Below are 576,716 nucleotides of genomic sequence, written 5' to 3'. Positions count from 1 at the left end.
TTGGATAGTAAATCTGTTGACAAACAAAGACTGGAGAGGAGGCAAGCAAAGGCCTCCGTTTGTTCACAGTTGATAGCAGAATAGTATTGTGAGTTGCACACTGGCTGTATAACTGTAGACCAGCAGTTTGGATCTATTTATGGCACAATAGTCCTTCCAAGAGCCATTATCTGAGCGTCATTAAATAGTACAATAGTAACTCCTTAGAAAAAGTGGAATGAAACACCTTTATATGTACGTGATAATTCAAATGACAGCTAAAAATAGCTTTGTCACACCACCACATGGGTATTGTGCATTTCACCACTGCGTTAATATCCAATGTATTGTGTGCCTCTTTTCATGCTAAATATTATAGGCAAAAGCTCAGAAGAACATCACCATTAACAAGCATTGGCAAAGCCAATAGGTCTCGCCTATAAAAAAATATTGGCTTTGACAATGTTGAGTTGCCGTGTTGTACACCAGTGTGGCTGCTGTTCAGCATGGTTAGAACTTAGTGGCATGGAGTGTCCTTGAGTAGAGTGGTAGGAGTAGGGTGTCATAGACTGGATTTGTTGTAGTAGTAGTTGTAGAGTGGAATAGGGGGTGTAGAGTGTCATACAGTTCAGGAGAGGGGAGTAGAGTTCAGTGGTTCAGAGGCAGAGAGTGTCTTAGAGCGCAGTGTTATCAAGTGCAGAGTCGTAGAGTGCAGTGTCGTTGATTAGAGTGGCGTGGATTGAGGTAGTGGGTGGATTGGGTTGAATTGGGTTGAATTGGGATAGCGAGAGTTGGAGTGAGTAGAGGAGGTGGACTGGGTGGGTGGGGTGGATTGGAGTGGGATGGATTGAAATGGGGTGAGGTGGATTGGAGTTGGGTGTATTAGACTGGTTTGGGGTGGGTGGATTGGAGTTTGGTGGACTGGAGGGATTGGGCTAAGTGGGGTGGTCGGAAGTGTTGAGGATTGGGTTGGGGTAGAGTTGGGTGGATTGGAGTAAAGTGGAGTTGATTGAACTGCAGTGGAGTGGGGTGGGTTGAATGTGGTGATTAGACTGGAGTGGGTGGATTAAAATGGGGAGGGAGGACTGGATTGGGGTGGGTTGGATTGGAGTGAACAGGAGTGGGGTGGACTGGGGAGGAGGGGTGGACTAGAGTGGGGTGGAATGTAGTGAGATAGGGGAATGGATTGGGGTGAATTGAATTTGGGTGAATTGGGGTGGGGTGGATTGGAGTAGATAGAATTGCAGTGGGGTCGATTGGATTGGGGTGAATTGTATTTGGGTGGGGTGAACTGGATTGGGTGAGGTGGGTTGGATTGGGGTGAGTGGGTTGGATTGAATTGGGGTGGGTTGGATTGGAGTACGGAGGTTTGGATTAGAGTGGGGTTGATTTAATTTGGGTGGATTGGATTAAAGTGGGATGGATTAGAATGGAGTGGGGTGGATTGGATGGAGGTGGGTTGGATTGGATGGAGGTGAGGTGGAGTGGATTGGAGTGGGGCAGATTGTTTTGGGTTGGAGCGGGCAGACTGTTTTGGAGTGAAGTGGGGCAGATTGTTTTGGACTGGAGTGGGGCAGATTGTTTTGGACTGGAGTGGGGAAGAATGTTTTGGATTGGAATAGGGAAATTGTTTTGGATTAAGTGGGTGAAATTGTTTTGCATTGGAGTGGGGTGAAATTGTTTTGGATTTGAGTGGGGCAAAAATATTTTGGGCTGGAGCGGGGCAGATTGGAGTGGGGCAGACTGTTTTGGATTGGAGTGGGGCAGATTGTTTTGGATTGGGGTGGAGCAAATTGTTTTAAATTGAGTGGGTGAGATTGTTTTGGAGTGGAGGGGGCAGATTGTTGTGGGCAGATTTCTGGGGGATTGGAGTGGGGTGAATTTGAATGGAGTGGGATGGATTGGGGAGGGAGTGGGATGGATTGGATTGGGTTGAGGAGGATTGGATTGGAGTGGGTTGTTTGGATTGGGCTGGATCAAATTGGTGTGGGGTGGATTGGAGTGGATTGTGGTGGATTGGAGCGGGGTGAATTGGGATGGAGTGGCGGATTGTAGTGTGGCGTGGATTGGAGTGTAGCGTGGATAGGGGTGTGGCGTGGATTGGGGTGTGGCGGGGATTGAGGTGTGGCGGGGATTGAGGTGTGGCTGGGATTGAGGTGTGGCGGGGATTGAGGTGTGGCGGGGATTGGAGTGTGGTGGGGATTGGGGTGTGGCCGACATTGTTTTGGAGTGGGGCAGATTGTTTTGGAGTGGGGTAGATTGGATTGGTGTGGGGCAGATTGTTTTGGAGTGGAGCAAATTGTTTTGGAGTGGGGCAGATTGTTTTGGGGCAGATTGAATTAGTGTGTGGCAGATTGTTTTGGGGCAGATTGGATTGGTGTGGGGCAGATTGTTTTGGGGCAGATTGGATTGGTGTGGGGCAGATTGTTTTGGATTGGTGTGGGGCATATTAGAGTGGGGCAAATTGGGATATGGGGTGGGAGGATTGGAGTGCGGTGCAGTGGGGTAGTTTGGGTTGGTCTAGGGTGGGTTTGATTAAGTGGGGGTGGAGTGGTGTGGGGTGAGGTGGTGTGCATTAGCGTGGGGCCGATTGGAGGTGTACTTAATGATTATGTGTTAAAGCATTGTCTAGCTACAGTACTTCCCTTCTGCCTCCCACCACACCCCACCTTCCCTGCCCTGTTAAACAAGACCCAGGTGCAGCACAATCATGGGCTCAAAACTGTATCTATGAAATCCCCTACAAGTAATTAAATGGACAAGAAATGTACAGCCCCTCGGACATAAGTGAGGGACTCATAGTGTGTCACAAAACAGTCAATCTGCTTCATTCGCGATAAGAGGGGCCACAGAGCTCCCTGCTGGGGAAAGTGGGTGGTAATCAATTTTTACGCATTTACAGCCCTTTAAGTTTATCACTGGTAGCCTAGGCTGGGAAGCAAGCATGCTAGTCTCTCTGGGAAATAAAATGCAATGATCTAGCAGTATAGTGCTGTGAGGCGGAGGACAGGGCCCCCCTGTCCTGGGGGCCCCACCTTTGGCCCTTTCAGCCTGATGGAGAGCTTTGAGGCCCACCTGCCCTAGACTTCACAGCACTAGATAATGGTGCAAGTCCCAGTGAAAAGGGCCCCACACCTAACTTTGCAGCCTGATTCACTGCTTCGAGGCCCAAGGGGAAAGGACTGCCTCCTCTGTGCCTCAAAGTGGTAGGGAGACACTTTAGTAAACACTGCCCTACGTGGCAGTCTGAGCTGGATGGTCCCTCCTCCCCTAATCAATCCCTCCTTAACTGCTAATGTCCGGCTCATCGTGGAAACAAAAGAGCCTTCTGTCACCTGGAAACGAATACACAAAGGGCAGACCAGTGCTTTGCCACAGGTTTTAAACAGAGGTGCTGCCCCGCCCATGTCTCTGAGAGCCGACATAATGCTGACTTCGATGCTCTCACATTCTCTATCCCTTGTTTACCCTCCCCCCACCTTTCACACCCAGGAAGGCTATCATGCCTGCCCGATTAGCAATGTGATTGAGCTGGGGGGAGGCCTTGGGGAGTAGGTGAGCTGACTGTGAAAGAGTGACAGGGGGGCCCCCTGTTATTGAGCTGAGCGCGAGGCCCTGGGCAGCTGCACACACTGCTCATGCCTAGCGCCGGCCCTGCCCCCCACCCCTTTTACCTGCGGCAGTCGCGGGGCGGCAAACACAGGAATCACCCGAACCCCACCCCCTGCCTCTTACATGCTGCTGCCGCATGCGCAGAGGCAAATGCAGGGACCGCCACGGGTGGGCAAAGATCTAGCTACGCCACTGTGTATATGGTTTTATAGATGTTTTTTTATTTGGTCACTGTTATGCATACATAACATACATAGTGTAGGAGTTGGATTTTCTGAGCACCATCAATCAATTCTTATGTCCATTACAATTAAGGTTACATAATAAAGAAAGGGGCGGGGAGCATATGGAGCCTTAGTGACTGTGTGGAAATCCTTAGCGTGTGTGCATGGTTAGACGGTTTATGGGTGTTTGGGAATAATTAGGAGCCCCGAAAAGTGTATGGGGAGTGCAAAGAATAAGTAGTGTGGGGAAACCCCTGATAAAAGCGCTGGTAACATTAACAGGGGATGTGGGGAGCACCGGTGAATGTATGGGGAGTGTTTGAGGGTGCCCCTGACTCCATTATCGAGGCGTCAAAAATAAGTCTTAACTTGAATATTCTGGCCTCCTTATCGCCAAAGAAGGCATTGTGTCCCTCCAGTATGAGTATTGTGGATACTAGCCCCAGGGAAAATGTATATAGTACTTTCCTTAGAGATAAACACACTAAAAGGACTTGTCAGGTTATGCCTATGTTATGTTATGAGATTAAAATATTGAAAATCCCGAAAAGGTGTCCTGGTGCTGAGAGAAAAAACTAGCTACAACATCAACCTAATCCACAGAACAACAGAAGCATAAATCAGTTCAGTCTTAGCATTCCATTGTGGAATATGGATTATATACTGTACTACCAAGATTTAAAAGGCTTTCTAAAATGAAAACGAATAGTGGGTTTCCACAGGATAATGGGCAGAGTGTGCCATAACCTCACTGCCTCCACCCAAAAAGCCCTCCCTCCTAAACATGCATGCACAAATTTGAGGGCTGTGAGGGGAAAGGGATCCATAGAATGATGGGATCTATTTGGAGTGTATATCTTAAACCTTTTTGTCAAGTAAAATGGACCAGAATTATGAATAGCGTGGTGTTTTTTTCCAAAGACATTTACAAACAATCTATCTAGTCACTGGAAGCCAGTGTACACAGTGCAGAAGAGGATGAAGCATGCCAAGTCATGCCCAGAGCTAACCTGGCCACTGTATTTTGCATACGTTGAAATGTATTCAACACAGCCAGAGGTTCACCCAAGAAATGGGAATTACAGTGTTAAAGCCAACTAAGAATAGTAGCCTGAACCACTAGCTGTTGAGCCGCTGACAGTAGCAGTGGCATTATTTACCTGAGAACCCTCAAAAGGGGAAAAAGGAAGAGGTCAAGTGATTAGTCTGCTTTATCAGCATCAAATTCTTGTCCAAGTAGAAACCCAGGGGAATATTTACAAGCCCCTTGCGTCTCTGGTGTATCACTTTTTTGGAACTACTGGCGGCGCAGTGTGGTGGTCCATATTTACAAGGCCCCGTAAAGTAACCCTGCATGGCTTTTCATGTCCTTGTAAACACGGCCCTTTTTCATGCAGCACTTTGTGTGAAAAGGGCCTGCCATGGGTGTTGCTGCAGGTGTTCCCACGCAACACCCATGGATTCTTCCATATTACCAGATTTACAACATTTCGTAAACCTGGGAATGATTCTGAATCGGAGGCGCAACACGAAGAAATACTTATATTTCTCCTTGTTTTTTCCTCTTTCTATGAGGAAAACACCTCACATGATTGTTTTTGTGCAGGAAGGAGGATCCAGTAGGTGGCCAGAATGTGGAAGGAAAGGTCTAGTCAATATAAATGGAGCCACCCACAAAACCTCAGTTGTGTCTGTATTAAACTTCAGAACACTGGAATGAAGCCAGGATGAGACTGCTTACATACACTGATAATAGGCTTCTAAAGGGATGGGTCCTCAATTGTAGGAACAGTTTTAAAGCTGACTGATTGACAGAGACAGGACACCGTACCGTGCGGTCAGATTGTAGTGCGATAGCTTAACCGAGTTGTTCGAGCACGAAGTGGAACCGTGTTGATACAGGAGCTTTTTTAATGTGTTATAAAAAGAGAGGGGCCCCTTCAAACACCCAGTGGGACTGGGGCACTGTCACAGTGTAAAGTAGCAAGATCCCAATGGGTAGATTATTTGAAGAGAATTATCACACACTTGATAAGTCTCAAGATATCATTCACTCCTTTCACTCACCAACAGCATACTATGGTCCCTATTCCTGTATATACCTCAAAGACCACTGAATTTCATTGATTGCAATTTATTTGGTTACAAATTCATTTAAAATTTCACATTAAAAATTACCGTACAATTGAATATACCATCACATAATTAAAAACAATATGAAAAAACAATATTCACAAATAAATGCAAACATATACGATAGAATTTATAAAAAAGTGTTGTACCAGACCTATTCACTTGGTCTTAGTGATATACACATCCCCTAAATTGCTATATGATTCAAACAATACTTGACAACATTTCCATATAGTTTAGCCGTTCAAGTAGTGCGATGCAGAGGGGTTGTGTACTACTTAATGTGCGTCGACCATTTCGATGGGTTCTCATTTTATTCCATCTTTTTCAAGACTAAAACTTATTTCACTCTCGTTTACACAGGAAACAGTTGTAGATGGCAAAGCGCCTATAAAAACATAAATTAAATTCAGCAAACAAAATTTACAATATGTACATGTTAAATTTCAACTGGTCTTTAAGGGAGAAGTTTATACTATCAACACTACAGCCCATAGAAATGTACCAACAATTTTTTTTTAATGTGCACATGCTAGAATTCAACTGGTCTTTACGAGTGAAGTTTATACTATCACCGCTACTCCCCATATACGTGTACCAGCAAAGTCATTGATATACACAAAGTATTGTTTCCCTAACTGTTCGAACAAAATTGAGAGCGTTTTTTTAACAGTTAACCAAAGGTTCATATACATATATTCTTCTATATGAGTTCTATCTATTTGTGTATATCATTGTCTTGGTACATCCTAACTTACATATCCTACCTCAGATATGCTCATCCACACAGTGCAAATACCTTTTGTCTCCAATCATACCATTCGCAGGTGCTAGGGGCACTGTGCACCTTCATTATACTCATCGTATTTCGATATCTATGCTCACCTTCTGTTTGTAGGGTAACCTATTGTGTGGCCACCACGGCTACTGTCACCTGGTGAGGTCTGGTTCTGTGCCTGGGATTGTATTCGGAAATCTTAGTTCTCGGTGGATGCTAGGAGAGTAGTATAAGAGGATCATAAGCATCAAACTCCCCTGTTCGTATTACCGTTACATTTACTGATTAATAAACATCTCACCTTTGTGGACTGATCGTGGGTGTTATCTCCACTGTTTTATTTTTCCTATACGATAGTTGTGTTGGTGCAGTTCCTCCTATAATGGAATATAATGTATATCTTACTATTGTTCTGTCCCCATTATACTGCATGTTTGGAAGAGAGCGTAATAGCTGTGCGCATATGATAACAGGCATAGATGGGCTGACAAATACCTCAATCTAAGAAAGCAGTAAGCATCCTTCTGTTAAAATGCTGTTTAATTCCTCCTTTTGAATTTCCGGCGATGTCCCGAGACTGGTAGGCGCTAGAGTTAATTTCAATACGCTTCGTATCTGTAAGAAAATAAATGGCCACAAAATATTGTATTTATTTGTCGTGGCTTGGTTTCTTTTATCTATACCTCCTTTCTTCTACATTTAAGAAAATGTTAGACTACCTAGTTTAATTGGAAGCCCAGGGATGCGTTTGGATCTTTTTAAATAATTAAGGCGCCATTTCTAGGCAAGAAATAACAGAACTGCTCTCTCCTTACTTTATAAGTTTTTCTGAGTTGCATGTCTATACACTGTAGGGAGTGTTGATGGCACTTGGGATCAGATTTACTAAGGCTTTATTTAAACTATTCAAAAGTAACACAAACCAATTTAAAATGATGCATTGGTATTTGCAATACTGTGAAAAGGGTATTTTGTGCTGGAAAGATGCCCTTTTCTCAGTGCAATAATCGCTTTGTGCCTCTTTACATCTAGGAGATGTTATTGAGGCTTTAGTTGGGGTGATCAGCGCAAACACCCATAGGTTTGTGTTAGAAATTGGGTCTTAAATTGGCAAAGGTATGCACCCTGTCCAAATAGGGAACACAATCCTAATCAGGATAAATCAACCTGCACTCACCCTCTGGTAGCACAGAGCAGGCAGGCTTAATTTAGGAGGCAATTTGTAAAGTGTTTGAGCAGCACTTAATACAGGATAACAGGGAAGCACCACACAAATGATAGAAAATATGTTTGAAAAATAGAGCCCAATTTAATGAACAAAACAAGATCAAAACAACAAAAATCCAATTAGTAGAACTGGGGTTATGAATTTTTAAAGAATATCTTGAAATATAAGGTTTAGAAACATAAACAGCCAATCGGGTCTATCTGGTTGTGCTTCCCCGAGTGAATCCAAACGTTCAGGCTGACCGCAATGGAGCACAAGTTGGATACAGAGACCAGCCTTGGCCTGGGCTGCTGAAACAGCACCTTGGATGGAGGATGTGTCTACATTGAAGACCCAATGCGGGAAGCAGAGGAGGTGAGGCGTCTGCACTGATCCCTTCGGATGTAGGTGATGCGTTAGTTCTGAGCCGCACAGTCAGAGTTGTGTCATTGGCAAACCCTTTATGATGGAGGTGATGCATTGTCATCGAGTCACACAGTCAGTGATGCAATGTCCTCATCCTCGGCAGCACCGGTAATGTATTGACGTTGAAGGGGAAGACCGGCATAGCAACAGTAATGCATAGATTCTGCAGAAAACCCACTTCCAAGGGCTTAGGACTGGATTGGCACCATTTGGCAGGGCAGGACTCAAAATTGGGAGAGTCTAGAGACTGCAGAAGGATTGTTGGAAGTCTTTGATGTCGCTGAGACTTCAGAACAGGAGGCAAGCCAGCACGCCTTTGGAGTTACTCTAGTTCTGGGGATATATAGATGCAAATCCAGTCCTTCTCTCTCCCAGACAAGGAGGGCAGCATGCAGCAGAGCAGGCACAGCAAAGCAGGAGTCCAGCCTAAGTCAGGCAGAGTGACAGTCCTTTAAGGCGCACAACAGTTCTTCTCCCTCGCAGAATGCTCTCAGGTACAGAAGTGTACTGAAGTGCTGGTGTGTGAGGTCTAGTACTTATACCACGATGTGCCTTTGAAGTGGGAGTGACTTCAAAGAGAGGCCTTTGAAGTGCACAAAGTCCCTGCCCTTCCTGCCCTGTCTCCAGACTCACTACAAGGGGTTATGCAGTTCTTTGTGTGGAGACAGGCACAGCCCATTCATGTGCAAGTGCCAGCTTCTCCCTCCCATCCTGCCAAGGATCACCCATCAGGATGTTAATGGCCCATCACTATATGGATGGTCCATCAAGCACACCTCAGATTCCTTTGTATTTGGCTGTTAAGAGGTAATGCACAAAGCCATGCTGACACCCACCCCGGACATGTATTCAGAGGCAGGTAAAGGTACAGAGTAGTTAAAGTAAGAAAATACCAACTTTTAAAAAAGTGTCATTTTCAGATTTGCAACTTAAACTCTTAAAATTTTAAATTGAGAGCCCAGAGACACTAAACTCAAAATATCTATCTGTACCCAGTTGCGTATTACACTTGTAAAATGTAATAAGGTAATCCCAATATTAACATACGGAAGAGATAGGCTTTGCAATAGTGAAAATGAATGTAAGAGTTTTTCACTACCTGGACATGTAAAATGAAAAATGCGCTTGGAATTTTCCAGCGTCTACCTTAGGGGTGACCTATAAATACTAAGCAGGAAGGATTTGGTCTGGCAAAAGGGTAAACTTGCCAGTTCGACAGGGCAGTTTAAAATTGCACAATCAGGCTCTGCAATGGCAGGCCTGGGACATGTTTAAAAGCCTATTTCAGTGGGTGGCAAAATCCGACCTGCAGGCCCACTAGTAGCATTTAATTCACAGGCCCTGGGCACATGTAGTGCACTTTACTAGGCACTTCCAAGTAAATTAAATATGCCAATCGTGGATAAGCCAATGTTACCATGTTTTAGTGAAAAAGCACATGCACTTTAGCACTGGCAGCAGTGGTAAAGGGCCCAAAATCCTAAAGCCACCAAAAATAAATTCAGCAAAACAGCAGGGCAGAAGGCAACAGTCAGGGAAAACCATGTCAAGGATTCCAGGTCTAACAGTTTGACACAGAAACCAGATCTATTAAGACAGTCAAAGGAAGCTTTGTGCAAAAAAATGATGCCCCCTTTAAGAGGGCTTTACCCAAGGAAATGTTTTAATTTCTTAAAAAAATAATGCCCCTTGTATGTGTGGTTAAGTGCACAGCAAATGCCCAATGCATTGGAGCCATCTGAAAATTTACTAGCATAGTGTTAGAAGTGAGGGTCTCTAGTTGGCAAGGGCTTGCACCTTTGTCCAAGTAGGGACTCTTCTTCCTAGTCAGGATAAGGGAGTTACACTCCTGAAATAGCCCGTGCTCACCCCCTTGGTAGCTTGGCACGAGCAGTCAGGCATACCTCAGAGGCAGTGTGTAAAGAATTTGCAAATAACCAACAGTAATACAGTGTAAGCACTACAAAAGGACACCACACCAGTTTAGGAAAATAGCCAATATTTTTATATACAAAACCAAAAACGATAAGAATCCACAATACAGTATTTAAAAATCTACATCAAAATACACTTTAAAAACAGTTCCTTGATGTTGATTGCTCCATCCGTGGCTATCACGGTGTTGTGAGCAAACAAATCCAAACAGTTTAGGCTGGTCGCAGCGTCGCAGACCAGCTACGGTGTTGGGAAGACCCGCAAACAGTACCTGTGAGAGATGCAGATTGCTGAGGCCCTTGAAGTCACTCCCGTTGCAGGTCGAGCTCCTTTCTATTGGGATCAGGAGTGCTGGCTTAGGCAGGCGTTTTGTGCTGCGGTGCGAAGTGCAGCGGTGTGGCGTGCGGTGCCCTCAGGTCGCGGTGCGAGTAGCAGCTCAGTGGCAGCATCAGATGGCAGAGTCGGTGAGACCAGGGTCGCGGTGCAAGGTGAAGGCGGTGCTCGTCACGGCGCTGGCAGGTCACAGTGCAAGCAGCGGCGGTGTCGTTGCTGAAGCACTGTCGTCGGCAGACGAACGGGAGTCGATGGTGCTGGCGTCGGTAGGCCAAGGCTGCGATGCGGGATGAGGGCCGTGCGTCCTGTAACTTTACGAGCGGTGCCCTCGAACCACGGTGCAAGCAGCAGCGTCGATTTTGGCATGGACCGCTGTCATCGGGGAGGCCAAGGTGTCGTCATGAAGCGGGGCAGAGTGCGGTGCCCATAGGTTGCGGTGTGAGCAACGACTGGGTGGCGGCGTCAGCAGGTGTCATCGGTGAGACTAGGGTTGCATTGCGGGGGTGCTCTCTGCGGTGCCCAGGCCTCGGCGTGAAGCGTGAAGCGAGGAGGTGCGGAGTGTGGTGCCCACAGGTCACTGTGCGAGCAGAGGCTCAATGGCGGCATCAGCAGGCGTCGTCAGTGAGACCAGGGGCACAGAGTGGCGTTGCAGCGGTGCCTTCTGTGGTGCCGTCAGGGCACGGAGTCGGCAGCGGCGGCGTAAAAGTCGTTGAGTTACTTCTTCTCTGTTGCAGCACAAAACACACAGTCCCCAGTGCTGCGGGCAGAAGAGCTTGAAGTCTTTGCGGTTCCTGAGACTTTGTGAACAGGGGGTAAGCTCTACCTCAAGCCCTTGGAGAGACTCACAAATTAGGTTACAAAAAGTCCAGTCCAGGCCTTTCACTGCCCAGAGAGAAGTAGCCACTGCAGGTCAGCTCAGCAAAGCGCTTGTTCCTTCTTACAGCTTTTCCGGCTCTTCTTCTTTGCAGTCTTCTTGTTCCAGATGAGTTCTAAAGTTCAGGGGTCTGATCCCCAGTATTTGTATCCAAAATCCTTTGATCTTCTAGGCAGAGGGTGTCTGTGCCCAGCCAGAACCAGTTCTGCCTTCTCTGGTGTGATCTCCCAGCAAGGGGTGGGGACGGCATTGTCAGAGGCAGACCAGGCCCTCTGAGGTGCAAGGATATCTCCTCTCTCTTCCCCCATCGCAGCCCAGGTCTATTCTGCCCTTTCCTGACCTACCTAGACTATCGGGAGCCACCCTTGCTTCCTAGCCATCTGTCGTCCAAAACCCAGACAGGCAATCCACATTCCAGCAGAGGCACATGGGATGACTGAGCAAGAAAATACCTACTTCCTAAAAGTGGTACTTTCAAACACAGAATGTAAAAATCACCTTTACTAAAAGATGCATCATTAGATTCTGAGTTCAGGAATACAAAATTGTATTTTCCCACCTAGTTCCCAGGGCCAGTTATGTTAATAAGATGTTATAAACAAACTTCCCATTCTGTCCTCTGGGGAACAGGTAGCCTTGCAATAGTGAAAAACGAAATGGGCTATAATTCACTATCAGGACATGCACACACACCAGGGCTTGTCCGACCTTTCACATACACTGCACCCTGCCCATGGGGGTAGGATGTATGTCGTTACAACGCATGCTTTTTCCACGCATGCCTTTACAATGCAGGTTTTACAATGCAAGCCGTTTCAACGACTTGCGTTGGGGGCACTGGATAGTGAATAGTTTAATTTACTATTCCAACTCCAGTCCCCGTTGATAGTAGGGAAGGGTTTGGATAGTAAATTAAACTATTCCCTATCCTACAGCTCCCTCCAGCGCAAGTCGTTGTAACAACTTGCGTTGTAATTCCTGCGTTGTAAAGGTACTGCGTGGAAAAAGTTTCGTTGTAAAGGATGTTTACCACGGGGGTACTTTGGGCCTACCTTAGGGGTGCCTGACATGTAAGAAAAGGGAAGGTTAGGGACTGGCCAGTATGTGCACGGGCCAAGTCGACATGACAGTTACAAACTGCGCGCAGACTCTGCAATGGCAGGTCTGAGGTACCTTTTCCGGGCTACTCACGTGGGTGGCACAATCCGTGCTGCAGGCCCCCGCGTAGCATTTGATTCCCAGGCCCTGGCACACTCAATGCACTTTACTAGGGGCGAATAAGAAAACCAAAGAGCCATTGAGTGAAACACCAATCCATAACATACTTACCACAGGAGCACTTGCACTTTACCACTGATCAGCAGTGCGAAAAGTGCGCGGAAACACTACGCCAGCAAAAACAGAGTCAAAACCGGGAGGGCAGAAAGCAAAAACTCAGGGTAAACACGCCAAAAGATGCCAAGTCTAACACATAGGAATTTGTATTGGAAGGGTATGCTTCCAAAAACATCCTATGCTAGACATCACACACTCACCTCCTCACCTTGGTGCGAGGCTGTATGTTGTACAAGGAGCGTAAATAGTGAGGAGGGGATGACAGCATCAGCAGGTCAATCTTAGGGGCTCTGCACTGTTTGCCCCCTTGTGCAACTCACCAAAGCAAATCAGTTAATTTGGTTTCTGTGCTGTAGTGCATCAAAAATGATGCTGTTAAGCTGCCTTCTTTCGGGTGGAGAAACAGGTGTACCTTGACAAATTGATAAGGAAGAAGTGAGGCTACAATTCCTGGATGTGGAAGCATATCTCTTGGCGCTCTGCTGCAATATGAGGTACAATGGTGTGTACAGTTCCCAATTGTTGACAGGTGGTTGCTGCAAGGGATATGTTAGGGGTGAAAACATTATTCAGTTTTGGAACTCCACAAGAGACTGTGCAGCAACCCTGGGCTGACAACAATGGCAACAATGTGTGAGGAAAATAGGGGGCAGATGACTCTATGTCAGGTAAGTACTTTGGGGCTGTCTCACTTTAGCGATGCATGGAATTCAGTGTATTTCTCAGGGTAGGATGAAGGCAACCTTACTACCATGGTAGACTTGTTTAAAGGCGGACAGATTTCACAATTTAGGGAAGCATATTGTATCGCACTCACACCTTACCTACTGTAATCTAAGTAAGGCAACCAAGGGTAAGAAGAAGACATTGCCAGATGAACCATCACTTCAACCATCACTTCAAATTATTGGCCAGGAAATTCAATATGACTAGCATTAAAGCTAGTATCCATTTTGAAAGCAGCAATATAGGCGGATGTACCCAAGAAACCATATAGAACGAGAACAGTCACATAGGAGGCATGGAACTACCAGAGAACTACCAGAGGTGGAATAGGACGAATAGGAAAAAGCGTGTAAATTGGTTGGAACATTTCACGTGAAATTCGGTGTATTAGGTTTAATATGGTTCAATTCCATGTTATGCTATTAGTATGTGACACTGAAAGTGATTCTTAAGAGCCACTTTTTAGCGCTTGAAATTGACATGTTGCAGTCAGCGTTTTTGGGAACAAGTACTGGCCAAAATTAAAAACGCAATAGGTATAAAGATACAGGGTGGGACGAGCCTCTAAGGCAAGCAGGCAAAGCCTGATAGACTGGTCTGATAGGCCAGAGTTTGAGCTGTGTTTTGAGCTGTTTGTTGTCCTGTTTTGTGGTCTGCTGGCCCGTTTATTGTCTGGTGGGCTTTCAATTGATTTCCCTGAGAATACCACAAACATGGCTGCAGCAAGCACGAATCCATGCACTCTCCCACAATTTGCTCAACACTTATACAGCACGTCTTTACAAGTTCAAAACTGCCCTAATTTGCAAACATGGGCCACATTTTTAATTTTCAAATGCACTGCTTGGGGCCACCTTTATTTTAGTGCCTGAGCCTATTTTCTGTCTCAGTCCGACCCTATTAAAATAGGGTCAGATCTCAAAATGTGTCTGTTAGTAGTGTCCAGGGCCGGATTTCGAGTAGTGTGACCGGTGCGGCCAAACTGGCCGATGACCGTTGAAGGAGGCCCTGACCTCAAGGGGGGTGGCACCATTTTTTAGCAATAACTCATGATGAGGGACACTTTTACCTGGTGGTCGTGAGAGAATCTGAGGAGGCGGTCATGGGGCGTGGCGGGAGGGTGGGTGCCAAAAGTGATTGTCGCACCGGGCACAACCAGCACTAAAGCTGGCTCTGGTGGTATCTCCACTCTAAATTAAATCCAAAATACAGAACAAAGCAATGTTACTGTAGTTGGGATAGTAATGGTGGAAAGAGAATGGTAAATGGTTTAGTGATTGATTGATTGACCAGACTGAAATATCTAAGAAAAGTTGACAAACATAGTGATGGACTTAGCACACTGAATGGAAATCATGCAATTATATATCACAGATGTCTTATGACGAGAATTGTACAGAAAATGTTATTTGAGTTAATTCGGTTTTAATGTTTCTGTAGTTAAAATTTTTGTCCACAAATGTCATTAAAAAAATAGAACTAAAATACCAGCACAATGCATTTTCATTTATGCCAACACACCCTAATCATTCGGGAGACTTGCGATTTTTAAATCCAAAACAGCTTTACTTTAGCTGTTTCTGCTTCCATGTAACTCAATGGGGGAAATAATACGTTCCCCGATTTGTTTTTCAGGAGATCCCTCTTTTCAGCTTGAAAATGTTGGCATGTATGTTTTTTTTAATAATTATTTAGCCACTCCCTTGATGTTTTTGGAAAGCATGTAAATGAAATTCTAAAAAGATAGAATATTGTTAGTTTGGAAGTTAAGGCCTTACTCAAGGTTGGGTGGAGTGGGAGGAACTCCATAAAATGGAATTCCTCCCACCCTACCAAACCCACTGTTACTCTACAATGTTTAAAGCCAGCTGGGTAACCATGGACACAGCCTCCACTGGTTATCACCAAGGACCCAGCGGTCCATCTACTACAATACTGGTGGCTCACAGTGACAGTAGTCCCACCCTGCTTAGAGCAGGACAGCCATCAGTCATTTCCCTGCCTATGTCAGCAGTGCAAACCTTGAGAAAACTCCTACATATTAGAAGAGTCCACTATTGCAGGCCAGCTTGCGACTGGGCATGACTGTGATATACGCCTACTAGGTAGGCTACCTTACTCACATTGGGACAGTAGTTGTACAAGGGGGGTGGCTTTACCACGATATTCACTCAAAATTCTCCATATTCCAATCCAACTATAACAGGATCATTAATTAATTACATGTATGGAATTCCTAGAGTATAACCTTACAGATTGTTTATAACATGTCTTTGTTGAAGGTGTTGCAAGTATGGGCAGTCACTCTCTACTCACACTCTCCCTACATCGAATCACCCTGCCTGGACACAGGTAAAACAGAGTACAGACACATCCGTAATCATCAACTAGCATACTTTTGGCATCTTTAGGTCGCACTGCAGAGCAGCGGCGACCGGCACATGTAAGCACGGAATAGGTATTATTTATTTAATTATACCTATTCTGTCGTCTGTCGACTTCCCCCCCTCCCACCTCGCCCGCCCCACCCCACCGCGTTGACCTATGCCGGCTCCCGCTTTTGCAGAAGAGTTCATTGTACAGGGTGTGTGATCCAGCACTCACCAGAAGCAGTGTGCAAGATCATTGTGGCCTGCGGTGTGTGGTTCCGGGATCCCAGTATGGGCAACAGCCCAAAGGTCTGGGTCTGCAGGTGTGTGACCAACTTGTACTCTCACGTTTCATGATCTGCTCGTTTAGTTGCTGCATCCAAATGGCTGAACAGTGTCACGTCATTGATAACAGTTAGACTACATCTCCATTCACCCATTAAATTAAGAGATAACACTGCTGCACCACAAAACCAATCTAACAATTATAAATACATGTACTATGTGTTTGCACACACATCACTCCCTTATTCATCCACATATTTCATCTTACATCAACATACATTATTCACCCCCACATGTAATTTCACCTCACCTGCATTGTGCAGAGAAATACACCTAACATGTAGGAGTACAGTCACATACCTTAGCTTACTCGCTGCACACATATTTTCCCAGTGTGTAATGTTCTGCCCTTCATGTTCTCTTTTTCCTAAGTTTTCATGCCTATGTAGTGTAGAAATACGAAGCAGCTGTAGATGTATCTGTCTTTGCCACATATATCTACATAGCAGAGTAAGATGTTTCTGCCAAACATGATATGCAGTATGTTACATAGAGGAAGAGGAAATAAGGCCATTCCAGAATAAGAGCAGGCTCCTCCACTATGCTGTTGGCTTGATCCTCAAAACCTCTAAAATAAGGCGCATAATGATTGGGCCCACAACTTCACACCTGAGAAAGGGGACTTCATTTGGTAGGGGGCTTCTACATAATTACCATCAACTGTATGGGGGCCCGGGGACCCAGCTGAGCAATGCAGCATGTTTGGACATCTGGATTAACATTGTCAGGTGTTGTAGTGCAGTGGACATTCAGCCGTAGAGCCAAGGAGTACAGGGAGCACTGTGACAGCCTCCAGTAATGAGCATACCTAAAGGCACATGATGCTCTGCAGATATCGACCTAGCCTCAAATGCACTATCTTTAGCTCAGCAGTCTGGGCAAATTGTTGTCTGAATTATTGGGTGCATGCTCAGCTGAAGGTTTATGAGCAGCAGCACAGCAGTAAGTCACTGCAAATATAAAATGGACTGCTTCATATTTGGATTGTAATTGTTGTGTCATTCCTCCCGTCTACGCAGTGTTGCCATCTCCCTGTTTTCTTTATGTAGTGGTGTCATCCATAATGTGTGAAGTCCCCCCACTCATGAAGTGGACTCCGATGACCAACAAAGACACAGCGGCAATAATGGCATCCATCCACTCGGGCCCCCAAGGACCCATGTAACCACAACATAGGTAGACCCATGATAAGCAAGGCACTCACAACCGTCATCAACACCTCCATCTCTACAGCCACTTTCCCGGATGCTTGGAAACACGCAGAAGCTACCCTGCTCCTCAAGAAACCTCCAGTGGACCCTGAAATGCTCAGGAACTACCGACCCATCTTCCTTCTCCCCTTCCCAATCAAAGCCATAAAAAAGATCATCAACCATCAGCTCTCACATTACCATGATCATCTCAAACTCCTAACAGCTCGCAATCAGGATTCTGCAGCAAACTCAGCATTGAGGCAGCCTTCATCGCAGCTTCAGATGAAGTTTACACCATACTAGATGGAGAGCATTCTACTGTACTCATCCTCTTTGAGCTTTCCACCGCCTTTGACATAGTCTCCCACAACACATTCATCTCAAAACTTCAAGAAACCAGAATCCAATGACCATCACTCAAGTGGATAACCTCCTTTCTGACTGGAAGAGCGCATAGGGTCAAGCTCCCTCCGTTCACCTCACCACCCAAGGACCTCATCTACGGAGTCCCACAATCCTCTTCACTCAGCCCCACTCTCTTCAATGTATACATGACTCCTCTGGTGAGCGTCATTCCGACCTACAGACTCAAAATCATCTCTTACGTCAACATCACCCAGCTCCTCCTATCCCTCTCAGAAGTCAACAACACCACTACAAGTGTTTTCAAAATGTGCATGACCAGCGTGGCCAACTGAATGAGAGACCTCAAACTCAATGCTAACAAGATGGAAGCACTGATATTTGACAACAATAATAACTCACCCGGGAACTCCACAGAACTAGGCCCCACCTTCTCACCCTTTGACCTTGCCATCCATAATGCATAATGCCGCCACCAGACTAATGCTCAAGTTTCCTCGCTGCATGCACATCACACCTCACCTTCGAGAACTACACTGGCTCCCCATTCAGAAATACTGTCAGTTCAAAATGGTCACCCACACCTACGATGCACTTCACAACCAGTGACCCACCTAGCACAACCAGCTCCTATACTTCAACCAACCAACAAGGAACCTCCGCTCTGCATCACTCGAGGTCACCCACACACCACTTAATCCATTGAAGCAAGACAAGAGGTATGGCCTTCCGTTACCTGGCTGCAAGATCCTGGAGCGACCTCCCAGCCAGCCGCGGGCCGTGGAGGGAGGTCCATGGGGCAGGCAGGCGGGGCCGGTGAGGGGCAGGGTGGGGGATGGTAAACACCAGAATATGGATGATTGCAGGTATGAAGTACTAAAAAAATATACCATAGAGCTATACTTACCAATAGCCCATATACCTTATTTACCTAGAATAAGTCAGTCGGCAATGGAGAATGTTCAATCGTTTATTTTGCAAAAGCGCCCTATATAGGGGAGCCTCCCTCTCGACACCGCCCTCAAAGGTGCGCAGAGGAGACTGCTGGCTTACATTCAAAATAGTGCATATATACTTTCAGCATACCTCATGGAAACCCCGTACATGGAAAAGTACCACTTCTTGTGAAGCCAGCAGGAAAACCCATATAAGGCACAACTGATTGATTCGAAACTCAGCTCAAGTTATTCCGGGGGTAGGTCAGTAAAGGTGCCTCCCTTTCGTTCTGGGGCACGGGAGTACAGGCACGCCGCCTACAAGAATGTGCTCATCCTACAAGAAAGACAAATGCGGCCTTGAGTTTCCTAAGTTAAAATCAATGGTCCTTTCATAGCCCAGGCAGGCCTTTCAGACCCTCAACACAGTATCAGGTCATGTGCTTTCCTAACTAACGAAAGAGACCCCGGGAAAAGAAACCAAAATTGTGTTTGTTCAGTCTGGGCCCGATTCTTAAGATATGCATGGGTCGAATGTATTTACAAGGGGCCTTCCCGAGGTAGCATTAATATTTATATTGGATACATCAAGCCAACATTATATAATATCGATTTTATATTCCTTCAGACCGCCCTTTTGGCGTGATGTAGCCAATATATGATATACCAGGCCTCCTATTCCAAGATCACACCTTCATCTATTTGCATGAGGTCAACAACCTCCTTCTGCACTAACTGCTTCTCAATATTCGCCTGGTCAATGAGGAAGTGAGCCGGGCAGCACAATAAGAGCAGCATGCCGGCCCACAATGAAGGCACAGGCAACAAACAAATACCACCCCAAGTGCTCCAGCCAGGATCATGAACATTTTCCAGCCCCAGGTGGATAGGAGGTTCCAGAACCACCCGGTTAAGGACCAAGTACCAGTGTCTGCATGAACTTCAGCAGCTAAGCGGTGTAGTTTCTGAATGGCCAAGTGTATAGTTGGAGCAGAATCAGGAATATATACACAGCAGGAGCTGCGGATCACGCGGCATGCTCCTCCTCGATCCACTAGGATGACGTCAAGCACCATCCGATTTTGAAGCGAAACGAGTTTTGTAGCCTGAAGCTCTACCGTTAAATTAGTTAAAATGCCATTAGTGGTTTGAACCACATTTTCCACTACTCTGGAAAGACGTCTGACATCTCTACTGGTAAAAATAGGACCCCATATGAGAAAAAGGCCCTTTGCTATGTCTACAAACTGCTGTGAAGCAGTGTCAGTCTGGTCAGTGCCATCAGTATCAATACTTCTACTAACTCGGTAAGGATCTGAATTTCGTTTAGTCAGCTGGTGTGTCTTGTGATAATTAGAAGGGGCTATATACACTGGAGGGTAAAGGAAGGACAGGTAACACTGCCCTGCCCATCCTCGGGGAAGCCAAGTGTAAGCGTTCTCACCGCATGCAAAATACACACTAGGTGGAGTTATCAAGGGCGGAGTGCTGTCGGTATGCAAAGTGTAGGTGTAGTTATATCTACTGTCTCCTACCTGAACATGACCTTTCCCTTGTATACAAAAGGAAGCAGTACTATTCAGAATAGGAACTGGCATTGCCTTGTCATCAGTAACATTTCGGTCTTGGAAATTCTGGAAATATTGCGTGGAGTTAAAATGTTCAAAGTCTAACATTTCTTCATTCAACCAAGTAGCATTTTCATAAGTGGTGTACAGATTCATACAGGCATCTGGATCTAAAGATCCCTCTCCTTGGTTTCCCTGAGCATCAAATCCCTGATGTTGTTCTATATACTTTAAAACAGCTTCATAATCCTTTTCAGTATATCTTTTGGGGTCAGCTACATAATGCAGATACATAAGAGATAGCAACTGAAACCAGGCTTCACAGCTCGCTAAGTGTGATAATGGCAAGGAAATGAATAAGTCATGGCAATGCATTACAGATTGCAAAAGGCCACATACCCAACAGTTGGTCTTATTTGTAGTGCTATGAGCTTCATGCAACATTTCTATGAACACATTTTTAGCATATGTTTCTCGATGTCTCTCTTTGTGGGGAAGCAAGGAGAAATGCTCAGGTGGGGCTGCTGTGGTACCTAATACCTTGTGCATAGGGTATTGAAATTCCAAGTACATAAACACACTCATTAATATTATCATAATTACTGCAATAGTTATTACAAAGGCTATCTTCACTCTGGTAGCCCAACCGGAAAACATGGGGACATTTTCAAGAAAAGGTCTGGGAGCAAGGGGTCGCTCGTCTTCAAGGGCAAATCGGGCAAAGGGATACATCCTAACTAAAAGTCCAAACTAAACCCGGGAAAAGGGTGCGAGCCAACTGCCAGAGGGTTTCTTCTCCCTGTGTCCGTCTAGAGCCTCACAGGTAGGCTCTTATTATTCATCCAAAGAAACAATCTTCACTGTAATTTCAGCGTTGCAATTTAGGCCCTTAACATAACACAGTCTTTCTTTCTGAACAGAGCAATGTGACAGTTCCAAGCTCTCAACGGGTTCAGTCCAGTGTCTTGCTCAATATCCCAGAAAAGAGCTATCTCCAACCCTACAGCTCAAGTCTTTCCCTATGTCCTAAAATCCGAAACTGGGGTACCGCGTTGTTTTCGGGGCCGTAAATTGTATCGAAGATGGCCAAGTTGTTCCTGGTCATGAAACAACACAGCAGCAGGGACATTCGGTGCAACAAGGTTTTCACAAGCCTCTGAGGAATCAGCCTTATCACGAGATTCAGAAACTGGGGCTGATTCGTCTCCTTGCGGTGTCAACAATCCTTCCTCTTGCCCGATTTCAAGAGCATCCGAGAAAGGCACAAAACTCAACCTCCGCTCTCCCTCTTGTGTTAGAACTCCGTCCTTGTTCTGCTGATCAAAAAGGAGCGCAAGAGGCAATCTCTTCACGTGTGACACATGTATCCAGTGTTTCTTTCTGTCCACTTTCACTGCCGTTCGTGTTACCAAAAAAATCTGGTAGGGACGGCTCCACCTGGGTTCCAAACTCGATTTCCGTTGATAATTTTGAACGAGGACCCACTGTAACGGAACACCCGCCCCTCTCTCGGTTGCGGGATCCAATCGGAAGAGAAGACAGACCGGAAGGACTTCCCCCTGACCCCGGAAGTCCCGCCTCCCCGCAGACGGCCGGAGACAGAAAAGACGGAAGACGGGACTCATCAGTTGTCGGAGTATCGTGGCAGGAGATTTCGACTGGCGTTGAGACGGAAGGAGAAGACGGGAGCGGAGAAGCCGAGGAGTGGTCGGAAGACTGGTGGAGTCCCTCGGAGGTGGCTGAAGAGCGGCCGTAACTCGGAGGAGCGTTACGGCGGAGCGCGTGAGTACCTGTCTCCTTCCTTTAGCACGTTAGGTGCATTGTGTACATAGTACGATCCCCCTCCCGTGTACATTACTCCCTCTATCATAGACACGTCCACTGTAGTGATAGGACACCTTGTATATAGAATACAGCACTGTGCACTGTATAGAGACCGCCCCACACAAACCCTCTCGACCACCATTACTATTTTCTCTACCTTCTTCATCCTTCCCTACCCCTTCCTCACGGTCCTTTCAATCTCATCACTCCGGGTTACGGTGAACGGTATCTGGCTTCTAGCCCCAGTATGGTCGAACGCATAGGGAAGGCCCGGTACATCTCCACACTAGACCTCTGTAAGGGGTATTGGCAAATCTCCCTCGGAGAAGAAGACCGGAAAAAGACGGCGTTTTCTACCCCCGAAGGATTGTACCAGTTCTTGGTGCTCCCTTTCGAACTCCATGGCGCCCTCGCTACATTCCAACGTGCTATGAACCACATATTAAGACCCCACACCTTGTATGCGGGCGCCTATCTAGACGATATCGTCATTTACAGTGATGACTGGACACAACACCTGGATCACCTTTCCAAGGTCATCTGTTCTCTAGGGTCTTATGGTTTCACAATAAACCCCGCCAAAACCACCCTAGCAGCCCAGACGGTTAAATATCTGGGATATCTCCTAGGGGAGGGCCTAATCCGACCCCAGAAAAGCAAGACCGCAGCTATCCATTCCCTTCCTTTCCCTCAGACCAGGAGAGACCTTCGTGTGTTTCTGGGCCTCTTAGGCTATTATCGAAGGTTCGTGCCTAACTTTTCACAAAGAGCAGCGCCGCTCACTGACCTATTGAAAAAATCTTCCAAAACAGAGGCAGTCCTTCGGAATCCAACGCCTTTGTTGTGGTATGCCTTTGCCGACTTGAAAAACGCCCTGACCTCAAGTCCGGTGTTGGTGAGTCCTGATTACTCCCAACAGTTCCTACTCCAGACGGATGCCTCGGAACAAGGACTAGGGGCGGTTCTGTCCCAAAAAGACCCCCTTGGGAACGAGAAACCTATCCTCTACCTTAGTAGGAAGTTCTTCCCGCGAGAAAAGAACTATGCCGTGGTGGAGAAAGAAGCCCTGGCTATCAAGTGGGCGGTAGAGAGCCTCCGTTACTACTTGGAGGGTCGGGACTTTACCATTTATACAGATCATGCTCCCCTGGAGTGGATGGCTCAGAATAAGGGACACAATGACCGGGTCCTCCGGTGGTTTCTGTCTCTCCAACCCTACCACTTCACGACTGTACATCGGAAAGGTGTGGACCAGGGCAATGCCGACTACCTCTCTCGTTACCCTTTGTCCCCCCCCGTACAGGAAGGACAGCTAGGGGAAGGGAATGTGATGTTTCACCGCAGGTCATGAGAACCCTACTCACCCCACCGCGAACATCACCCCTCCTCTGCTCTCCCTTCCAGGACACAGAGAGGAAGCGCCGCTCTCCGCCTGACACGCAAACCGAAGCAACCACGACAGCGTCCGTGGTAACGGAACACCCGCCCCTCTCTCGGTTGCGTGATCCAATCGGAAGAGAAGACAGACCGGAAGGACTTCCCCCTGACCCCGGAAGTCCCGCCTCCCCGCAGACAGCCGGAGACAGAAAAGACGGAAGACGGGACTCATCAGTTGTCGGAGTATCGTGGCAGGAGATTTCGACTGGCGTTGAGACGGAAGGAGAAGACGGGAGCGGAGAAGCCGAGGAGTGGTCGGAAGACTGGTGGAGTCCCACGGAGGTGGCTGAAGAGCGGCCGTAACTCGGAGGAGAGTTACGGCGGAGCGCGTGAGTACCTGTCTCCTTCCTTTAGCACGTTAGGTGCATTATGTACATAGTACATCCCCCTCCCGTGTACATTACTCCCTCTATCATAGACACGTCCACTGTAGTAATAGGACACCTTGTATATAGAATACAGCACTGTGCACTGTATAGAGACCGCCCCACACAAACCCTCTCGACCACCATTACTATTTTCTCTACCTTCTTCATCCCTCCCTACCCCTTCCTCACGGTTCTTTCAATCTCATCACTCCGGGTTACGGTGAACGGTATCTGGCTTCTAGCCCCAGTAGGACTAACGGCTCCTTCTCTTTTCTCTTACTGCCCTCCGAGGTGCCTTCCAGGTTATCTACGGACGCCTGCACCCAAGACCAGAAACATCACTGGACCCCTTTCCATCCGGAGGCGACCGAAGAAGAAGACGAAACAAACCCTCAAGAATCCATATCTGTGTTCCCACTCTTGTTATCAGACTTTGCGGTGTGCAATAAAAGAACATTATTGCCCACTATATCCGGCCTCCTCGCCTGCTTTTCCAGTCCGCCGACAACCCACGATCACAGAGGGTCAGGAAGTTGGGCTTTTAAAGTAAGAACCTCACTTCGCTTCCAAGGGATATAGACCCACTGCTCTTGGAAACGTGCCTCTACACAATGTCTGGTCACTTGGCCACCTCCGTCTACTACTTCGGGAATCTCTGGGTAGAAAAGAGGGTGCACTTCTCTCATGTGATACTGTGCCCCCAAATCTGGACATTTCCTATTCATCCGGTCTCGGTATTGTATCAAGGTTTCAACATTCTGAAACACTTCTTCGACCTGTAATTCGAACTTAAAAGCTCGGTCCCTGATATCACATAATATCTGAGGGGCCAGCCCTTCCTGAAAACATTGCTCCCACAAGGAAATCAATCGGATTGCCATGTGTTCTAATGCTAATTGTTGCGTAACTGGTTCAAAATCTTTCATAGTACTCCAAATGTCTTCCAAAGTATAAATCGGATTCCGCATTCATTGGGATGCCTGAATCAGTATAGCCTGTCTTTCTTCAGTTCCTAAGGACGATCGAGTAAAAACTCGTCGACCTTCCAAGCTCCTACAGGGCGTCGTGGCGTGACATCTGAAGATGCAGCGGTCATTCCATAGGGGTGACTGTCGTTCCTCTAGCTGGGGCCGTTAAAAATACCTGGGACAAGGGAGAGGCAGCAACCGGCCCAAGTAACAAAGTAATCAAATCTGAGGTAGTTGAACGAAGGGTAGGAGGAGCAGACAATGGAGCCGTAGGGTGCACGGCTACTGGTGCGGTATCAACTGTGGGCACTGTTGCTCCAGCCTTCCCTGTCCGATCCACTGGGACCGTCGGATACAAACCTTGGGGAGCATATGGAAGTGGCGGACGGGTCTCCAATAATTCCTCTATTTCATCTTCTGCCTCAGTTCGTGTCACATAACTCTTATCTGTCTGTAATCGAAACTGTCTATCCATTTGTTCAATATTTTTTTCTACCCTTTCTTTTTCATATGCCACTGCCTTTTGAGTAACAGTCTGTCCTGCTTTAATCTTTCCCAATTTTTCTTCTCTTATTCGCCGCCGTTTTGCCTCCTTCAACCATAAGTTCAGGGAGTGGAACATAGTCTGACGGCTCCTTTTCAAAAACAATTTATTCTGTAAGTAATTAATTTTTCTTTCGTCAAAAGACCCTGTTAAAGGCCATTGTAATTCTGAGTTATCTTTAGTATACTTGTTCCACAGTGTATTAAACAAAATGGGAGAAATACCATGTTTAAAGTACATATCAAAACTTGGACTGCCTTCCGGAGGAGCAGGCTGTCTTTCTTCAAGCCGTCCACTCCGCCCACGGCAGCATCCAAAACACAATTTAATAAAACACGACATATTTATGAATTCAATAACTCATACCATTCCAGCCAAAGTTACTCACATGGACGCGTCCACTCACCACATACTCTTTCACTTTTGACTCAAACAATTCCACTCACTTAACATACATAAAGTGCATAAGTTTCGATCGATAGAAATGCTTCGGTCATAAATTCAAAATACCAAATGACATGTCTTATCCTCGAACAGAGTCCGTCGACTCCTTTTTGGGGAATCGATCACGCCGGATTCCAGACCACTAAAAGTATTCACAAAAGAGACAGTCCGAAGACTGCCCTGGGATCATCAGACAGGCGAACCAAGAACCCTCTTACAGACCATCCCATAGTCCTGTGCTGGTTGGGCTGGGCGTTTGGGCACATAGCTCCAGACCCCAAGCTTACCCAGTTGCTCCTAGGGCGTTTCCGAAGAGGATTCGGCCGAGTGAGCACCCCTTGAGCAACACTAAGGCGTCCGACGTTGTCCCAACTAATCACCGAAAAAGTCTGTGGGGCATCTGCCCGTGCAGTCACTCCACTGCCACGTCAGACCCCCAGATTCCCTGTGGTTCACTAACCACCAAATTCCATACACAGTTAACTGTTTCTTTGAGCCACTTCTTCAAAGTGCTCATTCCAAAGTCAACAAAGGACTTACAATACAATTCACTCACCTGGTGCACTCAGGTCTGATTGCGTGTTCTCCACTGCCGACTCCTTTTCTAGATCAACACGGTCAGCTGTTCCCGGGTTAAGCCCGAAGGACTCCGGCGAAGGGCTATTTAGCAGCTGGGAAGGTCACTGGGCCGGAGAGTGGAATTTTCCTTTTCTACCACAAACTGGTTTCTCAATTAGGATCCTTTTTCAATCCACCCACTCGACCAGAGCCCCTCCCCATCCCTCTTCTCCTGCTTACAGGAGGGGACAACCCTATTGCGGAGTCCCGGTGGAGTCGCCAACTGAAGTACTAAAACAATATACCATAGAGCTATACTTACCAATAGCCCATATACCTTATTTACCAAGAATAAGTCAGTCGGCAATGGAGAAGGTTCAATCGTTTATTTTACAAAAGCGCCCTATATAGGGGAGCCTCCCTCTCGACACAGCCCTCAAAGGTGCGCAGAGGAGACTGCTGGCTTACATTCAAAACAGTGCATATATACTTTCAGCATACCTCATGGAAACCCCGTATATGGAAAAGAACCACTTCTTGTGAAACCAGCAGGAAAACCCATATAAGGCACAACTGATTGATTCGAAACTCAGTTTAAGTTATTCCGGGGGTAGGTCAGTAAAGGTGCCTCCCTTTCGTTCTGGGGCACGGGAGTACAGGCATGGCGCCTACAAGAGTGTGCTCGTCCTACAAGAAAGACAGATGCGACATTGAGTTTCCTAAGTTAGAGTCAATGGTCCTTTCATAGCCCAGACCGGCCTTTCAGACCCTTTACACAGTAACAGGTCATGTGCTTTCCTAACTAACGAAAGAGACCCCGGGAAATGAAAGCAAAATGGCGTTTTTTCAGCCTGGGCCCAATTCTTAAGATATGCATGGGTCGAGTGTATTTACAAGGGGCCTTCCCGAGGTAGCATTAATATATATATTGGATACATGAAGCCAACATTATATAATATCGATTTTATATTCCTCCAGGTAAGTAAACAATTAAATTAAATAAACTAATTTTGTTGCGCACCCTGCATCGCAAAATGCGATGCAGGGCGCGCTACGAAATTCGTTTTATTAATTTAATTGTTTACTTACCTGCAGGCATCCAAATTCCGGTGTTTACCACCACCCACCCTGCCCCTCCCCCGCCCCGTCTGTCTGCCCCACCGGAACTCCCTCCACGGGCCGCGGCTGCTCTCAGCACATCAGGACAGCCGCATCACTTATGGATTTCCAGAAGAAACTGAAAACCTGGCTCTTCAACTGATCCTGCTTGCAGAACCCACACCTACTCAGCGCCTGGATTCCCTCATGGGTGACAAGTTTTGCATTCTACAAATCTACTTTACATGACCTTACATTACAATGTGTAATTGAGAGCACGTGTTCCACATAACTATTGTTTGGATTTATCACATTTCTCAAAATACATGTTCCAAATAAATTTGTATTATTTGTTGGCACACAGGAATTTAATCATGTGTGGCTTTCAAAAGACATCTCATGAGACCATAGGCATACTTCCTCATTTTAAAACTCTGGCACTTTGTATAGCTAAATCTACATCAGACCAATGCCTTTGTCTATTTTCCTATTACACACAAATCATGGATGGTGTAAACCAGATATCCGGCCCGCTGCAACTTGAAATATTTTAGTTTCTAGGCCCTATATATTTCACAAGAGTTAACGAAATGAACTGATTTTCCAGAGCGTGGCATGAACAGGGACCAGCCGAAGAGGGTTCCTCATAAACAAGCTACTCGACCCCTATGAATTACCCCTTAATTTCTTTGTCAGCCTTGTGCAGCTTGGCCAGAATTTGACAGGAATTAGGTCACCAAAGCTATAGTCCCTCTTCTCCCTTTGCAGGTCCTGCTCAGAACCTGGCTATATGTAGTTTGGTCTGCCCTGTTCCCATGATGCACTGGGCCAGGGACAGACTAATTTGCATATAGCCAGGTTCTGAGCTGGGATGGGGCAGTGAGCTAAATAACGGTGATGGATCAAGCCCTGATCTTTGGACTGGGTAAGAGTGGTCTGCTTAATTCAGACACTCTGTTCATCACCACCCCCTTTTCTGAATCGTTTTTGGCCACTATAGGTGTGGCAGGGTTTACTCAGACATGAGTCCCTTGCTCACTGCTCCATCAGGATTCAAGCAAGCCGGGCCGACGACGGCTGAAATGCCAGAAACCGGTCCCCGGAAGCTTGTCTCCTTTCTGGTGAAGAATTGGCTTGGTAGTTTGGTCTGCCCTGTTCCCATGATGCACTGGGCCAGGGACAGACTAATTTGCATATAGCCAGGTTCTGAGCTGGGATGGGGCAGTGAGCTAAATAACGGTGATGGATCAAGCCCTGATCTTTGGACTGGGTAAGAGTGGTCTGCTTAATTCAGACACTCTGTTCATCACCACCCCCTTTTCTGAATCACCTCTGGAAAGCTGGCACCTCCGTTGCTTACTTACATGAAACAAAATCTTTGGTGCAACATGCTGACTTCCAAGTTTGAAGTGCTTTCTACTGGACAAACCATTTTTATGTATTATTTGAGTCCCTTTTTAGGTCGAGCTGGAGAAAGCATGCGATGCATGCGTCCAGCTCAACAACTATAGTCGCCCGTCTCCTGGGAATCTGAGACAGGGGTCGGGCACGCGCGTCGACTTCACCTCGTGGGCGCGCTCGCCCAGCCCGGCGCCGTGTACATCCCCTGCCTCAGATTCCCAGCAAGTCAGCACACATACACAGCACACATACACGCAGGCAGGCACACACACAGGCACAACACACGCAGGCACATACAAGCGCACACACACACCCACCCCCCACGGGCTCACACACACAGCCACGCACGCATTTCCCCCTCCTCACGGGCTCACGCACACACACACACACACACACATGCACACAGACACACACACATATCCCCCTCCACTCACCGGGCTCTTTTGTCACGTTGCCTCGCTGTGCTCTACAGGCTCCGCACTCCCCTGGTGTTTTCTTCGCCGCATCACCATACGCGGGGCTTCCCTCACGCTTGTTTCTTCTTCTGGTCTACTACGGCGCTGACGTCAGTACGCCCAGGGCGCATGCTTGGGCGGGGCCTATGTGTTTCCTGGGGCTGACATTCAGGTGGAAGCAGACTTGGGAGGTTGAGCTCCGGGCAGAGTTCAGCCGATAGAGCAGCTCTGGGTACGGTCATGGTGCAGAAAGCGAGCACCGCCCGTGGAGCTCTGGTGAGAAAGGTTGGGGAGGTGGTGGGAGAAACCGTACCTAAGAAAGGGTGACTGGGATCCTACGGACGGGGCACAGAGCCCTGGGTATGGCAAACAGTTTGGACGCAGGCTGGCGAACCTGCGGACGGGGCAGGAGCTCAGCGCCGTGTTTCAAGGAGAGGACATTCGTTTAGAAAAGGAAGCTCTGAGAGTTCACCCGAGCACTCTTCCAGCTCCTAAAGAGAGCGAACACCGGCGAATCCAAAGTTGGGTCGGTGTGACGGGGAGAGAGCCCGGGCTTCATCGGGGCAAGGTGACCGGTGACCAGCTTATGCTTCTGCCTCAGGCTGGAGAGGGTTTCAGTGATCTCCGAGACTGTGGATGTTAGAACTTGTCACTGCGAGGCGGTAAGCGCCACGGGGCAGGTGTTAGTGTTGAAGCTTTGCTGGTTGTGAGATGTTTTGTGAAGCCGATCACCGCAGCAGGGCGGGGTAATATCAGCAGGCGATAATGACGGGAGGGCAGATGTTGGGCGTGTCATGACGAGAGTAACTGATGTGTGGACCGAAGTCGCCATATGGGATGTGTAGGTTGCCCGGAAGTACCCACTGCGCGTAGGGTGACGATAAAGTGAGAAGTAATTAATGGGTTCATGTATACGTTGTTTTTTAAATCGACTAAAGGAAGATGAGGTGAATATTAGGAGATGGATCAGCAGGCACATGTTGTATGGGAGTCTCATTGGAGGAAAGAGCTGGATCTCACGAGGCCGAAATCGCGCTTTGCTTATCTTTGCATGTGCAGGTCCTGCTTGGAAAGTGGCCGCACCTGTGGCAGAACACGTGCTGTACTAGAGCCTATAACGAGTGGACGATATGACAAAGTTACGCCAGTGCACGTATGTGTTTGTTACGAGGTACCCATTATCATATGTTATACCAATAAGACGTATACATAGTTCTGCGTAGGTAGAATGTGGCATTGCGTTCTTTCCCTAAATCTGGTCATGATTCACTGAATTCTCACCGTATTCGGATTTCCAGAAACGGGCTATATGCCTTAAATTCGGATAAATGCCGTCGGGGTGTCAGCCATAATTGTGACAATCAGCACTGGTATCAACTAAATATAAGGAAACTCTAGAATTAAATTTGTCCATATTGCAATTTGCTTGAAGGCAATACCTCCGCCGTTTCTCACCTGAAAGTCGCTCTTCACTCAGACGAGGGGCTGTCTCAGGCGGGCTTATAATCACAAGCTATCCCCTAAAGGATAACTGCCAGGCCACAAAAAGTGTTTTAAATTTATAAGTACAATTGTATTCACTTCCCACTGTTTTCCTTTATCTTGAAAATGTCAGTGAAAGCAGTTATAGCCAACTGCGAACGTTGTTAAACAGGGAGCGTTAAACACTTCCGAAATGTGCTCAAAATTTCGAATGCCGCTCGAGATTCCCATTGAAGCAAAGTCACGTGGGTGAACATATGTGAGATCACCAAAAGTCAACACATTGCTAAACATTATTGAATGGGCAACAGCATTGTTTCAACTCGGTGGAATACTGACTGCACGTTCTGCCCCTCTAACTTGGACACTGTTCCATTGCAAAATGAGTAGCAACCTCATGGTTTCTGCAGAAACGTCTTCAAGAGGGTACAAGACAGTGCAGATACAGGAGGCTCGATTGGAAAAAATAATCATTTATGTACACCCATACATGTTCTCCTATGCAAAACGGTAAATTTTCGACTTTTTGGGAACTCACAGAATATGCCATTCACTGAAGAGCCATATTATAGCCCAGTCAGGAGCCACAGGAGGAAGTATACCACTAAAATAACTTTCTTCAGCATTGGATAAACTTTTGAACGGTCTTCCTTTTGAAGAAGTTTCAGAAGTGGATTTGAAGTGTTAATGCTTATTTTATTTATTTAATCTATTTTGAAAGGACTGGCTTTAAGTATATGTCCACTTCAGAGCACTAAACTTTTTAGAACCAAATAAACTTCGCATGTGGGGTCAGCTGCGACAACTAGTCCATAAGCTGAAAGTACCTAGGGTCCAGCACCATCTTAGCCAATGTCCAGAGGCTCCACCACATTGCCTCGATCCTCGCGGCCCAAGGACATTTGGGGGCCTTTCAGGACTTACACTCTGGCTAGCCGCCCAACTGCCGACTCTCAAGTTGAAATGGGCATTATTCTGGCTGGTGTGGGATAAATACTCTTTCCACCACACTCTCCTACTTCGTTACCGCCTACAGAATTGCTTTCTTGAATGCATGTATGCGACTGGATTAGATCGGTTGGCGGGAGGGATATGCGGCGGGCAGTTGGGGACAACCTATGTATGGAGCATACATGCCACTTGGACTACACCCTCACCCCCTCACACCCCCTCACCCTCACACCCTAACACCGCCTCACCCTAACACCCCCTCACCCTAACACCCCCTCACACCCTCTCACCCACCCTCACCCTCACACCCCTTCACCCTCACACACCCTCTCACCCTCACACACCCTCTCACCTTCACCCTCACCCTCACACACCCTCTCACCCACCCTCACCTTCCCTCACACACCCTCAGCCTCACACACCCTCACCCTCACACACCCTCACACCCTCACCCTCACACACCCCCTCACCCCTCACAACCCCTCACCCCTCACACCCCCACACCCCTCACACCCCCACACCCCTCACCCTCAAACCCTCACACACACCCTCACACCTCTCACCCTCAACATCCCCTCACCCTCACACCCCCTCACCCTCTCATCCACCCTCACCCCCACACCCTCTCACCTTCACCCTCACACACCCTCTCAACCACCCTCACACACCCTCACTCACCCTCACCAGCATAGTATAACAAAACATAGTATAGCATAACAAAACATAGCATAGCATAACAAAAAAAGCATGGGATAGCAAAACATAGCATAGCATAACAAAACAAAGCTTAGGATAGCAAAACAAAACATAGCATAACAAAACAAAACAGCACAGCAAAACACAACAAAGCATAGCACAACATAACAAAACACAACAAAGCATAGCACAGCATAACAAAACACAACAAAACATGGCATAGCATAACAAAACAACGCATAACAAAGCATGGCAAAACAAAACTTAGCATAGTATAACAAAACATAACATAACATAACAAAACATAGCAGAACAAAACATAGCAAAACACAACAAAAGAAAGCATAGCATAACATAACAAAGCATAGCAAAACAAAACATAGCATAGTATAATAAAACATAGCATAACAAAACACAACAAAACATAGCAGAACAAAACATAGCATAACATAACAAAACATAGCATAACAACAAAACAAAGCATAGCATAACAAAACATAGCATAGCAAAACATAGCAGAACACAACAAAACATAGCATAGCATAACAAAACGCAACAAAACATAGCATACAAAACAAAGCATAGCAAGGCATAGCAAAACATAGCATAGCATAACAAAACACAACATAGCATAGCATAACAAAACAAAGCTTAGCATAGCACAACAAATCATAGCATAACAAAGCATAGTATAGCATAACAAAACATAGCATAGCATAGCAAAACACAACAAAACATAGCATAGCGTAAGAAAACACTACATAGCACAGCATAACAAAACAAAGCATAGGATAGCAAAACTAAACATAGCATAGCATAAGAAAACAAAGCATAGGATAGCAAAACAAAACATAGCATAGCATAACAAAACATAGCATAACATAACAAAACATAGCATAACAAAACACAACAAATAGCATAACAAAACATATCAAAACACAACAAAACATAGCATAGAAAAACAAAACATATAATAGCATAGCAAAACATAGCATACCAAACACAACAAAAAATAGCATAGCATAACAAAGCATAGCATAGCATAACAAAGCATAGCATAGCATAACAAAGCATAGCATAGCATAACAAAGTATAGCATAGCATAACAAAAAAAAACATAGGATAGCAAAACAAAACATAACATAGCATACAGCATCACTCAGCACCACCACAGCATCACTCAGGGGCACCACAACATCACTATGCGCTACCACAGCATCTCTGAACGCCATAGCATCACTCGTTCGCCATCACAACATCACTCAGCGCCACCACAGCATCAATCTGTGCAACCATTCAACAACACCTGATTCAAATATGTTCTCTCAATGTTTCGAGCTTTATTACAAATGTAACAAAAATATATTAATATTTCACTTCTGTTCTTGGATTTTCGTCACAATTAATTACACTGAACATAATCTTCACAAAAGTTATTTACAAAAGTTTAAGCTATTGCCATTATGAATTACAATAACTTTTATTTAACTATTAATTATTAAAAGAAATAAAAACCATTGTCATTTGTAATATCAATACATGAAAGTCTTGTAAATACAACACATATTGCATTACAAATGCTATAGGTGTCACATTTGCGAAAGTTATAACTATTAGCATGGTAAATGACAAAGCTAATAATTTCGCTATTTTCAAAAACAAAACATAAATAAAAAAATTGTCATTTACAATACCAATAGCTCAAACTTTCCGAATGCGAGACCTATTGCATTGCAAATGCTTGTTGTTCCTGTTTTTAGTACACGTTAATTGTTTCCATAAGAGGGTGGTGCGAGTGCCAGGGCCCACGAGAAATACCATATTAGAAAATATGTTTTCACTGAAAGGGCACAGAATTCATTGAACAAACTCCCAGAAGTCACAGAGGTGATGAAACAAGAAACAGTCGGAACACCGCTGCCTCTTTGTGGGGGTAGTTTGTATAGAAATAGGGGGAAGGGGGCTGGGGTAGTTTCCAGGGCTGTAGGTGTTCTGGGTTTATTTTAAGGGGTTGGGGGTTTGGGTTAGTTTTCTTGGCTGGGAGGTTCAGGTAGTTTTCAGGGCTGGGGGTATTTTTCAGGGCTGGGGAGGGAGTTGTTTTTTAAGAGGGAGGGGGTGGTTTTGGTGCCAGGGCAGGGGCTTATGGGCCCGTTTTAGGGCTCAGGGCAGGGGGCATGGATCACAATACGTTTTAGGGATTTGGTGAGGGTGGGGTTGTTTTTAGGGCTCAGGGGGAGGTTGGGGTCGTTTTTAGGGCTCGGGTTGGGGAGGGGGTTGGTTTTCACGAGGGAGGGGGTAGATTTTGGACTCAAGGCAGGGGAGGGGGTTAAGACACACCTGTCAAGTCTTAACCACGGATATGTGTTTACCATACATACCTTAACAATGCATGATTCGTCGTGAAGGTATGCGTGGTAAAGGCAAGCGTGGTTCCATCACACAACCGTACCCCCGCACTCCACCTCTTTACTCACTCCATGACTCACTGGTACTGCACATGATCTCTCTTTCACTGGTTTCTAACTGTGATCTTTTACTGCTGATCTCCTTCCACAATTACAAATTGTGACCTCTCCTTCTAGGAGTCCCTATCTGAAGTTCAGCCGTCTTTGCTGTGCTTCTGGTTTGGGGCCCTATGAACAGGACTCTTTTGGCCTCCCCATCTCTGCCTTCCACAAAGGTATTGCTGTTCATATTTTGGTTTATAAAGCATTCACTGCATAGCTTAATGGCTTCTAGCTGCTGTAAATTGCATGCGAGTGCTCATTACATCGCATTATTTTATATTTAGATTCAGCACTACCTAGGTACAGCCCCCTTTTCATGCTGCACAACTATAGGGTCACCATCAGTCCACCTCCTCAGGCATACTGCACTGACATTGTTGGATGTGGAGCACATCATCAAGTTATCTCCTCAAACACATTACAGCGGCACTGTTGGGTGGGCCACACAATTCCAGGGTTTTGCATCTGTTATCAGCCAGAGTGGTCATCACTCACATTACAACAACAGTGTTGTCGGATGAACACATTCATTTGCCTTTTATCACTGCCACGAGATAGTGTCAGAAGAGGGAAGTGTTAAGTTGTGGCCAAAACCTCTTCAGGTTGTGGCCTCCCTTTGTCAGGGTGTAGCCCTAGTAGTCTGTCTCGCACCTCCTGGAGGTCAATGATCTGTTTGTAAAAGCTGGAGACAGGAACCTGCATGGAGTCCCGCACAGCAGGTGAAGGGACGACCCTAATTAGTTCTGGTGGTAACCCAGTGCTCCCTGAGGGTCCTGCTGGGGGGATTGATACTATGAAATGAACAGGGGTTCTGCCCAAATTACCCTCGCATACCTGGGCAAGGAGCATCAAACGATGAAAAACTAGAAAGAAAGGTACTGAGGAATCAATTACATATATATTATTTCAAAACAAGATACAATTTATTATCCCGTGTTATACAGTAGTTTCTGTTATCATTAAATGATATGAATTGAAAAGGACAGTATTCGAAGTCAAAAGACAAGGAGGTCAACAAGTGTACACTATATGCACAACAACAAAAACATATCGAGGCAATATATACATTATATATACAGCAGTGTGTACCCTCAACAAAAAGAAAAAAGAGAAAAGCACAATCAAATTTCTGTAAATACCCACTCCTCAATTTGGGTGGAGTATCATAACCAAGGTAGTCCTTATAGCGCAGAAGTTATAATTTCTCCTAAAAAACCATATAATTATTGTACAAAGCGCTGGATACTATTTACAAAATATATACAGTTTAGTAGGACTCCTTAATCAGATGTCGACGCAGTCGCGGTCGCGTTTCCGCCAACGGTATCTTGTGGCTTCATCAGGACAAGGGTACTGAAAAAACACACGTAAAATATAATTTACACAAACCCTCAAAACAAGCTATGCCGCAACAAACCTCTCACCCGTTAATGGCAAATGCAGTGCCCAGTGAAAAAACCATAAAGTCTAATGAAATCAAACCAGACCAAAGCCCAAAGGAGCCCAAAAGAACACTTATATATTAGCAAACAGTGACTCTATGTAAACACGGGGGACGCGTGAAAAGAAGAAGAAAGAATAAAAAGATTATCCAAGGTGTGCGCATTAAGAAAAAAGCTTACAGTCCCACTCACCAAAATGAGACTGAACCGTCCACCCTGTGTCTCACGGGGGGGTCTATCAGAATTTACACAAGCAATCGGACAAGTGCCTTAAAGTACACTGAAAGAGCTATCTATGCCAATCTGGGAACTAAGTACCTGTAAATGGCTCACGGAGTCACCCCCACACTACCACGGGGACACACCCCTTGGGGGTGCAGCTAACCTCCTCTTCAATGACGTACGGATCGGGTTCTCCTAGACAAGGGGGGGAGAGAGAGAATGACAGGAGACTCAATCTCTCATCCTAAATACCACGCAGGAAGTATTCGAGCACATGTAATAACTCATGTCTCGGGGTACAACCTACCTCAGGAAAAAACAATTATAGGTCCAAAAACGTATGGACTCCAGTAGTGTATGCGAAAACATACACAAGGATGTTTCCTACACCTTCAACTGATGTGGTGGGCAACCTGGAGTCGGGGGCAGAAAAAGAAACAAACACACCCGGATCTCCGTTAATTTCTTCGTAGACAAACATATTCCATACCTAACTAAAATAAACTCCAGATTGGCGTGCAAGGAACTATGCCTACCTTCAGTTACTCTGTTCACCCGCTACACTTTCAACTGGGGAACCACTCGATGAAAAGCCGTACCGTGCAACTACCGGAAGTGGGATTGATAGCTCTGCTTTGGCAGGATGAAACCACCCCCAATTTGTCTTGATCTTAGTGCCTTAATGCTCTCACAAATCTGCAGTGTTGACCCCATACAAACCCCATGTGTTCAGTGTTGGTGCCGCTGAGTTGCAGCCAGAGCTGGTAAGTCACTAAAGATGGCGATGGATGACCAAAAGCAATGGCCACTCAGGAGGATACTGGAGTGATGAAAGGGACAGTGCATGACTTAATCCTGGCTGTTGTGCAATGAGAGGGATGAAAGGCAATGGTAGCTGAACTCTCAATGATTTTCATTTTTCATTCAGCCATGGCAACTTTTTCACAGCATGTAATAATCTTCTGCCACTTGATTTGATAATTTGTCAACGCCTGCAGCTAGATTTTTAATCATGCATTTAAACTGTATTCATTGCTTTATAAAAACTGTGTTTTTTACAGCAGTAAAACATGCAATGTGGCCCTCATACTGAAAAGTTTGGAGACCTCTGACTTAGATCTCAGGCTACTGTTCGAGTGGGAAGGGACGTGCCACAGTTGCCCATAATCATCAGCTGTTAAAAGTGTCATGTGTGGAAATTTCAATTTTCCATGTGATGGGGAGCGAGTACATGACAACATCAGTTTTGTGACAGTCACTATTGTAATAATGACGTGTATTGTTATGTATATGAAGTAGTTTACATATGAACTCACGAGTCTCTTGTTTGCCTACCTTTCTACTTCACTAGGCAGCCAGGTATGAAGTAAGAACAGCAGGACTAGGGGCAAATAAGGTCCATGTCCTTAGTCACTCAGCATGCACCAAAACAGCTACCGTCACTGAGGAGGAGGGAGGGAACATAGATAGGGGATGGTACCTACCCAGAGACTGCAGCAGTCACAGGCTAACATACTCTAGGTGGAGACTGAGGCCACATTAAAGGGGTTGGTTGAGTTAGGGTTTATTTTTTTATTTATTATAAAGTTTTATGTAGCATGAGCATGACCCGTGAGGGTAATAGAGCACTTAATATGTGAGCGAAGGTAGAGACAAGTAGGAACCAAGAGAACAGTCGCATATATGAGAGAAGTACTATCAAAGAATAACAAGTAGAGGCACATGACATCCATAGGGAATTAGCAGGATAGTGGTCATGATCAACAATTGAATAATAGTCAAGGGTAAGATCAAGAGACAAATGGTGTGATCTTAGAGTACAAACTTGACGGAATCAGACAGATGTCCGTGGGAGAGAGTTAAAAAGGACCTGGGTGATACCCGAGATGGCTCTGTTGCATGTTTTCTTTTTGTTGAAAATAGGTGGTTTCGGCAGCAGGGAGCTGGTACTTCATTATGATCTCCATTTGCATCTGCCCGATAATTCGAGCTTTTTTGCCAAATACCAAGAGGTATTGAAATGTAAGGCTTTATGACTCATACAAACATTTTTTTGTTGCATTCTTGTCACATAAGGGAGTCAGTTCAGGGATTTAAAATCTGGATTTTTGTTCCAGCGACACGTATGGTAGCAGTAGTTAAGAGAGCCCTTAGAGGGGCCAACTTGTATCTAGGCAGGCCACAGAGTGTAGCACTTCCGTAATCCAGACTGGGAATGACTAGAGCTTGGACCGCATATTTAAGGTCATTTTTGGGGAGGAAAGGTTTTAATGTCCTTAAAATGCTCATCTGATAATTTTCTACTTTGGTGGCGATACTGATGTGGTCCTTCATGTTCACGTATTTGTCTTGTGTAATTCCCAGAGATTTTGCAGTCTATAATGTGAGTTGTGCAGTTAAGGGCAGTTAGATAATTCATCCATATGTTGATCTTGAGATTGTGGTTAGGTGGATTACAGTGTTAAGTTTGAGATCGTTGCGAGCAAGCTAATTCTGGGTATTTTATATAGTAGTGTTGAGGGACATGATTTTTTATGGGGAGATTTTCAGTACAATTGGGTGTCATCTGCATACATGTGATAATGAATGTTAGAGGATGTCAAGGAGTCTACTACAAGCTTCATGGATAAATTGAATAGAGTGGTGAGAGGGAGGATCCCCATGGGATCCCTAGGGTGACAGCAGTGGGCTTGGACAGGGATTGATTAACCTTGACTCTTTGGGTTCTGTTAGGGAGCAATGAGCCAGTGGGGTTCATCCTGGTCAGGAGCAACAAAAATCAGTGGTCTCCCTGGAACAAGGCCTTTTAGTTATCAGAGCCTGACGCTGCTCCCTCCTTGAATGACCAGGGCCACACACGACAGTGGACAGCAGCTCACCCCTTGTCACATCTCCTCCACCAAAGAGTGCTTTCCCGAAAGGTCAGCAGCCAAGGTTGAGCTTCATCCATATTATCCTTCCTGTGTTTCAACGCATCCATCCCCTCATTGTGTCAGCCTGACTGGCTTCCAAGAGGTCATGAGGTGGTTAGTTCCTGTCAAGTAGTCAATCTTGAGGGACATTGCAGAGGTCGGGTGGTGGCAAAGGCTCACCAAGTGGTGCAGACTGATCAACATATGGAGGTCTTCTGCGTATAGGCCATCTGGACATGAGCCATTCCTCTACTTCTGAAACCTGTACCTTCCCACCTTCTGTCTGTGACATCCAGTGTATCTGCCCTGTGCCACAGCTCTGGTCCTGTGCTACAGCTCACAATGCCCGCATCAGAGGAGGAGCTCCATGTGGACCAGGTTTTCTATGTAGAGGATAACCAGGCCTGAAACCAGACTTGATTTGTGTTGCATTCTTTGGACTTTAGTGGGATTCTGTACATTACTTGAGTCCTTTTCGACATTGGTTAAGACAATTGTTTTGGTCATTTTTCTTGCTTTCCTTCATTTTGCCCACTGGACGATGTATATAGACATTTCCTGTAACATTTTCACTGTGTTTTTTACAACCTCCTACAAGTTGACTCTACCTCCAAGACAATTTACATCTTCACACCATCCCCAAAAACCAAGGCCTCATTTTCTTGTTTCTTATCAACAACATCTAATTTTATTTTCTATCTTACTTGAATTTGTTGTGGTTCTGTTAAATCTGTAGTTGTGCAGACTGACTGCCTATAGGCAGATGACTGTGTTGACTTTAAGGTGAATGCACAAGAACGGCACATGATCAAGACTCTACAACACATTACATTCAATTACTCACATGTGCCCCTCTTCAGGCAGAAGTGTTATACAGTTTCTACAAATTTAGTAGGATCATGTATTAGGTCAACAAAACATAACAACATAGAGACTGAGTCAACTAATACCATCAGTACAAGTTGGTTTTGGCTAGCTTACAGCACCACATCTACACCCCTAACCTTTCAGAGTTATAGATGTTACTGGTAACCTCGAACATGACCACTCCAATTCACAAGGAATTCATGGAAACAGATCTAACCCTTTCGTTTGTCTCTTTTGCATATCCAAGGTGCTACAAAGAAAAGAAATGATAATACATTTTTAAATGTTTATTTAAATGCTCTAACCCTTGTAAATAAAATATGAACCATGATTATTAAGCAGATGAAACATATTGTTGTTAAAACACTAACAATTCAACCAAGTTAATTATTTCTAATGTTACTCCTATCTGTCACTAGCACTTCTACACTAGAGAGAGTATAGCGGGAGTACCCTTCTGCCAGACCTGTTGGAATGATCTAACCCCATGCCTTGGTATTATGTAACACAAAGCTGGCCTCAGTGTAGCAACAAATGCAGGCCTGTACACTTCTCTTGCCTGGCTATCTTTCTTCTCAGGATGAAGGTCGGGCCAGCAGGGCTGCATCTCAATCCCAGCTCAAAGAAGTTTCCACAGTGACTTCAACATGGACGCTGTTTAAATAATGAAACAGCAAGCTTATCGTACTCTGCCAGAGGTGCAGAACAACATCTTTAATTAGTCTGTAGCGAGGGAGTCATCTCCTACGAGCAAAAACAAGGCATAACATTCGAATGCGTGACCCTGGAACTAAATATAAAGACAACAGAGTGACAATGCCTCCCATGAATAAAGGCATGTGTGACACATTCTCATATTAGGAAAACGTGTAAACCATTATAAGAAAAAGATTCGAAGTTAAAACGGAAAGTTAAAATGAAGGCTTAATGTACGCTCTACAACAGAGGCGGCACACATGAGATCACTGGTGGCCCTCTCGGGACAGCACCTGATGCCTCTGCTGCAACTGTTGAATACTGGGTGAATTACAGTGGGGATGTAGGCATTCCAACTAAATCAGACCAAACCCTAGGCTAAGGATGGGCTCAGGAAGAAGTGTCTCAGCATATTGTTCTCCTTTGTCAATCAATCAATCAATCAATCAGGACATTTATAGAGTGCACTACTCACCCGTAGGGTCTCAAGGCGCTGGGAAGGGGGGGTGCCGTTACTGCTCGAACAGCCAGGTCTTGAGCTTCTTCCTGAAGGAGAGGTGGTCTTGGGTCAGGCGCAGGTCGGTCGGGAGGGAATTCCAGGTCTTGGCGGCCAGGTAGGAGAAGGACCTTCCTCCTGTTGTCGCTCTTCGGATGCGGGGGACGGCGGCGAGGGCGTGGCTGGTTGATCTGAGGTGGCGCTTGGGAGCGTAGAAGTTGATTCGGTTGTTGAGGTAGCTCGGGCCTTGGTCGTGTAGGGCTTTGTGTGCGTGGGTGAGGAGACGGAAGGTGATTCTCTTGTTGACGGGGAGCCAGTGCAGGTCTCTCAGATGTCCGGAGATGTGGCTGTTTCATGGGATGTCGAGGATGAGTCTGGCTGAGGCGTTCTGGATCCGCTGGAGTCTCTTCTGGAGCTTGGCGGTGGTTCCTGCGTAGAGGGCGTTGCCGTAGTCCAGTCGGCTGGTGACGAGGGCCTGGGTGACAGTCTTCCTGGTCTCGGTGGAGATCCACCAGAAGATCTTCCGTAGCATGCGCAGGATGTTGAAGCATGACGAGGAGACGGCGTTGACTTGTCTGGTCATGGAGAGGGAGGAGTCCAGGATGAAGCCCAGGTTGCGTGTGTGGTCGGTCGGTTTGGGTGCGGTGCCCAGGGCGGGTGGCCACCAGGAGTCGTCCCAGGCGGAGGGCGAGGAGCCCAGGATGAGGACCTCCGTCTTGTCTGAGTTCAGTTTCAGGCGGCTGGTCGTCATCCACTCGGCTACATCTCTCATCCCTTTGTGCAGGTTGGTTCTGGCGGCGGCGGGGTCGTTGGTCAGGGAGAGGATCAGCTGGGTGTCGTCGGCGTAGGAGATTATGTTGAGGTTGTGTTGGCGTGCGATGGCCGCGAGGGGGCTCATGTAGACGTTGAAGAGGGTGGGACTCAGCGAGGAACCTTGAGGGACGCCGCAGTTGACTTCGGTGGCCTCTGACTTGTACGGTGGTAGGTGGACTCTCTGTGTTCTCCCGTCGAGGAAGGAGGTGATCCATTCCAGAGCCTTCTCCTGGATTCCGATGTTGCCGAGGCGCTGCACTAGGGTGCGGTGGCAGACAGTGTTGAATGCCGCGGAGAGGTCCAGGAGGATGAGGGCCGCTGTTTCTCCGTTGTCCATCAGGGCTCGGATGTCATCGGTGGCAGCGATGAGGGCGGTCTCGGTGCTGTGGTTGGCTCGGAAGCCAGACTGTGAGAAGTCGAGGGATCCATTCATCTCGAGGAAGGCGGCCAGCTGTTTGTTGACGGTCTTTTCGATGACTTTGGCCGGGAACGGGAGGAGCGAGATGGGACGGTAATTCTTGAGTTCGGTGGGGTCCGCTGTAGGTTTCTTGAGTAGAGCGCTGAGTTCGGCGTGCTTCCAGCTCTCAGGGAAGGTGGCGGTGTCGAAGGAGGTGTTGCTAATGTCCCGCAGGTGGGGTGCGATGACCACGTCGGCCTTGTTGAAGATGTGGTGAGGGCAGGGGTCGGTCGGGGATCCGGAGTGGACGGAGTTCATTGTGCGGACGGTGTCTTCGGTGCTGATCGGAGTCCAGGCGCAGAGGGTGGTGGTGGGTGGCGTTGCTGCGGTTGTGGCGTGCGTCGGTTGGGTGCTGAAGCTGTTGTGTATGTCCGCGATCTTGTTGTGGAAGTAGGCGGCGAGGGAGTTGCAGAGGTCTTGCGATGGGGTGATGTCGTTGTTTCCGGCGTTGGGGTTGTAGAGCTCTTTCACGATGTTGAAGAGTTCCTTGCTGTTGTGTGCGTTGTTGTCCAGCCGGTCCTTGTATGCATTTTTCTTGGTGGCGCGGATCAGTTGGTGGTGTTTCCGGGTGGCGAGCTTGAGGGTGGTCATGTTGTCCGTTGTTGGTTCCCTTCTCCATACTTTCTCGAGGGCTCGGCAGATCTTCTTGGAGCTCTTGAGTTCGTCGGTGAACCATGGGGCTTTTCTGCTGCCGGGTCTGCTGGGCGGGGTCCTCAGAGGGGCGAGTTCGTCCGCGCAGTTGCTGATCCACTTCGTGAGGTTGTCGGCTGCCTGGCTGGGGTTCGCTGCGCCGGCAGGAGGGTGCTGGCTCAGGGAGGCGGTGAGTTGGTCGGCTGTGATCTTGTTCCAGCTTCTTCGGGCAACCTGTTGCTGGTGGTGGTGGATCGTCGTTCTTCTGAAGGTGAAGTGGACGCAGCTGTGGTCCGTCCAGTGGAGTCCTGTTGCGTGGCTGAAGGCGATGTCTTTGCTGGATGAGAAGACGGCGTCGAGTGTATGTCCGGCGAGGTGGGTGGGGTGGACACCAGCTGCTTGAGTCCGAGGTTGGCGAGGTTGTCGAGCAGGGTGATGGTGTTCCGGTCGCTGTTGTTCTCCAGGTGGAAGTTGAGGTCCCCGAGGAGGATGTAGTCGGCGGAGGGGAGGGCGTGCGGGCTGATGAAGTCGGCGATGTCCTCGCTGAATCGTGTGCGTGGTCCCGGGGGTCGGTAGATCAGGGTGCCTCTGAGGGTGGTCTTCGGGTCGGTGTGGATCTGGAAGTGCAGGTGTTCGGCGGTGGTTAGGGTGTCGTCGGTGTTGGTCGTGATGCGGATGGTGTCCCTGTGGATGATGGTGATGCCTCCTCCCATCTGGTTGGCGGTGCGGTCCCTCCGGGTGATTTTGTAGCCCTCTGGGATGGCGATGTCGGGTGCTGAGGAGGCGTTCCTCCAGGTCTCCGCGAGGAAGGCGATGTCGGGGGCTGTGGTGTCGAGGAGGTTCCAGAGTTCGACGGCGTGTCTGTGGACGGAGCGGGTGTTGAGCAGGATGCACTTGAGGTGGTTGCTGCTGGTGTTCGGCTTGGCGGGTGCTGGTGCTGGTGCAGGGTAGGTCCGGATGCAGGAGAACTTGCAGGCGTGGCAGCTGAAGGGTCCGTGGGTGTGCTTCGGTGTGGCTCGGTGACATCCCGGGATGCCGCCGGTGTTGAGTGCGATGAGTTCGGCGGTGTTGTAGGTTCGTCAGGTCGGCTTCCGTCGGTGGGGACCAGGGGTCCTGGCACTGGGCGCGGTCCAGGCGCGGACGGGCGCAGACGGGCTTACCTTTGGTGCGCCTTCGGCGCACAATCGGCGCACAATCGGCGCGCCCGCTGCGCGTCAACGCTGCGCGTGCGCACGGTCGCCATATATGGCGAAGTGCGAGGGGGGGCGGAGCAGCTGGGAGCCGGGAGCGGGGAGGGTACAGAAGGAAAAAAGGGGCGGGGTTAGCGGTGGTGGCGGGAAGCGGGGAGGGAAAGACGACTACAAGCAGGAAACAGAGCAGATTAACAAGATTTTACCAAACAATGACCACAACAACAACAACAATGTACAAACCAGGGGCACAGGGCAAAAGCGGCGCCTAGGAGCCTGTAGGACAGGCGAGCACGGACCACGCTGCTCACAGGCAGGGGGCGTGGTCCGCGGCGGCAGCCGGGCAGCGAGGCAGTCAGGCGGGGGAGGAAGGCACACGCAGCAGCTGGTGGCCGTGCGGCGCAGGGGTGTCCCAGACTGGGTCACACTCACCTGCGTCGCACGGTCGCCATATATGGCCAAGTGCGAGGGGGGGCGGAGCAGCTGGGAGGCGGGAGCGGGGAGGGTACAGAAGGAAAAAAGGGGCCGGGTTAGCGGTGGTGGCGGGAAGCGGGGAGGGAAAGACGACTACAAGCAGGAAACAGAGCAGATTAACAAGATTTTACCAAACAATGACCACAACAACAACAACAATGTACAAACCAGGGGCACAGGGCAAAAGCGGCGCCTAGGAGCCTGTAGGACAGGCGAGCACGGACCACGCTGCTCACAGGCAGGGGGCATGGTCCGCGGCGGCAGCCGGGCAGCGAGGCAGTCAGGCGGGGGAGGAAGGCACACGCAGCAGCTGGTGGCCGTGCGGCGCGGGGGTGTCCCAGACTGGGTCACACTCACCTGCGTCGCACGGTCACCATATATGGCCAAGTGCGAGGGGGGGCGGAGCAGCTGGGAGGCGGGAGCGGGGAGGGTACAGAAGGAAAAAAGGGGCGGGGTTAGCGGTGGTGGCGGGAAGCGGGGAGGGAAAGACGACTACAAGCAGGAAACAGAGCAGATTAACAAGATTTTACCAAACAATGACCACAACAACAACAACAATGTACAAACCAGGGGCACAGGGCAAAAGCGGCGCCTAGGAGCCTGTAGGACAGGCGAGCACGGACCACGCTGCTCACAGGCAGGGGGCGTGGTCCGCGGCGGCAGCCGGGCAGCGAGGCAGTCAGGCGGGGGAGGAAGGCACACGCAGCAGCTGGTGGCCGTGCGGCGCGGGGGTGTCCCAGACTGGAGACAATGTCTCTTCTGGCACACTCAGCCACTGTTGCTTGCATTGTAGTGCTAAATAATTTATTTTGTATGTGGTTTAGTTTTCCAAGGTGTGTTAATGGTAGCCCATTAGCAGTCAGATGCTCATATTTAAATTTGTATGGTAGGCTCTGTCCTCTCACCCATTGAACTGCTTACTTCTTGATTGCATACAAGAACAAGAAACAGGCAGATTCAGAACTAAATTGTATTTTGGATTTCAGTAGTCTGCCACTGACTTCATCATATGGTACCAACAGCCATTCTTTGCTTTCCAGCCAGCAGCATGTTGCATTATGTTGCTCGTAGTTGCATTTTTAATGACATTATGGGGTCAGAAATCTAGCACGCAAAGTGTTGTTGGCTAAAATGCCAAAATTGACTGAAAGTGTTATAGTTGACATGGAGTCACTTGTTCGCTGTGTTTAATTTTTTTTAAAGTCATCTGGTCCAATTAAAATGTTTTTTGAAGGATGTATAACTAAAAAAATAAAATGCTCTTTCATTCACGTCATGCATTAAAACTAGCATTGACAATTCAATATGTTTGGTCTTTTATGCAGCAGAAAGGATTATACTGAGCCTAAAAATGTACAGTTAAGACATGAGGGATGTGTGTAATAGACAGATCTTTTGAGAAGGAACTTAAATCACTGAGAGTGATATATAGGTGGATGAGTGAATAAATATGGGAGCTCTTCCATTCTTGCTTATGTGATAGTCAAAATCAGCCTCCTCAAAGTCCTGGAGGTTTCACTCAGAGACCTGTTGCTTTTATTGCTTCTTTGGTTGTCCATGTATTGAGAAGAAGCCATTAACTAGTAGGCAATTGTATTTTTTTAGTTGACCAGCCACAACTCAAGTAACTGAGCTTTAGACAGACATACAGGTGGCAACCACTTTGAAAAGGTGTTGGACGCGCGCACATAAGGCATGGTGGAATTTCAACCTCAGTGATGCACCATTTCAAAATGTTGAGGCCCTCACTACAAAAGATGCAAAAAACAACAAGTGATGGACTGAATGTGGATCAATGTCACACACTCCCCCAGTCAAAAGATCTGGGCCCAAATCCATCGTTTTTTTGCACTCCACACCACCCTGGGTCAGATAATGGCTTTATGCAAATCAGCTCTGACCCTGTTGCCCCATGGGAACAGTCCAGTCCGAACTACAACAGCCATATCTTTCCCAGACCGGAATCAAGCATCCGAGGACCGGACCGGTTTCGAGGTAACACCTCTCTTCAGCCCGGCTAGCTTGACTCCAAGTGGTGTGGAGTGCCTGGGACCCACGTCTGGGCATCCCCAGCGCACTTAGGGCGGCAATTGCAAAAAACAACAAGTGATGGACTCACTACAAAAGATGGCACACAGGTGTAAAGTAGGTGTGATTGTTGTTCATTCAAACTTGATAACAAAATATATTCCATACATACTCTGTACTGGAATTGGTGAACACTGAAGTAAAAGGTTGCTGTGTCAGGATGTAGTGTTGACTAATGGATGGAGTGTTCATGGGGGTGTTCATTGTGGTTGCTTACTTGCTTCCCATGGCCACATGGGTAACCCGCTTCCCTGGCTACAAAATATTGGGCCCACACAGGGTTGAGGATGAGGTTGTACACTGGAAGCAGGTGGGTGGGATTAGGCCCTGCATGTGATTGTTGACTCCCAGTTGCCTGTCACGCTTGTCTTGGCACTTGTCGCTTAAGGCAGGCCACCTGGAGAGAGGGCCTGAATGACGTGCATGACCATGACATGGTGCCATGCATCTTCCTCCTTCAATACAGTATGTTCCCAGTGCAACTTCACTATGTCGGAAGAACATTTGTCTGTGTTCTCCAAGACACAGTCTGTCTCTCCAAATTTCAAAGTTGGTGGAGTTGACGCACATGGAATCTCCCATTTCATGAATCTCACTCACACAGAGAACCATTGTTGAAAAACTTTTCCTATTAGAGGACAGCCTTATCCCATGTCACACCCCCACCCCCTCCATCTTGCACGCATGGCCATCTCACACATAAAGCTGGTTATCATGCACGTTGTGTGAAGACACCTGGGATATTGTGGGCTGTAGGTTGCTCAATGGAAGGTAAGATAGCCTCATCTGGGATTTCTTCTTTGTGAGAAGACGGAGGAAAGGCAGGAGTTGTACCTGGGGGAAAGAATGGAACAGGGTAGGCAACCAAGGTTCATGCAGGCCGAGGGATGGGTCCTTCGTTGGTGGGACTTGCATCCATGCATCCGTGTCTTTATGGTTGGTGCCTAGGGACATGCAGTCCAGAAGGCAGCTAGCTAGCAGTGAAGTGAAATTGAGGTGTCCTCTTCCCTGGGGCCGCCAATCCCCTTTTCCTCTGCAGTGCTGGAGGATGAAGGGGTGGAAGCTTTTAAGAGGACCAGATTTTTCCCAGGATTGCACGCTGTCTTCTGCTAATGAATGGAATGACATCATTATCAAGCAGACAATACCCACGCACTGCAGGGAAAGGGAAATGAAAGTAGTTATTTTGACATTGGATAGGATGTGTATTTAACAAGGCACGTTGTACAGTAACTTTAATAACAGATGAGACTTCAAGAGAAACAGATAGAAAATAACATTGGCATATATGGGTATCAGTTGCTTGGTTGGTTTCAGGGATAGAAGACCAGATAGAGTCTTACCTGTCACTGACAGGGATTGTCATAAATGAGAAATAGAGTCAACTGAGATATATGGTAGTAAATGTGATAGGGTGGTGCTTCGGGTGGGGTGTAGTGTAGACACAGGGGGATGTTGAATCACTGCATCTTTAGCGAGAGACAGATATAGAGTACTGAAATGTTGCTACATAAATACTGTGATTTTATGGAAACATGTTAGTGTTGGACAGTGACTAAACAACCATAGGGTCATGTCCTGGATCACTGCTACTGTGAGAAAGAAATCAATTAGAACCAGGCATTTGACCACGGCAACACCTGTCTCTTGATCCTCCTTGACCTATCCTCGGCTTTTGAAACGGTTAACCACGAAATTCTCCTGAATTGCCTCAATCTTAGGATGGGTCTGGATGGCATGGTGCTGGCCTGGTTCCAATCCTTCCTCCAGAACCGCTCGCAGAGAATCCTGATCAACGGCAACCTATCCGCCCCATGTCCGATCACAGTTGGAGTCCCCCAAGGATCAACCTTATCCCCTACCCTTTTCAATCTGTACCTCTAACCGCTCTCCGAGGTGCTGCGCACTGCCAATATCTTCTACCACATGTATGCCGATGACAGACAGCTCTACATCAATATCTCTTCTCCAGAGGATATCCGCTCCCTGAATGAGGCCCTAAAACTAACTGTCCACTGGCTCACATCCAATCAGCTCAAACTCAACGCCAAAAAAACAGAGTTTCTCTTAATCTCGCCACCTAACGCCAATACAGACATTCAAGCTTGGACCAAGGCTATCACAGCGCTAAACTGTTCTCCCACCATCGTGGACTCTGCTAAATCACTGGGAATTACCTTAGACGGCAACCTGAACATGCGGGGCCATATCAACGTGATGGCCAAAACCGCCAGATTTCACCTAAACTACCTACGAAACTCGAAGCCTTTCCTCGACCCTCCTGATCTAAAAGCAGCTATCCAGGCCTTAGTCATCTCTCGACTAAAATATGGTTACTCCACTCTAGCAGGCCTACCCAAGACCTCTCTGGCACCCTTGAAAGCCTGCCTCAACGCCGCTGCCAGACTCCTAACTGGCTCTAAGAATTTTGACCACATATCGCCCCACCTTAAAGCTCTAAATGGGCTTCCTCTCGAGGCCAGAATCCAATTCAAACTGGCTTGCATCACCCACAAGGCCCTCTACTCCAAGTCCCCTGCTTTTCTCGCACAGAAACTTGTATTATCTGGAGGAAGCAGAAACTCCAGGTCCGCCAGTGCCCTTTTGCTCCAACCCGCACACTCCAAGAAAAAAAGAACAAGCATTCGGGCTTTCTTTGGGGCCACTCCAAGAATATGGAACTCACTCCCACCCGCCATTAGAAGGATACCGTCTGTAGCCCACTTAAAAAAAGAGAGCAAATCTTTCCTAATGGGCAAATTCCTCTCCTAAAGCTCACACTAAAATCACCCCCTCAACCTGACTTTACCTATCATCATTGCACTTTATGTGGCTGCCTTCATTATGTTACCCTCCCTGCACTTCGAACTACCCCTCTGGGTGATGAGACTGCTTTTCTAGTTTATCGCCTCGTTTTTGCTCCTATCCAGTATAGTCGTCGATTATTATGATTGTTTTGTTTTACCATATACTGTTTCTATTTGTTCCTTTATCCCTGGACTCCTCTTTCCCCTTGTTATATATTCCCCTGATTCTACTGTAAAGCACTCTGATACCCTCACGAGTCTAGTTCGCGCTCTATAAAACATAAAATAAATAAATAAGTAACCTTCACATAATATTGAACTCTAATATAAGTGGTAATATCAGAGGCAACCTTTTTCAATGTATAGAGTTTATAATGGCCATAAGGTTGAAAAAGTATGTATGTCATTATTTTCAACTATCCAGCTTCCAAGTACAGTAATGTGTCAATACAAGATAATAATGTACAATGTCAACGTGTGTTAAGTAATATAAAACCCCAATAAAAAAAAGTAAACAAAAAATTAGAACCAGGTATTGATCTGATGTTGATGAATGTTCAATTATGTAAGAAAAAGGATGTCACTCTATGACTGGCTGTAATTGAAACGTGTGGATTAGGTGGCTGACAAAAGACATATACAGCTGCCAATTAAGTAGGGAAAATTAAGGATATATTATGTGACATAAGACCACAGATATCAGACCTATACATTCACTCACTGCACCTGTTGGTGAGACATACTGTACAGTTGTTCTTATTGTGTTACAGAATCCCATTTCCCTATCTTCACACAAAGAGAGAGATGCATAGACTATCATCAATTAACATGGATGTTAACATATCAGTCTGGGGTACAAAGCAGATGGCATTCAGGCAGTGCAGCAGCAGAGGTGGTGTTGGGTAGAGGTGAAGGGGCTCACAACACAGGTCCTGCAAATGAGAAAGTGACATGATATGATTGAGAATACTGAACCTTATTCACTTGCAATTTAACAGTGATGAGCACATTGTCTCACCATATGCAGCCAAGGTACCTTTATAGCAATGTTGACGTATGCCTATACTTCAAGAACTGCTGTAATCCTACCACAAGAGGAGCGCTTGCTGCTCCACTTGTTGCCTGCAATGCACAATATAAGGTGTACTACAGAAAGGAATGCTAGAAGACATCAATATTAGTATCATCAGGTTTCACTCTAAAAGTTTTGGGAGGCACTTATATGTGAGTGCTCGTATGCGAAGTGGAAGATGTGTACTGTTTGAGGAAATTTTGACATGAGTGGGGAGTTATAATCTAAGTGAAAGAGAGAGATATTTTGTGTTCCCTATCCTGGCATTACGATTACCAGGAAAAGGACCCAAAATAGCAGGTTAGGGTACGGAGTGGAGAGAATATGCAAGGCAGGGTCTGAGTACACCCCCATTTAGAGGCTCCGTCACCTATATTCCTTCCAAAAATATTTCCTTCATTCACTTCTTTCTCATCCTGCCATCTTTTGGAATCCCCTTCACAGGCTGTACCTGGACTCCTAGTCCATTGTCATGGATATGTCCTTGCATGATGTATAGTTGTGTTGCCCCAGCCATGAGTGCAGAGCTTCAAGTATGGTATTCAGGTTTTTGATGTATTGTCCCAGCCTCCGATCTAGAGTGTGCATAAACGCCTCAACCTGTCCCGTGACATGAGTGAGATCTGGGGCCTGTTCTGGGGAGATGCATAAAGCATGCCATCTTTTGTTTGACAGTGGACTACTGTCCTGTCATGGATTTAGATGTAAGGCGGGGGTGGCAGCATATCATGTTTTTTGAATCAGTAGCTGTGATCAACTCTTTTTATCTGAGTCACAGGGGTAGAGGCCTACTGGCACACTCATGTGAATACATGCTGCTGTGCGCTAACCCAAATCCTATCACTAACACCCCACTGCATGTCTGCATGTATGTGTATGTATGGTTTGCGTGGTGCATACATTTGTGTGTATGAATGAACTAGAGTAATGGAGGCCTGTGGTTTTCATTTTGGAAGCATGTGCACAAGACAGACATGAGGTTGTATTCCAAGACACTGGTAGTGCTTTGCTAACATTCCTGAAGCTGGAGGAAGGACATCTAGAGATTAAAGCAGGGAAAGGGGAGATAGGGTTCCCTTTAGAAATTCAATTAGGTAGTTTTGCTGATCATTAGTCTTTCTGAGCACTGCAATTTGGTAGATGGTGGGGATGAGGAGTGGGACTGTTCATCAATGAATGGGTCCTTTAGGTGAGTCAGGTCTTTTGTTTCTGTCCAGATGATGAAAGTTCATACTTCTTCGTGCCTCTGTTGTTGGTGGTTCAACTGGCGATGACCTTGCTGTGAGGAACATCACTCTACACAAAGGCTGTGTCTGAGTAGCCTGCAAGGGACACCAGAAAGAAGAAGCAACCCAAACCAGTCCTGAGAGGGCAGACAGGGACTTCACATTCACTATCTGATTAAAAATGTTGACCCGCTTGTTATTCAAGTTCCAAGTTCTCTTTGCCCAAGGAATGGGTGCTCTGCAGAATGGCCTTAGGACTGGTGTGCTCCCAGATCAAGAGTTTGCTAGATAGCCAGCTTCCCAGAGTTGAGTGACATACCTGGAGACTGATACTGAAGTGCCAAGTGGTTGACCTGCCTGAGAGAAGAGGGAAGAAAGTGCTGAAAACCAAGGCGAGCAGAACCAGGTGACCACAGAGCTGAGGGTTTGTCCTCTCTGATTTGAGAGAGAGTGACCAGCATCTGCCCATATCTGAGCGTTGACTCTCTTGCCTACAGCAGTTTCACTATGCCACTGCTGAAGTGTGCCCGAGCACACTTCGCCACTGTGACCCTGAATGCGGTTTGCTACGTGACAGTATCCTGAAGTGTGTCTAAAGTGGATTGTGCAACTGTGACTCTTAAGTGGCAGCACCATGGCACTAGCCTGAAGTGTGCCTGACTGGACTGCGCCACTGTGATCATGACCACTTTTGCTCAAAGAAGACCGTGGAACTGCAGGTATAACCAAAGCAGAGTACACCACTGTGATGACTGCCCCTAACACTGGGTACCTAGGGCCTGATTATGATCTTGGCAGATGGGTTAGTCCATCATAAACTATATCCAATGGAACTTGTAATTTGGCAGACAGGATATCTGTCATGTTTGTGACACAGTAACCCATCGTAATCAGGCCCTTAGCCTCTGTCTCATGCCCATGAGTGGTGTTGGAACTTCATTGCCACAAGTCTTCAGCGAACCTGAGACCTCTGACCCTGCTAAACTCACGTTGCTTCTTGAAAAGGGCCTATAAATGAACAGAGACTGCCAGAGACCCCGGAGCCTGAGTGGCAGTCAGATTCCAGGCAGCAGTCCCCGCAGTGGCTGCTTCCACAGATGGGACCAGAGAGCCCTTCCCCGGTATTCAGCTAAGAATTTCCATTTTCCTCTCGCTGCATTTAAAAGCACCTCAGTGAATCGTACACCATTGCAACCACACAGGTGCTTCTCTCCTAGCAATAGACATTCTTCGAAGCACTAGTCATGCCTGTTCTGCCAATGTAAGCAATCATGTTCCTGATTGTTTTCACTAGAAAGGCTCTGACAACTGCCATCATTGTCCCACCTCCTTTGAATTGCAAATATTAGAATGTGTGCAACCCACACAGGGCTTGTTTGCCAGGCTCTGACAATGCAAATTTTACTTGTTTGTCTCTGCTCCCCTTACAGACTCTCACAGACCAACCCTATGACTTGTGAATGGATTTGAGGATTAGAAAAACTATTGGCAGAAATAACATGTCATGTGTTTGATGTGGAGAGTGTAGGAGGCGGACACAGGTGTTTACTTTGGCAGATTACTCAAGTAATTCCGTTAGATGTCTCTGTCTCGTCGGAGTGACTGTGGATCTAGTTCAGCCAGGGCCAGACTGGTGATGCCTGGCACCAAGCAATACCCCATAGACAGGGCCGGCGCTAGACATGGCCAGCGTGGGCAGTAGCCCAGTGCCTCGCAGCCAGGGGGCATCGCGCTTTCAAATACTTCAGAGTTTGGAGGCCCAAGGGATTTAATCAATATCTGTCTGCCGGTCCGTCTCGCTTGGCCTAATGGCTGCATCTGCATGAGGATAGCAGCAATTAGACAGGTCATTCAAGAGCCCTCACCTGTGAAGTGCGCCCTGCCCCTGGTTGAATAAGAAGCAGGATAACCTGCAGGGCGCAAAACAAAAAATAGAATGACGGCGCCTCACACTGAAAACCGCTCAGCTCATCCAGGACGAGGGAAATGGAGCACAGAGTGAATGAAAGGGGTACGAAATATGGAATCAAGTGAGAGGGGTGGGGGGAGCAGATAGGTGTGAGATAGCAGCCAGACAAGAGGTGCAGGAAGAGGAGCACAATCAGAATGTAAAATTGGCTGGACTAGGTCTTTCAGTGTGCTAGGTCCCTCGGGTTCTTACCTGGTGGTAAATTAAAATCGACATTGAAACAGGCCCCTATCGGACCCTATATTCGTGTCCTTTACTTTACCTACGTAAACAATGATCCTGTATCGGCACAATAATTGTATAACACAGTGGCCGGGTTGGACATTAGGGCAATCAGGCAGTGTGTAATGGTCTAATCTGCCAGGTTAGTATTTGACCTGTTTTTTGGGCTGTTTGTTTGCCTGCTTTATGGTCAGATGAACATATTTTTAATGTTGATTTTCATGATATTAAAACAAACATTGCCTGCAGCAAAATCAAATCTATCTAAGCTCCCAAGCTTTACAAAAAACGTAAACAGCATGTCTTTACAAGTTAAAAACTGCCCTAATTTTGACACTTGTCCAGCTAACTAATTCACTAATGGGGGCCACTTTACATTTTTGTGCCGGGCCTATTTCCTGACCCAGTCTCACTGCATGATAGGGTAATCCATGACAGCGATTTTGTTCCTGTTTATATTTCACATGATTTACTTAATCTTGCATTCCCCTTGCCTTCTTTTAGATGTAAGTCAGTTGTAGTCTTATATTTCTCGATTCAATCACAGAAAGCAGAGGGAACGATGAGAAAAAGAGTAGAGCATTGAGGGGAAGGTGAATTTAAAAGGGTCATCATCAACAATGGTAAGATGCTTCAGGAGGATGGAAGGGGAGAGGTGAATGTAAATGAAGCAGAACAAGGAAAGAAGTAATGAGGCTGGAGGAGAGATGAGAGTTGAAGGGGAGTGTTTGGATAAGATGTGTGGTAGAGAGACAGAACCAGCTAGGGAACATAAGCAAAATGGAGAGAGACAGTCCTGCGGCACAGGTCAACCCTCCTCAGAAGGACTGAGCAAGACTCAGAAAGCACTGACTGCTCGTACCGACATAAAATCACCCTCGCAACTCGCCTCGGAAACAACATCATTGGTGAAAACCTTTACTTCGACTCCAAATGCTAATCAGACTCCCGTACAAGGAAATAGACCAATAGCTGGGAGTGACCCGCTCGAAAAAACATGTCCCTCGGAGCAACTAACAATCAACCTAAAAGGAGCCCCAACATCATGTAGGACCCAACGAGGAATTGGCCAAACCCACACCCACTCAGTACACGATTTGACCCCGATCAAAATAACCAAAATCGGGAATGACAGGCAGTGTACCAAACAAAAAACAATGGCCTAACCGGGAATAATGCAGCACAAACCAGGAACCCGTGTCCCACAAAGCAACATCACCCCGATTTTAATAACCAAAAACGGGCAAAACCGCAATTGTATAGTGCAATCACATCCGGTTATTGAACCCAAAAACAACCATAAGCCAACATTAACCCTTTCTCCCGCAAGGGGTTCCAGCGACAAGGGTTCAACACAAAACATGACCAAAAAAACAAAAAAGCATCCAGTGAGTAACCCCAATCACTCTATCACACGCTCTCAAGAATTATTGAAAAACTTGATACCAGATCTAGAACCAATGCTAACATTTCCCCCCGAATATGAGTCAAAGGGCTTGCATGACTTTCTAAACAGAGGAAACTTACTGAAATTATTTGGACTTGTTCCCGAGCTTAGAGGTATTACCTCTCAAGACCTTGTCTCAGTTGTGTTCGGCCAAAAAACAGATCATACAAACATCGAAGTTTCGGTTACAACCTGGGCTACCAAGGAGATAGCCGCACGAATGTTTGAAAACAAAGGATCATTCGAACACTGGGGAATTATCATTACACAACATACATGCAAGAGATATCCCTTCCCGCTTGTAAAAAGTTTGCAGAATACAAGCAGTGAGGACAGAACTAACCATAAGCAAACCTCGTGTCTTCATGGTGCCCTCTCGGCTACACTAGCCCAAGAGAACTGTGGTAATGATATATTCCAAACGCAATCTTGTTCAGGCGGGTCCCAAACCCAGGACTGGTCATGGATCCCGTTAACCTTAAATCAAAAGTATACCTAAGAAAAATGAACTTTTAAATTAAAGTACACGGCCAAATCTTGTATTCAAGGACGGGGTCAAAATGCCTAAAATAGGCATCTGCAGTTGGAAAATTCATGGATTTAGTAGTATGGATCAAGACAGTGATACTCAATTGTTTTTTAACAAACATGACATTCTACTACTACAAGAGACCTGGAATCTGGTATACCCCGCCATTCCTGGCTTCACCGAATATCACATCCTTGCCGAGAGAACATCCAAGTTTGGGCACCCCAGTGGTGGGTTATCCACTTACATCTCGCAGAAACATAATTGGGAGCCGGAAAAACAGGACGTGGGACTAAACTGGGTCCAGGTAACCAAGATCTCTATAAAACCCCGCCACCAATTCTTATTAATAAACATTTACATTCACCCTGATTGAATGAAAAAAAAAGAGAAACTGGCCGTGCTTGCTGAACTTATAAAAACACTCCAGAAATCAAATTCCCAAAGTTTGCTGATTCTATCAGGCGACTTTAATTTAAACCTAAATGAGGACAATTTACATACTCACATCTTTAGACAAAACACCCAGGCTGTGCCCAACTCATCAATCTCAAAACAACTGACTACGTTGGGATTAACTATCTTAAAGTCTGAAACAGTAGGCGGATTGACAACAGCTCCCACATACATGAGTGGCAAGGTTTTGTCAACGATCGACTTTACCTTAATCAGTAACAAACTGATCGACTTAATGGAGGGCTACGAAATAGTAATGCGATCTGAAAGTGACCACTTTCCTCAAATTATTTGAATCAACTTAGGGGTGCCGGAGTCTGCCCAACTAACTGCTCTCTCTGCTCATACAGAGAAATTCAATTTACGAAGACTGCGTTGGAGGGGTAGCGGAACCAAACCCATCCACGAAACCGCAAGCGCCTTCTTTGCTCTACACGAAAATGAACAAAAAGAAGATCCGGTTTCAACTTGGGAAAATCTGTTAGAGAACCTGTCCATTCAACACTCGGTACCCCTTGCTTCGCATCAAGTCCCACTAGTTTTACGGGAACCATGGTTTAATAATAAACTAAGACAGGAAAAGAGAAAATTAGCCCAGGTGCAACGGAAGGCAATAAGGAGTAACATCGAGCGCTCCTCACTAACCTACTCCCTTGTTAGGACTATGAGAAAAAAGTATCGTAAAATGGTGTGGAAAGCCAAGAACAAACAGAAGGAAGAAATGTGGGCGAAATTGCTAGTAGCCAGTAAGAAGCGCAACACAAGGGACTTCTGGGGTATTATTAACAAATTAAACAACGCAGAAGTAATATCCCAGGATCCCGGCATTAGCAAACAAAGCTGGGAAGACCATGTCAAAAAGCTCTATTTTAAAATGGACGAATCTCTTTCTGAAAATTATTGTTGCTCTAATCCCACCACGAATTCAATCCACCTGAAAGGAGCAGTAGAAAACTCGACAAATAACCGAGATATAGGAAGGCTCAATGACCTGCCGATACAGTCTGACTCATTTTCCAGCGACAGAGTCAAAAGGTTTATTAACAAACTTAAAACAGAAGGGGCACCAGGACCCAACGGTCTTCCTAATGCAGTATTTAAATATAACGCTGATTTTTGGGCCCTCCAGCTGTCTGCCCTGTTTAACCAAGTTTTTGCCCGTAAGCAGCAGCCTCCATCATGGAATGGTAATATCATCCACCCCATTTTCAAAAAGGGGGACAGGAGACTGCCACAGAACTATCGTCTAATATCTTTGATAGACGTGGAAGCCAAACTATACGCATCCTGCATTCTGGAGGAAATACTGGAATGGGTGTATAATAACAATCTAATCCCCAGTTATCAAACAGGTTTTCGAAAAGGGACAGGAACAACAACAAATCTCACAGCCCTAGCACTCCTGATAGAAAGAGCTAAAACGAAGAACAGCCGGTTATACGGCTGCTATATCGACATCAGAGCCGCCTTTGACCGAGTTAGTAGGGGGAGACTTTGGGCAAAACTCAAGAAGTGGGGGCTGTCAACAAACCTTCTCAACTCTCTAATGCTCCTCTACACGGACACTTGGGCAAGGGTCAAACAAGGACAGGGCACAAGTCTCACGTCAAAAATTCTAACTGAAGACGGACTGAAACAGGGCTGTGTCCTGGCTCCTTGCTTATTTAATCTATACCTCGCCGATCTAGGGAAAAAACTTGGTCAAGTTGTAAGTCATGCTCCGAATCTCTGCAACACCCCAATGCCAATTATTCAGTTTGCAGACGACATTGTCCTTTTAAGCCAAACTCCAATTGGGCTGCAAAGGATGATAAATGCTCTACAACTCTACTTAGACGAAGAACATCTGGAACTTAATAGAGACAAGACAAAAGTAATAAGTCTTGTAGAGCGAAAATCAATTAAATACAATTGGACATGTAACCACCTTGCAATAGGGGAACAGCCGCACTATCGGTATCTGGGGGTCACCATCGGCAAAGATAATTAAAAAAAACAACACTCTGCGGTGTTAAAAGCTAAGTCCCAGACGTTAATCTATGGATACAGGCGTCTCTTGCAAAAACTGGATGGTCCAAATTATACCCATCTTTTAAAAGTAATGGCCGCTCAGGTTTTACCCACATTATCGAATGGGCTGGTAACATGGCTTGGAGGGGAGATTGGTCTACTAAATACTCTACAAAACAAAATTTATAAAGAAGTATTCAAACTGCCTAAATGCTCCTCACCAGCGCAGGTGAGATTAGAATTCGGGCTTCAGAATCAAATCTTCAGGGCCAAGTCAACATTTGTTAAATTTTGCCACAAACTTCATGCCGCCGACCCAGACACTAAATAATCTTTGTTGGCAAGCAATTAATACAGATCCCACTCAGCCCTAGGCCATTCATTTGGAGAAATGCCTTGTGGACTTTGATCTGCAAGTAACATGGAATAAAAAAGTTGATCAAGCCAGTTTCTGCAAAATAGTAAATTCTATTGCTAAAAGGAAGTCTGTTCTAGAAGACAAACAAACATTGTCCCATCGACGTCATGCCTGGTCAGTCATTTCTTCTTACTCACTCCAACAACCTCAGGCCTATTTGGCAACCCATTTTAGCCACTATTTAAAAAATACCTTATCAAGCTTCGTATGGGCTTCACGAATCTAAGGATTTACTACCTTCCTGGAAACCCCAAGATGATTGCCCAAAATGTCGACTCTGCGGATATCATACTGAATCTCCAGTTCATTTGTTTTGTGTATGTCCATCCCTTATGGTATCTAGAAGACGCTTTATACGGGACATATTGAACAACCTGAAAATAAGAACATGTCGCCAGGCCTTTATTTTCTGGCTGGGAGGTTCATCTCCAATCCTGACCTGTCGGGGTCTCAAATTTATGATGGAAATTAGAAAGCAGCTACAGGCCTCCCAATGATCATTTTACATATTGCCTAGTCCCTACCCTCTTTGCTAGTGAACCCCTGCCCACTCCATAAATCCTTATCGTGTAAGAGGGGGCGGGTTTCGAGTAGAGATCTAGTTTTAACTCTTTTTTAAACTGTTATCTTCTTGTTTTTTATAATGTAACTTGCGTTGCAAACACTGGTTAATCTTACCTTTCTTATTGTACGGATTTTTATTAATTCAACAGTAAAAATATTTTGTATTGTATTGTATTGAGAGAGACGTATTGGTGAGAAATGGATGAAAGAAAGCAGTACCATTGAAAGATGTTAAAGGTTGGGCGGGATGAGACCAAAGGGGAGAGGTGGAAGTTAGAAGGGTCAGAAACAGCAAGAGATATTTGAATCCTAGAAAAAATAAATCAACTTCCAAATCTCTTTCATAAAACATAATTTACTCATTGAAAATGTGCCGGCTTCCGACAACTCTAGGAGTTTGAAGTAGCATGTGTGCTGTATCAGATCATTTGTGGTTGAATCTTGATGATAGATTTAGAGCAGCCTTAATACTACTAAAAGTTAGTACCACATTCGACACTGTTACCCAGCCACTGCTTATAAATCAACTAGTGCAACCTGGAATTTAAGTATACACTTGGTGTGGTTTACCTGTATCCGATATGAGAAATCTGAAACAATCCACTAACCACCTATTTCTATTATGTTTCTAACCTCTGACTTGTGGAATTTATTGGGTCTCCACTGTTCAATCTATATAATCCCCAGTTAGTCTGACTCACACAGTACTTTGGTTTATTACTGATATCTAGTGCATATTGATACCCAAACATCACTTCCCTCAGTGACGATATGGTCTTTGCCCAAAAATATGTTTGTACGTGCATGCTAACAGTTGATTTCTGAATGAAGGCAAATTCACTAAAACCTTAAAGTGACAAATCAAGGGTTCTCATTTTGAAAGGATCTCATAACATATGGTGTTCTCTTTGGTGGCTGGTGTAGCTTGGTCAATCGCCCACATTGGTGGAGTCGGCAAAAAAATCATTTTCCTGCATCTTCTCTTTTTTATTCGGAACAGATTAACCATGTTTCATCCACTTGCTTTTACTACATCCATAAGCATTACAAAATCATCCCTTTTCTCCCCTCTCACTACAGTGAAGCTGTTGTGCAGTCAGTTATCTTATGCCCTCTCTCCTGGGCTTCCCGCCTTTTCACATTCAGTACCCATCAAATAATTCAGGACAGTGCTAGGCTCCTCATCTGAGACTGCTGCATTGCAATGCTATTTCTTCTCACCTTTCTGCTGTCTGCTGTGTTTTTGATTTGAAACCCTACAACTGCAAGGCACTATCCATTTGTCATTGTGCACTGCATTAAAAGGGTCCTTTCTTTCGAAAGCGCCCCGTACTGTTCATTGCAGAATCCTATACTCTGTGCCATCCAAACTCCTGTGTCATTCTAAAATGTAGATGGTTCTGATTGGAGACAGAGCCTTCTCCTTTCTAGTTGTGCTGGGCTGAGACTCTCTCCCTCTTGAGCTATGACGTGACTCCAATTTTTGGGAAAACACTTAAAACTATTCTTTCTCCACATTAGTAAAGTCTGCACCTCTCCTTTGGCGCTCTCTTAGTGCCTGAATTCCCGATTTGCATTTCATTTTCATTCATCCCATTCAAGAGAACAATAACTAGGTTAAATCCATGTAATGTATTTCCACTTATGTACGTATTTCATTAGGATTTTTAAAGCTATTTCTAACCATTTTACTTATATCAAAACTAGGTAAGTTGCTTCTTGCAAAGCGGCTTCAAAACAATGCCATATAATTAATGTCCAATTGATATTACCTCCTATGAGGTCACTTCCTGTCAGGTTAAATCTTATGCAAATTATAGGCGCCTTGCATGATCCTATTCTGCCCGGGGCCCCACAAATTCTAAGAGCGGCCCTGCCCGTAGGCCGGAAGGGTGGCGTGGTTTTGTCACAGAGGGCCGGCTTTGTTACTGGGGGTCAATGTGTTTAGCAAAATCGGCCCCAGTAACAAAATCAGAAGGGCATGGGGCAGTCTCTGCACCAAGTGTGAAAAAGCACCACTGGCAGTCACGAGGTCACTGTTTGATTTAGTAGTGTGTGTGCGTGTATGTATTACACTTTCTGCACCGCCACCTGCCTTATGGAGGCCGTGCACGCGATGCAAGAAACTGTACGGGAGCGCCATTGACAGTGAGAGTTTAGGGCGCGAGTCAGACCAATGACCTGCATCCCCTCCCCACCGCATACTGCGCAGCACGCCCTCTTGTCTGTCAGAGACTGACATAGGATAAACAAGCAGCATGATAAGTCTGCATAGGCCTCCGTAGTGTTAAATGAGTGTAACTTACTGTTTTCAAATGTATTTTAAAATCATGTGAAAAATGTTCATACATTCATTGGGCAAATGTATTTAAATGTTAAATCCAGCACTCTCGAGCCGCTGAGCCTGTCACTGAGCGCATGCAGGTAGCCAGGGTACATGTGGACGGCGTGTTCTTATGGTTTCAAGTACAAATACATGCCTGTTTAGCACGGACATCGCCTTGTATTGCAGAGTGTTCAGGCCAGCGCACAGCCAGATACATGTGACTGTAAATGAATCCCCTGTACCGTGTTTGGTAACAAGTGGAGTTCAAACAAATAGTTGGAATACATCTTGCATGCGATGTTCCTCTGTTCCGTGTTTGGGGGTGATTGGTATGCATTTATCTGTGCTAGCATCAATTGCAGTCTCTTTACATGTCCTGGAAACAGAACAATGGGCTAGATGTAGGTAATTTAAATTTACCGATTCGAAAATACCGAATTTTACCGATTCGGTATTGTCGAATCGGTAAATGCTGTGTAGATAAAAAAAATCTGTAAAAATTACCAAATCGTTAAGATTCAGTAATTACCGATTCGGTAAAATAGGGAAAGGGTCAAGGGTGGCAGGGTGCCACTTTGACACCCTGTTGCACCCCTGAAGAGTGCTTGTGTGCTCAGGGTCACGTGACAATTGCACGCCTGGTTTTGCAGTATGGAGAACGTAGGAGTAAGAAGACCGAAAATCACTCGAAGAAGAGAAGTGGATATTATACATTTTTTCTGCCTCCGTGTGGGTTTAAAAAGAAAGTACAGTGGACGGAAGAAAAGACTCGTCCGACACACATCTACTGATGGTCTTTTGCTGTAATTTGGTGCAGACTGGAGCAATTGTTGTTCTTGCACTCGACTGCCCTAGACCTGATGAGGCCAACTATGATTAGTGGCTGAAACGCGTCGACAGAAATTTGGATACACCACAATAAATCGAAATAATTTAGAACAAATTGGTAGTACCTACATAAAAGGGGGGTTTAAGTTGATAAAACCTGTAGGTGACTCAAAGGTGGTGATCTAGTTGTGAAGGAATTGCACATTGGGAGAGATAAAGTGAAGTGCATCCTGTGTTGAAATAAGGGCGAAGAGAGCAACAAGACAGTTATTGGGTCTTTGTTAGTGGTCTATGTATAAGGTGTAAATATATGTATATATATATTCACTGAAAAAACCATAGGTTATAGACCATATATAGTTAGGAATTAGCATTTATAAAACCTTATTTTACTCACACAAAACCATTGAAATTCGCATATATAGTTAGTTGCACTAACTATATTTTTCGCGCACCCGCAATCCACTGCTGATGACGTCACATATTACATCATTCATGACATGGTCAGTGACATCACTGATGACATCACTGATGACATCTCAAATGACATCACTGATGACATCACTGATGACATCTCATTTGACATGACTGATCACATCACTGATGACATCATTCATGTGATAATACGATGAACTTCTTCAGACTCTAATATAACCTTATATACACTCAGTGTAAACAGACACTCACAGACTGTCACTCATCCATGGAGTTACTCACACACCTAGTCAGTCATGCAAAGAATCAATCACACCTCCATTTCCTCAACTATACAGTTATACACACCTTACTTATTCAAAAACAGATACTAACACATATTTACTCTCTTATACAATCCCTGATACAATTTCAGAATGATCCATACAGCCACTCACACATTCACTGGCTCTTATGCACAGTTATTTATATATGTCAACTCTCACATATACTGTATTTTACATATGTTCTTACTTTGACATGTAGCACTGAGATATCCATTCACTCACCAATACACTCATGCACACAGTCAACCGCCCATACAGCTGTTTCCACATGCACTTTTGAACCCATACATCTAGTGAATCAACTGCTCACACATCTATGCACAGAGTCATACACCTCCCAACCACCCACACACACACTCAGTCTCCCATACAAATACTTGGGCAACCAATCAATAGCCCATATAGTTACTCATATAGCTACTGATCAACACATGCAGCAGTTTACAGAACAACAGACATAATGATGCACAAATTAAGACAGTTTAGTCACTAACTCATGCACTCATTGAGACACATTTAATCACTCACTCATACAGTCAGTCATGCACCTACTAAATCCTTCATCCAGACACTTATACATCCACTCATTCTACAATATGTAAGACATATTTAAACTTTACAGAAACATACAGTCACTGGATGTTGTTATCAGTGATGTCATCAGTGATGTCATTTGAGATGTCATCAGTGATGTCATCAGTGATGTCACTGACCATGTCATGAATGATGTAATATGTGACGTCATCAGCAGTGGATTGCGGGTGCGCGAAATATATAGTTAGTGCAACTAACTATATATGTGAATTTCAATGGTTTTGTGTGAGTAAAATAAGGTTTTATAAATGGTAATTCCTAACTATATATGGTCTATAACCTATGGTTTTTTCAGTGAATTTTCAAGGTTTTGTAAATGCTAATTCCTAACTATATATGGTCTATAACCTATAGTTTTTTCAGTGAATTTCAATGGTTTTTTAAAAGCAAATATTAAAAGCTGTTAAATGTATTCTTCTTTTAAAGGAAAAATATATTTTATATGTATTTAATATAATTTTTTTATGTATATAATTTTTTTAAACATTTTTTTTAGTTTCGCTACCGGTCCGCGCACCGGGTAGCTTCCCGTTAGCTCAATTTTATGCCGCGACCCGATCCGCGCACCGGGAAATGTTCCGTTTGCACAACTGCCGCGTTCGAGAACAACATCGTGACGCGTCGCGTAAGTGCGCCGTATCGCGTTGCCGCGTAATGCGTCTTATGACGTGCCGCGTTAGCGCACTCGGAAGTGCTCCGGTGCATGAATGAGGCGCGAAGCGCAGCACACCGGAAGCGCTCCGGGCGCGGAGCGGGACGCGTAACGTAAGCGTGACAGGTCATGTGACCTGTAAATAACACTTTTCATTGGTTTAGAACTCTTTTTTTCCCAAATGATGAAAACCCCTCCTTTTTTCCTCACTCTGACTTTCATCTTTGTGAGAGGAAGACCTGTTTCTGCTTGTTAAAATAATGACATCTGTAGTAGCTGCAGCTGGTGGACCCCCACCACCACCACAACCACCTATCAATCAATCAATCAATCAGGTCATTTATAGAGCGCACTACTCACCCGTAGGGTCTCAAGGCGCTGGTTTGGGGGGGGGGGTGCCGTTACTGCTCGAACAGCCAGGTCTTGAGCTTCTTCCTGAAGGAGAGGTGGTCTTGGGTCAGGCGCAGGTCGGTTGGGAGTGAGTTCCAGGTCTTGGCGGCCAGGTAGGAGAAGGACCTTCCTCCTGTTGTCGCTCTTCGGATGCGGGGGACGATGGCGAGGGCGTGGCTGGTTGATCTGAGGAGGCGTTTGGGGGTGTAGAAGTTGATCCGGTTGTTGAGGTAGCTCGGGCCTTGGTCGTGTAGGGCTTTGTGTGCGTGGGTGAGGAGACGGAAGGTGATTCTCTTGTTGACCGGGAGCCAGTGCAGATCTCCTAGGAAAGAAGGACCACCTGCACAGTTCCTTCCAAACCCAGAGGAAGAGGAAGAAGAAGAGGAAGAGGACGTAGAGCCGAGGCAGTTCTTGCGTGAAGAGCCCCGGAAATCCCACCACATAGCTAATTTTATATGGCAATTTTTTCTTACCCTCGAGACCAAAAAAAGGTCAATGCCCGATACGTGGCATGCCTCATTTGCAAAGATGCTTTGTCTAGAGGTACAAACAAAAAGTATAGTTTTGGAAACTATACTATGCACCGCCACATGCAGAGGTGGCATCCAAACAATTACAGCGCTGCTGAGCTGCGTCACCTCCAGGATAACCCACAAACTCCTGTGGCCAGTACATCATCACAGCAAACTCTATCGGGACCAGAGGCGAGGGAGACGGTCCCAAATATTCAACAGAATTTTGTGCACATGAAGCTAGTGTGCATTTATTGTGGGGAACTAATTTCATATGGGAATATGAGTATCATTTTAATTAATAGAGCATTTGAAAACCACAAGTGCTCAAAACGCCCCAAGAAGTATATATTTTTTTTTGCTCCTGTTGAGCCCTTTCTAATGCCTGTTTTTCGTTGTTCCCCCCCCAAAAAAACAAAAAAACATAAAATTGTTCAAAAAATAAAAAAATAAAAAAATGTTCAAAAATAAAAATACAAAACAACAAAAACATAAAAAAAGTTCTTTTCAGAACTACCTCCCATTTTTAAAAAATTACTAAAATTTTTAGCACTCTTGACTTCATTTTTCTCATGGGTGCGCGCACCGGTGCGCGCACCGGAGAGCGCCCCGTTAGCGCAATAAAAACAAGAAAAAAAAACAAGAGAAGGAGAGCATAAGAGAAAGAGAAAGAGAGAGTAATGTTAAGAGACAGACAGCAAGAGAGAGCAACACAGAGGTACTGTGTAATACATAGTAAAACAGTGTAAAAGATATAAGAAAGTGTAAGAGAGAAAATGAAAAAAATATAAGGCTGTGAAACAAAGAAAGAGAGAAGAAGAATACTAAAGCAGAGGCACATGAAGAATGTGAGTGGCTGTAAAGAGTAAAAGGAAAGAGAAAAAATGATGTACAAATAAAAGGTAATAACGGAACCAGATTTAAAAAACACTGGTGAGGGAGAGAGAGAAAAAGGTAGTGTGCATAACTAAAGAGGGATGAAATAAGATGGATAAAATCGACTAAAGTTAAAACATGTGGATTGACAGAGAGAAAAAAATGAAAGAAGAAAAGAAGAAGTAACAGAAATGGAATAATTGAAGCAGCAAAGAAATGTAAATAACGTAGTGTGCTTGAACTTCAGGGAGAAAGCATAATGAACAAGTAGTGAAAGAGTGAAGAAACAGAGACAATTACAGTAAGAGAGACGGACTGAGTGAACGGGAGTGAGGAACTGTGAGAACAGAGGGACTGACAAAAGGAGTGGAAGGAGTACAGTAAGTAAATCAGCCACACAACACAACAGCTACCCTACCTCAAAGCACTCTAAAATATTATTTTACTGTTTCTCTTAGTTTTCCCCTTGTTGCGCTCCCCGGTGCGCTACCCATAGTATAAGTAAAGAGGGGTGAAAGAGGGAGAAATATTGAATTAGGATAACACATGGTGAGTGACAAAGAGAGAGGACAAAGAGAGTAAAGGAAACAGTACCTGAATGGGCTTGAGTAAAACAGCAAAAAAAGATAAGTAATGCAGTGTGTGTGACTTACAGGGAGTCAGTGGGTGTAGGTCGGAGTGTGGGTGTGTAAGGTGTGTCTGTGGGTGTGGTTGTGTGGAGTGTTTTGGTGTGGGTAGAGATGAGGGTGTGTGAAATATGTGTGAGAAGTGTATGAGTATGGGGTGTATATGTGTTCGATGTATGTGTGTGTATGGAATGCGTGTGTGTTTTTGAAGAGTGTGTGTGGGAGTTTTTTTTGTGTGTATGAGGGGTGTGTGTGGTGTGTGTGTGGGGTATATGTTACAGGTGTGTGTATGTGTTGGGAGGGGGATGAGGTATATGTGTAGGAGTAAGGTAAATAATTAAGAAAAAGAGAATGAGTGAAGAAGCAAAGGAAGGGAACAGAGGGTAAGTGAAGTAAAGAATAGGGATCAAAAGAAGTTGAATATGAGAGGGTAAATAGGGAAAGGGGAGTAAACATGGAGAATAAGAATAAGTGAGAGAAGCAGAGTAAAAACACAGGAGTGAGGTAGATTGAGAAAATGTTAGTGACCTTAAAGCAAAGGGTGATAACAAACTACATTTTTTTAGTCATACTTACCATATAATAAATGTTACTACAGTTGGTATCTGTGAAAGAGAGAAGAAAAAATAAGTTATAATTAGTAAAATATGTAGTTTAAATTCAAAGATACAAATGAAGAGCTAAAAACATCATAACACTCTATTTAGAAATAAAGTTAGAGTGAAGAACACGGAAAGGGAAATAAACTAAGGAAGAAGGACAAAAAGAGGGAAAAAGAAATAGAAGGAGAGCAAATTACAAAGAGTAAGGCATATAGATTCACTAAGAAAAAAAGAGAGAAGAACAGAGAAATGAACTGAAGGTAAGAAAGATACTAAAACAATGTGAGTTAGAAAAACTAAATCAGGAAACAGAAGTAAGTAAAAAGATAATGACTGAGACAGAAAACAGTCTAATTAAGGATGCATTTAGAAGAATGAGGAATAGAAGATAACTGAGAGTAAGTGAAGAACAGTCATAGAGTGAAAGGATGAAGGGAGACAGAATAATACACAACAATTGAAGGAAATGGACTGAGGAAGTTATAAGGTAGACACACTAAGAGAAAAACTGAGTGAGGTGGAGTACAATGAGTGAGAAAAGAAAAAAGTAAGTGAGCAAAAAAAAGGAAAGAGAGGAGAAGACGACTAAAACAGTGGTACTGAGAGAAAATAATTTAGTGATGAAAGTAAAGAGAAGGACATTGAAAGAAAGGAAATGATAGATAGTAACGGAACCAGAGTAAAAGAAATGGGATGAAGAACGATGAGAGAGGAGCAGTGAAGTTGTTGTAAAAGAAGTAATAGAAGGAAGATAAACACAAGTGAAAATAACACAAGTAGAGTGAGACACTGAGCACAGAGAAGTAGTGAACGAAAAATAGAGAGAAGAGGTCAAAAGTAAGGAGCAAACAAAGATAAGCGAGGGAGAGTGGATGTCAGAGAATGGGAATACAATTTAATTTACACAATCCAAAGTATATAATAACTTCTACAACATGTTACATAGTTTATTTTTGCTGTTCCCAGAATATATTGAATTTCACTTAAAGCAGTGAGTTCAAATTACTCATCATATGACAGCGGGAAAAAAAACACAGTCTAAAAGATTGTGTTTTAAAAAAAACCTTATATACTGACAAATGACAAATGTACGCTAATCTTTGATTGACTTACTTTTCCTTGAGGCCAAATAGTATATAATGGAGGTCCTTTTCTCGTTGCATAGTACTTTGCTGTTCACTTAGAAATCCATTTCATCGACTTTCTACAAGAAAAGCTCCAAGAACATCTGAAATATTTTCAAAATTTTAATATACTCCTTTTTTTCAGTCATGACTCTTTACTCATTCTTGCACCTTTCCATTTGGCCAAATAGTGTCAGATGCATGAGTATATATGAGTACTCCTCCCGTCTTCATAGGCCAATTACCTTTACCTAAATTTTGGCTGTAAAAACACTAGGTATGAATTTATAAAGCCAAAAGGCAAACGTTGTTTGAAAGTCAAATGAGTGTCGTTACATTGGGTCCAACCTTTAGTAGTTTTTAAATAGCATGTGTAATGCCCTGATGTTGTAGAAGGACCGTCATGAAAAATAATAGCTACAGTTGCAAAGGTTCTTCCTGATATCGATAACTGAGAAGCCACAAAATTTTTAATAGAAGTTGTCAATTTAGTTCCACATCGTTGGAACATTAAAATAACATAGTGACCATAATTTTGTAGAAATAATGTGGACAGCATTGCAGACTTACATTGGGTACACACCATATTGTGATCCGCTGCTTTAACTAGATTATTGAAAGACACTGATTTGCAGTCTGGTAAAGTTAAATATATAAATCTTTCAGAGTCTATTCTAGTAGTACTTGATGAAGCACAGTTATCACAGTCATGTTGCGATTGATAAGAAAGGCCAAATAGATTTTTTATATCTACTTCTTCATCTTGTAATACATCAAACATATATATTAAACATTCCTGACAATCCTGCTGAATATTCTGTGAAAATTGATTTTGACCTGAACATATATCTAGAAGATTTCTAATTTCTGAAACACTTTCTATTTTTGCTCTATCACTACTACATTTGTCCAACACAGAATTCAATAAACAGCACAATGTTTGTTCCCGATTTTCAACAATCTGTCTGTGTAAATTTTGAAGAAAAAAAACAACATTAACTACTACATTAGCATAGCAGTTGAAACCAGAACTGTTTTCAAACTGAAATCCAACAACATCTTCAACAGAATCCTTTTTGTTTCTCTTTACAATTACACTTTTATCTACTTTATGCCTTTTTGCTGATACCTCACTGCAATTACTCTCATTTCTTCTTTTTCGGCCTACCACACATTTTTCAATCAGAGGATATTGAGGCAAATGTGGAGCATACTCTCTTCTTAACCTATTGTATTCTTTTACACAATCTAGATCTGCACAAATCTTTGTTTCATCACACTCAATCAAGTACAATCCTGATAAAGTTCTGACTCGTGATAATGCCACATATGCCATACCCTCTTTAAACACAGAACTTCCAATGTTCACCAAAGCGCTATCTACACTTAAACCTTGAGACTTATGAATTGTCACCGCATATGCCAAACAAATAGGAAACTGTTTTCGGCGAACATATAAGTCTTTCACGAGCAAAAATCTAGCTGAACAACAACAAATTTGTTCTATTTCATCAATGTCATCAAATTTAATTTTTTAAATTTCAATTCCATCTCTATTTTTGTAATTCACAAAACCAACAACATAACCCATTGCTCCATTTACCAGACCTCTTTCAACATTTAAATTCCTTCTTAAAATGACACGACAATTCAAACACACATTCAGAGTCTTTTCAAAACCAGCAGTTTTAGATATAGTCTTCTCTAATTAATCCAATTTTCATTTCAAATTTTCAGACAAAATAATTGTTGCTCCCATATGCTCTATTTTATCAATAGCTTCCAGTTTCACTATCTCTTCATTTTCTAACTGTAACATTTTGTTGTTGAACATGGAACATTCTTTCAGAGTTGGCAACAAACATATGCCAGATTTCTTCTCGTTAACTTTCTTAAAAATGTTCTCTGGAAGAATTTTTTCATTTGGGTACAAATTTGGAATTAATCGTGCATGTAAAGCTTCTTTCCCTTGCTGACTTACTTTTCCGATCCTTACATCTTGTAGAATATTTTTATAATCTTCATCCTTTGCCTGCCGCATATTTTGAAGCAGTTCTGCATATTTAAAGTTTAACCATACATTAACGTTTCCAATGCTCCCTTAGCACTTCCTGGTATCTTCATGAGTGAGTATTTTGAACACAGGTTGTCCTTTCACTGGAGTCAACTGCAGAAGATCTCCAAAAACAATAATATGTTTTCCTCCAAATAAGACATCATAGTCTGTTCTAAGAATTTCTTGCATTCTCAAATGCACAAAAGCAAGCATTATATTTGACACCATGCTTACTTCATCAATGATAAGAAGTTTCATTTTCTTCAGGACTCTCGAAACTTCGGAACACGCATCTCCAGATAGCTTGTGATACTCCAATTTGTTATCATGCTCCACTGGCAGCATCAGTAAACGATGTAAAGTAATCCCTTTAATGTTATGTGCTGCCAGCCCAGTTGGAGCGGTAACAACACAAGACAGCGGTGATTCAGTCCTTTTCTGCAGATAAGTTGCAATGGCTTTAATCAGAAAACTTTTTCCAGTTCCTGCTTCTCCACTCACGTACAGTTGGACAGGCTTAAATGATGTACATGAGCACTCTTTTTTCTCATGACTGAATCCATGTTCAATCTGTTCTGTGACTTCGTCATATATCTGTTTCTGCTCAAGGTTTAGTTGTTTTACCAAATCTTCTAAGTTAACTTCATCATCTTGAGCTTGTTCCATAGCTCTTTCCACCTCATCCATGGCAGTAGCAGCTTCATTTTGGATAATTAGTCCTCCTAGTGGATCCTGACTCAATGAAGCAGAACTCTGACTACCTTGAGAACTGTCTCTCGCAATCTCTGCAGCAATTGTGGCTTCTTGCTCTATTTCTTCATTCAACATTTGCAGATAATTTGGAAAAACAGGACATTCTATGGTATCCTTCGTTGCATTAAAGGAGTCTTCATAACAGAGAAAATCTCCAAGAAGTTCCTCTTCTTCACGCCATGGTTTAAACAGTTGCAAAAGAGCCAAATAATAAAATTCTCTTTTATCTGGATTATCACAACTCAATTTGCGATGATTAATCAAATGACCTTTTTTCTGTTTCACTAGACATCCTTCACATCCAATGACTCCATATATTCCATTATTGATATCTTCTCTGATGTTCCTCTTATAAATATATCTTTGCAGAACTTCATAGAGACAAGCGTTCTCAAGGTGATGACTTCTATTTGGATAGTATGTATCCAACATGTTTGTCTTCAAAATATCTGTACTTTCTGGTTCTTTCTCCGCCAAATACTCTATCTCTTGTACAGATTTCAAAACTCGATTTTGTGTTGCAGCAAGACCTAGACTCACCCAAATGATGGTTCTAGATTTGGCATAGAGACTTGCTGACGACAATCGATCAGAACATTCATATGCTCCAATTTCTCGATGCGACAACATCTTCAGACTGTAACTGTACAATTTCTTGCTTAGACTCTTTTCATGTGAAATGTCCTCCCACATTTCCTTCAGTTCTGTCTTTTCTTTTTTTGTGATGTAAGACGTCACATATCGAGCTACAGCAATAGAGTTGTCAGCAACGAATTGAATATCCATGTTAGCATTCCACATGGACAAAATCACTGGATTGTAGTCGTTGATGTACTTGGACTCTTCGTCTCTTTTTAAATTGTATGTATTTGTTGGTGATTTCCTCGTCACAGTATGTCGCAGAGAAGACATTAAATTATTTACTCTTCCTTTAGAAATCACTGGTCGTGGAAAAGCGAAACGACATTTTGTGTAGAACTTGTCCTTGTTTCTGAATTTTCGACGACAGTACTTTCCACAACGATGGGATTAAAAGCGTAAAACTTGTTGCCTTAAACTGTTTTCTTCTGTAGCTTTCGGAACAGCACATGTTGAATACTCTTCAATGAAACTCATGACTGTCCATCTGAATCTGTTCCAAATTTGGGTGCATCTTTAATCCATAACAACATATGTATGTGAGGAGCACCTCTCGCTTGATACTCCTTTCTCCAAAAGAAATCCAAAACCTCTCCAAGGGAAGGATTTGTTTTGTTGGTAATAAAATACATCATAGCTTCAAATCTATGATTGAAATATCTGCATACATTCAATGGATCCAAAGAACACAGTTCTCCAGGTGTTTTGAATTCTATATTTTGTATATTAGCATTGGCCTCTCGTAGAAATTGAAGTAAGTCCTCCCATGCATATTCGGCACAGCTAAGAGTGAGGAACCATGTAGGAGTTCCTAAGTTTCTTAGCATACATTTCAATTCCCCATGGCGACGGTACCAATACTCATTTGTACCACGCTGACATGCCATGAGATTGATTAGATGAGATTCTAAAATATTATCTTGCAGATTCACTTTCTCCATAAAGTCCCTCGCCGAAACATTTTGTAGATGTGCTCCACTTTTCAGAATATGGTTTACTGCATAAGAAAGCCCAGACAAGTCACTTTCATACAGTAGATGAAACAAATAGGGAATGCATTGACGAAACCTTGCATCTTCAGCATTTAATCTTACAGTTCGATATTCAGATGCAGGAATTTGAAGTGGTCGATCGTCATATCGTCCACCTCGACCTGTTGGAAACAGCTGTGGAAAACAATGAGCTTCCAAACTTTCTTCCCATACACTAATGGGACTTCCTTTTGCTGTTTTCATTTGAAACAATTCAATTGCATTCCCCATTACTTCTTTGGAATGCAAAGGATGAACAGTATAAAGTTCATATATTTCTTCACTTCTAGACACATCAACTTTTTCAATTTGGCCGCCTGAACAATCACTGTATTCATCTGCAGCTGTTTCCTCTGTTGCAACACATACATCTTTGTAGTACTCATTGTTTTTGACTAAATACAACGTTGCCTTTTTGACTTTCCTAACATCCACTAAATCTTGCCAGATTTTTTTACTCTTTGTTGGAACCCCATTAACTAGAATAACTAAAGGTTCCTCTTCTACTTTTCTATACCAATTGTATCAATATTTTTTTTCAAATCTAGGGGCAAATAAACAACTCTTCCCTTTAATCCTCTCTGCAAATCTGTAGGAGGCAATTTCCCTATCTTAGGCTCCATGCGAACAATTGGCTGAAAAGGATGGACACATTGAATCAAAATAGACTCATATGTATTTAAATCCATCAATTCACGGGGAATGTCTATCAACTCCAGATTATTATGAACAGCTCTAGCAGGCATTCTGTTTTAAATTAATTTGTCATAACAATATTTACAAATACGCTGATCAGAACTCAAATCTAAAGAATTCTCCCCCCACAAATAAGTTGCTAAATCTTTCCACTCATAATTATCCATCTTTTCACTTTTTGCATATAAATCAACTAACCTAGTCTGAATCTTATAATGACTTCGTCGACAACACATACAAGTAAAATTCGGCCTTTCACTTGATTTCACCGTAAACCTGGTAATTTCCTGCTCAAACGTTTCTGTATTCAAAATCTGTACATTGTCTTCCACATTACCTGGAATTGCTGTCTCAATTTCTACACTGTCCTCTTGTTCACGAAAATAAAAAATCTCAATTTCTTCACAAATCTTCTTCACATCTAATTCTGGTCCATGCAAAAGAGCACTGTTTAATTGTTTAATTGTTTAAGCTTAAGTGCTGGACTTTTTGCATAACACAACATTCTCACTAATTTCCTCATTTTGGTATGATGCACTGCTAACATCCTAAAATGATGAAAAACACTCCTACAGACTTTTCTAGAAAGACAAGCCAGTGAATGGCCTTGCAAACCTGTGATTCCTCTCACTTTGCAAGGATCTAAGTCTTGCAACAACTTCACTTTCTGCTTTATACTTTTTTTACTATATGTACGTAAGAAATTACAAAACAAATCAATTGATTCCTGTCGTACACTACAAATACTACTACACTTCCAAGTGTACACTGGACCCTTAGTACGTCTCCCTAAAACTCCATCAGATAACACCTCTTCTGGTTCTCTAGGCACAAGTTTCTCTTTTTCAATCGGACAACCGTCTTTCACTTCATACGCTCGAACACTGGTGTCAACTGCATGCACTAAATCATTCTCCTGGAAGTAACTCTCCTCATTAAAAAATGGCTCACAACTTGAACTGTGCATCCATTCTCCAGAAAAAACTTTACAAAAATTAGTCCGATTAATTACTCTTTTCCAAAAACATCAATTGTCTTGTTAAGTGTCCTAATTCTATTGATTATTAAAATAAATAATTTTTTCTTAACTTCAAAAGCCTGATCAACAATCTTCTCTACACTTTTCTTTTTCTTATAAAAAGCAGCTCTCTGTTTACCTTTCCTAATGTTTTTTAACAAATTTAAAACCACTCTATTGCGAAACATTCGTCTACGAATGTCTCTAAACTGATTCTGCCTTCTATTCCTATACATATTATTCTCTCCTGCTCCAGTTTTAGGATTCTTTGAAGTTCTCTCCTTCCTTTTCAATTTTACTCTCTCATTTTCTTTTTCTACATGGTGTCCATCATTTTTTTTGGATGTACATATGTTACGTAAAAAAGACTTAGTTGTCTTACCAGGAGCTTTGTTCCTGTTTTTTGAAGTATCTGTTGTGGAAGAATGCTGTAATTCCGTTGCTTTTTTTGATTTTCCCGGTTACGTTGTTTCTTTGTCCTTTCCTTTGTGGGCATCTTTGCTTTTTCTTCAAATAACGATTTCAATCTGTGTTAAAGAAAAACAGTAGCACATTATAGACCACTATTACCAAACAACAAAGCAATGACAAAAAGCAAACGATCTATACAGGGTTACAGATCAGGTGAGGATTCTCCAGTGGTGCACAAAAGGTGAGGCCTGTATTGAAAAGTATAGTGGAAGACAGCTCTGTCCACAAGTACAAAGAAGATCAGACCTATGTCTAAGTCCACTGCACTCTTATACATAGGCTTCACCACCTATGCTCCCCAGGAAAGCCCAAACAAGTACCTTTTTTGCCCCATATTTAAAAATTGACGTATGTAGGTAGATGCGTCACTTTTTAAACCTCTGCGCCACATTATACTCAGAAATGTAAAAACCATTTATTTTCCCCCAAATCGTTTTTGACATTACATTTAGGAAACACAGCACAGATCCTATTTACAATCATCTGCCTCACAGCAGGGATAAGACTGAGGCAAAATCTTGCACCTGCCTCACAACAGGAATAAGAGTGAGGCAAACGCTTTCTCATGGAGCTTCACAATTTTACAAAATACAATTCCTCTATGCAAACAAACTCAATATGCTTCCTACACTGTTTTAAAACACAGCTAACATCATTGTAAAGAGTCAAATTGACACCTATGTCTAAGAATGCAGACAGGAATATGCTTCATGAAGCCTAGTCCACTGCACACTTAGATACAATCCTCACCACCTAGGCTCCCCAGGAAAGCCCAAACATGTACCTTTTTTTCCCATATTTAAAAAGTGACGCATGTATGCGTCATTTTTTAAACCTTTGTGTCACATTATACTCAAAAATGTAAAATCCATTTATTTTCCCCAAAATCGTTTTTGACATCACATTTAGGAAACACAGCACAGATCATATTTACAACCATCTGCCTCACAGCAGGGATAAGACTGAGGCAAAATCCTGCACACGAAGCTTCACAATTTTACAAAATACAATTCCTCTATGCAAACAAACTCAATATGCTTCCTACACTGAGTTAACACAGGTAACATCATTGTAAAGAGTCAAATGTATTTCTATTAAACATGCACACATTCTTTATTCCTTTTAAAAAATGTAAAAACTATTTATTTTCCCCCAAATCGTTTTTTACATCACATTTACAAAACACAGCACAGGTCCTATGTAGAAGCATTCCATGTCACGACTAAAAATTCACAATTTTACAAAATACAATTAACGTTTTCACATGAAGCTTCACAATTTTACAAAATACAATTCCTCTATGCAAACAAACTCAATATGCTTCCTACACTGAGTTAACACAGGTAACATCATTGTAAAGAGTCAAATATATTTCTTTAAACATGCACACATTCTTTATTCCTTTAAAAAAAATGTCAAATCCATTCATTTTTCACTAAATCGTTTTTGACTTCACATTTAAAAAACACAGCACAGATCCCAAATAAAAGCATTCCATATCACTACTAAAACTTCACAATTTTACAAAATACAATTCCTCTATGCAGTAAAAACTTTTTACCAAGCATTATCAAAAAGCATGACACAAAGCAACATTAAAAAACCACAATTTGCTTCCAAATCTTCTCCATAGAGTATACAAGTCTCTATGTATATTAAATGAATCATAACTAACCTTTACAAATGCTTTAGGAGATTCAGAACAGTGTCATATACACACACCAATATTTCTTTAGCAGAGCAAAAGGCATGTTCTCCAGGCACTGCAAACCATAAAGGCACAAAAAACCTCTAATTCTACACACATATTGCTCATGGTAACCAATCAAAACTCTTCCCTCTGTATTTTCAAACCAACACCCTTCCCCCCCTAAGCCTTTTCTACCTGTTACCATAGCAACTCCCTCCTCACTGAGCTGCCAGGGTTAAAAGTTTATTCTACAATGTTGCAAATCACCTCTGCAAGGATGTTTGACCTGCAAATACACCAGCTTATCTGGTGCCATGTTTCTTTAAATTACTTTATTTTAACCATTCAAATTACTTCTTACACAGAACACAACCATGCACCCTAACTTTCAGTTTTCACCTATCTCATTCTACCAATCATTGCTTGTGATTCAAGAGCACTGAAACTCCACAGGTTTTTTTTGCAACCTCCTATTGTTCCAACTGCCATTTCTTTTCCACACTTCATATGACTGCATCAGAATCTCCTCTCACCATGTATTCTGTCTGGATTATTGGACATAGCTATATCCACTGGGCTCAAAGGTATGCTAGTACCAGAAATTTTCACAACCTTGATTTATCAAACGTGAACATCAAATGGATTGGCCAGAGAGGATTAAAATGTCACCAATTGATTCCATTGGTGAAAACCTTTTTGCATTTGCCACACCCTGACCTGTTAATTGTGCACTGTGGAGGAAATGACTTGGGCACTTTGACTGGTGTAGGTCTGGAAATGCTTTTAAAGGACACCTTTGATCAATTGATGGCACTTTTTCCACAAAATGCCTTGGTATATTCCAATATATGCCAAAGGCAGAAATGGAAGTGGTCCAACCAATTTTGTCCACAATTTGAAAAAGCACGGAAACATGTGAATAAATCTGTTTCTGCTTACATGAGAGACTATGGAATGGGTTCAATATACAACAACAACTTGCGTTACAACATGCAAGATATTTACAGAGAAGATGGTGTGCACTTCTCAGATGAAGGGAATAGAATATTCCTCCTGAATTTAAGACTGTGCATTGGTACCTACTTGTAGGTACCTAAATCAGCCACAGAACCCAAAAGCCCTTTTCAGGGCTACCCTATCTCTGATCACTCCAAATGATTATCTTTTTCTAACATTTTTCACTAATTTTCACTATAGTACGCTCCCCGGTACGCTTCCCGGTGCGCGTACCGGGCGCTCCCCCCGCGAAAAATAAAACCTTTTTTTTTCTTGTTTGCCTATTTCGGCCTCCTAAGACCCCCTCAGAAAACCTAGAGGGTCAAGGAGTGCCTACGATGCCCCCTTATACCCATTCCCAACGTTGTTTGTCCTCCATTTTCTCTCTCAAATCTACCGAAACACAAAATGGAGGACTCCCGTAGCGCTGCCGGTACGCGTACCGGGGCGCGCACCGGGGCGCGCACCGGGAAGCGCTCCCAAAAATGTTAAAAGTTAATTTACATAAAAACCACTGGAGACACTTTCACCAAATATAGAATAGCTCATACTACATACCAATCCCTACCATTTTCCCAAATTCGATGGAATTCCATTGAGCCAATTAGCCTGTAGACCTCTCTAAATACCCTGAGGTAAATTACTTCACAAAAACACATCTGAAGTGTTAGAATTGACAACCAATTAAAATGTTGCTTTAATTTTCTACTTTTTTTACCTGACATTTGATTGGTTATGTACCTGAATATATATAAAGAAAGAGAGGGAAACACAGCCATTTTGACTACTACTTCCTGGTGTACATTTCAAAAGGATTTTCACTTATAACTTCAACTTCTTTTTAAAGGTAAGTTGTTATTTTAAAAACTGAAGTATATTGTGCACTTTAAGTTAATATGGAAAACTTTTTCTGATAGTTATATACTATCCCTCTGTAATAGTTATAGATTTAGATAGACTTCTCTGTTATAGTTATGGATGGATTTAGGCTTGTCTTGTATAATTATGAATTTACTTAGGTTTCATCACATACACTTTTTTATATTTCTACTTCCAGCCTGATACCATACACTGCCCAAAGATAACTTCACTGTTAAAAAATCAAAACTACCTGTCTGAACTTAAACCCAACAGTGCCCTATCTCTACTGATATATTTGTTTTTTATGCAATTTACAGCAACATAATGGAAGGAGATCAAAATAAATGTAATATTTCATTCGAACTTGATCTTCAGGACAATCCAGAGGAAGAGAATAACGATTCAGATTTTTTGGATCAGTCTCTTGATGAAGAGTTTCTGAAATATGTGGAAGAAATGGAATCATGTAATCCAAATAAGGACATTCCCGACGACATAATGTTGGAAGTCTTATTAAATTTTGAAAAATCAGAGCAATAAAATTGATATTTAATAATTAAAAATTGTTCCAGACATTATTCTTTTTTATATGTAATCAATGAAATAGTACCAAAATGAATATAATATAATGTGAGACTAATAGTATACTGTGCAACTTTTTTGTTTTACATAGTAAATTTGCTCATAGATGCATCCTTTCTCCCACTATATTATCTCCAAAGTGTATTTGACATCTCTTTTTCATCTCCTGCCTCCATGTTCTTTATGTTTTCCTGACAGACTATGGTATGCATTCCATATACCACAATAACTTCTATAACAACATGCAAATTATTTACATAGTAAACGGTGTACATTGAATTTAAGACTCTGCATTGGTACCTACATGTTGGTACTTAAATCACCCACACAACACAACAACTCTAATCAGAGATACCCTACCTCTAAGCACTTTAAATTATTATTTTAGTGTTTCACTGAGTTTTCCCCATGTGTGGGGGTGGGGAGGTGTGTGTGGGGGATGTGCGCGGTGTGTCTGTGAGGTGTGTATGTGTGTGTGTGTGTGTCTGGGGGGATGAGGTGTATATCTGTGTGGGGTATGTGGGTGTGGGTGGGGATGTGGGTGTGTAAAGTGTATGTGTGGGTGTGTGGGGTGTTTCGGTGTAGGTGGAAGTGTGGGTGTGTGAGGTGTGTTTGGGGTGTGTGTGGGTGTGGGGAGTATGTGTATAGGGTGTGGGGAGTATGTGTATAGGATGTGTGTGTATGTGTGGGATGTGTGGATGTGTCTGTGAGGTGTGCGTGTGTGTGTGGGGGGAGGTGTGTGGGATGTGTGAGGTGTGTCTGTGAGGTATCTGTGTGTGCGTGTGTGTGTGTTGGGGGGGTGAGGTGTGTGTGTGTGTCTGGGTATGTGGGATGTGTGGTTGTGAGTGTTGATGTATAATAAGTGTCGGTGTACAGCTGTGGGGTGTTTGGGTGTGTGGGTGGGGATGTGGGTGTGTAAAGTGTGGGTGTGGGTGTGTGGGGTGTTTCGGTGTAGGTGGAAGTTTGTGTGTGTGAGGTGTGTTTGGAGTGTGTGTGGGTGTGGGGAGTATGTGTATAGGATGTGTGTGTATGTGTGGGATGTGTGGATGTGTCTGTGAGGTGTGCGTGTGTGTGTGGGGTGGAGGTGTGTGAGGTGTGTCTGTGAGGTATCTGTGTGTGCGTGTGTTGGGGGGGTGAGGTGTGTGTGTCTGTCTGGGTGTGTGGGATGTGTGGTTGTGAGTGTTGATGTATAAGGTGTCGGTGTAGGGCTGTGGGGTGTTTGGGTGTGGGTGGAGGTGTGCGTGTGTAAGGTGTGTGTGGGGAGTGTGTGACTGTGGGGGTGTAGGGTTGTGTGCGTGTGGGACGTACTTGTAGGTACCTAAAACAGCCACACAACCCAAAAGCTCTTTTCAGAGCTACCCTACCCGTAATCACTCAAAATGATTATTTTACATTATTATTTTCACTATTTTTCACCAAAGTACGCTCCCTGGTGCGCGTACCGGGCACTCCCCCGCGAAAATCGGAATTTCTTTTTTTTTTTCTTTTTTTTTACCCGAGGAACCCTTTTATGGCCCCCACATCAAACCTAGGGGGGCAGGGGGGGTCTACCCTGCCCCCTTTTCATTATTTTCCCTTTTGTTTTTACCACCTCTTGTGTCTCGATCCTACCGAGACACAAGATAGCGGCCGCTGCGGACTGTTTCGAATGTTTACAGACACCCGAAAGCCAATCAGCTTCCCGTGCGCAGGTCGTGTGGCGCGCCCGGAGTGCTCCCCGGTACGCGCACCGGGGCGCGTTTACAGATATATACATTTTTTTAACCTAAATTACTCTAAATCCTCTGGAGCACATATCTTGAGACATAGCAAAGGCACATCGGGCTACCAGTCCCTACAATTTTGCCAAGTTTGGTGAAAATCCATTCAGCCGTTCGAGCTAAAAGTGCGACAGACCGCCCTATGGAAATTAACATGGGGAAAACACGTTTTGGGACCCCCCTTTTATCTCGACCCCCGCTTGACGAATCCCCCCCAAACTTTCAGGGAAGGAGCGGAGCGCCGCGAGGCAAACTTGCTGAAAAATTCAGGCTGATTCCTCAACCGGCGCCAAAGTTATTCCAAATAGAATGTTGCGATTTCCCTATGGAACTCGATCCTAACTATATATACCTACTGGCGACTGCCAGTAGGTAATATATGGTGTGATGTATATATATATATAATGTTGAAATGTTTTGTGTACATGTTTTTTTCTGAATATAAAAAAGAGATAATTTCTTTCAAAAAACGTATGAAATAAATACAGAACCTTTAATTCAGTACATATATATCTGTTTTGGTCATTGACTATAGATATTTAAAATTGATACATGTTATTCTAGATAGATTAATATCAATAGGAAGATTGAAAATAAGATTGTCTTCGTCATACTATTTAGCTTTTCTATCTATTCCGAGGCATTGTTTATTTATTGCATTTGTGTGCACATGTGGCACACATACATGCCCTAAGGGCATGTATGTCTGTCACATGACACAGGTGTAAATGCACAGATTTGCATTTACAGAGGTATTCGTTATTTACCACCAACTAATAGTTGGTGGTAAATAACGAATCCTGTAAGCACAGAAGCAGTCTTCAAAGTGCTTCCTACATTTCATTTACCGATTGGGTAAATACCGAGGGCCATATGTAGGTGGCAAAATACCGGTCGGTAACGGCCGATTTCGGCCGTTACCGACCGGTATTTGTAGTTTCAGATGTAGGGGGCCAGAAAATTACCGATTCTGTAAATTTACCGAATCTGTAAACTACCGAATCGGTAAATGTACAGAATCGGTAATATGGGATATAGGTGGCACTGGAAACAGTGCCACAGGCCCTTAGGAATTCGTTATTTACCATGAAATACTATTGCATGGTAAATAACGAATTCCTGTGTACATGCACATCTGTGTGTCACATGGCACACAAGCCAGAACCAGGGGTGCAACAGGGTGTCAAAGTGACACCCTGTCCCCCTTGACAATTCGGTAAATTTACCGAATCGATATTTACAGATTCGGTAATTGCCATTGATTCCTATGGGCCTCAAGGCCCATAGGAATCAATGGCAATTACCGAATCGGTAAATACCGATTCGGTAATTACCGAATCATAACGATTCGGTAATTGATACAGAATAATTACCTACAAGGCATTTACCGATTTGTAAATACCGAATCGGTAAAATTCAGTATTTACGATTCGGTAAATGCCATTTACCTACATATGGCCCCGAATCGGTAAATACCGATTCGGTATTTACCGAATCTGTAAATTTGCCACCTACATAGGAAAAGCCTATTACCGGTCGGTAACTGCCGATTTCGGCCGTTACCGACCGGTAATGGCTTTCCTACATCTGGCCCAATGTTCCTTAGTATCTAATGTTCTGTCAGTCACAGGTCTGTTAAAAAACACTGTGCATTTGTGCCATGACAGACCAACACTGAGCAGGTGCTAAAATGAAATGATCCTTGGGATGAATGGTATTTGTTGTAGTGCACTCCAGCTATAAAACAACAGAGGGTTAAAAATAGTAGGCAGTAAAATTGTCATTGTAATACGGGGAAGTTGTATCTGGTTCAAAGACAAGCAAAGAGTCATAGTAATGAGGCTTGTCAGATCTTCAAAAAGGTGCTGTTTTAAACTAAAATGCATGTTGCAGAAGGCCTGTCTTCTAGTTCTCTTTCTTGCCTTTTCTGGTCCCTAGTCTGACACTGCTAAGACTGCATGTGCTGTGCCTGCTAAATTAAGTCTTAAATGTGCCTGTGAGCCAGAGCAGCATGCTCAATGTAAATGTACAGCCGATCTATAGATGCAACAGATATTAAAGGTGATGTGGGTGGTCCGCGGGTACCAATGGAGGTCTTAAAGTATGGGAATGATCCAGCTGAGCTTCCTAAGTCATTTGATAAACCCTGTGAGCTCACTTTTAAGTGGTATTGAAAGGGTTTGTGGGAATGCTCAGATCCTTCAGCTTCCATGACACCCACACAGATAATGAATGTAGGCTTCTCAATTAGTCACAGTATCTGATCTGTTCCGAAGGGATGTCATGTGCTGAGATGAAATTTCAACCTTTTCTACTCTGAACCACACCCTCACCATCTCCGCTGGAATAGGCGAGGCTCATTTGCTACCCTAGTTCTTTGTGTGATTCTTGAATTTTTCACAATCGTATGACTTTCTTTTTTTTCTTTATATTATTTTTATATAGCGCAAATCACCAACCGGTCTCTAAGCGCTTCTAGAGAAAGTGAACAAGTCACTAGAATATGGATAACTAGCGGCAGCGGATGCAGAGATTATGCAGATGTTAGTGCCTCTCTAAAAAGGTAGGTCTTTAAGAGCTCCCTAAAGGTAAGCAAAACCGGTTCCTTTCGCAGGTACTCCGGTAGATCATTCCAGACCTGTGGGAGGAGGACCGAAATCGCTCTCCCTCCTTTGGTTTTAAGGCTATACCTGGACGAGGCTAGCCGACAGGCTTCGGATGATCGTAAGACCCGGCCGGGGACGTACTTTATCACACGATCTTTTATGTATTTAGGTGCCTCCCCGGTGATTGCCTTATGGGCAATGCAAAGACTCTTAAACTGCACTCGCTGTTCAATAGGCAACCAGTGCAATTTATGTAGCAGAGGGGTGGCTCGCATCCTCCTAGGGAGTCTGAAAATGAGCCTAGCCGCATCATTTTGTACAACTTGTAGTCTCCTAAGGAGCTTCTGGGGAAGGCCCAAATCAAGGGCATTCCAATAATCTAGCCGAGAGATGACAGTGGCAGAAACAATTGATTGCAGTGCAAATATGGAAAGGAGAGGAACAAGTCTCCGTAACTGCCTAAGTACACTCGTGCAGATTCCCACAACAGAGGAAACCTGGCAAGACATGGACAATTCCAAATCAATTTTCAACCCCAGGCTTTTTACCACTGGTACTGGCACAGGGACTACTCCTAGTTCTGGGGGCCAAAAAAGGTCACACCAAGGGCTATTATGTGTTGAAATAATAAGCACCTCGGTTTTATCCGGGTTCATTTTCAAAGATTTGGCAGCCATCCAATTTAAAGTGAACCTAAGCAGATTTTTTACTGACTCCTGAGCCTGACAGGAGTTATTAAGCTGGACAAGAAGTTGAGTGTCGTCGGCATAATTAAAAACCTGGCAGTCCTTATGTGTCAAGGCCTCCACCAAGGGCTGCAAATAGATATTAAAAAGAAGCGGGGATAATGCAGAGCCCTGAGGTACTCCGCAGGTCAGGGAGCCCAGGTCCGACAGCTGCTCATCCAGTTGAACTCTCTGGGTATGATCAGACAAAAAAGATATTAGCCATTAATGTGCTTGCCCCTTTATGCCCAGATTCGAAAGACGGTTCAGCAGTATGTTATGGCTGACCGTGTCAAATGCTGCTGACAGGTCTAATAAAATCAGGACACTTGGCTGTTTACTATCGGCCCTAATTCTGAGCTCTTCCAAAACGGACACTATCACTAGCTCTGTGCTATGATGGGCTCTGAAGCCCGCCTGTCTAGTGTGGAGCAGTTGATGATCATCTAGGTATTTCGCAAGAGTTTTCAAAACATGCTGCTCCAGAATTTTTGCTAACAAGGGGAGCTGAGAGATAGGCCTATACTTTTTTAAGGCTGAAGTATCCGGCCCAGGTTTTTTCAGCAGGGGGGTAACCCTTGCATCCTTCAGATTAGTTGGTAGACAGCCCAGGTCTAGAGACTCATTAAGTAATCTCAAGGCCTGCTTTTCAAACCCAGGCAAAGCCATTTGAAGAGCCTCGGAGGACAAGGATCCATTAGAGAACCTGATTTAATATGCTTTGCTATTGCTACCAGAGTGGCAGAATTAAGACTTGGGAATTTAGACAGCTGACTGCTAGGACAGGGGGGCTGGTCTGGACCAGGGAACTAGAGTCAACTGGAGTTGTGGTAATTTCCAAGATAATGTCCATAACTTTCTGAAGAAAGAACTCCTGGAATGTATCGCAGTTCGGAGAAACAATGATGGACTTTTTCCCTGCTTTTTGACTCAGCTCCTTCAGAATGGCAAAGGTCTCTTTTTGTTTATTTCCTGCCAAAGCAATCCTTTCTTCATAAAAAATGCTGCTTTCCTACCTAGGATAGCTGATTTATACGTAGCAAAAAGGGCTTTATACATTTTTAACTCTGCTGGCTCATAGTTATATCTCCACTGCCTCTCGGCTTGGCGGAGTAGTTGTTTCTTTTCCCTTAATGTATTATCAAACCATGGGGCCCCCTTTCCTTTATCTCTAACCCTTTCTTTCCGTTCTGGTGCCACTATATCAATGGCCTGTTGTAAACGAGTAAGTAAGGCTTCACTTTTATGATCCAAATTGTCCTCACCGGCGTGGCCAGCTGCATGGAGGAGTAGGACGTGCGTCGGCTCGGCTCCCGGTGCATTGCTTTAGTCCGACGTCATATCCTTGCCAAATCGTCAGAAAAGCCCAAAAAATCGAATTAGGGGCGAGCTCCAACACCTTTGCTGCCAAGAACTCCGTGCCGCTCGGGCGCCCACGGGCGGTAGTCGGCTGTGGAAGATCTCCGGCCGGAGAGAGATTGCTTCCCCAAGATGGCGACCGGGCACGCACCATCGGCCCGAGTCTGACTCCACCCCGGCCCAGGGGACTGCTGCAGGCGGAACATCATCGCCCTCGGAATCGGGGGGCAACTGTACCCGACCGCGGGGAGACCCGTCACTCTACGCCGCCCCCCCCTCCACTCCGTCCTCGATGAGTGACCTCCGGAGGGGCTGCGGCGAGCGGCAACCGCAGCGGCTGAGAGGGGCACCCGGCGGGACAGGCCATCGGGTGGAGTGTCCGCGGCAGAGGAGTGTGGACTCCAGGGGGAGTCATTGCGGGACAAGATCCGGAGCCCTCGACCTCGGAGAGAGCCGACAGACGGTGCGGCCCAGGAGACCCTGGGGAAGGACCCCTTCTGCGTCCGGTGACGGGCGTACCTGCTCTACCACACCCGGCCTTGAGAGGCAGTGCTGACGCCCGGGACGGGAGCCGGCCAGTGCCGACAACTCTGCTGAGGTACTATTGCCGGTGAGTGTGGTCCTGCCCTCCCCTCGCCCCCCCCCCACCCCCCGAGAGTGAGGCCCGGGTCGGGGCCCGCAGCAAGTGTAGAGAGGGGGCGCTGCGGGGGAGAACGCCCGCCTTGCCTGCAGTGCACCGGTCCATCGGACTGAGGGGGTGGCGCCGGCGGGTTGCTCACCCTGCCGCCATATCTCTGTTCCGTCTGCCGAAGGGCCCGAGCGGAGAGACCCGCGTCGCCCTTCACGAGGCGCACCCCTGGATTTGCGAGCCTCGGGCCCACATCTTTTGGGTGACTACGCACCGCCATCCGCCACAGAAGAGTGGATCAGACCCACTGCCCATGAAACACTCGAATTGGTGGGGCAGGTTCTTGGTTGCCATCGTGGGAGAAAGGGCCTCAACCTTCCTGGACTGCCCCATAGCCTGGGCTGCTGACGCTTGCTGTCTTGCAGCCGGGGTTGGACTTCCTGCTCTCCCCCCCCCCCAAAGGGATAGGGGCGAGGGGTTACGACCAAGAGCGACTGGAATCCCTGTGGAACTTCATACTCGGCGCTGAGAGGGCGGCGAGGGGACCAGTGGGCACCGCCGCCTCCTCAAAGGGGGGCCCTGCTGTGAGTGGGGGCCACGGACTAAGGAGAGTTCCGGCGTCAGACCCACCAGAGACTTGTGCCCGAGGCTCTGAACACCTCGCCTCCCGCACCCCTTTACTTGGCCTTTGCTCTTGCTTCCAGGTTGAAATCCGCGTGAGGGACGGACTGGTTTGGGGGGGACCGGACCTGGGTGTCTTCCCTCCCGGTCGCCTCACTTGCATTTTTGGGCCGCACCAGAAGACCCCTGCCCAGGATCGAACTTTGACATGGGGAAAAGAGACCCGCCCCCGAAGCCGGCCAGACAAGAGACTATGGATAGCTATGCCACCACACGGTCGCAGAGGGATACGGCCTCTGTGACACTCGATGCGCGTACGGACACGGCTATAATCATGGAAGCGATCCAGGCCTCCAGGGCGGATATTCAGAGCTCCAGAACTGCACTCGAGATGAAAATAGGTGAGGTGGGCTCGGAGGTCCTTCTACTGCGTCAGGACTTCCGGAATCTAACAGAGCGGGTGACGGCCACTGAGACCAGGATTGGCGAGGCTGAGGATTCACTTACCGTTCTTAGAAAGGATATGGCGGAGTTGCAGGCGTCCCACAGACAGCTGCTGTGGAGGGTGGATGACGCCGAAAATAGGGCAAGGCGCAACAACCTCCGCTTCGTGGGCTTTAGGGAAGGGATTGAAAAGACTGACGTAGCGGCCTTCCTCCGTGACTGGTTGACATCGACATTTCCACAAGCCCACTTTTCGAACTGCTTTATAATAGAAAGAGCGCACAGGGCTCTGCTCATGAAACCGCCGGAGGGGGCTCGGCCACGACCGATCATCGCCCGCTTCCTTAACTTTGCGGACAGAGATCTCATTCTGAGAGAGGCAAGAAAAAAGGGGGAGCTCCGACTGGAAAATACCAACATTATGATCTTCCCGGATTACAGCCAAGATGTACAGAAACAGCGATGGTCCTACGACTCAGTTAAGGCGAAACTCCGAGACCTGCATATATCCTATATGCTGCTCTTTCCGGCAAAACTAAAGGTACTGTACAAAGGCAGGTCGCTCTTCTTCAATCGCCCTGAGGAGGCCTGGCAGTGGCTGGAAGAACGCCCGATGTTAGGAGAAGCTGAGGAGGAGTGTCGCAGGATCCGCTCTGAAATGGCGGCGGCCAACTTCCGGAGAAGCCCACCAAAGGCGCAGAGATCTCACAGTCCACGAATGACACGACACTCACTCTCGCCGACAAACTCAAGACAACCCGCGATACTCAGGGGTGAAAGTGACCGGGATGCGACCACGAGCGAGAATCCGGCGCTGGGATCCAGATTCAACAGTCTGGCTCATCCCACTGTCGACAGGTTGGAGGACACTGAAAATGACCATTTGTCAGACGTGGAGGATTTGACGGACCGATCGCTACACCCGCTGGTGGCTGCGATCCGTGAGATGGAACAAGGAGCGACTGGAGGTACAGATGACCGAGACATGGACACACAAGATTCCCATTCATGAAGAATTGTGGCACGGATATCCGAGATGGCAGTGCACCGATGCTGAGGACACGCAAGTTACACCCACTACCCTCTGATTGTACTTTGACACTATTGTTACTTGTTTGCCTAGTTACCGCCTCTAGGGGCTCGCAGGGCTTGGGGTCCCCGTACTGTTGCTCAGTGGACAGTCGAGCCGGGGACATCAACGGTTGAAGCCCTGGTGTTAGGTTAATTGGGAGGGTTGTTGGGAGGGCGACAGACCCTTACCGCCTGGAAGTCCTGTGCTTTGCTGGTTATGAGTATGGGATGGACGGAAGGAGAAGGTGGGGAGGGGGGAGGGGGGTTTGGGGCGTTCAAACAGTTTGGTGGGGAAGTAGTTGGGAGTGGGGGGGCAACAGTTGCATAAATACAGTCACATGCATGGTTGCGCCGCTCTACGCTCGTGCTCCAGGAAGCACCCACACTACAGTGTTGATACCTCAGAATGGCAAGTACACTAGGGCCACACTCTACTGACCAATACAGCCTCAGCGTCCTGTCTTGGAAGGTGAACGGTTTAGGTAATAAGATTAAAAGGGGGTTGGTCAATGCCTACTTCAAAAGAATAGGACCGGATGTAATTTTCTTACAAGAGACGCACCTGAAGGGATCTAACTGCTCCTTTCTAGCCAGAGGGCGTTACAAGGTACTTGCACACGCGGGATACACCACGGATTCCAGGGGTGTAGCCATAATTCTAAAGAACACCTCACCATTCCGCATTACCCGCACTTGGGACGATCCCCAAGGGACCTGTATAGGGGTTCAGGGGACGTGGCGCAGATGCACTTACACATTAATATCGGTATATGCACCCCCAAACTCCAGGCTAACACACTTAAAACACTGGCCAACATACTCCTCGAATCAGCGGATACTATTCAATTGGTGGGCGGAGACTTTAACGATGTTATGGTTAGGGCGGAAGACCGTTCTGGGGCGCCACCTCCCAAAGATACTCAGACCCCACTTGCCCAGTTGATCAATACCATAGGCCTTACAGAAGTTTGGAGATGGTTACACCCAGGCCAACTGACATACTCCTTCTACTCAGCCTTACACAAGGTGTTTTCCTGGCTGGACTACATTTTTATGTCCAGACAGGACTTGACCCCCGACACCACCGCAGAATACAAGGCGAGGGGAATCTCGGACCACTCGCTGATATTGGTGCGGGTGGGACAGAGACCTCGACCGACCGGAACCCCCTGGCGATTCGACACATGGAACCTTAAAAACCCTGCTGTCCTGAAGGGAATACGGGCTGATGTACGAGTCTATTTGGCCGAAAACGAGGGGTTCGTGGTCTAGGGGGTGACCCTCTGGGATGCCCTAAAGCCGGTCATGAGAGACAGGATAATGTGTAGACTGAGCGAGGAAAGGAAAAACCTCCAGGGTACGGTAGCAGAGATGGAAAGGACTATACTAGACCTGGAGAGAGAACACCTAACTTCGAAATCCCCCACTGTCTTGCGGAAATTGGTAGATACGCAGCGTCACTATAGGGCTCTGGTAACTGATGAGGCTAAGACTCAGAACTTGGCCACCCTCCATCGTCTATATGACGTAGGAGATAAATCGGATAGGTTACTGGCATGGCTCAGCAGGAAGGAACGGGCAGCACGCTGGATAGAGCAAGTGAGGGCGGCTGACGGCACGCTCGTCGCCACCGATACACTCATCGCTGACGCCTTTGCTACCCATTATGAGCGCTTCTACACCGCCAGAGACTTGGGTTCCTGCGAAGTGGCTCTCCAATATATGAGCCAGACTGAGGTGCCCTCGCTAGATCCGGTGACAGTCCAGAAACTGGAGGCTGATATCACCATTGAAGATATCTCCTTGGCCGCTGCTAGACTGAGATCTGGGAAGACTCTGGGCCCCAATGGCTTCCCAGCAGAATTCTTCAAGTGCACGATGGACATCCTGGCTCCACACCTACGTAATCTTTTCTTACGAGCATATCAGGATGGGCAGTTCCCCACTGACCTGTTCACGACAACCATCGTCCCGATTTATAAAGAGGGCAAACCCGAGAGGACTGTGCGTCATACAGACCTATATCTCTCCTGAACACCGAGGTAAAACTCCTTGCGACAGTCCTGGCAATGCGACTGCGGTCGGTGATACCTGACATGATACATTTAGACCACACTGGCTTTCTACCCGACAGGGCCACTAAATTCAACCTCAGACGCACGCACAATTGGCTGCAAGAGGTAAAAGACAGAGACACCCCACACTGGTTTCTCTCCCTCGATGCGGAGAAGGCCTTTGACGCAGTTCATTGGCCATTTTTGGAAGGGGCAATAGAAAAATTCAGCTTTGGCCCTAAATTTCAGGCTTGGGTTCGGCTCCTTTACACTGCGCCACGAGCCAGAGTGCGGGTTAATGGTAGCCTGTCTCGGGAATTCCGGATCCAGAGAGGGACTCGTCAGGGATGCCCCCTGTCGCCTCTCTTATTCACACTCACCATCGAAATCCTGGCGGCTCGGATTCGACAGAACCCCTCCATTAGCGGATTTAGAATATTTTTCCACATTCTAACCTTCCTCCACCAAGGTGGGGGCTGCAAGAGTGCACTACCACTTGGGACCCAGCATCTTAGCAATGAATGATCCGACCAGGCTCAGGGACTGATATCAGTTATCTGTGCCCGCGGTTGTGAAGACCAAATGAGGTCTAAAGTATGACTGTTTACGTGGGTGGGGCTGTTAACCAGTTGCTGCAAGTCCATTGAGAGCATATTAGTCTCAAATATACCCGCTACAACCCGCTACAAGCTCTCTTTGCATCTTGCCCCAATGATAATTGAAGCCCCCCCATTACTAGGAGACGTTTATATCTGGAACATAGATCAGTGGTAGGCTCCAGAAAAAAATCATTGAAACCCGGGGTAGATCTAGGGGGCCGATACACTACCATAAGTACAATGCAGGAGGATTTCAAGGAGATTTTTATCCCAAAATTATCCGCATTATCACAACTTTCTGCCACTATTTTTGTAACCATGAGAACGCCACCCCCCCTCCTCTGGAGTCCCCTGATCTACTGTGCCACACCACATCAAATTCCATTGGCAGGGCTGCCACGATATTCGGGGTAAATGTATCCCCCAGCCAAGTTTCCGAGAGTGCCAGGATGTCTATATCTCCCTCTTGCAGTAAAGAAGAACTTCAAGATGATGTTTCTGCAAAGAACAAGTATTAAGCACCGCTACCTTCAGCCCACATGCGGTGGGGACTCGGGTCTGGCCCTGAGTCCTCAGAGCCCCCTCAGCCTTTATATTGTTAGGCTTAAGCAAGTTTTCGGCGCGCAACCTTGCCTGCACACTCTCCTCTAGCAAATAGTTACCCGAATTGAGGGTCCATAGTGTTTCTACCGCATAAGTCAGCGGAGGGCCAGGGGTTCTGGCCCCTGGTCCCGGCTGGGCGTGGACGGGCGCAGACATGCTAGCCTTTGGTGCGCCGCCGGCGCGTCCGCTGCGCACGTCCGCTGCGGGTCGGCCCCATCAGCTGTTTTTAAAGCAGCCGCAGTGGACTAGACCGCGACACTAAATGGCAGCATAAACTGTGCAGCCGGAAGTCGGAAAACACCGCAGCCATCACCCTAAGCTCCCTCCATGCAAACAGCACTTAGAGCTGTGGTGGACTGGGGAGAAGTGAACGGAGTGCGAAGTGAACGGAGTGCGGCAGATGGTTAGTGCCCCCAACAAACAGGTACGTCAATCAAGAGGTGTCCTTAAAGATTTAAACCCAACTGTTTATAAAATACAAGCGACTTCCAGTGATTTTGCAAAATAGAACCAGAAAATAAAATGAAGCTAATTGTTATTTTAAAAAGCGCACACGCACACAGATCGTCAGTGTGCTCCGCGCTACCTGCTCTTGTCTAAGCTGCGCGTCGGCCCCATCAGCTGTTTTTAAAGCAGCCGCAATGGACTAGACCGTGACCCAAAATGGCGGTGTAAACTGTGCAGCCGGAAGCGGAAAACAACCACAGCCGTCACCCTAAGCTCCCTCCACACAAACAGCACTTAGAGCTGCGGTGGACCGGGGAGAAGTGAACGGAGTGCGGCAGATGGTTAGTGCCCCCAACAAACAGGTACTACAATCAAGAGGTGCCCTTAAAGATTTAAAGCCAACTGTTTATAAAATACAAGCGACTTCCAGTGATTTTGCAAAATAGAACCAGTAAATAAGATGAAGCTAATTGTTATTTTAAAAAGCGTACACGAAACACAGGTCGTCAGCGTGCTCCGCGCTACCTGCTCTTCTCTAAGTGATGTGATGTAACATTGATGGCAGCACCAACACGCCGAAAAGTGTTCCAGCTCCAATGGCCTGGGTGCCTTAGTTTGACATTTTCATGCTTTCTGGCCTGGGTGCCATGTGTGACATTTCCTCTCTTTCTGGCCTGGGTGCTTATGTGCGGCATTATCATGCTTTTTGACCTGGGTGAATATGTGTCACATTTCCATGCTTACTGGCCTTGGGGCTTTTGTGTGATAGTTCAATGCTTTCTGGCCTTGGTGTTTATGTATGACATTTCCACAGTTTCTGGCCTCAGTGGCCTGGGTGCTAATGTGTAACTTTCCCATGCTTTCTGGCTTGTGTGTGACATTTCCATGCTTTCTGGCCTGGCTGTTTATGTATGTATGCTAACTACATATGTATGTATGTATGTATGAAAAAAGTGTTGAAAATGCATTCTTTTTGCCTTTCTGTCTCCAAATTTTTCTTGGTGGGAGAACCTCCCCCCAAAATCCCCCTAGTAGTGGTCAGGCTCACTCACTGTGCTTGTTCACTACACACCATTAGGAGGCTGGTTTGACTTATACTTTGTGTTCTCTGATTCACTACTCTTGTGTCTACTTTTGGTGTTCTCTGTAAAAATGTCTATGGTTACACATGACGGGGTAACCTGGTGCTCTTTAAGGCCATCATTTACAATTTACTGTGCTTTGAAAGTTAATACAATTAAGTATGTAATGAAAAATGTGTTGTGAAAAATCCACAGTTTTAATCTTCCTTTTTCCAACAGTTCCTTGGGGGGAGAACCCCCCCTCAAAACTCCTAGCACTGGTTGGGCACGCTTGGTGCACTTTCTTGCTATGCACCGTACACGAGCTGGTCTGACAAAATTTGCCAGGGCAGGTTTCAATTGCCAATCCGGCCCTGAGTTCAGCGCTGCGTTGTCCCTTTTAGCTCACACTGGTGTAACCAGTGGAGGAGGGGGAACCAATGTTGTCATGCTAAGAATTGTCACACCCGAAACAACAGACATTGCCAGTTCACCGACCGTCCCCTGTTCCACCCCTCCACCACCCGTCTTCATTTCTGTCCTATCTTTTCTGCATACTTAGGGGTTGCTAGTTATGTAAAATAGGGGTGTCCAATGTATGTCCAGCATAACAGAATCCACCTTCTATTTGCTTCAGAGCGAACTATACTTACAGATTGCTGCAAGCCAAGGGTGTCCACATTAGGTTTAGGCCGCCAACTATGCCTTGTGTTTATATAGAGTTTGTTTGCACACCTTTAAGTATTGCCTTGATCCATGAGTGTCCAGTATAGGTCCAATTGGGCCGAATCCACCTGTACTTGTTGGGGGTTTGTGTACTCACTACCTTAAGCTGATCCAACCGACACCAGCTTGTATTTGCTCCGAAGAGTTTATATGCATTATTGTCTGAAGACTTTGTGGTCCAGATGAGCTGATTCAGCTATGCACTGCCACTTGGGCAGTCACTGAGCTAATCAGTAATTTCTCAAAAGAGGGTCATTACAAATTGATTGAATGAAATTGAATTCACAATCAAAGCAGGCCATGACATCCAACATGAGGCAGGCACCAACAGGCAGCAAGGGAATAGCATAGTTGCCAATATTTGAAAAACAAATCCTGGGCCATTTTGCAGCACGGGACTGCTGCAGATAGAAAGTTGTTGTTTGTGTACCTGTGTGTAATAAATTGTTATTGTTATATTTATTGTTATTGTCAATATGGGCTTGTATAGCGCCAACTCACCGGCAGGTCTCAGGGCGCTTTGACCACAAAACATAACGGCCTAATCAACGTCGGGGAGGAGAGAAGGCTAAACTAAGTTCAGCGCTGCCCCAAACAGAATGGTCTTTAGGGTCTTTCTGAAATGAAGCCTATTTCCATCCCTACGAAGGGCTTCAGGTAGTTTGTTCCAAATCCTCGGCAGCAGAACCGAAAAGGCTCTTCCACCTTTTGTGGCTAATTTAAACCGGGGACACACCAGCAATTGAGCCTCAGAAGACCTTAGCCTTCTTTCAGGTCGATAAATCTCCAACCTTTCCTTAACATATGCAGGGGCTTGACCATAAATAGATTTATGGGCTATGCAGAGACTTTTAAAAACAGACCTTTGTGTCACTGGCAGCCAGTGAAGGCTCTGCAGCAACGGAGAAGCATGAGATTTCCGTGGAAGTTTAAAAATAAGTCTTGCTGCATCATTTTGAACCACCTGCAGTCTGTTAGTTAATGTCTTTGGTAGGCCCAGGTAAAGAGCGTTTCCGTAGTCCAGTCTCGAGAGTATAGTGGCCGAGACTACGGTACGGAGCATAGACTGGGACAGAAGTGGGCCTAATTTACGTAGTTGTCTTATAAGACCGTTGCAGACTCCTACAACGGTAGAGACTTGGCTCTTCATTGAAAGAGCACTATCTATCTTGATGCCAAGGCGGTTGGTTTGGGGGTAGAGCCCAATTCCTCAGGCCAGTACAAGTCACTCCAAGGAGAACAAGTGGATGAGACTATCAGCACCTCAGTTTTCTCAGGATTAATTTTCAGGAGGTTACTCGACATCCATTTAACTGTATATCTAAGTACCTCCTGTGCTTGTAGCTGGGCCCGTTCGGTGTCCTCCATGCTCAATAGTAACTGAGTATCGTCCGCGTAATTAAATACGCGGCAACCCATCTCAGTCAGAGTTTTTATTAAAGGTTGTAGATACAGGTTAAATAGGAGGGGAGACAATGCAGAGCCCTGAGGGACCCCACAAGTAAGTTCTCCCACTCCTGAAACCATATCTCCCAGATGAATTCTCTGGGTTCTCCCCAACAAAAAGGATTCCAGCCAATGATATGCTGAGTCCCGAAACCCAAAGCCAGCCAGCCTATCCAAGAGTAGAGGATGGCTGACAGTATCAAACGCTGCTGACAGGTCTAAGAGTATCAGCGCACTTGGTTTTTTACTGTCAGCCATCGTTCTTAAATCATCCAACACCAAGAGCATAACCAACTCGGTGCTGTGATGTGCACGAAACCCTGCCTGCATCTCATGGAGAAGATGGTTAGACTCCAGAAACGCTGTCAGGGATATCAGCACATGTTGCTCCAAAACCTTGGACAGGTATGGTAGCTGGGAGATTGGTCTATAGTTTTTCAGCACTTTGGGGTCAGCTCCTACTTTCTTTATTAGTGGTTTCACCCTAGCTTCCTTAAAGTTAGCTGGTAATCGGCCTGTATCTAGTGATTTGTTCAACATCGATAGGATGTGATCCTCTAGACTAAGGCGAGCTAGGCGAAATACTGTGGAAAAGTAAATTTTGCCATGTTCTGTGTCCCTACGTGTTCCCCATGTTATGTTATATGTGCATGATTAATATGCATATGTATTCCCCATGATCGATTAAAGACGCAATTACAGTTGTGTCCATCTCTAGTATGCCAGTTTCCAGTTCTCGTGAAAGCTACGAGTATTGGGCCTATGTAAAGCTACGTTGCCACGTTTCTCAGTGTGCACGTTATTTCATTGAAAGTCCCCGTTTCTAGGCCTCAAAAGGGCCCGGACTCAGATTCAGCTCCTGTCTCCTGAACCCTCGCTGAGGAGCGATACAGCCCCCACCTGTATCCCTGACCCTTCACTTACTTCCTGCCTCACAGTGCCCGGCTCGGCCTGGCTCTGCCTGTCAGTCTGCCAAGAGTATGTTATGATTCTGGTTATCAGTCCAGCCCTCCTTCTCTGCATTCCTAAGCTACTGAATCACATCAATAGTTTCCGTCATGGTCTAGCCTTTACGTCTCCATGTAAGAGAAATACTGTATTAATGGTCAGTTAATATTCCTCAACACGCACTACATGTAGAATAATGCATGCACCAGTCTTAGTGTCTGTTAGCCTTTACCCTGATAACTTTTGGATTCTATCAACATGTTCTCTAAACATCAGATACTAGATAGTGTTTAGGCACATGTCGCTCTGACTCTCCAGACTTCAGTCTCTTCTTCTAGCGCAGAAGTAATAGCCCCCAGCTTCTCCTAGTAACACGTCATTGCCAGTTTGCGCGCACCACTAGGTTAGAGGTCCCGGCTCCTTAGGTAGCCCCCTCCATGTTTCCGCCCCATTTATGACATATTCTGTTACGTTTACATCACATGTCTATGTATACGCCCTGTTCACGCCTCTTGTTACACCTACTTTCTGCCTTATCTTTCGTGACTGCTACAGGCCCTGCCCACTGCTACGCCTATTGTATTGAACATCATGTATTTTGTTTAACTATATATGCTTGTGCACGGTTATTAAAAGTGGCTAGCCATCCCAGATCTTGCCCGTGCAGGTTGTCCTGTTCCTGTCCTTTATGCTGTATTAAACCTGCAAACTCCGACTACCTCGAATCTTGACTCTTATTTATTGAGCTATCTGTTATTGTATATCTAGTCAAAAATAGAGGTATTATTTATTTATTTACCACATAATGGCGCCCGAACAGGGACTTGCCCTTTCCCCACGCGCCGGTGAAGCCACGCAAGCCCCCTGATCCTCTGCAGCCGTGACGGAACCATACCGTGCACGTGCAGATATTTCTGCTTCAAGTATCCCTCAGGCCCACGGAGGAGACGGAGGTTGCGGTCCAGCATCCAGACGAGGCGGTGGAGGAACGCGGCGAGTCCCGACCAGAGCCCAAGCCGAGAGTCCAAGGTCCGAGGTATCCGGAGGCCCACCCGTAACAGAAGTCCGAAGTTCGTCCGTCCGGCATCGTAGCAGTCCAGTCCAGTCCGAGGCCTTCCGTTCTTGCTGCCCGGTGAGTACCGTTGCTGGGGTAGTATATAGACAGGGTCAATTGCATTGTCTCTGGTCCGTGGGTTTGGGGTACACAGATCCAACACGAAGTGTCCACTTAGGTGGATGCGGGTCCTGACGTGTCTCTTTATGAGACCGGTAAGTTTCGTACTGTTTTAGCAGTGCATCTAGTTTCTGTTCTAGTCTGTTCTGTTCTCGAGAAATTCATGTGTTCTGTTTTCAGTATTCCAGGTAGTATTTTGTCAAAACTGTTATTTTAAATGTCATTCATGTATTTCAATGTCGTGGTATGAAAGTGGTGTATCTTCAGTAATTATCGTGTTCATTGTGTATTGTATTGTGTCTAGACTACAGTTCAGTCATGCCGCTGTTTTCAAAATTACGTCAGTTAAAAACTAGAAAAGGTCTGTTAGAAGAAGCAGTTCCTGTCCCGCCTAGGGACAGTCCAGGTCATTTTATGTATCAAAAGCATGGCATAAGTGCCATATTATATCTAGATTTATGGGTGGAGTACACAAAACAGTTAGAAGAAAAGTACAGATGGCCCGTATCGGGTACATGGGATGCCGAGTGCATCATGCGAGTAGAAGAAGTATTATGGAAAAAGAAAGCCAGACAGTCACAGAAAGATGCCATCGAGTTATGGCGCAAAGAATCTCATAAAAGAACCGAAAAAGAAATCAGAAAGTCAGAATTAAGTAGAGAATCCTTAGAAAGAGCCCAAGAAAGGGAATTAATCGAAATAGGTGAACGAGTTAAAACCGAACAGTCAGACAGACAGAGGAATGCCCTCATTAAGGGTATGTATCCTCTTCTTGCCGAGGGTTTGCCAAAAGCAACCCCGGAGGCATCCAGTAATTTTCCGCCACCTTTAGTTCCGACCAAGCTACGTCACAAACCGACCGCAGCTGATATTTTTCTCTCGTCCTATTTGGACGACACAGTCCCAGAATATGCAAATCCTGTTCCACCAGCTCCTGTAAATAATGTAATTCATGGTCCTCCAGCCACCGGGGCACCTGTTGCAGTACCTGTTACGGTACCCCCGGTCCAGCCCGTAGTACAAATTCCCGCCACATCAGTCACTCTGCCAGCACGAAGAGTATCAGTCGATGATTCCAGTATAGGGGCCGCGGGAGGAGGTCCTCCTGGTACCCCGCCGCCAAATAAACGTTTAGGAGCAGTCGAGTTACATGAACGTGCGTTACAGCGTACGCCCAAATATCAGTCCATTGCAGAAATCAGACGAGTTCTTACTGAATGCTGTTATGATCCAGTCCCAGGCGAGGATAGTATGGTTCTATATTCCGTGCGTATAAGACAGGTGTCCGAGTATTTGGTCACCCTACCGAATATGAAAGAAGATCTAGAAAGAATGTATCGTTTCATTCGTACAGGACAAGATCCAGAAAGTATTGCTGAAGTCATGTCTCTCAGAAAAGCTGAGATCCAGTTCATGTTATTAAAGTTTCTGATCAATTGTTTAATACGGGAACAAGATTCCCCGACTAAAGATCCGGTCGAAATGAAAGTTCTGACAAGGTGGAGTGATAATATAGCCGAGGGTAAGCACAAGACACTCAATAGTATAGAGAGTATGTACAAGAAAATTCGTAAAGAAATAATAAGGTTACACGAACAACGCAAAGAAGCTCTAGGAAGCGAGAAAGAAAATGACTCTTCTACTGAAGAGGTAGAGGACGAGAATACCGCCAGAATAGCGTATGTAGGTAAATCTAGATTTCCAGACCGACAGTCACGCCTAGAACACAAGAAAGTCTTTCATCTTCCAGCACCAGAACAAGGCTCTCTAGAACAAGTATTTCAAGCTACCGATCAAATTCTGAAATCACGAATCGGTTATAGTGAGTTAAGTACTATGCATGAACAAGAACTAGCCCGATCAGCAATCCGATGGATTACTGATTCTACCACTTTTCCAGACGAAATAGTGGCACAAATGTTTCTGAAATTGCCCCCAGCCGAGCAGCGACTGGTGGGTATGTATATGATCCAGCACCTCATTACACTGTATGAGGGTCAACATTCTGATCCAGGTCCGTTACATGATATCCTGAACGAGTTACTCCAGTATAGATGGAAAGGTTTAAGTACCGATTTAATTAGTGTCATTCTAGAACAGCGCCACAAATATAGAACGTTTCTGAACCCACATTTTGTTCATGTCTCACCTCCAGAAAGTAAACCGTTTTACATAGACAGACAGCATCCGTTACGAGAAGTACACCCAGTTAGGACACCAGATGGTGAAATGCAACGAGTATTTGTTTACACCCCAGTTACCAAGATGGAACTCTTAGAGATGAAGAAATTAATTCCCTGTCACGACAAAGATCCAGCAGGGTTCCACCGAGAATTAAAAGACATGCTCCGTATGGGAGAATACACGTATCCAGATATTATTAAAATGTTAAAAGTCCTGTTGCCCGCGGGCATATATGAGAAACTCAAGGAAAAAGATTGGGAGGTGGGAGAGAAAAAGATCGATTGGACAGCTCTAGAAGCTGAAGATAAGATACGAGTACCAGGTACCGGTCTTGGAGACAAATGTAAAGAATTACCTGAACTGTTAATACAAGTTTTGCCTAGATTATTAGCCACTAAAAAGGAAGACTGGGATGCAATCTCAGCCTGTAAACAGAAACAAGACGAAGACACTAGTGATTTTTATTCCAGATTTGAGAAATGTTTTATAATAAACAGTGGTTTGAAGACGAGTAGCGAGTCATACCCTCATCTTTTTGTTACTAAATTAGTAGAGAATTCAAGTCCACAAGTTAAGAATCGAGTTTTGAAAGTCGAAAGTACATGGCAAGCTAGTACCCCGTCCCAGATGTTACAGATGCTCCAGTATCACCAGAATAGAATCAGAGAAGAGCAAGAACACGAGAGAAGACGTATGAAAGACACAAAAATGAAAGTACTAGTTGCACAATCTGTTCCTCAAGACAGTCAGAAGAGGGGTCCGAATCAAGCCAGTCATCCTGCAGCTCCCGTTAAAGGGACATGCAATTATTGTAAACAGCCAGGTCATTTTATAAACGAGTGTGCAGTTCTGAAACACAATATAGCCACTGGTAAAACTAAAGAAAGACCACGTCCGCCTAGACAAGAACAAGTTTCACAGACTTCTCAGCCACAGAATGCACAACAGACAGTTACAGCACCGCAGCCTATTGCTGCAACACAGCATGTTACACAGCAGATGTACCAGTATGCACAGACAGAGTATCCAGAGTATCAAGCGTATTCATGAAACAGCCTAGAGAGGGAGGTAGGCTTGCCTCTCATCGAGATTCCTGTAGATCAAGAAGGTCCCTATGTACATAGTCAAGTATTAGGGAAAGACAGAAAGTTTCTGATTGATACAGGGGCAAGTAGGACGACTATTAGTCATGACGAGGTTCCAGGGGCTCCGCTCTCAGGCTCTAGAAATGTTTCCCTTGGATTTTCAGGAAAGCCTATTGTAAACGAGATATCAAAGCCAGTTACTCTAGAAGTAGGTCCATTGTCCCGAACTACTGATCTATTGCTTACGAAGTCATGTCCAGAAAATTTGTTAGGCATTAAGACACTGAAAGAATTAGGTGCAGTTATTTGCTGTTCCCCAGAGGGAATACGTTTGTTTTTACGTGACTTCAAGGGTCACTATGTATTACGAGATTTTGATCCGAGATTGTCTAATGTCCCGCAGCATCTATGGGCGCAAGGTCCAATTGATGTTGGTTTCATGCAAATCACACCCCATCGTGTGACTCTTAAGCAAGGTATAGTCTTGCCACGAATCAGACAGTACAGATTGCCACCTGAGGCTGTAGCAGCCTTATCCAAAATTATTGACGAGCTTATGGCTCAAGGAGTAGTTGTAGAAACTGACTCCAATGTATGTAATTCTCCTATCATTCCAGTCATGAAACGTACTGATCCAAATGCACCCCCAGTATATCGATTAGTGATTGACCTTCGAGAACTCAATAAATGTATTATTCCCCAGTATCCAGTTGTTCCAGATATCTCATCTCTATTGACAGCCATTGATTCTGAGGCAATATTCTTTACAGTAATCGACCTCAAGAATGCATTTTTCAGTGTCCCCATTCATCCAGATAGCCAGTACCTTTTCGGTTTTTGTTTAAATGGAAGGAGCTATAAATTTGCACGAGCTCCTCAAGGTTTCACAGAAAGTCCTAGCATTTACAGTCAAGCACTTAAAAGACAACTAGACAACATTCACATGCCAACTGACACTGCCCTGCTCCAGTATGTCGATGATCTACTGATCACAGCCCGTTCTGAACGTGACTGCGAGCGAGCATCACTTACAGTTCTGTATTTCCTAGCCGAGATGGGGCACAAGGTGTCCCCTTCAAAGCTTCAATTCTGTGTCCAGCAAGTGATCTACTTAGGCCACTTACTGTCCAAGTGGGGTAGGCATTTGACACCCGATCGTATCCAGTTAATAGCGAGTCTTCCACAGCCCAAGACACAGATGGAGGTACGAGCTTTTATCGGCCTTACTTCTTATTGCAGACAATGGATTCCTCAGTATGCATTTCTAGCCAAGCCACTGATACAGTTAACGACACAGGAGGCAGCCGTATCGACTGTCCACCCTTGGACATCTGAACATACACTTAGTTTCAATGAGTTAAAGAAAGCTTTATGCCAAGCTCCTGTTCTAGCTACACCGAACTACAGTAAGCCTTTTACACTTTTTGTCACAGAACGTGATGGTACAGCATTATCTGTTCTCACACAAGATCAAGCCGGACAATACAAGCCCTGTGCTTATTTTTCGAGCACACTAGATCCAGTAGCCCAGGCTCTGCCTGCGTGCCTCAAGTCAGTTGCAGCCACAGCACTAGCTATCAGACAAAGTGATTCCATAGTATTAGGACACTCCTTGACAGTACAAGTTCCACACTCCGTGGAAGTTCTTTTAAACCGAACACAGACTCAGCACTTGACAATTGCACGTTTGACAGGTTATGAACTGACACTGTTCCAGCCACACATAGAAATCAGACGCTGCAACGTTCTAAATCCTGCTACACTGTTACCGTCAGTTACTTCAAATCCTGCCACACATGACTGTGTGGAAGTAGTTAACACTATGACTAAGCCAAGACAAGATCTGACAGATATTCCATTACCAGATCCCGACCTGACACTTTATGTGGATGGTTCATGTATGAGAACAAGTACAGGAGAACTAGTAGCCGCGTATGCAGTGACTACTGACACTGAAGTTATTGAAACACACCGTATTGACACCCTGTCTGCTCAAGCAGCAGAGCTCGTTGCTCTGACACAAGCCTGCATACACGCCAAGAACCTGAAAGTTAATATTTACACAGATTCACGCTACGCATTCGGAGTTGTACACGACTTCGGAGTGCTCTGGCAGGAGAGAGGTTTCATGACTTCTCATGGAACCAAGATTCAGCATGGTTTCCTTATTCAAGCTCTGTTAGATACAATACATTTACCGACATCCATCGCTATCATGAAGTGCAAAGCACATACTAAAGTTACTGACATTATTTCCCAAGGTAATGATCTAGCAGATCGAACAGCCAAGCTTACAGCTCAGACACCAGACATACCAGTTAACAAGACACCGACATCCACTCCAGATCAGACTACTTGTATGACAGTTAAGGACCCTACTCAAGATGTCATAGATATCCAGTTACATGCTACTCCCGAAGAAATCAAGAAATGGTCCGAACAAGGAGGGGTCCAGACAGATCAGGGATGGTTGACGAAGGGAAAAGCCACATGGTTTCTCCCCGACTCAATGGTTCAAGTCATTATCAATACCGCACATAGTCCAGCACACTTAGGAGAAAAAGCCATGTTAGACAGTATCCAGAACATTTGGTTTAACAAGCATTTACGAGCTGCAGCCAAGCAGAAAGTCCGTACCTGTATGATATGTTGCCAGTTCAATCCAGGTAAAAGTGTCCCGGTGGAACAAGGTGGATTCCAGCCCCCTGACCACCCTTTTGAAGTCCTCCAGATGGATTATATTCAGATGGAGCGATGTCGAGGTTTCAAGTATGTCCTTGTAGTTGTATGCGCTTTGTCCAGGTGGACAGAAGCATATCCAGTCCCAGATTACACAGCCGCGACCACTGCCAAGCAGTTGGTTCGTGAATATTTCCCCCGCTATGGACTCCCTAGGGTCGTGTATTCTGATAACGGCCAGCCATTCTCATCTGAACTAATGAAGCACGTTTCCCTTTTGTTAGGGTACCAGTGGAAGTTCCATTGTGTACGCCATCCAGAAGCAGCCGGTCTCGTAGAGAGACATAATCAAACCTTGAAAATCCGCATTGCCAAAGTCTGTCAAGAAAAAGGTGTAGACTGGTTAGTTGCCTTGCCAGTCGCTTTGTTTTATATATGCGCATGGTCGCACATTCCAGATCAGGTCTGTCCCCTTATGAGGTCGTATTCGGCCGCCCCCCGAACGTGTGGGGTACACCTAGACCCCGAAGTATTACAGATGTTTCCAGTAATATGCTGACAGATTACCTAGCTTCCTTGATGTCTGCCCTACACTCTTGTCGTTCACAGGTTGCCGCTGCATTTCCCGACAATACTGAAGTCAAGCCACACGAGATCCTTCCCGGCACCCTGGTCTTAATCCGAAATTTTGATCGTTCAAGTCCGCTGGAGCCTCGCTGGAAGGAGCCGAAGTTAGTCCTTTTGACCACCCGCACAGCCGTGAAGCTGGAAGGCAGAAAAGGCTGGGTGCATCTGTCGCATGTCAAGAAATTTCACGGACTCCGACTAAAAACTGTTTCCAAGAACATTTCCAAGGATTGTCAAGATTTTAAAGACTGCCAAGATACTATTCTTAAGGACTGTCCCGCAATTGACTTTGCCTCAAATCCTCCCCTGTTAGAGAAAACTCCGCAACAGGAGTATAAAAGTAAGCTTCGGTCTAGTAAAATAAGTCAGCCAGTTTAATTGTCTAAGTCCCCCTGGGTGAAACGGTTAGACAGGTATCTGACATGTATGAAATAGACCCCCATAGTGAGAGAGTTAGTCAAAACTCAATCCGATGTATCGTTTTTCTAAGTTTTATATTGTTTTTAAGCTTGATGGTTACCTGCACGAGTTATGCATTTCATTTATGTTTTCCAATTTTTCATGTAAATAAGTTTTCTAATGCTACAGTAGAGCACACGTTTAGTGATCTGCCTCCTCACGAACTATCGTATCGTCTTGCTATGCGCAACAATACATTTATCCGTATGTTACATTATTCACACCAGACCAGCAATGCCACTAATTGTTGGGTGTGTGGTCGACTCCCCCCTTTCCAGACACCGAAGGGAGTTCTGCCACTCTTTCCTTATCCGTTTTCACATAATGGTTCATGTGGAGCCTGGTCCATGTTAACGTCATCTTCAAATGATATGTCCCTTCTGAACAGTACATGTTTTCCAGACAAGCAAGGTCTTCCCCACAGAACAGGGTTAGATCTAGAAAATGAAGTTTACAATTTGGGTAATTATTCTTCGAATTTCATGGTCCTGAATGTTCAGTCTGATCCTACTCCAGACTTACCTGCTATTTCAGTACTACCAGTCAAAGGCGAATTATGTGTCAGAAATAATGGTTCCGTACATGTAGGACACAGTGATTGTACTACTATTGTCAAGTATAGTGACAGTGGGAAATCTATTTTCAAAGCTTCACGTCATTCTTATTTTGTTTGCGGTCAGACCGCATATGTTCGTCTGCCCCTCGATTGGGAGGGAACCTGTTACATTGCCTTCCTACTGCCACCAGTTTTTCTAGCCCCATCCGATTATCATAGAAACACACATCTAGTACACATTAGACATAGAAGGGAGATCGAGTCCCCGATTGTCGATCAAACTGAAACTGCTCTAGAACAGTATACAGATTTCAATAAAGGATTCTTTTTCTTTATAGGACCTATCCAGAATAGTAAGTTAATACGTAGATTAACCAGAACCCTTGAAGCAGTAGTGAATGAGACTGCCTCTGCTCTAGGTAATTTAACCGAGGAGCAATCTGCTATGAGATTTGTCGTGCTCCAGAATCGTCTTGTTCTTGACGTCATACTGGCCGATAGAGGAGGAGCATGTAGAGTCATCGGATCTAGTTGCTGCATTTTCATTCCTAATAACGCGCCGTCTGTTTATTCAGCTATAACCAGACTTCATAAAATTGCCCATCAGTTACACCAGAATCCAGGCACCTGGACTTGGTCCGGTTGGTTTTGGAGTATAATTTCTGCCTGGGGATGGAAAGTATTGTCCTTTCTAGGTATTGCAGTAGCGATCATATTCAGTTGCTGCCTCTGTATACAATGTGGCCCTGCGATTTGCGGCATTTGTGCTACCTCTTGTATTCCTAATCCCAAGTCCCGTCCTAAATCCCGTTCTAAGACAATTCGAGACGAGCAAATTATACTGTATGAAATGATAGATGGTATCATGAATATTGATGTTTCCTGATGGAAACGTAGTGACAAGGAGGGAATGTGGAAAAGTAAATTTTGCCATGTTCTGTGTCCCTACGTGATCCCCATGTTATGTTATATGTGCATGATTAATATGCATATGTATTCCCCATGATCGATTAAAGACGCAATTACAGTTGTGTCCATCTCTAGTATGCCAGTTTCCAGTTCTCGTGAAAGCTACGAGTATTGGGCCTATGTAAAGCTACGTTGCCACGTTTCTCAGTGTGCACGTTATTTCATTGAAAGTCCCCGTTTCTAGGCCTCAAAAGGGCCCGGACTCAGATTCAGCTCCTGTCTCCTGAACCCTCGCTGAGGAGCGATACAGCCCCCACCTGTATCCCTGACCCTTCACTTACTTCCTGCCTCACAGTGCCCGGCTCGGCCTGTCAGTCTGCCAAGAGTATGTTATGATTCTGGTTATCAGTCCAGCCCTCCTTCTCTGCATTCCTAAGCTACTGAATCACATCAATAGTTTCCGTCATGGTCTAGCCTTTACGTCTCCATGTAAGAGAAATACTGTATTAATGGTCAGTTAATATTCCTCAACACGCACTACATGTAGAATAATGCATGCACCAGTCTTAGTGTCTGTTAGCCTTTACCCTGATAACTTTTGGATTCTATCAACATGTTCTCTAAACATCAGATACTAGATAGTGTTTAGGTACATGTCGCTCTGACTCTCCAGACTTCAGTCTCTTCTTCTAGCGCAGAAGTAATAGCCCCCAGCTTCTCCTAGTAACACGTCATTGCCAGTTTGCGCGCACCACTAGGTTAGAGGTCCCGGCTCCTTAGGTAGCCCCCTCCATGTTTCCGCCCCATTTATGACATATTCTGTTACGTTTACATCACATGTCTATGTATACGCCCTGTTCACGCCTCTTGTTACACCTACTTTCTGCTTTATCTTTCGTGACTGCTACAGGCCCTGCCCACTGCTACGCCTATTGTATTGAACATCATGTATTTTGTTTAACTATATATGCTTGTGCACGGTTATTAAAAGTGGCTAGCCATCCCAGATCTTGCCCGTGCAGGTTGTCCTGTTCCTGTCCTTTATGCTGTATTAAACCTGCAAACTCCGACTACCTCGAATCTTGACTCTTATTTATTGAGCTATCTGTTATTGTATATCTAGTCAAAAATAGAGGTATTATTTATTTATTTACCACAATACACTTGGGGGACATGGGTCCGCTAGAGAGCCTGACTTTATTTTCCTCATCAGAGCTTCAAGGCCTAATGAATCTAGCCGGGGGAAATTGGACATATAGGTTCCCACTGAAGTTTGAGATACCTGCGGATCTATAGGGCCGGTGGCATTATTTTTTATCTCATTTAAAATGAGGTCGACTTTGTCCACAAAGTATGTCAAAAAGGCATCACAGCTAATTGTGGTGTCCGTATCTTGAGCTCTCTTTGTTAATTCAGCAAGTATCCTAAAGATTTCCTTTTGGACATTATCCGCCTCGTTAATCCGCTTTTCATAAAAAGTGGCCTTGGCTTCCTGTATGTGTTTTTTATAGGTGTGAAACAGTTTTCTGTATTCTTCATGGGATTTATCATCTTTTTTCTTCCTCCAGATTCTTTCTACATTACGTAGTACTTTCCTGTGCTCCCTTAGAGCGGGGGTGAACCAAGGTGCGCCTTTCCCACCACTATTAATCTTCTTGGATTTCTCAGGAGCGATCTGATTTATTGCTCCAGTTAGACAATCCATTAAAACGTTACACTCCTGATCTACATTAGCATCAGGGTTTATGGGTGGAATGAGATCCGTGAGTTTAGTGGTCAGCGATTCTAAATCAACATCTTTCCATTTACGGATCATTTTAACTTTAGATGCTGGATGCAAGGGTTTCATACCAATAGGAACATCACAATAAATCAGATGATGGTCTGACCATATGCAGGGAAGCACTTTCACTACGCTAATTTTAGGATCTAAAGTCCATATCAGGTCAAGAATATGACCCTTTGTGTGCGTGGGGAAGTTTACCAACTGTTTAAAGCCCAGAGAGGACATAGTAGTCTCTAGTGATTCGGCTGCAGAGTCTTTCTTTTCCTTATCCCAATGGAGATTGAAATCTCCTGTGACTATTATATTTTTATACCGGGAGCACATATCAGACATGGTAGACATGAATAGGTCATTAAAAGCCGAGGTGGAATTAGGTGGGCGATACACAGTGAAAATGGTTAGACACAAATTGTCAAACATAATTTTCACTGCAAGCGTATCAGCCAAATCTAATGTGTCTGCCAAGATTTTGGTTACAGTAAAATGTTTTTTAAATAAAATTGCCACTCCTCCCCCACGGGCATTTCCGGCACAGTTATGCCAGTGTATGTCATAACCCGACGGAACAGCACCTATAATATCAGGTAGCGAATTTTCCCCAAGCCACGTCTCAGTCAACGTCAATATGTCAATGTCTTCATCCTGAAGCAAGGTGAAAATCTCAAGGCTATGACATTGCATAGACCTTGTATTTAGACTGATCAATTTCAGGGCATAGTCCGGGGTCGATTTACCTGTGTGTGGAATACAAATGGCCAGCTCATTCAATCTGGCTAACGTCGCTGGGTCTAAGGGGTGGACCGTCCTGTTTAAGCGATACATTTCATCCCCGTGTGTAAGGGGTCCGATAGCCAGGGTTCCCCGCCCCTGCGCCCGTTCGTGCGCGGACGGGCGCAGACGGGCTGGACTCTGGCGTGATTCCGGCGTGCTCACGCTGCGCGCGAACGCTGCGCGTTAGCATGGCCGTCTTAAATAGCGCTGGTCAAACCACTAGTGCGGCAACAAAGATGGGGCCACCAGGCGTCCCAACCTTCCCTAAGATGGCCGCCGGGGGAGAAAAGGACCCGCAAAATGCGGTGGTTTCCGATTATGATGTGGGTGAGTGGGGCTAAAAGCAGGGTAGAATCAACAAATAACAACTCAAATATTTAGACAAGATATTTAAAAACAGTAATGAATTGCGCTGTTAAACGCGTTAAAAGCGCTGTCTATATCGCGCTCTAGAGCTGCTAGCGCTCAAACTCCCTGGCGCTGTGGATTGAGGTAGTCTGTCTTCGTAATCAAGACAGAGCCTCAGATTTGCCCGCCCTAAATAGCGCTGGTCAAACCACTAGTGCGGCAACAAAGATGGCGCCGCCAGGCGTCCCAACCTTCCCTAAGATGGCCGCCGGGGGAGAAAAGGACCCGCAAAATGCGGTGGTTTCCGATTATGATGTGGGTGAGTGGGGCTAAAAGCAGGGTAGAATCAACAAATAACAACTCAAATATTTAGACAGGATATTTAAAAACAGTAATGAATTGCGCTGTTAAACGCGTTAAAAGCGCTGTCTATATCGCGCTCTAGAGCTGCTAGCGCTCAAACTCCCTGGCGCTGTGGATTGAGGTAGTCTGTCTTCGTAATCAAGACAGAGCCTCAGATTTGCCCGCCCTAAATAGCGCTGGTCTAACCACTAGTGCGGCAACAAAGATGGCGCCGCCAGGCGTCCCAACCTTCCCTAAGATGGCCGCCGGGGGAGAAAAGGACCCGCAAAATGCAGTGGTTTCCGATTATGATGTGGGTGAGTGGGGCTAAAAGCAGGGTAGAATCAACAAATAACAACTCAAATATTTAGACAGGATATTTAAAAACAGTAATGAATTGCGCTGTTAAACGCGTTAAAAGCGCTGTCTATATCGCGCTCTAGAGCTGCTAGCGCTCAAACTCCCTGGCGCTGTGGATTGAGGTAGTCTGTCTTCGTAATCAAGAGGAACAATTTCTGCAACAATATTAGCCGGGACAGTCTCCAACTTGCTGGAACTGTCCCTTCAAAAACGGGACAGTTGGCAACTATGGGATAGCACGGGGAGGCATGATGATGTTTTATTTACCTATTTTTTAAACCTTTTTCCATGGTTCATGTTTTGTGTTGTGTTGTATTTTATGATCCTGAAAGTGGATGTGATTCATTATCCTATATTCCAAGATGTGTATTTTTTCTTTTTTTTCTTTATTTAAACACAACTCGTGAATTGGAAGAAGAAATAGCCTTCTGAACAGAGAAAGCTTTGGATCCTGCTGTAAGCAGTTTATCTCCAATTAGCTCCCGATAAAGGGACAGAGAGAAAATACCACTTCCACCCTATGATGCAGACGTTAGAATTCTACTGACGTGACAGGTTTTTAATCACAAGCAATTTATACCTATACATGAAGGGCACTTCATTATGGCATTATAATAATGAAGGTATTTAATCTGCAGTGTTACAGGGAACCGAAAGATACAACTAAGGGTGTCCTGGACAACTGTCTTCACTTAAAAAATGTAAAGTTAAAATGTTTCATTTTTTCAACGCATCCCATTTTCCTTTAAGGAAAATGGGCTGCAGTTGAAAAAAATGTTTTTGTTAAAAGCAATCACAGGTATGGTGGTCAGCTGACCTCTGAAGTCCACCATCTCTGTGATGGTTATCTGCAACCAACTTAATTAATATTTAGGAGGTTGGTCGGTTTGTGTTCACTAGGAATCAGTAATTTAGGGCCAGAGGTATAAAGCATTTTTCTGGTCACAAACGGCCTGATTTGCAGAATCGGGGCGTTTGTGACAGAAAAAATGCTTTTCAAAAGTACAAAATGCCATTCGGTAACTTGCATTTTGGATTCGGTATTTGGAAAGGGGGCGTGTTTTAGGGGTTTGACCGAACTCCGGTTGCAAAACAGTAATACTTTCCCCTTTGAGAATGTTGAAAAAAATATTTTTTAAGAACATGCAGTGGTCCCATGGACCACTTACTATAATGAAACTTTAAAGTTTAATTTTTTTCTTTATAAACGCATCCTGATTTATTTGAAGGAAAATGCAATGCATTAAAAAAGATTACAAAAAGATTGCTTTATTAAAAAACATTAACAGACATCGTGGCCTGCTTATCTCAATAGGCCACCATCCCTGTAATGGCTGTGATTCCTTATGGATTGCAAATTGTGGCCTCCCTCATTATTTTCTAGAGCAGGGATCTCCAACTTTTCATTACGAGTGCCACAATGTAAATTTTACAAATATTCGTGGGCCGAAAAAAATCAGTTTTAGAAATGAATAAATAAAAGTTAAATGAATTATTAAAGATCTAGCCGCACAGTTTAATACATTGTAAGCAATTCTCCCATGGGATTTGTGCTGCCTGGCTAATTCCCTGTGATCTCTCTTGCACTGACATTACACACTGCATGCACTAAAGAGAATGAAAGCACCTCAAAGTACTGAGCAAGAACTTTGGCGGAAAAAGCGAAACCCAAAAAAAAAAAAAAGCATGAAACATGGAAATAAATCAAAACTATCAAAGCAAGTGCCAGAAGATTAATTACATGCTGTAAAAAAGATGCCGAGGTCGGCTGAAAAATGAAAATCATTGAGAGTTCAGCTACCATTGCCTTTCGGCTCCCTCATTGCACAGCAGGCAGGATTAAGTCATGCACTGTCCCTTGCATCACTCCGGTACAAAAGGGGGTGGTGATAAACGGAGCATCTGAACCAATCAAACACTCACACCCAGTCAAAAGATCTGGGTTGGATCCATCACCGTTCTTTAGCCCACTCTGCCACCCCAGTTCAGACATGGCTATATGCAAATCAGTCTGACCCTGTGCCTCATGGTACCAGTCCAGCCCGAACTGCCAAGCAATGCCTTCCCTGGACCGGAAACAAGCTTCCGAGGACCGGTTTGTGGCATTCCAGCCGTCTTCAGCCCGGCTTGCTTGAATCCAGTGGCAAAGTGAGCAAGGGTAGGTAGTCATTTAGCAAAATGATAAATAGGAAATAAAGAATTAGAGTAGAGTAGAGAAGGGAAATACATAATTGTTATGTGCTTAGTTTCCTAGGTGCCTTCGATAAGCTGAGTGAAAGCTGAAGAAGGGAACCAGACGGAAATCAGAAGGTTCTGGACCTGTCTCTTCTTGTTCTTTATTATTTTATCCACTTTTCCCCCTTCCCTCTCGCTGACCAGTTAGCGCCAAGATACCTTCTGGCTCTAAGTGGTTGGTAGTGGGAGTTGGGAAATTAGCAGCTTCTGTTCCCGTGCAAGAATTACCGGCTGAGCAGAAAATATAGAAGGTGAGCCCTGACACAGAGTGGGCCAAAGAACGGCGATGGATCAAACCCAGATCTTTTGACTGGCTGTGAGTGTTTGATTGGTTTAGATGCTCCATCCATCACCACCCCCTTTTGTACCGCTTTGGCCGCCATAAGTGTGGCAGGGTATGCTCAGACGTGAGTCCCTTACTCACTATGCCACTGGATTCAAGCAAGCCGGGCTGAAGACGGCTGTAATGCCAGAAATCGGTCCTCGGAAGCTTGTTTCCGCTCCAGGGAAGGCATGGCTTGGCAGTTCGGGCTGGACTGTTCCCATGAGGCACAGGGTCAGACTGATTTGCATATAGCCATGTCTGAACTGGGGTGGCAGAGTGTCAGGATCCCTAACGTGGTAGAATTAAAACCCATAGATGTCTGTGACTCAAAGGACTTTGGCGGTACTAAAAGACTTCAAAAGGGGCACCAGTGGGCGAATTTGTGGCATTTGCGCAACTGCAAGATGGCCGCTAAAGTGCTGAGGTCAGTGGTCTAGTGTTTCAGCAGATTCCGAGTGAGCCTGATGTGACGCGCGCACACCTGAGGTATTGCGCACTTCACTGAGGCTTTTCCCTGGTGAGGTAGTGTCCTTAGTGCGTTCAGAGTTCTAGAAAATTAATTTCCAGAGTTAAGTTATTTTCGAAGTATTTTCCGAGAAGAGCAGAGACTTGGACAAGCGTCTTCAGAGTCTGAGGAGAAAATTAAGAAAAAAAAAAGGCTTGTTGACAAGTTTCCGGAGCGGCGGTCGTTTCCTGAGATTGAGACCGGCAGAGTTCATTTCGTCCACAGCTGTTCCAAGCTAGAGCTAAGTGACTGTAGAGTCTGTGTACATTTGACATTTAAAGAAGAAAACGATAACAATTTAAATACGCATTCACAGAGCTGTCAAGAGACTTGAATTACCAAGAGTTACGATATGTTTTCAATCTGTGAACAGAAAGGCAAAATTACATTTGACATTTTAAGAAGAAAACGATAACAATTTAAAGACGCATTCACAGAGCTGTCAAGAGACTTGAATTACCAAGAGTTACAATGTGTTTTCAATCTGTGAACAGAAAGGCAAAATTAAAACGAAAATTGCACTTTTAAACAGAGAGGAATTCTTCGTGAACCTTGTGAGGAAAAGAAATAATAGAGAGAAGCCTTAGCTGAGATAATTCTAGTGGCATTCATCCTAAGAAGTAAAAGAAAAGAGAGTAACATTAGAATTCAGAATCAAAGGAATAAGTTGAAGAAGAAAAGACAACGAAAAGGTTAAAAATACATACAGAGTTAAATTGAGGAATAATCATTTCCAATACCTGGTAGGTCATAGAGGTTAGCAAGAACATAATAAGAAATAAGGGAAAATAACTAGGAGACTGATTCTTTCCTTAAAGTCTTGCAGAAGTAAGAGCTAAAGCATCATCTTAAAATAAGAGAAAAAACGACATCAGGTTTCAGAAGAGAGGCAAGGTGCTAAGAACTGTGGGTAGGTAGTCATTTAGCAAAATGATAAATAGGAAATAAAGAATTAGAGTAGAGTAGAGAAGGGAAATACATAATTGTTATGTGCTTAGTTTCCTAGGTGCCTTCGATAAGCTGAGTGAAAGCTGAAGAAGGGAACCAGACGGAAATCAGAAGGTTCTGGACCTGTCTCTTCTTGTTCTTTATTATTTTATCCACTTTTCCCCCTTCCCTCTCGCCGCTGACCAGTTAGCACCAAGATACCTTCTGGCTCTGAGTGGTTGGTAGTGGGAGTTGGGAAATTAGCAGCTTCTGTTCCCGTGCAAGAATTACCGGCTGAGCAGAAAATATAGAAGGTGAGCCCTGACAGAGTGAAGTGCCCACGTCTTTAATCTTGCACCTGAACAGAAAATGGTTGAGGGAGTGAATTTACAGGCCCTAGGGTCAGTCTTAGAGGCAATTCAGAAAGAGCTAGTAGCGGTTAAAGAGGAGAATCAAAGTTTAAGGCAGGAGGTCATGACTTCTAGGAAGGAGACTGCAGAATTAGCACAGAGAATAAGACAGTCGCACCCAGCTGGAAGGGAGGGTCCGACAACATCCATGGGTGACTCAAATAAGTTAACTACGCAGGTCATACATTCCTTGTCACCCGTTATACCATTGGTAGCACCAGAGAGATTCAGCGGGGACCCACAAAAAGCGCAGATATTTATCACGCAAACTCATTTTATGTGTCGTCCTTCTATCTTCCCTGATGCGCAATCAAAAGTAGCATTTATTCTGTCATATTTAAGTGGAGACGCGGCGGCCTGGTCGATGCCGATAGTTTCACGGAATGATCCATTGTTGCAGAGTTGACGAGTTCAAGAAAGAATTCCTGAGAATTTTCGATCGAAGACGAATCTCTCAAGCAGTGGATAATGAGTTGTTAGAACTGAAGCAGGGAAACAGAGAGTTAGTGGCTTACCTAGCTCAGTTCAATAAACTTATTATGGAAACCGATTGGCCAGAAAGCAAAAGAACTGCAATTTTTTATCGAGGTCTGCGTGATGAACTGAAAGATGGTTTGGCTCAAATACCAAATCGGCCCACTGAGATATCGGCTCTTATAGATCTGGTTTTAGAATTGGACTTCCGGCAAGGAGAGCGGAGAGGAGAGAGGAAGCGAGAGTTCAGAGGTACGGTTCCACGGTTTGACAGAGCTAAGACCGAAGTTTGGAAAAATGCAGACAGCCCTTCTGTAGTAGAACCGATGCAAATTGGAACTATTCGGGGTCCACTTACAAAGGAAGAAAAGGAAAAGAGGCGAGTCAGTAATTTATGTATGTACTGTGGTTCCAGTGGACATTTTGTACGGAATTGTCCGAAGAAGCCAAAAGGTTCTTTTAAGCCGAAGGAAAACTCGCAGCACCACCTGAAGAAGGAGTTGTGCAGGTGGATGCGACTCAAGAATCAACTCCACAAGAACATCGGTTGGCGAATACCTTGCAGTCTTCTTCACCGCATTTAATCCTATCTATGACAATAAGATTTCGGCAAGAAACTATGAAGGGAGTGGCGGTTATGGTGGACTCAGGGGCAACAGGTAATTTTTGTGACCTAAAATTCGCGGCAAGAATTGGATTGCAAGCAATCGCCAAGACAAAGAGTGAACCGGTGAGAGCCATTGATGGAACGAATTTATCGTCTGGGCCAATAGTAAGTCACACTGAGTTGGTTGAGTTAATCCGAGAGGATGGGCATAGAGAAGCGATTCACTTTAATTTGATTGATGCTCCCCAGTTTCAACTCATTTTAGGTCTTCCATGGCTCACGGAGCATAATCCTTCAATCAATTGGAATGACAGAACAATCTAAATGAATTCAGCATATTGTAGAGAAAATTGTTTTGGAAATTTACAAGAAACAGGTAAACAGAATCCGGCTCATGCCTTCTGTTCGGCAGAAGTCTCAGTGTGTGTAATCAATACACAGTCGATACCACCAGAATACCAGGATTTCGAGAAGGTGTTCAATGAGCAGGAAGCTGAGCAATTGCCCCCCCATCGAGTCTATGACTGCAAGATAGATCTGGAACCGGGGGCGAATTTGCCATGCAGTCGTGTGTACGCTTTGACTGAGCAAGAACACCAACATCTGAGAGAATACCTTGACAAGTATTTAGCCAATGGATTCATACGTCCTTCTCAATCTCCAGTGTCTTCGCCCCTATTTTTCGTGCCCAAGAAGGAGCAGGGCGAGTTGAGGACGTGCATCGACTATCGAGCCATAAATAGAATAACAAAGAAGAACAGATATCCTCTTCCACTCATCTCTGTTCTATTGGATCAAATCAAGGGAGCACAGATATTTACGAAGTTGGATTTAAGAGGAGCCTATCACCTTATTCGAGTAAGAGAGGGTGACGAGTGGAAGACGGCCTTCAGGACTCGATTTGGGTTGTTTGAATACCAAGTGATGCCCTACGGGCTGTGCAACGCTCCAGCAGCGTTTCAACACTTTATCAATGAGGTACTTAGTGAATTTATTGATCAGTGCGCAATCGTGTACATTGATGACATATTAATTAACTCAGTTGACACACAAGTACACGAGACACAAGTTCGAGGGGTTCTTCAGAAGCTTCAAGAGAACAGACTATTTGTAAAATTGGAGAAGTGTGCTTTTAGCGTCACGAAGGTGGAATTTTTGGGCTTCGTGATTTCGCCAACAGGAATCCACATGGATAGAAAGAAGATTCAGGCAGTTCTTGAATGGAAGTCACCGACTAGTGTCAAAGAGGTCCAGGCGTTTATCGGATTTGCAAATTTTTACAGAAGATTTATTGGAGATTTCTCTAGACGAATTTTACCTATGACGCGCTTATTGAAAAAGGGAGAACGATTTGAATGGTCCGAAGAAGCAGAGCAAGCCTTCAAGGATTTGAAGTGTGAATTTACTTCCGCGCCAATCCTTCTTCATGCTGACCCTATGGAGCCCTTTTATGTAGAAACGGATGCTTCAGATTTTGCAGTTGGGGGAGTACTTTCTCAAAGGAACAAGGAAACTGGCCAATTACATCCAGTGGCCTACCGGTCTAGGAAATTGACGTCAGCTGAAATCAACTACACGATTACGGAAAAAGAGTTGCTGGCAATTAAGGACGCCTTCAAGGAGTGGAGACATTACCTCATGGGAGCCCATCATGTGGTAACAGTCTACACAGATCATCGCATTTTAAAGTTCCTGAAATCTGCCAGAACTCTGACGCCGCGACAACTTCGTTGGTCGCTCTATTTCGCTGATTACGACTTTGTAATAACTTATCGGCCGGGTACTCAAAACGGTAAGGCCGACGCCTTGTCTAGAATGGGAACCGGAGAAGAGAAGAATTCAATTAGTACTCAAGCGATCATACCAGATTCTAAAATTATCTGTGTTACTGATATTTTGGAGTTCAAGGAGCAAGTAGTTCAAGCCTTAACCCCAGAAGAGATGCAAGACTGGGTTCAGCAAGGTGATGGAAGAGAAATTCTTGACAAATTGCCTTACCAAGAAGGTGCTCTGTATTTGCCAACAACTGCATTACAGGAACAAGCCTTGCGGGAGTGTCATGATCATCGGTTAGCCGGCCACAAAGGAGAACTCAAGACTGCAGATCTAATTAAAAGAAAATATTGGTGGCCGCAAATGCATAAAGATATCGAACAATACGTGAAAACATGTGAAATATGCACTTAGGGAAAATCAGAACGGCACGCTCCCCAGGGACTATTGCAACCTTTGCCTATCCCTCCCCATCCTTGGCACACGATCACTTTAGATTTAATAACAGATTTACCATCTTGTCATGGAATGAACACAATTCTAGTGGTTGTAGATGCATACACGAAGATGACACATTTCCTGGGTCTAAAGGGAATTCCAACAGCGAAACAGTTGGCAAGTCATTTTAGTACACACATTGTGAGGTTGCATGGAATCCCAAAGGTCATAATATCGGATCGTGGAACTCAATTTGTCTCACACTTCTGGAGGGCCTTTATGAAAGGGTTAGGAGTAGAAACACGCTATTCCACCAGTTTCCATCCGGAAACAGATGGGCAGACTGAAAGGGTGAACCAGGAATTGGAACAATATCTACGATTGTTCTCCTTGAAACAGGATGGTGAATGGCCAGATTATTTATGGACAGCAGAATTTGCTCACAATAATGCTAAGAATGTGTCCACTGGTTATTCTCCATTCTATTTGAATTATGGTAGACACCCAAATTCCACAGTACAAGATGTTGAGCTTTCTGTCCCCGCAGTTAAGGATTTGGTGTCTCATTTAAGTTCAATACATGAATCTGCATCAAAAAACTTAGAACAGGGGGAGGAGCCAAGCTCGCAGGCGTAATGGTCGCCTTGTAGCTCGGCTCCGTCAGCCCTCTGGCCTAACTCGCATATCCTGTTGTATATCCTGCCCAGAGACGACACAGTTTCGAAGAAATAGCAACACAACGTTTCGCTCTAACTCACCGTTTGGCCTGGAGACTCCTGCGTGCTGCGGTTCTGAAGTTGTGCCCCCCGAAGGGACCTGGGCCTTCGTGGTGTTGAGACCGGGACCTCGCCTATCGGATCCGGCCTGGCGCTGTGGTGACCGTCGGCCCCGGCCGAGAGACTGCGCCACTGGTGAGAGCCGTTGTGGGAACATCCCGGTGACCCTGATCCCGGCCCGCCTTGACGGCCGTGAGGCTGGTGCGGAGCGCGGTGCTCCGTGGACTGATCGTGTGAAGGGGTCCCCCCGCCGCTGCTCCGTCCATCGACCCTGGACCCTCGTCGTTCGGACTCTGTTCGAGTGGAGCGCCAGCGATATTGCAGACGGCCCCTCGCCTTGGGCGAATCTCCTTTTTTCACCGAGGCTGCCATTGCTGGGACCCCCCGGAAATCTGTAAAGGCCCGCATTTGTGAACTGTTTCGAACATCGCAGAGGGTGGTGAGGAGGCTGAATTCACAAAATGGCTACCGACGACCTGTGCTGTGGGTCTCCTCGTGATGACGGGCTTGAGTTGCTGGACGGCACGGGGGCCTGGACGTGTGTGGGTGAGCCTACGATTGGAGGCGTTCTTGATGCCTTACGATCCTTACGCGCGGCCCTGGCCCCCGGTGCTCCGGGAGACTCGATTCGTTCTACCGCCATCTTGGATGAACGCTCCTTCATGGTCCCCTCTTGTCTCAGTGATGCCACCGCCTCGCCTCCCCCGGTCGCTACGAGAGTTACTGTCGCTATCCATCGACGGATTTGCTGGCCGGTGGATTTGGAACCTCCTGCTCTTCGATGTTTGGAGTTTGGGGACTTGGATGTCGTGCGGGGATCCGATCCTCCCCGGGTGCCTGAGAACAATGGTGGACCGCTGCCTGTTTTTGCCTTGATGAGGTCGTGTTTCTATTTTGCAGGGAAACCCCCGCTTTTCCTGGCGGCAAGACTGAACTCCTGTCTATTATTGCCCTTGTTGTTATTGCTGAGACATTTGAACTGCCTATTTGAACTTTTGCCCACTTGCTTATTGATTGCCCTCCCTGGCCTACGTTTTGCTTGTATTCTCTTTCAATTGTGTGCTAGCCTCGCATCGTGTTGCTTATTTCACACTGTCCTGTGGTAGGTGGTAACTGTGGTTAGAAAAGGGATGGGGTGAGATGCACGGCTCCCGGTGGTTTATTGACGTACAGGTCTGTGGCGAAGTTGCTCATATTTCTAGTGCTGTGGGAGACCCCCCTGTAAGTTTTTTGGCGCTCGAGATTGTGTCGTCCTGGTTCACATATAATATGTTCGTATGGTTGGGTGGAGGGCGGTGGCCGACCGTATTTGTTTCTGCTCTTTTGCTCCTCCCTCCCATTTATTTCTTTTGTCTTGATGTCCTTTTTTTGTCTTTATATTCTTCTTTTCTCTTGTTTCTACTATATTTCGGGTTCTGGTTTAGGGCGACAGGCGCGCTGTTTGGAGGGTAGGCCATAGCCTTCTGCAGGGGTGCTGGGTGGGATGGGTGGGTTGGGTCTTATTTCATGTTTTATTTTCCTCAGTTCTATGGCCCTTTTGTATCTCTTTATTGGAGTGCCGCGTCTGTCCTTGCCTTCCGTGGTATGTTTGGGGTGGGGTCTGTAATGTCGCTGTTCTTCTTTTTGTAGTTCTGCTGCTTTCCATTGCGACTCCCATGCCCTCCTCGTTGTTGATATTATCGCTCTTTTATGTGTTCTTTACTACGGGACGCTTGTTTAGGCGTGGCATTCTTTTCTTTCAGTCTGTGTTTTCCTTTCCCTCTTTTCTTTCCTCTTCCCCCCCCCCCCCCCCTCCCTTTTTCCTTTTCTCCCAAGGTTAGTATGACAGGTTAGTCTGGGTGTCGTCGCTATTCCGGCCCCCTTTGTTCTGTTTCCGATGTGCTATTGGGTGGTGGGGATACAAAGTCGTTCTTACTTATATACTGACTTGTGTTCACGGCCCTGTTTTTTTTATTCTGATATATACAGTGCTGATATTCCTGCATGGCTGCCCTTTAGCCCTTCTGTTACCAATAGTTTGATTTGGGAATCCGGATTCTTTCATATTGTCGCCCTGCCTGTCATGCTCCTTCTTGCCCTATTATAAAAAATAACCTTCATTGCTCCTGTTTGCTGGCCGTTTGGATCCTCTCTCCTCCACCCCCTTTTTTAAGATTGTATTGCTTACGCTCCTGTATGATTGATTCTGTAACTTCATTCTGGACTTCTTGACTGCTTTCACGTGTTGTGGCCGGCCAGTTTGGTTGTAGGCCCAGATTTGTATATCCTGTCTATATTAATAAAGGTTTACAAAAAAAAAAAAAAATTAGAACAGGCTAAGGAAAGGTATAAGAAATACGCTGACAAAAAGAGAAGGACACCTCCCCCTTTAGAAATTGGAGATGAGGTTTGGTTGAATACCAAGAATCTGAGATTAAAGGGAAACCGAAAGTTTCAAAGACGATTCATTGGTCCGTATCCAATTGCAGAGCAGGTTAATCCAGTGACTTATAAATTGACATTACCACCAAAGCTCAAAATTCATCCTGTGTTTCACGTTTCCCTATTGAAGAAATCAGCTCCAAATTTGAGAAAGGAATCAGTTCCACCACCAGTTCAGTTAGATACTGGAGTCGAGTTTGAGGTCAAAGAAATTTTAGACTCAAAACTTGATAGAGGGAAATTGCACTATCTTGTTGATTGGAAAGGTTATGGTCCTGAGGAGCGATCATGGGAGTTAGATTCGGATGTTCACGCTCCTAGATTGATAAAACTTTTCTATCAACGTAACCCTACGAAACCAAGAGTGGGAGGACCATCTTTGGTGGGGTTTACTGTCAGGATCCGTAACGCGGTAGAATTAAAACCCATAGATGTCTGTGACTCAAAGGACTTTGGCGGTACTAAAAGACTTCAAAAAGGGCACCAGTGGGCGAATTTGTGGCATTTGCGCAACTGCAAGATGGCCGCTAAAGTGCTGAGGTCAGTGGTCTAGTGTTTCAGCAGATTTCGAGTGAGCCTGATGTGACGCGCGCACACCTGAGGTATTGCGCACTTCACTGAGGATTTTCCCTGCTGAGGTAGTGTCCTTAGTACGTTCAGAGTTCTAGAAAATTAATTTCCAGAGTTACGTTATTTTCGAAGTATTTTCCGAGAAGAGCAGAGACTTCGACAAGCGTCTTCAGAGTCTGAGGAGAAAATTAAGAGAAAAAAAAAGGCTTGTTGACAAGTTTCCGGAGCGGCGCTCGTTTCCTGAGATTGAGACCGGCAGAGTTCATTTCGTCCACAGCTGTTCCAAGCTAGAGCTAAGTGACTGTAGAGTCTGTGTACATTTGACATTTCAAGAAGAAAACGATAACAATTTAAATACGCATTCACAGAGCTGTCAAGAGACTTGAATTACCAAGAGTTACGATATGTTTTCAATCTGTGAACAGAAAGGCAAAATTACATTTGACATTTTAAGAAGAAAACGATAACAATTTAAAGACGCATTCGCAGAGCTGTCAAGAGACTTGAATTACCAAGAGTTACAATGTGTTTTCAATCTGTGAACAGAAAGGCAAAATTAAAACGAAAATTGCACTTTTAAACAGAGAGGAATTCTTCGTGAACCTTGTGAGGAAAAGAAATAATAGAGAGAAGCCTTAGCTGAGATAATTCTAGTGGCATTCATCCTAAGAAGTAAAAGAAAAGAGAGTAACATTAGAATTCAGAATCAAAGGAATAAGTTGAAGAAGAAAAGACAACGAAAAGGTTAAAAATACATACAGAGTTAAATTGAGGAATAATCATTTCCAATACCTGGTAGGTCATAGAGGTTAGCAAGAACATAATAAGAAATAAGGGAAAATAACTAGGAGACTGATTCTTTCCTTAAAGTCTTGCAGAAGTAAGAGCTAAAGCATCATCTTAAAATAAGAGAAAAAACGACATCAGGTTTCAGAAGAGAGGCAAGGTGCTAAGAACTGTGGGTAGGTAGTCATTTAGCAAAATGATAAATAGGAAATAAAGAATTAGAGTAGAGTAGAGAAGGGAAATACATAATTGTTATGTGCTTAGTTTCCTAGGTGCCTTCGATAAGCTGAGTGAAAGCTGAAGAAGGGAACCAGACGGAAATCAGAAGGTTCTGGACCTGTCTCTTCTTGTTCTTTATTATTTTATCCACTTTTCCCCCTTCCCTCTCGCTGACCAGTTAGCGCCAAGATACCTTCTGGCTCTGAGTGGTTGGTAGTGGGAGTTGGGAAATTAGCAGCTTCTGTTCCCGTGCAAGAATTACCGGCTGAGCAGAAAATATAGAAGGTGAGCCCTGACACAGAGTGGGCCAAAGAACGGCGATGGATCAAACCCAGATCTTTTGACTGGCTGTGAGTGTTTGATTGGTTTAGATGCTCCATCCATCACCACCCCCTTTTGTACCGCTTTGGCCGCCATAAGTGTGGCAGGGTATGCTCAGACGTGAGTCCCTTACTCACTATGCCACTGGATTCAAGCAAGCCGGGCTGAAGACGGCTGTAATGCCAGAAACCGGTCCTCGGAAGCTTGTTTCCGGTCCAGGGAAGGCATGGCTTGGCAGTTCGGGCTGGACTGTTCCCATGAGGCACAGGGTCAGACTGATTTGCATATAGCCATGTCTGAACTGGGGTGGCAGAGTGGGCTAAAGAACGGTGATGGATCAAACCCAGATCTTTTGACTAGGTGTGAGTGTTAGATTGGTTCAGATGCTCCGTCCATCACCACCCCCTTTTGTACCGCTTTGGCCACCATAAGTGTGGCAGGGTATGCTCAGACGAGAGTCCCTTGCTCACTATGCCACTGGATTCAAGCAAGCCGGGCTGAAGACGGCTGTAATGCCAGAAACCGGTCCTCGGAAGCTTGCTTCCGCTCCAGGGAAGGCATGGCTTGGCAGTTCGGGCTGGACTGTTCCCATGAGGCACAGGGTCAGACTGATTTACATATAGCCATGTCTGAACTGGGGTGGCAGAGTGGGCCAAAGAACGGTGATGGATCAAACCCAGATCTTTTGACTGGGTGTGAGTGTTTGATTGGTTTAGATGCTCCGTCCATCACCACCCCCTTTTGTACCGCTTTGGCCGCCATAAGTGTGGCAGGGTATGCTCAGACGTGAGTCCCTTGCTCACTATGCCACTGGATTCAAGCAAGCCGGGCTGAAGACGGCTGTAATGCCAGAAACCGGCCCTCGGAAGCTTGTTTCCGGTCCAGGGAAGGCATGGCTTGGCAGTTCGGGCTGGACTGTTCCCATGAGGCACAGGGTCAGACTGATTTGCATATAGCCATGTCTGAACTGGGGTGGCAGAGTGGGCTAAAGAACGGTGATGGATCAAACTCAGATCTTTTGACTGGGTGTGAGTGTTTGATTGGTTCAGATGCTCCGTCCATCACCACCCCCTCTTGTACCGCTTTGGCCGCCATAAGTGTGGCAGGGTATGCTCAGACGTGAGTCCCTTGCTCACTATGCCACTGGATTCAAGCAAGCCGGGCTGAAGACGGCTGTAATGCCAGAAACCGGTCCTCGGAAGCTTGTTTCCGGTCCAGGGAAGGCATGGCTTGGCAGTTCGGGCTGGACTGTTCCCATGAGGCACAGGGTCAGACTGATTTGCATATAGCCATGTCTGAACTGGGGTGGAAGAGTGGGCTAAAGAACGGTGATGGATCAAACTCAGATATTTTGACTAGGTGTGAGTGTTTGATTGGTTCAGATGCTCCGTCCATCACCACCCCCTTTTGTACCGCTTTGGCCGCCATAAGTGTGGCAGGGTATGCTCAGACATGAGTCCCTTGCTCACTATGCCACTGGATTTAAGCAAGCCGGGCTGAAGACGGCTGTAATGCCAGAAACCAGTCCTCGGAAGCTTGTTTCCGGTCCAGGGAAGGCATGGCTTGGCAGTTCGGGCTGGACTGTTCCCATGAGGCACAGGGTCAGACTGATTTGCATATAGCCATGTCTGAACTGGGGTGGCAGAGTGGGCTAAAGAACGGTGATGGATCAAACCCAGATCTTTTGACTGGGTGTGAGTGTTTGATTGGTTCAGATGCTCCGTCCATCACCACCCCCTTTTGTACCCCTTTCATCACTCCAGCATCCTCCTGAGAGGCCATTGCTTATGGTCATCCATCACCATCTTTAGTGACTTACCAGCTTTGGCTGCAACTCAGCGACACCAACACTGAACACATGGGGTTTTATATGGGGTCAACACTGCAGATTTACTAGTGCATTCTGATCAGGGAACAATAGGGACGGTTTAATCCTGCCAAAGCAGAGCTGTCTATCTCCTCAGCAAGATCTTTAGGGAGCACTGAATTCTCACCAGAACTCATTGGGATCGTCCCTTCTCCTGCTGTGCAGCCCTCCATGCAAGTTCCTGTCTTCAACTCTTACAAACAGATCCTTGATGCAATTACAAATAAGAGGGTTGAGGCAATAGACTACTGCACCTACACAGTGGGGGAAATCTAAGTACTCCATGTGGTGCACAGAACCAGAAGTTCAACCCCTCTCAACTTCTGATGGAGAATAATCTCCAAATAATAAATCAATCCTTAGTGGTTCAGCACCACATGTTTACAAAAGTATATAGCTCTATTTGAGTAGGAGTTCAGCAATTTCTCATGATATTCTTCACATGCCATACTTATTCATTACAATACATAGTACAAAACATCCTTTAACCCCTTCCATGCGGCCGCGATTCCCCCGCTGTGCTGTACACAAACGAACAGGGCGGGCCGTGACGAACCCCAGCCGTCATCAGCACACGAGCACCGTAGTGCATGACGGCTGGGGTTCGTCATCAGCCTGGAAGGGATTAAATGTGTTTAGAGGAGAATTCATTATTCATTTTCTTCTTTAACAATCGTCTTTAAACAGTAGCCATTGTGTTTTGTCCTCAATGACTTCTTCAGGGATCTATTAGAGCTACTTCTTGGTGGAGAGAATTGTGTCTTTACAGTTGTCATACAAGTTGTGTCCATTTTCCTTTCAGAGAGCTGGCTAATAAGGACCTCTAATGTTTCAATACGACACGCTAATCCTTGTGCAGAACAGTTTCATCAGAATGTTCCAATTTACATCCAAGTGTCCGATAGTTGGGATTGGTTTCAGGATTTGCTGGTTGTATCGGAGTTTGTGTGCTCCATTGATGGACAGCATCCATGGTGTGTGCCCAGAGTAAAAGGCATCCTTGATGCCACATTGACCTCCAGGAGCTGGAGGCTGACTGCATGTACTAGGGCCGCCCTCTGACGAAGAGAGGCCACAACCTGAAGAGCTTTTGGTCAAAACTTAACACTTCCCTCCCCTGACACTATCTCGTGGCAGTGGGTTATGGTCAATGACTATTCGGTCATCCTACACGCTGTTGTTGCAATGTGAGTGATGACCAATCTGGCTGATAACAGATGTAAACCCATGGAATGTTGTGGCCCACCTAACAGTGTTGATGTAATGTGTTTGAGGAGATAACTTGATGTTGATGCAGTTTGCCTGAGGAGGTGAACTCATGCTGCCCCTATTGTTGTGCAGCATAAAAAGGGAAGGGGCAAACACTGTATCTAGGTAGTGCTAAATCTAAATATAAAATCATACGAGCAGCCAATGCAAACACACTTGCATGCACTTTACAACACCTAGAAGACATTAAACTAAACAGTGTGTGCTTTACAAACAAAAATATGCACCACGATACATTGCGAAAGTCAGAGGAGGGGCCGCCAAAAGAGTCCTGTTCATAGGGGACCAAAGCAGAAGCACAGCACAGAGGCTGAACTGAAGGCAGGGACTCCAAGAAGGAGTGGGCACAATTTGTAATTATGGAAGGTGAACCGGCGTAAGATGTCACAATTTGCAACGAGAGAGAGAGAGAGAGCAGTACAGTGGGGTTCATCGTGAAACTAAAGGGGGTAGGGAAGTTATCGATAATTTCAGAGAATATATATTCACTGAGAAGTTCCTGGCAATTCCATAGTCCCCTCATGGCAACAGGACCCCCCGCCCCACACATGGATACCCTACAAACATGGAATAATACACAGGACACAGTGTTTGGTTGGAAAGAAAATGCTGCAGGATTTATTACATACAACATATGTAATCAAGATGGGTTTATTACATACAACATTGGAGTTCTGGACTTTTTGGTTCCGTCCAGAGGTGTCAGGGATAACACCCGAAGACCCCGGAGTTCCACCTGTCTCGGTGCACAAACAAACAGAAACACGGGCTTCTCGATGGTGGCGTCAAAGACCAAAGGTTTATTACTGCAGGGACACAGAAGTCACAGAAACTACACATGGGCAGTGTCTAGGAGCCTGTTCGATTTGTACAAAGAGGGTTGCTCCTTATATACTAAATATTGGGCTTCAGGCGAATTCTTTACATGTTACCACAGTTCTAAACATTCGTGTCTTAAACAATAAATATTTGGCGTTGCACAGGAATCGTCAACAGTATCTGATGTCAAAACATTACAAATGAGGGGTTCCCACTAGTCCATCATAATCCCATGTCAATTCTTCATTCAAGACCCGGACCGCCTCATCGTAAATTTCGTTACCTCCCCCTAATAAAGGCCCAGAAGGAAAGGAGCAGAGCCAGGTGCAGAAGATAGAAAGACAGGATAAGAAATGTTTGTGGGTCGTAAATGGGCACGGTTACCAGCTTCGGCCGCCTAATCATGATCAGGCCAACGAACACAAGAACCAGTATAGCAGGACTGGCCTCAGGCTGGGGAGGCAGTTCTTGCCGAGTCATGCTGCTACAGCGTTGCTGGCCTAAGGTGCACGTGTCACTCGCAAGGTGAATCGCCGGTTAAAGCCTACGTGTCCTTTAATGAAAAGAGGTCATTGCGTGTCCATTGACTATGTGAGGGCAAGGAATACAAAATGGCTTCCGTGTTCTAAAATGGATGCCACGGGTAGAACAGAAATGTGTTGGTAACCGGAGTGCTCTTGTTCGTAGCATAGCGAAAACACCAGGATATACTAAATGGATCATTTGCGGTTCACTGATACCAAAATTATGTATTTACGACAATGTTACAAACACGAGTAAAATCGTCACGGAACCTCAGACCCTCCTTTTGCCCTTACATAGGCAATTACTCAGTCTATATCAGAGTCAGAGTCTAATTCTATGCTCATTAGGTTAGTGACATGTTGTTGTATCATCATCCTGTCTCGTGCCTTTTCTCCTAATGCAGGTGGTTTTCTGAAACAGGTTGCAGCACAGAGGCTACACAGAGCGGGACCACATTGGATAATAAGACAGCACGAGAACAGAAATACTAGGATGACACCAATGACCATCAGAACCTTCCATCCCCACGCTGATACCAGAGTCCAAAACCACTCCATGAAGGACCAGTTTCCCTTATCTACGTGTATAGAGTCGGAAATCTTATGTAGCTTAGAGATTGCTTCATAGACTGTTGGAGCATTATTTGGAATAAAGACACAACAGCTCGATTGGATCATTCTGCATACCCCACCTCGATCTGCAAGTATTACGTCTAGAACCATACGGTTCTGCAACGTCATGAGACGATCCGCCTGAAGCTCAGCTGTTAAGTTACTAAGGGCACCAGCAGTTTCTGTAATTGTAGATTCAACTACCCGTGTTAGTTGACGAAGGTTTCTACTATTGGCCATAGGCCCCCAAAACGGAAGAAAACCTTTGAAGAAGTCTCCAGCTTCTTGACCAGCGGTATCTTCCTTGCTGAAGACACCTCTTGCTACTCTGGGTTTGTGATAATCTGAAGAAGCAGTGTATGTCGGGGGTAACAATCGAGCAATATAACATGAACCTGAAAAGTCAGCAGGCAGCCATGTATATGCTCTGTCCTGACAAATGAAGTAGGTACCCCTAGCAGTCAGAAAGGCAGGGGAGGAGTTAGACGGAAATACGTAAGTCTCAACGCACTCACTCCTCTCTAGCTGAGCTCTCGGATTTCTCCCATTTCCTTGCAAACAGACCTGACCTCGGTGAGGCACGACCCAAACTGAAGTGGAGCTTTTACGCTTGCTTTCTCCCAAACTAAGGCGATACTCTGTAGAGTTCCAACTCAAATACACCAGTAATTCATCTCTAGGATAAGATGGAGTATTATTGACGTCTTTAATCATATCAATAATTCCCTGGACTAAAGCTTTGTTGGCTGAGTTGTATTTAGTGGACCGTGGTGGACGCGAAGGATAGGTCTCAAGGGCATATGAGAAAATGGTCTGAAAGGCCTGAAATGATCCATTATAGCTGAAAGGCAAGACTAGATAGGGAATGCCTTTATCCATAGTGTGAGGTATCAAGCCACACACCCAGCAGTCTGTAGTATTAACTATCAGTTGGTGTTGATGCAAGAGCTGTACAAATGTATTGTTAATAAATTCTGAGCGTCGAGCTTGTTCGTGTTCAGGAAATGAGTAAAAAGAATGCATAGAAGAAACCGTAGAAGTAGTAGGATCAAGGGAAGGTACTGTAGTTACTGGCATAAAAATCAAATGTACACCAAAGACGATTCCACCCACCAACGTTATCAAAACAATTAAAAATGTAACTGCACATTGCATTAGAAAGCATTTGCTGTGTAGTATTCTGTACAGTCTATTTCTGCGAACATAAATTACATTTTCTCGTTGTAGCTCAGGAAGCTCCATCTTCTACGACCGTTCGCGACCACTGATGATGTGTACGTAGATGAAAATGCCTCTATCAGCCCTGGGAGTTCCCAGAACTAACAGAAAGATCGACCTTGTGTCTGACCCCCGCAGATTCAACTAGGCACACAGCCACGACCCTACGGCTACCCAGACGGCAAGGCAATTTCAAAACAAAAAAACAATACAAAGTATTAGCAAACTTCCTGGCCGGAGGCAATGTATAGCAAATTCAAATCTGAAAATAGGCAGTTTCCTGCTTTATTTGTCCATATTGCGAGAACGTAAGTTGTATCTCAGTTTTGCAGGAGCTGTCTGATCTGGAAACAATGTATTTTCAGCTGACGTTGCAATGTTCACGTTCGCAGATGGCAAATGTTCTTTTGGTGCAGAAGGCAAATGTTCAGGGTTCAAAAGAGCAGTTTCAGGAGGAGAGTCAGAATTTGGTGAATCCTTGATCAGTTCTGCATCGCTGAAAGGTATGAACCTGGGGACTTGTTCCGTTTCAGAGGCACCGATTCCTTTCTTTACCCAGTTGTCGTAATGAAGTGGCAGAGGCACACGTTTAGCATGTGTCGTATGGATCCAATTTCTCCTTCCGGCCACACGAATAGCAGTTCTCGTTGCTAGCAGGACTTGGAATGGGCCAATGAATCTGGGCTGAAGATTTTTTGTTCTTGCAAAATTTCTGATGACCACCTGATCACCCGGTTTCAGCTGATGGCCTGGACTCTCCGGTGGTTTTGGCAATGCATCGAAAACCTGTTGGTGAATAAGACTCAATTTAGCAGTCAAGTCGAAAAGGTAATCAATTAACATTGGGTATTCCAGCTGCTTAAATTCTTTCGGTCTAGGTACCCCCCAAACATTTGCTGGACGGCCAAAAACTATTTCGTAAGGACTAAGCCCTACTCTAGAATGTACAGTTGCTCTTGTTGATAGCAAAGCCAGAGGCAATGCGTCTGGCCAGGACAAACCCGTGGATGCTTGTATCTTAGCGAGTTTCAGTTTAAGGGTGCCATTGTAACCCTCGACTAAACCCGCGGACTGGGGATGATTCGCACTATGAAATTTCTGTCTAATCCCTAGACCGGCACACACACTCTGCATAACTTTCCCTACGAACTCACTTCCGTTGTCTGACCATACAATCCGTGGCATTCCGTATCTGGGGAAGTATTCTTTAAGAAGAATTTTGGCGGTGGATAAGGCAGTATTGTCCTTTAGCGGGTATGCTTCGATCCATCTGGAGAAAGCACAAACTACCACTAGGACGTATTTCAGATTATTGCAACGATCCATGTGAATGAAGTCTAGCTGGATCACCTCAAAGGGGCAGGAAGGAGGAGCGAAGTGACCTGCAGGTGTGGGGATTCCCTTGCCAGGATTATGCATCAAGCATACCATACAATTTCTCACCACTCTCTCTGCACACTTACTAATCCCGTCATTCTTCCAGACCGGGGCCAACATCTTACAAATCCCTTTTGAACTGATGTGCGCTGTTCCATGTGCCATCGTTACTACTGCAAGCACATACGCATCAGGCAACATCCAACGCTGTTGTTCCGACAAGTCAATCCAACACCCACTCGAGTCCAATTTACCCGTGCTCTCTCTCCATGCAAGTTTTTCCTCCTCAGTCGCCTCTTTCTGAATTTCCTTCACGCTTTCCACTGTGTCCTCACACATTCCAGACTCAGAAATCCATCTTGCAGACGTTGCAACATACATTCTACTCATCATATTTCTAGCTGTCTGTTTTGCGATCTCATCAGCAAAAGCATTCCCACGACCAACATCATCCGTGATTGCTTTATGAGCACTGCATTTCACAATTGCAACTTCAGTCGGCAAGGTTAGAGATTCCAACAAGTCATTAACTAGCTGACCATGTTGAATCTTAGTCCCATGGGACGTAATGAAACCTCTTTCTTTCCACAAACGGCCAAAACTATGGGCCACGCCGAACGCGTACTGACTATCTGTGAACACATTCACTCTCTTTCCCTTAGCTAAAACGCACGCTCTTGTTAGCGCGATCAATTCTGCAGCCTGGGCAGAATTCTGACTCACTCTTGCAGTCTCCACAATCGTATTCAAAGTTGTTACTGCATAAGCAGCAGTCACATCACCATTCTCCAATTTGAAGCAAGACCCGTCAACATACAACGTGCCATCTGGTTCTGACAACGGAGTGTCTTTTAGGTCGATTCGTCCCAAGAAGGCACGTACTTCTCTCTGCGTGCTAGGAACGTTCATCTGTGTAATTGCTTTTATTCTCTCTGGGGTCAACTTCCTTCCCTCCTTTGACAAGAGATGACCTAGGTAGGTCACTTCTTGGCAGCAGTATTGCATTTTTGAAGGTGACACCTTGTGATTCAAATCTGACAAGTGATGCAATAAAGAAATCGTAGCTGTTTTACAAGTTTCCTTGTCATCGGCAGCCACTAGAAGATCATCGACATACTGTACTAAAACAGAACCACTAGGAAGTACGAAGGAATCTAACTGGCTTTTTAATGCTTGACTGTAAATGGATGGACTTTCACAATAACCTTGTGGAGCGCGTTTAAATCTAAAACTTCGTCCTCCTAGAGAGAAACCGAAGATATCTCTGCTTTCCTCGGCTATCGGAATGCTGAAAAAGGCATTTTTCAAGTCGACAACTGAAAACCATGCTGCTGTAGCAGGAATCAACGTTAACAATGCAGTAATGTCTGGAACCACAGGAAACTGTGGGATCACAATTTTATTAACCTCTCTGAGATCAATTACGAACCTATATACTGGAGGCTTTGTAGGGTCAGTTCGTTTCAAAATAGGCAGTACAGGACTATTACAGACATTTCCTCTAGTCTCTTCTATAACGTCTTTCTTGATCAGGTCTTGTACTATCAGTAGGAGTGCACGCTCACCTTCACTAGAGATTCTGTATTGTGGAATTCGTGGAAGCTTAACATTTGCTTTCAAAGTTACTACATAGGGTGGAATTTCCAATAGACCTACATCATTAGGACCAGTCGCCCAAAGAGTATCAGGGAGTGAACGCAGCTCTGGTGGGAGCGCATCCATCGACAGGTACATCGGGGATATTATTCTTTTACCCAACGTAAGCTGTACTCCTGCTGGAGAACAGTACAATGTCGCGTACAGGCGTTTTAACAAGTCTAAACCAAGCAGATTTTCGTTACAACCTGTCGTCAAAATCAGGGGTGCTTTCAATTGACGGGGTCCAACAGAAATAGACAAAGGACCAGAAACAGGGTTGTGAACAGGGGCGCCCGAAAAACCTACTGAAACGTTTGTTGAGCCAGACAAAGGTGCGCCAGGGAGTTTCGCATGAATGATAGAACTTTTTGCTGCACCAGTATCCAACAGAAACGGTTCGACTATACCTGATGTTGCTACTGCGACATAAGGCCCACTCTGATCTACTGGAACTGATACTACTCCCTCTCTTTGTCCATGGCTGTCCTAGTACTCACTTTGCTGAATTTCCTCACTAGCTTCATAATAGTCTTCGACATGATACTGTGGAGACCTATTCTGTTGGGCAGATTGTCCATTTCGCTGGTCGAAATAATTAGAGGGGCGATCACTCGTCTGCGGAGGCATAGCACCTCGTCCTCGACCTCTAGAGTTTTGCATAGAACTACCATGACCTCTCTGAGCTGCCGCAGCATTATTTTGCGTTCGAACTGGACACTCACTTTTGTAATGACCTTCCTTTTTGCAATAAGCACATTGATTCCATTGGTATTGTGGCCTTTGAAAATTATAATCCGTTCTTTGATATGACCCTTGCTGCATATTCGTCTGATTCATGCGAGGCGGATAAGCTTGCTGTAAAAGTACTTTAGTTTTTAAATCTTTCGTCTTTTTATCTGATTTTTCCTTCTCTTCTTTATCCCTATTTTCATAGTACTGAGCAGTCGCAAGTATTTGCGCAGTCGTAGAGACAGCCCACGCACTTTCAGAATTCTTTAATTTACCACTAAGTTCTGGCAACAGATTGTGCACAAATTTATCAACAAATAATCTCTGGCCTCCTTCTGTGCTCATATCCTGACCACTATGATCCACGAAAGTCTCCTCGAATCTTGTGAAAAAGTCGGAGACGCTTTCGTCTTTCTTTTGTTTGCATGCGGACAATTTGTCCCAGTTAACGCGTAATGCAGGCATCAAGGTTTTCATTAAATCGATTATTCTACCAGGCAAATTAGCAATTAAAGGTTCAGGTTTGGAACCACCTATTTGTTAACCATCCGCTGCAATTATAGCTGCCCAGTCACCACCTAGGGCAACTGGATGATTCTCTTTACGAATTTTAGCCCAAATTGGTTGCGGTACTACATTACCAAATAGCAGATCTATGTCAGCAAGATTCAATACACAAGCGTCAACTGTTTGAGCCAACTCTTTGTAGTACCCTGCAGGATTTTTACGCGGATCTGGCAAGGCCTGTTTCACTGCTAATACTTCAGCTCGCTTCCATGGAATATGTATCCAGACTCTCTGGAATTGGGCCGGAGCGGCTGCAATACCAAGGTTTGCATTAGCTTGCACAGCTTCACGCCAAATTGGTGGAACCTCTCTCATTGGATATTGACGATTTCGTTTCGTACTACGTTTCTCTAATTCTCTCGGTGAACGAAGGGATGAGTCATTCCTATAACTTAGAATCAGTTCCATCGCTTCTTTTATATTTTGTCCAACTATCATACCTGCAGCAAACTCTTTCTGAACATTAATTAATTCTCCTAGATTTGATTCAGGGTCATCCTCTTCCAATTCCTCACGTAGAAGGAAACACATTTCATCGAACACATATCGTTGTGTCGGTTCGTTCCATTGCATAAATGTATCTAATACATTTTGTACATTATATCTTCCAACTTTCGAAACCCATCTAAGAGCAGTGGAATCTAATATTCCTTTTTCTTCAGTACTGGGAAGCTGACTACGTCTCTGCACAGAGTCAGAGGTAGGAGTCTTAATCAGAGTTTTATAGAAGGGAGATAAAATATTAGAGACAGAATCAGTGATTCTTCTACGAACAGAAAGCGGAGTCATAATATTAACAGAGGCAGTGAATAGAGTAGCAGTTGGAACAGATAGATCAGGAACAGTAGGAGTAGCAGGAAAAATAGCTTGCCCCGGAGTAGCAGGTGTGAGCGACACAGGCATAGGTAAAGAAGCCGGCAACCCTAGAAGAGGGGTTGTCGAAGGAACATTAATATTGACCACAGGAGGTACAGGAACTTGATTCAGGGGAGTGGGAACAGGGACACCAGGTTGTCCAGCAACCGGTAATTGAACATTCGGTATAGGTGGAGCCGTAGCACCCTGTGCATACGGTGGGGGTGATCGTAACAAGTAAGACAACAGGGGATCCTTTTCAGGGTCCTCTACTATCTTAGCCGTACTCGATGGCAAAACAGGATAGCATTTGTCTATCGCTAAATTACGCTCTCTATCGGCCACCTCCATCGCTTTCTCAGACTCGTTGAGTTGCAACTGTCTAGCAGACTGTTCTAAAGTCAACTCTTGCTCTTTCTGTTCTTTCTTCAACTTTTTAATTTCTCTCTGTTTAGATTCTTTTCGCCAATAACGGAAAGAATCAAACATTGCCGGCCGGGCTTTCTTCTTAAACAACCTTCTTTCTAGATTATCGAGAACTTCAGGTTCAAAACTACCATGTAGTGGCCAACTAAGGACACCATCTTTCTCTGTGTAGCGGATCCATACCTCGTTATAAGAGATAGGGCCCACACCAAACTTGCAATATAGATCATAAAGGGGAGTTCCAATCGGAGGAACCAAACACGAGTCCTCCAACTGGGAATCACTGTGGCAACTAAAACAAGACAACATACAATTTTTCCGACTTACCATTTTATAATCCGGAACACAAACAAACAAGACACAAACAGAAAAGATGCGCACTCGAACCAAGAACTTAGGCCTACCAGAACTGACAAATGTATCGATACCTGAACTGAACAGAATGATTATCGTAACCAGAATAACCAGTGATAACCTTACAGAACTGAACTGAACTGAGAACTAAAAGGATTATCCAAATAGGAGCAACCCTTACAAAATACTTAACTGAGGTACTGAAGACGTCACCAAGGAGAAACCCGTCACGTTTCGCCGTACTGAGGACTGCACCTCGGGTCCAAGACAGGGCGACGGTCAAGGCAACGGACCACTGCAGCCGTCTGAACGGGAACCCTCGTGGAAGAGAACGTCAGGGCCACTTTTGCGATATGCCGGGATCGATGAAGTGGGGCGCCTCCCTCTGAAATCTTCACACGAAGCTCCTCGAACTCTTCAGGCTTTTGGACCGGTACCGAATGACGTCGCCCCACGTTGGGCGCCAATTGGAGTTCTGGACTTTTTGGTTCCGTCCAGAGGTGTCAGGGATAACACCCGAAGACCCCGGAGTTCCACCTGTCTCGGTGCACAAACAAACAGAAACACGGGCTTCTCGATGGTGGCGTCAAAGACCAAAGGTTTATTACTGCAGGGACACAGAAGTCACAGAAACTACACATGGGCAGTGTCTAGGAGCCTGTTCGATTTGTACAAAGAGGGTTGCTCCTTATATACTAAATATTGGGCTTCAGGCGAATTCTTTACATGTTACCACAGTTCTAAACATTCGTGTCTTAAACAATAAATATTTGGCGTTGCACAGGAATCGTCAACAGTATCTGATGTCAAAACATTACAAATGAGGGGTTCCCACTAGTCCATCATAATCCCATGTCAATTCTTCATTCAAGACCCGGACCGCCTCATCGTAAATTTCATTACCTCCCCCTAATAAAGGCCCAGAAGGAAAGGAGCAGAGCCAGGTGCAGAAGATAGAAAGACAGGATAAGAAATGTTTGTGGGTCGTAAATGGGCACGGTTACCAGCTTCGGCCGCCTAATCATGATCAGGCCAACGAACACAAGAACCAGTATAGCAGGACTGGCCTCAGGCTGGGGAGGCAGTTCTTGCCGAGTCATGCTGCTACAGCGTTGCTGGCCTAAGGTGCACGTGTCACTCGCAAGGTGAATCGCCGGTTAAAGCCTACGTGTCCTTTAATGAAAAGAGGTCATTGCGTGTCCATTGACTATGTGAGGGCAAGGAATACAAAATGGCTTCCGTGTTCTAAAATGGATGCCACGGGTAGAACAGAAATGTGTTGGTAACCGGAGTGCTCTTGTTCGTAGCATAGCGAAAACACCAGGATATACTAAATGGATCATTTGCGGTTCACTGATACCAAAATTATGTATTTACGACAATGTTACAAACACATATGTAATCAAGATGGGTTATCTTACGGGCGATCCAAGGGCAGGCCGCATTCTCGCCACCTGCCCGCCTGATGAGCCGGGCAGCACAGTGTGGAACCACCTGTGTGCTGCCCCATATGTTAATTTACTAAGCTCACGCCCCGAGGGGCGGAGCGCAACTAGGTAACCCCCGGTTGTACAGGCCCACAACCGCCCGAAGGACTACTGAGGCGCCAACACGTGTACCCGGACCTCCCATGAAGTCCAGATGTTAGGCTCTGGCACCCCTATGTGCCTGCTGAGGTACAACGCTGCACCTCTCCGCTTCCGGATCCCCCTGTAACTCCGCCTGCAACGAAAATGAAAACATTAAAAAGTTCAAGCAGTCCCACCCCAAATAGGCGCACGGGTAAGAGGTAGGGAGGGGAAGTGCGTCCTAATCGACCGTCTGTCCGTGGTGAGGGGCGGCAAAGAGGCCTGAACATGGCGAGGGGGACTTAAGTACTCCTCGCCCGGCCTGCCGCCCCCCGAAGCACGTCACTGGGCCAGCCCCGTTCCTTGCTGGACCCCTCCTGCCCGAGGGAGGAGGGAGTACCTGCACGGAAAGGGGGCGGGGAGGGAGCCCCCCGGCGACTAAGGTGCCGCCCTCTTGATGGCCACCGGGTGGCCTCGGGCAGCTGCATAGTCCCCTCATGGCAACAGGACCCCCCGCCCCACACATGGATACCCTACAAACATGGAATAATACACAGGACACAGTGTTTGGTTGGAAAGAAAATGCTGCAGGATTTATTACATACAACATATGTAATCAAGATGGGTTTATTACATACAACATATGTAATCAAGATGGGTTATCTTACGGGCGATCCAAGGGCAGGCCGCATTCTCACCACCTGCCCGCCTGATGAGCCGGGCAGCACAGTGTGGAACCACCTGTGTGCTGCCCCATATGTTAATTTACTAAGCTCACGCCCCGAGGGGCGGAGCGCAACTAGGCAACCCCCGGTTGTACAGGCCCAAAACCGCCCGAAGGACTACTGAGGCGCCGACACGTGTACCCGGACCTCCCATGAAGTCCAGGTGTTAGGCTCTGGCACCCCTATGTGCCTGCTGAGGTACAACGCTGCACCTCTCCGCTTCCGGATACCCCTGTAACTCCGCCACAGCCCGACCGGCGGCCACCGCCGCCGCCCGGGCCCCCCATCCACTAGGCTCCTTCCTACCTGCAGCCTCTCTCCTGCAAAGCATAGTACAAATCTAGGAGGAAAAGGTCCAAGCACACTGGATTGAGATGCACGCCATCTATCTCAAAGTAACCTTTTATCTTGTCCTGAATCATCTCATTGCGGATGAAACCAATGCCTCTCTGCGAAGTGACTTGCGCATGTCGTGGTTTACCCTCCTCCTAGACTTTTCTATGGCTTCGCATGACCTACCGCCTCGCCAGACTCTGCGTGGGAGCAATTCGGACCACCAGACCTCACAGCTCCCCACCATTCTACAAATCTCCACCAGGTCCGCCTTCATTTTATGCAACAGCGCGGACCTTCCCATGTTGGTGATGTCGTTGCCCCCCAGGTGAATGACCAAGTGATGCGGTGGAGCGCCACCTGTCGCAAGTGAGTGCCTGAGTCTGGACAAGAGGCCGCTCCAGCGCATGCCCGGGAAACCTAACCATACACACTCCGTGTTGGAGAAACCCCGCATCCAGTTCCTGGTGGCTGCCCATCGACCTAACCTTGCGACGGTTGAATGGCCCAGAACCCAAACTCTCGAACCTGTCAACACAAAAGACACCAATAACTTTTTTGTTCTTTTATTGCACACTTAACACAGCAAAAAAGGCACAGCCACCAGCTCCTGCCACCGAAATCCACCACACACCTCCACACAAAGCCTCAGCAGACTACACCCAGTCTAGTATAACTTCTGCTGACGTGCAGGTATAAAATTCAACTCCAAACTGTGCTTTATGTACGCTTGTGCCACTATCCTTCGGCAAAGTACAGAGGAATATTTCGGTGACAATGCATAATATAGTATCACACGCATGGTGAACTTGTATTTCATATACAGTATTGCACAGGTAAACAGCTGGACCCATGTCCCCCCGGCTTGGAGGCTGCTTAGACTATGCTACACCAAAATTAGCATGTCCAAAGGTAGACTTACGACCCCTGCCATAAAGTGTTTAGTCTGCACACCGGTGCTCCCAATAATGGCAATATCAACCTCAGGCCAGCTACTCGCCTAGAGAGGAGCCCAAATGTATATAAAGGTACTCCGGGTAAACACGAGGCTGATCCATCACAAGCCAGGGGCCCCAAACCATAACCGTGAACGAGACACACTGTGTCCAATTCTTGATGGGAGCCCCTCGCGCAATGCCACCACCCCAATAGTGAAAACGAGCAAAAGGGGGTGTTGGAAACCGGGAGACATTCAGAGTTTCCAAAACAGCTGATACTACTCTTCTGGAGCAATTCTATATTGCGAGTCTACTAGGGGCCCACTTCATAGGTATTATTGGCAGTCCAGGCTCAGGCAGCGGTGTCACAGGTACTCCACTAGTACGAGAAATGAGTGTAACACTGCCAGCTGAAGACCCTAAATACTACTGATCGGCAGCAGCACCCAAACTGATGGCTCTTCAGATAGGCTGCCTACCCGAGTCCATGCCACCACCCATAATAGTGAAAGCGAGCAAAGAGGGGGGGGGGGTAGGAAACCGGGAGACATTCTGAATTTCCCTACAGCTGTTACTTCCCCTCCTGTAGAATTCTATATCAAGAGTCTACTAGGGGTCCACTACTATGTATTATAGGCAGTCAAGGCTCAGGCAGTGGTAGCGCAACTACTCCACTAGCATATAAATGAGAGTGACCTTGCCGGCTGTCGACCCTACATACTATTGATATGCCGGAGATGCTCCTGAACTGATGGCTCTGCAGATATGCTGCCTTCCCGATTCCAGAGCCTTGGAAGAACTGACAGACAACAGCAGTATTATGGAAGCAAATGAACTAGTGTCATGAGACCTATTCTTCTCATAGGTTAAGTTAAAACAGGCAGGTCCCAGGAATGTACAAAGACAATAATAACTATACCTCATGGATAAGGCCCCCGGAGATTGCTATGCACATGGGATATTATGAACCTATTAGCCTAGGGCTAGACCTAGGATTAGCAAACTATCCGAATGGTGGCACATTCTAGCTGCCTTCCATACGGTCATACCTTGCCAAGGCAGTACAGAACGATAATACCCCAACAGAGAGGGCCCCTCCCACTTGAGGGCCACAGGAATAAGCCCAACAACCAAACTACAATATGTATGATATTCAGGAGCCAATGAAAATTACCACACAGTCATTGTAGAGTCACAACGCGGCGCGGGGCTCCCCCTAGCACACCTGGCGTGTAATTCTATGGGGTGACTGCTCTACTGTCTTAGAACAGACCCAAAAGACGCCAATGACATCGTGACTGAGAATTAACACCTTTGGAACACTGATCCCACTCTGTAGTGTTCTACGTACATCTGTTCGGACAGTCGTACTGTCTTGTTTTGGGGTAATGATAGATGGGTCCAACCAACGCTAAAAATGGCCTTACAAATGCACATGAGCAGGCGTCCATTCCCATACATATACCCTGAGCGCACCACTACGCGCCTCTCCTGGACCGCGCAGTCATTCATGAGACAGCTGTGCACACATGACCGATAGCTCAGTATCACTCCTGCGGGTGACAGGCGTTCATTCACCTGTACGCTGCGCACCCTTCACACCGTGTCTGCCCCATGCAACTCCTCTTGCCTGGCCACTCATTTACATGCCTCATTTACATGCCCACCGGCCACAGCATGCAGGTTGTGGTGCGCCGCACATCTCCGACAAAATTGTCTCAGACACCTGAACATATATCATGCAGAGGATGGCTTGCTCTAGTAAAGGCCCCCTAACTCCCATTAATATTTAAGCCACCACATACTGTATCTGTGCGCTGGTGGCCTGAAACACTGCCCATCTCATGTGCACTAGCCAACGGTTGTGTGTACATATTGTCCCACTATGCAGTAGCATTTGCTTGGCTGGTGTATCGCATGAAATCTTAGAACTGGATTCACGGTCACCTGTAATACCGATCACCTCATGCATGGTTGGCTTCTGAATGTCTGGAGTAACACGTGTGGAGTAACACAAATCTCTAATATGGGCACACAGTTACCGTACATATTAGTCACCACATACCATACCGTGCCGGCTTGCTACTAGCCCGATTGCCTCACACACCCTGAAGCACTTCCAATACAGGTGTACACAATCCATATGGCAGAATATAGCTTGTGAAAATTGAACACTTCCTAAGCAACTGTAGACGTTTCTGTCTAATAGAATTATTATCCCAGCGGCCCTGTAGTGAAACTGATTCTCTGTAATGCGCCCTGACACCTATGGGCAAAGGCCGCGCTATATGAAACACTTATAAAGACAAAGCTACAGCTCCTGCCCCGCAGCATGATGGAAACCTAAACCATGGCTTGTATCACTTGAAAATAGTTCCTCTATGCGGCGCTCTGACACCCAGAGCAATGTTCGCGCCAGAGCTTGATTCGATTTTGTAACATACACACGCCACTCTATTCTTGAAAGACATCTTGTTATCTGTACACTTGTAAGTTTCTTCTCCTGTGTCATTACTGTTCCTAATGTTAAGCGCTCTGCCGCCTACATGAACACAGTGCGGGGGGAGAAGCGCACTGGAGTTGCTAACCTTCCCCAACTTGGGGCCAACGCGGGGTACCATTCCAATCGTGAGCCAGGAATGCCAGTATACTTGTGTGCCAGCAATCCCCTTGGACAGATCAAATGACGCATCACATGGTTCGATACATCCCGGGAACGGTGCTTGAAGACGCATGGATCCGAAGGATGCCCCCCCCCCTGCTGGTGTTCGAGACACCCACAGGCCGGAGCCCTTGCCGTTGAGCTACTGCTCCAATATGCAGTGAGATTCAAGGGCAAAGCGGGCCACTAGTGCCGCGTGGGGGAGGCCGTATGGCCCTGCCTAAAAAGGAGGGGGCGAGCGCTAAAAGCCCACAGGCACTAAACAGCGCGGCCTAGCCCCCGGAGGGGGCCACCATAAGTGCGCCCGGCAGCACCTGAACCATGCCGAGCTGCGCTGAAGAACACCTAAGAATGTGCATCACTGGTCCACCTCGTGGGACACATGGAGGCACGGGTAAAACCCCTCGATGAGATCAGGGGTATGGTCCCTAGTCTGTGGGACTGTGGACACCGCGCACTGCCCAGGAGAGCCACGGTGGACTTCCCACGAGCAGGTGAGCGAATTACATGCCAAAGCCAACAATGCCTGAGATGATACTACCTTCACGACATGGCCAACAAACGCCCCCTGGATGAATAAAACGATCGGGAGATCGAACTCTAGCCACCTCGTGAGCCTGAACGTGACACGCGTCCTGTAAACTGTGAAGTGTAAGGCAATCGGGCCAATACCGGTTAGTTACTGTGGCGGGAGTTCGCAGCAGCACTATGTTCGCTGGGCGAAAAGTTCGTTAGTGCCATGTATTCGATACTGATCTGGGCTAATAGAAACATCTGAATAGCAGGAGTGGCGAGGTAAGAGCAGATTTTCATGGATATCGGCACCCTATGGAATGTGTGTCGCAAGGAGATATGAAACTAAGCACTGATTTTTTACCTCGTGATCCGATCAGTGGGCAGAGCCATTTCGGGAAGTCGCAAAATTGCATAATAAACGAGGATCATTTTTTCTGACCTGCAGAAACCCAAACTAAGTAATGAATGCAGAGACTAAATCCGTGTGCAACAGGAGTAGCGCGGCACCCTGAGATCAGTCGAGACAGTCGCTTTTTCCATTATTCTATGAGGGGGCTAAAACTATAACATCTCAAGTATAAATTACAAGGTACTATGGCGCTAGCCATGAGATGGTTGCTTAAAGAACATGATAACAATAAAGGAGTCGGTAACCGTGTCCGCATTCCTATACTGCTAGCCCTACTACACCTCTGGACTAGATAGGAATGCCAACCCTGAGGGGGGGGGAGCCATACAGTGCACCTACCCTCCCCCCAGCAGATCCATCAACTCCGAGCCCCGACTGTTAATAGAGGCCTGGCTGAACAGGGGAAGGAGCCCTTCGCGCCGACATGTATTTATTACCTTTATCTAGGTTAACCCTGGGCTCCGAGGTCAGCTGCCCTGGCAGCTGCAACACGCCTTTCCATAATAAATATACAGTAGTGTCGGCCTGCACACATGAGAAGCTCACGAAGGGACTTGTCGATGGATTAGTCACGTGCATCAGCCGATGTACGATTTCTACTGCTTGGAGGCGCAATACCGATGAAAACCAAGAAGTTTACAAATAAATCGGTCTGTCCTTTTGAATATTTTTTTCGCTCTCCAGGGAACGCTCGAACAAAATTCTAAATACTACAGATGAGACCATAGTATGAGCAGGGTGACTGGAATCAGTCATGCATGTATGCATGTCTACCGTGCTACAATTGGAAATATACAAATACAGGTACTCGTTCTTCTGAGTACCAGTTTGCTCTTAAGAAAAGCGGCACTCTCCAGCAGCAAAACTGACAATTGCAGGTACTCTCCCTTTCGAATGAAGACGATCATGAATTCAGTACCGGACAAACCTGCCCACCAGCACTGCTTGTATGTGAAGGTATGGGAGTGCTGAGGCTTAATAACAGAAGCCAAATGACAAGAATGTAGCACTGTACCTGGACATCCTGGAGACGTTTCATGACCGTGACTAGGGTGGGAACAATGAACAAAGATGCAACCCCAGGCAACCATCCATATATATGTGAACATATTATTCCATATGAATCGAGCTCTCCCGGCGCATGACTGTAAAATATTCACGAGCATACAAGAAGGGGGGGGGAGCAAGACTCCTCTGGACCTGTGGTATTGTGACCCCTGATAATAGCCACATTCTCAGTAGCCAAATGTGCGCGGATATGGCCGCTATAACGTCTTCAACACCTCGCTGCTAATTGCAGTAAAGGGGCCAGACCCGGCGGTGGCTTAGCGTATGGTGAAACATGCGACCCCCCCCACCGGAATACTCGGCTCGGCCGCGGCTTCGAACTGTTGAAGAACCATGGCCCTGACACTGCTGGTGGCCTCCACCTGGCTCCAGTGGAGGGGGGTGGGGAGATGGCAGTCCCCTGTTACGGCATTCAGACCACGAGCCGAGGAGAGCATGTCCCCGATAGCGACCGCAGCAGCCGCCCCCACGCAGTGCCATAGCACAATCAGGAGAAAGGGGGGGGATACTGCGAAACTTCCCGGGCCCCGGCCCGTGTTGGTACGATTGGCTGGCACCACGGGCCCGAGCCCCACAGACTCCACAAGGCACATCCCTTGAAGTAAGAAAAGAAAAAGGGGGGGGCTGTGCGCAGGGACACCGGAGCAGCACCCGCGGTACTGCACTCCAGGCTCGGCGTTCTATCAAGTTTAGCTTAACTACCTATCCCTGTCCCTGCGGCTGGCCTCACGCGCGCCCAACACTGTAGGCGCCCGCGCTGCCCCCAGATGGGGGAAACGGGAGGTGGCAGCCACGTGCTACAGGCTCCTCTCAGCCGGGAATGCCGTCGCGGAGTGCGGACGGGAGGAAACCCTCCCCCTCGCCGACCCCGATACCCAACATCAGCCCCACTGGCTACGACCATGGTGAGCCGAAAAGAGGTGTTGGGAATAGGCTCTCACCCCCACACGCAGGGTGGTCGAGCAGATAGGTCGGGGTTACATTGCCTTACGCGGGAGTCTGCCATTTCCCCTACAGTGCAATGTAGCTGCGTAGAGGGAATTCCTAATGCAACCCACCCCGGACAGGACCACCCATAAAGACTTGAAGACTTAGAGCCCGCAGCACCCGCCAGCGCTAACCCTTCGTGGGTATGCTGACCAAGACTCCCAGTGCTGCCCCAGCCTCCACAGCGGCCTGTAGCTATGCAGGCCGCCTGGCCCGGCTCAGACCTCCCCAAGGAGGGAGTAGGCGGAGGGGGATCGGACGGCCGTAGGCCCGCCTTACCGCAAGTCTTCAAAAGAGTGTCCCCGAAGTAATGCGGTGGATGTTCCTAGCGTGGCCTGTGGTCCGCCGGACGCGTGGCCTGTGAGCCGCCGGACACGCGGCCTGTGACTCCCTTCGGGACCAAATGGTCCGGTGAAAGAGTCGACGGCGAGGGAGGCAGGGGCAAAACGCCTGATGCTCCCCCCATGCGTGGCCCGTGGAGGAAGGGGATATGGGGTGGTGGAGGAGAGCGGGTGTGGAGGGCCTCCACCCCCGCCCTCGGCGTGGTGGGGGCCTACCGGGAGGCGCGGGCCAAGTCACGTGGGAGAGAGCTTGCGGGCGACCCACTGTCGGGCTTCCTCAGCCCCAAGGCCCACCGCATCGGGCTTTCGCCCGCCGCGGTCGAGGCGCCGCCACGGAACCCACCGTAACCCCCGACCTCAACCCCCCATGCTAAACCCCCAGAGCGGTGCTCAGTATGGTGGCACCCCCCACTCCACGGTGGCCTGCTTCCCAAGCAGGCCGCCTGGCCCCGATCGACCTCCGCTAGGAGGGAGTGGGCGGAGGAGGGGTGCCGGCCAACTAGGCCTGACTCACCGCAAACACGACAGTCCTAGCTTGCGAAGTGCGTCCTAATTGACCGTCTGTCCGTGGTGAGGGGCGGCAAAGAGGCCTGAACATGGCGAGGGGGACTTAAGTACCCCTCGCCCGGCCTGCCGCCCCCCGAAGCACGTCACTGGGCCAGCCCCGTTCCTTGCTGGACCCCTCCTGCCCGAGGGAGGAGGGAGTACCTGCACGGAAAGGGGGCGGGGAGGGAGCCCCCCGGCGACTAAGGTGCCGCCCTCTTGATGGCCACCTGGTGGCCTCGGGCATCTGCATTTCCGAATTCATTTACTGTTTTATCGCCTCCTTCTGGGAGATCGTTCTATGTATTCTGTGCCCTTTCAATGAAAACATATTTTGTAATACGGTATTTTTCACGGGTCCAGGTCCGGGTACTGGTACCACCCTCTCTTGGAATAACTTCAATGTGTTCTAAAACAGCAACAAAAAGGGACTCAAATAATACATAATAATGTTTTTTTTCCAGTAGAAAGCACTTCAGATGTGGAAGTCAGCATGTTGCACCGAAGATTTTGTGAGAAAGTAATGGAGGTGCCAGTTTTCCAGCGGCGTCAAATCTTGGGGCTAACACTTTATGTTCTATCAGTACCTTTAGAAACTAAGGCTGCTTGTCAATAGATTTAACTTGTGATTTTTTTACAATTTAATTATAACTTGTATAATGGATAATTTTGCACATATTATTCCAGGATGACTATTCTCACAATATTGTAAAAAGTATATGTAAGAATTCGCTAATCCGGCACATATGCCCTGCAGCGGGCTAGTGACCGCAGGGTCTGAGGGGCATCATGTACCAACTGTCACATCATAGAGCATGAAGATGACGCAGTGTGTAAGGCAGGGACTCAACCCGCTGTGGAACCCCTCAAGCCTGACAGACGAGTCATCGCCAGTGCTATGAGGTCACTTACTGTCTTTGACAGGTGCCTTGGATTTAAAGTGAGGGTGGACACTGCCCCAGGCTTGGATACCTGCTACTCCTCAATATTTATGTGGCAGACAGATGGACGAGCAGGACCTGCGATGGTAATTCCTGTCAAACTCTGGGCGGCGCTGCACAATGCTGAAGAAGAAAGGAGGAGGAAATGCATAGGGGCCGATTTTCTTGTGTATGAGGAGCCATCTGCATCTGGTACCGGTTCATGCCAAGCTCTGGAAATTCCGTTCTCTTTGTTAACGCATGTGAAAATTTTAGAGTCTAGGGCCTAAAGACTAAAATATTTCAAGTTGCTGTTGGCCCAATAAAATCTTGTAGCGGGGCAGACGTGTCATGTGGGCCGTAGTGTGGATACCCCTGTTCTAGAGGTAGGTCAATGTCAGATCCACTAGGAATCACTTTTTCAAAGATTTAATCTTTCTTACATCATGAATTGTGATTTCCTAATTGCAGTTCAGTAAGCATCGTAATTAGGAAATTACAATTCTAGGTTTTTGTACATCTGACCCTTAAAATCCAAAGTTTATCATTTTAGGAAGAGTAATTTGGAGAAAATGCCAATTGGGGAATCACTATTTCCTGGGCTCGTACATCTGGCCCACAATGTTTTTGAGAACATGCCATTGCCTTGTAATTGCTATAAAACGTACGCTACCTCAGTCCCTTGAGAATGTGCCTCTTCACCATTCAAACATTTGCATGAGGAAACAAAGACATGCATTTGCGACAGTGGTGTTAGGTAATTGCATGCTGGTTCAGGCAGGATTGCACCAGTAAGTAGAAACTTTACACATCAGTCACTTTAAGTGCCATTTTCAAATTCTATGTATTAGACCTGACATATTTTGGCGTGGTTTCCCCTGTCTGTTTGCCTGTGACCTCCTTTTTTGGCAGTGTGCTGGATTTTGTTTTTTCTGGCTTTATGACTGCAGACCAGTGTGAAAGTGCAAGTGCTCCCTGTCTATAATACAATGGTATTTGGTTTCTCCATGTTTGGCTTATTTGATTTACTAGTAAGGACCTAGTACAGTGCACCATGTGTGACGGGGACTGCAAGTCAAATGCTACTAGTGGGCCTGCAGCACGGATTGTGCAACCTACAGGAGAAGCCCATCAAGCATGTCTTAGACCTGCCACTGCAATGTCTGAGTGTGCAGTTTTTAACTGCCATGGCGCCCAGGCGAGTAGACATACTTGCCTGGTCCAAACCTTCCCTTTTCTTACATGTAAGGCAACCCTACGGTAGGCCCTAGCTAACCCCATGGTCAGGGTTTATTGCATTAAAAAGGTGGGAAATGTGGGTTTACGTTTTACATATCCTGGTAGGGAAAAACTGCTTAAATCGTTTTTTATTACAGCAAGGCCTATCTCTCCCATAGATTACCATTGGAGCTGCCTTCTAACATTTTACAAGTGTATCTTCCAATTTGGACTTGGTAGAAAATTGAAGTTTGGTGTCTCTGGACTAACAATTTAAAAACAGATCTTTTAGTAAAGTTGATTTTTAAATTGCAGGTCTAAAAGTGCCACTTTCAGAAAGTTGCCATTTTCTTACTCATCTATTCTGTGCCTCTGCCTGTCATTAGAATACACGTCTGGGTTGGATGACTGTTGGGCTTATGAATTCACTCTAGACAGTCACAAGCAAAGAGCCGGATGTGTGCCCTGCCTATCCTGATGGCCCATCACCAGGCTGATGGGTCTTTTCTGGGCTAGAGTGATAGGAGGAGTAGACACTTTCACCTGAACAGGGCTGTGCCTGTCCCCTCAAAAAGCAGTCTCCACTCCCCTGTAGTGTGTCTGAAGCCAGGGCCAGGAAGAACAGGGTCTTGTGCACTACAAAGACCTTTTATTGAAGTTTGCCTACTTCAATGGCTGAAATGTATATAAGTACTAGACCTCTGACACCATATACTCAGAACACTTCTGGACTGAGGACATTCTGCCAAGAAAAAGAGCTGTTGTGCTGCAAGGAGGGACTGACACTTTGCTGCTTGCTTTGTTGTGTGGGTCTGATGCTTCGGTCTTAGGAGTGAGAGGACCAGACTTTGCTCTCTGCATCCTGCTTTCTAAGGTTCTCCATCACAGACTTCACCTGCCACTTTGGGCTTTCCTACTGAGAGCTCTATTCAGCCAAGTGGTGGTAATTCCGGTCCCTGAGCCCTTGAAAGTGAGTTTGCTGTGTTTAACAAGAACCAGTATATCTACTTCGAGTGTGACTTCAGAGCCAGCGCCGCTCTTCGTCACCGTGCCGCTGCCTGCACTGGAGCAATGGTCCCTGCTCAACACAATGATTGCAAATTGCAAAGCAGGACCTGCTGCAGTGCCTCTGAAGAACTGCCGTAGAGGGACTGTCTACAGGAATACGGGATCCCGCCTGGATACTTGCAGTCCGCTGTCATTCTCTTTACTTTGAAATCGGATACTCACCACAAGGGAGCACACACGCTCATTGATCTAACTACAGCGGCTGCTGGCGGAATCCCACAGGCGGTATCACCCATTACGAGCTTTACAGAGCTGCTATTTCACCCGCCGCCCATACAGAGTGACTCACTCATGTTTCTATCAGAACTGTTCCAGCAAAAACTCAAACACGAGTTTCAGATCGGATCTTGGAGTCCGTGACCGTGACTCCTGTCTTCACCTGGTCTTGAGCCCGGCCGGGTTGGAAATATCACCGGCTTAGTGACCTTTCATTGTCACCTGAATATATACAGCCCTGAGGAGTCGCATTGCTATGCGACGAAACACGTGTCGGCTGGCTTTAAAGAACATTAAAGAAGACTTGTTTGTAAAAAGACACTGTGGTTTCTCTGTTGGCAACACATGTATTACTATGATTAATTGTTTCTACTCGACACAGAACAGTGCAAGAGACTACTACTCAATTTTGATACTCTTTGGTTGTGTGCATTAGGCCTTTGCATTTTATAATATATACGTGTGCTCTCTGAACACACGCATTGGAGGGGTTAGAGGGCTTATCCCCCCACCTGTGTGCACCAACACTTACTACCAATATTCTTTCTACAACCTTGCGTCCACTTTAGCAGAGCGCCCATTCCTTTCAGTAAAAACCCTTTCTTATAGATAGTCCATCCCATATCTCACTCGGTAGCGCCCCTTTTCACTGTCTTAACACTCCTCTGTTTTCACGTTGCACGATCCATTTCGAACCCACGTACAGCACCTAATGAAGGTTAGCCTTCTATCTGTACCGGCACGCGCCTATACTCACTTCCGGTTTCATCCCCTACTCACATACGTAATCAAAAGAATTGGGCTTAAATATACGTGAACAGCACCCACTCTGCCTCCTACTCAGAGAATCGAGACGAGCACCACCGAGACCTGATAACACAAGGTAAAACTCCCTACGCTTCGTTCTGTTTCCCCATTTAGGTTGCAGTCCCTCGATACGCCATACGTTGACATTTTTCTCCATGTCATCTTCACAGGTCTTGGCCACGCAGACATACCCGCCAGTGTTTGCACCTTCATCCATTCGTACCATACCTACGGCTCTTTTTACACCCGTTGACTGGGTTGGAACTATCACCGGTAATTAGGTGAGTTCCTCCAGGGCGCTGTTTTGCCAATTTTATCTGTTCACCAACTTGTTTTTTGCCTGACACTTCTCTTATTTTGGCTTCCCGCCCCCTCCGCTTTTGTTCCAACTTAGATTTGTGCATCAAGCCTGTTCAGGTAAACCCTTCCTCTTATTTAGGTTGCATCCCCACCCGTGTACTTTCCACCGCGAGTCAATCTCACATGTACACTCACCACGTCCCACCTTTGGCCATTCACGTTATTTTGCTTATCACAGGATCATGTTTTAGCCAGTCATGTTTGATTGATGTACATTGTTCTTGTCTCCACATGACATAAATGTTTACATGGGTTACGGTCAACGATGTATGACTTATTGCTCACATGTTTAATGGCCACAATTTTTTGCCGTATATGAACGACGATTCACATCAAGTGTTATTACCACATTATTATTCTCATTTTTCTTGTGTGTGTACATCGTTTTTCTCAAATGCTTTTGACTCAGCTAGCAAGACTACCATGCCATCAATTACCTTTCTTTAGGTTTTTCTTTTGCCATTTGCCTGAATTGTTAATATGAAGAGACCATTAGTGAGCTCCCTTATCTGTCCGATTTATGCATGTCAGATTAAGTTGAAATGATGTTGCTAATTTGGACTACACTTCCCAGACTTTTTTCTTTAGATGCTGAATTTTCAAGGGGGTGCTTTTTTTGCCTTTCAAGCCCCCCCATTCCACCATCACCTTTTTGTTTCAACTCTAGGTTGGTGGGTCATCCACGCGTTATTAATGCGTTTGCTTTTCACCTGTCCTTGCTATAGGGACACTGTACTCACCAGTGAATCTTAACCTTTGTTTTTGCTTTATTGTATATATTGTCTTCTAATGCCATGATATAAATTCACAGCCCTGGAGAGTCACAGGTATCCCCCTGTTGACGAAACACGTGTCGGCTGGCGTTGTATGTTCTGAAGAAAACATCGACATAAACAACGTGTTTGTTACACCACCGGTGTAGACTTAATTTTATGTAAATCTCTCAGTACCAATACTGTTTATCTTTAGACGTGTGCCCAGTACCTGCTATATGTTTTTCCAGTGCCAAGGTTTCTCATCTTTGGCTCTTTAAGAGGTTTAGGGTATTCCTCCACACTGGCTGCACCGTGAAAATCTGTATAATCTTACCACTCTCCAATCATTTGTGCGACTGTTTGAGCGCCAGCGTCCTGCTCTCTTTTAAAACCTATGCAGGCCTTCCAAAGAGTGAAAACACGCCTTACTCTGCAGGAAAATTGACACTATTTGATGCATGGCATACCCATCTTTAATGGTTGGGGAACACTTTATTATTCAGCATCTAAGTCACGCCGTTCATCTTAACATGTACACCGCGGAGTTTCCGTTGATTTTCTTGAAGCTGTAATTTTCAACATTGGAATTCAGTGATCGGCATCCTTTGTTTCCTTTGGATCGTATTTATTTTTCTTCGCCACCAGACATGCCTGTTTTTCAAATCTGCCTGCCGTTCTTTAATTCGGTGATAGGCACGCCTGATGTCTATGTTCTGCTGGAAGCTGTGAGTTTGCTCATTTATGGGCACACTTTATTTTAATTAATCTTTTTTCATCAAGTTTTATAATTTGGCTTGTGCATATTCGGTGATAAGCATGCTAAACTTTACACCCTTAATTTTCTATTTACTGATGTAATATTTGGTTTGATAACAATGCAGAATGTTCTGCTCCACCTTTCATTTTGTCTTTACCTGGGGAGCCTACGTTTAAATAGAGCAAGTGGAAGAACGTTTTCAAGCGTAATGCTAGGGTATGCAGAGCCTCTTTAAAGTTTGACCGCAAGTCTGTGTCGTTCTAACACTGCCGGAGACATGAAGGACAGAAAGTCTTTGATCATCTACATTCTTTCGCTAATGGTGGTGCAGCGTAGCTAAATGACTATGAGTTATGCATCAGAATACTAGACAATCACTATTTACCCAAAGTTAGTACTATATTTGAGCGATACCATTTTGGTAGACGAGTACAAAAAGAAGGGGAGTCCGCAGAGAACTATGTCACCGATTTATGGAAGCTATCTGCGTGATGTACAATTTTAGGTACATCGTCCGAGAGGACAAGAGATCAATTCATGCTGGGGTGTAACATTGAAAAGGTCAGGGATGAACTTTGGCTGAAAAATGATCCACCTTTGGAGGATGTAAATAGCTAAAAAAATAGAGCACTTTGAAGTGTGTAGAAGTCATAAAAAAGTACACAAATGTTGACGTATATGCGGTAAAAAATAAGGTGGATGTGGTAAGAAGTAAACAGGGATGGTTGGTGGATTAGAAGGTTGAAAAAACCAATGATGGCAAAGGGAAGAGTTAAGATGTGAGGAAGTGTTACAGGTCTGGAGGCACTAATTACTTGGCCTTTTTTAGAGAGTGTCCAGCTCTTAAAGCACTGTGTAGGTAGGGTAAGAGAGGCTATTATCAAAGTGAGTGTAAGAATAAAAATGTCAAAGTCAATGTTAAAGTAAAAGAAGTGGAGGTGGATTATAATGATGATTCAGATTTTTAACAGATAGTCTTGCAAACGGATAGCGGTGTGCAAAAGAATCCTATTGATGACATTTTAGTGGATGGTAAACAAACTAAAATCTTGTTTGACTCTGGGGCTAAAATATAATTGGTTTCCAATGATTTCTTTAATCATAATCTGGAGGGGAGTGTGAAATTGATGAAAACTGACATCAGACCTCCGGCCTATGGTGGGGAACCTATTAACTTGAGACGATATTTCATGGGAATGATTGAGTATAAGAGAAGATGGGTTGCTGCAAAGGTTTATGTTTCGTTAGGAGGCAACAGCATTCTGAGCTGATTTCACCAGCGAGATCTTGGGATCATGCTTGAAGCCAACAGTGATCCCCCCATAATTGTGGAAGATGGGGTACAGTCGGTCACACTAGTTAGGAAAGGGTTACCGTCAGAGGAATTTGTGAAGCGTTTGGTAGAAGAATTTCTATCTGTGTTTACATCTGAATTGGGGTTTCTTAAGGTGCATTGTCACAAAATTAAGTTGAGAGAAGGCACACAACCTAAATGTGGTAAGGTGTGTGGAGTACCATTTGCTGTGAGGAATGAGATGCAGTTGGAGTTGTAAACATTGTTGAAAGATAGAGTCATTGAAGAGGTGGATGGAACAGATTGGTTGGCTCCAGTGGTTGTTGCCAAAAAGAACAGTGGAGAGTTGTGACTCCTTGTGAACCTGCGTGAACTGAACAAGCCAGTGGTGACAGATAAGTATCCCATCCCAAATATTGCGAGATGTTGACATCATTAAAGTGGCTGAAGTGTTTTCCTCAACATATCATCAAACAGAACTGGAGGAGAATTCAAGGGATGTTACTGCTTTTATTATGCCTTTTGGCACATATAGGTCTAAAAGAATACCGTTTGGATTGGTATCGGCAGCCTCTGTGTTTCATAGAGCTATAGAGAAAGTCTGAAGGGCTTGGATGGCATCAAAATATATCAAGATGTACCTAAGTTCATACATCTCTTTCATAGTCTGCCAATTGCCATGGAAAGGGAATACTTGTACTCTCCACTTACTCTCTTTACAAGATTTTGATTTTTCTGACAAAATAAGAGATCCCACCTATCTCACAAACTCCTGCGTTGCCCAAGGGACGGAAGGGGACTAGCTCTGCCAGATTTTCACGTTTACTATAAAGGAGCCCAATTACAAGTGATATCTGAAGGGTTGCAGTGAGCATCAGATAAACACTGGCTCCACATGGACCAAGCAATAGTGGGGAGAGTCACCTGGGACTTACTGTAGAAGGCAAAGGCAGACTGTCCACATAACACATACATTAGCACTTCCACTGGAACAACCCAGCAGGTGTGGGATGAGATAGTCAAGGCAGCCGATTGGAAATCGTTCTCCCCATTTACCTCTATGCATTACAACCCAGCATTCCTGCTGGCACAACAACAAGGGCCTCCTAATACATAGAGGGAGGGAAGGGGCCTTGTCTTGTCACACCTTTTTCATAATTGGGATATACTCAACTTTGAAAACTACAAAAGACAGTTCCAACTAACAGACTGTGAACATTATCCCGATTTACAATGAAGAGACTAGGCCTTACAGCCAAAGGTTAGGGATGCGGCAACACGGAACTTGCGCAAATTGATCACTTCGTCTAAAGGGCTAAAGCAAGCAAGGGCACAATCTCTTTTCTATATTCTCTGTTGCTCAACATGCTTCCTTCCCCATGAACACGATATATGACCTTTTGGGAACATACAATGGGATACGACATACAGTAGAGCCACTGGAGGGCTCTATGGAAGGATATAGTTCGACACAATCGTTCTATAGGCCTTGGGAAGCACACTACAAATTGCTCTACAATTGGTATCTCCATTCTGCCAAATTACATGAACTCTTTGTTAACACACCTCAGGTGTGCTGGCAGGGGTGCTGACTACTAGGCGACTTAAGTCATATATGGTGAGACTGCCCCACGATAAGACCCTTTTCGGTGGAAATTTTGGCCCAACTCAAAAACATGTTAGGATACCCGCTCCCAAACCCCCCTGCTTATGTCTTGCTAGGCCTACGAGACTCATCCCTATGTTCTCAAACAGGAACTGACCAGGCTGTTGTGTGTCTTTGCCTGGGAGCAGCTAAACTGGCAACTGCAGCATCATGGAAGAAAATGGAGGCACCCACTTTGACGCAATGGCTCGCCAAACTCTGGCAGGCAATCACAATGGAAAGAATGAGTGCCATCTTTCGAGACAATTTTAAGAATTTCAAATATGCCTTGGGACCACTAATAAACTACCTTTCAAAGGGTATCCCACTCATCGAATTTCCTACTACAACACGAGCACTGCACCTATTTCAGATCTGAAATATCACTCCCACTGACAGAACTATCCAGATACTCACTACCTTACGAATAACATACCAGAGTACATTGCTAGATTCAGTTGTCCTGTTTCTTTCACATTGGGGTTAATGGGAGATGGAAGGGCTGGGAAGGTAAGGAGAGTTAGAGAAATAAATGGGAGTTCCACAGGTTCAAAATGTTAATATTGAGGAATAATGAATCTGATGTGGAAAACCCCGTGAGAATTAAAAGAGCACTGTAAACTTTGACAAAAAAAATATATATCAGGATCACATTCTTATTTATGGTCTGGATGTTGGTGTGCATGATGAGAGAGTGAAGATGGTTCTTAAGAGGTTAATTTGACAATAAAAAAGGAAAAATGTAAATGTAGGAAGACATTCATAGAATACTTAGGACATGAAGTTTCAAAGGATGGAGTGAAACCAAAATTCAGCTTAATAAATGCCATAAATGGTTTGTCTTCCCCTATGAATAAAGAGCAGCTTCTCAAATTCGTAAAGATGACAGAGTATTATTGTACGTTTATACCTAATTTTGCATCTAAAAGTACTAAGATGACACTTCCTTTACAAAAGAGGCGATGTTTCTTTGAAACAAGGATTGTGAAGAGGAATTCAAAGTTATAAAAGAGAGAACTCATTGGAGCACCAAGTTTGAGAAGTTTTTACCCCGAAATGAAAGCCAGCATTCATTACTGATGCAAGTGTCAAGGGGTTAGGAGCAGTTCTTTTGCAAGGGGATGGTCCTGTAGCGCTAGAGGCATTCTTGTGGTCTGACACAACGTGATGACCTTTGACTACCATCATTTTAATTGACTTTGGTGTGTTATTTTATCCTACCCTGAATGTACATCCTGCATATGCCTTGTTTCTATTGAAGGTTTCTTTCTTGTAATCTTGCAGTCTTACAGTGGGAGCTGTCACAGAATAGGACAGCCTTGCCAAGAACAGAACGTGTGGGATGTGCCTTTGAAAGCATGAGAGAGAGACAGGTATGGAATTGACTTTTTAGACTTGAAGTGCAGTGTTTTAAGCAGTGGTGCACAAATGCGTATTGTGTTGCATATTGAGAGATGAAGTATGACATTTGAAAGTGGGAGGGCTTCAAATTATTGTCGCAGTGCTAACATTAACATTTTACAAGTCTCCTTTTCAGCAAGGGTATTTTCAGGATTTACAAGGCTGCAAAGTAAAATGTAGATGCACATAGATTTTTTTTGTAATCTCTATTAGCTGCATCTAGCTGTTGAGGAATATCACACATACTCGCTAAGGAAGAGAACGAAATAATGGCACAATTAAATTAGCACACACGAGGATCAGGCCATTCAAGCAAAGTTTTCACTTTCAGCCACGGCGTGCGCATGTTTAACTCTCCTCCAGGCTGTCAATGAACATAAAGAGAAACACGTCATACAAATACTTCGTTTTGGCAAACACAACATGATAAGGCTTTGAATTGTTTAGGAAACATTTATTCAGTTAGCAGCAGCTGTTAATTATCAGGGCCTCACTCTCTTATTCATGCATGTGACACAAGACCCTTGTAAACGGGCTTAAATAACTTTAAAAAATGCCCGTCTGGGCCTTACCTGGGCTGTAAAACGTCTGACTCTGGGGTTAACTCTAATCCAGTCCTACACCAAACTGTAGTCAGTGCTGTGGCAGTGGCAAGCAGCAACCATTGGGACTAGCTGCTGCCAGCACTGCAACATTGATGGACGGTCTCGGGACTCGAGTCATCTCTAAAATGCAGTCCCTCTCGCTGGAGTTGTACGATGACGCAGTAAGTGCCTTCCAGTAAGTGCGGAAAGCAGTCTGGGGTCGAGTCCGTGTTTCTGTCGCCGCCCCTGCTAAGTATTGTATTTTGTTGCTAAGTATTGTATTCTGTTCCTGTATTTTGTATTTTGCCTTGTCTCTGTGCTCATTGTACTGCCCGTTTTTTGTCCTGTGCACCTGCCCCCTCGCCCGTTTTTCCCGCTCTCCTCTCCCCCGCTCCCCGCCGTTGCTCCCCTGCGGCCTCGCCCCTTTTCTTTCTGTACCCCGATTCGCCACCCGCTCCCGCCTCCCAGCTGCTCCTCCCTCCCACGGGGCCATTTAAGGCGGAGTCCACGCGGTGGTGAGCTGCGACCCTTGACCCTGCTTCAGGGCCGGTCGCTCCACACACTGCGCGACTCCCCGTGAGTGTGCCAGGCTCCACCGCTGCTGCCTCGAGTTCGCCGCTGCACTGCAACTGAGCTTTTGGTTTTTCCTTTGGCGGTTTTTCCCCCGCCATTTATGGCGGAGTCCACGCGTACGCGCAGCGTTCACAAGCAGCGGGCGCGCCGATTGTGCGCCAAAGGCAAGCCCATCTACGCCCGTCCGCGCCTGGACCGAGCCCAGCGCCAGGACCCCTGGTCCCCGTCGATGCCAGTCCACACGACGGACCTACGAAGCCGCCACCCTCAACGCACTCAAACCCGACCGGAACCCCGCCTGCTACCGAGCCACCCCGAACGCACCCACGGACCCTTCACCTGCCAAGCCTGCAAGTTCACCTGCCGCCGGACCTGCACCGCACCCGCCAAGCCGAGCACCAGCAGCAACCACCTCAAGTGCATCCTGCTCAACACCCACTCCGTCCACAGACACGCCGTCGAACTCTGGAACCTGCTCGACACAACATCACCAGACGTCGCCTTCCTCATGGAAACCTTGATGAACGCCTCCTCAGCGCCCGACATCGCCATCGCCATCCCAGACAGATACAAGATCACCCGGAGGGACCGCGTCAACCAGACTGGAGGAGGCATCGCCATCGTACACAAGAACACCATCCGCATCACGACCAACTCCGACGACATCTTCACCGCCGCCGAACACCTCCACTTCCAGATACACACCAATCCCAAGACCACACTCAGAGGCACCCTCATCTACAGACCCCCGGGACCACGCACACAATTCAGCGTAGACATCGCAGACTTCATCAGCCCGCACGCCCTCCCCTCCGCTGACTACATCCTCCTAGGTGACCTCAACTTCCACCTGGAGAACAACAAGGACAGCAACACCACCACCCTGCTGGACAACCTCGGACTCAAGCAACTGGTGAACACCCCCACCCACTACGCCGGCCACACGCTTGACCCAGTCTTTTCCTCCAGCAAGTACATCTCCTTCAGCCACTCCACCGGACTTCATTGGACTGACCACAGCTGCGTCCACTTCAGCTTCAGAAGTACCACGACCCACCACCACTCGCAACAGGTTCCTCGCAGGAGCTGGAATAAGATCACCGCCGACCAGCTCACCACCTCCCTCAGCCAGAACCCTCCTGCCGGCACAACAGACTCCAACGAAGCAGCCAGCAACCTCACACAGTGGCTCACCAACTGCGCAGATGACCTCGCACCACTGAAGACCCCTCCCAGCAGACCCGGCAGCAAGAAAGCCTCTTGGTTCACCGACGAACTTAAGAACTCCAAGAAGAACTGCCGCACCCCGAGAAAGCCTGGCGCTACAACCAGACCACAGACAACATGACTGCCCTCAAGCACGCCACCCGCAAACACCACCAGCTGATCCGCACCACCAAGAAAACAGCATTCAAAGAACGACTGGACAACAACGCCCCCAACAGCAAGGAACTCTTCAGCATCGTCAAAGAGCTCTCCAACCCCAGCGCCGGAAACAACAACATCACTCCCTCGCAAGACCTCTGAGACTCACTCGCCTCGTTCTTCCACCGCAAGATCGCCGAAATACACAACAGCTTCGGCGCACCAACCACGCACCCAACCACCGAACCAACGCCCCCACCACCACCCTCTGCGCCTGGACCCCGGTCAGCACCGAAGACACCACCCGCACGATGAACACCATCCACTCCGGATCCCCAACCGACCCCTGCCCCCACCACGTCTTTAACAAGGCCGACTCCATCATCGCACCCCAACTCCGGGACATCATCAACACCTCCTTCAACACCGCCACCTTCCCGGAGAGCTGGAAGCACACCCAGCTCAGCACCCTCCTGAAGAAACCAACAGCGGACCTCACCGACCTCAAGATTATCCGCCCCATCTCGCTCCTCCCTTTTCCTGCCAAAGTCATCGAGAAGACCGTCAACAGACAGCTTGCCGCCTTCCTCGAGACGAACGGATCCCTCAACCACTCGCAGTCCGGTTTCCGAGCCAACCACAGCACCGAGACCGCCCTCATCGCAGCCACTGACGACATCAGATCCCTGCTCGACAACGGGGAAACAGCCGCCCTCATCCTCCTGGACCTCTCCTCAGCGTTCGACACTGTCTGCCACCGCACCCTAGTGCAGCGCCTCAGCAACATCGGAATCCAAGAGAAGGCACTGGAGTGGATCATCTTGTTCCTCGCCGGAAGAACCCAGAGAGTCCGCCTCCCCCTGTTCAGATCCGAGGCCACCGAAGTCATCTGCGGCATACCACAAGGATCATCACTCAGCCCCACCCTCTTCAACGTCTACATGAGCCCCCTCGCAGCCATCGCATGCCAACACAACCTCAACATCATCTCCTACGCCGACGACACCCAGCTGATCCTCTCCCTCACCAACAACCCCGCCACTGCCAGAACCAGCCTACACGAAGGGATGAAAGACGTTGCCGAGTGGATGAAGAACAGCCGCCTGAAACTGAACTCAGACAAGACGGAAGTCCTCATCCTGGGATCATCGCCCTCCGCCTGGGACAACTCCTGGTGGCCCCCTGCCCTGGACACTACTCCCAAGCCAACGGACCACGCACGTAACCTGGGCTTCATCCTGGACTCCTCCCTCTCGATGACCAGACAAGTCAACGCCGTCTCATCATCGTGCTTCAACACCCTGCGCATGCTCCAAAAGATCTTTCAATGGATCCCCACCGAAACCAGGAAGACGGTCATCCAGGCACTCGTCACCAGCCGACTGGACTACGGAAACACCCTCTACACCGTAACCACAGCCAAACTTCAGAAAAGACTCCAACGCATCCAGAATGCCTCCGCACGACTCGTCCGGGACGTCCCCAGACACAGCCACATCTCCGGCCACCTGAGAGTCCTGCACTGGCTCCCTGTCAGCAAGAGGATCACGTTCAGGCTCCTCACCCACGCACACAAGGCTCTCCACGACCTGGGCCCCAAGTACCTCAACAACCGCCTGACCTTCTACACACCCACCCGCCAGCTACGATCGACCAGCCTTGCCCTCGCCACCGTTCCATGCATCCGCAGAGCCACCGCCGGAGGAAGATCCTTCTCCTACCTGGCAGCCAAGACATGGAACTCCCTCCCCATCCACCTTCGGCTGACCCAGGACCATCTCTCCTTCAGGAAGCAACTCAAGACCTGGCTTTTCGAGCAGTAACGGACCCCTCTCCCCCAGCGCCTTGAGACCCTTCCGGGTGAGTAGCGCGCTTTACAAATGTTATGATTGATTGATTGATTGATTGACGTGTATGAAACAACTCTTTGCAGCCAAGGATTGGAGCAGCTCAGCTGTGCTTAAGCCGTCCCAAAACATGCAGCGCCCCATTAAACACTTTCACCCTCTTGTGTGACAGAGTCGTGACGGATGCGGCGTCACTCACTCCTTGGCTCTTTAAATACACATATTAGTATTGTTTCTATTTTTTTGGGTTAGAACTTTTTTATTTTTTGTTTTTATTTTGTAAATATTCATTTGCTGTAAAATGACCTTCTTTCCCCATTTATAGCCATTGCTGCAGATATCTGAAGCTGCCCGTGTAAGGTGCGAGCAGTTCATCCATTCATGTCTTCTATGCTGAGAACTTTGGGGTTAATACACCTGCTGCTGGAACCCTAGTGCACCTGCGTGCCACATGATTCAATACCGATGGAGCCAGCATAGCCTTTCATCTTATCCAGGTCGATAAGTAAAACCAAGCGTATATTATTGTTTCTTCTCGAACTAGCGGGTCTGCTTGTCCCTAGTATATATTGTAGCTGCGCGCTGAGACAACGCTTATCTGTTTGCGTTTTAGTACAGCACAGTGGGTGGCTTCTCAGTCACTTCTGGGCGCACTGTGGAGGTGACAGCAGTGTAGGTATAAAAGAAAGGCACTTAAACAGCTGGGGTGACATTTTTACCACCTCCAGACCGCGCAAAGCTTAGCAGGCAGCTCGTGGTTCTTGTGGCAGGCTTGGGGGCTGGCTCAGCTCAGAGCTGGCAACAGTATTTCACCCAACAGAGTCTTCAGTCTCACGATCTGTATAACAGTAGGATAGGGTAACAACAAAGTCACTTGTTTAGAGCCCTCCATTTCTGGAGCTTATCAGCAGTTTTAAGATCTTCTTAGAGTTTTTCATTGATCAAATGGGTGTAATTTCTGCTATTTATACATTTCTCTCGTCATTGCTTGATTTTTTGATTGCGATAAAGTGTCACTCATGGTCCTTGAATGTCACTCATAATTACACTAAAATTATGAAAATGTTACACATAAGCAATCTGAAACCTTGGCAGCTATGCAGTTTGAGTCTATGCAGAGGCGACATTTACACAGGAGGTCACTTGGAGGCGGAGTGACGTTTTGACGTATATGCAACAGCTCAGCCATCCTTATCGTATTTCGACAGCAAATTCAAATTATCCAGGAAATATCTGGATTGGCAGTTTCGACTGAACTTCAGCACTAGCTCATAAGGTGAACGCATCGCCGCAGGGCTCTGTAACAAAAATGGTGACGAGTTTCGACGTAAAACAGTTCAGCCAACGGCTGTATCACTACTGGTTCGCTCCCAGTATAGATGAAAAAGTGCAGTGGGTGGGGGTATAGCTGCATCAGCTTCTGTAACCTGATAGTCCTGGGAGCAAGACCACTGACTCATTGTCAGTGAAATTGCTCTCCCACCCTCGCAGTTCCACCATTAAGTGAGGTGCCCCTGCCCCTGCACTCTTGAGTGTTGGTGATCAAGGCCCTCCTCCACCCGCAGGTTTCCCTGCGCCTCATCCCTGGTGGTCCAGTGGACCTCTGTCTTCTTTCTCTCACTCTGCTCCTTCACTCAGTTTTCTACTCTTTCTATCTTTCACCTTTCTGCACCTTTCTGCATGTCTGCTCTTTTGTGCCTTATTTCTGCCCATTTTCCCTTTCTCTCCCTCTGCTCCTTCACTCGTTTTTCTAACCCTTTCTATCTTTCACCTTTCTGCTCTATTCTGCATCTCTGCTCTTTTGTGCCTTATATCTGCTTATTCTCCCTTTTTCTTTATCCCTTCTTTCCTCCCTTTACCTTTCCCCGCCGCTGCTGCCCCCGCGGCCCCTCCCCCCCCAGCGGACCGGCCCAATCCAGCTCCCCTCCCCGCTCCCGCCTCCCAGCTGTCCAGCCCTCCCCGACCCCTACTTAATGGCGGCCTCTGCGGGGACAGGCGAGCAAGACCACTGACTCATTGTCAGTGAAATTGCTCTCCCACCCTCGCAGCTCCACCATTAAGTGAGGTGCCCCTGCCCCTGCACTCTTGAGTGTTGATGATCGAGGCCCTCCTCCACCCGCAGGTTTCCTTGCGCCTCATCCCTGGTGGTCCAGTGGACCTCTGTCTCCTTTCTCTCACTCTGCTCCTTCACTCGGTTTTCTACTCTTTCTATCTTTCACCTTTCTGCACCTTTCTGCATCTCTGCTCTTTTGTGCCTTATTTCTGCCCATTTTCCCTTTCTCTCCCTTTGCTCCTTCACTCGTTTTCCCTTGTTTTTTACCCTTTCTATCTTTCACCTTTCTGCACCTCTGCTCTTTTGTGCCTTATTTCTGCCCATGTTCCCTTTCTCTCCCTCTGCTCCTTCACTCGTTTTTCTAACCCTTTCTATCTTTCACCTTTCTGCTCTTTTCTGCATCTCTGCTCTTTTGTGCCTTATTTCTGCTTATTCTCCCTTTTTCTTTATCCCTTCTTTCCTCCCTTTACCTTTCCCCGTCGCTGCTGCCCCCGCGGCCCCTCCCCCCCCAGCGCGACCGGCCCAATCCAGCTCCCCTCCCCGCTCCCGCCTCCCAGCTGTCCAGCCCTCCCCGACCCCTACTTAATGGCGGCCTCTGCGGGGACAGGCGAGCAAGACCACTGACTCATTGTCAGTGAAATTGCTCTCCCACCCTCGCAGCTCCACCATTAAGTGAGGTGCCCCTGCCCCTGCACTCTTGAGTGTTGGTGATCGAGGCCCTCCTCCACCCGCAGGTTTCCCTGCGCCTCATCCCTGGTGGTCCAGTGGACCTCTGTCTCCTTTCTCTCACTCTGCTCCTTCACTCGGTTTTCTACTCTTTCTATCTTTCACCTTTCTGCACCTTTCTGCATCTCTGCTCTTTTGTGCCTTATTTCTGCCCATTTTCCCTTTCTCTACCTCTGCTCCTTCACTCGTTTTCCCTAGTTTTTTACCCTTTCTATCTTTCACTTTTCTGCACCTCTGCTCTTTTGTGCCTTATTTCTGCCCATTTTCCCTTTCTCTCCCTCTGCTCCTTCACTCGTTTTTCTAACCCTTTCTATCTTTCACCTTTCTGCTCTTTCCTGCATCTCTGCTCTTTTGTGCCTTATTTCTGCTTATTCTCCCTTTTTCTTTATCCCTTCTTTCCTCCCTTTACCTTTCCCCGCCGCTGCTGCCCCCGCGGCCCCTCCCCCCCCAGCGCGACCGGCCCAATCCAGCTCCCCTCCCCGCTCCCGCCTCCCAGCTGTCCAGCCCTCCCCGACCCCTACTTAATGGCGGCCACTGCGGGCGCGCCGCTGGTGCACCGAAGGCGCGTCAAAGGCAAGCACGTCTGCGCCCGTCTGCGACCCGTCCGCGACCAGCACCAGGAACACTGGACCTCCGCCCCGCCAACGCCACGACCCAGCAGCACTCCACGCACTCAACCCAGGCTGCAACGACAACTGCAAGCTAGCATCACCAGCCGACACCCATGGACCCTTCAGCTGTCACCGCTGCCGGCACACCTGCAGCACCGCCAAGAACACGGATCCAGCACAACCCGCCCACAAGAACACAACCGAACCGAAGACCCTGCAATGCATCCTCCTCAACGTCCGATCCCCCACAAACACGCCACAGAAATCTGGGACCTACTTGACAGCACCACCCCGGACGTAGCATTCTTCACCGAAACCTGGACTAACACCACCTCGGGACCGGACATCGCCATCGCCATCCCCCAAGGATACAAGATCTCCAGGAAGGACCGCCCACCCACCCAGGAGGAGGAATCGCCATCGTCCGCAAATCCAGCCTCCGCCTGAGCACACTCCCTCACGAGTCCACAGAACTGATGGAACACCTTTACTTTAAGATACTGGCCAGCCCCACCGCCGCCCTCCGAGGAACCCTCATCTACCGACCCCCTGGACCCCGCGGACCCTTCGCCAACTCCATCACGGACATAATCTCCCCGCAGGCCATCGCATCCACCAACTACACCCTGCTGGAAGACCTCAACTTCCACCTCGACAATCAACTGGACCCCAACACCACATGCCTCCTGGACAACCTCCACAAAAATGGACCCTGCCAGATCGTGACCGAGCCCACGCACTCAGCAGGACACACCCTCGACCCCCTCTTCACTACAGGAAACTCCATCACCTTCAGCCACACCACCGAACTCCCATGGAACGACCATCCTTGCGTCCACTTCACCTTCAGAACACCCACCATCCACAGACACCAGCACCTGCTTCCACAAAGAAACTGGACCAAAATCACCGACGACCAGCTCACCTCCTCACTCAACAACTCCACCCCAACCATCGCGGAAAACGACGACCCCAACACCGCAGCCCGAACCCTGCATAGATGGATCTCGGACAGCACCAACACCATAGCCCCCCTCAAGAAAAACAACAATACCCGTGCCAAGAAAGCCAGATGGTTTACCACCGAACTTCGAGAATCCATTCGCACATGTCGCCGCCTCGAAAAGGCCTGGAGAAACACCAAATCCACAGAAGCCCACAACAACTTCAGAGCCGCCACCAACGCCCACCATCAACTCATCAGAGAAACGAGGAAAAAAGCGATTGAAGACAGATTCTCCACCACAAAATCAAGAGCATCTACGACAACTTCAACGAAGACAACCAACACACTGAACCCTCACCAACCACCCCTGACACCCGGAAACCAGCGATTGATGACTGGACAGCCCTCACCACCGAAGACACACTGAAGACAATGAAGTCAATCCACTCAGGGGCCCCCACGGACCCCTGCCCCCACCACATCTTCAACAGAGCCGCCGACACCATCGCACCCATGCTCCACCACACCATCAACCGCTCCCTGGCGACTGCCTCGTTCCCCGGCGACTGGAAACACGCCGAGGTGAACCCCCTCCTAAAGAAATCCTCAGCGACCCCACCGACCTCAAAAACTACAGACCCATCTCCCTGCTCCCGTTCCCAGCGAAAGTCATCGAGAAAGCCATCAACAGCCAACTCGCCACATTCATTGAAGAACACAACATCCTCGACTCCTCCCAATCCGGCTTCAGAAAAAACCACAGTACGAAAACCGCCCTCCTCGCCGCAACAGACGACATCCGCACCCTACTGGACAAAGGAGAAACAGTAGCCCTCATCCTCCTCGACCTATCAGCGGCGTTTGACACAGTCTCCCACCGCACCCTAATACGCAGACTCTATGACGCAGGAATCCAGGACAAGGCCCTCGACTGGATCTGCTTCTTCCTCTGCGGCAGGACGCAGCGGGTCAGACTCCCCCCTTTCCTCTCGGACCCCACACCTACCACCTGCGGAGTCCCCCAGGGCTCCTCCCTCAGCCCGGCGCTCTTCAACGTCTACATGGCTCCACTTGCCCCCATCGTCAGAACCTACAGACTCAACATCGTGTCATACGCAGACAACACCCAGCTCATCCTCTCCCTATCCAACGAGCAAAACACCGCCAGACGCAACTTTCGAGAAGGCATGGAAGCCGTCGCCAAATGGATGAAAAACAGCTGCCTACAACTAAACACCAACAAAACAGAAGTACTCATCATGGGCCCAAACCCCGACGCCTGGAGCGACACCTGGTGGCCCACCGCCCTTGGAAACCCGCCAACCCCCACAGACCACGCACGCAACCTGGGAATCATCCTGGACTCCGAGCTCAAAATGGACCGCCAAATCAACTCTGTCTCATCTTCCTGCTTCCACACCCTCTGCCTCCTTCGTAAGACCTTCAAATGGATCCCCCTCGAACACCGAAAGACAGTCACTCACGCCCTGGTCACCAGCAGACTCGACTCCGGCAACGCACTCTACGCCGGAATAAACAAAAACCTCATCCGCAAGCTACAGAACATCCAGAACGCCGCCGCAAGACTGGTCCTCAACCTGCCAAAACACTGCCACATCTCCCAGCACCTGCGCACACTCCACTGGCTCCCCGTCGAGGCGAGAATCACCTTTAAGATGCTCACCCACGCACACAAGGCCCTCCACGGCACCGGACCAGCATACCTGAACAGCCGACTCAAATTCCACGCACCCCAAAGGACCCTACGATCAGCCCAGCTCTCCTACGCCGTGGTCCCCCGCACCGGAAAGACCAGATCGGGAGGCCGCTCCTTCTCCTTCCTCGCTGCCAAAGCATGGAACGCCCTTCCGCTCCACCTCAGACAGACAACATCGCTCCCCATCTTCGCAAGAAACCTCAAAACCTGGCTCTTCGACAGACCCCCTCCTTGATGGAACGGAACCTGCACCCCCCCACCCCTAGTGCCTTGAGACCCTTACGGGTGAGTAGTCGCGCTTTAAAAAACCCCTGATTGATTGATTGATTGATAGTCTCAGTTTTACAATGGCGTGGTTAGGGGCGTGGCCATTGTGTCAGGTAGCGCGAAGACAACATGGGACCCGTAGCCACTATATTTGAAGATGTGAAATAGAGAAATGTGTGTGGTTCAGTGGTCTCTCAAGACTGTTGCACCTTGTCCCCGATGCCACTTCACCTTTTGTACTAATTGAAGCCACACCCATCCATCGAGCACGGCACGTTGTATTTATTTATATGGCCTGTTCCACGCTCTGCTGCCGAGGAAGAGAGTACGGAACTTGCAGGGGATTTTTTTTTATAGTAAACCACTGGTGCGATGTTCTATGTGGCGTCATTTCAGTTGGAATAAACTAAGAAGGCTGCAAACCCCAGAATGCACTGTATCTCTGAACGAAATGAAACGATTGGTATTTGGCTAGACTGTACACACACTTTCAATTGACCACATCAGCCACTCACACAGGTGACGAGTTGGAACTTCCTGCCCTTCCCGGCCAACCCATCATTTGATTTAGGGCAGTATATCTTGCGCTGGTCCCATTTCCCGAAACATACCTGAATTACCTGTTGCTGACACTTGCAGGCGGAACAATGGGTGTAACCGCCGGCTTCCTAGACAGGCGACAGCATCCGACAGTGCAGGCGGCGGAGCAGAGCGGGTCTCAGAGGTACATCTCTTATTTATTGACCTATAAACCCGTGGCGGGCATGTACGAACAGGGGTGTGGGCTGGCAGAGGAGGATTCCCCTACCGTATTACAGGAGAAGGTAAAGGGAATTAATGAACTGGCAAGCGCACAGAATGGGGAAAATGTCGAGTTGTGGTGTGTTTTATTTATTATTATTCGATTATGCTGAGACCGTGTACTTCTAAATATAATGTCCGGGTTTAAAATCGTTCAGATATTGTTCATGTCGAGTTATTGAACCAGTAGTTGCTAAACGTATTTGACAGGGCATCGAAAGTGTCACTATATAGTTTGAGCATATCAGGTTATTGCACTCCTACACGTCATTGCGTCTTGGGTGTGTCACTTTTGAACCAGTAAATGTCAGGTCTCTGAGTATACCGAATTACTTCATGCCTGAGCAGTGGCGGCTGGTGACATTTGAAAGTGGGAGGGCTTCAAATTATTGGCGCAGTGCTAACATTAACATTTTACAAGTCTCCTTTTCAGCAAGGGTATTTTCAGGATTTACAAGGCTGTAAAGTAAAATGTAGATGCACATAGATTTTGTTTGTAATCTCTATTAGCTGCATCTAGCTGTTGAGGAATATCACACATACTCGCTAAGGAAGAGCACGAAATAATGGCACAATTAAATTAGCACACACGAGGATCAGGCCATTCAAGCAAAGTTGTAACTTTCAGCCACGGCGCGCGCATGTTTAACTCTCCTCCAGGTTGTCAATGAACCTAAAGAGAAACACGTCATACAAATGCTTCGTTTTGGCAAACACAACATGATAAGGCTTTGAATTGTTTAGGAAACCTTTATTCAGTTAGCAGCAGCTGTTAATTATCAGGGCCTCGCTCTCTCTTATTCATGCATGTGACACAAGACCCTTGTAAACGGGCTTAAATAACTTTAAAAAATGCCCGTCTGGGCCTTGTCTGGGCCTTACCTGGGCTGTAAAACGTCTGACTCTGGGGTTAACTCTAATCCAGTCCTACACCAAACTGCAGTCAGTGCTGTGGCAGTGGCAAGCAGCAACCATTGGGACCAGCTGCTGCCAGCACTGCAACATTGATGGACTGTCTCGGGACTCAAGTCATCTCTAAAATGCAGTCCCTCACGCTGGAGTTGTATGATGACGCAGTAAGTGCCTTCCAGTAAGTGCGGGAAGCAGTCTGAGGTCGAGTTTGCGCAGAGTCGATTCCTCAGCTTCCCGCCTGTCACACCCCTTTCTGAACTCGTCACAGGGTGGGTTCCAGCACGCCCTGTAATGAGTTGGGAAAGGGGTGTGGTGACAAGCTCTCCACTCCCTGATTGACATGGAGGGTTAGCAATATCGGGCTTGGTATTAAAACGCCCGTGGCTGACTTAACCTCCACGCCAATAGGGGTTGGAGACTGGGCCATGAAGCTAGGTCTTTGCCGAGCTGATGACATCACAGCCTTCAGGGCTGAGAGGTTATCAGCCGGTGTTCTAACGAGCGTCGTACCCCCATCGAGCGCTGTACCCCCTACGTCACCCTATGTCACAGGGGGTGCAGCGATTCTCAGAACCAAGGTATCGGCCGTCTTTCCCCCATCGAGCTTTGTACCCCATACGTCACGGGGGAGGAGTTGTTCATTGTTCGTTGTAGCTTCTGGGAGATGGTCGCTGTGTTTATCCTCAGGGGCGGATTGGCAATGCGGGCATTCGGGCATGGGCCGAAGGGCCGGCATCTCGGTGCCCTCTGTGGGCCGTTTTTTTTCTCCCCTTTCCCAGCCGCACAGTGAAGCTGCATTCATTTCTCTGTCTCTGTCTCTGTGCTTTCTCTGGACTAGGAAAGGGAGGGGAAAAAACGGCCCACAGAGGGCACGGAGACAGAGACAGAGAAATTAATGCAGCTTCACTGTGCGGCTGTACAGCGATTATCCGCTGTGGCCTCTCCTTCACCCCCTGCCCTGCAAAGCAATCACGCTGAGGGTGGCTGGGGAGGGGGTGATTGTTTGCAAACATCGGCCTCCCTGGGGCACACGCAGCACATCAACAGTGTTAGTTTTAACCCCTCGCCCACAGCTCTTCACATTCAGGGCATAGTGGGCGAGGAAGAATGGGTCTCGGGGACCAGGTGATTTTTGGAACTTGCACCATCTTCACCTCAGCCTCCCCTTGGCTACCGTGGATGACCCAGCAGCTGTGTTTTGTGCTTCCCTGCCAGGACATTGCCCTGAGGCCTAGAGGGCTGGGGAGGGCTGATTAATTTACTAATTGCAGGGGCCGTACTGATGTTCATGTGCTCCTGAGCTGAAGGTCTGGGGAGGGCTGAGTAGGTTAGTAATTACATGGGCTTCCTGCTTATTAGGTGCTCCTTCGCTGGAGGGCTCGAATAATTTTGTGATAGAAAGGGGCCTTGCTGTTTTTTTAGTTGCTCAGCATATAGGCCATTGTCACCTTGGCCCTGTGTCCTGTGCAAAAAGAGTATCCTCTCACTTTCATTCCTTGTCTGTGCCAAACATCTTAAGGATTTTGGGGGCCCTGACCAAACATATTTTTGGGCCCCTGTTCGGAACAGATTTGAATTTATAATCCAATTTCTGCTCTTTGATGCCCTATTTCAGCTGCTCACCGTGGTTTTGTGTCCCTCCTAACTCAAAAGGGAGCTTATACTGGCCTTTTCTACTTTGCCAGTGTGCGTGGACTAGGGTTTGGCTGGTGTTGATGGGGAGCGGGTAGTATTTATGCTCAACGTGGTTTTGTGTACCCCCTAAGTCATAAAGGGAGCTTATACAGGCCTTTTCTACTTTGCCAGTGTGCGTGGACTAGGGTTTGGCTGGTGTTGATGGGGAGCGGGTAGTATTTATGCTCACCGTGGTTTTGTGTCCCTCCTAACTCAAAAGGGAGCTTTTACTGGCCTTTTCTACTTTGCCAGTGTGCGTGGACTAGGGTTTGGCTGGTGTTGATGGCGAGCGGGTAGTATTTATGCTCACCGTGGTTATTGTGCCCCTCCTAACTCAAAAGGGAGCTTATACTGGCCTTTTCTACTTTGCCAGTGTGCGTGGACTAGGGTTTGGCTGGTGTTGATGGTGAGCGGGTAGTATTTATGCTCACTGTGGGTTTGTGTACCCCCTAAGTCATAAAGGGAGCTTATACAGGCCTTTTCTACTTTGCCAGTGTGCGGGACTAGGGTTTGGCTGGTGTTGATGGGGAGGGGGTAGTATTTATGCTCACCGTGGTTTTGTGTACTCCCTAAGTAATAAAGGGAGCTTATACTGGCCTTTTCTACTTTGCCAGTGTGCGTGGACTAGCGTTTGGCTGGTGTTGATGGGGAGCGGGTAGTATTTATGCTCACCGTGGGTTTGTGTACCACCTAAGTCATAAAGGGAGCTTATACAGGCCTTTTCTACTTTGCCAGTGTGCGTGGACTAGGGCTGGCTGGTGTTGATGGGGAGCGGGTAGTATTTATGCTCACTGTGGTTTTGTGTCCCTCCTAACTCAAAAGGGATCTTATACTGGCCTTTTCTACTTTGCCAGTGTGCGTGGACTAGGGTTTGGCTGGTGTTGATGGGGAGCGGGTAATATTTATGCTCACCGTGGTTTTGTATCCCTCCTAACTCAAAAGGGAGCTTTTACTGGCCTTTTCTACTTTGCCAGTGTGCGTGGACTAGGGTTTGGCTGGTGTTGATGGCGAGCGGGTAGTATTTATGCTCACCGTGGTTATTGTGCCCCTCCTAACTCAAAAGGGAGCTTATACTGGCCTTTTCTACTTTGCCAGTGTGCGTGGACTAGGGTTTGGCTGGTGTTGATGGTGAGCGGGTAGTATTTATGCTCACTGTGGGTTTGTGTACCCCCAAGTCATAAAGGGAGCTTATACAGGCCTTTTCTACTTTGCCAGTGTGTGTGGACTAGGGTTTGGCTGGTGTTGATGGGGAGGGGGTAGTATTTATGCTCACCGTGGTTTTGTGTACTCCCTAAGTAATAAAGGGAGCTTATACTGGCCTTTTCTACTTTGCCAGTGTGCGTGGACTAGCGTTTGGCTGGTGTTGATGGGGAGCGGGTAGTATTTATGCCCACCGTGGTTTTGTGTACCCCCTAAGTCATAAAGCGAGCTTATACAGGCCTTTTCTACTTTGCCAGTGTGCGTGGACTAGGGTTTGGCTGGTGTTGATGGCGAGCGGGTAGTATTTATGCTCACCGTGGGTTTGTGTACCACCTAAGTCATAAAGGGAGCTTATACAGGCCTTTTCTACTTTGCCAGTGTGCGTGGACTAGGGTTTGGCTGGTGTTGATAGGGAGGGGATAGTATTTATGCTCACCGTGGTTTTGTGTACCCCCTAATTCATAAAGGGAGCTTATACAGGCCTTTTCTACTTTGCCAGTGTGCGTGGACTAGGGTTTGGCTGGTGTTGATGGCGAGCGGGTAGTATTTATGCTCACCGTGGTTTTGTGTACCCCCTAATTCATAAAGGGAGCTTATACAGGCCTTTTCTACTTTGCCAGTGTGCGTGGACTAGGGTGATAATCTTTGTGCACCTCCTTTCCAGCTCCAGAAACATTCGGACATATGATTTTGGAACTTCATCTTCTGTGTTGTACAATCCAGTGTTACCCCACTGTGTTGGTCATGTATGATATCTTACCTTGCATTTGTTTGGGACCCCGCTTTTTAATACTTCCTTTGCACCTCTCATCGCAATCTGTACCACATTGTGTGTTCCTTGTAGTTTTGTAGACTTGTTCTTTATCTGATTTTTCACTGTGTGTAGACGATCTACTTTCCTTTTTATGGTGCCTTGCTTTGTATCCTCTTTGCTATATATTACAATGGGTCTTCGGTGCACTATCCAGTGTTCTGACGATACTAGTTAATTTAGTGACTTTTACTTTACACTCACTTCCTCCAACCTTATTTTTCATTTATTTTGGGGACATAAAATAAGGTGCTTTGGTTGTTATAGTGTCTTACGTAGGTAGGACACAGATTACCAAACTCTGCCTCCACCTCCTATGGACCTTCAATTCCGTTATTTACTCCTTTTTTGCAATGCCTTATGCGGTCGTTTCTTATCTATAATTCCAGTTTTGTACTAGGGGTATCTTTGTTATCGTCTTAATGTTGCGAATAATCCTGCCCATGTGCGTGTAGTAATCAAAATTACTTTGGTAAGCGGTTATCATTCCAGTCCTGCAGAGTTCAGATAATTATAAAGACAAACAATGTAGCGTACAAATACAAGTCTACACTGGCCAGTGCTTCCTCTTCAAGTGAAAAGGATAGGCTAATTAAAATATAATTTAAATTTATTTTCAATTTTCACCCATAGACAAACTTCCCTTCACCAAAATGATTGAATAGATGAAGACGAAGGGTTGGACAGAGAAGTTCCCTATATAGCTGTCATGTGTCTTGGAAATTCATACCATTCCTTTTTGCAAATCTTCAGAGATCCTTGGTATTCCAGGATGCACATACAAAGTCGTTTAACTTTGTTCTTTACAGATACCCAGAGTACAGAACTGTACTGATTTCTTAGAAAGTACTCTATCAACAGTCTTGACTTAACCTGTTACTCTTCCAGTGTTTAATCCTTACAGTCCAAGCATGTACAATTAATCTGCTGTTGCCCTCTTACGGGAATGTTGGATCCAGTACCAGATATTGACCTCTACACACCACCTTGTGTGCACCCACCCTGAAAATGCCTCCACCGGGCATTGCACATGCAGACTTTGGCACACCCTTTTCACGCATTAGTCTAGTGTCATATGTAACCTCCAACCTTCTCTGTTTACATTTTTTGGGAAAGACCTTTGCAACCCTTTAATATAAAAAGTAAGATGGCTGTGAATTAACTTTGTATGCGAGGTCTGCGTGCCATCTTAAAGGCCAAATTATTAAATGAAATGCTACGTACTTTTCCGTAACGTGCTTCTGTTGCACAGTCTATTATTGTGTGTATGTGTGCGTCACACCAATTGAAATCACCATCTTCATGCATATTTCATAATCAAGCACTTGACACAATCCAGTGACACTGTATTTTTTATTTGTAAGTATTTATTTTTTCAAAATGATTTTGCACAAGTACAAACTTTGTTCCATTATTTGCATAATAAATATTAACTACATTTTACATTATACCTCACAAATGCCGATATTACAGTAAAGAAATGTTAAGCATGTATCCAAACTCTCAATTGTTTACATCTCTGCTCTTCAAACAGTAACGTTTGAAACACCTTTCAATGTATCACCCAAAAGAATTTGTGGGCCCACAAATGCAAGTATTACTACTTTTAAAAATTCTGTACTGCTTCACTGTACCTCTAAATTAAAAAAAAGAGGACCACAAACAGTGTTAGAACATTACAGAACTTGTGAAAATAGTTTTACTGTTTCAGAATAACTCATTTCACTTTAATGACAACATGTTTGATTACTACTGACACATCTTAGATATGGTTATTGTCACTTACACAGTAGGTATTTGTTTGGCATGTACAGCTGTAGATTCACATGGTTGCCATAATCCTGCCGTTTTTTTTTACTATTTATATGTTTAGAAATTGGTTTGTGGAAAGGCTTTCTCCTTCTGATATTGTGCCTGGGCATCGACCTGTTACCATATTTGTCTTCAGATGGTGATCATGGAATTATTTAGACTATAATATACTTTTATGTTACTTAAAAAATGTAACATGAATACTTGTACCCAAAAAAGGGTCCCGGGCAGGGGAACAGAACACACCTCGATGTAGATCCCGTCGAGCGTGATCCCGTTGACACAACGATGTCGAAGTGTCTTATGACCGTACCAAGCCATAAAAGAACAGTACTCCCATTACTACAACAAGGAGTTTCTTTCAATACTAGACCCAAAGGACGCCTATTTTCACATTCCTATACATCCTGCTCCCTGGAAGTATCTAAGATGTGTCATACAAGGACACCACTACCACTTCAAAGTCCTTCCATTCGGGGTCACAACAGAACCACGAGTGTTTACAAAGAGCTTAGCAGTAGTAGCAGCACATCTTGGAAGACCACAGATACATGTCTTCCCTTACCTAGACGATTGGCTCATAAAAGTAAGATCATTCAACTAGTGCGTTCACACACAACTAACGATCCAACCGCTGCACGACTTAATGTTTACGATGACCTAAACCAAGTTGCACCTAGAGCCTTCGCACATTTATCAGTATCTAGGAGCTACAATAAACACATATACAGCTCTAGCGTATCCCAGTCCAGCCCGGACACAGGGCATTCAGAACTTAGTCTCCATTGCAAATGCGCCGGTTACAAGAATGGCTAGCACAACAGTGGAATCAGGCTCAAGGTCAGCTCTCAGACTGGGTGTTGGTAGACAGCAGTACACCGTGGCGGATTTACCATGTGGGTGGTTGGCCATTGCCCAACTTATAATTTGGGCAATTTTTGGGCACGCAGATTAGTTTATTAAAAATAATTTAAATGCATTGCGCTGAGGCACCGCGACACGTCATTAAATTTAAATCACGATTACGTGATGACACAGCCTGCATTGACTCACACTGAGAAGGTCGCACCACCACTGCGCATGTGCTCTGTGACCGGCTGCCTTTCTTTAACTACTGAAGCCTGTGGCATTAGAAAAGCAAGCACCGCTGAGTACGGTGTTTGCCTCATGCCACAGACCCCAGTGGTTGAAAAAGGAGCAATGTTTTTTTCGTGCTCACACCAATCGTGACGCTGCTCTCTTTAGAGACCAGCTCTCCTCTAAAGAGAGCAGCGTCAGGATTGGCTACTGCTGAGTTCTTGTGCAGTGCTTGCCTGCCTTAAGTTGACAGTAGCAGCAGTCTAGTGTTGTAGCGCGGGGGTGGGAGCGTCAAACGTGGCAATGCCCAATCACTGCACCACTAAAGTCATACAAAATGAACTGCTTGAGTACATGTTAGAGATTGTAAAAAACACTATCGTACAAGAGTTGATAAACACAGACTTTGTGGCTATTCAGGCTGATGACACCACTGATGTGGACACTAAAACACAGGCTGTATTAGTCTTTCGGTACCTTAACAGTGACAACAAAGTTATGGAACCTTTCTATGATTTCACCCATTTAAGAAAGTCTTGTCCAGAAAGCAAGCATTGAATAACAATTTCGTTCCCTCAGAAAAACATTGAATAACAATTTCGTTCCCTCAGCAAACATTGAATAACAATTTCATTCCCTCAGCAAACATTGAATAACAATTACCTTCCCTGAGCAAGCACTGAATAACAATGTGGATGCTTACACTATGCTCAACAAAAGAGGACCTGAGAACAGAATTAACTGTACTGTATGAAATGCATGTATTACGGCAGGCCACTAGTGACGAAAGAAAACAAAAAAGAGGTGGAAGCCTAGAAGGCTGATGACGGCAAAAGATGACCCAAAAAGAGGTAGAAGGCGCACAAGTTGACTAAATTACAGCCCTCTGGCAAAGGACGGATGACATGCGCAGCTGGGACGATGGCAGCCAATCTTTTCTCTTACATTTCCAAATGAAAATTAGACTGGACGGGAGTGCGTGGCCTATCCGGAATCTGTGGAAGCATCCAGTGCCATCCGTGTGGTCAAGATTCAGCCTCAATCAGAAATACGTCTGTCCCAGAGGCGCATCTTTCCTTGCAGACATAACCTATTTTTTTTATGCGCAATGCAAAGATAAATAAATAATAAAATAGAAAACACAAGAATGTTGAGCCATTTCAGTGTCCGTGAAAAGACAGGAGAAATGGTAAAGGCTGGATGTTTTGGATTCCCACCTCACTATACAGATATGCGTCTGGGTGGTGACAAAAAGCACTGATCTGCAGCTCACACAGTCACATGTCCTGGATGTTCCCAAGGAGCCCTGAAATACAGCTCACAACAGGTTTACATTTGCAAAGCTGACGAGCCTCAACGTGCAGCCACCACACTGCCCCTGCTGTGAGTCTGAATGATTTAAACACACTGTTGTTTATTCACAATGTGCTTGTTCATATTTCTTTATGGCAAATTCATAACAAAATTGTTGTGCCCGAGGAAAGGGAAGGTGAGGGACAGTGATTCGGTAGGAAGGGATTGTGCAAGGTAGGTTATTCGTGACAAAAATATAACAATGTATGATTATTAAACAGTTAATATAGCTGGCTTTAGAGCCCTGAGCCAGTACAATAAATGAGCTATTAATGCTCAACGTTTAAAAAGAAACCATAATAGCGATGCTACTAATTAATGAGTAGAATGATGGTTGCATCGACTGGTGGGTAGTAATAGCTGTCGACGTTTCAACCCCGAATATACTGGTAGGTATACGTCACACCTTAAAGAGGGGTCTTCATCAGGACAAAAGGGGCCCTGGGGAGCACTGGTTTCTCTAGAAAATAACAATAAAAAGGGAATGTAATATTTACAGTGAAAATGAATTCAGATTAAAAACACACAGGCACACGAGGGCGCCCAACACGGACCAATATAAAAGAAAATCGGAAATCATTCACCATGGAGAGTTGGGCTAGTTAGCTCACAACTTGTACAGGAGAGCGGTGAGCATCGATAGATCCAGTTATGATTATCAGGATCGATATTTATCCAATGTGTTCTCATAAGTAGAACCACTTCCAAAGGGATGTCAAAAATGATCAACAAATTTCTATTAGGAGAGAATAGACATGAAACGACATATCAGTACTACGTCCCTTAATATTTCAAGTATATCTACAAAGATTAATTACACAAATTACATATACACTGAACAACCGCCTTGAGGTTCCATTATTGAGTAACTTCATATATATCTCGATTGGGAACCACACGGGAATAAATTGCTCCCTCATTCAAAATTATCCAAACAGAGGAGAAATTGTTGAGAACTGCTAACATTCAGGACAGGCTCACAGTGATCTGAGTACTCGAAAACGGTATAACCACCTCAAGTTCAATGAAGTGCATATGAAGGGCAGTTATGACAAACCACAAAAAAAACAAATTGGGGTGCGTACCACAGCAATGTGGTTTTCACAGGCGTGTCTCAGCTGGGTTGCATGACACACCAAAATGTAAGGGATTCCGCTTTAATTTTCTTCCCTTCAAATTGCTAAAAGAACGAATGGATAACCAAAGGTTATAACATATATTTGGGGACTTAAAATCCACGTTAACCAATTATAAGAGTCACTCCATACCTAATAGTGTTGGCTGCCACCTTCTTCCGATACACGCGGAAGTTCCATTGTCAAAAAAAAGGTGCCGCACTTGCTTCTACAAACGTTTCTAAAAAGACGAGAGAATGACGGTGAAGTCATTGTACCACAGTTAGCTTATTACCGCAGCAGTCCGCCGCAAAGCCAATCTGCCGGGCAGAAAGTCTCACCTTTGATACAGCAACTATTGCGCATAAATTCATTCCCCGAACTTGGTTTGCATCCAAACATCGGACCGACGGGCATTACATCGGTGAGAAAACGTACGCGATGATGTCAGAGCTATAAAAAGGAAGGACAGACTCGCGGATTAACCAGTGGCATTCGGTTGTCATGACAATCTAGTCAATCTTTACTCTGCGTGGATAATTTAACAAAATCGAATCTAAGACGGCCAAAGATTAAAAAGTTGGTACCTACCGGTAGGACAGTTCTTGCGTATTCGCAGGAATTGTTCTAAAAAAGATGATTATATCAGGGAATCACAAGAACTGTCCGAACGCCTTATAGACCGTGGCTACCCAACTAGACTCATCCAAAGAGCACGTAAGAGGGCGTGGTATAACCAACGAGAGGCGCTCCTCCAACCAGAGGAGAGAACCAACAAAGCCCATGAACGCCTCATATGTGTTACTACATTCTCCACTCGGAGTAACGACATCAAAAAAGTCATTAATAAACATTGGAGTTTAGTGTCTGATGACATAGAGCAGAATTCTCCTCCTTTACTTTCCTTCAAAAGAGCTCGGAATATTAGAGATTTAGTGGTCAGATCTTTCCTTGACTGCCCAAAGCCAATGACAATTTCATCCATGTGGAACCTTGCCCCAATCATTGGGCACACCAGATGTGGTTCATGTGTCGCCTGCCCTTTGTCCATCCAAACTAAGGTATTCACACATAAAGGTCGGAACTATCCCTTGAGATCACACACTAATTGTATCACTCAAAATGTTATTTATGTGATTAAATGTCCCTGCGACTAGGTATATGTAGGACAAACACAGCAAAAAGTGAAGGCCAGAATATTACAACATGGGAGCAGGATTAGATACAATGTTTTGGGTGCCCCGTTGGTAGATCATTGTAAAAGACATGGACATACCCCTGAAACCTTGAGGTGGTTGGTTTTGGAAAAGGTGACTCTTGGCCCTAGAGGCGGGGACATATCTATGATCCTCAACACCCGTGAATCCAAATGGATGGCCATTCTGGATTCGATCTGCAATGGACTTAATGAGGCAGAAAGTAGCCATGCCACGCTAGCTAGATTAGGGCGCTGAACCCCTTGTTCCTAATCATCCTAACTTATGATTCCAGAACTTGTTTTAATCCCTTTTCACCCTCCTGCGCGAGAGGTGCACGGGACATCTGTGGTGGTTACGATAATATAAAAAGATATGATCTGATCGGCAACAATCATCTACACCCCTCTGCGCAGGAGGTGCATGATGCCCTAGCATAATGGATGGATGGAGTCACCTACACCCCTCTGTGTAGAAGGTGCGTGGCAACAAATTTGGGAACATTTTCAATAACTTTACGAACAATGTTATGATGTGAGCATACTAAATAATTTATCCTGTCTGATGACTTTTGTGTGACACAATAGGGGCATCAATATTTAACCAGTATAATCACGTGATGCTTGATTCTCAGTTAATACACTAGCTAACTTTTTGTTTTTGTTTTTTAAAAACCTTTATTTGCATCAATAGGATATACATACGTGGGCCCAGAGCCAATCCGGCCGGTCATAGGTCGAGAATAACAAAAATCAAAATAAGCGATACAAGTCTAGCCGGCAGGGAGGCATACATAATCAAAACAATACTAAGGGTAGACACTCGATTTCAGCGGCCCAACATCAGGAACAGTGAGGTCATTTTTATAATAAGGGACGAGGCTCATGGCAGACTCAGAAAATACGGGAAAAGCAATAAACAAAAAATATCCACGTCAGAATGGGAAGAGGGGGGGGGGAGAGGAAGAGGATGTGAGAACATGAGTCAACCGTAGCACAAAACAAGCGCAACATATATTAGAGAAGCATATAAGTACTACCAACATCACATGCCCCCCACCCAATATTACGATAACAAATGCAAGGGAAGCGGATAAACTGCACAATCTGAGCCTGTTCGCCAAACTAGCCTGGGGGAAAAAGGGGGGGGGGGGAGGGAGGGGAGGGAAAGGGGAAAAACAAGGGGGAGACTGGGGGGAGGAAACCACTAAAGGCGGGAACAGGGTAAGGAGAAGAAAAAGAAATAAAGGAAAGAAATATAAAAGGAAAAACGCAATCGAACAAGATGGGCGCCACCCCGGGCCAAGCGCCCCACGGCCAACAATACAGGAGAAGTGGAGAGCTGTCGAGAAATAGGGTGCGGCAGTTGCGACAGAAACACCGAAGCTGATAAAAGTGGCAGAGCAACAGACCCCAACCCGCTATGCCAGAGAAGCGAGGACAGAAGCGGCACCTCTATAAAGGGATAGAAAAGGGCCATAGAACCAAACAAAAACATCCGAAAGACCCCACCCACCCTTCCCACCCCGCACCCCTGCAGAAGGCTACGGCCTACCCTCCAAACAGCGTGCCTGTCGCCCTAATCCGAAACCCGAAATATAGTAAAGAAAGAAATGGAATAGGGAGACAAAAAAGAAGAAAGGGAAATATAAAACAAAAATACAAGGTGAGGGAGGAGCCAAAGGGTACGATCAAACACACTCGGCCACGACCCACCCCGGACCATCAAATGAATAACTATCAAATCAGTACTACACCTTCACATACAGCAATAACCCGCAAGGGGGGGGGAGGGGGAAGTTAAGACGTTCACAATGACTAAGGTACATGCCCCAATACAAAGGACGAATAAAACAGCAGTCTATTAGTGTTGCGCAACTTATCCCCAGCCCTTCCTAACCATGAAACCAACCCAATGAAGGATAACATGGAGCGGACCTCCCAGCACAGAATAATCGCAATGTTGACCAGGGTTACGGCAGTAATGTATATTAGGGAGAGCTACCATACCACTGCAGTACAGAAAGTAAATGAAGCCAGTCAATTGTAGCAGCAACGACAAGGCAAGCAAATGCAAGCCGACGCCCAGTTTCGCAGTTCGACAATGCAAAGGTCCCCCTCCAGGGCAAAAGTTCGATTCCATCGGAACGGGAGCAAACAGCGGTCCACCATAGTTCACAGTTTTCCAGGATGGAGCAGATCTCCGCGTCGTGTGCAAGTCCTCGAAGTCCAGGCGGTGAAAAAGCGGAGGTTCAAGAGCCACCGGCCCATCAGGCGGCCGAAGAACAGTGGCAGCTACTCCCGGTGCAGCCGAAGGGGGTGAAGCAATGGAGGCATCAGGACAATAGGGGTGCGTGAAAGAGCGGCGACCCAAAATGGCGGCGGGCCGCAAGAGATCGGCAGAAGCACCGGGGGCCAAGACAGCGTATAAGGACATCAAGGCATCTAGGACATCTCCGAGCGTGGGCGCACGAGCACACGCCCAATCCCCCGCACAATCCGGCCAGCAAAGTTCCTCGGTGCAGAGCGGAGCACCCCCCGTGTTAACGGTAGCCATCTTGTGAGTTTCGCCGCCCCGCGCTCCACCGCGGGCCCCCAAACAGTTCACAAATGTAGGACTTTACAGATCTCCGGAGGTTCCCAACAGCGGCCCCACCGGCACAGAGCGGGCAGGCGCTCGACGGGGGGGGGGGTGCCTCTTTCGAACAGCGGCGGGCCCCAAAAGCAGAGCCAGGCACGGGGTCCAGGGCCGCCGGACAGCACAAAGGCGAAGGGACCCCTTCACACAGTTAGCCCCCAACACGGTCCGGCCCCCTCCAGCCGCACGGTCCACAAATCGGGGCCGGTTCAGGATCACCGGGGCATACACACAACGGCTCCCACCAGTGGTTCACTCTCACTCTCGCGGCCGGGGCCAGCAATCTCAGCACCGCCGGTCGGGTCCCACAGGCGAGGTCCCGGTCTCAAGCGCGCGGAGGCCCCAAACTTTCCGATGGCACAGCTACGGACTCACAGCACGCAGGAGCCTCCGGACCAGACGGTGAGTAAGAGTTAGTCGTTAAATTCCAAAATCTGTAGTGAAGTATCGTCGCAGTACAGGATATATCACAGGATATTCGAGGTTGGCCGGAGGGCCGACGGAGCCGAGCTAAAAGGCGGCCATTACGCTCTCAGGCTAGGCTCCTCCCTCTACACTAGCTAACTTAATCGGGGTTTCACTCTGCCAGGCGGTATAATCACAGTAATGATGTATTATCTCTAATGAGATACCACCTTTTTAATCTTTGGCCGTCTTAGATTCGATTTTGTTAAATTATCCACGCAGAGTAAAGATCGGCTTGATTGTCATGACAACCGAACGCCACCGGTTAATCCGCGAGTTTGTCCTTCCTTTTTATGGCTCTGATGTCATCGCGTACGTTTTCTCACCGATGTAATGCCCGTCGGTCCGATGTTTGGATGCAAACCAAGTTCGGGGAATGAATTTATGCGCAATAGTTGCTGTATCAAAGGTGAGACTTTCTGCCCGGCAGATTGGCTTTGCGGCGGACTGCTGCGGTAATAAGCTAACTGTGGTACAATGACTTCACCGTCATTCTCTCGTATTTTTAGAAATGTTTGTAGAAGCGAGTGCGGCACCTTTTTTTTTGACAATGGAACTTCCGCGTGTATCGGAAGAAGGTGGCAGCCAACACTATTAGGTATGGAGTGACCCTTATAATTGGTTAACATGGATTTTAAGTCCCCAAATATATGTTATAACCTTCGGTTATCCATTCGTTCTTTTAGCAATTTGAAGGGAAGAAAATTAAAGCCGAATCCCTTACATTTTGGTGTGTCATGCAACCCAGCTGAGACACGCCTGTGAAAACTACATTGCTGTGGTACGCACCCCAATTTGTTTTTTTTGTGGTTTGTCATAACTGCCCTTCTTATGCACTTCATTGAACTTGAGGTGGTTATACCGTTTTCGAATACTCAGATCACTGTGAGCCTGTCCTGAATGTTAGCAGTTCTCAACAATTTCTCCTCTGTTTGGATAATTTTGAATGAGGGAGCAATTTATTCCCATGTGGTTCCCAATCGAGATATATATGAAATTACTCAATAATGGAACCTCAAGGCGGTTGTTCAGTGTATATGTAATTTGTGTAATTAATCTTTGTAGATATACTTGAAATATTAAGGGACATAATACTGATATGTCGTTTCATGTCCATTATCTCCTAATAGAAATTTTTTGATCATTTTTGACATGCCTTTTGAAGTGGTTCTACTTATGAGAACACATTGGATAAATATCGATCCTGATAATCATAACTGGATCTATCGATACTACCCGCTCTCCTGTACAAGTTGTGAGCTAACTAGCCCAACTCTCCATGGTGAATGATTTTCGATTTTCTTTTATATTGGTCCGTGTTGGGCGCCCTCGTGCACCTGTGTGTTTTTAATCTGAATTCATTTTCACTGTAAATATTACATTCCCTTTTTATTATTATTTTCTAGAGAAACCAGTGCTCCCCAGGGCCCCTTTTGTCCTGATGAAGACCCCTCTTTCAGGTGTGACGTATACCTACCAGTATATTCGGGGTCGAAACGGCGACAGCTATTACCACCCACCAGTCGATGCAACCATCATTCCTCTCATTAATTAGTAGCATCGCTATTATGGTTTCTTTTTAAACGTTGAGTATTAATAGCTCATTTATTGTACTGGCTCAGGGCTCTGAAGCCAGCTATATTAACTGTTTAATAATCATACATTGATATATTTTTGTCACGAATAACCTACCTTGCACATTCCCTTCCTACCCAATCACTGTCCCTCACCTTCCCTTTACTGGGGCACAACAATTTTGTTATGAATTTGCCATAAAGAAATATGAACAAGCACATTGTGAATACACAACAGTGTGTTTAAATCATTAGTTTGTGGTTTTATATTGTGTGATATAAAGTGGTTTGTTCGTGTACTTGTGATACCTTCACTGGGACCCCTTATTCTGTACTATACCGTACCCAGGTCCCCAGTGACTTTATTGGGTAAAACCCCCCCTTATTTAATGCCTGTTGTGAGGCTGGCCAGTTGAAAGGTATCTGGTGCGGGCAGAGGTATTTACCAATAAAGGGAGTCGTCTAGACCAGAGGGGCAAAGCTGGTCTTGGAGTGTCTTCTGAACAATGAAACCTTCGAGTTTTCTGCCAAGAATAGGTTGTTTGTGTGGCACTAGAATGAGTGGGACCGTTTAATATGCAGAAGAGCCTTCGATACTTTTTTGCAAAAGTAAATTGGCTGCTAAAATTTCATTTTTTACAGCAGTTTTGTCTGTGGCTACAGTAAACTGGACTTTGTCTGTCTCGTGGATCGAAGAGTTTGATCTCCTTCTTCTTGACTTTGACAAAATGGAATAGTTCAGCAACGCTTGATGCCCTTGGCGGAAGAAGATAAAGGTGAACAAAAAAGAGCTGGAAGCAAAGAAGGCGGGCAGTTGAAAATCCAAAGAAATCCAAAGAAATAGCTGCCCCCCGCCCAGGAGCCCAAAAAAGGGTCCCGGGCGGGGGAACAGGACACACGTCGACGGACATCCCGTCAACCGTGATCCCGTTGACACACAACGATGTCGAAGCGTCTTAGTGACTGTACAAAGTTGTGAAAGAACAGTAACTCTTGGCGCCAGAAGAAGCTGAACAATAAAGAGCTGGAGGCCGAGATGGCGGCCAATAAGACAGTGGCCAACACCAAGAAACCAGCGGTCCAAAAAGCTGCAAACCCCGCACAGAAGTCGGAACAGGGTCACGGGGGGCTGAACGGGACACACGGCGACGGCGAGCCAGTCGTCCGTGATCCCGTTGACACACACCAGTGTTCTAGGATTTCACCCATTTAAGAAACTCTTGTCCAGAAAGCAAGCATTGAATAACAATTTTGTTCCCTCAGCAAACATTGAATAACAATTTCGTTCCCTCAGCAAACATTGAATAACAATTGCCTTCCCTGAGCAAGCACTGAATAACAATGTGGATGCTTACACTATGCTCAACAAAGAGCATCTGAGAACAGAATTAACTGTACTGTATGAAATGCATGTATTACGGCAGGCCACTAGTGACGAAAGAAAACAAAAAAAGAGGTGGAAGCCTAGAAGGCTGATGACAGCAAAAGATGACCCAAAAAGAGGTAGAATGCGCACAAGTTTTGACTAAATTGCTGCCCCCTGCCCAGAAGCCCATAAAGGGTTCCAGGCGAGGGAACGGGACACACGTCGACGGCGAGACAGTCGTCCGTGATCCCGTTGACACACACAAGTGTCGAAGCGTGTGGACTTTTCAATCTACATATGAATACTGAATGACAAGCAGGGTGTGGGGATGAGGAGCGGTCGGAGCACACAGAGACGGACACAGACGAGGAAAACACCACTTCCTGGTTGCCGAAAACACAGAACCAGGAAGTCAACGGCCGCGGTCTAGTTGTTGCACTGCGGAAGGAGGAGGAGTCCGGTCAGCCGACGGAACCCGGAAGGATAAGAAGGAGAGGTCTAGAACGGACGGTGTGCGAGGTCGGAGAGGAGGCAGCGGAGCACTCGGAGGCGGAGGAGAGAGGAAGAGCGGAGAGCGAGAGAGCGGAGGCGGAGGAGAGAGGAAGAGCGGAGAGCGAGAGAGCGGAGGCGGAGGAGAGAGGAAGAGCGGAGAAAGAGAGAGCGGAGGCGGAGAGTAGAAGAGAGGAGAGCGATAGAGCGGTGGCGGAGGAGACCCGAAAGGCAGAGCGGACCCAGCGCGTGCTGCTGAGCAACGTTCCCGATACTGCTACCATACCCGGTGGGCTGAGGGGAGAAGACGCCACGGGTCCAGCTGCTGTGGTCCGGGAGTCGGGCCACAGCCCAAGGCAAGTGTTGCTAAAAGGGGCATTCTGGTGGGGTGTTTGGGGAGGCGGGAGGTAGCAGGTTTGGGGAGGCGGGAGGCCCCGTGGTGATCCTCGCACTTACACCCCCCCTTTTTGGTAAACGGTGACGGTAGCACTACAGTCTAAAACTGAGAACAGATCAGTGAAACCCGTTTCTTTTTCTTTCTCCCTGAGGCCACACGAACCGGGACGATGGACCAACCCTGACATACCCAGCAACCAGCAACAACCCCCCCCTTGTTTCGGGAAGGACTGTGTGGTCGGAGCCCCACTTACGAACCAATAACAATAAAAACCCTTTTTGTGTCTAAACAGTACTCTGGTCTCATTCTCTGTCCACCACTAGCCCCTACAAAGGGGCAGCGTTTCACAACATAATATCTCTGTATTGACGACAGAAGAAAACAAAAAAGAGGAAGATGAACAAAAAACGAGCTGGAAGCCAAGAAGGCAGACAATTGGACATGTAGGCAAAGTAGCTGCCCCCCGCCCAGGAGCCCAAAAAGGGTCCTGGGCGAGGGAACGAGACACACCTCGACGTAGACCCCGTCGAACATGATCCCGTTGACACACACCGATGTAGTCTTGTCATTTGCCGTGAAAAAAACACAGTCAACAGTCACAAAGCAATGGAGGTGTGGCTGATAGGACTGTTACCAGATCATATTGGACCGTTCCAGGACTGAAATAAGCTGGTGACCCCTGCTTAGGAGAATGGCCTTCATAATACAATGCAAAGTGGACAACAGCACTCTGACAAAGGCAGGACGACATGCGCAGCTGGGACGATGGCACCCACTTGTTTCTCTTTAGTTTCTAAAAGAGCATTAGCCTGGATAGGAGTGCGTGGGCTATCCGGAATCTGTGGAAGCATCCTGTGCCATCCCTCTGGTCCGGATTCATCCTCAATCACAAATACGTCCGTGCCAGAGGCGCATCTTTCCTCCGAGACATAAACTTTTTTTTTGGTGAATAATAAAAAGAGAGGAAAAAAATAAATAGAAAACACACAACGATGTCGAGCCATGTCAGGGTCCATGACAAGACGGGAGCAATGTTAAAGGCTGGATGTTTTGGATTACTCGCTCACTATACGGATATGCGTCTGGGTGGTGACAAGAAGCCATGATCTGCAGCTCACACAGTGCTACATGTCCAGGATGGTCCCAAGGAACCCTGATCTGCAGCTCACAACAGGTTTACGTTTACAAGGCTGAGGAGCCTCAACGTGCAGCCACCACACTGCCCCTACTGTGAGGCTGGCCTGTTGGAAGGTATCTGGTACGGGCACAGGTATTTAGTGTGGAAGGGAGTCTGCTAGACCACAGGGGCATCACTGCTATTGGAGTGTCTTCTGAATGATGAAACCTTCGAGTTTTCTGCAAAAAACAGGTTGTTTTTGTCCCACTACAAGGAGTGGGACCATTGAATCTACAGAAGAGCTGTCGATAGTATTGTGCCAAAGAAAAAAGGGTGCTTAAATTAAATTTTTCAATGCAGTATTCTCTGTGGCACACCAATGTCAAAGCGTCTTAGTGACCGTACCAAGTCATGAAAGAACAGTGACTCTTGGCGGCAGAAGAAGATGAACAAAAACAAGCTGGGAGCCAAGAATCCCGTCGAGCGTGATCCCGTTGACACACAACGATGTCGAATCATCTTATGACCGTACCAAGCCATAAAAGAACACTGACTCTTGGCGGCAGAACAAGCAGAATAAAAAAGACCTGGAAGCCAAGGAGGACAATCGAACATCCGCAAAACCAATACTAATTTTAGGCTCTTATGGACAGCTCAATCATTGTGAAGGTTGAAGAAAATGAAATTATATAATGATGTTCAGCTTCCAAATCCATTACACAGATACATGACTCTGTGCACTATGGCACACTTTCAAATAAAATCCATCATTAACAAGCCATTCCTTGAAATACAAGCCGGCGGCCAATTGAGTATCAGCACATCGAGTACTGACACCTGTGAAAAAAAATGAAGACATAGTGTGTCCTGTTTGGTTTTTAACCTCACTCCACAAATATGTGGCTTTGAGCAGCATAGCAAACTCCAACTAAGACTAAATACTTCCGCCAAACTGATAGGAGTGTTGGTTCCCAGTCAGGGGATCGTTTGAATGCACACGATCTGCCATGGATTTGCCTCATTCAGTCATTAATGGACCCGTCAACTCTGGCGTACACAGATTTACAATCAACCTATAAAAAGAACACGAAGCGAAGAAGGCGGCCAAGACTCCACACAACAAAATAGCTGCCCCCCGCCCTGGAGCCCAAAAATGGGTCCCGGGCAGGGGAACGGGATACACCTCGACAATTAAAGAACAGGCCCAGAAGGGGCCTGTACTTTGGAATTTCGACAATAAAAGTACAGGTCCAGAAGGGGCCTGTACTTTGGGATGTCAACAATAAAAGTACAGGCCCATACATATGTTTTTATTCATCCTGTTTCCAGGAACGGATAAAGTACCATGCATTACCAAGCTGGCAAGATGCGCTCCACAGCATACCTTCAGCTGACAAGGTGGTGCTGGGGGATGCTTGTAATGGTTGATATTATGGCGTTATCGTACAGTGTGCTTGTATCGGCGAGCTAATGGAGCAGAGCGATGGTGAGTCCGCAGCCATGAAGGAGATCGACATGTCTCTGGATGACATTATACAACTCCACAAAGAAGAACAAAGTGACTCATTGCCTGATTTAAACACAATGGACCAGCAGAAGAACATCAAGAAGGGGCCTGTACTTTGCAAATTCGACAATGAAAGTACAGGCCCAGAGGGGCCTGTACTTTGGAAAGTCAACAACAAAAGTACAGGCCCAGAAGGGGCCTGTACTTTGTAATCTCAAAACAGGCTCATTAAATGGCCAGTACTTTAACTTACAGTAATAATACACAAACACAGCCCAGAAAGGGCCTGTACTTTGAATTTACAGAATAAAAAACAAACACAGCCCAGAAAGGGTCTGTAGTTTGAATTAAAAGAATAGACAAACAGCTCAGAAAGGGCCTGTACTTTGAATTTAAAGAATTATTGTCACTGTACTTTGAAATTGATGTGTAGCAATCCGTGGATGCTGAATAAGGTTATTGTCAAAAGTCAAAGATTTTATGCAGTTTTGAAAAGAAGATAACACACGACCACATCGAACGGAACCAGATAGCCAGGTGCGGCTGACTGGAGTGCAAGCGCGCAGCATTTAACAACACCACAACAATCTCTGAACAAAGAGGGAGGATGAGCACAGCTTGGTGAATAACCTTTCACACACAACTTATAAGGCAGGCTAAGGGCGGTCTGTCAGATCTGATCTTGAAAGATATGACCGCCTCGGCCGAGATGAATGGAGTTTCACTGTCGGTCGCGAAGAAGTCACAGTCAAACCACTGTCACAAAAAAACTGCGATCTGCCATCAAAACGAGGCTAAGATGCGGCCAAGAGCCTGGTTAGAAAAGGCGTCCTAGTGTCCAAGACTATAGAGGAAATTACAGTTGCAGAAAACAATAAAGACTAAGGTGAAAATGAATGAAACTAAAAAACAAACATTTCATACACATGGCCCGGTTTGTTCTGATAGCATCATGGGAGTGCAAGTGACACTATTTCCCCAGGGGACGGACGTACTTTTATGAAGCACAGTGAAGACATTGCAGAGGGAAGAGCAGAGACCGGACAGATGCAACCGAGGTGGTGCGATGGGAGACTGGTCAGACTCAGACTGGGGTCAACAAGGAGAGTCCAATGAACGCAAAGACTCACGCTCGGATCAAGAAGAGACCCCCAATTGGTGTTATTGTGTCCAGTGTGAATACATGGAAGCATAAGAGGATAACATCTGCTGACATCAACACAAGTGCATGTGGAATAACATGTGTAACTACAATCTTCACTGCATTACTTGAGTGTGTGGTGTTTGATCCATTTCTCCTAAAAATGGACTACTACAGCTAGCGAATGACCAATTATAACCACCCCTTCCGGCAGTCAAAGAAATCGACGCCAAAGAAGATTGTAGAAGAACTGTTTAAACCAGATCCTAAACAAAAAATGGTCTATATTAATCCAAAAACTGGACAGTTGGAAAACAATACTAATGTTAGGCTGTTATGGACAGGTCAGTAATTGTGAGGTGGATTGGTTAAATGTTCAATGATTTTGATCAAGGGGCCTGTACTTTGCAATTTCAACACAGGCTCAATAAGTGGCCAGTACTTTAAGTTACAGTAATAGTAGACAAACAGAGCCCAGAAAGGGCCTGTAGTTTGAATTAAAAGAATAATAAACAAACACTGCACAGAAAGGGTCTGTAGTTTGAATTAATAGAATAGACAAACACAGCTCTGAAAGGGCCTGTACTTTGAATGTAAAGAATTATAGTGACTTTACTTTGAAATTGGTGTGTTGCATTGTGTGGACGCTGAATAAGTCCAGAAGCCGACTGGACTCATCTTGCCCAAACTGATCTTGAAGTTGGTGACCGCTTCAGCTGTACTTGGAATGTCAACAATTAAACTACAAGACCCAGAAGGGGCCTGTACTTTGTAATTTCAACAACAAAAGTACAGGCCCAGAAGGGGCCTGTACTTTGGAAAATCGACCATAAAAGTACAGGCCCAGAAGGGGCCTGTACTTTGTAATTTCGACAATAAAAGTACAGGCCCAGAAGGGGCCTGTACTTTGGTAAATCGACCATGAAACTACAGGCCCAGAAGGGGCTTGTACTTTGTAATTTCGACAATAAAAGTACAGGCCCAGAAGGGGCCTGTACTTTGGAAATTCGACCAAGTTTGCAAGGAGTTGGCTGTCTGAGAAGAGGTTTCAAATCTCAATTCCAGGAACGGTTAAAGTACCATGCATTACCAAGCTGGATGACATTTCCCAACTCCACAAAGAAGAGCAAAGTGACACATTGCCTGATTGAAACACAATGGAACAGCAGAAGAACATCAACAATAAAAGTACAGGCCCAGAAGGGGCCTGTACTTTGGAAATTCGACAATAAAAGTACAGGCCCAGAGGGGGCCTGTACTTTGGAAATTCAACAATAAAAGTACTGTGAGGAGGGCTAATTTAGAATGATGCATTAGACGGTGATCCCGGTACATGGCGATTCAGTCAACAAAAAAACAAAAAGGATCACCAGACACTAAAGAAGGCGGACAAGTTGGATATTTGAAGAATTAGCTGCCCCCCGCCCAGAAGCCCATAAAGGGTCCCGGGCAGGGGAACGGGACACACATGTAGACGTAGATGTAGATGTAGATCCGTCTTATTCACTTTGACTACGTGGCAAAGTACAGCAACGCTTGATGCCCTCGAAGGCTGAAGAAGAAGTTGAAAAAGATTGTGTGGTGCACATTTACTGACAAGTCAAAGTCCTTCCATTTGGTGTGACAACAGCCCCACGGGTGTTCACAAAATGCCTAGCGACAGTAGCTGCACGTTTGAGAAGACAACATATTCACGTCTATTCGTAACTATCACATATCACATCTAGCTCAGAGCATGTTGAAGTGGGCCATCCAAAGAAACATCTTTCTCATGGCGGAACACCTCCCGGGCAAGAACAATCAAATAGCAGATCTGATCAGCAGACACAGACATATCGATGAGGCACAGCAGGACATAAAAACCAAGCACACTGAAACGACCAGGTCCTTAGGCAGGTTACTTTTGTACTTTGGAAATTCGACAATAAAAGTACAGGCCCAGAAGGGGCCTGTACTGTGTAATTTTGACAATAAAAGTACGGGCCCAGAAGGGGCCTGTACTTTGGAAATTCAACCAAGTTTGCAAGGAGTTGGCCGTCTGAGAAGAGGTTTCATATCTCAATTCCAGGAACGGTTAAAGTACCATGCATTAACACGCTGGATGACATTATCCAACTCCACAAAGAAGAGCAAAGTGACACATTGCTTGATTTAAAGACAATGGAACAGCAGAAGAACATCAACAATAAAAGTAAAGGCCCAAAAGGGGCCTGTACTTTGTAATTTCAACACAGGCTCAATAAGTGGCCAGTACTTTAAGTTACAGTAATAATAGACGAACAGAGCCCAGAAAGGGCCTGTAGTTTGAATTAAAAGAATAATAAACAAACACTGCACAGAAAGGGTCTGTAGTTTGAATTAAAAGACTAGACAAACACAGCTCTGAAAGGGCCTGTCCTTTGAATGTAAAGAATTATAGTGACTGTACTTTGAAATTGGTGTGTTGCATTGTGTGGACGCTGAATAAGTCCAGAAGCCGACTGGACTCATGTTGTCCAAACTGATCTTGAAGATGGTGACCGCTTCAGCTGTACTTGGGAATATCAACAATAAAAGTACAGGCCCAGAAGGTGCCTGTACTTTGTAATTTTGACAATAAAAGTACAGGCCGGGAAAGGGCCTTTAGTTTGAAAAGTCGACAATAAAAGTACAGGCCCAGAGGGGGCCTGTACTTTGGAAATTCGACAATAAAAGTACTGCGAGGAAGGGTAATTTAGAATGATGCATTAGACGGTGATCCCGCTACATGGCGATTCAGTCAACAAAAAACCAAAAAGGATCACCAGAGACTAAAGAAGGCTGACAAGTTTGATATTTGATGAATTGGCTGCCCCCCACCCAGAAGCCCATAAAGGGTCCCGGGCAGGGGAACGGGACACACATGTAGACGTAGATGTAGATGTAGATCTGTCTTATTCACTTTGACTACATGGCAAAGTACAGCAACGCTTGATGCCCTCGAAGGCTGAAGAAGAAGTTGAAAAACAATGTGTGGTGCACATTTACTCACAAGTCAAAGTCCTTCCATTTGGTGTGACAACAGCCCCACCGGTGTTCACATAATGCCTAGCGACAGTAGCTGCACATTTGAGAAGGTAACATATTCACGTCTATTCGTAACTATCACATATCACATCTAGCTCAGAGCATGTTGAAGTGGGCCATCCAAAGAAACATGTTTCTCATGGCGGAGCACCTCCCGGGCAAGAACAATCAAATAGCAGATCTGATCAGCAGACACAGACATATCGATGATGCACAGCAGGACATAAAAACCAAGCACACTGAAACGGCAAGGTCCTTCCTTAGGCAGGTTCCAATATCAATATCCAATATCGTAAAGTGCCATTCCAAGGGGCCAAGGGGAGAGGTTATACCAACAGAGGAAGATAACAACAACGTTATTTCTCATACTCCCATTCCTCGCAATGTAGTGTAGTTCCTATATTCCCAATAGGCTCTGCGCATTGGAATAATATATTCAGCAGTGTAGACGTAGGACTGAGGTCGACTAGGTCCCTACTGACTATATTAGACTTAAGTTTTTGCCAGCTAGCTCAGAGGTCACTAGAAACTTTCTCGAATAAACGAGGAGGAGTTTAACCTCCCTGGATAGACAAGAAGGGATTAGCTTCTGACAACCATATAACATGACAACTTTGCTCCCTTAGAATAAGAGTGAATCTCTAGAGTCGTGTGAAAACAATAGACAGCTATTTCACTCAGTCAAATGTGCGTACTTAGTTTCACCAGAATGCAGAGAAAAGAAAGACGGGCGTTTTCAATAAAAAGGTGTAATTTATTGAGCAGTCTTCTTCCTCATACAAGAGAAATGAATTGCCACAATTGCAATACTCATAGTAAAGTAAAGTGCGTACAGTAAAAGGAGGATTATAAAATAATACTGTAAAAGCATTGGTATGGTTTCTTAGCCATAAGATACTTTAAAATAGATAAAATATATATATACATATATACATTGACTAACGTACTCAACTGGTGCTTCTAAATATGCCTACCCCTGTGTACCTGACCTAAGCCTAATACGTGGGAAGGAGTAAGTAATTAGCAGATTTAGTTAAGTTCGTTTTTGCCAAGAATCTAACTCAAGAATTCTCTTTAAGGGTTTAGTCAGCTCCGTACCTAGGTATTAGAAAGCAGGAGGTCTGGTATCTCTCTCTCAGGACTTGATATCCCAGTAACCCGCGAAGATATCTGGAAACACCGGAGCTGGATTTCTCGGCAGGAGAAAAGACAGCGTCTCTCTCAGTGCGTCAAAAGGGAGGGGCAGCGTCCGTGGGCTCTCGCATCAGCTGGGCTCTCGGGCAAGTAGATAGCTGCTCCCAATACCACCACCGTGTGTTTGCTTAAGGCAACGTTGGTATATTTATACCTGTAAGGTGCCGGGTTTGACGTAAGGCTGGACATAAGACGTCAATAAAGATTTCACTAAGAACTGGCCGTTCTTACAGTGCTTTACAGGAGTTCTAGGATGAAATCAAAACAAAGCAAGGGGGATTTCCCAGGTTGCTGGAGGTTTGGATTGTTTAGAGAACTCGTTGTGCTTTCTAGGGGGCCGGGGAAGTAGCCTTGCTTAATGTGACAGCATGTGCTACGACTGAATATGGATATGATTATTATGCCGTTGTATGGATATTATTGATTGTAACCGGACAAGGGCATAAAATAGGAATATCGATTTAGGCTCCTAGATAAAAACACAATACCCACTCCACGATCTAATGTCCATCATTACTAAAACTAAGCAATAGTAAACATATAAAAGTGTATGTGTATTTCAACCCACCCCAAAATACATTTTTAGCATTTGAAATGGTGCATAGATATACACGAAAATTGATTATAGGTACTGTACGCTATTCAAGCAGTGTAATCATTCAGTCAAAAAGATGCATATATATATCAGCATGAATGATTTGCGAAATTTACACATGAAATGGCTCTTAATACAGAAAAAAGGTTGAGACCATTCCATCACATATAAATACAGTTGCTGTAAATGTGCTAGAGGCTGAGGTAATATATTGTCTCTAGAGTTCCTATAAATAGAAGCTCTGTTCTCTAAGAATAGTTCTACTTCAAGCAGAGTACATGTGCCAGAGAAAAAGGTAAATATTTTGGAATCGGGAAAAAAATAATTTCGCTTTCAGGGGAGAGAGAAAAAATATAGTTCCAAATATGTTCAGTAGCTTTTGTTTATCAAAGCCGAAGACCGAATTCAGAGTTCAGGGAACGCTGTGTACTAGTTTGCTTAAAAAGTTATTCTTTTTGCTCGGGGGAAAACATCATTTCAGACAGACTCGCAAAAAAGTTGTCTACGGCTTCAGGTGAAAGTTCGATTAAGTTCGAAAATGCCGCAACTGTACAGTCGTGAGAATGATTGCTATCATCGATTTCAGGATCAGCAATGCTCACAGAAGGTCGTACATGGGTGATGTTGCTCTCATCTCATACTTCACTACCCTTTAATCGCAGTGGTGAAGTCGCAACGAATGCCGTCATCAGAATGGGTAGCCGCTGGGGACAACACGATGCATGAGCCGTTACAGGACTTAGCAAAGTATCTGTATCCAATGGTACTGCTGATGGTAGTGTAAGACAGACGTCCAACACGCATTCTTCTCCGCATAGCATACATCGAAGCACAGGTAAGATGCAATTCTGCCAGATGGGTCTGAATGAAAGAAACCAGGTCATATTCAGATCTCTTAGCCGGGCTAATCCAAGGACTTTAGTTATGCGGTCCCGATAGCGTATAGCTAGGATCGTTTCTTCCATTGTTGCTGGAGTCTTGTCTGCGACTTGGCTTGCCATATCGAAGCAGAAGTATCAAAAATAAAATGCCTGCTACGAGTCCCAACAGAAGTGGTAGGCCGCCAAAGACAGAATGGCAAAAATTAGGAAAAATGCCCAGAACTGTTTGGAAGGGTGCTAACAGTCCCGAAAAAATTGTCTTAAATATATGTGGGATACTACTGGTTTCAGACATATTTAGGATTTGGCTTAGCATTTCTGCGAAATGCACTGGGCAATTTGATGATAAAAGGGTATGTATCTCCGCCGTTGTCCTTGCAACTTGCAGATCATACATTTCTTTTGATGACGTCAAGGGCACAGTTGTCTGTAAAAGAACAGACTTCATTCTGCTTAAAGTATCAATTCGAATAGAAGAGATATTCAAAAAGGGCCAAATCTTCTCCTCCGTGTCTGGAGTGCTGTTTGGATACAATACTTGCATACAGCAAGTGACCATGGAACTAACGCTCACTAGATAAGCTTTTCCTGGCACCATGCCACAACATCTGTGGTCCACTATTAGAATATAGGTCCCGTTAGAAAGCCGTCTAAAGAATGGCTCTATTCGAGTTGCAGGTGTGCCATGCTGGTGACATGAAAGGTTATTTGAAGTCCCCTCACAGGCCCCATGCAAGTTAATACCTTGACAAAGAAGTATACCACTCAGTGATCGTTTACAATTGTTACCACTAAGAAATACATTCTGTTTCTTTTCACTATAACATGTGTGTGTATAAGGTAATTTCCAGGATGACTTAATGTACCCTTTACCCAACCTTTCATACTGGCCTGCTGGTATATACTCTTGACAGAATTTAAATTAGAAAGTTGTTATCGGAATTGTTATTATTCCATGTATTATCCATTCAATGACAGGTCTTTCTGACATTGTCAATGGTTATCTCTCAAGTTTTTCAATGCTCAGAATTGTATACTCTGCTCCTTTCTGGGCCAAACTGATTTGTGTATCAGTAAGGTTAAAGATAGAGAATAGTGACGTTGTGTTGATTAAACGCCAGGGCACGTAGCCTGAACGCAGATTTTGCAACGTCCAGCCAAGCTGTACAATAGAACGCAATTGGGACTGACCGTGTTGTAACATTAGTAAGTCCTGCTCTATTATATCAATAGCAGATGATACAATACTGTCCAGTGAATATATTCTGGAAGACAGAGTCATTACCCCATTGTCCACAACAGAAAGTGATTTTTCCAAATTGATACGGTTAATTTCCCGTATTTTTCTGCTGTTTCAATTTGCATTATTTTCCAAGCTTCGTTGTACGCTGCGTATACACCGGCTGCTATGAAACGTTTTTGACGTGTTTGCGTGGTCCCATTATGAAATCACGCAAGTCAGCACCGTCTTTAAGTAAAGTCAAGTGTTGCTTAATTTCTGCCAGTGTGGATGTGTGTAGCCATTCGAGGCAGAGTTTTCCTACACTGTATGTTGTAACTATCCCTGGATGTTGTCTCTGGGAGTGTCTAGGGTCTGGCCTGGTCAATTTGAACCCCTGTAATTTGTTCAGGAAATTATCTTGACAGCTGTTTGTGTCTGTGGGCCAGATCAACCATTTTCCCAATCAGGATGTGTTCTGTTTTGGTTAAAAATATGGGGTACGTCTATCTCAACATCTGTAGTGCTATTACTGTCAGGTGTTGGCTTTGGAATAGACGGTTTGTTTAAGTCTTTAATTTTGGCTAGGCCAAGACAGGTTGTCTGTTGAATGGTGTCATTCAAGAATATAATTTGTTCTGGGATCATGCAGGCTCTAAATAATGATTCTAAACCTTGGACCTGCCAATCTTTGGTACCCCAGATAGTTTTTGTTTCAATGTTGTTTTTCCAGAAATCAAAACCAAATGTAGTAATTTTTTTATAAAATGCTTCTGAATAGATTAATTTAGTGTTTGTCAGCATTGTTTTCATTCCTGTCTTATTTAACATTTTAAAATAAAACGTTTCTGCTTCACTTGTGTTAAATCCGGAAAAATATGGGAATTTCTCATAAAATGTTTTCGAACTTCCTTTTGGTGGAGTTGCACAATGTTCCCATTGATTATAATTAAAAACATTTCTAGGTTGAGCAGATTTATGCAAATAATGATGTGCAAAGTGGTTGTAGCAGTACATTTCTTCATAATTCGATGAACCTTGTAAATAATCATGTTCTTTAAATTTTGCTGACATAACTAAATCTGACATCATATCATTAATACTTTCAAAGTCCCAATCATCAGAGAATGTGCTCGGTTTTACAAAGTCACTTAATGAAACCGTAAACTGGTGTGGATACTTCAAGAGCTCGACCGGGCCATAGATTTCGTAATCTGTTTTGTCCCAAGCTACCCCACCGGGTATTGGATTGACTGTGACATTCACGGATGATAGATCTCTTTTCTCGATGTGAGATGACTTGTGTGGCTTCAGGACCAAGTTGATGTTCTGACTTGCTGTGTCCATTGTACTATAGTTTCCTTCAATAAAATTTCCCAAACAGAGAACCATGATGAGCCAAAGCAGGAGGAAAAGTACACCTAACACAATCCAAAATTCAATCCATGGAGAAATCAGATAGGTTTCTTTGAGTTGATGAAAGAGTTCTGTTACTTTGTCTTTAAAAGTTTTTGTTGTTGGCTGTTCTTCAGGCTCGCTTGGATCCTCAGAAAAGTCATCGAAATTGATGAAGTAGCCAGATGCAGTTCTGTCAATTGTTGGAATCGCTTCAGGATTTTTATTTGCTTTTGCATCTTTTGTTTCATTAGCATAGTCTGAGGCTACATCATTGTAGACTGGTGTTTCTTGACGAACTGTTGAAATTTGGGTTTCAAGAGGCACAAGTTCCATGGCATTGTTGCATAGTCCTTTTGTATTCACTGCAGGTCTATCAAATGTGATTAGTCTCTCAGTTTGAACCTCTTGTATTGTAGCAAGTTTTGGTGCTCTGCTACATCTTGGGAGTCCACTGGGCCTACTACTTATTATTGGCCACATGATTGTGGGTTTACCAGGTCGATGGATACAACTCGGTTCTCCTTTTTACCAGCAAGGGGCGGTAGTACTACTGATCTTGTTCCGCTGACAGCTAAGACAGGTACTGCTTTTCTGTAAGAAGGCCCAAATTCCTTCTTCACCGCTATTTTCTCTCTGACTAGATCCCCAATCTTTGGAATCCAGACAGGCCTTGCTGGGACAGGTGGTTTATCTTCAGTGGCTGTTGGCTGCTGTTTTAGCTTTATGTTGCTCAGGTCTTTTCTTGTTTCATTTAAGTCCTGTAAAATAGCCAAACGATCTTTGATATCAAAGCATTTTTCTTCTACCACTGAAGTCTGACTATCTAAGTCCTGAATATGCATTCTAGTACCGAACAATAGTTCGTACGGGCTGAAACCTTTTAGAGAATTTCTTAGCAGATTATTAAGACTACGTTGGACACTTGTTAAATGTTGGACCCACCCATCACCCGAACCTAATACACTCGCCGTTATAGATTGCTTTATGTCTCGGTTTTTTCTTTCCACAATCCCATTTCCCTCAGGATGGAAGGGACAAGAGTACCGCAATGCAATGCCCATGCTGGTCATGGCCTCCTTATAAGCTCGAGAGCTAAAAGCAGGACCCTGGTCAGAATGTAGCATGCCAATTGCGTAAGTGCCAATATAGACTCGCAAATCTTTTATAACAGTTCTGGCGTCAGCCGAGCGCTGGTGTCTACATTTTTAGTGAATCTAGTCTTAAATAATATACATTGGGACACATTTTTCCTGTTTGATTTTGCGTATAGATCGCCTTATGCTTTCTAATAGGGGTCCTGGCACTACTTCGGCCGGTTCGCCACTGCGATCTCTGTTGCAGTTTTGACAGTTTATTGCAAATTTCTGATTTTGCAAGCTCATTCCCGGCCACCAGTATTCTGATTGTAATTCTGTCAGAGATTCTTTGATCATCTGATGCCTTAGACCTAATCCCATATGTGCTTCTTGTATTAAGAAGATTCTCCTGTTCGTGTTTGGAATTACTCTATCCCCCACTCCAGGGATTCGAGCAAAAGGAACGGAGTTTTCATCGATTATGTATGTATAATTGAGTGGATAGTTCACGGGTAATGCTGCACAGTCGCCTTTTGAAGACGTTTTTACCGCCAGCATGGTTTCCCCATCTATGTATTTTTCTGAACGCTTTTTTGTGGCTACGGAAGCCGGTCTAGTTGCTTCCACTTTGGCTGTGTCAGCCAATGAATTCCCTGCAGCGTGAACGCCATCACGCTGATGACTCAGTGTATGTATCACGTGAGTCTTTTGTAGTTCTTTCTGTAAAAGAACCGTTTGTTCCCAAAGCGTTTTTTGCTTTATTGTGGCACCTGTGTCATCTTTGTAATCGTTTTGAATCCAGTTCTGCAAGTCATTATTGTAAGATTGGATGCAGTAATGCGAATCGCACACTATTAGTGTGGGGAATTCGCGATCGGCATTTTCAAGCGCCATCTTTAAAGATCTTATTTCAGCTCGCTGAGTTGAACAGTTTCTGAGTGATTCAGTTTTAGTAATTAACGGTCTGAATTTACCCAAGCGCCAGCGACCTTTAACAATCGCGCACGCTGCGTTGTAGGATTTTTCCTCTACATCGTAGTGTTGTGCAAATATGTCCATGTAGATTACACATTTGTATTTTTCGAGAGGCGGAATGTCGATTGGCAGAGGATATTCTTCTTCATATTCTAGATTTTCTAGTTTTTTCATTTCCGAGTCAAAGTAGTATTTCACTTTTTCTGTAGCAAGAGAATTTTCCCATTGCATCCATTTTGGATCTAATGCCACATTAGTCAAATTGCGTGGGCTTGTTAATGCCTCAAAGGCTGATTCTGCTATTAAAACAGTTATCCTTTTGCCTTGTGCTTGGGCTCTTTCTTTTGGTACAGCAGTTTGAACCGCATTTACAATGTTTTCCGTAAGACTGAATGTTTTTTCAGCTTGTGTGTACAAGTGTGATTTGTAAGCTATTGGTACCTTTTCTCCCTCATTTGAGGTCAGGTACGTGAATCCGCATCTTCCTGGGATGACTCGAATTACAAGGTTGCGTGTATTATCGCGAGTTTGCAATTTTGTTTTAGCTAACATGTCTGCTTGCAATGATCTCAAAATTTCTGCGTGTTTTTGAGTCCAATTGATTGGTTTGAAATCAGGTTTTATTAGTTCATAGAGAGGTTTAACCCGCTCTGCGTAATTTAGAATGTAAGTTCCTCAGAAATTCAGGAAACCTAGTATTGATTGTACGTTCTTCAGCGTTTTTGGTGCTTGGAGTGCAGCACACTTCTCTAAGAAATTGTCTGCTAGGCTTTTGCCTTCACTTGATAATTCATATCCTAAAAACAGGACAGTTAGATGGGCAATTCGTGACTTTTTAAAGTTGAATTTGTAACCCTCTGCTGCGAACCCAAGTATTATGGTGTTCACTCTTTTCAAGTGAGTCTCCAAATCATCATCTGTGAGATAGATGTCATCGACATAAGATAATGCGTCATCATCATACATTTGTAGTAACTCTGTTACTCTTGCTGAGAATAATCCTGGGCTATTCTTGAATCCCTGTGGGAGTCGACAGAAAAAAAATTTTGACCCCATTATTGAGAAAGCGGTCAAGTAACTGCTTTCAGGTGCTATGTTTTGACAAAAGAATCCATTAGAGATGTCTAATGTTGTTTTGTATTTTTTGCGCACGATGTTATTCATTAGTGCTGCACTGTGTGAATTCTGTACTGCAAATGTCTTGCAACATGAGTTAAGGTGTCTGTAGTCCAAAACTAGACGATATGAATCGTCTGGCTTGGAGACAGGAAACAATGGATTGTTCATTTGTGAGGTGCATGTTTCAATCACCCCCTGGTATTCAAGTTGATCTAAGATCTCCCTGACTTTCTTTTTAGCTTCTTGCTTAATTGGGTACTGTCTTTGTGCAGTTGGTTGACATTTTAACTGGATTTTGTGAGGAGGAGAGTCCTCATCCCATCCTACATGATTTTTATATAATGCAGGAGCTTGGGCTACTGCCCATTTTCTTGCATATGTATATTTTTTATGAATTGGAATATCATTTGAGAAGGCAGGCATAATCATTTCTTCGCCATGAGGGCACTCCCTGACAAACTCCGGCGGCCAGTCTTTCTCAGCTAAAAGGATGTCATAGCCTTTAGAAAGGTTATCCCAAAATAGACCCCTTACTTTCCTAGTCTTATCTCCCTCTATACGTAATGTTATCTCGTATATTTTATGAGGTTTGCTAACTCTGGTATCTGCAGTTTACACCTGAATGTATTCATTCGTGTCCACTGTCTCCAGAAGATTCATCAGGATCCTGCGAGCTATGGTCACTTCTGCTGCGCTGTCTAGCATTGTCTGGGCCCACTCTCCGTTTTTCAGTTGTATCCTCAGTATCCTCGGCATGTTTAACTATTTTAATGCTGGCTACCTTCTTTCTTGGAAATTGTAATTTTTTACTTTGATGAGCAGGTTCCTTGTATTTGGACTTGACATGCTCTTCCCTGTGTTCTGACCGTCCTCTTCTTTCCGATTTCTGCGAGGAAGTCTGAAAAGATCGAGAGGGACGTGTATCAATGTCTTGATATCTATCAGGTTTCTTTAGATTATCCCTATTTCTAAGGTTGTATCTTTTCTCAGAGGGCTCCCTCTGGGGAGACTTGTGTCCTTGGTCCGGAGATCTTTCTCTCCGCCGAGGAGACCTTCCTCTGGACTGGAATCTTTTTTCTTTGGGAGTGGATTGTTTATTTCCATCCCAGCTCTTTTTTGGAGTGTTTAGATTATTGTTAATAAATATCTTTTCAGGATTTTCAGTTAGTTGGGGTTTTACTGGTTTCCCACCCAAACTATCTCTACCTAGTTCTTCATAGGATTTTTCTATGATTCTGGCAAGTTCAGTTGGTTGGTCTGCTATATCTGTTTCTTTCAATTTCTGGAGGTAAGTTATATCCTCCGTTGCCAATTGAACTAACTCTCTATATGCCTTTGTTAATTCTTTTATTTTAACTAAGAGTTCTTCGCTTGACATTTTATCAATGTCTGGATGTGGTGTGTAGCTGTCTAGAACCGGCCACGTTGCTCCTAGTCTACCTAGTGGACGAGCCTGGTGATGTGATTATTATGTTTTAGGGCGCCTTTAAACCAGAGCAGGTGCTCTTGGTATTTTAATGGGATTTCCACCTCCTCGAAAGGAGTGTACTCATCCGGAGCTTCCTCTATTTTGTAATAGTGGAATTCGTGTGTTACAGCGTTTGCTGCTGGAAAGTTCATCCATATGTAGAATACCTCTGTCTGACGATATTCATGGACCTCAATTACGAATACGACTATTGCACCTCTTGGTGTTAGTCCATTTTCTATAAGTTTCAGAGTTATAGTTTTTCTTATGTTGACCGGAATAACTATAGCATTCGGGTCATTCTGTAGGAGACTTGTGTCATCCTCTAGGAGTCGAGCTGCTATTCTAGCTGCCTCCCTTTCTTCTTCATTTTCTGACATTTTTACTGACAGAAAGGTTTTTGTTGCAGATCAGGTTTCAGGAAACAAAGATTAGGTGCACAATATTTTGGAACACTGTATCCTTCAACGTTGACTAAACCAAAAACTATACATAGGAATCTCTTCCTACTAAGTTCCGGCGGATTTTAACCTTTTACCCACTCCAGACGTCTTTTGGAGTATTTACGGGAAAAGGGGTCTGTGTGAAAAAGCACGACTGAGTTACTCTAACGTCTTGCGTTAGATTTATCGCCTTACCAAACGTTAGGCGCCATGTAGTGTAGTTCCTATATTCCCAATAGGCTCTGCGCATTGGAATAATATATTCAGCAGTGTAGACGTAGGACTGAGGTCGACTAGGTCCCTACTGACTATATTAGACTTAAGTTTTTGCCAGCTAGCTCAGAGGTCACTAGAAACTTTCTCGAATAAACGAGGAGGAGTTTAACCTCCCTGGATAGACAAGAAGGGATTAGCTTCTGACAACCATATAACATGACAACTTTGCTCCCTCAGAATAAGAGTGTATCTCTAGAGTCGTGTGAAAACAATAGACAGCTATTTCACTCAGTCAAATGTGCATACTTAGTTTCACCAGAATGCAGAGAAAAGAAAGACGGGCGTTTTCAATAAAAAGGTGTCATTTATTGAGCAGTCTTCTTCCTCATACAAGAGAAATGAATTGCCACAATTGCAATACTCATAGTAAAGTAAAGTGCGTACAGTAAAAGGAGGATTATAAAATAATACTGTAAAAGCATTGGTATGGTTTCTTAGCCATAAGATACTTTAAAATAGATAAAATATATATACATATATACATTGACTAACCTACTCAACTGGTGCTTCTAAATACACCTACCCCTGTGTACCTGACCTAAGCCTAATACGTGGGAAGGAGTAAGTAATTAGCAGATTTAGTTAAGTTCGTTTTTGCCAAGAATCTAACTCAAGAATTCTCTTTAAGGGTTTAGTCAGCTCCGTACCTGGGTATTAGAAAGCAGGAGGTCTGGTATCTCTCTCTCAGGACTCGATATCCCAGTAACCCGCGAAGGTATCTGGAAACACCGGAGCTGGATTTCTCGGCAGGAGAAAAGACAGCGTCTCTCTCAGTGCGTCAAAAGGGAGGGGCAGCGTCCGTGGGCTCTCGCATCAGCTTGGCTCTCGGGCAAGTAGATAGCTGCTCCCAATACCACCACCGTGTGTTTGCTTAAGGCAACGTTGGTATATTTATACCTGTAAGGTGCCGGGTTTGACGTAAGGCTGGACATAAGACGTCAATAAAGATGTCACTAAGAACTGGCCGTTCTTACAGTGCTTTACATGAGTTCTAGGATGAAATCAAAACAAAGCAAGGGGGATTTCCCAGGTTGCTGGAGGTTTGGATTGTTTAGAGAACTCGTTGTGCTTTCTAGGGGGCCGGGGAAGTAGCCTTGCTTAATGTGACAGCATGTGCTATGACTGAATATGGATATGATTATTATGCCGTTGTATGGATATTATTGATTATAACCGGACAAGGGCATAAAATAGGAATATCGATTTAGGCTTCTAGATAAAAACACAATAGCATGATGACTCTGAATTAACGAGACCGAAGAAAACAAAACAGAGGTGGAAGCCTAGAAGGCTGATGACGGCAAAAGATGAAAAAAAAAAAAAAAAGATGGCGGCCAATTTTGGAATAAATTGATGCCTCCCGACCAGAATCCCATAAAGGGTTCCAGGCGAGGGGACGGGACTCACGTCGACGGCGAGCCAGTCGCCCATGATCCCGTAGACACACACCAGTAAGGTGAAAATAAATGAAAGAAAAAAATAAAACATTTCATACACATTTACTACTTTTGCCCAGTGGTTCCTTTAAGCGGAAGCGTAACATCTGACAGGTTGTCAGATAAGGGTCAAACTGATTTTGAAGGTGGGGACCGCTTCAGCCGAGAGGACGAGCCCGAAGGTAGACGTTGAACAAAAAAAAAAAAATTGGAGAAATTAGATACAAAATACATACTCTTTAAAGATAAGACATATACAACCAGGACATGTATGACGAAATACCTGAATAAGCAGAATAAAATAAACATTATAGTACTCGAAGCATAATACCTGCTCATTCGCCAGCTGAAGTAAGTGGCAATCCCGTCACTGCTACAAAATCTGATCCCGGCTACAAAATCTGATCCCGGCTACAAAATCTGATACCGGCTACAAAATCTGTTCCCTCACTACAAAATCATATCTTATATTTGGCAAACACAGCCCAAAAGGCAGCAGGTGTGCAAATTACCCACTGCATTCACTGGGTAGTACTTAGCACAAAGGGTCAATAAATGGCCTGTTCTTTGAATTTGAGTAATAATTGGCAAACACAGCCCAGAAAGGGCCTGTACTTTGAAGTTCAACAATAACAGACAAACAGAGCCCAGAAAGGACCTGTAGTTTGAATTAAAAGAACAGAGAAACACGATAGGAAGAATATTTCTGAATTTCAATAAGGTTTAAAGCAAGCAAAGCAGCAAACGCCTAAACTAACCACTGCCGTGTCAGGAGAGTAGTTAGTTTGGCTTCCCTGAGCACTACACAGAATGGGGGTTTGGATTCCACAGTGGGAGCCTGAGAAATGGCTTCCACATCTAAAGAAGAAGAGGAAGGCAAGTGCACAACAATCCCACTTACCAGAGTCGCAGACGCAGCAAGGGCTGCAAAAACAGCCCTGGCAGTACCAACAAAGAGGCCAGTCCGGTCTTGTGAGTGGAAATGGACGTGAACAGAACAGGAGAGGGGGCCTAAGAGATGCCTACCTACACATCCCAATGAACGGCTACAGGGCTCAAGAACAAGCCACAGATTGCAGAAAGCACCTGTACTTTGAATTACAATGAAAAGACAGCTGAGAAAGGGCCTTAACTTTGAAATTTCAACCATAAAAGTGTACTTTGGAATTTCGACAATGAAAGTACAGGCCCAGAAGGGGCCTGTATTTTGTAATTTCAACAATAAAAGTACAAGACCGAGAAGGAGCCTGTACTTTGTAATTTCAAAACAGGCTCAATAAATGGCCAGTACTTTAACTTACAGTAATAATACACAAACACAGCCCAGAAAGGGCCTGTAGTTTGAATTAAAAGAATAATAAACAAACACAGCACAGAAAGGGTCTGTAGTTTGAATTAAAAGAATAGACAAACACAGCCCAGAAAGGGCCTGTACTTTGAATTTAAAGAATTATTATCACTGTACTTTGAAATTGATGTGTTGCATTCTGTGGATGCTGAATAAGTTTAAGGTGATTCGCATGGACCCTCCTGCCTACCAAACCAAAACCTACAGTTGTTTGATGTTATTAGTCATTGTGGAAAGGTGTGGCGTCACGGCAAGGGTGATTGAAGGGTGCCTTGCTTAATGCCTTGCTTAATGTCCGACAGCCCCCTGCACCTAGAGACCATTGCCAGAGGTGAATTGGACGCCATTTGGCATATGGCCTGAGAGCATACCACATTTCTAAATGCACATGGCTGGCTTCTTTACGTGGACGCCATTTGCCCAACAGGGGTTATATCAAAGCGCGTAGCAAATGAAAAATAAAACATGGCTGGCTTTCACTGATATTACATTAGATTCGCACATACCATTGGTCACCTAGCGACCATAACGGATGATGGTTTGTTTCCACTTTTCAAACATGGATTCTTATTAGATGATAATCCAGACACATTTGTAGAAGGCAGGAAACTACACACCATGTAAATCTACAGCGAAAATGCAGAAAAAAGTCAACCAAAATACATAGCATTTTTAAATACATTTGTGACAAGTAAAACCTTTAGAAGGTAACCAGGACGAGGGGTCTCTTTTAATGCACTCCATGTGGATCCATCTACAGCATACTTGGCATTGTGCCTTACAGGAATTCATACCAAGCTGTGAAATATCTTTGTTGCAGACCCCGTAGACGTGTTGAACTGATTCTAAATGTGACATAGGAGAACAGTAGCACATCAGTAACATCTTCTTTGTCAGACAAAATCACAGGCAAATGAAAATCACGTCAGACAGGCAGTACCACCAGGATCACTTGTCGTTCAGAACAGTAATTTCAATATAAAGCAGTCTTTAATGTGTGCAACTACTACAAAGGCGTAAGCAATATTTAAAATAAACTATGTACGACATTTTCTAAATTGGAATTAAAGTTTGGAAAAATTACCAGCATGCAAAAAACACCACAATTGTAGCTATCCTGTTGCTTGGCGTTACATTCTACGACTAACTGCCAGAGCTCACTGTGTGGACAATCGATTGCCTGTAGGAAAGCCCTTTAGAAACATACGAACGGTCAGGTTAAATATTGGTTTGAAAAATGAAACACAAATACGATTACAATATACTACATCTTTCAACTTACAAAAATCAAAAATGTTGGCCAAAAACTATCTGCGCACTGTTGACATGACATATTCAATAGAAAGTTAAAGTAAGTGGTACCTCCAATTCTGTAAAAATTTATGGTAGGTCCCAAGATTGCCATCCAGCGAATCATACACTATTATTTGTTTGGCAAAGGTTTTAAAATCTGAAAGAGAAAGCACAATAGGAAACGAAATATTAAAATATGGAAATTTTTAAATGCCTTTGTATGCTACAAACGTGATTACTAAATAAAGAATAGGAAATTGATATAGTGTTCATCAAAACAGTTCAGCAGTTACTAGTAATACAAAGTCAAACTTAGGAAGAAGATATGACAAAAGTGACAAGTGAAAAAAGATTACAATTACCAAAAGTAGCCAATGAACGCCAGTATTGTTCGGACACAGGACTGTATTCATCATCTCAAAAGGTACCTATACAGTACAAAATAAGCTTATGAAAAAATGCAAGTCAAATACAACATCCATACTCAATTTCTGCAGAAAAATGCTATCAAGTGATTGACAATTAAAAGAGAACTAGAAGGGAAAAATAATCACTTGCAAGACAATGGCAAAAATAAATGACATACAGCATACACCTTTTTAATACTGGAAAAAATGTTGCAATATTAATAAATGGCAAGAAAATTAATTAGAACAATCAAATAATCATTAAAAACCCAAAAAAATATTGTAATCATGATACAGATTTCAATATTTACCCGGAAATGAGAGGGCCGATATAATCCAAGGAAAATGGACGAAGAGACTGTTGCAGAAATCAATAAGCACTGAAGTCAAGATAAAATAAAGTAGTTTAGAAACATTTCATGCACATTTACTAATTTTAATGACAATATACGTACATTAGTTGTTAACATGCATAATCTGCAGAGATACTCATCAATGAGCTTTGAAAAAATGAAGAAAACACATGAACTCTACCACGGGACTCACCATGTACATCCTACATAATTAGATACTATAGTAAAAATACATTTTATGTAAACCAACCTCATCAACGATCCATTGGTCCTCTTTTAAGGAACAAAAAGATTCATCATACAATTTGAAACTCGCCACTACTGCTTATACCGTCCAATCGCCGGTTTCCGCCATACATCCAGAACTTTTTTTAACGATTTGGTAGTAGGATGTAAGGGGGATGCAGGCTTTGTGGCAGATGAAGCAGGCGATGCGGAAGATGATGCAGGCGTGGCGGCAGATGATGCGGGCGTGGCGGAGGATGAAGCAGACGTGGCGGCAGATGAAGCAGGCATGGCGGAAGATGATGCAGGCATAGCAGCAGCAAATGATACAGCGGTGACGGAAGATGATGCAGGCGTGACGGCAGATGATGCAGGCGGTGCGCCAGATGATGGGAGCACGGATGGCCATTGGTCACTGGTCATCTTTCCTGCAAAATGATTTTTCAAAGTGATTGTTAATAATTTAAACAGACTACTCAAACATGCAACTGCAAACAATACTGAAACAAGAGTACATATTCATGAATCCCAACCGTAAAGTACTGTTCTTTACACAACAAAATATTCATAACAAATAACTTTGCGCATATTAAGGAGACATTTACACAGGCACAGTGATCACCATAAGAAAAAACATAAAAATATTAGGCCATTACTTTAAAAAAGGTAGCCCTAGGAAAATTACCTGTCGCACTCAACTTAAAAGGCCTCAACATGTCCAGATTATAAGTTCTATGTAAGACCACGTTGCTACTATTGAGTAACTTTACACGCTTTCCTTCAATCTCAACTATACGGTAGGGTCCTGCAAAATTATGCTCCAAAATGCCACCTTTCCTTGTTGATCGCCTACAATTTTTAACAAGGACTAACTCTCCTTCGCTGAACAAGTATGGCTTATATTTCTTGCAAACTCTTTTTTTAAACTTTTCTTTCTGTTTTTCCTGAGCAAGCTCTATATTGTGCTTTGTCTGCTTCTGCAACTCTGCTGCTCTAATTTTCTTTTCTGCAAGAAGTGATGCATACTCGGTTTGTGTTGGTAGTTTAAACAGAAGCTAATAATGGAAAGAAAAATAAATAAATGCTTTTTACCGATTTTAAAATGAGAGATTTAATATACAGCTATTTTTCAAAAATATGATAAACATACTTTGTTTCAAATGAAAAAAAAAAAACGGCAAACATATATGTCAAAGTACATCAACTGCCAGATTAAAATATACATTGGAATACTCTAAATATCATACCGGTCCATCCATGACCTCACTAGGAAATCTTGCTTCTCGGCCATACATAAGTAGAAAAGGGGAAACTTTTGTGGTGGTATGCGACTTCGATCGTAAAGTAAACAATGCTTGATCCAAATAAACACCCCAATCAGTCTGATGCTCATTGACGTACTTGGACATCGTGCTGTAATATTAAAAACAATTAACCTGAAGCATAAATAATACTGACAGCTCAGTAGACACATTACTTTCCAGTTACGATTGCACTGCAGCAAAACAAACCTGTCAGACCGCATTAGAGAAAGTAGCAAAATAGTAAAATGCAAAAACATCACCATAACAGCTAACTCACAAGTACTTAGAAAGTCAATGACAAACTTGCATTACCTTTTAATGTTAGCATTTGTACGCTCATCTAACCCATTTGTCTGTGGATGATAGGCTGCACTTACAGAACGTTCTATTTGTAAGAGCCTACATAACTCCATATTAACCTGAAAACAAACATCAATATATTGGGACATGTGGGTGAAATAAACTTTAGAACTGTTAATCAATAAGAAAAAAACAGTACACAAAGATCACAATAGACAAAGTAAATTAAAGAATATCAGAGCATTATAAGTTACGGCAAAATGGCTCACTCACTTCATTCACAAACTCACGACCTTGATCGTATAGGATCCTTTTTGGAGTACCATTGGGGAGGTACATTTGCACCAATCTTGAAGCAACCTCAACTCCAGTCTTTGATTGTAAAGGGAATGCCTCAACCCATTTAGAAAAATAATCTGTGGCTGTCAGAACATATTTGTATCCTGTAGGAGTGGATGGTAAAGGTCCCATCAAATCCAATCCAACAAGTTCCCAAACTTCTTCCACCTGTTAATAAACACAATCACAGGTACAAAAGTTAAAAGCAGAAAAAACGCAATACTAAGATCAAAATCAGGTAATGGACAGAAAGTTTGTAACAGTAAAGTCAACAAATTTAAAACATACTTTGATTGGTTTTAATTCTGGGCAAATTTAGAGGGCGGGTTGTTCCTTTTGACAAACGTTACACTGTTTGATCTGCAAGTCAAAAAAATACAAATCTGACAAGTAAAATTAATAACCATGTCACAGAGTGCAGAAACTGAAAAACTTGACGCCTTACATCCACAGTGCTAAGGGAGAACAAGAACAAAACATACCCTATAAAGTACTTCATTGAAACACTGTACATACCATAGCGGAGAGTGAAATAAAACATAAATATACGGGTTCAAATTTTTTGTATTAAAAACACAGTCGCTACGGAAAAAACATATATAATAAGTTTTTATAAAAACAGGACAAATGGAAACTCACCCATTCATCAATTTGAACTGACATATTTGGCCAAAAATAACGGGAGGAAATGCATTTCAGAGTTTTATTGATACCGGAATGGCCACCAAGAGTAGAGGAATGAAATTCTTGAAAAATTTTATAAGCAGATTCAGCACCAATGACCACTTTAGTCTTCTTAGCTTTAGCAGTATAGAACAAACACCCACCTATTATCAAAAAGAGAAAAAATGAAGAACAGTTACGCAAACTATGCAGGGCAAAAATGAAAACATTAACAAAAAACATGCAATAACACATAAACCTTTAACACAAGCCACTTACAAATAAAAAATGAGATATACTACCATCAACGGTGTAACTTTTCGACATTCTGTGTAATCCATGCTTCTGGACTTTTGTAAAACCATCTGGATAAACATTACGGCTCACATAATCCACAAGCTCATAGTACTTAATGGCATCCATTACTATAAAAAGAAAAAGTTTAAAAAATAATATACAGTCATATATACCATTAAGCCATTTTACGTGGTGTCATTCAAATAATTACAAAGACCAATAGTTAACGAAGGTGTAAATATACACCATTACTATACATATCGCCCCTGTCAAGAACACTACGCATTTGGAAGAAGGCCCGAGTTCGTAGCACATGGGAGGCCAGAGGGCGTAGCTCATGGGCGTAGCCGCACGTGTCTGGCTTTCAACGTCGAGGCAATTTGCTAACGCACATGGCTGGGTTTCAAAGACATTAAGTTCGGACTTGGCACGTAGCGTAGGCATAAGGGAACAGAATTTACAGCATATAAACCAAAAAGATATCAATCAACATAAAATTGCCCAAGCCTTATAAAGCCCAACAGAGGTTATATCAACGTGCGTATCTAATGGAGCTACGCATTTGGAAGAAGGCCCGAGTTCGTAGCACATGGCAGGATGGAGGGCGTAGCTCATGGGCGTAGCCGCACGTGTCTGGCTTTCAACGTCGAGGCAATTTGCTAACGCACATGGCTGGTTTTTAAAGACATTAAGTTCGGACTTGGCACGTAGCGTAGGCATAAGGGAACAGAATTTACAGCATATAAACAAAAAAGATATCATTCAACATAAAATTGCCAAAGCCTTATAAAGCAAACAACAGAGGATATATCAACGTGCGTATCTAATGGAGCTACGCATTTGGAAGAAGGCCCGAGTTTGTAGCACATGGCAGGCCTGAGGGCGTAGCTCATGGACGTAGCCGCACGTGTCTGGCTTTCAACGTCGAGGCAATTTGCTAACGCACATGGATGGTTTTCAAAGACATTAAGTTCGGACTTGGCACGTAGCGTAGGCATTAGGGAACAGAATTTACAGCATATAAACAAAAAAGATATCATTCAACATAAAATTGCCCAATCCTTATGAAGCCCAACAGAGGATATATCAACGTGCGTATCTAATGGAGCTACGCATTTGGAAGAAGGCCCGAGTTCGTAGCACATGGGAGGCCTGAGGGAGTAGCTCATGGGCGTAGCCGCACGTGTCTGGCTTTCAACGTAGAGGCAATTTGCTAACGCACATGGCTGGGTTTCAAAGACATTAAGTTCGGACTTGGCACGTAGCGTAGGCATAAGGGAACAGAATTTACAGCATATAAACTAAAAAGATATCGTTCAACATAAGATTGCCCAAGCCTTATAAAGCCCAACAGAGGTTATATCAACGTGCGTATCTAATGGAGCTACGCATTTGGAAGAAGGCCCGAGTTCATAGCACATGGGAGGCCTGAGGGCGTAGCTCATGGGCGTAGCCGCACATGTCTGGCTTTCAACGTCGAGGCAATTTGCTAACGCCCATGTCTGGCTTTCAACGTCGAACAAAGGCATATAACAAAAAAAAGGCACATTGTTGGCTTTCAGAAATATTAAATTACATACGACATAACATTGCGAAAGAAGTATAACAAAAAACGCACAAAGCTGGCTTGAAACACCAAAAAACGCACATAGCTAGACTACTCACCAACTCAAAGCTACAGAGTCAAGCCCAATCGATGCAAGGGTTGCAAGCAGACGATGCAAAGGATGTAGTACACACTGCGACACATGCAACTGGAAGCGATGCAAGGATTGCACTACTAAACTCGAGCGGTAGGCAGGGGGTGGTAAAAGTTCAGCAGGGCTGTGAGAAAAGTTCCAGAAGGTTGGCGATTAATAAATACATAGAAATGCGATGATTGGTTGAAGCTAACAGTCAGGAAGCGATCTATTGGATGAGAAAAAGAGTCTGACTTGTTATTGGATGAGAAAAAGAGTGAGACTTGTGATTGGTCAGAGACGAAAGACGAAAGGGGGTACAGCAAATAATGACGCACGTCACGAAACGTCATAAAACGTCATAGGGGCATAATATGCGCATGCGCAACATTCCTGCGCATGCGCAAAACGAGGGGGGTACAGAGCTCGATGGGGTACAGAGCTCGATAGTACACCGGCAAACACTTAGGCTTCTTTAGGGCTGCCCGGGAAGAATGCAAAAGTGAGTCAGTCACATCTCGTGACAATATGCATCTTGACTTCACAATGGCTACTGTCACGGCAGCAGTATTGGTGAGTGGGGAAGACAGTGCCCTGTGTTTTTAGCAAGTTTAAAGACAACAAAAACTGGTATTTTTTTATGAAATAAAAGATTAGCACTTTTGTTTAATTTAACGAGGGCGGAGCCCCGACGCCCGTATAGAGAAACCGCCACTGGGCCTGAGTGTCACGTGACTGACAGTTCTAGCGCGTCAAGTACTGTAAACCCAATTACTACATAAATATGTGTTATATCAAGACTTGAATTTATTTATCTTTTATATAGTTTGATATTTATCATGCCCACTTCCCTAATATTTACTAAAGTCAGCTAGCAAAATAAAGAGCAAATAATTAAGCGGTGGAAGCTGAGGGTGGTAACAGCACAGTCATTTACAAAAATATTCCAGGAAGCCATACATCCTGCTGGTAAACTAAAAGAGTGTAGGAGTCAGAAAAACCAAATTAAGAGTTTCGGTAAGACGGTCTCGCTTTCCTGAATGAATTTGCCTCTTTAACCCCTTCGACGCTCATGACGAGCTCAGCTCGTCATGAGGTACACCTCTCGTACGCTCATGACGAGCTGAGCTCGTCATGAACCGCACCGCGGAAATCTGCACCACGTTGATGCGGTTAAGAATGATAACTTTTAATTCTTAACACAATAATTGTCCCTACTTCTGAGCTGAAAGAAGAGAAAAAGACAGTTAAACAAGAAATTGCAATGCAGTAGGTCTGGCATTTGCGAGAGTTTAAGCAATTGGAATTATAAATAACAATGTCTTTTATTTATCTGTTTTGATTCTTAACCCCTTCCATGTGTAGTACGGCCGGGGGCCGTCCGACGTCACAGTGGGCGTGTGTGGAGTATGGCCAGGGCAGGCCGAACCCGCACACTCAATAAATCACCAGCACCATGGCGGAATTCGCACCCCGGTCAAAGTGTTAACACATAAATAAAAGGCATTGTCATTTACAATGCTAATAGCTCAAATTCTTGTAAATGCGAGACTTATTTCATTTCAAAGAAACAACCGCCATTGTCCCGGGCTGCTTGGAAAGTGAAAGCTCGCAAGGCGTGCTGAATGTTGCAGGAAAGCATGTCTTGCCTGCAGTAGGAGAAACTCATTGTAGTTACCTTTTTAACATCAATACATACCACCACCTTCTAATTCCATAGCCTTAATCATGGGTATTCTTTTATCTAAAAATTTGCCTAATTTGCCACACAGCTTTATCTTTTCACATTTCATTACCGTGGTAAACAATGAGGCTGTAGTCCTAATACCCTCGGCTTTAAAAACTGTATTGTATTATATCCCTTCTTTCTTGTAAAAAAGCGAGGAAAAAAACAGTAAGTGAATCAGTGACCATGTTCCAACTGTACAGAATGGGCAGTTTATGACAAACTCTATTGAATATCAAGGTGCATTTTTAGATTTAATCCAAACTATAGATTGTGGCACCTGTCCCAATCTTAGCTTCTTCATCCATCTTCTAGTCCCCCATGCCTTAAAGTCTTTTAAATATTGCTGCATTTTACCTACACTCATGGAATCCACATAAATGCATGTTGGGGTCGTTGGTCGTAGTCCCTGAAGTTGCTTAACAACATTGTAGAACACATTGCATGTGTTCTACCGGTTGCCTGACATTACCGTTGTAGGTCAGAAAACCATTTAGTATGCCTAACCAGGAACAATGTGGTATAAAGGTGAGTAAGCCATTACGCACATGACTGGACATCTCTGTAATCTTTCAGAAACACAAGCGCTGCATTTAAGTGTTCCTTGCTGAGACCTGTAACTGTCTGCCCAGATATAGGTTTGTGGAATAACTAGTGAATAACTAGTACCCCAACTGGGTTCATTTATTATTGTGGCATGTGTGCAACTACAGTGTAGAGCATGGGTACTCACAAACTTTCTCTCGGGGGCCAAATTTACAGTGTTGTGTGGCTGCGGGGTCAGAGGGGGAGGGGGCGTGGCTAAAGCAAAAAAATATTGTGACCATGAGGTTGAACACAGGTCCCTGCAGCAGACGCTTTCATCCACTGAGTCACCAGACCTGGCATACACGCACATCTCTCTCTCCCCCTCTCCCTCCCCCTCTCTCTCCTCCTCTCTCTCCTCCTCTCTCTCCTCCTCTCTCCCCCATTCTCTCCTTCTCTCTCCCTCTCCCCTTCTGTGTCCCTCCTTCTGTCTCCCTCCGTCTGTCTCCTGCCGTCTGTCTCCCTCTGTCAGTCAGTCAGTCAGTCAGTCAAATACTTTATTCGATAAATTAATATCATAAAAAGACATAGTACAATACAAACAATTAATTACATACAAAAACATCATAGACAAAGAAGTTCATTATGTCAGTGTAAATTTTATACAATATAAATATATCTTAAAAATGGAATAAAAAGTTGCAGGAACTTTTGTCCTTTAATAAAATCATGGAGTAAAAAGACGGACAATCTAATTCAGAAAATATCGGCAGGGATAGGTGTGACCTTGACAGTCTTGTTCCTTATCCGAGTAGCAGCAACTAGAAAACTAGCAACATGGAATATTATTCGTGGGGTGTTTAAGTGTTGTAAGTACAGGAGGGCTGGCCTAACCTGTATGAAACCCACCTCCCTTAAAATTGGGAACAAAAATGTCTTTCTAATTTCTAATCCCTCTGTCTGTCTCCCTCTGTCTGTCTCCCTCTGTCTGTCTCCCTCTGTCTGTCTCCCTCTGTCGCCCTCCCTCTGTCTCCCTATCTGTCTCCCTCTCTAATTCCCTCTGTGTGTCTCTCTCTCTCTCTGTCTCCCTCCCTCTGTCTCTCTCCCTCCTCTGTCTCCCTCCTCTGTGACCCTCCTCCCTCTGTCTGTCTCCCTCTGTCTGTCGCCCTACCTCTCTGTCGCCCTCCCTCTCTTTCGCCCTCCCTCTCTGTCTCCCTCTCTCTGTCTCCCTCTCTCTGTCTCCCTCCCCCTCTGTCTCCCTTCCTCTGTCTCACTCCCTCTGTCTCCCTACCTCTCTCTCCCTCCCTCTGTCTCCCTCCCTCCCTCTCTCTCTTCCTCCCTCCCTCTTTCTCCCTCCCTCCCTGTCTCTCTCCCTCTCTGTCTCTCTCCCCCCTCTCTGTCTCCCACCCTCTCTGTCTCCCACCCTCTCTGTCTCCCACCCTCTCTGTCTCCCATCCTCTCTGTCTCCCACCCTCTCTGACTCCCACCCTCTCTGTCTCCCATCCTCTCTGTCTCCCACCCTCTCTGTCTCCCTCCCTCTCTGTCTCCCTCCCTCTCTGTCTCCTACGCTCTCTCCCTGCCCCTGTCTTCCTCCCTCTGTCTCCCTCTCTCTCTCTCTGTCTCCCTCTGTCTCACTCCCTCTGTCTCCCTCCCTGTCTCTCTCCCTTTCTCTCTCTCTCTCCCTCTCCCTCTGTCTCTCTCCTTCTGTCTTCCTCCCTGTCTCCCTATCTCACTCCCTCTCTCTCCCTCCCTCTCTCTCCCTCCCTCTCTCTCCCTCGCTCTCTCTCCCTCCGTCTCCCTCCCTCCGTCTCCCTCCCTGTCTCCCTCTCCCTCCCTCACTCTCTGCCTCTCTCTATCTCCCTTTCTCTCCCTCCCTCTGTCACCCCCTGTCTCCCTCCCTCCCTCTGTCATCCTCTGTCTCCCAACCTTCTGTCACCCTCTGTCTGCCACCCTCTCCCTCTGTCTCCCTCCCTCTGGCTTCCCATGACTGCTTCTCTCGGTCTCCCTCTCTATCTCCCTCTCTCTGTCACCCTCTGTCTGTCACCCTCGGTCTCCCTCCCTCTGTCAACCTCTGTCTCCCTCCCTCCCTCTCCCTCCCTCTGTCATCCTCTGTCATCTCACCTTGTGTGTGTGTCAGCCCTCAGCCCGGGCTGAGACAGCTTCCCTGCGCTCACACACAGCTGCACTCCAGTACTTCACAGGTCGTATAAGACCATTTACATGTTAATAAAGCTTTGTTGCTTGTATTTCACCTCTTAGCGCCCCTGCATCTCGAAGCTGACAATCACTGGAATCCCCTGGCCCCCACAGAGCTGAATCTCTCAGAGACGGGCTGCTGCAACCCGCAGTGTTTGCTAACACTATTTCTTTTTTTTTTTTAAACACAGGTAGGATGTCTGCAAGGTCCGCGGGCCGCCAAGGAAGGCTTGCCGGGCCGTACTATGAGTACCTGTGGTGTAGAGTAATACAATTTTATCAGCTGCAATAGTATTTACTCAATTGTATCCAACATCCCCTCAGTATCCAGGAGGCAACGTCAGTACCAACCAACATAGGGAGGTTCCCATATAAAACCCTTCTAAATTTGTCTTGAATATGAGATACGGTTCTATGATATGTGGCATCCTTTTTAGGCCTGGGTGGTGAACCCCGCTCCATTCACGGAGTACAGAAAACTCCGCTTCGCGTTGTGTAGCGGACTTTTTCTCCCGCTCGATAATGGTAAGTTGGCGAGGGTAGAATATCTACTCGAATGGCAGAAAGATTAGCGCGTACGGCGGTACACACTGCACTCTGCCACTTGCAAGACTTCACAGAGTTTTTTGGTCACTTTGCGGAGTTCCGCGTAGGGAAACTCTGTGAACTATGCCCAGGCCTGACCCTTGTACAAATGCTGGAACCAGTTACATTAATCACAGATTGCACGTGTCGACACGGCGAGGACTATAGAAGCCCCAGTCATTATCTATAAATGCTGCATGTGAGCAACTATTTAGTAATACATTATGGGTTAGTCGCTTGCATCTGAAATGTCGTTGTTGCTAAATTTGATTCCAGTAAGCCCCAAGGTTTTATCTATGAGAACAGCGTGTACGCAACTGTATTATAGTGCATTACGGGCTAGTCGCTTACTTTTAAAATCGCGCTATTGTTAACCTTGAATCAATCGAATGCCATTTATCCAGATTATAAATGAGGTAAAAACCAATTAACAGAGAGTTATATTCACCATTTAAGGTCTACTTACCTGTGTTCGGCATGGATGGTATTAGAAGTAGCCACTGTGTATGAGTACCCCTGTGGTAAACCGGAACTGCTCCTGTAAGCCCTCTATATGGAGCCACTCCCGCCCTTCCCATGGTGCTAGACCGTCAACTGCATTCCGAAATGCGTATGTGTTGGCGTCTAATATTGATAAATGCAGTTTAACAATTCTATACCCAAAGCTTTACGTGTCTACCTTGTGTAGCCACACTCTACATATTTAGCCATGATAACAGTGACCCTAAAGTGTCTCACTAGTCATTTCTGCCCATGCAGAGTAAAAAAAGTAGAAACAACCGCAATTAGTAGTGTCAGTATTAAAATGTTATTTACAAGGAGAAATAGTCAGAATCCTAAACCACGTGAACAGTATGATCACCCATTGTTGCAGTGCTACGTCAGACCATTTAGGAGAGGTTCAATGACCTCTTGCAAGTGTCCTCGAAGGTATGGCTAATGTCAGTTTGTATTTACACCCCTTTTGCAATGTATTCAGTCCAGTACCATGTATAGCTGGACCTGATATGGGGTCTATATATGTAGAGATATGCAGAAACATTTTAGATTGATACAATAAACAGGAAAGTAGAGAGGGATCATAGAAAATGGTGAAGTTCATGATCAACATTGAGGTCAGTCAAGATGGAAGTCAAAGTACAGATCCACCGTCCTCCAGTTGTCTTAAATACGGCGTTCTGTTCCCACCTTTTCTATCAGGTAGGGTTAAATCAATTCCATGGACTCAAAATTAGTCATATTTGCCACGCTAGTACATTCATGTGTACCAGGGAGTAAGTAGTATCCTGATTAATAAACGCCCTCTGGTTTTCTTGTATGTTAAGTCATGTTAGAAGATTTATACAGCGCATGGCTGCCCCAGCGACGGGGCGCCCCAGCGCTAGAAGCGTTGCTGGATGACGAGCATAGAAAATTTAAAATGAGGTCAGGAAGAGCCATGTTTTTATGGCCTTTCTATAGGCCAGATGGTTGTTGATATTTCTGATGGACTCAGATAAGGAGTTCCATAGTGTAGGTGCCAGCCCTTTGAAAGAGCGACCCCCGGATCGTGCTCTATTGACTCGGGGGGGGGGGTGCATGCTAAGCGCAGATCCGCTGAGCACAACTTGTTTTCGTGGTGAATAAGGCACAAGCAGCTTGGAAAGAATAGCAGGGGCTTGCTTAGTGAGAATTTTATGAGCAAAGCATAGGGTCTTAAAATGTATTCTCTTATCAATTGACAGCCAATGTAATTTGGGTAGGTGTTTTGATACCAAGCAAAATTTGGGAAGAGCAAGAAGGGATCGTGCTGCCACGTTTTTTTACCCTCTGTAGCCGCCGTATTCTGGATTCACCTGCGTCTAAATGAAGAGAGTTGCAATAATCCAGTCTAGAGAAGATCATCGCTTGGATAATAATCTGGCGGGTTTGTGACTCGAAGAACCCTAACAGGGGCTTGATTTCACACAGAAGCCCAAAACAGACCCCTGCAACCACTTTTGCTTTGGTTTTAAAGGACAGACAGCTGTCCACCCAGACACCCAGATTTTTTACAACGTCCTTGGGAGAGGGTGCAGGCCCCAGCGCTCCTGACCACCCTTGTTCTGTCCACAGGTAGCTATCTTTCCCTAGCAGCAGGATCTCAGATTTGCTGGCATTCAGCTGTAGACAATTGGCTGTCATCCAGTCTGCTATTGCCATCATATCTTCTTTAAATTTAATGAGATTATGTTTGCAGTTTTTGGAAAGAGAAATAACCAATTGGGTGTCATCTGTGTAGAACACCAATGATAGGCCCTCTATTTTTGCTACTGTCGCCAGAGGTTGTAAATAAATATTGAAGAGTGTAGGACTCAATTCTTAATTGTTAATTGACGTGCGGTACTACCCACATAGCTTTTCCTACAAACACAGATGATAACATATACCACATAACAAGAGTCCCAATTGATGAAGTGGCAGATGTTGTATGTCCTCCGAGTTTTGTACCAAGGTTATGGGTACTATTCTTCTCTTTTGCCTTACCTGTTTTTTTTCTCCCTCTCTTTTCATATGTTACATACAGTTATCTGTGTACGAAAATTACAAGAATATATATTGTCTTAGATTCTCTTCCATGCAATACATATATGTGATGGTATTCCAATAAGAATACTTCTTGGACACACATCTGGATTGATTCCATGGTTGGTAACGAGGAGGATGCCAATATCAATTACCTTCCATTTATATTTATTAAAATATGGCACTGCGCCTTGCTTCGTAATACAGTGCCAGAATCTGGTTGTCACTATTTGACTCTCACTAACACGAAGGTCAGTGGGCCAGGAACTTTTTAAAAGAATCTGCGCTAGAGCTCATGTGCCACACAACGTAGTTTGATATATCAGCTTACCTTTTCACAGCCCTGTCGTTCCATTTTGAGGTGGCTGCAGGATCCTCTTCCATATGACGCAGAGCTGCGTTACTTTTTCCAAGCAGACGCGGGTGCTTTGAGGATCAGCCCTGTACTGCCTGGGGCCGCATGCCTATCAATGCTGCCTCACACCTGAACCCCACCCATTCCTAAATCGTCACAGGGCAGAGTGGGCTCACATGCACCAGTGCTCCCACCCTCCTATGTCACCTCAGGAAATGGGTGGAGGTTACACAGATTAAGCAGGAGTGTGTAAACCTGTGACACGATGTCTGGTCACAAGTAAGATGTAAAGAAATCCTCATATTTGTGACCTGAAGACTCTGGGCCTGCCCTCTCCTCATGCCTCCAAGTAACAGATAATCTCTTAAACTGCCAATGCACGTGCAGAGATGTGACAAAGTTTAATATGAGAACCCCCCCACACACACTGCCATCACCATCCTAGAAAATAGACACCTTGGGGCATATTATCAAGGGGGTTTATCGACCATCTTGGGCCCCACTTTGCATGTCAGTGATATTTATCACTAATGACAAGCAAAGTGGGCGTGCCAAGATGTTAGCGACTGGAAACAGTCGCTAACATCGCTATCTCCTATTACCAACTTTTGGAGATATTCGCGCTAAGCGCGAATCTCTCCAAAAACTAACACCTGCCCTGAGCAGTTCTTAGCCATGTTATCCAATGGGAGGTGGATTAAATGGCTAAGAGCATTAGCTCGGTAATGCATGAATATCGCTGACTTTTCAGCGATATTCATGCATTGCGGCCGTTTTTTATCGCATTTGCGATAAACCTTGATAATAGCAAGGTTTATCTGCGATAATTTCTGACGATGCTTAGCGTTAAAAAATTCGTTGCTAAGCATCGTTAGCGATAAATATCGCTTAACGTTGGTAATATGCCCCTCATTCGTTAGCTTGTGCGGTGGATATGACTCAGCTATAATTCCAAAGTTGTTTGTGATGGAAAAATACCAGTTTAGCACACTGTTTCATTTGCCAATCGATGGCTCACTTCTTAACTGCACAGCATAAATAGATGTGTCAAAGTACATTTAGAGAGATCCTGATTAAATCTTTTACAGCAGGGTTGTCGTACCATGTCTCTGATGTTTCCAGGTTTCGCTTGCACAATGCTTGAGCAATCTATTGTATTTAATATATATTAAAAGGGGCTTACATCCGGCCTTCACATTTTATCGGCCCATGTGCTTGTCACTTTACTTTTCCTTGTTTCTATTAGCTGTAGGCATTCTATTTCCTGTTGTTCCATGTGTGTTTCTCTCCATAGTCTCCTGTGGCCCAGGTACTCTTTTCATGCGCTTTGCTGGACTTCTTTTCCTAATTGATTTGCTATTTTACTCATAGCGCGAACCCCAAGGAAGGTATCGGAGTGCTTCAGAGGCACAGAGAGATTAAGGGCCAGATGTAGGTAGCCAAATACCGGTCGGTAACGGTCGATTTCGGCCGTTACCGACCGGTATTTGGCTTTTGACATGTAGGCGGCTCGGAATTTACAGAATCGGTATATTTACTGATTCGGTAAATTTACCACTTCGGTATTTTTCCGAATCGGTAAATATACCGATTCTGCAAATCCATATGTAGGTGGCACAGTTTGTAGTGCCACAGGCCCTTAGGAGTTCTTATTTTACCACCCAATCATATTGGGTGGTAAAATACCGAATTCCAGTGTACATGCACATCTGTGCATGTACACCTATGCCATGTGACACACAGACATGCCCTTAGGGCATGTCTGTGTGTCACATGGCACACAAGCCTGCAATTGGTATGCTACAGGGTGTCAAAGTGACACCCCGTTCCCCCTACCAGGATTCGGTATTTACCGAATCGGTAAATACCGAATCGGTATTTGCCATTGATTCCTATGGGCTTCAAGGCCCATAGGAATCAATGGGAAATACCGATTCGGTATTTACCGAATCGGTAAATACCGAATCTTACCGATTCGGTAATTGCAAAATAAAGATTACCTACATCAGCCTGCTTCCTATTTACCTACTCTTAAATACCGATTCGGTATGATTCGGTATTTAAGAGTAGGTAAAGCGGAATTACCTACATCTGGCCCTAAGTGATTTGCACAGAAACACTGGATGCTGTACCTCGCGAGACTCAATACCTGTTCCCCAGCTTCCATGTCGGCCACTCTAACCCTTGCGCTAGTTTATTTTCTGCCTCGCAGTGCTTGCTTTTCCGACCCTTTAAATGTGAAGACACAGGTTTCTGTATTGTAACAAAATAAGTTTTGTTCATTATTTTACAACTGCCAGATTTTCTTTTCCTTCTTAAAAAATATATACCAATATATTTGCATTATTAATTATCTTCTTCGTAGCCGAGCTACGCCTACAGCACCAATAGTTTTGGTTTCTGTAAAAATGACAACTCCCTGTGCGCACTGTGTAAAGCCGCCCACCTCCAGAAATTCACTGGCACTTCTGTTATCCATTACACTTCAGTCTTACTGCACCAAGAAGAATTAGAGTCTTCTCTGAGACTTTGATGTAATTATCCTCGGAACCGCTATGAGAATTTACAACAGTTTAACAACTCTGGGTGATAGTCTTAGGGGTAAGGGTGCTGATCGACATCAAATAGCATGGGCAGAAGAAGCTGCCATGTTTACAGGAGCATTCAGTACCCTTGTTTATTATTTTGGTTTTCATTTTGCTTTGCTGTTACTGTGTGTGTATCACACAAGTAAGCCCTCTATGCCAGTAAAGTATTGAATGCTGGTGTGGCTTCTATGCTTCATGTGTGAAAATATAATTTTGTATGCTGACAATATTTTTGGATGACTCATGATGCAATGACTTGGGTGGCATGCAAAAAAAAGTGACGAATTTAACCCAGATCTGTGACTGAGGATGAATGTTTGATTGATTCAGCATTCCGTCCATCATCTGTTCTTTTTGCATTTGTCGCCCTAAGTAGGAAGGGTATGCCCAGATGTGGGTCCCTTGCTTGCTAAGCTGCCAGATTCAAGCCATCCTGGCTGATGAGGTATGAAACCCTGAAGCCGGTCCTAGGATGCTTGTTTCTGGTCCAGGGTGGACCTGGCCTGACAGTTCGGGCTGGATTGTTCCCCCTGGGGAACAGGGTCAAGGCTGATTTACATAGGCTGGGTCTACGCTGGAATGGTGCGGCATGCAAAAAAACAATATATTTAACCCAGATTTGTGACTGTTGGTGAATGTTTGATTGATTCAGCATTCCGTCCATCATCTGTTCTTTTTGCATTTGTTGCCCGCAGTAGGAAGGGTATGCCCAGATGTGGGTCCCTTGCTTGCTAAGCTGCCAGATTCAAGCTATCCTGGCTGATGAGGTATGAAACCCTGAAACCGGTCCTAGGATGCTTGTTTCCGGTCCAGGGTGGACCTGGCTTAACAGCTCGGGCTGGACTGTTCCCCCTGGGGAACAGGGTCAAGGCTGATTTACGTAGGTTGGTCTACGCTGGAATGGTGTGGCGTGCAAAAAAACGATGTATTTAACCCAGATCTGTGATTGTTGGTGAATGTTCGATTGATTCAGCATTCCGTCCATCATCTGTTCTTTTTGCACTCACTGAGACTGTTCATATTTCAAATGCTCTGTGTCGTGCTGCTATTATTGAGCGATGTTGCCAACATTAAGAAAGAAATATTCAGATAATCAAGAAGAGCAATAAAGAAAAAAAAGAACTTTCTTTTACAGTATTTGTGTTCTCGTTCTGCGTCACATTGCTGGTTCTAATGCAGGTCCGCCAACATTAAGTAAACAATCGTTATAGTAACATCTGTGTAGTTTTCTAGTATAAATGACATTCATATGACTGTGTTAGTAACACTGAAGCTCCAACTCTTAATGTTCTATTTCATCTTCTACATTGTTTGTGGCATCGGAATACTGGGTTTCATGTTTAGTACTTTGTGAACATAACGGACATATTGGTGTTCTATATGAGAGTGCGTGGGGTGCCATAGTCTTTCAGTATATTTTAGTAAACAGATTAATGCTCATTTTTGCATGGGAACTCTGTTGTAGTTTCTTGCAAATTATTTTTCTTTTTTTTACAGTAAACTACTTTTAGCACAACAGTGGGTTTTAAACCCCATTTTTCTACAATTTAATAGCAAATGATTGAGAAAACTTTCTTAAATTATCGAAAAAAATGAAGCATTTGGAACTTTGCATACTCTTTTTTTTCATTTGGAAATCTTTATTCGGCTGTGTTTCAAGCCATAAAAGAATACATTATAAAAACAAAGATTTCTAATTTAGAAAAATGAACAATATTTCTTAAAAAGAAAAAAGAGACAATTCATATCACCACCCTAGACACAACAATAATTATACTGAGACAGAAAAGAATGTACATTCCTAGTGCCATATGGCAACATTTTTAAGACAACAGTATTTATATATAGTGCATTGATAAAGTGCAATATAAGGTCATTTCCCAACAATATTTCTAAGTCGGACTGAAGAGGAGATATATCTATAAACCAATCAGACAGATCCATTCATCTTTTAAAAGCTGGAGATGGTGCAAAGCTGCCTGACACCTTCTTATTTTCAAATGTTTTAAAAATGGTATTAAAAAAGTGCGCCTTGGAGCAATATAAAGATTGCAAAAGAACATAAAGTGCAACATGCTTTGCTTCGATTTTGAATCACATGGGCAGACTTCCAGCCCGGCATCTGTGTAAGCGTTTCGTGGATATGAAACCAACAGATATGAGCTTCCAAACCTAAACCTTATAAGGTAATATAATTTGACATGATTAAAATAAAAAGAAAGGTAGGGCTCAGACCACTCACTCAGTCAGTGAGTGGTCAAGAACCCTTCTTTTACCCATCTCCTGCATATCTCTTTCCAAGTACAGATACGCCATGTATTCTTTCTTTAACTTGGCCCTTGGAATTTTTGCAGTTTTTGCTGGGTTGTCGAAACAATCTGACAAACCCTGGTTCCTCAGTTGGGCTTTGACATAGGAGAGCCAAGGGATTTTGCTTGCCCACTCTAGTTTTAAGCAAACTACAATAATGGCACAATTCAGGACTGTTTCTTCTTTTGCCCAGATATTATGCCACAGTAAGAGAGGTGCTAGTTGCGTTCGAAAGGATAGGGGGATCACACAGTGTTTGCTATGGCACACATGGTGGCAGGGGTGCTCCATGGAAGGGTCAGTAGGCGTTTTAAAAATGAGTTTTCCGCTCGCTGAAGACCTAAAGTATTGCAGGAGCCCCAAACTCCTGCGCCATATAAAGCGGCAGCGCATGTGCGAGCTTTATAGATCTCTAATATTGCATTTACAGGACGTGAGCCTAACTTTTTACTAAATCTAAAAATAGCTTCCAGGCTTTGATTAAAACCCCTAATCCTTGTCTCCATTAACTGCAGCCATGTGCTTTTTGAGTCAAAGATGACTCCTAAGTAGGAAAAAGTGGGCACCTGAATAAATTTCTCACTGCCTATAAAAAATGTCTTTACAATGGTAGGATGTTTACCCATCACCATAATCTGAGATTTTGCTTCATTAGTCTTGAGGCCAAAGTCACTCATAAAATTGTTAAAACCAATTAAAAGTCGTTGCAGCCCCACCCCGGTTCGAGACATTAAAACACAGTCATCCGCATATAGTAAAGCTGGTAATAACCTACGGCCTATCTGGGGTGCATCCACGTGCCCATTTATAATAGAGGTTTCCAGATCATTTATGTACAAACAAAATAAAAATGGGGCAAGCACACAGCCCTGGCGGACTCCAAGACTCATTTTAATTGGAGCAGTGAGCTCCCCGCCTAATCCATATCGGACCCTCCCAGTGACCTCCCAAAGCATAGCAGCTATAAAATGCACAATTGGTGGTTCTATGCAAATCTCCAACATCTTTTCCCACAGCATTCCTCTCTGCATCCAGTCAAAGGCAGATGTCAGGTCCATGAACCTTAAGTAAAGGGAACCCAGCTTAGCTAAGGTATATTTGCCTAGGACCAGGTGCAGATTAAGGCACTGTTCGAACGTCCCCAGGCCTCTTCTAAATCCATATTGAATATCAGAGAGCTTACCATTCTCTGTTACCCAGGCCTCCAATCTTTCTAGGATTACTCTGCCCATGATCTTACAGGTGTAGTCAATCAAAGATATTGGCCAGTGGCATTTTGGGTCTGCCCTCTTACTCTTTTTAAAGATGGGGACATTTGTCACAGTTCTCCAGGAATCAGGGGGTCCTTGAGCTGCATAACAACCTAACATATTTGTTAATAGTGGAAGCCAGAGCGATGTATTGGCCAGGAACAAATCTGCGGTATGCCATCAGGGCCGGAGGCCTTGTTCCTCACTGTCTGGTTTAAGGCCCTTTCTACCTCGTCAAGTGTCGGAGGTGCCATACTTAAAGCCCCAGAATTAAAATTAATGCTAACAACAGGATCACTAGTGGTTTTGTATAAATTTAAGAAATGCTCAACCCAAGTCTCAGGCATCTCCTTCTTTTTCAGTAGCAAATATTCTTTAAGGAGGGTCTTATGGACTAATCTATTGGTTGTACTGTGTTCATCTAAGAATTCATTAAAAAGACTGCCAAAGTCTTGGGATAAAATATTTAGGTCACATTAAAGTTTATTTTTTAAGGCTACAGATTTAGTGCTTGGATGATATAATGACATAATTTATTCCACCTACACACTGTTGTCAATGATGTAATTTGACTCGTGTTTCTTCTGCATGTTGTTTTGTTATGCCTGGACAAATACATAATAATAAGTGGGCCATCTGCAAGTCGTCAACACTGAAACACCTATATCCTGATGCTCAGTGCACCTTATTTCATCCTGTCACAGACACTAACCTACTAGCCTTACTACTAAAAGATTTCAATATTCAAGGTTTCCCAGTGCATGCTCTTTATGAATGAAATGAATGAAATGAAATGAAATGAATGAAATGAAATGAAATGAAAATGCGTCTTATATAGCGCGAAGTAGCTGCCCGGAGGCGTCCAAGCGCTGGATTGCATAAAAAAAAATTGTGAGTAGTGAGACTCATTAGGCACAGAGAAGGAAAAACTATTTATTGAATAGAAAAGTTTTCAAATGTTTTCTGAATGAGGTTAGGTCTGAGTTAGACCTTAGTTGGAGTGGTAAGCTGTTCCACAGCTTGGCAGCGTTCACAGTGAAAGAACGACCGCCTGACCTAGCCCGGTTGACTTTGGGCACCGTTGCAAGATAAGCACTGGATGAACGTAGTTGTCTACTGGGAAGGTATGGGGTTATTAAGGAGCGGTTAATCAAAGGGCCAGTAGCCCAGAATGACTGGTGGGCAATACAAAGGGATTTGAAAGTAATCCGGTCTCTCACAGGGAGCCAATGTAATTTTACCAATCCAGGTTTGGCAGAGGACCTACGGGGGATTTGGAGTAGAGTCCGGGCTGCACAGTTCTGGATTACCTGTAACTTCCGCAAAGTGAAGTCAGGAGCTCCCAGATAAAGTGCATTTCCAAAGTCCAGCCTGGAGTGGATCAATCCCTGCACTACAGTCTGCCGAGCTTGGAAAGGTAACAGGGGGAGAATCTTCCTCAGCATTCTAATAATGCCAAAGCAAGTGGCAGACAGCTTAACCGCTTGATGGTCCAGCGTTAGGGTTCTGTCCAGCCAAATGCCCAAGCTCTTAATGGCATCCTTTGGTATTGGGGGGGGACCCAGACAGGCCGGCCAGATGGAGTTCAGGGAGGATGGGGCCGAACGTCCTAACATCATAACCTCTGTCTTGTCCCCATTGAGTTTGAGACAAGACAGGGTCATCCAGTTGTTCACTTTGCTCAGACATTCAGCCAGATCGACTATAGCCGTAGGGTCCTCAGCCCGCGTCAATGAGACCACCAACTGGGTATCGTCCGCATAGGTAACGATCTTAATACCATATGGTCGGACGATACCTGCTAGCGGCCTCATATAGACGTTAAACAACGTCGGGCTGAGTGAGGAGCCCTGTGGGACTCCACAACCCAGGGGTTTACTGGTGGAGATGGTATTACCCTCAAAAACCTGAAATGTTCTGTTGGACAGAAATGACCTGAGCCACTTCAGCGCTCCTCCTTGGATCCCGATATCTTGAAGACGCTGTAGTAAGATCTCATGGTTTACAGTGTCAAAAGCGGCACTTAGATCGAGGAGGATGACTGCCACCGATCCTCCCCGGTCTAAGATGCCTCTTGTTTCCTCCAGAACTGATAACAAAGCCGCTTCCGTCCCATGTTTGGGGCGAAAGCCGGTTTGTGAAGGATCAAGTAATTGATGTTTTTCCAGAAAATCAGTTAAGAAGTTATTAATGTGCTTTTCCAATATCTTACTAATCCAGGGGAGCAAGGAAATGGGACGGTAATTGTTAAAATTATTCACGTCCATATTAGGTTTTTTGGCGAGTGCCCTCACCATCGCCTGTTTCCATGCTGGAGGAACCATATTAGTAGAGATAGAAGCATTTAGGACCTTCAGTATGACCGGACAGATGGTATGGTTGACTTCCATTAAGGCGCTCGGTGGAGCTGGATCGCTGGGGGAGCCCGATTTAACCTGCGCCATTAATGTGGTCAAGGGGTCCAGGTGTAACATAGGAAACTCATCCAACACTGGTGATGAATTGTCTATTATACCCTGTTTAGGGTGCTCCGAGATTCCACCTGAGGCATTTGGGAGAGTGATTGAGAAGGCTGAGTAGATAAGATTCACTTTATTGTGAAAGAAGTCAGCTAAGCTGTTACATCGGGCTTGTGGGTCATCACTGTTAATAGGGGCCTGGGGAAGTTGAGTGAGTCCTTTTACTATCTGGTAAATCTCCTTCGAGCTGGAGCTGGCTTCAATGATCTTTTGTGAGTAATAGTGAGTCTGTGCCTTCTTTATTTCTATTTTGTAATCCCTGATAGATTTCCTGTACAAAATTTTGTCAGGATTGGTGTAGTCTAGACGCCATTTTCTTTCTAGCCTTTTGCATTTACGTTTGGCATCTCTGAGTTCCTCCGAATACCAGGGGGCTGAGGTCCTAGATCTCTTTGCCTGAATTATCTTAGATGGAAGTATAATATTCAATGATGTCGTTATCCATTTATTGAATTCTTCATTAGCTAACAATGGATCTGCACTGATCAATGGGATAGTAGCTTGTAACTCGTCAGTCCATTTGTCTGAGGGAAGTTTGGACCAGTTTCGGGCGAATCGTGCTCCTGGGTTTAAAGCGGGGGGTTTATGTGTGTGCCAATTTAGAGGGACTAGGCAGTGGTCTGTCCATGAGAGCACGATCGGAGGTTTGACCTCTAAATTTGAACAGTTACTAAATATGGGGTCCAACAGATGACCTTTCTCATGTGTGGATGATCTAACAAGCTGTGAAAGCTGCAGAGCGGACAAGTCCGCAATGAGCTCTTGGGCCACATAGTCGCCTAGGTCCTCAAAATGCATATTTAGATCGCCCAGTAATGTGTAATTGGCAGACACGGAGGCTGTCTCTGCCACAGCAGAGGGTAAGGAGTTTACAAACTGTCTGGGCGAGCCCGGGGGGCGGTAGATCAGTACTCCCGAAAAATTGGTGTTTGGCGAAAGTTCCAGACTAAAGGCCATACTTTCACAATCTAAAAAGGGGCTAGGAAGACAGCGACAGGAATAACAGTCTTTAAATATTATTGCTAGGCCGCCACCTTTCCCAGATGAGCGGTCTAATCTTGCTATTTGGTACCCTTGTGGGAGGGCTTGTATTATATCAGGCTCAGAAGACGTGGTTAACCAAGTCTCCGTAAGAAATATTATATCTGGGGTGAGTTCGTCCAATAGCAAAGAAAGTTCTGTTTGATGCTTAGGTAGCGATCTACAATTAAGAAGAATGAGAATCTTCCTCCCTGATGTGCTCCACTGGGATGTCTTTCCAGGAGAAGGAGACATATCCCAATGTAGGCAGCCACTACAGTACATTTATGAAGATACCTCTACAGTCGTTGCCTTTCACCCATAAGACTGGGGACTTGGAGACATCCTTCCTCAGAGGCAATACCATAAGTCTTTTCATGGTCCTTGGGTTAAGCTATCCCTAAGGGCACCTCAAATCCCATACTATGATGGGCCGTGATCCATGGCATATGCATGTGCCGAAGTGTTTAGACAGCCTAGGGGTCAAGGGATTATGGGCTGAGCACCAGTTTACACATTCATCCCAATCAATAAAAACATATTATGGCAGGTCTGCATGTTCTGAAGCAAGGTGTCATCTGCTATAAACAGTAGCAATTTATATAGGTCAATATTTGAATTTCAGCAAATACTGAATTTGAGTTTCTTTAAAAGAGTGAAGTACACATACCAACCTTGCAAGGATCAGATAAACATATTTGTTTTTCGTTTCGAATTGTCAGCACCGTGTCCCAGTGTCTACCATATTTACTTAACTAGATTAGACTGACTCAGCTCCCTGCTGTGCGGTTCCTTGTGTGTTGCAGCATATGGCAGGGAGTGTGACTTATCACTATGCCTAGGCAAAATTGCACAATTTTCTTCTGCATGAAAGGTATGTAATTCTTTGAGAAACATGAATTTTATGTAGGTAGGAAAGTAATGAACACCCTTTATCTGTGTATTCCATAGCTGCCCTAACATCGAGCCTACTTATTAGGCACATGTTTTTTTATTATAGTACTAACCCATTTTCCTAATATCCCACTTTATAATAACACCTGTAACAGCACAATATATTGCCTTACTTTTAAAAATAAGTCGTAACACTTGAACAGACTTTCAGTAACTTATGTTGTACAACTATTCACCAAGCTACAACTTACAACAAAAAAAACCTTATTATTGATCACATAGGCGAAACCTAATGCATTTACCAGCGCTTGTTTAGGTCGGTCACGCAGCATAGTCCTCATTTTGCCTATAAAAATAATTTTGTTGTGGAGTTTTATGTAGCACAAGCTGACTGGAGGGTAGTAATCACAGGATGTTGATACGAGCAGCTGGGATTCAATAATGGGTCTTAAGCTCCATGAGAGACTCCACTAGAGGCAAGACCACATCTCCTTCCTAGGTTAGTAGGTTATTATTGATGATTCCTTTGCCAATTTTTTTTAAATATATTGAAAGTATTGGTGGCATCATGGAATAAAGCAGGCACCACGGAATGAATAAAGGGAGGTTGAATCTCAAAGCGAATACCTTACTTTTCCTGGTTCCATTTCAGTGAATATTGGCCCTTCAATGTAAGTGTGGGTTCCAGTTACCATGTTCTTTCCATCCATGTAGCGTCTACGACGAGATTATTTCTTTTTGTGAGCACATAACATGGTGTACATTTGCTTTTTTTCTAGACTATGAAGTCATATTGCAAGGACTGAGGCCAATTTTTACTTCCCCCCACGTACTTTCCTTGGTGAAGTCATGTTAAGATTCCTGATATTCTGAAGTGTCCTGATATTCCTGCAGGCTGGGGTGGCTAAGTGAGCTAAAGAATGATAATGGATTTAACCCAGATCTGTGACTGGGGGTGAGTGTTTGAAAAGTTTCAGCGCTCCGTCCATCATCTCCTTGTGTTTGCTTTGTTTGCTCTCAGTTGGCAGGGTATGCCCAGACGTGGGTCCCTTGCTCATGTTGCCGCTGGATTCAAGCTAGCTTGGCTGATGAGGGGTGTTTAATCAAAATATTGCATCAATAAGTAGAACTTTCTTTTTTGACTTGCAATCTTAAATGCATTTTCTTCGCCCTTTCTCCTTGGATTGTTGTGGCCAATGTCTTTGTTTAATCACCATTCGGCTTCTGCAATTCAGTCTTTCTGGGCCTTCTTAAGACAATTATGAGTAAACTACAAGTACAAAATGCCACTGTGTGACTTATTTGTATTCTACACTAGCAGTACCCGGCCACGCGTTGCTGTGTCTCAGTCTAGTTAAATGGAAGAGAAAGAAAAGAGTAAGCGCATGTTTCTAATATGTTTAATTTCACAATGCTTGTGGGTATACAATATGTTTTTGTGACTATTGTCTCTATGCGTCCCTTGTAGTTGTTGCGCAGCAACCAAATCAATAGGGTCTGCTCACACTTTCGATTAAAAACACGCGCGTATTGGACACGCGCGTATTCAAATCCAACGTTGTGTATATATAAACATACGCTAATGTTGAAAAGTGAACCAACTCCTCCCCCCTCCCTCCACCCACTTCCCGGTCTGCCATCCTGACACCAACTGTCAATCGTAATATATGTAGACTATTGTCTCTATGCGTCCTTTCTTAATGTTGCAAAGTGAACCAGCTCCACCCCTCTCCCTCTACCCACTTCATGGTCTGCCATCCTGACACCAACTGTCCATCCTAATATATGTAGACTATCCTATCTATGCGTCCCTTGTAGTTGTTGCTCAGCAACCAAATCGCTAGGGTCTATCTGGCCTTTCGATTAAAAACACGCGCTTATTCAATTCCAACGTTGTACATATATAAACACGCGCTTAATCGAATCCAACGTTGTGTCCTAATTTCAAAGCAATCGGTGAAGAACTTTCCGAGTGTCTGTTCTGGCTTTCAATTGAAAACACGCGCGTATTTGACACACGCGTATTGAAATCCAACGGTGTGTATATAAAAACACGCGCGTATTCGAATCCAACGTTGTGTCAAAATTTTAAAGCAATCGGTGAAGAACTTTCGGAGATTTGCGATTTTGAACAAACAAACATTTACATTTTACAGATATATAGATAAATAAATATGAGTGTATCTGCTCATCTGGATTAACTCGACTTGCTGCCAGTTCATAAGTAGTTTCTGTTTAAACACGTGTGCAAGGCATATATGAACTATATTTATTAATGCTAATCTGTTTTTATTAAAAGTAATTACGAACCATGGATGTAATGACGTTACAACGCAGGCTATTACAATGCCTGCCTTTACAACGTGGTTTTTACATCGCATACCATTACAACGCATAGCGCTTTTGGGTGTTGGATAGTGAATAGTTTAATTTACTATTCCAACTCCAGTCCTCGTGGACACTAGGGAAGGTTATTGGATAGTAAATTAACCTATTCCCTATCGTAGAGCGCCCCCCAGCGCAATGCGTTGTAATAGTTTGCGTTGTAATAACCGCGTTGTAATGGTAGTGCGTTGTAAAAGTTTAATTGTAAGTGATGTTTACCCCTTCAGGGTTTATCCAAGCCGCTATTCTGTGGAACAATATCCCACTGAGCATTTGCTCAGGGTCTACCCCAATGGCAAGCAGTCACAGGCTTCTTCTATGAGAGGGTGCATGGAAGTGCTCATGCTCTGAGCTCAACGATCACACAGCAGTGCACAAACTGATTGTCTAACCCAGTGCATGGCTTTTAAAAAGAAAAGTGCTTTGGTACACACAACGAAATACTACATATACAGTGTGGCCAGTTAGAATTCAATGAAATGGCCGCTGGGGGTAGCTGTGCCTCAGTTAACTATCCTATTCCTTTCCCCTGGACTCCCCCTGTTCTGGTCTAGGTGACTCCCGTCTTTGCAGGAATAGTGGTGATGGCATGAATTCAGGCATTGAGGATCCGATGCAGTTTACTTACTCCCCTGGTCAATTGTCAGTGCACTCAGTTTTCACTGTTCATGCAGCCTTCCACTCCCCATAAGAAGTCCTGAAATCCTTCGGCTGTTGAGCTGCACCCAGCTGCAGAAGCACGCAGCCCTTCTCTTGGTACTGGGAGAGTGTGCACGCTACAGTTCCGTTGAAGGCGCCTCCGGCTGCAGTGAAGTCATGGCTGAGGAAAAGCATCAGGAGTACATTACAGAGATCCCTGTGAGTTGGCAAAATGTAACATGGAGTCGCAACGGCTGCACATGGGCAGATCTGGTCACAGCCGCACTCTGGCCAGCTTCCGAGTGAGAGTCTTCGCTCATGCATCACATCAAGGTTTAAGTAACTCAGGCCAGGCCTTGGTCTCTTTGAGCCCAGCAGTACAAAAGCAAAGTACAGACTTCAAATGAGATGTAGTGGCACAGGATCAGCTATGCCTGCTGCTTTCCTTAGATCACAGCAGCGTATTATTGGCCGTGCCCACAATTCTCATCGCAGACACACCGGACAGTCATGAATCAAATGGTACTTGCCTGGAACTTCAAATGTTGTTGCTTGCGAGCACCTGGGGAATTCAGTGAGTCAGTGAAAACAGACTTAAAAGGCCTTCACTGGCTCCAGTGGAATCCAGAGTCAAATTTAAGGTATTAGTCATTGCGCACAAAGCCCTACCCACCAAAGGCCTAAGTAAAATAGAGTCTTTTATCCCTTTACACGCCTAATAGACCCTTGAGATCAGGTTCAGAAGGATTCCTCAAACCAACCAGGCCTTAAAGGAGAGATGGGCAGGAAGTTCTTTCTCCCACCAAGTCCCCAAACTCTGGAACTCCCTGCCACGCGAGCTTTGGATGATGGACAAAGAACCACAGTTCCATAAAGCAATTGAAACATGTTTTTTTAAACAACATCTCTAGGACCTCCCAGTACCACCCAACTAGCTCTCTCTTAGCGCTGGGAAGCCTTAGGGCAGCCATGTGCATTATAAATCCACAATAATAATAATAATTCAAGTCACTCTTCTCCTTCATCTGGCAGACTCTACTAGTACCGGTAGTCTCGCTGTACCTGGCTCCTCCTGGCCAGTCACTCCTTTTGCAGGGTTTTCAAGTTTCTTACCTCTCTCAGGAGGCAGGCTGACGTATAGTCACTTCAGGTCAGGCAAACAGCTTCTTTAAGTAAGGCAAGGCTCAGGTGAGGCCCCTTCATATCTGGGAAACTGGTTGCACGGCAGTTCTCTGAGTACTCTAGAACACTCTGTTCCTTGGTCGTAGAGAATTTCGAACTAGGATACCACTTGAATCTGGTTTCCACTTTTATGTAATCAAAGAATAAAGGAGATATGGATCCACTATCTGCACTTTCAGAATTGGTTCTCCTTTCAATTTTCCATTCCAGACTGTTCTCCAGATGCAACCTTTGTGGACCATGATGCTTCTCATTGGAGCTTAATCGCCAGCATGGAGTACCCACTATGGACTAATAAAGAGGTGTGAGCTTTATTCGCCTGGCTGTCCTCAGCTGCACTAGAAAGTAATAGGGGAAAGACAAGGGGTCCCTTTGGTATCGAACAACAGAGGCTGCAGTCTCCCCATTCACACCCACCATCTACCAACTGTCAGTCCTACTGTATGTTTGGCTGGGGCCAAACAGAGATGGCATTTTGTGAGAAATCATATTGGATTGGGATACGGCCCAAGTGTTTACCAATGGTTGAGATTAATTTAAGCATTCTATCCATCACTTTTTGTATACTACAGGTTGTTGCTCTAAGTGGGACGAGTATGCCCCTATTTGGGTCCAGTGCACATTGTGCCACGCCACTGGAAGCAAGCTATCTCTTGCTGATGAGCCCTATTCAGAGCAAAACCTGAGAAAGAGAGAGAGTGGGAGGAGAAACGGAAGGAAAATGAAAGAGAGATTGAAAGGGAGAGAATATCCCTTAAGGGAGAGAAACTTAGGATGGACGCAATAACAAATCTATTTGGGTTAAGTGACTCTGCTTTCAGTTTGACCAGAATGTGGTCAGGGTTTCAAAATTGCCGGTGCATGTGTATGTGGTAGGTCATGATGTTGTGGAATAGTTTATGAGATTTGAGGTCGCTTGTAAAGTGTTATGTTATGTTATGTCATATTTAATTTCTAGAGCGCGCAGCTACTCGAAAGTGTCCCGGCGCTAACTACAGAAAAAGCACAATGTACGCAAAAACAGAGGCTAAAAGAACACGTTTTCAGGTTTTTCTTAAACAGTAGTGGGTCCTGAATGGCTCAAAGATCCAAAGGCAGCATATTCCAAGCTATGCTGGCTTTGCGCACAAAGGAGCACCCGCCAAGTCCATGGCGGAAAAACCAAGGGGTTTGCTTCAGCAGCTGGCCGGACGAGCGCAGCTGTCTTCCTGGTGTATAAAAAGTAAACCTCTTCTGCAAGTAGATGGGACCCAGCCCATAGAGGGCTGCAATAGTTAGCATTTTAAATTTCAGTCTGGATTCTACTGGTAGCCAGTGTAAAGAGCGCAAATAGGGGCGCACACTGTGCCTGGATGTTCGGCCCAGAAGCAATCTGACCGCTGAATTTTGGATAACTTGTAGTTTTTTGTTAAGGGAAACTGGGCTGCTGACCAAAAGGCCATTTGTGTAGTCCAATCGGGACAAGATAAGGGCACAAACCACAGTTTCTTTGGCACTACCAGGCAGAAGGGGGAGAAACTTCCTCAAGGTTTTCAGGATGCCGAAACAGGTACTGGCCAGTCTCTTTACTTGAGTGAAGAAATTCAGGTTTTCATCAAACCAGATGCCAAGATTTTTGGCAGCGCCTTTGTCTACAATAGGTCATGAAAACCCGGTGGGCCAAAGCCTATCCTTAAAGTCCGTTGAAAATGAGCCATAAAGAAGCACCTCGGATTTACCCTCATTACATTTCAGCTGAGCATGCGCCAGCCACTGAAAGACCGAGGACAAACAATGTTGGGCCTCCACTTACTCCAAGTAAACAGAATCTGGGTGTCGTCCGCGTAAGCCATCCCCTTAGCCCCTAATGACTCCGCGAGATAAACCAGCGGAGTCACATAGATGTTAAAGAGCAAGGGGCTAAGTGATAAAACCTGCGGCACACCCGTAGACACCGGCATAGGTGCAGAGGCACCCCCGGGGGGAGGCACACCTGCTGAGACCGCCCCTCCAAGAGAGACCTGATCCACAGCAGGGATAAGCCTGAAATGCCTATCTCTGCCAGACGGTCAAGAAGCAGAGAATGGGGCACAGTGTCGAATGCCGCCGAGAGATCCAGCATGACCAGAGCAGCTCTCCCGCTGGCATCCAAACACCCCCCGATCGTCTCTGATACCTCTAACAGAGCAGCCTTTGCACTATACGAAGCATGGAAGCCAGATTAAGCCGGGTGGAGCAGACCTGATACCTCAACATAGTTGGTAAGCTGAGAGGTTACCACCTTTTCGCAAACCTTAGCCAAACTTTGTAAGAGTGATATAGGGCTGTAGTTCTCAGGTAAGAGGGGATCAAGAGACAGCTTTTTAAGGAGAGGCAGGATCAAGTCCTGCTTCCATGCCAAAGGGACAAATGCCCCTCGGAGCAACTGGTTAACCATTAGATTCACTTCTGGATTAATGGTCTCTGCCACATCTGATAAAAGCCTGGCAGCACACGGATCAGTGGGTGAGCCCGACTTAAGTGTCCTAAGGATTCTGAGCGAACTAGGCAAATCTACCGCTCTAAACATAGAGAACAAGGGGGAAGATACACCCACAGGCACCGCTGGCAACACATCAGTGGGTATCTCAGAGGAGATAGAAAACGTTGCTTGGATGCTGGATATTTTATCCTTGAAGAATTGTGCCAAAGTATTACACCAGGTCTTTGACATAGGAGCCCCCACAACCTGGGCACTAGGGGCAAAACAATTCTGGACAATGGCAAAAATTTCTTTCAAATTGTTATTTGCCCGTTCAATACGAGCAGAGTAGTAAAGTCCCTTGGCCACACTCATGGCCGTATAATAAAGTTTCTGTTTGGATCGCAGGGCAAGTTTGTCCAGGGAGCAATAGCCCCTGACACGCCATGCTCTCTCCAAAGATTTACACTCATGTTTCAGTGTCCTCAGCTCAGAGTTGAACAAGGGCTTAGAGGGGGATTCTCTCCACAGCCTAGATGGACAAGGGGCCACCAGAGTGGTGACCGAGCCAGAGATCCAGTTAGTAAACTGAGCAAGATTGTCCTCCAGGTCCCCCAAACAGGGGTGCCGTGAGGCAAACAGAGAGTTACTGAGCTCCACGGGGTCCAATTTCCCACTAAAAGGGTGGCAATGACATTTGACCGGTCGTGGAGGATGAACAATGTCCCATGAAAACAATATGGGAAAATGATCTGACCAAGTGACCGGTCTAGGCCTCATCACCAATAGAGGAAAGTTAGGGCAATGATGTCCAAGGTGTGGCCTCCCTGATGGGTGGGTTGTATAACCAGTTGGGAAAGGTTGGCCAAGTGCAGAGACTCCCGAAAAGCGACAGAATCTGCAATGTCAGTAAGATCTAGATAGTGATTAACATCCCCAAGAAGCACATAGTTAGAGAAACGTAGTACCCGCTCTGCCAGAGCCTCCCCACAAGTCTCCAAAAAGATGTCAGCTGAGCCCGGTGGCCGATACATCAGGGAACCCCCCCCAAAGTGTAATGGGGCGAAAGCTTCAGGCTAAAGTCCAAAGCCTCGCACTCTCCCCAGAGAGTGGGAAGTTCGCTTTGGAGGGTCCAACAGTCCCTGTACAAAATAGCCATGCCGTCTCCTCTACCCACTGGGTGATCCACCCTGTGGATTTTAAAACCCACTGGTGTAGCCAAGGCCACAATAGGATTTGAAAAGACATCAAGCCAGGACTCCGTGACAAACAATAAGTCTATTTAGTTACCGTTGTCGGTAACTAAATTGGCAACATCTACATATTGTTTCTTTAGAGATCTGGCATTAATAAGGCAAGCCCTGATTCACCCAGGCCTGGAGGTGTCTACCCTCCTCGCAATTGGAGGTAAATCCGGTATAAATCTGAACCCACAGTTCAAACAGACAAAATCCCTAACAGGCTCAGCCGACTTTCCAATGTAAGACAAGCATAACGAGGGTCTAAAAGACTGCAAACTCTCACTAGACATGCAGATGTCCCTACTCCTTCCTGGAGCACAACAAGCTTAGTGACTCGCCCTGCATGCTGACTTAGCGCTGACGGGCGCAGACGGCTTTGAAGCCTTGAATGAGGTGTCTTATTAAGCTGCCTTAATGGGGCGCGTGCCCTTGGAAGGGACAGTTGTCATTGGAATGATTCCTGTAGCAGGCCAGATGGTCTATTGATCAAATGAAGGAAGGTCTGATTAGGATGGGTGGGTTTAAGTCAGATCAATACCTGCTGAGATCATGTGAGTGCAAGATAGTGGATGGTGTTCTGTTTGAGACTTGAATTCATGGTGTATTGTGTAATTGGAATGAGTGAGTAGGAGGGATGGAGGCCAAGGATTTTCAGTCCTTTAACCAGTTGATAGTGGCAGAGCGACTCAGGGAGGATTGCTGTACCTCACTTATTCAATACTTCTCTGACTTGACTGAGAGGGATCCAACGAAACATGCAGTGTTAGCTTTTAAGTGGTTGGAATGGTTCTATGTGCATTTAGGAAATAGCAGAGCTGGTGCCTGTTCTAAAGTATATAGGTTAGACAAAAGGTTGTTTTTGTGTATTAATTAAATTTCCCCCTCCTCTTGAACCTCAAATAACTAGGGGGTGCCTTACTTCTACGTTACGTTGTTGGAATGGTTCTAAGCCAACGGGGTAGAAGAAATCTCCACAGTCTGGTTTCAAATCAGAGGGTAAGGGCCAGGGTAATTATCATGGGACTTGTGGACGGGCCAGGAATCATTGGAATGGTAATGGTGTTTCTGGGAAGGAGCATCATGAAAAGAGAAGGCTAGGAAACCCTTTTAAGTCCAAGGTGTTGACAGGTAGGACATTACAAGAGAGACAGTCAAGAGAAGGAACTTGACATAGCGACACCCATGATAGCAAGCATGTTACACGTGGGTGAGGGTACCAGTAAGGGACCGTTTGCACTCAACCTAGTAGCTTTGAACATTTGTAAGAAGGACCCAGATGCTCTGAAGCACATCCATCCAAATACAATGGGATTTGTTGAGGAAGTAAGTATCAGTGGGAGGAAAGTGCCTGCCCTGAGGAATATTGGAGCTTTCTGCACTATAGTTGAGAGAACGTTCCTTAAACCTGAAGTGTAACTCCTGGAGCCAATAATGCAGGTTTGGTAGCCAATGGAAAAGGCACTGATCTCCACATGCCAGGACTGAGATTGAGCGCAATGGCAAGACCCATGATTAATGTTGATGGTAAGGAAAAAGCAAGGAGCTGGATGTCTCTTGGGCAATGATTTGATTGCCCTTGGCGTGATGCTTGGATAATGTCAGCTGTATTGACCAGAGCACAGGCTGCCCAGCAGTCTTGGAGTGAGGCCGGGATGGTCTCTGATTTGCATGGACAAGGAAGTTTGCAGGAAAGGGCAGACTCTGGGAAGGCAGAGGCCGCAGAGGTCATTTATTTTATTTTATTTTATTTTTATTTATGGAATTTTTAGTGCGCAACTAATACCCTAAGGTGTCTAGGCGCAGCAAATACTCAGGATTACAACACCAATCAAAGCACGTTCTCATTGATTGAAAAGCCAAGTCTTCAGTGATTTGCGGAAATTAATAAGGGTGGGAGCAGTTTTAATGTGCAAAGGAAGTGAGTTCCAAAGCACGGGAACTGTTACCAAGAATCGTCTGTCACCCCAAGTAGCCGTTCTTGTCCGGGGGACGGTCAAAAGATGGCTAGCTGCTGATCTTAGATTCTTTTTGGGGATGTACACCTGGAAAGCCTCTTTTAAAAACTTCGGTCCAGTCTGGTGAATGGCCTTATAGGCTATACAAAGAGCTTTAAATTTGATCCTGCTTTCGACCCTTAACCAATGGAGATGGCGAATGGCTGCAGAAGTGGACTGTCGCCTAGGGATGTTAAGCAGGATCCGTGCTGCCATATTTTGGATGGACTGAAGTGTGTTTAAGATATATTTGTGTGTGCCAAGAAAGAGAGCATTTCCATAATCTAATTTTGAAAATACTAGAGTGGTAACTAGCGTTTTTCCTGCAGATACTGGTAGATACGGCAGGAGTTTTTTTATTTTCTTCAGTACAAAGAAAGCAGCCGAAACCACCTTGTTAACATGGCATCCAAAAGATAACCTGTTATCAAAAATCACTCCAAGATTTCTGACCTTAGTGACTGGCACCGGAGGGGGGCCCATCTGACTGGGCCACCATGTGTTTGACCATTCTGGGGAGATTGTGCCAAAGGTCATAACCTCAGTCTTCTCCGCGTTAAGTTTCAGGCAATTACTGTGCATCCATGATTGTACATCCAGTAGTCCCTCCTGAAACTTGGCTGCTACCACAGGGCCATTCTTGTGCACCGCCAACACAAGCTGGGTATCATCGGCGTAGGTGGTTACACGCATCCCATGAGATTTAATGACCCTCGCCAAGTCCGAAACATAAATGTTAAAAAGTGTGGGACTTAGCGAGGATCCTTGAGGAACCCCACAAGGCAATTCTGTGGTGGGCGAATAGTAATTGCCCAGCTTTACTGCCTGTCTACGGTTGGCTAAAAAAGAGGCTATAAGGTCTTTGGCCCGATGATTGATTCCAAGGGTCGCGACACGGTCGACCAAGATGGTGTGGTCGACCGTGTCAAAGGCCGCCGACAGGTCCAATAATATAAGAACTGCAGCTCCTCCTGAGTCCATAATCTCTCTAATTTCGTCCGATGCTTTTATTAATGCTGTCTCAGTTCCGTGTTCCCTCCGGAACCCGAACTGAGTGTCATCTAAGAGTTTATGATGTTCAATAAACTCTGCGAGCTGTTTATTCATGATTGCCTCTATGACTTTGGACGTGAAGGGAAGACAGGCAATAGGCCTGTAGTTGGACGAAATGGTGCGGTCTAAAGAAGGCTTTTTAATTAAAGGTTTAACAATGGCCTTCTTCCAGCTTGCTGGGTACACACCTGTTTTAAATATGGAGTTGCATATTTCAATTAGCGGTTGTGTAATAACATTCTGTAATTTATTCATTATAGTAGGGGGGGCAAGGATCAAGAGGGGAACCTGATTTGATCTTACAAATCAGTGTACTAATCTGATCTTCAGTGACTGGTTGAAACTGATCAAAGGAGGGATGATTGAGTACTGGATAGATGATGGGTATGGCATCAGTTTTTCCTGCCTGTTCACTAGAAAAAATAGAGTAGATGTCCACCACCTTGGTTTTAAAAAAAGTGGCTAATGAGTCACATAATTCCTGCGAGTTCTCGATCACGGGTCCACTTGGGTTGGAAAGAGAATTGACCACTTGAAAGAGCATCCTAGCTGAGTTGTGTGCTTGCTCAGTTTGGCCAGTATAAAAGAGATTCTTTTGCATGTTAATAGCTTTTTTGTAAATTGCTAGAGCGCTCTTATACTCTTGCTTAGCAGAGGGTCTGTAGTGTTTCCTCCATCGTCTTTCAAGATTTCTACAGTACTGACGCTGGAGGCGCAGTTCCTCTGTGTACCATTGAGCAGATGGAGTGGCTCTATTGGGGCGATAACATTTTTCAGGTGCAACTTGGTTGGCTGCCTTTAAAATCCATTCCTGAAAAGTTGTGGACATGGTTTCAGTATCACCTATGTTTTCTGGAATAGATGATATCAAGAGATTAATAAAATGCGGCATATCTGCCTTATTCCACATCCGTGCTCCCACCAGCGGGCAGACTTTAGTCTGGGAAGGATTAAGAGGTAACAGTGTAATCCTGAAAATTATGGCTTGATGGTCAGACCATATCAAAGGAAGTACTACTGGTGTCTCAATGTTGGGATCGTTGGTAAATAATCCATCCAGTGTGTGCCCAGCATTGTGCGTTGGGCCCCTCACTAGCTGCTGCAGTCCTATTGCTTGCATGTCAGCGATAAGTTGGGCTGTATCATGATTTTCCATGTTTTCAAGCGGAAAATTGAAGTCCCCAAGAATGGTATAGTTTGGTGAACCTATTACTGATTCCGGAATATCAGTAAGAGCGGCAATAAATTTAGTGCGTGTTCCTGGAGGTCTATACACAAGTGTCCCTTTAAAAGCTTGTTTCTGGGTAAGATTAATAGTGAATGTAACAGCTTCGCAGTTATTGCTGTGGCTAGGATCACATTTTATTCGATAAATGTCCCTGTAAATGAAGGCTAAACCTCCACCATTGCTTCTGCTGCAGAGCAAAATGAGGATGAGGCTCAAGAAGGAGTCAATTTGTTGGAGTCTGGGTCACTTTCAGAGCTGTAGATTTGTTAGCTACTGATGGGCCTAACCGGGAGGATTTCCTCAAGGCACAGGAAGAGTGACCTACTCTGGGAAACGAACGGGGCCCCTGAAAAAAGGATAAAACCCTAACAGGGAAATTAACTATTTGGGGAAATATATTTTACAGGGCACAGTGCTGATTAATTATAGACAAGCATGTAAACTCTAGACACACAAAAATATGGTGCACATCATGACAACTGACCTATAAAAGTATACAAAAATATTCTGTTTTTATTAATCGATTTTTTGTTTTTTATTGAGATAGAAAATATATATATATATTTATAAATACAATTCACATATAGTAAAGTACAATGTATGAACAAATACACATGACAGATGATATTGTGCAAATTAGAACCACATATAAATACACATTATGGTATAACCTGAGAACAATGTGACTTCAATTAATCTATGCAGGATGATTAAAAACAATTCATGTAACTCATAGTAATCTGCATAAACAATATTAAGCTGAAAAGGATTTTAGCCGTATATAAAAACACTGGCAATGTTTGTTGAATACCAATGCATTTCGGCAAAGCCTTCTTCAGGATTTCATACCAGTGGTTACTCTGTTCAATCTTTAGATGGTATTTTTACATGCAACCAACCCTCATTGTTCGAAGTTGGACACTCTATTTACCTGCGCTGTATATCTCTTCATTCATGAAAATGATGGTTTAAATCTTTAAAATGGTCTTGTGCCGTAAGAGTCCATACAAAGGAATCCTCCTACCTCTTCTATTATGGTATGTCCCTTAAATGGCTTCTGACTTAATATCCTGTTCTATAATATCGATCAGAGGCTTAGAGGATAAATGATTAACCTTAAAAATTTGGGAAAAACTGTCCACAGAAGCGAATTGATATACTTGTGACTTCGCTGAACTATTATTTTCAAATAGGATAGATTTACACCGATATGGCCATGTGCGTCGCCTATGCCTCCTACCGATTGACAAACAAGAGTGATCTACACTTCTGGAACTTTGGAAGGAAGCCCAGGATTATGTCAGAAAGGAGTGGTCCGGAAACAAGATCTTGGCTAGGAGGATGGTCTCCTATATAGTGAACTGGTAAATCCTGAGCCAGGTACTAGCAAGAGGCTAGTGATTCCATTATTTCACAGGAACCTCCTGCTGTCACTGGCCCATTAAGTACTTTTAGCAGGACACTTAGGGATTAGAAATACCCAGGATTTGTTGGGACCTCTGTTCTACTGGCCAGGGATGCCCAGAGACACAGAGAGGTTCTGTTGAACCTGTCCAACTTGCCAGATGAGTGGTAAGACAGGAGGGAAGACTAAGGCACTGTTGGTGCTTCTACCATTCGCTTCTTCTGTTTGAGCACATGGGAATAGACACTGTTGGTCCATTTGACCCACCCCCCTTCACAGTTGGGCAAAATACATCTTGATTGTGGTGGATCATGCCACCAGGTAACATGAAGCTGTACCTCTGAGGAGCATGACCACAAATATGGTATCAAAAGTTCTTCTTTTTCTTTTTTTGACCCAATTTTTATTTGCATTTATCAATATTGCATGCACATGTGTCACATCAGGATTAGGATACATTCATATTAACAGCATGCCCATTTTGTGACATGTGTTGACATTTCGTCAAACAGTTATCAGCGCAAGTCTTTGGTCTTGTCTTTACAAACAATTAGACCAGCAAAAAACAACAGGTCTTGCAGTAGTATCAACTAATCGATTACCATATGAATTGTGTATATAAGCCCCTTCTGTCTCAGATATGTGCCATCCTCATCTAGCCTGGAAAGAAATCTAAAATACCAACAAAAGTTGCTGCAGAGATATACAAAGAAACCAAAGTCAGCAAGGGAGGGGGTGTTGATACGTGCACAGGAGAGGAGGGGGTACTGGGGGTTAGAGGGGATGGGGAGGGAAGGGGAGCAAATGGAGGAGTGTGGGGGGGGGGAGAAGAAGAGAGGTTACAACACAGGGCTCAAAAATTCATAGAAATTGCACTAGACCTGCAGGTCTAGTACTGCGAAACATCTACTAGACCTAACTGGAATGCATTTGACCTCTGACTCTGAAATTTGTGCAAATGTGACAAGTTAACAAGATTTAAAAGCATTTTTCATGCTATGAAGATGCCTTTAAATCTTGCTATCTTGTCACATTTGCTCTGCTTTCAGAGGCAGAGGTCAAGTGTCAATTTGTCTTCCTACTCGCCACAAAGGGCGGGTAGGATCTAAAAATAGCACGTGCCTATTTTATCTGACTCGCAAATGTGAGGGGGGCGAGTGGTTTTTTCGAGCCATGCAACACTCCAAGCCTGCAAGGATTGTATTTATCTGTGATAAATGCACATTTTAGCTACCCAGCTCCTCTCTATGAGCTTTTAAATCAAGTAGCAGCACCTCCCAGTCCGCTGCTATCAGGTGTTTGCGCAGTCTGCTTGCCTTTATTTGTCAAAGTGCCACAGCCTTTACTCGTCCCCACGTAAGTGTTGCTGTGCACCAGTGAGCTATATGCCTGGTAAAGTCTCGGCCCTCCAGTGCAAGTCTATAAGTTTTTGATCCATCAGCTATGCCAAATCAATGAATTGGTTTTGTAGCTTTTGCAGTTTTCTAGTGCCTAAACAGCCCTAACAATGAGCCCTCCAATTTTCTACATAGCCGTCACGTCTGTTAATGCAGCACAGACTGCTCCCAATAATGTTGCAGCCCTCGGGCACCCCCAAAACATATGCACCATGCCAGCTTCCACTTGCTGGCATCTAGGGCAGCTTGTGGATGACCCAAACATTTGGTGAAGAGTTGCTGGGGTGAGATAGGCCATGTGTAAGATCTTATACTGGTTGTACTGGAACTTAGCATTCCGTGACAACTTCCTGGGGTAAATAAGTGCTGTCCCCCACTCGTTCTTTGCTAGCTCTCTTCCAGTATCCCCTCCCAGCTCCTACGAGCGTTGGCCAACGGATTGTGTGTGGTGTACACTAGAGCAGGGACAAACCACGTAATGAGCCTGTGGCTACCACCTATAATGTACAGTGTGTGCATCGGGGATGCTGATCTGGCCTGAGCTCTGTGATGCCCCAGAGTCTCTCCAGTGACGATAACAGAAGTGACTCACAATGATCTCACATTCTTCTTGTAATCTATCATATGGTAAGAGTGTACCATCCTGGAACAGAGCACCCATCATGCCCGTACCTGCTGACTCCCAGGTCTCCAATCCCACCCTACCTAGCATGTCACTGGTGTGATAGAGTTTAAAACGATTTCCGGTGACTATTGAGGGATACGTGGCATGAGTTGTAGACTGCAATGAAAATTCTTATACTCTACCTGTAACATCCCATTAGCATCTTGTGGAGGGTTTGCATGCAGGAGGAAGGTTGGCTGGAACTTTGTTGTTTTTGTGCAGTAGCTGGAAGACCTACCTCTTCTGTGAGTCGTCCTGCCAACCAGCTTGCGGGCCACCTCAATTGCGCTGCTAGATAATAATTCTCAAAGTTTGGGGCTCCTAAGCCCCCTTGCCCACGGGCAGTTGTAGTTTACGGAGGGCAACACAACTCCAACCTTGTAGCAAGAGCTCTCCTGGGGATTTTTTCTAGGGTTGGATTTCCAAGGACGGTACTTTCTGACCAGGGAACAAACTTAATCTCTTCCTTTATATGAGGGATGTGGGAGCAAGCTGGTGTGACATACTACTCTCCACAGCATACCACCCACAAACCAATGGTTTGGTACAGTGGTTAAACAAACCATTAAAGACGGAGATGGTAATTCTGCCAGACAACTACAGGAGTACCTAGGATCTTCTCTTGCCTTATCTCTTGTTTACCTTCCAAGAGATTGTGTAGAAGGAGTAGGGTTCAGTGTCTTTGAACTTCTGTATGGACACCCGGTGTGGGGTCCACTAGCCTTAGTAAGAGAAGGATGTAAAGGAACCTCAGAGCTCCCACACAAGGATGTGGTAGACTATGCGATTGGCCTTTAGGAAGCTGATAGCGCAATACATGAGTCAGGCAAAAGAAAACCTTCAGGATTTGCAACCGCTGAGGAGGGAATGGTATGACCAGAAACTATGATACGCTGGGTATCAAGAAGGTCAGGAGGTGTTGGTGCTAAATTCTACTTTTCCCTGGGTTTTGAGGGGCAAATGGTTTGGGCCATACATGTTAGTTCAGAAAGTGTGGGAGGTAAGCATTTGGAAAACACAGGTGCCACAAGGGAACCCAAGAGGGTGTTCCATGTGAACAGACTAAAACCTTACCGCCGGAGAGACTAAACAGTGAATGTCATGGCTATGGCAGAGGAAGTTGAGGAAGACCGAGAGCCTTTTCCTGACTTATTGCTAAAGAACATGAAGGATGGAACTTTCAAAGGGGTTCAGTTAGCCCCTGAGCTAACATCTGAGCAACAGAGCGAGTAGAGCAAGGTGTTGGATTGGTTTGCCAACCTCTTCTCGCTTCTCGGGTGACACCTCTCTGTGTGCATGACATAGTCCTAGATGACAGTCTGCCAGTGAAGGCCAGAATGTACAAAATGTCTGGTCGTGTTCAGGGATACATTAAGATGGAAGTTGCCAAAATGGTAGACCTGAGAGTCATTGAGAGATCTTATAGCTTTGGTCTAGTCCTGTCGTTCTAGTACCGAAGTAAGGGTCTACTGACTTGCGGTTAAATGTGGAATATCGAGCACTCAATGAGGTAACAAAAACTGATACCCATCCCATTCCCAGATCGAATGAGCTTGTGGTTCAGTTAGGTGCTGCAAAGTACTTGAGCGACTTGGATCGGACCAGTGGTATTTGACAGAATGCTTTGATATCAAATGCTAAGGAAAAGATTGCATTTTGTACACCAGAGAGGCTGTATCCATTTCAAGTGACGTTCTTTGTGTTGAAGAATGCCCCTGTTACTTTTGATGCCTACACACCATGTTCCTGTAGGGTTGAAGGTGTTAAGTGTGGCCTACTTGTATGATATTGCTGTGTTCAGCAGTCCATGGAAGGATCACCTAAGGCCCTTTGGACATGTGTTTGGCAAGGATACAGGAGGCACAATTGACCATCAAGGCACCTATTGAATGTCAAGATTCAGTCAGTGATGGAGTGGAAGGTATCTATTATCCAGAATGAAGTGAGGGCCATTTTAGGACTCCAAAACATTGTGGCATTACCAAAACGTTGTGGCCAACTATAGAAGTATAATTTCCCCCTTGACTTCTTTGACCTCTAGGAAGCAGCCCAGGAAGGTAATATGGATTGCATAGTCTCAAAAGGCATTTGAGGAACTGAAGAAGGCACTAGGCACTGCACCAGTACAGAAAGCACCTGACTACAGTCAGCCTTTCATCGTACAGATGCATGCCTCGGACAATGGATTTGGAGTGTTGTAAGCCCAACTGGATGACAAAGATAGAGAGTGCCTGTTATCCTGTATTAGTAGGAGGTTACTACTCAAAGAGCAGAGCTAGGCTGCTATTGAGAAGGAGTGTTTTGCCGTAGTGTGGGCCTTGTGTAAATTCCAGCCATATGTGTTTGGCACTAAGTTTGTGGTGCAAACAGATCATAAGTCACTGAAATGGTTGGCTGTTAAGGGAGGGAATTCCAAGTTGTTGTGTTGGTCTATTTCTTTGAAAGGCTTAGAATTTGAAGTGGAGCTTAGAGCTGGATTTAGCCACAGATATGCTGACAGACTTCCGATCCAGTTTTACCGATTTGTCCAGGTTAGGAGTTGGTTCAGGGTGTTCTGATCTGGTAGGGGCATCTGCTGGGACTGAAAAGTCCTCTGCTTGGTAAGATATATTGCTGTGCAGGCCTCAGCCAGACCCGCTAGTGCAAGGGGTTCGCCCTTCTCTGCACAAAGTCCTCAGACCAAATAGAAAGAAGTTGGCACAGAAACTGGAAATAGAAAACGTAACATTTATTACACCTCATGAGGTGGTGCAACGGTTCAAACAGTACCCTTCGGCATTGCAAGAAGTAGCACACCGAGCTAAGATAGCATGGTTTATTTATACCCACAGAGGGGCTCAAAAGAAGGCGGTACAAAGCAAGAGCACATTTTATGTACATATAAGGTAATATCGATAGACACAATCGATCAGTGGGAGGAGCTAACAGTCTTGAGGGCTTGACAAACACATTCCAATCTAGAGCTTATCACTACCAGGTGTGAACCCTAATGGTCAGCGGCAAAGTAGGGGACGCTAATAATAGCCTGTTGCTGGGCAGATTCAAGTGCCATGAACAGGAAGATAGGACAAAGCACATCGTCGACACGAGGTAGAATGTAGCAGTCAATATGGCTGCCGTGAATACAAAATGGAGTCCGTTAAATGTCAAGATAACAGCTAGAACGAAGATGTCTTTCCGCTAATGCTCAATCTAATCGCTGTTAAATTACAACAGACGACCCTTTTAGCATTAGCTAAAGACATACGCGCTTTTGGGATAATCTAAACATTCATCCTGCATATCTATACGCATCATATCAGCTACTTCTTTATCTAACATGTGTTGTGCTTTCACAGTATTCTTCTTGGATGGTATACAAGCAGTTATGCACATAGAACATAGCATTGGGCCACAGTGGATCCACATACAATAGGTGAAAATCACTGCAATTGCAATACAGAAAATAGACAGTATTTTCCAACTCCAAGCAGAAACTAGAGCCCCAAACCAACCAGCAAAAGTGCAGGTGCCATTTTTAGTATCAATATCTGCAGCTATCTTATGCAGTTTAAGAATTGCATCATACACTGAGGGCGAATTATCAGGGATGAAAACACAGCAACTACTACCAATAACTTTACATGCACCTCCTCTATCTGCTAACATAACATCTAACACCATCCTGTTTTGGAGAGCTACAATCCTAGCAATTTGTAACTCCTCAGTAATATTTCCAAGAGCTATAGAAGTTTGATTAGTGACAGCTTCCACAACTCTAGTCAATCGTCACACTTTTCTGCTATTTAATGCAGCACCCACAAAGGGAAACAGGCCCAAATTAAAATCAACATATTGCTGCAGACTAGTGTCGGTTTGATCCACTTCATCAATTCTTATTGTCCTCATAATGATTTATTGAAATATTTCTAAATAGTTTAAAATCTCGGTGGGATGAAGCAGGTGCCAGGAAAACAGGAGGCAATAGAAAAGAAACATAACATGCACCTGACCACCCTACTGGTAGTCTATGATATCCATGACTTCCACATACTAAATATGTGTTATGTGAGGCCAAAAATGAGCTGTGGTTTATTCCATCTATATTTAGTACAGTAACACAATCACTAATTTCAACTGGAATTTGTCCAGTACTTTGTACACATAAGTCTGCTTTAGTCCTTGTAACAGTGATTACAGACTGGTTGCTTGTGGTAAAGTCTCTCGTGTGGGTGAAAACATATGGCGTAGAAGCATTGTCCGGTCGGTATTCCTCCCATTCCCATATAGTTCCATTTGCTTGAGGATACCCATGTTTGTCTTGATAACACTCTTTATTCAGACGAAGAAGAAGTCCACCTACTGTAGGTTTCCTAGTTGCAAACAAAAGAGTGTACCAGGCTCGACAAGAACCATTATGCGAAAAAGGAAGTGGAATAAAAGGTGTTCCACTTTTCTTTTGATGTACTGGAAGCATACCACATATCCAACAATTAGTGGTATTCGTTGCATTATGGGTGTGGTGGAGCATCTGGACAAACGTATTATTAAGATAAGATTCTCGATGCTTCTGCTCATGATACGGAAGAGTGAAATGCTGGTGCTCTTCTGGAACTGGATTAGTAGGAACCACAAAAAACTCATGAGCAGGAGCCATCATTTCAATAGACCAGGTGATCACTGCTATAATTGTCAGAGCAGCAAAAACACCTATAACTCCTAATATATTTTTCTTATTGTTCATCATAGCAACAAAATCAACTTTCTCTAAAAAGCAAAAACAACAAAAACAAAATAATCGTAGGAGCTCTTCTCCCGTGGGTAGACGTTGTTTTCTTCAACGCAGATCAAGACAGGTGTCACTACACTACGCAGGGCTGATCCCCCTCCCTTGTCATATCGGCATTCCGTTTCCACTACCCATGGCGGTGGCTCAACCTGTCTCTCTCAAAAAACTGTAGACTCTTTCCTCGGTTTTAAGTTGTATCGCGTTGCTCCAGGAGTCGTCTGGTCCGGGAAGAACTCCGCAGATTCGTCAGGTGATACAGCAGGGCCTTTCTCCGTGGTCAAGATCTCTCGATGATCGGTTAGCACAGCAGGTTCCACCAAGGTTCACGATACCTTCCGACAATGGCTACTATGCACCCAATTTTTCTTGTTGGTGACTCGAACCGCTGTTCTCGTGGCAAGGAGCACCTGTTCTGGTCCATGCCATCTCGGCTCCAAGCTGCTTGACCTCTCGAACGCCTTAACCATCACAAGGTCGTCAGGACGAAGTTCATGGCCTTCACCTGTAGATCTGTCAGGAAGTGCTTCTCGAACCTGTTGATAAATAGAAACCAAACTGTTGGTTAACTGTGCCAAATAGTCATTCATCAAGACACAAGGTACATCATACACAGAACTCGGTTTTGGAACTCCTCAAATATTCATAGGCCGTCCGAATACCACCTCGTACGGGGTGAGCCCCGTTCTAGAATGTGGTACTGATCTGATGGTCAACAAAGCCAATGGCAACGCATCTGGCCAGGTCAAGTGTGTAGAAGCTTGGATTTTCGCAATTTTCAGCTTCAGAGTAGCATTATACCTTTCCACCAATCCTGCTGATTGTGGATGGAACACTGTATGTAACTTCTGTTTAATTCCTAATCCCTTCAAGACATACTTGATAACTTCCCCAACAAAATGAGGTCCGTTATCATTCCATAGGAGTCTGCAAACCCCAAACCTCGGGAAAGATTCCTTCAGTAGCACCTTAGCAGTAGTAATAGCAGTATTGTCTTTTGTGGGGTATGCCTCAATCCATTTACTGAAGGCACAAACCACCACTAGAACATACTTCAAGGTATTACAATGCTCAAGTTGGATGTAGTCCATTTGCAAGACTTCAAAAGGTACAGTTGGTGTAGCAAAACCTCCAGATGGAACTCGCGTTCCTTTTCCAGGATTGTATTGTAAATAGATCAAGCAAGACTGTACTCCTCTCTCTTAGCTCTGCTAGCAATCTCTGGATGCTCCCAAACTTGCGCAAGCATTTTCGTTATTGCGGAAGCTCCAACATGTGCTAGCCCATGTGCCATCTGAACCATAGGCTGTACGAAAGCTATAGGTAGCTTCCATCTATCCATCTGCTTATTCCTCGAACAACCTTCATCATCTAACTCTCCTTCTTTAGACCACTGTTCACGTTCTCTGTCAGAGGCTGTCCTCTGTATCTCTCGTACTTCTTGCCTAGCATCATGCCATCTCTCAGCTTGTGACTTCACTACATACATGGGAGTAGTGCTTCTTTGCGTCGCAGTTTCACGTGCCACGTGATCTGCAAAGGCATTACCTTGTCCAATCTTATCTGTCACTTTCTTGTGCGCACTACACTTCACTATGGCTACTTTCTTTGGGCATGTCAATGCAATCAAAAGATTATGCACTAATTCTCCGTGCATTATTTGCATTCCGTGAGATGTAAGAAAACCTCTTTCCTTCCAGAGTAGGCCAAAATCATGCGCTACTCCAAAAGCATAGCGGCTATCTGTGTAGATGTTCGCGCACAAATCAGTACTAAGCTCACATGCTTGTATCAAAGCTATCAATTCAGCTGCTTGGGCCGATTTCTGTGGTATGCGAGCTGTCTCCACTATTGTTTCAAGCGTGGTGATTGCATATGCGGCTGAGGTCGTACCATCTGGTAATTTCAAACAAGACCCGTCAACCCACAATTCACCATCCACATCTGGAAGGGGCATATCTTGCAAATCAATGCGACCCTTTGTCTGTTCTTCAGTCAGGAATATACAACCATGCGTTTATTGTGACTGAGGCTGAGTCACCGGATACGGCAACAAAGTAGCTGGGTTCAAAGTTGCACATCTCTTCAATGTAATGTGAGGAGCTAGCAATGTCAGTTCATATCCTGTCAGACGAGAGCTAGTTAAGTGCTGCGTCTTTGTCTGATTCAAAAGGGCATCAACCGCATGGGGTACCAACACTAACAGCTTATGTGACAAAACTATTCCCTCACTCTGTCGTATTGACACATCGGTTGCTGCGACTGAGCGAAAACACCCAGGTAATGCTCTAGCAACAGGATCAAGAACTGCTGAAAAATAAGCACAAGGACGTTGCTTATCGCCATGTAACTGGACTAAAACTGACAATGCACATCCATCTTTCTCGTGCACGTAAAGTGTAAAAAGCTTTGTGTAATCTGGAGTACCCAACACTGGTGCTGAACAAAGGGCTTGTCGTAACTGTCGAAAAGCATTTTCACATTCATCTGTCCATGAAAGGGATACAGGAGTGTCTTTCGTCAAAAGTGCTAACAAAGGCTTAACAATGTATGAAAACCCCAAAATCCATTGCCTGCAAAAGGAAGTAAGACCCAGAAATGCACGTACTCCTTTCTGTGTAGTAGGTACTGGCGTGTCTAAAATTGCTTGTATACGATTTGATGTCAATGCACGTCCCTCCTTAGACAAAAGGTGACCTAAGTAGGTTACCTTTGGTCTACAATATTGCAGCTTCTTTCTCGACACTTTGTGATGATGTGAAGCAAGAAAAGAAAGCAAAGATAGAGTACACTTTTCACACTGTACTGGGGTGTCGGCTGCCAGCAAGATGTCATTGACATATTGTATGAGAGCCACACCTTTGGGCAACGTAAAAGAATCAAGTTCTCTTTTCAATGCTTGACTGTAAAAACTCGGACTCTCAGTATAGCCTTGAGGAACTCTACAAAATCTACACGATCGATTATTCAAAGTGAAACCGAACAAGTATCGGCTTTCAGGATGAATAGGGGTCGAAAAGAAAGCGTTCTTCAAGTCTATAACCGAAAACGTAGTAGCAGTCGGGGGAACCAAAGTAAGAAGTGTTGTGATGTCAGAGACCACAAGATACTGCGGTACGACAATCTTGTTTATCTCTCTCAAGTCTATGATGAATCTGTAGACTCGAGTGTCAGTGTCTCTTTTCAGAATTGGAAGAATCGGGCTGTTACAAACATTATATGGGACTTCCTCAACAACCCCAACTTGAATAAGATCTTGTACAATTCGTATGAGTGCTTCTTCACCCTCCTGTGAAATCCTATATTGTGGCAAGCGAGGTAACAGAGCTCCCTCCTTGACACTAATCTGTACTGGTGGGATAACCATTTCACCCACATCAGTGTCTGAGGTAGCCCACAAAGTCTTAGGAAGTGAAGCCAATGCCATATCTTATTTAACAAGACAAACCCTTTCAGGCTCGGAATGATTATCATTCAAAATGACACGCACCCCTTCAGGGGAACATCGTATTGTGGCTCGGAAATACTTCAGCATATCAAGACCCACAATATTATCTGGTGTGTTTGGGGAAAGCAAAAACGGACATGGAGCACTAAATTTATCGACATGGAATGCAAGTGGTTGTGACAATGGGCTAAGGGAAGGTGTTCCATAGAAATCTATCAAAGTAATAGTTACGCCAGACAGGGGAGCCCTCGGAACCAATTGTTTAGACAAAGCGCTACGAGTAGCTCCTGTATCAACCAGAAACCGATCATTAGAACCCAAAACATGTGCTGTAACATAGGGACCCATCTTCATCCCCCTTCCCACTCTCTGGTGCAGTACCCAGCTCCCCTCGAGGGCTGGTATTCATTCCCCACCCCCGTCATACAGTAGCCTTATCTCAGATCACTTCCCTCCTTTCAAGTTCCCCATTGGACTCTGGTTTTCTCCTCTCTCTGTAACTTGACCTCCCCTATGAATAAGGGATTTATTAACACCTCATTAACTTTCCACTAAAACTTTCAATCCCCCCTCCCACTCACCCACCTGCCAGCGGCCCCTCCCCTCTCTCTCCCTTTCACTGACCAGCTCCTCTTTTCTCTTACATTGTCCCCTACCCTCCCCCCTCTGCCCTGCTCACCACCAATCACAAAGTCGCCCTTCTCCACCTGCTTGAGGTCAGATAGGGTCCAGGGAGCTGCCGGCTGCGGCCCGCTGCTCCTCCCTCAGGGAAAAAATCCTTTCTTTCAACTGAACTTGAGCAAAGTTCACCAAACCTCTCATGCTTCTGGCTCTTGCCTGGTCCTCCCAGAGGTGCAACCTCAGGATATATTTCCTGATTGCACTTTCTTTCAGCCAGTACCTGCTCTGACGTGGAATGTGAAGTCCTTCCATCAACGAGACAACGTCACATGGTTTGGCGTTGTGCCGTGTGCAGAGTGGTTGGTCTTTGGTTAAATCACCGTCCTGCCTGTCTGGGATTGGAGAGGAGATAGTCTTGTCCTCCATCTCTCTCTCTCTCCTTCCTGTCCTCTCCTCCTCTAGCCCTCCTTCTCCTTCCTGCCCTCCCTCTCCTACCTGCCGCCCTCTCCTTTCTGCCCTCTCTCACACACTCCTACCTTCCCTCCTGCCCTCCCACTCCTTCTTGCCCTCCCTCTCCTTTCTGCCTCTTTTCCTTCCTGCCCTCCCTCTCTCTCCTGCCCTCTCTTCTTTTTGATCTCTCTTCCTTCATCCTTCTTACTCCTGCTCTCCTTAACTTCTATATCTATCACTTCTTCTCTTGCACTCAGTCTCCATCTCTCTCCCTCTTGCCCTCTCTTTCTTACTCTCTCCTTCTTGCCCTCTCACTCCTGTCTTCTCTCACACTCCTGGCTTCACTAACATGCTAACATGCTTTATGAAATAACTTGTATTCTAATTCACTGTGCATCTGCAACTAATTGCATTATAAATGCAATCCCTATTTCTGTGTAAAGTAAAACGCATCAACGTTTTACACATAATTCAAAGAAGTTAGAAAAGACCATTTGTCAAAAGCAATACCAAAAGCTCAAACTTTAACAAAGGCGAAACCATTGCATTGTAAATGCTTGTTGTGTTTGAAATGGCCTGATCAGGATGGTTTTTGCTGACCCCCATATGCCAGGAGGTGGCTGCTGTAGACTGAGCCATGTGTTGGGCTCCGTGAATGTCTTGTTACACCTGTGCCATCGCACTGAGGTGACCCCATATAACAGAGGGGGCCATTCTTGCGTTCACAGGTTCTCTTTCTCCCTTGATGACACGACTCTTGAGGAGTTTTTTGCTGCAGAGGCCTGTCTCCTGTTCTCCAGTTTTCCCCTGGGTTGTTCTGCTGGCGCTCGGGCTAGGACAGGTGCTTTGTTTGAGCCTCCTACTTCTGTTGACCTTAAGTTTCTTTCAGCTAAGGTTTTGTTTTTGGTGGCAGTTTCTTCTGGTCACATGGTTTGTGTAATTCGAGCTTTGCTGGCTTGTCACTCCATTTTTACGGTTTTGTCCCAACAAGGTGATCCTGCATTCTAGTCAGTTTTTTCTGCCGAACATTTTGTCAGTCTTCAGCTGTCAGGAGGCTATTGTCCTTCTGTTTTTCTTTTATAACTCTGTTTATTAAGATTAAATATAAATCAAATATAAACAAAACTGGTGCAGTTTCAAAACAAAGAACAATTCAAGAGGACAACAGGAAGTATAAGTAAAACAAAAGAATTAATTGGGTCAATAGATAAATCAAATATATCATCAATCTTTGCGACAACCAGCTTATTGTGTTTCATTGTCAACAGTATCAAAACGTGCATCATTAAATGGGTTGTAGATAAAACCTCTACTTTCATTCCAGAGGCCTCATACCTTGGTCCATTTACCAGGGCAACCCCTGCTTTCATATACCATCGAGTCTGAGTGCAACCCCACCCTTCCAGGTTCTAGCAATATTGCGTTTAGCGATAATACAATCCAGAGTGACCCAGGACGTTCGAACCTGGTAACGTCCGTAGCTTCCCAAATATTTAAAAGACAGAGATGAGGGGATACAACAATTGTTTTATGACATATTTGGGACATGGCTGGAACCACTCTCCCCCAGTATATCTGAAGGTTGGGGCATTCCCACCATTGGTGTAAGAAAGTTCCCGGCTGCCCACAGCCCCAGGGACAACCCTGAGAGGATAAAAGACCCATCTTGACAAGAGCCGAACTGTTGTAGTAAGCTCTATGAAGTGGTTTAAGCTGTATCAATTTAAAACGAGAACGGATCGCCACCTCCCGAGGTGATGCCAAGGCCTCCCTCCGCTCTTCATCATCAACGTTTCCCACCTGGTCATTCCATTTTGCCTATAATTTACCCAGGGATTCAGGCATGTTATTAAGAATCTTACGGTACGTCAGGGAAATCACTAGTTCTGGGAGGTAATCATTCAATAATCTATCCTCTAACGGGGAGGAAAAAGGCAGGTCAGAGCCTCCAGGTAGCGCTTTTTGCAATACACTACGTACCTGAAGGTACCGGAAAGATTCCCCCACCTAAAGATGGTATTGCTGTTGTAAGTCACCAAACGGGACAACACTCCCAAGTCCAAAGGTCACCCTCTGTCAAAAGACCAATTAAATCCCATTTGTGAACCCTGGGTACCGTGAGAGCATGCCTAGCTGACTGGACTCAAGCAGCGGGGTGGCCTTAGTAATCTTACCCTTTCAACCCAATGCCGTGTACCATAAAGAAACAGTAGAGGAGGTCGGAGTATATTTAGGTGTATATTTTTTCCCGCCGTAGAGAGCCCTGAGGTAGGTACCTGAAGATATATTATACCTGTCCATTGTACACGCCAGTTCTGTGGTAGGTTGGTGCATCCAGTGGTTGAGTACCACCAGTTGCGAGGACAAATAATAATGTTTAATGGCAGGCAGGTAAGGCTATTCCCCTATCATACCAGCTTTTAGTAAGCCTGGCGAGGTCGATTCTGGGTGTACCGTTATTCCATATTAGGGAGCGTACCTCGGAATTAATATAAAGAAAATACTGAGATGAAACCAAAAAGGGTGTATTTTGCAAAACATAGAGAAAGCGGGGAAGTGCCATCATTTTATAAAGAGCTGCTCCACCCAAGAGTGTGAGGGGTAAAGATTTCCAATGTTGCACATCAGCACGGAGCCGATGGAGTGGAGGGAATAGGTTTTGTCAGTGGAAAGCCCCTTTATCTCTGGTAACATGTATACCCAAATATTGTTAAAAATTGTTAAAGCATAATTTTAGAAATTACACATAACAAAGAAACAATGTCAACTTTTGAGAACAGCACACGAGCAAATCAAAAGAAAACATGAGTGCAAAGTGAGAAAAAAAGACTTGGCAAAGTAAAAGAAAGTTAACTATAGATAATACATCTTTGCAATTTTTTTGTCCTGCTGGGCAGGTATTTGCCAGCCACACAACTTCTGTTTGCAGGGCACTAAAAGTTAAACAGAACAAAATAGACTGGTTTGGACGGCCTGAGAGGGCCGACCAAACAGTCAATGCGCACTTGAGTGGACACACCACTCCGCCCCTGCACTGCTCCGTGAGCAGAGCAGCCCCGCCCACCCTCCCGCCCGCAAAGGAAACATAACGAGATAATAACTGAAAGTTATTGCCATGTTATGTTTCCTCTTCTCGCACTGCTTGAAAGAAGTGTGGGCAACGCTCCTCCGCCATATGGCGGAGGAGCCGCCACTGGGCTTGAAATATCATGAAATCGTTTTTCAGAATAAGACCATTCTTTTGGTTTAAAAAGGTACATGATCCGTCACTATTCTGCTGCAGAAAACACAAATCTGCTCGGAATTCTCAAAGGGCTGGCGTAGTAACGACTACTTGAAGACATATTACATAGAACATTACAGCTGGTTTCAGTCTAGTTCTGTGAAGTCTCAGCCGACTGGTTTTTCCATTAAAATGGCGTCTACCTGATCATATTCACTGGAATAAAAACAATATGGGCATTTTAATTATTATAGGAGAGCAATGAAAACACCTGAAAGTTCAGAGAACTTCAGTGTGTCACATCCTGGATGCTCCATTTAACGTTCGAGCTATGCTGCAGAATCGTGCACTGCAGAAATGTGTGAGCTAGACAGTGAGTGAAATTGCACTGCAGAGACCGCTCCTGCTAAATGCAAAATATCACATACTCCACCACAGACCTCTCTGCCACAGGATGATTTAGCAAACACAGAGGAGATGTGCCCAAATGGCTAGAGGTACCGACTTTGGAACTGGGTCTAAGTTTGACTCCCAACATCAGCTCAACATCCTGTGATTCTGGGCATATCACTTAATCTCCTAGGGCCAGATGTAGGAGCCCTAATACCGGTCGGAAACGGCCAATTTCGGCCGTTACCGACTGGTATTAGGGTTTTCAGATGTAGGAGGCTGAAAATTACAGATTCGGTATATTTACCGAATCGGTAAATATACCGATTCTGTAATTTCAAATGTAGGTGGCACAGTTTACAGTGCCACAGGCCCTTAAGAGTCGGTATTTTACCACACAATCCTATTGTGTGGTAAAATACCGAAATCAGGTGTGCATGCACATCTGTGCATGCACACCTGTGCAATGTGACACACAGACATGCCCTTAGGGCATGTATGTGTGCCACATGTCACAAAAGCCTGTACTTGGGGTGCTAGAGGGTGTCAAAGTGACACCCCTGCACCCTTGCAGGATTCGGTATTTACCGATTCTGTAAATACAGAATCGGTATTTCCCATTGATTCCTATGGCCTTCAAAGCCCATAGGAATCAATGGGAAATACCGATTCTGTATTTACAGAATCGGTAAATACCGAATGTTACAGATTCGGTAATTCTGAATTTGAAATTACCTACATCTGCCTCCTTCCTATTTACCTACTTTTAAATACCGAATCGGTAAAATTCGGTATTTAAGAGTAGGTAAATCGGAATTACCTACATCTAGCCCCTAGTTCCTAAAAAAAAGAAAGAAACCAGGTTTTTGTGTAAAGTGTTCCAATGCCCTTGGGCCGAATTTGCACTGTATAAAAACAAACAAACACAGGCTTCTCTACAGCAGAATACTTCAGCAGAGATGGTGGGTGGCATAGGGGCTTTGGCAGCGGGGTCTCCGGGGCTTAAGTGCCACTTGTGCACACTGCAGCATGTCACACATAAGTACACTGAAAAAGTGGAAATGTCGCACAGAAGTGCCCTGAGAACTTGGCAGCCATGTTGATACCATATTTTGGCTTCCAGAATTCAATTATATAATTGTAGTTGTGGGATCCACAATGGGATACTATACTCTTGATTCAGCCTTTGTTATCAAAGTCTCCCGAAGGGCTTCAGCAGCTATTGAATGATTTTAAACATGTTGTGATAAGCGAGGATTGGCGTTAAAGTACTCAAAAACTAAGTATGTGGTCTTTTCCAATGGCACCCTGAAGATACCCAAAAAGTGTGTGCCCGTGGGGGATCGCCCTGTTGAATTGGTTTTCACCTTTGATTATTTAGGGATACGCTTAACTCTAAACTTGTGCTGGGCCCATCACCTTGAGAAAGAACATCTTTCACTTATTCAGCAAACCTCCCACATAACCAAGCTTCACAAACAGACTGTGTCAGGAAAATTAGCTCCTGCACTAGAAATTTATAATACCAAAGCCCTAAGCTCAGTGATTTATGGAACAGAATGGCCGGTTAGTGGGAATATTGATTGCCTTTTTGTGACTGAACAATGCTTTGTAAGATCCCTTCTTAATATTCCGGCAAGCTCCCCTCTGATCCCAATTTCCCTTGACTTAGCCTAAAGAAAGATTTCCCATAAAATGGAGTATAAGCTCCTAATGTTTTGGCATCAACTGTGGTCTACTGAAGCACTTGCCCCATACCGAATGGGACTTTTGGACCTCATGGTATCTCTAAGGGTTAGCCAAATCTCTCTGTTTCATTCCCTCGGGGCACTGCTGAGGAAACTGGGGTTGGAAACTTATTGGACTTGTGGAAAATTGAATTTTGCCTTGTCATGTGTGCCTACGTGTTCCCCATCCTATATTGTATGTGCATGATCGATATGCATATATTCCCCTATGATCGAATAAAGACGCAATTATAGTTGTGTCCAACGTTAGTATGCCAGTTTCCAGTTCCCGTGAAAGCAACAAGTATTAGGCCTATGTTGCCAACGTTTTACATTATGCACGTTAATTCATCGAATTGTCCCCGTTTCTAGGCCTCATAAGGGCCCGGACACCAGATTCAAGCTCCAGTCTCCTGAACCTGCTCCGAGGAGCGATGCAGCCCCTCCCGCATCCCTGACCCTTCACTTACTTCCTGCCGCGCAGCGCGGTGCCCGGCCTGGCTCTGCCTGCCTGTCTGCCAAGAATATGTTATGCCTCTAGTTATCAGTTCAGCTCCTCGTCTTCACATTCCTAAGCTAACGAACCGAATAAACATCTTCAGCTATAGTCTAGTCTTCCTGTCTCCATGCAAGTGAATTACTGTATTAATGTCCATAGAAGATTCCTAGCACACGCAATACATGAAGAATATATGCATGCACCAGTCTTAGTGTCAAGTAGCCTTTCCCCTGATGACTTTTAGATTCTATCAACATGTACTCCAAACACCAGATACCAGATATGCTATAGGTACATGTCGTCCTGACATCGCAGACTTTCGTCTCCTCTTCTAGTGCAGAAGTCAGAGCCCCCAGTTCTCCCCAGTTACACGTCATAGTCCGTTTGCGCGCACCACTAGGTTAAAGGTCCCAGCTGCTCAGGTAGCCCCCTCCATGTATCCACCCATTTCATGACACTTCTGTGACGTCTACATCACATGTCTTCGTGCACGCCCTGTGCACGCCTTCTTTTCACGCCCATGTCTTCTTATCTTACGCTTGTCACTTGTTACGCCTACTGTTACGCCTACTGTATGTAATGTAATTATGATGTTTTAGTATATATATAGCTTGTACTGTTAATAAGACGTTGCAGCTGCCATCCCGTGCCTTCTATGCTACTTTATTTCAGGCTGTCCCGATCCTGTCCCTTCCCTTATGCCTGATTAAAGCCTGTTATCCTCATATTCCTCGGATCCTGTCTCTTATTTATTGAGCTATCTGTTATTATTAATGTATTCAAAAATAGTACCGGTAATTAATTATTTATTTACCACATAATGGCGCCCGAACAGGGACTTACCTCTTCCCCACGCGCCGGCGATGTAACGCAGCCCCCCCTGACCCCTCTACAGCCGTGACGGAACTCTACCGTGCACGTGCAGATATTTCTGCTTCAAGTCTCCCTCAGGCCCACGGAGGAGACGGAGACTGCGGTCCGGCATCCAGACGAGGCGGTGTGGAAGGTGGTTTGTCCCGACCAGAGCCCAAACCGAGAGAACAAGGTCCGAGGTATCCGGAGGCCCACCTGTAACCGAAGCCCGAAGTTCGAAGCGCGTAGCAGTAACCAGACGTCGTAGCAGTCCAGTCCAGTCCGAGGCCTTCAGTTTCTGCTTCCCGGTGAGTACCGTTGCGGGGGAAGTATCTAGACAGGTGCATTAGTTTGTTCCTGGTCCGATGGGTTTGGGTACACAGATCCAGTCTGTACTGTTTTAGCAGTGCATCTAGTTTCTGTACTGTTTTTGGCAGTGCATCCAGTATTTCTGTTAAGTCTGTTCTCGAGAAAATTCAAGTGTTATGTTTTCAGTGTATCAGGTAGTATTCTGTTCGAACTGTTATTCATGTATTTTTATGTCGTGGTATGAGTGATTTGTTTGCCATTTCATTACTGTGAATATTGTGTATTGTGTTTAGTCCAAGTACCAGTTCAAAGATGCCTCTGTTCTCGAAATTACGCCAGATCAAGACTAGAAAAGGGTTACTCAAAGAAGCAGTTCCTGTCCCTCCTAGGGACAGTCCTGGTCATTTTATGTATCACAAGCATGGCTTAGATGCCATATTATATCTAGATTTATGGGTGGACTACACCAAACATCTTGAAGAGAAATATAGATGGCCTGTATCAGGTACATGGGATGCCGAGTGCATCATGCGAGTAGAAGAAGCATTATGGAAAAAGAAAGCCAGACAGTCTGAGAAAGACGCCATCGAGTTATGGCGCAAAGAATCTCACAGGAGATCCGAGAAAGAATTCAGAAAAGCAGAATTAAGTAGGGAATCCTCAGAAAGAGCCCAAGAAAGGGAACTTCTAGAAGAAGGTGAACGAGTTAGAGCAGAACAGTCCGACAGACAGAGAAATGCCCTTATTAAAGGTATGTATCCTCTTCTTGCCGAGGGCTTGCCGAAGGCAACCCCGGAAGCACCCTGTAACTTACCGCCACCATTGGTCCCGACTAAGCTACGTCATAAACCGACTGCAGCTGAAATATTTCTCTCGTCCTATTTGGACGATACTGTCCCAGAATATGCAAATCCTATTCCGCCTGCTCAACCTCAGCATCCTGTTAATAATGTAATTCCTGTTCCTCCAGCCGTTGGTCCCGGGAACCCTGTCCATGTGCCAGTACCCCCGGACCAGTCCACGTCACGAGTTATGCCAGTCACTTTACCAGCGCATTCAGCATTAATAGACGATTCTAGTTCAGGAGGAGCGACGGGAGGTGCTCCTATCACCCCGCCTCAAGCAAAACGAATGACGCTGAGAGAAGCAGCGTTACAGCGTACGCCAAAAGTAACTACATACGCAGAGCTCAAGCGACACCTTACTGACTGCGTATATGATTCAGTTCCAGGTGAAGATCACATGATCTTGTATTCAGTACGTTTAAGGCTAGTTGCCAACTTTTTGGCCACCCTGCCCGATATGAAGGAACATCTAGACAGAATATATCATTTTATCCGTACAAGAGAACATCCAGAAAGTATTCACGAAGCTATGGCATACAGAAAGGTCGAGATTCAGAGTCTGATTCTGCAATTTATGATTAACTGTTTAATAAGAGAACAAGATTATCCTGATAAAGACAAAGACGAGATGAAAGCCCTGACTAGGTGGAGTGACAATATAGCTGAGGGAAAACACAAGACGCAAGGTAGTATAGAAAGTATGTACAGGAAAATTCGTAAAGAAATTTTACGTATACACGAGAAGGAGAAAGCAAGTAGAGCAACCGAGAAAGAGAATGACTCTTCCAGTGAAGAGGTAGACAGCGAGAATCCCGACAGAATAGCGTATGTAGGTAGAACTAGACTTTCCGATAGACATTCACGCCTAGATTACAAGAATGTTTTCCCTCCTCCCGTGCCAGAACAGTGTTCTCTGGAACAAGTATTCCAGGCTACAGATAAAATTCTAAAATTACTAATAGGTTATAGTGAGCCTAGTACTATGCATGAACAAGAACTAGCCCGATCAGCAGTCTGATGGACTAGTGATTCTACCACGTTTCCAGATGAAATAGTGGCCCAAACGTTTCTGAAACTGCCCCCAGCCGAGCAGCGACTGGTGGGTATGTATATGATCCAGCACCTCATCACACTGTATGTGGATCAGCATTCTGATCCAGGTCCTTTGTATGATGTCCTGAACGAGTTACTCTTAAACAGATGGAAAGGTCTAGGTACCGATTTAATTAGTGTCATTCTAGAACAGCGCCACAAATACAGAACGTTCCTGAATCCGCACTTTGTTCCTGTTCCACCCCCAGTAAGAAAATCATTCTACATAGACAGACAGAATCCGTTACGAGAAGTGCATCCAGTTAAAGGAGTGGGGGGTGATCTAGAACGAGTATTTGTTTACACCCCTATCACGAAAATAGAACTTCTAGAAATGAAAAAGTTAGTACCCTGTCACGATAAAGATCCAGCAGGGTTCCACCGAGAGTTAAAAGACATGCTCCGTATGGGAGAATACACGTATCCTGATATCATTAAAATGTTAAAGGTTCTGTTGCCTGCGGGCATATATGAAAAACTTAAAGAAAAAGAATGTGGGAGAGAAAAAGATAGATTGGACCGCATTAGAGACTGAAGATAACACACGAGTCCCAGGTACCGGTCTTGGGGAAAAAGCTAAAGCATTGCCCGAATTGTTAATACAAGTCTTGCCAAGATTACTAGCCACAAAAAAGGAAGACTGGGATGCTATCTCAGCCTGTAAACAGAAACCAGATGAAGACACTAGTGATTTTTATTCTAGATTTGAGAAATGTTTCATTATAAACAGCGGTCTGAAAACAAGTAGTGAGTCATATCCACATCTTTTTGTTACCAAACTAGTCGAGAATTCAAGCCCACAAGTTAAAAATCGAGTATTGAAAGTCGAGAGTACTTGGCAAGCTAATACTCCGTCACAAATGCTCCAGATGCTCCAGTACCACCAGAACAGAATCAGGGAAGAGCAAGAACACGAAAGGAGACGTATGAAAGACACGAAAATGAAAGTATTAGTTGCATAGTCTGTTCCCCAAGACAGTCAGAAGAGGGGTATGAATCAAACCAGTCATCCCGCAGCTCCCGTTAAAGGGACATGCAATTACTGTAAACAGCAAGGTCATTATATAAATGAATGTGCAGTTCTGAAACATAACATAGCTACAGGTAAGACGAAAGAGAGACCATGTCCTCCTAGACAAGAACAAGTTCCGCAGAATACGCAAGTACCGCAGAATGCACAACAGACAGTTACAGTTCCGCAGCCTATAGCTGCCACACAGCACGTTACACAACAGATGTACCAGTATGCACAGTCAGAGTATCCAGAATATCAGCAGTATTCATGAAACAGCCTAGAGAGGGAGGTTGGCTTGCCTCTCATCGAGATTCCTGTAGATCAAGAGGGTCCCTATGTACACAGTCAAGTATTAGGGAAAGACAGAAAGTTTCTGATTGATACAGGGGCAAGTAGGACTACCATCAGTCATGACGAGGTTCCAGGGGCTCCGCTCTCAGGCTCAAGAAATGTTTCCCTTGGATTTTCAGGAAAGCCTATTGTTAATGAAATATCGAAACTAGTTTCCCTAGAAGTTGGTCCATTGTCCCGAACTACAGACTTATTACTTACGAAATCTTGTCCTGAAAATTTATTAGGTATTAAAACCCTGAAAGAATTAGGAGCAGTTATATGTTGCTCTCCAGAAGGAGTCAGATTGTTCCTACGTGATTTTAAAGGTCATTATGTATTACGTGATTTTGATCCAAGATTATTGAATGTACCTCAGCATTTATGGGCGCAAGGTCTAACTGATGTAGGTTGTATGCACATTACACCCCATCGTGTCACTCTGAAACAAGGTGTTGTATTACCACGAATCCGACAGTACAAATTGCCACCTGAGGCTGTAGCAGCCTTATCCAAAATTATTGACGAGCTCATTGCTCAAGGAGTAGTTGTAGAAACTGACTCCAATGTATGTAATTCTCCTATCATTCCAATTCTGAAACGTACTGACCCAAATGCACCTCCAGTTTATCGATTAGTGATTGATCTCCGAGAACTCAATAAATGTATCATACCCCAGTACCCAGTGGTTCCAGATATTTCTTCCCTATTGACAGCCATTGATTCCGAAGCTACGTTCTTTACTGTTATTGATCTCAAGAATGCATTCTTTAGTGTTCCCATTCATCCAGACAGCCAGTTTCTTTTCGGTTTCTGTTTAAATGGAAGAAGCTATAAATTTACACGAGCTCCTCAAGGTTTCACAGAAAGTCCTAGTATTTATAGTCAAGCACTTAAGAGACAACTAGACAATATTCACATGCCAACTGACACTGCCCTGATCCAGTATGTCGATGATCTACTGATCACAGCCCGTTCTGAACGTGACTGCGAACGTGCGTCCCTGACAGTCTTGTATTTCCTGGCCGAGATGGGGCACAAGGTGTCCCCTTCGAAACTGCAATTCTGTGTCCAGCAAGTGGTATACCTTGGACACTTACTGTCCAAGAGGGGTAGGCAGTTGACACCAGACCGTATCCAGTTAATAGCACATCTTCCACAGCCCAAGACTCAGAAGGAGGTACGAGCTTTTATCGGCCTCACTTCTTACTGCCGACAATGGATTCCCCAGTACGCATATCTAGCCAAGCCACTGATACAGTTAACGACACAGGAGGCAGCCACATCGACTGTCCTCCCTTGGACCCAAGAACATACACTTGTTTTCAATGAGTTAAAGAAAGCCTTATACCAAGCACCTGTTCTAGCAACACCGAACTACAGTAAGCCATTTACACTTTTTGTTACTGAACGTGATGGTACAGCATTATCTGTTCTCACACAAGATCAAGCAGGACAATACAAGCCTTGCGCTTATTTTTCTAGCACATTAGATCCAGTGGCCCAGGCGCTGCCTGCGTGCCTCAAGTCAGTTGCAGCCACAGCTCTAGCTATCAGACAGAGTGATTCCATAGTGTTAGGACACTCCCTGACAGTACAAGTTCCACACTCCGTGGAAGTTCTTTTAAACCGAACACAGACTCAGCATTTGACAATTGCACGTTTAACAGGTTATGAACTGACACTGTTCCAGCCACACATAGAAATCAGACGCTGCAACATTTTAAATCCCGCTACACTGTTACCTTCAGTTACTTCAAATCCTGCCACACATGACTGTGTGGAAGTTGTCAACACCATGACAAAGCCAAGACAAGACTTGACAGACATTGCATTACCTGATCCCGACCTGACACTTTATGTGGATGGTTCATGTATGAGAACAAGTACAGGAGAACTAGTAGCCGCGTATGCAGTGACTACTGAGACTGAAGTTATAGAAACACATCGTATTGACACCCTGTCTGCTCAAGCAGCAGAGCTCGTCGCTCTGACCCAAGCCTGCATACGAGCCAAGAACCTGAAAGTAAACATATACACAGATTCACGTTATGCATTCGGAGTCGTACACGACTTTGGAGTACTCTGGCAAGAAAGAGGTTTCATGACTTCTCATGGAACCAAGATTCAGCATGGCCCCCTCATTCAAGCTCTGTTAGATGCCATACATTTACCGACAGCTATCGCTATCATGAAGTGCAAAGCACATACTAAAGTTACTGACATCATTTCCCAGGGTAACGATCTAGCAGATCGAACAGCCAAGCTTACAGCTCAGACTCCAGACATTCCAGTTAACGCGACACAGACAGACATTCCAGTTCAGACAACTTGTATGGCAGTTAAGGACCCTACACAAGATGTACTAGATATCCAGTCACATGCTACCCCCGATGAAATCAAGCAATGGTCCGAACAAGGAGGGGTCCAGACAGATCAAGGATGGTTGACGAAGGGAAAAGCCACATGGTTTCTCCCCGACTCTATGGTTCAAGTCATTATTAACACCGCACATAGTCCTGCACATCTAGGAGAAAAAGCCATGTTAGACAGTATTCAGAACCTCTGGTTCAACAAGCATTTACGAGCAGCAGCCAAGCAGAAAGTGCGTACCTGCATGATCTGTTGTCAGTTCAATCCAGGTAAAGGTGTCCCGGTGGTACAAGGTGGATTCCATCCTCCTGACCACCCTTTTGAAGTCCTCCAGATGGATTATATTCAGATGGAGCGATGTCGAGGTTTCAAGTATGTCCTCGTAGTTGTATGTGCTTTATCCAGATGGACAGAAGCATATCCAGTCCCAGATTACACTGCCGCGACCACTGCCAGGCAGTTGGTTCGTGAGTATTTTCCCCGCTATGGATTACCGAGGGTCGTGTATTCAGATAACGGCCAGCCATTCTCATCCGAACTCATGAAACAAGTATCCCTTCTGTTAGGGTACCAGTGGAAGTTCATTGTGTACGACATCCCGAAGCAGCAGGTCTCGTTGAGAGACATAATCAGACCCTGAAGATCCGCATTTCCAAAGTATGCGCAGAGAAAGGCGTAGATTGGTTGGTAGCACTGCCAGTCGCCCTTTTCTATATGAGAATGGTTGCACACTCCCGTTCAGGTCTGTCACCTTTTGCGGTAGTTTTCGGTCGTCCCCCAAACATGTGGGGTACACCTAGACCCCGTAAGATAACTGATGTTGACAGTAATATGCTGACAGATTACCTGGCCTCCTTGATGTCTGCACTACACTCTTGTCGTTCACAGGTTGCCGCTGCTTTTCCAGACAACTCCGAAGTGAAACCGCACGAGGTCATACCAGGCGACCTGGTCCTCATAAGGAACTTTGATCGTTCAAGTCCGCTGGAGCCCCGTTGGAAGGAGCCCAGATTGGTCCTGCTCACAACAAGGACGGCCATCAAGGTGGAGGGCAGGAAGGGGTGGTTGCACTCCAGTCATGTAAAGAGATTCCATGGACTTCGGCCAAAGACATTTTTCAAAGACTGCCCCGTTCTCAAGGACTGCCCAGATACTGACTCTAAGCTTCCCCTGTTAGAGAAAACTCCGCAGCAGGAGTATAAAGAGAAATTACGGTCTAGTAAGTCAGCCAGTTTAATTGTCTAAGTCCCTCTCGGGTGAAGCGGTTAGACAGGTTCCTGACATGTATGAGATAGACCGACATAGTGAGAGAGTTAGTCGAAACTCTAAGAAAATACGTTATCACAAAGCTCTCCGAAGTAGATGTACTATTACTCTTTTTATTTCAGTATTTCTGAGTTTTATGGTTTCAGGCATAAGTTATGTTTTATATATTTATTTTCCTCCTATTGATTCACATGTACATATGTTTTCTAATGTTACAGTAGAGCACACTTTTAGTGAACTGCCTCCTCACGAATTATCCTATCGTCTTGCCATGCGCAATAATTCTTTTATCCGAATGTTACACTATTCACACCAGACCAGCAATGCCACTAATTGTTGGGTGTGTGGTCGACTCCCCCCTTTCCAGACACCGAAGGGAGTTCTGCCTGTCTTTCCTTATCCGTTTTAACACAAAGGTTCGTGTGGAGCATGGTCCACGCTAACGTCATCCACAAGTGATATGTCCCTACTGAACAGAACATGTTTCCCAGACAAGGAGGGTCTTTCCCATAGAATAGGGTTAGATCTAGAAAATGAAGTATATGATCTAGGTAATTATTCCTCGAATTTCATGATTTTGAATGTTCAGTCCGAGACTACTCCAGATTTACCTGCTATTACAGTTCTACCAGTGAAAGGCGAATTATGTGTCAGAAAGAATGGTTCTGTACATCTAGGACACAGTGATTGTACTACTGTGGTCGAGTATAGTGACAGTGGGAAATCTAATTTCAAAGCCTCACGTCATTCGTATTTTGTGTGTGGTCAGACCGCATATGTACGCCTGCCCCTTGATTGGGATGGAACATGTTATATTGCCTTCCTACTGCCACCAGTTTTCCTAGCCCCATCCGATTATCACAGAAACACACATCTAGTACACTTCAGACATAAAAGGGAGATCGAGTCCCCAATTGTCGATCAAACTGAAACTGCCTTAGAACAGTACCAAGACTTCAATAAAGGTTTCTTTTTCTTCATAGGACCTGTCCAGAATAGTAAGCTAATACGTAGGTTAACCAGAACCCTTGAAGCAGTAGTGAATGAGACTACTTCCGCTCTAGGTAACTTAACTGAGGAGCAATCTGCTATGAGATTTGTCGTGCTCCAAAATCGTCTCGTCCTTGACGTCATACTGGCCGATAGGGGAGGAGCTTGTAGAGTCATCGGATCCAGTTGTTGCATTTTCATTCCTAATAACGCACCGTCTGTTTATTCAGCTATAACCAGACTTCATAAAATTGCCCATCAGTTACACCAGAATCCAGGCACCTGGACATGGTCCGGTTGGCTCTGGAGTATTATATCTGCCTGGGGATGGAAAGTATTGTCATTCCTGGGTATAGCAGTAATGATCGTATTCAGTTGCTGTCTCTGTTTACAATGTGGCCCTGCGATTTGCGGCTTGTGCGCTACATCCTGTATTCCTAGTCCAAAGTCCCGTTCCAAGAAAATTCGAGATGAGCAAATGATGCTATATGAAATGATAGATGGTATCATGAATATTGATGTTTCCTGATGGAAACGTAGGGCACAAGGAGGGAATGTGGAAAATTGAATTTTGCCTTGTCATGTGTGCCTACGTGTTCCCCATCCTATATTGTATGTGCATGATCGATATGCATATATTCCCCTATGATCGAATAAAGACGCAATTATAGTTGTGTCCAACGTTAGTATGCCAGTTTCCAGTTCCCGTGAAAGCAACAAGTATTAGGCCTATGTTGCCAACGTTTTACATTATGCACGTTAATTCATCGAATTGTCCCCGTTTCTAGGCCTCATAAGGGCCCGGACACCAGATTCAAGCTCCAGTCTCCTGAACCTGCTCCGAGGAGCGATGCAGCCCCTCCCGCATCCCTGACCCTTCACTTACTTCCTGCCGCGCAGCGCGGTGCCCGGCCTGGCTCTGCCTGCCTGTCTGCCAAGAATATGTTATGCCTCTAGTTATCAGTTCAGCTCCTCGTCTTCACATTCCTAAGCTAACGAACCGAATAAACATCTTCAGCTATAGTCTAGTCTTCCTGTCTCCATGCAAGTGAATTACTGTATTAATGTCCATAGAAGATTCCTAGCACACGCAATACATGAAGAATATATGCATGCACCAGTCTTAGTGTCAAGTAGCCTTTCCCCTGATGACTTTTAGATTCTATCAACATGTACTCCAAACACCAGATACCAGATATGCTATAGGTACATGTCGTCCTGACATCGCAGACTTTCGTCTCCTCTTCTAGTGCAGAAGTCAGAGCCCCCAGTTCTCCCCAGTTACACGTCATAGTCCGTTTGCGCGCACCACTAGGTTAAAGGTCCCAGCTGCTCAGGTAGCCCCCTCCATGTATCCACCCATTTCATGACACTTCTGTGACGTCTACATCACATGTCTTCGTGCACGCCCTGTGCACGCCTTCTTTTCACGCCCATGTCTTCTTATCTTACGCTTGTCACTTGTTACGCCTACTGTTACGCCTACTGTATGTAATGTAATTATGATGTTTTAGTATATATATAGCTTGTACTGTTAATAAGACGTTGCAGCTGCCATCCCGTGCCTTCTATGCTACTTTATTTCAGGCTGTCCCGATCCTGTCCCTTCCCTTATGCCTGATTAAAGCCTGTTATCCTCAGATTCCTCGGATCCTGTCTCTTATTTATTGAGATATCTGTTATTATTAATGTATTCAAAAATAGTACCGGTAATTAATTATTTATTTACCACAGACTGACCCAGCAAATATGTCGCAGATCACAAGAGGTAGAGCCAAAAACGTTTACTGGGAATTCATTATGATGGAGAATGTTTCCATTGCTAATGAATTGTTTATTCAGCAGTTCATAGTCTTTAAAGCCTTCCCTCAATTTGAAGATACTATTGACAAGATTGTCCCGGCATTGGCACGGAAATTGTTTCTTCAATTTTAGGTATAAGTCACTCCCCACCAAGGTGTTCTGAAGTAGATGGCAAAGCCAAGCTCCCTATGATGATATGGGTCCAGCATGCAAAGGAGGTCCTGAATCCTTCCTCCATTTATCATTTTTCTGCTCCCATTATAAAAACTTGAGGACTAAGTGGATTATCCCGCTATGCAGGTGTATTGGTCGTAAATACTATTTGGAAGTACTCAGAATACTCAGCAAAGATACAAGGAGAATGGTGGTATTTGGTTTCGCTAAATTTCTGATGGCCGTATGGATCAGATGCTTGAGTGTATTGTGTAATGTCCTTGGTTCGCTGTTTTAATGAAGGTATATCCTATTAGTATTGCCTTGTACCTTCTTTTATTACTTTTTAATTATTGCACCTTTACGTATATTGGTGATTAAAGTTGTACCCCCTTGTTAACTGTTTACTTGCCCCCATGCTAACAAGAAGGCAACTGCTATTCTAAATTATTCTTTTATGTTGTTATATGTGTATGCTTATATTGAAATGTGCTTTATCAGATCTTTGTGATGATGTTGGCCTCCCTGTTGGGCATGATATTTCAGATGTGGCTTCCAGGATGGGATAGTGTACACTCCATGTGGCTTCAAGAACTGAACACCATACTCAAGCTACATGCTCGAGAATTGGATAGTGAAAACCAACTGTGGCCTCCTGCGACACAGTACTGCAGATGAAACACCGCTAGTCACATGCAGAAGTGGAAAACATATCTCTGCAAGAAAAATAGAAAATAGTTTCCTTTGCAGAAACCCTTAAGGGAATGTGTTAGTAAGAGGCACACTAATCAAATGTTTACAAATGTTGTAAATGAAAAACTTGGAAGGGGAAATATGTAGTCACCTAAGGAGCATGTAGTATTGGGGGAAGGGCAATACGTGGTGCAAATAAGGGCTGCGGTTCAGGCGAAAAACAAAATAGAAGTAAGGCTGTCATCCCACGCAAAAAACTCCCTCTTTCAAGCTCTACATTAGAAGTTCGATGCTGTATTATTTACATCATATGCAAGGCTTCCATTTTTCCATTTTGACTGATTCGTTCTGTATAAACACAGAATAAGGTTTCCCCAATACTTCTGTGCCTTCGAAAATAGAAAACTGCAGAAAGTTATCTTCGTTTCATTGTCTGCAAATGCTCTGACTCCTGAGAAGTCAGGACAATAGGTGCACAAGTTGCCATCACGGTGAGACCACATGTGCTGTACTTTAATATTGTAGGTCACAACTGTGGATATCAAAATGTGGCTATACATTTTGCAGGTAAATCAAGGTGAAAATACGCTGTCTCCAACTTCTTTTTTTCCACCCTCCAAAAAAGAAATTAAGGATAAATGCAATTAAGAGAAATAAATGTGGATACTATCAGCCAGATTCATCATCGTCATGTTTTGCGAGTCTGTAATAGCGAATAATAAGGAATCGCTATTACAGACTCGCAAGTGCATTTTTCTAAGTTTCCGCTATTTACCACGAGGTTTGACTTCGCGGTAAATAGCGGCCCAAATTTGCGAATTCGCAATTTTTAAATGTTTCATGAATTGCATTTAAGGAATCTCAAATAGAGATTCTTTAAATGCAATTCCTCGCAAATTTGCGAATTCTATAATTGCGATTTTTGCATTTGGGACGATGAATCCCAAATGCAAAAATTGCGCTCGCAAAGGGCCAGATTCTCAGAATTTGGCCCTTTGCGAGCCGATTTCACTTTGATGAATCTAGCTAATAGAGATTGGAAATGTCAATAAATGAATAGCATGAATCCTGATGCTCAAACTATATGGAATGTAAGCCGAGGAAGCTTGAGCATTTGAATCTGCAGCTTGTGGGGTTTTTTTTGTCTGCCTCCGCCCCAGGCTTCCAAGTGCTTTGTGGCAGTTCTGGCGCCTGGCAGACGCAATCTTGCGCGTTCCACGCCAGTCACAAAGGCTTTTTTGAAGACAACTTGTCCGAATAAGGTCGCACACTGCTCGTCCCATCAGCGTGTGACCCCGAAGCATGATGGTCGATGTAGTCGGTATCAGCGGGTGCGCTTCTACCCGAGTGTTGAGTCTTGAGGGTATTCAGTGGTGTGCTTGCCATCCCTGGACACATGTTTCGCGTTCATTAACGCTCATCAGCAGGGATTAGGCGTGTGCACGGGGTTGCTGCGTGGGCTGCCGAAAATATTCATAGGTCCAGATACCTCTTAAGGCACGCAGGTGCGTTATCTCGAGGTCGTCACCTCCACCGGCTCAAGGGAGCCTGTATAAATAGTATGTCCGAATGAGGTCGCACACTGCTCGTCCCATCAGCGTGTGACACCGAAGCATGATGGTGGATGTAGTCGGTATCAGCCGGTGCGCTTCAACCCGAGTTTTGAGTCTTGAGGGTATTCACTGGTGTGCTTGCCATCCCTGAACACGTGTTTCGCGTTCATTAACGCTCATCAGCAGGGATTAGGCGTGTGCACGGGGTTGCTGCGTGGGCTGCCGAAAATATTCATAGGTCCAGATACCTCTTAAGGCGCGCAGGTGCGTTATCTCGAGGTCGTCAACTCCACCGGCTCAAGGGAGCCTGTATAAATAGTATGTCCGAATGAGGTCGCACACTGCTCGTCCCATCAGCGTGTGACCCCGAAGCATGATGGTCGATGTAGTCGGTATCAGCGGCTGCGCTTCTACCCGAGTGTTGAGCCTTGAGGGTATTCACTGGTGTGCTTGCCAACTCTGGACACGTGTTTCGCGTTCATTAACGCTCATCAGCAGGGATTAGGCGTGTGCACGGGGTTGCTGCGTGGGCTGCCGAAAATATTCATAGGTCCAGATACCTCTTAAGGCGCGCAGGTGCGTTATCTCGAGGTCGTCACCTCCACCGGCTCAAGGGAGCCTGTATAAATAGTATGTCCGAATGAGGTCGCACACTGCTCGTCCCATCAGCATGTGACCCTGAAGCATGATGGTCGATGTAGTCGGTATCAGCGGCTGCGCTTCTACCCGAGTGTTGAGTCTTGAGGGTATTCACTGGTGTGCTTGCCAACTCTGGACACGTGTTTCGCGTTCATTAACGCTCATCAGCAGGGATTAGGCGTGTGCACGGGGTTGCTGCGTGGGCTGCCGAAAATATTCATAGGTCCAGATACCTCTTAAGGCGCGCAGGTGCGTTATCTCGAGGTCGTCACCTCCACCGGCTCAAGGGAGCCTGTATAAATAGTATGTCCGAATGAGGTCGCACACTGCTCGTCCCATCAGCGTGTGACCCTGAAGCATGATGGTCGATGTAGTCGGTATCAGCGGCTGCGCTTCTACCCGAGTGTTGAGTCTTGAGGGTATTCACTGGTGTGCTTGCCAACTCTGGACACGTGTTTCGCGTTCATTAACGCTCATCAGCAGGGATTAGGCTTGTGCACGGGGTTGCTACGTGGGCTGCTGAAAATATTCATAGGTCCAGATACCTCTTAAGGCGCGCAGGTGCGTTATCTCGAGGTCGTCACCTCCATCGGCTCAAGGGAGCCTGTATAAATAGTATGTCCGAATGAGGTCGCACACTGCTTGTCCCATCAGCGTGTGACCCCGAAGCATGATGGTCGATGTAGTCGGTATCAGCGGGTGCGCTTCTACCCGAGTGTTGAGTCTTGAGGGTATTCACTGGTGTGCTTGCCATCCCTGGACATGTGTTTCGCATTCATTAACGCTCTTCAGCAGGGATTAGGCTTGTGCACGGGGTTACCGAAAATATTCATAGGTCCAGATACCTCTTAAGGCGCGCAGGTGCGTTATCTCGAGGTCGTCACTTCCACCGGCTCAAGGGAGCCAGTATAAATAGTATGTCCGAATGAGGTCGCACACTGCTCGTCCCATCAGCGTGTGACCCCGAAGCATGATGGTCGATGTAGTCGGTATCAGCGGCTGCGCTTCTACCCGAGTGTTGAGTCTTGAGGGTATTCACTGGTGTGCTTGCCATCCCTGGACATGTGTTTCGCGTTCATTAATGCTCTTCAGCAGGGATTAGGCTTGCGCACGGGGTTACCGAAAATATTCATAGGTCCAGATACCTCTTAAGGCGCGCAGGTGCGTTATCTCGAGGTCGTCACCTCCACCGGCTCAAGGGAGCCTGTATAAATAATATGTCCAAATGAGGTCGCACAATGCTCGTCCCATCAGCGTGTGACCCCGAAGCATGATGGTCGATGTAGTCGGTATCAGCGGGTGCGCTTCTACCCGAGTGACAAGAGGTAACAACCTCGAAACACGTGTCCAGGGATGGCCAACGCAACAGTGATTTATGCTCAAGACTCTGGCAGAGGCGCACCCGCTGATGCTTACTTCATGGACCACAATGCTTTGGGGCAACACGCTGGTAGGACAAGCAGTGTGCGACCAATTGGACTTTCTTTTATATTCAAGCTCCCTTGAGCTGGTGGGGCTGACGAGCCCGGGTTACGCACCTGCGTGCCACGAGCGGTACCAAACCTGAAAATATTTTTTGCCAGCCTACGCAGCACCCCTACATATATGCCTATTCCCTGCTGATGAGAGGTAACAACCTCGAAACACGTGTCCAGGGATAGCCAACGCAACAGTGATTTTTGCTCAAGACTCTGGCAGAGGTGCACCCGCTGATGCTTACTTCATGGACCACAATGCTTTGGGGCAACACGCTGGTAGGACAAGCAGTGTGCGACCAATTGGACTTTCTTTTATATTCAAGCTCCCTTGAGCTGGTGGGGCTGACGAGCCCGGGTTACGCATCTGCGTGCCACGAGCGGTACCGAACCTGAAAATATTTTTTGGCAGCCTACGCAGCACCCCTACATATATGGCTATTCCCTGCTGATGAGAGGTAACAACCTCGAAACACGTGTCCAGGGATGGCCAACACGACAGTGATTTTTGCTCAAGACTCTGGCAGAGGCGCACCCGCTGATGCTTACTTCATGGACCACAATGCTTTGGGGCAACACGCTGGTAGGACAAGCAGTGTGCGACCAATTGGACTTTCTTTTATATTCAAGCTCCCTTGAGCTGGTGGGGCTGACGAGCCCGGGTTACGCACCTGCGTGCCACGAGCGGTACCGAACCTGAAAATATTTTTTGGCAGCCTACGCAGCACCCCTACATATATGCCTATTCCCTGCTGATGAGAGGTAACAACCTCGAAACACATGTCCAGGGATAGCCAACGCGACAGTGATTTTTGCTCAAGACTCTGGCAGAGGCGCACCCGCTGATGCTTACTTCATGGACCACAATGCTTTGGGGCAACACGCTGGTAGGACAAGCAGTGTGCGACCAATTGGACTTTCTTTTATATTCAAGCTCCCTTGAGCTGGTGGGGCTGACGAGCCCGGGTTACGCACCTGCGTGCCACGAGCGGTACCGAACCTGAAAATATTTTTCGGCAGCCTACGCAGCACCCCTACATATATGCCTATTCCCTGATGACGAGAGGTAACAACCTCGAAACACGTGTCCAGGGATGGCCAACGCGACAGTGATTTTTGCTCAAGACTCTGGCAGAGGCGCACCCGCTGATGCTTACTTCATGGACTACAATGCTTTGGGGCAACACGCTGGTAGGACAAGCAGTGCGCGACCAATTGGACTTTCTGTTATATTCAAGCTCCCTTGAGCTGGTGGGGCTGACGAGCCCGGGTTACGCACCTGCATGCCACGAGCGGTACCAACGCTGAAAATATTTTTTGGCAGCCTACGCAGCACCCCTACATATATGCCTATTCCCTGCTGATGAGAGGTAACAACCTCGAAACACGTGTCCAGGGATGGCCAACACGACATTGATTTTTGCTCAAGACTCTGGCTGAGGCGCACCCGCTGATGTTTACTTCATGGACCACAATGCTGTGGGGCAACATGCTGGTAGGACAAGCAGTGTGCGACCAATTGGACTTTCTTTTATATTCAAGCTCCCTTGAGCTGGTGGGGCTGACGAGCTCGGGTTACGCACCTGCGTGCCACGAGCGGTACCGAACCTGAAAATATTTTTTGCCAGCCTACGCAGCACCCCTACATATATACCTATTCCCTGCTGACGAGAGGTAACAACCTCGAAACACGTGTCCAGGGTATGCCAACGCAACAGTGATTTTTGCTCAAGACTCTGGCAGAGGCGCACCCGCTGATGCTTACTTCATGGACCACTATGCTTTGGGGCAACACGCTGGTAGGACAAGCAGTGTGCGACCAAATGGACTTTCTGTTATATTCAAGCTCCCTTGAGCTGGTGGGGCTGACGAGCCCGGGTTACGCACCTGCGTGCCACGCGCGGTACCGAACCTGAAAATATTTTTTGCCAGCCTACGCAGCACCCCTACATATATGCCTATTCCCTGCTGATGAGAGGTAACAACCTCGAAACACGTGTCCAGGGATGGCTAACGCGACAGTGATTTTTGCTCAAGACTCTGGCAGAGGCGCACCGGCTGATGCTTACTTCATGGACCACATGCTTTGGGGCAACACGCTGGTAGGACAAGCAGTGTGCGACCAATTGGACTTTCTTTTATATTCAAGCTCCCTTGAGCTGGTGGGGCTGACGAGCCCGGGTTATGCACCTGCGTGCCACGAGTGGTACCGAACCTGAAAATATTTTTTGGCAGCCTACGCAGCACCCCTACATATATGCCTATTCCCTGCTGACGAGAGGTAACAACCTCGAAACACGTGTCCAGGGATAGCCAACGCGACAGTGATTTTTGTTCAAGACTCTGGCAGAGGCGCACCCGCTGATGCTTACTTCATGGACCACAATGCTTTGGGGCAACACGCTGGTAGGACAAGCAGTGTGCGACCAATTGGACTTTCTTTTATATTCAAGCTCCCTTGAGCTGGTGGGGCTGACGAGCCCGGGTTACGCACCTGCGTGCCACGAGCGGTACCGAACCTGAAAATATTTTTCGGCAGCCTACGCAGAACCCCTACATATATGCCTATTCCCTGCTGATGAGAGGTAACAACCTCGAAACACGTGTCCAGGGATGGCCAACACAACAGTGATTTTTGCTCAAGACTCTGGCAGAGGCGCACCCGCTGATGCTTACTTCATGGACCACAATGCTTTGGGGCAACACGCTGGTAGGACAAGCAGTGTGCGACCAATTGGACTTTCTTTTATATTCAAGCTCCCTTGAGCTGGGGGGGCTGACGAGCCCGGGTTACGCACCTGCGTGCCACGAGCGGTACCGAACCTGAAAATATTTTTCGGCAGCCTACGCAGCACCCCTACATATATGCCTATTCCCTGCTGACGAGAGGTAACAACCTCCAAACACGTGTCCAGGGATGGCCAACGCGACAGTGATTTTTTCTCAAGACTCTGGCAGAGGCGCACCCGCTGATGCTTACTTCATGGACTACAATGCTTTGGGGCAACACGCTGGTAGGACAAGCAGTGCGCGACCAATTGGACTTTCTGTTATATTCAAGCTCCCTTGAGCTGGTGGGGCTGACGAGCCCGGGTTACGCACCTGCGTGCCACGAGCGGTACCGAAGCTGAAAATATTTTTTGGCAGCCTACGCAGCACCCCTACATATATGCCTATTCCCTGCTGATGAGAGGTAACAACCTCGAAACACGTGTCCAGGGATGGCCAACGCGACATTGATTTTTGCTCAAGACTCTGGCTGAGGCGCACCCGCTGATGTTTACTTCATGGACCACAATGCTTTGGGGCAACATGCTGGTAGGACAAGCAGTGTGCGACCAATTGGACTTTCTTTTATATTCAAGCTCCCTTGAGATGGTGGGGCTGACGAGTCCGGGTTACGCACCTGCGTGCCACGCGCGGTACCGAACCTGAAAATATTTTTTGGCAGCCTACGCAGCACCCCTACATATATGCCTATTCCCTGCCGACGAGAGGTAACAACCTCGAAACACGTGTCCAGGGATGGCCAACGCGACAGTGATTTTTGCTCAAGACTCTGGCAGAGGCGCACCCGCTGATGCTTACTTCATGGACCACAATGCTTTGGGGAAACACGCTGGTAGGACAAGCAGTGTGCGACCAACTGGACTTTCTTTTATATTCAAGCTCCCTTGAGCTGGTGGGGCTGACGAGCCCGAGTTACGCACCTGCGTGCCACGAGTGGTACCGAACGTGAAAATATTTTTTGGCAGCCTACGCAGCACCCCTACATATATGCCTATTCCCTGCTGACGAGAGGTAATAACCTCGAAACACGTGTCCAGGGATGGCCAACGCGACAGTGATTTTTGTTCAAGACTCTGGCAGAGGCGCACCCGCTGATGCTTACTTCATGGACCACAATGCTTTGGGGCAACACGCTGGTAGGACAAGCAGTGTGCGACCAATTGGACTTTCTTTTATATTCAAGCGCCCTTGAGCTGGTGGGGCTGACGAGCCCGGGTTATGCACCTGCGTGCCACGAGCGGAACCGAACCTGAAAATATTTTTTGGCAGCCTAAGCAGCACCTCTACATATATGCCTATTCCCTGCTGACGAGAGGTAACAACCTCGAATCACGTGTCCAGGGATGGCCAACGCGACAGTGATTTTTGCTCAAGACTCTGGCAGAGGCGCACCCGCTGATGCTTACTTCATGGACCACAATGCTTTGGGGCAACACGCTGGTAGGACAAGCAGTGTGCGACCAATTGGACTTTCTTTTTTGAAGACAACTGTTTTGATGACTTCGAGCAGGTGGATTTGTACATGACGGATACAGCCCAGGCCGGACCAGTTGACCCTGTTTCACGGCGCCCCCGGCGGGGGCTGTTCCTCGGTGCAATTTGTCTCACGCTGTCCCGTTTACAATAACAAGAGAAGGCTGGAATTCGGAGCCTGTCATTTGGCCTGAAAGCAAAAAAAAAAAATTAAAAAAAAGAATCCTTTACTTCACACAGGTAGACACAGTTGGCGCCCTTCTCGCTCTGCAGCCTTTACTGGTGGAGAGGACACCCCTTTGAACGACGCTTGAAGCTGAACATCGTGTTTTTCCTGACCACACAGCAAGCTGGGTTCGTCCGTACAAAACACGTTCTTTGTTTTACTGGTAAACTGAGCACCATATCACAGATCTCAAAGTAATTTATAAAAAAAAGGTTTTCTCATTTCGTTCGATCCCTGAATTTTTTGTACAGATTGATCATGAAAGTTAGGGGGGCATAACAGGGACATAACACAGACCCCTGAATTTCCGGGGTGCAGGGGGCCTATCACCCTTCCCGGGATGGATCCACTTTGATTTGAATTTTTTAGTAGAGCAGGCGAATACCCAAGCGTGTCTTGGCGCTAAGGAACTTAAAGCCAGTGGTAGGAGTGGGCGGGATCGGAAGGGCACTGCGTGCCCCTACTTTTAAAAATTATTTCAGTTCGTTACCCTACTTCTTTCTTTCAAAAAAGCATCCCGGGATGGCAAATATAGTCAACTTAAAAACGATACCTTTTTCTTTCAGCTTTCAGGGGCGGCTCGCACTTATCTGTTGAACTCCAGAGGCTGCAGCAGCCCCTCCCTGAGCTCTCACAGACTGTGGGCAGGCCCATTGTCATTCCGATTGAGGCTGATCCCCTTTGGACCGACAATGCGCCGCCTTCTGCCTTTAGCATTCCATGCTGATTTAGTGATTACAGAGGAGCTTTCCCCCGACAGAGTACTGTGGGGAACTTGCCACCATGTGAAATTTGTCAATGTTATACACAGAGTCAACCGGGCAGGAGCAATGAAAGGACAAAAGAGGAGACAGGAAAGGAGAGGTGATGGGGCAGGAGAGGTGACCGGGCAGGAGAATTAATGGACAGGAGAAGTGATGGGGCAGTAGAAGTGACGTGGCAGGAGAAGTGAAGGGGCAGTAGAAGTGACAGGGCAGGAGAAGTGAAGGGGCAGGTTGAAGTGACAGGGAAGGAGAGGTGACGGGGCAGGGGAGGTGACGGGGCAGGATAGGTGATGGGGCAGGAGAGGTGACAGGGCAGGAGAGGCGACAGGAGAGGTGACGGGGCAGGAAAAGTGATGGGGCAGGAGAAGTGACGGGGCAAGAGCGGTGATTAGGCATGTGCAGGAGCAGTAACCGGGCAGGAGCGGTGAACGGACAGGAGCAGTGAGCGGATAGGTGCAGTGAACGGATAAGGGCAGTGAACGGATAGGAGCAGTGAATGGGGCAGGAGAAGTGATGGGACAGGAGAAGTGATGGGACAGGAGAAGGGATGGGGCAGGAGCGGTGATGGGGCAGGAGCAGTGACCGGGCAGGAGTGCTGACCGGGCAGGAATGCTGACCGGGCAGGAGTGCTGACCGGGCAGGAGCGGTGACCGAGCAGGAGCGGTGATGGGGCAGGAGAAGTGACAGGCAGGAGAAGTGACGGGGCAGGAGAGGTGATGGAGCAGGAGAAGTGGCAGGGCAGGAGTGGTGATTAGGCATGAGCAGGAGTGGTAACTGGGCAGGAGCAATGAAAGGACAGGAGCGGTGAATGGGGCAGGAGCGGTGAATGGGGCAGGAGCGGTGAATGGGGCAGGAACAGTGAACAGGGCAGGAGCAGTGAACGGGGCAGGAGTGGTGAACGGGGCAGGAGTGGTGAACGGGGCAGGAGTGGTGAACGGGGCAGGAGTGGTGAACGGGGCAGGAGTGGTGAACGGGGCAGGAGCGGTGAACGGGGCAGGAGCAGTGATCGGGCAGGAGTAGTGAACGGGGCAGGAGCAGTGAACGGGGCAGGAGCAGTGAACGGGGAAGGAGCAGTGAACGAGCAGGAGCAGTGACGGGGCAGGAGCGGTGACGGGGCAGGTGCGGTGACGGGGCAGGAGCGGTGACGGGACAGAGCAGTGACGGGGCAGGAGAAGTGAATGGGTAGGAGCAGTGAACGGGGCAGGAGCGGTGAACGGGCAGGAGCAGTGAACGGGCAGGAGCAGTGAACGGGCAGGAGCAGTGAATGGGGCAGCAGCGGTGATGGGGCAGGAGTGCTGACCGGACAGGAGCAGTGATGGGGCAGGAGCAGTGAATGGACAGGAGTGGTGACGGGGCAGGAGCAGTGACGGGGCAGGATCAGTGACGGGGCAGGAGCGGTGACTGGGCAGGAGCGGTGACTAGGCAGGAGAGGTGACCGGGCAGGGGAGGCAACAGGAAAAGAGAGGTGACTGAGCAGGAGAGGTGACCGGGCAGGAGAGGTGACCAGGCAGGAGAGGTGACCGGGCAGGAGAGACAACAGGAGAGGAGAGGTGACTGAGCAGGATAGGTGACCGGGCAGGAGAGACAACAGGAGAGGAGAGGTGACTGAGCAGGATAGGTGACTGGGCAGAATGGTGACTGGGCAGAATGGTGACCGGGCAGGAGCGGTGACGGGTTTGGAGCGGCGACGGGGCAGGAGAGGCAACAGGAAAGGAGAAGTGACCAGGCAGGAGAGGTGACCGGGCAGGTGTGGTGACTGGGTAGGAGTGGTGACTGGGTAGGAGAAGTGACCGTGCAGGAGAGTTGATGGGGCAGGAGAGGTGATGGGGCAGGAGAAGTGACAGGGCATGAGTGGTGATTAGGCATGAGCAGGAGCGGTAACCGGGTGGGAGCAGTGAAAGGACAGGAGCGGTGAACGGGGAAGGAGCGATGAATGGGGCAGAAGCAGTGAACGGGGCAGGATCAGTGGACGGGGCAGGAGCAGTGGACGGGGCAGGAGCAGTGGATGGGCAAAGAGCAGTGACGGGGTAGGAGAAGTGACGGGGCAGGAGAAGTGACGGGGCAGGAGAAGTGAAGGGGCAGGAGCAGTGATGGGGCAGGAGCAGTGAATGGGTAGCAGCGGTGAATGGGTGGGAGCGGTGAATGGTTGGGAGCGGTGGACGGTGCAGGAGCGGTGGACGGGGCAGGAGTGGTGACGGGGCAAGAGCGGTGACGGGGCAGCAGAGGTGACGGAGCAGGAGAAGTGACGGGGCAGGAGCAGTGATGGTGCAGAGCAGTGATGGGGCAGGAGAGGCAACAGGAAAGGAGAGGCAACAGGAAAGGAGAGGTGACCAGGCAGGAGAGGTGACCAGGCAGGGGAGGTGACCAGGCAGGAGTGATGACCAGGCAGGAGTGGTGACCAGGCAGGAGTGGTGACCAGGCAGGAGTGGTGACCAGGCAGGAGAAGTGACGGGGCAGGAGAGGTGAAAGGGCCGGAGAGGTGAAAGGGCAGGAGAGGTGATGGGGCAGGAGCAGTGACAGGGCAGGAATGGTTATTGGGCATGAGCAGGAGTGGTAACCGGACGGGAGCGGTGAAAAAACAGGAGCAGTGAACGGGGCAGGAGAGGTGAACGGGGCAGGAGCAGTGAACGGGGCTGGAGCCGTGAACGGGGCAGGAGCAGTGAACGGGGCAGGAGCATTGGACTGGGCAGGAGCATTGGACGGGGCAGGAGCATTGGACGGGGCAGGAGCAGTGGAAGGGGCAGGAGAAGTGACGGGGCAGGAGAAGTGACGGGCAGCAAAAGTGACGGGGCAGGAGCAGTAAATGGGTAGGAGCGGTGAATGGGTAGGAGCGGTGGACAGGGCAGGAGCTTTAACAGGGCAGGAGCTTTGACGGGGCAGGAGCGGTGACTGGGAAGGAGCGGTGACGGGGCAGGAGAAGTGACGGGCAGGAGAAGTGATTGGGAAGGAAGTGCCGGGGCAGGAGAAGTGACGCAGGATTAGTGATGACGCAAAGAGAAATGGGAAACCCAATAAACCCTTGTAGGTATGGGCAATGACCAATATTGTGTGAAGGAGTCTACAAGGGATTTTATTTATAGTATGACTTTGCTTTTTTCTATTCAAATCGGTGAGTAAGTCATACGATCAAACTCCAATGTGTCCACAGGACAACATCAAATGTAAATGGATAATAAGCAGTAAAGAGCACACGGAAAATCCTAATTGTATTGAAAAAATATATATATTTGTATCTTTTATATATCAAAACATGATTTCAAGGGGATACATATACAGAAAATAAATCAAGAGCAAAAAGTAATGAAAAGATGTCTAGATGAATTAAACAAACAGTTCATAACATACATCAGCTCCTGAAATAAGAGAGCAACTGAAAACAACAATGTATAGACGTTACTCTTCACAAAATGAATTTGTTTGGAGATGATGGAGAGGTCGACGTTTCGGTCTTTGCAGCATAAGTCTATAAGACCATCATCAGGACAATTGATTTATGCAGGAAAAAGCCCCTTCTTTTTTAGTGACGAGGCAGGAGAAGTGACTGGGCGGGAGCAGTTATTGGGCAGGAGCAGTAATTAGGCATGAGCATGAGTGAGGAATGGGTAGAAGCAGTTAACGGGCAGGAGCGGTGAACGGGCAGGAGCGGTTAATGGGCAGGAGTGGTGATGGGGCAGGGGAAATGACAGGGAAGGAGCGGTGACGGGGTAGGAGAAGTGACTTGTACTTATGTTCCTTGCCTATTTATTTATATACTATTGCATGACATCCACTGATGTGTCTGCAAAGCATACCTGTTGCCCCGAATTTTTGTCCTGAATTTTGACCTCCTGTCCTGAATTTTTGTCCTGAATTTTGAACCCTTGTCCTGAATTTTTACACTCACCATCCTGAATTTGCGCCCATGCCATTGTTCCTGCTTATATTTCGCACGCTTTACATAAACCTGTCTTCCCTATTGGTATTTGCTTTTTCCTGAATTAAACCTCAAATAAACATGGTTATCCATTGTTTGAATTAAATAACGTCATAAGCTGTAACTGGTTACTGAAAGGCTAAACGTACAAAAAATTGGTATGTCTTGCCATTTCTAGCCACACCCCTGACTCCGCCCACTGATCCAATCTTCGGTTATCCCCGCCCCCTGACTCTCCACCCACAGTTCCCCTACTTTTTATTCCCCACTTCGACCACTGCCTAAGACAGACTAACCAAAGGACTTTTGGGTTAAGATGAAAGAAAAAACAGCCAGGATTTCAGCTGTTTACGAAAGCTAGGAAGATTCGACTGACGTTTGAGATGTAATTGCAGTTTATTCCATAGCTGGCAGCTGGAATACACAAAGCTACCCCCACGCCCCCACCCAGAGGCTCTCTTTATCCTGGGGACAGAGACTGAGTAAAGGGGGCAGCAGATCTCAGTCTTCTTTTTGGTTGATACCACCAACATTTCCTCATAAGGTAGTCAGGTCCTGCGGCGTACAAGGCTTTATGTGCCAAGCAAAGTTCCTTCAACAAGGAGGGCTGCATTCTGCAGCAACTGGAGTTTTTTGAGTGCCAATTGTTTGATGCCAAATAAAGGGTATTACAATAATGGATCCTGAAAAGGACCGAGGCAATAACCACCAATTTTTGAAGCTGGAAAGGAATAAAATGTTGCACCTTCCTCGGGATTTCTGCATCAAAAAACAGGAAGATGTCAATTTGTTAATCTGTTCCCTGAACGACAATTCAGCACCAAAGGCTACCTACGATTCCTTTCCTTGGAAACTGGCTTGGGGAGAGAGCCAAGGACCCGCAGCCACCATGAATAATTCCAAAAACTGGTCAGCTTCCCAAAATAAGAAGCTCTGTTTTGTCTGAATTTAACTTCAGATAGTTAATTGTCATCCAGTTAATAATGGCACTCATGAATCTGTTGAATTTGTCGGCAAACTCCTCCATGTTGCTTGAGACTGATACCACAATTTGGGTGCTATCTGCATAGGTTACTGTAGTGAACAAAAAAAAAGTGGATCAGCTTAGCCAGAGGCACCACATAGATGTTGAAAAGTGTGGGGCTAAGCGATGTCCCCGAGGGACCCCACAGGGAAAGTAGAAGGATTTAGAGTTGAACTCTCTGAGCCACATTCAGCCAAAAGTGTATGAATAGCTTTGAGATAGCATCTCAGGGACCCTTCCTTACGTTCTTCTAGGTCGGGCATCATTTTATGTTACACCACAGGGTATATTTGAATATCTGCATGAATAGCTTTAAATTTATTGTGTTGAGTAAGACACAATACGGTTGAATAGAGGGGGGCAAACTGGACACGCAGACAGAGGCCTCTGTCTCGTGTGTGCTTTTCCAAGGAGGTGCAGTTCTTTTAAGGACCTTTGCAATAAATGGAAAAAATATATTTCTTATGTATCAGGAATATGATCCATCTCTTATTTACTCTTTCCTAATTTGAGACCCTTGGAGAACGTTCAAGGACCTTGCATTATGGAACAATTAAAAATAGTAAAAAACAAATATCAATGTACAAAAGTTAGATTGGCATAAGAAATACCTGTGTTTGCTAGAAACATTGTCGGCTTTCTGTATCATGACTCGAAGACTGAAAAATGTAAGGTGAAATTAGTTTGGATCATGTCCTTGTAAGTCCATCCAAAGACATCAAATGCATGACAACATTTACGTTAAAGAATGTCATGGTCAAATCTAAGAATAAAAACTCTAAAACTGACCAGCTACAGGCATGATCACCAAGAACTAGAAGATACCCATGGCCAAATAAAACACATAACAGATTCAATTACAACAGTCAGATGAAAGAACATGACAGTCGTGAACCAGATGGTGTGAGCAGAGGCCTGTGTCTCGGGGACTCAAAGATTTTCTCAGCCAGGGTCAGTGCTTAGGTAGGGGAACAGTCTGGTCCACCACACAAAGGAGGGGCCTACTACTGGAAAACATCCATGAAAAATACCTAATGTTTCTTATTGCATGCTTTCCAGTTGGCTAAATTAGTTTTTGTTTTGAGTGCAGTAAATCCTTTCGTGGTTTCTGCTCCAAATTTACCACAACTGACAAGTCCAGAGCACTCCGAATAGGCTTGTATTCACATATGCAGCAGGACCAAAGGGGTTACATTTACTCTACAGATTTACTCAGCTGCCCCCACCTCTGTGTGTAGTTTGCAAGTCACAGGGTTTGGAAATGTTGCTTCTTCCAAAGCTTCTTCATTAACACCACATTTCCATGTATGAAAGGTATATAACATCTAAAGTTAAGCTCCTGGTGCTTTCACCATTGGTCTGGCCACAGGAACAGTCAGGCCTCTTCCAACGAGTCCCAGACACAGGTCAATCAAGGGCCTCTTTTTCCACCAAGCCTGACCCTCCCAGTACTACATGCGCAGGGTAATACAACCTCAGGAGTGGCCATGCATGCCCTGGTGGGTGACTATGACCCAACCTGGATGGGCCCAAGCATGTCCTTGATCTATAGAAAGCCCACACCGGGGTCATTAACTGGGAGAATGTGCCCTTGAACTATTTCAAATTCGCTATTTTCTTCTTTCCCAACTAAGATTGTCAGACGTGAGCAAATGAGACAAAAAGAGCCTTCCCTATAAGTGCTGAAATGATAACTGTTAGAACTGGGGTCACCAATTCCACCACGGTAGCCTGGCGCGAGGCAGGTAGGCACCCAAAGGCTAGGCGTAAAGCAGAAGTGCAGCACACACTCACACTGAGACAGGGAGGCACACACAATAAAATGACACCACACCAGATAGTTGTTTAAAACAGGAATCTTTTATCCAGACTTCTTCAATGCAGGCAAGTAAGTCCTTCAATACCCTACGCATCAAGTAAGGCATTGGACATTTCCTAAACATCAGGCAAATATGTCTGTAAATACCTCGGTATTATGTGAGGGCAAGCTAGGCAATACCATTTCTCATAAGCAGGTTCATTAAAGACAACATTTCATAGGACTAGTTTCAATATAAAACATTTCGTGTGCATGGGGATCATTGGACTCAGTAAACATCTGCTTAAATGGCACATCAGAAACATAAACAAGGTTTCCTGCTCCCGGGCATGCTGAAAAGAACACTCCCCTAGCCAGGGGTTAACTTAGGCCCAAAAACAGTCAACAATTTAGGCTAGCGCCCAGTTCAGGGGGCCCTTAGTCACTTTTCCCCTTATTCCAGGCCTTCGGGGCCAACCAGGCCCTTGCGGTATTATCTAGGGCCACCAGAGCCCAACTGCAGTCTCCTGCGGGGAGGGGCGGTTGCGGGGCTGCCTCTCTGTTCACTTGAGGCTCCACGGCAGCCCCTGCTTTCTCCTGGGGCCTCCGCCCTTCCCCAGGGGTATTATCTTAACCTTCGGCCCTTCGAGGGGCCCTTGCAGCGTGCTGCAGGTTTGGGCGAGGTGTGGGCAGGTCGGGGGGGCTCAAGCTCTCTTGTGAGCCCCCTCGCCGGTGTTCCAGGTTTTCTGGTGTTGTTTTGACCGTCCGGGCCAATCAGGGAGCAGTTGGGTGAGGGCGTACCTGCAGCCGCCAATAGCAGCGCGGCTTGCAGGGGTGTGGCAGCCTCATCCCATGGCTGCGCCGCATTGGCGGGGGCATGGCCTATGACGCGGCTGATGCCCCCGTCACGTGACTGTGACCGCGGCAGCTTCAGAGGCCCAGTGCGGCCTGCAGGAATTCTGTGGCGGCCCTCCCCAGGCTTCGGGGGCAGCGGCGGTGAACGGAAGGTCAGGCACCTGGGCCGCGGCAGTAATTTACGGGCCCTAGGCGCACTCTCCAGCAGCACCACAGAACACCACAGACAAATCCGGGCTGCAGCGGTGATCGGTGCAAGTCAGCGCCAGTTCAGAAACAACACAGGGGGCCGCGGCGGTGAGTGTGGCAAATAGCGCTCCGAGGCCCCAGCACCCCAGAGGCCCCGCGCCCAGCAGCAGGACAGTCTCCTCAATAATGCACTCAGCAATTCTTCCCTAGCACACACCCAGTGCTTCTATGGGCACAGCGCTTAGTCACAGGATATGGGCGCAGTTCTAGCAGCGCAGTTCTGGGCAGGATAGCGCCTAGAGATCACGGCGCTTTGGGGCATAGCCAGTTATATCCTTGAGGCATTGAGCGGCAGCCTAGGAGCACAGCACTGGGGGATTCCAGCGCCAGCAGCACAGTTCTGTCAGGGAAGCGCTTGGATGGTGCAACGCTGTTACCTGGTTGATCCCCCAGCAGTCCTCACAGCAGGTGGGTGCTTCGTGACAGCGTTTGATGGCCACAGCACCTTTCCTGGGAGGTTGGATGACAGGTCCCAGTGTAGGTTCTCAGGCAAGGAGGGGGGTTGAGTTGGTGGGCTCAGAGACAGGATGGTTCCCTCTAGCACACTGGAGGTGGTTCCCTGGGTTCCCCCACGCTGGACTAGATCACCTAACTTAGAACAGCAGTGCCTAGGCCCAGTCAGTCCCAGTGGTCTAGGTTCCTTCCCTAGGCCCAACCACCTAAACTTCTGCAGAGGTTCCCCCAGGTCCAGTGGTGCCCCAACTGACTAGTTCAGTTTCCCTCCTTTATTCTTATACCCTTAGGTCAGGTGACCCTCCTCTAAAGGTGGCAAAGCGTAACCCCTCCCAGGGCTGGAACTTTCCAGGATCTTCCACATTCTAGGCTATGGAACAAAAAGGCCGGATGGCAGTGTTACTGTATCATGATGTCAGAGCCTGCTCCTGACTACTAGTGCGTGTCTACAAAAGCCATTCCGCAGTAGCAGGGGCCTGTGGCAGCCATGTTGTTGGGAGAGAGCACCTGTACCTCAGCACTGTTTGGCAGTGGTAAGGTGCCCAGAGACCTAGGTCTAACAAAAAGATGGTGGCAAAACCAGGCAAAAGGGCAAAAAAAATGGGGTAAGACCACCCTAGGGCTGACAGGTCTAACATGCGTCCCCCTCAGCCAAAAGTGGGGAGAGCTACCCAACCTCTAGGGAGTTCTCATCACTAAGGCGGAAAAATCGGGAGAGACCGTCAGCGTTGGCGTGGCCTACTCCGGGCCGATTTTCCACCTGAAAGTCCATACCCTTGTGGGAAATGGACCACCTTAGCAATTTAGGGAGTTCACCTCTCATTTGCATGAGCCAGCGAAGGGGTCGGTGGTCTGTCTGAATGAGGTAGTGAGAGCCAAAGAAGTATGGCCTCAACTTCTTCAGGGCCAAACCACGGCGAAGGCTTCACGCTCTATCGTACGCCACAGTTGTTCCCTGGGGAGTAGCCTTCGGGAGATAAAGGCCACGGGCTGGTCTTGGCCTTCTTCATTTACCTGAGAGAGCACAGCTCCTATGCCATGGTCAGATGCGCCTGTCCGCACGATAAATTCCTTGGAGAAATCTGGAGTTGCAAGCACCGGAGCGGTGCACATCGCGTGCTTCAAGGTGTCACAATGCCTCTTGACAGGCAGCCGTCCAGATGACTTTTCTTGGCTGCTTCTTAGACGTCAATTCAGTCAGGGGGGCTACGATGGTTCCATACCCCTTAACAAACCAGCGGTAGTAACCGGTGAGGCTGAGGAAAGCTCGGACCTCCGTTTGGGTTTGGGGGGCTCCCATGCCAGGATGGTCTCAATTTTGGCCTGGAGGGGTTGCACCTTACCCCTGCCCACCAGGTGTCCCAGGTAGACGACATATCCCTAGCCAATCTGGCACTTGCTGGCCTTGAGGGTTAGGCCAGCCCGCTGTAGAGCCTGGAGCACCTCCTGGAGATGTTTCAGAGGGTCCTCCCAGCTGCTGCTGAAGACAGCTATGTCGTCCAGGTAGGCAGCTGAGATGGCCTCTAGGCCAGAAAGCACCTGGTTAACCAACCACTGGAAAGAGGCCGGAGCATTCTTGAGCCCGAAGGGCATCACCCGGAATTGAAAGTGACCCTCGGGGGTAGAGAACGCAGTCTTTGCCTTTGCTCCGTCCGCCATGGCAATCTGCCAGCATCCTGATGTCATGTCGATGATACTTAGATTATTTCTCCCATCTTTTCCTAGCAGGTGAGCTTAAAGGCTTAGCTAAGGTGTTTAGAAATGTGTATATGTCTGAAAGCAAGCGGCGGTCGTCCTGTCTGGACAGAACCAGCGTGCGAATGGGGTTAGCGGCCTACTTGTGTGGGGCCTTATTGATGGATGTGTTACCCAGTGTCTCACTGCACTGTAGCCCCAATGCTCAGAATCTAAAAGTCCGAGGTCCTGCTGTACTCTTGGAAAGTCCAGTGGAACTTGTTCATTGAAAAGGTCACCCATGCGTTTAGAGTTGGCTTCTTGCCATCGTATGTCAGTCCATGCAATGCCTGTGGAAAGTCCAAGTTTCCCATGATCAGGGTGAGGGAAGAAATCAGGGTAAAGAGATGTTTCGGGGTGCAGATCTTTTCCCAGACTCCCATTGTCGCCCTAACCAATGGGGAGATGTACACTCCCGGCAGGCGATTTCTACTTGGGAACCACGGTATGATCCATATATGGATTGCGGCCACCACCTGGTCCAAAACACACCAGTGCTTCTCTGTAAGTGGGTGTTGCCACTCCACGAGGAAATGAAATTGGGCAGCCTGGTGATAACATACTAAGTGTGGTATACCCAACCCACCCTTGGCCTCCGGGAAATATGTGCGGTATTTGGCCATTCTGGCATGTTTACCGTCCCAGATAAAAGACTCTATAGTGGACTGAAGTTTCTTGATCGTAGAGGTGGGTGGCTATAGTGGCATCACCTGCATTAGGTATAGGATTTGGGCAGGAGAAACATCTTCACAGCTGCTATTAGTCCCAGCCAAGAAATGGGGCCCCCTTACCAGGACTGAATGAGGGATTGCACTGTATTCTATAATTCAGGAGTAATTGTAAGATACTGATTTTTCCATTGTGAGGAGTATGTGTATTCCCAAGTATGGGGTTTCTTGTGTGGCCCATTTGAAGGAAAACTCTGTTGCAAGGTGTGCTTGTTCGTAATGTTAAGTGCTTGGGATTTTATGTTGTTTACATTGAAGCCTGAAGCTTCGCAAAATGCTAGGAGTTCCTCCAGCGGGGGGCAGTGACTGTCGGGGTTTGGTGACAGTTAGCAGTACATCGTCTGCGTATAGGTCTATATTATGGGATTGGTCACCCATCCAGACTCCTTAGCGGAACGCATTTAAGGGCATCCTCTTGAATGAGTTCCGCTAAGGGCTCCATATATAACGTAAACAGGAGTCGAAAGAGTGAGCACCCCTGCCGTGCTCCTCTAGAGATAGGGAATGTGGGGGATAGGGAGTTGTTAACATGGATCTGTGCTAGCGGTTCTGCGTAACTAGCCCCGATTCACTGCCGAAAACAAGGGCCTAGGCCAAAGGCTTCCAGAATTACATGCAAGAATGGCCAGTGTACCCGGTCGAACGCCTTTTCGGCATCTATCGACAAGAACAGTGTTGGTGTCCAAGACCAGTGAGTTTTTTCTAGCAGATGGAAAAGGCGCTTGGTGTTGTCGCCACAGGTACATCCAGGTATAAACCCTGACTTGTCAGGGTCAACCAACCCAGGCATATACTGCCCTAATCTATACGCCAGGATCCCTGTGAAATTCTTAGCATCCACATTGAGTAGCAATATGGGATGGTAGGACGTGCATAGCTGGGGTCCTTCCCCTGTTTCGGCAAGACTGTTATGATTGCGGTTTGCATGGACTCTACAAGCGTTCTCGAGGAGTTAAAAGAGTTGTACAACTGGGCCAGCACGGGGGACAGTTACTCCGTGTAGCTTATAAAAGGCAGCTATGTATCCATCCTGACCAGGGGCCTTCTCCAACGTAATCCTCCCTATCGCCTCCAGAACCTCCTTCTCTGTTATGTCTGCCTCTAACGGTGCTGCAGTGTGCTCATGTAGTTACGTTAGCAGAATCTGTTCCATGTAGGAGGAGCAGCTCATGGGGTATAACATGTCCGCCCCATACAGCTGAGCATAGAACGGGCCAAATTCAGCTGCAATGTCCTCATCTTGCATCTTGAGTTTCTAGTCCTGATCTATCAGGCCATGTATATGGCGGAAATGCGCATGAGCTAGTAGCTCCCCAGCCTTATTTGCCCCTGCATAATATTTCTGTCTCATGTGGAGGAGGGCATGTTCCGCTGCGTCCATGTCAAGGGCCCTGAGCTGTTTCCAGGTGATAATCAGTTGTCATGTTTTATGTGAACCTGTCCGTCTGTGTGACTCTTCCATCTCCCTCACCTGTGTCTCCAACCCAGTGAATTTTGTCCTGTGCTCCCCATAAGCTGCGCTGCTATGGCAATATATGCTCCCCTCTACTGATTTGAAAGTATCCCATAACGTCGCTATTGCTGTGTGTGGGGTGTAATTGATCGCATGATAGTCTAGGATGGTACCTTCCGCCTGTTTAACTGCGGGATCATAGGATAGCAATTTAGGATTGAGGTGCCACATCTTCGAGCCCTGGTTACAGGCCGAGAGGCGCAGTGTGAGCTGAATGTGGTCATGGTACAAGATGGAGGCTAACTCGATGTCTGCTTGTGTCACCACTGGGAGCAGAGATGGCGAGATTAGGATTTGTTGATTCTGGCATAAGACTGGTGTGTGGCCGAGAAAAAAGAGTAAGACTGTATGGAAGGGTGTAGTGTCCTCCAGACATCAACCAGCCCTGCGTCGGTAAGCCAGCGGGTTCCCTGTGGGATGAGGACCCCAGTAGGCTGTGCCCGTTGGGGAGTCTGTGCCATGGAGACATCAGGCACCAAAATAAAGTCTCCCCCTGCCAACATTTTTACATCTGGCGATAAATAAATATCGCTCAGGGGGCAAAACTTTTCAGGTCAGTGCCTCTGCCCTATGGAACAAAATGCCTGTTTCTATTCGTATAATTAATGAAGAACTACCCTTTCGCAGAGCTCTAAAAACTCTCCTCTTCTGTTAATTTCCCCTCATCTGAGTATGATCATGCACAGCAGCTGAAGCGCCGGGACACCCCGTTGGGGTAGCTGCGCGCTATAGAAAATACACTTAAATAAAAATAAAAATTAAAATGGTACTGATTGCCTGACTGATATAGGGCTCCTGGTGATCATTGGGTGCGTAAATGCATGTGACTGTGAAACTGGGATTGTAGAGGGAAATTCTCACTAATAGCATACTGTCCATGATTTCAGAATGGGTTTGGAGGACTCATCCCTGAAAATAGCTGGAAACAAGAATGGCCCACCCGCTTTTTTATCCGGCCCGTAGACCAAAACTGACGGTCAACCCATTTAGACAGGATTCAGTACAAGTCCTTTTTCAAAAGGTGGGTCTCTTGAAGGAGACATATGTCACAGGGAGCGGCCTTGAGCTGGGCCAATTATGCTACTCTCTTATTTGGTGAGTTAAAGCCCCTGACATTGAGGTTAATTTTGTGCATCATATATCAGTGTAGTAACCGACAGCCATGCGGGCTTCAGTTGAAGCAGAGGATGTCCCCCCATTCCTTGTGTGTGTTTATGTGTAACAGTGTGGCAGGGTATAGAGTATGGTGGTATATAGCAACTGTGCAAACATTAAAACAAGAAAAACAAGAGCACCAAGTAGTGCGGAACTAGTAGTTACGTAGTAGGGGTCTATGTCATCGGTCATTTGTGACAGTTCTCAGGAATGTGTAAGAAGTGCAGGAGCCTCCGCCGCTGCCGTCGAGTTGTCATTTGGCTGTGGCAGGTCAAGGAGCACCCCCCAGTGCCAGCTCAGTGGGCCTAGCAGAGGAACCAGCACCACATCATGAACAACGCCCAGTGTCCTGTGGTGACCAGCTCTCACGCTCTGACTCTGAATCCAGCACTAGTCATTCAACTTCTCGTTCTGGAGATTGGCCTTGCTCAGTGAGGTGTTGCAATAGTGCTGATCTCTCTCTGATGCTTTCTGTCGTGGATGGTTTGCTCAGCTGCTGCTGTGTTCGAGTCTTAGATCGCCTCCAGCAGCGGGGCTCCTGCGGACGCATCTGGGAGTACCCCCGATGAGCCAAAGTCCCTTGTTCCAGTACCAACCCCACAATCGCTGCCACCTCAGGTGGTGTGAGGACTGTATGAGTTTCCCCATTCCAGACAAAGACAAGGCAGAAAGGATGCCCCCACTTATACTGCACCCCTTTTCTCTCAAGAATCCTGTGATTGGTTTCATGGTACACCGTCGTTGCAGGGTGATAGTGGACAAATCCTGCAATAGTCAAACTTTGTTCCCTTCAAAGGATATGTAGGGTGGATCCTGTACTGCATGGATTATGAGGTTTTTTTGTCTGTAGTTATGGAGGCATGTGAGGTTGTCTTGGGAGGAGCCGGTGCCGACGAGAGGGACGACCTGCCTAGTGCATGCAATCCAAAGGGAGACCTTTCCCTCCAATTCTGGAATGTTATAGCGAAACAGTCGTAGGATGTATTCCTCCAAGCAGCCCGCATCTGCCTGTAGTGGGACACCCTTGAATCAGACGTTGGCTCTGTGGGACCTATTTTCCAGGTTTTCCAGGTAGTAATTGAGGATGACATAACAATCTTTAAGTTCTAGGATTTCCATGCGCACTCGTCTAGGTCTTCCGCTCTGGCATCCACAGACATTTCCACAAAGTCTACCCGTTGTTCCAGCTCGCTCATATCATGGTGCATAATGATCCTTAACCTCTTTAGTCACCTCTGCTCTTAAGGTCGCTATATCATCTTGCAGTGTGCTTCCATAAATCCACGTGTGATTGAAACCTCCTTGTTCGCTTCTTGTACCCCCGTCGGGCCCGAGGAGGTATGGACTGGTGAGGCCAAATCCAGGGCTGGCCCCGGCTGCATGGTGGAGCCCTTTGCTTGGAGATCCTTGATGGTGGCGTCTTTTTTGGGTCTGGTTGATATCATTGTATCTGTCTCTGGTGTCACTTCTCGGATGTGTTCTGTTCTCGGATGTGTTCTGTTCTATGCGCTTCTGTCCTCACCTCCAGCAGGCCAACGAGCATCCACACCCACACTCCAGTGGGGGCACTTGCACTCAACGTTGGTTGTGAGTCTGGAGAGCACCCAGACAGATCCTGTCCACAGGGGAGACCCCCCTTCCCATCCACTAGTCTTGCATTACCCAGACCAAGGCCCTTAATATTCAGGAGTGAGTAGAGGGGGAACTCTGCAGGTGACCTGTCCCTGACGGTTCTCAATGCTTACCTGTATTTATGGGCACCTCCGAGTCATCTGGTTCTCTCCCACCTCTCAGCTGTGGCAATAGAGTGCTTGTTACTTCACGCTGTATCAGTCCAGGCTTGCAGAGCCCCATGCTCTGTCCCTCCAACAGGAGCTCATAATGTGGTGGCGCATTGACCTAGGAGTCTCTTGTTCGGTTGGTGTCTCCTCTAGCTAGGTTTTCAAGCACCGCTGGCTTTGCCAGGTGCTGTCACCGGAGCCATGGCTTTCTGCATGCGAGTCCTCCCAGTGTTCTGTGTTCTCTGATGCGGGACTGCAACTTGGTCATCTGCCACCCCCACTTCCAACTTGCTGTCCGGCGGTGGAGTGGTCGGTCAACCCCAACAGGATCTCGCCACACTGGTCTAACATGGAGGAGAGGCAAAAGGTCTGTTCTGCACTGCTCCACTGTCCTCGCACACCCGCTCTTGCCACTATGCCACTATCTGAACGCCCACCAGCCTCTGCTGGATTACCGATTGTGTCCGGTGTACCTATGCAACAACACTAAACTTTGGGGTATCCTCACGGCGCTCCGCACGTCTCTGGGCCGCCTGCCTGCCATCTTGCATTCAGGCCGGTCCGGGCGCTAGGTGGAGACTGCCTTTCTGTTGCTCCACTACTGCAGAGCTGCCACTGGCCCGCTGGTCCACCTCTACCTCAGGTCATTGTTTGTGGCGGAGCGGCCAATCGGTTCCCTGGGGATTATGCAACACCGCTCCAACGCAGGGGAAGGAGGAGACGAGATGCGGTCCGCAGCCCTCGCACACTCACCCCACCACTCCTCCATTGCCTGTGCACTTACCATTCTCCGCTAAACTCCCGGCAGTGCAACTGGTGTGCTAATGTACCGACATTGGGCCTCAGGGTCTCCAGTTGCCTCCCAGCCTGTCTCAAGGTTGCTGGCCACCATCTTACAGTCAGGCCAACTCAGGTGCCAGGCTGATAGTGCCTCTCCTCTGCTATTAACCTGGGCTAACAGGTCTCCAGGCAGCACCTCAAGCTGTCCCCACCTCGCAGTGGCACCACAGAATGGCCAGCTCCCCGCAATACGCCAGGTTAAAAATCGGCACGGCAGATCTCTGTAAGGCTGTTACTGCACAGGCGCCATCTTGGACAAGTCCCCAAGGGATTGATTTTAATAGGATTTCATGATGAGGTGTCTCATCATCCCATCCAACACGATTGCGGAAAAGTGCAGGAGCTAACGCTAGCGCCGACTCCTGTGTGTATGCATATTTAACTTATTCTGGTACGAGGTCGGAGAAGGCAGGTAAAATAACGTTACGAAATCATGTGGCAAATATTTCTCAGCCAAAAGAATGTAGTAACCATATGTCAGGATCTTCCATAAGAGACCTTTCACCTCCCTGGGTATGTCCCCCTCCATTTGGAGAGTTATTTTATATAAATGATGTGGACATTTACCCTTGTATCTAGTGTTTCCACTGTGATATGCTTACTCAGCGCTGCTACCCCCAGATAGTCCATCAGTTTCTGGTGAGCTATTGGAACTACTGCCAGCATCGTCACTGCCCATTCCTTGTTCAGAAGCACAGTCCTCAGTAGCCTGGGCATTTCTAATTCTAATCCGGGCTCCATTTTTCTTTTTAAATTGAGGTTTAGATGTCTTTTGTTTATCTTCCTGTTTTATGATATAGTCCGAAGTGCAATGTGACTCTCTTTTTGGCTTGACTCGCTCTTCCAATCTGTGTTCTGACCATCCCTCTCCCTTCAAATGTTTTTTGGATGAGTCCTGAAAGGAACGAGAGGAACGTGTATCAGTATCCTGATATCTGTCAGGCTTTCTAATCTTGTTGCGGTTTCTCAAATTGTATTTTCTCTTGGTGTGCTCCTGTTGAGAAAGCCCACTCTGTGACTGTGTTTTATTTTGTTGATTTTTTTGTTTATTATCCCATTGCTTCTTTGACAAATTGGGTACTTGCTTAGAGTTATCCTTTTCAGAATTTCTCTTACCTATTGGTTTCCCAAGTCTGCCTCCCAGATTATCTCTATCAAGCCAAGCATATGTATCTTCGATAATCGTAGGTAATTTTCGCTCCTGCTGTGCAGGAGTGAATTCCCTCAGGCGGTGGCGTATAACTACGGCTGCTGCCTCCCCTTTTATGTTACTTAACTTAATGGCCAATACCTAGGCACAATTACCCATTAGTTTGATCCCCAGATCTAGGGCAGGCTCTTCCCCATACTCATTCTGAATCTGTTTCAGTACATCTGGTATGACTACTATCGAGGGGGTACCATGTGTTCTGGTATATACGACAGCAAAGATTGTACCTCAACTAACACAATCTTCTATCGGGGGAGCCATCCCAATAAGAAAGTACATTTTCAGTATTCTGTGTTTTTCCTGCAGGCCGGTATAGAAAAAAACAGCTTCAAGCTCTGCTGTTTTTTGCACTATTCAGAACGGGATTTGCTCCCGGCTGGTGGGAATTTTTCCCATAATAGCTTTCAATGTTTGTAGGCTTATACCTGTAGTAACCATTTGTGGTTGTGCAGCCTGAGCAATCCTCGCAGGTTGGACTGTTATTTGAAAACGTTATTTGTGAGAACAGTGTAAGAAATAAGCTGCTTCGCTACATGGGCCTAATTTAGGAATATATCATAGGTAGAAGTACTGACCTTCTGGCACCATGACTTCAGTACACTTCTGTCCTGTGGATATTCTGCTGAGAAGAAGAGCTGCTGTGCTGCTACAAGGACTGCCACTCTGATGAACTCTGCTGAACTCCTGCTTTGCTGTGCTGACCTGTGTTTTCTGACATCTTGCCTGGTTGTGAGTAGGACTGGACCTACATTTCTACAACCCAGAACCTAGAGTGGCTGCAAGGGCCCGCTGACTGGTCTCCTATTTTCTGAAATCTCAGCGACGAAAAAGACTTCTAACCAAACTGCACCTGCTACTGGACTCTGCCATCTGTGAGTCTGCCCTGCCAAGTGAAATCACCCCTGTGCTAGACCTTTGGAAATGGGCCTAAGGTGCTCTACCTTGTGTGGTCCTCATCGGAACCGCTGTGTAGCAGCGCAAAGCCCCGCAAATCCGCACAGCTACCAGCCTCACCAGAATCAACGCTGAGCAGAGTGAAGCTCCGCAAAGTTTCGCAGCATAGATGCCAGTCTGTCGGAACCGACGCACAGTGACACCACGCCCAGCAAAAACCTTGCAAGACAGGATCAACGCAAAGTGACGCCAAACCCTGCAGAGCCTTGCTGCAAAGCTCCCCGAGACCAACGCAAAGCGACGCCAAGCCCCTCAAAACCTCGCCTCACAGCTTCTCGGAACTTATGCCGAATGACGCAAAGCATCGCCACGCAGACTGCACACCAGGATTTAAGGTATTGTGTTTGGCGGACCCAAGAGGATCCCTGTAGTGTCCGCGCTCCGTCAGCCTGAACTGGTGACTTTGTCGCAGTCTGGCACGACCAGATAACCACACTTGGCGCTTTGCACTTTTATGTGATATTTTCACTTAAATCCTTAGAATAGCATATCTCAGGATTTACTTATTGGATTTTTGTCTGTTTTTTTTTCCTATTTATAAAATCATAATCTATTTTTCTAAACCTGTGTGGAGTATTTCTATAGTGTTTTCACTGTGTAATTGTTTGCTGTGTTGTACAAGTACTTTACACATTGCCTCAAGTTAAGCCTGACTGCTCTGTGCCAAGGTATCAGAGGATGAGCACAGGATAATTTAGGGTGCCTAGTTACTTACCCTGACTAGGAATGTGGTTTCTGCTTCGACAGGGTGCATACCTCTGCCAGAAACCCAATTTCTGGGGGCGCTAGAGGGCGCATTGTGGAATGGCTGTCTCTTGAAGCAGCTCCGCTGGGCGGGTGCTCAATGGCACTTATAACACCGCGCTGAGGACCTATTCAGCCCCGAAAAACGCCGATTCTGCAATCGGATGGGACCAAGAACAAGCTGTGAGTGCCCAAACTGTGTAAAAATGCAGAGATAACGGTGGAATACGATCGAAGTGATCCACTCGCAAATGGCCCAAAATGGCGGCGCCCATAGGCTGTAAATACGCCGCGGAGACGGACGACTGCAGATAAAGGGACATCGTACCAAAAGTAAGGATGGCAAGCGAGGTGCGAGGCAAGGAGGCGGAATGCAATGCCATAGTCACGGAATTGATTTATAGCCTGCACGTCTATAATGCGACTGTTCCTTTAATTATGGACATCATCCTGTGTGACAGGATGGCGGCCTGATCTGCCGGCGCGAAGACCTGCGCAAAGTGAATGTGGTGCTGGATCTACGATACCCGCGCATTACTATCTCCACGCTAACCCCATAATGTGACCTCGGCTCTGTAATAACACGTGAAATATGCGCTTCCTACAAAGCTGCCGGCTGTGATTACTTCTGCTGCGAGCGTGGGGGATGGTGCGCGATAAAGACCCATACTCTGTCTATACGCAACGCCTGTCACTAACGGATGTTCGGCACTGAGGTGCACATAACCAGCGGATGTGTGGCCGGGACATAATTCCCTCGCTCCCGGCATCACTGTGTCTACCGGTAGTGCTCCTGTCTCCAATATGAACAGAAACTCCCCCGCATTAAGATTCAACATACAGCAGCTGTCTGATGCTGAGCCTGTTTTCCTGTCTAGGGGCAGTCCATTGTACACGGATATAGTTATGACTCCTACCGCTGGTGTGGCAACACGGTTGTAGAGGTAGCGGCGAGGATCACCACCAGCCTTCACACACTGCGTCACTTGTGCTGGACCGTCCAGGAGTTTTGATGACCAGTCCCTGATGCCGTAAACGGAGCACTCGCAAATTTGCGCGGGAAGAGAAGCGCAGACACTACCGGCTAAGGGACATTTCAACTAGCTATATAACGTCGCTGCTGACCCTGCGCTTTAGCATACACGTACTACTAGGACAATGGGCAAACCCGAAAAACAGCAAACGAAACTGCAGTTCACGTCAACACGCCAAACCAGGGGCGCAACGAAGCAGTCTGACACAGAAATGGACAATGACCAGGCAGAGGGCGGTGGCATGGAGCAGGTGTTGAGGGCCATACAGCGAAGCCTGCAAGAAATGAATGGTAAATTGGACAATCTAACACAACGAGTAGATAATATGGCGGCCAAGCTGGATAAACATGGGGAGCGGCTTGTTGAGGCAGAAACTAGAATCGCCGCAGTGGAAGATGAATCCCGATCCACCACGAAAACCTGCGCTACAATGGAAAAGGTTCTGGACGTAGTTCGCAACAAGACGGAGGATTTGGAAGCCAGGTCCCGCCGTAATAATGTACGGATCACGGGTATTCCGGAAACCACAAACATTGGCAAAATGGAGACGTACGTGGAAGAACTGCTGAAAACTATATTTAGCGAGGGGGCGTTATCATCAGTGTTCCTGGTGGAGCGAGCATTTCGCTCCCTCGCCCGAATCCAGGTGCTCCACCACGACCCATTGTAGCCCGCCTGATGAACTACAGAGACAGGGACACTGTTCTAAGGCTAGCTCGCGAAAAAGGCAGCATCGACCACCAAGGGAACAAGTTGGAATTTTACCCAGATTACACTATGGCGGTCCAGCAAGCAAGAAACCCGGCGAAGAAAAAACTGCGAGACCTGGGCATAGAATATGCCATGCTTTATCCTGCAAAGCTTAGGGTGTCGCAGGATGGCAGATCCACAGTGCTCCTCACGCCACAGGCTGCACATGAATTCATAAAATCAATTAGCCGCAAGCGCAAGGAGAAAATTAGAGAAGAACAGCAAAGAGATTCGGACTGAGGTATATTCAGCATGTAAGTAGCGACCTGTGTTAGTGGGAGGCACACTTGATAGCATGAAGCATGGGACCCTCCCTGTTTTGCCGGTGGAATGGGCCTGTATCTTGTCACATATGGACGCAGATGTGCGGTGACGCCTAGGTTCCCAGAACTGTGCTGATGTCCTCTAAAACCCATATTACGCCTCACTGCCTCTTACAGACTTGTATATGTGGCAGAAACTCTGGCCCAGTTGTGTATTATGCTTTGCAGCTGGATATCCTTGTACAGCTGTCTGTTTAGCACATGTAAACTTCTATTCCACAACATATATAACTTGCTGTGTATAGCGCCACATCAGGGGATCATTCAATGTTTGGTCGTTCCTGCACATTGTTAATTACACGATCTACTGTTTGCTTAACGTCTTTCAGTGTATGACCTGTGACCTTGTATTTTTTCTTTAATTAGCAATGTTTAATAAGTTCTACATTGTGACTCACTAATAGCTGCTGGTTGTTGGCAGCAGGGTTTTTGGCCGCACCAGGCTACTTATGCCTACTACATGACTACTTGTCTACGGAGATGATTGCATGCACTGTACTCTTCATTGAGCGCCTGCCCACATCCACTATGTGGATGCTTATGTGCGTACCAGGTGGACCCCCCACATGGGTGCTCCCCAACAACAGTTTATACCATGGTTTGGTTTATTCTCGGGATTGGCTTTGGCAAGATTGGGATGCTAAAGTGGGTGGGGGTAGGTGGGGGGGATGTTGGGATGTTATGTTTAGACCAATGCACTTGAGAAACATTGCTGACTCCAGGCCATGCGATACGATACAGTTTATACCACACACTATATGTCCTATTTCAGGGCCAGATACGATGTACATGTTACTGCTACCTAGTCCGCCACGCTGCTACTTTGCAATTTGCTGACACACTGCAACCAAAACATCTAAACTTCTTATCCTGGAATATTAGAGGGCTAAACAATCCTAAGAAAATTCGCCAAATCTTTGCCTATCTTGATAGACAACACATAGATGTAGCACTATTCCAGGAAACTCATGCTGCAGCCGATGCGCCCACAAGAATAGGTCACAGACGGGCAGAATCTGCACATGCCTCGAACTACTCCACATACTCCCGGGGAGTCCTTATTCTCATAAAAAAAGGGGTAAATTTTCAAGTGGACCAAGTCCTAAAAGATGATGAGGGTCGTTACATTATAATAGTGGGCAACATACGCAACCAGAACATGACATTGATCAATACATATGGCCCAAATGTAGATGACCCTGGGTTTATAGTAAAGTGTGGAGAGTGCTCTCGGATCTTCGAGATATACACCTAGTATGGGGAGGGGATTTTAACCTCACACTGCAAGATGGACTAGATCGTTCAGGCTGCAATACGGAGCCACACAAACGTGCCCTTGACACACTACCTGACGCAATCATAGATCTGCAACTTACAGACTTGTGGAGGACAAGACACCCGGATTGCACTGAAGCTACTCATGTTACCGCGGCATACAACAGCTGGTCATGCTTAGACTATTGGTTAGGGACGGCAGGCGTTTCACTTTGGACAACCTCAATTAAACATTTACCCCGCACCCTGTCCGATCATAACCCTGTACTGCTGACATTACAAATTCGACACTACTCCCCACCTCTTTTTAACTGGAGATTTAATGCTACAGCGCTTTTGGACTCAGTGTACACTGACACTATTCACACTGCCATTGTTGAATACTTTGAGCTGAATGCACCGACAACTGACGACCCGGGTCTCTTACGGGAAGCTTTCAAAGCGACAATCAGGGGCAAATGTATTAGCACCACTGCAGGTATTCTTAAGGATATTAGGCAACAACTCACCACTCGGGAAAGCAAACTGCGTGTCCTAGAAAGACAATATGAAAACACACAAGACTCCAAAGTTTTAAGTGACATAAAATTGATATTGTTGGAGCACCAAACAGATGCCGATGATGAGCTCAAATACATCTCGAAGCGGCGGACGGCGCGGGCATATGGGGAAGGAGGTAGGCCAGGGAGAACCTTAGCAAGCAAAATTTGTGACGGACATTCCCCACAGCAGATTCAGATGGTCAGGGACTCTACAGGCACTCCCAAGCGTGATACAAATTGTATAATGCACGAATTCATGAGTACATGTGTCAGAACCAGCTATCGCCACTGCTGGCTATCGACACAGGAGCAGAACGACGCTGGCTCCCAATTCCACCACAGGACTCCCCAGCCACGCACAATATTAAATGAGTAGCCAGCTGAGCCCCACGGGGGAAAGGGGAATTGGATAGAGAAGAGACTGACACACCAATGTGGACTTCTTCTTTCTTCTAGTTGAAGATTCTGCATTTTCTTCTCTTCTGGCTAGCGTTTGCCATGTGCTGGTGTGCCTTTGCTCCTCTTTTTTTCACTACTCTATTCTTCTTTCTTTTTTTCTCTTCTTGGCTATCGTATCCAAGAACTGCAACTTGATGTGTTGTAAGTATACTTCTGCTTCACCCAAAACTTAAACTATATTCTTGTGCTTGACAGTTAATTCACTGTGAAGTCATATAACACTGAAGAACTCATCTAGTCACTTAGTGCGTGTTCGTTTCTTATGTATGCCTTGTGAAAGTCCTCTCAATTTTTATTTAAAATGTACGAGCCTAGTTTCAATTCTTGAACTACTTCTGTGCTGAGGTTGCACTGGACTTCGGCTTCGTTAATCTTTTAAGTCAAAAATCTATTCTCTCTTCGTGAATAGAAACGGCTGACGACTTGTGCTGACTCTAGAGAAAACTCCTTTTCCAAACTCGGAATACAACAGATAACTGCGCATGCACCAAAGGAGAACGGAACTCCTCAGGAGAGTGTGCAATAACTGACTACTGATTTTTTAACAATAACAACTTAGAACAGTCTTACTTTTGCCTCCCTCTGAAGATATTCTTGACAAGGATTCTTTAAACGGACTCGCGACGCGTAATTTCCCTAAGCTACTCGCCGCAAACAGGAACACGTCCTACTTCTCCAGGAGTTCAGGTGAAGTGCGCAGTTCGACGCGCGCCTCACCTGCATCAGCCTGATCATCCTGCAATGCTAGAGCGCTGCCCACATTCCTTCTAGAGAACAAATGGCCGCCATGTTGCGATCTGCCCTGAGTCCAGTGTAATTTATGCAACCTTACTAAAGCTGCTATCATCACTCCCTTGTTCATCACTCTGCGAGTTACTAATTTGCTGAATCTGTTGTTTGGGGACCTGACAGTACCCTCCCTCAAGGAACTTTCTTCCCTCCGTGGTTTGTTAGGGAATCTCTTTTGAAAATCTGCTACCAACCGTGGGGCACTTACTTCGGAAGCTGGTTCCCAAGATCTCTCCTCTGGACCATAACCCTTCCAGTCCAACAAATAGTAAAGCCTTCCTTTTCGTAGCTTTGAATCTAATATTTGTTGAACCTCAAACTCCTCTCCTTTCTCAGTTTGGATTGGTTTTGGAGCCTTGCATAATCGCACTTCTGGTATTGCCCTTTTTAATAAGGAAACATGAAAAACTGGGTGTATGTGTAATGTCTTAGGTAGTTTTAACTGATAATTTAAGGTGCTCAGCCTCTTTTCTATTGGGTAGGGACCAATGAATCTTGGCTGGAACTTCCTGATTCCCTTTAGTCTGAGATTTTTTGTATTTAATCAAACCTTATCTCCCACCTCCATTGCTGGCTCTTTCCTTCTCTTCCTGTTTGCATATAATTTGTAACTTGCCTTTGCTGCAGTTACATTTTTTGTGGCTCGACTATGAATTTGTGTCAGATGCTCTACCAAATCAGTTACTGTGGGAACATCTACTTCTTGGAAATGTAAGGAATGTTGGGGATGTCTACCTGTATTCAGGAAAAATGGTGTATAACCAGTAGATGCATTTTTGGTGTTATTATGTGCAAACTCTGCTGCCCACAAATAATCTGGCCAGTCACCTTCCTGCTCTAACAAACACATTCTTAAATACTGTTCCAGCTCTTGATTGGTTCGTTCTGTTTGCCCATCTGACTCTGGGTGGAAACTAGTGGTGTACCTGTTTTCTATATTCAAACGCTTAGTGAATGCTCTCCAAAAATGGGACAAAAACTGAGAACCTCGGTCCGATATCAACACCTTAGGTATACCATGTGCTCGAACTACATGTTGACTGAAGGCACTAGCCAAGGTTTTTGCTGAAGGAATCCCTTTTAAAGGCACGAAATGTGCCGTCTTTGTAAAAGCATCCACACATACTAAGATTGTGTCATAACCCTGACTAGAAGGTAACTCTACTATGAGATCTAGTGTTACTGTATGCCAGGGAAATGGGGGAGTGGGTAAGGGTTGTAACAGACCTTGTGGTCGCTTCCTTTCTGATTTTCCTCTTGCGCAAGTCTCACAAGTAGCCACATACTGGTGAATATCCTTAATCATGTCCAGCCACCAGAACCGTCTGCGCACCAAATCCTTGGTCTTGTTTATGCCTGTATGCCCTGCTAAAATACTATCATGACACTCCTTTAGTGCTTTTAGTTGCATCTCAGGAGTGGGCAAGTATAATGCTCCATTATGGTATGGTAGTCCCTTCCGAATTTCTCTTCTGGAATCTTCTTTTAACCAGTTACTCAATTCTTCATTATTCAGTGTATTCTGCACCACTTGATCCGCCACAGGCTCTTGTAACACTGCGCTGATTACCTTTTAGGTTGGAATAATTGTCTGATCCTGAATCTTTTCCACAACCCCTTCTGTCTCCAATCAGGACAAAGCGTCTGCCTTTCCATTCTGAGTTCCTGGTCGATATGTAATTACAAAATCATATTCGGCAAAATACAAGGACCAGCGTAACTGTCTAGGAGTTAAAGTTCTGGCTGATTTTAAGAATTTCAGATTCCTGTGATCAGTGTATACTGTTACCACGTGCCTGGCTCCCATCAAGTAATGTCTCCACTCCTTGAAGGCGTCCTTGATTGCCAACAATTCCTTTTCTGTGATTGTATAATTTATCTCTGGGGGTGTTAATTTTCGAGATCGAAAGGCCACTGGATGTAATTGGCCTGTGGTTTTGTGCCTCTGTGATAACACTCCTCCCAATGCCAAATTTCACGCATCTGTTTCAACAAAGAATGGTTCTGCTGGATCTGGATGCAACAAAATTGGAGCCGTGGTGAAATCCTTCTTCAATTGCACAAATGTGGCTTCAGCTTCAGTAGTCCACAGGAAAGGAACCCCTTTTTTCAGTAAGCGTGTGATGGGAATTAACTTCTTGGAGAAATCTTGGATAAATCTCCTATAAACACTGGCAAATCCGATGAAACTTTGGATTTCCTTGACCGATGTAGGGGATTTCCATTCAACTACTGTCTTTATCTTATGTTCATCCATGGTTATTCCTCCTGGCGCAAGCACAAAACCCAAAAACTCAACTGTGGTAACATCAAAAGCGCATTTTTCCAGTTTGACAAATAAACCATTCTCACGAAGCTTCGCAACACCATCTTCACATGTTCTTCATGTTTTTCCACTTCAGCTGAGTAAATCAGTATGTCATCAATATATACTATTGCCGTTTGATCTATGCAATCCTTCAAGACATCATTGATAAAATGTTGGAAGGCTGCCGGTGCATTGCACAGGCCATACGGCATCACCTGGTATTCAAATAGACCATGCTTAGTTCTAAATGCCGCCTTCCACTCGTCTCCCTCTCGAATTCTGACAAGGTGTTACGCACCTCTCAAATCAAGCATTGTATAGATTTTGGCCTCTTTCACTTGGTCCAGCAAGGGGAAAATCAAGGGCGGTGGGTATCGATTCTTGATCGTTATTCGATTAATTGCCCTATATTCGATGCACGGACGTAACTCTCCACTCTTTTTTGGAATAAAAAACAGTGGAGAGGAGACCGGGGACTGCGAGGGTCTAATGAAGCCATTTTCCATATTCTGCAATATAATTCTTCAAATGTTTGTCCGCTCGTTCCGTCAATGCATAGATTCTGCTGCAGGGCAAATTGGTTCCAGGTTCCAAATCGATTTTTCAATCATACTCCCTGTGAGAAGGAAGTCTTTTTGCTTCAACTTCGTTGAAGACATCTAGAAATTCTTGATACTTTTCAGGTAAAACCACTGTATCTATCACACACACCGAATTTTCATTTTCACTTAAATGGTAGGCTGGAGATTTTTCTATCTTTCCTTGGCAGTTTCCGAAACAATTTTCCTTACAGTAACTTGAATTCAAGGTTATTGTTCCTGCCGCCCAATCTATGGTGGGATTGTGCTCCGTGAGCCAGGGCAAATCAAAAATCAATTGAAATTGAGGAGCGTCAATCAAGTTGAATTGCAAAGTTTCACGATGACCTTCCACTGTTTCTAATAGTACTGGTTCTGTGTGGCTCACGATTGGACCAGAAGACAGGTTAGTGCCATCTACTGCCCTAACTGGTTCACTCTTCTCCTTTTTGATTGCTCGTAATTCAATCTTCTCTGCGAATCGTAAATCACAAAAATGGCCCGTAGCTCCTGAGTCTATCATTACTGCAACTTGCTCCAATTTCTTCTCGCTAAACTCAGAGCCATAGATAACACTAAATGAGGAGCGGCTGATTTCAAGGTATTTGCTAGAGCATGATCCTTTGGAGCTGTCTTTGCTTCTGCAACCACCAGTCCAACTCCTTTTACTGGTGGCGCGTGGCGTTTTCCGCCGGCACGGTCTTGGGTTTCTTCGGGCAATCACAAACAAAATGCCCACTCCCTCCACAATATAAACACAGTTTATTTGTCCGTCTTTTGTCCTCCTCCTCCTTAGAAAGTGGTCCACGAATTGTTCCAATTTGCATAGGCTCTACTCCACGATTCGAATCGTTTTCTTTATGAGATTCATATCTTACTCTATCAAATCGTGGAATACTGGGTCGATAATCTCGTTTCTTCTCACCTCTTCTTTCACTTTGGCGAAAGTCAATTTCTAGTACTAAATCTACTAGAGCAGAGATTTCAGTTGGGCGATTGGGAACTTGCGCCAGAGCATCCTTTAACTCATCCTTCAATCCCCGATAGAACACTGCGGCTCGGTTATTCTCCGGCCACTCTGTCTCTAAGACCAACTTGTTGAATTGTGCCAGGTATGCTATTAATTCTCTGTTTCCTTGTCTTATTTCCAAAAGTTCATTATCGGTGGCTTGAGATACCTTCCGCCTATCAAAGATTTGCATGAATTCCTTCTTGAACTCATCTAGATTAAACAGCACTGGATCGTTTCTGGTGACCAAGGGCATAGACCAAGCTGCGGCGTCCCCACTTAAATAGGATAATATAAATGCCACTCGAGACTGCGCATCAGGAAATAGTGCAGGTCTGCACATAAAGTGCAAAGAACATTGAGTCAAAAAGACTTGAGCCTTCCGTGGATCTCCGCTAAAGCGTTCTGAGGGTGCTAGGGGTATAACTGGTGATAATGAGTGTATAACCTGTGTGTTTACCTTTGGCTGAGATGATGTTGGTTCTCCAAAAGACCCCAAAACTGATGAAGATATTTTTAAGCCTTCTTCAGAAACTAAACCTCCCATCTTTTGTGCCAACTCTGTAGTTTCCTTTTTTAGTTCTCTGTTCTCCTCTCTAACAATCATTAATTCCCTTTGTATGCCTTCCAAAATATCCCCTAATTTCTTCAAATCCAATCCTTCCGCCATTCTGCTCGGGTGCCGCAACCTCGTGGGCACTTCACTCTGTCAGAACCAGCTATCTCCACTGCTGACTATCGACACAGGAGCAGAACGACGCTGGCTCCCAATTCCACCACAGGACTCCCCAGCCACGCACAATATTAAATGAGTAGCCAGCTGAGCCCCACGGGGGAAAGGGGAATTGGATAGAGAAGAGACTGACACACCAATGTGGACTTCTTATTTCTTCTAGTTGAAGCTTCTGTATTTTCTTCTCTTCTGGCTAGCGTTTGCCATGTGCTGGTGTGCCTTTGCTCCTCTTCTTTTCACTACTCTATTCTTCTTTCTTCTTTTCTCTTCTTGGCTATCGTATCCAAGAACTGCAACTTGATGTGTTGTAAGTATACTTCTGCTTCACCCAAAACTTAAACTATATTCTTGTGCTTGACAGTTAATTCACTGTGAAGTCATATAACACTGAAGAACTTATCTAGTCACTTAGTGCGTGTTTGTTTCTTATGTATGCCTTGTGAAAGTCCTCTCACTTTTTATTTAAAATGTACGAGCCTAGTTTCAATTCTTGAACTACTTCTGTGCTGTGGTTGCACTGGACTTCGGCTTCGCTAATCTTTTAAATCAAAAATCTATTCTCTCTTCATGAATAGAAGCGGCTGACGACTTGTGCTGACTCTAGAGAAAACTCCTTTTCCAAACTCGGAATACAACAGATAACTGCGCATGCACCAAAGGAGAACGGAACTCCTCAGGAGAGTGCGCAATAACTGACTACTGATTTTTTAACAATAACAACTTAGAACAGTCTTACTTTTGCCTCCCTCTGAATATATTCTTGACAAGGATTCTTCAAACAGACTCGCAACGCGTAATTTCCCTAAGCTACTCGCCGCAAACAGGAACACGTCCTACTTCTCCAGGAGTTCAGGTGAATTGCTCAGTTCGACGCGCGCCTCACCTGCATCAGCCTGATCATCCTGCAATGCTAGAGCGCTGCCCACATTCGTTCTAGAGAATAAATGGCCGCCATGTTGCGATCTGCCCTGAGTCCAGTGTAATTTATGCAACCTTACTAAAGCTGCTATCATCACTCCCTTGTTCTTCACTCTGCGAGTTACTAATTTGCTGAATCTGTTGTTTGGGGACCTGACAACATGTCACGCCCCACGGCCACTGTAGACTAAATTATGGACTATGTCTGATATAGAGATTGCATGGCTATCAGATGCTCATAGAAGCTATCTATCACAACCTGTTACAATTGAAGAAATAACAGATGTTATAAAAACGCTACCAAATGGCAAGGCACCAGGCCCTGATGGGTTTACAGGCAATTTTTATAAAGCATTTGCGGACCTCCTGGCCCCGCATCTGTTGCAGATTTACGGGGATGCTCACGACAAACAAACTCTCCCACCCACATCACAAGAAGCCATGCTGATTGCACTGCTTAAACCCGGGAAAAATTCAGAATACTGTGACTCCTACAGACCCCTGTCGTTAATCAACGTAGATACTAAGATTATTGCAAATCTGATTGCTACACGCCTCAAACCGTTAATGCCATTACTGATTCGGCCAGACCAGGCAGGATTCATACCTGACAGGTCTACAGCACATAACACGAGAACACTCTTCGCATTGTCACACTACTTGACCCCCGACACTAAAGCTGCTGCGGTCCTGCTGGACGCAGCTAAAGCTTTTGACACGATAGAATGGCCATACCTACATGCTGTTCTAAGGAGGATGGGTTTCCCGACTATATTCTTGCAGTGGGTATCAATGCTATATACTAACCTAACCTAACCGCCCGCATACAAATTAACAAATATATATCTGACCCTATTATAATAGCCAGGGGTACGAGTCAAGGTTGTCCCCTGTCCCCATTATTATTCGCGATAGTACTAGAGCCCCTAGCTTGCAAGATTAGACAGCATCACCATTATTCAGCGCTACAATTTCCAAAGCGACCATTACACATCTCATTATATGCAGATGACATGATGCTGTATGTTCGGGATCCTGCCCAGAATCTCAACCCCTTATTGCGAGAATACATACAATTCGAACAACACTCGGGGCTCAAAATTAACTGGTCCAAGTCCCAAATTATTCCGCTCACAGATAGTACTTGTCCCTTTGCTATGGATGACTCACTGGAATGGCAAGAGGAACCAACCCGTTATCTGGGAGTATGGTTCCATAGAGACCCAGAACTTGTCATACGGACAAATGATGGTAAAGTTATTAGCACCATGGAGGATACAATTAAACGCTGGAACAAGCTACCATTGTCGCTGGCAGACAGAGTTGCAATAGTGAAGATTGTACTGCTTCCAAAATTCCTTTACTTATTTAACAATATCCCCATCAATCCGCCGATGGATGTCTTCCGTAACATTAAAAAATTGGTACTGAATCTCATTTGGGCAGGTAAACAAGCCAGACTTGATTTACAGACTCTAACATTACCATACGCACAAGGCGGGTTTAAAGTGCCGGACTTCCTACTTTATTATCTATGCGCACAAGCACAATTTGCCCACTATTGGTATCATGAAATACCCTTCATGACGCATGTAGCAGTAGAGGAGGGGGATGCATTCCCTATGCCCTTATCGGCTATTTTACCACATAGGAGGCCCCCACTACATGCACGCGATATCAACACTATTGATGCCACCAGCGAGGCCTGGTATTTAATGGGCAAAAAAGCGAACAAACTGCCTCTATATGCGGCAGCCCTTCCTCTACATTACCATCCAGCACTGTCAGTCACGCAAGAAAAGGTGGGAATGGATTTACTTAGACAGGCGGGTTTTGACAAAATGGGGGATCTGTTTCATGAGGGGCAATTCAGAAAGATAGATACCCTCATTTATATTAGTAACCCAACGCTGCTTTTCAACTTCACGTATTACCGGCTCCAAAGGGCGATGCGGGAACATTACACGTCATACCCTGAAGAACCAAAGCAGCTGTCCTCCTTACAGCTTTTACTAACAGTACCCACAGCACACCACATGGTTTCTAAACTCTACAACAGTTTACAGGACGATATTGCAGGAAACACGGAGAAAGCATTGTCTAGATGGAATACTAGCCTGTCCACCCCGCTAACACAAGAGGAATGGACTATGACATGTACACTTACTAGGCTTTTAAAACCCAATGGCAACTTGAGAATAATACACTACAAATACTTGCACCAAGCATATTATACTCCGCAACGACTCTATAGATATGGGTTAAGTACAGATTCGAAATGTAAACGATGTCTAGCGGAAGATGCAGGCTTTGTCCATCTTGCATGGAGTTGCCCAAAAATTGCAGAATACTGGATTAAAGTGACCCAGATGCTAAATACAATGACTGAGGTGCCTATTGCCTTTACAATACGTTCCTGTTTACTGGGTTGAGTGCCTGATGTACAAGCAATGAAACCTAAATTTTGCACTATAGCGCTTTTGACGGCAAAACGTAGGATTTCCTTTAGTTGGAACGGATCGGGATCTCCAACCACACAACAATGGATTGCAGACCTAATTTATTGCAAAGACACTTTGTTGACATATGAAGAGGAACTCCCGACGAGTTCAAGGCCAAGAAATTATTGGTTGTACCTTGTTGATTATTTGAAACTGAATCAGATAGATTAGCTGTCATGTGCTATTATACTGTATGTATATTCATGTGGGTTATCATGATGTTGCATCTTGGCGGGAGGACGAATGTTGTTGTGCTTTGGTCTGTTTTTTTTGTCTTGTTGACTGACTTTTTCAAAATGCCAACAACAACAATTTTAAAAAAAGAAACCCAATTTCTAACACACTTTGAAGAAACTATCTCACTAAAGAGAAAATAGCTATTTTTAAAAAGAAGTGAACAATGTACACAAACTTTGTAAGGTCACTCAAAGTGAAAGAGCCAATGTGTATAGTCTGCTGACCTATTGCCCTAGGTCTATGCTGTTGTGGGCAGAAGTCACTCTAAATGTATGTTTTTTGGGAAACAATATCATGGCAAGCCAGCTACAGATTTTCCAAATAAAATTATAAAAAATGCACGTTGGTAAACTTTTATTTAATTTGTTTTAGTTTACTGTTCCAAGATGACTGTACACTGACTTGAACCTGTAAATTAACACAAAAACAAAATGGCCACTGCTCCATAAAGTATGTGCAAGCATGCATGGTGACATATGCACAGATATGCATCATCATTCTGAGGCTGGTGTAACAAGAAGACATGGGTGCATACTTGATACATATACCTCTTGGCATTTATTTTTAAACACACACACAAAGTACGTCGAGTCATAACAAAAAAACAAGAAAAAAACAGTTTTAGGAGCGGTGCGTTCTGGCAAAGTTTCTTGACTCCTAATAAACCCACTGTGTGAAATGCAAAATCTGTTTGTTGGTTTAATTTCACAATGGCCGGATTGACAGGTTGGAGGGACGGCTGCATAAGTAGGCAAGCCCAATGTGTAATGCATCATGCAGTATCTTCCCTCCCACGTTTGTTATTTGCTTTTTTTCAAATGTTCACAAACATGGGGAAGGTGAAAGGTCATGATTATCCAGTTCACATATGCTCTCAAACATTTATAGGTACATACATAATTAGAGCATATGCGCTGGACAGTGACATTTTAGCTTCCGCTCGCCAAAACAGCTTGACAAACATTCACCGAACTAAGAGGGCAATTTATATATTAGCGGTATGGATACTCTATCACAATGGCGATGGAGTATCCTTACCGTCAAGATACAGTTCCACGCACGATTATATGCAGGCAGACCATTGGTGTAATTTTGGCAGAGACAATCCAATTAGGATTGGCACACTTAGCCATTTTTTTACTGTACAGGTACAGTAAAAAAGAAATAATTCCTCTACTCTTGCCATGGGAAGTGACTCCCATGGCGAGGGGTGCATTATCTTTTTTATTTTAAAACAAAATCACTTGCGTGATTTTCTTTTTGAATGTTACAGGAAAGTGGAATATTATGTGGTATGGCTGGGTTGCCTTACCAAGTAATATTATCACAGTACTAGCAACAACACAGGACCTATTCCTTATGGTGGTAAGATTATACCTGGTCAAACCCTCCTATGCTAGCCCTGAAGAAGTTGCCGTAAGTTTTTCAATAGGCAACGAAACATGTCGGCGTTTTAATATGAGCAGACTCGCAGCCGAGAATAAAGTAGAGAGGGCCAGCGAGTACTAGCTCACTTTTAACTTCACCAGAGCAGAGTGGCACTAATTGTGTCACCCTTCTCTGCACTGTTGGGTCCAGTCTTGCAGTGTACCAATATTGGTGCACGCGCAGGTACTGCTGCCCGAGCACCTTCACTATTCTTTTCTTTCTTCACCCCACAATTTTTGTTCGAGTGGTGTACGCTAATGATGAGAACCTAGGCGGCAGGCGAGTACTCCTGCAAAGCCTCCATGGTGTTACTCCTGTGAGGCGACACCACTCTTTTCCTCACTTTTCTCGGGTCTTAACCCCTTTTTTCTTTCTCTCTACTCACTCTAGTCTGTTGGCCGGGGAGGGAGAGTAAGATAGAGGATAACGGGTGAACAGCGCTCTTTCTTTCTTTTAATGAACACTCTGAAAGTGGTGAACCTGGTCTAGAAAACTATCAGTCAGAACGGTGGGCTATTTTCCTATCCTAATGCTAGCATAGGAGGGTTTGACCAGGTATAATCTTACCACCATAAGGAACAGGTCCTGTGTTGTTGCTAGTACATGGAGAGGGGGACAACCTGTTCCTTGAATCCCCTAAGCTCCTTGGTGTAATAGATATTATCACAGTACCCCAAAGGTGATCCATGGATTCACACTAATAAATCCTGCGCTCAGTCCTGGTAGAGTGGCAAAGAGCAGTCAGGCTTTACAAACATTTCAGAGTGCCACTATGAATGATACGTAATTAACAAGACTCAAGAAAAATCTGACACCAATTTATAACAATAGAGGGTAGTGTTATCTTAATTTAGACATCAAATAGAATGGAATAGTATACATATAAGCAAAGTTATAGATTTTTGAAGAAATATTAAATCAGAGTTGTGAAATACATGGACAAAATAACATTGCGGTTAATGGCAAAATCCACTAGTAACAATCAGTCACTTGAAGCTTGAGTTCCTTGGAACCCTTCTAGAGGTAAGGTCATGCAGGACCCAAGACCAGGCCACAAGAGTCAGATCAATTTAACTAGCTGTGGAGTCCATGTTTAGAGTTGTTCTGGCTGTCCTTGGTGCTGAACGGGAGCCGCGGATGGTGCTGTTTTTACAGCTTACAAGGTTCTCTGTAGAGGCCACATCAAGTGTGGGGGTCTGTTGATAGTGACCATCAAGCATTGGCAGTGGAAACATCCCAAAAAACTTTGGAAACGTCACTGGGTCCAGGGGAGTAATGTAGCATCCTGAAACTTCGTGGCAGGTGAAGCCACAACTCCCACAATGTACTGGATCCCTCGGAGGGCCCTATGGCCAGCGATTCTTTGAATCAGGTGAGTGTTTTTACTTGCAGTTTGCAAAGGAACAAGTGCCACTAGTCTTGGGGAGGCAGAGGGTGCTTCGGGCTTCCACATGAGTCCCCCTCTTCGGGAGTGTCGAGTTCTGGCCAAGGACGAGGGTCGTTCAGTCAGTTGCAAGTCTTTTACTTCAGGGATAAAGAGTCACTTTTTTGCTTTGTGCTGGTGGGCAAAGTCCATAAGTTGTTAAGATCTGAGGTTCTGGTGTCGGGGGTCCCTTAAATCCTAGATTTAGGAATGTGGGAGCTAGTAGCCAATGGGCAGATAGTCTGCGCAGCTAATCTGCCCCTGAGGTGATCACATCTAGTGGTGCATGTCACCGTTTCTACCCAGAACCCACTATTTCTGCCCTCCTAAAGATGGCTGAATTCAATTTTAGGAGTTCATACCAGGCTGCACACCCTAGGGGTGTGGCCAGCCTTCCTGTGGGTATAACTCTCCTGCATAGCTAATTATCCTTCTTGCCTGGGTGCAAGCACACCTGAGGCAAGGGGAGGGCTGTTTTCTCCTCAGAGGCTAGAGGAAACTGGCTCTCTATATAGTGTGCTAAAATGAAGCACACTGTACAGAGAGTCCATTGAGGCTCAGATTGCTATACAGGGGCAAAAGTAGATAATACTAACACTGTATTTGTTGGATGTGTGGGTGAGCAGTTAGGCCTATCAGAGGGTAGTGCTAAGCATCTGTTTTACTCATAGGGGCAATAAATGAGACACACACTAAAGAATAAACCCGAGACCAAATTGCAAAAATAATGCTAATTTTTATATCATTTTTCAGACGAAGAACTTTGTTCATGGGTAAGTACATTTCTAAGGGTTGATCGATATTTCACTATTGTACGCAGTTATGCACAATGATTTCCTACGGGAGAAAATTCAAAAAGGCATATAAAATCTTTCAGTTGGTTCTAGGGGTTCACCTTCGAGGCTTAGGGTAGCAGCAAGACAAGGTCCAATGTTCCACCAGCGGCTCATCAGGGTGGTCCCAGATTCAGCCGGGAGCAGGGTGCTCAAGGCATTGGTAGCCAGTGCTCTACGAAGAAAGGGGGCCACCCAAAAACAGGTTTCACAGGGGGATTTGCAGGTAGGTCCAGGAGATCCCAAATGAGAGACCAGGACGCAAGGGCCTCAGGACCACAGAAGCACAGCTGGTCCATCGGTATCCAGGCCTGGGGGGCTGAGTGCAGAGCAGGTAGGGGCAAGCAGGTCGCAGGGACGATTTCTGGAAAGCTGGGCCAATCACTAGGTCTCTAGATTTCTGTTGTCCCTCAAAGGGTGCTTGCTTCCTGGGCATCTGGAGTTTGGATTGGACTCTTCATCTCAGTGTCAGTTGCAGGGGGTCTGGTACTTCGGGTATTGGTAGAGGACGGCTTTGGTATGTCCTGGTGTCTTCACACTCAGTGGGGAGACATATCTGGCCCTCTGGAGCTGCTGTACCTCTTCTGGTTCAGTTGCTGTAAATGGCATTGCCAGAGAGCGGCAAGTTGGTAAGCCGGACTCTGTGGGCTCAGTGCCTGCGGACTGCAGAGGAGTATTTCCTCTACTGCAAAGGAGTTCTCTGGCAATTGTCAATAGCATGGTTGTGCTCCGGGTTCTTGGTGGCCTCACAGCAGCAGGATGAGATGGCACATCAGGATGGTTGAGTCTTTGAGGCAGTACACAGGGTTTTGTGCCACAATTCTATAGTAGGTATTCTGTTCTCTGGCCAGCAGTCATTTTCTAGGGGTGGGAAAGGGAGTGACTGGCAGTAGCCAATGGGCTACCTACCTTTAGGGTGACTACACCCTCACATGACCTCTTCCATTGAGAAGTGGGTGTAACTCTGACCCTGGTTGGTTAATTCTCTCCAAGACAAGACGGAGTGATTGGAAAAGCTAGGTCCTCATCGCCTGCCCCACCTAAGGGGAGGTGCTGACTGAATGTGGACACACCTCCTAATCGAACTAATTTTCCCACCAAACGTGGAGCAGGACAGGGGGTTTGGCATCCTCCATTAACTAAAGATTCTTGGGTTGCATTTCAGAATGCCATTCCGGCCTAGTAGAGGTGTGAAGCACCTCTGCCCAGAGCAGGTATTGTTTCTGGCCTCTGAGAGCAAAGGCTCCCACCCCATGAGGTCAAAAACATGTCTGGTGGTGGCAGGCTGACTAAGACTAGTCAGAGAACACACCAGTGTTTGATAGGTTTTCATGGGGCATCTTACGGTGGCCTCTGTATGCATTTATTAATAATTCCCACACCAGATTAGAGGTTTGGTACCAAACATCCCTGGTTTTAGTGACGCCATCATGGTGCTTGGGAACCCATAATGATGGCTGTCTAGCCCATGTACTCTATAAGGCTTCCCTGTGCACTTACAATATCCAAGAATCGACTTAGATATTGTAGGGTCATATCTGCTCACGCCGATATAACAACACATGTGATATAGTGCACCCTGCCTTGGGACACAAAGGCCTGCAGTAGGGGTTGGTGACTTACCTATACCTCTTGCAGTGTCTGTGTGCACGGCACACAGGGATGTGTGACATGTCAACAATTCAGTTTCTCTGCACTAAGACACAAATCCTACAATGGCAGTTTGCATGGTCCTACTCAGGGGTCCAAAGGGTGGCACAATTTGTGGTTCAGCCCTAGTGGACCCTTGTGAGTCCCAATGTCCTAGATACCAGGAGTACTATTTACTAGGGACTTACAGGGGTTGCCGAAGTTGTGCCAATTATGGTGCAGTTTTGGGAAAGAGCATTGGCACTGGGAACCTGATTAGCAGGGACCCAGTGCACTTGCATTCGAAATCACATCATGTCCCAGGCAAACAATGGGGGCTAACTGTGTCAAAAGAGACCCTTTACTACATAACTCACCCCCCCTCAAAATGAAAGAGGATGGAACTAACCTTTCCCTAGAGAGTCTTCATCTTCTAATTGGAAGAACTTGGAAAGGCCATCTGCATTGGCATGGTAAGTCCCAGTTATGTGTTCCACTGTAAAGTCCAATCCATGTAGAGATATGGACTACCTTAGTTTGGGGTTTTGACCTTTCATTTGCATGAGCCATCTGACAGGCCTGTGATCAGTTAGAACTAGGACGTGAGAACCAAACAAGCATGGTCTCAGCTTCTTCAGGGCCCAAACCACAGGAAAGACTTCCCTCTCAATGGCACTCCAACGTTGCTCTATGGGCAGTAACCTCCTGCTAATGAAAGCAACAGGTTGGTCATGGCGATCATCATTGGTCTAGGATAGGACCGCTCCTATCCCATGTTCAGAGGCATCTGTCTGCACTATGAACTGTTTGGTATCACCTGGAACTTATGGCGAACAACGCGGTACAAAAGGTGGTAGTGATGGACGGAGCATCTGAACCAATCAAGCACTCAGACCCAGTCAACAGATCTGGGTTTAATCCATCACTGTTCTTTAGTCAACTCTGCCACCCCAGTTGAGACATGGCCATATGCAAATCAGTCTGACCCTGTGCCTCATGGGAACAGTCCAGCCCGAACTGCCAAGCCATGCCTTCCCTGGACCGGAAACAAGCTTCTTAGACCGGTTTCTGGCATTTCAGCCGTCTTCAGCCAGGCTTGCTTGAATCCAGTGGCAAAGTGAGCAAGGGACTCACGTCTGAGCATACCCTGCCAACTTATGGTGAACAAAGCGGTACAAAAGGGGGTGTGATGGACGGAGCATCTGAACCAATCAAACACTCACACTCAGTCAACAGATCTGGGTTTAATCCATCACCGTTCTTTAGCTCACTCTGCCACCCCAGTTCAGACATGGCCATATGCAAATCAGTCTGACCCTGTGCCTCATGGGAACAGTCCAGCCCGAACTGCCAAGCCATACCTTCGATGGACCAGAAACAAGCTTCCTAGACCGGTTTCTGGCATTTCAGCCTTCTTCAGCCAGGCTTGCTTGAATCCAGTGGCAAAGTGAGCAAGGGACTCACGTCTGAGCATACCCTGTCAATTTATGGCGAACAAAGCGGTACAAAAGGCAGTGGTGATGGACGGAGCATCTGAACCAATCAAACACTCACACCCAGTCAACAGATCTGGGTTAAATCCATCACCGTTCTTTAGCCCACTCTGCCACCCCAGTTCAGACATGGCCATATGCAAATCAGTCTGACCCTGTGCCTCATGGGAACAGTCCAGCCCGAACTGCAAAGCCTTGCCTTCCCTGGACCGGAAACAAGCTTCCTAGACCGGTTTCTGGCATTTCAGCCGTCTTCAGCCAGGCTTGCTTGAATCCAGTGGCAAAGTGAGCAAGGGACTCACGTCTGAGCATACCCTGCCAACTTATGGCGAACAACGCGGTACAAAAGGTGGTGGTGATGGACGGAGCATCTGAACCAATCAAGCACTCAGACCCAGTCAACAGATCTGGGTTTAATCCATCACTGTTCTTTAGTCAACTCTGCCACCCCAGTTGAGACATGGCCATATGCAAATCAGTCTGACCCTGTGCCTCGTGGGAACAGTCCAGCCCGAACTATCCAAGCCATGCCTTCCCTGGACCAGAAACAAGCTTCCTAGACCGGTTTCTGGCATTTCAGCCGTCTTCAGCCAGGCTTGCTTGAATCCAGTGGCAAAGTGAGCAAGGGACTCACGTCTGAGCATACCCTGCCAACTTATGGTGAACAAAGCGGTACAAAAGGGGGTGGTGATGGACGGAGCATCTGAACCAATCAAACACTCACACTCAGTCAACAGATCTGGGTTTAATCCATCACCGTTCTTTAGCAACCTCTGCCACCCCAGTTCAGACATGGCCATATGCAAATCAGTCTGACCCTATGCCTCATGGGAACAGTCCAGCCCGAACTGCCAAGCCATGCCTTCCCTGTACCGGAAACAAGCTTCCTAGACCGGTTTCTGGCATTTCAGCTGTCTTCAGCCAGGCTTGCTTGAATCCAGTGGCAAAGTGAGCAAGGGACTCACGTCTGAGCATACCCTGCCAACTTATGGCGAACAAAGCGGTACAAAAGGGGTTGGTGATGGACTGAGCATCTAAACCAATCAAACACTCACACCCAGTCAACAGATCTGGGTTTAATCCATCACTGCTCTTTAGCCCACTCTGCCACCCCAGTACAGACTTGACCATATGCAAATCAGTCTTACCCTGTGCCTCATGGGAACAGTCCAGCTCGAACTGCCAAGCCATGCCTTCCCTGGACCGGAAACAAGCTTCCTAGACCGGTTTCTGGCATTTCAGCCATCTTCAGCCAGGCTTGCTTGAATCCAGTGGCAAAGTGAGCAAGGGACTCACGTCTGAGCATACCCTGCCAACTTATGGCGAAAAAAGCGGTACAAAAGGCAGGGTGATGGACGGAGCATCTGAACCTATCAAACACTCAGACCCAGTCAACAGATCTGGGTTTAATCCATCACCGTTCTTTAGCCCACTCTGCCACCCCAGTTCAGACATGACCAAATGCAAATCCGTCTGACCCTGTGCTTCATGGGAACAGTCCAGCCCGAACTGCAAAGCCTTGCCTTCCCTGGACCGGAAACAAGCTTCCTAGACCGGTTTCTGGCATTTCAGTCGTCTTCAGCCAGGCTTGCTTGAATCCTGTGGCAAAGTGAGCAAGGAACTCACGTCTGAGCATACCCTGCCAACTTATGGCGAACAAAGCGGTACAAAAGGCAGTGGTGATGGACGGAGCATCTGAACCAATCAAACACTCACACCCAGTCAACAGATCTGGGTTTAATCCATCACCGTTCTTTAGCCCACTCTGCCACCCCAGTTCAGACATGGCCATATGCAAATCAGTCTGACCCTGTGCCTCATGGGAACAGTCCAGCCCGAACTGCAAAGCCTTGCCTTCCCTGGACCGGAAACAAGCTTCCTAGACCGGTTTCTGGCATTTCAGCCGTCTTCAGCCAGGCTTGCTTGAATCCAGTGGCAAAGTGAGCAAGGGACTCACGTCTGAGCATACCCTGCCAACTTATGGCGAACAACGCGGTACAAAAGGTGGTGGTGATGGACGGAGCATCTGAACCAATCAAGCACTCAGACCCAGTCAACAGATCTGGGTTTAATCCATCACTGTTCTTTAGTCAACTCTGCCACCCCAGTTGAGACATGGCCATATGCATCAGTCTGACCCTGTGCCTCGTGGGAACAGTCCAGCCCGAACTATCCAAGCCATGCCTTCCCTGGACCAGAAACAAGCTTCCTAGACCGGTTTCTGGCATTTCAGCCGTCTTCAGCCAGGCTTGCTTGAATCCAGTGGCAAAGTGAGCAAGGGACTCACGTCTGAGCATACCCTGCCAACTTATGGTGAACAAAGCGGTACAAAAGGGGGTGGTGATGGACGGAGCATCTGAACCAATCAAACACTCACACTCAGTCAACAGATCTGGGTTTAATCCATCACCGTTCTTTAGCAACCTCTGCCACCCCAGTTCAGACATGGCCATATGCAAATCAGTCTGACCCTATGCCTCATGGGAACAGTCCAGCCCGAACTGCCAAGCCATGCCTTCCCTGTACCGGAAACAAGCTTCCTAGACCGGTTTCTGGCATTTCAGCTGTCTTCAGCCAGGCTTGCTTGAATCCAGTGGCAAAGTGAGCAAGGGACTCACGTCTGAGCATACCCTGCCAACTTATGGCGAACAAAGCGGTACAAAAGGGGTTGGTGATGGACTGAGCATCTAAACCAATCAAACACTCACACCCAGTCAACAGATCTGGGTTTAATCCATCACTGCTCTTTAGCCCACTCTGCCACCCCAGTACAGACTTGACCATATGCAAATCAGTCTTACCCTGTGCCTCATGGGAACAGTCCAGCTCGAACTGCCAAGCCATGCCTTCCCTGGACCGGAAACAAGCTTCCTAGACCGGTTTCTGGCATTTCAGCCATCTTCAGCCAGGCTTGCTTGAATCCAGTGGCAAAGTGAGCAAGGGACTCACGTCTGAGCATACCCTGTCAACTTATGGCGAAAAAAGCGGTACAAAAGGCAGGGTGATGGACGGAGCATCTGAAACTATCAAACACTCAGACCCAGTCAACAGATCTGGGTTTAATCCATCACCGTTCTTTAGCCCACTCTGCCACCCCAGTTCAGACATGACCAAATGCAAATCCGTCTGACCCTGTGCTTCATGGGAACAGTCCAGCCCGAACTGCAAAGCCTTGCCTTCCCTGGACCGGAAACAAGCTTCCTAGACCGGTTTCTGGCATTTCAGCCGTCTTCAGCCAGGCTTGCTTGAATCCAGTGGCAAAGTGAGCAAGGAACTCACGTCTGAGCATACCGTGCCAACTTATGGCGACCACAGCGGTACAAAATGGGGTGGTGATGGACGGAGCATCTGAACCAATCAAACACTCACACCCAGTCAACAGATCTGTGTTTAATCCATCACCGTTCTTTAGCCCACTCTGCCACCCCAGTTCAGACATGGCCATATGCAAATCAGTAATCCCTGTGCCTCATGGGAACAGTCCAGCCCGAACTGGCAAGCAATGCCTTCCCTCGAACGGAAACAAGCTTCCTAGGCCGGTTTCTAGCATTTCAGCGGTCTTCAGCCAGGCTTGCTTGAATCTAGTGGCAAAGTGAGCAAGGGACTCATGTCTGAGCATACCCTGCCAACTTATTGTGAACAAAGCGGTACAAAAGGGGGTGGTGATGGACGGAGCATCTGAACCACTCAAACACTCACACCCAGTCAACAGATCTGGGTTTAATCCATCACCGTTCTTTAGCCCACTCTGCCACCCCAGTTCACACATGGCAATATGCAAATCAGTCTGACCCTGTGCCTCAAGGGTACAGTGCAGCCCAAACTGCCAAGCCATGCCTGTCTCTGGACCGGAAACAAGCTTCCTAGACCGGTTTCTGGCATTTCAGCCGTCTTCAGCCAGGCTTGCTTGAATCCAGTGGCAAAGTGAGCAAGGGTCTCACGTCTGAGCATACCCTGCCAACTTATGGCGAACAAAACGGTGCAAAAGGGGTTGGTGATGGACTGAGCATCTGACTCAATCAAACACTCACACTTAGTCAACAGATCTGGGTATGATCCATCACTGTTCTTTAGCCCACTCTGCCACCCCAGTTCAGACATGGCCATATGCAAATCAGTCTGACCCTGTGCCTCATGGGAACAGTCCAGGCTGAACTGCCAAGCCATGCCTTCCCTGTAAACAAGCTTCCTAGACTGGTTTCTGGCATTTCAGCCATCTTCAGCCAGGCTTGCTTGAATCCAGTGGCAACGTGAGCAAGGGACTCACGTCTGAGCATACCCTGTCAACTTATGGCGAACAAAGCGGTACAAAAGGCGGTGGTGATGGACGGAGCATCTGAACCAATCAAACACTCACATCCAGTCAACAGATTTGCGTTTAATCCATCACCGTTCTTTAGCCCACTCTGCCACCCCAGTTCAGATATGGCCAGATGCAAACCAGTCTGACCCTGTGCCTCATGGGAACAGTCCAGTCCGAACTGCCACGCCATGCCTTCCTTGGACCGGAAACAAGCTTCTTAGGCCGGTTTCTGGCATTTTCCCCGTCTTCAGCCAGGCTTGCTTGAATCCAGTGGCAACGTGAGCAAGGGACTCACGTCTGAGCATACCCTGCCAACTTATGGCGAACAAGGCGGTACAAAAGGGGGTGGTGATGGACGGAGCATCTGAACCAATCAAAGACTCACACCCATTCAACAGATCTGTGTTTAATCCATTACCGTTCTTTAGCCCACTCTGCCACCCCAGTTCAGACATGGCCATATGCAAATCAGTCTGACCCTGTGCCTCATAGGAACAGTCCAGCCGGAACTGCCAAGCCATGCCTTCCCGGGACCGTAAACAAGCTTCCTAGAGCGGTTTGTGGCATTTCAGCCGTCTTCAGCCAGGCATGTTTGAATCCAGTGGCAAAATGAGCAAGGGACTCATGTCTGACCATACCCTGCCAATTTATGGGCAACAAAGCGGTACAAAAGGGGATGGAGATGGACGGAGCATCTGAACCAATCAAACACTCACACCCTGTCAACAGATCTGGGTTTAATCCATCACCGTTCTTAAGCCCACTCTGCCACCCCAGTTCAGACATGGCCATATGCAAATCAGTCTGACCCTGTGCCTCATGGGAACAGTCCAGCCCGAACTGCCAAGCCATGCCTTCCCTGGACCGGAAACAAGCTTCCTAGATCGGTTTCTGGCATTTCAGCCATCTTCAGCCAGGCTTGCTTGAATCCAGTGCCAAAGTGAGCAAGGGACTCACTTCTGAGCATACCCTGCCAACTTATGGCGAACAAAGCGGTACAAAAGGGGGTGGTGATGGATGGAGCATCTGAACCAATCAAACACTCACACCCAGTCAACAGATCTGGGTTTAATCCATCACCGTTCTTTAGCCCACTCTGCCACCCCAGTTCAGACATGGCCATATGCAAATCAGTCTGACCCTGTGCCTCATGGGTACAGTCCAGCCCGAACGCCAAGCCATACCTTCCCTGGACCGGAAACAAGCTTCCTAGACCGGTTTCTGGCATTTCAGCCGTCTTCAGCCAGGCTTGCTTGAATCCAGTGGCAAAGTGAGCAAGGGACTCACGTCTGAGCATACCCTGCCAACTTATGGGCAACAAAGCGCCACAAAAGGGGATGGAGATGGACGGAGCATCTAAATCAATCAAACACTCACACCCAGTCAACAGATCTGGGTTTAATCCATCACCGTTCTTAAGCCCACTCTGCCACCCCAGTTCAGACGTGGCCAAATGCAAATCTGTCTGACCCTGTGCCTCATGGGAACAGTCCAGCCCAAACTGCCAAGCCATGCCTTCCATGGACCGGAAACAAGCTTCCTAGACCGGTTTCTGGCATTTCAGCTGTCTTCAGCCAGGCTTCCTTGAATCCAGTGGCAAAGTGAGCGAGGGACTCACTTCTGAGCATACCCTGCCAACTTATGGCGAACAAAGCAATACAAAAGGGGGTGGTGATGGACTGAGCATTTGAACCAATCAAACACTCACACCCAGACAACAGACCTGGGTTTAATCCATCACCGTTCTTTGGCCCACTCTACCACCCCAGTTCAGACATGGCCATATGCAAATCAGTCTGACCCTGTGCCTCATGGGAACAGTCCAGCCCGAACTGCCACGCCATGCCTTCCTTGGACCGGAAACAAGCTTCTTAGGCCGGTTTCTGGCATTTCAGCCGTCTTCAGCCAGGCTTGCTTGAATCCTGTGGCAAAGTGAGCAAGGAACTCACGTCTGAGCATACCCTGCCAACTTATGGCCACCAAAGCGGTACAAAAGGGGGTGGTGATGTACGGAGCATCTGAACCAATAAAACACTTACACCCAGTCAACAGATCTGTGTTTAATCCATCACCGTTCTTTAGCCCACTCCGCCACCCCAGTTCAGACATGGCCATATGCAAATCAGTCTGACCCTGTGCCTCATGGGAACAGTCCAGCCCAAACTGCCAAGCCATACCTTCCCGGGCCCGGAAACATGCTTCCTAAACCGGTTTCTGGCTTTTCAGCTGTCTTCAGCCAGGCTTGCTTGAATCCAGTGGCAAAGTGAGCAAGGGACTCACGTCTGAGCATACCCTGCCAACTTATGGGGAACAAAGCAATACAAAAGGGGGTGGTGATGGACGGAGCATCTGAACCAATCAAACACTCACACCCAGTCAACAGATCTGGGTTTAATTCATCACCGTTCTTAAACCCACTCTGCCACCCAAGTTCAGCCTTGGCCATATGCAAATCAGTCTGACCCTGTGCCTCATGGGAACATTGCAGCCCAAACTGCCAAGCCATGCCTTCCCTGGACTGGAAGCAAGCTTCCTAGACCGGTTTCTGGCATTTCAGCCGTCTTCAGCCAGGCTTGCTTGAATCCAGTGGCAAAGTGAGCAAGGGTCTCACGTCTGAGCATACCCTAACAACTTATGGCGAACAAAGCGGTACAAAATGGGTTGGTGATGGACTGAGCATCTGACTCAATCAAACACTCACACCCAGTCAACAGATTTGGGTTTAATCCATCACCGTTCTTTAGCCCACTCTGCCACCCCAGTTCACATATGGCCATATGCAAATCAGTCTGACCCTGTGCCTCATGGGAACAGTCCAGCCGAACTGCCACGCCATGCCTTCCTTGGACCGGAAACAAGCTTCTTAGGCCGGTTTCTGGCATTTCAGTCGTCTTCAGCCAGGCTTGCTTGAATCCTGTGGCAAAGTGAGCAAGGAACTCACGTCTGAGCATACCCTGCCAACTTATGGCTACCAAAGCGGTACAAAAGGGGGTGGTGATGTACGGAGCATCTGAACCAATCAAACACTTACACCCAGTCAACAGATCTGTGTTTAATCCATCACCGTTCTTTAGCCCACTCTGCCACCCCAGTCGAGACATGGCCATATGCAAATCGGTTTGACCTTGTGCCTCATGGGAACAGTCCAGCCCGAACTGCCAAGCCATACCATCCCTGGACCGGAAACAAGCTTCCTAGACCAGTTTCTGGTATTTCAGCCGTCTTCAGCCAGGTTTGCTTGAATCCAGTGGCAAAGTGAGCAAGGGACTCACGTCTGAGCGTACCCTGCCAACTTATGGGGAACAAAGCAGTACAAAAGGGGGTGGTGATGGACGGAGCATCTGAACCAAACAAACACTCACACCCAGTCAAAAGATCTGGGTTTAATCCATCACCGTTCTTTAGCCCACTCTGCCACCCCAGTTCAGGCATGGCCATATGAAAATCAGTCTGACCCTGTGCCTCATGGGTACAGTCCAGCCCGAACGCCAAGCCATACCTTCCCTGGACCGGAAACAAGCTTCCTAGACCGGTTTACGGCATTTCAGCCGTCTTCAGCCAGGCTTGCTTGAATCCAGTGGCAAAGTGAGCAAGGGACTCACGTATGAGCATACCCTGCCAACTTATGGGCAACAAAGCGCTACAAAAGGGGATGGAGATGGACGGAGCATCTAAATCAATCAAACACTCACACCCAGTCAACAGATCTGGGTTTAATCCATCACCGTTCTTAAGCCCACTCTGCCACCCCAGTTCAGACGTGGCCATATGCAAATCTGTCTGACCCTGTGCCTCATGGGAACAGTCCAGCCCAAACTGCCAAGCCATGCCTTCCATGGACCGGAAACAAGCTTCCTAGACCGGTTTCTGGCATTTCAGCTGTCTTCAGCCAGGCTTCCTTGAATCCAGTGGCAAAGTGAGCGAGGGACTCACTTCTGAGCATACCCTGCCAACTTATGGCGAACAAAGCAATACAAAAGGGGGTGGTGATGGACTGAGCATTTGAACCAATCAAACACTCACACCCAGACAACAGATCTGGGTTTAGTCCATCACCGTTCTTTAGCCCACTCTGCCACCCCAGTTCAGATATGGCCATATGCAAATCAGACTGACCCTGTGCCTCATGGGAACAGTCCAGCCCGAACTGCCACGCCATGCCTTCCTTGGACCGGAAACAAGCTTCTTAGGCCGGTTTCTGGCATTTCAGCCGTCTTCAGCCAGGCTTGCTTGAATCCTGTGGCAAAGTGAGCAAGGAACTCACGTCTGAGCATACCCTGCCAACTTATGGCCACCAAAGCGGTACAAAAGGGGGTGGTGATGTACGGAGCATCTGAACCAATCAAACACTTACACCCAGTCAACAGGTCTGTGTTTAATCCATCACCGTTCTTTAGCCCACTCTGCCACCCCAGTCGAGACATGGCCATATGCAAATCGGTTTGACCCTGTGCCTCATGGGAACAGTCCAGCCCGAACTGCCAAGCCATACCATCCCTGGACCGGAAACAAACTTCCTAGACCAGTTTCTGGCATTTCAGCCGTCTTCAGCCAGGTTTGCTTGAATCCAGTGGCAAAGTGAGCAAGGGACTCACGTCTGAGCATACCCTGCCAACTTAAGGCGAACAAAGCGGTACAAAAGGGGGTGGTGATGGATGGAGCATCTGAACCAATCAAACTCTCACACCCTGTCAACAGATCTGGGTTTTATCCATCACCGTTCTATAGCCCACTCTGCCACCCCAGTTCAGACATGGCCATATGCAAATCTGTCTGACCCTGTGCCTCATGGGAACAGTTCAGCCCGAACTGCCAAGCCATGCCTTCCCGGGCCCGGAAACAAGCTTCCTAAACCGGTTTATGGCATTTCAGCTGTCTTCAGCCAGGCTTGCTTGAATCCAGTGGCAAAGTGAGCAAGGGACTCACGTCTGAGCATACCCTGCCAACTTATGGGGAACAAAGCAATACAAAAGGGGGTGGTGATGGACGGAGCATCTGAACCAATCAAACACTCACACCCAGTCAACAGATCTGGGTTTAATTCATCACCGTTCTTAAACCCACTCTGCCACCCAAGTTCTGCCTTGGCCATATGCAAATCAGTCTGACCCTGTGCCTCATGGGAACATTGCAGCCCAAACTGCCAAGCCATGCCTTCCCTGGACTGGAAACAAGCTTCCTAGACCGGTTTCTGGCATTTCAGCCGTCTTCAGCCAGGCTTGCTTGAATCCAGTGGCAAAGTGAGCAAGGGTCTCACGTCTGAGCATACCCTAACAACTTATGGCGAACAAAGCAGTACAAAAGGGGTTGGTGATGGACTGAGCATCTGACTCAATCAAACACTCACACCCAGTCAACAGATTTGGGTTTAATCCATCACCGTTCTTTAGCCCACTCTGCCACCCCAGTTCACATATGGCCATATGCAAATCAGTCTGACCCTGTGCCTCATGGGAACAGTCCAGCCCGAACTGCCACGCCATGCCTTCCTTGGACCGGAAACAAGCTTCTTAGGCCGGTTTCTGGCATTTCAGCCGTCTTCAGCCAGGCTTGCTTGAATCCTGTGGCAAATTGAGCAAGGAACTCACGTCTGAGCATACCCTGCCAACTTATGGCCACCAAAGCGGTACAAAAGGGGGTGGTGATGTACGGAGCATCTGAACCAATCAAACACTTACACCCAGTCAACAGATCTGTGTTTAATCCATCACCGTTCTTTAGCCCACTCTGCCACCCTAGTCGAGACAAGGCCATATGCAAATCGGTTTGACCCTGTGCCTTATGGGAACAGTCCAGCCCGAACTGCCAAGCCATGCCTTCCCGGGCCCGGAAACCAGCTTCCTAAACCGGTTTCTGGCATTTCAGCTGTCTTCAGCCAGGCTTGCTTGAATCCAGTGGCAAAGTGAGCAAGGGACTCACGTCTGAGCATACCCTGCTAACTTATGGGGAACAAAGCAGTACAAAAGGGGGTGGTGATGGACGGAGCATCTGAACCAATCAAACACTCACACCCAGTCAACAGATCTGGGTTTAATCCATCACCGTTCCTAAGCCCACTCTGCCACCCCAGTTCAGCCTTGGCCATATGCAAATCAGTCTGACCCTGTGCCTCATGGGAACAGTCCAGCCCGAACTGCCAAGCCATGCCTTCCCTGGACCGGAAACAAGCTTCCTAGACCGGTTTCTGGCATTTCAGCCATCTTCAGCCAGGCTTGCTTGAATCCAGTGGCAAAGTGAGTAAGGGTCTCACGTCTGAGCATACCCTAACAACTTATGGCGAACAAAGCGGTACAAAAGGGGTTGGTGATGGACTGTGCATCTGAATCAATCAAACACTCACACTTAGTCAACAGATCTGGGTATGATCCATCACTGTTCTATAGCCCACTCTGTCACCCCAGTTCAGACATGGCCATATGCAAATCAGTCTGACCCTGTGCCTCATGGGAACAGTCCAGCCCGAACTGACAAGCCATGCCTTCCCTGGACCGGAAACAAGCTTCCTAGACCGGTTTCTGGCATTTCAGCCGTCTTCAGCCAGGCTTGCTTGAATCCAGTGGCAACGTGAGCAAGGGACTCACGTCTGAGCATACCCTGCCAACTGATGGCGAACAAAACGGTACAAAAGGGGGTGGTGATGGACGGAGCATCTGAACCAATCAAAGACTCACACCCTGTCAACAGATCTGGGTTTAATCCATCACCGTTCTTTAGCCCACTCTGCCACCCCAGTTCAGACATGGCCATATGCAAATCAGTCTGACCCTGTGCCTCATAGGAACAGTCCGGCCCGAACTGCCATGCCATGCCTTCCCAGGACCGGAAACAAGCTTCCTAGACCGGTTTATGGCATTTCAGCCGTCTTCAGCCAGGCTTGTTTGAATCCAGTGGCAAAATGAGCGAGGGACTCAGGTCTGAGCATACCCTGCCAATTTATGGGCAACAAAGCGGTACAAAAGGGGATGGAGATGGACGGAGCATCTGAACCAATCAAACACTCACACCCTGTCAACAGATCTGGGTTTAATCCATCACCGTTCTTAAGCCCACTCTGCCACCCCAGGTCAGACATGGCCATATGTAAATCAGTCTGACCCTGTGCCTCATGGGAACAGTCCAGCCCGAACTGCCAAGCCATGCCGTCCCTGGACCAGAAACAAGCTTCCTAGACCGGTTTCTGGCATTTCAGCTGTCTTCAGCCAGGCTTGCTTGAATCCAGTGCCAAAGTGAGCAAAGGACTCACTTCTGAGCATACCCTGCCAACTTATGGCGAACAAAGCGGTACAAAAGGGGTGGTGATGGATGGAGCATCTGAACCAATCAAACACTCACACCCAGTCAACATATCTGGGTTTAATCCATCACCGTTCTTTAGCCCACTCTGCCACCCCAGTTCAGGCATGGCCATATGAAAATCAGTCTGACCCTGTGCCTCATGGGTACAGTCCAGCCCGAACGCCAAGCCATACCTTCCCTGGACCGGAAACAAGCTTCCTAGACCGGTTTACGGCATTTCAGCCGTCTTCAGCCAGGCTTGCTTGAATCCAGTGGCAAAGTGAGCAAGGGACTCACGTATGAGCATACCCTGCCAACTTATGGGCAACAAAGCGCTACAAAAGGGGATGGAGATGGACGGAGCATCTGAACCAATCAAACACTCACACCCTGTCAACAGATCTGGGTTTAATCCATCACCGTTCTTAAGCCCACTCTGCCACCCCAGTTCAGACATGGCCATATGCAAATCAGTCTGACCCTGTGCCTCATGGGAACAGTCCAGCCCGAACTGCCAAGCCATGCCGTCCCTGGACCAGAAACAAGCTTCCTAGACCGGTTTCTGGCATTTCAGCTGTCTTCAGCCAGGCTTGCTTGAATCCAGTGCCAAAGTGAGCAAAGGACTCACTTCTGAGCATACCCTGCCAACTTATGGCGAACAAAGCGGTACAAAAGGGGTGGTGATGGATGGAGCATCTGAACCAATCAAACACTCACACCCAGTCAACATATCTGGGTTTAATCCATCACCGTTCTTTAGCCCACTCTGCCACCCCAGTTCAGGCATGGCCATATGAAAATCAGTCTGACCCTGTGCCTCATGGGTACAGTCCAGCCCGAACGCCAAGCCATACCTTCCCTGGACCGGAAACAAGCTTCCTAGACCGGTTTACGGCATTTCAGCCGTCTTCAGCCAGGCTTGCTTGAATCCAGTGGCAAAGTGAGCAAGGGACTCACGTATGAGCATACCCTGCCAACTTATGGGCAACAAAGCGCTACAAAAGGGGATGGAGATGGACGGAGCATCTAAATCAATCAAACACTCACACCCAGTCAACAGATCTGGGTTTAATCCATCACCGTTCTTAAGCCCACTCTGCCACCCCAGTTCAGACGTGGCCATATGCAAATCAGTCTGACCCTGTGCCTCATGGGAACAGTCCAGCCCAAACTGCCAAGCCATGCCTTCCATGGACCGGAAACAAGCTTCCTAGACCGGTTTCTGGCATTTCAGCCGTCTTCAGCCAGGCTTCCTTGAATCCAGTGGCAAAGTGAGCGAGGGACTCACTTCTGAGCGTACCCTGCCAACTTATGGCGAACAAAGCAATACAAAAGGGGGTGGTGATGGACTGAGCATTTGAACCAATCAAACACTCACACCCAGACAACAGATCTGGGTTTAGTCCATCACCTTTCTTTAGCCCACTCTGCCACCCCAGTTCAGACATGGCCATATGCAAATCTGTCTGACCCTGTGCCTCATGGGAACAGTCCAGCCCGAACTGCCAAGCCATGCCTTCCCGGGCCCGGAAACAAGCTTCCTAAACCGGTTTATGGCATTTCAGCTGTCTTCAGCCAGGCTTGCTTGAATCCAGTGGCAAAGTGAGCACGGGACTCACGTCTGAGCATACCCTGCCAACTTATGGGGAACAAAGCAGTACAAAAGGGGGTGGTGATGGACGGAGCATCTGAACCAATCAAACACTCACACCCAGTCAACAGATCTGGGTTTAGTCCATCACCGTTCTTTAGCCCACTCTGCCACCCCAGTTCACATATGGCCATATGCAAATCAGTCTGACCCTGTGCCTCATGGGAACAGTCCAGCCCGAACTGCCACGCCATGCCTTCCTTGGACCGGAAACAAGCTTCTTAGGCCGGTTTCTGGCATTTCAGCCGTCTTCAGCCAGGCTTGCTTGAATCCTGTGGCAAAGTGAGCAAGGAACTCACGTCTGAGCATACCCTGCCAACTTATGGCCACCAAAGCGGTACAAAAGGGGGTGGTGATGTACGGAGCATCTGAACCAATCAAACACTTACACCCAGTCAACAGGTCTGTGTTTAATCCATCACCGTTCTTTAGCCCACTCTGCCACCCCAGTCGAGACATGGCCATATGCAAATCGGTTTGACCCTGTGCCTCATGGGAACAGACCAGCCCGAACTGCCAAGCCATACCATCCCTGGACCGGAAACAAGCTTCCTAGACCAGTTTCTGGCATTTCAGCCGTCTTCAGCCAGGCTTGCTTGAATCCAGTGGCAAAGTGAGCAAGGGACTCACGTCTGAGCATACCCTGCCAACTTATGGGGAACAAAGCAGTACAAAAGGGGGTGGTGATGGACGGAGCATCTGAACCAATCAAACACTCACACCCAGTCAACAGATCTGGGTTTAATTCATCACCGTTCTTAAGCCCACTCTGCCACCCAAGTTCAGCTTTGGCCATATGCAAATCAGTCTGACCCTGCGCCTCATGGGAAAATTGCAGCCCGAACTGCCAAGCCATGCCTTCCCTGGACTGGAAACAAGCTTCCTAGACCGGTTTCTGGCATTTCAGCCGTCTTCAGCCAGGCTTGCTTGAATCCAGTGGCAAAGTGAGCAAGGGTCTCACGTCTGAGCATACCCTAACAACTTATGGCGAACAAAGCGGTACAAAAGGGGTTGGTGATGGACTGAGCATCTGACTCAATCAAACACTCACACCCAGTCAACAGATTTGGGTTTAATCCATCACCGTTCTTTAGCCCACTCTGCCACCCCAGTTCACATATGGCCATATGCAAATCGGTTTGACCCTGTGCCTCATGGGAACAGTCCAGCCCGAACTGCCAAGCCATACCATCCCTGGACCGGAAACAAGCTTCCTAGACCAGTTTCTGGCATTTCAGCCGTCTTCAGCCAGGTTTGCTTGAATCCAGTGGCAAAGTGAGCAAGGGACTCACGTCTGAGCATACCCTGCCAACTTAAGGCGAACAAAGCGGTACAAAAGGGGGTGGTGATGGATGGAGCATCTGAACCAATCAAACTCTCACACCCTGTCAACAGATCTGGGTTTAATCCATCACCGTTCTTTAGCCCACTCTGCCACCCCAGTTCAGACATGGCCATATGCAAATCTGTCTGACCCTGTGCCTCATGGGAACAGTCCAGCCCGAACTGCCAAGCCATGCCTTCCCGGGCCCGGAAACAAGCTTCCTAAACCGGTTTATGGCATTTCAGCTGTCTTCAGCCAGGCTTGCTTGAATCCAGTGGCAAAGTGAGCAAGGGACTCACGTCTGAGCATACCCTGCCAACTTATGGGGAACAAAGCAGTACAAAAGGGGGTGGTGATGGACGGAGCATCTGAACCAATCAAACACTCACACCCAGTCAACAGATCTGGGTTTAATTCATCACCGTTCTTAAGCCCACTCTGCCACCCAAGTTCAGCTTTGGCCATATGCAAATCAGTCTGACCCTGCGCCTCATGGGAAAATTGCAGCCCGAACTGCCAAGCCATGCCTTCCCTGGACTGGAAACAAGCTTCCTAGACCGGTTTCTGGCATTTCAGCCGTCTTCAGCCAGGCTTGCTTGAATCCTGTGGCAAAGTGAGCAAGGAACTCACGTCTGAGCATACCCTGCCAACTTATGGCCACCAAAGAGGTACAAAAGGGGGTGGTGATGTACGGAGCATCTGAACCAATCAAACACTTACACCCAGTCAACAGATCTGTGTTTAATCCATCACCGTTCTTTAGCCCACTCTGCCACCCCATTCGAGACATGGCCATATGCAAATCGGTTCGACCCTGTGCCTCATGGGAACACTCCAGCCCGAACTGCCAAGCCATGCCTTCCCGGGCCCGGAAACAAACTTCCTAAACCGGTTTCTGGCATTTCAGCTGTCTTCAGCCAGGCTTGCTTGAATCCAGTGGCAAAGTGAGCAAGGGACTCATGTCTGAGCATACCCTGCTAACTTATGGGGAACAAAGCAGTACAAAAGGGGGTGGTGATGGACGGAGCATCTTAACCAATCAAACACTCACACCCAGTCAACAGATCTGGGTTTAATCCATCACCGTTCCTAAGCCCACTCTGCCACCCCAGTTCAGCCTTGGCCATATGCAAATCAGTCTGACCCTGTGCCTCATGGGAACAGTCCAGCCCGAACTGCCAAGCCATGCCTTCCCTGGACCGGAAACAAGCTTCCTAGACCGGTTTCTGGCATTTCAGCCATCTTCAGCCAGGCTTGCTTGAATCCAGTGGCAAAGTGAGTAAGGGTCTCACGTCTGAGCATACCCTAACAACTTATGGCGAACAAAGCGGTACAAAAGGGGTTGGTGATGGACTGGGCATCTGAATCAATCAAACACTCACACTTAGTCAACAGATCTGGGTATGATCCATCACTGTTCTATAGCCCACTCTGCCACCCCAGTTCAGACGTGGCCATATGCAAATCTGTCTGACCCTGTGCCTCATGGGAACAGTCCAGCCCAAACTGCCAAGCCATGCCTTCCATGGACCGGAAACAAGCTTCCTAGACCGGTTTCTGGCATTTCAGCTGTCTTCAGCCAGGCTTCCTTGAATCCAGTGGCAAAGTGAGCGAGGGACTCACTTCTGAGCGTACCCTGCCAACTTATGGCGAACAAAGCAATACAAAAGGGGGTGGTGATGGACTGAGCATTTGAACCAATCAAACACTCACACCCAGACAACAGATCTGGGTTTAGTCCATCACCTTTCTTTAGCCCACTCTGCCACCCCAGTTCAGACATGGCCATATGCAAATCTGTCTGACCCTGTGCCTCATGGGAACAGTCCAGCCCGAACTGCCAAGCCATGCCTTCCCGGGCCCGGAAACAAGCTTCCTAAACCGGTTTATGGCATTTCAGCTGTCTTCAGCCAGGCTTGCTTGAATCCAGTGGCAAAGTGAGCACGGGACTCACGTCTGAGCATACCCTGCCAACTTATGGGGAACAAAGCAGTACAAAAGGGGGTGGTGATGGACGGAGCATCTGAACCAATCAAACACTCACACCCAGTCAACAGATCTGGGTTTAGTCCATCACCGTTCTTTAGCCCACTCTGCCACCCCAGTTCACATATGGCCATATGCAAATCAGTCTGACCCTGTGCCAAATGGGAACAGTCCAGCCCGAACTGCCACGCCATGCCTTCCTTGGACCGGAAACAAGCTTCTTAGGCCGGTTTCTGGCATTTCAGCCGTCTTCAGCCAGGCTTGCTTGAATCCTGTGGCAAAGTGAGCAAGGAACTCACGTCTGAGCATACCCTGCCAACTTATGGCCACCAAAGCGGTACAAAAGGGGGTGGTGATGTACGGAGCATCTGAACCAATCAAACACTTACACCCAGTCAACAGGTCTGTGTTTAATCCATCACCGTTCTTTAGCCCACTCTGCCACCCCAGTCGAGACATGGCCATATGCAAATCGGTTTGACCCTGTGCCTCATGGGAACAGTCCAGCCCGAACTGCCAAGCCATACCATCCCTGGACCGGAAACAAGCTTCCTAGACCAGTTTCTGGCATTTCAGCCGTCTTCAGCCAGGTTTGCTTGAATCCAGTGGCAAAGTGAGCAAGGGACTCATGTCTGAGCATACCCTGCCAACTTAAGGCGAACAAAGCGGTACAAAAGGGGGTGGTGATGGATGGAGCATCTGAACCAATCAAACTCTCACACCCTGTCAACAGATCTGGGTTTAATCCATCACCGTTCTTTAGCCCACTCTGCCACCCCAGTTCAGACATGGCCATATGCAAATCTGTCTGACCCTGTGCCTCATGGGAACAGTCCAGCCGGAACTGCCAAGCCATGCCTTCCCGGGCCCGGAAACAAGCTTCCTAAACCGGTTTATGGCATTTCAGCTGTCTTCAGCCAGGCTTGCTTGAATCCAGTGGCAAAGTGAGCAAGGGACTCACGTCTGAGCATACCCTGCCAACTTATGGGGAACAAAGCAGTACAAAAGGGGGTGGTGATGGACGGAGCATCTGAACCAATCAAACACTCACACCCAGTCAACAGATCTGGGTTTAATTCATCACCGTTCTTAAGCCCACTCTGCCACCCAAGTTCAGCTTTGGCCATATGCAAATCAGTCTGACCCTGCGCCTCATGGGAAAATTGCAGCCCGAACTGCCAAGCCATGCCTTCCCTGGACTGGAAACAAGCTTCCTAGACCGGTTTCTGGCATTTCAGCCGTCTTCAGCCAGGCTTGCTTGAATCCAGTGGCAAAGTGAGCAAGGGTCTCACGTCTGAGCATACCCTAACAACTTATGGCGAACAAAGCGGTACAAAAGGGGTTGGTGATGGACTGAGCATCTGACTCAATCAAACACTCACACCCAGTCAACAGATTTGGGTTTAATCCATCACCGTTCTTTAGCCCACTCTGCCACCCCAGTTCACATATGGCCATATGCAAATCAGTCTGACCCTGTGCCTCATGGGAACAGTCCAGCCCGAACTGCCACGCCATGCCTTCCTTGGACCGGAAACAAGCTTCTTAGGCCGGTTTCTGGCATTTCAGCCGTCTTCAGCCAGGCTTGCTTGAATCCTGTGGCAAAGTGAGCAAGGAACTCACGTCTGAGCATACCCTGCCAACTTATGGCCACCAAAGCGGTACAAAAGGGGGTGGTGATGTACGGAGCATCTGAACCAATCAAACACTTACACCCAGTCAACAGATCTTTGTTTAATCCATCACCGTTCTTTAGCCCACTCTGCCACCCCATTCGAGACATGGCCATATGCAAATCGGTTCGACCCTGTGCCTCATGGGAACAGTCCAGCCCGAACTGCCAAGCCATGCCTTCCCGGGCCCGGAAACAAGCTTCCTAAACCGGTTTCTGGCATTTCAGCTGTCTTCAGCCAGGCTTGCTTGAATCCAGTGGCAAAGTGAGCAAGGGACTCATGTCTGAGCATACCCTGCTAACTTATGGGGAACAAAGCAGTACAAAAGGGGGTGGTGATGGACGGAGCATCTGAACAAATCAAACACTCACACCCAGTCAACAGATCTGGGTTTAATCCATCACCGTTCCTAAGCCCACTCTGCCACCCCAGTTCAGCCTTGGCCATATGCAAATCAGTCTGACCCTGTGCCTCATGGGAACAGTCCAGCCCGAACTGCCAAGCCATGCCTTCCCTGGACCGGAAACAAGCTTCCTAGACCGGTTTCTGGCATTTCAGCCATCTTCAGCCAGGCTTGCTTGAATCCAGTGGCAAAGTGAGTAAGGGTCTCACGTCTGAGCATACCCTAACAACTTATGGCGAACAAAGCAGTACAAAAGGGGTTGGTGATGGACTGTGCATCTGAATCAATCAAACACTCACACTTAGTCAACAGATCTGGGTATGATCCATCACTGTTCTATAGCCCACTCTGTCACCCCAGTTCAGACATGGCCATATGCAAATCAGTCTGACCCTGTGCCTCATGGGAACAGTCCAGCCCGAACTGACAAGCCATGCCTTCCCTGGACCGGAAACAAGCTTCCTAGACCGGTTTCTGGCATTTCAGCCGTCTTCAGCCAGGCTTGCTTGAATCCAGTGGCAACCTGAGCAAGGGACTCACGTCTGAGCATACCCTGCCAACTTATGGCGAACAAAACGGTACAAAAGGGGGTGGTGATGGACGGAGCATCTGAACCAATCAAAGACTCACACCCATTCAACAGATCTGTGTTTAATCCATCACCGTTCTTTAGCCCACTCTGCCACCCCAGTTCAGACATGGCCATATGCAAATCAGTCTGACCCTGTGCCTCATAGGAACAGTCCGGCCCGAACTGCCAAGCCATGCCTTCCCAGGACCGGAAACAAGCTTCCTAGACCGGTTTATGGCATTTCAGCCGTCTTCAGCCAGGCTTGTTTGAATCCAGTGGCAAAATGAGCGAGGGACTCATGTCTGAGCATACCCTGCCAATTTATGGGCAACAAAGCGGTACAAAAGGGGATGGAGATGGACGGAGCATCTGAACCAATCAAACACTCACACCCTGTCAACAGATCTGGGTTTAATCCATCACCGTTCTTAAGCCCACTCTGCCACCCCAGTTCAGACATGGCCATATGCAAATCAGTCTGACCCTGTGCCTCATGGGAACAGTCCAGCCCGAACTGCCAAGCCATGCCGTCCCTGGACCAGAAACAAGCTTCCTAGACCGGTTTCTGGCATTTCAGCTGTCTTCAGCCAGGCTTGCTTGAATCCAGTGCCAAAGTGAGCAAAGGACTCACTTCTGAGCATACCCTGCCAACTTATGGCGAACAAAGCGGTACAAAAGGGGTGGTGATGGATGGAGCATCTGAACCGATCAAATACTCACACCCAGTCAACAGATCTGGGTTTAATCCATCACCGTTCTTTAGCCCACTCTGTCACCCCAGTTCAGACATGGCCCTATGCAAATCAGTCTGACCCTGTGCCTCATGGGTACAGTCCAGCCCGAACTGCCAAGCCATACCTTCCCTGGACCGGAAACAAGCTCCCTTGACCGGTTTCAGGCATTTCAGGCGTCTTCAGCCAGGCTTGCTTGAATCCAGTAGCAAAGTGAGCAAGGGACTCACGTCTGAGCATACGCTGCCAACTTATGGGCAACAAAGCGCTACAAAAGGGGTTGGAGATGGACGGAGCATCTAAACCAATCAAACACTCACACCCAGTCAACAGATCTGGGTTTAATCCATCACCGTTCTTAAGCCCACTCTGCCACCCCAGTTCAGACGTGGCCATATGCAAATCTGTCTGACCCTGTGCCTCATGGGAACAGTCCTGCCCCAACTGCCAAGCCATGCCTTCCTTGGACCGGAAACAAGCTTCCTAGACTGGTTTCTGGCATGTCAGCCGTCTTCAGCCAGGCTTCCTTGAATCCAGTGGCAAAGTGAGCAAGGGACTCACTTCTGAGCATACCCTGCCAACTTATGGCGAACAAAGCAATACAAAAGGGGGTGGTGATGGACTGAGCATCTGAACCAATCAAACACTCACACCCAGACAACAGATCTGGGTTTAATCCATCACTGTTCTTTAGCCCACTCTGCCACCCCAGTTCAGAAATGGCCATATGTAAATCAGTCTGACCCAGTGCCTCATGGGAACAGTCTAGCCCGAACTGCCAAGCCATGCCTTCCCTGGATCAGAAACAAGCTTCCTAGACCAGTTTCTGGCATTTCAGCCTTCTTCAGCCAGACTTGCTTGAATCCAGTGGCAAAGTGAGCAAGGGACTCACTTCTGAGCATACCCAGCCAACTTATGGCCACCAAAGCGGTACAAAAGGGGGTGGTGATGTACGGAGCATCTGAACCAATCAAACACTTACACCCAGTCAACAGATCTGTGTTTAATCCATCACCGTTCTTTAGCCCACTCTGCCACCCCAGTCGAGACATGGCCATATGCAAATCGGTTTGACCCTGTGCCTCATGGGAACAGTCCAGCCCGAACTGCCAAGCCATACCATCCCTGGACCGGAAACAAGCTTCCTAGACCAGTTTCTGGCATTTCAGCCGTCTTCAGCCAGGTTTGCTTGAATCCAGTGGCAAAGTGAGCAAGGGACTCACGTCTGAGCATACCCTGCCAACTTAAGGCGAACAAAGCGGTACAAAAGGGGGTGGTGATGGATGGAGCATCTGAACCAATCAAACTCTCACACCCTGTCAACAGATCTGGGTTTAATCCATCACCGTTCTTTAGCCCACTCTGCCACCCCAGTTCAGACATGGCCATATGCAAATCAGTCTGACCCTGTGCCTCATGGGAACAGTCCAGCCCGAACTGCCAAGCCATGCCTTCCCTGGACTGGAAACAAGCTTCCTAGACCGGTTTCTGGCATTTCAGCCGTCTTCAGCCAGGCTTGCTTGAATCCAGTGGCAAAGTGAGCAAGGGTCTCACGTCTGAGCATACCCTAACAACTTATGGCGAACAAAGCGGTACAAAAGGGGTTGGTGATGGACTGAGCATCTGACTCAATCAAACACTCACACCCAGTCAACAGATTTGGGTTTAATCCATCACCGTTCTTTAGCCCACTCTGCCACCCCAGTTCACATATGGCCATATGCAAATCAGTCTGACCCTGTGCCTCATGGGAACAGTCCAGCCCGAACTGCCACGCCATGCCTTCCTTGGACCGGAAACAAGCTTCTTAGGCCGGTTTCTGGCATTTCAGCCGTCTTCAGCCAGGCTTGCTTGAATCCTGTGGCAAAGTGAGCAAGGAACTCACGTCTGAGCATACCCTGCCAACTTATGGCCACCAAAGCGGTACAAAAGGGGGTGGTGATGTACGGAGCATCTGAACCAATCAAACACTTACACCCAGTCAACAGATCTGTGTTTAATCCATCACCGTTCTTTAGCCCACTCTGCCACCCCAGTCGAGACATGGCCATATGCAAATCGGTTTGACCCTGTGCCTCATGGGAACAGTCCAGCCCGAACTGCCAAGCCATGCCTTCCCGGGCCCGGAAACAAGCTTCCTAAACCGGTTTCTGGCATTTCAGCTGTCTTCAGCCAGGCTTGCTTGAATCCAGTGGCAAAGTGAGCAAGGGACTCACGTCTGAGCATACCCTGCTAACTTATGGGGAACAAAGCAGTACAAAAGGGGATGGTGATGGACGGAGCATCTGAACCAATAAAACACTCACACCCAGTCAACAGATCTGGGTTTAATCCATCACCGTTCCTAAGCCCACTCTGCCACCCCAGTTCAGCCTTGGCCATATGCAAATCAGTCTGACCCTGTGCCTCATGGGAACAGTCCAGCCCGAACTGCCAAGCCATGCCTTCCCTGGACCGGAAACCAGCTTCCTAGACCGGTTTCTGGCATTTCAGCCATATTCAGCCAGGCTTGCTTGAATCCAGTGGCAAAGTGAGTAAGGGTCTCACGTCTGAGCATACACTAACAACTTATGGCGAACAAAGCGGTACAAAAGGGGTTGGTGATGGACTGTGCATCTGAATCAATCAAACACTCACAATTAGTCAACAGATCTGGGTATGATCCATCACTGTTCTATAGCCCACTCTGTCACCCCAGTTCAGACATGGCCATATGCAAATCAGTCTGACCCTGTGCCTCATGGGAACAGTCCAGCCCGAACTGACAAGCCATGCCTTCCCTGGACCGGAAACAAGCTTCCTAGACCGGTTTCTGGCATTTCAGCCGTCTTCAGCCAGGCTTGCTTGAATCCAGTGGCAACGTGAGCAAGGGACTCACGTCTGAGCATACCCTGCCAACTTATGGCGAACAAAACGGTACAAAAGGGGGTGGTGATGGACGGAGCATCTGAACCAATCAAAGACTCACACCCATTCAACAGATCTGTGTTTAATCCATCACCGTTCTTTAGCCCACTCTGCCACCCCAGTTCAGACATAACCATATGCAAATCAGTCTGACCCTGTGCCTCATAGGAACAGTCCAGCCCGAACTGCCAAGCCATGCCTTCCCGGGACCGGAAAAAAGCTTCCTAGACCGGTTTATGGCATTTCAGCCGTCTTCAGCCAGGCTTGTTTGAATCCAGTGGCAAAATGAGCGAGGGACTCATGTCTGAGCATACCCTGCCAATTTATGGGCAACAAAGCGGTACAAAAGGGGATGGAGATGGACGGAGCATCTGAACCAATCAAACACTCACACCCTGTCAACAGATCTGGGTTTAATCCATCACCGTTCTTAAGCCCACTTTGCCACCCCAGTTCAGACATGGCCATATGCAAATCAGTCTGACCCTGTGCCTCATGGGAACAGTCCAGCCCGAACTGCCAAGCCATGCCGTCCCTGGACCAGAAACAAGCTTCCTAGACCGGTTTCTGGCATTTCAGCTGTCTTCAGCCAGGCTTGCTTGAATCCAGTGCCAAAGTGAGCAAAGGACTCACTTCTGAGCATACCCTGCCAACTTATGGCGAACAAAGCGGTACAAAAGGGGTGGTGATGGATGGAGCATCTGAACCAATCAAACACTCACACCCAGTCAACAGATCTGGGTTTAATCCATCACCGTTCTTTAGCCCACTCTGCCACCCCAGTTCAGACATGGCCATATGCAAATCAGTCTGACCCTGTGCCTCATGGGTACAGTCCAGCCCGAACTGCCAAGCCATACCTTCCCTGGACCGGAAACAAGCTTCCTTGGCTGGTTTCTGGCATTTCAGCCGTCTTCAGCCAGGCTTGCTTGAATCCAGTAGCAAAGTGAGCAAGGGACTCACGTCTGAGCATACGCTGCCTACTTATGGGCAACAAAGCGCTACAAAAGGGGTTGGAGATGGACAGAGCATCTAAACCAATCAAACACTCACACCCAGTCAACAGATCTGGGTTTAATCCATCACCGTTCTTAAGCCCACTCTGCCACCCCAGTTCAGACGTGGCCATATGCAAATCTGTCTGACCCTGTGCCTAATGGGAACAGTCCTGCCCAAACTGCCAAGCCATGCATTCCCTGGACCGGAAACAAGCTTCCTAGACCGGTTTCTGGCATTTCAGCCGTCTTCAGCCAGGCTTCCTTGAATCCAGTGGCAAAGTGAGCAAGGGACTCACTTCTGAGCATACCCTGCCAACTTATGGCAAACAAAGCAATACAAAAGGGGGTGGTGATGGACTGAGCATCTGAACCAATCAAACACTCACACCCAGACAACAGATCTGGGTTTAATCCATCACTGTTCTTTAGCCCACTCTGCCACCCCAGTTCAGAAATGGCCATATGTAAATCAGTCTGACTCAGTGCCTCATGGGAACAGTCTAGCCCGAACTGCCAAGCCATGCCTTCCCTGGATCAGAAACAAGCTTCCTAGACCAGTTTCTGGCATTTCAGCCTTCTTCAGCCAGACTTGCTTGAATCCAGTGGCAAAGTGAGCAAGGGACTCACTTCTGAGCATACCCAGCCAACTTATGGCCACCAAAGCGGTACAAAAGGGGGTGGTGATGTACGGAGCATCTGAACCAATCAAACACTTACACCCAGTCAACAGATCTGTGTTTAATCCATCACCGTTCTTTAGGCCACTCTGCCACCCCAGTCGAGACATGGCCATATGCAAATCGGTTTGACCCTGTGCCTCATGGGAACAGTCCAGCCCGAACTGCCAAGCCATACCATCCCTGGACCGGAAACAAGCTTCCTAGACCAGTTTCTGGCATTTCAGCCGTCTTCAGCCAGGTTTGCTTGAATCCAGTGGCAAAGTGAGCAAGGGACTCACGTCTGAGCATACCCTGCCAACTTAAGGCGAACAAAGCGGTACAAAAGGGGGTGGTGATGGATGGAGCATCTGAACCAATCAAACACTCACACCCTGTCAACAGATCTGGGTTTAATCCATCACCGTTCTTTAGCCCACTCTGCCACCCCAGTTCAGACATCGCCATATGCAAATCAGTCTGACCCTGTGCCTCATGGGAACAGTCCAGCCCGAACTGCCAAGCCATGCCTTCCCGGGCCCGGAAACAAGCTTCCTAAACCGGTTTCTGGCATTTCAGCCGTCTTCAGCCAGGCTTGCTTGAATCCAGTGGCAAAGTGAGCAAGGGACTCACGTCTGAGCATACCCTGCCAACTTATGGGCAACAAAGCGGTACAAAAGGGGATGGGGATGGACGGAGCATCTGAACCAATCAAACACTCACACCCAGTCAACAGATCTGGGTTTAATCCATCACCGTTCTTAAGCCCACTCTGCCACCCCAGTTCAGACGTGGCCATATGCAAATCTGTCTGACCCTGTGCCTCATGGGAACAGTCCAGCCCAAACTGGCAAGCCATGCCTTTCCTGGCCCGGAAACAAGCTTCCTAGACCGGTTTCTGGCATTTCAGCCGTCTTCAGCCAGGCTTGCTTGAATCCAGTGGCAAAGTGAGCAAGGGTCTCACGTCTGAGCATACCCTGTCAACTTATGGCGAACAAAGCGGTACAAAAGGGGTTGGTGATGGACTGAGCATCTGAACCAATCAAACACTCACACTCAGTCAACAAATCTGGGTATGATCCATCACTGTTCTATAGCCCACTCTGTCACCCCAGTTCAGACATGGCCATCTGCAAATCAGTCTGACCCTGTGCCTCATAGTACCAGGCCAGCCCGAACTGCCAAGCCATGCCTTCCAGGGACCGGAAACAAGCTTCCTAGACCGGTTTATGGCATTTCAGCCGTCTTCAGCCAGGCTTGTTTGAATCCAGTGGCAAAATGAGCGAGGGACTCATGTCTGAGCATACCCTGCCAATTTATGGGCAACAAAGCGGTACAAAAGGGGATGGAGATGGACGGAGCATCTGAACCAATCAAACACTCACACCCAGTCAACAGATCTGGGTTTAATCCATCACCGTTCTTAAGCCCACTCTGCCACCCCAGTTCAGACATGGCCTTATGCAAATCAGTCTGACCCTGTGCCTCATGGGAACAGTCCAGCCCGAACTGCCAAGCCATGCCTTCCCTGGACCAGAAACAAGCTTCCTAGACCGGTTTCTGGCATTTCAGCTGTCTTCAGCCAGGCTTGCTTGAATCCAGTGCCAAAGTGAGCAAAGGACTCACTTCTGAGCATACCCTGCCAACTTATGGCGAACAAAGCGGTACAAAAGGGGTGGTGATGGATGGAGCATCTGAACCAATCAAACACTCACACCCAGTCAACAGATCTGGGTTTAATCCATCACCGTTCTTTAGCCCACTCTGCCACCCCAGTTCAGACATGGCCATATGCAAATCAGTCTGACCCTGTGCCTCATGGGTACAGTCCAGCCCGAACTGCCAAGCCATACCTTCCCTGGACGGGAAACAAGCTTCCTTGACCGGTTTCTGGCATTTCAGCCATCTTCAGCCAGGCTTGCTTGAATCCAGTGGCAAAGTGAGCAAGGGACTCACGTCTGAGCATACGCTGCCAACTTATGGGCAACAAAGCGCTACAAAAGGGGTTGGAGATGGACGGAGCATCTAAACCAATCAAACACTCACACCCAGTCAACAGATCTAGGTTTAATCCATCACCGTTCTTAAGCCCACTCTGCCACCCCAGTTCAGACGTGGCCATATGCAAATCTGTCTGACCCTGTGCCTCATGGGAACAGTCCAGCCCAAACTGCCAAGCCATGCCTTCCCTGGACCGGAAACAAGCTTCCTAGACCGGTTTCTGGCATTTCAGCCGTCTTCAGCCAGGCTTCCTTGAATCCAGTGGCAAAGTGAGCAAGGGACTCACTTCTGAGCATACCCTGCCAACTTATGGCGAACAAAGCAATACAAAAGGGGGTGGTGATGGACTGAGCATCTGAACCAATCAAACACTCACACCCAGACAACAGATCTGGGTTTAATCCATCACTGTTCTTTAGCCCACTCTGCCACCCCAGTTCAGAAATGGCCATATGTAAATCAGTCTGACCCAGTGCCTCATGGGAACAGTCTAGCCCGTACTGCCAAGCCATGCCTTCCCTGGATCAGAAACAAGCTTCCCAGACCAGTTTCTGGCATTTCAGCCTTCTTCAGCCAGACTTGTTTGAATCCAGAGGCAAAGTGAGCAAGGGACTCACATCTGAGCATACACTGCCAACTTATGGCGAACAAAGCGGTACAAAATGGGGTGGTGATGGACGGAGCATCTGAACCAATCAAACACTCACACCCAGTCAACAGATCTGGGTTTAATCCATCACCGTTCTTTAGCCCACTCTGCCACCTCAGTTCAGACATGGCCATATGCAAATCAGTCTGACACTGTGCCTCATGGGAACAGTCCAGCCCGAACTGCCAAGCCATACCTTCCCTGGACCGGAAACGAGCTTCCTAGACCGGTTTCTGGCATTTCAGCCGTCTTCAGCCAGGCTTGCTTGAATCCAGTGGCAAAGTGAGCAAGGGACTCACGTCTGAGCATACCCTGCCAACTTATGGGCAACAAAGCGGTACAAAAGGGGATGGAGATGGACGGAGCATCTGAACCAATCAAACACTCACACCCAGTCAACAGATCTGGGTTTAATCCATCACCGTTCTTAAGCCCACTCTGCCACCCCAGTTCAGACGTGGCCATATGCAAATCTGTCTGACCCTGTGCCTCATGGGAACAGTCCAGCCCAAACTGGCAAACCATGCCTTTCCTGGCCCGGAAACAAGCTTCCTAGACCGGTTTCTGGCATTTCAGCCGTCTTCAGCCAGGCTTGCTTGAATCCAGTGGCAAAGTGAGCAAGGGTCTCACGTCTGAGCATACCCTGTCAACTTATGGCGAACAAAGCGGTACAAAAGGGGTTGGTGATGGACTGAGCATCTGAACCAATCAAACACTCACACTCAGTCAACAGATCTGGGTGTAATCCATCACTGTTCTTTAGCCCACTCTGCCACCCCAGTTCAGACATGGCCATATGCAAATCAGTGTGACCCTGTGCCTCATGGGAACAGTAACAAGCATTGGAAATGCAATAGGTCTCGCATTAGAAAAGTTGGAGCGATTGGTTTTGTAAATGACAATTTCTTTTTTAATGTGTTGGTATTGAAAATAGCCAAATTAATAGCTTTGTCATTTACAATGCCAATACTTTAAACTTTTTCAACTGTGACACCTATAGCATTTGTAATGCAACATGTTTTGTATGTACGTGACTTAGATGTATTCATCTAATAAATACAAATGGCTTTTAATTTTTTTAAATAATTAATATTGAAATAAAAGTTCTTGTAATTTATAATAGCAATAGCTTAAACTATTGTAAATAACTTTTGTGCCTAAAATATGTGCCAGTCACACAGGTGCCCTTACATATCTATGCCCACTCTATGCAAAGGGCTAGGTGTCCTATGAAAAATACAATGTTAGGTCGTGTGTTAGACACACAACTGGACATCTGCGCCGAGGATTTGCACGCAGATATTAGAAAAAAATGATATAATCTCTGCTTCTCTCAAACCCAATGCGCACAATGTTGTAGGGGGTGGACGTTTTAAAACAGCCTTGGAGCAAAGACGAGCACACCGACATCACTGAGGTTTCTGTGTGTCCTCGGTATTAGGTGAAGTGTGAAAGCCTCTATTCTTCCGTTCAGGAAGGAGGAGGAGGCAACAGCTGTAGCCAAATAGAGGGAGCAAGCATTAGCAAATGTAACAAACATTTGCAATGCAATACGTCTTGTATTTGTTTGACTTAACTATTGAAAATCGCGTAACATGCTGTAAAATAAAGCGGGCGCCCAGCTCTTTAAATAGAGTCCATGGTGAAAAGTGATGTGGGGAAACTGGGGGCCGGAAAGGGCGGCCGTGGAAGGTGGGAGGGGGAGTAGGAGAGTGGTGCAGGCGGGGGGCGGGGAGCGGAGCCTTTGAAGAGGCAAATGGTCGCTGAGCAGGCATTGAAGAAAAAAATAATCCGCACAACAAACATGCTGTTGTTACACTCCATGGTCCATGCGTGGAGCTGCACAGCGTTTGCAGGCATGGTGCAACAGGCGGGGGCGAGGGAGGGGAGACGAGGGTGCTCTGCAGGGGTGATGGGACCTGGTGTAGAGAAGGCGAGCAGACGACTGTGGGGGGCGGAGGGAAGAGAGGGCAGTGGAGACTGGGGTGGCGACAGGGAGATGCATGCACGTGCATTGGGTGATAAGTTGCTTTCAAGCAAGTGTTTATTGTCTAACGTTTTTATGTACATTAACACACAGTCAATAAACGACAAGTGACTGCAGCTGGCTGGGCACATATGATGAGGCTTCTATGCGGGTAAAAAAGGCTTTTATGGCCTGGAAAGGACACGCACGGATTCCAAAGGCCGCCTGAGAAACTCTTTTTGGCCAGAAATGGTGAAAGCGTCTGTATCTCCCGTCAAAGTGAAATAAACACGAGTGCTAAAAGTCTCAGCTTTTTCCCTCTAAACAACATGTCCTCCTGAATAATATGATTTCTGTGCTGTTTCTTAGGCAGGCTAAAAGAAACATATTTCAATAAAAGCTGCCACATAATCTGAGCCCCGGCACCTATCCCGCCACAAATTAAGCTTCATAAAAGCAGATGCAACCCACACTGTAAAAGCGGCACTAGCTCAGCCAACAAAAAACAAGTCTACTCCAGCTTCACCAAAGGGGAATTGTCTACATGACAAAGTTGAGAAACGTTTACATTATTCCCTGTATTTTGCCCCTGTGCACTTACCTATCCTTGCACGTTCTTCTTGTTTACAAATACAAGCACATTTGTTTGCTGTAATGCTTTCTCTTGGGGTGCTGGGATGTAGTTGAACGTGGAAAACATACAAATAAAATACCCTTTATCCGAATCATAAAACGCGACTTTTTCTTCATTTATCACCCTTCTCCCCCAGTCAGATGCAATAGCTCAAGCTCGGGCAAATGCAAAACCTGTTGCATTTGCGAGACTTAAAGCTATTGTTTTTTAAAACATAAAAGCAGGGGGCGTGACCATATCTAAAGCGATCCGCCCGTGTTGTAAATATAAAAAAAGGGTGACATGCTAACACAAAGCGGTGCGCCTGTGCACAATAATTCAAAAATAATGCTTAAAGTGGGCTCGAATAAGTGATTGATTGTGGAAATGAAAATGGAAAACCTGGGGAGAAGTGATAATGATTGATAGTGAACTTGAAAACCTTTGTGAGATGTGGTGATGACTGATTGTGAACTGGAAAGCTTGGCGAGTTGGGATGATGAGTGATAATGAGGACACGGGAGGGTGGTGGAGGCAAAGAGGGAGCGTCATTAAGGATTAAGGTGCGATCTGTAGAGAGAGAAGGAGAGGAGAGAACAGGATAGCAGGGGGGAGAGGGGGGGCGGATACAATGGCACCAGTGAGGAAGAGGAGGCGGGCAGGGGAAGAGGGTAATCAGAGAGGCATGCAGGTAATTAAAGAGGCAGGTCGTAATAAGAGGCTAGAAAAGGAAATAGGCTGACTAAGCATCAGCGGGTAGAAAGTAACTACTGAGTTGGAAGGAAAAGGCAAAGCGGCAAAAGGACGCGAGAGGCAGGAAAGATTTACAAAAAAAAAAGGAAACTGGGCACAGTGCTAGCTAGGCAGCGTGGAGCAGGAGCAAATTAATGAAAATAAAACCCATGATAGCGGGCATCGCGGTAGGCAGCGTGATGCCCGACACAATCATTTAAAAAAAAAAACAAGTGAAAGCGGGATGTAAGTAGGGGGGAGGAGAAGTCTGGGCAGGCAGGATGACTCAGGGGAGGGGGCGGAGCGGGGCAGAGCGGCATGTGGGTGTGAAGAAGCCGGGCCTTTGAAGTGAAGCTAAGCTTCACTTCAAAGGTGTCGGAGGAATGCGGGCGGCTGTGCACGCGCTTTTAAGCTCAATGCACATGCGCATTGAGCTTAAAAGTCACGGGCACTGCAAGGAATCGCCACGATTCCTTGCAAGTTAGATAAAGAGTCGATGAGCCCCTATAGTCTCGCTTGCTCGATGCGCATGCGCATCGACAGGCGAGACCTAAAAATGAAAGTGTTCCCTGGGCGTTTTTATGTTTATCTATTAGGACAATTACACTAATCTCATCACGGTTGACCACTCACTTTGTTAACCACAATTAATCTGTTTATTTCTTTCAATTACCCTGCACACATACGTAGAACCACAAAGGCAAACATTCAAAATGAATCCCTGATTCCAAATGTACCTTCTATTATTTTTATTAAAACATTTTTTGAAGATTTAAAAGTTTTCTTAAGGATTTAAAAAAAAATGTGTGTGGAGTTTGTTACTTAAAAGATGATCTTTTGAATTTTAGCAACAACTCTGTATTTCACATGTACTTCGGCATCAACATTTCATATTTAATACAGTGGCTAGTGCCAATAGCCAATATTACAAAAACAGATTATACAAGCAATAAAAAATATATTTGTATTGCTTGTATAATCTGTTGTGAGCTTGTTCCGTCTACTTCTACTCTGAAAGATCTTTCAGAGAGATAGGATGACAGTAGAGTCATAGCGGATTTGTGGACCCCCAGCTCAGACAGCCTCAGGATTAGTAGATTGTGGTTGATGGTATCAAAGGCCGCGGATAGGACTAATAATGTGAAGGTGGCCTTCCCGGCTCCGTCCAGGGTTTTCCTGAGCTCTTAAGTTGCAGTGTTTAAGGCAGATTCAGTCTCTTGACCTTCTCTGAACCCATTTTGGGAGTGGTCTAGCAGATTGTTTGTGGTGATGAAGGTAGATAGCTGGATATTGAGTATTTTCTCCAGAACCTTAGAGAAAAAAGGAATTCTGGAGATAGGCCGATAACTATTGGGATCATCGGTGTTCAGGTGAGGTTTTTTCAGCAAGGGTAGCACTCAATCTTTTTTCCAAGCCTCGGGAAACTTCTTATGAAGTATAATTCCAGAGAACAGCTCATTCAGTTGAGCGTTGAACATCTCCGGACAGAGATGGAATATCTTAGGGGCACATGGATCTGAGGGGGGCCCTGGTTTCGTTTCTTTAATAGTTTGTGTAATTTGATCCCTGCTGGGTTGGGAGAAGGAAAAACTAGGAGGATTAAGGACGAATACCGTCTTTCCCGAAGGCAGCTCATTAGGGGTATTTAAAAAGGTGTCATAGACTACTTGCACCTTGTCGGCAAAGACTTGGCCTAGAGTATTACAGAACTCTGGGTTGTCGCCTGTGGTGGCTTTGTCAGAGAGTTTGGCCAATTTTTTAACAGTGCTGAAGAGCTCTTTGCTTGAGTTATTTGTTGCCGAGATTTTGGCTTCATAGTATCTGCATTTTTCCTCCCTGATTAGCTTTTTATAAATGGACAAAGACTGGGCATATTTTATTTTCAATTCCATATTATAATTTAGTCTCCATTGTTTTTCTGTCCTTCTACACAGCTGTTTTTGAGTCCTTAGCTTGTCTGAGAACCAAGGTTCAGACGTTTTTTTCCTTCTTGTAGAGGAAGTTATGAGAGGAGCAGCTGTGTTGGCATCCTGAGCGATCCATTTAGTTAGATTGTGAACCGCCAAGTTGGTATCTAGCCCCAAGTTAGGTTCATTTTCCTGAAGTAGTGTGTGAAAGTGGTCAAGGTCGATTTTCGTCCAGTTACGATAAGAATGAGTCACAGGCAGTTCGGACCCTGCTAATAGATCTAAATCCATGCACAAACCTCCCGTAGTGCCCAGTAGAGCCAAGGAAGGCCCTGACTTGGGTCTGGGCTGTTGGAGCTACCCAGTCCAGAATTGTTCGGATCTTGGATTGTAAGGGCATGACTTGGCTCCCACTTACAGGGTGGCCCAAGTACACAACCAGTCCGTGCTCTATCTGACACTTGCTTGCCTTGATAGTGAGGGCTGCACTTCTCAGAGCCTCAAGGACCTTTCCAAGACAGATCAGGTGATCCTGACAGGTGGAGCTAAAGACAGCAGTATCTTCAAGATAAGCTGCACTAAAGGATTGAAACCCAGCAAGGACTTTATTCACCAACCTTTGGAAGGTAGCAGGGGCATTCTTTAATCCAAAGGGAAAACAAGTAATGCAAATCTGGGGTTGAGAATGCTGACTTTTCGTTTGCTCCAGGGGTCAGATCTAGGTCCCAGTACCCTGAGGTGAGATCAAAAGTACTGAGATATTTGGCTTCCCTTAACCTGCCGATCAGTTCATCAGCCCAAGGAATTGAGTGTGCATCCATTTTGGTCACTGCACTGTGGCCCCTATAATCCACACAAAACCTCATCTCTTTCTTTCTGCCCTGGGTGTAAGGGTTGGAGACTAAAACAACCGGGCTAGCCCTGGGGCTATCAGATGGCTCAATGACTCCCAATTCCATCATTTTGCTTACTTTAGCTTTGCTGCTCTCCTTAACATGATCAGACTGCCGGTAGATTTTGTTTTTGACAGGCAGGCTATCCCCAGTGTTCACATCATGTGTATACCAGTTAGTCTGACCTTGGGTCAAGAAGAAGAGCTCAGCAAACTAATTCCGACTTTCCTGCAATCCTGCTGTTAAGCAGTGAGAGTGTCTGACAAGACCACTCCCTGACCCGGCTTTAGGGTTCTTTGAGAGGAGGACAGGGAGAGGTTCACTATATGTTTCCCGATCTTCATCTGTGACCATCAGCATATCCCTGTCGTGCTAGGATTTAAGGCAGTGTACATGGATGACCTTCTTGGGTTTCCTGCAAGTACCAGGGTCAACCAGATAAGTGACCTCCCCTTTTCTCTCAAGGATAGGGTAGGGCCCAGTCCATTTGTCCGGGAGGTCCCTAGGAGCCACAGGCTCCAAAACCTATACCTCTGCCCTGGTTAGAACTCCACTATCCTAGCCTTTTGAACATACCAGAGCTTCTGGAGCCCTTGGCTCGCCTTAAGTTTTTTGTTTGCCTTTTCCATGTACTCAGCCATTCTGGAATGAAGGGCAAGCCCTTAGTCCACAATATCTTGTTTAGGATCTTTGAGAGTTTTCTCCCATCCTTCCTTCCTTCACAAGACACAATGGTCCCCTTACAGGACGACCACAGAGAATTTCAAAGGGAGAAAACCCAACTCCCTTCTGTGGTACCTATTTGTAGCCGAAAAGCAGGCATGGCAGTAAGACATTCCATCTCCTTCTGAGTTTTTCAGGGAGTCCACCAATCATAACTACCAATGTTTTGTTGAACCTCTCAACAAGTCCATTGGTCTGCAGATGATATGGAGTAGTGAACCTGTAGGTCACTCAACACTCAGCCCACATGTGGCTTAGGTAAGCAGACATACCTTTTGTATCTCTGTCTCATACCACCTCCTTAGGAACCCCCCACCCTGGTAAAGATACAAAGGAGAACCATCACCTCTGCATTACGATTCTAGCAGTTTAGTTTTCTTGCATAAGAAAGAAGACTGTTCAATAAACCTTTTATTGAAAACGCCCGTCTCTCTATTTCTCTGCAACTCTGTAGAAACGAAGCATGCGCGAGTGACTGAGTGAAATACTTATCTATTGTTTCCGCGACTCTAGAGATACATTTCTTATTCTTGGGAAACAAAGTTGTCATGTTTATGCGGTTGTCAGAAACATATCCCTTCTCGTGAATTCGAGAAAGTTTCTAGTGACCTCGGAGCTAGCTGGCACTCACTATTAAGTTTAATATAGTCAATAGAGCCCTAGTCGACCTAGGTCCTAAGTCTAATCTGTAGGATATGTTATTCCAATGCGCAGAGTCTATTGGGAATATAGGAACTACACTACAGGAGCCTATCCCGGCATTTACCTGAGAACAGTTACCACAAGAAAGAGCCCCAATGCTTCTTGGCTATCTTTCTACTGAAACAAGCTCTCTCGAAAGCAGTAAACCACTTGGTGATATCATCACCGTCTGTATATTTGAGGACAATCCTTTTTGGGATTTTAGGGTTAAAGATTTCCTCCCTTTCCCTAGTTATAAAATTACTGCCACCAGAGATGGGCCCTAGGCCCAACTCTTTTCTCTATTTCTCCATGTCCAGGAGTTGAACTACGGTAACTGCCCTCCTGACCAATCTTTCTAGAGCAAGTTTCTTCTCTGAAGGAGCTTCATCTTTTGAGATAGGGGTCTCTACCACCTCCTCAGCAGCATCCTGTTTGATCCTTATGGGACTCATTTTCATCTACTAAAGGATCTCACTATTACTTTGACAACAGCCTTCTAAGCTTTGCAATGATAGCATGAGCATCAATTTTAATACCATTACCCTTTCCAGAGAGCCCTTAACATGGAGTAGGACATCTCCATGTAAGGTGTTAGGTCGAGCTCCTGATCCTGCCCCAGTGGGGTATCCATTCTTCCACTAAAGTTGGGACTTTTTTGGAAAGGTAAAATACTTTAACACTCTGTTGTCCTAACTAAAGTAAGTTTTTAAATTGTAACAACTGGTTACGGGGACTTAACCAAGGCCCTAGCAGTTAATTTTAGAATTTTGAAAAAATTAGACCAATCGAAAAATGCAACTAGCTAAAGGCAATTATTGGATTTATTTGTGTGGTCACTTATTGATGAAGTGGTATCAGCAAATGCAGAGTCATAGAACCCACAGATGATCCACCAATGTAGGAGGCTGGCACACTATACAGTGTGCTAAAATGCAGCACGCTGTGCAGAGAGTCCAGTGAGACCCAGATTGGTAAACAGATGCAAGAGTAGATAATACTAACACTCTATTTGTGGTAGTGTGGGCGAGCTGTGGTAAATAAATAATTAATTACCGGTACTATTTTTGAATACAGTGAATAAAACAGATAGCTCAATAAATAAGAGACAGGATTCGAGGTATCGGAGTCTGACAGGCTTTAATCAGGCATAAGGGAAGAGACAGGAACGGGATAGCCTGCATAGAATGGATGGCAGCTGCCGGGGAATGACATGGGGTAGGGTAAAGAGGTAACTTTCAGTAACAGTACACAGTATATATACTAAAACAATTACATTACATTCAATACAGTAGGCGTAGCAGTAGGCGTAACTCGTAGCAGTCGCGAAAGATAAGGACAAAATGATGTAACAAGAAGGCGTGTACAGGGCGTATACATAGACATGTGATGTAAACGTAACAGAAGTGTCATAAATGGGGCGGAAACATGGAGGGGGCTACCTGAGCAGCTGGGACCTTTAACCTAGTGGTGCGCGCAAACGGGCAATGACGTGTTACCAGGAGGAACTGGGGGCTATGACTTCTGCGCTAGAAGAGGAGACTAAAGTCTGCAGTGTCAGAACGACTTGTACCTATATCATATCTGGTATCTAGTGTTTGGAGTACATATTGATAGAATCCAAAAGTTATCAGGGCAAAGGCTACTAGACACTAAGACTAGTGCGTGCATAATTCTATATGTAATGCGTGTGCTAGGAATATTCTATTAATATTAATACAGTATTTCTCTTACATGGAGACAGAAAGGCTAGACCATGGCTGAAACTGTTGATGTGATTCAGTAGCTTAGGAATGCAGAGAAGGAGGGCTGGACTGATAACTAGAAGGATAACATACTCTTGGCAGACTGGCAGGCAGAGCCAGGCCGGGCCGGGCACTGTGAGGCAGGAAGTAAGTGAAGGGTCAGGGATGCAGGTGGGGGCTGTATCGCTCCTCGGAGAGGGTTCAGGAGACAGGAGCTGAATCCGATGTCCGGGCCCTTTTGAGGCCTAGAAACGGCGACAATTCAATGAATTAACGTGCACACTGTAAAATGTGGCAACATAGGCCTAATACTCGTTGCTTTCACGAGAACTGGAAACTGGCATACTAAAGATGGACACAACTATAATTGCGTCTTTAATCGATCATAGGGGGATACATGCATATCGATCATGCACATATAGCATAAGATGGGGAACACGTAGGCACATATAACATGGCAAAATTTACTTTTCCACAGAGCAGTTAGGCTTATCAGAGGGTAGTGCTAAGCAATTGTTGCACTCACAGAGGCAATAAATGAGACACAGAGTCAAGAATAGACCCCAGACCAATTTGCAAAAATAATACTTATTTGTATATAATTTTTCAGGCCAATAGCTTTGCTCACAGGTAAGTACTTACGGGAGAAAATTTAAAAAGGCATATAGAATTGTACAGTCTGTTCTAGGGTTCATCATCATAGGCCTCAGAACTACAGGAGCACAGCTGGTTCAACGAAGTGGAAGTGGTTATTCCTCCTCTTCTAGAGGTGATGAATGTGGCAATCACGGAGGGAATCTTCCCTCTTTCATGGAAGATGGCGGTTGTTAAACTCCTCCTGAAGAAGGCCACTCTGGATCCTGGGGTTTTAAAAAACTTTCGGCCAATTTCTCTATTACCTGCACCTGCAAAAATTCTTGAATCACATCTTAACCTCCAACTAAGCTCCTTCTTGAATCAATCCATCTTGCTAGATGCGTCACAACATGGCTTTAGAAGAGCCCACAGTACTGAATCTGCCCTTACCGTGGTCATTAACAACATTCGCTCGAAGGTCGATAAGGGCCATATCACCCTCCTGGTCCTGCTCGGCCTCACGGCGGCCTTTTACACCCTGACTCCCTCTATCTTGGTTACTCGTCTCAGGGAGACAGGAGTCGGAGGTCCAGCTTTGAGCCTCTTGGCCTCTTTCCTTAACCAAAGAGAACAAAGGGTGAAGTTGGGTGAATTTCTCTCTCCCTCTAAAGCTGTGCAGTGTGGGGTCCCCCAGGGATCCTCTTTAAGTCCCACACTCTTTAACATCTATGTGGCCCCACTTGCCAGGATAGTGAGATCTTTTGAAGTTGAGGTGCTGTCATATGCCGATGACACCTAAATTATGGTCTCTCTCACACAGTCTGTGAGTGATTCTGCCCTGAACTTTAGGAACTGTATGGAGGCAGTATGTCAATGGATGATCCAGAACTTTCTAAAGTTAAATGGGGAGAAGACAGAGGTCCTGATCTTCGGGGGCAATCAGGACGTCTGGTCAAATGACTGGCAGCCAGCTTCCCTTGGGGATTGTCCCCTTCCGTCTCGATCCGCCAGGAATCTAGGGGTTCTGATAGATACCTCACTTTCTTTTGACCGCCAGGTCAGCAGGACTGTTTCTACCTGCTGCGGTATCATCAGGATCCTCAGAAAGATCGCTCACTACCTCTCCCCTGATGCCCGGAAGCAAGCCACCGTGGCACTTGTTTCCTCGAGATTGGATAACTGCAATGCGCTCTATGTGGGCTTTCCTCAGCATCTTTGGCCAGAAAAAACCTACATTGGCTGCCTATCCAGTCTAGGATTTCTTTCAAAATCCTTTGTCTCGTTCATGGGGCTGTGTACGGTTCTGGCCCAGTGGGTATCAGGTCCCTCCTCCACTCTAACTCCCCCAGCAGAGCTCCGCTCATCCAATAAAAACCTTCTTTAAGCTCCCAGATTTGCAAAGGCAAGATGGGGAGATAGAGCCTTCTCTACCTTAGTGCCTAGGCTCTGGAATTCCCTTCCCCCTGAACTGGCAGGACAACCCTCCCTTGTGCTTTTCCGTAAAGCATTAAAAACGTGGTTATTTGCAGAGGCTTACCCGTAACTATGCACTAAGAGAATTACAGACTGTATGACCTGTTTGGTGCTTTGATGCCCTTGGGCTAAGTTGCACGGTATAAGTTTCCCTTCGTTCATTCATTCAACGATGGCCAGGTAGCAGACAGGTCAGTCGAGCTCTGTGCATCAAGATGGTCTTCAGGGTCAGGGGTAAGCAGGTTTCAGGGATGATTTCCAGGCAGATGGACCACTTACAGAGTGGGTTTCAGGCGTTCTGATGTCCCTCGATGGGTGCTTGCTTCCTGGGCAGTTGGAGTCTAGATTGGACTCTTCGTATTGGTGTTGGAAGCGGGGGGTCCGGTACCCCAGGTATTGGTATGTCACACCTTCAGTAGTTCCTGGTGTCTTCACACTCAGTGGGGAGATAGATCTGACCCTCTGGAGCTGGTGTACCTCTTCTGGTTTGGTTGCTGTGTTGGAGTCACTAGGGAGCGGCAAGTCGGTAAGCCGTACTCTGTGGGTTAGGTGCCTGTGGATTGCATGGGAGTAGTTTCTCTTCTCCAGGGGAGTTCTCTGGCAATTGTCGAAGGGCTGGTGGTGCTCTGGGGTTCTTGGAGGCCTCACAGCAGCAGAAGAGGCAGCACACCATGATGGTCGAGTCCTTGAGCCAGCAGGCCGGGTTTCAAACCTAACGTTTGTAGCAGGCACTTTGGTCTCGGGTCAGCAGCTCTTCTTTGTCCATTTTCTTTTTACCCCATCAATTCTAGAGTTCAGGGTCCTGGGGTGCCACCTAAATACTAACTTTAGGCTCTTTAAAGTGAGTAACAGGTAGTAGCCAATGTGCTACCTACCTCTAGGGTGACTATAACCTCATATGACTACTTCTGTTGGGAAGTGGGCATAACCCTGACCATGGTTAGCTAATTCTCTTCAAGACAAGATGGAGGAATTGGAAAAGTGGGATCCGCATCGCCTGCCCCACCTTAGCGATGATGCTGGCTGAATGTGCATACACCTCCTAAACTAACTATTTTTTCTGCGACCCTCTCACCAAAGGTGGAGCAGCATAGGGGATTGCCATCCTCCCCTAACTGGAGATGCCTGTGTTGTATTTCAAATGAAGACTTTTGAAGCTTCCTGCCTTGGAATGCCATTCCAGCCTGGAGCAGGTGTGAAGCACCTTAGCTCAGAGCAGGCATTGTTCCCGGTCTCTGAGATCAAAGGCTGTCACCCCAAGAGGTCCGAAACATGTCTAGTGGCAGCAGGCTGGCAAAGACGAGTTAGAGACCACATCAGTATTTGGTAGGCTTTCATTGGGTATCTATAAGGAGCCCTCTGTGTGCATTTATAAATAAATCCAACACCAGCATCAGGGGGGATTTATTAGGGTGAGATGGTTCGTACCAAATGTTCGTGGGTACAGTGAAGCCATCATAGTGCTTGGAAATCCGTAATGATGTGTGTCAAGCTCATGTACTTTATACGGCTTCCCCACACATTTAAAATATCCAAAAATGGACTTAGATATTGCAGGGTCATATCTACTAAGGAAGATAATGATCACACATGATATAGTGCACCCTACATTAGGACAGTAAGTCCTGCAGTAGGGGTGACTTACCTATATGTCCTGACACACAGGGATATGTGCCATGTTGACTCAAGATTTCTCTGCACCAAGACTGGCAGTTTGCATGGTTTTGGTAAGGGGTCGCTAGGGTGGCACAATTTGTGCTGCAGTCCCAGTGAATGAATGAATTAATTAATATATAATTTATAAAGCGCTAAACTTAGCCCAAGGGCGTCAAGGCGCTAGTATGGAACTAGTGGCAGACAAGCCGGCATGCTTATACTAAGATCTGCGTAAAAAGCCAGGTTTTCAAGGCTTTACGGCAGAGCAAATGTGACACCTGACCGGAAAGCTCTTACGGAAGGGAGTTCCACAGCTTGGCAGCAACAGTCAAAAAGGCTCCACGTCAACATCTAGCCTTGTTAAATCTAATGTACCATTAACAGATTCGTACCTCCAGAGCGAAGCTGTCTAGCAGGAACATAGCGATGAGGTATTGCCTTGATACCCTCAGCAAAACCAAAGGGGATGATGGACGGAGTGTTGAACATTGCAAGCACTCACCTCCAGTCAACTGATCTGGGTTTAATCTATCATCATTCTTTAGCTCACTCCACCACCCCAGTTCAGACTTGGCCATATGCAAATCAGTCTGACCCTGTGCCTCATGGGAACAGTCCAGCCCGAAACCCAGAGCCATGTCTTCCCTGGACCGGAAACAAGCATCCTGAGACCAGTTTCTGGCTAATCAGTAGGGGTGGGCGTAGTGGGCGTAGTGGGGCTTCGTGAAGCTACGCGAAGTGGGCAAAAAACTACACCCACCCACGCACTTCGCGTAGCCCCACTACGCGCCACCCGCCTCCCTCCCGCCCTCCCTAAATGCTTAAATTAGCTTAAAAATGAATTATATAAAACCACTTACCTTGTCCGCTGCGTCCCCGGGGCTGCCTCTCGTCATCGCGCCGCCGCCGGCGCCGCCGTCTTGGATACTAATGCGCATGCGCGGCCGCCCGCGCATGCGCATTTCTCGCCAGAAATGCGCATGCGCATTTCTCGCCCGAAATGCGCATGCGCGGGCTGCCGCGCATGCGCATTAGCATCCAAGCCGGCGGCGCCGGCGGCGCGATGACGAGAGGGAGCCCGGGGGACACAGCGGACAAGGTAAGTGGTTTTATAATTCATTTTTAAGCCAATTTAAGCATTTAGTGAGGGCGCGAGGGAGGTGGGTGGTGGGCAACTTCGCTACGCCCAAGGAGTGGGCGTAGTGTTGCCTGCTTCGCCTACTTTGCAAAGGGCGAAGTAGGCAACACTACGCCCACTTCGTGGGCGTAGCGAAGTTGCCCGCCCAGGCCTACTAATCAGGCGTCATCAGCCAGGCTAGCTTGAATCCAGTGGAAAAGTGAGCAAGGGACCCACGTCTGGGCATACCCTATGTAATCCTGATTCCCTCGGGATCGAGCAACCCAAACCACACCCCCTGTGAACCACACAGAGGACGTACCAGGCTTCTTTAGAGGATTCCACAAAGCTCTTTATTAAGAGACGCCCTCCGAAGGGCAACTGGTACACAAACAGAGGTATCGAAATGTCACGGTCAATGATCTTACCGTCCTCTGCAATGATGCTCGTCCTAGCACCGTCCAACAGAGGACATGGGAATAATTAATGGCCGACAATGCCACTCGATACTGAACGAACCCTTTGAGTCTCTTACTCCTTCCGTATCGTCCTCCGCATGCGTGACCGTCCTGACACGCTTCCAACGGAGGGCAAACGCTATTTACAACGCCAAATAATAGGGTCTGTTCTCCACGCTCGATAACCCTCGAGCGGGGACTGGCAATAACGCACTATCAAGATTCGGCGTCCTTGCGCTCGATAACCCTCGAGCGGGGACCGGCAATAAGTACAATCAAGTACAGCGTCCTTGCGCTCGATAACCCTCGAGCGGGGACTGGCAATAATGTACAAATCAAAGGGAAGCGTCCTTGCGCTCGATAACCCTCGAGCGGGGACTGGCAATAATGTACAAGCAAAGGTAAGCGTCCTTGCGCTCGATAACCCTCGAGCGGGGACTGGCAATAATGTACAGTCAAAGGTAAGCGTCCTTGCGCTCGATAACCCTCGAGCGGGGACTGGCAATAATGTACAAGCAAAGGTAAGCGTCCTTGCGCTCGATAACCCTCGAGCGGGGACTGATACTGAACAGACGGACCGAAGTCCACAAGGTAACGCTGCGGGCTGTTTGCACCGCAAACACAGGCCAAGACCGCGCCTTGACAGCTCACCGTATCAACGGCTCACGCTCTCCAGCCTCGGATACGACGGAGCTCACCTTCTTCCTCGCTTGCTCCACGAACCTGCGTCAATGGTTCAGAATATCCGACGCCGACCGCTGTCATCCGGGTGGTTTAAATGGTCCCGCCCGCATAGCGCGGTCGACGCGCACAGCCTTCTGGGAGTGTTAGTTCTGGCGGGCGTGCTCCTGGGTGTTGTAGTTCTTCCTTTCTTTTCACCAAAGCTGCCCTGCTGCGTGTCTTCACAATACATCCCTCTCCCATCAGGGCCCACTCGCCGAACCGGGCTTGTACGGGTGCTTCCTGTGGAAAGCGGATAGCAGCCTCGGCGCACAGATCCCAGCGACTGGCTCCCAGGACTCCTCCTCTTGCCCGTACCCTTTCCATGCAACCAGGTACCACAGCTTACCCCTGCGCCATCGTGAATCCCTGATGCATTGGACTTCGTATTCTTTCTCACCATCCACCAACACAGGTGGTGTTACAGGATGTGTGGGCGCCTTGGAGGGTTTGAGCAGCGAGATATGGAATACTGGGTGGATCCTTAGGTTCCAACCGTACGTTCACTGGGCTGAGGCAGTCCTTGATAAGGTAGGGTCCGATGAACCGAGGATGAAAAACGCTGTGTTTGCGGAAACGAAGGTTCCTGGAAGACACCCATACGTAATCCCCTGCCTGATACAACGGTCCCGGCCTCCTTCTTTTATCCGCCGATGTTTTGTATCTTCTCTTGGCCTCTTCCAAACACGTCCTTGCTCTCACCACAGTTTCACGGATAAGTGCCACCCTTCTGGTGGTTTCTGGAACTCCCGACGTTGTCGTGGGGTGCGCCAAAGGGAGGAACCTGGGATGATGCCCGTAGTTGCAGTAAAATGGTGATACCTTGGTTGATGCGTGCGTGGCGTTGTTGTACGCGATTTCCGCAAGCCACAACAGGTCCACCCATTCCTCCTTTCCCTGGTCGACGTAACAGCGGAGGTATTGCTTCAACGTTTGGTTGAGGCGTTCCGTCTGGCCGTCCGTTTGCGGATGGTAGCTGGTGGATAACGCCGAAGTGACATGGAGTGCCGAACACCAGGTCTTCCAGAATCTGGCCGTGAACTGTGATCCACGGTCCGAAACGATAACGCTGGGGAGGCCGTGAGCCCTTACCACTTCCTTAAGTAGTATGACTGCCAATTGTCCGGCCGTGGGTACTCCCTTGCATGCGAGAAAGCGACCCATCTTGGTGAGATAGTCGACGATCACAAGAATGGTAGTACAGCCCTTGTCTTCGGGTAACCCCACTATGAAATCCATGGAGATGCGATCCCATGGCCTGGTGGGAGTCGGTAGGAGTTGCAGCAGCCCCTGGGGGCGTTTGTGGTCCGGTTTCGTAGCAGCACAGATCGCACAAGCGTTGACCCAGTCCCGCACATCCGCTCTCAATGTTGGCCACCAGAACTGACGTGATGCGTAGGCGACCGTCTTTTCCAGTCTGAAATGTCCCGCACTGGCCGATTCATGGCATCACACGAACACCTGTTTCTGCAGACGTGCGTTAGGTACCAACACCCGGCTGCCCCTCACCGGGATTCCGTCACGGACCTGCCACTCCTCGTGGCTCCGCAGCCAGGTTTTCCACTGAAAGGTGGTGACTCCTTTCTGGACATCGCGTAGGAACGTTCCAGGCTGTATTACCCCTACCACCGCACTCGGGCTGATGATGGACTTAATAGTCGGTTGGGGTCTCCTAGCCTCTGTGGTTTGCCGAGACAGCGCGTCGGCCTTCCTGTTTTCTGTCCCTGGCCTGTATGTGATGGTGAAGTGAAAGCCGGAAAAGAACATCATCCACCTTAGCTGGCGAGGTGACAATTGCCTCGCGGCAGTCATGAACTGGAGGTTCCGATGGTCAGTGTATACCATCACTACGTGCTTAGCCCCCATCAACAGGTGTCTCCACTCGGCAAAAGCATCCTTGATGGCCAAGAGTTCCTTCTCGGCGACGTGGTAATTCCGTTCCGCCGGATTTAACTTGCGCGACATGAACGCAACCGGATGTAATACGCCCGTCACGGGGTTTTTCTGCGACAGTATGGCCCCTACCGCTAGATCGGAGGCGTCCGCCTCTACCGTGTACTGCTGTTCCGGGTCAGGGTGGGCAAGAACAGGAGCTGACACGAGGGCGTGCTTCAACGCTCGGAACGCACCCTCCGCCTCGTCCGACCACCTGAAAGTCACCGACTTCCTCAACAGCTGCGTGATGGGCACCACCAGTCCAGAGAACCCCTCTATGAACCTACGGTAAAAGTTGGCAAAGCCAAGAAAACTCTGCACATCCTTGATGGTCCGCGGCTCCGGCCAGTCTGTTACTGCTTTCACCTTTCTCTCCGCCATGGTTTGGCCTTCTGGGCTCAACATGACCCCCAGAAACTCCACCGTCGTCACGTGAAAGTCACATTTACTTAGCTTACAGTACAGCGAGTTGTCCCTCAGGATCTGGAGCACTGAAGCCACATGTCGCACGTGTTCTTCTTGGGTGTCTGAATAGATCAGAATGTCATCAATGTATACGACGACGTATACATCAAGGATGTCTCTCAGCACGTCGTTCAAAAAGAACTGGAAGGCGGCGGGGGCGTTACATAGCCCAAAGGGCATAACTCGGTACTCGTACAAGCCGAACCGAGTCTTGAACGCCGTCTTCCACTCGTCTCCGCGGCGCATGCGGACCAGATGGTAAGCCCCCTTCAGATCGAGCTTGGTGTACACATGGGCTTTCTTCACTTGTTCAAGGAGCACGTTGATGAGGGGCAGTGGGTATCTGTTCTTAACCGTGATGGCGTTTAGCGCCCTAAAATCCACACAAGCGCGGAGTTTTCCGTTGGCCTTCGGGATGAAGAACAGTGGTGAGGCCGCAGGGGATCTCGAGGGCCGGATGAACCCCAGACGAAGCATCGTATCCAGGTAAGCCCGCAGGTGTAGGTTTTCGGGCTCGGATAGGGCGTACAACCTACCGCTCGGTATCGTCGCTCCCGGGACCAGGTCTATTTGACAGTCGTATACCCTATGCGGTGGGATTATTTCCGCTTGGTTATCGTCAAATACGTCCCTGTACTCCATGTAAGCTTCTGGGAGAACCACCTCTTTTTCCGCGGCTGTGGCCACCACCCACCCAGGGTCTTCCTGAATTTCATTCTTCTGTGTGCAGACCCGTGCACAGAAAGGGGAGTCCAGTTGTAGCTCCTGAGTCTCCCAGTTGATTGAGGGGTTGTGTTTCTTCAGCCACGGTAAGCCCAATATGATCCCGTACTGCGGAGCACAGATGATGTTAAAGTCCAACGTCTCTGTGTGTTGTGTTCCGTGAACCACCTTGATATTCCCGGTGTGATGGCTGATGGGCCCTGAAACCAGCCTGCGCCCATCCACAGCAAAGACATCCTCGGGGATTTCACACGTCTGTAACACGGCTCCTACTCGTTGGGCTTCCTTTGCATCCATAAACAGCCCAGTGGCCCCTGAGTCGACCATAGCCGAAACCGAAACCCATTGGTTCCTGATCAGTAGCTGTAAAGGGATATACAAGTGTCTCTTGCTTTCATATGTGCGTAGTTGTGCAGAAGGGATGTAACCATGACTCTGAGAATCCCCTTCGATGTTCTGGGAGTTCGCTAGTTTTCCGCCGGTTTGTCCAACGCCGCTGTGGACACGCGACTGGGACGAGGACGCCCTGTCTAGGGTTTCGCAGGGCATTCACGGACATAGTGCCCCTTTTTGCCGCAGTACAAACACAGGCCCGGTTTTCTTCGCGACTCTTTTTCTGTGGCCGTGAGGCTGGCTCTAACAGCCCCGATGTCCCTGGAGTCACTGCAGGGTGTGGGCGCGGGTTCGGAGACAGCCGTATGCCCCGAAGCGATTGGTGCTTTGTCCTTTTTATGCACCCCTCCACGTCTTTCGCTAAGACGATGGTCGAGGCGAAGGGCCAGGCTAATCAGGTCTTCGCAGTGCACCGGTTGTGGGTCTATCTGCGCTATCACGTCCTTCAGGTCCTCGCTCAGTCCCTGGTGAAAAAGCGCTGTTTGTTTGGCAGGGGGCCATTTGGATTCCGCAACCAAGCGCCTGAATGCGTTCAGATACTGGTTTCAATTCCAGCAGTTCCCTGTCTGCCGTATACGAATCCGCTCTCCTATCGAACACTTTTATAAACTCTTCTTGGAATTGTTCCCAGTCGTACAGAAGCGGGTCGTCCCTGCTCACCAACGGAACCGCCCATTGAGCCGCATTCCCTGCCAAGTACGAGATCATGAAGGCCACTCTCGCTTGATTGGTTGGAAACGACTTTGGTTTACAGGAGAAATGCAGCGCCACTTGCATTATGAAAACCTGAACCGTGGTAGGATCCCCACTGTACCTTTCCGGTGTGGCCAGAGGAATGGCCACAGGCATCTCTACTACCACTGCAGTCGGGTTCCCTGTGGTGGACGCCCCCGCGTTAAACGGATTGCGCTGTTGATGATCCACTCTAGCCCTTAAATCTGCCGTTTCCTGGCGTGAGGCGGCCAGCTCGTTTTGTACGTCTACCAACGCTGCCAACATATCCTCTAAGGTGGCCATGACCGATTACTCGACCAGGAGGTGGATTGATGAAGAGTCAGGTCGGATATTATGTAATCCTGATTCCCTCGGGATCGAGCAACCCAAACCACACCCCCTGTGAACCACACAGAGGACGTACCAGGCTTCTTTAGAGGATTCCACAAAGCTCTTTATTAAGAGACGCCCTCCGAAGGGCAACTGGTACACAAACAGAGGTATCGAAATGTCACGGTCAATGATCTTACCGTCCTCTGCAATGATGCTCGTCCTAGCACCGTCCAACAGAGGACACGGGAATAATTAATGGCCGACGATGCCACTCGATAATGAACAAACCCTTTGAGTCTCTTACTCCTTCCGTATCGTCCTCCGCATGCGTGACCGTCCTGACACGCTTCCAACGAAGGGCAAACGCTATTTACAACGCCAAATAATAGGGTCTGTTCTCCACGCTCGATAACCCTCGAGCGGGGACTGGCAATAACGCACTATCAAGATTCGGCGTCCTTGCGCTCGATAACCCTCGAGCGGGGACCGGCAATAAGTACAATCAAGTACAGCGTCCTTGCGCTCGATAACCCTCGAGCGGGGACTGGCAATAATGTACAAATTAAAGGGAAGCGTCCTTGCGCTCGATAACCCTCGAGCGGGGACTGGCAATAATGTACAAGCAAAGGTAAGCGTCCTTGCGCTCGATAACCCTCGAGCGGGGACTGGCAATAATGTACAGTCAAAGGTAAGCGTCCTTGCGCTCGATAACCCTCGAGCGGGGACTGGCAATAATGTACAAGCAAAGGTAAGCGTCCTTGCGCTCGATAACCCTCGAGCGGGGACTGATACTGAACAGAAGGACCGAAGTGCACAAGGTAACGCTGCGGGCTGTTTGCACCGCAAACACAGGACAAGACCGCGCCTTGACAGCTCACCGTATCAACGGCTCACGCTCTCCAGCCTCGGATACGACGGAGCTCACCTTCTTCCTCGCTTGCTCCACGAACCTGCGTCAATGGTTCAGAATATCCGACGCCGACCGCTGTCATCCGGGTGGTTTAAATGGTCCCGCCCGCATAGCGCGGTCGACGCGCACAGCCTTCTGGGAGTGTTAGTTCTGGCGGGCGTGCTCCTGGGTGTTGTAGTTCTTCCTTTCTTTTCACCAAAGCTGCCCTGCTGCGTGTCTTAACACCCTGACAACTTAGGGCGAACAAAGCAAAAGCATTATGGACGAAGTTTTGAGCATTGCAAGCACTCACACCCAGTCAACTGATCTGGGTTTAATCCATCATCATTCTGTAGCTCCGCCACCCCAGTTCAGACATGGTCATATGCAAATCAGTCTGACCCTGTGCCTCATGGGAACAGTCCAGCCTGAACTGCCAAGCCATGTCTTCCCTGGAGCAGAAACAAGCATCCCGGTTTCTGGCTAATCAGCCATCATCAGCCAGGCTAGCTTGAATACAGTAGCAAAGTGAGCAAGGGACCAACGTCTGGGCATACCCTGACAACTTAGGGCGAACAAAGCAAACCAAAGGGGATGATGGATGGAGCGTTGAACATTGCAGGCTCTCACCCCCAGTCAACTGATCTGGGTTTAATCCATCATCATTCTTTAGCTCACTCCGCCACCCCAGTTCAGACATGGCCATATGCATATGACCCTGTGTCTCATGGGAACAGTCCAGCCTGAACTGCCAAGCCATGACTTCCCTGGACCGGAAACAAGCCTCACGGGACCGGTTTCTGGCTAATCAGTAGTCATCGGCCAGGCTAGCTTGAATCCAGTGGCAAAGTGAGCAAGAGACTGACGTCTGGGCATACCCTGCCAACTTAGGGCAAACAAAGCAAAACCAATGGGGATGATGGACCCGCGCTCTCCATGCCACTGGAGTCAAGCTATCCTGGCCGATGAAGGTTGAAAGCCCGAAACCGGTCCAAGAATGCTTGTTTCCAGTCCAGGGAGGACCTGGCCTGGCAAATCGGGCTGGACTGTTCCCTTTGGGCGCAGGGTCAAGACTGATTTACATATGGTTGGGTCCAAACTGGAATGGCATGGCGAGCAAAAACACTATGTATTTAGGCCCAGATCTCTGTACTGGGGTAAATGTATGACATTGTTCTGCATTCTGTCCCTCAATTGTTCTTTTTGCATTTGTCACCCCGAGTGGGACGGGTATGCCCAGACGTGTGTCCCTTGCTCTCCATGCCACTGGCGTCAAGCTATCCTGGTTGATGAAGGCTGAAAGCCCAAATCGGTCCTAGGATACTTGTTTCCAGTCCAGGGAGGACCTGGCCTGGCAGTTCGGGCTGGACTGTTCCCTTTCAGCGCAGGGTCAAGGCTGATTTGCATATTGCTGGGTCCAAACTGGAGTGGCATGGTGAGCAAAAAAACAATAGATTGTTCTTTTTGCATTTGATACCCTTAGGGCCTGCATCATAAAAGGCATTATGAGTTAAGCAGAGCATCTTGAAGAGGATCCTATGGTCCAAAAGAAGCCAGTGTAACATACTGAGAGAGGCCAAAACTGAGTGAAATTTTGGAAGACTCATCACCAGTCTAGCCGCAGCATTCTGCACCAGCTATCAACATCACATCTGACCTTTATTAATGCCCAAATACAGGGCATTACAATAGTCCAGCCTGGACGTAATCAGGGCAATGACAGCCTGTTTGCGTGAGTCAAATGAAAGAAAATGGGAGATTTTTCGCAGGATTCTAATAATCCCAGGTGGACACTGTCCTATTGACCAGCCTGCTCAAGGAAAGTGAAGTGTCCACTAAAATCCCTAGGTTTTTCCCATGGGATACCAGGCAGACGCCAAGTGAGTCGGGCCACCAGTCGCTGGACCAAATGTCCAGCTGGCTGCAGAAAATCAAGACCTCGGTCTTCTCCCCATTCAGTTTCAAGAATTGTCCGTCATTCAAGAGGATACTGCCTGCATACAATTCCTGAAGTTATAGGCAGAGTCTTTGATATTCCGAGTGAGGGACACCATGATTTGGGTGTCGTCCGCATAGGAAAACACCTCCAACCCAAAGGACCTCACCACTTTAGCAAGCGGGGCCACATACATATTAAAAAGTGTAGGGCTCAGGGAAGAGCCATGAGGAACCCCACAAGACATGGAATTAGAGACCGAGTAGAATTGGCCAAATTTCACAGTCTGAACCCATTTACTGAGGAAGGAGGCAAGAAGCCCCAGAGCAAAGCCCACGATCCCTATCAACCAGTATCAGAGGAGACAAGGTATCAAAAGCTGCGGTTAGGTCAAGTAGGACTAGCAATGTGGTGTGCCCTAAGTCCACTTGAGTACGGATGTTGTTAAATACAACATTTAAGGCAGTTCCCTTACTGTGATGGCTTCTAAAGCCATGTTGTGAACTATCAAGAAGTTGGTGCTCCTTCAGATAGGCACTAAGATCGGAATTTAGATGGGTTTCCAAGATTTTAGCTGGAACAGGAAGCAATGAGATCGGTTCTGAGAGGTCCAAGGAAGGCTTCTATAAAAGTGGCTTTACCACTGCCGTCTTTCACAAGGTGGGGTACTGTCCCTCTGAGATAGCTACATTTAATGCCACAGTTAGGTGAGGAACAATGGCTTCACAAACAATTTTAAGCACCTTAAGGGGGCAGGGATCCAGTGGAGAACCAGATTTAACTCCTTCTAGAAGCCGATCAGTAGCATCAGGCGATAAACAATAAAAAGTGAGTAGCCTGGAGGAATCGTCTAAAACCTCCACCGAAGGGAGATAGACTGAGCAGGTAGCCCTGCGTTGGAGGCTTCAAGCAAGGAGTAAATGTCCATAATTTTGGTACGAAAGAAGTCGGACAGCATCTCTTCCAATATAGCCCTTATTGAAGTAAGGCAATATGCCCACATGGGCTTGAAGGCAATGTGTTATTGTGACTTGGTAAATAGGAAAAAGCGGGTGCTGCTTCATGATAAAGGCGATGCAGCGCAACAAAAATGCGTGCGTTGCAGGAAACTGCAAAAAACAGGTTTTATGCTGCTTATTTATTCAATGGAATTATGATTACAAAAAAGTGTTTTCAAGGTTTTCAATATAACTTTATTGTTAATGAATGAATTTATTGCACTGTGAGGTGATACCTCAAAAAACTACGAGTCTGTCTACACTGTTAATGTGTTTGTAGTTTTCACGTGACATGCACTGTGATGTGTTTAAAATGGCTGCTCTTGACTTTTGTAAACTATCGGTGAGCCAGGCTGCAAAGACAGCTGAAACACGTTCGAGTCAGGCTGAAATAAAGTAATTTTGAGCCAGCTACACAAGGCGTCGTCGTTATCCTTTTACCAAAACAGAGGTAGCGTGGGGTTGAGGTACTGGGTTTTTAAGAACCGGCACAGAACCGGCAACCCAGCGGTGTCAGGGTACACCCAGAGACCTCGAGTCCTTCCTGATTCAGACCACAGAAACTCAGAGTCTTCTAGGTGAAGTCAAGGATCGATTTTATTGGCTGTAACCAAGGTAACAAGTGTCCTAGAAGTACAACACACGGGAAGTATATTCTCAGGAGACTGCTCGAATTCACGAAACCAGGCTTCTCTTTTTATACAAAATATTCAGCTTCAGGCAAACATTCTTCGAATTTACAGTATATCATTTACATTTCTATGGTACAAAGGAAAAGCAGAGTCATGATGACATGTCCATATTTCACTTCGTCCAGCCCACAACAAATCACCCGGTAGGGCCCAACATTTCATCAGATATCGGTGGACCCCCAATAAAAACGGGCACCTCCCCACCATAAAGCAAGTGAAGCAAAAAGAGCAGAGACAGATGCGAACAAGATACGGCAGGTGTGTGTGTGCTGAAATGGTTTTATGGCTTGTTGAGCCTTGATGCTATCTTGTTCGGCCACTGGGAGGGGAACTGACCTAACGGGTTCGGCCTGGGGCAATGGTTCCAACTTGCACAGGTCATAGGAAAGTCGATTAAGGTGTCCGTGTCCTTTTGGGATCGAATTCAGCTGGATTATAGGCCTATGTAAAAGGCAACTCGCAAAATGGCTGCCATACATAAAATGGAAGCCAAGGGTTCTGAACGATAATGACGATTTCGAGGTGAAATTGTCACTCGAATATGCTGAAAATGCTTGTACATGGTGTACTCGTCATTCTCGGTCTTTTGATACTAAATTCGTCATGTTATGATGACGTTTTTATTCTCGAGTCCAGAATAATTACACAAGTCCAGAATTTTCAGAACCACAAACCCTCCTTTTGCCCTTACATAGGCAATTAATCTATCCTCATGCTAATCTGAGTCCAGATCTATATTCCTAAAGTCATTGAGATGTTGCTGTAACATCATTCTAGTACTTAGTTCATTTCTTGATACAGGCTTCCTTACACATGATGTGACACAAAGGCCACATATTGCAGGAGCACACTGTACGCATAGACAGAACAGGAAAAGAATGGCTAAGACCATCCCAATGACCATCAGAATTTTCCATCCCCAGGCGGATATCAGTTCCCAGAACCACCCCATTAACGACCAATCTCCTTTATCCACATGAATAGACTCGGAAATCTTATGCAGTTTGGAGATGGCCTGGTACACTGTTGGAGCGTTATCTGGGATGAAAATACAGCAACTCGATTGGATCAATCTGCATACCCCACCTCGGTCCGCAAGTATGACATCTAACGCGACCCTGTTCTGAAGGGTCATAAGTCGATCCGACTGGAGCTCACCAGTCAAGTTACTAAGGGCACCAGCAGTTTCAATCACGGTGGACTCAACTACCCTTGTCAATTGCCTTATGTTCCTGCTGTTAGCCATGGATCCCCAGAACAGCAGAAACCCCTTTGCAAAGTCCCCAAATTCTTGACCTGCAGTGTCTTCTTTACTCAAGACACCTCTAACTATCCTTGTTCTGTAGTAATCTGCCACTGCTGTGTAGGTGGGAGGCAACAGGAATGAAACAAAACATGAGCCCGAAAAGTCAGGGGGCAACCATGTATAGGCTCTATCATGGCAGATGAAATAAGTACCCTTAGCTGCTAAAAACGCAGGGGAAGTCTGAGACCCAAAAACATACGTTTCAGTACAGACACTCTTCCCTAACTGAGCTCTGGGATTCTTGCCAGTACCTTGCAGACACAGGTGACCCTGATGGGGTACAATCCAAATCGGGGAGGATCTCTTAGCTTGCTGTTTCTCACTCAGAGTAGCTTCATATCCGGTCACGTTCCAATTTATATATGCAAATATCTCATCGTCCGGGGTATTTTCATAAGAGATTTCTCCCTTAATCATGTCAACTATACCTTTGACTAGGGCGCTAGTCTTGGGGTTGTCTTTTACAGAACGTAGGGGTTGGACTTCACGTGCGTATATGAACATTGTTCTGTATCAGGGCCGGACTGACTACCGGGCATTTTGGAATGCTGCTGAGCTGGGGGCTGATTTCACTGTGGTGGGGGCTGATTTCATTGATGGAGACCTGCGTGTGCTTTGAAATAAACAAAGCAAAACGAATTTCTCTCGGCACACGCAGGTCTCCATCAACGAAATCAGCCCCTAGCTCAGCAGCATTCCAAAACGCCCGGTAGCCAGTCCGGCCCAGTTCTGTATGCCCACACAGAACCATTGTGGCTGAATGGCAGGACCAGATAAGGGGTACCTTTATCCGTTGTGTGAGGCATAAGACCACACACCCAACAGTTAGTTGTGTTCATTACAAGTTGGTGTTGGTGCAACAGCTGAACAAAGGAGTTATTAATGAACTCCAATCTCCTATTGGATTCATGGTCAGGAAGAGGGTGGAAAGAATGAGAGGAAACAGTAGGAGGAGGTATGGGTGATGCAGTGGGTGCAAATGTTACACGAAAAGAGAATAAAACGTAACTTATTAAAAATATCATCATACTGAATAACATACAAATGCAAAATATTAAAAAGCTTTTCTTTGTCATCACTTTACATAATTTGTGTTTAAAGTTCGTTGGTTTGGCAGGTCTCTCCATCTCGGAAAACTCCATCCTCTCTAAAGTGCTGCCCGCGACGGGAGGTTGATTCTGCTAAGAAATGCTTCCGTCAGTCTAGGGCAACTCCCTTGGACCAACCAGAACTGCCGACCTAACGTCGTCAGCTGCACCCCAAAGACTTTAAGCAATCGTGGCCCTAGCAGTGGAACCCGGATGGCGGTTCGAAAAACAAAAATAAACAAGTTTTCTTCAGATGGGAGAGCTGCACTTAAAAAAATAGTACTTGGAAGGGAAAAAAGAAATATCTTTATTTGTCCATAGGTCTCGGTCTCAAATTGTAACGTTCTCTTCCGGGTACTGTTTGATCCTGGAACAAGAGTTCAGGCTCTGTAGTGTTCAATCGCTTGGATGGTGGCACAGCCTCGTGCAAAATATTCTCGCTTTCACGTTCAGAGTTAGTTCCTTTTACACGTGCATCACTGAAAGGTATGACACGTGGCACGGTTTTAGGTTCTGGGTCAGCGACACCCTTCTGGACCCACTGGTCATATGGCAGAGGTGAAGGGATTCTTTTGCAGTGGACCCCGTGGATCCAGTTGGCCTTCCCCTCCACTCGAACAGCCGATCTTATGGAAAGAAGGACGAGGTGCGGTCCGGTCCACCTGGGTTGGTCGTTCTTAGTTCTCTGGAAATTTTTGACCAACACCCAGGATCCAGGGTTGATGGCGTGACCTGGAGTCTCAGAGACCGGAGGCAGGGTGTCGTGAACCTGTTGATGCAAAACACGCAATTTAGCCGTCAATTCATACAGATAATCAAGCAAAACAGAATGTTCAATCTCGCTGAATTTGGAGGGTCGTGGTACTCCCCATATGTTGGCCGGGCGGCCAAAAACAATTTCGTAGGGGCTAAGTTTTACTCGTGAATGCACAGTCATTCTGGTGGACAGGAGTGCTAAAGGAAGAGCGTCAGGCCATTTAAGACCCGTGCTCGCTTGGATTTTGGCCAATTTAAGTTTTAAAGTGCCGTTGTAGCATTCTACTAATCCAGCTGATTGAGGGTGATTTGCAGGGTGGAAATTCTGCCGAATACCTAACCCTTCACACACTCTCTTCATCACACGACCCACAAATTCACTTCCATTATCAGACCAGACCATTCTAGGCATTCCAAACCTGGGGAAGTACTCTTTCACAAGGGCTTTTGCTGTGGATAAGGCAGTGTTGTCTTTTAGGGGATAGGCTTCTACCCATCTTGAGAAGGCACAAACAACAACGAGTACGTATTTTAAATTGTTGCACCTCTCCATGTGAATGAAATCTAGCTGCAAAACCTCGAACGGATACGTAGGAGGTGCAAAATGACCAGCTGGAGTTGGGGTTCCCCTACCAGGATTGTGCTTCAGACATACCATGCAATTCTTGACGACGTTCTCTGCACAATTGGGAATTCCTGAATTTTGCCATACTGGAGCCAACAACTCGCAAATCCCTTTTACGCTGATATGAGCCATTCCATGAGCCATTATAACCACTGCAAGCACATATGCATCGGGTAACAACCATCTCTGATGCTCTGACAATTCGATCCAGCAACCATTTGCATCCATTCTACCCGTACTTTCTCTCCACGTGCTCAACTCTTTCTCTGTGGCCTCAGCTTGGATGGACTTCACACTCTCTATCGTATCTTCACATACCCCAACATCACCAGTCCCCCTTGCAGGGCTTGCAACATACATTCGGCTCACCACATTCCTTGCAGTTTCTTTCGCGATTTCGTCAGCGAATGCATTTCCACGACCAACATCATCAGTCACCTTCTTGTGAGCACTACATTTCACAATCGCCACTTGCAGAGGCATGGTCAGCGATTCAAGAAGCTCATTCACCAACTGACCATGCTGAATCTTAGCTCCATGCGAAGTCAGGAACCCACGTTCTTTCCACAATCGTCAAAAAACTGTGAGCCACACCAAAAGCATACTGACTGTCGGTATAGACAGTCACTTTCATTCCTTTCGACAACACGCATGCTCTTGTAAGTGCAATTAATTCTGCTGCCTGAGCTGAATTATGTGGGACACGTGCAGCTTCAACAATTCTATGCAAAGTCGTAACAGCATATGCTGCAGCCGTGTCACCATTCGGGAGCTTGAAGCATGAACCATCCACCCATAATGTACCATCACATTCAGCAAGAGGAGTGTCTTAAAGATCAACTCTTCCTTTCGTCTCTTCTTCTGTTCTAAGAAAACAATCATACTGTTCTGAAGCGTCTGATTCCTCTACAATTGGCAACAATTTAGCTAGGTTTAAAGTGTTGCACCTTTTTATGTGCACATGACTCGCTAACAATGTTAGTTCGTAACCCGACAATCGAGCACTAGTTAAGTGCTGTGTCTTGGTTCTATTTAACAACGTGTCTACTGCATGTGGGACCATCACGACTAGTGTATTATTCATTACTAGACCAGCAGACTGTCGAATAGAAACAGCTGCTGCCGCTGTGGCTCTTAAACAACTTGGCAACGCTCTAGCCACTGGATCCAAAGTCGACGAAAAATATGCACATGGACGCTGTTTGTCCCCAAATAACTGAGTCAGAACTGACAATGCACAACCTTCCTTCTCATGGACATACAATGTAAAGGGCTTACTGTAGTTGGGGGTACCTAACACAGGAGCCGAACATAATGCTGTGCGTAATTCAGAAAAACTTTTCTGACACTCTTCAGACCAAGGAATAGGATTGGGTGTATCTTTACACGTTAATGCCACCAAAGGTTTGGCTAATAATGAAAAATTTGGAATCCACTGTCTACAGTACGATATAATGCCCAAGAAAGCACGCACTTCTCTTTGTGTTTTTGGCACACTCAATTTCGCTATTGCCTGAATTCTTTCTGGGCTCAGTTTCCTTCCCTCCTTCGATAAGAGGTGACCTAAGTAGGTCACTTCTTGTCGGCAGTATTGTAATTTGGAAAGTGACACCTTATGATGGAAATCGCACAAATGACGCAACAATGACAATGTGGCTTTCTTACACATTTCCTCAGTATCTGCAGCAATGAGCAAATCATCAACGTACTGTACAAGAGTAGCACTTCCAGGTAAAACAATCGTATCAAGCTGTGTTTTTCGAGCTTGACTATATATTGATGGGCTTTCACAGTAACCCTGAGGAGCGCGTTTAAAGCGGAAGCTGCGACCTCCTAAACTGAAGGAAAAAATATCCCTGCTCTCCTCAGCAATCGGGATGCTGAAGAAAGCATTCTTCCGGTCAATCACCGAAAACCAAGTGGCAGAAGCTGGAATCATAGTCAATAATGTAGTAATGTCGGGGACAACTGGAAATTGTGGCACAACTATTTTATTTACCTCTCTAAGATCAATCACGAATCTGTACACGGGTGGCTGAGAAGGGTCAGTTCGTTTTAAAACAGGCAGAACAGGACTATTGCAAACGTTGCCTCTTGTCTCTTCAATCACATCTTTTTCAATTAGCTCGTAAACGATCGGTAGCAAAGCTTTTTCACCTTCACTAGAGATTCTCTATTGGGGAATTCGTGGCATCTTGTAAAAAGTTCAATCGGGTCAGGGACAATCGATATTTGCCCGGCAGTATTGCCTCTGTGACCCTCTAGTTATTTAAATCAATGAAGAGGCAGGCGCTGGAGACTGGAAAGCAGGAAACAAGGGTTTTTATTCTCTCCGGAGGAGAACACAACGAAACGGACAGAAGGTATCGTTCTGAGGTGCTCTAACTGTATTCCTGAGGCCTGGCCTCTTATACACACATTTATGACTTTATTGTAGATTACACATACATGTTAAAGCTTTGATGTACGGAAAAGACATTCTCGGAACTCCCCTTTGGGCCCGTTCCCACACACATTTACAGTTGAAGTCCCCACCCTAGTCACAACAGGTGATGAGCATCGCGCAGCTGGATAATCCGCCGATTCACGGAATGTGGGGGGTTTGATCGGATCTCATGGGGTGGGGGCTTTGATCAACCCGGGGATTCTTTGATGGGGGAAGCTTTCTATTGTACGGGGAGGGGCAAGGATGGTATCGGCAGAGCTGGGTGTCGGCTTGGGAACGGGGAGGACAAAACGGGCACACGGGGAAAAAGGGTTTTGCATCTAAGGGCCGGAGATCATGAAAGGAAAGCAGGGAGGTGTCGCGCTGGGAACAGGATGAGGGCCTGGGGCAGAGCAGCGCCGAAGAGGGGTTTATGACTCAAGGCAGGTGCAAGCAGGGGGTGGATAGCGTGCAGGCTTAGTGAAGGCGAAGGGCTATGTCAGGGGCCAGCGGCATGCAAAAGGGTTCGTTCTGATCGGGGCATCTTAGAAAATGGCGGGCGCGCACGACAAAAGTGTGGCATCAGGGGAAGAGGCAAGATGGCGCAGATAATGTTCACCAAAACGTACTAATTTTCAACAGTCCTCCCTTTAACATATTCAAGACATCTTGCTGGTTCATTTTCTACTCGGTTCTATTGTGGTGGGCATGAGAAGGAAAATGGTAGGAACCCTAGATAAAAAGAGTTGTAAACGATACATTTTAACTTTTCTAGTTTTCAGGAGGCAGGCCTATTTGATAAACTTTGATAAACTTGTTCAGCAGGAAAGTCATAGGAATGTAATACAAAAACGGCGAGCAGCAAGTACATATCATAACGTGAACTGGCAGGTTAATACATATTTCAGATTCGGATTGGAGCAGGATCAATACAATGGCGGCTGGGAGAGAAATGAGGCATAAAAAAACGGTGATTGAGGATGTCAAATGTTCGAAGTTTTACGAGTTCTCATTGTTCTTTGTGGTCTTTCGTTGGCGCTGTTGAGCACCGGCGGTGGAGCTACAAGTCCAGCTCTGTTCTAAGTTCTGCGTTGCAGGGCACGACCCTTTCCTCGCGTTTCTGGTCGGAAAGGTCCTTTTCGCCCTGTGTCCTTTGAGGTGATGGTCAGAAAGTTCGGATGGAAGAAGAGCGTACAAAACAGTCCATAGGGTAGGTCAGAGGGAAAGGGGGATGGAGCAAGGCCAAATTAGGAACAAACTAGGGGAACGAGAGACTTCAAATAGGCGGGCGTGTGACCGAATTCAGAGAGCGGGGACTTGTCGACAGGCATTGGACATCGAGCAGGGGCATCAGGTCGACCCTTTCTTCTCATGTTGTCGAAAACAGTGCCTTGTCCTGCAGCTCTTTTCAGTCGTGGTCTCGCCTTGGCTAATGTCGCAGGTGTTCCTTAGTCTGCAGTCGGGCCTCGTGCTCCCACATCCGGTCCTTTTCTCCTCCAACAGCGGTACCCTTAAACAAGTTTGAAAAGACAGTCTTTAGAAAATTTGCAGATGAAGATAATCAAAAAGTCTATTTCTCTCCCAGCTCCAGGCAAAGAATGAAAAATGCCCGTTATTTTAGTGTTCACAACTGGCATATGAATGACCGGTGACGGGTTCTGTTGGATTTACTATGACTTTCCTTCATAATTATTTATTACAGGCATGGCAGTTCATCTGATGGTAACCCACCCTTGTGAGACAAATCTGGCGAAGATATGCCGTTCTCTAGAGTTTTACATTTACAAAAGGGTGCAGTGAGTCGTCAACATGGTACTACACAGGTATTTTGCTGAGAGACGAACATGGCTAAACATTTCCTTTCTATCGGTGCATCCTGTTTTGCAACTACTGCGGGGTTCATTTCGATGATTTCTTTACCTTGAACTAGTCTGTTAACCTTGTAAAACATCATTCTGGGTCCTACGTAACCTTTTACAGCCCGATTACTTAATTAGGAAGGACAGGGGTTTTATGGGAAACAACCAGGGACATATACAGGGGAGGTAACGGGGGTGGTCATTTTTCCGGTTTGGGTATTGCGACAATTCGGGGAGGGGAGGGTCGCGTATTCTGAGGTCCTTGTCTTATACTATAGGAGCCGTTGACATGTAGTTCCCTTATTTTCGGGTCAGATTAGGGAACCTCTGTCGTTTTACCTGTCCTTTCCCTTACGGCCCAACCTGGGTTCATTGACTTCTAGCGGAAAAGGAGAGGTAATGACGCGGTCTCAGGGTGATTGTATTAAAGACAAGTTTTTGTGCAAATACTGGCGGTATTTGAAGCCAATTAGGTGGGGTGCTAGGGGTGGCAGTCTGCCAATTTCGGGGCTAACCACTCGGAAGAGTGGGAGTGCAAAAATAGAGGGAGAGAGAGAGAGAGAGAGTGCAACGGCAGGCTAAATAGTACACGTGCAACAGAGAGGGTGGCAGTGTATTCAAGAAAGGCTATTTAGTGCATTACACAGTAAAGGGCATTCACGAGTCTGCGTTAGAATCTTGTAATCATGCAGTTTGAGCATTAGACAGGGTAGAGGGGACGTGCCTTGAGAAAAAGGAAAGAAGAAAGGAGGTACCATGTTGTCGCACTTTCTCGCATTCTCGGTCCTTCGACCAGTTGGGCCAACGCCTCAGTCACACACACACATTCCCTCATAGTTTCGCATCATACGTGACATGGGTTCATTCGTCCGGTCTGGTTTAAGGGTGATCACTTTTTATCAGGTTGTGCTAATTTTTCGGGTTTGTTCGGTACGTGAGTAGTCTGCAGGCGTGCTTAGACACCACCTTGCGGCGCTAGTCCGCTTCGTGTATTAGACGTGGCAAGGCTTCAGATCTTCGCCACACCTCGGCTGTAATCTCTGATGTAACCTGCAGAAGGAGGAAAAAAGGGGGGGGGGTGGGGGGAGACAGCATTCGCGCGCATTCAAATACATGGATTCATAAGTCCTTTACTTACCTCTTACTCGTCTTTCCTCCTTGGGGCAGGGTCCCCGGGGATATGGTTTCTGGAGTCGGGGGGGTAGTGTGTTCATGTAGGGCGTGTGCGGGGAAACATAAAAAGGAAACCAGAGGTGCCTAGTGCGAGGTATCTAGTCAAAGGATGTATCTCACTATCGGGGTCCTTAAACCTCTTTCAACGCTGTGGCGTTCTAAGGTTCTTCGGTTCTTGGGTCCCTGCTACTTTGGAACGTTGTACTTTATAATATTTACATTATTTCATTTCACCCTCCTTTTACATTCCCTCATTTACACCATTCGTTTTACCCATCCTTGGAAGTCAAGGTCATCCTCCACGCGAGAGTTCATGAGTCAGACGCGTACCTTGAAGGCGGAGTGTCGTGTTGTCGATCCGATCCGTCCTCCAGGGCTGGGCAACCATCTTCTTTTAACCTTAAAGAGAGAGCAGAGTAGGGTGCACAGAAAAGAACTTTCCCACCCATCCCATATTTTTTTTAAATAAAGCATGCAATACCCGTCCATAGTTTCAAAGACTTTATTTTGCAAAATCATTTCAGCATATGGATTATGAGGGTGCGGTCGTATTTGGCCGGTCGTGGCAATGGCTAAAGTGCGTACAGTGGGGGGTGTCGTTTGCAGCAATAAAAACATCGGAAAGTTTTACTCATTCATTTGTAAGAGACTAAAACGTCTATTAATTGGCTGGGGGTTCGGGGGCATATATTTTCATAATTTTAGAAGCATAATCATAACAGTTGTAATCAGATTTCCTATATGCATACCGTACGTGTGCGTCGTAAATGGGGTTTACATCAGTTATAAAAATATAATACATTGTACATTCGTAATCAACATTTGTAACGGGGATCTTTTCATACTGTTCGTCGAGTAAGTTCTCCTTGTCTTTTCTAGCCAAGTGTACAAAGGATCATATAAAATCTCAGAACATCAAGTTTATATTAGTGCGAAGGAACACCACGGAGTGTTCGTAAGTTCCGATTGATACCAGCGCCATTTTGGGCGGGGCCGGCTCAGTCCGGAAGCAGCATCAGGGGGAAATGTTTCCATTACTGGCAGTTTGGACCAGAGTCCCTTTCGGCAGTTCTAGAATTCACGCTAACAGAAGGTGTGGCAATGTCATGTTTGTTTCGTTGGCGATCAAGGCAGCCGTCCCTTACCGGAAACCTGCAAAGGCCGAAGGTTCCGCCGGGGACCCTTGTAGGATCTTCAAGGCTGCGGAGATGCTGTCGGAGATGGGGGCTCGTGCTCCAGAGGGCAAATGTTCGAGTTATATTGCTGGTCAAAGTTACTCTAGTGGCCGGGGCCCACCTTCCAGCGGACCCAGACGCCATTTTGAGGCCCTACCGGGGCCACTCTCGTCGAGTTTGCAAGAGTGGAAGAGACCCTTCGGAGTGAAAGGAAGAGGTCCCTGTTTTGTGAAAGCGGGACGTTCGGCTGGGGTGCGGCTGTGATGCCCCCACCTGGGGGCAAGGGAGACTCGTTCGCCTCGTCTCCTTCTCCCGGTGTACTCCATGCCGCTCCTTTTCATCGCCCCGCATGAAGGCCTCTCCACATCCGGTGTTCCCCAAGTGCCACCATTGTACGTTCGGTGCTGCGCAAGTACTGGGGTGCCACCATTGTACGTTCGGTGCTGCGCAAGTACTGGGGTGCCACCATTGTACGTTCGGTGCTGTGGAAGTATTGGCACCATCGCCTGACTGGGGGTGTTCGGCGTCGGGCTGGGGGCTGGGAAACCTCCTACCGGTGGAGGTGGGAGAGGCTCGTCCGCGTCGCCTCTCCCTCCCAGCCCAACTTGGACAAATTGTTGTGGAGGTACGTGCAGAACATCCCGCCGTCCAGGACTGCTGCGGCTGTGACGGAAGAGAAAAGGAAGAGGTGCCTCGTTCTCCTCTGGACATGTGGCGGGACTACCTTAGTCTTTCCAGGCCCGTTGCGGCCGGCCAAGGAGACATGTGGCGGGACTACCTGCAAATGCCCAGGCTGCGGGCTCCTGCCTCTCCTCCGGCTCCCCCATACGTTAAGATTTCCTGACCAAGAGTTGGCGGCCGGGCTCGCCTTATATGGGTTGCCGTTGGTTGGGCGTAGCCGTAACCCTGCCCTACTTTGGAAGGTTCCAGAATGGGGGGGGGCGAATGTTCTGTTTGACTTTCATTTTCTACAGTTTATCGTTATTATTCCTTGTTTGTTGTGTTAAATTAAAAGTTCAAGTTCATTAATGGTCTACGGATTTTGTTTCACCATTTCTTTCTTTCCAGGTTGCTTTTATGCTAAGTTTCTGCTAACAGAGGTCGAGTAACACGGAAACACGTGTAGAGGGATGACGCAGATTTGCACATTACATACACACAAACTCAGACAGGGGACAGTATAAGTACGACATACAAAGACCCAAGACAAATATAAAAACAGTTATTGGTCATAATTATCTCTTTCCGTCTGTGAATTTTTAAACGAGGCTGGGTTCCCGTCTTGACATTGCCCGACCTAGGAGAACGTGAGCATGCCGCTGAGATTTTCCTGGCGAAATCTGTGCCATCGGGCATAATCAAACGTGGTGGTTCTGTCTGGTCTGTCTATGTAAGTCGGGTTCTTCTTTGTCTCGCGCCTTTTCTCGTACTGTCGGTCTGTCGTTCTTGTCGGCCCTTTGCCTTTACTCACGCTCAGTAGAGTCGGGCATTGGGCTTTCCAGTGTCCGACATACCTACAAAAAGCGCATTGGTCTGACCCTAAGTCTGGTCGTCCTTTGCATAGTGTCGGGGGATAAGTTGTGGGTAGCGGTGTCCTGGGGTTGTCCTGTCGGTATATTTCCCTACTTGGTTTATCCTCGTCTTTTCTCTGTCGTTTCGTAGCCTCTCTGCGCCACATACCGAGACTGTCGAGCATAATCGGCGTTGTCTTATTATTTCGAAGGGCTATTTCTAACGTTTCTATTTTATCAAGGTCAAAGGATCCTGCCAGTGGCCACTGTTTGTCTTGACTCTCTTCGGTATACCTGTGCCATAATTTATTATAGGCTATGGTGACTAACCCATAGTTTATGAACATGTCCTTATTAGGGGTGCCTTCTAATGGAGCTATATGGTCCACCTCTAATACGCGGTCCGGACTAAACAGGCTATTTATCAGTGGGGAGAAGACAGACATGACGGCTCGTAACGAGGGACTAAAAAGTCAGCACTGCCTATCTTATCACTAGGTGCAAAGACCGTACAGAATATTTCTATTCAACGTTGTTTGCAGGCAGTGAATACCTCATGGATCAAAAAAAATATAAAACCAAACGACCAATAAATAACAATGGGGAGAATGAGTAGGTCCGCAAAGATCTGCGTTACCTACCCTTTTCACTATCTGCAAAAAGGGTGGTCTCTTCCCTGCTTGCAGACAGGGAATCTCCAGGAAACAATAGTTTGCGAACAACAGTTCAGTTTCAAGCAATTATTGAGTGGGGGAGAAAAAAATAAGCACGGCTGCTACCCTACCTATCCTCCACTGTTTGCAAAGAGAGAGAGAGCCTGTTGTTTCTCCGTTTGCAGACAGTGAATCTCCAAATAAAAATAAACAGAGCAATACTAGTATTTTTGAACAAACAAACAATCAAGCAAATTTTTCGCAACTTGTCGTGGTAACACGACCTTACCCGGACCGCATGGACAGTTTCTTGTCTTCCGAATCCAGCGCCCGATCGTCCTCTTTTTCTCGTATTTCTCACGGCACTCCTGATGGTTCCCAGTCAGGACCGTAGATCACTCGAGAGAGGTCTGTTCGGAACTAGTGAAGTTCGGATGATCGGCTGCCAGACGAGGGTCTATTGGGCAAGAGCTCTCCCGATCGTTGCAGTCGTTCACTCTGTCGTCGGGACCTCTCCCACTGGATCCACGAGTCGCTGATGGGCCCCACGCTTGGGACGCCAATTGTAAAAAGTTCAATCGGGTCAGGGACAATCGATATTTGCCCGGCAGTATTGCCTCTGTGACCCTCTAGTTATTTAAATCAATGAAGAGGCAGGCGCTGGAGACTGGAAAGCAGGAAACAAGGGTTTTTATTCTCTCCGGAGGAGAACACAACGAAACGGACAGAAGGTATCGTTCTGAGGTGCTCTAACTGTATTCCTGAGGCCTGGCCTCTTATACACACATTTATGACTTTATTGTAGATTACACATACATGTTAAAGCTTTGATGTACGGAAAAGACATTCTCGGAACTCCCCTTTGGGCCCGTTCCCACACACATTTACAGTTGAAGTCCCCACCCTAGTCACAACAGGTGATGAGCATCGCGCAGCTGGATAATCCGCCGATTCACGGAATGTGGGGGGTTTGATCGGATCTCATGGGGTGGGGGCTTTGATCAACCCGGGGATTCTTTGATGGGGGAAGCTTTCTATTGTACGGGGAGGGGCAAGGATGGTATCGGCAGAGCTGGGTGTCGGCTTGGGAACGGGGAGGACAAAACGGGCACACGGGGAAAAAGGGTTTTGCATCTAAGGGCCGGAGATCATGAAAGGAAAGCAGGGAGGTGTCGCGCTGGGAACAGGATGAGGGCCTGGGGCAGAGCAGCGCCGAAGAGGGGTTTATGACTCAAGGCAGGTGCAAGCAGGGGGTGGATAGCGTGCAGGCTTAGTGAAGGCGAAGGGCTATGTCAGGGGCCAGCGGCATGCAAAAGGGTTCGTTCTGATCGGGGCATCTTAGAAAATGGCGGGCGCGCACGACAAAAGTGTGGCATCAGGGGAAGAGGCAAGATGGCGCAGATAATGTTCACCAAAACGTACTAATTTTCAACAATCTGAACATTGGCTTTCAATGTTACAACATATGGTGGTATTTCTAAAAGACCTACATCATTAGGACCAGAGGCCCAAAGAATTTTAGGGAGGGATGACAATTCTGTTGGAAGTTTGTCTCTCGACAAATACATTGGAGAAACCACTTTCTTACCCAGTGTAAGTTGTACTCCTGAAGGAGAACAGTACAAAGTTGCATACAATCTTTTTAACAAATCCAATCCTAGCAAGTTTTCACCACAACCTGTTGTCAGAATAAGGGGTGCTTCGAATTCACAAGGTCCAACGGAAAGGGACAAAGGGTCAGAAATCAGATTTCTAACTGGGGCGCCAGAAAAACCTACAGAAACATTCATTTCGCCACACAAAGGTGCGCCAGGGAGTTTGGAGTGCATAATAGAACTCTTTGTAGCACCAGTATCCAACAGAAAAGGTTCTGACACACCTGATGTAATCACCTCAACGTATGGTCCACTCTGATCTACTGGAACTGAAACAACTCCCTCTCTCTGTCTATGGCTGTCCTAGCAATTATTACCTTCCAAATACTCATCTTCTGTATAATAATCATCAACATAGTATTGAGCTGTTCTGTCAGATGTGTTGTTCTGCTGATCGAACCTATTCATAGAATTTTGAGGTGGAAGGGGACGTGCGTTCTGGGGGACATTTCCACGTCCTCTACCTCTAGGCGCTTGCTGAACACCCTGACCTCTTACACTAGAAGCACCATTTGCGCGCTGTAACAAAATAGGGCAACTATACTTGAAATGACCCTCTTGTTTACAATATGAGCACTGGTTGGGGCCTACAGGGACACGTGGCTGAGTATACTCGACTCTTTGCGAGTTCCTCTGATACTGTTGAGGCTGCTGAAAATTATTCTGATAGTTATTCTGACCACCATTATTTTGACCACCACGTGGCGGATATGCTTGCTGTAATAAAACTTTCGTTTTCAGCTCTTTAGTTTTCTTTTCTGCTCTATCTTTCTCGTCCTTGTCGCTATTTTTGTAATATTGTGCAGTAGCCAATATCTGGGCTGAAGATGAAACAGCCCAAGAACTTTCTGAATCCTTTAACTTTTTACACAATTCTGGAAGCAGATTGTGCACAAATTTATCAACGAACAATCTCTGACCACCTTCTGTGGTCATATCTTGACCGCTGTGGTCGACAAATGTTTCTTCAAACCTGGTGAAGAAATCTGAGACCGTCTCATCTTTCTTCTGCTTACATGCAGACAACTTATCCCAATTTACACGTATTGCAGGCATTATCGTTTTCATGTAATCAACTATTTTACCAGGAAGTTCTGCTATTAAAGGCTCAGGCTTAGCACCACCAACTAGTCGGGCATCTGCAGCAGCAATATTAGCCCATGAGTCACCTAATTCTTGATCATGATCTGTATGACGAATCTTACCCCATAAAGGCTGTGGAACAACATTCCCAAATAACATATCGATATCGGCTAAATTCATTATACATGACCCAGCAGTCTGTGACAACTCTTTGTAATACCCTGAGGATTTTTACGGGGATCAGGTAATGTCTGTTTGAGGGCCAAAACTTTGGCTCGCTTCCATGGGACATGTACCCATACACGCTGAAAGAGTGGCAGAATAGGGGGGTCAACAGTTGTGTCGCCCTCTCTCCATTGTGGGGGAACTTCTCTCATGGGGTATTGTCGCGCCTTTTTCCTACTAGATGTACCATGCTCAGATTGTGACCCAGAAGTGCTCCCCTTACTCCGATATGATAACAATATTTCAACCGCTCTCTCGACATCGGGACCTACGATCATGCCCTCTCCAAACTTGAACCGTACACGACACAACTCTTGCGGGTTGCATTCCAGATCATTGTCTTCCAAATCCTCACAAAGGAAAACACACATTTGTTCAAAAACATATCTCTGCGTCGGTGCTTCCCATTGACGGAAGACTTCCATGACAGACTCTACATCATACTTTACAGTATCCATAACCCATTTACGCTCTAAACGGTTCAATAAATCTCTCTCTTGGTAGTCAGGCAGTCGACTTCGCAACTGTCTTCGTCCTGTGTTAGGGGTCGTAGTAGGCGACCCGAAAAGAGGTGAGAAAAGGTTAGTAACAGTGTTGGCCATTTTCTGCCGAACGGAAGGTGAAACCAAAGGAAGAACGGGTGGAAAAACGGGGTGAGATAAGGCATGGGCAGAAGCAATAGCAGAGGGATCATTAGGAGAAGTAGAAGGTGCACTAGGCAAAGTGGTAGAAAGCACAGGTGAAACAGATGTGATCAGTGGGCCTTGAGGAGGCTGCACCAAAGAAGCAGGAGCCAGCTGAAGAACAGCTGGTGGGTGCTGTGGAGGAACAGGAGGCACAGGTTGCACAACTAAAGGTTGCGGAGGTGCCGTGGCATTTTGCGCATAGGGGGATGGCGAGCTTAATAAATGCGACATTAACGGATCTTTTTCACGCTCTTTTGCTGCCTCTTGCTGAAGAGACGGCAAAACTGGATAGCATTTATCTATTGCCATTTTACGTCGCCTGTGCAACTGCTCACTCATCTGTTCTTCTTCGTTGTCTTTAAACTGCATAGCAGCTTGCATTACTGAAATACCTCTTTCTCTCTTATTTTTCTTCTCTAACTTAATTTCCTTCTGTTTGGCCTCTTTACGCCATAGGCGGAAAGAGTCAAACATCGCCGGCCGGGCTTTCTTTTTGAAAAGTTTAACTTCGAGGTTATCTAAGATTTCGGTATCAAAGCTACCACATTGGGGCCATTTTAAAACACCATCTTTTCTGGTGTATTTGATCCATACTTCATTGTATGTGATGGGGCCTACTCCGTGTTTGACATATAACTCGTAAGTTGGAGTTCCAACCGGAGGAACCGGACATGAGTCCTCCAATCGGGAGTCCCTATTATTACAACCAAGACAAAACAAATTTCCAAGTCTAAGACCAGGCATCTTCGCTCTCTAGTCTAGCTCCAAACTTCAAAGGATTATCGATTACGATATTTCTCATGAATACACGAGTCCTTCGGCTTTGGCGCTTGCAAGCTGGGAGACGCTCCACTTATACTTAACTGAGATATCGATGACGTCACCAGAAGACTCGTCTGAATGTTTCGCTCTACCAAACTTCAAGGGTCCAAATCAGGGCGATAGCCAGGGCAGCAGTCCTTCGTAGCCGTCGGGAAGCGGGGAACCTCGCAGCAAAGACCTTCGGACCACGTCGACATGCAGGGGTCGATGAAGTGGTTGGCCGTCCTCCGGAATTTTCACACGAAGCTCCTCACGAACTTCTGGCTGGGCTGGTACCGCTGGAATCGCCCCAAACGTTGGGCGCCAACTGAGGTACTGGGTTTTTAAGAACTGACACAGAACCGGCAACCCAGCGGTGTCAGGGTACACCCAGAGACCTCGAGTCCTTCCTGATTCAGACCACAGAAACTCAGAGTCTTCTAGGTGAAGTCAAGGATCGATTTTATTGGCTGCAACCAAGGTAACAAGTGTCCTAGAAGTACAACACATGGGAAGTATATTCTCAGGAGACTGCTCGAATTCACGAAACCAGGCTTCTTTTTTATATACAAAATATTCAGCTTCAGGCAAACATTCTTCGAATTTACAGTATATCATTTACATTTCTTTGGTACAAAGGAAAAGCAGAGTCATGATGACATGTCCATATTTCACTTCATCCAGCCCACAACAAATCACCCGGTAGGGCCCAACATTTCATCAGATATCGGTGGACCCCCAATAAAAACGGGCACCTCCCCACCATAAAGCAAGTGAAGCAAAAAGAGCAGAGACAGATGCGAGTAAGATACGGCCGGTGTGTGTGTGCTGAAATGGTTTTATGGCTTGTTGAGCCTTGATGCTATCTTGTTCGGCCACTGGGAGGGGAACTGACCTAACGGGTTCGGCCTGGGGCAATGGTTCCAACTTGCACAGGTCATAGGAAAGTCGATTAAGGTGTACGTGTCCTTTTGGGATCGAATTCAGCTGGATTATAGGCCTATGTAAAGGGCAACTCACAAAATGGCTGCCATACATAAAATGGAAGCCAAGGGTTCTGAACGATATTGATGATTTCGAGGTGAAATTGTCACTCGAATATGCTGAAAATGCTTGTACATGGTGTACTCGTCATTCTCGGTCTTTTGATACTAAATTCGTCATGTTATGATGAAGTTTTTATTCTCGAGTCCAGAATAATTACACAAGTCCAGAATTTTCAGAACCACAGGGTAAATACTATGGACCTACTCCTGTGGGGTCTGGATTGAAAACGCGACTCTCGAGGCAGGCAATCATTACAAGATAGATATATATATATATATATATATATATATATATATATATATATATATATATATAATCTATATATATATATATATATATATATATTACCTACTGTCGATAGCCAGTAGGTATATATAGTTAGGATTGTTTTCCATAGGGAAAGCGCAACATTCTATTCGGAATAACTTTGGCGCCAGTTGAGGAATTTTCCTGAAATTTTCCTTAACTTTGCCTCGCGGCGCTCCGCTCCTTCCCTGAAAGTTTGGGGGGGATTCGTCAAGCAGGGGCAGAGATAAAAGGGGGTCCCAAAACGTGTTTTCCCCATGTTAATTTCCATAGGGCGGTTGGACTCACTTTTAGCCCGAACGGCTGAATGGTTTTCCACCAAACTTGGCAAAATTGTAGGGACTGGTAGCCCGATGTGCCTTTGCTATGTCTCAAGATATGTGCTCCAGTGGTTTTTACGAAATTAACTTTGAAAAAATATATATTGGGCTACTTTGGGCTATATATATGTTAGAGCCCAAATGTAGCCCAATGTAGCCCAATGTAGCCCAAAGATGGCCACCAGAGACAACAAAAACTAAATGTAGCCCAAATATCAGCCAGATGTAGCCCAACTATAGCCCAATGACAGAATGTCCCAGAGTGTTCTAAAGAACAACTAGAACGCTAACAGTCTTACTTATGACAAAAGTATGGCACACCTGAAGTAATCTTGATTGGAATAAAGTGGTAACACTTAATACATTTAATTTGAAAAGGAACAAAATGAGGGGTTTCATTTTGCCATAGAAATTTTTTATATATATATATATATATATATATATATATATATATATATATTCACTGAAAAAACCATAGGTTACACACCAGTTATAGTTAGGAATTAGCATTTAAAAAACCTTTGAAATTCACTGAAAAAACCATAGGTTTCACACCAGTTATAGTTAGCTGGAAATTTTACTCGCATAAAACCATTGAAATTCCCACGTTATAGTTAGTTGGACTCACTATAACTTGCACGTCTGCAATGCACTGCTGATGATGTCACATATTACATCACTCATGCATATATTTAAATATTTAAACATTACTCGCTAATATATGTATTCACTAAGATACACTTAATAAGCCAGTTAACCAATCACATTTTTTTTTAAAACACTGAAAAAACCATAGGTTTCAGGCCTTATGTAGTTAGGAATTAGCATTTAAAAAACCTTTGAAATTCACTGAAAAAAACATAGGTTTCAGGCCTTATATAGTTAGGAATTAGCATTTAAAAAACCTTTGAAATTCACTGAAAAAACCATAGGTTTCAGGCCTTATATAGTTAGGAATCAGCATTTAAAAAACCTTTGAAATTCACTGAAAAAACCATAGGTTTCAGGCCTTATATAGTTAGGAATTAGCATTTAAAAAAACCTTTGAAATTCACTGAGAAAACCATATGTTTCAGGAGTTATATAGTTAGGAATTAGTTTTTAAAAACCTTTGAAATTCACTCAAAAAACTATAAGTTTTAGTGGTGTTATAGTTAGCTGGACATTTTACTCATACAAAACCAATGAAATTGCTCCTATATAGTTAGTTGTACTAACTATATTTCGCGCACCCGCAATCCACTGCTGATGATGTCACATATTAGATCATTCATGACATGGTCAGTGACATCACTGATGACCAAGGCCTTTCGGAGGCCGAAACGTTATGTTGGACGAAGGTGCCGATTAAAATCTTCTCACCTGAACTCTTGGGTCTCGTGTTCCTTGTTGCAGCGGCGCCTGGTAATCTTCAGCGGTGTCCTCCAGCTTTGAGCGTGTGCAAGATATATATATATATATATATATATATATATATATATATATATATATATATATATATATATATAAATATATATATATATATATACACATATATATATATATAAATATATATATATATATATATATATAAAGACTCCAACAGTGACTGACTACTTCTGCCAGTCGGGCCGGTGCGAGGATCTGGCGTTGGAACCCGATATACGTATTTGAGAAATCTTCGTATCATGCTTAGTCAACAAAGAAAAACTCGCACTCCAGGATTGTGGTCTAGTAATTATTATTTTTTAATCAACTGCAACGGTTTTGACCACAAGGTCTTTATCAAAGCCAATTTGCACAGACAACAAACCACTATTTTAAAGTGTTGACAATAAGTGACATAGAAGACAGACACCGCATTTCCATTTGATGCTAGGCATAGAAAACAGACTCACTGCCCAACCTGTTGTAACTTTCACATGGTGAGCATTTTGTTTAAATTGACCATTATTTCTAGCATTCCAATATTAAATAACATGATTAATAGGTACTCACATCCATCATGTCTAAATAAAAAATTCATAACCTTTTGAATATTACTGATATTTTACTATATCAATTTAAAATGAAACAGCAATTTATACAACAATTACTACGAGCCTGTATATGATATCACATTGCGGGGTATAAGCAGTACGAGACCGTCTTCACTGCTTGGTCTCATAATAATCAAAGATTCCAGCCAAGTGGCCTTTTTATCAACCGCCAGCCTCCCACAGACAGGTACCAATATAACATATTTCTAATAATATAAAAAAGTAATGCAAAGTACATTTAAAATAAGGAATGATATTTACAAGAAAGACAGAATGCTATCCTTCGTGACTCGTGGATACCGTGCTATTAATTTAAACCAATTAACACAATTTTTTTTTAAACCAGGGAACATCAGGGGATGACACGTAGTGACCCCCTGGTTCCACCAACACCCCTAAATCAACCCTATGCACCTGTGAAGGTCTTACAAAAGTGAACATTACACCCCGGATTGGAGCCCCACTGAGGTCCAATATATCAAAGGGGAATCAAAATTAAGCATGAGTGTAAAATCCGTTCCGCTCGCGGATTTTGCGGATTTTCTGCAAATTCGCAATCCGCGAACTCTCGCGAACTTGTCGAAAATTCGTAAAATCCGTGCGAAGCGGATTTTTTGCTTGGTCGCACTTGCCAACTAGAATACTATACAATTTCGCGGGAGTAAACACTTGCGAACACGTAGATGCGGCGGGCAGTGACAATCTCGCAATTGCGAGATTGCAAAATTTGCAATTTCCACAAGAAATCCACCAGCAGGGAGCATAAACCTTGAAAATTATGATTTTTATCAGAATAACTCCTCAGGTTGACATTTGCCTGCACTTTTTCTTTGCAAGGAGTCCATTTTGGGGGGCGGGGGTGGGAGGAAGTAAGTGCCCCATAGTCTCCAACTTCCTGTTCCTGTCCAGCAGGCTCCTCCCAGTGCTTTCTTCATGTGCTGGTCACTTTGATTTGGATCTTGACCTGGAAGGATTACTTTTTGTGGATGCTGCTGGATATTTGGATTTTTGCAAAACTGAAAGCACTCAGCAGGTGCAAAAGTTCAATCTTATCATTAGTAACCAGTCCCTGTAGTGCTTCCTGAGGGGCCCCTTCAGATTTCATTTGCCTACTTGCAACTATTCTATGACCCTGCTCTTACCCTCACAGCAGGCTCAGAGAATAGCTACAAGTATACAACAAAGGTCCTGTTAAAAAAATTACACTGCAACAGAAAGCAATTACAGACAAAACTGAAAGCACTCAGCAGGTGCAAAAGTTCAATCTTATCATTAGTAACCATTCCCTGTAGTGCTTTCTGAGGGGCCCCCTCAGAGTTCAGTTGCCTACTTGCAACTATCCTGCTCTGACCCTCACAGCAAGCTCAGAGAATAGCTACAAGTAGGCCACAAAGGCCCTGTGAAAAAAATTGCACTGCAACAGAAAGCAAATTACAGATAAGGAAGCAGGTGCCAGCCAGACTGGAAGTTTAAATTCAGTGACACATTAATCAACCCCAAATCAATTCATGTCACTTGAAGCAGGGCAGGTGTGCTTGCTTTTTTTCACCCCCATAATCTACAGTGATAGACCAACCAGAGGGTGGCAGTGATGTACCAGAGGGTGGCATGGGTGTACCAGAGGGTGGCAGTGGTGAAACAGAGGGTGCTGTGAACCTGTGATGATGAACCAGACGTAGAAACAACATAGTCGGGCCGTTGCGAGCCGACAAGTAAGTTTGCAATTGCGAACTGGTACACAACCCTCGCGAACTGGCAGAAACCCTTGCGAACACAAAAAAAATCCGCAAATTCGCGAGAGTTCGCGGATTTTGCGGATTGCGAACCCGTAAATACGCAAGTTCGCGGATTGCCAATTCGCAAAATCCGCCCATGCTTAATCAAAATCACAAAAGGAGCTGTACACCAATTAATCAAGGGAATCGACTGCTACTCCTCCAATGTGGACAAGTACTTCCTCATCCTTGTTCATCCCCGCAGGAGACATGCTGCCAAGAAGGAGAATGTAACTCGACTCCAGCACTCTCAGTTGTTTCTCCTTGTCTCCCCCTCTCGGGCTAGCTTCCACTCTGTCAATGCCAAAGAAAGAAAAAACATTACGATTTTTGATTTCTCTTTGATGCTCAAGTATCCTTGAACATCTGAGCATTTGAGATGTCATCAGTGATGTCACTGACCATATCATGAGTGATGTACTATGTGACATCATCAGCAGTGCATTGCGGGAGCTCAAGTTATAGTTAGCTAAACTAACTATAACAGTGGAATTTTTCTGGTTTTGTACGAGTGAAATGTCCAACTAACTATAATGTCCCTGAAACATATGGTTTTTGCAGTGAATTTCTAAGATTTTTTTTAGATGCTAATTTCTAACTATAATGTAGTAGTCGCATTTGCAGGGTGGTGCTGAAAGGGGACTGGGCCTCTGACCAGCATTCAGGAATTCTGCCATGTTGGACTCACAGGAGTTACCAGGAGGTCTACTTGGCCCTCAAAGTCCCTCCAGAGTAAAGTGGACTTCATCCCCCAACCCGTACTGTGCCAGGAGGCACTTTTGCAGAGTGGTGGAGAAAGGGGGGCATGGCCTCCCAAGACTTCTTAGCAATACCACTGTGTGGGACTTACTTGAGGTAACAGGAGGGGTAGTTGGCCTCCAAGGACAACATTGAGGGCCAACTACCCCTCCTATTTCCTCCATCAAGTCCCACACAACAGCTTTGCTAAGTTCTTAAAGCAGGCCACACCCCTTTTGCCCACCATCTGCAAATGTGCTCCCTGGAGCGCTTTTGGATGAGGATTAAAGTCCCCTTCGCTGCTGGGGGTCGTTAGGGTCAACTAGCCTACCTGACACCTCCAGTAAGCCCCAGATAGTGGGATTGCTGAAAGGTGGACACAAGCCACATCCCCTATCCCACCACTCTGCAAATACACCTCTTAGCATGCTCTTGGCTTGGGGATGACGTCCCCTTGCCTCCTGATGGTCCTTGGGACAAACTAGCCCCCCTGTGATCTCTAGTAAGCCCCACACAGCTGGATTGCTGAGAGTGGTGGAGGCTACACCCCCTTTTTACACCACTCTGCAAACGCACCTCCTGGCACCCTGCTGCTCACTGGATGTAGTCCAACTTAGTCTTGAGGTCCTCAGGACACCAGCAGTGCACCACAGGGCACATTTACAGAGTGTTGTAAATAGGGGCGTGGCCTCAGATGACCTCTCAACAATCACACTGTGTGTGGCTTACTGGAAGTACCTGGTGGGCTAGGTGGCCCCTAAGGACCCTTTAGGATCTAGGAGACTTAATCCCCCAACCTCCAAGGAGGGGGCGGGACCTCTGGTGAGAGGCTGGCTTTTCATTCCGTTTTTTGGGGCTAGAAGGGAGGCTGTGTGGCCCCCTTCTCTCAATATTGTCTGGGCCCTGGGGACCCCATCCCCTAGGGCCTGCCATATTTATTTTTATTTATTTTTTATACGGGAAGGGTGACAAGCGGCCCCCCTCTCGAGGCCAATTTCGGCCCTGGGTCAACATCCCCCAGGGCATGGCCAAATATTAATATTTTTGTAATTATTTTCAAAGGAGGGAGACCCCATCCCCTGGGGCATTGCCTCGTAATTTTTTTTTTTTTATTACTACGGGAGGGGTATTGCGACATTGTAATTTCATCAATCCAATACACATCAATAATTGTTATGATATTATTGGCAAAATTAATTGAGTTTCCGAGCTTAGTACTCAGTATTTACTTTTTAAGACACTTATTATACTGAGTTTTTTCACTGGATAAAGTATCCTGTAGTCTTTTACCGAACAGTGGTGCCTTGGTATTTTGGAGATAATAAGTGTCTTAAAAAGTAAATTATAATGTCGCAGGATACTACATCATGAGATAATAGAAGTATGCCTCTAAGGACAAATTTTCCTCCATTGAAAATAACAATAACAGTTACTTTCCTTTCTGTAAATAGTGTATTGTTAAGAGAAGTTTGCGAACTGTGGTAATTTGTTTGGTTAACATCACAGCAGCACTAACTGTGGTAATTTGTTTGGTTAACATCACAGCAGCACTAACTCACAGTGAGAATCACTGTGTTGTTAAAATGGAGTCTCGTAAAGGGAAACGAATAACAACAGTGGCAACATTGTTTCAGGCGAGCACAGAGACAGAGGACATTTACTTACGGGAAACGAGCAATGGTCACGTGGCAGACTTCATGATAAAACAGCAGTTCAACCAAATGGAAATACTGTATAAAAAGGAAATAAATAAAAGCTGGGAAATATTAGCTCTGGAAAACTACATTGAAGTCACACGAATTCCAAGGGGACTACGCATTTTCACCATGCCTACTCACCCAGACACGAAAACTGAATTAAGAGAATGGGCAGATAACAATGCACAATACTCTTTGAACCTGATGCGCATATTAATAAAACATGCAAAGATTGATGTGGTAGAGATAACCAAGTCAAGTCAATTTCAGCTTTATTCGAGTTACACTCCAAGCAATTGGAAGAAATGGAAGCAAAAGTACAAAGCCACACTGACCAGGAAGCAATATCAAAATTACAAAAGGAGATGGATGCAAGATTCGAGAAATATGAGATCGAAATTCAGGAACGCAAGAAACGCAAATTCAAGAGAGACGAACAGGACTACAAACATGGCAGAATATTGACCTTTGCAAAGCGCTTTGACACACTGAAAAATAATTATCTTTTGCAAATGTCTAAGACAACACCAAACAGCAAGAGCGCAAGTGAATCTGATTTAAGTGAACCAGAGGTGACAAGTGGGGCAGGAGGCATCCCAAAAGTCAATCTTTTAAAAAGAAATGCGCCTAATGCATATGGATCAAACCATGGCACGAGGAAGGGGCGCGGCAGAAATATAAACAGAGGCCGAGGAAGAGGGGAAATTGTCTCACAAGTACCAGAAAAACCAGACGGGCAAAATGCAAAAAGGCACTATCCATTGCGCAGTCGCAATTAGATAACAATCTCCTTGTGAATCTTTCAAAGCATATACTATCATTGGACGAAAAGACAGCATTGAACAAAGAGTTATCTTTCTGCCCGAAGAGTCACTTCAATTACACAGAAGTAAGAATTGACTGATACAAATATGTTTGGAAACTAAAATTGGCTAAGATTCATGCAAATAAAAACAAAAATAAACCTCTTAAATTGCAAGGACAAATTCCAACAATTAGCACTGACCCAATGATCAGCATTGACCAAGCACAGGATCTGAAAAACATGTGTGACCTACTGTAAAATTTAAAACAGGATGAAATGTTGGAAGAACAAGTCCTTAAACATCTTGAAATTGAAACAAACCAAAGAGCGGGGAGTGGACTAAAAAAAAATTTAAATACTGCCCTGTGTTACCTCCTGGAAACAGAATTGATCAATTCAGTGAGGCAATAATAGAGGATCTACAAAAAATAACAAATACCAGAAATGAAAATCAAAAAGAGAATCTAAGTAAAAAGGAACGGGAAGCAATCAGAAAACTAATGGGAAACAAGGAGCTCATAATAAAACCTGCTGATAAAGGGGGAAACATTGTGCTCATGGATACAAACGATTACCTGCAAGAGGCATATAGACAACGAGAGGACACCACAAACTATTGCAAAATGCCAACAAAATGATAGTGGAATTAAATACTAATCTAAAAAAATGGCACAATGAGAATTTTATCAATGATGATGAGCTGAGTTTTCTGACAAAAGATTTCCCAGTTATCCCGACGATATACTTCTTGCCGAAGATTCACAAGATGCTCCACCACCCACCAGGAAGGCCAATCGTATCCTCGTGTGACTCTCTATATGAGAACCTCTCTGAATATGTAGACCAATTTTTGGCGCCAATTGCGCAGAGCATGAGCTCTTACACCAGATATACGGGCGACTTTTTAAGGATACTCACAGGCATCATGAGGAACAGTCAACTCCTGTCGAAAACAATAGATGGGGTATCGCTATACACGTCTATCCGACATGAGATAAGCATAAATGCAAGCAGATATTTTCTATGACAAAGAAAAATATCAGAGATGAAACATACCTAAATGCTACTCACCATGATCGAACTGTGTCTCACCAACAATATATTTTACTTCAATAAAGAACTTTTCAAACAACACTGTGGTACTGCCATGGGCATTTCTTTCTCTCCAAACTATGCCAAGATTACAATGGGGTGGTGGGAGAAATTGGTGGCATGGATGTGAAGAATCAAGAGGACCTAGACAAAATAATACTATGGGTCTGTTTCATAGACGACTTATTTCTAATATGGAACGGGACAGAACAAGATTTTCAAAGATATTTTCCAAAACTGAATAGCAATCAAATTGGTCTGTTTTTTACATGCAATACAAACAGAACGAAGATTGCCTTTCTTGACACCCTAATATATATAAAGGATGACGAGATACACTCTACAGAAAAGAAACAGCTACCAACAGCATATTACATGGGACAAGCTTCCACCCAAAATCATTAATTGACAATATACCATGTGGAGAATCCATGTGAATGACGCAGAACTGTTCCAAACCAGAGGATGCTGAAGAAAAAATCAAAGAAACCATGGAAAGATTAAAAGTAAGAGGATACAAAGAATCAACAATTAAAAAAACAAGAGAAAATTTGATCAAAAATCGTGAGAGGACTCATTGATACCAAAGAAAATAACAGAAAATTGTGAAGAACAACAAGTGCCACGCTTCATAACTACATATAGTAAAGAAAGTGGAAAGATCATGGGAAAGATCAAAAAATATTGGCATTTAATTAAAAAAGATCCTGATATAGGACAACTAATTGGACCAAAACCAACTGTGACCTACAGAAAAACAAAATCTCTAAAGGACATGCTAGTAAAAAGCCATTTCAAACAGCGATTAGACACCAACTGGCTAATGGAACAATAAAATGGCTTTACAAAATGCAATTCATGGAAGGCATGTTAGATTGGCAAAAACAAAAAAATAATTGTGGAACCTAATGGAAACACGATTATCCTAAACCAAACAAATCACGTGCACCTCACAATATGTGATATATATCTTTGAATGCAATTGTGGCAGCAAAATCGACAGCATGATCTGCACCTTGCGGAAACGCGTTCTGGAGCACATCAGAGCAGTTAAAAACAAAGATCTTTCATATGCTACTGCCAAACATATGATATTATGCCAGAAAGGAGACTGGAGAGCAATGTGCTATTATGGCATAAAGGCAATCATGGTGGATGAACGTGGTGGGAATAAAAAAACTATGTCAGATAGAATCACGTTATATTGTCAGACTTTAAACAAAGAGCTTTATACACATTGGGAATGAACGTTAAATAAAAAACAAAGAACTTTACAGTAATTATCTCCAAAATGCCAAGACACCACTGTTCTGTAAAAGACTACAGGATACTATATCCAGTCAAAAAACTCAGTATAATAAGTGTCTTAAAAAGTAAAGTAAACGCCAAGTACTAAACTCGGAAACTCAATTCATTTTGCCAATAATATCATAAAAATGAATGATGTGTATTGGATTGATGAAATTATAATGTCGCAGGATACTATATCTTGAGGTAATAGAAGTATGCTTCTAAGGACAACATTTCCTCGATTGAAAATAACAATAACAGTAACTTTCCTTTCTGTAAATAGTGTATTGTTAAATGTAACACACTACATGTCCCAGAATTCCACATTGAGGCCAGCTGGGTATAAATAGTGCAATAAAGAAAGGACTCACTAACCGTGAGCAAAGCTGACACTAATATGCGGGTTTCACACAAATGTTCAAGGGGACTTATGTTCAAAGTCCAGTGGGTGCGGATCAAAAATATCCGAGCGCTTCTCAATGCTCCAACCTCTGAAGAGTAATGCTCGAGTTTTTACAAGAGATGGACATCATAGACAATGTGTTTTGGGCAGTGAACCCATTGATACGGGTGATTATTGCTCAACACAGAAGGCACACTAGTTCTAAAACACTATCTAGAACTTCAATTTCAACAAAATGGAAATGTGAGTGACGCTTTCTGTTTCTACCCTAAAAACTGAATTTTATGCCATGCGAAGAATCTTCAGAAAAAAAGTTCCAGATCGCTTCCAAGGTAGACATCAGGCTAACCATTGGCTAATTCCTGCATTGTCATTGACAAATCATGTTTCTGAAATTGACTACTAATATTGCTCGCTTTACTCTGCAGGTAATTGAACATGGCTTCAGCCACGAGAAATACATTACACGGGTTGCTGGTGATCACTATTGTATTTATGCTGGCTTTTTTTCGGGCACCGGAATGTAAAAGAGGTATGGAACCTTTATGCATTTAGGAAATATCAGAGATGAAACATACCTAAATGCTACTCACCAAGATCGAACCGTGTCTCACCAACAATATCTTTTACTTCAATAAAGAACTTTTCAAACAACACTGTGGTACTGTCATGGGCATTTTTTTCTCTCCAAACTATGCCAAGATGACAATGGGGTGGTGGGAGAAATTGGTGGCATGGGATGTGAAGAATCAAGAGGACCTAGACAAAATAATACTATGGGTCTGTTTCATAGACGACTTATTTCTAATATGGAACGGGACAGAACAAGATTTTCAAAGATATTTTCAAAAACTGAATAGCAACCAAATTGGTCTGTTTTTTTACATGCAATACAAACAGAACGAAGATTGCCTTTCTTGACACCCTAATATATATAAAGGATGATGAGATACACTCTACAGAAAAGAAACAGCTACCAACAGCATATTACATGGGACAAGCTTCCACCCAAAATCATTGACAATATACCATGTGGAGAATCCATGTGAATGAAGCAGAACTGTTCCAAACCAGAGGATGCTGAAGAAAAAATCAAAGAAACCATGGAAAGATTAAAAGTAAGAGGATACAAAGAATCAACAATTAAAAAAACAAGAGAAAATTTGATCAAAAATCGTGAGAGGACTCATTGATACCAAAGAAAATAACAGAAAATTGTGAAGAACAACAAGTGCCACGCTTCATAACTACATATAGTAAAGAAAGTGGAAAGATCATGGGAAAGATCAAAAAATATTGGCATTTAATTAAAAAAGATCCTGACATAGGACAACTTATTGGACCAAAACCAACTGTGACCTACAGAAAAACAAAATCTCTAAAGGACATGCTAGTAAAAAGCCATTTCAAACAGCGATTAGACACCAACTGGCTAATGGAACAATAAAATGGCTTTACAAAATGCAATTCATGGAAGGCATGTTAGATTGGCAAAAACAAAAAAATAATTGTGGAACCTAATGGAAACATGATTATCCTAAACCAAACAAATCCCGTGCACCTCACAATATGTGATATATATCTTTGAATGCAATTGCGGCAGCAAAATCGACAGCATGATCTGCACCTTGCGGAAACGCGTTCTGGAGCACATAAGAGCAGTTAAAAACAAAGATCTTTCATATGCTACTGTCAAACATATGATATTATGCCAAAAAGGAGACTGGAGAGCAATGTGCTATTATGGCATCAAGGCAATCATGGTGGATGAACGTGGTGGGAATAAAAAAACTATGTCAGATAGAATCACGTTATATTGTCAGACTTTAAACAAAGACCCTGAACAAAGAGCTTTATACACATTGGGAATGAACGTTAAATAAAAAACAAAGAACTTTACAGTAATTATCTCCAAAATGCCAAGACACCACTGTTCGGTAAAAGACTACAGGATACTATATCTAGTCAAAAAACTCAGTATAATAAGTGTCTTAAAAAGTAAAGTAAATGCCGAGTACTAAACTCGGAAACTCAATTCATTTTGCCAATAATATCATAAAAATGAATGATGTGTATTGGATTGATGAAATTATAATGTCGCAGGATACTATATCTTGAGGTAATAGAAGTATGCTTCTAAGGACAACATTTCCTCGATTGAAAATAACAATAACAGTAACTTTAATTTCTGTAAATAGTGTATTGTTAAATGTAACGCACTACATGTCCCAGAATGCCACATTGAGGCCAGCTGGCTATAAATAGTGCAATAAAGAAAGGACTCACTAACCGTGAGCAAAGCTCACACTAATATGCGGGTTTCACACAAATGTTCAAGGGGACTTACGTTCAACTCCAGTGGGTGCGGATCAAAAATATCCGAGCTCTTCTCAATGCTCCAACCTCTGAAGAGTAATGCTCGAGTTTTTACAAGAGATGGACATCATAGACAATGTGTTTTGGGCAGTGAACCCATTGATACGGGTGATTATTGCTCAACACAGAAGGCACACTAGTTCTAAAACACTATCTAGAACTTCAATTTCAACAAAATGGAAATGTGAGTGACGCTTTCTGTTTCTACCCTAAAAACTGAATTTTATGCCATGTGGAGAATCTTTAGAAAAAAAGTTCCAGATCGCTTCCAAGGTAGACATCAGGCTAACCATTGGCTAATTTCTGCATTGTCATTGACAAATCATGTTTCTGAAATTGACCACTAACATTGCTCGCTTTACTCTGCAGGTAATTGAACATGGCTTCAGCCACGAGAAATACATTACACGGGTTGCTGGCGATCACTATTGTATTTATGCTGGCTTTTTTCTGGCACCGGAATGTAAAAGAGGTATGGAACCTTTATGCATTTAGGAAAGTACCATGTTCGTGGGTACTTGAATATTGCTCTATTGTCCTCTCTGTTTCAATGGGCACTGGCAGGGTCGGACTGGCAATTAGTGCAATCAAGTGAGCTGATTTGACAGACCAGCGTGTTTGCCGGTTTTTACTGTTGCTGTCACTGATATTACAATTTATTTTAGGTGTCTGCTTCACTAATGGGGGGTCACTATTATTTTGGTGCCCAGGCCTATTGTTTTCCCCAGTTTGACTCTGGACACTAGTACACCAGATAGGGTCTTCACAATACAATTACATTTTTATATTATTATGATTTGGAGCTTCGAAGAGTTCCACATAATAACACATATCCAATTTATCAAATCAATCAAAACTTAAAAAACAAGCTAATAAAATTACAAAGCATCAAAAATTCAGTTTTTATAAAATGATACAAAATTCATAATTGCGTGTTAATTGCAGAGAGGTGCAATATAAGCATGAGAACAATATTAGAGTCTTTTCAAATACAAAGCGAGCAAGGGCTGGACAAGGCAAGGTATACCATTAGTTCATTCGAAGACTTTGTGTGTGTGCGAGGATGCTAATAATAATATATTTGTAATAATACAATTGATTCAACAAGCATTAAGGATTGAAGTACAAAGGGATTCAAAGATTCTAAGGTACACTGTTTAGTACGCAGTAACTAGCAGCATAAAGGGTAACAAAAAGTGCAAGTGCTCGAACATAATAACAGACACCAAAATCTGATAGTCTTGGCTGATGGTCAATTGTACATGACAGTTATCGTAGCAGCATGCAAGGAGATAAAAGTGCAAGCGCACAACTATAGTACCAATTTCAAAAAAACATTTAAAATGTGACCATAACGTAATACATTTAAAACATATCATACCAATAACTCTTTAACAGTTACAACCTCCTAATACAAACAACCCAAAAATACTACTTATAAAAATTCATTACATTTTTCTCTGAAGGAAACCTATGCCTCCTACTGCGGCTAAGGGGGCAACCTGTTCCTTCTAATATATTTTAAAATTGTTTATATATTTTATAAAACAGACTGCTACAGAGAGGAGTGGGGGGGGAAACAATTTCGGGCCTGCTCAGCTGTGGCAATATTATACTTTAGGAAAAAAGATCTTAGTTATCTATGTTGTGAAGGTAGTAGTAGGGAACAGACAAATAGGACGTGATTTAAGTCCTGCGCACAGGTACCACATAGGTGACAGTCTTTCCTGCCTAGGGAGACTCTCCCATGCTCCTGTTAAAATTGTTAAGGGGAGTAAATTCAGCCAAAGCAACAAGATTGTTTTGTGTACTCCATGAGGGAGATTCCATATCACATAGGGTTGTGGCTTTTTATAAATACTACTCCGCACTATAAAGTCATTATTGGAATGCTCAGCGCACAGTGCCTTATCTCTTTTATGAGATATGTCGTAAATAGTTTATAAATTCTAGTTCTCAAAACTTGTTTAGGAAGAACGCCCATACAGTTATTCTCAAAATCAAACAAATTTGCTGCTTTCTGATTATTCCTAAAGAGAGCACTTTTTCCCTTCAGGATATAAACAAATTCCTCACGCATTGCTACCCGTAAATGGTTCTCAACACTGTTCAATAGTGCATTGCTCTGTCTTAAGCACGCAGCCATAGAGAACACATAAGTGGAAAGTAGCCCGAATTTGAGCCGAATCGCTGCTATGGGTGCTGCGTGATTCAGATTAAACATTTGGTGCAAAATACTCCCCTCTACATTCTCAAAATGATCCCACTGCTGTTCGTCTAATATTTTGCAGGCATAACTCAACGATGGGGGAATTTTATTTTTATAAACTGATAAAACATGTGCAAAGTGTCTTTTCTCGCAATGCTTATAAAGTCTACTAATTGCGGAAACCTGAGAGATTGCCTTACCGCCGCATTGGTCAATGTGATCACTACTGGAGCACTTACCTGTGAAAATTCTGCCAAGGTATAGGTAACACTTCACCACGGCAAGTTTACCATTCCCCAAGAACCAGTGCTTATTTTTCCTGACTCAGTATCCCCGATATCTAAGGACCATCATTTTACTTTTTGTAATATTTATTTTTAAGAAGTAATCATCTGAATAACTTGCTAACTCGATAAGTCGCCTTTGGAGTCCAATTGGAGTTAGGTCTAACTAAATGGCATCGTCCACATATAGCAGGCAGCTCAACTTAATAGTTCCTAGTTTTGGAGGGTCCCCTTTGCAAAGGCCTACAGGGTCTTCACAATACCTCTGTAGAGTGATGAAATTATATACTTCTGAGAAGCATGGTTGGCATAACAAAATAAACACTACATAAGAGTATCCCATAACACACCAATCATACACCACCTCTTGAACCATTGCTATTGATTGTTTTTCAGTCTGTATTTGAAGCTTGCCACCGTTAATGGGCGATAAAAATTGTTCTAGTTAGATAACTGAATTGTCTCTCTCGCTCTCTCTCTCTCTCTCTCTCTCTCTCTCTCTCTCTCTCTCTCTCGGATAAAGATTATGTTCAAGACAAAACTGTGCTTTTCATTTTGACAGAGAGATATTTCCTATCGAGGAATTACTATTTTTTCAGACCCAAATTTTGTCTTACATGGAGGTTCTCGTAATAGAACTAACTCTTATTTGACCATTTTAATCTTTGGCACATGCAGTCAATGGCAGAATTAGGGGGACGAGCAGGGATGGAGGAGCGAGTAAAGTTGGGGAACGTATTGAAGTGTTCATACAAATTAGGATGTTTAAAGACAGAAATTTCCTTGAAGTGCCAGGGGCTCTATGAATGCACTAGATATGTGTTGACACACATGTATGCAAATTAATAAAGTTAAAAAAATAATAGTCATATAGTAAGGCTGCCAACTCACCACTTTTTTATCCATTTCAGTTTTCCAACCTTAGTGAAAAGCTTCACTTTTGCCGAAGTCATGTTGAACAAACCACCCATGCTGCTGGCCAAAAGCCACCCTCTGAACTTCAGTTAAAAATCAATGAAATCTTCCAGAAAATTGAGCAGTCCCTACCCAACGCCACAGTCGGCAGCAATTGGAAAACTTCTACCAGTGGCAAAAACAGCAAAGGCACCATAGTTAACCACAAAGACCAGTATTGCGTAGGCGAGGTTCTGACGGTTCAGTATGACATGTTCGACCACTTGGGAAACAGGAAGACCTATGGAGGAGACTTCCTCAGGCCAAGAATATTTTCACCTGAACTCAATGCTGGCGCCAGTGGAAGAATTGAAGATTTTCACAATGGTACCTACCATATCCATTTTACCCTATTCTGGGAGGGCAATGTAAAGGTTTCCACTCACCTGTTTCATCCCAGTGAGGGTGTTGCTGCTCTGTGGCGGTCAAGGCATTCAAGTCTAGGGGTCCTTGCCTACCAGGGTCGTTTTCAAAATGCAAATACGAATACTGAAGCCATCACTGAATGTGGATTTAAGCTCAAGACTGACAGTGAGGTGTGTGAGTACATCGATGAACGAGACGAAGAGGCCTTCTACTGCATCAAACCTCCAAACCTGCCCTGTGGCTCCTTGAATGACATGAGGTCGGTAGACTTACACAGCTCTTACCTCACTGCTGAGGAGCAGCACCTTTTTGAAAGGTAACCATTCTGAGCTCTGTTAAACAATACTTCTAGTGTTAGGATAATTGTCACTTTTGTTTATTTTGACAGTTTTTTGCTCAGAGGCATCTATAACCACCACTTAAATATTAGCATAAATGGTTAGACATAGACTAGTGAAAGGACCGATTTTGTAATTGTAATTGCATTTATATATATTGTTACTACCTCTGATGAGGCATTGTTGCTCTTTTTGGCGAGTAGTATAGTACTCCGGAACCCAAAAAGGATTAGTGGTGAAATTGTTTAGGGAAATAGAAATTAATTTGAACGGTGGACATGCCAGTCTGTTAGTTGGATTGAAAAGGATAGTGGAAGAATAGAAGATGGGAAGGGTCTAGAAAGTGTTTATTTGGAGATCATAGCAGCAGGAGGAGGTTTGGGATGAGTAAAGGAGAGATGGAGGGGAGAGAGTCTCTAGAAGTGGATTAGGAAGCAAGATGAGGTATCGGATGATTCTAGAAGGGATACATGAGAGAAGGGTTTAGAATGGATTATTTGGGAGATCTGAATAGTAAAAGAGGATCAAGATGATGAAAGGAGCAGTAGGGAAGGGAAGAGTCTAGAAAGGGCTATTTTGGGGATCATAATAGTAGAAAGGGGTTTGAGACGAGTCAAAGTGGAGGTAGAGGATGTATTAAAAGAGGCATAGGGTGAGATACAGGTTAGTGCATTAGAGATGCTGAATAGGAGTAGAGTGATAAATACAAAGATACATAAGTACATGAAAGGTGTAAATGTATAAGGAAGGTAACATATCTAGATTTAAGTTGTATTTAATATGATTAGACTGTCAAGTGTTGCTGTACTTTAAGCTAATTTATTTGTTTTTATAATTGTTTTTTTCCTTTTAATAATTCAATAGTGTAGGTAAAAAAGTACTTCTTTTTGCAGCGACCTATATACAAGATAAACATAGAATAATATAACCATAGGTAATGTGTACATTTGTTAAGCAGACCTAATGAATATCTATACATTCATAAACATGTTTATTATACACATTATATAAAGGAATGCACATATCTAGATACATACATATAATCCAAATAAATGTTTATATTCACAGGAACATGCTCTGAATTTATGTTTGAGTATGGTAGTTATGTGGGGAAGAGCCAACTCCTGAGTAGTCTTCTGAAGATTAGATAGTTATCCGTAGATCTTATGTTTGGGTGTAAAGAGTTCCATAGTTTGGCTGCTTGAACAGAGAAGGATGTGCCACTTATGGGTTTTTTCTTGCAAGGTGGGATTTTGAGGCAAGGTGCCAATCTAGTGCAGAGGTTCCTTCGTTGAATGTATTTGGTGATTTTATTCCTGATGCAGAGCAGCCCTGGTTCATGTATCGCTTTGTGGGGATACAAATCAGCTTGAATGTGGATCTTCTGGCAACGGGTAACCAATGTAGAGTCTTCAAAACAGGGGAGATGAGGGCATGTGGCTTTACATATAGGAGTATTCTGGCAGCAGAGTTCTGAATCAGTTGTAGTCTTTTCATAGTTGTTAAAGATGATTTGTGGTAGAGGCTACTGGTGTAATCGAGTTTAGACATTACAAAAGAGATAGTAATCTGGACATTGTACATAATTTGGTAATATTGTGTGAGTTCCATGGATGAGATTTTGGCATAGTGTATCTGCTACAACATTCCAATGCTTGTGTTTTTTTTCTCCCTTTTTAATTTAGACCATTCTAAAATTACAGAGTGAAGTTTTCTAGTAGTCTTGTATAGCCCCACTGCCCCAGTCTATATTTGTCATTAAAGGCCACATCCTTGTCACTGGGTCTAACTTGCAGGTCGTGCCTATTACTTGGGTAGAGCACATTAAAGAGAAGCTGTCTTTATTGCTAAACAATGTTGCTTTCCTTCCATGCTTTCCTTTAAATCACATATCCATGAAAGACATATATCTTTTCAATACTTGTTTTGTGAACAAAGTCCATCCTGTGAATTACTACATAAAGTTATAAAGTAGGAGGATATTTGGGTTTGTTCCAAGTTAGGTGCGATTAGTTACTTCTTCACACACTAAGCACACTTTTTTAACATTTCTTTATTGGGTTTTATGAACTTCTTTATACAAAATCTACAATCTGAACATTTAGAAGTTTACAGTAGCAATCATTGCCACGAATAACAGAAAAGCGATACCTGAGGTACAATGACTGGTCCATAACTCATCACAGTAAAACCTAAATAAAAAGAATCCGCAGGGAAAAAAAGACATATGAGTAAATGAATCAAACTGTACATTAAGATGTAGCCAAGTTCATAGTTAACTGACTGAGAAATCTCCAGAAAAGAGAGTAGAAAATGAAATTACGAGGAAGAAATTAAGAAAGTTGTATACAGAAAAAAGAAAGAAGAAAACATCAAGAAACAACTTATCTGGGAAATGAGGAGCTAGTGGACACCCTCGGGATGGCACAAAACGCTGTTAGTCAGCCACAAGTGTGTGTATCTAACAGTTCAATCAGTCTCAACATTCAGAGTTAAGAATTCTTATATATACCATGGCAATAACTCAATTACATCCTATACATTTGTCTGGATTAAATAGTCAACTTTTATGTATTGGTTGCCACCGATGCCGCTTTTAGCAGGTCCATCGTAAAATTGGTGTGCACCATTGGTGTAGTCAGTCAATCCTACATTTAATTCACCATCCTACAAGTCACACACCAACATTTATTTTTGATTCATAATTGTGGGTACGCTACAATTCCAACATAATACTGCGTGGCTAATACAAATATTCTCATCATTGAGTTTCAAGATGTTTTTAACAGTTAAATACCAAATTCATCAGGCAAGAAGGCTTCTTGTGTGGAGACATGAATCACTAAATATTAGGAGACATTACTCACCCGGACGTGTACCAATTAACGCTACTTTGTAAGCCCTGAGGAAGAGCGTTGTTCTTGAAACACCAGGGTTGGATTGGCAAGGCGGGCACTGGGGTAATGGCCAAGGGGCCGGTATCCAAGTTCCAGCTGTGGGCTGCTTTTTTGGGCAGCCTCTGAGGCCAATTTGGGCGGCGTCTGTGTTGTTCGGATGCCGCCAGCAGCCCAGTAGGTGCCTGAGGGGCCTTTCTGGCGGCAGATGGGCATCCATTACCTCACTTTTATCAATGGGCAGAGGTGTCACTCCCTTTCTCTTGCTGGTCCGGCTCATTAAGGTACGCAGATTGAGCGGGGGAAGAGGGCCTGAGCAGAAGTGACCTCACTTGTTTTCAGGTGTGTTTCACCAGTGTGAACTAATCCGTGCATTTCTTTTTTATCTAAGTAAAATTAAGAAAACATGTCTCTGTCGGAGAATCCCCCCCCTTCTTTTTATAAAACCTCACAGAAGCAGTGTTTTACGGAAAATAAATATGCAAATATGGGCCACTTTTTCTAAGCGTGCCTGAGCCGATTTTAAATCCCAATCCAACCCTGTGAAACATAGATTAGTCAAACGGGTTATTCATGACGTGGAGTATGACCGAAAAATCTATGAATGAGATAGATTTTTAAAACAAAGATTTAATTGCAGGACTTTTGAGAAATCTTGTAAAATATGAATTCTCACAGGTGATGTTTAAAGATTTCTTCTTATATTTAATTGGTAGTCATCAGGTCCTCTCAATAAGGTGCTGAAAATTAATCTTAAACTTCATAATGGCACTGAAGTTGGTCATATCATGAAGTTCTTCACAGTTTTTACGATTTCCAGGTGCTGTCAATGACAGAGGTTACCAGGTTTTTGATTCTTGCAATTTCACTCAATAGATGTTTTGTTTTCTCCAAATATGTATTCATAGGTCCAATATTGGCGTGGAAATACCCAAGAACTTCGAATTTGTAGTTGTTCAGGAATGTAATGGTAAGTGTACATGGTTTCTGATCTTGATTCTTTGAATGAAAGTTTCATAGTAGTTATTTAAAATGGTAAGAAAGAGGAGCAACCTTAACAGCGTCTGTTAGGAGCTTTTACACATGTTTACAAAGTTAAAGTCAATAATTTATTGTTTTTTGTAAAAGATTAGCTTAATTTAATTCCAAGTTGTATCTCTTAGATAATTGAGCTATTTATCAATTAATACATTTAATATAGTGAACTTATAGTGGGAGACGACACAAAGTTCTTCAGATTTATACTGGCTGTAATTATAAAGGATGTACAAGAAGAAGGGCTTATCTAGAGTTTGGTGTACTGGCTGCCAAACAGCTGCGGTGGCATCCCCAGCCCTAGCCATCACTCAAAATCTAGTACTGGCTGCTGGGTGAGTGGCTCCAGCCATCCATGTAGCAGCCACTTTGTGGAAAGAAACTGAGTAATTAATTAAGTTAGTAGGTCTTAGTAGTTAGTAGTTTGTGACCTATTGGTTTTATCAATGTTTTTGCTGATGCTGTGCAACATCCGTAGGAGCCACAGGCTTTTTATCGATGCCGTATAGCATCAGATGAAAAAAAGGTGTGATGATTCGGCCATGTCATTCCCTAGGCGCGTGCCTGCATGATGATATAGACGCAGGCTTAGTGAATAATGTGAGCGCATTGTATATTTAACAAACCAAGATGGCTGATACCATGTTGATCAATAAATACAAAATAAGTCATTTTAATAGTGCAAATTGGCTTTGTTGTACTAGAGAGCGGCCTAGCAGCAAATGGCAGCTATCATGCCATAAAAATCTTTTAAAATAAAATGAATTATAAAAAATGTAATGAACCATGAGGGATTCAGGAGCGAGGGAGGACCATGTGGGGGAAAGCCACTGGAAGTGGGTAAGGCCAAGGGAGCTATGGCTGCGCTTGAGGCTGGGTAGCAAAAGGCCCAAAATAATATTAAAAAAGCAAGGGAGGGGTTGGGAAAGTAGTGGACGAGCTTGGTAGGAGGGATGAGGGAGCAACAGGGAGCACATGGTTTGGCAAAGTAGGTTTTTTGGAGGGAAGCTGCACTTAAGAGAGAGAGAGAGAAAGAACACCCATGCACTATCATAGGGTGCTGAAAGTGAAATAAAATGATCAGCCCCCTAAGTGTAAGCAATGAAACGATACACATGAGTAATCAAAAGATGGTAACGAGGTTATGCTCCTGGTTAGGGACAAATGCAAAAAGACTAAAGTGATCAATCGAATAAGAAATAAGAAATTGAGTAACAATAAAGCCAATCAATAGTAAGTAATTGATGGGCTCTAAGCCTATTGTAGGCTTTTGGTATGGTCAACAAGAGGCTTTCTTCTAGTGAGAGACCTAAAAACAGTGCTAACTGTTCCCATTGTCATAGTGGCATGGAGGCTTGGTTAATATTTATGTATTCTTACAGGTCAGTCCCGAAAGTGGGATCTGTTCTCACAAAACGGAAAGATAATTTCCTATATCTCCTGGAAGTTTTCTCCCATCGAGGAACATTTTTCCAATTTTCCAGCCCAAGATTGCCAGGCCTATATGGCAGAGTCAGAGAGGAATACATCCGTCAGACCTGTTGGAAAGGCCACACCCCTGATAACAGTGTTCACTACATGCCTGGGGGAATACAGGTTTTTAATTCAAATTTTTCAGATTTTTAATAAAAAATTATTTCAAAAGGGAGCAAGCTTGTATCCTAAGAAACTTGCTGATATCTCACATCCAGTTTCACAAAAGACCACGTACGTCCCTTTAACGTTCTACCATGTAGACCTATTATGCAATACTGTGACAAAATAATGCCTTACTCACTATGGCCATGTTTACTAAGTTCTCACGCAGCGCAGTGTATTAGCCGTAAATGCTGTGCTGTATGAGAAGGAGAGAGCAGGAGAGCGTCAAATACATTAAAATTTGACTCTCTCCTCCCATCTCCCGAGCGCGGGGTTGAAATCAGCTGCCTTGCGCCACAGAGACACCGTTGCGCCATGGTGCAAGGGTGCCTCTGTGAGTTTAGCATAGGTTTTGTACTGGAAGGGGTACCCTTACAGTACAAAATACCATGCCTTTGTATGTGTGCTGTACAGTGCAGCACATGTTCAAAGTCAGAAAAGGAAGGAGAAATGAAAGCATTACCCCTTCCTTGTGCCTACTTTAAAAGGGCGCAGTTTTCTGATGCCAACTCGTCTACATAGTTTAGTAAATTAGGTTTAGCATCAGAAACCTTTGGTGGTTGCACGGGACTGCCCATGCACCACCTAAGGTACGCCCCGTGGCGCTAACTAATAGAAAGCAGCTCTGTGTGCTGCTTTGAGTCACTTTCACGTTATTTCAAACGGTAAGCAAGTTTAGCACTGGAAAGTACATTTGAGAAAAGATTTTGTGTAAAATCTTAGTAAATATACCCCCAAGCCGAAGTTTGAAAAATGCATGAAAAGACCACCCTAGATTGCGCCTGAATAAAAAGTATGAACCTGGCTACATTCGAGCTGAAACTATCAAAATGCTGATTACTGTACTCTAGTGTCTCCCCAAACCAGTATCTGCAGAATCTAAAGACGGGAAAAGCATGTGTTAAACGATCAGGTGACTGTTGGTTTAATAAAGGCACTATACCTTCTGCGGTAGCATACTTTATATCTCAGTATCATTTTATGCAGACCTTTTACTAAGCTTACTGTGATAATTGCCAGGGTACTAAATGTGGTTAAGTATTGGCAAAGTCAACATGTATGGGTTTAATGTGTTAACACAGGGAGCATTAGCACATTGAAGTGACAGTCACAGAAGGGAGCCCGCAGAAGCGGAAAACAGAGTGCAATAGCTGTAAATAAGTCCCTCTAGCAGGTCGGTGCAAACACCTGAGTGGAGGGGAAAGGATACAGCCAAACAGTCAATGGTATTCAGTCAGAGATAAAGTCTCCAGTGGACTGAGCCAACACATGATTGACAAAGGCTCAAGCCAAAGGCTGAACCAGGCTTATCAAAGAACGACAGTGAATGGAGTGGCAGATCAAAAATCTACTCCCTGTATGCTGTTAGCAATAGATCTGTTTCACAGCTGTGCTGCCAAAACCCAGACCTAAATATACTCCTGTGGTTTCTGGAACTTAGTGCCTTGAGGATGCATAAAACATGGCTCGCCTCCTAATGAGGTTACATGGTAACAGCATTTTATCCGTTTTTACAGTTTGGCAGACTAACGGGCCAAGTGGAATTATTGTGGCTCAAAGTAATTCTGCTGAGATTTAGGATCCAATTTACAATATCATATCTCATACATTGGCCTCTCAAAACTTGGGAAGAACCACGCTTAAAAACACAAAAGGTGATGGGAGGAATGCTTGCTGATAGTCCAACCACTAGTAATCACTCAGGTAGCATTTCAAGCCACCATTCTTTTGCCCAAAATGCCACCTCAGATTAGACTCCATCAAATTTACATCAGGCCCAGCCATTCTCCAATAGAAGCAGTTAAGCATGAACTGCCAAGCCAGGTTCTCGTTGATCATGAACACAAGGAAACGAAGATTGGTTTCGGCCTCGTTGGGCATCTTCGGTCCAGTGCAGTTTTGAATCCTGTGGCACAGTCAGCACTGGACCCATGGCTGGGCATACCATTGGCCATGCTGGGCATTACCTCAAACGATGATGAAAGGGATACTTGCAAATAGTATAACCACTGGAACTCGCCCAGGGTAGCATTGCAAAACATTGTTCTTTTGTCAACCATTGCACCTCAGATTAGACCGAGTAACTGTTCGACATTATTGTCACAACCATTTACAAATCTGGGTATGGTTTCAGAGAAACTTACTTTGTCTGGAATTAAAGAATGCTCATAATAATCCAACATCTTTAATACAGCTCAAGCATAATTTTGTTTAGGTGTGACGAGAGCCTATCAATTATTTTGTGTTTGCATTACAGTACTTACAAAATCCATTATGATTAAACAAATGCCTTACATTCTCAGATCTAAACATGCATTCAACAAACCTGACCAGCTAAAGATGCTCCAGTCACTGGGGCATTGTTGGAACAGCAAAATGTCCATTGGGTGGCTCTGAAGCACATGCACTCCAACCTTAAATTCACCATAGCAAGCTACTGCTATTTCAACACCACACATGATCATCAAGAATGTAGGTTTTTTTTTTTAGATTGAGAGCCAGAGTGGGGCTCTCCAATCTAGTGCCCCTTCTATACTGAGCGTGATAACCATCAGCTTGCAGACCTATAGACGATTGGTAGTGGTAGTAGCTATAGTTTATCATGACAAAACAGGCCTGTGCTAACAGTCTACTTTTAAAGTTGTCTACTATTCCTCTGCAACTGAGTACTTTACACATCCATGTGGGACATGTATTTTGTATGTGTTTATTGTTTTGTGCATATAGGATGCACATATGGAGCTTGTGCCACCCTGCCTTCTTGCTGACACTTCATGCCAAAGACATTTGCTTCGTCAGTAGAGTGGAAAGAGAAAAAGGGCAGTACTGCCCAGAAGCACTCTTGAGCCTGGAACACAAAACTATTGTCTTCCACTTTCCTATAAAGATTGAGCAGAGACTTCCTGCCAGGTTGTTGAGATTTCTCTACCAGAATCCACCATTTACTCACCAGAGGGAACTAAGAAACTCTAATGCTTCAGGGTTGGTGTATTCACTGCCAACTCCCCATGCTTGATTCAGGAACAGAACTTGTGAATGTTTGAAGCCTGGCAGGAGAAGAAGCTGCATTGGATCCTGTCTTGAAGGAAGGATCTGACTAACCACTGAGGATAGGGCACTGGATGTGCACTGCATGAAGAAGATGCTGCCTGAGGACAATGAATGTGCTGAGATGCTATGGGCAGTGTTGACTTGGCTGAACCTGCACCGCCCACGATGATGGGTGATGTCCAGGAAAGCTGAGTGTGCCTTTAGTGAGTGCTGTTCCATGGAGGTATCAGAGAGTGCGAGGTCTTCCTGAAGGTTGAGACAGTGCTTTCAGAGTCAAACTACCACTGATACCTAGAAGTGTGAAACGCTCCTTACCTTGCAACCACAGTCAGCAGTTGCACTGGACAGTGCTGAGGAGAAGGTCGCCAGACCATGTCTAACTCACCTATGGTCTGTTATCATGTTTGCATGTTGGACTTGTGCCTGGGCACAAGAAAAAAATCAAGGAGCAAGACTCAACTGAATAAGAGCTGCTTGACCCACACAGCCAACTGAGTGTAAGCCATCTCCTCTGCCACAGACTGCATCCATGGCCAGCCAGGCCAGGGAGGAGAGGAGGTATTTGACCTGGCACTCTCTGCATGGCCATGCTAGATTTTTTCCTTCCTCTGCTGAACTTGTTTTTGTTGGCTAATAGGACTCTGTGTATTTTACTTCTGCTAACCAATGGGGAAAACTTGTGCTCTCTCCCATAAACATGCTCAAATTGGCAAACACCTAATTGGTACATTTTATTTACTTATGAGTCCTTAGTGATCAGTACTACATGTACCCAGGGCCTATAAATTATATACTACTAGTGGGCTGCAGCACCCGTTGGGCCACCCAATAAAGTAGCATTGTAAAGAATGTCTCATGCATCCCATTGCAGCCTCTAGTGCAGTTTAAACTGTAATTTCGACCTGGCAAAATCAACCTTTTACCATGCATAAACATTCCTTTTTAATATGTTTTAGTCACTCCTAAGGTAGGCCCTAAAGGTTCATAGGGCAGGGAGATTGGTGTTTAAAAAGTAGGACATGTGTACTTAACGTTTATATGTCCTGGCAGGAAAAAACTCCTAAAGTCGTTTTCTACTGCTGTAAGACTGTCTCTGCCATAAACTAAGAGTGGTTTACCTTATTAAACTTAATTAGTCAGAACTTCAGTTTGTGAAAAATAGAGAAATGCTTCTTCCTCTCAAATGAATTGTACTTGAAATTATTCCTCAATGATGAAGTCGGATTGTAAGCTACTATTCTGAAAATGTCACATTTAGAACGTTTTTAATACCACAGGGCAACCCAACCTTCCCTACAGACCTGGGTACGGTCAGGACGGTCCTGTACGGAGTACTGATTGACTGACCCAGTCCAAAGTTGCTGTGCTGTTATTTACCCATTTGTTCAGGAATGTTGGCACTATGTGGGCAATATATGCTTTGAAGGCACCGATTCCCTGAGGCGGAAGCCGGGGAAGCTCTCTTGAAGTTTTAATTGCACTCGCACTTTACCTGCTGCCGCGATTTAGGCTGCACAGGTTCCTACGTGCCCTGCGCTTCTCCCTCACTGCCGCAGCCGAGTTTGGGCTCCTGTCAGGTGAGGGGTCGCCATCTTTGACGAGGAGTGGGTCGGCAGACTAGTGCTCGCCCCTCGCGCCAATCCCCAGTATAAAAGCCGCGTTATCCCACACGCGTGTCATTCGCCTGCACCGATTCCCTGAGGCGGAAGCCGGGGAAGCTCTCTTGAATTTTTAAAGTTGTCTTTTAAAAAAACTGTTATCATTGTTTTAATTGCACTCGCACTCGCACTTTACCTGCTGCCGCGATTTAGGCTGCACAGGTTCCTACGTGCCCTGCGCTTCTCCCTCACTGCCGCAGCCGAGTTTGGGCTCCTGTCAGGTGAGGGGTCGGCATCTTTGACGAGGAGTGGGTCGGCAGACTAGTGCTCGCCCCTCCCGCCAATCCCCAGTATAAAAGCCGCGTTATCCCACACGCGTGTCATTCGCCTGCACCGATTCCCTGAGGCGGAAGCCGGGGAAGCTCTCTTGAATTTTTAAAGTTGTCTCTTAAAAAACGTATCATTGTTATAATTGCACTCGCACTCGCACTTTACCTGCTGCCGCGATTTAGGCTGCACTGGTTCCTACGTGCCCTGCGCTTCTCCCTCACTGCCGCAGCCGAGTTTGGGCTCCTGTCAGGGGAGGGGTCGCCATCTTTGACGAGGAGTGGGTCGGCAGACTAGTGCTCGCCCCTCCCGCCAATCCCCAGTATAAAAGCCGCGTTATCCCACACGAGTGTCATTCGCCTGCACCGATTCCCTCAGGCGGAAACCGGGGAAGCTCTCTTGAATTTTTAAAGTTGTCTTTTAAAAAAACTGTTATCATTGTTTTAATTGCACTCGCACTCGCACTTTACCTGCTGCCGCGATTTAGGCTGCACAGGTTCCTACGTGCCCTGCGCTTCTCCCTCACTGCCGCAGCCGAGTTTGGGCTCCTGTCAGGTGAGGGGTCGGCATCTTTGACGAGGAGTGGGTCGGCAGACTAGTGCTCGCCCCTCCCGCCAATCCCCAGTATAAAAGCCGCGTTATCCCACACGCGTGTCATTCGCCTGCACCGATTCCCTGAGGCGGAAGCCGGGGAAGCTCTCTTGAATTTTTAAAGTTGTCTCTTAAAAAACTTATCATTGTTATAATTGCACTCGCACTCGCACTTTACCTGCTGCCGCGATTTAGGCTGCACAGGTTCCTACGTGCCCTGCGCTTCTCCCTCACTGCCGCAGCCGAGTTTGGGCTCCTGTCAGGTGAGGGGTCGCCATCTTTGACGAGGAGTGGGTCGGCAGACTAGTGCTCGCCCCTCCCGCCAATCCCCAGTATAAATGGCCACACCTACCAGGAAGCGCAGCGGACGAGCGCAGCGGGTGTGCCGACAGCACGGCAAAGGCGTGCCTATGGCAAGCCCGTCTGCGCCCGTCCGCGCCAGACCGAGCCCTGAGCCCGGGACCTCTGGCATCTGGATGGATCAAGACCTCAATTTTAAAGTCCAAGCAAGAAAAACCGCCGGCACATGCTTTGGCCTCATACAGATAGCTCGAAAAATCCTTCCTTTAATTCCCTTTCAGTACAGCTAACTGCTAATGCAAGGTCTAATTATCTCTAGACTGGATTACGGAAACTCCCTGTACCTAGGTGCCCCAACATCGGTCATCAACAGACTACAATGTGCCCAGAATGCCGCCGCTAGGCTCCTTACCGGGACAAAATCCAGATGCTCTGCCAAACCCACCCTCAAATCATTGCACTGGCTCCCAATTCAGGAAAGGATTACCTTCAAAACCCTCTGCATCTCGCACAAAATACTTCATGGCAGAGGCCCCCCCATCCTAAGACCTCTCATTAAACCTCATAAATCCAACAAACAGTTGAGATCAGACACCCTCTCCTTGGCCAGTGTCCCTAGAATAAGGAAAGCACGTTCAGGGGGACGTCTCTTCTCATATAATGCTCCAAAGTTATGGAATACCCTTCCGCTCCCCATCCGAAGGGAAACCAATCTACTGGTCTTCCGTAGGCTACTGAAAACCTGGCTCTTTTCATAAAAACTACCCTCTGGATCATGTAGGTCGAATGCCAGCGCTGGGACGCCCTTGGGTAGCTACGCGCTTTACAAATCTGAAATCAAATCAATCAAATCAAATCTGCTGGATTGATTCATTTCCAACACTGAGTCCTGCTGATGGTCTCGTGGAACTTTGTGACCACCTGAGACCAAAACGTCAACACATTATCCTCTTTAACATCATTAATCACACTTAAGCCTTTTGGACCAAGTTAAAAGATCAGGATTTAACTACTGCAACTGTGGATTTATCTTTCTTTTTGTTAAGAGGATGGTGCCCTTCCTAATATCCCTGCAATACATGCATACAATTCATTATACAATTCATTTTTTAGGTATTTTGTGGCTGCACCAGTGTTGATATATTAATGTACTGCTGTGTATATAATCTATATACAATGTTTTTTCACCACCTGTGTGTTCAAAATGTATGTTTAAAAATTGATGCAGTCATATAACAAAAATTTATAAGAATAGTATATTTTCTGAAAAGCAATACGCCTGTGTTTTTGAATACATGAGCGACTGATTGATGGGATATAATTGGATCACTGTTATGACCAGTCTAACTATTGAAATGATGTGTAAATAATTCCTCCGGAACATTTTTCATATGTTACTTTTAGAAAGTTGGGATTTTTCTGTCTAACCAAAATTAACCTTTCTGACAGTCATGTTGCTTGGATATGAATTTACCTTGAAAAAAGGAAAAGACAAGAGATGTTTTGCAAAAGGCTATCTCAATGTACAGAAGTTTTGACTGGCATCATATACAGTTCTTGAAGTACAATAAACAGATTACACATTCTTGTAGAGCACCTAAATCTGGGCCTAGTCATGAAACATAAATGTAACCATCTGATAAGGGGGTACAGGTGGCTCCCGACTTTGTGGAGTCCTAATATGCAGGTGGTGCAGAATTCCGCCGCACGTGCCATTTTCGGCCTTCACAGGAGAGCCAGAGTATCCGGCCTTTTGCAGTCGCTTCATTGGCTGCCTATCCGGAAACGGATAGTTTTTAAGGCTTTGACTCTGGCTCATAAAGCGCTCTTTGGCTCGGGAGCAAAATATCTTCACCGCAGGCTTGTTTTTTACCGCCCGGCCCGATCTCTGCGTTCTGAATCCCTGTTTCTTGCGGTGGTCCCCCGAGTAAAGAGGGCCCGCATTGGGGGTCGCTCTTTTAGACTGAGGGCACCACAGCTCTGGAACGCTCTGCCTTTGGCTTTACGCTGTACCTCTAGTCTGCTGTCCTTTAGGAAGGGCCTCAAAACCTGGCTTTTTACCCTCTAGTTTGTTCCCTCTTTTGTCTGTGGACGTTCTGATTTTTCTGTGTTATGTTTCTCTCTTTTATGAGCTGCCAATAAAAAGCGCCGGGACACTCCAATGGAGTAGCCGTGCGCTATAGAAATCAAAATTAACATAACATAACATAACATAATATGGGCCAGTGTGTAAGTGTCCAGATGTCGGTATTGGGAGTGTGTGATCACTGCGTGTAGTGTGTATGCTGTGTTCTGATTAGCTGAGTGTTCCTAACTACATGTGGCATCTCACTTTGTGGTATTTTGGGAATTTGCACATTTGGCCAAACATGTTTTATTGGGGCCAATCTCCTTGAACCTTTTGTGGTGTAGCTGCCTATCTGTGGGATCTATTTGGGTTTTCCCTGTTCGCACATTTGTCTTTGGGCTGAGTGTAACCCCTACCTGTGACCTATCAATGGGTAGGCTTGGGTTTGGGTCTCAGGGCCTGTCTGACCACATATCTCTGACTCAGAGTTGATGGGGGGTGGTCATCTCAAGTGGATTCAACAGCAATGATACGAGTTTGTTAATATGTGTACATTTAGAATGGCGGTCACTGATATTGCATTTACAGACGTTCTCATCATTATGTGTATATTTGTTGTGGCATACATCGACATCTTATTTACTGGTAGTGACAATATTATGTGTACATATATAATGGTGTACATTGACATCGCATTCACCGACATTAAAAGTCACATGACTGTGAAAGGCTCTACTGTGGTATTTTTTGTATTCCATTCAGACATAGGGACAAAAGGGCCTTGTGTGTGAGGCAGGGTGTTTCTCTCCTGAGTAGTATATCCTGAAGGGTTGTACTCAGCGCCTTCCAGAGTTTAAAGGGTAGCCTGAGGGCATGCCCACCCCAATCCTGACTTATAATGACTAACTACCCTGCCACAACAAATGCAGCCTGGGCCTGCCTGCCCTTTGTTACCCTTGACAGTATGGAGCCAAACCCAGGAAAGGGGCTATGGGTAAGCAAAAGAGGCATCACCCACCTGCAGGCTAGCACTGGGGATAAAAGTGGCACCCTCAGAAACTTTCATTAGAAACCCCCTCATCCAGAAGAGGGACTTTCCTGTTATTTGAAGAAGGAAGACTGGACCTGTTTGCCTTGAACCCTGGATCACAAGAAGTGACTCAAATTGGCAGTTGGCTGACCTGCTTGAGCTATTGAGACACACCAAACTACCAGAGACCTTCCCTGCAACTGCCCAGCTGACCAGCACCAACTGACTGAGGCCTGCTGCTAGTCTTTGCTGGAGTGAATCCTGATCCACAAGAGGTGCCCCCCATGTTCAGGACCCTTGGCTGGCACCATTTTAATCCTCTTGGACTCACAGTACAGATACAGAATGTTTGGGCTGGTCCTGACTGTGAAGCGGGCTCTTTGTGCCAAGAAACAACCTCCATCAATGACTGTCAATGGAAAGCACCATTGGACCTGCACTTCACACTGACAGCGAGTGTCCGCGACAACCTCCAACGCAAAGCTCCAGTGAGACCTGCACTTCGTGCCCACAGTGACAATCCAGGACAATTGCTGACTAGCCCTTCCATCTGGAGAACAACAACGACCGCAACACCACCACCCTACTCGACAACCTCGCCAACCTCGGACTCAAGCAACTGATGTCCACCCCCACCCACCTCGCCGGACACACCCTCGACGCAGTCTTCTCTTCCAGCACAGACATCGAGTTCAGCCACGCCACAGAGCTTCAATGGACGGACCACAGTTGCGTCCACTTCACCTTCAAGAGAACGACGACCCACCAACACCAGCAACAGGCCGCCCGCAGAAGCTGGAACAAGATCACAACAGACCAGCTTGCCACCTCCCTGAGCCAGCACCCTCCTGCCAGCTCAGCGAACCCCAGCCAGGCCGCCGACAACCTCACGGAGTGGATCAGCAACTGCGCGGACGAACTCGCCCCTCTGAGGACCCCGCCTAGCAGACCCGGCAGCAAGAAGGCCCCATGGTTCACCAACGAACTCAAGAGCTCCAAGAAGAACTGCCGAGCCCTCGAGAAAGTCTGGAAAAGGGAACCGACACCGGACAACAGGACCTCCTACAAACTTGCCACCCGGAAACACCACCAGCTGATCCGCGCCGCCAAGAAAACAGCATTTAAGGACCGGTTGGACAACAACGCACACAACTGCAAGGAACTCTTCAACATCGTGAAAGAGCTTTCCAACCCCAGCGCAGGAAACAACGACGTCACCCCATCGCAAGACCTCTGCAACTCCCTCGCTTCATACTTCCACAACAAGATCATGGACATACACAGCAGCTTCAACAACCAACCAACGCACACCATGACCGAACAACCACCCCCCACCACCATCCTCCACGCCTGGACCCCGATCAGCACCGAAGACACCATCCGCACAATGAACTCCATCCACTCCGGATCACCGACCGACCCCAGCCCTCACCACGTCTTCAACAAGGCCGACGCTGTCATCGCACCCCACCTGCGAGACATCATCAACACATCCTTCGACACCACCATCTTCCCGGAGATCTGGAAACACGCCGAACTCAGCGCTCTACTCAAGAAACCAACAGCGGACCCCACCGACCTCAAGAATTACCGCCCCATCTCGCTTCTCCCGTTTCCAGCCAAAGTCATCGAGAAGACCGTCAACAAGCAGATGGCCGCCTTCCTCGAGACGAACGGATCCCTCGACCCCTCACAGTCCGGCTTCCGAGCCAACCACAGCACCGAGACCGCCCTCATCGCCGCCACCGATGACATCCGAGCCCTGATGGACAATGGAGAAACAGCGGCCCTCATCCTCCTGGACCTCTCCGCGGCATTCGACACTGTCTGCCACCGCACCCTAGTGCAGCGCCTCAGCAACGTCGGAATTCAGGAGAAGGCTCTGGAATGGATCATCTCCTTCCTCGACGGAAGAACACAGAGAGTCCGCCTACCACCGTACAAGTCAGAGGCCTCCGAAGTCATCTGCGACGTCCCCCAAGGATCATCTCTGAGCCCCACCCTCTTCAACGTCTACATGAGCCCCCTCGCGGCCATCGTACGCAAACACAACCTCAGCATAATCTCCTACGCCGACGACACCCAGCTGATCCTCTCCCTGACCAACGACCCCGCCGCCGCCAGAGCCAACCTGCACGAAGGGATGAAAGAGGTAGCCGAGTGGATGACGATCAGCCGCCTGAAACTGAACTCGGACAAGACGGAGATCCTCATCCTGGGCTCCTCACCCTCCGCCTGGGACGACTCCTGGTGGCCTCCCGCCCTGGGCACCGCACCCAAACCGACAGACCATGCACGCAACCTGGGCTTCATCCTGGACTCCTCCCTCTCCATGACCAGGCAAGTTAACAACGTCTCCTCGGCGTGCTTCAACATCCTACGCATGCTACGGAAGATCTTCTGGTGGATCCCCACCGAGACCAGGAAGACCGTCACCCAGGCCCTCGTCACCAGCCGTCTGGACTACGGCAACGCCCTATACGCCGGTACCACCGCCAAGCTCCAGAAGAGACTCCAGCGGATCCAGAACGCCTCAGCCAGACTCATCCTCGACATCCCACGAACCAGCCACATCTCCGGACATCTGAGAGACCTTCACTGGCTCCCCGTCAACAAAAGAATCACCTTCCGCCTCCTCACCCACGCACACAAAGCCCTACACGACCGAGGCCCGAGTTACCTCAACAGCCGAGTCAACTTCTACGCTCCCAAACGCCACCTCCGATCAGCCAACCACGCCCTCGCCGCCGTCCCCCGCATCCGAAGAGCGACTACAGGAGGAAGGTCCTTCTCCTACCTGGCCGCCAAGACCTGGAACTCCCTCCCGACCGACCTGCGCCTGACCCAAGACCACCTCTCCTTCAGGAAGAAGCTGAAGACCTGGCTGTTCGAGCAGTAGCGGCACCCCCCCCCCCCCCCCCCAGCGCCTTGAGACCCTACGGGTATGTAGCGCGCTCTACAAGTGTCACTGATTGATTGATTGATTGATTGAGAAGGTAACTCTCCAGCAGGATGAACCTGATCCCTATATCCAACTCACGCCCAATCACGCCTGAACTTGTGACTGGACCTCGGTCCAGCATAACCAGATAACCACAAGTGGCACATTGTGCTTTTGGGGGCTATTTTCACCTAAACTTTATAAACTCATATCTCAGGTTCCAATGATTGGATATGCGTTCTCTTGCTGGTATTTTATTTACTAAAATATACTCTAATTTTGTAAATTGTTTTGGGATTCTTTTTGTTTCATGTTTTTACTTTATCACTGTTTAAGGTCGGCATAAAGACTTTACACATTGTGTCTAAGTTGCTTTTGTGCCAAGCTACCCGATGGTTAAGCACAGGTTAATTTAGTGACATTTGTGGTTTATTTTTCCAAGGATTGTGTTTATTATTTAAGTGGGGCATCCACCCCTTGCAACCACTAACCCAATTTCTTACAGCAGTCAGATTGCACTCAATGAGCAGAGCAATGTGTGTTGCAAACCATCTGGAGTGGCAGGGCCGCTGACCATCAGAGAACAGCAGGTCCCGTCTGCCTGAATTTACATGCAGGACAAAAAGACACAGTGATATTTAATCTCCAGAAGGGAAGGAGAAACACATCATAGAGGGAACTGTGATATTGCATTTGTAACTAATTGAGCTGCAGGAGTCCACCTGCCTTGATAACTCCATGGGGCTGAGAGCTGAGGGATAAGGGCCAGTGCACATTGCCGCAACGAAAATCTCCCTAATTATTGAAAGTACTGTTTCTCATTAATATAGTGGTTACCTTTATGTTAGCCATAAAATTATCCTTTTTTAAACTAAAGAACTGGCTGTGCAGTTGTAAGAAATCCTCCTTTTCTGCTGGTTACCCCCCATTTTTTGCCTGTGGCTGAATCTTATATTTTTGCCTCCTTTCGAACTATGAGCACTTTAACCCTGTTAATCAGTGGTAAAGTGCCTGTTCTCCCCCTTTAAGCATGGTTGATTTAGAATATTACTAATTAGTATATTTAACTTACCTATAAATTCTTAGTATATTGTACAAGATGTACCCAGGGTCTGAAAGTTAAATGACACTTGTGGGCCGCAGCTCCTATTGTGCCATCAACTACAGTGATAGTGTAAAACATAGCACCATGCTTACTTTTGTAGCCTTACTGTGGCATTTTAAGCATTGCAATTCAATCTGTCAAAGTACACCCTTTTAATAGGTCAAAACCTCTTTTTTAAATAATAGATAGCCCCTTTATAGATGTTGTAGCCTACAAAGCAGGGAGCGTGGTTTTTAAAAGTAGGACATGTAGACATTTAATGATAGCATGTCCTTACTGTGAGTAGCCTCCAAAAGTTGTTTTTCATTCTGACAGTTCTAGCTGTCCTATTTACAAAACCAGAGTACAGATTTAAATCCTAGTACTGTACTGAATGTGACTAGCTAGAAAAACAATTAAACGACTATTAATTCAATGGTAAAGTCAAATTACAATGAATATTAATGAAAATTGACTTTGCCTGAAGGATAATTTGCATTTGCTCTCAAAATTCTCCCACTCATGGATTAGCTTTTTAATAGGTGTGAAATGCCTCCCAGGAGCACGCACTAGGCTGACCTGAATGGGCAGAGGTGACTTCTCTGAACTTCACAGAAAATAAAGGATGGGAGCTGTGAGAATCCTGCTTGAGTGTCAAATCCTGATATTGCAGATCTGATGGGTTTTTATATAACACTGGGGTACACTTGGAAAAAATTGAAACAGTATGCCAAGATAAATCTTTTGTATCCACCGCGTGGTTGCTGGAAACCCCTGCTTTAGTTTTCCTATACTTCTGTCTTTGGTTGTATTGGAGGTACAATGGATGCCTCAAACTTAGTTTAGTGATAAATGTGGGAGGACAATAGGATTACTATAGTACACCCCCCTTAGAGTGCACTATCTACCACTTGGGGCAGACTTGAAAGGCAAGGAACCAGTTTGCCAAGACATTTCTTGTGTATCCAATGTCTGGTTATTGAAGCCTCTATTTTTATTTTACTAGATTTCTGTCATTGGGTATATTGGGAATATAGTTGCTGCTCCAAACTTGTCTTAGTGTAAGATGTAGGAGAACACTAGGATTACTATAGTACACTACACTCCATGTGTAGTGTGACAAAAGATTTTCGCCTTCTTGAAAATGCCCAAAGTGTGTAGGGTTGGCCCTGGGAATATTTTAACCCATTGAGTAGGGTGTTTCTAAAAGTCATCACCACCCACTAGCTTGTACCAGACATTAATGCGGCATCCAAAGCAAAACCAAAGGGATGATGGATGGAGTGTTGAAAATTGCAAGCACTCACCCCTAGTCAACTGATCTGGGTTTAATCCATCATCATTCTTTAGCTCACTCTGCCACCCCAGTTCAGACATGGCCAAATGCAAATCAGTCTGGGGGTGAGTGCTTGCAATGTTCAACACTCCGTCCATCATTCCCTTTGGGTTTGCTTTGTTCGCCCTAAGTTGGCAGGGTATGCCCAGACGTGGGTCCCTTGCTCACTTTGCCACTGGATTCAAGCTAGCCTGGCTGATGACGGCTGATTAGCCAGAAACCGGCCTCAGGATGCTTGTTTCCGCTCCAGGGAAGACATGGCTTGGCAGTTCGGGCTGGACTGTTCCCATGAGGCACAGGGTCAGACTGATTTGCATATGGCCATGTCTGAGCTGGGGTGGCGGAGTGAGCTAAAGAATGATGATGGATTAAACCCAGATCAGTTCACTGGGGGTGACTGCTTGCAATGTTCAACCCTCCGTCCATCATCTCCTTTGGTTTTGCTTTGTTCGCCCTAAGTTAGCAGGGTATGCCAGACGTGGGTCCCTTGCTCACTTTGCCACTGAATTCAAGCTAGCCTGGCTGATGACGGCTGATTAGCCAGAAACCGGCCCCAGGATGCTTGTTTACGGTCCAGGGAAGACATGGCTTGGCAGTTCAGGCTGGACTGTTCCCATGAGGCACAGGGTCAGACTAATTTGCATATGGCCATGTCTGAACTTGGATGGCGGAGTGAGCTAAAGAATGATGATGGATTAAACCCAGATCAGTTGACTGGGGGTGAGTGCTTGCAATGTTCAACACTCCGTCCCTCATCCCCTTTGGTTTTGCTTTGTTTGTCCTAAGTTAGCAGGGTATGCCCAGACATGGGTCCCTTGCTACACTTTGCCACTGGATTCAAGCTAGCCTGGCTGATGACGGCTGATTAGCCAGAAACCGGTCCCAGGATGCTTGTTTCCAGTCCAGGGAAGACATGGCTTGGCAGTTCGGGCTGGACTGTTCCCATGAGGCACAGGGTCAGACTGGTTTGCATATGGCACTTCTGAACTGAGATGGGGGAGTGAGATAAAGAATGATCATGGATTAAACCCAGATCAGTTGACTGGGGGTGAGTGCTTGCAATGTTCAACACTCCATCCCTCATCCCCTTTGGTTTTGCTTTGTTTGTCCTAAGTTAGCAGGGTATGCCCAGACATGGGTCCCTTGCTACACTTTGCCACTGGATTCAAGCTAGCCTGGCTGATGACGGCTGATTAGCCAGAAACCGGTCCCAGGATGCTTGTTTCCAGTCCAGGGAAGACATGGCTTGGCAGTTCGGGCTGGACTGTTCCCATGAGGCACAGGGTCAGACTGGTTTGCATATGGCACTTCTGAACTGGGATGGGGGAGTGAGATAAAAATGATGATGGATTAAACCCAGATCAGTTGACTGGGGGTGAGTGCTTACAATGTTCAAAACTCCGTCCATCATCCCTTTTGGATTTGCATTAATGTGACATCTCCAGGCAACCAATTCAGAACACTGTTGGACCCGAGGAGGAACAGAAGGGGATTGAATAGTTCTCTGTGACCTGGGAGGTACTCTGGATGACTGGACTTGCTCCCTCTTGTACCTAGCATGAAGAAGTGGACCACAAGGGTTAATTGTTTGAGCTAAAAGCAATGCAACCAGCTACAAGAGTCCTTTGTTGCAACTGCCCAGCTGACCAGTGGCAGGTCAACCTGGTCTGGATCATGCTGTTGCCCTCTGCCTGACACCCTGTTAGTCTCTAAGTACCTCCTCTAAGGTCCTGGGGGCATTAGTAGTGTACTCCTGTTGTCTTGGGGACCTATAGGACTGTGGGCAAGATTTATATTTCAGCAAATGGCCCATTTCTCTGCCAGGACAATGGCATGAATTACTCCATCGCCCTGGAGGAGATGCTGCCCCCGAATTTAGAAATGATTGCTCAGCTGGCGGTCATTTCAAAAGCATTGGCAGGAGCCACTGTTACTGCAGTTCTTGTCAATGCTTTTCTCTTTCTCTTTAATTTTCAAAAAGAAAATCTTGACATGGGATTTTCTTTCGAAAATAAAAACATAATTAATGACCCCCTCGCCATGTGTGTCATCACCCATGGCGTGGGGGGCATATTTGTTTTTTTATTGTCCCTTACTGCCAGAGTTTGTCTGACAGTGAGAGGCAGTAAAAACACAACTAAATGTCTGCCCATCCTAATTTGGTGGACGGACATATAGACAATTCTCTGACAGACTTTACTTCTTCTGAGAAGTTTGACCACGGCAGAGACAGAATAATCTCCACCGTTGTTAAACTTAAGTTCGGCCTGGATATAAATCAGGCCGGTGGACCACATGTTGCCAGGGAGGGAACTCTATCACCATCGCGACGGAGTTCCCTCTCCCCAACATATAAAATCTTTGATTATGACAAGCTTCGGTGGTGTATGCGAGCCACACTCCATTGCGGTCAGCCTCAAATTGCACCTAAATCTATGTCCATCAAAACTAATGACTATCATTGGCACTTTGTGCTTCTTGGCACTATTTCTACTTAAAACCTTATGGGCCCGATGTAGGTGGCAAATACCGGTCGGAAACGGCCGAATTCGGCCGTTTCCGACCGGTATTTGGCATCTTGAGATGTAGGGGGCCAGATTTTACAGATTCTGTATATTTACCGAATCAGTAAATTTACAGAATCTGTAAAATACCGAATCGGTATTTTTACTGATTCGGTACCTTCCAGATGTAGGTGGGACTCTTCTGAGTCCCAAAGGCCCTACGAATTCGGTATTTTAACACACAATCCAATTGGGTGTTAAAATACCGAATTCAGGTGTGCATGCACATGTGTGCATGCACACCTAGCCATGTGACAGACAGACATGCCCTTAGGGCATGTCTGTGTGCCACATGGCGCACATGCCTATATTTGGGGTGCCAGAGGGTGTCAAAGTGACACCCCCTGCACCCTTGCCAAATTCGGTATTTACCGATTCTGTAATTACAGAATCGGTATTGCCCATTGATTCCTATGGGCTTCAAGGCCCATAGGAATCAATGGGCAATACCGATTCAGTATTTACAGATTGGGTAAATACCGAATCTTAACGATTCGGTATTTACAGAATCTGTAATACCTACATCTCCCCCCTTCATATTTACCGACTCTTAAATACCGAATCGGTAAAATTCGGTATTTAAGAGTCGGTAAATATGAATTACCTACATCTGGCCCTATATCTCTGGTTCCCCCATTCGGTTTTTGTCATTTTATTTATTAGATTTTACTTTATTTTAACTAATTCGTTTTTTCAATGTTCTTGGTTTGAAATTTGACTTTATTGTTCTTTTTGGTACTGCATAAATACTTTACATTTTGCCCTAAGTTAAGACAGTATGCTTTGTTTCACCGCTACTAGGAGGCTGAGCTCAGGTTAACTTAGTGACTTTGAAGGTGTCACCCTGACAAGAGCTGTGATTAATCCTTAAAGTGGGTAGTCACCCACCCAAATTATAATCCAATTTCATACAGCCCTAATTTACTCATTATTTTGCGATAGTTTATTGAATTCTAAGCCTCTAACATCACAACACCTCCCTAAGTAAACCTTGGACTGCTTAATTTCACTATGTGCTAATTAGAAGTACTTTGTGCTTAGTGTTGGGTCCAATAGTAATGTTAAGACCCACAACACCAGTGGTAAACATCTCTAATTGACATACTCTCAGCCCAGTAGACCCTGATTGTCCAGGGACCCCTAAGAACGTTCCCACAGTTATAACAACATACCTTCTTCTTGCTTGAAGTTATCCATTTGCTGTATACCTGGACTACCCCCTGATATTGTTCCAGCTAGGAAAGGGAGTGGCAGAAGTAAATTGTGTTCCTTAAGGGTGTGTGTAAAGCTGTTAAAAAAATCATTACATTCTGGTATTTCCCACCTTTAAAATAGAAACTTAAACCGAAAACAAGATAAAAAAGCATCAAAATAATTTGAACGCTATTTGTATTCACTGTGAGAGGCCCATTCACAAACTGCATTTTGTAGTACATTTAATAGTAGTACTATGATAGTAGTATTAAAGTACAACAAAATGCTATTCGCAAACCTACAAGTGTAAATCTCCACCTCCACCTCCACAACTCCTATATTTTCTATGGGAAGAGGACACTTGTAAGTTAGCTACTTAGTAGTTAATGTGAGAAGGGAGTAAGGGGAGTGGGTGAAAAATGCAAAATAGATGGGGTTTAAGGAAGGACTTACTCTTTTGTGGGTTGATGAATGTTTCTTCCTAGTCCCCACCTATTTTGTAGTAATTACACCTCACTTTTCAAACCTTGGATATTTGACTATGGGGTAGATCTCCAGTAGGATTTTTCTTAACAGTTGAGACAACTGTAATCTCGATATGCTATTCCTGTCTTTAGGGAGGGTACACCTGACAGCCGGAGAACACACACCCAACATATTGTTTCACAGATTAGAAAAAAACTGCCATCCAACATCTTTATTGTGGAATGAAAGGAATGTGTCTGCAATGGTGGTTTAGACAAAGATCTTCTTCACCCTATGTATAATCTAAGAATTTTGTGTCTGTAATTTATATTTCCAGCAACCCGCATCTTGACCTCACCTCTTTGCTGGATAGGGGAGCAGCGAGATGGGCCAGTAGTTCTTTAGTTTGTGGAGGGTTTTTTCAGGAGGGGCCTCATTGCAGTGTGTTTCCAGTCCTCAGGGAAGAAGGCTGCGGGGATTAAGGTGTTCAGGACCTTGCTATGCTCTTCGCCAATTGTCCTGTTTCTGAGGTTTAAGACCTAGTGTTCCATGTTCACAGAGTTCATGATGGAGATGTTTTGCGCAGTGAGGAGATCCCAGTGGGTGAGCAGGTGTTCAGGGTTTGTGTTCGTGGGCGAGAGCTGATTGATGCTCTCAGCGGTGGAGAGTTGGCATTCTAAGTTTTTGAAGATGGCTGAGATCTTGTCATTGAAGAAGTCGGCATGGTTGTTGTACAATTCCTGGGAGGGTGTGATGTCGTTCTTGGTGTCTGCGGGATTGAAAATCTCCTTTACAATGTTGAAGAGTTCTTTGATGTGGTTTGTGCTGACTCAATGTGATCTGCCAGGGTGTTCTTTTTTGGCTTCTTTCAGAAGGCAGTGGTACTGGCTAAGAAAGGTCTTGAAATCGGTGCAGTCTTCCTTCTTTTTGCTGATGCGCCATTTCCTTTCCAGCTGCCGGCAGTAGCTGTTGGTAATGTGCAGTTCCTCAGGTAACAAGCTTACTCTTTGAATTGGTCTTTTGGTCTTGGCTGTCTTGGTGTGAGTGATATTATTGGGTCATTCTGTTATCCAGCTACAGCGACTCAGCACACTCCAGAGGCCTCCCTGTAACTGCCCAGCTGACCCTACTGCAACTGGCCCCTGCCTCTACTTGCAACTAGACCTGCAAATTGGCCCTGCCTGGGTCTGCAACTGGACCTGCCTGAGTGCCTCTACATTGAACCTAACTGCTTTTGTACCAAGCTACCAGAGGATTAAGCAAAGGTTAATTTAGTGACATTTTGTGGTTCACCCTGGCATAGAATGTGGTTGTTGCTTGACTAGTGTTTTTATCCCTCTAAAAAATAAAATTGTTACAGTGGACAAGAATGTTATTGGGAGATTGCAGTTAGGAATCAATATAGAATTTGATTAGACAGTAGTATGTACTTAGGAGTTGATGGTATTCTTGGAAATGGAGCTTGAGAACCAGGGAGAACAGCAGATCTAGACTGTGGACCATGAGTGGCTTCTTACACCAACTGGTTGAAGTTAAAGGAATCCATGTCTTCAGTAATATTTTAGCTATACATATCAAATGACACACTTCCAGGTCTACTACAGTGAGGGCTCTGTGAAAGATGGTAAGAACAAGGAGGTCAGAATAGAATGAAGCAAGACGTATGTTGGGAGTGTGGTAGATGAGGGCCAATACCAGGGAGATACTATGGATCATTAACACTTTGGAAAAGAGATGTTTGAATAAATTACAACATAGGTCCTGATGTTGCTTGGGTAATAATTCCTGTAAACAAGAGTAGCACGCCTTCTCTATTCTGCATCTATATTTTTAAACAAGATGTGATTGAAGAAATCTTATGCTGAAGCTTTGCTGAACACTCTCTCTCTGATGGAAAGGGCTTGGAATAAATTTTCAAAGATGAGGTCAAAAATGTTTTAGGCACTTTAGAGAGCAGACCACCCATTAATGAGGACATATTAATGAGCACTGGCATGGTAATGGGGAGTAAGGAAACTTCAGCCCAAAGGATTGTGGTGGTGGTCAGTGGAGCAAGGAACATGGGACTTTAAGGGAAAGAAGAAAGTGAGTGTGGCAAGATCAAATGGGGCAGGCAGATCCAGAGGAGGGGATTGGACATCTGTAATAGCTTTAAGCTTGGCGAAGCTTCTATTGAGGAGACAGAGGCTGAGCCTATTTGCCTGGATCATTATATTTCCATTATTTTATAAATGTATGGTTATATAGTACTCACAAGCATCATGAGAGACGGAGCTTTAGGCCACCATGGATCACTGTTTTTGAGGTGGAATAACAGCTTTGACTGAAAGTTGGCTCATATACTGGAAGGTCTGTGGTATAAAACAAATTAGGTATATTTTTGTATCTGCTTTTACTGGATTAAAGTTGCTATTTGCAGTCAAAGTCTCTGGATAGGCGATGAGCATGATAGTTCATTTTGTTTTCTTGCCCGAGCATGCTGAAGGATTAGAGTGTATTTTATAACTCCATGATCCATTTATGGTGGGATGAGCACTTACTGGATTGTGCAAGGCTTTGATGAAGCTGAGAAATGTTATCATGATGTTTTTGGTTGAACTAGCTGCTTGCTGTGGACAGCGGGTGGCGGTCAGGATTGGTATCGGTGAATTAATATAGAGTAAGGAAAATGAGAAATCTATTGTCAGCATCACCTGTTTTGTGAGGTGTGTACTGTGATACACACAGAGCCAATGGTGGGAGGGAAACTTGAGATCAGTCTCAACCTCTGGTAGTGAGATAAGCGAGGAGGCAGGTAATGGCGCTTGGTGTAATTATAGCCTTTGAAAAGCAGTATGGGTGAGTATGGTGGAGGGTGTTCTGTGTAAGATATTCTAAGGCCATGATATGCCACCCTATTAATGGAAATGGGAGTGAGCCTGGGGTTAGGCAGAGTTTCAACAAGTCATAACTCCTTATCTTCCTTCAGTTGACTAGTATGGGGATAGAGTCAGAAAATGTCTGTCAGCAGCAAACGTGAGTGTCCACATTAAAGATGATTTGAGTTTCCCATGCCTTTGTTAAAGATTTTGCTTTAATTGAATAGTGCTTAATTTGAGAAAGAATAAGTACCAGCGCCCAAAACTCTGCTCAAAAGAACGGGAACAGTGCAATTACATGTCGGCGGGCAGAATACCAAGGCTGGTAGCCTTAAAACCACCTCATGCCTCTTTAATCTACCACCAGACACTCCCTGCCTCTTTTTCTCACTCCTGCAGGTTCTTGCTTTCTCTCTTTGCAATAGTTGGCAGTCTCTCTTCATCAGTCTTTCCGAAATGTGTAACGTCCATCCCTTGCTCTCAGTAAATAAATGATGTTGGAAAATAAGTGTCTGTCCCCAAAAACAAGTGCTATCTGGCAGCTCAGATCAGAGGCATGTTGTTTGTAGTGTGCCTGGTATCTAAGGGGGCCAAAAGTGATTTGGGGCATGACAAAAAAGTATTCCAAGGGGAGCTCCTTGTCAGAGCTCATTACCCATCCGCCATCTTCCAAAATCAATAGAAAGTATTAGGCTGTCAGTTTATGTATTTGGAATAAATTAAATCAATGTAAAGTTTCCTGTTGACTCAGTCTGTCAATAGCTCATATTCCTGCTTCTAGAGGGGGCCTGGCCTGGCCTGGCCTGGCAGTTTAGCATGACTGTTTTTATAAGGAGCCTGGTAAGTACTGATTTCCATAAGGAAGACCTCTGCCTAAAGTGGCATATTGATCATAAAATATAATGGGGTGACCCAGTGTCCCTCAGAACGTGGGCGTCTAGAAGTTACACTACAACTGGTTCTGTCGGTTGAAACAATGTCTTTACAATTTAATCAATAAATGTACATAAATAAAACGGAAACACACATGGATGCAGTCAATCAAAGTTGGTATATTGTAATCTTTTTCCTTTTTTGTTTTTCCATTTTTTTTTTACAAAATTGTATGGCTGTCATGAAAAATTATTCATAGCGTAAACCACCGTCCAGTTGGATTCTTGCTCCCCAAACAGTCTGCGGTTTGCCATACTGAAGCTTTGATCTATGGATCAGATTCCAGCTGGGGCAATGTGACTCATTACCGTCTTTGCTCCCCTAAAGAATCCAACCCGAGGGTGGATTATGCTTCTTTATATTCCAATAAAGACTCCAAGCGGTACCCCACACCACTTCTACTGATAGGCTGTCCTTCTTGTGTCCTGAAGAGGACCCGCTGCCACTTCGTTGCAATCACGCCCTATCCTGGGTCAAAATGTCGACGTACCCCAACAATCCATATCCTACGTTCTCCATCCCACACAAAATAACAGAATCCATAGGAGGCTTATTGGAGATTTATATGTCTAGGGACGGATGTCCATTGATCTCAACATTTTATATACAATTTTGTATAGCACTGTATGTGCACTCAAAACACCTTGTCACTTTTCGATCACTTATTTACTTATGTTACCCTTGCGCCCTCATCAACTATGAATAATTTTTCATGACAGCCATAAAATTTTATTTAAAAAAAACGTAAAAACAAAAAAGGAAAAAGATTACAACATCCCAACTTTGATTGACTTTATCCATGTGTGTTTCTGTTTTATTTCTGTACACTTAGGGGCCGATTCCGATCTCGGTCGGAAGGGCACCGAATCGGGTTTGACATTAGCTTCGATTAGATGCGATTCGGAGGCTGAATTTCCATCCGAGTCATACACGGGTCCGGACGTTGAAGTACGTTGCGAACAAGCGCGAAATCTCCATCCGAAGCGTTTCGGGCTCCGAACCGCTATGTGCGACTCGGTCACAAGCAAACCATGGCGCGCAATGGAGACATTTCACGACCGAGCTAGTACGATGCTCAATTTGGACACCCGGATCGATTTGGAGTGTCTGGCTCACAATAGCTCCCGGAGTTGGACTTTGGGGGTCCCCGTCGGACCCCCTGTTACCCGCAGCCTTACGACTCGGACACAGGGGGAGACCCATGGGTCTCCCCAACACAGGCATGAACGGTGCAGATGGCACCGACGTGTACCCACTGTAAGGAGTGCACTTGTCCGTGACGTACCCATTCAGTCAATGGGAGCCCATGTACGCGTCGTACGACCGGCTCCCATTGACTTCTATGGGAGTCCGACCGAACCGAGTCAGACAGCATACGGCCGCATTGTACTCGCTCTGTTGGACTGCAGGAGTCCTGATCGGTCGGAAAACACCCCGCATCCGGCTCGGTCGGAGTGCTTTCCGCCCCAGATCGGAATCGCACCCTTATTGATGAAATTTTAAAGACATTTTTCCACCCGACAAAACCAGTTGTAAAATAATTTTTAAAGTGGCATATTGGGCCAGAAAATTATGGATTCTAATGATATCCAGAGCTATTGTCATTGGTTTAAATCAGTGGTTCTTAACCTTTCAACTTTTGTGGACCCCCACTGAATCATTACTGGAACCTAGAGACACCCACTGAGTCATTACTGGAAGCTGGGGATCCCAGCCTAAGCATTTTAGATGATTTATACTTTAAATAATATACAATACACACTTATACAGAAGCAAACATTTATCATACACATACACAAATGATTACATGTATTATTTAATGAAGAAGCAAATATAAAAAAAATCAACATTTTAATAGGAAGTTTGGAGATTATCAAAATCCCCTTGAGGCCACTCATCATGCATACTATGCTCTTTTTAATGCACATGCACTGCACCCATGAATCAATCTGTGGATCCTAACTTAATTCTTAGCATCCAATTTCATATTCCTTCACATTTACAGAACTTTTTAACATTTTTGATTGCACATTTTGCTTCTCCATTTATATACAATTTAACTGTTATTGTTATTTAATTTTATAGGCAGTCATGGACTCCCCTGAGTAGGCTTCACAGACTCCCAGTGGTCCCAGGACCACAGGTTAACAACCACTGGTTCAGCCTGTTTGGAAGCATTCTTCTGATCACCTTTAGTGTGTATGATGTAATGCTCAAAATGACCAAGGGCATGCCACAATGGGATTTCCTTGCTCACAGTGCCTCAGCATTCAATCTGTACGTCACTCACCAGGCCAAATAGGGCTGAAACCAGTTGACACAAGCTTGTGTTCTCTTCTGGAGGAGGCATTGCCTGGCAATTATGGATCGGCTGTTCCCATACTAGCAGGGCCAGTACTTATTGGCATAAGGCATGTCTCAGTCTAGAGTGGAGGGTATGCTCAGTAGGCTGCTTGCATTGGTTCCCACATGGAGGGGAGGGTGTCCCCGGTTACTGCTGCTAAGTCACTGACATTTCCTTAACATAACGGGGCTTCTCCATCCTATCCAGGGAGTGAGCGAATAAGGGAGGGGTGTTCTGATGTCCTTGGCTCCGTGGAGCTCTGCTTTGTGCAACCCCATGTCGTGAGTTTCAGTCTGTGCGGTGGGGGTATCTCTGTTCCAGTTAGGCAGACCACGCTGGGCTTGGTGCTTGCCAGCCTACCCATCAGTCATCCTCTGAATCACTTTATTTTGCTTAGCACTGTCACCAGCATCCACATATTTTGGAGGCCCCCCTGAGGCTTTCTTCAGTTGGTGCCTGCTATCTCTGCTGTGCTGTGGTGTGCCTCCTCCTGGGCCATAGCGAATGGTCCCTTGGAGTGTGATTCCTCGTCTGCCTTGCATACCTGCAAGGCCCTTCTACCTCTGTAGCATCAGTAGCCATCCAACTGCCCTGTCCTCAGCATCCAACTGATTCCTCTGCAGCTGCAAAAGTGAGCATTGCCTTTTACCAAGTGGTGTTTAGTGCTCCAGGTAGGAATGCAGGTCATCCTGCTTGCTGCCGCACAGGATTCCATCCCCCCTACCCATCAGGGTTGTCTGAAGTTTTCCCTGTCTGCCAGTGCTGAGATAGGTGGTCCTGGCAATGCTTGAGGGTTGCAGCAGGCCAGGTTCTTTCCACTGGTGCCATCTTGCTCTCCTCAGGAATCGGCATCCTCATCCGTCTGCCATTCACTCTGGGCCCTCTGTTTTCATCAGCAGCCCCTCCATGCCTGACTGAACTCTACTGTCAGGTATTCTGCCAGCATCTCCTCCAGTTTTCAGGGTAAATGGGAATCAGCAGGCGACGCTGCAGCGACTACAGGTGTGCGGCCTTCTTGTTGCATGGTCAGCTGCATCTCTCCTCTTTAGAATGTCCTAAATTTGTATACAGCTCAATAGATATTGCCAAAGATTGTGGGGAAGTACAAATATAGGCTGGTGAGTTGGCTGAAGTAAAATGTTCCAAATGCTGATTAATGCCAAGAAAATACAAACCAAGTGAAATATAAGTTGTAAAGTGAGCCTATGAGGTCTTGAAGATGAGTTCAGAATGTTGTCACCTATAATGGTTTCAAAGAAGGCTAATTAGAAGATCATTGTTAGAAATGTGGGTCTCTCTTTGATAATGGTTTGCACTTTTGTCCAAGTAGGGACCCTTCTTCCCAGTCAGAGTAAGGGGAACACCCTTCCAAAATAACCCCTGCTCAACCCCTTGGGAGCTTGGCACAAGCAGACAGGCTTATCTCAGAGGCAGTGCAGAAAGCATTTGTGAACACATAGAGTAATGCAGTGAAAACACTACAAATGGACACCACACCAGTTAAGAAAAATAAGTAATCTTTATCTAAACCAAACAAGACCAAAACGACAAAAATCCATAATATAGTAATTAAAATGTAATCCTTAAAAGGCAAAAACAGTTCTGCCCATATTAAGCTATAAATGCAACACTTTCAACACAATGTACCTTGGATGCATCAAAATCATAAACAAAAACAGCTGCTGGGAAGGTGATGCATCGGTTCCTTAGGCCCAGCGAAGGATATGCGTCACTTCCTTACTCCAGGGGAGGTGATGTGTTGGTTCTTTACAGCCAGGGAGGTATTGCGTTGGTTTCTCACTGAAGGGTAGGTGATGTGTTGGTTTCTTACTGCATCCCGGTGTTCTTGTAGACTTGGCACCCCGGTGCGATACGTTGGGATCAGTGATGCGTTGGTCCTCGATGCGGTGGCGGCGGCAACTGCGCTGCTTTGGTCTCTCCAGCTGCAGTCCCACGATGCATTGGTTCTTGCAGCCACACTGCAGGGCCTGCATCGGAATCGGTGTTCTGATCTCGGATTTGGGAGATCGGTGCACAGGATTTGGCATGTATCAATTTCTCCAGCTGTGGTAAGGTGCTGCATTGATTTCTTCAGCGGCACAGCGGTGATGTGTCAGATACTGGAGCAGATGCGTCGCGCTTCTCTTCGTTGAGTCTCTTTTCCAGCTCCCAACAGCAGAAACAACCTCCAGAGGCCCAACACAGCAACAGACACCTCTTGGCAGGTCAGAATTCCCCGCAAGGAAGCTCAGGGCAGCTGGTGGTGAAGTCTTTGTGTTCCTGAGACTTCAGAACAGGAGGCAAGCTCTATTTCAATCCCTTGGAGCTCTTCTTCAAGCAGGATACACAGCACACAGCAAAGTCTTTGTTCTCTCCTTGGCAGAAACAGCCACTGCAGGCCGACCACAGAACGCATACAGCAAAGGAGCAGTACTTCTCCTTCAGCTTTCCTTTTTTACCTTGGCAGAGGTTCCTCTTGAGTCCAGAAGTATTCTAATGTTCTTGAGTCTGGGCCCCAATATTTATACTGCATTTCTCTTTGTTCTATTGTGGCAGAAAGACTCGGTGCTCAGTCAAAACCAGTTTTGTCCTCTCTGGTCCAGCTTCTCGGCAGGAGGCAGACCAGACTCATTCAGGTGCAAGTAAATCTCTCCCCTGCTCTAAATGCTCAGGTCTATGCAGCCGAGCCTTGACTCATCCAGGAAAGACATGACACACCTCATCCCCCGAGTGGCTGTCTACCAATAATGCACATCCCCAGCCCCTGTCACTCCAAAGTCAGTCAAACCACAAACCAGCAGAGGCACACAGGATGGCTAAGCAAGAAAATACCCACTTTTAAAAGAGGTATTTTCAAACACACAACATAGAAATATTCTTTACTAAAAGATGCATTGTTATATTCTGAGTTCAGGCATACTAATCTCCTACTTTCCATCTTGTCCCAATGGAAGTTATACTTATAAGATGTTATAAATAAACTCCCAATCTACCCTATTGGACAGATAGCCTTTCAACATTGAAAAACAAAATACACTGTAGTTTACTATCAGGACATGTCACACACATCAGGACTTGTTCTACCTTTCACAAACACTGCAGCCTGCCCACAGGGGTACCTTGGGCCTACCTTAGGGGTGACTCACATGTAAGAAAAGGGAAGGTTAGGGCCTGGGGCAAGTGTTGCACTTGTCAGGTTGACATTGCAGTGCCAGACTGTACACAGACACTGCAGTGTCAGGTCTGAGAACCTTTTTAAAGACTGATTGTATGGGTGGCACAATCAGTGCTGCAGGCCCATTAGCAGCATTTGACTTATGGGCCATGGGCACATAGTGCACTGTACTGGGGACTTAGTAATGATTCAAATAGGGCAATCCTAGAAACTCCAATCCATTAGAACAATGTACATAGAGAGGATTTGCACGTTTGCACTGATCAGCAGTGGTAAAGTGCCCAGAGTCATAAAAACCAGCAAAAACAGGGTCAAAAACAGGATTCCAAATATCAAAACGCTGGGGGATAAACCCGCTGAAAAAGCCAGGTCTAACAATTATGGACATTGTGACTTGCACATTTAATACAAATGGCGAATTAACAGGCATACCAGAAAATACATCAATGGATGTCCACATCAAAGTAGTGAAATATATTTTACCATTTGGGGGTGTATGATAGCTTACCGACAGGTGATCTTGAAAGAGAAACCTGGAGATACAACAGCTTTCATAGTATTTGAGGGTGCCTTTAGATTGCTGAGAATAATATTCAGTCTTGCTTTCTCATCTTCTGTGTTCTACAGACTAACGAATTATATTTGAGAATCTAATTGCTGTGAATGCATCATGGTTCATGTGCTGACACCGGAGGAGCAGGAAAGAATTCTGCGACGAGTGTTACCAAAGTAAATGGGAAAAGTAGTTATAAGGGGCAAGTTCACTTTTCAGAAGAGAAAGGGAAATTCATGGGTGCTGTGGGTTTTAGTTTGCCATTTTCAGTTGTGTTTTATTACTCATCTTCCCGTCAGTTATGTGGCTAGTTATGTTTTATTTCCATTTACCTCCTATTCTTGTTGCTTGGCAGCACCTCTGCATTCCATGTGTCATCCATGGCAACACAATGGTCTATCTTGTCCAGCTGCACCTTTGGCGGTTGGATTTGACCTGTTTCTTGGGCTGGTGGTCTGTATCTGTGCTCCTGAATAAAACTACTAAAGAACTGCTGAACATCACCTGGACTTTTTAACATTAGCGACGAGTTGTGCCTTTGAGGGGACAGGCATCTCTAGACCATCAGCTTCCCCATCGGACCCATTTGTGAACTCTTGTTTATGGGAAGGATCAACATGAACATGACAAACAATTGTGGGAGGTTTTCCAGCGACTCCAGGATGCTGGTCTTGTTATCAAGAAAGAAAAATGCAAATTTGGGTGTCATCTGTGAATTATTTTGGTCACACAATTTCTGGGTAAGGGATCAGTCCCAAATTAGATCTTTTTGAGAGCATTGTCAGGGCACCAGTACCTGTAAACGGAGACCAAGTTCGATCATTACTGGTGTTAGCTGAATTCTGCTCTAAGTTTGTTCCCAATTTTGGTTGTGTGTCTTCTCCGTTGAGGATATTGCTCAAGAAGAGTGCCAGATTTACATGGTCTGATGATTGTACTCTTGCCTTCAACACTATCAAGGATGTCATTGGTCGCATGCCTACTTTGGGACATTTTGATGCTTGTAAGAAAACTGTGCTGTCCGCTGATGCATGCATTCTTGGGGTTGGGTGCGGTCCTCTCACATGTTGTGGATGGTGAATCCAGGATTATTGCTTTTGCTTCCTGTTCTCTCAGGGGTGCGGAAGAGCGATATTCTGTGATTGAATGAAAAGCATTAGCGGTTTTCTGGGCTATTCACCATTTCAAATGTTATCTCCGGGGTTTACCTGTGGTTATCAGGTCTGATCATTGTCTTTTGTGTCAAATTTGTACTTGCAGGGAGGTCGATAATCTTTCTCCAAGAATCAAGCGTTGGATGGAAGGGTTGACTGAGTTCAATTTCACAGTTGAGTTTGTGCCTGGCCCGAAGAATGCTGTTGCCAATTGCCTGTCTAGGATGCCCTTGGATCAGTCTTGTGTGGAAGGTGAGAATTCCCTTGTGGCGTTGGGTGCATGAATCAGCTGTTAATTTGGAGGAGTGGTCTTTGGCTTCTCAAAGTGACAAGGAATTGGAAATGGTAAAGGAGTATACTGTGAAGGGTTGGCCAGCAGACAAGGATGTGCCGGAGTCTTTGAAATGTTTTCTCAATGTCAATGATGACATGTGTGTAATGGATGAGAAGTTATTCAGAGGTAATCGGGTGATACCTCCCTGTGATATGAGGTGCAAACTCATTAACTTGGCCCATGAAGGACATATGGGTAGGAACCTAACTAAAGCTAAGGTTCGTGAATGGTATTGGTGGCCAATCATGGATCTGCAGATTGAAGATGTAGTGAAGGACTGTTGGGAGTGTGCCAATAGTGACAAGAGCAAGAAGACACGCACTGCACCTCTGTCACCTGTGGAGATTCCCGCAGAGCCTTGGTCCAAGTTGGGATTGGACATTGCTGGTCCCTTTGAACTTTTTGCTCATGATGAGTGTTATGTTTTGCTGTTGGTGGATTACGCTTCTAAGTGGGAAGTCAGCAAATGTGTGCCTACTGTCAACACCAGTGCTGTTATTGAGTTTCTTTCTGAGGATTTCTCAAGGGGAGGCATTCCTAAGCATCCCATCACAGATAATGGAGTTCGATTTATTTCACGTGAGACGGCTTTGTATTCACCACAAGCCAATGGTTTGGCTGAAAGTATGAATAAATTGGTGAAGAGTTGTGCTCAAAGGGCTTTGCTGACTAGGTCCTTTCTTAAGAGGATGCTCAGAGAAATGTGGTGGGCTCACCGCAATACACCCAACTGTTTGACCTCCGTTTCCCCCTTTTCTATCTTGAGAGGTAGGAAACCTCATGATAAGTTAATTTCTGCGTGGTTGAGACTGTGTGGATGATGTAAGGAGGGATAAGCAGTTTGTGTCCAAACGGAGACTCTACCAAGAAAGAATAAGAACAGGTTAGACCAAAATAATTCTGCTCTTGGCAAGGTTTGGTGTGTTGGTGATGAAGTATTGATTAGGAATCCAGGTCTTTTGAAGAAAGGTTGTTCCAGATTTATGGGGCCTTTTGTTATCAAGGAAGTGAGGAAGAATGTTGTTGCGTTGAAGTCTGGTGAGGTGTGGAGCATGTCCGGGTTGGTCAAGTGGAGTGATGGTTCCAACGTGTCTGAACATGGTCATGATCATTTCGATGTGCCTGAGCGGTCGGGTCCTTGTGATGTTCCTGTTTCTAGAATGCCTGATTCGGGGCTCTCCAGGAGGTTGAGATTCAGACCGATTTGGCATCAAGACTATGAGATGTCCTGAAATGTAAGTGACCAATTTGGCACCTGGTTCTCAATTGTTTCTGCATCTTCACGATGAATCTCAGAACGTTTTCTTTTGATCATTTTGTGTGGGGGGAATATGTGCTGTGGGTTTTAGTCTGCTATATTCTGCTGTGTTTTTATTACTCATCTTCTGGTCCGTTGTGTAGCTAATTATGTTTTATTTCCATTGCCTCATAACACTGTTGTCGGGCAGCACCTCTGCATTCCATGACAACACAATGGTCTATTTTGTCCAGCTGCACATTTAGCAGTTGGATTTGAGCTGTTTCTTGGGCTGGTGCTCTGTATCTGTCCTCCTGAATAAAAGTACTAAAGAACTGCTGATCGTCTTCTGGACTTTTTAACAATGTGTTGTAACTTGCCCTTTAACAGAAATGTTCTCTTATAAGAATGCTAACCATGTCAGCATTGGAACGCATTGACCTCAGTAGTTGAGAGTCAGCTGTAGCGTCCGACTGCTGCATTAAATTATCCGGTGGGTGTTCATTAAACCTATCTTGAAGTTTCATGGAGTTTCTTCATTTCATTTCTGGTGACGATGATTAAAGGGGGCTGATTTCAACTGGTCCAAAGACTGTGAAATTGCTTTCAAGATTGTCAAAGGTGAGATTGCTAGCATGCCTTCCCTGGGCCATTTTGACGTATGAAGAAAAACCATCCTCACCACTGATGCAAGTTCACGGGGATTGGCTGCTGTTCTGTCCCAAATGGTTGATGTTAATGAGAAGGTCATTTGTTTTGCCCCACGCTCACTGAAGGGAGCTGAAGAACGCTATTCAGTGATTAAACGCGAGGCGTTGGCTTGTACTTTGGCCATCAACCATTTCTGGTTTTACTTGTGGGGCTTACCTTTCTTAGTTTGCACTGACCATAAGCCCTTAGTTCACATGTTTGCGTGCAGGAATGTGGAGAGCACTACTCCCAGAATTAAACGGTGAATTGAGGGACTCTGGGTATATAACTTTACGATTGAATATTTGCCCGGTCTTAGGAATGTCCCAGCAGATTTTCTTTCCAGAAAGTCAGTCGCAAAAACTGTACCCTTCTCCCCCGACCGTGCTGTGTCCTGGGTAAAGGAATTTGCTCTCAATAAACATGAATGGGCATCTGGTGTTCCTTGTGATGATGCCAGGGGACCACTAATGGAACTTGTTGTTAATGCTTGGCCTGCTCTTTCTGGTGTTCCCAGTATTGTCAAACCTTATTGGAATGTTCGTGAGGAGCTAAACATTATCGATGGTGAGCTTTTCAGAGGGAATAGATTACTTCCGCCACACTCTCTCAGGGAAAAAAATATTAACTTAGCACACGCAGGTCATCTGGGGCATAGCTTGACAAAGGCAAGAGTCAGGGAGTCCTACTGGTGGCAAGAAGTTGATAAGCAGGTCGAGGAGGCTGCCAGGGATTGCACCATTTGTGCTGCCAATGACAAGTTCAGGAAGGTCAACACTTCACTGCTTTCCCCTGTGGCTTTTCCTGAATGACCCTGGTCCAAACTAGCCATCAACATCGTTGGTCCTTTTGAGGTGATAAGTACAGAACCTATCACACCAACAGAAATGATTCAACAAAGATTTGTAATACAGTATTTTCAAATTCAACAAAAAATACACGAATGAAGAGAAATAGGGTTCATTTAATCTCAAATGCTTTCCCTCAGTCCAGCCAACACGTGTTTCGTCGATTGGGCGGAAACCCACGACTTCATCAGGGCTGGGAAAAGATACAATACAAAAAATATATTGGAGTTGCGAGATACACTATCTCGTGATCATCAAATATACATTAAGTCAATCTATTTACATGAAAGCAAGTAGGAGATAACATTTTTCATGTATATCTTCGTGCAATATAAAGCCATGCGTTTGGGGAGGAAAAGGAGGTGGGAGTGATAGTAATCTCTCATAGAGAAACGGATGGAGAAATCTCAATGTCGAGAGATGGAAAGAATACCCCACAGTTCGTGACAGTTTCTCCTATGTATATTGTGCTATAATAAATCAAATCAATGGACTTGTGCTCACCCCAGTATTCGTCAACCCGTTTTGTGTTCATTTTCGTGATTAATGGTGCCGGGTCTGTTTAATCATTCAAGTTAGTGTATTTGAAAAGTGCTCTATCCAACTCATTAAGATGCTGAGTAATTGATACTCAGGCTTACCTGATATCAATTGCTTATGGACTTATGTGCCTAAAATGACCAAGTTATAAAGGATATTTAATTTCCTACTTGGTCCACATTATACCTCTAAATTTATGACAATGTTATATTTTAGAACCGTGCCAGAAATAGAAAACGTACCTTCTGGCTGGTTATATTTCCGGCCCAGCCTTATGTGGCATGGGCAATAATTCCTTGTCAGGTCTTGGTCTGTATCAATAAGGTCGCTAGAAATCACAAAACGAATATATTTTGTACTAATCTGGTCTATTAAAACCTTTATTTAATTTTTATTCCAGCCAATGTAAGGTAAAGAGCTTACCTTCAAATCGGTAACTCTTAATGTTCGCCGTTCTCCAGTAATATTTTTATATGATCCCGAAATATATCTAAAATAGTAATGTCCTTCCTCCAGTGATATAAATGGAGTGAAGTTGTTTCCCGCTGCCAAAACAAAAACACAGGCTCGTGTTATTGTGAGTGCTATTTGTAGTAACTTGGTTATGCTCGTAATTCTGCTATATCCAACGGACCCGTTACGTGTGCGGCGCTTACCTCCCAATATTATGGAGTCCTAGGGCGGCGAAGTCCCACCAGTGTATCGAGCGGTCTTCCGTATTTTGAAAGCCAGCGTTCATGACCCGGAAGCTAGTAAATATACACCGGCTTCCCATTCCGGTTCACGATTCAGGTCTGGCGGTGATATATGACATCTTAATCCGCCATATTTAAATGGTGTTCAAGTATCTACAGAGAACACCATATTCCTACAGTCTCAGTGCGTCGGTGCTCTTAGTTCTACTTGTAATTACGTGTAATAAAGTGACTATATTTAAACTGAAAGTGCATTAACATATTACAGTGTTAGTGGCTTCACGGTGTCAAATTAGAACTGTGGGGTCAATGACATATATTATTGTACATACATTATCGACTGACATATATATAATCACAGTTGTCAGTTTACATTTGTGTTGTCCTGGCTACAAGTTCATCAATATTCTATTTACACAGTAGTATACGCTCCATATTGGATAGTTGTGTGATATTGGCAATCTTAGCACATTAACACATTATTCCAAACTTGAAATAAGAGGGTACACTTAGATGTGTGATAGTATAATCATTATGTACAATTCAGTTGTGATTAACACATCTATCTAAAAAAAATGCTTTAATGTTCAGTATAATATTCCATATCAGTCACCCAAATAGTAATGCAGTTCCTGATCTGAGTTCATGCCGTACTCCCCCGCACGCATAGTCAATATCCATGACGCTTCTCTGCGTCTTAAGGCCAATTCTCTAGTACCTCCTCTTGGATCATTTTTTACCTGATCTATTGCACAGAAGCTAATTGTTTTGTATTTGCCTTGTTTGGGACATTGGTTCACATGTGTGGCAGTGTTGTATCTTGTGTCTTGGTGTTTGATGGCTCTTATATGTTCAAAAATCCTTTCCTTTAACATTCTTTTCGTGCTACCTATATAAAAACTACCACAAATGCATTTAATCATGTAAACTACAAAGCAGCTATTGCAGTTAAGTAGTTGTTTAATCACAAATTCTCTTCCCATGTAGTTGCGAAATGTTTTAATCTTGTTCATTGACATGGGACATATTTTACAAGTTCCACATTTGTGGAAACCAATGCTTTTTTGTGTCAGCCAGTCAGGAACTGTTTTAGATTTTACTGGGTAGGTTGGACTTATCCAGGATTTTATACTTCTCCCCTTTCTGTATGTTATGAGAGGATTTTTTGTGATATATTTGTTCAGAGCTTTATCATTGTTTAATATCCACCAATGTTTTCTCATGCTATTTCTCAAGACAATTGCTTTATCATCATAGTTGGTGATTAATCTGATCTTATTATTCGTGTTGTTCTCTCTCTGTATGTCACGAAGGGTCACTTCTCTTGGAGTTTTATCTATTCTCTGCTCTGCCTTGGCGATCATGTCTCTATTGTACCCCCTAGATATGAATCTACTTTTCATGTTATGTTTACATTTTAAAAAGTCATCATCTTTACTGCAATTTCTTCTTGCTCGGGTAAATTCTCCAAAGGGAATGGATTGAATTTGATGTCTTGGGTGTGAGCTCCCAGCATGTAAAAGGGAATTGCAAGATGTCGGTTTTCTGAAAAGTCTACTTTGTATTTTATTGTCTTCAATAAACAGTGATAAGTCTAAGAATTCTATTTGAGTAGTACTTATGGAGTGAGTTAATTGAATACCCATCAGATTTGAATTTAAATATTCACAAAATTCTTTGAGACTATTCATGTCTCCAGCCCAAAATAACAGACAGTCGTCAATATAGCGACCCCAGTAGATGATATATTCACTCCACTTTGCGCCCTGTGGGCCCCAGATCCACTCCTCCTCGAACCTGCCCATGAACAGGTTAGCATACGAAGGGGAGAACCTGGAGCCCATGCCTACTCCCTGTTTCTGACGATACCAGGTGGTTTCAAATAGAAAAACATTGTTTTGTAGTATTAGATTCATCATATCCATTAACATCTCAGTGTGTGCCCATTGGGATGCTGGCCTTTTCTCAAGAAATTTCCTGGCTGCCCTGAGACCCAAATCCGTTCTTATGTTGGTATATAAGGAGGTAACATCTAGGCTTGCCATAATCATGCCATCCTCCCATGTTACATCCGTCAAAATACTTAGGATGTGCTTCGTGTCCCTGATATATATTTTGAGGTGTTGGCCCCCACAGAAAGGTTTGTGGTTGTCCTGGGGGACTACACTGCTAAATGGATATCTGCATGCTGTATGAGCTCTGTTGTTAGCAAAAACATTATTGCATTTTTGAAGGATGTTTTCATCTCTGAAGGGATACCTGACGTTTTGGTCTTCGACAATGGTGTGCAATTTACTTCTCAAGAGATGAGTGATTTCCTAAAAGATCTTTCCATCACCCATCATTGTACAGCTCTCTACTCACCACAGGCTAATGGCTTAGAAGAGAGCATGAACCGTCTGTGAGAGCGTGTGCCCAGACTGCTGTCAACACTGGTTTCCCCCTCAAGGGAGTCCTTAGGGAAAAAATATGGGCACACAGGAAGACTCCCAACAGTATCACGGGTTGCTCTCCCTTCAGGAAACTTAGGGGCAGGGTCGCTGGTTCCAAACGTAATCCTGTGTGGTTGAGTAGCAAAGTCAGGAATAACAATGTAGATGATTGGAGAGTCAGGAAGTATCAGGATGATTACAAACAAAGGTTTGATGCCAAAATGGGTGTGCGCAAGTGTGACTGGAAGGTGGGTTATCCAGTTTTTGTAAAAAAGGCTGTGTGGTCTCCCAAAGGTAAATCCAAGTTTTTGGGTCCCAAACGCATCATCAAAGTTATGAAAAACATTGTTATGCTCACTGGTGGTGATATTTGGAGTATGGCCCGCCTTTCTAAATGTGAGAGTGGGGATGATGGTGTGGGTTTTTAAATTCAGGTCAGACAACCCCACAGTGGTGTTAGACATTCCCAGGGTGTTCGTTCTGATCTTTCTGGACGCTCTGTTTGACCCAGAAGGCTGCCTACACACCTTCTAGATTATGTTCTACAATAGAAATGTTGCCTCATACTTTATTGTTATTTTGTTCTCCTTTTGCTTTGTTCGTTTTATATGCTGTTCCCTCTGCCTCCAACCTGCTCTCACGTCTTCTTTTCTTCTGTTCTTTTTTTCCTTTGTTTTATAAAGGGAAGATGTGTTGTAACTTGCCCTTTAACAGAAATGTTCTCTTGTAAGAATGCTAACCATGTCAGTATTGGAACGCATTGATCTCAGTAGTTGAGAGTCAGCTGTAGCATCCGACTGCTAGTATGGATTATCCGGTGGGTGTACATTGGACTTATCTTTAAGTTTCATGGAGTTTCTTTCATTACAATGGGTTATGCAATTTCTCATGATGGTGAAAAGCCAACATCGACTTTTAACAATAACTGAAGATGTGTGAGTATTTTGTTAAGTTCATTGAGAATATTGTTTAGAAGTTGCAGCTCTTAAAAGTAATACTAAATGAAGAGGAGCAAAATCAGCAGAAGGGGAAAGTCAAAATGTGATTTAGAGTTTAACCTGAAAATTCACACTGCACCTAATTACTTGGTGTACCAAGTTGTTGGTGTCGGTCAGGCGGACACCTGAGTAGAAAACATCCCAGTTGTTTCTAGCTGCACACAGACAGTTCCATATATTGTAAAGTGAAAAATTAGATATGAATAACCTTGTAACACTGTTTCTATTTTTGTTTTCTGTTCCCAAGGAAATATCAGTAAACCGACTGAAAAATGCAAGACAGGAATGGTGTCTCCTTACCCTAGCGGATATTTCTTACAAAACATATGGCATCCCGTTTTCTGCAATATGGTGTCCTACAAAACAGGTGAAGATTATCTGAACTGCTTGCAAAGAAAGCGTCTTTATCTGATCGGAGACTCCACCTTACGTCAGTACATAATGTACTTCGCAGAGCAAAACAAACGTATGTTTTTCTTCACTTGAATTCTGAATTTCTTATTATGCCTAATTCTTAGCTCCAGCCTATGCAAGACGCTTTGTGCCGTGGAATAAATCGTACTAAAATGTAAGCTAATGGGTATAGCCATATTTACACCTTTGAAGTTTATCATATATTACATTATTTATCCAACCTCACTTTTCAGATTAAGTAGTATCAGTAATTAAATGTGTATCTTCAATTGTATTTAAAATATTGTACCAATACTTTACCGGACTAGTGTGTGCCAACAAAAACGAGGCAATTGTTTTAGAACCTGTGTACTTGATTGCGTACCATGCATCAGGTGTTAGACTAACGTATTTCAGTGTGGTAGTCCGTATCACCGCACTGAAATGCATTGTCATGCATTTATAGCGCCTCAGCTGTCTGCCTGAGCGCTGCTATTTAGGTAGTCCCACAGGCTAAGGCTTTGAGTTGTTACCCCTATGTGTCCCTGTGACGTAATGCAACATCCCCCCCCCCGCCCGGACGGTATCCTTATTTAATACTATGAAATGCAATCCCATGACGTGGAGGTGTGTGGCGTGGTAGAGCAGGGGAAAGCAGCTCGGGTGCTACATCATTGGATTGAAGCAGACGGAGACGGTAAGACACTGCAGCACTGTTTCTTGAAATTTAAATTTTGTATGACAGTGTTATTTCACTAGCCATATTTCATGGTTTTACAATAGTGTGCACTGCCCCATCCCTTGTAAAACCATGGCCGGACTTCCAAGGAGCCCCGAGACTGTCCACGGATGTCAGTCATGTGTCCTTGCCGTGGGCGATGTTAATAAACGATCTGGAGGTTTGGGCTACGTGGACAACTGGGGGCATCACAATGTGAAAATCAAACTGACTCGAATAAAAATGTAAGTGGACTCCATGTACATTAACAGTGTGGCAAGATGAGTCCCCCCTTCCCACCCCCAAGCTATAATGGGTCTTCCCTTCACTCCGTGGGTGACCCTGCCCAGGATGCTCCCCTCCTTCAATACCACACAGAGCCAGCATTGCTCACTTGGGAGACTCCCCAATATGACGGACAGATACAGCACTGCTGGCCTTTAAATATCAAGCCCAAAGCAAGGCAATGTATTATGTCCAAATGCGTGCACACTGTCACACACAAGCCCTATGAGAACCAAAGCAGCGAACACTTTAATCACTGTGTGATACACATCTGTGCTGCATACTCATAGACTCTACACATACAGGGGCCGTTTCACAGAACTAACTTACGACAAAATCCTAAACTTACTACTTTTGGTATTTGCAGAAGGCATTTACTTGTCTTAAGTTAGGATTTTGTCTTAAGTTAAGATTTTGTCTTAACCCTCTCCGTGCTCATGACGGCCTGGAGCCGTCATGAAACGCGGTGGGCGTGTGCTCATGACGGCTCCAGGCCGTCATGATACATTGCACCGGAAATCCCTCTGGTGCGGGCAACAGAGGGATTTCCTTAACACCAAAAGATCCTCGGGAGCTGGGGAAGAGCTTACCCAGCTCTCGAGGCCCCCCCCTGGTTTCCCTGAAATGACGATTGGCGCGCATGTAGAAATACGGGACAGGTATCGTTGGAAAGGGGAGAATCTGCCCTTTCCAATGGTACCCCTCCCCAGTGGATCCCTGCTTGGGGATCGCCACAGGAGGGTGATCCGCAAGCAGGGATCCACCCAGTAGACACCAGGGAGGGGGCAGCGGCCCCTTGAGCAAGGGCCTTTGCTCCCCCAATTCAAATTGCCACAATTTTGTCTTTTTGCCCCCCCCCCCGGGGGGCAGTAGCCCACAATCTGCCCAACAGGGGTGCAAAATGCCCACTAGACACCAGTTTTTTTTAGAAAATAAAAATAAGGGTGGAGGCTGCTCAAAATGGGCATGGCCATGCCCCCACCCCCACAATCATTACAGAATTTCTGCCCCCCCGGGGTGGCAGAAAGCCCACTAACCACCAAGGATTTGTTTTTGAATTTTTTTTTAGAGTGGGGGCTGCCCGAAACGGGCACGCCAATGGCCCCACCTACCCACCACCATTACAGCCTTTCTGCCCCCCCTGGGGGCAGATGCGGCATTGGCTCCTAATCTGCCCCTTCAGGGGGTGAAAAGCCCACTTGACGCCAGGGATTTTTTTTTGCACAATTCTATTTAGGGTGGGGGCTGCCTGAAACGGGCAGGCCAATGCCCCTACCCCCCCACCACCATTACATCCTTTTTGCCCTCCCCTGGGGGGCAGCTGGGACAGTAGCCCCCAATCTGCCCGGGGGGGCAGAAAACCCACTAAATGCCTGTGATTTTATATTACACAATTTGTTTTAGGGTGGGGGGGCTGCCCAAAACGGGCATGCAAATACCCCCACCCCCTTACCCTCATTACAGCCTTTCTGCCCCCCCCCCGCAGTGGGCAGAGAGCTCACTTGACACCAGGGATTTTTTTTGCGCATTTGTTTTTAAGGTGGGGGCTGCCCAAAATGGGCACACCAATGCCCCTACCCCCACCACCATTACAGCCTTTCTACCCCACCCTGGGGGGCAGATGGGGGCAGGAGCCCCCAATCTGTCCCCCCCCCCCCGGAGAGGCAGAAAGCCAACTAAACACCAAGGATTTTTTTTGCACAATTGTTTTTAGGGTGCGGGCTGCCCGAAACAGGCACGCCAATGCCCCATCCTCCCCCACAAAAATGACAGTCTTTCTGCCCCCCTGGAGGCAAATGGGAGCTGTAGCCCCCAATCTGGCCCCCCGGAGGGCGCAGAAAGCCCGCTAGAAACCACAGATTTTTTTGTTTTATTTGTGTAGGGGTAGGGGCTGACCAAAATGGGCATGACAATACCCCCACCCCACCCCCAGAGAAATTCCAGTCTGTCTGTCCCCCGGGAGGGCAAATGGGGCAGTGGCCCCTGATCTGCCCCCTAGGTACCAGCGATTACGCAGGCTTTTCTTATGCGTGGGGGTGGGGGCCCAAATGGTCATACCAATGCCCCCACCCCCACAAAAAATATCCACAGTATTTCTGCTGCCCTTGGGGGCATCTTGGGATGAAACCCCCTCCCCTGATTTCCCCCCAGGGTGGCAGAAAGCCTTGGGTAAAATCAGGCCTACCTGTGGATTTTGGGCCCTAGCGCAGCTGGTACATAGGGAAATCTAGCAAACCTGTACATTTTTGAAAACTAGACACCCAGGGGAATCCAGGATGGGGTGACTGGCTCTCCCCAGTTTCTGTTACCCACAATCCCTTGCAAACCTAAAAATTAAAAAAAAACATTTTCCTCACATTTCTGTGGTGGAAAGTTCTGGAATCTGCGTGGATCCACAAAATTCCACAAACCCTGCGTTCTCCAAAGTCTTCAGAGAAAAATAGTACCTCACTTGCGTGGGTAAGCCTAGTGCCTGCGACAGGAAACGGACCAAAATGCAACGTGGACACACGACATTTTCACAGTGAAAACTGACCCTTTTTTTCCCAAAGTGCCTAGCTGTAGACTTTGAACCCTAGCTCTGCCGGCACCTAGGGAAACCTAGCAAACCTATACATTTTTGAAAACTAGACACGCAGGGAAATTTAGAATGGGGTGACTTGACTGGCTCTCACCAGGTTCTGTTATCCAGAATCCCTTGCAAACATAAACATTTGTCCAAAAAAACACATTTTCCTGACATTTCTGTGGTGGAAGGTTCTGGAATCTGAGTGGGTCCACAAAATTCCACCCACCCCAGCGTTCCCCAAAGTCTTCCGAGAAAAATGGTACCTCACTTGCGAGGGTAGACCTAGTGCCCGTGACAGTCAAGGGCCCAAAACCTATTGAGACGACTTCAAAATTACCTATCACAAAACAACCTGGTTTTGCAAGGGGGGTCCCATGAGTTTTTGGCCCCGGGCTTGGCGGCCATCTAGGGATACCTACCAAACCCACACATTTCTGAAAAATAGACACCCGGGGGGGTCCAGCGAGGTATAGCTTGTGTGGGTCCCCAACGTTTTCCTACCCAGAATCCCCTGCAAACGTCAAATTTAGCTGAGAAAAATCACTTTTTTCTCAAATTTCTGTGTGGGAAAGTTCTGAAATCTACGTGGATCCACAAACTTCCTCTCACCCAGCGTTACCCCAGGTCTCCCAATAAAAATGATACCTCACTCAGGTGGGTGGGTCAAGTACCCGCAACAGGCAAGGGCCCAAAACCTATTGAGCCGACATCAAAATTTCCTACCACAAAACAACTTGGTTTTGCAAGGGGGGTCCCATGAGTTTTTGGCCCTGTGCTTGGTGGCCATCTAGGGAAACGTACCAAACCCATACATTTCTGAAAACTAAACACACGGGGGTGTCCAGCGAGGTATGGCTTGTGTGGGTCCCCCAACGTTTTCCTACCCAGAATCCTCTGCAAACCTCAAATTTAGCTAAAAAAAATCAAGTACAGGAAAGGGCCCAAACTGTATTGAGGAGACATCAAAATTATTTATCACAAACCAACCTGGATTTGCAAAGGGGGATTCACCTGGGCTCGGCGGCCATCTTGGGAAACCTACCAAACCAACACATTTCTGAAAACTAGACACTTGGGGGAGTCCAGCAAGGTATGGCTTGCGAGGGTCCACTCATGTTTTCCTACCCAGAATCCCCTGCAAACCTCAAATTTAGCTGAAAAGAATCACTTTTTACTCAAATTTCTGTGTGGGAAAGTTCTGGAATCTACGTGGATCCACAAATATTCTACTACCCAGTGTTCCCCCAGGTCTCCCAATGAAAATGGTACCTCACTCGCGTGGGTGGGTCAAGTACCTGCGACAGGCAAGGGCCCAAAATGTATTGAGGAGACATCAAAATGACCTATCACAAAACAACCTGGTTTTGCAAGGGGAGACAATGGGGTTTTTGGCCCCGAGCTCGGCGGTCATCTTCGGAAACCTACCAAACCCACACATTTATGAAAACTAGACACTCAGGGGAGTCCAAAAAGGTTTGGCTTGCGTGGGTCCCCAAATGTTTTCCTACCATAAATCCCCAGCAAACCTCAAATTTAGATGAAAAAATAATTTTTTTCTGAAATTTCTGTGTTCTCGAATCTACGCGGGTCCACAAATTTCCTACCACCCAGTGTTCGCCCAGGTCTCCTGATAAAATTGGTACCTCACTCGCGTGGGTGGGTCAAGTACCCGCGACAGGCAAGGGCCCAAAAAGTATTGAGGAGATATCAAAATTACCTATCCTAAAACAACCTGGATTTGCAAAAGATGTCACCTGGGTTTTTGGTCCCGGGCTCGGCGGCCATCTTGGGAAACTTCCAAACCCACACATTTCTGAAAATTAGACACTCGGGGGAGTCCAGCGAGGTATGGCTTGCATGGGTCCCCCAACATTTTCCTACCCAGAATCCCCTGCAAACCTCAAACTGAGCTAATAAAAATCACTTTTTTCTCAAATTTCAATGTAGAAAAGTTCTGGAATCTGCATAGAACCACACATTTCCTTCCACCCAGCGTTCCCCCAGGTCGCCCGATAAAAGTGATACCTTACTTGTGTGGGTAGGCAAAGTGGCTGAAACAGGAAATGGCCCAAATCGTATTGTGGAGACTTCAAAATTACCTATAAAAAACTAGCTGGTTTTGGGGGGCACCTGGTTTCTTGGCCCCGGCTTGCCGCCATCTAGGGAAACCTACAATACCCACATGTTTTTGAAAACTAGACACCCTGGGGAATCCAAAGAGGTATGGCTTGCGTGGATCCCCCAACGTTTCCCTACCCGGAATCCCCTGAAAACCTCAAATTTAGCTGACAAAAACATATTTTCCACATACTTTTGCATGGAATCACCGTGCTGACAACAAATGTCCTACCACCCAGCGTTCCCCTTGTTTTCCCGAGTAAAATGATAACTCACTTGTGAGGATGTCCAGAGCAGAACTGGCTAAAAACGTATTTAAAAAAAAAATACTGGTTAGAATTCTCGGTTCTATACTCTAAATCTCTATGTTTTGGGCTCATCCTAGTCACAGGCCATTGGCCCACCCACACAAGTGAGGTATCCCAGGTATCCCAGGTGGATAGGCGAGTGGCTAGGTCCCAGCCCCGTGTCAGTTCTCAAGCCACTTTTTTTTGAGAGTTTTTCTCATTCCGACGTTTCGGCTTGAGGAGCACCTTTAGCACCACTTCCAAGGTTGAATGACTCATTGGGCACCACTTGGGGAGGTCAGGACGTACTCCTGGAAGAGGCCAGGTGCAGGGTTCATGGTCCCTGGAACTTGGAACTTGGTAATTCCCCATAGCTAATCCTGGGATCAAGCAGCAAGCAGACTTCAAGCTGCAGGGCAGTCCTCTGAGGTTACAAGGCACGTTTCCAGCAGCAGTTCTGTCCTCTGGTAGCAGCAGGGTAGTCCTCTGAGGTACAGAACATACCTCAAGCTGCAGGGCTGTCCTATGAGGTTACAAGGCATGCTTTAAGCAGCAGTGCAGTCCTCTGGTAGCAGTAGGGCAGTCCTCTAAAGTAGAAGGCAGTCCATCTGCGGCCCTCTACAGGCCCAGGAGTATGCTGAAGAGTGGGTCTGAGGGTCCATACCTGGTGCCAGCCTTTGAAGTGGCAGAAGGTTCAAGACTACCCTCATATCGAGTTCTGGACATTTCCTTCCTTCTCCCTCTCAGGCTCCAAGTGGTCTAGGGTGACATAGGCTTGTGTCAAGTTCATTGTGAGTGTGCTGGAGGCCGTTCTTTGAAATGTAAGTAGGCAGTAAACAGCTCCATCCCACACATCCCCTTTGTCTCACTGTCTAGGAGGAATACACAAAGGCCAAATTCCACTTATTTACAGGCATGTGGCCTAGTCACAGACTACAGGCACCAAATGTTGAGAAAAAGAAAAGGCCAACTTGCTAATATTGGCATTTCCAGAATTGTGACTTAAAATCCAAATTTACTGTTGAAGACGATTCTAAATTGCGATTCTGTTGAGACCAAAAATGATGTTTCTCTATGTTCCCAATCACGTTAGCCCTAAGGGTCCAATATTTATACCTGGTGCCAGCCTTTGGCGTGGAGGAAAGAATTAGACTATCCCCATGCCTGGTTCTGGAAACTTCCTTCTTATTACCTCCCAGGCTCCAAGTGGTCTAAGACGACAAAAGGCTGGTGTGAAATTCCTTTGGGAGTTTGCAAGAGACAGGCCTTTGAAATGTAAGTGGGGCAGGGAACAGCTCAGCCCCTCCTATTTGGGTAGGTTGAGCCTCTCCCAGCTACACCCAGGTCCTGTTGCTTGATATGCAATCCTGGTGGGGGAGTAATTAACAGGCCCAGGCAGCTAGAAACTCCTAGAAAGCTTTAGGAAATGTAGAGCAGGAAAAAGAACACTATCAGAAAATTGGCATTTTCTAAACTGTAATCTAAAATCCGACTTCACCATTACAGAGGATTTTATAGTACAATTAATTTGAGTCCAAACATGATATCTCCATCTGCTCCCAATCAAAAGTTAGCACTTATTAAATGTAATACCTAATCATATCCCAATGCAGAGGTATGCTTCACAGTAGTGAAAAACGACTTTGGGAGTTGTTTACTACCAGGAGATGTAACCCTTAAAAATACATGTTCTGCCTTTTAAATATAATACACCCTGCCCTGTGTGCTGTTTAGGACCTACTGTAGGGGTGACTCATATATATTAAAAAGGAAGGTTTAGGCCTCGCAAAAGGTTTATTTTGTTAGATCATTTGCAGTTTAAAATTGCACACTGGCTGCAATGGCAGACCTCAAACAAGTTTTAGAGGGCGACTTAAGTGATTGGCACAAAGCGGTCTGCAGAACCACTAGTAGCAATTAATTTACAGGCCCAAGGTACATGTAGTACCACTGTACAAGGAATTTACACGTAAATAAAATGTGTCAATTGGGTGTGAGCCACTTTTACCATGTTTAATGGGGAAAGCACAAGAACTTTAGCACTGGTTAGCAGTGGGTGGTAAAGTGCACAGAGTCTTAATTCCCAAAAAATCCATATAACAGGAGGGGAGAAGGCAAAAACTTTGGGGGAAGACCACATCAAAGGCTATTAGATCTAACAGGGTTAATACACATTGGAAAGTTAATTGATTGATTACATTTAGTTTTCTATTGCCTGTATACATTGTATACAGAAAGTAGTCTTTCTTCGCAATACTGGTAAATCCAATAGTTCTGATTTTATGTGCTAAATGGCATTTGCACATGCGGTGCATGAAAACAGCATTTGTGCATGCCTGTAATTTCATGCTTTGGCTTTGACAATGCTTGTTGTGTCTGTGTAATACTAGGTTGCCATAAATCCTTATGGGGAGGTTTCTGGGTATGAGAACCACCTCCCTTCTTAGAACTATGTCCAGAAAGCCATTACAGGTAAAAGTCTGTGAAGCTAGCTTTGCCTGTGATTGGCTGCTACTGGTAGTTTCGAAGAAAGCACAGTACCTGTTTGAAGCCGGACAGTAGTTCAGCTTTGCCCCAGAATTTACTTTAATGTATACTGGATGCTTTGGTGCCCTGATGCTCTTCAGGGTGGAACTATGTGCTGTAGTTCTCCTTCCAGCCAACAAGGGGATGTGTGGTAGAATGAAGGACTCTTTCCATCCTGGGGAAAGCTGTCCAGTATAACAGAAGAGCCAAAGTCAATTCATTTCTGACTGCTAAAGCACCTTTAGAGGCCTCTTACAAGTGAAAAAGGCATAGCAACCTAAGAGATAGAAGTCTGGTAGAACAAATCTGAGATTTAAGCAACCAGGCAAGGCATGGTTCGTGAGGTTTAGATGGGTCACCTCCGCCCATTCAGGTCAGCCTATTGTTTACTTCTGGGAGTAGGTTTACATCTCCTTGCTGCCTATTAAAATGCTAATTACTGGCTAGCAGAGGTTAGAGAACAAAATGCAGATTTAGATTCCGGGACTTTAGACGGACAAAGGTAACTTTCTAAAAGTTAATGTTCTGTAATATTAAATAAAGAAGACTCCACCATTAAATTGGGATTTTATTAACTATTAAAATTAGTTGTTGAATTATTTTTCTAGCTAGTCATATTCCTGAAATACAGTATTAGTATTAAATATTTGTTGACCTATGGAAGCCAGTCTTGCCTCACTGAAAATATTTCAGTGAAAATATCTTTGACGGGCTAGTCACTGTGAAGACATGTTTAATACTAAACATTTGCACGCCCTTCTTTTAAATACCAAGTATCCTGCCTTATGGGCAATAAAGCCTACTTAAGAGGTATAGGAAGCTTGCTTTCTATACAACGTACTAAAAAGAAGCACACTGTGCAGAGTCCTGAGAATCCCAAAATGGTACACAGAGCTAAAAGCAGATATTTCTAATGCTCTTTTCATGGTAATGTGGGCTCTCTGAGGGTTTAATGACACCCAACTCCAGCATCTTGCTTACATCGGCTTTGAATCTTTCCTTGACATGATCAGACTGCCCGGGCTGTATATTTTATTTTTGACTGGTAGGCTGTCACCAGTGTCCACATCATGTGCACATCAGTTAGTCTGTCCAGGGGTCAAGAAAAACAGCTCAGCAAACTGGTTGAGGACTTGCCTGCAATCACTCTACTATTGGGCAGTTAGAGTGTCTGATTAGACCACTCCATCAGCTGACCCATCTTTAGGGTTGTGGGAGAGGAGATCAGGAAATGGATCATTCTCTACATCCTGTTCCTCCTCTGTAACCATAAGCATGATCACATCATACCTGTCATTGTCGGGTTAAGGCGTTTTACATGTATTAACCTTTTGGGGTTTCTACATGCCCATGGTTTACTAAGTAAGTGACCTTCCCCTTTCTCTCAATGTTAGGGTAGGGCCCAGTCCATTTGTCCTGGAGTTCCCTAGGTACCACAGGTTCCAAAACTCACACCTTATATCCTGGTTGGCAATCCACCAAGGCAGCCTTTTGACCATACCAAAGCGTCTGGAGCTCTTGGGTGGCCTCAAGGTTTTTGTTTGCTTTTTTCATGTATTCTGCAATCGTTGAATGAAGGACAAGAACATACTCCACAATGCCATACTTTGGTACCTGAAGAGATATCTCCCATCCTTCCTTGACAATACAGGGTTTTCAAACAATAGTTCAAAGGGGAAAATCCTACTCAGGTTTGAGGCACCTCTCTGTAAGCAAAAAGCAGGCAAGGTAGCAAGACATCCCATCTCCTTCTGGGTTTTTCAGGGAACGCACTAATCATTAAATATGGTAACAAACCCATTCATCTGTGGATAGTTTGGTGTAGCGAACCTATAGATCGCTACACACTCATCCCACATGTGTTTCAAGTATGCGGACATTACGTTTTTACCTCTGTCTAACGCTACCTCCTTAGGAGAGCCAACCCTAGTAGAAATTCCAAGGAGGGCCTTGGCCCACTGTAGGTGCAGTGGTGGTCCTTAGGAGAAGTGCCTCAGCGTACCTGGTGGCATGATCCATGTTAGAAATGGGATTTCTGGTTGGCTAAGGCTTGCGCCAAAGCCAGGCATAAACCACCACTCTAGTCAGGGCAAGGGAGTTACACGCCAAAGATAACCCCTGATCACCCCCTTGGTAGCTTGGCACGAGCAGTCAGGCTTATCCCGGAGGCAATGTGTAAAGCATTTGCGCAACACACACACACAGCAGCAACACACTAGGCACACCACAAAAAGGAACTCCACACAAGGTTTTATATAAAAATAGCCTTTGTATTACCGTAAACACATTAGATCATAATCACACAGGTACACTGTGTCAACTGGCACTGGGCAATATTTACAGGGGATTATATACACAGGACAGGGCCACGTGGGCCACTGTCAGAATTAGCACTTGGTAGAAATAGTACTTAGCACAAAATAACAATTGTAGGTAACAACGAGTAACCACTGGTAAAAGGTAGGTACACACTACGCAACCCGAATCACCATAGGCATAGATCACGCAGGGAAACAATCTCACTGGTATAACCTCTACTAGGCAAAACAACCTCCCGATCCTGAAACACATTTAGAGGTATAGGCATCAGGGCATTGCACATTATGCATAGATCATATTAGGCGTAAACAGTGTGAACACAGTAGGTAATCACCTTGCGCAAGAATCACATTTACTGACCCCAGGCCAACTTGGCCTCTCAGGGGCTCACAGGCCCAATGTCCAGAATTTCTGGGCTGGCTGCGCATGCTGCCCAAAAGAAGGGTGCGCAGAAGAACAGGCCTAAACGTAGCAGCTGCCCAATACTTGCTGGGCAGCTGTAAGATCACCAAGATGTGCACAGCCTTAATGTTGCAGCTGCCCACTAATTTCTGGGCAGCTGGGGAACTGCGCCTGGCACCAGCGTGCCTCCTGGGTTTCTTCTGGGGCTCCTAAGGAACAACAGTGCCCCCAAAACCACGTGGAAGCCTCGCAGGCTCTAATTCACCAAATGGGCAATACGTGGGAGCCTCGTGGGCTCTGTACAGAAAAATGCCCCTGGGAGCCTCGTGGGCTTCGATTATAATAAATGCTCCTCACGTTGGAGCCACGGGCACTCTAGAAGGAAATATGCCCCCAAGCGTTGGAGTGGCCCGCTCACTGGGGGGACCACTCAGTATTGGCCTCTGTTAGAAATGGGATTTCCGGTTGGCTGAGGCTTGCGCCAAAGTCAGACAGAAACCACCACTCTAGTCAGGGCAAGGGAGTTACAAGCCAAAGATAACCCCTGCTCACCCTCTAGGTAACGTGACGCGAGCAGTAAGGCTAATCCCGGAGGCAATGTAGGTTAAGTATTTGCACGCGCACCTAGCAACAACACCGAAGGCCCACCACAAAGGAAACTCCACACAAGGTTATATATAAAAATAGCCCTTGTATTATAGCAAACACATTAGATAAAAACACACACTTTACAATGTGCCAACAGGCACGGGCAGAATTTACAGGGGGGAAACATCCTTTACAACGCATCTTTTACCACGCAGTGCTATTACAACGCAGGTTTTACAACGAAAACCATTACAACGCATTGCGCTGGGGGGCGCTCTAGGATAGGGAATAGATTTAATTTACTATCCAACACCTTCCCTAGTGTCCACGGGGACTGGAGTTGGAATAGTAAATTAAACTATTCACTATCCAGGACCCCTAAGCGCTATGCGTTGTAAAGGTTTGCGTTGTAATACTTGCGTTGTAAAAGCATGCGTTGTAAAAGTATACGTTGTTATGTCATACATCCTTTACAGGGGATATATGTACAGGACAGGGCCACATGGACCACTGTCAGGAATAAGCACTTTTAGAACTAGCACTTGGTAGAATTAGTACTTTGTAGAACATAGAATACTTGTAGGAATAGCGCTTAGAACATAGAACATATAATAACTGTAGCACCCAATAGCAAATGTAGCACACAACCAGTAACCACTGGTAAGAGGTAAGTACCACCTACGCAACCCTAACCACCTTAGGAAAATATCACGCAGGGAACCATGAACTCACTAGTATAACTATACCAGGAAAAACAACCACCTTAGCATGAAAACACATTCAGAGGTATAGGCACAAAGACATTATACATGATGCAGAAATCACATTAGGCAGGTAATTACATTTGCGCAAAAAGGATCACATAGGGCATAAACACGTACCCCACGCAAGGGTACAACACATGGAACTGTTCCCCGGCCAACAGGCCTCTCTGGGGCTGAAACGCCCTGTGTCCAGCAAAGTCAGGACAGGCTGCGCAGGCAGCCAACAGAAATGCGTCAGAGGGACCAGCCTAAACGTAGCAGCTGCCCACTAAGTGCTGGGCAGCTGGGGATCTCATCTGGACTTCTGAATCACAAGGGTGCCCCAAAACAACGTGTAAGCCTCGTGGGCTCTAAGTGAACAACGGGGGCGTAACAACATGTGGGAGCCTCGTGGGCTCAAGGCACAAAATGCCCCCAGGAGCCTCTTGGACTCTAAACAATGAAATAATGCCCCCGACGTTGGAGTCCCTCGTGGACTCTGGGGAAATGCTGCCCACTGTGGGGGGAGCGGCCAGCTGCCAGCCGGGGACGCTCTACCTCCCGAAATGCCCCCAAATCACGTGTGAGTCCCGCTCGGGGGTCTCGGAAAAGAACAAGGACCCCTTGGTGTTAGAGCCTCCTGGGCTCTAAATGCGAAATGGCCCCAGGAGCCTTCTAGGCTCTCAAATAACAATGCTGCCGGCTTTGAGCCTCGTGGGCTCTAGAAACTGAATGCCCCCTGAGCCTCGCAGGCTCAATCAGGAATGCCCCGGGCGTTGTTGGAGTCCCTCTCTGGGGGACTCGAAATCACAAATGTCCCCTGAGCCTCTCGTGGGCTCGCAGCAAAATGCCCCTGGTGTCGGAGCCCCGCTCTGGGACTCCTATGTCGCCAAGGTGACCAAAAAGTGAAGGTAGCACCGGCAATAGAAAAGGGGCGGGCACCGGCACTGTGCCCCGATGCCCCCCCTTTACAATACTGAACCCCAGGGCCCCACTCACCGGCTTCCAGGACTCCTCCTCAGGCTGTTGGAGACCCTGTTTCCTCGGGGCTCTGCACAGGCTGCTCGGGGGAAGCTCCCCTTCTCATTCGGTCCTGCTCCTGGGGCCGGGTGCTCTTGAAGGCGGGAGAGCCTCGCTGGGGAGCCCGGACAGCTTCCTGGTTCTTCTCGTGGGCTGCGGGGCTCTCCCTTCACTCGGGGAGCCTCGCTGGCAACAGCCCTTCTCTGCCAGCCGGGACCTTTCGGGTCACTCAACGTCTTCGCCGAGACCGCCTGGCTTCCTGACGCTGCGGAGGCACTTCCGGGTTGCGGCGGTGCGTTTTCTCGAGGTGCAAAATACGGGGCAAAGTGAGGGGTAGGCACCCTCGGAAATTAAAATTTAAATAAAACGGCAAACCTGCAGGGTGGGCACCTGCTCAGATTATAAAGAAAATGTGGGCCAAATGCAGGGTGGGCACCTGCTTCGAACTTAAGCAAAGGGGGATCCCCATGCCGGGGAGTCCCTCGGGGACAGGGGAGGGCAGCTCTAGGTTGCAGCTGGAGACAACAGCGCACCCGCTAGGCACACCATGCAGGGTGGGCACCTGCCAAAGAAAAAGTACGGCAAATAACAAATAAGCGGGGTGGGCACCCGTGCCGAAAATCACACAGGCAGGGGAATCCCCACGCCGGGGAATCCTTCAGGGCAGGGATCGCCGCTCCAGCGGTGCCAAAGCGCTATTTAGCGAGGGGAGGCCAGCGCTTCCCAGGCGCAGGCAGGCAAAAGTCCAGCAGTCTTTTTGGGAAGCAGGGGGGCAAAGGCTGGGCCCAGGGGCCAGCTCACAGGGCCCTCCAACAGGGAGGCAGTCCCCAGTGGCGGTTCCTCCTGGTGCCTGGCAGCAGCAGGCCCCCCCTCAAGTCAGGAACAGAGAGAACATTTTCATGGGGTCACAGCCCCTCTCTTATACCCAGAAATCCTTTGTCTTAGGCTGCAGGGCAGGGGGAAAACCAGACGCAGCTGGTTCCAGAGCACTTTGTTGTGCTCAGCCCCTCTCCCCATTTAGAGGACAGGCTAGGGACATCAGTCGCACCACAGGGGGCGGAGCCAGCATTATGTAGGGAAGGCCCAGCCCTATTCAGGTCCCAGGTGCACTACTCCCTCCCATCAACATGCAGATCTGGAAACAGCCATTACAATGCAACTTTCAAAACGCACTACCATTACAATAAAACTTTTACAACGCAGGATCCATTACAACGCAAACCATTACAACGCATGCCATTACAACGCAGATGCTATTACAACACATGCCATTACAACATAAGTATGGGTAAGTATTTAATTTAATTTTAACCCCTACACTGTCCAACACTTACCCTACTATTACGCCCCCCTGGAGTTAGAATAGTAATTTTAACCCCTACACTATCCCACACTTACCCTACTATTACACCCCCCTGGAGTTAGAATAGTAATTTTAACCCCTACACTATCCAACATTTACACTACTATTACATTCCCATTAATTAAAATAAAATAAAATACTTACCCATACTTACGTTGTAATGGCATGCATTGTAATAGCATCTGCATTGTAATGGCGTGCGTGCATTTTAATGGATCCTGCGTTGTAAAAGTTTTGTTGTAATGGTATGTATGTGTTGTGAATGTATGCGTTGTAACGTCATACATTTCTGCAGATCTCTCCATTCACCACCGGGGCAGACCCATCCTGACTCCTGGAGCCAGGCACACCAGCCAGCTCCAGCCAATCACAAGCCAGACAGCCAGTTCACATTTACTACACAGACATGCCAACTTCTAGCAGTGGCACTTCCACACCAGACACATTAAATCTGCGCACATCATCGTGCAGCATTTAACCACATGAGTCCGCATACCAAACTCGACCCTGCACTCCCCACACATCAGGAACTACCATGGACACTCCTATTCCCCATGCATTCCTATGGGAGGGCAGGTCAATCTCACAACATGCACTCAGAGTGCGCACGCACTTTACACTGGGACACAGTGGTAAAGTGCGCAGAAGCCAAAAACAACCAACAGCAGGTCACCTTTAAAAGCAAAAAGTTTAGGGGTGAACCTGCCAAAAGGGCCAAGTCCAACACAACCCCCTTCCAGCCAAAACGCAGGGCAGACCAATCACCACTGTGATGGGCTTCCCTGCTTTGGGCGATAGAACACGGACGCGGGCCCGCAACTAAGCATGGGCGGATTTTGCGAATTGGCAATCCGAGAACTTGCGTATTTACGGATTTGAAATCCGCAAAATCCACGAACTCTTGCGAATTTGCGGATTTTCCTGTTTTTTTTGTGTTCGCAAGGATTTCTGCCAGTTCGCGAGGGTTCTGTGCCAGTTCGCAATTGCGAACTTACTTGTCGGCTCGCAACGGCCGCGACTATGTTGTTTCTACATCTGGTTCATCATCACAGGTTCACAGCACCCTCTGTTTCACCACTGCCACCCTCTGGTACACCCATTCCACCCTCTGGTACATCACTGCCACCCTCTGGTTGGTTTATCACTGTATATTATGGGGGTGAAAAAAAGCAAGCACACCTGCCCTGCTTCAACTGACATTAATTAATTTGGGGTTGATTAATGTGTCACTGAATTTAAACTTCCAGTCTGGCTGGCACCTGCTTCCTTATCTGTAATTTGCTTTCTGTTGCAGTGCAATTTTTTTTTCACAGGACCTTTGTGGCCTATAGTTGCAAGTAGGCAACTCAGGAAGCACTACAGGGAATGGTTACTAATGATAAGATTGAACTTTTGCACCTGCTGAGTGCTTTAAGTTTTGTCTGTAATTGCTTTCTGTTGCAGTGTAATTTTTTTAACAGGACCTTTGTTGTATACTTGTAGCTATTCTCTGAGCCTGCTGTGAGGGTCAGAGCAGGGTCATAGAATAGTTGCAAGTAGGCAAATGAACTCTGAAGGGCCCCTCAGGAAGCACTACAGGGAATGGTTACTAATGATAAGATTGAACTTTTGCACCTGCTGAGTGCTTTCAGTGTTGCAAAAATCCAAATATCCAGCAGCATCCACAAAAAGTAATCCTTCCAGGTCAAGATCCAAATCAAAGTGACCAGCACATGAAGAAAGCACTGGGAGGAGCCTGGTGGACAGGAACAGGAAGTTGCAGACTGTGGGGCACTTCCTTCCTCCCACCCCCCAAAATGGACTCCTTGCAAAGAAAAAGTGCAGGCAAATGTCAACCTGAGGAGTTATTCTGATAAAAATCATAATTTTCAAGGTTTATGCTGCCTGCTGGTGGATTTCTTGTGCAAAATTGCAAATTTTGCAATCTCGCAATTGCGAGATTGTCGCTGCCCGCCGCATCTACGTGTTCGCAAGTGTTTACTCCCGCGAAATTGTATAGTATTCTAGTTGGCAAGTGCGACCAAGCAAAAAATGCGCTTCGCACGGATTTTACGAATTTTCGGCAAGTTCGCGAGAGTTCGCGGATTGCGAATTTACCAAAAATCCGCAAAATCTGCGAGCGGAACGGATTTTACGCCCATGCTTACCCGCAACTACACCCTCCTGTTCTACACCACGGTGAACCCATGTGGTTCCTTCTAAAAAAAGTTGTCTGGAACAACTGGGCTACCCCTTAGGTACTCCCAAGCTGCCCGCGGCACGGACCAGGCCCCAGGCCACCCAGGTGCCACTGGTCCTTGCCTATTCACAGAGTGGGTGTAGTAACCCCTGGCACATAGTAGCCATTCTCCACTCTCCTCTCTGCAGGACAGTTCTAGACTGCCACTGATCTTCCAGCCTAGGGTCTGCACCCTCAGGTGGACCAGAAGTCACGGTTGAGGCTCTCCTCTCCCTACCTCTCCTTCTAGGGTTCCACCCTCTCCTCCTCTGAGGGGTACCCATAGAACACCACTCTCCCAACCTAGGGTTTAACCCCTCAGGTTGCACCGGGGTCAGAGGCGAGGACTCCCACCCTCTGCACCCCCTTCCAGAGTTTTGCACCCTCCCAACTGGATTGGTACCCCTGGAAGAGGAACCGGTCAGGACGCTGGTTACAGACGTCCTTCCCTCCAGGTCAGGCGGATCCTGAACCTGGCCTCCCAACCTCTGGTCTAAAACCTTTGGCGGAATACTTGCCTGGCACTTCAGGACTTCTGGGGACTCACACACTTTCCCCCTGAGGCTAACACATGACTCATATGTTGTGTGACCGTCTGTATGGTGCAGATCTCCCATCCCCTGTCCATCTGACAGTGTGCAAAGATCCCCCAGAACAGAAGTGGTGTCACCATTGCCACTCCAAGGGAACATAGCCCAACTGGCTATTCCCTGACCCATGGTTCTACCACTGGGGAAAGCGATACAAAAGGGGATGATGGACGGAGCGTTTGAGCAAATCAAACACTCACCCCAAGTCAACTGATCTGGGTTTAATCCATCACCATTCTTTAGCTCACTCAGCCACCCCAGTTCAGACATGGCCATATGCAAATCAGTCTGACCCTGTGCCTCATGGGAACAGTCCAGCCCGAACTGCCAAGCCATGTCTTCCCTGGACCGGAAACAAGCATCCTGGGACCGGTTTCGGATTCATAATCCTCATCAGCCAGGCTGTCTTGAATCCAGTGGCCAAGTGAGCAAGGGACTCACGTCTGAGCATACCCTGCCACACTTAGGGCGAACAAAGCGATACAAAAGGGGATGATGGACGGAGCGTTTGAGCAAATCAAACACTCACCCCCAGTCAACTGATCTGGGTTTAATCCATCAGCATTCTTTAGCTCACTCAGCCACCCCAGTTCAGACATGGCCATATGCAAATCAGTCTGACCCTGTGCCTCATGGGAACAGTCCAGCCCGAACTGCCAAGCCATGTCTTCCCTGGACCGGAAACAAGCATCCTGGGACCGGTTTCGGATTCATAATCCTCATCAGCCAGGTTGTCTTGAATCCAGTGGCCAAGTGAGCAAGGGACTCACGTCTGAGCATACCCTGCCACACTTAGGGCGAACAAAGCGATACAAAAGGGGATGATGGAAGGAGCGTTTGAGCAAATCAAACACTCACCCCCAGTCAACTGTTCTGGGTTTAATCCATCACCATTCTTTAGCTCACTCAGCCACCCCAGTTCAGACATGGCCATATGCAAATCAGTCTGACCCTGTGCCTCATGGGAACAGTCCATCCCGAACTGCCAAGCCATGTCTTCCCTGGACCGGAAACAAGCATCCTGGGACCAGTTTCGGATTCATAATCCTCATCAGCCAGGCTGTCTTGAATCCAGTGGCCAAGTGAGCAAGGGACTCACATCTGAGCATACCCTGCCACACTTAGGGCGAACAAAGCGATACAAAAGGGGATGATGGACGGAGCGTTTGAGCAAATCAAACACTCACCCCCAGTCAACTTATCTGGGTTTAATCCATCACCATTCTTTAGCTCACTCAGCCACCCCAGTTCAGACATGGCCATATGCAAAGCAGTCAGTCGCACCACAGGGGGCAGAGCCAGCATTGTGTAGGGAAGGCCCAGCCGTATTCAGGTCCCAGGTGCACTCCTCCCTCCCATCAAAATGCAGATCTCTCCATTCACCACCGGGACAGACCCATCCTGACTCCTGGAGCCAGGCACACCAGCCAGCTCCAGCCAATCACAAGCCAGACAGCCAATTCACATTTACTACACAGACATGCCAACTTCTAGAAGTGGCACTTCCACACCAGATACATTACATCTGCTCACATCATCGCGCAGCATTTAATCACACGAGTCCGCACATATCAAACTCGACCCTGCACTCCCCACACATCAGGAACTACCAAGGACACTCATATTCCCCATGCATTCCTATGGGAGGGCAGGCCAATCTCACAACATGCACTCAGAGTGCGCACGCACTTTACACTGGGACAGAGTGGTAAAGTGCGCAGAAGCCAAAAACAACCAACACCAGGTCACCTTTAAAAGCAAAAAGTTTAGGGGTGAGCTTGCCAAAAGGGCCAAGTCCAACAATCCACTACTACCGAGATGAATGTGTTCCCTGGTGCTGGTAGAGGGTCAAGGGGACAAACAATGTCAATCCATACCCTTTCAAAGGGTACCTCGACCACTGGAAGTGGATTTAAGGGACCTTTAGGTGGCTACCTGTCTTGCCACTAACCTGACAGGTGCACAGGAGATGCACAAATCCTTCCCCTTCTGAGACCTTCCTGGCCAGTGGAAGTAGTTGACTAACTGACTCCAGGTTTTTGCCTGGGCACAATGCCCAATTAGGGGAATGTCATGCGCAAATGTAAATGTAGGTGTACTTATATAGCGCAAACCTGTCACCCAAAGGGCATCCTGGCGCTTGCATAGGGAACCCGTCCTGGTATTCCCCTGTGAGAAACCCCGGCAGGGTGTCCACAAGGTGAAAGTCAGGCATCCCGCCGCGAGGGGCCGTTGTGGAGATTAAGCAAGCTATTGCCCAGAGTCGCAGAGTGTGAACCCATGAGTCGAGGAGGCACGGGGGCGAGAATTATCGAGTCCGTGGAATTTTTAGCCCAAGACCCGCCGAGGCGGGGAGTTGAACCCTGGTCCAGGACCGATCTCAGCTTCCGGGTCTGCCGCCTCTAACCCCTGAGCCACACTTCTCCACAAATGTTAGGAGAAGCTCTAAACTGCTGAGGCACTACCAATCTCCTAGTGGCAGCAGGTTTGGGGTCTCTGACACTTCACTTTTGCTGATCAGGAGCTTGCTGTCACAGGCTTTCAAGAATGGGAAAGGTTCTTTACCCCTGGTGCAGATATTCCCTACAGGGTCCCCCTGGTCCTAAAAGCTCTGCTGTGTAAGGCCCATGCTGATGAGGCTCAGTTGCCTCTGGGGCTGACAAGTCTTCTCCCTGAGGAGAGGAGACTTGGTTTGGTGTCTGCTTTGAAACTGTTTTCCCATACATCCTGCTCTTTCTCTTGGAAGGTTTGTCAATCATTTCAGGCTCCAGCACTTCTTTTTCACCGTGGGTTTTGCTTTGTGCCCTTGTTTGCATACATACTCATTCAAGTATTCCCAGTATTGCTGCATGAGTTTTCTTTTCTACCTCAGCCCATGCTGAGTACACCAAATCATTTCCAAGTAGACATGACTGTACAGGGATAGCAGAAGACACCACTACCCTTTTGAGGCCACTAACCCCTACCCAATCTAAGGTAAACAAGGCCATTGGATGTTCCGTAGCCTGATTGTCAATGTTGAGGACTATATAGGTCTACCATAGGAGATCTTGATCTGGGGAGACCAGTGGACCAACCACCATGGGTATACTAGCACCAGTGACCCTCAGGCCTTCCACCCAATCTCATTAATAGTTGGCTCTTGTCTGTGTCACTCAAGGTTACGGGACCACACAGCCAGAGTAGCTAAATCCACCCCTCCCTCTGAGACTAGAGTTGCCTCAGTGAACACTTTGACCTGGTCACGGCGCACCTGTGATCTCATCTGGAGACTCACAACTCCATTTGCTGCAGGTGGACTAGAGGCATTCTATTTGTTGTTAAAGCTAGGGTCTCCAGTCCGGTGTCCAGTTGTCTTGCATTCAAAATACCAACCCTTCCTGGGATCTCAGTTTTTACCCTGGTACCCTCCCTTGGGCTGTGATAAGTTTCTGGGCCCACCCTCCTGAGCAGACTGTTGAGTGCCTGAAGAAGACTCATTTTTGTTTTTGTCTTTTTGGTCACCAAATTTCCCTTGGGGGGGGGGGTCTTTTTGGCCTCTTTATTTTGGTCACCCCCACAAGTGGTAGTTTTAGTCACCCTTGTTTTGACTCAGTGGTCTGCCTTCTTCCCCAACTCTAGAGAAAAAAGTGGACCTAGGTCTACCAGATGCTGATGTAACTTCTCATTGTAACAATTACTCAAAAGGTGCTCCTTCCTAATTAAATTGTAAAGCCCTTCAAAGTCATTCACATTGTTACCTGTTAACCAACCACCTAGTGTTTTCACTGAAAAGTCAAGAAATTCTACCCATGGCCAACTCTGGGTTTTATGAGTCTCCCTGAATGTTACTCTATATTCTTCAGTGGTGAGTCCAATCAGGGTACCCTTCATCAGATCATAAGATTCAGCATATTTTTCAGGCAATGTCAAGAGTCTATGCCTGCATTTCCCTGAGGATAGTTCCCACAAGAGAGGAGATCAATGTTTTCTAGCTACTTTCCCTCCTATACAGGCTCTCTCAAATGCAGTGCACCATTTTGGGATATCATCACCATCAGAATATTTAGGGACAATTTGTTTGGGGAGTTTGGAATCATAACAATCTTCACTCTCCCTATCTTATTGTATGCTGCCACCAGAGATAGGTCTTAGGCTCACCTCTGACTTTTGTCTTTTTATTTCCAGGAAATAAGCTTCTAAATTCAATCTCCTGGTCATTCTTTCCAACAAGGGGTCCACATCTGGAGGGTCTCAGCTGTATCTGAGGTGACTGACTCATGTCCATCCTCAGTATTATCTTCATTGACATTATCATCAACCTCAGACTGGCCTACTAGATCTGGGGGATCTTTCCCAAACTGAGTTATCAGTTTTTAAAGATATTCCTTTTTTGGATTTTGCCTGTTCTGATATCATAGCCTTTACAGAGGGCCCTGCTTCTAGCATGGCTCAGGTCTATGTAAGGGGTCAGTCGAGCTCCTGATCCTGGCTACTGCTTTCCGACATTATTTTTCTAAAGTTGGGACCTTTTAAGGAAGTTGAAAAAATAACTAGACGCTAAATACTTTGTCCTAACTAAAGTACAGATTTTTAAGCTTCTAAACAGTTTTTTCAGGGACTTAACTACGGCCCTAGCAGTTAATTTTAGAAATTTGGTAAAAATTGACCAATGAAACATTTGACTAGTTAAAAACAATTTTTGGATTTGCTCATGTGGTCAAATATTTACAAAGTGGTTCCAGCAAATGCAAACTCTTCTATCCCGCCTCTGAGCCACCAAATGTAGGAAGCTGGCTCTCTATATAGCATGCTAAAAGGAAGTACACTGTGCAGAGAGTCCAGATAATCCCCAAATGACACACAGAGTTAAAATCAGATAATTCTAAAGCTCTTTTTGTGGTAGTGTGGACGAGTAGTTGGGCTTATCAGAGTGTATGCTAAGCATTTGTTGTACTCACGGAGGCAATAAATGAGACACGCACTGCACAGATGGACTTACAGGTAAAGCGGGTGGGTCTCCTTGGACGGAGAAGGTCACAAGGGCCTGTGGACCACGGGAGCAGAGCTAGTTGGACAGTATTGGGGCCAGTGGGGCTGGGTGCAGAGCAAACAGGTCAGCCGGGCGTCTTGCACCTTTAGGTGCTCGCGGTCAGGAGCAGACAACTTGGAGAGGCAATCTTGGGTCAGCTGTACCACTCAGGAAGTGGGTGTTAGGTGTATCAACACCCCTCAATGGGTGCTTGCTTATGAGGCTTTGGGAGTCCAGAGTGGACTATTCTTCTTGGTTTTTACCATTGGGGGTCCGGTACTCCGGTTATTGGTACACTGTGGCACCAGTAGGTCCTGGTGCATCCAAACTTGGTGGAGAGGCAGATCGGCCCTTGTAGCTGTTGTATCTCTTCTTGCTTCATTTCTGCATCAAGGTTGTTGGATAGAAGCAAGCCAATAAACCAGACTTCACGGGATTGGTGTCTGTGGTGTTCAGGGGTGTGATAACTTCACTCCAAGGCTGCTTCTCAGTGACTACTCGAAGGTTGTAGGTGTTCCAAGGTTCTTGGAGTACTTGCAGGTTCAGGACGACAGAGCAGGCAGTGATTGTCGACTCCTTGGAGCAGCTGGCAGGTTTTGGGGCCTTTTTCTGCAGTAGGGCTTCAGTTCTCGTGCAGCGGGTCTTCTTTTTTCTGGTTTTCTTTGGTTCGATGAATCTGAGGTTATGGTCACGGGGAGCCACCTAAAAACTGAATTTAGGGGCATTACAAAGGAGATACGCAATGGGCTATTCACCTTTAGAGTGTCTAAACCATTTAGCAACCACTTTTTGTGGGAAGAGCCACTACCCTAGCCCTGATTGAAGGTGTTCTTCCTATCATTAGATGGTGGAATTTCAGGAGATGGGTTCACCTGTCCCACATTAGGGGTGGTGGAGGCTAAGGGGGGACCCTCCTCCTCATCTAATCTTCCCGCCTTTCCTCCAGCCAAAAGTGGAGCAGCAAAGGGGACCTGTCCTCCCCACTATCTAGGGGTCTGGGGTTGGATATTAGAGGTGGCATGGCCTTTAAAGCTTCGCACCGGTGAAGGTAATCCTGTCCTGGAGGAGGTGTGAAACAACCCCGCCCAGAGCAGGTTTGTTTCTATCCTCTCACCCCATAGGGTCAGAAACATGTCTGGTGGTGGCAGGCTGCTGGAAACTGACCAGCGACACTACTAGTGTTTGGGTCAGTTTCAGGGGACCCTCTTAAATGGTTTCCTGTGTGAATTTATTATTACATCCAACACTAGCATCAGTGAAGATTTATTAAGACAAGATTTTGAACACCAAACATCTTTGAAATCAGTGAAGCCATCATGGAGCTGGGAAAATCGTGTAGACAAGTATTCAGCCCGTAAACTCTTTATGGCTTCTCTATACACTTATAACATCACCCAATGGACTGGACGTTGCAGGGGCATATCTGCTTATGCTGATATGCCCACACAAAGGATATAGTGCACCATGCTTTAGGGCTAAAGGCATGCAATAGGGGTGACTTACCTTTTCTTATGCAGTGCATTGAAGGCATGGCACACAGGGTTGTGTGCCATGTCGACTCTTCAGATTTTTCTACACCAAGACCCAAAGCCTGCAATGGCAGAGTGCGTAGCCTTGGTGATGGGGCCCTGGGGTGACACAAGCAGTGCTGCAGCCCCAGATGACCCTCTACAGTAAAGATGTCCTAAGTACCAGGTGTACCACTTCCTAGGGACTTATAGGGGTAGCTGAAGTAGTGCCCATCTTGGTGCAGTGTTTTGGGAAAGAGATCTGGCACTGGGAACCTGGTTAGCAGGGACCCAGTGCACTTACAGTTTGAAATCACATCAGGTATTGGGCAAAATGGGGGCTAATCATGCAAAAAGAGACACTTTCCTACAAGAGTGACATGTATATTTAAAACGAAGGTTAAGGCCTGTCAAAAAAGGTTACTTTGATGTTTCAAATTTGCAGTTAAAACTGCACAGCTAGGCTAATGCAGTCATGTACAATGGGTGCTGCAGTCTACCGGTGACATTTAACTTACAGGCCCTAGCCTGGGCAAACCTTATTACCATATACCAGGAACTGTAGGTAAGTTAAACATGCCATTTAGGTGTACATGAATGTTATCATGTTGAATGAAGGCACACAGTATTACTCAATGGGGACACCCAGTAACGTGCAGAACCTGGAGACAAATACAGTAAATGAACAGTGGTTCTGCCACAACACACTTTTCAAGGCAAAGCAACTTCAAAGTTTTTATCTCCTTCTACGTTGGGATATCAGTAAATGTTACACATATCTGTCTAAACACATACTCGAAGTAGTTAGAAAAAATGAATTGTGTTACTCTGTAATTTATTTTAGGCAAACAATTTCTTGTATCAACACAAAAAAACAGTTCAAACACACATTGTTATCTAGTGCAAAAGTGAGACACAGTGAGATAAAGTGTATGATGTACATAGATCACAACCAATTCATTGGATAAAGAGAGAACTATACATATGAACAACATTGACATTTAAACACAGAGTAAAAATATGTAATTATTCTCATAATGACCTAGAATTATTCATAATCGATTTGTAATGGTCAGAATGGAATTTAGGGCTTCTAATTATGCTTCGACGTTTCGCCCCCTGTGTATCCATTCTATATATAAGCATCAACTGCGGTGCGGGTCTTCTTCAGGACAAAACCAGATAGATTGTGTGCAGCCTGCAAAAAAGGAAGAGATTTGGTTAGATCTCATGTGTTTAAGCTAAGAAAATAAGGATAGGGTGAGATCTATTGGTTATGCTCACCCTGTAGATACAGATCCAAACGGAAAACAGTAAGTGAACACTTTATTTGAATCTTCCTGGAGCTCCTAGCTTGCTTGTGGATCAATGGCAGTCTTAAATGAATGGGCATGTCTAAACAAATGCATGAACCCTTATTAAGTAGGAAGCATGTGGTAGAAAAGATTGAATTTTAAAAATTAATTAATTCCACTGACCTCTGGCATCATGCGCTCAGTGCCATGGAATACCAGTGGGCAGGGTGTAAAGAGAAAAACGCATTTGATAATACAACTAGGGAACAGACCAATATGTAAAGCACAAAAATCAATTAAAAATTTAACAAATTCAATTTATTAATAAAATTACAGTTTCAAATTTTAAAAAACATAATCACTACAATGTTATTAAAAGATACACAAAATTATGTATGAAAGAAATATTCGTGACACAATTATACAAGAAAAATACATAAGACGTAGGTGGCAAACAATACAATTTATCGTAGGTGGCAAACAATACAATTTATCGACGCGCGTTTCGGCGTTGTCAGAACGCCTTCATCAGGAGCCACATTCAATCTGTAAAACATGTTTTAAAAAAGAGTTAGAAACAACTCTAAATCAGAAAATTCCTAACCAATAAACAATATTTTAAAACATCTCATTGTGCTTACATAACAAGGAAATCCCTACAAGAAGCAGTTACCATATGTAGCTGCAACTGATACAAACTAGTTAATGTATATTTGAGCAGTAATTCAACCCCACAATTATGTTTGGGGGGAAGAGGGGGGGGTTTTTAGGTGTTTTCAAGGTCTAAATGACATCAGACTATCTGTCGTTTATCAACTGGTAAGTATCAAGTGTGTGCACTATGCCATTGTTAAGGTTATTACATCCGTTAGATGGTAATAGTTTAGACATAACTTCTTCTCTGTCTTCTTACCTAGTGAACACTGGATGGGTGCTCTCTATTGGTTCTGGATAAAATCCAACATCTGTTTTCTTAACGGTACTCTGAGTCACCTGGTTAAAAAGTTTTGGTCTGAAAAAGATATATTAATTAACCATATGTACCCCTATGATCAAAAAGTTGTTCTTGGGGGGGGGGGAAATTGAAATCAGTTTGCTGCACTTCTAGATACAAGCATATTTTTATAATTTCAGTGCTTATTTTGTAAAGGATCATTTAACAGGTAGCTCTTCTACTCAGTCTCTCATTATGTCTGGTTTTTTCTGGGAATTTACAGAAAAAATGAACACCCTTATTTCACGTTTTCAGAGAAGAGGGAGGTATCGAGGATCTCTCCTACGTTAGGTGAATAGTCACGCATAACACCCAAATATCTGGGATGGCACATGCTTACCATATATATTAAAAAGTGTCGGTGTCGACGCGATCACAACCCAAAATTCTGCTGTAATACCGATATGATTACAACGTGCTAAAGATAAAAGGTATATACCATTACTATCAAGCGAGTCATTGATGGTAGATAACATCAAAGCAACATCACATATTGCTTACCAAAAACACTGGCAAGGCGAGCCGTGGCTTCAACCTGTCAAGAGCCAAATAGGTCACAATCTGTGGTGTTTTAGTAGCGTCTCGCAGCCGTTGGTATCTATGTGTCAATTCCTAAGAGGGTTGTAAAGCGTAAATAATTATTGTGCTTCAAATTATTGCTGTGGATCATGTAACTGGTTTAACGGCTACATTGTGTACTGCCCATTTACTAGCTTACCCGGGATATAAGGAATGCAAGCCGCAACTTCAGCCTGTGAAGCCCCAGGGAAGTATCCGTCTCTTTAGATCTATAGCTGCGTATCACAGCCGTTGATTTACACGTCTTTCTTCCTAAGATGAATATAAAGCCTGACTCAATTATTCAAAATTATGACGCCGGCACTTCAAGCTAAGCAATATCAAGGCGGCGAGGTATATCCCAACCGGTTGCTTACCGAAAAAGATAAGATTCGGTCCGTGTCTTCAACCTGCGCCAGGGAAATCTCAGTCTCTTTAGATCTATAGCGGCGTGTAACAGCCGTTGATTTGCACGTGTTTCTTCCTAAGATGAATATAGAACCGGATTCAGTTATTCAAAATTACGGCGCCGGCACTACAAGCTAAGCAATAACAAGGCGGCAAGGCGTCTCCCAGCAGGTAGCTTACCGAAAAAGATAAAGTTCGGTCCGTGTCTTCAACCTGCGGGCGCCGCGCAAAAGGTCTCGATCGGCGTCCCGCAGCCGTTGGAAAAGGATGGTTGACCAGCCGGGTGGGCGGTCTCACTTTAAATACCCGGATTTGGTTCTTAAAGGGCAAGTGACCGTTACCGTGACGTGCTCAGGAAAACCGGTGGCAAAGTATACATAAACTGAATTTCGAAAGAGAATGAAATATTAAAAAATAGCATTCTCCCACGGAATTTCATTATTTAAACCCTTCTTAAAGGTATTCAAAATAAATATCCAAAAAACTTCACGTTTCTTACGAATAGCACATCCACCTTTGTTTTCTGCAAGTTTAATTTTTTCTAGCACTCTCCACTGGATGTCATCTGGTTTGTGCTGAGCCTCTAAAAAATGTTTGACAAGAGGTGCATTAAGTTTCTTAGTGTGGATGGCAGATCTGTGCTCTGTAAGGCGTGTTTGAATTGATCTGCATGTTTCTCCTACATAGCCCATTCCGCACGGGCATTTAATGAAATAGACCACATTCGCGGTCTTACAATTCCACAAATCATTCGCTTTGAAGGTGGAACCATTATGTGTAAATGATTCCCCTGAAAGGATGGTTTTGCAAGATTTGCAAGTGGAGCAAGGCACCGTGCCCCTAACGGGCAGGTTCGTCAATATTGCTCTCTGAACATGGGCGACATTGGGCAGCTTATGGTTGAATTTGGAATGGACAATTTTGTCCTTTAAGTTCCGGTTTCTTCTATGGGCAAAAAGGGGTTTCGCCAAAACAGATGTAGAGGATGGATTGCAGTTAAGAATATGCCAATTTCCGTTGACTATCTGTCTTATGGATGTGCTATTCGTAAGAAACGTGAAGTTTTTTGGATATTTATTTTGAATACCTTTAAGAAGGGTTTAAATAATGAAATTCCGTGGGAGAATGCTATTTTTTAATATTTCATTCTCTTTCGAAATTCAGTTTATGTATACTTTGCCACCGGTTTTCCTGAGCACGTCACGGTAACGGTCACTTGCCCTTTAAGAACCAAATCCGGGTATTTAAAGTGAGACCGCCCACCCGGCTGGTCAACCATCCTTTTCCAACGGCTGCGGGACGCCGATCGAGACCTTTTGCGCGGCGCCCGCAGGTTGAAGACACGGACCGAACTTTATCTTTTTCGGTAAGCTACCTGCTGGGAGACGCCTTGCCGCCTTGTTATTGCTTAGCTTGTAGTGCCGGCGCCGTAATTTTGAATAACTGAATCCGGTTCTATATTCATCTTAGGAAGAAACACGTGCAAATCAACGGCTGTTACACGCCGCTATAGATCTAAAGAGACTGAGATTTCCCTGGCGCAGGTTGAAGACACGGACCGAATCTTATCTTTTTCGGTAAGCAACCGGTTGGGATATACCTCGCCGCCTTGATATTGCTTAGCTTGAAGTGCCGGCGTCATAATTTTGAATAATTGAGTCAGGCTTTATATTCATCTTAGGAAGAAAGACGTGTAAATCAACGGCTGTGATACGCAGCTATAGATCTAAAGAGACGGATACTTCCCTGGGGCTTCACAGGCTGAAGTTGCGGCTTGCATTCCTTATATCCCGGGTAAGCTAGTAAATGGGCAGTACACAATGTAGCCGTTAAACCAGTTACATGATCCACAGCAATAATTTGAAGCACAATAATTATTTACGCTTTACAACCCTCTTAGGAATTGACACATAGATACCAACGGCTGCGAGACGCTACTAAAACACCACAGATTGTGACCTATTTGGCTCTTGACAGGTTGAAGCCACGGCTCGCCTTGCCAGTGTTTTTGGTAAGCAATATGTGATGTTGCTTTGATGTTATCTACCATCAATGACTCGCTTGATAGTAATGGTATATACCTTTTATCTTTAGCACGTTGTAATCATATCGGTATTACAGCAGAATTTTGGGTTGTGATCGCGTCGACACCGACACTTTTTAATATATATGGTAAGCATGTGCCATCCCAGATATTTGGGTGTTATGCGTGACTATTCACCTAACGTAGGAGAGATCCTCGATACCTCCCTCTTCTCTGAAAACGTGAAATAAGGGTGTTCATTTTTTCTGTAAATTCCCAGAAAAAACCAGACATAATGAGAGACTGAGTAGAAGAGCTACCTGTTAAATGATCCTTTACAAAATAAGCACTGAAATTATAAAAATATGCTTGTATCTAGAAGTGCAGCAAACTGATTTCAATTTTCCCCCCCCCCCAAGAACAACTTTTTGATCATAGGGGTACATATGGTTAATTAATATATCTTTTTCAGACCAAAACTTTTTAACCAGGTGACTCAGAGTACCGTTAAGAAAACAGATGTTGGATTTTATCCAGAACCAATAGAGAGCACCCATCCAGTGTTCACTAGGTAAGAAGACAGAGAAGAAGTTATGTCTAAACTATTACCATCTAACGGATGTAATAACCTTAACAATGGCATAGTGCACACACTTGATACTTACCAGTTGATAAACGACAGATAGTCTGATGTCATTTAGACCTTGAAAACACCTAAAACCCCCCCCCCTCTTCCCCCCAAACATAATTGTGGGGTTGAATTACTGCTCAAATATACATTAACTAGTTTGTATCAGTTGCAGCTACATATGGTAACTGCTTCTTGTAGGGATTTCCTTGTTATGTAAGCACAATGAGATGTTTTAAAATATTGTTTATTGGTTAGGAATTTTCTGATTTAGAGTTGTTTCTAACTCTTTTTTAAAACATGTTTTACAGATTGAATGTGGCTCCTGATGAAGGCGTTCTGACAACGCCGAAACGCGCGTCGATAAATTGTATTGTTTGCCACCTACGATAAATTGTATTGTTTGCCACCTACGTCTTATGTATTTTTCTTGTATAATTGTGTCACGAATATTTCTTTCATACATAATTTTGTGTATCTTTTAATAACATTGTAGTGATTATGTTTTTTAAAATTTGAAACTGTAATTTTATTAATAAATTGAATTTGTTAAATTTTTAATTGATTTTTGTGCTTTACATATTGGTCTGTTCCCTAGTTGTATTATCAAATGCGTTTTTCTCTTTACACATTGTTCATTTCCCTGCATTACAAATCCAGTATTTGAACAGGGGGTCCTTGTTGTTCACATTGATACCAGTGGGCAGGGGCAGTCCGCTTCCCCACCGTATGACCGAGTCTAGTCCGTTAGAGTAAAAGATACTCTCAGAAGGCTCATGAGTTTATCTGAAAAGAAACGCCTTATTTAATAAAGTGATTGGCGTTTGCATCAATTATCAATACGTATAAAGATTGAATGAGGTACTGACCTCAAGTTGGCTGTGGGATCATCAGTCAATCAATTAGGGCATGCCTGTGCCAGAACTTTCATTAAATTATATCATGCGAGTCCTGGTGGTGTTGTTCCCGTGGGCTCTGTGTGTGGAAAGGGCATGGTTTAAGTGAAGGATTCTCTTTATCAATAAATGTTGTTATAAAATGACACAAAGAGAGATCTCTTGCAGTCTAAAAACACCTTAAAACGGCTTGCTGTTCGCATAACCGTAAGCGCGTCCTCTCCTGTGGAGGATTGCTAAGAACTGAACTAATTTATAAGAAATGACGCGTATTAGCGTCCTCGTTGACGACTGACACGTTAGGAATGTGAATTCCTAAGTGCTTAGTCAGAGCAAACTCGGATAAGGGCTCTGATCGAAATTCCTATTGGAAATGTGTTCGGGGACTGAGTGAAAAGTTCAGTGTGTGTGAAAGAAAGAGAAGAGTGATCGTGTCTTCCTAATTTTTCATGGGTTACTGGAACACTATGCACTGCGTGTTAATGTGTCCTCTTAACAATGCTGCCTGTGTGTCCTGATTCTGTATCATTGTTGTATTGGATATTCCTCAATTCTCATTGGAACATTACATAGAATAGTAAAGCCATGTGTACAAAGTGCAGTATACCTGAGCGAAGTTCAATAAATGATGTATATACAGAGTGACATATAATTACATTACAGAATGGCAAACATTAAAACACTTAATCATATTGTTAATGAAGACATTGCGTGCTGAAGAAGAAAAATGTAAGCATATGTCTATTGTACAAAAATCTATTTACAAATAATTCAATCATCGTTTTTGATAGGAGACATGTCAAATAATTAAATTATCATATCACAAAAGAAGGAGAAGCAGTCTCAGCATCATGCATAAGATGTTAGCCAATACATAATAATGAGATTTGTCGTGAGATCTCCTCAGACTCATTTAATCCTCTGTGTACAGAGTCCAAAAGATTAATCCATTTACACTCCCTGAGATTCATGGTGGCTGTCAGGGATCCCCCCCCTCGGGTTGTGTTGGATCTTTTCCAAAACCCACCATTTGAGGCTGTCATGGGAGTGCTGCATTTCATGGAAGTGTTCGACTAATGGTGCGCCTTGCATATTACATCGAATACGTGAACAGTGTTGTAGTATTCTCGCTTTGATCTTTTGTTTTGTTTGGCCAACATATACTTTAGGGCACGGACATTGTATGATGTAAATTACGTCTTTCGTATTACAATTTGTGTGATGATGTAATGTAAATTGTTTCCTGTTGTGTGTAAAAACTTTCCGTTCCACTGTTAAGTCACAGGCTTTGTAAAATCCACATTTAAGGTGGCCTAGTAGTGGAGGTAACATCAATAAAGCCCGGGTGTTAGGTGCTGCTCTTTCTCTCAGGTATGAACTGAACACGCAATCCCTGATGTTTCGTCCTCTTTTGTAGGCAAACAAGGGAGGGTCGTGGTCCCTAGTTCGTCAGCTACAAGTGACCAATTGTGATTTATGATATGTTTGATTTCGTTACTTCTATGGCCGAATGTGGAAACACACACAATCCGGTTGTTTTCAGTTATTTATTTTGATTGGTTTGCAGTAGTATGTCTCTGTGACAATACCAGGCTCTTTTTCTTGCTCTTTTTAGTAGACTGCGTGGATATCCACGTCTGATTAGCCTGGATATCAAGGAGTCTGATTCTTTAAAGAAATCTGTCCTACGGGAACATTTTCTATGGAGTCTCAGAAACTTCCGTTGGGCAGATTATCTCTGAGATTCCTCAGGTGATTGCTGGTGTAGCCTAACAGCGTATTTCTTTCAAGTGGTTTTCTGTAAAGAGAGGTGTATAGTGTATTCTCTTATATATTATGAGATCTAAAAAATGTATCTCTTCATCACTGTAAGCCATTGTTAGTTGTATATCTTGAGATTTGTCATTGAGCCACCCACAAAATTCCTCTAAGATAATCGAGTTACCTGTCCAGATCAGGAGGACTTCATTGATATACATCTTCCATAGAGTAATATTCTCTAAGAAAGGATTATCGGAATTGTAGATGCATTTGTCCTCATAGCAATCCATATACAGATTCACTATGTCCGGGGCAAACCCAGCCACCATGGCTACTCCCTTGGTTTGATAGTAGTACTCCTTTTGACTTAATCACTACTTCTTGATTCTGTCTAAGTGATTCCAAACTCAACTTATCTTCTTTACAGATGTTATGCTTGATATATTTCTTTTTGTCATGCAATTTCAGTACATCACGCATTACCCCTTGTTCGAATGCAAGAATTTTATTGGACATCATATGCGTGGGTGGTGAAAATGTTGAAGGTGTACGTAGCGGTGTTGCGGGGCATTTACTTGCATAGGTCGGATTGGGATTTTTGTGAAAGTAGTGCTTTAGCCTTTTCTTTATGAAAAAACAGTGCAGCTCTATTTTAGTGTTGATGCTGTTAGAGGGAGCCATGGGTACATAGCTCAAACCTTTGGCTAGGACTGACAATTCAGTGGTGGATAGGCTATAATCTGACAGATTGATCACTGGGTTGGTTCACGGTGTATTCACTGTCTCTCTTCTCACTATCTGATCAGTATCTTGTATTTTAATTGCTATAGTGGAGTTAGTAGTTTATCCTCTTATTGTCTGGTCAGTGCCTCGTATTTCAGTTTGTTTAGCAGAGCTCAATGTTTCTATTCTCATTGCCTGGTCTATTAGTGAATTCCGATTCCTATTCTCTATGGTGGGAACATTAGCAGGCTCCTAATTATTTACCAACAGTAAGGTTGTCTTCTTGTTTGTATCTCTCCATGTGTCTGAGGGTAAAACTTCACACCTCTCCTGTTTCTGGTCCTCTGTTGTTCCACCATCTGTTCTGACCTCTGTCCTCTGACCAACCCAGTTGTGGTCCTCCCCCTCTGTGTGTAGTCCATCTGCTGTCCCCTAAAAAAGGACCTGTTGTTATCTCAGAGTAGTTGGGACCCTGGTAGCTTGGACCTGGTTGGGGTTGTTGTCTGTTTGGGTTAGAACCAGTGTGTTTGTAGTCACTGTCAGGGCCACTGGAGTAAGATGACTCAGAGAAGGTTTTGTGTTTACGACCACCTTGTCTTCCTCTATTTACAAATTGACCATGGTTGTCCTGTTCATAGTACTCGTCAGATATATAGGGATATGTGATTTTTTTGTCATAAGTTCTTATATCTTTGGCAAGTTTGTAATACTTTCTATTTAGTGTAACAATGTTAAACTCTCCAATGGTTTATCTAATCTGTCTAAGGCTTCCTTTGCATTTGTCAGTGCTCCGTCGTCTGTGATCTCCTTCCTAAGTTATTCTATTTCTTTAGTCGACTTTTTAATGTATTCCAATGCAGTCTCTACTCCAAGCACCATCCAGTGCCTGGAGCAGTTGTTGGCAACGAAACTGAAGTTTTCACGAAATTTGGGAAGATCAATAAAGATGGCTTGCTCGTTTTTAACATGTAATCCCACAGGGATAATATTTGCCTGTATGTATTTGGTCAATAAGTGACCATGTAATCTGGTCCTAATCAGTTTCTTTTCCAACTTCTCTAGCTTGTTCAATTTGTCATTTAATGAGGTGTCAAAGGATGTGGCAGCTACTCCTAGAAAGGATGTATCATCCTGTCTTTGTATCAATCTAGCAATATATTCTGCGCTATATGATAATGTGCCAGACATCGCACATCACAAATATTCAATTTGAGAGAAACATCCCTCGCAGACCAGCGTCTACTCACAATAGTCATTATTACTCAATGGGGATACCCAGTAACATGCAGAACCTGGGGACAACTACAGGAAACAAACAACAGTTCTGCCACAACACACTTTTCAATGCAAAGTAACTTCACAGTTTTTATCTCCTTCTACATTGGGATATCAGTAAATGTTATACACATCTGTCTAAACACATACTCGAAGTAGTTAGCACAAATGAATTGTGTTACTCTGTAATTTCTGTAAATCTCTTCCTTTTATGGAGCCTGCACACAATCTAACTTGTTTTGTCCCGAAGAAGACCCGCGGTTGATGCTTATATATAGCACAGATACACAAGGGTCGAAACGTCGATGCATAATTTTTTTTTTTTTTTTTGGAAAACAATTTTTATTGCAGAATCAGAAATGTACAATCATATAAATGATCCCGCCCGTCTCCGTTTATCACCGGTCTCAGTCGTGAACAGTATTACACACAGCCATTCAGCCCACATCCCGGAGGCAGGGCGGCAACATCTAGGAAGCTGTTCAGAAATCAGGTGAGAATACACAGCAACAATATGCACTTGATATCTGTATAATTAGGCTTGTTTAAAAGATCCGCTTTTCTCTACCCACTCAACCCCTAACCCCAACAAATAACAGTTCCCTCCCGGCCATCATAAAGAGTAGCGAGCAATTCCCATGTTCTTTGCCGCACTCAGTGGAACCTAGCCAGCTAGCCCCTCATTCCGCTACCAACTCTCGAACCACTCTCAGCAGTCAAAGTCACTCTTTCAGCAGTAGCCCCTCGCCCCCCCATCATCCACCCACCCCCCTGGTCTCTCGCTGGTGTGAGCTTTATACAGGATTAAATCTCGTCATTCAGGAGCTGAGGGAACAACACTCATACAATCGTGCATCACCCGGAGCTCTCCATTAGCTTCATTCTCCCTGGTCTCCCTCCCGTGATTGGTACTCGTGCAGGGCAACCACTAGGCCTTCCCATACCCGTGCTGCTTCCAAACCCTTTTCGCTAGCTGTGCGGGTCGCCTGTCTAAGCCGAACCATACTTTCACTTCTGGCCCATTTTTCCAATTCCGCCGCCCAGCGCTTACTGGACGGACCCTCCGATGACTTCCAGTGCCAGGTGATCTCTCTCTGAGCCAAAATAAGTCCCAGGTCTACAAATTTACTGGTGACCTTCGTTTTCTTCGTGTGCAGGAACCAGAGCAGCAGGCAGACTGCCTTGTCAAAAATCAGCTGTCTATCTGTCACCCCGTTCAAAAGCTCTCCCACTTCTGTCCAATACAAGCCCAGCTTCGGGCAATCCCACATCATGTGATCTAGTTCCGCCCCTGCGAAGGAGCACCTGGGGCATGCCGCTCCCTGCGCATGGAAATGCCTTTGTATCTTGCCAGGAGTCAGGTAGGCCCTATGTATTACAAAGAAGTGTACTTGTTGGAAGCGGGCATTCCTACATCCCTTCCACGCTCTCCTCAGGATTTGGCCCCATGTAGCATCTGGTATGGGTTTCCCTACGCTCTCCTCCCATTTCACTTTCAACGCTGTCAGGGGTTTTAGGCCTTCATGAAGCATTCGGGAATGTAAACATGTTACCGCTTTAAATGTCCCCGCCGACATCACCACGTATTGGCACGCCATCGTGGTCGTTGGCTCTGCGACCCCCACCTTCCAATGCTTCTTCATTGCCGCGGTCACTGCCATATATATTAGGAAACTCCCAGCCGGGATTCCAAATTGGTCCTGCACCGCATGGAAGGGAAGCAACTCGCCGTCGGCGTACAGGTCACCCACCATGTGGAGCCCCTTCTCTTCCCCTTCCATAAGGGGTGACCAATCCCCGCCATGTGGTAAGGCCGTCAGCATGCCCAGGGGTATTTCCGGAGCATACGGATGTGCCACTCCCGCTCGCTTTTGACTCCTATTCCAGCACAACCTCAGCGTTCTTTCCTCGAGCGTCAATTCTCCTGCAGCAAGATGTTGTTGCAGGACAATATAGGACAGTACATGCCTCTGTATCCCCTGTCCGCGGCACAGATCTGGGCCCCTAAATTCCCTAGCTACGTGTTGCGTAAGGATCTGCAGCTGCGCCGCCAAATAATACAATTCGAAACCTGGCACTGCCATTCCCCCTTCTGATTTCGGCCGACGAAGTGTGTCCAGCGCCACCCTTCTCCTCCCGCTCCCCCATAGGAACCCGATAGTAAGGGTTCGTAGGTCCTTAAAGAACCGGGGTGGGATCCACAACGGCAACGTCCTGAAATAATACAAGAGGCGCGGCAAGGCCACCATCTTGAGCAGTGCCACTCTGCCGACCACCGACAGCGGGAGCGTGGCCCAAAATGCTACCAAGCCCCTCAGAGCTCTAATGCAACGTCCGATGTTGCCCTCCAGTAAGTCTCCTGCCTCACGGTAGATCCTCACTCCTAGGTAGGTAAAACAGGATCCTTCTCAAACCACATCCACAGGCAGCAGCGGCTGTGGCGTGTCTGCTCTCAGTGGGAAAACACAAGTTTTGCGCCAATTCACACCAAGACCCGACAGCACCCCAAACGTGTCCAGCATATCCACCGCTTTTCTCAATGCCTCCGCCGTATCCTCCAGGAACAGCAAGAGATCATCCGCATAAAGCGAGATATAATGGTGCTCACCTCGGCAGGTGATCCCCTTATACGCCGCTCCCGTCCGAGCGTGAATTGCCAAGGGTTCGATCGCCAGCGCGAACAACAGAGGCGATAATAAACATCCCTGACGCGTACCCCGCTGTACTGGGTATGCCCTTGATATCACTGAACCTATTCTCACCCTGGCGGTGGCCGAGGAGTATAGCACACTCGTCCAGCGCCGGAACTCAGTTCCCATGCCAAATCACTCTAGCACCTTATCTAGGTAAGCCCATTCCAAGCTATCGAATGCCTTTTCTATATCAATCGATAGTACCGCCGGCCATTCATTCGGTTCCAGTTCGCTCCCCAACACACGTATCAAGCGGTGGATATTAGCCGAAGTGTTCCGGGTGGGGATAAAACCCGCTTGATCCTCGTGAATCAGCGTCGTCATATATGGTAGCAATCTGGTAGCCAGTATACGGCTCAAGATTTTGTAATCCACCGTCAGCATGGACAGCGGTCTGTACGCAGTGACGTCCGTGCCATCCCTCCCCGGCTTCAGCAGGGGCACAACCAAAGCCTCCCGCATAGAACCGGGTAGGCAGCCTTGTTCTAGCTCTTCATTATAGACTGCTAACAACCTGGGCGCCAAGGTGTCAACGTATTCTGCATAAAATTATATTGGGAAGCCATCCACCCCAGGAGTCTTCCTCCTCGCCACCTGTTTATTAGCTCCCCTAATCTCAGCCAGCGTAATCGCGGCGCCCAGGGCCTCAGCGTCTTCGTCTCCTAACTGTGGGAACCGGATCTCCGCCAGGTAACCCTCCATGTCCTCAGTCCCCGCCACCAATCTACTCCGGTACAGGGTCTCATAATACTCCGCAAAGCGCGATAGGATCGCCATCTGGGAGTAGACCGTGTCCCCAGACTCTGTCTTAAGGTTCAGGATCGAACACCCCCTCGGTTCCGGGTTCGCCAACCTCGCCAGCAGCGTACCCACCTTATCACCCTCATCATGGACCCTTGCCGTATACTGCTTATAGTCATAACAACGCAGCCTCTCAGTTTCCGCTGCAACTAACTCCTTAGCCTCCATAAGCTGCGCCTGCAACGCTCCCTGTTCCGGTCTTCGCTGCTCTATTTTCCTCAGCTCCTCTTCTGCCTTCATGACCTCCCCCATTATCACTCTCCTGACCCCGCTATGTTTGCCAATACACAGGCCTCTCGCCACCACCTTAAAGGCGTCCCAATCAAGCCTTCTAGAAGAGGCCGACCCCTCGTTGACTGCAAAGTACGTCTCCACTCCCTCCTGGACCTCAGTCCGGAAAACCTGATCTTCTAGCGTGTCCGGGTTCAATCGCCAATTGGGAATCGCTGTTCTTGTTCGCTGCCATTGGAGAGAGAGCAACTGGGGATTATGATCTGGGATGGTCCTAGCGAGGTACTCAGTACTTGATGCTACGGTAGCGGTAGTAGGATCACAAAGGATCGTATCGATCCGGACATGCAGTTCGTGGAGCGCGGAGAAGAAGGAGTAGTCCCTATCCCCCGGGTGCTGCCCACGCCACACATCCACCAGCCCCCACTCAGTCTGCCATTCCCTTCTCCGCCGTGCCACCCTGCGTACCAAGGACTCAGCCAATGGTGGATGGGACCTATCTAAGGTGGTATCTGTAATGGAGTTGAAATCGCCTCCTAGTATTAACGGCCCCACTAAGTAATGTGCTACCCGATAGAGCATCAAAAAATTGAGGTTGTTCTGCATTTGGTGCGTAAATGCTGCAAAGCGCCACCTCCCTGCCATACAATCTCCCCCGCACTCCTACATATCTACCCTCTGGATCAATCACCTGGCTCGTAACCTGAAATGGAGTTCCAGCCCTCACCCAGATCAGTACCCCCCTGGCATATGCTGAGTACGCTGTTCCAAAGACTTGCCCCCTCCAGCGTCTCTGCAGTGCCGCGCATTCCGATTTGGTAAGATGGGTCTCCTGAAGCATTGCAATCTGAATCCCACGTCTCACCAAATATGCATGTACTTTATAGCGTCGGGACATAGTGTGTAGCCCCCGTATATTCCAAGTGATGCACTTCAGTTCAGGTAAATTCCCCATTGTCATCTTCCCTCAATGTCCCCCCCTCCATGTCTTTCCAGCCCACACCAGCTTCAGACGTGCCCACCCTCCCAACGCCCCACATAACTCCCAACGCCCATACCCCCAGAACAGGAACCAATAGTCGCGCCTCAGTCCCCATCCAAACCGCAATAACCATGTAAACAATTCTACCCTGTGGTAGCCACCACAGGTCGCCTTAAGGGCAATAGGTGCGTGGCAATGCACCGATAGGCGGCAGCTCCGGCCTCTGCCCCCCGCTCCATGATCCCACCCTGTGGCATGCAATAATAACAGTAATCAAAGGGTTACCATACATTCCCGCCCCATCAATAACCGAACCCAGCTCATACTGCACCTCAGGGGCTATGTAGATCACAGATCGTCTGCTGTGCGAGGTGTTACCTCTGGTCCCACAGTACTGTCCACATCAGATAATTCAGTCCCTGATTGTCCTTTATCGTCTTCCGACGCCGATCTTCCAGTCAGGTCCTCCGCCTGCGACCCAGTGATTGCCACCGTCGCTGCTAGCGCTCCCTGTTTGTCCGCTGCCATTCGTGCCAGCAAGAGGGCCTGTTGAGTCCTGTGCCTTTTGCGGATGCGTTGCGATTGGCGCACCCTCACTTGTTTGGGCCGACCGTCCGCATTCTTGCCCCTTCGGTCCGTTCCCGCCCTGTAGGACTCAAGCCAAGTCCAAGCGTCGTCAGGTGAGGTGAAGAACTGTGTCGTGCCATCTAAGATGATTCGCAACTTGGCCGGAAACAGCAGTGAATATTGGATCCCCTCTGTTCTGAGTTCCTTTTTTACCGCTAGGTATGAGGCCCTGCGACGCTGTATATCCTGTGTATAGTCCGGAAATATTGTGACTGAACTGTTTTCCACCTTGAAAGGGCCCATGGAGCGCGCATTTTGGATCAATAAGTCCCTGTCCTTGAAGTGAAGGACACGAGCCACCACAGGTGTAGGTGGGCGTCCCAACAGTGGCGGCGTGGCCGGGACTCTGTGAGCCCGTTCCAGAGTAAGGAAGGAGGATAGCCCCTCTGGTGCCACCTGTGATCTGAACCAGTTCTCCAGGTAGGAAATCATGTCCGTCCCCTCAATTTTCTCTGGCAGGCCAACCACCCTGACATTGTTGCGCCGGTTCCTACTTTCTGCATCCTCCGCCCTCTTCTCCAGCGTTGTCAGTCTCTGTAATGCATCCTCCAGTTTTCGCTCAATAGTCACTACCGCTGGTTTCAGGACCTGTACAACTAATTCAGTATCTTTCACCCTGTCCCCCAGTTTGGAATTATCGGCTTTCAGAAGACCCAACCCCGTCGCGACCTGCGCGATGTCGTTATGCAGGGAGTCTTTGGTTGTTGTTATGGCCTCTAGAATCTGATCCAGGCGTTTATTCAGCCGCTTTTCCGTCTCCGAGCCCTCCATCAGGTCGCCACACTCTGGAGCAGTACTCTGCGCCGCACCGTCCACATCCGCGGTCCTCGGTTTCATTTCGGTAGGCAGTCCTCCCACAGTGCTGCCCGTGGATATTCTCTGCCTTGGTCCTTTGAGCCCGGGTGGTACTGTCCTCCCCTTCCTATTCTAGGCAAGGGTCGCCAAACCAAAGCACGCTGCGCACCAGCCAGGCTGCAGTCCCTCCGTTGGTGCAAAGCCGTCGCTGCTGCTACCCCAGGAATAGCGCCGCCGAATCGGAGTACGGGCCACTATGATGAGTATGGACCTCGTCCACGGTGGCCGCTGCGGCAATATCCAGCTCCGTTATGAGCAGCTCGTATCCTGGGCAGCACAGCGCTCTAGACGGTTCCAAAATCTGCTCTGCGACTTAGATTAGGCCTCCAGGTGCCGGTGCTGGGCTGCCACCGGTAGCAGACTCTGCCCCTCTGACCCTCGGCCTCCGGGCGAGGTGTGCCACAGCCCTTCGCCGTCCCTTCAGGCAGCCGACAATGTGGGTCTCCCAGCGTGTCCCGAGGGCATCAGGTCTATGGCGCGCTCCTCCGTTTCCCCCCGATGTGTGCTGGGGTAGGAGTGCAACTATTGGGGCCACATACCAGCCTTCGGCCGATCATGGATCGCAGCAGCAGGGGGACAGTCCCTGCGTCACCGCCGCGTTGCCTCCGCTGTCGTTCTCCGTGCAGCGCACCCAGAGCGGCTCCCACACTGCAATGCCCGATATGGGCCCTCAGGTAGCCCGCCGCTGTAATGACTTCCACTCCCTCCGCCGAGGTCCCACTGTCGCCAGGGTCTTTGGCGGCTCCGCGTTACCTCTGCATGGAGCCCCGGTGCCTGCCTCGTCGGTCGCTTCAGTGCGCCACGCCCAGGTACCGCCGTGAAAGCGCTCCAGCTCCGTATCCTACCGAGCCTTGGCCGCAGAGCCGGCTACGCCGCCTCCTTTCCTTTCCCCTTTAGGACGCCGCCAGTTCGTGTCTCCCGGGGAAGTCCGCCGGCAGCTGGGCCGTAATTCTCTGACCGGTGCTCTTCTTCGGGCCGCCCGAGCCCAGGCTCTCGGTCACCTCAGCTCCCCTGCCACAGTCTGTCTGCCCAGCTCGGCTTCGCGGCTTGCAGATCTTCTCCGTCAGTCCGCGGTCGCCGCCATTTTGTGGGCTCCGTCTCCGCTCCCTCAGCCCGAGTCCGTGAGGGAATACTCGCCTCCCTGGCCCTTCCTCGGAGTAATTTCAGGCACGGAGCGTGCCCCAGGTGTTCCGATCCAGCCTCAAGCACTTGCTGCCACGAAAGACCCCAGTCCACAGGATAAATGAGGGATCGAGCGCGGAGCTATCGGCTCACGCCGCCTGCTCCATCGGTGCCCAAGCCACGCCCCCACGTCGACGCATAATTAGAAGCACTAAATTCCATGCTGACCATTTCAAATCAATTATGAATAATTCTAGGTCATTATGAGAATAACTACATATTTTACTCTATGTTTGAATGGCAATGCTGTTTATATGTATAGTTCTCTCTTTATCCAATGAATTGGTTGTGATCTATGTACACCATAAATTTATCTCACTGTGTCTCTCTTTTGCACTAGATAACAATGTGTCTTTGAGCTGTGTTTTGTGTTGATACAAGAAATCGTTTTCCTAAAATAAATTACAGTGTAACACAATTCATTTGTGCTAACTACTTCGAGTATGTGTTTAGACAGATATGTATAACATTTACTGATATCCCAACGTAGAAGAGGATAAAAACTTTGAAGTTACTTTGCTTTGAAAAGTGTGTTGTGGCAGAACGGCTGTTCGTTTCCTGGAATGAAGGAACACAACACAGTAAAAATAGGGTTTAGCAAAAAGGCAACAAGATAAATTCTGCAGAAAGGGCAGATGCCCAACAAATCCTACTTTGCTGAAAGTAAAGACACAAATGTAATGCAACCACTTTCCCTAAGCCATCTGCTACCTGCTACAGTAGTGGTATAGTAATTAATGACAAACAGACTGCCTCTTATTGCAGGTTTCAGTTAGAATCATAGGTTCCATGTTTTTATTCGCTGGCTCAATGAGTAAGTGTGGAGTGAGTGAAGGTTTTTCCTTAATAGAAGTGTATGATCAAAGAGTTGAAATGAGAGGCCCTCTTTTAAAATTCTTTCTTTTCAAAACCATGTGAATTTGATAAAGGATTGTGTTGCCACTGTGAGATACGTTGCTTAGAGGGCATGGATTTCCTGGCCCTACGCCCAACCAGAGTCAGATGTATAGTGTAGCCCATTGGGGTCTCACTGGACCAAATACTGCGTATATTTGTTACTGCTGCTCTTGGTTTCATATGGCTCTGGTGATAGATTGGAAAGGTAAATTTGATACAAGACCTTGTGTCGATCTTCAGCTGAGATGAGAGCTGCCTTTTTAGCAGAGTGGCATGGTCGTTATTTAGATCTGGAAGTAGCTGTGCGGTCTGGCTTCTTTCGGGGACTCAAATTCTTCCTGCATTCAGAACAGTGGTCTACCTGACCTTGTGTCTCTGAATCCTAGTGCGGCAATAGGTTTTAATAGGGGCTTTTATGGTGAAACATATTTATTTACATAATAAAAGAATTCAGCTATTTTTTGCTTGCCATTGTAACATATGTAAAATGTGTGCAATCTGAAAAATGTAGTTTTGGAAAAGAACATTTTCACAAACCCTCGGTATATAGGGAAAGCTGAAAGGTTTTGATTCCTTAAAATCTAAAACACACAACCAAACAAATTAAAAGCATATGCTTGAGAAAGTATTACATGCATTGTGTTATGATAATGCTAATTTATTTCATGACTAACCTTCTGATGTTTGTTACATTCTGTATTTTTCTTCTCAGTAATGACCTACTTCGACCACCATGAATCCGGTTGGTCTACCTGGCAGAAGACACTCTTAGCCTTCCACATGGACAAGGACATTATGGTATCATACAAAAGGCATGGATTTCCACTTGAAAGCTTTAGGTTCTATTTTTTTAAAGAAGACAAATATATCAGTCGACAAATTGACGAAATAGGCGGAGGTCGCAACACCATCATCGCCATCACGATGGGTCAGCACTTCCGACAATTCCCTCTCCAGCTGTACATCCGCCGAGCACTCAACATACGCAAGGCCATCGAGCGACTGCTGACCCGGAGCCCTGACACCAAAGTCATCATAAAGACAGAGAACACCAGGGACACCAACAAAGCGGTGGAAAAATTGAGTGAATTTCATGGCTATTGTCAATATCTGGTGTCGAAAGAGGTTTTTAAGAACATGGATGTTGGTTTTGTGGATGCAATGGACATGACCTGCGCCCTGGCCACTGAGAATATTCACCCACCGACGCACGTACTTGAGAACATTATGAGCCTGACTTTCAATTATGCCTGCTAGTGATAATCAAACAAGTGGCTGTACCAATAAAGTGTCCTTTTGAATGTGTACCTGACATACAAGTGAGATGTAGAATGCTTATTCCACAAGCACAAGGCATGTCACCTTCTTGCTTAGCCTTAAAACCTAGTTTCCATATTTCTTATTCTTTTCGCCCCAACTACAATGGCAACAAACACCACTCAGGAAATACACTGAAAGCTGGATATAGCCTGTTGGCGCACCACAAGCCCTAGGTACTTCAGAACCATTGAAAACTCATAAAACCCTGCTGAATTTGGTTCTGATCAGGAATTATTGAGAAAAATTACTTAAAAGCATATCCTAAAACCTAGGCAATGTTGCTTGCTTCTACCAATTTGGGTACAGATGCAAGACAGGCACACGTGGCACAAATGCTGCATTTATTGTTTTTTATAAGTTCATTGCTGTATATGAGATGACAGACAGAGAGGCTTCTGTCCATAGCTGGCCATGATGTATTAAGAATGATTCTAGGAGAAGCTTGATGATATTGTCAACTCAATTCCCAGTTCAAAGCATTGGGGTCCCCAACTCTCCAGGGCCCCTCAGTAATGTCTGTGAGATATGGGATACTCCGAGGCGAGGAAAGGGAGTATTCGCATTCTGCAGGGGTTGTCTCTCATTTTGCTCTACACAACTGTTTCCGGTTTCACAAGATGAATACAGTGCATCTTTGGCTCGTCTCATCTGTCTGTGTATAGATCTGTTGAAGCTTCGTTATTGGCTTGGGGAATATAACATTTTGAGCAGAACTGAATATAAGAACATTAAATGTACCAAGTATCGTAACTGACAGATGGGATGGATAACCTAAGTATGTTCATTATGCACTACAAATTTAAGTGGGGAGTATGGTGGCGCTTTACAAGTCGGAGTGTAAGGAAATGATACAAAATTGACAATGAAGACAGACAATACAATTCACTACCTAACCATAAAGACACACTGATTTCCATATTAACAAGTTTTGCAAATTTGTGATGAGTTCTTCGGTGTTTATCCTCGAGCACACGGAGATGACTCTTCCGGACTGATTTACAGCACAAGCAGCTGGTGGAAGTGCATTTCAATGTAGAGGTCCTTGAAGGCAAAAAGGATTTGAACCTGGATGCCTCAAATGGCTTTCTGGGTGAAACTAGTTGATTTGATTAGGCCTGGGAAGAACTTAAGGAATTTTTCTCAGTGGAATTCTGCGGAGTTGCAAAAGAAACTGTCACAATGTCAATGGCCACATACTAGAACCACTAACCTCTGAGAGATGTCAGCAGGAACGATGGATAGAAGTTATCCCCCCTTCTTCTCCAGGACGCACAACACATAGGGTGAAGTATACACCGCTATATGTCTATGCCCCCCAGGCAGAGACGTTTTAATGCATGGGCAAAGTGGGCTCTGGCCCAGGGCCCCAACCTTCCAGGGGGCCCCCTGACAGAGTCAGCTCCGTTCTCCAGAGTTCTGTCCTAATGACCTTGACTATTGCTTAAACAGATCGTTTTAAATACAGTGTTCCTCTAACTTATTTTTGATGTATCTGATGTGTGAGTCTAGTACAGCCATTTTGCAGAGAAATGTTGGGGCAGATATACAAGAAAGTGCCTCAGCGTGGCACTGCAAGCCCATTGGCTGCGCCACGCTGTGGCACTTCCGAAGCACAGGGATGCAACATATTTACAAGAATATGCTGCATCTCTGTGCTTCCCCCTGCGCTGGTGCACAAACTGCAGCCATGCGCCGGCGCAGGCACCCTTGCACCATGGTGCAAGCTAGCCTGCGTCGTGGGGAGATTGTTTTTGTGCAGGAAGGGGCACCTCCCTTCACAAAAACAATCACTACAGTCTTTTCCTCTTTCAATGCATGCTGTACAATGCAGCACACATTAAAAGAGGGAAAAACGAGGAGTAATGAAAAAATATTCCCTCATTTCACCTCGCTACGCCATCTCTAGGGTAGCGTAGCATTCAGACGCATCTCTAGATTTATGATTTCTCGTATATCTGAAGATGTGTCTTGTTCCATGGGTGTTGCGTGGGAACACCCATAGAAACACCCATGGAACGCCTTCAACGCAAAGTGCTGCGTGCGAAAGGGGTGTATTTACAAGGAGAGGAAAAAGTAATGCATGGTGGCTATTCCTGTTCTTGTAAATATGGAGGAGCCCCCTTCGCCACTAGCACGTCATGAAAAGTGATGTGCTGGTGGCCCAGGGGGCTTGTAAATCTGCCCCGCTGAGTTTATGATTCATGCAATTTACATATAAAAAGATTCTTTTAGATCAAAACAAGGCCTAACGTATAAGAAATGGGAGGGCATCACAGAGATTATTTCGCGTAATATTGGTGAGCTGCTGAGCTGCCGCTGTGTCACAATATTGAAAACACACATAACTATCCCTGAATATGAGATGTAAACACATTTAGGCCCTAATTAATGAGACGTGATGCATCGCTGTGTGAAATAAGGGATGCGTCACTTCTTAGTGCACCCTCCTTGTGACATGATGAATGTGTCATATTTACTGTATGACGCATCATGTCGCAAGGATTTACAGGTACGTCAGTATTTCTTATGTCTGTTGGCGCATAAGTGATGCATTCCTGGGGTGTGTTTGAAAATAGACGCAACTCCAGCACATGGGGCAAATCCTATGTGAAAGGGCCTACATCAGTCTTACGCCGGCCGTGAGGCAGGTGTAAGATATTGGCGTCCTAGAAGGGGCACAATGAGTTCTCATAGATAGATGCGCCACTTCTACGAGGCTTTTTGTGGGGCAACACCAACCCTACATATATTTTACCTGGTGCAGGTATAATGTGGTGCAGGGGTTTATAAAGTGACCCATTTGACTAGATGCGTCACTTTCTAAATAGGATGCAACATGGCAATTTTTTTACGCTGCTGGTGCGTCACAAAGTGACGCACCAACGGCATAAAAGTGAAGCAAGGCCTCATAAATAAGGCCCTTAAAATTTGAATAAGTGTTCCTTTGCACTGTCAGGGCCCTAATGAAATGAAATATTGTATTTAATAGAGCGCGCAGCAACACAAACTAGGGTGTCCCGGCGTCTGTCAGTGGGAGGAAAACATGCGTAAAAGACAAATCAGTTGTTAAAAAGCCAGGTTTTTAAGTTTTTCCTGAAAGAGAGTAAGTCTGTGGTTAGTCTTAGAGACTCAGACACCTTGAAAGCCGAGGGATCTGCCTCCAGTGGGGGCACGGCATATTTTAGGCACGATGGCCAGGTTGACCTTGGAAGATCTTAAGGGTCTAGATGTTTTGTAGCGATTAATGCGCTTATTTAGGTAGCCAGCTCCTAAGCCAGGAAAAGCTTTAAAGAAGATGGTCATCGCTTTGAAGTCGATCCGTTCTTTGATGCGGAGCTAGTGTAGAGACTTAAGAATAGGGGTCATAGTAGATCTGGGTTTAGGTCTCAGGATGGCTCTGGCTGCCGCGTTTTGTACCACTTGTAGGTAAGGGAATTGGGAAGACCGAGGTACAAGCTGTTGACATAGTCAAGCTTTGATGTCACCAGAATCTGCACCACGATCTTTCTGCTCTCAAGCGGTAACAGTGGGAGGGGGAACATCCATTACGACGCAGTGTTTACACCGCACTACCATTACAACAATGATTTTACAACGCAAGTCGTTACCACGACTTGTGCTGGAGGGCGCTCTAGGCTAAAGAATAGTAAATTTACTATTCCAACACCTTCCCTACTGTACGTAGGCTGGTGTTGGAATAGTAAATCTTACTATTCCTAAGTCCAGCACCCTACAACGCAAGTCGTGGTAACGTTGTAATGGTATTGCGGTGTAAACGCCGCGTTGTATTGACATACAACCAGTGGCAGGCTTTTAGCATCCAGAGTATGCCAAAGCAAGCGCCAGTTAGATTTTGGATTCGAAAGCGCATGGAGAGTGTCTTGTCTATGACAATTTGTAAGTTTTTTACTTTATCTTTTTCCGCCACCAAGAGCTCCAGTCAGGTGTTTCTGGATTACCAAAGAAAACAACTTCAGTTTTGTAAGGATTGCACTTTAGCTGATTGATCATAAGCCAGTTAAAAACCTTTGTGAGGCAAGACCTAATCATTGCCCCGTCAAAATCGGTTCCTTTTTCACACGTAAAAATCAGCTGAGGGTTATCAGCATAGGAAACAATTTTGGCGCCCTCTTCTTCTATCAAAATGCAAGGGGGATATATATATATATTAAAAAGGGTAGGACTGAGAATGGAGTCCTGAGGGACACAAACATTCATGGCCGGAACCGGGGAGGAGAAAGGGGGAGCCAGATGTCCTGAGATCTATTTGCCAAGAATGATGACATCCATGTTAAGGCAGTCCCCCCCAGGCCGATGTTAGCAAGTCTCTTCAGGAGCCTCTCATGTGGGACCGTATCGAAGGCCACCGACAGATTGAGCAGTATCAGAACACCCTTGCCTCCCTGGTTCAGCTTACCCGTACTGTAGTTAGCCCTAAAACTGGATTGCAAATCATGAAGGAGCTTCCCATCTTCAATGTGTTTTTGGAGGGCCTTGTTTACATGCTGTAATACTTTGGAGAGGGTCGGAAGAAGGGAGATTGCCCTGTAGTTGGCAGGGTCCGTCGGTTTGTCTTTGCCTTTTTTATCAGTGGAAGAATCTTAGCATTCTTCCATAATTTCGGCATGTTGCCTGAGGAGAGGGACACATTAAAGAGCTGGTTTACCGTGAGGTTTGTGGTGGGAGCTAATAGGTTCAGGATATTCGTTGGACATGGGTCGGTAGGAGAGCCAGATTTAATGCTTTGGAGAATGGTCAGTAACTCTTCAAGCTGAAACTCAGGGAAAGCAAGTAAAGATGGAGGATCCAAGGGGTGGAATATGCTATTGGAAGCTAGGTAGATGGTCAGTTCTTCCTCTGAGATGTTAGTGAAGGCTTGTTGGATCCCACAGATCTTTTTGTGGAAGAATTGAGCTATTTGCTTGGACCATTCTTCGGTGCATGTCCCTTCCTTTGTGCCGGCTTTTGGGGTGGTAAAGGATTTAACTATGCTAAAGATTTCCTTACTCTTATTTTGGGCATTTTCTTGGTTTGAATGAAGTTTTTCTTGGTTGCCTCACATGAATGTAATGAGTTTTTAAGTTGTCTTTATACACCTTCTTGTCCTCAGGTGGATGGGATTTACACAATTTTGGTTGCATTTTTCTACAATTTCTTTTGCTAGCTCTAAGGGAATCGTTAAACCATGGTGCTGGTGGGGCCAAACATTTTGAGAAGCGGGAAACAACGACTACTATTGCATCACTGTTGGTTGGAAGACATGAATCTATTGAGAGGCAGCAAGACAGCTCCAGAGAGGATTTACCGAGGGTGTTTGCTAACTTCGGGATGAATAATTTATAGAATGTCCTGAAATTAGGGACCCTCTGCCCTGCGTTAGCCCTTCGGGCTGTGGCAGAGTTGGGAATGACTAATTTTAATAGGAGGTGGTCAGACCAGATAATGGGAAGAGGTAGGGTTCTGATATGTCAAAGTTGTGGAAGATTTGGTCTAGGGTATGGCCCTTCTCATGGGTGGCGGAAGAAATAGATTAAAACATGTTGCAGGCCTGCAGCGTCTCCAACAAGGAAATTGTTTGAGGGTCTTTTCCATTATCCATATGTATATTGAAATCTCCCAGAATAAGGCTGTTGTATTTTAAGGCCAGGGAGGTGGTGGCTGTATTAAGCATAGTAATAACATTTAGAATTGCACTGGGAGGTCTGTAAATCAGAAAAACAGCTATGCTATGATTGGGGGATAAGGTACAGCGGAAGCCTAAGGACTCTCCGCCCTTGATGTTTTCCATCGGAATGGGAGAGTAGTCTAGTTTTTTATTGTAAATTATGGCGACATCGCCCCCACTTCCCACTCGGTCGGTCCCTCCTAAGGATTTTACAACCCGTAGGGTTGGACGAGGTGATAGTAGGGTTGGAGGCTTCAGACAGCCAGGTCTCAGTGAGAAATAAAAAATCAGGCTGTTCATCTAAAGGTAGGCCATTAATGTGAAGTTCATGCTTTTGCATAGAGGGACAATTTAAAAGGGTGGACTTTAATTCCTCTGTTTTCTTATTGTTTTTACATGTATTGTTGCATGTGAGAATCTTGAGTGCGAGATTCCTGGGCTGGAGGAGAGACCAGTTGCACTTATTGCATCAAAAATCTACCTCGAAGCTTGGATCAGCCGCTGTACACTGGCATAATGGTAGCCGCCTAAGGCTAAGCAGTTTTACCCTATTGTAATATAGTGGAAGAAACTCACCGGAGGGGAACTGGGCAGCATGGCCGGCTCCGGACGCCTCCGGGACGCCTCCTTATGCAGAAGGGCTTACCTTTGGTGCTCCATCGGCACCCCCGCTGTGCACGTCCGTTTGCATCAGAAATATATAGGCTAATGCCTATGATGCAAACTGGATCGCTAGCGCAGCTGAGGAAGTGGAAACTGCGTGGCCGGAAGTGAGGAGCCCGATAGTAGCCCCAATCAGTGTATCCGCCATGGCAGACCAGGACTGGAGGAAAAGCGAGATGTGAATTGAAGCAGCTAAGGAGGTATAGGCAAGCAGAATCAAGTAATGTGCAAGTGCGCGTAGGTAGGAGAAATTGTTAAAAAGCACAGAGTAATTCATCCACACATATACAATTTTAAAAGTATTTAAAACCTAGTAGCAGGGCAGGAAACACTAAATCCTACAGCTGTCAGCTGCGCGCGTCAATTTACTTAGGGAATATATAGGCTAATGCCTATGATGCAAACTGGATCGCTAAAACGGCTGAGGAAGTGGAAACTACGTGGGAAACAGGGGCTCAAAATGGATCATAAATTCAAAGCTGTTCTGAACAGGGGCCCCCAAAATATGTTTGGCCCAGGGCCCCCAAAATCCTTAAGATGTCCCTGCCCCCAGGGAAAAGGGAAGTGGATAAAATAATAAACTTTGCCAAAGGGAGACTTCTCCTGTCGATGGGTTCTGTTTGTCAGCAGCATGGACCTTCACAGAACGCTAAGAGTCGTCTAACCCAGGGGTAACTTCAGGTAAGAAAGGACAAGAAGCCGTTGGTTAGGAAACCATAAGCAAACACTTGTAAGCAAAAACAGACATCCATTCAGCATATACTAACATGTTTGGCAGTGTCATGAAAGTAGGAAAAGGTTCTCTGTTTGAAGACACTCGGATTAGAATAAACCATGCTCTAGTTTTCCCAGCATCCAGTCAGGGAAATATGCCAGATATCTCCAGTGCCCAGCGCACTGGTAACAAGCAAAATCAGCAAGGTAAAATAAGGTAAGCAAAATCATCAAGGAAAAACTGTAGGAAGCAAAATCAGCAAGGCGGAAAAACTGTAGGAAGCAAAATCATCAAGGAAAAACTGTAGGAAGCAAAATCAGCAAGGCAAGGAAAACGAAGAAAGCAAAATCATCAAGGCAAACCATGCAGTATGAAACACATAGACTTGTGTTTTCTGAGCCCCCAGGAATCTGAAGAAAACTCCATAGAGTGCACCGGTACTTGTAATCCCCACAAAGAGTATCTGGTTTAAGTACAATGTATTTAGTACAAAATGATAGCCCCCAATAAGACTTGCGTGACAGAGAACTGCACGGTTCTCAACGTCACAGAGTCTCGAGGAAACCCGCCTTACAATATTGCGGGATAAAACGAAGGATAAACAAAGGGAGGTCTAAAATCTTCCAGATGCGGCTTTTCAAGCGCCGCCAAGGAAGCAGAACAAGAACGGAAAATTCCGACAGCGCTTCCGCGCTGTACTCCGTTCTCCACCGAGGAAAATGCCTGTAGGTTTTTGGCAGGGACTCACGATGGCTCTCGCTGAAGTGATATCAGGAATCAAGATTGACAAGCCCCGTTCCGTGACCTCGGAAGGGCTTTGTAGGCCGTGGAACTACTGGCAGTCACCCTCGAAGCCTCTGGGAAACGTAGTTCACGGACACCAGGCGCCCTCCGGTGGATGTTCGTGGCAATGACCCCTCTTAATGTAAGAAAACAGGATTTCTTTCCCCTGCCTGTCCGTGAATACCTCGTGAACGCTACAGAAACTCCTGGAGATCCCACAGAATATTGTGAATGGGCCGAAAATGCATGTTACACTCCTTGCACTGTAATTTAATGCTGGCACCCTTTTATATATGTATAAGACTTAGTTTTCATAGGAAAAACCTTTTTTTGGCTTGCTTATCACTTTGGTGTCGTTTGACGAGTCTTCACGAAATTGTCCAAACAAAGTGTTTTCCTAATTCTAGCTGTCCATGGAAAGTTTCGAGGTGATCTCATGGCAATTCGCATAGGGATTTTGAACAGTCCGAATTTCAAAACAGAATTAAACAAAATTTGGAAGAAAGCTAGCTCTTGGACCAGAAAGAGACTTTATTTTTAATTGGTGTAAATCCGTTCAGTAGTTTTTGAGACATTCAAGGAAAAAGAAATTTGTATAGCTGGGCAGAGCCTAAGCACAGATCTCATGATGAGACATGATTGTCTGTCAGCATTTCAACCAGATATTTCTGGCAGTCATCTTGGGACCAATATACATGATAGCAGCCAATTTAAATGCATTGCAGTGAAATGGCAGGTTTGAGGGTCACAAAAAGGAGAACATATGAGGGTGATAACAGATTTTAGTTACAATATAAATCATTTGTTGATATTACCATACTAATTTTAGGGCTTGTGGTGTGTTCCAATGTGATTTCCCCCTGTGAAAAAGCCTTCTGCTGAGATTTCATTAATCAAGTTTGAGAGATTACTGTTTTCTCATGATTTTCCTATAGAGGTTGTGGAAGATGCTCCAGAAGCTAAAATGAGAGCATATTTTCTGTAAGTTCCCACCAACTTTCTCGGGCATATGAATATGAAGTCCAACATTCTCAGTAAAACATGTACTTCCAACAAGAGCAGCCTATCAGTTGAATTCGTTCTGTTCTACTGCAGCTTATCAGAGTATTCTAAAGCACAACTAGAGGGCTAACAGTCTAACTTATGAAAAAAGTATGGGACACCTGAAGCCATCTTGATTGAATGAAACTGGCAAAAATTAAAAAATGTACTTTAGAAAGGAACAGGATGAGGGGTTACACATTGTCATAGAAATTATGGTTAGTGCCGCAGAAAGAGAAATTGGGACACATTTTAAGTGAGTTCTCAAATATCTTCCTCTTCTATTTCATTAAAACATTCTAACAATGCAGAGTGAAACATGCACTTCCAACACCAGCAGCAGACTGCCTGTTAACTCCCTGGTGATCAGCAGCTTTACTGCAGTGTTCTAATCAGCAACTACAGTGCTAGCATTCTGAATTTATGACAAAAGTGTAGCACGTCTAAACGCTTTTTGATGTAATCGAAGTGGAAAATTGAAAGCATTTTTTACTGAGGATACTGCAGTAAATGAGGACATTAGGGAGCTGCATAACAAATAAGTCTCCCAAAATAGCCACCATATATCACAAATATCACCCAAATGTAGCCCAAGTATTGCCCAATGACAGAAGTGTGCAAAACACTTAGGGCCTCATTACGATGTCTGTGGGAAAGACTCGGAACGGCATTCGCTTTGACCGAATCAATGTCAGAACCCGCATTTCCGACCGACTCTGAAACATATCTGACTTGACTGATTGCGATGTTCGGAAACCGTTCTGACTTTCCGACTCGGTACCAACTCGCTTCCAAACGGTATTCAGAGAAACTGAGTCGGTCAGAGCGACTCGTACAGGTCTACGGACCACGTTTCTGACCGATGTATTATGATGTTGGATTAGGACAGCCTTTCCAAATCGGTTGTTCCGACACAGATCGGCTGTCAGAAACCGATTTGGGGCACCCATAATAGTCCCCCCTTCACCTGAGGGCCTCCGATTGGGGCCCGTGGGGGTACCCATAGGTCCCCTCTTTTGAACCATGCATGGTGTGGCAGGCAACAAGAGGTGCCCGACACAGGGTGCAATGTTTTCCGCAACCATCCCTTTCTTTCTTCGATGGGAGCCTGTGTTGTCGGTTGGAACGCAGGCTCCAATTGAAGCCAAAGGGAGTCCGATTGAATGGTAGTCGGAAGCATCGTAATCGGTTGGTCGGACTCCCCGAATCCGAGTCAGTCAAAAACCATTGTGACACCGCGTCGGTCGAAATGCTTTCCAATCAACATTTCTTTTTTATTTGAGTTTTATATAGCGCTGGGTAGACCCGGAGGTATCAGAGCGCTTTACATGAGGATCAGAGTTAAAGGTTACAAGTTACATTTGTTCAAAGAGCAAAAATCAAACATAGGAAAAAATAAAGCAAAGTTATGGAAATTTGTCAGGGGAGGGGGAGGGATGGGAGAAAAACAGGGAGACTGGGAGAAATCGTGCCCATTGTCCGGCTGAGTAGGTAACGGCTGAGGGGATGAACCAGAGTTGATCTCCTCTATAGCTGAACTGAGCAGCTCCACCGGGCATCGGACAAAGTGCTCGGACTCCGCTGTCAGGATAATGATCAGGTGCAATCAGAGAATGTCATAATAAAGTGGGGGAGTTGGAGAGATGAGAAACCGCAGTCCGAACAAAATCCAGACACCATCTTGAAGTCAGGCACTGTCCTGAGAGGGCTCTGAAAGGAATATTAAGCTGAGAATAAAGTGTGTAGGGGGTCCCCAGGCATCTCCATAGTGATGCCGCTCTACAGCTTCCCAGGGGGTGTTCTTACTTCTTCAAAAGAAACAATCCTGTGCCCTTCCCCAACACTGGGGGCCAGGTTTAGCACTAGCTAAATCCAAAGCCGGCACCCATTTCCACCATTGGGGGTGGAGAACTCAAAGCTTCCACTTGCCGCTGGTCAACAAATCCGAGCAGTCCTGTATGAAGATTCCCAGTGTGGCAGTCAGTCTCAATCCTGCATGCTGCCTCCGTACGCGGTGGGCGCCATGTTAAAGTCAGGCAAGTCCTATCTGGGCACCATATTGAAGTCAGTCAAGTCCCGCCAGGGCTCTTCCAGTACAAATCTCAGTCCCCCAGGGCTGACCTCTTCACTGCAAGGGGGCCGCTCACGCTGGCAGACCAAAACTCCAGCCGGCTGTGAGGCCCCACGTGGGTGCCTGCAGTCATGCAGTCACCTCCCCTCCTCCTCTCTCCGCAAGACTGATTCCTCATACTGCTCCCCTCAGCCACTCCTGCTCATCAGTGAATGACCGCTCTCCCCCATTACCTCTTCTCAGCGTTTGGCTCTTCACCCGAGGCAGGTCTCGCCAGCCAGTGCAGGAAGCGCCCGCCTCAACGTCTTGTGCCTCATGATCCCGCACCAGTGCGGTCTCTGGAGCGATGTCTATCACACGTCTGCTCCTCGCACCCGCACCTCCAGCGTTCCTGTGATACTGTGCAAACCAAACACTGTCTCAAATTTCCGCAGATATCCAACTGATTAGATTTATATCACGAAGCAACGTTCAGCTGCAGCAGTCTCTGAGGTTAAAAAAAAAAGAAAAAGCCCCTGTAATGATGTAATGAGGCCCCTAATTTGTTCGTTTTTTAGCAGCTGTATGTAGGGCATACATGACCCGAAGGTATTGGAGTTCTTTACATGAGCATCAGTTACATTACGACACATTCATTTTGGTTTAGGAATGGAGAGATTAAGTGATTTGCCCAGAATTACAGGATGACAAGCTGACACCAAAACTCAAAGTCTGCAGCTCTGGCTGTAACCCCACATCCACTCCCCTAAGTGTAACATATAATCAAGTGATTAACTGGATAAAAAAACAACATAAAGATGGCAACTAATGTAAAAGTGCTTTGTCGCTATTTGAGAACTCAGAAAATATGTCCTCATTTTAGTTTTTTAGAGCACTAACAAACATTTCTATGGGAATAGACCCTGTTTTTTTTTAAATTTCTAAAGAAAATCCTTTAAGTATTATAGTTTTGATTAAATTGAGATGATGTCAGGCGTGCCACACATTTGTAATAAACATACAATGTTAGCAATCTAGGTGTCCATTAGAATACTAATGGGACGCCGGGGTCAGGGGCACCGGCTTGGATAATGGAGGGCAGGGAGAGGGATGCAGATGCACAAGTAAACCGTGCTGGGCATGCGGGAGGGGCAGTGGCAGCAAAACGAACTATGGAAGGTAAGGGCAACAAACCAACCAGGCAGGACAGGCAAAAGAGGCAATTTAATAGACCACTGAGGACAGAATGAAGAGGCTTCCCTACTTAAGCATTGCCTCCTTGTTCCCAATCTAAATCTGTAGGATCAGAACTTCTTTTAGCCTTGTGAGCTAACTCCTCCTTGGTCCATTCAAGATTGTTATCCTTATTGTTAGATTTAACAACTAATCCCCTACTTCTATCCTCTACTTGATCTATAATTTTCTTTTCTATGTCTGTTAATATGCATGTTAGATTACGTTTATGTGCGTAAGCAGTATCTAATGTTACTGTGGGTGCGAACTACTTTTCCATTCTCTCTATTTGCTTATAGTAATCATATTTGTTCAAATGTTTATGGACTGGTATTACTGGGAGTACCACATCCTAATTTGAGAAGCAGTACTTATAATGACCCTTTCCATAAACATGCTAAGAAGTAAAGTACAACTAATGCCATATGTCAAGGGTAGGTGATGGTATTGAGTCAACCAAAGCAGGCAATTGCATACACACATAACAGTCTCTCACTTCCATAGTATTAACAGACTCATGCAGCAGCTTAGCATAAGCATTCAGCATGTAATCACCTTTAGATAAATCTACATGTAGAAAATGACTAGTTTGCTCTATCAAGCCTTTGGCGGATCCTAGTGTACCCTCTTTTGAAGTGACAGTGGTGGGTGAAGACGTCCCCTGTACCCCCACTCCATGTACCTCACTTTGGCATACGCTCAAAATGGACTAAGTAATGACTCCTAGAATGAGTATACCTATCATACATTTGTGTCTACAGTTCCAGTTTCCAGACTCAATTTTCAAAGTAGCTCAGATTTTAGGTTGTAAGAGGATGAACACATAGTCTCTTTTTCTCCGCCTCTTATTCACATGCAACAGAGTCTTTGAGCAACTTTTCCTTGAAACCTTAGAAAGTTCTTTTCAACAGTCTCTTGTACAATATTTACACTGCTTGGAAGACTTCCCTATCCCTCTTTCTTCTTCTATAAGAAACCCCCTATTTTTATTCTTCTTCCACTTGGGCCTAGGTAATCTTCTTTTAAGCAATATATTTACAGTTCAAAAAGTTTGATTTACATCTGTTACGGCCAATCTCCTCAATGTCTCTCTGTAACAGTTCAGCTCTCAATAATGCAATCTCTTAAGGAGACTGTGGAGCTCCGAGGCTTGGTAATTCGATGTCTTCCAGAATCAGAATCGATAAGCCACTCAGCTTTGGTGGGAAAGGCATTGTGAATGACAGAAGTTCATTAGCCTAGATTCCAGGAACTCTCAGCAAGATCTCGACAATCAGTTTTGAAATCTCGGACCTCACTCTCCCTGGCATTTGTAACCATATAAGTCCACTTGGGAGAGGAATATCTCCGACACGGCACTCAAGCTCTCCCAGACCTCCTAGCACTTCCTAAGGCTTGCTCAGGTTCACTCAGATCAGACTCTGAAGATGCACTTAGCGATGCAAGTTCTCTTTCAGATGCAAGTCTCAGGTTTCTCCTCATCTGTCTCACAGGCCACATCTCACCCACAGCATCTTTTTTCTTTTTTTAATCTTTATTATTAACATGCTCAGTATTCAGCAATTCACTTATGTTACATTGCAGAATAGTACTAGTTACATGTCTTCTTTTTTTTAAAAATGTTAATAAAAACAAAACATTTAGACATACATCATCAGTTTCAGCCCACTCCCCACCTATCCCTATAACATGTGTTGGTCGTCACCTACCTCGGTATGCACACCAGGGCTCCCATATTTTTCCCCATTTCTTCAGGCCCCCCTGCGCTGATAGACCGTATTTTCTGCTTGCTGACACCAGTAGAGGTCTGCGATCCACTTTGATCCACCCTGGTGGAGCCGCCGCTCCCCAGTGTTTAGCAATATTCCGTTTAGCAACCACTGCCGTTAATTTTAACCATTTTTCTGTGTAGCTGGGCCATGACTGTTCATTTGATATAAGCAGCCGTAGACACTTGTGGACTCTTTTGCCCTGCTCTCCCTGGAGCCCTGCTTGCCGCCTGAAGGAGCCTACTGCTCAGCGCTTCCCCGAGGCTGAGAAAGTCCAAGGACATCGCGAGTACTGTTGGTCAGCGAGGTCGGGGCCGGGACTGCGAGGCCCAGCATTCCGAGCGGCTAGGCACGCGCCGCAGCTGGAGCCTCTTCCCCACCCCGCCTCTCAGCAGTTCCAGAAACCGGCTCGCGGCCCCCGCTTCGCGGTAGCCGCTCGCAAGCCGTAGACACTTGTGGACTCTTTTGCCCCGCTCTCCCTGGAGCCCTGCTTGCCGCCTGAAGGAGCCTACTGCTCAGCGCTTCCCCAAGGCTGAGAAAGTCCAAGGACATCACGAGTACTGTTGGTCAGCGAGGTCGGGCCGGGACTGCAAGGCCCAGCATTCCAAGCGGCTAGGCACGCGCCGCAGCTGGAGCCTCTTCCCCGCCCCGCCTCTCAGCAGTTCCAGAAAACGGCTTGCGGCCCCCGCTTCGCGGGAGCCGCTCGCAAGCCGTAGACACTTGTGGACTCTTTTGCCCTGCTCTCCCTGGAGCCCTGCTTGCCGCCTGAAGGAGCCTTCTGCTCAGCGCTTCCCCGAGGCTGAGAAAGTCCAAGGACATCGCGAGTACTGTTGGTCAGCGAGGTCGGTCCCGGGACTGCGAGGCCCAGCATTCCGAGCGGCTAGGCACGCGCCGCAGCTGGAGCCTCTTCCCCGCCCCGCCTCTCAGCAGTTCCAGAAAACGGCTCAAGCCGTAGACACTTGTAGACTCTTTTGCCCTGCTCTCCCTGGAGCCCTGCTTGCCGCCTGAAGGAGCCTTCTGCTCAGCGCTTCCCCGAGGCTGAGAAAGTCCAAGACATCACGAGTACTGTTGGTCAGCGAGGTCGGGGCCGGGACTGCGAGGCCCAGCATTCCGAGCGGCTAGGCACGCGCCGCAGCTGGAGCCTCTTCCCCGCCCCGCCTCTTCCTCTCCCTACTTGATTCCTTCCATCCCCGCGAACACGCGTGGGACGAAGACCGGGGCAAAGCCCGGGCAAAGGGCGGGCCGTTAGAGACCGTGTAAGGCCGGGCTGGGCCACCCCCCTAACTTCTGTCCCTAAGTTTGGTTTAAGCCTAGATGCACATTTTTATATCCTAATTATTACTAAATTTTACATTTTGTAGCCTGTTACTTGGGTGTTTTTATTAGAGATTATTGTCATCCACTGTCATTTGTTAATTATGTGCACAAGAGCATCCAGAAGTAAAATGGCAGTGGGGGGGCTACCACAAACTGGCACCCTGGATAATTTTATTATAAGGGCCAATTCTTTCATCGAGCAAGAAATCTCATCAATGGAACGTAGAGTATCCCAGGATCTTGCCTTTGCAAAAAGATCTTCTATGGGCCACCTTGCTACAGCCAAAAGCCCCGATCAATCTAAGGGTGTGGCCCCTCTAGGAACTTCTGTAATAACGAATGCAGATGTACATGCCCATAGGCAGAGTTTGCCGGGAATGGTAGATTTATCAGTGTCTCACTTCTCATTAGATTCGCAATCAAGTGTTGACCTGGAAATAACCCCGGACCTAGCCGCCATCACCACACCTGCTGCCCTGAGTGCTAGTCAGCTAAAGCGGAAAAGGGAGGGAGCGATCCCCAAAAAACCAAAACCAAAGATAAAAGAAGTAAGAGAGGTGGGCAAACGACTGAGAAAGGTTCCTGGGGTTTCTATTCCAAACCAGATTACAGCCCTTCCTCCCACTAGGAACGTCCCCACAAATGAGGCAACATGTACTGTGAATGCAGAGGCCCCAGATAGTCTAGATAGGATCAGTGTTAGGGAGGATGAGGTTAACATCTCCCTCCTACCCAGGATTGCCGAACTCTTTAAACTCTACCTCACCCCTATAGAGTCAAGATTAGCCCACATTGAAAAACAAATAGCTGATCTGTGTGCTGTGCCAAAAAAAAACAACCCGCAGTGATCTCACAAAACGGGGGGACTAAACCTAACTGTAGCTAAACCCAATGTTCCTGCCACTAAAAAATTACCAGCAGTAGTGACTAACCCAAAATCTAAGGTCACTTCGGCTCCTGCGAAGACATTAGATCTGAAGACTAAAACCTGTGTCATCCCCCCCCCGAGAGGGGAACATTCCAACTAGGTAACACATGGCGCAGCCAAATAAGAACAACAATGATGGAGGATCACATAGGAGACGAGTGGTAAACTTGCCCCCTGAGGCAAACCCCTATGTGGTCGTCATGACAGGGGTCCCTGAAGTAGGGGAGGCCGAAGGGGAAGCCAATTGGTCTTTAAAAAACAAAGTACAACATTGGCTTAATATTAATCGGCCTTTACCCCCTAACCAAACAAGTAAGATTCTGACGGTACGTAGGGTACCATGGGTTGGTCATGAGAGAAAATCAGTCCAGGGTGATTGTATGCTGGTCAATTTTGTGGATCCTCACACAGCTGACTATGTATGTACCTGGAACGTACAGGACAGATATGAGGGGATCGCAACCAGACGCCTCTCCTTTTTTTATCCCCCTAGAGGTGGACCAATATGTGGCTGGAACAACGATAGTGATTGGCACACAGTAGGGCGTCGAGCAAGGATTGGAGACTTGGGGACTTGGAGGGCACCGGCCTCCAGAGATCTTGTACATAGGGACAATTGGGGAGGCTTTCCAATTACTAATAGATATAGTGGCTTAGAGATGGTTGACTGACAGCTAAAATCCATCAGCCGACCAGATGAGGAGAGGGTGGATCCTGTAGTCTTAAGGGAGGAACTAAAGGGGCACTGTGAGCGGCCACCAATTGATGGACCGCCTACTACCCCTCGGCTAAGTAAGATATTATCCCCACAAACTAAAGAGAGGACTCCCCATATCCATGAACGGTTCTGTCAGCAGGCCAAACGGCTCCCTGTGCCCCCAGCAGAAAACAGGCAAAACAATTCTCCTAATGTAGACCTGCGGGACAAGGGTTATATTTCCATCGTCTCTTGGAATCTGGCGGGCCTGGCTAATAAACTAGACTCCCCTGGTTGGGGGGCTTTCATTGACCTACAGGATGTATGCCTCTTCCAGGAGACATGGGCTAGAGAAGACTATCGACGGGCAGGGTTCGATACATTCTCAATTTGGGTGAACTGGAAGGGACGCCCTTCTGGCGGACTACTTATTTGGGTGGCCTCCCATCTGGGTCGCAAAGCGAGGGTTCTCGCAACTAATTCCCCCGACGTCCAATACGTACTGCTGGAATGGCCTAACGCTGTAAAACTGGCTTTGATTAATGTTTATTCAAGACCCGTGGGTATAGCAAAGGTTTCTAGCACCATAGAAGAATTGGCAACGTTTCTGGGTACCATCCCCCAAGGCACCCCGTACATAGTGGGGGGAGATTTTAACTGCCAATTCGAACTTTAGAGGGTGCGTCTAGTGAGGAGGATGACCAATGGGGAATCCCTAAACTGGCGGGCCCACCAGTGAAGTCTTGGTCACCATTGGCAACACAAATTATGTGCCTAACCCTAGCTAATTCCTTAAGGGCATGTAACGGCCGGCTAAGTGGAGATATCCCTCCCAAAGCAACTTTTAATAAACTGGGGCATAGCTCTCGCCTGGATTACATGCTTGTGGAACTGTCGGAATGGTCTAGACTTATCGACTTTAAGGTAAGTCCGCGAGATGACAGTGACCACAATGCACTGATCCTAAAGATCTCGGTCCCTGGTGTTAATTTGTCTATGCAGGGGGGTGATGATCTTTCAGATCCGAGCATGATATTAGCTAGTAACCGGCGTAGAGTTTGATGGTCCAAAATTATAGGAAACCCAAGGGACATCTAGAGGCTGTATGCAAAGACTGTTCCACTTCTGGAAAAAGTCGATAACCTCCTACACCAATTCCCGTCTGAGGAGAACTTCAGAGAATTTGGGGTAATTCATCTGGATTTGTGTGGTACACTAGCAGAAGTTCTGAACCTAGTGCGGAGGGCAAAGAACGGGAGAGGGAACGGGACGCGTGCTTCGTGGTATAACTCTGCTTGTAGGAAGGCCAAGGCCGACTTACTGGAGGCCATGAAGCAACAGGATAATATCTCAATGGTCAGAGCAAAGAGGTTGGAGTATTAACTCCTCATTTGTAATGCTAAAATCGAATGGGATAGCGACAACTGGAAGGATATGACAGACGCGCTCAAGTTTCGAGACGCCCGGAAATTCTGTCAGATTGTCAAAAATGGTTCAGCTAATCCCACTCCGGCTGTGGAGGCTAATATCGCATCTAAAGTCTGGGAGGGCCATTTTAGGTCCCTGTATGCCCAAGCTAATGTAGATCTCGTTGGGGACCATGAATATTTGGTCCCAGGTTTGACCCCTGTGAAACTTTTGGAAACTGAAAAATTTACCGTGGAAGAAGTTAGGGCAGCTATTGCTAGACTTGCTCCAGAAAAAGCCCCAGGGTTGGATAAGCTCCCCGGTGACTTATTCAAAAATGAACCCATGGTTTGGGCCCCCTACCTACAGGCTCTATTTAATGCAATTCTTGGCGGGATGTCGGTGCCTACTACTTGGCTGGGGGCGGAGATCGTTCCCATTTTTAAGAAGGGTTCGTCTCTGCTCCCAGCCAACTATAGGCCCATCAGCTTAATTGACGTCCCTCAAAAGATTTTTGCTAGATTGATCTTGGATCGCCTACAAGAATGGATGCTAGAGAATTCAGTCCTGAGCCCATATAAAGCTGGGTTCAGGAGTAAAGTATCCACTATAGATCAAGTCTTTCGTCTTGCCATTATATTCTGGAAAACGGTGCAGTTGGAGGGTGGCAGCCTCTATACTGTATTCGTTGACCTACGAGCGGCTTTTGATCTTGTACCTCGTAGGAAACTTTGGTCTGTCCTTTCTGGCCTGGGAGTCCCGCAACATCTCCTGGACATGATTGTCAGATTACATACTGATAACTATGCTCAGGTTAGATGCGGTAGGGAGGGAGCACTGTCCAATAGATTCCCCGTTGGCAGGGGGGTAAGACAGGGTTGTGTGCTTGCACCGACCCTGTTTTGCCTCTACGTCAACGGGGTAATTGCCCATCTGACCGGGGTTGAAAATTGCGATGCCCCTAAAATTGGAGGCAGCAGGGTACCGGTGATTATGTTCGCCGATGACACCCTGCTGCTTTCCAAGTCGCCGATGGGGATTCAGCGAGTTCTTAATGGTTTCGAGGCATTTTGTAAAAACCATGGCCTTGAGATTAATGCATTGAAGACAAAATACATGGTCTTCAATCCCCCAGCTAGGACTCGCCCTAATCCGTATATTGGTGCAAGCAGGCTAGAGAGGGTACGTACTTTTGAGTACTTGGGAATTACCCTAAACGAAAAAATGTTGTGAGATCACCAACGGGAGAAATCTCAATTAAAATTGGCTCAGATAGCAGGTGGAATTATCAAGCTTGCCACTAGAAATAAATCTTCTTTTAAGCCGGTGGGTCCCCCACTAGAGATCTACAGAGGACAGACATGGGGGGCGGCTATGTACGGAAGTGAACTCTGGGGCCACACGTGTAATCACGATCTAGTAGCTACAGAGAATAAATTTATTAGACAACTTTTATCACTTCCTCCTAGCACTCCCCTGATTGCCAATGAGACTCGACCTGGGCTTGAGACCCTTTGATGAAGATATGGGACTACGGCCTTTATTATTCTGGCGTAGGATATGGTCTGTACCAGAGCTAGCCAATTACAGGCTAGAACTGCAGGAAATCCTTACCTTACCAAATGTTGGGAAAATATCCTGGTTTAGTTATATAAAGAAAGAAATAGGGAAACTAGGGTTACCCAACTTATGGTCTGACCCACTTTCAGCATGCCCTAGGCTCACACGGAGGCAGCTTTTCACCCAGTATCAAGATAGCAAACTTGCCACATACATTCACGGGAGAGACTTAGGCACCTTAACGGTATCCTTTTTTATAACTAAGGACAGCTATAGGTTTGAAACTATATTAGATGTCATATTTCCAACAATCATTAGGAAGCTGTATCTCCAATGGAGGTATGGCAGTTTGCCGGTACGGACCTACACTATTAAATGGGCCGAATTTTTTCCGACCCATTGCCCAGGGTGTAAATCCGAAAATGAAACTGACTTTACACTTATTGTTTTTCTGCAAAGCCTATGCACAGGCAAGAAAGAAATGGATTGTCCCATTATGTAAAAACTTGGGGTTCTCCCACTGTTCACATGCATATAGGGTTTTTAAGACTGACCCTTCTGGCTATATAGTTTTTGCACTAGCTGAGTATCTGGGGTCAGTTTGGCACAAGAGAAGGTACCTTTAAGCTAGGGATATATGCTAAATGTTACCTTTAATGTAATGACATCGATAATAGTAGTATGTTTAATGGCTGGTCCTATATTTCTCACATTGTTTTAACATGTTTTATAATAATTTCAAATTTTATTTTGCTGTTTCATATGCAATGTTATTTGTATCTTTTATGGCATAACTTGCCTAAATAAAGAATATGAAACAAAACAAAACGATATAAGCAGTAGGAACCATCTGGGGTCTAATAAAACCTCTGACCCCTTCACTTCTGTAATAATGCTCTCCACGTTTTGCCAGTATGTTTGTAACACTGGGCAATACCACAACAGGTGAAAAAAAAGAGCCCACTTGCCTGCACCGCCTCGGGCACTGATCATTCTCTGCATGTTCCATATGGTGTATAGCCATGCAGGAGCAGAGTTTTTAATTGGATGAGTCGGAATCGAGCATGGATCGCTACCTATCGTGATCCCTGTAACACCTCCATAATTCCTCCTCATCTATTTGCCCTATATGTTATGTTATGTTATTAAGGTATTTATTAAGTGCACTATCACTGATTAGTTTCTTGGCGCTGAGGTCAACAGTAACATAGACGTGGATGAGAGGTGGAGACCTCCCATTGAGCTTTCAGTGTCACCAGAGGGTTATTATTGAGTTTTCGATGTATACACGATATGGCTTTATTGGTCAGTGGATCTGTCAGCAGCCTGTCTTTAAATAGAGATTACTCTGCCAGGGCAGTCCGCTGCTGTATATGGGTTTTTAGGGCATGTCCCAGCTGGAAATATCTCAGCCACTCTCCCTGACTTAGTTCGTAATCTTTTTGCAAGTCTGCAAATGTTATGTAGGCTCTACCTCTCCACACGTCCTCCAGTCTTTCTAAGACCAGAAACCTCCATTTGTGGAAGCTCTGTAGGCTGCCTAACCCCTCAAGTTGTTTGCTTTATCAAAGTGGTCATCTCCATTAGTTCCCCTTTCCACCCTACATACTTTTGGGCCGTGTTCCATGCCTTTATAAATGTGAGCGTGTGTGGTGACAGGTCTTTGGCTTTCCCAGAAGCATCTTTCTTTCTTAACTGCATATGACCATTTGTCATAGCAGTCTCTTCTGCTGAGTCAGACACTATTCCACTCGTAACATTAACGCCTCTCTCAGAGTCTATACCGAGGTCTTGTGTAGTGTGACTCCCTCAGATGGATCTGGTGTGTATCCAGCCTCTTCAGCAACCTCCACAGCATGGCTTGTCCTCTCCAGTGACCCCTCAGTCACTGCTGAAAATACTTCTGCGACAGGAGCTGTTTCAGCAGAGGGACCAGTGACTCATTGGGTATGGGAGGCATGAACCCAATTTGGAATTCCGCTACACTTCCCAGCAGTGCTTGTCACCAGTATTACTTGATAATGCCCATGCCACTGAGAGTCAAGACAATTCTTCCTCATGTGCTTTCTGATGAGCACCCAATCACCTGGGCTCAGGTCATGGCAGAGGTCTTTTGAAGTCTGTGTAGTCTCTAGTTCGACCTGATAAGAGACAGAACAAACCACATCAGCCAATCCTTTACAGTAGTCAAGAATCAAGTCATCTGTGATATTTATTAATGCTGTGGCATTGCTCCTCCCATCAGTATCCCATGTGGCGCCAACCCAGTTCTCCTTTCAGGAATACTACACAAACTCATTAGTACCAAAGGCAACGCATCAGTCCACTTCAGAGATGTCAAAGCACACTGCCAGTCTCACCTTTAAGGTCCCGTTGATCTATTCCACCTTGCCTAATGCCTCCAGCCTGCAACTACAATGCAGTCTTTGATGCACACTCAAGGCGGCACACAACAACCTTATGACTTATGACGTCATGAAAGTGTGTTCCTCTATCTGATTCCACTGTATTTGGAAATCCAAATCTAGGAATGAGTTTCCTCAACAGTAAATTCACTACTGTCAGACTATCACGCCTTCTAGTTGGGTAAGCTTCAATACATCGAGAAAAGATGCACACAACCACCGGAATGTATCTCAACCCATTACACACAGGCATCTCAACAAAATCCATTTCGATCCGGTTGTAGGGACCTCCCAACCTACCATTGTGCCACAAGGCAACAACTGTCTTTTTCCCAGCATTCATTTGTTGGCACTTGACACACAGAAGATACACTGCTTCTGCAATCACACAAAATCTCGGATTGAACCAAGTCTGCCTGAATAATCTCACCATTGCATCCCTTCCTATATGACCTGATCCATAAATTGGCCTCGGCAAGTTGCCATTGGGTGCAACAGACAATCTGGTAATACTGCCCTGCCATCAACTGACACTGATATGTAATTTTTCCCTTTCTCACAACCTGCACTGATCCAACACGCTTGTTCCTTGTCTGTAGCTTCCATCTGTAAACATGTAACTTCATCCCATGTGTCTGCAACAGCTAGCATCATGCTGACTTCTGTCTTCTCTGTACTGTCGCACATATATTTTCCATTGAAAACACATGAATACATAGCACAGAAAGGAGCAACTTTGTCTGCTTACCTATTCCCTGTAGTAACAAAGTCATCTCCCCTTCCGTGGCCTGCGCATTTAACAACAACCACTTATCTTGGTAATTGCAAAGCTTCCAGCAATTGTCTCACATACTCCCCATTCTTAATTGAAGAACATGATGACGTTGGGAACCCTCTCTGTGACCATAGCTGGCCAAAGTCATGAACCACACCAAAACCGTACTGGCTATCTGTATAGATAATGACTCGGATCTGTTCAGAAACTCAACATGAACAGGTCAAAGCAATGATTTCAGCCCCTTTTGCAAGGTGTACTCCCTGTAAACAAGCAGCTTCCACCACTCCAGAGATGGTACAGACAGCAAACGCTGCTCTCAAATTACCTTCATTGTCTCTTAAGCATGAACCATCAACAAAAAGCACTTGATCTGCATCAGGCATTGGCTCATCGACAATGTCAGGTCTCGACGTCGTGGAAAGCTCAATGACATCCAAACAGTCATGGTCTTAACATTCGTCCCCATCAGCATTTAAAACAAGTAGCAAGGTAGCAGGATTTAACACAGAACAACGTTTCAGTGTAATGTTCTTTGCAGCGCGCAGCACCTGTTTGTACCTTGTCAACCTGTTATTTGTCAAATGCTGTGTTCTGGTTATCATGATCAGAAGCTCAACTGAATGCGGTACATCTACCATAAGTGGATGACCCATCACAGTGCTCTCACATCGTTCAATACTGACACCTGATTTTGGACATCCAGGCAACGCTGAAGTATGTAGTTGAGAAATAGGCTACTGGCCTATGGGCAACCGAGTGTGTATGGGTGAGTCAGAAAGAGCACAATCCTATCACTCATCACAGAACAATGAGAATGCTTTGTTGTAGTCAGGCATTCCTATAGCTGGAGTGCGACACAGGCACTCTCTCAACTCCAGGAAAGCAATCAGACAGTCATTATCCCAAGGCACCGGATAAAACATATCCTAGTGGGTCAGCATATGTAAAGGCTTTGCCATCAAATAGAAATTTGGAATCCATTGTCGGCAGCAGTCAACCGTTCCCAAAAATATCCTGACTGCTTTCTGAGTACTAGGCAGATTAATTTTCATGATCGCCTCCATGCGTTCTGGTTACACTTTCCTCTTACCTTTTTCAATTCGATGACCCAAATATTATTACTCATTTAGACAGTACTGAAGCTTACTCAGAGACATCTTATGGCCAGTGTCAGCCATATGGTTCAGTAATGCGATAGTATTGTCCTGGCAAGACTCCTGTGTTTCCTACGCAATGTATAGGTCATCTATGTACCAGACTAACACTGAGTTTCGGGACAGACTCAGGATTTCAAGGTTCTTTTTCAAGATCTGATTAAATATGGACTTTCGGTATATCCTTGAGGGATGCAACAACATGTTAAGACACGATTCTCCAGGCGGAAAACAAATAAAAATTGGCTCTCCTCGTGCAATGGGATAGAGAAAAATGCTTGGCGGAGGTCAATCACTGTGAACCACTCAGCTGCAAATGGAATCTGGAATGGTATCAAAGAAGGATTTAGTACCACAGGACAACATAGAATCACTATTTTATTGACCTTTCTAAGTTCCTGAACAATGCCATGATAGGTGAATTGCACAGACTTCCCATGATCTCCTTCAGGATGCCCCGCGTTTTCATGGTCTTAATTACAGGTGTAATTCCTGGCACAGTTTCTGGTGTCAAATTGTACTGTGGTGTTCTTGGAAATTCTGCATTAGGCTTGCCCTGTATGCATGCGAACTAGCTAGACTCCTTGAATCAGTCAGTCAGTCAGTCAAAAAGTACTCTATTCAGTTAATTAAAACCATAAAAGCATTCTATACACAGAATTTTAAATTCATATACCATTTATTAGCAGCAAAAATGTTACACTAATTATAAACATAGAATAATTAAAGACAAGTAGTTTAAAATACGACATTAAAAAACCTCGATTTGTTACAATTAATTAATGTAAAGTAGAACATAGAAATCACTCTCACTTTTTTCCTCCTTATTCTAACTGCTGCAGTAAGGAAACTCGCTATACTAAAAATCTCCCAAACATTGGACAGCAACTGTAAATACATAAGTGCTGGTTTTGCTTGTAAAAATCCTATGTCCTTTAGAATTGGGAGGATAAAACGTTTCCGAATGTGCAAAAAATGGTCACAAAATAAAACAAAGTGCAATGTGTTCTGGGTGGGAAGTTGTTATGTGAACATACTCCCAAATCCTCCACCCTTCTCCATCCCAGCAGATCGGCAAGGAGAAAATGTAGCTGGTTCAGCCTGAATCTTACCAGAAGAAAGCAGTGGTTAGAGTTGGTTACCACATTCAAATAAGGTTCAATTGCACAAAACATTTTTAGCAATTGGTGAGCACGTACCATTGGTTTTGCCAACTCCCTTTCTTCTCTTTCCATAAAAGCCATATATATAAGTAAGGTTTCTTCACCCACTGCATATCACCCTTTACCAATTTGTCTGGGGAATTAAATAATTCTGGCCCTCCTAGTCTCACTGCCAGCCTTTTGACATGACACAGCCAAGGGATACTACCAGCTCGATCTAGAGCCAAACAATCTCTCATGACTTCGCGATTCAATTCTAGTTCGGGGTTTAACGAGGTTGAAATCCATTTTAAGAGAGGTACTATAACAATTAAATCCTCCACAAAGCCTGTCTCAGTCTCTTGGTGAATTATATATGCTGGCGTGGATTGTGGCACTGATAACAAGTTTCTTAAAAATGTATTCTCAACTTCTTGAATTTCCTTTGCTTCTCTAAAACCCCATATATCCATGGCATAGATTGCAATGGAGGTACATTTTGCTCTATATACTTTTAACAATGCTTGCATTGGTTTAGCCCCTAACCTGCGTGCAAAGTCTAAAACTGCAGATGTGGATTTGGCCCATACATTTCTCTTTGCATGTAATTGCGGGATCCACGTACCTCGGTCATCAAATAAAACACCTACGTAAGGGAAAGTGGTAACCCTGGTAATCACATTACCCTCACAGTAGAGAGTTTTGACCCTTTTAGACTTGGAACCAATTTTCATTGTATGTGATTTTGAAAAATTAACACTTGGGTCCAAGGATTTCATAAAAGCAGCAAAAGAGGTTAAAAGACATTGTAGGCCAACCGCAGTTCTAGCCAAAAGGGTAGCATCATTAGCGTATAGGAGTGCCGGAATCAATCGCTCCCCCACACGTGGAATATCTTTACTGGCTTCCCCTAAGACTTGATCCAGGTTACTGATATAAAGGGTAAAGAGTAGGGGGGCAAAATACACCCCTGCTTAACACCATTAGCGATGCGTATTCCCTTGGTACAGTTCCCACTTTGATCGTACCTCACTTTGGCAGTCAGATCCCTATGCAAGTCGGCGAGGAAATGAACAATATTTCTGTCCACACCTAATTTGAGGAGTATGGCCCATAATTTGGATCTATTCACTCTGTCAAAGGCCGAGGAAAGATCCATGAACGTCAAGTACAGTGTTCCCTTCTTGGCAATGGTATACTTCCCAATTAATAGGTGCAGATTAAGGCATTGATCAGTGGTGCCTCTTCCTTTCCTAAATCCATATTGCAAATCTGAAAGGGTATTGGATTCAGTTAACCAAGCCATGAGTCTACTGAGTACCACCCCTCCAAGCACCTTTACAGCAGAGTCAATGAGTGATATTGGTCTGTAGCAGCTTGGGTCCACTCTATTACACTTTTTAAAGATTGGGACAATAACTGACTCAGACCATGATCTAGGTTGACCTATTTTGCAAGCCAAATTAAAAACATGGGCCAATAATTTAGACCAAAGCATTACATTAGATTTAAAAAGATCGGATGGGACGCCATCTGGTCCAGGGGCTTTGTTACTAGTCATTTGGGTTATGGCCTCCACTACTTCTAACTCTGTGAACATCATAGTGTATGCCTCAACTTCAAATGTGGCACCTGAGGATCCTTGATTCTCCTGATCGTCATATATAGATTTAAAATGATTGTGCCAATCCTGCTCCTGTATGTTACAGTCAAGGGGCACGCCCATAGATTCTTGAAAAAAGGGTGTGTTCAAAATTTCCCTGAAATTGGCACTATTTTTAATAACATAAGTGGACAATAGATCATTCCAAGCCTCATGTTTAATCTCATCTTTGCGTTTATTTATTGCCAATTTATATATTTTCCTTAAGGCTGCTATGGCACATGTATCTTGTGGTTTATGTTTTAAGGCCACTAGCAAATTTCGATGGGCAACTGAGCAATTATGATCAAACCACCTCTCCCCTTTATTTTGAGGTTCTCTAAGAGGGCATCTGAGTGCACATTTTGGTGTATGCTGTAAGTACCTCTTTATCCCTTGAGTTGTCATCTAAGCAGAGGTTCATCTCCCTTCCAACAGTGTTCAACAGGTTCTCCTGAAATTCCCCCGGCACTACCATGCACCATTTAAGTCTACAGGCCTTTTCTTTAGGTCTTATATTGGAAAAACAAGCACATCTATTAGATTATCGGGGTTTCTTAAGACCACCTGCCAGTGTCAAACGTATAGGATTGTGGTCATCAAACTGAGACCACATGGTTATGTATCCTATCACCGAGGGGTCAAAGCAACACTAATAAAAATATAATCAATAGTAGAGTGCATACCCCTGCCTTTAAAGGTATGGATGTCATCACTATCATGTGTTATATTGGGATAAAATAGACCATGATCCGCCAAAATGCTCTCTAAAAAACCACCCTGCAATGAGTTTTCAAAATGGATCTGTAAATGATTATCAGGACCTAGGCTGTCAGAAACATGACAGTTTAATTGACAGCAATGTACATTAAAAACACCTAAAACAATAACTGAATAAGAGGTAGTTTGTTTCCCTTGGTCAATTCAAGAAAACGATTCAGACTAACCAAATGTTCATTTGCAGTGATTCTATTGAATGAATTATAAAAATTAACAATAGGCGAATTTGGTGCGTTAGTAAAAGCAATCTGTACTGCCAGACAGTTCGGTGAACCTGAGTCCAATTTACAGTGATTACCTGCAACTTTTAAGGAGATCAGTGTCAATAACCCACCCTTTGCTTTGGCTGGTTCCGAATAGGTGGTATAGCCATCCATCCAGAAGTTATTCTCAGTTTCCCAGGTTTCCTGGAACCCAATCATGTAAAACTCCCTTAAATAAATGTTCCACCTATCGTCATCTGACTTATTTTTAAGTCCTGCTATGTTCCAGCTTAGTATCTTTGAACACTGTCCCAGATTATTCTTTTCCCCTGTATTGGTTTACTGAGACAGTTCATGTTGTTATCTCCAACTCCATTATGCCCTTCAAAGGAAGAACAGGGGTCTAGTCAGTCATTACTGTCCAACTGGCTGAATGGGGCAAATCTATTTGGGGTCGCAAACTTACTCTCTTTAATTCTGTTGTCTGCTGCAGTGGTGATGTTTAGAGGACCTCAGGTTTGGTCAATAGAGTTTACACTGAGGGACTGACCAGCATTATACGCAGTTTGGACAATGGATCTAAATGGCCCTTTTCCTGCCGTGTGTCTTTGCGGCCCCTTGCTATCTCTACCTCTATCACCCATAACCGGATAAAAAAAGCCCTGGGGTAAGGCTGTTTACCCCCCCACCCAAACCCCAGTTAGAGCTCCCATGGAGGAGCCAGCCTGCCACGTCTATCCGATCGAAATTGATCACTATACAATCAGCAAGCTTTAGTTTTAGGGCCGCTTCCTACCCAACCTACCCGCCTGGCCATTATAATGTGTGTAGATGCTCTTGAACCCCCCTCGGAAGACCTACTACACCAGAACATAACTTTGCGAATAAGTTCCTCAGTTGTCTCAGTGCTGTTGCTTTTAAGGGGGGGGGCACCCCTACAAGAACCGCTACCAGAGGAGTAGCCTCCAGTAGCAAATTCAGCCTTCCTTGTTTGACGGGTGCTCCTAAAGGTATTAGATTTGGCCCTATCAAAAATGGTGTATTGGACTTCCACTGGGAAGTGCTCACAGTTCCCTTAGCGGTACCGCCCCTTGGGTCATTACATGCATAAATGTTGGTAACAGTTAATCGGAGCGCACAGCACAATCAAGGTACATGTAATTCTAACAAAGTAGATGGGGTGCTCAGGAAGATAAGAGGGTTGGTTACCACAGCCCCCAAAGATTAACCACAAAGGTACAAATGTTAAATTGTTCCTCCGAGCACTCAATCAATAGTACGAAGTCTTCATGTAGTTTTCACTGATCCATTTAATGTCCAAATCTTCACTTGTATTCAAATTATAACTCCAAAATAGATAAGACGCAGCCAACACGTGTTTCGTCAAGTCAGTACGACAAATGACTTCCTCAGGGCTGCAACCCAAAATATTTACAATAAGTAACAATTTCTGTACATGAAACTCAACATATATCAAACTCTCCATTTCATTTTTTAGAGAGAGAAAAAGGGGATACTCCCTCAAACCATGTTCCGTACTAAAATATTCCAAAGTAAGTGTTGAAAGAAAGAACATGTAAGCCAAATTTGTGCTCATATCAATAAGTAATCTGTACATATCCATAAATTAAAATATATAAAGAAATATCATTCTATAATAATCTCAGGTCATGACTGTGGGTTACCGGTGATGCCACAGATGCTCGGCCCGCGCTCAACGTGGTTAGATTATATCACATCATAACATAATGGCTCACCAATATCATATACATTGGTCTCCTCATGGTTTCTCTAATCCAGTAATTATAAATCTAAAAGTCAACAGGAACCCCTATGTTGTAAAACAATATAGACCATAATCTATTAAAGTATTCAAAACCACACACCCCTCACCTCTAGACGTCAGATATCCAAAGAAACGGACTCCAGTATGTCTCTAAATACTTGAAATTGTAGTTTCCTGCAAATATTAAACAATGATATCATGGTATATATTCTAACGCATGACAGTAAAGATTAGGTTGACTCTCAACATATTGAATTGCGATCTCAGGTTAAATGCGATATGCTCTTAGTGACATATCCTCAACTCGTGAATCTTCAGTGATAATCTGGATTACGTCGCTCCCAGTAACTAGTCTGTATCTTTCTTCCGTGTAACACGTGTACGTGTCTGTAACCCAAGTACACATTATTAGTGCGTCTAGCTATTAATTAATCTTAAAATAAAGTTCTATTCTCGTCCTCGCGCTTACCGTTCACTTCATCCTCTCGAGTAAAGAGTGGCGTTCAGGGCCAGCGCCATCTTGTAGTGGCCTTTTATAGGACGCTGGAAGTTACGTTCTACTAATTCAGCGAACTCCTGTATTCAAATAGTATTTGACTCAGAAGTTATCCAAACATGATCTGAAGTCACGATATTCGTTTATTGAAAAGTTTAAATAATTATTAAAAGGCCGTAACCATAATAATACATCACTCATGATCAATCCAAAAGATCACGTAATTTACAATAGTCTCGTGTAAATCATATATCTTAGTTTCTTCTGGTATTGTCATCCACAATGGTTATTAATATTATATCTTCGTATACGAGGTTTAGGTATTATACGAAGTGTAGAGTTAGTTCAGTGTCACAAACCCGCGCCATCTTGGAGCAGTAAGGCGTGTGTCTCTATGTTAGTATATATTTGTATTTAGTCCGCTATAAATGTGGCCTTATCTTGTACTATAATAACTCGAGGCCCAAACACTTCTATTTTGTCCTCAGTCATATTCCTGTAGTAACCATGAGTCCATTAAATAAAATTCAATACTACTCACTATGCGTGAAACCGGGTATCCGCGGCATCCACAATCACCCAACCCTCAAAAAACCAATACTGACAAGTTTATCAATTGCAAAAGGATTTGGAGAGGTAAAATAGCTCGGCGGTAGGCAAAGTCTCATTACAATATTAACTCACAAATTGTTCAAATATATAGACCCCAAAAGATCAGTAAATCTTGATAGGGGGATAAAACGCATAACACATTTTAATTAGAGCTGTCAATATTCTGAGACAAAATTATTGTAAATTCTGATACATCGTCTTACTGAAAACAGGAAAAAGGAGGGGGGGAGGGGCACAATGAACATACATGTCAACATAATTAAACATATCTGATTGTTAATACAGCTCTTCAAACACATGCATATTTCTACTGTCCTAAATAGAACTCAAATTCATGATCAACATTAAGACCACATTCTACGGCCTTTAATTTAATTAGCCATAACACTTCCCTTCTTCTTAGTGTCAAGAGTCTATTCCCCCCACGTGGATCAGGTTTAATATGATCAATTCCATGATAAGAAAAAACATGCTTCTCTTTGTTTTCAAAATTCTGTACCATATGAGATGCAATCGGATAACGTGTATCACTATTTTTTAAAGCTCTAAAATGCTCAGCCATTCTATCTTTGAGCCTCCTGATCGTGCTCCCCACATATATCTTGCCACAAGAACAGGTAATTACATATACTACAAATGTAGTATCACAGTTAATAAACATTCCAATCGTATATTCACCTGAGTCATTATATTCAAACCGTAGTACCTTCTTTTTTGCCCATCTGCAAGAGATACATCTCCCACATTTGTAAAAGCCTTTGAAGCTGTTAAGCCAGTCTGTTTTATTCATTTTATCAGGGTAACTAGGACTCAATATATTTCTCAAAGTAGTTCCTCTCTTGAAAGTCAGACTAGGTCTGTCGTACAAGTATGGTCTCAAGTCCTGATCCATAAAGAGGAGATGCCAATGTCTGTTTAAGATAGTAAAAAGTTTTGAACTACCCAGACCATAATTAGTTATCAGTCTGACCTTCTGATCTCTCACTTTTGCTTCTTTGCTTTGTCTAATTAAGGTAGATTTCCTTTTAACTTTCTTAGCTCTGGATACTGCAGCTCTAATTACATCCTGTTTGTATCCACGATTCAAAAATCTGTCTGACATATCAACTAAGTTCTTGTCAAAATCAATATCAAGAGCACAATTAGTCGGGCCCTAATTAACTCCCCATATGGTATGGCGTTTTTCTGACTACTGGGGTGGCAACTCCCAGCATGCAAGATCGCATTGCAACTTGTTGGTTTCCTATACATTCTACTCCTTATTTTGTCTCCTTCCACAAACAGCTCTACATCCAGAAATGTAATACATTGACTATCATAGAAAGTTGTAAATCTTAGATTAAATACATTGTCATTAAGATAGTCAAAGAAACCTTTCAGTCTCTCTACCGTTCCAGTCCATATTAATAGGCAGTCATCGATAAAACGACCCCAATAGTGTATGTATTGTGTCCACTCACTTCCATCCGGACCCCAGATTCGCTCCGCCTCGAACCAACCCATGAACAGGTTGGCGAAAGACGGAGCAAATCGTGAACCCATGGCAGTACCAAGACGCTGCCTAAACCATTGTCCATCAAATAGAAAAACATTATTCTTGAGTACCAACTCAGTCATTCGTAAAATCATCTGAGTATGGTCGTACATCTCAGCCGGTCTACGGCTAAGAAAATGATCCAAAGCACGTATACCAAGGTTATGATCAATAATAGTATATAAGGATACTACGTCTAGTGTGACTAGTATCATTCCATCTTCCCATACTATGTCCTCCAGTAAGTTTAAAACATGCTTTGTATCTTCAATGAAAGATGGCAAATTATATACATATTGTCTGAGAAAACAGTCAATAAACTCTGATAAATGTTCCATCGGTCCACCTATGCCGGAGACAATCGGCCGTCCCGGCGGTCAGTCCCGGCATTTGTGGACCTTGGGAAGAGTGTACAAGCATGGTGATCTTGGTGTACTCAGAGTCAAATAGAGGTATTCGTCATGATCTAAAAGTGATTGTTCATACCATACTTTAATTTCACTGTTGATTTTAACAATTAAATCATTCATTGGATTGGAGGTAAGTTTCTCATAGTACACAGTATTATTAAGTTGTGAGTAGACTTCATCGTTATAATCCATTGTGTTAAGTACCACTATATTACCACCTTTATCCGCACTACGTATCGTTATAGATTTATTATTGATGAGTTCTCTCAGGGCCTCCCTTTCACCAAAGGTCAAATTATCTTGTTGTCTCTCGATACTTCTCACACGGGACATATCAATTTCTTTGTCAATGTCAGCACTAACCATCCTAAAGAAAACATCAATAGTATTACCAGGTATAAGGTGTGGGGTCCACTTGGATTTCACTTTGAGTCCACTTCCCTCCCTCTGGAATCTCTCAATCTCCAAATCTTCCATGAGTCTTAACATAGTTACTGGATCATCCTCTTTCTCGGTCAATGATAAAAGAAGCTGCGTATCTTTCAATTCCTGAATTGTTAAGTCACTCAATGTTTTATTTAAAGACTGTTTCTCTTTATCAGGCACACGTGCAAAGAATTTCTTTAACTTTAGGTTTCTAACACATTTGAAGAGATCTATTTTGGTCATACACCAATCTTGTTTTGTTACAGGGCAAAAACTTAAACCTTTCTTCAGTACAGATATCATGTTAGCAGACAATTCACATGACGATAAATTGATCACCTCAATGTTACATGCATTGGACTCATCATTCGTTATTATTGTTTCCATGACCTTAGGCTCCTTATTCTTGCGCCTGGATCGCCTACCACCCCTGCCTCCTCTCCTTGTCTTTTTGCACTTAGGTCGCGATTCCTCATCTCTGAGTCCCGATTCCCCCTCCTCAATCTCTGAACTTCCTCTAAAAATTGTTCTCAGTTATCAGGACCAATTCTGGAGCATCTTCATTCTCACTGCTAGAGATTACTGAAGACGCATCAGTGTCACTCACTAACGGCATGCTGCCACCAGTATTAGTAGAAGGACTTTTCTTCATTAAGTAATCAAATCTTTTAGCAAAGGTGTATACCCTACCTGTACTATAATCTTTCTCATCTCGTTTCAATTTGTGGGCTTTTCTCCTCTTAATTTCCATTTGAAGATCATTTAGTTTCTCATCAAGAATAGTATAATTCTTGACTGTAAGTTCAGGTGAATTCATTTCTTTCATCTCATCCTCTATTTTGTTAATTTCAATGAGTAATTTCGCTATCTTCCTTTCCGCATTTTCAATTAGAATCTGTATGAGATTACGGGAGCTCGTGTTTAATTCTTTTTCCCATGTATTGTACAGGTCAGGTTCAAGGTCTTCGTATGTCGGTATTATTTGAGACCTTAAACCACGTGGTATTCTGCTCAGTGCTAAATACTGCTTCAAAGTGGCAGCATCCCACCATTTGTTCAATTCCGTGCGTTTCAGTGATTTTAATTTCACGAATTTGGCTCTCAGCCCTTCTTTCTTGGTATCTCTAGGAAGACCAACAGCTTTCCCTATTGTTCCTCCTGCACTAAAAAGTAATTCAGCCTCCTTATCTCTATTCATCTTACAGACCCAGCGGCAGCTCACTTAACCTAATAATAACACAAATGTTGGTAAAAGTTAATCGGAGCGCACAGCACAATCAAGGTACATGTAATTCTAACAAAGTAGATGTGGTGCTCAGGAAGATAAGAGGGTTGGTTACCACAGCCCCCAAAGATTAACCACAAAGGTACAAATGTTAAATTGTTCCTCCGAGCACTCAATCAATAGTACAAAGTCTTCATGTAGTTTTCACTGATCCATTTAATGTCCAAATCTTCACTTGTATTCAAATTATAACTCCAAAATAGATAAGACGCAGTCAACACGTGTTTCGTCAAGTCAGTACGACAAATGACTTCCTCAAGGCTGCAACCAAAAATATTTACAATAAGTAACAATTTCTGTACATGAATCTCAACATATATCAAACTCTCCATTTCATTTTTTAGAGAGAGAAAAAGGGGATACTCCCTCAAACCATGTTCAGTACTAAGATATTCCAAAGTAAGTGTTGAAAGAAAGAACATGTAAGCCAAATTTGTGCTCATATCAATAAGTAATCTGTACATATCCATAAATTAAAATATATAAAGAAATATCATTCTATAATAATCTCAGGTCATGACTGTGGGTTACCGGTGATGCCACAGATGCTTGGCCCGCGCTCAACGTGGTTAGATTATATCACATCATAACATAATGGCTCACCAATATCATATACATTGGTCTCCTCATGGTTTCTCTAATCCAGTAATTATAAATCTAAAAGTCAACAGGAACCCCTATGTTGTAAAACAATATAGACCATAATCTATTAAAGTATTCAAAACCACACACCCCTCACCTCTAGACGTCAGATATCCAAAGAAACGGACTCCAGTCTGTCTCTAAATACTTGAAATTGTAGTTTCCTGCAAATATTAAACAATGCTATCATGGTATATATTCTAACGCATGACAGTAAAGATTAGGTTGACTCTCAACATATTGAATTGCGATCTCAGGTTAAATACGATATGCTCTTAGTGACATATCCTCACCTCGTGAATCTTCAGTGATAATCTGGATTACGTCGCTCCCAGTAACTAGTCTGTATCTTTCTTCCGTGTAACACGTGTACGTGTCTGTAACCCAAGTACACATTATTAGTGCGTCTAGCTATTAATTAATCCTAAAATAAAGTTCTATTCTCGTCCTCGCGCTTACCGTTCTCTTCATCCTCTCGAGTAAAGAGTGGCGTTCAGCGCCAGCGCCATCTTGTAGTGGCCTTTTATAGGACGCTGGAAGTTACGTTCTACTAATTCAGCGAACGCCTGTATTCAAATAGTATTTGACTCAGAAGTTATCCAAACATGATCTGAAGTCACGATATTCGCTTAATGAAAAGTTTAAATAATTATTAAAAGGCCGTAACCATAATAATACATCACTCATGATCAATCCAAAAGACCACGTAATTTACAATAGTCTCGTGTAAATCATATATATCTTAGTTTCTTCTGGTATTGTCATCCACAATGGTTATTAATATTATATCTTCGTATACGAGGTTTAGGTATTATACGAAGTGTAGAGTTAGTTCAGTGTCACAAACCCGCGCCATCTTGGAGCAGTAAGGCGTGTGTCTCTATGTTAGTATATATTTGTATTTAGTCCGCTATAAATGTGGCCTTATCTTGTACTATAATAACTCGAGGCCCAAACACTTCTATTTTGTCCTCAGTCATATTCTTGTAGTAACCATGAGTCCATTAAATAAAATTCAATACTACTCACTATGCGTGAGACCGGGTATCCGCGGCATCCACAATCACCCAACCCCCAAAAAACCAATACTGACAAGTTTATCAATTGCAACAGGATTTGGAGAGGTAAAATAGCTCGGCGGTAGGCAAAGTTTCATTACAATATTAACTCACAAATTGTTCAAATATATAGACCCCAAAAGATCAGTAAATCTTGATAGGGGGATAAAACGCATAACACATTTTAACTAGAGCTGTCCATATTCTGAGACAAAATGATTGTAAATTCTGATACATCGTCTTACTGAAAACAGGAAAAAGGAGGGGGGGGGCGGTACAATGAACATACATGTCAACATAATTAAACATATCTGATTGTTAATACAGCTCTTCAAACACATGCATATTTCTACTGTCCTAAATAGAACTCAAATTAATGATCAACATTAAGACCACATTCTACGGCCTTTAGTTTAATTAGCCATAACACTTCCCTTCTTCTTAGTGTCAAGAGTCTATTCCCCCCACGTGGATCAGGTTTAATATGATCAATTCCATGATAAGAAAAAACGTGCTTTTCTTTGTTTTCAAAATTCTGTACCATATGAGATGCAATCGGATAACGTGTATCACCATTTTTTAAAGCTCTAAAGTGCTCAGCCATTCTATCTTTGAGCCTCCTGATCGTGCTCCCCACATATATCTTGCCACAAGAACAGGTAATTACATATACTACAAATGTAGTATCACAGTTAATAAACATTCCAATCGTATATTCACCTGAGTCATTATATTCAAACCGTAGTACCTTCTTTTTTGCCCATCTGCAAGAGATACATCTCCCACATTTGTAAAAGCCTTTGAAGCTGTTAAGCCAGTCTGTTTTATTCATTTTATCAGGGTAACTAGGACTCAACATATTTCTCAAAGTAGTTCCTCTCTTGAAAGTCAGACTAGGTCTGTCGTACAAGTATGGTCACAAGTCCTGATCCATAAAGAGGAGATGCCAATGTCTGTTTAGGATAGTAAAAAGTTTTGAACTACCCAGACCATAATTAGTTATCAGTCTGACCTTCTGATCTCTCACTTTTGCTTCTTTGCTTTGTCTAATTAAGGTAGATTTCCTTTTAACTTTCTTAGCTCTGGATACTGCAGCTCTAATTACATCCTGTTTGTATCCACGATTCAAAAATCTGTCTGACATATCAACTAAGTTCTTGTCAAAATCAATATCAAGAGCACAATTACGTCGGGCCCTAATTAACTCCCCATATGGTATGGCGTTTTTCTGACTACTGGGGTGGCAACTCCCAGCATGCAAGATCGCATTGCAACTTGTTGGTTTCCTATACATTCTACTCCTTATTTTGTCTCCTTCCACAAACAGCTCTACATCCAGAAATGTAATACATTGACTATCATAGAAAGTTGTAAATCTTAGATTATATACATTGTCATTAAGATAGTCAAAGAAACCTTTCAGTCTCTCTACCGTTCCAGTCCATATTAATAGGCAGTCATCGATAAAACGACCCCAATAGTGTATGTATTGTGTCCACTCACTTCCATCCGGACCCCAGATTCACTCCGCCTCGAACCAACCCATGAACAGGTTGGCGAAAGACGGAGCAAATCGTGAACCCATGGCAGTACCAAGACCAAGACGCTGCCTAAACCATCTTCAGTAATCTCTAGCAGTGAGAATGAAGATGCTCCAGAATTGGTCCCGATAACTGAGAACAATTTTTTAGAGGAAGTTCAGAGATTGAGGAGGGGGAATCGGGATTCAGAGATGAGGAATCGCGACCTAAGTGCAAAAAGACAAGGAGAGGAGGCAGGGGTGGTAGGCGATCCAGGCGCAAGAATAAGGAGCCTAAGGTCATGGAAACAATAATAACGAATGATGAATCCAATGCATGTAACATTGAGGTGATCAATTTATCGTCATGTGAATTGTCTGCTAACATGATATCTGTACTGAAGAAAGGTTTAAGTTTTTGCCCTGTAACAAAACAAGATTGGTGTATGACCAAAATAGATCTCTTCAAATGTGTTAGAAACCTAAAGTTAAAGAAATTCTTTGCACATTTGCCTGATAAAGAGAAACAGTCTTTAAATAAAACATTGAGTGACTTAACAATTCAGGAATTGAAAGATACGCAGCTTCTTTTATCATTGACCGAGAAAGAGGATGATCCAGTAACTATGTTAAGACTCATGGAAGATTTGGAGATTGAGAGATTCCAGAGAGAGGGAAGTGGACTCAAAGTGAAATCCAAGTGTACCCCACACCTTATACCTGGTAATACTATTGATGTTTTCTTTAGGATGTTTAGTGCTGACATTGACAAAGAAATTGATATGTCCCGTGTGAGAAGTATCGAGAGACAACAAGATAATTTGACCTTTGGTGAAAGGGAGGCCCTGAGAGAACTCATCAATAATAAATCTATAACAATACGTAGTGCGGATAAAGGTGGTAATATAGTGGTACTTAACACAATGGATTATAACGATGAAGTCTACTCACAACTTAATAATACTGTGTACTATGAGAAACTTACCTCCAATCCAATGAATGATTTAATTGTTAAAATCAACAGAGAAATTAAAGTATGGTATGAACAATCACTTTTAGATCATGACGAATACCTCTATTTGACTCTGAGTACACCAAGATCACCATGCTTGTACACTCTTCCCAAGGTCCACAAATGCCGGGACAGACCGCCGGGACGGCCGATTGTCTCCGGCATAGGTGGACCGACGGAACATTTATCAGAGTTTATTGACTGTTTTCTCAGACAATATGTATATAATTTGCCATCTTTCATTGAAGATACAAAGCATGTTTTAAACTTACTGGAGGACATAGTATGGGAAGATGGAATGATACTAGTCACACTAGACGTAGTATCCTTATATACTATTATTGATCATAACCTTGGTATACGTGCTTTGGATAATTTTCTTAGCCGTAGACCGGCTGAGATGTACGACCATACTCAGATGATTTTACGAATGACTGAGTTGGTACTCAAGAATAATGTTTTTCTATTTGATGGACAATGGTTTAGGCAGCGTCTTGGTACTGCCATGGGTTCACAATTTGCTCCGTCTTTCGCCAACCTGTTCATGGGTTGGTTCGAGGCGGAGCGAATCTGGGGTCCGGATGGAAGTGAGTGGACACAATACATACACTATTGGGGTCGTTTTATCGATGACTGCCTATTAATATGGACTGGAACGGTAGAGAGACTGAAAGGTTTCTTTGACTATCTTAATGACAATGTATATAATCTCAGATTTACAACTTTCTATGATAGTCAATGTATTACATTTCTGGATGTAGAGCTGTTTGTGGAAGGAGACAAAATAAGGAGTAGAATGTATAGGAAACCAACAAGTTGCAATGCGATCTTGCATGCTGGGAGTTGCCACCCCAGTAGTCAGAAAAACGCCATACCATATGGGGAGTTAATTAGGGCCCGACTAATTGTGCTCTTGATATTGATTTTGACAAGAACTTAGTTGATATGTCAGACAGATTTTTGAATCGTGGATACAAACAGGATGTAATTAGAGCTGCAGTATCCAGAGCTAAGAAAGTTAAAAGGAAATCTACCTTAATTAGACAAAGCAAAGAAGCAAAAGTGAGAGATCAGAAGGTCAGACTGATAAATAATTATGGTCTGGGTAGTTCAAAACTTTTTACTATCCTAAACAGACATTGGCATCTCCTCTTTATGGATCAGGACTTGAGACCATACTTGTACGACAGACCTAGTCTGACTTTCAAGAGAGGAACTACTTTGAGAAATATGTTGAGTCCTAGTTACCCTGATTAAATGAATAAAACAGACTGGCTTAACAGCTTCAAAGGCTTTTACAAATGTGGGAGATGTATCTCTTGCAGATGGGCAAAAAAGAAGGTACTACGGTTTGAATATAATGACTCAGGTGAATATACGATTGGAATGTTTATTAACTGTGATACTACATTTGTAGTATATGTAATTACCTGTTCTTGTGGCAAGATATATGTGGGGAGCACGATCAGGAGGCTCAAAGATAGAATGGCTGAGCACTTTAGAGCTTTAAAAAATGGTGATACACGTTATACGATTGCATCTCATATGGTACAGAGTTTTGAAAACAAAGAAAAGCATGTTTTTCTTATCATGGAATTGATCATATTAAACCTGATCCACGTGGAGGGAATAGACTCTTGACACTAAGAAGAAGGGAAGTGTTATGGCTAATTAAATTAAAGGCCGTAGAATGTGGTCTTAATGTTGATCATGAATTCGAGTTCTATTTAGGACAGTAGAAATATGCATGTGTTTGAAGAGCTGTATTAACAATCAGATATGTTTAATTATGTTGACATGTATGTTCATTGTGCCCCCCACTCCTTTTTCCTGTTTTCAGTAAGACGATGTATCAGAATTTACAATCATTTTGTCTCAGAATATGGACAGCTCTAGTTAAAATGTGTTATGCGTTTTATCCCCCTATCAAGATTTACTGATCTTTTGGGGTCTATATATTTGAACAATTTGTGAGTTAATATTGTAATGAGACTTTGCCTACCGCCGAGCTATTTTACCTCTCTAAATCCTGTTGCAATTGATAAACTTGTCAGTATTGGTTTTTTGGGGGTTGGGTGATTGTGGATGCCGCGGATACCCGGTCTCACGCATAGTGAGTAGTATTGAATTTTATTTAATGGACTCATGGTTACTACAAGAATATGACTGAGGACAAAATAGAAGTGTTTGGGCCTTGAGTTATTATAGTACAAGATAAGGCCACATTTATAGCGGACTAAATACATATATATACTAACATAGAGACACACGCCTTACTGCTCCAAGATGGCGCGGGTTTGTGACACTGAACTAACTCTACACTTCGTATAATACCTAAACCTCGTATACGAAGATATAATATTAATAACCATTGTGGATGACAATACCAGAAGAAACTAAGATATATATGATTTACACGAGACTATTGTAAATTACGTGATCTTTTGGATTGATCATGAGTGATGTATTATTATGGTTACGGCCTTTTAATAATTATTTAAACTTTTCATTAAACGAATATCGTGACTTCAGATCATGTTTGGATAACTTCTGAGTCAAATACTATTTGAATACAGGCGTTCGCTGAATTAGTAGAACGTAACTTCCAGCGTCCTATAAAAGGCCACTACAAGATGGCGCTGGCGCTGAACGCCACTCTTTACTCGAGAGGATGAAGTGAACGGTAAGCGCGAGGACGAGAATAGAACTTTATTTTAGGATTAATTAATAGCTAGACGCACTAATAATGTGTACTTGGGTTACAGACACGTACACGTGTTACACGGAAGAAAGATACAGACTAGTTACTGGGAGCGACGTAATCCAGATTATCACTGAAGATTCACGAGTTGAGGATATGTCACTAAGAGCATATCGCATTTAACCTGAGATCGCAATTCAATATGTTGAGAGTCAACCTAATCTTTACTGTCATGCGTTAGAATATATACCATGATATCATTGTTTAATATTTGCAGGAAACTACAATTTCAAGTATTTAGAGACAGACTGGCGTCCGTTTCTTTGGATATCTGACATCTAGAGGTGAGGGGTGTGTGGTTTTGAATACTTTAATAGATTATGGTCTATATTGTTTTACAACATAGGGGTTCCTGTTGACTTTTAGATTTATAATTACTGGATTAGAGAAACCATGAGGAGACCAATGTATATGATATTGGTGAGCCATTATGTTATGATGTGATATAATCTAACCACGTTGAGCGCGGGCCGAGCATCTGTGGCATCACCGGTAACCCACAGTCATGACCTGAGATTATTATAGAATGATATTTCTTTATATATTTTAATTTATGGATATGTACAGATTACTTATTGATATGAGCACAAATTTGGCTTACATGTTCTTTCTTTCAACACTTACTTTGGAATATCTTAGTACTGAACATGGTTTGAGGGAGTATCCGCTTTTTCTCTCTCTAAAAAATGAAATGGAGATTTTGATATATGTTGAGTTTCATGTACAGAAATTGTTACTTATTGTAAATATTTTGGGTTGCAGCCCTGAGGAAGTCATTTGTCGTACTGACTTGACGAAACATGTCTTGGCTGCGTCTTATCTATTTTGGAGTTATAATTTGAATACAAGTGAAGATTTGGACATTAAATGGATCAGTGAAAACTACATGAAGACTTTGTACTATTGATTGAGTGCTCGGAGGAACAATTTATCATTACATGCATCATTTATTTTTATGGGCCCAAGGGTGTCGTAGTCGGTAGCCTTTCCTCTTCAGGGATCGTAATCTGAGTTGTTTGTGAGCTCCTGCCAACCTCAGCCTTACCTGATCTGTTACAAACAACATTTACATTGAGAACCGGACTCCCTCCCACACTGGGGTCATCAAGTTTGGACTCTAGTTTAATTAACCTATCCATCACATGATCTAAGCCAGATTTAACAAACTTAAATAAATCCTCCTTAAGTGAACCAATAAGCATGTCAATATGTGATAGAACTGAGTGCACGTTTACTCTTATCGAATTAAATGATGACAATCCCTCTGTAGTCCGGATGTCAGCGCCCCTTCCGTGTTAATGGCTCCTTTATAGTGGGACCTGTTTTTAAACATTTTTTCCTCCTTTTTACCAGAGGCTGCAGCCCCATCTCTTGGTGGTTCCGGTCTCCCATTGCCCTCCAAGTGACCTTTAGAGCAAGACTTTGAAGCAGTGTCATTGTCTCTACTTATGTTATTTACATCCACATCTGTTATTAAGCTGGGGACAGGGTCTATACATAGGTCATCGTCAGGAGCAATTACATCCAATCCATTGGTCCCCAACCCCAGCCTCAACCCCAACCCCAACCCCAACCCCAACCCCAACTGAGCCTCAACATCCTGAATCTCATTGGTTAGGGCTCCCACAGCTGTAGTCAGGTAGGAGATAATGGAGGCACAGTTGTGTGGTATCTTTGTCTTAGATTTAGTGGAAACTGCAAAGCATAAGTCTTTTCGCTTTCCTATGGTGTCTTCTCGGTGAAAGAGAGTTGGCCCAGTCCGGTCTCAGTCGGTCGCTGACAGGTGCAGACGGGGCCGCCCTGGGCCTGGGCTTCGCCCGGCGCATGCCGCAAGTTGTTTTGAACGTCCCCTGGGTGCACAGCAGCAGCGCCAGCACCTCATGCCGTGAAGTCAGGGCCTTCTGGGGGTTGGAGTCCCCTTCCAGTGGCAGCAGTGTGGTGCTGTTCATGGCGAAGTGGCTCTAGAGAGAAGTGGCTCTAGACAGAAAGTAAGCGAGGAGAAAGAGGCTGGCAAACAGATCGTGGGTGGCTCACTGCACAACACAGTCAGATGTGGCCCTTCCAGCTAGGCTAAATGCAAGGCAGATGGGCAATGTGTAGCTGAGACTGTGGCAAAGTAGCAAAGTCAAAGTGCCAGTGCACATAGGAACCGGGGACCAGACCCAGTCGAACGCTGCAACTCGATGGCAAGGATGTCCGAGTTCAAACTGCCCCTCCGTACTCTAACGAGCACTAGAGTAGCGGGCATCAAAGCAGCAGGGCAGCGGGGCTGAAGGCCAGGAGGACCCAGGGGTCCCGCCGCCCCCACCGCACAGGCAGCCTCTATCTGGACAAGGGATAGACTAGTCACGGGGTTAAGCACTTGATAACTCTGCACACAACAGGACTCTGGCGGGAGCCCCAGGGCCGCCTGCGACAATAAACCTCTGATGCGGGCGAGGTCCAGACGTTCTCGTCCCCGGTGCACTTGGAGGGCCACAGATGCAGGCGATCGCAGCGGCGACAGCTCCAGAGGGTAAGATGAGACCCAGCACTGGGGGAAAACTGAGGGAAACTGCGGTGCACCCACCCGCAGGGCGCGAGCTATGGCCGGACCTCCTCACCTGGACACAGAATGCTCAAACGGCTGCCGATCCTCACACTGTCCTTGCCCTGTCTGGGCAGGCAGGAACCACTGCTTGCGGCATCCAGCGTTTCGAGAGCACCCGGTCGGCCCATCCCCTACTCTCCGCATTTTTCAGGCAGGCACCGGTATGGCAGCTCTCTCCAGGGTCCACAGAATCAGTGGCATTCGGGAGTCGATTTCCTCCCCAGAGAAGTCCCATACCACTGGAGAGACGATGTCTCTCAAATCCAGCGGCATGTCCTCCACTGTCAAAAAGAGGAAACACGGCTATGTAATGATTCTGATTGGCCCATTTGAAAGCAATGTCCTCATCATTAGTCTGCAATTCAATTCCCTCCGGTGTGCAATAGATAGTACAATCCAATTTGCACAAAAGGTTACACCCTAGCAAACAAATTGGACTCGAATCACACACCACAAACTGAAAGTGATCCTGAAAGGTTCCGATTTTTACCAAAACCCCTTCTGTCAAAGGGTTTGTCATCCTTTTGTTAGAAACTCCTACAGCTTGGATCGATTTTTCCGAGAGGGTGAGGTTTAGGACTACTGCAGATCTCACAGTAGTACGGGTAGCATCATTATCAATCAAGAATGTAATAGGATGGCCATCTATGTCTGCTTCTACATATGGACCACTCTGGTCTACCTCTAAGACTGCACCAAGAGTACAGTCTTTCTCCCCCCTGAGGCACCGTCATAAGGATGGGTCCTGCTCAAAGCTATCCAGAGGTTTCATTGAGGGCATCTGATGATTATACGTTCTCTTGCCGTTTGAGATCCTCGGAGATTGGGGCACTTGCACTGATTGGTTCTGATTCCCTCCGACATTTAGCGATCTTGGCTTGGTCACTGTCGGCAACTCATTTACTCCATCTGCCACCTGCATGAGATCTCCTTTCTGCACTTGATTTGCAGTATTAAGCTAATGCTTGATCTTGTGAACAAAATGACAGGCAGTTCATGGTCACAACATCTATCCCTGTCTTTGTATCTTTGGGGACACCTCTTCCTCTTCCCTATTCCGTCGATCCAGCTGCTGATGGCACTTGGAAACCTCCTGCAACATTCCCTTGACATGAGCTACAGTTCCCACTATTGCCTGCACCTGCTCTCCTTCATACTCCTAGGCTTAGCATCCACCTCATCACAACAGTACCTGGCGTACCATATGATTTAATCTACGGATTTGTTTTCCAACAGATTAAGTGCTGTTGGATCATAAGGCTAATCTCTAGCATCAGTCTAGTCACAAACTTGGATACACATTGTTCCATGTCTTTAGGGTTGAGTGTATCTAACCCACTGTATTGCTTAAAGGCTTGTAACAGCTTCTCATAGTAAGCATGTGCTGACTCTTTAGGTTCCTGGGTCGTCAGATCTATCTTAACCCAATCCATGGGCTTGATTCACAGAACTAACTTAGGACAAAATCCTATACTTACTACCATTTTGGTATTCACAGAAGGCACTTACTCATTTTGGTATTCCCAAAAGGCACTTGCTCATTTTGGTATTCACAGAAGGCACTTACTCATTAATGAGTAAGTGCCTTCTGTGAATACCAAAATGAGTAAATGGTAGTACGTTTAGGATTTTGTCTTAAGTTAATTCTGTGAATCGGGCCCAAGGTCTTGAGGGTCTGTTTTGGAACGTAACCATGTGATCACCTGATCGTACTTCTTCATAACCAAAGGTGAAGGATCATAAGTTACTAGATACCTCTCTGGCTCAGCAGCAGGCCAATCAATAGCTATTTTACAAGCAGACCATAGATCACTAGGAACCACAGTTTTAAACGAGGTATTTAAATCAATCCACTTTTGAGATTTTAACAAAGCAATCAACTCGCTTATACCACTCCTCAGGTTTCTCCCTCAACCTGGGTTAATCATTTGTGAATGCAGCTAGCTCACCTCTATTCCAAGGAACAGGCCCTTACCTACCGCTAGGCACATCCGGTAATGGATATGCCTCTACTTACTCCCCCTCCTGGAAGGGGTGTTTCTCCTATTGTTTTTCTCACACTCTTCTTCTTTGACCATCTCTCTTCCCTCTTATCCAGCATAGTACAAACTCTTATTCATATGACCAATTCTTGAATATGCATTTTCAATCCTGTTTCTTTCTGTTCTTCCTTCTCCTGGTCACTGTAGTTAAGCCTATGAGTCCCCTGTAAAATTTTCGTTCAAGACAGGTCTACTCCATACCTCTGAGCTAACTCTGACAACTTTTCATGCGCTCTTCTTGCTCTACAGGTGACATTGTTCACTACAAACACTAGGTCATCTGGCTCATAGGTCTCTATTCTATCCAAAGGCAAGATTCCACTTATGATCGTGTCTACCTCAGCCTTCAAACTCGCCACATTCAGCAGTTTCGCCTTCACCACAGCCTTGATGGTACCCTGACTTAACGCACTACTCGGACTCTCCTTGTTGTTATCATGATCTCCAGGATTCCAAGTCTGCAACATCTAAGACATGCTGACTTTCAGATGCTCCATGACTTGTGCTTGCTTCTAAAGCCACACCATTTGGTCCTCTCACCTGAGTTTCCCACATCCGTAGATCTGAACTAGTGATTGCCATGGGTATAGATCCTATAGTGCTGGAACCAATGTGTACACCAGGAGGATTAGTGGTAGCTGCTAAAGGGGCACCTGATTCCATAAGCACTACAGAAGGACAATCCCCGCTCATGCTCCCTATCCTTCCCAATCCAGTCCATCCAGCCTGTACGGGCTGTCTCTGACTAAGGCTAGTCACTAAGTTTGGGTCATACACAGGAACAACAGAACCAATGTTAACTGGTACTGTAAGAGCTTCCGGCAACCGTGAAGCGAGTTAACCCCATACTGTTGCATGCCTCCCAAGGCAGACACTTCTGTCCCTCTTACTCCCACTGATATCCTTCCCACGATCCCCGAATCAGGGCCCACCTGAGTTGTTACACTTTCCACATTCCTGATACTTCCTGAGTCTCGCCCCCATTCCCTGTGTGCGGACTGTAAAGGGGAGGATGCTCAGATAACAACCCATCCAACAAGATGTCTTCATTATCACTACTGTCGCTCCCATGTGTATTTTTACTCCTGTCCTGGGATCCTCTCACTCCTACCAACAGTAGGTACAACCTTTCTTCCTCAATAGTATCTACTATTCATCTCTTAAGCTGTACGTCCCACTGTGCATCCTGATATGCCCTCACAGTTTTCCTCATTCTCCCTTGGTATTTCTCCCTCTGCTCAGCATGAATTGCACGCATTCATGCATCTAATGCTTCAAACTGTGTTGGTTTAGGCAAAGGTTGTAGTGCAAACATCCCTCCTCTTAATTGATGCAGTAAATCCAACTGAAATGAGCCAATGCGTGAAAAAGACAATCTGCCCTCCTTTTCAGTGATCCTATGCCAATTTTGGAGGCAAATTGTAGTATTGAGTCCAACTTATTTCACCATATAATGGGCTGGAGTATCCTTGGGTGGCGCCTCTTCACCAACTCGAGTAACAACCCCCTAATCACCCCTAAAAAGATCTTGCAACCCCCTGAAATATTGCATGATTTCAAATTGCAATTGTATTGTTCACCAAATTACGATGAAACAGTCTTTTTCAGCCACAACTTCCTAATGCCCACAAACCAATTCCAGCACAGCATTGCACCAACCCACCCATTGCAGTGTGACACTTCTCTGATGTCACCTTCACTCCTTGCAGCGGCTCACCCTCCTTCACAATCTGTCTGTGCAATTCACTCACACAGTTATCTTTAGTCTGTAATTGTCTTCAGATTTCAGTCACTCAAGAACACTCACACACGATGACCCTTGACCAGTGTGGATCACCTGAATCTGTATAGTTCACCTCTATACACAAGATTCACTAGACGATTCTCATGCATCCGACTGACACTAAGTTTCCTGTTTTAGGTGGAATTGCTGATGGTGTCTCATGACATATCCTAAATTCTTTGATCAGACAATCACAATCTGAATGAATGAATGAATATGACATTTTTAAAGGGAGGACTTAGCCCAAGGGCATCAAGGCGCTGCAATACAGACCAACATGCACGCAAAACCGATTTCCTACTCAAAACCGTCTCTCAGGAAAGAGCCACGTCTTTAGAGTCTTTCGAAAGATTGAGTGTACTCGTTGCCCCGAAAGAAAATCAGGGAGAGAGTTCCAAACGTTGGCAGCCGCAAATGAAAAGGCCCTCACGCCCCATCTAATTTTTTGGACCCTAGGAACCACAAGGAGGTTCTTTTTTGCTGACCTCAGGTTCTTAGAGGGTACATACTGTTGGAAAATCTCTGTGTCTTCTACACCATTTTATATATCCGGGAATTTTAGGCTACTTCGGAACCTGCAACTCAAATCTCAATCCATCGATCACTTCCGGCGCAAAACCACATTCACTCGACTCTCACACCCCAACTCTGCAAGATATTATACAATCGAAGCATTCCCACAATCTAACACACATCACACACCCTGTTAATACTCACTCCTCCATCCGCTGCTGCTCTCGCCGCACCATCAAACTCCGTCGAGCTCTGCCAGATTAAATCGCATTCCATTGTGATCATTTGACTATATTCGGGGGCGTTAGGGTTCTAGGCTAAACATATTCTAGACTATTTATGGATTCTCCCCTTACTTCATGTGAACCATCCTACACTGTTACCAACTAAAAGAGCCGGGCCCATAAGTTCTAGACCTGTTTTACAGTCACAATTCAAATGTTTGTTTTGGCAGCATGAAAGTGTAAAGGGGAGGAAATTCATTAGCGATATTATCCAATAATTCTCACACATAGTAACCACGGACAGCTACTAAAGGTTAGTTGATTTATTACAAAACCAAAAATAACTGAACATAACGACACCTCAAAACAAGGGTGTACAAATACATAGGAATTATCATGAACCCAAATGTGCGTATCCAGTTTAGACGATGCAACATGAGCAATACAAGTAGTTCAATAAGTAGGATACAAAAGATCAGGAAGCATGAGCCCAAGTTCCCTTGAGTCGAGGGTTGGTGAGTGAAAAGGATTAAATCTATCCCTACTCTAGCACAAAGATGACATCCCTACTTAAGCATTTTTAGATGAAGGGGTAAAAGGTTTCAGTGCATGCAGTCTTCTTAAGATGTCCTTCCACGTTTAATGGGTCATGTAGCATAGAGCTACAGAGCTTGCTCAAAGATGCTCTCTCTTTGAATGCAAAAGAAGAAGTGGGGACTATCCCCAACAAGTTATTTGCTAAGCGCATACTTTTCCTTAATGCCTCTGATGAAGAGATTGACTAGAAACGCGTTAGGCAAAGGAAAGGCTGTCTATCGTACTGACTAACGTATCTGTTCATACCTGAATAAAGGCTGGTAACCTTCTCTCTGGCTCGAGTGCAGCTCATAGGGCTACTTGTGTTTGGAATTTTGAGGCGGACGCCCATCCGCCGAGCCTGCACCACCCCACGATTTTCAACGGGCCACGGGAGTGGATACACCACTTTCACATAGGAACAGAGATCTCGGGTTGAGGACTGGTATGAAAGCTGGGGCTCACGTTTGGGCCGCATCCACAACAGGAATCAGTGCACCGTTATTAAGGTTGGAAATGTTAGTAGCACAACGATTCCCATAACACACATGGATGTGAATAATGGGAGTGACATTATATAAGGAAGCAGCTGCCCGCCAAGCTCGTACTTTTTTTAATGCCTCTGATGAAGAGATTGACTTGAAACCCGCTAGGCGAAGGAACGGCTGTCTATCGTACTGGCTAACTTACCTGCCCAATCCATGAATAAAGGCTGGTAACCTTCTCTCTGGCTCGAGTGCAGCTCATGGGCAACCTGTGTTTAGAATATACATATACATACATATGTACATATGATAACGCCAGATTCTTATCTTCTCTTACCAGGTCTTACCACTCTTAAGAATCTTTTTATCCGCTGAGAAGTGTAAAGGGGAGAAAATCAATACATTCACTACCATCAGTATGGACCAATCAATTTAGACTCGGAAAGGATCACTGACTCTGAATTACAATTTTAAGGATTTATTACAAAGTAAAAAATAGCTGGACATACATACACCTCATGACGAGGTTAAAGAAATGCATAGGCACTAATACAAAATTCATCCTGCGTACGAATTTGATCCGGTGTAGCATAAAGAGAATAAGTAATTCTAAACAGATTAAACAAGCAACAACTGCTCCAGCATCTAAGTCAGTCTTCATTTACAGCTACGAAGGAAAAATCAGTTAATTCTATCTCTACACTGTCACTAAGGTGGCATCCCCCGGGAAAATTTGAGAAAAGCTGTCAGCTCGTGAAGACTTCCTAAGAAGTGCACTCACGTTTAAGGGTTAGCATCCAAAGCTAAATCTTCCTTCTAAGAATCGATCTCTTCTCCTACACTCCTAGCGGCTCTCTGCTCCATCTGCCTCTCCTCCCTCGGGGCACTGTCCCTAATACAAAATGAACTTCCAATAGAACACCCCCCACTCACCCACACAGACACTCGGGCACCCACACATATACTCAGACAACCACTTAATAACCCAACAAATTTGGAGGAGATGACCGGGTACGATTTCAGGTGCACAACAAGAGTATGGCACACAGTAATAAACACAGAGTAAGGAATGGTGCTTCAAAGCAAGGAAGGGAAGGTCACCCCTCTTCCCTACAAGCCCAGAATGTTAGTTCCAGGTATAACAATTTTAACAATTTCTAGCTGAGCACTCCAAATATCTACAGTATGTATATAACAGTAAAATATCAGCCCAAATCTCAATAAATGTCCAAAACTTTCTGATCAACCGATTGTATCCAAATCTAATCCATTAAAGTAGAGTCACTCCAATTGAGACACCGATGTATGTTGTTGGTCACAGCATCAATCCAATTTTATTTCATACTTCTTCCATCAATCAAAATTGGCAGCCAGAATTGCAATTTTTCTTAGGAGACTAATGATAATGTTGTTAGATACATTGACATTGGTAATTATATAATTCGAGCTGTGGAGAGTCAAATATAGGAGATGCTTAACCTTATACTGTAACCTCTATTTGCCTAACTAGCGCTTGTTGTATAATTAATATTACACTAGGTGCTGTTTGAAGATGATAGAGATGTTATACAGTATTGATATATGAATGTACTAACTTCATATATGTTATTCCTCTTTCTGTCTTTTCCCCTCCTCCGTATACTCTTTTACCCCCCCTGTATATGTTTAGACTTATTATCTATGTATGCCCAAGGTCGGGTTTCAGGAATGTGTGGGGGTAGTCCGTATGTTTCACTCTACTGTGGGTCTCATATTAGATAAACTGATCTTTACAATAGACAAACACTCACTTATATTAAGGTTCACAATACTATTTTCACTCTGGGTAGCACTCGGCTCCGGTGGCATTACACGTTAGAACAAGAATGAGTTACTAGGTCAGGATGAGTTCAAATACCCGTGAAGATGTCTACACAGTTACGGCATTTATATGTATATATATTAAAACTTTCTCGATAACCCTTTAACTTTATATTCCTTTAAGGACTGGAATATATGGTTTATATTTCACCTTTTGAAACCTATTCATAGTTTATACTTTTACTTATGTCGAGTTTGAGGAGTATACAGGGAGGAGTCTAACAGATGATGGTTTGTGGATTATATTAATAGAATAAACTGGATATGAATAGATGGTTTCACTAAGTGCTGGATAATTGATAACAATAGAAGACATGTAATAGATGTCTTTTTAACTAGAACGGTTAAATAGATAGATGCAAGAGTTTACCTACGTATATTAGACACTACAAGATGGCGACCATGTTAAAACCGTTTAGGATACGGTTACTTAAGGAATATGGCGCCTGCGATGCACGCCAGTTGCCGAGCTGGAGACCGGAGTCAGCGTACACGCTTGCTACGAGCGGTAAGTTTTGACTAAATAGAGATTTTAAGTCCTCTACAGTTACAATTACAGAATCTAAGGAGGGTACGTTTTCTCTTTTTCTTTTCTTTATATTGCTAATGGGCAGACTGACACGTACCCGTGTTCGCCTGGACATAACGCAGTGAACGATTGAAATTGACACGAAGATTATTGAAGTTAAATTAAGATGTGAAAAAAAGATTTTCGAGGTGAGTGACATCATGGTTGTTATTTATTAGGTAAGATAAAACCTCGATATTGTTACAGAGGGCACTTTTATTGTGTATATTATACTTATCTTATTTCAGGAGTTACATGACGCTTCTAGTGTGAAATATTGGAGCTTAATTTCTGGATATATGCCAGTGGAGAATTACACACGTTTTGGTTTTTAAACCATCAGAGTGAGTATATCATTCTATATGTCGAATTTTGTGACTGCGGTAGATGCGAAACTGAGGATGGCTACCTATCGTTTCAGATCCCGATTTTGGTTATATTATTGGAAACCTTAACGACAGAAAGATAATTTATTTCTGTAAATAATTTTCAAATTTACGTATTATTGACAGATGTGGGACTTTGGGTCCTGTCCTGTTTATACCTGGATAATTTTTGGACATTTATTGAGATTTGGGCTGATATTTTATTGTTATATACATACTGTAGATATTTGGAGTGCTCAGCTAGAAATTGTTAAAACACATAATAACCCATATAGACACCCATGTAGCTGCCCACCAACCCATGCAGCACTTGCAAGAGCTTGAAGCTAGCAAAACCGGCATCCGTGATCCGCACGAGTTTCCAGCAAACTCGTGCGGATCACGGACAACGGTTTTGCCAGCTTTAAGCTCTTGCATTTACTGCTTATCTTCATTAACGGATGAACACGCCCATTATGGCTAACTAATAAGTGAGGAACCAACGCCATGCAAGACCCTGCGGGTGTGTGACATGGCCATCATACCTACCCAGGTTACCCCATACAGTTGTGAGGAAGAACCACAAGGCCGAGGCCACGAATCACCCTCGCAGCCCTAAGCTGAGTTGAAACGTCGACGCCCCCACAAGTAGCCTGGATCACGAGACCTATTCCAACGTGACACAAAAAGATACATTTTTATGTATTTGAAAATTGTATAAAAAAGAATTCTGAATGCTTCTACGTGGCCAGGCTAGAGAAGACTGAGATTTGTAATCAGTCTAACATCTGAATGTTTTTAAATCTCCTCTATCTCACTATTTTGAAATTATGTTTAACCCATTCCACACTAGAGCACCTCTTTTCCATACGTTCCATTGGAGCAACCCACTTTCCCTTCCTCTCCTTGTTTGGTACAGTAAACAATCTAATGTTCATCTAATGATATGAAATAAATTCTTGGTGAAGTATACCTTGGTCGTTGCACTTCTTTAGTCTAAAATACTGTATTGACTACTGTGAGCTAAATATTGTTCATGCTCAAAAAATCAGAAGTATGAATTTTATATACATTTTTCTTTAAAGTATAGGTCTAGGACCATTGTTTTTTGTATCACATTGATCCCAGGTCCACAACCAGTATTGGGTAATCCCATGTCTGTAATAGCAACCACAGAGAGGGACTGCTGAATGTTACTGAACCACCCAACCTTTTTGAAACCGTCTAGGCTACAAACTTCTTCAAGGGCAGCCACATAGTGGCTATGCTCAAGTGTTTTTTTCAGACATAGCCAAAAAAGGAGGGGGCGTAATCTAGATTTGTCCACTATTGAGGGCCTGCCAATGTCAAGCATTAGGGATAGGAGTGGAGTACTCTGAGGAAGAGAGCAGAGGGACCTCAGAAATGTATTTTCATTGCTGAGAAGGCTGTCTTGGTTGTTGATACCCCAAAGTTCAGCTCCGTAAAGATCAGAGCTTACCACTTTCTGTTCGTAGATTTGGAGCAATGGTGCTATGGGCCTAGTTTGGGAAGCCCTGTGTTCCTTTAATAATGCCCCTGTGGTTTTCCTCTGCTGGAGGGATCGTTCCAAGATATGGTGTTTCCAGGATATTTTCTTCTCAAGCGTTACGCCCCAAGTAATCGAAAGTGTCTACTCTCTCTAGAGGGGTCCCCCCAACAATAGTTTGCCTTGAATGATTTGTGTGGATTTAGCAACATGCGCTTGGTTTTTGAGGTGTTGATCTCCAATCCTCTAGATCTACAGAAGGGCATAAAACAGTCAAGTAGCAGCTGTAAACCACTGGGTGGTTTATCCCCAGAGTTTTTGGTTTTTGGCCTCCTATTTTTGTTGGCTTTAGAACTCTGGGCACTTTACCACTGCTATTCAGGGGTAAAGTGCATATGCTCTCTATGTAAATTGTGTTTATGGATTAGTGTTTCTACAATTGGCTTCTTTGATTTACCTTTAAGTCCCTATTACAGTGCACTGTGTGTGCCCCAGGCCTGTAAATCAAATGCTGCTAGTGGACATACTACGCAAACAAATGATGGGCTGAATGCTGAATAAATCATACATTCACCCCCAGTCAAGAGATCTGCGTTAAATCCATTATTCTTCTGCTCACCATGCCACCCCAGTTTAGATTCAGCCATTTGCAAATCAGTCTTGACCCGGTGCTTGAAGGAAACAGTCTAGACCAAACTGCCAAACCAGGTCCTTCCTGGACCAGAAACAAGCATCCTGGGACCGGTTTCTGGGTTTTACCCTTTATCAGCCGGGCTAGCTTGAATCCAGTGGCACAGTGAGCAAGGGACCCACGTCATCATCCTGCTGAGAAAGAATTGCTTCCTGTTCACAAATTCTCAGGGACAGCAAAGACTTCACTTATCTCTGGGTACCGCCTCTGGGACCTTGTGTCTCAGGTGCCACAGAGGGAAACCGCAACCGGACGCCATCACCAAGACCGCTGGCGTTTTCATGAACAGAAGGCACTGCAGAGGGCATCAACGTACTCAGCACCGCGACGCTGGTCTCACCGACGACGCTGCTGCCACTGAGCCGCTGCTTGCACCCCGACCTGTGGGCACTGCATTCTAGACAGCCTGGTCTTACTGACAATGCTGTGACCAGCTGACATTGCCACCGTGGTCTTCATGGTGGTCTGGGGGCTCCGCTCGTAACCTACATGCAGCACTGTCCCGTCCCACACCGCAGCCGCACCCAACCAATGCCAGCCCCATCGACCACCGATCCTCGACTACTGCTGAAGCTTGCACTGTGACCATCAGCTCCGCAACCAGCACCGCCCCAGTCAGCCCCACAACGAGCACCGCCCCACAGCCCTGGTCTCACTGACGCCGCTGGACGACCTCCACTGAGCCGCTGCCTGCACCGCGACCTAAGGGTACCACACTCCACAGTGCTCAGCTCAAACTGCAGCCTCGCCGACCGCTGCTGCTGGAATACACCGCAGAGGTCACCCGTAACAAAAAAAAGGTACTATTTACAAGTCTTCTGAGACCGACACCAGTCCGCAAAGACGTGGTCGACTGACCCGGTTGGATTTGGTTGTTTTCAGCACCGTGATAGCAGCGGACAGAACTACCGACTTCAAGGAACTGCATTGTTAAGGTTGTTCTTGTGGAGTACAGATTTTGATTATTGTAAGTTATTGTTTTGGTCTTGTTTTCACAGATAAATATCGGTTATTTTTCTATAACTGGTGTGGTGTCCTTTGGTAATGTTTTCACTGTATTACTGTAGGTTATGTGCACATTCTTCACACACTGCTTCTGAGACAAGCCTGACTGCTCGTGCCAACCTACCAAGGGAGTGAGTAGGGGTTATTTCAGTAGTATATACCCCTTATCCTGACTAGGAAGAAGGGTCTTTAATTGGACAGGGTAACAACCTGCCAACCCCCATTTCTAACAAGTACTCAGCTGCATAGCTTGGACAACAAAATACAGCACATCATGATGGACAGCTGGAACAGTAAATTTGGCAAAATAGGTCTGGCTGGGAACCTTCTATTTGGGCAGATGGCCGCCACATATTCTAAAAATCCAGCTCCTTCGACAAAAGAAAAAGGGAGGAGGTCTAGCACTAACATTTTAACCAACTTCCTGTTGTACAAATGCGCCATTGGGTGATTGCCTTTGTAGGTCCCATCCTGACTAAACATGCCGGTAATAGTAGCTAGGATTTTTTTCTTTTGGGGTGTAACTGACACAGGCAACTTCTGTAGAGAACCAGGAGTTGGTAGACTCAATGTGCATCTTGAGGGAATCACTGTATGTGGCGGTGTCTGCGTTTGAGACTTGTGCCATTTGGAGGTTGCTGATGCAGGTGATGCTGGCATGCTACAAGGGACAGGGCTGCTTTGTGTAATGCTGTCATCTTATTCATCCTTAAGACGACCATCTTCTTCTATCCCTGTGAACTGAGCTGCTTTCCCTCTCTCATCACCACCACCACCACCATCTATCTTGTTAAGGTGCTCATCCCTTCGGATTGTGTGATGTTTTTTCAGATGGGATGTTTGGCCACCATTACCATAGTGCAAACCTGGCTTACCTCGATGAACTCTTGCCTGGCAAATGGCGGTTATCACAATGTTATCCACCTGCTTCCTAATCGTAAAGAAGTCCCAATTGGGGAGGAGAACATTTTAGTGTGCTACTGCCAATGATCGAAGAACTGGATGTAAGTGGCTGTGTCTTTTGCCAGTCTGTAGTGTGCACTTTGACTGTGATAGTGGTGGATGCAGGTTTCAGCTGGGGTCTTACAAATATGAAAACTGGTAGTAGAACGACATCCCTCTTTGCAGGTTGAATAGGAGCGGTAATTTCTGTGTCCTCTGAACCCCCCTCCATACTGACAATCCCTGGCTCAGCGTTATCATTTCACTTACCACATTTCTAAGTCTTTCAGAAAGTTTCCTTTTCCCTTATCTCTTGGGGCGGGTCTTGGACTTGTCCAGGGTCCAAGCCATGTCCATATCATCAGAGGGAGGCTTGGAGAAGGCTTGGAGGGGCTTGGAGAAGATGGTGGGGTAGGTTTAATTTCCTTGCTCGAGATCGTGAAGTCAGTGGTTCAAGAGCTACAACTTGCTCAGCAGAAATCTCAACCTCCTGTTCTGCTCCTACTTCAGGGAGAATTGTTGCTGGCTAAAGCTCCTGTTGTCCACTTTCCTGTGACGATTGGGTACTTTGTGGCTGAAACAAATCAAATTCAGCTGTACTGGTAGTCACCATGACCGCAGTGGCTGCATCGCTGAGAGACATGGGCTTGGGCTGAGCCTTAGGTTGGGGTAGGGTGGTTCTGTTGATGCAGGAGTGCTGCTTCCAGCCTTTTGCTGGCCTGTGGAGGGTGCAAAAGGTACACCATAATGCAAAAAGTGGAGGGTGTCACACCAATGGTGGCAATATTCTTCTTTTTCTTTACCACCTCTTTGGCTACTTTCTTAGCAGGACCACCCTTCTTTGGGAGCGCTTCATGTTCTTTCTTAGCCCTGGTATTTGCCACTTAGCTGCGGGTCTCAGGTGGTATCACGCAAACCTTTTGCCTGGCAGTAATGTGTGTGAAGTCCCTTTTACACCAAAAAGTAAACAAACAAGAATAAAATAAGTATAATGTGGCATTTGCAGTTTGAATCTACAGATGATAACATTTATTGAGGTCATTATAATTAATTAACAATATTGTATCGATTCCAAACCATAACATAATATCTATGATATGCCTGTGGCAGACAGGGAGTGCAAGGGAAAATTGAATAATCCTTAAAAACATTACTGCTGGTGTACGTTTTTGAGACACCTGTGGCAGGCAGGGGGTGCAGGGGAATGTGGGATAATCCTTAAAAATATTATTTCTGCATGCACGTAGGGAATACAGGGCAAAATTGAATAATCCTAAAAATATATTGCTGGTGCGCCCCTATGAGACCTATGGGAGACAGTGAGTGCAGTGGAGAAATGCAATAATCCTTTAAAAAAGTATTGCTGTTGTGCACCTATGGAAGACATGGGGTGCAGGGGAATATAGAATAATCCTTAAAAGAATCATTGCTGGTGTGCGCCTAAAGGCTTATGGAAGGCAGTGGGTGAAGGAGAAAATGGAATTATTCTTTTAAAAAAAAAATTATTGTTTGTGTGCGAATAATCATTGTAGGGTAAAATCAAATACCTGAAAACAATTATTACTGGTGTCTCCCTAGGGACTATGAAGAATCCCATGGGAGGCAAGGAGGTGCAGTGGAAAATCAACAAAGCAGAAAAAGGCATAGGCCTCTTCTATCAATGTCCCTAGAAAATAGCTTTGAAAAGTGGAAGAAAAGGATTTAACACACTGGCTGCACAAAATGGCTGCTCAGGCACATGGCAACCAAGGGCGAAAGCATGGACAACAAAGAACACATGCAGGCCTATGGCAAAAGCAAAGCACAAAAGCTAAACAAAATGGCCACGCTGGCACATGACCACCAAGGGTGAAGGCATGGACAACAAAGAACACATGCAGCTCTAGTGCAGAATCTAAGCACACTGGTTACACAAAATGGACGTGCTATTACATAGCCAATGGCCATCAAGGGCAAAGGCATGGACTACCAAGAACACATGCAGGCTTATGGAAAAATCACACCGACTACACAAAATGTCCGCAGGCATCATGTTCAAACAACAAGCAAGATGGAATGGACAACAAAGAGAACACATGCAGGCCTATGGCAAAAGCAAAGTATATTGACTACACAAAATGGGTGCCAGACACATGTTCAAACAACAAGCAAGAAGGCATGGATAACAGGGAGACTACATGAAGTTCTGGGGAAAGAAGCATACTGGCTACCCAAAATAGTCACCCTGCTGCATGGCATGAAGAACAATGACAACATTGTGGAAATTGACAAACACACGCACAACCACTGGCCACACAATAAATGGGCATGTGGCTGGCAAAGAAAGGGGGCATAAACAAAGAAGAAACAACTACCATTAATTCAGCAATGTCAAAAACAAAAATGTCAGCTTTAAAACTTCACCAACAAACATCCCAAGTCGTAAAGAATTACCCCACCAAAATACACGATAACATGAAATGTAAAAAAATAAACTAACACATTTTGCATTTAATCCAAGGCCATCCCTAAATCATTAGCAGGCACATGCATCAAAGGAAAAAACGGTCGCAAAATGGCAGACTCTCAGAATCTGCCCCTTTGCGACGGTATTTTTGCATTTGGGATGCATGCAATTTAAGTAATCCCTAAATTGCGATTACTTAAATTGCGATTGCATTTAAGGAATCCCAAATTGAGATTCCTTAAATGCAATTTATTAAAGTAAAAAAAATATTGATTTGGCTAATAAGGGGCGCAAATTACCATGAAGTTGAACTTCATGGTAATTTGCAAAACCTTTGAAAAAAGCACTTTTTGCATTTCATGTTGCGCACACACATGCCCTTAGGGAATGTGTGTGCGCAACATATGTGCACAGGCCAATTCCATGGGTGCAACAGGGTGTCCTTTTGACACCCTTGAACCCTGAAATTGCATGCACAATTTGCGAGCACCTATTGGTACTCGCAAATTGCGCTTGCAATTTCCCATTCATTCCTATGGGCCTGTAGGCCCATAGGAATGAATGGGAAGCTATTCCTTATTTTCGACTCACAATTTGCGAGTCGCAAATAAGGAATGTGTAGGAATCGCTATTATTATAGCGATTCCTACATGCATAGGATTTTGCGAATCCTTAATATTAGCAATTAAGGACTCACAAAATCCTAGCTTGATGCATGTGCCAGCAAATGTTTTTAAAAAAAACATATACAAATGAAACAAATGTTCAATATATATTCAATGCCTAGTAATGGCTGGCTGGATGTGGCCCATGGACAGACTAGGCATACAGTTAAATGAGCAAACTAATGCAGAAAACGAAAACATACCACAATAGGAAAATGGAAAAAACGTACTTTCAAAGCTTTGCAAACGTTTTACCCTTAAACAAAACTAAAAAAGGCAATGCAAAATAGGTCCCTACTGCAACTCCAGGCCACCCGCAATCAAATTTAAAAATTACAGAAAATGAAAAAGGTACACAAATACTGGCTCATTCTCTCCATCAAACAGCAAACGTTTCCAAAAGATTTGTAACTTACTTGAGTTAATATCTCCCAAAAAAGTCCTTAACATCCAATGGTAATTATTATTCAGTATGGATTGTGGACAAAGAGAGCAATCTTTTCACCTACAAATCCAAAAGTGACCAAGGGATGGACAAAGCACTGAGAGGAGCCTGCTGGTCAGAAGAGGAAGGTAGAATCTCTGTGCCACTTCCTTCCTGTTAGAAAAAAAAGTAAATTCTGCTCGAGAAGCAGGCCTCTGAACGCGACCCCTCGCTAACGCCCGCATTATATAATGGCACCAGATGTCTTTCTAGTAAACAGAAATCGTGCTAGGTGGTGCCAAATCTCCGTCGCGCTCATCAGCTCACTTGGTGAAGACTTGTACCTGTTACCATTGCGTTGCTCAAACTGGAGCAAAATTCTCCCACGTGAAGATTGGAGGAATTTAGCTGGACCTATTCAAGGGGGAGTGCGGTCGAGCGCGCTTAGACTTATCAGAGAGGGATGTTAGACATCCGTTGCAGGCACACAGCAAATGAATGACACACACAACTCAATAGGGAGCTCCACACCAATTTATAAAAATAATACTTAGCAGTTGAGAAGAAAACTGCTTTTTGATACTTTATATCGTAAGTAAAACACTATGCGGTAATGTTAACTTAGGAAAAAAATACATGCTGCATTTTGTCACTTAACCACGACTTACAAGACCCTTTACTGGGTCTTAAGGTGAGTATAGGGCACGGGTACTCCTAGTAAGGCCTGTGCAGACATCGTACCTGTGTTTAAAAAAAAAAGGTAATTGTGTCAGCAAACGCCTGGACTCTCAGAGACTCTGCTCTGTGGGGGCGGGGGGATTCCAGTGATTGTCAGAGTGGAGATGCAGGGGCACTAAGAGGTGGAGTACAAAAAAGCTTAATTAACATGTAAATGTTATTTTAAAGACCTGTGAAGTACTCCGGTGTGGCTGTGTATGTGCGCCAGGGAAGCTGCCTCAGCCTGAGGGCTGACACACACACAGGGTGTGATGACAGAGAGAGGGAGAGGGAGGGAAGGAGAGGGAGGGAGACAGAAAGGGAGACAGAGAGAGGCAGTCAGGGGGAAACAGAGGGGGGGAGACAGAGGGAGGGAGAGGGAGGGAGACAGAGTGTGACAGAGGGAGGGAGGGAGACAGAGGGTAACAGAGGGAGGGAGACAGAGTGGGAGACAGAGAGAGGCAGTCAGGGCGAGACAGAGGGAGGGAGGGAGACAGAGGGTGACAGAAGGAGGGAGGGAGACAGAGGGCGACAGAGGGAGGGAGCGAGACAGAGGGAGGGAGAGGAAGGGAGACAAAGAGAGACAGAGAGAGGGAGGGAGACGGAGGGAGACAGAGGGAGGGAGACAGGGAGACAAATGGAGGGAGACAAAGGGAGGGAGAGGGAGGGAGACAGATGGAGACAGAGGGGGGAGAGAGACAGGGAGAAAGCCAGAGAGAGAGCCAGGGAGAGAGGGAGGGAGACAGAGGGAGGGAGACACAGAGGGAGGGAGACACAGAGGGAGGGAGACAGAGGGAAGTAGACAGAGGGAGGGAGATAGAGGGAGGGAGGCAGAGGGAGGAGGAGACAGAGAGAGGGAGACAGGGAAACAGAGGGAGGAATGTGACAGAGGGAGACAAACAGAGGGAGGAGAGCGACAGAGGGAGGCGGGCGGCAGAGGTAGTAGGGCGACAGAGGGAGGAGGGTGACAGAGGAGGGAGGGAGGGAGACAGTGGAGAGAGATAGAGGGACGGAGACAGAGGGACGGAGACAGAGGGACAGAGACAGAGGGAGACTGAGAGAGGGAGACTGAGAGAGGGAGACAGAGAGGGAAACAGAGGGGGAAACAGAGGGAGACAGAGAGAGGGAGACAGAGAGAGGGATACAGAGAGAGACAGAGAGAGAGAGGGAGACGGAGGAAGACAGAGGGAGGAGGGCGACAGAGGGAGGGCGCCGGAGGGAGGGCGACGGCGGGAGACAGACGGAGGGAGATAGACGGAGGTAGACAGACGGAGGGAGACAGATAGAGGGAGACAGACAGAAGGAGGGAGACAGACGGAGGGAGACCATGGAAGGAGACTGACAGAGGGAGACAGAGAAAGGGAGAGGAAGGGAGAGGGATGGAGACAGATAGAGGGAGAGAGATAGAGAGGTGAGGGAGAGAGAGAGAGAGAGAGATATGTGGCTCAGTGGACGAAGGCATCTGCTGCAGGGACCTGTGTTCAACCTCATGGTTAAATTTTTTTGCTTTAATCCCGCCCCCTCCCCTCCGCCCCCGCCCCCACCGGTACGGCCCTCAGCCACAAACCACACTGTAAATTTGGCCCCCGAGAGAAAGATTGTGAGTACCCATGGTATAGGGCAAGGTCCAAGGCAACACCAACAGATCACCTCGCGAGGCAGTGGGGCGTCTGGGTTCAGAGTAATGGGCCCGATTCACAGAACTAACTTAAGTCAAAATCCTAAACATACTACTTTTGGTATTCACAGAAGGCATTTAGTAGTAGTAAAGTTAGGATTTTGTCTTAAGTTTGACTTAAGAAAAACTTAAGGGAGACTTAAGACAGAATTAAGAGAGACTTAAGACAAACTCAAGACAGATTTAAGACAGACTTAAAGCAGACTTAAGACAGACTTAAGACAGACTTAAGTTAGGTATGTGTCTTAAGTTTGTCTTAAGTCATCATGTAGCTAGGGTACTTGTTTCTACCAGTGTCCAGCACATGCTTGTTAAATGGCTTCCCTGTTTGCTTGTAGTGCAATCAATGGAAGTGACCAGCACAGGGGCATACCTACTTGTGCAGTGATGCCCTCACATGCAGTATAGTAAACCCTGCCTTAGGGCTGTAAAGCCTGCTATAGGGGTGACTTACCTATACTGCATGCAGTGTCGGCATGTATGGCACATAGACTATGTGCCATGTTGTGTTTTCACTTTTGTCTGCACGAAGACATTCAACCTGCAATGTCAGTTTGCATGAGCTCAACACAGGGGTCCTTAGGGTGGTACAATTGGTGCTGCTGCCCTTAGGGACCCTCTTTAGTAACTGAGGCCCTAGGTGCCAGGAGTACCATTTACTAAGGACTTTCAGAGGGTACCAAAGGTATGTACGATTGGAGGAAACAATTATACAGTTTCGGAAAAGATTTCTGGCACTGGGGGCCTGGTTAGCAGAAACCCAGTAAACTTCCAGTTAAAATCACATCAAATAACCAGGCACAAAGTGGGGGTGATTATGTTGAGAAGGGCAGTTTCCTACTCTCTGCTTTGCAAGAGTAATGCGGAATGACAAATTCCGCAAGAGACTAATTTTGATTGACTGGTGCTACAAGTCCCACCCTAAAGGACTTGCCTTTTGATAAGTTGGGCTGGTCCATATCCGTGAACTGTAGATTGTATTTGAAGGTGCTTGGCCTTTTGGCCCACTATGATAAAGTTCAGCTGCTGTTTGCTTAACTTCCCCTTGGCTTGCATTGGGTTGTAAGCAGTTCCAGACAGTACACGTGTGCATGCTGGGATATGTGTGTTCCTGTGAAGTGGAACAATACATGAATTAGCACATGTAGTTCCATGGGCATGCTTGCATGTATGTGTGCCAGTGAAGTGGTAGAGGGTTAGCACCTGTGGTTGTTTAAGATGCTGGGATATATGTGTGCCTGTGAAATGGTGCAGTACGAGTTAGGGAGCATGGTAGTGTGTGCATGCTGGGATGGGTGTTCCTGTGAAGGGTTCTTTACATGGGAGCATGCATGCAGGCATTTGCATGAACATGTGGAGATGTGTCTGCTGGTGAAGGACACTATACATTGTAGTTTCTGGGTTTAATTTTGGGAAACCCAGGGCATGCAAGAGGAACATGTTGAGGTACAGGATTAATCATCTGACTGATCTGTGGATTGATGCATTTCTAAGAGCTGAGTAAGAAACACACCAGAAGAGGGAAGAGCCAGGATCTTTGTGCACTTCAAAAGGGCTCTTTGATTCTGAGAGTGGTCACTGGTCAAAGAGGCCTTGACACATCTTAGAAAAGATGTGGGCTGATAAAAGAATCATATAGAACATGGCTGGGACCTGTGATAACCTTTTGATGCACATATTACTGAGGGTGACATCCAGGTGAACCTCAAGCCACTCCAATACCCTGTTTTTGGGACTTTCATTCTTGGAGACACTTTTGCTGTGACAGACTGCTCTCTGGATTAAGAGCACAACAGAGGAGTGGGCACCCACCAGAACATGAACTTTAAAGGCATGGTCATTAAATCACATTTGTGTCTGTAAATAGAAAAAGGGGAGCTTGAGACTCCCAAATTGTCAAACTGAAGCTCTACATCAACACTGGGAAGCTCAGTACAAGTTCTGCCTGTTTGGACCAGGACTTGGGGGAAGTAAAGGCCTGATAGTCTCCCTACTGGGTAAGGGGACATCATCCAGGAGAATCTAGATCATTCACCCTGGAGCACCAGCTTCTGCCTGACACAAGACCAGAGGCCCTTGTGAGAACCAGAAGATTGGAAGGTGGGTGCAAGGTCCATTGGGGATTCCGTCGTCTTATGCTCCATTGTGATCTGAAGCTGGATACCACCTTTGTTGTGAGAGAGGGATAGATGTTACTGTATAAATATCCTGGGACATTCTTATCACTCAGCTAGCATAGACCCCTGTGTGTAGGCCTTACTGTTCAAAAGTATAGGCCTTGGTTAAATTGGCCAGAGTACTGCCATTTTCTGTAAAGTAAGCAGAAAGCAGGTCTGATCAAGATTTCATCCAGCTCCACTTTCTGCGAGGCTTCTCCTCCTGTTTAGAGCCCCCACCCCACTTGTGTGCTAAAGTTCAACTTCCACTCTATTCTTTCAATACACAGAAGGCCACATCCTCAAACTGTGTATGAGAAAAGGAGAACTTCGCACCACAGCCATGTCAAGCTGGAGTGATGGATGTGGCAACAGGTTGTACAGACTCTTCACCGCCTTAAAGAATATAAAAAGGAGGTCCGCAGAAATATCTTTGGGCAACTCCTGGTCGATTGTAGGCATCAGGTTGGCAAATTGTCTCCAAGAGCTCTTGATCAATTGATTTAATGTATATATATATATATTAGCTCTATTGTATTTTCTTGTGTTTTGCCATGTGTATTGTTATATTTGCTATATCCACTTTTAACATTGCTTTTTCCTTATAATATTTGAAATGTACAACTTGTAATTGCAGAATTTCTCACTTATAGGCAGATGTGAGTATTCTCAGATTAAATGTGCTTTGCTCTTTGAATGTACTTTGCCTCAAATGATAAATGTGTCTTAAGGTTTAGACCTTCTTTCTGACTATCTGAAAACTGTCATTCTGTAAATGATATCTGGTCCACGAGGCTATCTGAGAATGCGGAGCACTGGACACAGAACTAATGTGATTATTATGCCTTTATATTAATGCTTTCTGAAGTTGCATCTTCTTAATAAATCTGTTAAACTTTCAGCTTCAGTTTCCACGGCTCACATATCTGTTTTCTCTATTTTTAGAGCAAGCGTTCCAGGACACACGGTACAAATTAAGATGCCCCCTTTTGTCCCTAGCTCACTCTCACGATCATCCCAGCACAGGCTTTACCATGGTAAACTTCCATTCTCCTTCTAAACTCCCCTAGATCAGAAACAACCGTAAATGTAATATACTTGACATACCACTCTGTGGTGTTTACAAATGCCTCATTTATCTCGGCTGACTGGAGCTGTATCTGACCATGAATGCGGCAAAGAAACAGGTGTAGGAGACATTGGGCGGTGGGTGGTGCAACTTCTCTGGGAAAGATCAATTTGTCTGCGCCAATAGCGTGTGGAATGTGAGAACAAAGCAGGACTCATTTGTGACCTTTCTTCCAACCTCCCTCATGTCTCTGTACCACATGTTGTCTATTAGAGCGTTGTGAATCCCATTATCCTCTGCTGGGTCATTATCAGGTGTAGTGTGCTGGTCGAAAGGTGTAAACAACTGTGTTTTGGAGATTACTGACCCAGTCTGAAATTTGCATAGCCTGCTCTTCCTTAAGTTGGGTACGTGATGTGTATCTGACTGGCACTTTCTTACTACCCATTTTATACCTGATACTTTGTTTATTTTGCCGGGAACGTTTAGGGGTACCTAGCACTGGGGGATTCAAGGTGATATCAAGTACCATGTCCCATTCTGTGGGGTCTGCAGGGGGTGCGGAAGGTGTCAAGGTGGGCACAGGGGTGTCATAGCTGCTGCTGGTGCTTATGCCAGTTTGCTTGTTACCAGGAAGTGTCTTCGGCATGAGGTGCCCTGTGGTTGTGACAGATTTAATGTCGCCAGTAGCTCTTTTTACTTTCTCTGATCGCACTGCTAACCAGTGGAATCCGGCTACTGAAACTACAAACATAACAAAGAAAATAATAGCAATTGTACATATCTTTTTCAGTGAAAACTTGACATGCGAGGTGGGTCTGTTGCTGCGTCTCAGTCCATAGGCCATCATACGATCTCCATATTTTTGTTCTTGGAAAGTCAGTGGAAACATGATGCCTCCTTTTCGGTCCATGTTCAGATCATGGATGGTGCCGGGTGGATCCTCACGTGGCTCCGATGAACCCATGCCTTGCATTCAGCTACTCGAACAGCAGTAGGTGAATAGTCAATGACCTGGAACGGTCCCTCGTACCTGGGGTCTCTCCACTTCCGGACTTGTTTCTTTATGAAGATTTGTGTCCCAGGGCGGATAGGCGAAAGCTCAGCAGAAATGGTGCTTTTGTTCTTTGTCTTTGACACCTGAACAGAAAGAAACCTAGCAGCACGAGTTAGGGCACACAAATAATAAAACAATTCAGCTTTCACAATCTCAGAAGATGCTTCATTGTCTACTTTAGGTCTGGTGGAAGGAACAACCACATTCATTGATCTGCCAGTGACAAGCTGGTGGGGTGTGAGGTGATGATCAGAGCTAGGAGTGTTTCTGAGTGTAAACAAAGCGATGGGAAGGCAATAGAGCCATTTCTTTCCAATTGTGGCACTTATTTTACTGATCTTGGCTTTGAGCAGACCGTTGAGGCGCTCACAAATACCATTGCTTTGGGGGTGATAGGCTGACGTCAACTTATGGTTTACTCCTAACATTCTCGCAATTGTGTCAAAAATGGCGTTTGAAAAATGGCTGCCATTGTCACTACGAATGGCATCCGGTAATCCCCAGCGACATATGACCTCATGAAGCAGGAAGGTGGCTGCAGCCTTTGCGTCACAATGGACACATGGTCCAGCCTCAATCCACCGTGAGAAAGGACACACCACCACAATGAGGTATCGGTAGTTCTGGCATCTGTCAATCATATCTACATAGTCAATGTGGAGCTCTCTAAAAGGACCTGAGGAAATTCGGTTCCGACTCCATTTTGTGTTTCACCGCCATTTTGTGTTGCCCTCACTCAGGCAGCCTGGGTAACAGAAAACTCTTGCCCTTCGTACTGCCACGTATCAAATAACCCTTCTATCATTGAGGTGAAGTCGATTCCAGGAATCAGTCCGATTCACTAATCCTTATCCAAACTGCCTGTTGGCCTTCAGTATTCTTGTCTCGACTCACTAATCCTTGTCTCAAACCATCTGTTGGTTTTCATTGTCCATCAACCGCCTTATCCTACCTTGCAAATTGGCCTTTTTTGCAATACACAAACATGTCTACCACTGTTGATTAACTCAGGGACACCATTATTGAATCACCTGTGGGGTTAGTCAAAACATGACCTAGGGGGTGGATAATTTAATCATGTGACGTCTTGATTTTCCACAAAAAATATAACTTTTTATTGGTTTAAATTTTGCGCATTCGGAGTGTTCTTATGCAGGTGTAAAAGAATATAAAAGACTGTGAACCCCGGAGTAAAGGGGCAGTCTCCTGAGAACATACCATTAGTGTACTTCTAGGATCACTGTGCATAGCTGCAGCTAATAAATCCTGTTGTCTACGCTTAACAGAGTGTCCCGTGTCTCTGTACAACAAAGCAGGTGAACTCGGAGATTTAGGCGTGCCCTGCGCCGCTAGTCCCTTAAAGGCCTGGTTCTTCAGACCCTTGGGCCTTGGTATTGTTGATGCGACTGTTTTCATAGATGGATTAGGGGAATACTGTTGACAAATGAGGCATTGATGAACAAACAGTTGTATATGTTCATATGCATTGGGGATGAACCACTCTGTCAGCAAAGTTGTGGACATGATATCACGAAGGACATGTGTAGGAAGGTGTAACTGAGTGAGTGCTATTTGCAAAAGGGCTTGTGGCATGACAGGCTTTCCTGTCATTGTCTGTCTGTAAATGAAATCTGAAGCATCCTGCTGTACTCCCCTCTTCTTCCACAACTCTTTCTCTTCAGGTGGGGAACTTTCCTGTAACTCTCGGAGGTGCAGATGTGCAATGAGATCATATTGCTGTGTATCATCGATGGTGTATTGAAGAGTTGGGTCAGGTGTATCTGAGAGTGGTGACTCACTTCTGTCCTCAACTGTATTGTGTGTACCTTCCTGCACTGCTAAGGGTGCGTCTTGGGCAAGCAGAATGGGGGCACAGTCATTTTGTTCTGGGGATGGAGATTGTACAGTTCGGGGCCCTCGTGCTACTGCTTTTGCAGCCCAATCTGCCATGGCATTTCCTCTGGACACGAAATCTTGGCCATTTGTGTGTGCAGCACATTTTACCACAGCTAACTCTGCTGGCAGTGTCAATGAATCTATTAGTTCCGCAAGTAACTGTTTGTGCATCACAGGTGTGCCATCTGTTTTGAGAAATCCACGCCTTTTCCATCTCAGGATGCTGGAATGTGTTGTTGTGGTAACATAAGCAGAATCAGAATATACAGTAATTCTTTCATCAGTTCCATGTTTGAGGGCTGCAATCAGTGCCACTAACTCTGCTGCTTGTGCTGAGTAATGTGATGGCAATGCTATCTGTTGTACAATGTCTAGAGAATCTGAGGAGTTATTCAGCTGTGCTCTGACTACTGCAGCTCCTGTGTATCTTATTCCTGTCTCTTGATCAATGGTAGAAGAACCATCAACAAAGTACACTGTACTGTCTGGTAATGGGTCCTCTTTTACTGTTCCTGACTCATCTGAGCAGTATGTGGCACATTCATGAGTGTCATCATCAGAGGTGGCAACGGGATGGGCAAAGAACGTGGCTGGATTCACAGTGTGACATTTAACAACCTTCAAGGATAGTAATGACAGTATGACTTCGTATCCTGACACTCTTTGTGTGGTAAGGGTCGTTTTAGCTTTTTGTATTATTGCAAAGACAGCATGTTCAGTATACAGTGTCAGAGGGGAACCCATAACTATGGGGGTGCTTTTTTCGACAGCAAAAGCTGCGGTTGATAAAGCCTGTTCACAGGGATAATGGCCCCTGATCACTGAGTTTAACATGCCACTGAAGTATGGAGAAGTGTGGCTCAATGGTTAGAGCGGCAGACCTTGATGCAGAACTTTGGCCCGGGACCAGGGTTCAATTCCCGCCTCGGCGGGTCTCTGGCTCAAAATTTCCTCTGACCTGATATTCTCGCCTCAGTGCCTATTCTAATCATGGGTCCCATGCTGCAACTCTGGGCAATAGCTTGCTTAATCTCCACAACAGCGCTGGGATGCCTGATTTCACCATGGGGGTGCCCATGAGTGGTCACTTCACAGGGAAAAACCAGGAAGGGTTCCTACAGCGGTATGAGTACAGCACAGAGAAACCTCTGGGTAGTTGTGCGCTATATAAGTACAAAGTTTACGTTTACGTATGCAATTGGTTTGTGGCCCATGGGGTATTTTTGGGTGAGGACTGCTGTCATGGCCTGTCCATTGCAGTGAGTGAACAGATAGAATTCCTTTGTGTAGCCGGGAGAGCCTAACACTGGTGCATTTGTAATTTCATCTTTCAATTTTGTAAAGGCTGATGTCATTTCAGGTGTCCAGTCAATCTTGTTATGCCTGTCTTTAGCCATTTTGACAGCTTTCAGGAGTGGTGCAGTGATAGTAGAATAATCAAAGACCCACTGTCTGACGTAGTTCATTAGTACTAGGAACTTTTGCATGTCTTTGACTGTCTGGGGTTCTGGAGTGTTCCTTATTACCTCTACTCTTCTGGTGTAACTTTTCTTACTGATGCTAAAATCATTTGACCTAGGTACTGCACCTCCTCCTGACAGTATTGCAGTTTTTGTTTGTCTACTTTGTATCCTCTCTGTGCTAGTGTTGTAAGTAGAGCAATTGTATCCTGTCGGCACTCTTGCTCTGTGGTGCTACAGAGAAGTATGTCATCGACATATTGTAGCAGAGTGCTGTCACATTGGAAGTTTGACAAATTGTCTTTGACAACTCTGTTGAACACACTGGGGGACTCACAGTAGCCTTGAGGTAACTTTTTATATGTGATCTGCCTATTTTTGAACAAAAATGCGAATAAAAACTGGCTGTCAGCATGCAGTGGGACACTGAAAAAGGCATTTTTCAGGTCAATTACGTAAAAGTACTTGGTATCTGGTGGGATGTTAGTAAGGATCACTGAAGGGTCAGGGACAATGGGAAATTATGGGACCACTATGCTGTTTATCGAGCGAAGATTATGAACTAGCCTCCATTGGTTAGTTTTTTCTTTGCGTACAGGAAACTGACATGTGTTACAAGGTGAGATACATGAGTATATCACACCTTGATCTAGTAGTGCTTGAATGGTAGGGGCAATTCCTTCCTCTGCTTCCTTAGACAAGGGGTACTGGCGCACTCTGGGGAGAATGGCGCCCTGCTTCAGTGTTACTCTGAATGGTGTAGCTGATTGAATGAGCCCCACATCATTGGGACCTGTGGTCCAAAGGATGCTGGGTACCTGAGCTAAGTCTGAGTCACGTGCAGCATCAATTTCTGTGGGTGGAGCTGATGTTCTTATCTCAACTGTCACAGACAGGGGGACTGGATTTTGATATATAATTTCTGCCTTTGAATGTTCCTCAGGCTCACCGAATAGTTCTTGATCTGAAATGTTCCTACCAGATGTCCAGGCTCAATGAAAATGACGCAGGCCCATGTGTGGGCAAAGTCATCTATGGCTAGAAAAGCTCCATATGTGGGTGTTATTTCAAGACAGTGTATTCCTAGGATCATATTTTTGTCTGGCACTGGCATATTCTGTGATTGAGGGCGGAAAAGAAATTCTTTGGGAAGCTGGACAGTGCGCCCATTCATCTCTGGTGTGTTGGCAATGGCAATGTGTACCGCTGTGGAGAATGCTTGTTCATCCATTGGGCAGGCTCTTATCTGATCCCTCAGGGAAGAATCCACAGTGACGGCCATCATTCTGGTCAGTGGTGTACCAGGAATGGAGCAAGTCATTGTGCCATCTTCACTGAAGTGTATTGTCATATTTAACTTGGCCATGAGATCACGTCCCAAGAGATTTACTGGGGACTGTATTGAGTAAAGCAGACGCTGCTGAATATTTTTACCTCCTATTTCCATTGGTACTGGCTTTGTGAAAGGGACCCTTGTTATTGCCCCAGAGAACCCTGTGTGTCTGCATTTTGATTGGAGATGGACAGTGCTCCTACCCTTATACAGGAAAATGTGGCACCTGTGTCAATCAGAAAACTATGTTTTGTTGTTAATCGTGACATACAGAACTGGATCCTCTCTAGTATTTGTGAAACACGACAACAAGGGACACACTATGGTTGTCTGTGGGTTGTCCTAACTTGAATACCCTCCAGCCCGGTACTGCTGGATGGTGCCCTGCAAAACTGAATTGGTGGAGGGCAGTACTGTGGCTCCCTGAGGTACAAGAACTTGTGTCTGTGGCCCCATTTGGTACACAGGCATTTGTTGCTGAAGCGATTGTGGCTTTGCTTGTTGAACTGGGGGCTGTACTTGGGCCATCACAGGTGTTTGTAATTGTACCTGCTGCAGCATTGGCTGTTGCTGTGCTGGAGAAACGTAGGTGTACACTACTTGAGGCAGCAGTGGCTGTGGCTGCTGCTGAACGTATTGTGTTGGTGCCTGAACTTGCTGTTGATGTCCTCTACCTGCTGACCTTTCCTTATCCCGTATTTTAGTACGGCAGTCCTTAATAAAGTGACCTGGCCGCTGACAGTGGTAACACAGTCGTGCTCCTGGCTGGGGTGCAGATCTTTGAAAGCCTGATCCTCTACCCCTCCCTCGCATCCTAGTATTTGCAGACCTCATTTGCTGGTTATCATTATACTGCTGTTGTTGTCCATTATCTGGGATTGGGCTGTGGCAGCATGGGTTGTGTGGCTACCTGCGTGTTACCTCCTAGTGCATTCTGGGCATTTTGTGGAAAGTTAGTGACAGCAGTCATTTGACTCACTGGTGTAGCTACCATAACTGCGTCAAGAGCCTCCCTTTTCATGTTGTATTTCTGGCCAAGGTTTGCATTCCATTGCTACTATTCCATCTAACTTGTCCTGTACTGCGGTGGGCAGTCCCCTTTTAACTGTGTGGTAGAAGAACCTACAGTTACCTCCAGTCACGTCCCATTTCTTTCCTAACTCTTGTTGCCGTTTTTCCTTTATTCTTGAAATGTACTGTGCTGGGTCTTCATTGCTTTGCATTGTTTGTGACATTAAAGACCCGATGTCTGGGACATCGGAAACGTCTGGCGTAGTTCACTCCATAGGGCAGACCTTATTTTATTGAAGGGATTACCATGAAATTCTATGTTGGTGGTGGAAAGTCGATTGTCAATGCGGGTGAACATATCCTCTGCATCCTCTCCAATCAGGAAGGTGAGCAGACTTTTTACATCCCCAAGAGCCTATGGCACACCTGCAGTGTGTTTTTCAAAGTCTTGTATCCACTTTCCAGCAACCTCTGTGAGGGGTGGGAGTTCCTTCTTCAAGTTTTCTTTGTCCGTAAGGGACCAAGGGACATACATGGGGCGGTCCCAGACATTTTTATACAATAGGGGCAGCTGGCGTGTTACCCCTGTGGGCCTTGTTGTGTCATACCTTCGTGCGTATTTCTGCCAGACCTTTAGGCCTTGGCGCATGTAGTCGTAGTCCCAATCGTCATCTCCTGCCCCCTGCAAGATACATTCTTCAGCAGTGGCCATTTCCTCTGGTTCAAAAGCCCCATCTCGGGACCAAACATTCATTTGGGGTGCATTAGCTTCTGTCCAGCCTGCCAAGTTATCTGAGAATGGATTGACATAATAGTCAGACCCTTCTCCAAGTATTACTATCTCATTAGGTGTCAGACCGTTTGTCAATGACTGTCTTGGCCTTCTAAGGGCCATGTGGTGCAGTGTTCTAGACCTGGTGGTGCGCAGGCGTGCCGTACCTGATACACCATATTCCTGTGGGATATCATCAGGTCTCCCTTGGTTGCCTAACACTGCGAGATGTTCTACTTCTGTTTTTCTCTGCCTTCTCCACCTTTTTTTCTGCTCTTTCAAGACATTTGGCAGGTCCAAACTGTCTATGTCTAGCTCTGATGCTACTATCCTGCATGGTGCAGCCACTGGAGGTGATTCCTGGCATGCAGGTGTCTGTGGCGGTGTCACCTGGGGGTTGTAGTTAATGACTGTTGGTGGGGCTTGGGGTACACTGAAGTGGGCTGAATGGGAAGGTGCTATGTTATTCTCTGGTGGGGCTGCACCTTGGGCTTCCTGATGTAAGTATATCCATGGCTCTTTCTGTCGCATGATAGTTGGGACTCCACCACTGTGTGACTCTGCTCTGTTTGCAGCACTCGCTAATTCATTGAGTGTTGGTTGTTGCCTTTTACTAAATTGGCCCAAGCCGCCCATCAGTTCAGTCATTCTATCATCTACTCTGTCCACTTGAAATGACAGTCGCTGGAGTGTTGCTGTATTATCAGTGGACGTTCTTGAGTACTGTTCATGTGACATGTCCCCTGCTTCTCTACTCGTTCTTTGGTGTAAATCCTGCTCTGTCCTCCACCTGCTGATATCTCTATCAGTGACTACCTCAGAGGGATATTGTTCGCTGTCCCTGTTATCTTCACTGAATTGTAGCAGGTGTTCTTCCTCTCGGTTAGGACCAGTGTTAAGGGGCTGCCACCCACTCTGGTGTGTCTGTGTATTGTAATGTTGCTGGCTAGGGGACAGAAATGGGCCATAATGTCTAGTTCTTGTCCCGGAGGTATCATGATCCCTTGTGATGGATGTGGGTGCAGGGCGGTTAGGTCTGGGAAGTGGCATGTGGGAGCTGTGCTGTGAACCGCCAAAGGCCCCATCGCTCTCTTGGTCCTCTTCCTGCTGGGGGCCTGCAAAGTTGGATGCTGGAGTCATATTTATTGTAAATAGCGTGTCAATTTGACCTGGCATTCCTGAAGTGGCCCCCTGCATCACCGGGCCTTGGGAGCTTAGGGATAGCTGGCCCTGTGTATTCTCTGGTCTACTGTCTCATAAATCATCTGAGATGTCTGGGATAGAGAGATCGTCATGGCCCATGGCTGCCCGGTCATTTGATGAGGGTTCTAGGTCAGTTTTGATAACCCGTCCTGGATACATACCACCTGAGTCATAAGCTGGTGGAGGTGCGGTGGGTGTTGGTGATGTGTCATTATCTTTAAAAACACTCCACATGGCCAGGGTGTCTTTACGTTTTTTGAGCTTGCTACCAGAGTATTTACCCTCCAGGAATGTTCTAGCGTGATCTAGTATCGTTCTATTGAATGTACCCTCCCTAGGCCATGAGTGTAGCATATTTTGATTGAGTCTGTGAAGCTCGATACAATGTTTCATGATACGCTTTTCCTGAGCTGTAAAGTTTTTTATCACGTGCTGCAGAGGCGTTGTCATTATTCCTCAGTGTTGTGTATAGAAAGGAATGAAGATGTAACTTCACTAGATGCTATAGTCAATCTCACCTGCTGCGAGTCTGTGGTGTCAATTCCCAGGGCTGAGATTAATGTGAAGATGACAGTACCTGTTAATGGTGAAACCTGAACAGAGGATGCTGTTAGATCCTCAGAAAGGGCAGTAACACAACCGTTCTCTATGTGTACCATGATCTGTAGTCTTGGGTATTGTGTGGGCTGTCTGCTCATATCCTAGAGCTACCTTTGAGGTGGGCAATCTGTGGCAGTGAATGTGACAATATTATTCTCCTTTTAACCCCTTCAGTGCTGCGCGAATTTCGCTGCAGTGCTGAAGGGTTTAAAAGCGTATTGGCTCATGACGGAAATGTTCAGTCATCAGCACCGGAGCACCGACGCTGATGACGGAACCATTCCGTCATGAGCATGGAAGGGGTTAACAGGCGGTTTTGTAAACATGCCCACAATAATGGATAATGCGTTGTGGAAGGATGTCTCTGTAATTGCTCTATGATATTTGGTGCTGGCTGCTGCTGCAGCTGGTCATGCAGCTCCTGGGCGTGATGCTCACAAACCAGGGGTAAGTTGGGATCGTGCAGTGCCTGTAAAAATAATGCGTGATGTTCACAGCCTAGTGGGGCGTGGGTATCCTGTGAATCTCCCTGCCTCTCCGGGCAGTTGGTGCTTGGAGGAGATAGTGTGAATGAATGCTGGTGGGTGAGATCAGGGCTTTAGCTATTTACTACACTTCCCACTGACTGACTTAATTCTGTGGAGGACTCTTCAGTAGTATATGATGTTGATGGGGGCACCAGTGGTAGTTGCAAAGTTATTTCTTGAGTGTCCCTCATAGAGGGGGAGCTCTGTGAGTACTGTGGTCCCTCAAGTGTAAGGTGTGGGCTATGGTTAGGGGATCTATAGGTTCGCGCTGGGAGGCACAGTCTCACTACCAAGGTGTGACAGGTGGGGTCCATGGTGAATCTTAAGGCCAGCCAGCCTGGTGAAGCATTGTGGTAAGGAAATCTATCCTTCTGCAGCATTGTGATCCGAGGCAGAAAACTGCCTTAAATAAATGTTCACTACTCCTGCATACAAAGTGGTGGCCACGATGAATCTTGAGGGCTGTGAATGATGTTGAACTTACAACATCAATGTGAAAGGGTCAATAAATGATCCCTTTGGGAAACAAGAATAACAAGCATTGAAAATGCAACAGGTCTTGCCTTTGGTTAAGTTAAAGCCATTTGCTTTGCCAATGGTATTGTATAGCAAAGCAAATGGCTTTAACTTAATAAAAGGCAAGACCTATTGCATTTTTAATGCTTGTTTTAAAGAGCGTTTATATAGCGTAAGCTAGACCCGAGACATCGGGTATCCAAGCGCTTTACATGAGCACCAGTGTGGTACAGAAGGACACATTCATTTTTGTTAGGCACGGGGAGATGAAGCGATTTGCCCAGAATCACAGAATGTTCAGCGTCGTTGCTGAGACTTGAATCTGGGTCCCCAGCCTCGAGGTCGACCACTCTAGACGTTAGGCTACATCCTCTTCCCAGCTTTGCCCAGGTTTTCTCCTAAACCTGCTCTGCCCAGTCTGAGAGCAAAAAGCTCTGCCCGGATAAAAGGCTGCACCTGAAAAGTAACAGCTCTGCCTATATACTCTTCCCAGATGAGAGCCAATAGCTGTGTTTAGGTACACTGCTGAGCCGTCTCTGCCCAGGTACACTGCCGAGCCTGCTCTGCCCAGATGATAGACTGCTGAGCCTCTATGCCCAGGAACGCCGCCGAGCCTTCTCTGCCCAGGCACGCTGCCAAGCCTTCTCTGGCCAGGTACACTGTGAAGCCCAGGTACACTGCTGAGCCGGCTCTGCCCAGGTACGCTGCTGAACCTTCTCTCCCCAGGTACGCTGCCGGGCCTTCTCTGCCCAGGTACGCTGCCGAGCCTTTCCTGCCCAGGCAGGCTGCTCAGCCTTCTCTGCCCAGGTACGCTGCCAAGCCTGCTTTGCCCAGGTACGATGCCAAGGCTGCTCTGCCCAGGTACGTAAACCCTGTGCCCTTGGGGAAAGCATCGGGTTAGAACATTGAGACGAAGTCAACCGGAAGTCAAAGTGGAAGAGTGAAGGCACAGAACACTCACTGAACCATTAACGCTCCTGTCCCCGTCCAACACACTGGCGCTCCCCCAAAACAGACACACAGCCTCTCACCGGGGTACCTCAAGGCCACCTTCTGCCAGATCGCCTGAGTGTCACCTCCACAGGAGAGGGTTGATCCGGTGATGTGTTTTCAGGGTGGGGTGCAGTGTTCTCTGCGGCTGATAAGGAGAAGCCTCTTACTGCATTAATGCTCACAGAGCCTCCGTCACTGAGAAGAAAGACCTAGCGCCCAGAGGCGACACCAGGCCATGCACAGCTGCGGTCTTAACAGCCCTTTCAAATTATTCTCACTTTGAGTTGGCTAATGTCCGTGAGCGCTTAGAAGCGGAGAGTCCAGCTTTAGCCAGCTCTGATAATAATTTGCATTATTCTAATATTTCGCATTTAGTCTGATACATGGGTTGTTTAATAGTCCCATTTGGTAGTCTGCAAAATTATAAACAGTCAACCCTCAGACAATTACTTTTATAGAGCTTCATGTCAGTGCAGTAGTTTCTAAGTGCTGTCATTCACAGGTGTGAAAGTTTCCAACTTTAATTGTATTCAATGCATCAATATCTTGATAATGACAGTGAGTGGACTTTACCGGACTCCTGACCACTCATCACCGGAGACGTCGCCGTCGAGCATTTAACCCACTGAGCTCCCTCGCTGGTTAATAAGACGATCATACATAATTATTAGTCCGGACTTCTCCACCTCTTGTGCGGGTCCTGCAGCGGTAAAAGCAGCACACTCCGTGCCCTAACACTAGTAACAGTGGTACATATGCAGACTTTAGTTATGACTGCCGAGCACAGGTGAGCCCTGAAGTGCTGCCGAAATAGGGGTGTAAAGTGCCAAGCCAAGCCAAGCTACCGGGTCCTTGATCCAACACCAATCAAGGCTGTCTTCAGCACCGGTTCGATTTTTATCAGAATACTTTAAACCAGCCTATGATTAAAGCACCAGATTAAGTATACTGTATGCACATTGTTTGGTACAGATTATTTGTAGCGCACATATTTACTAATATTGGCTTCTTGGAGCTAGAATTCATGATAACTTTTATCCAAAGTCGTCAAAGTCAGTAATAAATAATGCAGCAATCACACATGCTAGTGATTCACCAATCGGTGCTCCCTTTGCTAGAATTCCCACGAACATTGCTAAATTTGACACACATTCAATTAATTTATACAAAATAAAATGTATAGGTCCAAATGTTAGCTATATTTTCTAAAAGAAACCTAGAACCCGTCTACGTGTAGTCAATATCAAATTGACAACGTGCGCACGTTTAGGGATACAATAATGGTCAGTTCCCTTATGCGGAAGCCCTGCACCATAAATGTGTGGCACATGCGGTGCCCGCAACGGCGGCACATCACACGTCCAGGGATGCTGAGTCTCACACTTACAGTGGCACCACCCGTCCCAAGTACCAGCTGGACTAATCGGTTCACCCCAAAGAGACGCAGACCTCCTGCCTCGGCACCAACCAAAGGGCGGCTGCAGAAAAGCAATGTCAATTATCAAGACATGGTACCTTAAACAAGCCAAGAAACGCACCAGTTTGATTGATCGCATTTTGCAGTCATGTCCGTCACAGACGTAAATACTGTTGCGCTTTACCAGTCAACCAACTGAAAATTTAACACACGAAACAGAGGTTGTGGTCATGGGCGTCCGCAGGGAGGGTAAGGAGGGGCGCTCGAGGGGGGGGCAAGTGCCCCTCCTTGCCCCCCCTGCGGACGCCCATGACCATATACCACTACATAATGTCAATCTGTATAACTCGCTTGTGACCCATATAGTGCCACAGTTTCTGTGAGATGAAGTGCTTAGATGGTCTTCAGTAACACTGCATTGCATACCCGCTTGCTAACATTCCCATCCAAAGTTGTCTGAGGTAAAAGCACATAGACATACGCCGTACAGGAAAAAGCATTTCCATTGCTAGGACACCAAAAAGCAAAATGGCGTTGGGCTGTCCACAGTCCCTATGGACTACGGACATGCGCATGCTTTCTGCTATGAACAAATGGCAAAGCAGCCATGTTTGCCCATGCAGACGCGTGCACGCAAGCCCTCGGCAGAATCAATTCCAAAAGGTACTCACAATGGCAAGAGCAGCGCATGCGCTGTTTTCGCCAGGTGAGACCAAAAAAAGGAGAGAGGGGAAGTTCTATTTGCAGCACATCTTTAAATTGTCATCCCCTTATTCATAAATGAAAAAAAACAAATGTATCAGCTTTTCTGAAGACAATTCTTAAGAACATAAACCACTGAAAACAACACAATCAAGACACAAGGAACTTTTTCTAATTCGGTGTATTCATTTGTCATATACCAAACATTGCATCTAGTACAACAATATTGTTTACTTTCTGTTTTTTCAATATGCTGCTTATAACATACACGAAAAATTCATTAAATCAAAAAGACATATACATAGTGAACATAAAATAATCCCAGTGTATACCCATACAGAACATGAAAATATTTATAACATAAAATGTCTGAAATCCGAGATTCAAGGTCCACATTAACCTTCATTTTCGCTTTCCGTTTTAGGATAGCTTATGCGGGACATTAAACCATGCTGTCGACGTTTTGACCCTATGATTAAGTGTTACTAATTGTACCTCACATCGGGTCTTCCTCAGGAGTGAGAGGGTTAAAAAAAACAGTGGACAGCCTTCAAGAGATGAATTTCAAAAGAACAACCAAACCACTTCAAGTTTGGATTATGTCCCACCAACTGATCAACATCAATGTGACTTTAATGTCACCTTGGACTCCAGAGGGTGTCTACTGAGGTGGAAGAGGATATTAATTATGCATGCACAACTAAGCAACAGATGTAAGCTTGGAGCTGCACTTCGAATCTAGTGGAAGCAATGACATATTCCGCAAAAGAAAACCACACAAAAGGAATTATGGATAACATCCTCTTCTGCCTCAGCAAACATCCTCCGGTGTCCATGGTGACATCACAGTCAGAGAGTTGGAAGTGACCTCATCTGCTATGTAGGGGGTAATGGAAGAAAGAGCGGGCCCTGGCCAACGAAAAATCATCAGAATGTCAGGAACACCCCGAGTCTGCCAGCGGGATCGAAAGGTTCTTACCCTAACATCAGATAAGAAGCAAGGAGGTCCCCCTAGGAAACCAGCCGTACAAGCTGCAAAGAGACTGCTGCTCCTCGCTGGCACCTGCCACCTTTGATCTCTATCCCGGATCGCTGAATGCTCCCAGCCCTTCTGTCTTGTATCCAGTGGAAGCATGTAAGACCGAACCTTGTGTAGCAGATTTAGTGCGTGGTGGCCGCTGCTCTGACTATAGTGCAGAGGGCTCTGAGACACCTGGGGCTTATTTACAAGCCTTGTGCACTGCTGAAAAGTCACTTTTTGTGATATTCTGGTGGCTCAAAGTGCTTAGCCATATCTACAAGGTCACGTAAAATCACCCTGCGTGGCTTTTCGTGGCT

General features: G+C 45.6%; 1 protein-coding gene across 1 annotated transcript; it reads left to right on the top strand.

Moving 5' to 3' along the window:
- The first annotated feature begins 167,469 nt into the window (after positions 1–167,469).
- On the top strand, positions 167,470–496,062 carry LOC144823338 (NXPE family member 4-like). The gene is made up of 6 exons (XM_078681787.1): positions 167,470–167,523; positions 404,617–404,719; positions 407,652–408,376; positions 412,201–412,262; positions 451,553–451,771; positions 495,505–496,062. The coding sequence occupies exons 2-6, from the start codon at positions 404,627–404,629 to the stop codon at positions 496,047–496,049; spliced, it is 1,644 nt and encodes a 547-aa protein (XP_078537913.1). The 5' UTR covers positions 167,470–167,523; positions 404,617–404,626; the 3' UTR covers positions 496,050–496,062.
- The last annotated feature ends 80,654 nt before the right edge of the window (positions 496,063–576,716 follow it).

This window comes from Lissotriton helveticus, chromosome 3_1, assembly GCF_964261635.1.
Source record: "Lissotriton helveticus chromosome 3_1, aLisHel1.1, whole genome shotgun sequence".
Classification (NCBI taxonomy): domain Eukaryota; kingdom Metazoa; phylum Chordata; class Amphibia; order Caudata; family Salamandridae; genus Lissotriton; species Lissotriton helveticus.
Note: the sequence above shows the minus strand (reverse complement) of the source record. Positions and strands in the feature narration are given on the sequence as shown.

Coding starts and splice junctions, on each gene's coding strand:
- LOC144823338 (XM_078681787.1), top strand. CDS start 404,627: ATGGCTTCAGCCACGAGAAATACATTACACGGGTTGCTGGCGATCACT. Junction 404,720..407,651: donor GGCACCGGAATGTAAAAGAG/GTATGGAACCTT, acceptor TATCCATTTCAG/TTTTCCAACCTTAGTGAAAA. Junction 451,772..495,504: donor CTTCGCAGAGCAAAACAAAC/GTATGTTTTTCT, acceptor TTTTCTTCTCAG/TAATGACCTACTTCGACCAC.